Source organism: Acanthopagrus latus, chromosome 10 (genome assembly GCF_904848185.1).
Source record: "Acanthopagrus latus isolate v.2019 chromosome 10, fAcaLat1.1, whole genome shotgun sequence".
Taxonomy (NCBI): Eukaryota; Metazoa; Chordata; class Actinopteri; order Spariformes; family Sparidae; genus Acanthopagrus; species Acanthopagrus latus.
This window is the reverse complement of record NC_051048.1, coordinates 7382301-7943894: the sequence shown is the minus strand read 5'-3', so window position 1 is coordinate 7943894 and position 561594 is coordinate 7382301. Positions and strand designations below refer to the sequence as shown.

At 42.4% G+C, this 561594-nt stretch overlaps 38 protein-coding genes, 2 long non-coding RNA genes and 7 other non-coding genes across 92 annotated transcripts in view; 22 read left to right on the top strand and 25 right to left on the bottom strand.

Annotated features, from left to right (window-relative positions):
- LOC119027675 overlaps window positions 1–47499 on the bottom strand; it is a 125810-nt gene extending 78311 nt beyond the window's left edge. Inside the window, exons 1-50 of the mRNA XM_037113080.1 lie at window positions 47108–47499; window positions 46399–46504; window positions 46125–46151; window positions 45375–45480; window positions 45051–45160; window positions 44897–44967; window positions 44692–44814; window positions 44502–44597; window positions 44251–44379; window positions 44031–44156; window positions 43872–43909; window positions 43707–43738; window positions 43403–43618; window positions 43086–43148; window positions 42761–42866; window positions 42462–42565; window positions 42318–42388; window positions 42116–42241; window positions 41922–42017; window positions 41671–41799; window positions 29439–29564; window positions 18354–18391; window positions 18188–18219; window positions 17946–18089; window positions 17243–17348; window positions 16923–17032; window positions 16779–16849; window positions 16572–16697; window positions 16396–16491; window positions 16167–16283; window positions 15934–16062; window positions 14647–14684; window positions 14481–14512; window positions 14239–14382; window positions 13650–13755; window positions 13326–13435; window positions 13184–13254; window positions 12977–13102; window positions 12783–12878; window positions 12554–12670; window positions 12321–12449; window positions 11943–11980; window positions 11774–11805; window positions 11532–11675; window positions 11077–11217; window positions 10099–10204; window positions 9848–9957; window positions 9705–9775; window positions 9498–9623; window positions 9304–9399 (exon numbers count right to left, since the gene is read on the bottom strand). Of these exons, the coding sequence (XP_036968975.1) occupies window positions 9304–9399; window positions 9498–9623; window positions 9705–9775; window positions 9848–9957; window positions 10099–10204; window positions 11077–11217; window positions 11532–11675; window positions 11774–11805; window positions 11943–11980; window positions 12321–12449; window positions 12554–12670; window positions 12783–12878; window positions 12977–13102; window positions 13184–13254; window positions 13326–13435; window positions 13650–13755; window positions 14239–14382; window positions 14481–14512; window positions 14647–14684; window positions 15934–16062; window positions 16167–16283; window positions 16396–16491; window positions 16572–16697; window positions 16779–16849; window positions 16923–17032; window positions 17243–17348; window positions 17946–18089; window positions 18188–18219; window positions 18354–18391; window positions 29439–29564; window positions 41671–41799; window positions 41922–42017; window positions 42116–42241; window positions 42318–42388; window positions 42462–42565; window positions 42761–42866; window positions 43086–43148; window positions 43403–43618; window positions 43707–43738; window positions 43872–43909; window positions 44031–44156; window positions 44251–44379; window positions 44502–44597; window positions 44692–44814; window positions 44897–44967; window positions 45051–45160; window positions 45375–45480; window positions 46125–46151; window positions 46399–46453 (4752 nt within the window). The 5' untranslated portion in view covers window positions 46454–46504; window positions 47108–47499. The remainder of the gene's footprint in view (window positions 1–9303; window positions 9400–9497; window positions 9624–9704; window positions 9776–9847; window positions 9958–10098; window positions 10205–11076; window positions 11218–11531; window positions 11676–11773; window positions 11806–11942; window positions 11981–12320; window positions 12450–12553; window positions 12671–12782; window positions 12879–12976; window positions 13103–13183; window positions 13255–13325; window positions 13436–13649; window positions 13756–14238; window positions 14383–14480; window positions 14513–14646; window positions 14685–15933; window positions 16063–16166; window positions 16284–16395; window positions 16492–16571; window positions 16698–16778; window positions 16850–16922; window positions 17033–17242; window positions 17349–17945; window positions 18090–18187; window positions 18220–18353; window positions 18392–29438; window positions 29565–41670; window positions 41800–41921; window positions 42018–42115; window positions 42242–42317; window positions 42389–42461; window positions 42566–42760; window positions 42867–43085; window positions 43149–43402; window positions 43619–43706; window positions 43739–43871; window positions 43910–44030; window positions 44157–44250; window positions 44380–44501; window positions 44598–44691; window positions 44815–44896; window positions 44968–45050; window positions 45161–45374; window positions 45481–46124; window positions 46152–46398; window positions 46505–47107) is intronic.
- The window catches only part of LOC119027676 (ubiquitin carboxyl-terminal hydrolase 17-like protein D), an 85779-nt gene extending 11314 nt beyond the window's left edge, over window positions 1–74465 (top strand). Inside the window, exons 1-24 of one of the 5 annotated variants that reach the window (XM_037113082.1) lie at window positions 63923–64061; window positions 64157–64235; window positions 65588–65674; window positions 65953–66058; window positions 66353–66465; window positions 66570–66640; window positions 66723–66848; window positions 67873–67968; window positions 68080–68208; window positions 68285–68410; window positions 68506–68540; window positions 69207–69238; window positions 69329–69436; window positions 69928–70033; window positions 70300–70412; window positions 70517–70587; window positions 70670–70795; window positions 71941–72036; window positions 72410–72538; window positions 72615–72740; window positions 72832–72866; window positions 73406–73437; window positions 73529–73894; window positions 73980–74465. In XM_037113082.1, coding sequence (XP_036968977.1) covers window positions 65608–65674; window positions 65953–66058; window positions 66353–66465; window positions 66570–66640; window positions 66723–66848; window positions 67873–67968; window positions 68080–68208; window positions 68285–68410; window positions 68506–68540; window positions 69207–69238; window positions 69329–69436; window positions 69928–70033; window positions 70300–70412; window positions 70517–70587; window positions 70670–70795; window positions 71941–72036; window positions 72410–72538; window positions 72615–72740; window positions 72832–72866; window positions 73406–73437; window positions 73529–73894; window positions 73980–74143 — 2373 coding nt within the window. In that variant the 5' untranslated portion in view covers window positions 63923–64061; window positions 64157–64235; window positions 65588–65607 and the 3' untranslated portion in view covers window positions 74144–74465. Of the gene's footprint in view, window positions 1–657; window positions 816–1023; window positions 1137–1240; window positions 1312–1393; window positions 1520–63922; window positions 64062–64156; window positions 64236–65587; window positions 65675–65703; window positions 66641–66722; window positions 66849–67872; window positions 67969–68079; window positions 68209–68284; window positions 68411–68505; window positions 68541–69206; window positions 69239–69328; window positions 69437–69927; window positions 70034–70299; window positions 70413–70516; window positions 70588–70669; window positions 70796–71940; window positions 72037–72409; window positions 72539–72614; window positions 72741–72831; window positions 72867–73405; window positions 73438–73528; window positions 73895–73979 lie in introns of those variants that run through there. The other 4 variants (XM_037113083.1, XM_037113084.1, XM_037113085.1 and 1 more) reach the window with 4 other exon arrangements.
- Window positions 2414–4780, top strand: LOC119027697 (cytoplasmic dynein 2 intermediate chain 1-like). Its single transcript, XM_037113118.1, has 5 exons — window positions 2414–2593; window positions 2691–2728; window positions 2925–2956; window positions 3051–3416; window positions 3513–4780. Exons 1-5 carry the CDS (start codon window positions 2489–2491, stop codon window positions 3653–3655), a joined length of 684 nt encoding a protein of 227 aa, XP_036969013.1. The 5' UTR covers window positions 2414–2488; the 3' UTR covers window positions 3656–4780.
- On the top strand, window positions 15053–24282 carry LOC119027700. 2 transcript variants are annotated; one of them, XR_005077474.1, is made up of 5 exons: window positions 15053–15234; window positions 17222–17292; window positions 18909–19005; window positions 20166–20236; window positions 24145–24282. It is a non-coding gene; the product is annotated as an uncharacterized LOC119027700 (long non-coding RNA). The 2 variants fall into 2 exon arrangements; XR_005077475.1 differs by lacking the exon at window positions 24145–24282 and adding an exon at window positions 23988–24124.
- Window positions 23313–25229, bottom strand: LOC119027696 (probable E3 ubiquitin-protein ligase RNF144A-A). The gene is made up of 4 exons (XM_037113117.1): window positions 25198–25229; window positions 24970–25070; window positions 24536–24685; window positions 23313–24417 (listed from the first exon to the last, which is right to left on the bottom strand). Exons 1-4 carry the CDS (start codon window positions 25202–25204, stop codon window positions 23968–23970), a joined length of 708 nt encoding a protein of 235 aa, XP_036969012.1. The 5' UTR covers window positions 25205–25229; the 3' UTR covers window positions 23313–23967.
- LOC119027684 lies at window positions 35980–38626 on the top strand. Of its 2 annotated transcripts, XM_037113100.1 has the most exons (5): window positions 35999–36065; window positions 36111–36606; window positions 36730–36830; window positions 37058–37204; window positions 37797–38626. In XM_037113100.1, exons 1-5 carry the CDS (start codon window positions 36009–36011, stop codon window positions 38265–38267), a joined length of 1272 nt encoding a protein of 423 aa, XP_036968995.1. In that variant the 5' UTR covers window positions 35999–36008; the 3' UTR covers window positions 38268–38626. The 2 variants fall into 2 exon arrangements, with proteins under 2 accessions (XP_036968993.1, XP_036968995.1); XM_037113098.1 differs by having other exon boundaries at window positions 35980–36606.
- Window positions 56095–57586, bottom strand: LOC119027690 (E3 ubiquitin-protein ligase ARIH2-like). The gene is made up of 4 exons (XM_037113105.1): window positions 57397–57586; window positions 57165–57268; window positions 56683–56832; window positions 56095–56609 (listed from the first exon to the last, which is right to left on the bottom strand). Exons 1-4 carry the CDS (start codon window positions 57554–57556, stop codon window positions 56151–56153), a joined length of 873 nt encoding a protein of 290 aa, XP_036969000.1. The 5' UTR covers window positions 57557–57586; the 3' UTR covers window positions 56095–56150.
- Window positions 58987–61950, bottom strand: LOC119027689 (probable E3 ubiquitin-protein ligase RNF144A-A). Its single transcript, XM_037113104.1, has 4 exons — window positions 61664–61950; window positions 61433–61536; window positions 59982–60137; window positions 58987–59875 (listed from the first exon to the last, which is right to left on the bottom strand). The coding sequence occupies exons 1-4, from the start codon at window positions 61851–61853 to the stop codon at window positions 59426–59428; spliced, it is 900 nt and encodes a 299-aa protein (XP_036968999.1). The 5' UTR covers window positions 61854–61950; the 3' UTR covers window positions 58987–59425.
- A 61-nt stretch (window positions 74466–74526) lies between the features above and the next one.
- Window positions 74527–80930, bottom strand: LOC119027680 (leishmanolysin-like peptidase 2). Of its 4 annotated transcripts, none has more exons than XM_037113091.1 (14): window positions 80732–80930; window positions 79061–79475; window positions 78892–78985; window positions 78190–78256; window positions 77952–78101; window positions 77715–77840; window positions 77550–77634; window positions 76328–76654; window positions 76165–76234; window positions 75962–76058; window positions 75619–75726; window positions 75395–75532; window positions 74877–74986; window positions 74527–74796 (listed from the first exon to the last, which is right to left on the bottom strand). In XM_037113091.1, the coding sequence occupies exons 2-14, from the start codon at window positions 79458–79460 to the stop codon at window positions 74598–74600; spliced, it is 1971 nt and encodes a 656-aa protein (XP_036968986.1). In that variant the 5' UTR covers window positions 79461–79475; window positions 80732–80930; the 3' UTR covers window positions 74527–74597. The 4 variants fall into 4 exon arrangements, 2 of the variants coding, with proteins under 2 accessions (XP_036968986.1, XP_036968987.1); XM_037113092.1 differs by having other exon boundaries at window positions 78190–78241; window positions 80732–80921; XR_005077472.1 differs by having other exon boundaries at window positions 74664–74796; window positions 75456–75532; window positions 80732–80858.
- Window positions 80931–80974: 44 nt separating this feature from the next.
- Window positions 80975–89866, bottom strand: lrp10 (low density lipoprotein receptor-related protein 10). Of its 3 annotated transcripts, none has more exons than XM_037113086.1 (10): window positions 89814–89866; window positions 88191–88354; window positions 87997–88029; window positions 87531–87675; window positions 86812–87005; window positions 86073–86662; window positions 85522–85958; window positions 84496–84690; window positions 83833–83962; window positions 80975–82955 (listed from the first exon to the last, which is right to left on the bottom strand). In XM_037113086.1, the coding sequence occupies exons 2-10, from the start codon at window positions 88237–88239 to the stop codon at window positions 82308–82310; spliced, it is 2421 nt and encodes an 806-aa protein (XP_036968981.1). In that variant the 5' UTR covers window positions 88240–88354; window positions 89814–89866; the 3' UTR covers window positions 80975–82307. The 3 variants fall into 3 exon arrangements, with proteins under 3 accessions (XP_036968981.1, XP_036968983.1, XP_036968984.1); XM_037113088.1 differs by lacking the exon at window positions 89814–89866 and adding an exon at window positions 89173–89193; XM_037113089.1 differs by lacking the exon at window positions 87997–88029.
- Window positions 89867–91880: 2014 nt separating this feature from the next.
- Window positions 91881–108434, top strand: mmp14a (matrix metallopeptidase 14a (membrane-inserted)). Its single transcript, XM_037113070.1, has 10 exons — window positions 91881–92318; window positions 102058–102206; window positions 102404–102526; window positions 102901–103208; window positions 103292–103453; window positions 103880–104019; window positions 104116–104254; window positions 104358–104508; window positions 105500–105615; window positions 106053–108434. The coding sequence occupies exons 1-10, from the start codon at window positions 92235–92237 to the stop codon at window positions 106370–106372; spliced, it is 1692 nt and encodes a 563-aa protein (XP_036968965.1). The 5' UTR covers window positions 91881–92234; the 3' UTR covers window positions 106373–108434.
- Window positions 108435–118625: 10191 nt separating this feature from the next.
- mrpl52 (mitochondrial ribosomal protein L52) lies at window positions 118626–122329 on the bottom strand. Its single transcript, XM_037111128.1, has 6 exons — window positions 122296–122329; window positions 121098–121223; window positions 120661–120730; window positions 119261–119328; window positions 119055–119119; window positions 118626–118949 (listed from the first exon to the last, which is right to left on the bottom strand). The coding sequence occupies exons 1-6, from the start codon at window positions 122312–122314 to the stop codon at window positions 118797–118799; spliced, it is 501 nt and encodes a 166-aa protein (XP_036967023.1). The 5' UTR covers window positions 122315–122329; the 3' UTR covers window positions 118626–118796.
- A 2305-nt stretch (window positions 122330–124634) lies between these two features.
- On the top strand, window positions 124635–134363 carry ajuba (ajuba LIM protein). Its single transcript, XM_037112080.1, has 8 exons — window positions 124635–127664; window positions 130706–130807; window positions 130972–131039; window positions 131163–131225; window positions 132040–132170; window positions 132387–132438; window positions 132630–132698; window positions 133786–134363. Exons 1-8 carry the CDS (start codon window positions 126104–126106, stop codon window positions 133915–133917), a joined length of 2178 nt encoding a protein of 725 aa, XP_036967975.1. The 5' UTR covers window positions 124635–126103; the 3' UTR covers window positions 133918–134363.
- A 54-nt stretch (window positions 134364–134417) lies between these two features.
- acin1b (apoptotic chromatin condensation inducer 1b) lies at window positions 134418–155172 on the bottom strand. The gene is made up of 17 exons (XM_037112078.1): window positions 154998–155172; window positions 153384–153449; window positions 153077–153188; window positions 152787–152860; window positions 151159–152586; window positions 150765–150847; window positions 145600–145720; window positions 140791–140836; window positions 139786–139931; window positions 139192–139338; window positions 138920–139091; window positions 138593–138738; window positions 137550–137657; window positions 137198–137305; window positions 136391–136772; window positions 136028–136125; window positions 134418–135940 (listed from the first exon to the last, which is right to left on the bottom strand). Exons 1-17 carry the CDS (start codon window positions 155130–155132, stop codon window positions 135620–135622), a joined length of 3693 nt encoding a protein of 1230 aa, XP_036967973.1. The 5' UTR covers window positions 155133–155172; the 3' UTR covers window positions 134418–135619.
- Window positions 155173–155403: 231 nt separating this feature from the next.
- efs (embryonal Fyn-associated substrate) lies at window positions 155404–165071 on the bottom strand. Its single transcript, XM_037112079.1, has 8 exons — window positions 164899–165071; window positions 164180–164392; window positions 162015–163340; window positions 161657–161773; window positions 160009–160953; window positions 159275–159340; window positions 157794–158048; window positions 155404–157680 (listed from the first exon to the last, which is right to left on the bottom strand). The coding sequence occupies exons 2-8, from the start codon at window positions 164189–164191 to the stop codon at window positions 157495–157497; spliced, it is 2907 nt and encodes a 968-aa protein (XP_036967974.1). The 5' UTR covers window positions 164192–164392; window positions 164899–165071; the 3' UTR covers window positions 155404–157494.
- A 57-nt stretch (window positions 165072–165128) lies between these two features.
- dhrs4 (dehydrogenase/reductase (SDR family) member 4) lies at window positions 165129–168236 on the top strand. Its single transcript, XM_037112081.1, has 9 exons — window positions 165129–165538; window positions 165845–165960; window positions 166299–166476; window positions 166564–166665; window positions 166857–166927; window positions 167029–167080; window positions 167287–167421; window positions 167536–167591; window positions 167676–168236. The coding sequence occupies exons 1-9, from the start codon at window positions 165284–165286 to the stop codon at window positions 167788–167790; spliced, it is 1080 nt and encodes a 359-aa protein (XP_036967976.1). The 5' UTR covers window positions 165129–165283; the 3' UTR covers window positions 167791–168236.
- Window positions 168237–168743: 507 nt separating this feature from the next.
- On the bottom strand, window positions 168744–173995 carry tinf2 (TERF1 (TRF1)-interacting nuclear factor 2). The gene is made up of 10 exons (XM_037112359.1): window positions 173583–173995; window positions 173029–173231; window positions 172786–172893; window positions 172186–172281; window positions 171916–172026; window positions 171682–171805; window positions 170763–171600; window positions 169689–169747; window positions 169523–169602; window positions 168744–169283 (listed from the first exon to the last, which is right to left on the bottom strand). The coding sequence occupies exons 1-10, from the start codon at window positions 173608–173610 to the stop codon at window positions 169164–169166; spliced, it is 1767 nt and encodes a 588-aa protein (XP_036968254.1). The 5' UTR covers window positions 173611–173995; the 3' UTR covers window positions 168744–169163.
- A 995-nt stretch (window positions 173996–174990) lies between these two features.
- cideb (cell death inducing DFFA like effector b) lies at window positions 174991–177841 on the top strand. Its single transcript, XM_037112362.1, has 5 exons — window positions 174991–175152; window positions 175542–175656; window positions 176577–176735; window positions 176825–177015; window positions 177211–177841. The coding sequence occupies exons 1-5, from the start codon at window positions 175127–175129 to the stop codon at window positions 177350–177352; spliced, it is 633 nt and encodes a 210-aa protein (XP_036968257.1). The 5' UTR covers window positions 174991–175126; the 3' UTR covers window positions 177353–177841.
- homezb (homeobox and leucine zipper encoding b) lies at window positions 177738–180701 on the bottom strand. 2 transcript variants are annotated; one of them, XM_037112361.1, is made up of 2 exons: window positions 180183–180701; window positions 177738–179483 (listed from the first exon to the last, which is right to left on the bottom strand). In XM_037112361.1, the coding sequence occupies exon 2, from the start codon at window positions 179466–179468 to the stop codon at window positions 178137–178139; it is 1332 nt and encodes a 443-aa protein (XP_036968256.1). In that variant the 5' UTR covers window positions 179469–179483; window positions 180183–180701; the 3' UTR covers window positions 177738–178136. The 2 variants fall into 2 exon arrangements, with proteins under 2 accessions (XP_036968256.1, XP_036968255.1); XM_037112360.1 differs by having other exon boundaries at window positions 180447–180701.
- A 5312-nt stretch (window positions 180702–186013) lies between these two features.
- si:dkey-183c6.9 (tripartite motif-containing protein 16) lies at window positions 186014–189071 on the top strand. The gene is made up of 2 exons (XM_037111102.1): window positions 186014–187842; window positions 187955–189071. The coding sequence occupies exon 1, from the start codon at window positions 186040–186042 to the stop codon at window positions 187645–187647; it is 1608 nt and encodes a 535-aa protein (XP_036966997.1). The 5' UTR covers window positions 186014–186039; the 3' UTR covers window positions 187648–187842; window positions 187955–189071.
- gmpr2 (guanosine monophosphate reductase 2) lies at window positions 189069–194224 on the bottom strand. Of its 2 annotated transcripts, none has more exons than XM_037111105.1 (10): window positions 194082–194224; window positions 193452–193588; window positions 193101–193220; window positions 192464–192547; window positions 192183–192356; window positions 192012–192093; window positions 191560–191666; window positions 190617–190659; window positions 190368–190527; window positions 189069–190266 (listed from the first exon to the last, which is right to left on the bottom strand). In XM_037111105.1, the coding sequence occupies exons 2-10, from the start codon at window positions 193536–193538 to the stop codon at window positions 190077–190079; spliced, it is 1047 nt and encodes a 348-aa protein (XP_036967000.1). In that variant the 5' UTR covers window positions 193539–193588; window positions 194082–194224; the 3' UTR covers window positions 189069–190076. The 2 variants fall into 2 exon arrangements, with proteins under 2 accessions (XP_036967000.1, XP_036967001.1); XM_037111106.1 differs by lacking the exon at window positions 194082–194224 and adding an exon at window positions 193893–194031.
- A 247-nt stretch (window positions 194225–194471) lies between these two features.
- On the top strand, window positions 194472–197309 carry nedd8 (NEDD8 ubiquitin like modifier). Its single transcript, XM_037111115.1, has 4 exons — window positions 194472–194645; window positions 194747–194794; window positions 194896–194978; window positions 195643–197309. The coding sequence occupies exons 1-4, from the start codon at window positions 194628–194630 to the stop codon at window positions 195767–195769; spliced, it is 276 nt and encodes a 91-aa protein (XP_036967010.1). The 5' UTR covers window positions 194472–194627; the 3' UTR covers window positions 195770–197309.
- A 1314-nt stretch (window positions 197310–198623) lies between these two features.
- On the bottom strand, window positions 198624–234749 carry slc7a8a (solute carrier family 7 member 8a). Of its 2 annotated transcripts, XM_037111104.1 has the most exons (13): window positions 234716–234749; window positions 233631–233695; window positions 230107–230271; window positions 213626–213830; window positions 210183–210334; window positions 205480–205605; window positions 204325–204478; window positions 203841–203964; window positions 203528–203631; window positions 202277–202373; window positions 202018–202167; window positions 201572–201749; window positions 198624–200720 (listed from the first exon to the last, which is right to left on the bottom strand). In XM_037111104.1, the coding sequence occupies exons 4-13, from the start codon at window positions 213784–213786 to the stop codon at window positions 200566–200568; spliced, it is 1401 nt and encodes a 466-aa protein (XP_036966999.1). In that variant the 5' UTR covers window positions 213787–213830; window positions 230107–230271; window positions 233631–233695; window positions 234716–234749; the 3' UTR covers window positions 198624–200565. The 2 variants fall into 2 exon arrangements, with proteins under 2 accessions (XP_036966999.1, XP_036966998.1); XM_037111103.1 differs by lacking the exons at window positions 230107–230271; window positions 233631–233695; window positions 234716–234749 and adding an exon at window positions 219563–219692.
- On the top strand, window positions 234221–326642 carry svep1 (sushi, von Willebrand factor type A, EGF and pentraxin domain containing 1). 6 transcript variants are annotated; one of them, XM_037111081.1, is made up of 52 exons: window positions 234221–234325; window positions 235527–235702; window positions 235805–235852; window positions 239674–240208; window positions 264691–264946; window positions 266467–266643; window positions 285464–285622; window positions 287377–287556; window positions 289303–289482; window positions 291267–291461; window positions 295206–295324; window positions 295630–295759; window positions 297461–297568; window positions 300425–300556; window positions 300912–301103; window positions 301234–301355; window positions 301449–301554; window positions 301647–301850; window positions 301983–302216; window positions 302344–302505; window positions 302594–302755; window positions 303130–303291; window positions 304136–304224; window positions 304706–304802; window positions 304929–305042; window positions 305304–305417; window positions 305601–305802; window positions 305978–306135; window positions 306579–306777; window positions 306906–307081; window positions 307272–307396; window positions 307511–307640; window positions 307864–308034; window positions 308174–308347; window positions 308454–308573; window positions 308675–308851; window positions 311094–311178; window positions 311292–311483; window positions 311948–312115; window positions 312458–313130; window positions 313356–316060; window positions 316533–316767; window positions 317070–317225; window positions 317963–318026; window positions 318898–319071; window positions 319166–319342; window positions 320121–320291; window positions 321804–321974; window positions 323776–323871; window positions 324805–324900; window positions 325274–325367; window positions 326345–326642. In XM_037111081.1, the coding sequence occupies exons 2-52, from the start codon at window positions 235641–235643 to the stop codon at window positions 326373–326375; spliced, it is 10959 nt and encodes a 3652-aa protein (XP_036966976.1). In that variant the 5' UTR covers window positions 234221–234325; window positions 235527–235640; the 3' UTR covers window positions 326376–326642. The 6 variants fall into 6 exon arrangements, with proteins under 6 accessions (XP_036966976.1, XP_036966977.1, XP_036966978.1 ...); XM_037111082.1 differs by lacking the exon at window positions 234221–234325 and adding an exon at window positions 234334–234386; XM_037111080.1 differs by lacking the exon at window positions 234221–234325 and having other exon boundaries at window positions 235564–235698.
- A 61-nt stretch (window positions 326643–326703) lies between these two features.
- Window positions 326704–330485, bottom strand: txn (thioredoxin). 2 transcript variants are annotated; one of them, XM_037111114.1, is made up of 5 exons: window positions 330328–330485; window positions 328794–328898; window positions 328643–328708; window positions 327395–327460; window positions 326704–327063 (listed from the first exon to the last, which is right to left on the bottom strand). In XM_037111114.1, the coding sequence occupies exons 1-5, from the start codon at window positions 330352–330354 to the stop codon at window positions 327001–327003; spliced, it is 327 nt and encodes a 108-aa protein (XP_036967009.1). In that variant the 5' UTR covers window positions 330355–330485; the 3' UTR covers window positions 326704–327000. The 2 variants fall into 2 exon arrangements, with proteins under 2 accessions (XP_036967009.1, XP_036967008.1); XM_037111113.1 differs by lacking the exon at window positions 330328–330485 and adding an exon at window positions 330031–330181.
- A 2508-nt stretch (window positions 330486–332993) lies between these two features.
- Window positions 332994–337491, bottom strand: LOC119026653 (prostaglandin reductase 1-like). Its single transcript, XM_037111107.1, has 9 exons — window positions 337353–337491; window positions 336455–336579; window positions 336269–336314; window positions 336100–336159; window positions 335489–335656; window positions 334766–335039; window positions 333862–333967; window positions 333513–333631; window positions 332994–333373 (listed from the first exon to the last, which is right to left on the bottom strand). Exons 2-9 carry the CDS (start codon window positions 336558–336560, stop codon window positions 333263–333265), a joined length of 990 nt encoding a protein of 329 aa, XP_036967002.1. The 5' UTR covers window positions 336561–336579; window positions 337353–337491; the 3' UTR covers window positions 332994–333262.
- A 7-nt stretch (window positions 337492–337498) lies between these two features.
- LOC119026649 (HAUS augmin-like complex subunit 3) lies at window positions 337499–414768 on the top strand. Of its 14 annotated transcripts, none has more exons than XM_037111090.1 (33): window positions 337514–337625; window positions 343193–343384; window positions 344201–344288; window positions 344577–344939; window positions 345149–346377; window positions 347641–347750; window positions 349717–350526; window positions 350634–350803; window positions 351037–351149; window positions 351525–351661; window positions 351855–351923; window positions 352018–352078; window positions 352276–352340; window positions 355946–356029; window positions 356623–356718; window positions 357085–357141; window positions 357344–357400; window positions 358943–359008; window positions 370606–370663; window positions 373809–373886; window positions 380796–380907; window positions 383491–383573; window positions 388847–388978; window positions 393757–393867; window positions 394220–394298; window positions 394792–394859; window positions 395083–395144; window positions 395562–395589; window positions 397202–397270; window positions 397654–397771; window positions 402789–402902; window positions 410990–411087; window positions 414603–414768. In XM_037111090.1, the coding sequence occupies exons 2-30, from the start codon at window positions 343252–343254 to the stop codon at window positions 397746–397748; spliced, it is 4683 nt and encodes a 1560-aa protein (XP_036966985.1). In that variant the 5' UTR covers window positions 337514–337625; window positions 343193–343251; the 3' UTR covers window positions 397749–397771; window positions 402789–402902; window positions 410990–411087; window positions 414603–414768. The 14 variants fall into 14 exon arrangements, with proteins under 14 accessions (XP_036966996.1, XP_036966995.1, XP_036966985.1 ...); XM_037111089.1 differs by having other exon boundaries at window positions 410990–411093; XM_037111086.1 differs by lacking the exon at window positions 410990–411087.
- Window positions 405222–420549, bottom strand: nat8l (N-acetyltransferase 8-like). 2 transcript variants are annotated; one of them, XM_037111110.1, is made up of 3 exons: window positions 419901–420454; window positions 418421–418585; window positions 405222–405620 (listed from the first exon to the last, which is right to left on the bottom strand). In XM_037111110.1, exons 1-3 carry the CDS (start codon window positions 420202–420204, stop codon window positions 405253–405255), a joined length of 837 nt encoding a protein of 278 aa, XP_036967005.1. In that variant the 5' UTR covers window positions 420205–420454; the 3' UTR covers window positions 405222–405252. The 2 variants fall into 2 exon arrangements, with proteins under 2 accessions (XP_036967005.1, XP_036967006.1); XM_037111111.1 differs by lacking the exon at window positions 418421–418585 and having other exon boundaries at window positions 419901–420549.
- Window positions 420550–425727: 5178 nt separating this feature from the next.
- LOC119026655 (nucleolin-like) lies at window positions 425728–435227 on the top strand. Of its 2 annotated transcripts, XM_037111109.1 has the most exons (5): window positions 425728–427502; window positions 427621–427711; window positions 427899–428273; window positions 433717–434170; window positions 434900–435227. In XM_037111109.1, the coding sequence occupies exons 2-4, from the start codon at window positions 427624–427626 to the stop codon at window positions 434130–434132; spliced, it is 879 nt and encodes a 292-aa protein (XP_036967004.1). In that variant the 5' UTR covers window positions 425728–427502; window positions 427621–427623; the 3' UTR covers window positions 434133–434170; window positions 434900–435227. The 2 variants fall into 2 exon arrangements, with proteins under 2 accessions (XP_036967004.1, XP_036967003.1); XM_037111108.1 differs by having other exon boundaries at window positions 425728–427711; window positions 434900–435226.
- Window positions 435228–439822: 4595 nt separating this feature from the next.
- Window positions 439823–444181, bottom strand: c10h4orf48 (chromosome 10 C4orf48 homolog). Its single transcript, XM_037112068.1, has 4 exons — window positions 443449–444181; window positions 443102–443236; window positions 442492–442580; window positions 439823–441007 (listed from the first exon to the last, which is right to left on the bottom strand). Exons 2-4 carry the CDS (start codon window positions 443211–443213, stop codon window positions 440936–440938), a joined length of 273 nt encoding a protein of 90 aa, XP_036967963.1. The 5' UTR covers window positions 443214–443236; window positions 443449–444181; the 3' UTR covers window positions 439823–440935.
- nelfa (negative elongation factor complex member A) lies at window positions 443224–450672 on the top strand. Of its 2 annotated transcripts, XM_037112066.1 has the most exons (13): window positions 443224–443262; window positions 444819–444900; window positions 445230–445439; window positions 446976–447147; window positions 447269–447430; window positions 447673–447762; window positions 447948–448075; window positions 448170–448239; window positions 448341–448429; window positions 448561–448669; window positions 448800–449134; window positions 449261–449360; window positions 449845–450672. In XM_037112066.1, exons 3-13 carry the CDS (start codon window positions 445230–445232, stop codon window positions 450027–450029), a joined length of 1650 nt encoding a protein of 549 aa, XP_036967961.1. In that variant the 5' UTR covers window positions 443224–443262; window positions 444819–444900; the 3' UTR covers window positions 450030–450672. The 2 variants fall into 2 exon arrangements, with proteins under 2 accessions (XP_036967961.1, XP_036967960.1); XM_037112065.1 differs by lacking the exons at window positions 443224–443262; window positions 444819–444900 and having other exon boundaries at window positions 445114–445439.
- A 1108-nt stretch (window positions 450673–451780) lies between these two features.
- faah2b (fatty acid amide hydrolase 2b) lies at window positions 451781–459644 on the bottom strand. Its single transcript, XM_037112067.1, has 11 exons — window positions 459295–459644; window positions 457502–457584; window positions 456868–457004; window positions 456437–456646; window positions 455138–455257; window positions 454595–454730; window positions 454393–454510; window positions 454172–454291; window positions 453553–453664; window positions 453011–453199; window positions 451781–452674 (listed from the first exon to the last, which is right to left on the bottom strand). Exons 1-11 carry the CDS (start codon window positions 459481–459483, stop codon window positions 452499–452501), a joined length of 1590 nt encoding a protein of 529 aa, XP_036967962.1. The 5' UTR covers window positions 459484–459644; the 3' UTR covers window positions 451781–452498.
- Window positions 459645–468846: 9202 nt separating this feature from the next.
- tesk1 (testis associated actin remodelling kinase 1) lies at window positions 468847–498105 on the top strand. 2 transcript variants are annotated; one of them, XM_037112577.1, is made up of 12 exons: window positions 468847–469141; window positions 469841–470603; window positions 484701–484822; window positions 484989–485037; window positions 486919–487065; window positions 488727–488809; window positions 493133–493223; window positions 493968–494051; window positions 495289–495375; window positions 495930–496026; window positions 496115–497239; window positions 497350–498105. In XM_037112577.1, exons 2-11 carry the CDS (start codon window positions 470409–470411, stop codon window positions 497206–497208), a joined length of 2049 nt encoding a protein of 682 aa, XP_036968472.1. In that variant the 5' UTR covers window positions 468847–469141; window positions 469841–470408; the 3' UTR covers window positions 497209–497239; window positions 497350–498105. The 2 variants fall into 2 exon arrangements, with proteins under 2 accessions (XP_036968472.1, XP_036968473.1); XM_037112578.1 differs by having other exon boundaries at window positions 468850–469141; window positions 496118–498105.
- Window positions 498106–499018: 913 nt separating this feature from the next.
- si:dkeyp-75h12.7 lies at window positions 499019–505440 on the top strand. Its single transcript, XM_037112676.1, has 8 exons — window positions 499019–499495; window positions 499705–499825; window positions 500720–500889; window positions 501036–501214; window positions 501614–501776; window positions 501866–501990; window positions 502085–502372; window positions 505303–505440. The coding sequence occupies exons 1-8, from the start codon at window positions 499417–499419 to the stop codon at window positions 505405–505407; spliced, it is 1230 nt and encodes a 409-aa protein (XP_036968571.1). The 5' UTR covers window positions 499019–499416; the 3' UTR covers window positions 505408–505440.
- Window positions 505441–505481: 41 nt separating this feature from the next.
- pik3c3 (phosphatidylinositol 3-kinase, catalytic subunit type 3) lies at window positions 505482–520399 on the bottom strand. Of its 3 annotated transcripts, none has more exons than XM_037112673.1 (25): window positions 520264–520399; window positions 515942–516130; window positions 515358–515501; window positions 515136–515265; window positions 513921–514007; window positions 513057–513152; window positions 512885–512956; window positions 512695–512799; window positions 511270–511362; window positions 510967–511152; window positions 510619–510749; window positions 510173–510254; window positions 509988–510055; window positions 509792–509897; window positions 509071–509187; window positions 508626–508757; window positions 508290–508418; window positions 508003–508072; window positions 507531–507595; window positions 507354–507438; window positions 507195–507269; window positions 506942–507110; window positions 506745–506835; window positions 506093–506218; window positions 505482–505827 (listed from the first exon to the last, which is right to left on the bottom strand). In XM_037112673.1, the coding sequence occupies exons 2-25, from the start codon at window positions 516070–516072 to the stop codon at window positions 505813–505815; spliced, it is 2505 nt and encodes an 834-aa protein (XP_036968568.1). In that variant the 5' UTR covers window positions 516073–516130; window positions 520264–520399; the 3' UTR covers window positions 505482–505812. The 3 variants fall into 3 exon arrangements, with proteins under 3 accessions (XP_036968568.1, XP_036968566.1, XP_036968567.1); XM_037112671.1 differs by lacking the exon at window positions 520264–520399 and adding an exon at window positions 517605–518011; XM_037112672.1 differs by lacking the exon at window positions 520264–520399 and adding an exon at window positions 517605–518011 and having other exon boundaries at window positions 509988–510052.
- On the top strand, window positions 518166–523110 carry LOC119027467 (microseminoprotein, prostate associated). 2 transcript variants are annotated; one of them, XM_037112684.1, is made up of 4 exons: window positions 518166–518250; window positions 520838–521209; window positions 521323–521431; window positions 522386–523110. In XM_037112684.1, exons 2-4 carry the CDS (start codon window positions 521101–521103, stop codon window positions 522555–522557), a joined length of 390 nt encoding a protein of 129 aa, XP_036968579.1. In that variant the 5' UTR covers window positions 518166–518250; window positions 520838–521100; the 3' UTR covers window positions 522558–523110. The 2 variants fall into 2 exon arrangements, with proteins under 2 accessions (XP_036968579.1, XP_036968580.1); XM_037112685.1 differs by having other exon boundaries at window positions 520800–521209.
- A 72-nt stretch (window positions 523111–523182) lies between these two features.
- Window positions 523183–529807, bottom strand: rgp1 (GP1 homolog, RAB6A GEF complex partner 1). 3 transcript variants are annotated; one of them, XM_037112679.1, is made up of 10 exons: window positions 529677–529807; window positions 528584–528672; window positions 527483–527598; window positions 526947–527080; window positions 526625–526708; window positions 526257–526406; window positions 525558–525704; window positions 525054–525181; window positions 524788–524965; window positions 523183–523927 (listed from the first exon to the last, which is right to left on the bottom strand). In XM_037112679.1, the coding sequence occupies exons 3-10, from the start codon at window positions 527596–527598 to the stop codon at window positions 523704–523706; spliced, it is 1161 nt and encodes a 386-aa protein (XP_036968574.1). In that variant the 5' UTR covers window positions 528584–528672; window positions 529677–529807; the 3' UTR covers window positions 523183–523703. The 3 variants fall into 3 exon arrangements, with proteins under 3 accessions (XP_036968574.1, XP_036968575.1, XP_036968573.1); XM_037112680.1 differs by lacking the exons at window positions 528584–528672; window positions 529677–529807 and adding an exon at window positions 528350–528451; XM_037112678.1 differs by lacking the exons at window positions 528584–528672; window positions 529677–529807 and adding an exon at window positions 527816–528241.
- Window positions 528673–541959, top strand: gba2 (glucosidase, beta (bile acid) 2). Of its 2 annotated transcripts, XM_037112674.1 has the most exons (18): window positions 528673–528796; window positions 529081–529834; window positions 533020–533111; window positions 533314–533429; window positions 533840–534058; window positions 534794–535033; window positions 535254–535356; window positions 535562–535715; window positions 536216–536341; window positions 536465–536649; window positions 537247–537351; window positions 537457–537564; window positions 537714–537865; window positions 537950–538056; window positions 538903–539045; window positions 539180–539295; window positions 539873–540064; window positions 540857–541042. In XM_037112674.1, the coding sequence occupies exons 2-18, from the start codon at window positions 529641–529643 to the stop codon at window positions 541040–541042; spliced, it is 2538 nt and encodes an 845-aa protein (XP_036968569.1). In that variant the 5' UTR covers window positions 528673–528796; window positions 529081–529640. The 2 variants fall into 2 exon arrangements, with proteins under 2 accessions (XP_036968569.1, XP_036968570.1); XM_037112675.1 differs by lacking the exon at window positions 528673–528796 and having other exon boundaries at window positions 529641–529834; window positions 540857–541959.
- Window positions 536402–546426, bottom strand: LOC119027468. Its single transcript, XR_005077384.1, has 4 exons — window positions 546026–546426; window positions 537746–537838; window positions 537423–537593; window positions 536402–536642 (listed from the first exon to the last, which is right to left on the bottom strand). It is a non-coding gene; the product is annotated as an uncharacterized LOC119027468 (long non-coding RNA).
- Window positions 542469–542540, bottom strand: trnad-guc. Its single transcript has one exon. It is a non-coding gene; the product is annotated as a tRNA-Asp (tRNA).
- Window positions 542944–543017, top strand: trnan-guu. Its single transcript has one exon. It is a non-coding gene; the product is annotated as a tRNA-Asn (tRNA).
- On the bottom strand, window positions 543298–543371 carry trnan-guu. Its single transcript has one exon. It is a non-coding gene; the product is annotated as a tRNA-Asn (tRNA).
- trnak-cuu lies at window positions 543495–543567 on the top strand. The gene has a single exon. It is a non-coding gene; the product is annotated as a tRNA-Lys (tRNA).
- trnak-cuu lies at window positions 544021–544093 on the bottom strand. The gene has a single exon. It is a non-coding gene; the product is annotated as a tRNA-Lys (tRNA).
- On the top strand, window positions 544541–544614 carry trnan-guu. Its single transcript has one exon. It is a non-coding gene; the product is annotated as a tRNA-Asn (tRNA).
- trnak-cuu lies at window positions 544906–544978 on the bottom strand. Its single transcript has one exon. It is a non-coding gene; the product is annotated as a tRNA-Lys (tRNA).
- Window positions 546427–547102: 676 nt separating the features above from the next.
- The window catches only part of c10h20orf27 (chromosome 10 C20orf27 homolog), a 32024-nt gene continuing 17532 nt past the window's right edge, over window positions 547103–561594 (top strand). Inside the window, exons 1-3 of one of the 3 annotated variants that reach the window (XM_037112683.1) lie at window positions 547103–547455; window positions 552561–552664; window positions 561535–561594. The exon at window positions 561535–561594 is cut by the window's right edge and continues 80 nt beyond it. In XM_037112683.1, the coding sequence (XP_036968578.1) occupies window positions 552646–552664; window positions 561535–561594 (79 nt within the window). In that variant the 5' untranslated portion in view covers window positions 547103–547455; window positions 552561–552645. Of the gene's footprint in view, window positions 547461–552560; window positions 552665–561534 lie in introns of all 3 variants that reach the window. The other 2 variants (XM_037112682.1, XM_037112681.1) reach the window with 2 other exon arrangements.

The window sequence follows — 561594 nt, the reverse complement described above, 5'->3', positions numbered from 1 at the left end:
CCCTCAGTTCTAGGAGCAAGACATTTGAAGAAATACATAACATGTTAATGCAGACGGATTTCATGGATCATTTGGAAGAGAGAGGTATTCGGCCAGGCTGTGGGAGACGAGGGGGAAAAGAAATATACAAACTTCAATGAAATGGAGCTGCTGGATTTTTCTTTCTTTCTTTCTTTCTTTTTTTAAAGTTGACATTGTAACATGGATAGGCTGTTTGTGTCAGAAACTGGAGGCACAGACAGATGGTATGCAACAATTTGCATGGCTGCTATGGAAATGGATTGTCTACCTAATAAAATGAGATAAAATAACATTTTACCTTCAGGGGGAGAGTCAGCAGGAAAGATGAGCGACTCCAGGAAACGACCCCATGAAGAAGGGAAAGCTGCATCAGAGCGGAGGAAACAAAAAGGTAATATAGACTTCAGGTGAGGTAAAGGTTACTGTAGGCTGTTTAGGGGATAGAATACACAATGAGAAGTAAAAGAAGATGGACGATGGATGTGTCCATACAATAAACTTGCTGACAACAGCAGCAGCTCATCAGTAACTCCATATTATTTAAATATGTTCTTAATTATCTGTGATATTAATCATCCTGGTCTCCTGTTCCTCTGTATTTTGTTTTCTTAACATGTTCTTATCATATTGTAACATGTATAAATGAATGAAGATGGTGTAATAACACTGTGTTTTTCTTTCTGTGAAGTGACTCAGCCACAGAGACTTCACTATGGCCTTTATAATCAAGGAAACACATGTTACCTCAACAGCGTCCTGCAGGTTCTCTTCATGACCAAAGATTTCCACGACAGGTTTGAAACAGCTGCTTTCATCGGTAGCAAAGAAGCCAGACAATTATGACAAGTTTTAACAGAGAGCATTGTCTAGTGATACATCTGCTTCAATTCAAGGTTTCCTCATGTGAGGTTACGAGCTTCTCTAGGTCTCTAACATTAGGAAACATATACATGCTGGTAGTGTCCAAAGCTTGTAATCCAGTAAACTACCTTCTTCCTTAAGGTTGGATCCAAAATCAAAGTTTACAGACAAGGAGCTGAGGAAAACCTTTGAAAAACTGAAAGAAACAACATGTGGAACAGAAAACATTGCAAAGGTGTTTGAGATTAAAAATGGTAAGTTGAGCAGTGATCAATAGGACAAGAAGGACGTTCATATAGCAGCTGTATGTTGAGGTGGATTGAGTACACTGGATTAAATCTCATGAATCACTCTGCAGTTAATCAACAAAGTGATGCTGCTGAATGCCTGCAGTTTATCTTACAGAGGGTCAGCCCACTGGCCTCTGAGGTGAGCACTCAGTGAAGAAAAAGTGTAAGTTTAAGGTCAGTAAATGTGATTGTTGTATTGTAACTGATATATCTCTCTCAAGGTTTTCCAAGGAGAGCTGACATACTCAACAAAGTGCTCCGAAGGCCACGTCATCAATGACGAGACAAATCCTTTCTGGACTCTTCCACTGCCGCTGGAAGATACCAGTGATTCAACCTTCAGTGTGGTGAGCAGAAATTTCAGAGTCAAGAAGTCTGGAAGGAGGACAAATACATAAATAAATCTTTGCATTGTTTTTGATGATGCATTATTGACCCAGAGACACTCCGTGTGTTTGATTCATGCAATGCAAAAGTAGTCCTTAAAAGAACTGCCAATACCAAGATACCAAGATTCAGTGTATTTTCAGTGTGTTTTCAGTTTGCTTTATTTAATGCAGCAATTGTGTTTCTACAGGAAAGAGGCCTTAAGAGGATTCTCCAGACAAAAACATTCAGTGGAGACAACATGGTGTACTGCAACGAAAAGAAATGTAGAAGGAAAAGAGAGGCGACCAGTGTGAGTCTCCAAACACCCACCATGGCTTGAACAAAGGAGGATCATGGCTGATTTCACGTCAGCTTCTCTGAAAATACATGTGCATGCACGTAACATTTTGAGACGTCTTTTTTTGCAATGAAATAGCAAGACCAAGAGAAAATTGTCAAACGAGAAAGAAGGTTAGGTGACGTACATGTACGGCAACGATTTGCACAGGGGGACTATTATGATTGGTGGAACAATTGGGAAACTAAGATGATTGCTGTGATTTGCGGGACAGTGGTGGTGATTTCATAACATTGCAAGGTCGTTCAAAATACACGTGGGATTTGATTGATTGCAGCATCACAAATTAACGTGTTTCATGGGTTTTTTTTTTTTTTTTTTACAATGACACCTTTTGTGTTTTTTAGGGATGTGAGATTACAAAGTTCCCTCAGATCCTGATTCTTCTCCTCAAGAGATTTGCCATCGACTACAACACCATGTCACATTTCAAATCAGACTGCTGTGTGGAAGTGCCACGTGAATTACAGCTGAAGGCAAGAGAAAGTAGTTCTTGAGTTTTCATTTGAATGGTCTTAACTGCTTTTAAAATCTTTCATGTTTCTGACGGTGTTCTTCATTGTAGAACAAGACATACAAACTGTATGGGATGGTGGATCACATGGGCAGTATAAGTGGTGGACATTACACAGCCACCGTCCTGTCTGACGAGGACAACACCTGGTATGAGTTTGATGACGCTCATGTCAGAAAGGTGAGTGTCAGTTGTTACTCACACATCGGTCTGACAACCGTCATGGAATTGCAATTTTAAATCGATGTTTGTTGAACGTTGCCCTTGTTTTTCGCAGGTTAAAGAACAACCATTTGCACAAACCAGGACTCACAAGTACGTTCCGTTATTTCCCATTCGATCAAGTCTGACATAGTTGACAAAACAATCTTACCACAAGGTGTCAGGGCTTTTGATTGCTTCACAATGTCTAAGATATATTCTGTTATCTATCTAGAAATGTTTACTGTATGTTCTCTCAACCTTTTGCTGCTTTGTGCAAACAATAACTTTCAATATGACTGTTCAACAGTTCCTGCACTGCATATCTACTCTTGTACAGAGGTAAGATCACAAAATCACATCAAGCAATCCTCAAAACGTGTAGCATTTACAGATAATTAATCGATATATAACATTTTTGTCATCCTACTTGAAGCCTCGAGGAGTCAGAGAGACGAGGGGAGAGAGCGACAGGATGAAACCGGTCATCTGGATCAACAGATGGGACACAAAGTGGAACACAAAAGACAAATCAGGGAAAGTGCGAGGCATAAAGAAAACAGACCAGCTGAAGATAGAAAAGAGAGGGACAAAGAGTCATTCAGGCATTCCCACAGAGGAGAGGAGGGTCATCCAGAGCATGGAAGGAAAGCTTCGAGCTTCACCAGGGACCAGCACAGGGCCCCAGCAGAGACAGATGATTTCCTCCCTAAAAAACAACCCACAGCTTACTCCAGTAAACATCACCCGGACAGCAGGACAAGGTCAGATAAGAGGATACCAATGAGAAAAAAAGAGGAAGGTGAGGTGAAAATGTCTGCAAAATAAATGAACCCCCCTTTATTAAAAGTGTCTGTCTGAGGAATATAACTTGTGAATGTCTTGACTTTCCCACCAGACGTGAATTCTGCGCAACCCTGCGCATGTCCCGCGGACATCCTGAAGAATCCTCTTGTGATCGGTCTCATCGCTGTTGGTGCGGTTGTTCTTGCATTGATTGTGATCCTTCCTATTACACTAGCAACTCCGAACCAGCCTTGACAGAGAGAGCAGGGAACCCGTGATGTCAGCACTGGAGGTCGATACATAACTGTCAGTGAGCAACTTGATGTCAAGATGACAACATTTACTGCTATTAATCCACTGTTATACTTAATTATTGTATTCCAGTAACCCAATACAGTCTGTCAGTGTGCAGATTATTGAAATTTGGAGCAACATCCTGCACGTCAATAAACTTTATCGCCGCCTTATGTTTCTCTGTTGTTTCTCTCTAAGTCTTTATTCATTCCGTTGATTTTATATTTATTTTGTATTTTGTCATGTTTTATCATAATGCTTCTTTTAACATTGTCATTATGTGCGTAGCATAATCTGACCCATACACAAACATGTTTATAGTGTTAATTTTGTTTGAATGAAAATCATAATTTAGCCCTGTCAGCTGAACTCTGACAGGCCATCTTTTGTCCTTGTGGCCTTACCCTGACCTCCTCTGGCAGGACTGTAAATTGCACACGACAAGAAGGATTTGCTGGTTTTCTGAGGTCTGATATTTTAGTTGATTATACATGTCAGTCACTGCCCAGGATTGAGCCACTGACAACAATAATTGAAAAAGTGAAATGTCTTGAAACAAGTGCATATAGATTTTAGAATCTGTTTAGACACCCTGTTATTACTTAATAACATCACATTAATCAATTTCCTATATTTACATTTCGTATTAGAATGTTCTGACTATTATGCTCCATTACACTGTTTTTTCAATGCTTTTTAGCGCAGTTTAGCAACATTAAGCTGTCAAACTGTAGCTGAAAAAGCAAATGTGAAATGTGAGAGAGAAAGCTTCAATAAAGATGTATGTATGATTGTGGACAATTGGATTTTATTTGAAATTCACCACAACACAGATGGTCAATCACATTAATCTGGTTTGATAAACGAATAATGAAGAAAGGTACATATAGTTATGAATAACAATTTGCCACCTTGTACATCACTTATGTAACAAATATATTCTTGATTACTTTTATATCAGTGTGTTAATGTTACGAGTGGTTTGCATTTCGGAACATATATATGATACAAAACAGACCAGACTCCTCCTCACACTTCTTTTTAAATGTACTCAATATATCAAGAGGGTTGTCATTAGAAGAATATTTATCACAATAAACAACACTTGCCAAGTTGTCCTTTGGTGTTGTTTTTCTGACTTGTCACCTGGTGGAAGAGTAAACCAGAAATGAATTTCTCCAGACAGACATGCAATCTAACAGTAACAGTTACAAAAATGAGCAAGATCGAGCTCTGTCAAGGTTTGAGCACGACTCGAATATCTGATACACGGCAAAAATGCAATTGAATTGAAATTAGTAACGTTCTGACACTGAGGGTCAACTTTATGGTCAAGTGTCTTGTTCTTTCATCGTCCTACCTGCTTGTCTCTGTTCTGCTTGGTCTCGCTGGCCGTCTGACACTCTGTGCCTTCCAAGTGGAAGAAAAGTAACAGAATCAGTAATGAACTGTACTAGGATCAACGTCAGAGAAACAAAGTCTAAACGTCAACATGTATTACCAACTAATGTAACATTCCTAGGTTTTTATGTGTGGCTTGTCAGTTTAATTGACCAGTAGTTGGTAAGAAAGTTCTGAAGTGGCCTCACAGGGCTGCTGAGACTGTGGCTTTGATGTGAAGAGAAAATTATGTGATTGACGATGATCTTTAATATCATAGTCATGGCTGGAATGATTTCTTTAGGTACTCTTGTGATCCTACCTCTGTACATGAGAAGATACACGGTCGCAGAGCTGGTGAAAAATAATTCTGGAGTTATTATTTTGAACCAAACATCAAAAAAAAAAAAGGTGACAGCACACAGTAAACAATACTGTAAAGTGTATATCAGATTATCATGAACAAAATTCAATTAAATCAGTTTCATTACACGTACTTGTAAGGCCCGGTTTCTGCAAATGGCTGTTCTTTAACCTGCACCATACAGAAAAAATAACTGTCAACACATTTCCGTTTCTGTTGGTACATCACATTAATGGAATGGGTTTTTCACATATACTGTGTACTATCCTAACATGATACATTCAGTAATATCCTGCTTACCTTGTTGACATGTTCATCATTAAAGTCATACCAGGTGCTGTCCTCATTGGACAGGACGGTGGCTGTGTAATGTCCACCCCGCAGACTGCCCATATGATCCACCATCCCATACAGTGTGAATGTCTTGTTCTACAATGAAGAACAGAGATATATGAGAGTTTGAAAACAGCAAAAAAAAAATACAACTCACATATAACGAAACCTTTTCCTTGCCTTTAACTGTAATTCAGATGACACTTCCACACAGCAGTCTGATTTGACATGTGACCTGGTGCTGTAGTCAAAGTCAAATCTCTTGAGGAGAAGAATGAGAATCTGAGGAGCTTCCACCATCTCACTTTCCTAAATTACAACAAGAAACATTATTAAACACGATATCTTTTAATCTCAGTATTGATCAGTACATAATTTGACCATCTTACAGTTTGTGCTTTTAGTCTAGGATCAGAACTCACACTTGTTGCTTCTGTTTTCTTTTTACATTCATTGCAGTACACCATGTTATCTCCTGAGTATGTTTTGGCGTGGAAAATCCTTTCAAAGCTGTTTTGCTGTGAAAATACAAATGTTGTAATAAATCCCAATTTAGATCAAAATACTCACATCACATTAAAACACTGAACAAGAACTGTGAACTCTGTCTGCTCACCACACTGTAGGTTGTGTCAGGAGTATCTGTCAGTGACAGAGGGAGAGTCCAGAATGGATTTGTCTCTTCATTGATGATGTGGCCTTCTGAGCATTTTGTTACGTGAGTCATCTCTCCCTTGAAGACCTTTGCATAACAACGTCTATCGTCACACATCATTCTCATTTGCTTCTTCAAAATAACACAGTAGTTTTGTTGACTGCTCACCTCAGCGGCCTGTTGGCTGACATTATGTAAAATCATGTCCAGACATTCAGCTGCATCACGTTGTTCATACACTGCAAAAAGATACATTAAACTGAATCTAATATATCGATTTCATTGAAGTGCTTCAATACTGCCCAGCTTACCATTTTCAATCCTAAATGCTGTTGTGATGTTTTCTGTTCTGCATGTTTTTTTCTTCAGGTCGTCAAAGATTTTCCTCAATCGATGATCAGTGATTGTTTGTGGATCCAACCTTTAGGTAGACAATAGTTTCTCAGAGAATAGTGACTGTACACTGCTTGTATTAAAACGTGGTTGCCTGTTAATATTGTACATAGCATTTTGGTGACATTTATTTTATTCTCCTTGTTACAGATAAAAGCAGCTGATTCAAACCTGTTGTGGAACTCAGTGGTCATGGAGAGAACCTGCAGGACACTGTTGAGGTAACATGTGGCTCCCTGATTGATCAGGCCATGATGACGTCTGTCAGGATGATCAACTAAAAGAGAGAACAACACAGTGTTGTGACAACATTTCCATTCCTTTACAGTTCCTTCAGTTTTCTATTTTGGATTTGTGCTGTTGTTAAGACCTGGTCTTCACTCTACCTGTTGCCAGATGATTTAATCAGAACTATTTTGTACATAGTCCCGCCTCGCGGTTTTCCATGTGGATTTTACCAAGTTATCTAAATTAGTTTCTGCTCTTTTGCCTTCAGTATTCTACCTCGTTTCATCTACCAGCCACTCCGTTTCCAGTTTCAAGGCACAGTAACCATCTCAGAAAATATCACAGTTTCACAGAATCACAGTATAAGATATTACACGATCATTTTTATTTTCATTTTCAGCTACAATGACCCTCAGAGAAATGAAAACTGAAGGGGTTTTTTAGCTAACAAACAATTAATTATGATTTCACTAAATATTTTTTCCTGACAGACGTGAAATTTGACATAAATTTAAAATATATTAATTCTAACAACACCAGAAATCATTACCGTAGATAAGCATGCATTTCTGCACAATTCAGTAAAAATGATACACTGCTGCAGACCAACCAGCGTCTTTTATTTCTATACACATCATAGCATTGTGTCGAAAGAGGGGCTAACATCAGCCTGTTCAACCCAGAGTTGTTTCCACATTACAGCTGTTCGAAGACGGAGACAATGAATACCTTCAACTATTGGAGAGTCAATTGACATGTGAGAAAATGTAGACTGTATAAATTTATATCAAAGACAAGAGCCAGATGTTAGCAGGTGTTCACGTTTACTTTTCTTTCTTTTTTTTTACCAGTCTGTGTGTAAGTATGTCTGTGTTTTCTTTATTTTGTTACGAACAGTGTGTATATGTGGTGGGTGCAAATCTTTGGACCAGTCCTGACAACATGTCGACCTGGTCACCGTGAGCATGATGATGTTAGCATTTAGCCTCAAGAACAGCTGTGCCTCACACAGCTGCCATACCATAGTCAAAAGTTTCTACCTCTCACCAATAAATTCTCTGCGATGAGTTAAGTGATTTCCATGATTAGGATAGATAGATAGATAGATAGATAGATAGATAGATAGATAGATAGATAGATAGATAGATAGATAGATAGATAGATAGATAGATAGATAGATAGATAGATAGATCAAAAACTGATATCTCACCTGTTATTCTCTGTATCTCATTGTCATCCTCCTGCTCTTTGTTTTTCTTCTTTTCATTGTTAGTGTCCATTTCTACTTGATTCATTTCATCTTGTGTCAATTCATCCTGCTCGCTGATCTCACCGGGCATCAGAGACTCCATGGCTTTTAAGGGAAGAGAAGAAATGAAATATAACTAACAATGATCTGTTAATATTACATTCATGGTCTAAATGATTTCTTATGTATTGTTTTAATCCTACCTCTGTACATGAGAAGATATACAGTTGGGGAGCTGGTGAACAAAAATGAGAAAGTTAATGTTTGCAACATCCAACGAGCTGCCGGAGACACACAATGAACACTTTTGGACAATGTAACATTTTTGTTTTATTCATAATAATCAATAAATTATATGTCAAACATACTTGTAAGTCCTGGATTTTACAAACGGCTGTTCTCCAACCTGCACCATTCAATAAAAACAAACCAATGTCAACAAATTTAGCCATTTAGCTCGCTATCAGCAACACGGCTTCATGCAGCCCAGCTGAGCTCCACCTGTTTGCACATGATACATTCAGTAATATCCTGCTTACCTTAATGACATGTTCATCATCAAAATTGTACCAGGTGCTGTCCTCATTGGACAGGACGGTGGCTGTGTAATGTCCACCCTGTAGACCTCCTGTGTGATCCACCATCCCATACAGTTTGAACTTCTTGTTCTACAATGAAGAACAGAGATATATGAAAGAGTTTTAAAACACCTTGATAGAAAGAAAAAAAAATACAATTCACATATAAGGAAACAAAATGGACCTTGCCTTTAACTGTAATTCAGATGACACATTCACACAGCAGTCAGATTTGACATGTGACATGGAGCTGTAGTCAAAGTCAAATCTTTTGAGGAGTAGAGTCAGAATCTGAGGAGCTTCCACCATCTCACTTTCCTAAATAACACAAAAAACATTATTAAACACGATACCTCTTCATCTCAGTATTGATCAGTACATAATTTGACCATCTTAGAGTTTGAGGTTTAAATTTGAGGTCAAACTCACACTTGTTGCTTCTGTTTTCTTGTTACATTCATTGCAGTACACCATGTTATCTCCTTTGTATGTTTTGGTTTGCAAAATCCTTTCAACGTGTTTTTGCTGCAAAAATACAAATGTTGTAATAAATCCCAATTTAGATCAAGATAGTCACATCACATTAAAACACTGAACAAGAACTGTGAACTCTGTCTGCTCACCACACTGTAGGTTGTGTCAGGAGTATCTGTCAGTGACAGAGGGAGAGTCCAGAATGGATTTGTCTCTTCATTGATGATGTGATCTTCTGAGCATTTTGTTATGTGAGTCATCTCTCCCTTGAAGACCTTTGCATAACAACGTCTATCGTCACACATCATTCTCATTTGTCTCTTCAAAATAACATAGTAGTTTTGTTGACTGCTCACCTCTGCGGCCTGTTGGCTGACATTATGTAAAATCATGTCCAGACATTCAGCTGCATCACGTTGTTCATACACTGCGAAAAGACACATTAAAATGAATCTAAAATACTGATTTCATTGAAGTGTTTCAATACTGCCCAGCTTACCATTTTCAATCCCAAATGCTGTTGTGATGTTTTCTATTCTGCATGTTTTCTTCTTCAGGTCTTCAAAAATTTTCCTCAATCGATGATCAGTGATTGTTCGTGGATCCAACCTTTAGGTAGACAGTAGTTTCTCAGTGAATAGTCACTGTTTACTGCATGTACTAAAATGCTGTTGCCTGTTAATATTTTACATAATATTGTGGTAACATTTACTATACACCTTGTTACAGATAAAAGCAGCTGTTTCAAACCTGTCGTGGAACTCAGTCGTCATGGACAGAACTTGCAGCACACTGCTGAGGTAACATGTGGTTACCTGATTAATCAGGCCATGATGACGTCTGTCAGGCTGAACAACTAAAAGAGAAAAAAAACACAGTGCCATTTCCATTCCTTTACAATTGTTAGTTGATGTGATGTCACAGTCAGTCATTTTCTACTTTGGATTTGTGCTGCTGTTGATGATTTCATCAGAACTATGTTGTACATGGTCCTAGTGTCATTTTTTAATGACATTAATACAAAATAATTATTTACCGTAGATCAGCATACATTTCTGTAGAATGGTATTCAGCAAAACCAGTACGCTGCTGCAGATAAACCAACATCTTTTACTTTCATAAACATCATAGCATTGTGTCTAAAGAGGGGGTTAATATTACACACTCACATTACAGCTGTATAGAGATGGAGACAATAAATACCTGCGACTATTGCAGAGTCAACTGACATGGGAGAAAATGTAGACTGTATAGATTTACATTGAATAAAAGAGCCAGATGTTAGCAGGTGTATGTGGTTTTTTTTGTTTTTTTTTTTTTTACCAGTGTGATGACACACAGTGTGTCTGTGTGTATGTTTATTTAGTTATGAACAGTGTTTATATGGTGGCTGGACTCGGAGTGTTTTGTGGTCACAAACACAATCTTGTTTGGGTCCAACACAACCTGTGGGCCATCCCTGACAACATGTCGACCTGGTCACTGTGAGCATGTTGATGCTAGCGTTTAGCCCCAAGCACAGCTGTGTCTCACACAGCTGCCATACCGTAGTCAAAAGTTTCTACCTCTCACTGATCAGTTCTCTGCAGTGAATCAAGTGATTTCCACGATAAAGTTAAAGTGTTGATAATATACATATATATATTTATATATGTGTATGTGTATATACAGTATATATATCTGTAAAAAAAAAAAAACTACAAAAAAATAGAAAAACTGATATCTCACCTGTTTTTCTCTGTACCTCATTGTCATCCTCCCGCTCTTTGTTTTTCTTCTTTTTATCGCTTGTGTCCAGTTCTACTTGTCTTTCTTCTAGTGTCAATTCATTCTGCTCACTGGTCTCACCAGGCATCTGAGACTCTGTGGCTTTCAAGTGAAGAGGAAAAATGTAATATCACTAACAATGGTCTTATGGTCCAATAGTCTTAATATTTCATTCATGGTCTAAATGATTGCAGGTGTTACTGTTTTCTTTTCTTTCTTTTTTCTAACAGTGTGATACCACATAGTTTAGTTATTTATGATCAGTGTGTATATGGTGGGTGCACTTGGAGTGTTTTGTGGTGACAAACACAGTCCACAGTCTTGTTTGGGGCCAACAAAGCCCTGATATAATATATATAATAATAATCGATAGATAGATATAAGGGACGAACGGAGATCAAAAACTGATATCTCACCTGTTATTCTCTGTATCTCATTGTCATCCTCCTGCTCTTTGTTCTTCTTCTTTTCATTGTTAGTGTCCATTTCTACTTGATTCATTTCTTCTTGTGTCGATTCATCCTGCTCACTGATCTCACCGGGCATCTGAGACTCCAGAGCTTTCAAGTGAGGAGAAAAAATAAAATATATCTAACAATGGTCTGTTACTATTACATTTATGGTCTAAATGATTTCTCATGTATTCTTGTAATCCCACCTCTGTACATGAGAAGATATACAGTCCAGGAGCTGGTGAACAAAAATGTTAACGTTATTGTTTGCAACATACAACAAACTGCTGGGAATATACACTGAACACTTCTGGACAATGTTATATATTGTTCATTATTCATAAAAAAAATCAATAGAATATATGTCAAACATACTTGTAAATCCTGGATTTTACAAACGGCTGTTCTTCAACCTGCACCATTCAACAGAGACAAACCAATGTCAACAAATTTCCATTAATGTTTGAGCTTTATGTTGCTATGTTATGAATATGTAGCCAAGCTGCGACCTCTGGAACTAAAAAATGAAGCCAAGGCACAAGTACCAAAATCTGCAGTTTCTCAAATGGCCCCTTGAGGCTGGCTCCAAAAGCGAGTCAATCCTGAGAGACTCCCATATTAGAATTTACAGCAGAAATAAACATGTACATCCTGGTACAAAAACACTAAACTGAACAGAATATCTCCATTCACCGTACTGTGTGGCTGGGGAATTTTTTCCATATTTTTCACATCCAGTATAATCCTGCTCACCTTTTTAACTTGTTCGTCATGAAATTCATACCAGGTGTTGTCCTCATTGGACAGGATGGTGGCTGTGTGTTGTCCACCCGGTAGACTGCCTATGAGATTCACCATCCCGTACAGTTTGAACGTCTTGTTCTACAATGAAGAACACGTTCAGGTGAATCAAAAGATGTTAAAAGCAAATAAAAGAAACACCATTCAGAAGTTAATCACATATAATGAAAAACAATGTTCCTTGCCTTTAACTGTAATTCCGGTGGCACATCCACAGGACGGTGTGATTTGCCATGTGAATTTGTGTCAGGTCTCTTGATGAGTAGAGTCAGAATCTGAGGAGCTTCTACCACATCACTTTTCTAAATAACACAAGAAACATTATTAAATATAATATCCTTTCATCCCAGTATTGACCGGTACATAATTTGACCTGCTTACAGTTTGAGGTTTTCATTTGAAGTCAAAACTCACGCTTGTTTGCTCTGTTTTCGTTTTACATTCATTGCAGTACACCATGTCATCTCCTGTGGATGTTTTCGTGTGGAAAATCGTTTCAAAGCCGTTTTGCTGTGAAAATAAAAATGTTGTAATAAACTCCAAGTTAGATCCAAATACTCACATTAGATTAAAACACTGAACAAGAACTGTGAACTCTGTCTGCTCACCACACTGTAGGTTGTGTCAGGAGTATCTGTCAGTGACAGAGGGAGAGTCCAGAATGGATTTGTCTCTTCATTGATGATGTGGCCTTCTGAGCATTTTGTTACGTGAGTCATCTCTCCCTTGAAGACCTTTGCATAACAACGTCTATCGTCACACATCATTCTCATTTGTCTCTTCAAAATAACACAGTCATTTTTTTGACTGCTCACCTCAGCGGCCTGGTGGCTGACATTATCTAAAATCATCTTCAGACATTCAGCTGCTTCACGGCGTTCATTAACTGCAAGATGATACATTAAACTGAATCTGATATTTGATTTCATTCAAGTGTTTTAATACTGCTCAGCTTACCATTTTCAATCCCAAATGCTTTTGTTATTTTTGTTGTTTTACATGTTTTTGTCTTCATGTCTTCAAAGATTTTTCTCAATCGACGATCTGTTCGTAATTGTGGATCCAACCTTTAGGTAGACAACAGTTTCTCAGTGAACAGTGACTGTTTACTGCTTGTCTTAAAATGCTCCCTGATGGATATTTGTGCGTCTGCAATACTCAGGTGCACCCAAATAAGTAACATTATAGTCTGGTCCAGAGTTGCCTCATAACATTAAGCAGAAATTTGTGGTAACATTCATTTTACTCTTCTTGGTAAAGATAAAAACAGCTGTTTCAAACCTGTGGTGGATCTCAGTGGTCATGAAGAGAACCTGCAGGACACTGTTGAGGTAACATGTGGCTCCCTGATTGATCAGGCCATGATGACGTCTGTCAGGCTGAACAACTACAAGAGAGACAAACACAGTGTAATACACCATTTCTATTCCTTTATAATTATTAGTTATTTGGGGTGACCATTCTAGAAAAAAATAAAATTACATTCCATGCTATTTTATTTGAATTAATAATTTGCTTATGATGGTTGGCACAGACATTTATAGCCCACTGGTCCATATTAACAACTCATGGATGGATTTTCTGACTTTTCCTCAAATGCAGCTCACAGCTTACAGATTTTAACATGTCCTGTGTCAGCATCTCTTTGATGAAATGGTACGAAATTTTGTACGGACATCCATTCATGGTTCCCCAAACATGTATCCTCATGTCCCTGTTGATGTTAGCATTTAGCCCCAAGTATAGCTGTGCCTCACAAAGCTGCTAGCATAGTCAGAAGTCATCAGATATATTTCACTGTGATGAATTAACAGGTTTTCATGATAAGGTTAAATGGTTGGTTTATATTGATCAAAGACTGATATCTCACCTGTTTTTGTCTGTATCTCATTGTCATCCTCCTGCTCTTTGTTCTTCCTCTTTTCATCATTAGTGTCCATTTCTACATTATTCTTTTCTTCCAGTGTTGATTGATCCTGCTCACTGATCTCACTGGATATCTGTGACTCCATGGCTTTAAAGTGAGGAGAAAAAATTAAATATATCTACCAATGGTCTGTTGATATCACATTCATGGTATAAGTGATTTCTTATATATTCTTGTAATCCTACCTCTGTACATGAGAAGATATACAGTTCGGGAGCTGGTGAACAAAAATGTTGAGGTCATTGTTTGAAACATCCAACAAAATGCTGGCAATTTACAATGAACACCTCTGGACAATGTAATATATTTTTGATTATTCATAGAAATCAATGAAATATATGTCAAACATACTTGTAAGTCCTGGATGTTGCAAACGGCTGTTCTTCAACCTGCACCATTCAATAAAAACAAACCAGTGTCAACAAGTTTCCATAAATGTTTGAGCTTTATGTTGCTCTGTTACCAGTATGTACCCAAGCTGCGAACCCTGGGTCTAAAAAATGAAACCAAGGCACAAGTACCAAAATCTGAACTTATCAAATGACCCCTGGGGGCTGACTCAATCCAGGCAGACTACCATATTAGAATTTATAGCAGAAATAAACATATCAGCATCCTGGTACAAAGACACAAAACTGAACAAAATATCTCCATTCATGACCCTGTATGGCTAATGATTTTTTATATACCTAATTTGTTTGAATTATATTAAGAAGTCCCCCCAGGAGTCCGCGATCGCGGTATTTACCGCAGATTTCTCGGCCGTCCGCGGATTCAAAGACCTTCCGCACACTTTGCATGTAGTTTTCATCCCGGCCGCTAGATGTCGCTGTCAGATAGACTGGGCTCTAGACTCACAGCAGAAGTGCACGTTGATAATGAAAATAACTTCATTGTCAACGTGCAGTGAAGCAACAGACTCAAGTTTCCATCCGCCAGGTGAGTGAAGAACACCTGAATCATCGTAAAAAAAATAAATAAATAAATAAATAAATAAATAAACAAACAAAAAAAACTTGTCGCAGCTCTGAATGTACAGTCACAGTTTGAACTTAATCGCATGCCGTCAATCACTCCACGGCAGGAAGGCTGACTCACTGTGTAGAGAAACGTTCTGACGAGCAGCTCAGCCTGGTTCTGTTCACTGACACCAGAACTTCAGAGGAACTGGTTTCACTGCTGGTTCCTAAACCTTCACCCAAAGTTTGGTGAAAAGTTTTGCACTCTTTCTGTTGCAAATAAATCTGCCCAGCAGGGACAAAGAAAATATTGATGTTGATTATTCTAAAACCAGTACAATGTTGTACGGTGTTCTGGTATTGCAATTAATTTCATAAGAGGATATTTAATTCATTATTACATTTAAAAAAGTATGTTGGGTTTTTTTTTTTTATGTTTGCGGAATTTCAACTTTCAAGCCACGGAATCAAGAATTGCTTTCCTCAGAATCAGTTTAAACTTTTTCTCTGCAGATTCCTGGGGGGACTCATTAAGACTGAAAGTTATGCAATAATCAAGATTGTGACCGTTTTAAGCCATCCACTAGCCATCTAGCCAGCTGTCATCACCCAGGCTTCATGCAGCCCAGCTAAGCTCCACCTGTTTGCACATTTTCGCATTCAGTAAAATCCTGCTCACCTTTTTAACTTGTTCGTCATGAAACTCGTACCAGGTGTTGTCCTCATCAGACAGGATGGTGGCTGTGTGTTGTCCACCCTGTAGACTGCATATGAGATTCACCATCCCGTACAGTTTGAACGTCTTGTTCTACAGTGAAGGACACAGTCAGGTGAATTAAAAGATTTTGGAAGCAATTAAAAGAAACACCATTTAGATATAAATCGCATATGATAAATAGTAATGTTCCCTGCCTTTAAATGTAATTCAGGTGACACATCCACACAGCGATGTGATTCAAGAAGCGTCTCTGTGTCGTTTCTCTGAAGGAGCAGAGTCAGAATCTGAGGAGCTTTCACCGTCTCACTTTCCTAAATGACACAAGAAACATTATCAAACGCCATATATTTCAATCTCAGTATTGTTCAGCGTAGAATGTGAAATGCAGTCGGTTTGTGTTTTAAACCGAAGATCAAAACTTACTCTTGTTGGCCCTGTTTCCTTTTTACATTCCTTGCAGTACGAGACATTATCTCCCATGTATGTTTTGGTTTGGAATTTCTGTTCAAAGCTGTTTTGCTGTGAAAATACAAATGTTGTAATAAACTGAAAATAAGGTAACATTAAAACACTGAACAAGAACTCTGAACTCTGCTCACCACACTGTAGGTTGTGTCAGGATTATCTTTCAGAGACAGAGGGAGAGTCCAGAATGGTTTTGTCTTTTCGTTGATGATGTGGCCTTCTGGGCATTTTGTGACCTGGGTCATCTCTCCCTTGAAGAACTGAACATAACAATGTCTATCGTGACACATCATTCTCATGTGTCTTATCACAATAACATAGTCGTTTTTTTGACTGCTCACCTCAGAGGCCTGTGGGCTGACCTTATTTAAAATCATCTCCAGACATTCAGCTGCATCTCTGCGTTCATAAACTGATAAACAGTAAAAATTAAACATCAAACTGAACGAAATACATTGATTTTATTGAAATTTCTCAATACATACCATTTTTAATCCCAAATGTTGCTGTGACTTTTTTTGTTTTACATGTTTTCTTCCTCAGGCCTTCAAAGATTTTTCTCAATCGACTATCTGTTTGTGATTGTGGATCCAACCTTTAGGTAGACAAATGTCAGTGAATAGTGACTGTTTACTGGTTGTATTACAATACTGCATGATGGATATTTGTGGGTCTGAAATGCCCATATGCACCAAAACAAGTAACATTATCACCTGGTCCAGAGTTGTCTGTTAATATTTTACTTAATATTGTGGTAACATTTATTTTACGTTCCTTGTTACAGATAAAAACAGCTGTTTCAAACCTGTGGTGGATCTCAGTGGTCATGAAGAGAACCTGCAGGACACTGTTGAGGTAACATGTGGCTCCCTGATTGATCAGGCCATGATGACGTCTGTCAGGCTGAACAACTAAAAGAGAGACAAACACAGTATAATACACCATTTCCATTCCCTTACAATTATTGGTCAGTGAGGTGACCATTAAAGAAAACACCTTTATAGTCCATGTGATTTTTATATGACTCATTAATTTGCTTTCTTACAAAATTACACCAATGATGTCAATATGTTGCTCTTGAGTATTGTGCCTTTGAGAAAAGATGCTTTAACATTTCTATGTTTCTACATGTGGCTCATCTATTTAATGGATTGCCATGATGTTTGGCACAGACATTTATAGTCCACAGGTCCATATAAACAACTCATGCATGGATTCTCTGACTTTTTCTCAAATGCAACCAGCAGGTTAGAATTTTCACTTGTCCTGTGTCAGCACATGTTTGATGAATTGGCGACAAATGCTGTACAAATATCTATTCATAGTTAACAAAAAGTGTATCCTCATGTCCCTGTTGATGTTAGCATTTAGCCCCAAGTATAGCTGTGCCTCACAAAGCTGCTAGCATAGTCAAAAGTCATCAGATATATTTCACTGTGATGAATTAAGTGATTTTCATGAATAAGGTTATATGGTTGATCCATATTGATCAAAAACTGATATCTCACCTGTTATTCTCTGTATCTCATTGTCATCCTCCTGCCCTTTGTTCATCTTCTTTTCATTGTTAGTGTCCATTTCTACTTGATTCATTTCATCTTGTGTCAATTCATCCTGCTCACTGATCTCACCGGGCATCGGAGACTCCATGGCTTTTGAGGGAAGAGAAAAAATTAAATATAACTAACTATGGTGTGTTGATATTACATTCATGGTCTAAATGATTTCTTATATATTCTTGTAATCCTACCTCTGTACATGAGAAGATATACAGTTCGGGAGCTGGTGAACAAAAATGTCGACGTCATTGTTTGCAACATCCAACAAAATGCTGGCAATTTACAATGAACACCTCTGGACAATGTTATATAATTTTGATTATTCATGAAATTCAATAAAATACATGTCAAACATACTTGTAAGTCCTGGATGTTGCAAACGGCTGTTCTTCAACCTGCACCATTCAACAGAGACAAACCAATGACATAAAGTGTCCATTAATTTTGGAGCATTCTGTTGCCGTGTTATCAATATGCACCCAAGCAGCGAACTCTGGAGCTAAAAAATGAAGCCAAGGCACAAGCACCAAAAATCTGCAGTTCCTGAAATGGCCCCGTTTACATCCTGGTACAAAAACACTAAACTGAACAAAATATCTCCATTCATGACACTGTATGGCTGGTGAATTTTTATATAACTAATTTGTTTGAATCATATCAAGAACTACAGTTACGCATAATCAAGATTGTGACCGTTTAAAGCTATCCGCTAGCCATCTAGCTAGCTGTCAGCAACACGGCTTCATGCAGCCAAACTAAGCTCCACCTGTTTCCTCATTTTTAAATTAACCAACCAAACTGCTGAGATCATGCATGTGTACCATCCCAACATAATATGTCCAGTATAATTTTGCTTACCTTTTTAACTTGTTCGTCATGAAATTCATACCAGGTGTTGTCCTCATTGGACAGGATGGTGGCTGTGTGATATCCACCCTGTAGACTGCCTACAAGATTCACCATCCCGTACAGTTTGAACGTCTTGTTCTACGGTGAAGAACACAGTCAGGTACATTTAAAAAATTCAAAAGCACAAAGCGCCATTGAGATATGTCATATATACTGGAAAGTATTTTTTCTTACCTTTAACTGTAATTCAGGTGGCACATCCACGCAGCACTGTGATTTGACATTTGACTTTGTGTCGAATCTCTTCAGGTGTAGAGTCAGAATCTGAGGTGCTTCCACCATCTCACTTTCCTAAATAACACAAGAAACATTATTAAACACGGTATCTTTTAATCTCAGTTTTGATCAGTAGATGATTTAACCTGCTTAGAGTTTGTGGTTTTAAACTGATGATCAAAACTCACACTTGTTTGCTCTGTTTTCCTTTTACATTTATTGCAGTACACCATGTTATCTCCTTTGTATGATCTGGTTTGGAAATTCTTTTCAAAGATGTTTTGCTGTGGAGATACAAGTGTTGTTATAAATTCCATATTAGATCAGAATACTCACATCACATCAAAACACTGAATAAGAACTGTGAACTCTGTCTGCTCACCACACTGTAGGTTGTGTCAGGAGTATCTGTCAGTGACAGAGGGAGAGTCCAGAATGTTTTTGTTCTCTCATATATGTGGCCTTCTGCGCATTTAGTGATGTGAGTCGTCTTTCCCTTGAAGACCTTTGCATAACAACGTCTTTCATCACACATCATTCTCATTTGTCTCTTCACAGTATCAAAATAGTTTTTTTGAAGTGCTCACCTCAGCAGCCTGTGGGCTGATCTTATTCAGAATCATGTCCAGACATTCAGCTGCATCACGGCGTTCATCGACTGCAAAATGATACAGTAAACTGAATCTAATATTTGATTTCACTGAAGTTTCTCAATACTGCCCAGCTTACCATTTTCAATGCCCAATGTTGCAGTGATTTTTTTTGTTCTGCATGTTTTCTTCTTCATGTCTTCAAAGATTTTTCTCAATCGACTATCTGTTTGTGATTGTGGATCCAACCTTTAGGTAGACAATAGTTTCTCAGTGAATAGTGACTGTTTACTGCTTGTATTAGAATGCTTCATGATGGATATTTGTGGGTGAAATGCCCATATGCACCAAAACAAGTAACATTATACATACAACATTATCACCTGGTCACCAGTTGCCTGTTAATATTGTACATAATATTGTGGTAACATTTATTTTACTCTCCTTGTTACAGATAAAAGCAGCTGATTCCAACCTGTGGTGGATCTCAGTGGTCATGAAGAGAACCTGCAGGACACTGTTGAGGTAACATGTGGCTCCCTGATTGATCAGGCCATGATGACGTCTGTCAGGCTGAACAACTAAAAGAGAGACAAACAAAGGGGCATTGCAACATTTCCATGTACTTTTGGTAAATAGTCTTGAAATGGTCACCTACCACTAAAGAAAAACTGTTTATTCCATAGCATAGTTTTATGATTCATCGTTTAAATCTCAGATAATATAGTATTATTTCATTTGTCCATATATATACTTGTGCTTTGTGCAGCAGATGCCGGGTCTAATGTTAAAATTCATACATATTCTCACTTTGGAACTAGTCACTTATTGAGCAAAACCCATATCTGAATGAATGACAGAAAAAAAAATCTAACACATCTCAACATTTTTTACAGCCTGTTGTTGTTTTCTTTTTCTTGGAATGAGTACAGATCACTCCGTGTCTCTTCATCTTTGCAGCATATTGTTTTACTCAGAGTTCCAAGATGCCATCTTTACATTTCACATTTTGTTACTTTAATCATGTTTAATCACTTCTTTATAACCCCGACTCTCCTCCACTCTGAGGGTTGAATTATTCTTCTTTCACCCCATTTGTATCTGGTCGCCACCAACATCAGTGACCATTCATTCACCACTCAGTGACATCTCCATTCATCTCTCCGTCATCAGGAAAAAGTCATTTATTCAGTGATTCATTTTGCAAAGAACTATTCTTATTAAAGTTAGAATTTCATGTTTTCAGCTCATCTGTTACATTTCAGAGATGTAAACAACACTTACCCAGTTCTTGTCCAGCTGGTGCATCTTCTGATTATAAACAAAAATATGTTAGTGTAGTGAAGGTCTAAAATATACATTCATATATATTTGGTTGAATAAAATATTGAAGATTAACATTAAAGTGTATAAATTATCAAGTCTCTGTTCAGGTCAGTATTTTGTGGTGGAAGCTTATCATTGGGTCAAAAGACAGGGTCTCTTATTGAACCTATTTATTGGACCATAAATATTTAAGATTGTAGTTGTAGTGTTGGCAATCTTTGGCTTTTATTTATGTAATCTTTTTCTACATCCACACAATGATCTTCAGTACCTTGTTCAGCCTTGTCTTCCTCTTTGTCCTTTCGCGTCTGCTTTGGTTTACTCATCACGATGTCCTTTATTGTATTAAGTAGAAGAACGTTCTTCCATCTCAGCAGCTGTTGCACAGATTTGGCAATTATTCAGTTTTATGTCCTGACACGTTCCTCTGACTTATACATTTTACCATGAAATTAATTCTCAATACACATTTCACGGCTCTTCTCTCTTTTAACAACATAGCAAGCAACACATACAAACTAAATGCAAGCTACATTTCATTTTGAAGCTCAAATGTCCTCGTGTTTCACCCAGTGGTGAAGTACAGTGAGCTGCACCTCCTCCTCAGCACTTTGTTGAAACATAATGCAGTAACCAAAACAGGAAGAGGAGAGTGGAGATAAGAAACTTTATATTCTAAACTCAACACTGTGTTTATTATCTATGAACATCATTTTTAAATGTATAAATTACATTGCTCTTCCATAATTGCGAGACAGAGAAGTAAATGACCTTTGATAAACGAAGTGCACTCATGCATTTATGACCCATACGTTACGGAATACACAGTGAATGACTACTATAAATAATGTAACTTCATAGGCTGTTTTGTACTGCAAACAAAAGAGATAGAATGGAAACACTTACCAGTATATGATGATCTTGTAATGAAATTGGTATTGTAGAAGAAGCTCTATAGCACAAGTCCTACTTTCATTTGTTTCACAGGCGGCTATCACTTGCCTGACCTGTGGCTTAGTCACATAACAGTGTCGTAAAACTACAGAAAATCAATGGCGTGAAGAAAAGAGGCTCCACCAACAACTATGATTGGCCCTGGAGTCCTGTGGTCCAAAACTATGGATTTTTAAATTCAAGACTCTAACCCTACTTACAGAACTTATCAATGTATATAAAGTTGTATATAAAGTATATAAAGTATATGTATATATAAAGTTGTGACATCTTCCCAACATGAGATTTCATATTGTTGAGAATACAGCAGCCCTTTGCTAAGTACTTCCTGAATGGGTTATGCAGGAGCAACATTAGTTTGTGCTCTTTTATGATTCAATGGTATAATTATAACATATCAATTAAATATTTTTTTTCAAATAATGTCTTTGTATCTCAATGTGAATTCAGCCTCTTGCCAGCTTTAAATAACGAGAACTTGAACATATACTGTAATGTGGAACAATATCACTCAACATTAGAATTACTTTCTTTGTTCAACAATTGAAATACCTGATTAGACAAGGTCTACTTCAAATGATCTGTTGCCTCATCTCTTGTTACGGTATGCAGTCATTTTAAGCCGCCTTATATCTTTACTGAATCTGGTCAGATGACATTTCATTGTTTCATCATCAAGTCTTTTTCACCAGTCATTTGTTTGGTTTAGCTCATGCCTGGTCCCTGTTGTCAGAAAAGTTGGGAACCCCCTGCTGACAATATACTGTAGATAAGAGTCACTAGACTCTGTGTAACCTTGTTTTTTTCCAGGCAGTTTAGGGTACATGCTATCAAGAACGCAGGATGGTAAAACATTAGATAGCGCTGTCCTGAATATGTGATGCGTGAACATTATGATACTCAAAGTCGTAAAAATACCTCCGACATGACCTCGTCATTCCTGGCAGTACAGTAAACATGCTGACAACCACGTTGGGTGTTTAAACATTAAAAGGAGCTGTCCCGAATATGATATATTACCAAATTATGATTTATATCTTGTCATTCCTGGCAGTAAAGTGTACATGCGGACTAGCACGCAGGACCATAAAACATTAAAGAGAGCTGAACTCTCAATGATCCTGTTTGAAGAGTATGTTAAACATACAAAACAGCTGAGATCCATATCTAGAGTTTTATCTTGTGCTGTATTTGTATTCAGTTCCTTGAATGAACAAAGGTTGTGCACACAGACACGAGCTTGCACTTAAAGGAGCTGCTCTGCTGGTTGAACGCTGTTACCAGGGAGACTTTCATAAGAGTTACTGAAGCACAAGTGACATATAGGGTGGGTGTCCATATATGAGCATCCATTAATGAAGTTTAATTACACAGATGTGTCACATACTTTATCCAGTATAGTTTGCTTTGACATAAATTCACATAAGATTTGAGCCACTGATTGATGCAAAAGGCATTACATCATCCTCCCTGAAATGTCCAGATAATGGAATAGGAACCCAGTAACTATAAAAAAAACTTCCAGTCTTCCAAACCATCTTGTTCGGCACATGGAGATACAAACCAACAATGTTTTTCTTTAGTTTTCATTTCATTTTACAGGAAAAACATCAATGTCAGGTTCGGAAAAAAAAAAAAAAAAAATCTACCAAAAAATGTAAACAATAAAATAGCATTTGAAATGAACAGATTGAATAAATATCGTAAAAATCGTTCTTAACAAATGACAATGAACCAAGTTTCAAAGTGAAACTTTGAAGAAGAAATACTTGATGTCAGTGTTTCAGTTTTACAAAGAAGGATGTAAGTGCAAAAATATCTCAGACTCTGTTTATAAAAGTTGGTTGGGTTGAGCTCCTCTCTGAGTAAAAACAGTTATGATATTGACAACATGAAGAACATTTTCCAAAAAACTCAAGAAAAGAAAAAGAAAAGAAGTTGTGTTTTGATTAGTTCAGAGTGTAAAATAAACAGAATTATGTCCTCTCCCACACAGGTATGGAGGTCTGCCTGGGTGCCACACCAGTTGGGCAAGGACTGTACGGATTTATTTTCAGACACTCTTTAGTGATCTTCAGGCACACAAAACAAAATTTCACCCTACATCGATGACAGATCACGCTTTTACACTGAGTTTTATTATGCTCCACCAGCATACCACAGGTGGGACAGGCTCGGATGCAGGGACAGCCGTTGACGCCCTTCACATCCTCAAAGACGATATCTGGACAGTTTTTCAATGTGTTCAAAGGATCTGGGCAGCCGTCATTGTCACAGCGGTCTGAGCGAGGAGCCGGACCTTTCCATTCCCTCAGACACTGCCAGCAGAACCTATAAGTCCTTCTCTTGCTGGCTGTGCACACCGAGCACTCTACATTCAGATTGGAGAGGTCATTTCTCACCACACGAGAATTGCAACCAGGACACTGCGAGAAGAATAACGAATAAGATGTTTTTAAATTTGCTGTTGTAGTCGCATGCACCACTACTTATTGTTAACAAGGAAATCTGAATTCTTAAATTCTTAAAATAGAATATACTCACTTCTTTGATGTCCAAGAAATCCTTGGCAGCATTAAGGAATATTTTCTTCTCAAATTCTTCCACTTCTTCTGGAGTCAGAAGAGCCATCTTACAAACTTCCTCAAAGGACCACTCACGATCACAGTTACCACACTCGAATCTGCATTCACCCTTAAAAAGAAAGTAAAAAACTTTAAAATCTGGAAAAGTAAATATTGGCAAATTCGTCAGCAGCAGCAACTATTGCTGTTCTGGTGTGTTGCTCTTAAACAACAACAAGGTCAAGTTCGCAGTATATCTGCCCAGAGAAAAGTTTTGGATTTAACTGAACTCAGTATTTCTCTCAGTGCTAAATGAAACTCGTTTCTTCTATCAGTTGATGACTCACATCAAAATAGTGGAATCATTTGTTTTTATTATAATTACATAAAATGTTGAAGGTATAAACGTCATACCTGTTCCAACAACCAGCCACACCAGTCGGTCAGAGACATCGGAGTGACGGCGTGACCGCAGGACATCTTCGCTCTGAGGGACTTGTAGTCGTTACCCAAAACTGTGAGACACACAGGTTGATAAGTGCAGTTTTATAGGTTTCAAAAGGACTTTAGATTCAGTCGCAGGTAATAAATAGTCTACATTGCCGTTTTAGGTTGTAGAACCTGTCAGATTTGGCCACTTACAGTCCATTTCATCCTCTCCATCTACAAATTGAAGCGTGACACTCGTAACACTTCTCCTCCTCGTCACTTGTCGAACTGTTGCTTTCTTCAAAACTTTCTTCATATTGCGGTTCCTGAGAGTCATTAGGCTCACTGGTCGTTTTTATTTTTCTCTGTTTCTTCTTCTTCCCCTTGGTTGACAATTTGCCTCCCATGTTGATTAAGCACGTTTTCAATCAGATGAAACACCGACTGGTGACTACCTGGCTTATTATAATGAGGCATTCAGGTGTTCCGCGAAGTCATGTGATTTAGGATCTTGCAGCAGGGACCATAAAAATAAAATGGGCTTAATTCCATATTTACTTTGGCAAAGCTAGTGAGTTCAGGACACTGAGAGGAAGCCACATCCTCCACTAAACCTGACTGATTTCATTAAAGATGAACCATCTGTAAGTATTACCACATTTTTCTCTTTATTTCTTTACAACTAAAGTATCCTCAGTCTTGCTGTTTTCTGGTCACTCAGTTAGTTTTTGAGTGTATGCAGATATTTGTTATGTTATGGTCAGTAATCAGTCTGAACTGTCAATCGCAGCTTGGTTAAAAATTGTTAGAATACGACACCCAGTGTACCCAGAGACAAATAAGTGTACAGGTGTTGTGCTAATCTGCGGAACCGTTGCACAAATGTCTATTTTAAGGAGTTCACAAAATGCAAAATTCCTCAAGAGCAATGACGCCAACGTTTCTGTTGTTGGTGGTGGTGCTAGTGTTGTTAATCAGTATTGCTGCTGCCGTCACATAACCCCTTGTTGGATCATTGCCATAGGAAATTTACTGTGCCTATAACTAGCACGTTTTGCTACTTCATGCAGCAAATGTTTATGATCTGGTGTCACGTTGATCTGAAGCTGAGGAGTCAGTGTATACTAGTGGACGTGTGGCACCATCCATGGGACGTTCAGTGTAAGCATTAGTGTAATGTCTCGCAGTCTCTGCAAATAAAAGAAAACATAAGCTGTTTATGCAGACAGATTTCACAGTGATGGATAATTTGCAGGTATGAGGTATTCAGCCCGGCTGTAGTGGATGAAGGTGCATAAAAGGTTGTCATTGTACAATTAATTGGCTGTTTATGTGTGTCAGAAACACAGATTATGACTTTAAAAAATACTTAAACTCGAAGAACAGACAAATACAACAATTTGCTACACTGAAATGAAATTATTTGCCTAATGAAGTGAGGTCGCATAACATTATATCTTCAGGGGGAGAGTCAAGAGGAAAGCTGAGTAACTCCAGGAAACGACCCCTGGAAGAGGTGAAACCTGCATCAGAGCAGAGGAAAGAAAAAGGTAAAAGAGACTTGAAGTGAGGTTAAAGATTATCAGTAACATAGATCATTGTGGTGTCCCATTCCTCTGTAATTCTGAACACTTTTCACATTCTTTCCATAATCTAACATTTACAAATGAAAGACGGTGGCGTAATGACATTGCGTTTTTCTTTCTTGTGACTCAGCCGGAGAGACTTCATCATGACGTTCACAGTTAAGAAAACACCTGTTACCTATAATCTTGGTCAGAGCCACTGAACACTGCGTGATGTCAGCTTCCAAGAGATGGTGCTCTTTCTTTACGATTGCCATCTTGGCTCTCCATCCTTCCTCTCTGACACACACACACACACACACACACACACACACTGCATTCTTGAGTTTGTCTTAGTATTTAATTTCATAGTTTAGCTGCTGTGGTTGAATTATGGATTTTTGTATGACTGATTTGATCAATTTGCTAACACGAGTAAATTCTATTAAATAGTACATTACAACAGCAGCCACAGCCTCGTGCATCAGCTAATACTAGTATGAAGAACAAACCCAAAGTAACTATTGTAACGCGTGTCCTTTTCAGCAGTCGATCATTGCATCTTTTTTTCGTGTGTTTATATGATTGTAGCCCTCATGGTATTCAACAGAGTTGTTTATGTATTTGTTCATCTAAAATGCAAAGGAAACATAGCGTACTAGTCTCTAACATATCTCCCAGCAGGCTAACAGGAGCTATGGGGCCGTCTGCCAGTCTCGCCAGGCAGTGCACCTTCATGGGTTTCAGACATTTCACTCTCGAAGCCAAACTTTATTACTTGGTTGACAGATCACACTACCAGTTATACAACATCCTCGACAGCATTTTAAAAGGGGAACAAGCATGTAATCCATAACTTTGAGAAACATTCTAGCACAAACACTGTAATAATCCTCACAATCGTAAAAAAAAAAAAAGCTTGAAAAGTTGAAACCCTGAAACATGGACACAGTCTACACTGTAGCTGCAGATTGTCTGGTTAGTGAGCACCTTTTTTTTTAACTACACAAGCAAGTCATTGTGTAAGATCCATGACTCCCTCATTTATTTTGACTTGGTTACCTTCCAGATAAGGTTTTTTTCCAGGCAGGTTTCTGTTTCTTTATGATGTTACTGGTCTGACAAATTGTAACGGAGGTCCTTTCAGTCTCCATTACGTGTGTCAAGAGCTTCCTTACTGGCGAAGCATATTTGCACAGTATATGATATTTCACACAGTAAAACACAGTAATGTATTGGCACAAGAATAATTGAATAATAATGAAATAATGAAAACATTTAAAATCTAATTGTAGATCAGTCAGTCTAAGCCACAGCCAAACCTGAGTCGCCACTCAGTAGCCTCAATTATTTCCATAACTTTCAGACTGGAAAACAGGGATGTTTTGAAGTTTCCACACTAAACTCTACCACAGAAATTACAGTATTGCACATCGTTCAAGGACGGGCCAGGTCCGGGACTCGCTCACCAACCATGATAGATTTACTGCACTCAACTTGCCACCATACACCCCGATGTATTGATTCTAATTCTAAAGTGTTTCCATTTTGCTTTCATGTGTCTGGATCAACTGTAGTGGATCGAACTTTCACCAAAAAAATCTGTATGAAAAAAAAAAAAACTAATGAAAATGTGTCTTCTAGTCTGAACACATAAATATGATGCACATATCTTGGAATAAGAGTGACTTTCTGAGAAAAACGCGGGTAAAAAAGAATCCTTATAATAATAACAGACTTTATCAACATAGCGCGTTCCACAAAACAGTTACAAATGTAAAAACACTGAGAAGCTATTTTAAAAAAGCGGATTTTCAAGGGTTATTCAACAGAAAAGGAACAACGCTATGTGAGACATTAACTAATTATCTTTCGGCTGTTCTACAACGTTTACAGAAGCCTGTTATACTCTAGTTTCTTCGAACTCCGCAGACTCGCTGTTTTGTCGTGCGTTGCTGTCTTCGTTTTCCTGTGCCTCTTCATTTTTACTGCCTTTCACTTTACTCACTGTTGTAACACCCTCCTCTCCTCTAGCCTGAAGTCTCTCTTCCTTACTGTCTTTTCTCAGCTTTCCCTCATCCTCTGCACTGAGATGTCCCATCTGTGTAGCTTCTTCATCATCAGTATTTATTTCACTATTTCTTTTGGGCTCTTTGCGTTTCTTCAGTGCTTCAGGACCAATTTCGTCACCCTGTATTCCTTCCACCTCGTCTGTCAGATCCTCTGAAGTGGACTCAACAGGCTTGTGACGCTCTGTTGCTTGGGAGGAAGAAAACCATTTTTTTGGCAAGAGTGAACTGAACAATTTCTTCCACCACACTGGGCCTGTTTTCTTCAACCCTTCAGACGTGTTGTTTGAGTTTTCCACTGCATTATCCTCCTCTCCTTCAGTCTGATGGTTTGATAGCTCACTGTCTTTTCTAATCTGTCCCTCATCCTCTTCTGTCTGTTTCGTCTCACAGGGCATCTCCAACTCTGTAGCTTTAAATTGAAGAGAAAAAAAGTTTTTCAGCAAACTTATGTTGATATTATCATGGATTAATCCTTTATGTATTTTTGCAGTCCTACCTCTGTACGTGAGGAGATAGACAGTGCTGGAGCTGATGAACAATAATTTTGTTATTATTTGCACAGACAAACAATATGGGGACAACATGTGGTGAACACTTACAGATAAATAAATCCCAAATTATTATTTAGAGAATTGAAAGAACATTTTTTTAAACATACCTGAGTGTCCTGTCCTCTGCAAACAGCTGGTGTTTAACCTGCACAGTTCAACAAAAGCAAACCAGTGTCAGCAAATGTCTTTTTAATGTTGATCTTTCTGTTGCTGTGTTTTAAATGTGTAACATCTTAATGGAACAGATTAAGTTAAATCTTTCTCACCTCGCTGACATGAGAATCATCACACTCATACCAGGTGTTGTCCTCAGACAGGACGGTGGCTGTGTAATGTCCACCTCTTATACTGCCCATGTGATCCACCATCCCATACAGTTTGTATGTCTTCTTCTACAATAAGAACACAGTCAGGAACATGAAATGATTTTACAAGCAACTAATACCATTCAAATGAAAATCACAAATAAAAATAACTTTCTCTTGCCTCCAGCTGTAATTCACATGGCACTTCCACACAGCAGTGTGATCTGAAATGTGACCTGGTGATGTAGTCAAAGTCAAATCTCTTGAGGTGAAGAATCAAGATCTGAGGAGCTTCCACCATCTCACATCTCTGAATAACACAAGAAACATCATCACACACTATATCCTTTAACACAGAATATCTTAATTTGATTCCAGTATTGATTGACCAAATTGACCTGGATATTGTTTGTGTTTTCATTTTCAGGTCAAACTCACACTTGTTGCTCCTGTTTTCTGTTTACAGTCGTTGCAGTACACCATGTTGTCACTAGAGTAAGTTTTTGTTTGGAAAGTCCTCTTAAAGCTGCTCTCCTGTGGGAACACACATGTTGTGGTAAATGACATATTAGCTCAGCATGCTCACATCACATATAAACACTCAACCACAACTGTGAACTCTGTCTGCTCACCACACTGTAGGTTGTATCACTGGTATCTTTCAGTGACAGAGGGAGAGTCCAGAATGGATTTGTCTCTTCATTGATGATGTGATCTTTGGAGCATTTTGTTGTGTCTCTCATCTGTCCTTGGAAAACCTTGAGGAAAAAAGTCATTTCCAACACAGCATTGTGATTTGTTCTCCTGTAAATAACATAGTAGATTTAATAAGTGCTCACCTCAGAGGCCTCTGGACTGATATGATGTAAAATCTCCTGAAGACATTCAGCTGCATCACGTTGTTCATGAACTGCAGAAGGAAACATTAAACTGAATCTGATATATTCATTTTCTTCTCAGCACCTTATGACTGTCCAACTTACCATTTTCAATCTTCAGACTCCTTGTGATGTTTCCTGTTCTACATGTTTTTGTCTTCAGGTCAGTAAAGATTTGTCTCAGCTCTCGATCTGTTTGTGGATCCAACCTTTAGGAAGACAGCAGCTTCTCAGTGAACACTGACTGTTTACTGCTTTGATCTGCTCAGCAACAGAGTTTTGCACATTTGAAACACCCTTATACATTCAAATGAATTATCTTATTATACAGTGTTTCTTGTTAACATTTAACATTTGTATTGATCTCCTTGAACTTGTACAGATAAAAACAGCTGATTCCAACCTGTGGTGGATCTCAGTGGTCATGAAGAGAACCTGCAGGACACTGTTGAGGTAACATGTGGCTCCCTGATTGATCAGGCCATGATGACGTCTCTGTGGTGGAGTCACTTAAAAAAACACAGTGTCATTACACTGTTAATACTTTAGTACTGTTTGTACACTTAATTTGGCATTTGGTATTTTTCCATAATGTATCTAATAATGCACAGTGTCAGGGAAAGTGGTCATTTTTTTTTACAGCAATAGACACACTGACTCTCTTGATATAAATTACAGACAGGAGGACACGTGTTCTTCTTTTTACCTCTTTGTTCCTCCTTCTCTGTTTTCGTCTCTTCATCCAGATGTTGTTCACTGGAGTCTCTCAGCTGTTCTCCAACATCAACAGAAGCATCTTCTACTCTAGCTTCATTTAAGTCCTCAGACTTGCTGTTTTCTCGTGTATTTCTGTCCTTGTCGTCCTGTGCCTCTTCATCCTCACTGCTTTTCACTTCACTCAGTGTTGTATGATTATTAATTGATGTGTCAGTCTCTTCATGTTCTTCAACACCCTCCTCTCCTCCAGCCTGAAGTCTCTCTTCTTTCCTATCTTCTCTCATCTGTCCATCATCCTCTGCACTACGTCCCATCTGTGTTGTTTCTTCATCATCAGTGTTTCTTTTGCTATTTCTATTGGGTTCTTCGTCTCCTTTCAGTTCTTCAGGACCAGTATCTTCACCCTGTTCTTCTTTAAACTCAGTCAGATCGTCTGAAGGTGTCTCATCGGGCTTCTGGCACTCTGTGGCTTTGGAGGGGAAGAAAAATATGAAGAAGTTAAACATGTTAACATATGCATAATGTAATGTAGACACTTTAACAATGTTTGCAGACTGTACGTAGGTCATCAACACGCTTATGCATGATATACTTAAATTTATCAAATAACTCACACAGAGTAAATAAAAGTGGTAACTGTGTCTGCTGTGTTAGACACACACTGATTCTCTCAATGTAAATTACAGACAGAAGGAAACATGTTTTCTTTTTACCTCCACTTCCACTATGTGAATCCCCCCTCGACCCCTGAGGCTGATTTTATTTTTCTTTCCCTTTAGTCACATCTTTTCCTCACCAACATCACTGTGTCCCATCTGTCTCGTCTCTTCATCATCACTGTCCATTTCTACGTCTTTTCTGGTGTCTTCCACCTCAGCTTCCATCTGGTCCTCCACTTTCCTGGTTTCATCCTGTCGTTCAGCTGCATCGTCTGTCTGACTTGGTGGAGTGATCACATGGGGCTTCTTAGGCGCTGCGGGTTTGAGGGAATAGTCATTTATTCAGTCATTCATTCAGAAAAAAAATAGTCTGGGGAAATTACCACGAGAGTTTACGTTTTCAACTCACAGCCTTTAGCATTAGCATTATTTTTGGTTAAATTAAAGAATGAAAGTGAGGGCTATGATGACAAAGAATTATTTTTGCGATAAATGTGACATTTTCAAATTTTTCAAATTTAACGTTGTAATATTAAATGAGGTCAAAGACACGCCCCCTTTTGCCCAAAACAAATTTAAACCAAAAGTATTTTACATTGTAGTTAAAACTGTAGATGCCTTTTGCTTTCATTTGCATTCATTTTGTTTCATATTTGCACAAAGATTTTTTTAGTATGTCAGCACACTAGAGCTGCTGAGCTATTACCTGTTCGTTTCTTCTTTTGGGGCTTTTTCTCAGCAGGACGTCCTTCCTTATCATTCCCTTGACCTTCCTCCATTTTAGTGTCTTTCAGCTTGTTGTATGTGCGAGGCTGAAAAGAACGGGGCTTTAGTTTCCACGCATATTTTCCTGTGCCTTTAACTGTCTGCTCATCACAGCTTCATCACAGCCTTTCAGTCGGCCTGTTCCTCTGACTGACGTGTTGTTATTACACTGTGATCCAGTTTACCCTCAATACACATTTTCATGACCTCAAAATTCTGTGAAACAAGCAAAACATTCAAGCAGTAAACTTATAAACAGCACCTTTACAAGCTCAGTCTTTCTTTAGTGTTGACCACAAACTTTCTTTAAACTTTGAATCCCTTGTATTCCACCCTGTGGTGACACATTTGTATAGCTGACGAAGCAGGTTGTTCGGTTAGTTTTTAGCAATAGTTGTCTGTTTCTTCTGTTTCTACTGACACCTACTGCTCTGAAAAACTCACTTAAAATGATCGACGGGTAACTTTTTTAATGCTGAATGAATTCTAAATCTCCTGTTAATGATCTGGCGTCTTGTAAATCTTATCATTATGATCAACAGGTAAATATAATGCTCTACCGAGCTTAAGATATTCTACACAATGGAAAACACACAATATATAAATAGGAAATGATTTGCGATGTAGGTAGAAACGTAATACTCACTGCGGTCTGTCATGCAGTGAAACCAGCAACTTGCAGATCACAGCATGCAAGTCTGTACTGTCGTTAGTTTCCCAGGCGGCCTCTCGCTTAGCGATATGATGACGTCACAGAAAAAATACACCTCAGTAAATAAGAAGTTTGACTGGACCTACGATCCAGCACTTTGGCCGTCTTGGAATTATGCCTTTAATGTTAATTCTTCATGGCGTCGTGCCGAACAACCGTCGTGTTTTGAATCCGTCCTTTACTCAGTCAAGCTGTGAGGTGCAGCGTGTCTGGACCGGTGTGTATCATTTCACATCATCGGCGTCAGGTTCAGCTGTGTGGTTTCTGATCGTTTGTAGCCAGAACAAAAGATGGTGGCAAATTAAAAAAAAATAAAAATGAAAACATTAAAGAATTGATTTTAAAAAATGTAGTCATCTGACTAAACATTAATTAATGGTTTTGAAGCCCTCTCACGGTGACTGTGCACTATACTGACTTAACAAACACTACTGGAAACTAAATGAATGGATTTATGGATGAAACTTGAAAAAAAAAAACTCACTCTGTTTTGTCACTTAATATGAAATATTATTTTAGTCGCGCTCAAAACCCTCACTGTGAATTTCTAAACTTGAAGTGATTTTCCTTTGTGTTGGCACTGACCTTATCTCTTAAGTTATTTTTACTCTTAAAATGCATTGAAACCTATAGATTGACAATATTGAGAGATTGACAGTATTTCTAAACTCCTGGCTCCAGCTCTGCTGGTGTCCTCTGACTGAAGTCAAATTTTGAATCAAGGACTTTAATTGTAATCAAGTATTTTATTATTATTATTATAATGTGGTATTGCTCCTTATACAGGAGTATACAGGTGTATACAGGACACCAAATCACAGTGAATGTGACAAAAATGTACTGAGGCTATATGGAGCTATACAGCCCCGTTTATCAGCAGGATTTTGGTTCTCATTTGATGTTCCATTAATAAAACTGTACTGAAGCTGTGCCTGTATTTTGATGAAAAAAGATCATGATAATATAGTATTAATATCTGGGACACAGGCTCTAGGCAAATTCTAAAGAACTCCAGTCCCACTCTTATCATGATTCTAAACCTCAGGGAGAAACAAAGTGCTCCGGATAATGATTGTCTTTCCTTGTAGAGAAGTGAACAAGTAGAAGGTGGATCAGCAAAATGTTATCTTTTTTAACTGAATCATAAACAGATCACCTTTCTTTCTCCCCACCCAGAGAAGCAAGTTTCTCCTGGGCCAAGGACACCAGTTTACTTCAGCTCCTCTTATCTTTATTGTGCCAACCAGAACCAGTTTCGTCCTGTTCAACAAATACAACTTAAGGACATAATAATAATAATAATAATAATAATAATAATAATAATAATAATAATAATTATAATTATAACAATAACAACAACAACAACAACAATAATAATAATAATAATAATAATAATAATAATAATAATAATAATTCACGTTCACTCGTCATTGTTTTTTCTGTGGCTGACCAATCGGGAAGCAGCAAAAAATTTATAATGGCGGCCATTTTTCTGACATCACGCTCAGGCTCTAATCTATTATAAGGTAAAACAACTTATTACCGGTTAACTTCTGCTTGACAAAAACAAATATTAGCGTTCAACCGCTTCCTCGCTAACATTAAAATTTCAGTGTAGCGCCACACAAGGCTGCGCTTCCAGCAGAAGCTCTGAATGACCTGAATCAGGGCTCATGTCTTGTTTGGAGGGTGAGCCCACATCTTGTGCTTATTAGAATAAACTCTTAAAAGGCAGTCACATGTTGAATTTTCACTTCTCACGTTGTTGTAGGAAAAAATGAATTGGCACAACACCACTCTGAACTGAAGACAGGCTTATCTATAACACAATATCAAATCAAAAGAAAAAGGGGAAAAAAAAAGGATATTTAATCATGTTGTAATTTACAGCCGTGTGAGCGCAGCCCTGGCTGGTTGTGAATCACATGACAGCAATGAGGAACATGTCTATTGGCAAAGGTGACGTATCAGCTGTGAGACTTTCTACAGGTGCAGTAACAAGAACGCTGCTGACTCTTTTACAACACAGGTGATGTCCGAATGAACGCAGATGAACTCGTGCTTTGTAATTGCAGTTTCTCTAAGTGAGCCTGTAAAGATGTGTCTCATATTGGTCTCATTGCAGCGCAGAGAGAGCGTGTGGCGCTGCTCTTCATCAGATGCCTCCGGGCAGCTCCACGACTGTATGAATGACGGACAGGTGCCTGATTTTATAGGCTGTCAGATGGGTCCCTTCCTCCATCGTCTGGTCACAGTAGGTAAGCTTCAAGTTGTCCTCTGAAAACAGAAATTAATAGTAAGTAGTAAATAGTGAGTAGCTGAGCTGGTATTCTCAGGAGAAATATATTATCCGACGATTCTGCAGGGTCCTGAAGTGAACTGCTTTCCTTCAACATCAGCTTTTCTTCTGTTTAAGTTAAATGCCCTGCATACAAACGAACAAGTGGGACCAACATTTCCTTAAGGCAACAAAATGAATATACATACCTGTCATGAATGTGCTGTTAACTATCGCTTTTAATTTCTCGACAGTGATCTTCTTCATCTGCTCTTCATTGTCGCACAGGTCGATGATCTTCTCCACTCCAGTGGGTGATTTTACTCTCAGCTGGATCATTGTGCAGGTCGGTGCGCTCAGTGAGGACTGTGCGGAGTGCGCTTCATACGTCATTTGCAACCGCATCACGTGGTGGGCCAACTGCTACCCACGTGACTCTGTGGTTACGTTGGGGGAGAAGCCCCCGCTGGCTCCTATAAAGTGTGAGGGAACACGTTTATATTTACATGACAGGTAGTCAAGATGGGCAACCTATGTACAGCGAAACGGAAAAAGAACTCCAGACAACAGAGAGGCAATGTGACAAAACTACAGAGCAACAACTCCGAACAACAGAGAGGCAATGTGACAAAACTACAGAGCAACAACTCCGAACAACAGAGAGGCAATGTGACAAAACTACAGAGCAACAACTCCGAACAACAGAGAGGCAATGTGACAAAACTACAGAGCAACAACTCCGAACAACAGAGAGGCAATGTGACAAAACTACAGAGCAACAACTCCGAACAACAGAGAGGCAATATGACAAAACTACAGAGCAACAACTCCGGACAACAGAGAGGCAATGTGACAAAACTACAGAACAATATCTCCGAAGAACTGAGGAGCAATTTGGCACCACGACAGAGCAACAACTCCGGACAACAGAGAGGCAATTTGACAGCTCTACAGAACAATATCTCCGAGGAACTGAGGAGCAATTTTGCAACTCGACAGAGAAACATCTCCGGACAGAGGAAGAGCAATTCGACAACTGAACAGAGCAGCAGCTCCGAGAAGTGTTACGACCCGCGGGACCGCACGCTGACATTTGTAGACGGAGAGGATGAGTTAGACTGTAAGTAGCCACTTTGTACATGCAGGTCAGTGCCCACGAAGCACACGTTTCACAAATATGAATGGACTGCACAAGAAATTATGGTCTAAATCTGAAACACTGCTTCTGCTTTGTGTCTCACAGTTTTGTGTATGGACTACAAGTCCCGCAGAGCAAAGATGTCCTGCGGTCACGCTGTTACTCCGATGTCTCTCACCGATCATTGTCGCAGGTTGTTGGACGAGGTATGAAGTTCATTTAATTTAATCATCATTTATGAACATGCAATGACAAAATAAACAGAGGGCAGGTAGGTTTCCCTCAGCAGTGAGTGAAAAACAGTGAATTTAACTTCATGTCTTAGCAGGCGACTCCGAACTTGAAACGACTGTCCGTTTAATAGTGAATCATGCAGGCGATTATAAACTTGACACATGCATGTGTTTCTTTTATTTTCTTCTCAACATCTCAGGGCAAGTGGAGATTTGTGTGCGGTAAGTGTGATGCTGAGTGGTCCTTCGAGGAGGTTCGTAAAATGGCTCTTCTGACTCCTGGAGAAGTGGAGGAATTTGAGAAGAAGACGTTCGTTAATGCTGCCCCAAACCTGAAGGTCAAAGAAGTGAGTACACAACTTACACTGTTCTTAGAAATAATGTGGCACATGGGCGTAACCACGCATTCGTTGGGGGGGGTCATGCCCCCCCCCCCCAAAAAAAATGTTTTAAAAAATGAGAAAATGGCAATATGTCCCCCCCAGTATACAGTAGAAAATATGTTAAATATGCACTCTTTTAAAAACCCTGTCAACAGATCTGTCCCATTATTTCTTATTTATTTTCAATTTGTTTCACTACTACTGGAAAAGTCATAACTCGATTCGATCATCGGTAGGTGTGTTTAAAATCGGCAAACAGCAACCGACCAATACAAAACGAAGCGGAGGGGCATCCACTATCTCAGAGAATTTCACAGAATATTCCTTTACGTGTGAACTCAAATGGTCAATGTTGTCCTCAAAACTTCTAAATGTGTGCAAATTTTCATATGTAAAATATCATAGAATTGTGGGAAATGTACTGGGAAAAATTCAGGGGAAGGGCTCTCATTTGGACCCCTCCGATATCTGTACCATGGTTACGCCCTTGATGTCGAGCATGCAGATACGAGGCTGAATATCAGAGCATCTCACTGTCTGTCTTTTAACCTCACAGTGTCCTGGCTGCAAGTCTCTTGTGGTGAGAACTGACCTCAGTGATATCAGTGTCAGATGCACGGTGTGCACAGCCAACAGAAAAAGCCTTTATAAGTTCTGCTGGCAGTGTCTGAGGGAATGGAAAGGTCCGGTTCTACGCACAGACCACTGTGACAACGACGGCTGCCAGAGTCCACTGGGAATATTAAAGAACTGCGGAGATGTCGTCCTCAAAGGTGTGATGGATGTCAGAGGAGATCCCTTAAAATGTCCCTCCACCCGAGCCTGTCCCACCTGTGGCATGCTGGTAGGACATAATGGAACCAAATGTAAAAACATTACATGCAGGCAGTGTAAAGTGGAGTTCTGTTTTGTGTGTCTGAAGACCACTACAGAGTGCCAGAGGATAAACGCAAGGTCATGGTACAGAGTTTGCTCCACTGGTATAGCACCAAGACAGACCTCCATACCTGTGTGGCAGAGCAGATAATTGTGTTGATTCAACACTGTGATCTCAAGACACACAAACGCACCTTTTCATGTTGTCTTTTATAATGCCAATCATCATTGTTATTACTCACACAGATATTCAGCCCACACAACATGACATTTATTTACCTTTTTGCACAACATAAACATCGACCTGCTTTCATTAAGAATCTTTTTTTTTTAATTTTCTTCAGCCCCTCTGATGTTATCTCACTGTGACAGTGCGTATTCTGATCCTTGTTATGTCTTTTTTCGCATTTCCTTGTTTTATCGGCTTTGTATGGATCATCTGTTTATTCTCCTGACAAAACAAAATTTCTTTTCCAGCCAAAAAAAATAAATAAATACACATACACTCTTGGTTTTGAATACATTATTTCTGCTTGAGATTTCATTTTCGCCGCTCATCTGTGATTCACCGGTGGAATCACTACAAACAACTGACTGTGGTAGAATAAGTATTCAGATGATTCACACATATAAAAGAAAATAATTGGTTGTAGTGAAAAGTCCATTCAAAGTAGTGTAACCAGCGACTACAGCTGTCAGATAAACGTAGTGGAGGGAAAGTTAAGAACGTAATGTAGTGAAATATAAAAGTAGGCCGATGTAAAGTGGCAGGAAATTAAAAACTGTACAAACGTTATAACATTTCCATTTAAGTTCTGATTGTCATTGAACGTCACACCGATAAACTCCCGGACAATGGCGCTACCTTCAGGTCATTACACTTTCTAACAGTCCATTCAGGTTAAACTCTCTCTTCTGAGTGAAGAACAGCTTCTACACCAGAAAGATGGTTGCAAAACACTTACAGATATGTAATAATTCTGCATTAAAATGCCCGACAAAGGACACTGAAATGAATGTGAAGCTTGAGCGGAAATGGTTCCACCTCCATGACACCGGGATGGAGTTTCAAAAGCAGTCTGAGTCCAGGTTTCAGAGAGACGAAAGATTATTTTTTTTGTCCATAACATATTTACTCAGTGTACTCAACTTATTCTATATTCTCATTATGAAACAATAGATATGTCGCTGTACATTCTGGCATCTGTGTCTGAAGTATTTAAAGTATTATTGCACATCTAAAACCAAAGCAGATAAAATAAACTTCACCTCACAACATTTAAATATCATTTTTTGCTAATAATGCTTTTATACTTTTACTGAGGTTAAATTGAATGAAGGATCATTGTAGTGACGGTCCAATTCAGTCGCTGTCTTATGGCTTAAATAGATTAGAAATCATGTGCTTTAATTACATAATGCCATGAAAATGTATTTTATTGTCATTCATTTTAAATGAAAACCTTAAAAGTACTTTTATTGTGTCACACGATGGTCAGTCACATTCATTTCATTTGGTTTAATGAATGGAAGACGATGGGATTCATCAAATGAATAAATATGACTCAACAAAATTGTACCATCCCACTTTTAGAAATGTGATTATTGCCTTTTTTGTATTTTTGATTACATGCTGAGGAGTGTTGTTGATAACATTGGTGGGTTGCATTTATGAACACATACAGATTTCATATTCAACTGATTTGTCCTGTAACACCGTCAGCAGATGGAGCTTCAGGTTGAAACCCATAATCTTATAGAGAGAGTTGAGGTATCCTACTTTAAAGATCAGTTAAACCCCTGTTAGTCATAATCAATGAACATGTGTCTTCTAGTCTGAACACATATACATGATACACATATATTGGAATAAGTGTGACTTTCTGAGGAATTCATTGTGGATTAAAAAAAATCCACAGATCTGCCAAGAAAACACAGAAAAAAAGATTGCTTACAATAAAAACAGACTTTATTAACATGGTTCCTTTCAAAACACAGTTCTAAATCTAAAAACACTGACAAGTTATTTTAAAAAGTGGATTTTCAGAAGTTATTTATCAGACAAGGCTCCTCAGACTCCTCCTGTGCCTCTTCATCCTCGCTGCTTTTCACTTCACTCACTGTTGCATGATTATTAATTGATGTGTCAGTCTCTTCATGTTCTGGATCACCTTCCTCTCCTCTAGCCTGAAGTCTCTCTTCTCTCCTATCCTTTCTCATCTGTCCATCATCCTCTGCACTGTGTCCCAGCTGTGTGGTTTCTTCATCATCAGTGTTTCTTTTGCTATTTCTTTTGGGTTCTTCGTCTCCTTTAAGTCCTGCTGGACCAATATCGTCACCCTGTTCTTCTTTCACCTCGTCTGTCAGATCCTCTGACGTGGTCCCAACAGGCTTCTGAGACGCTGCACGTTTGGAGGGATGTTTTCGTGAATTCCATTTTTTTTTGATGAAATAAATGAGCTTGCTCTTGTTACCCTTTTGTTCCTTCCTCTCTGCCTTAGTCTTGTCAGCCAAATGTTGTTCACGGGAAGTTTTTGAATGAGTTCCCTTCAACCCTTTAGATTTGATGTTTGAGTTTTCTTCTGCGTTATCCTCCTCTCCTTCAGTCAGATGGTTTAATACCTCATTGCCATTTCTAGTCTGTATGTCACCCTCTTCATTCTGTCTCGTCTCACAGGACATCTTCAATTCTGTAGCTTTAAATTGAAGAGAAAAAAATAATTTATTCATTTGTTGATATCATACCGTAATTAAACCGTTATGTATTTTGCAGTCCTACCTCTGTACGTGAGGAGATAGACAGTGCTGGAGCTGATGGACAGTAATTTTGAAGTTATTATTTGCACAGATGAACAATATGGTGACAACATGTGGTGAACACTTACAGATAAATAAATCCCAAAATATTATTTAGAAAATCAAAAAGACATTTTTTTTCAAACATACCTGAAAGTCCCGTCCTCTGCAAACAGCTGGTGTTTAACCTGCACAGTTCAACAAAAGCAAACCAGTGTCAGCAAATTTGTTTTGAATGTTGATCTTTGTGTTGGTGTGTTTTAAGTGTGTAACGTGGGAGCGGCTGCAGCTCAGGAGGTAGAGCAGGTCGTCTGGTGTTTAGAAGTTCGAATCCTGGCTCCCCCTGGCTGCATGTGGAAGTGTCCTTGAGCAAGATACTGAACCCCAAATTGCTCCTAGTGTGCACCTTGCATGGTAGCCTCCACCATCAGTGTATGAATGTGTGTCTGAATGGGTGCATGTGGGACGTGGCGTGAAGAAGAAACTATAGAAATGCAATTCAGTTTACCATAACATCTTAATGGAACAGATTAAGTTAAATCTTTCTCACCTCGCTGACATGAGAATCATCACACTCATACCAGGTGTTGTCCTCAGACAGGACGGTGGCTGTGTAATGTCCACCTCTTATACTGCCCATGTGATTCACCATCCCATACAGTTTGTATGTCTTCTTCTACAATAAGAACACAGTCAGGATTTTATAAGCAAATAAGACAATTCAAATGAAAATCAGAGATAAAATAACTTTCTCTTGCCTCCAGCTGTAATTCACATGGCACTTCCACACTGCAGTCTGATTTGAAATGTGACCTGGTGTTGTAGTCAAAGTCAAATCTCTTGAGGAGAAGAATCAAGATCTGAGGAGCTTCCACCATCTCACATCTCTGAATAACAGAAGACACATCATCAAACATTATATCCTCTAACAGAGAATGTTTTAATTTAATTCCAATGTTAAAATTGACCTGGATATTGTTTGTGTTTTCCTTTTCAGGTCAAAACTCACACTTGTTGCTTCTGTTTTCTGTTTACAGTCGTTGCAGTACACCATGTTGTCACTAGAGTAAGTTTTCATTTGGAAAGTCCTCTTAAAGCTGCTCTCCTGTGGGAACACACATGTTGTATTGAATTACATATTAGCTCAGCATGCTCACATCACATATAAACACTAAACTACAACTGTGAACTCTGTCTGCTCACCACACTGTAGGTTGTATCACTGGTATCTTTCAGTGACAGAGGGAGAGTCCAGAATGGATTTGTCTCTTCATTGATGATGTGATCTTTGGAGCACTTTGTTGTGTCTCTCATCTGTCCTTGGAAAACCTTGAGAAAAAAAAGTTTTGTTTGCATTGTGATTTGTTCTCCTGTAAATAACATAGTAGATTTAATAAGTGCTCACCTCAGAGGCCTCTGGACTGATATGATGTAAAATCTCCTGAAGACATTCAGCTGCATCACGTTGTTCATGAACTGCAGAAGGAAACATTAAACTGAATCTGATATATTCATTTTCTTCTCAGCACCTTATGACTGTCCAACTTACCATTTTCAATCTTCAGACTCCTTGTGATGTTTCCTGTTCTACATGTTTTTGTCTTCAGGTCAGTAAAGATTTGTCTCAGCTCTCGATCTGTTTGTGGATCCAACCTTTAGGAAGACAGCAGCTTCTCAGTGAACACTGACTGTTTACTGCTTTGATCTGCTCAGCAACAGAGTTTTGTACATTTGAAAAACCCTTATACATTCAAATGAATCATCTTATTATACAGTGTTCATGGAAACATTTAACATTTGAACTGATCTGCTTGAACTTGCACAGATAAAAAAGCAGCAGTTTCAAACCTGTGGTGGATCTCAGTGGTCATGAAGAGAACCTGCAGGACACTGTTGAGGTAACATGTGGCTCCCTGATTGATCAGGCCATGATGACGTCTCTGTGGTGGAGTCACTTAAAAAACACAGTGTCATTACACCGTTAATACTTTAATACTATTTTTAAATTTAATTTGCCTCATCAGTGTATTTTTCCATAACGTGTCTAATGATGGAATATAAAATAAATCACACACAGTGTCAGGGAAAGTGGTCAGTTTTGCATGTTGCCATAGACTCACACTGATTCTCTTGATATAAATTACAGACAGTAGGACACATGTTCTTCTTTTACCTCCTTGTTCTTCCTTCTCTGACTTTTCATCCAGATGTTGTTCACAGGAGTCTTTCAGCTGTTCTACAACATTAACAGAAGCATCTTCTACTCTAGTTTCACCCTCCTCTCCTCTACCACGAAGTCTCTATTTCTATCATTTCTACTCTTTCTTTTTGTTTTCTTTGTCTCCTTTCAGTTCTTCAGGACTAATATCTTCTCCCTGTTTCTTCTCGCACCTCCTCTGTCACAATAGGCTTCCGGCACTCAAGTTTGAAGAGATTTGACAAAAAAATTCAATGATGTTGTGAAGAAAGAAAATAACTTGTTCTCATTACCTCCTAGTTCCTCCTTCTCTGGCTTTGCTTCATCATCAAGATGTTCACAGGAGTCGTTTGAGTTAGTTTCCTTCAACTCTTCAGACTTGTTTGAGTTTTCTTCTGCATCATCCTCCTCTCCTTCAGTCTGATGGTTTAATACCTCATTGTCATTTCTAGTCTGTACCTCACTCTCATCATTCTGTTTCATCTCACAGGACATCTTCAACTCTATAGCTTTAAATTGAAGAGAAAAAAAATAATTTAAGAAACATATGTTAGTATTATACCTTAATTAATGCTTTGTGTATTTTTGTAGTCCTACCTCTGTACATGAGGAGGTAGACAGTGCTGGAGCTGATGAACAATAATTTGGAAGTTATTATTTACACAGAAAAACAACAATATGGGGCTAATATGTGGTAAACACTTACAGATAAATATACAATTCCAAATTATTTTGGAGAAAAAAAAATATGTTAAAACATACCTGAGTGTCCTGTCCTCTGCAAACAGCTGTTCTTCAACCTGCACAGTTCAACAAAAGCAAACCAATGTCAGCAAATGTCTTTTTAATGTTGATCTTTCTGTTGCTGTGTTTTAAATGTGTAACATCTTAATGGAACAGATTAAGTTAAATCTTTCTCACCTCGCTGACATGAGAATCATCACACTCATACCAGGTGTTGTCCTCAGACAGGACGGTGGCTGTGTAATGTCCACCTCTTATACTGCCCATGTGATCCACCATCCCATACAGTTTGTATGTCTTGTCCTACAATGAAGAAAACAATCAGGAACATGAAATTATTTTAAAAGCAACTGAGACCATTCAAATGAAAATCACAAATAAAAATAACTTTTCTTGCCTCCAGCTGTAATTCACATGGCACTTCCACACAGCGGTGTGATTTGAAATGTGACCTGGTGATGTGGTCAAAGTCAAATCTCTTGAGGAGAAGAATCAAGATCTGAGGAGCTTCCACCATCTCACATCTCTGAATAACACAAGAAACATCATCACACACTATATCCTTTAACACCGAATATTTTAATTATATTCCAGTATTAAAATTGACCTGGATATTGTTTGTGTTTTCCTTTTCAGGTCAAAACTCACACTTGTTGCTCCTGTTTTCTGTTCACAGTCGTTGCAGTGCATCATGTTGTCACCTGTGTATGTTTTTGTTTGGAAAGTCCTCTTAAAGCTGCTCTCCTGTGGGAACACACATGTTGTAATAAATCAGATATTAACTCAGCATGCTCACATCACATATAAACACTGATCAACAATGCTGAACTTTGCTCACCACACTGTAGGTTGTGTCAGGAGTATCTCTGAGTGACAGAGTGTGAGTCCAGAATGGTTTTGTTCTTTCATTTATGTGGCCTTCTGAGCATTCTGTTCTGTGAGTCATCTCTCCCTTGAAGACCTTCACATAAAAATGCCAATTGTCACACATCATTCTCATTTGTCCCTTCACAGTAACATAGTAGATATTTTTGAGTGCTCACCTCTGCGGCCTGTCGGCTGACCTTATTTAAAATCATCTTCAGACATTCAGCTGCATCACGTTGTTCATCGACTGCAAAATACATACAGACTGATACATTATCCTGAATCTAATATATTGATTTCACTGAAGCTTCTCAATACTGCCCAGCTTACCATTTTTAATCCCAAATGTTGTTGTGATGTTTTCTGTTCTGCATGTGTTTTTCTTCAGGTCTTCAAAGATTTCTCTGAGCTGAAGATCTGTTTGTGATTGTGGATCCAACCTTTAGGTAGACAACAGTTTCTCAGTGAATAGTGACTGTTTACTGCTTGTATTAAAATGCTCCCTGATGTATATTTGTGGGTCTGAAACACCCAGATGTACCCAGGTAGGTAAGATTATAGTCTGGTCCAGAGTTGCCTCTCAATATTTTACTTAATATTGTGGTAACATTTATTTTACTCTCCTTGTTACAGATAAAAGCAGCTGTTTCAAACCTGTCGTGGAACTCAGTGGTCATGAAGAGAACCTGCAGGACACTGTTGAGGTAACATGTGGCTCCCTGATTGATCAGGCCATGATGACGTCTGTCAGGCTGAACAACTACAAGAGGGACAAACACAGTGTCATAGAAAATTATTCTTGAATCGGTCACCAATCAATAAAGAAGAATTTTTTATTCTATAGCATAGTTTTATGATTCATCAGTTACATCTCAGATAATATAGTATTACTTGTAATGTGTCCATTACTAAATTACAACTGTGAACACAACTGTGAATATATATATATATATATATATATATATATATATATATATATATATATATATATATATATATATATATATATATATATATATATATATATATATATATATATATATATATATATATATATATATATATATATATATATATATATATATATATATATATATATATATTCACAGTTGTGCAGCAGATGCCAGGCCTAATTTTACAAATTATACATATTTTCACTTTAGATGATCTAGTCACTTATTGAGCATAACCCATATCTGAATGAATGAATGAATGAATGAATGAATGAATGAATGAATGAATGAATGAATGAATGAATGATTTAACTTTTTTTTTTCTTCAGTATTTAAGAGATGGCCATCTTGTGTAATTTCTTTCAGTTCTTTCAAATTGTGATTCATTTTGCAAAAACCTATTCCAAGTGAAGTAAGCGCTCATGTTTTCAGACATATAAACAATACTTACTTAGTTCTTGTCCAGCTGGTGCAGCATCTGATTAGAAACAAAAAGAGTTCACTGTAGAAGGTCTACAACATACATTTGGTTGAACACAATATTAAGAACAGAATTAACATTAAAATGTAAAAATGATCAAAAGATTCATCACTAGTTAAAAAGACATGGTCTCTAAGTGAACATATTTATAGGGCCATAAATATTTTTTGTAGTTGTAGTGTTGGCAATCTTTAGCTTTTATTTATGTAATTTTTATGTACATCCACACAATGATCTTCAGTACCTTGTTCAGCCTTGTCTTCCTCTTTGTCCTTTTCCTTCTGCATTGGTTTACTCATCACGATGTCCTTTATTGGATTAAGTAGAAGAACGTTCTTCCATCTCAGCAGCTGTTGCACAGATTTGGCAATTATTCAGTTTTATGTCCTGACACGTTCCTCTGACTGTCTTTATCGTGAAATTAATCCTCAATACACATTTCATGACTCCTCTCTCTTTTGTTTATTTTCCCACAAAACAAACACATAGAAACTAAATACCTCGACTACCTGCATTTTATACTGAAGCTCAAAAGGTTCCTCGTACCCTTCATTCTTTATGTTTCACCCAGTGGTGAAGTATAATCAGCAGCACCTCCTCCTCAGCTCGTTATGAATGGCCAAATGTAATGCATTTATCCAGAAAAAAATGAGTTTTGACATTGGAAACTTTCTTTTCTAAAATCAACACTGTATTTATTATCTTTGAACAGTACTATATAATTTAATAAATGACATAGTTCCTCCATAATTGTGAGACAGAGACAGTCCATTCATGCCTTCCGGACCTTTATGTTACGTAAGGAAAACACAATAAATGAATACAATAGATAATGTAACGTCATAGTTGTACCTGAATCAAATGACATTTAAACTATAAACTACTACTGCCGCCTATTTATGGCTGTTTGGCGGTGTAAATAAATAAAAAAGAGAAAGAATGGAAACACTTACCAGTATATGATGATCTTGTAATGAAATTGGTATTGTAGAAGAAGCTCTATAGCACAAGTCCTACTTTCATTTGTTTCACAGGCGGCTATCACTTGCCTGACCTGTGGCTTAGTCACATAACAGTGTCGTAAAACTACAGAAAATAGACGTCGTGAAGAAAAGAGGCTCCACCAGCAAGTTTGATTGGCCCTGGAGTCCTGTGGTCCAAAACTATGATAATCTTAAAAAATGTTTTTAAAATAAGTTCGAGGCCCTTTGCAAAGTGTCTCCCTTAGAAATACTTACCAAAAAAGAATGAGACTCAATGACAGATTCATTTCACAACGCTTCCTTCCTTTACAGGTTTAACTCAAATAAAAATGTGTAAATGCAGCAGGACTCTATTTCCTTATTGTCTTTTATTATAAAGTAATGACAATTTGTTTCTGACTGATGAATACAACAATCAAGTTATTGGGCAATGTGCAAAATCAAAGAACTAAAGTATTTTGTACATTTTTTAATGTAAACCCTATCCACAAGTTTATTTCAGGGTGATAACATCCTGTTATGATTTATACCAAACAGTTGGCTGAACTGGTTGTGTCATAATCAATAATGGCATATTACTTATTGTTTTGTATGTGTAATTCATTTTTGTGAATCTCCCTTAATGCAGGAGCAAGATTAATTTGCGCTGATTATGATTCAGTGGTATGATTATAACATATCAATTCAATATTTGTTCAAAAAGACTGAATCAAAATATATAGATAATGACTTTATATCTCAATGTGATCTGTTATTGTGCTTTCGAGAGAGTCAATTTTGCCGGATTTTGTTTTAGTTTCTCTTCGTGCTCTCTCATTGTCACAGTATGCAGTCATTTTAAGTTCATTTTAAGCTCCCTGATATCTTTACTGAATCTGGTCAAGTCACATTTCATTGTTTTATCATAGGATCGTGATAATCATTTGCTTGGTTTAGCTCATGTCCGGTCCCTGGGAAAAGTTGGGAACCCCCTGCTGACAATATGCTGTAGATAAGAGTCACTCGACTCTTTGTAACATTGCTTTTACCTGCCACTTTAGGGTACATGCTGTCAAGCACGCAGGACTGTAAAACATCAGATAGCACTGTCCTGAATGGGCGATACGTGAACATTATGATACACAAAGTTGTAAACACACCTCAAACATGACCTTGTCATTCCCGGCAGCACAGTGTACATGCTGACAACCACTTTGGACCTTTAAACATTAAACTGAGCCGTCTTGAACACATGGTATCACTAAGATACGATCCATAAAGTCATAAAACACCCTTGACATAACTTCGTTATTCCTGGCAGCGGAGTGTACATGCAGATAAGCACGCAGGACCATAAAACATGATAGTGAGATGAAGGAAATTCTTGTGCCCAATGGACCGTTCAGTTGAAAACTGGAGGGCTCCCCGGGTCAAGAATACAGTCAAATGTAAAACTAAGTATTAAGTGACGACTGAATGTGAAAAACATTTCCCAATAAAATTCCAACAGAAGATAAGTTAAGTACAAGATAAACTCAAAGGGAATGAGAGTAGACAGAAGTAGTTTCCCCCTCCCTACAGGCGGCACAAGAATGGCGGAGAATTTGCGGCTGCACACCAACATACTAACTGTACAGAAGTGAGTGTCGTGGCAACTGAAAATCAGTCGCTCGTCTGGTGCAGACGACAGTTGGTTCAACACAATATTCAGTTTCTTGAATTTGTTTATCGCTTGCGAGCAAGAGTCACACATCAGCAGCGCTCAGGCAACGACTGAAGAGAGGCAGTCTCACCTCATCTTGTATAACAAGCAGAAAACAATACTCACAATTGTAGCAGTAACAAGGTGACAAGTGAACTCACTCGAAACAACATTCCTATGGTTCCACATCCGCCTCTGGTTCAACATAAACGTTCTATACGCTACAAACATTGTTTATGTGTCATATATCAACCATTGTCAAAACACATCTATATTGTTAGATTTCATATGCAAGAACAACATATCAAAATGATAAAGGGGCATTAGAGAATTCCCCTCAGAGTCATAACAATAGACATTTGTTTACTTTCAACACAACAACGTAAGACATTTCCTTACAGGTGAGTGAGACATGAGGCAGCTAGTTGGGTATGATTAGTGATGACAACAATATGCTGAGCTTACACACTAAGCACATTGCACATTTGGGTTGGATACCTACAAAATCTGGCTTGGTCCTGCTGGTGTCTACCATTTTACCAACCCCAGATTTAATCAGGTTTACTGTTGCCAAGACATGCAACACTTTGAAATTGTTAATAACATTTTTGCATGATCAATATTCTGGGTTCTGACCCTTGATAATGCTTGAACAGTTTCCACTCAAAGTCAATGATTGTTTACTTTCTGACCACAGAGACATTAGTGTAGGTCCCCTCTTTCAGAATGGGGGACATCCGGTTTTTCACAGTCCACTGTCCACACTTTAACGTGTCTCTTCAAGTGTAGTTAAAGATGTTAACCACAGATAGCACAGCTAGCAATGGGAAAAGTTGCCATAACAACTGGATGAAGAGAATGGAGTGTAGGAGCCAAAATGTGCATCTGTTTTGGATGGTTTATTTTTGTTTAGGCAGTGCACATCATTATTATTATTATTATTATTATTATTATTATTATTGTGGTTTGTTTTTTGTCATCTTGTTATGATTTGAGGTGAGAGGAAGTGGGTTGGGCCTCCACATTATTTCACCTGCGCAGTTTGTTCGCGGGCGCCCCAGTAGACAAAGAAGGTTGAGTGAGGCCCTATATTTTTTCTTTGACCGTAATTTTGATACAACTTTGACCGTAATTTTGATGTAACTTTGACCATCATTTTTCTTCTTGATTTTGATCATAACTTTCGTTAATAAACCCAAGAAACATATCTGGAATTGGACTAAAGTTTTTCATTCAACGAGTCACAGAAAGGAGCCTGCTTAGCCTCTCAGCGGACTATTTATAAATTAAATAAGACACTACAAAACTAAAATCTAAAAGTGTTGTTGTTGTTGTTGTTGTTTCCTTGCTTCACGAAGACGCTAAGTAAGTCCATTTGACTTTCATGTAAAAGTTAAAACTCAGACTTCAATTGAAAAAACACTTCAAAACTACTAATTCATGTTAGCGCATTAACAATTAATGCTGAATCCAAGCAGTGCATTTAGTGTCTGTAGTAAAAACCTGTCACTGAAACACTTGACACCTGATAAACTTTTACTTAACAGCTGGATCCAGGCAGGTTTTGATGTTTTTTGACCTTCAGTTCACCAAATCAGCGGTTACTGGCTCTTCATTTAACATGTCTGTGGTGTATCAGTAGTGTGCCTATGCTTACAGCATTCACAGTATTGTCCTTCTGGAATTCATTAAAGTTATTAGTGTGAATGCAGCCAGACGGAAACTGTCATAGAATCAGATGTTTAAGAACATGGAGGAAAAGCTGATGCCAGCTTAACTCAGTTAAGAATAAATACTATAGAAATGCTTGCTCTGTTCGAAGGTAGCTAGAAACTCAATGTTAATGTTATGACTTGTTTGTTTAAAACTGAACCCATAAAAGTGGCATCATTCTTCCCATTTGAGGAATTGTAACAATCCTTTTTAATTACTCTACCCTGTAACTACATCTCAGTTTGACCATTTGTATCTAGAAAACTAATTATGATTTTTGTTATCGATATTATTACAAGTTTTCATCTGAAACTGAAATTCCTTCTGGATAGTTGTTAAAGTAAGTAGTTAAAGGGTAACTCCAACAATTTTACCAAGTCCGGAGAACTACTGCATATATGAAATCTTTTGACTCACCAGAGGAGGCTGCATGTAATCTTATGTATTGCATTCAGTGATGTCATTAATGTCTAAATTGCATTGTGGGTAATGTAGGCATTGGGTATGTGGAATAAAGAAAAAAACGGATTTATCTTGGGTCAGACAATCAAATCGGGTTCATTTATGCTAGAAAATGCTGGTATGGGTTCAAACAAGTCGTGAGTCAAAGCTTTATTGATTTTTAATAAGGATAAGGAGTGTCATTGAAATTCTCTCATTAAAGATATGAATTAGTGTAATACAAAATCAGTTTGTCTATTCAGTTTATTTAGACATGAAAACAAACACAGTTTGTTTATTTTGAAAAAAAACATATTCAAAATATACACACTTAAAAATAAATAACATATAAAGAAAAAAAACATCGATATTTTGTAAACCACAACAAACATTCTGCTGTAGCAACAGAAAGAACATCAAAGCAGAAATCAAAGGTGAATGATCAAAGCTCTGGTGATGTCATACATTTTAGAATGTTGAAACTCTATAAATACAGGACCTGACTTTACATATCTCATTTGTGACCAGACCGCCGCCGTGAGAGGACAGAAAAGCAGAGAAGACTACGGCAAAGAAGAAGGAGACACGATGAGAGATCGCACACAGGGTAGGAGAAACAAAATGGCCGAGAAGAAGAGAGAGGCCAAGAAGAGTCTTCAAAGTACCATGACTCCCGATCAAAACCTAGGTGAGAAGCTAAAAGACGACACCGAGAAGGCCGCCTCTTTCGTGGACAAGGCCGGGACTTCTCTGGACATTGAGCGCCACTGCTGGCAGCTGGACACCTGGATGCTGGACGAGACGGAGGAATCCAAACCTCTCGTTGAGGATCAGACGGACAAGCAGATGGACAAGGAAAAGACAACCATCCTTCAGGCCACAGAAGGCTTCGAGCAGACTGCGCAAGACATGCACCAGGAAGAAAAGGAGCCTGAGAAAAGAACCCAGACTTCCCATCAAGTCCAGCTTGAGGGGAACAGAAAGGAAACCAGGAGGCTCGCAGCTGCCTTGAAAAAAGCAGAGGAACTTCTGGAGACCGAGCGCCTCTGCTGGCAGCGGGAGAAAGTCTCCCTGCTTGATGATCACAGTGAGGAAACCAGGAAGTTCACATCTGCCGTGAAAAGGGCAGAGGAACTTCTGGAGACTGAGCGCCTCTGCTGGCAGCGGGAGAAAGTCTCCCTGATGGAGGAGATGGCTAAATCTACAGCTCTCTATGAGGCGCAGCTGGATGAGCAGAAATGTGAGAAAAAAGCGCTCGCGGCTGCTCTGAGGAATGTGGAGCAGAAGCTGGAGAGTCATCAGGTGGAGTGGCAGCAGGAAAAGACATCCATCATTCAGGCCACAGAAGACCTCAAGAAGACTGTGCATGATACGCAACAGGAAGCAAAGGAGGCTGTGGAAAGGTCTCAGGCTTCCCATCAAGTCCAGCTTGAGGAGTACAAAGAGGAAACCAGGCAGATCGCAGCTGCCTTGAAAAAGGCAGAGGATCTTCTGGAGACCGAGCGCCTCTGCTGGCAGCGGGAGAAAGTCCCCCTCATGGAGGAGATGGAGAAATCTACAGCTCTCTATGAGACGCAGCTGGATGAGCAGAAATGTGAGAAAAAAGCACTTGCAGCTGCTCTGAGGACTGTTGAGCAGAAGCTGGAGAGTCATCAGGTGGAGTGGCAGCAGGAAAAGACATCCCTCATTCAAGCCACAGAGGATCTCAAGAAGACGCTGCAGGAAAAGGAGCAGGAGTGGGAGGAGAAAGAAAGCTCCATGAGGTCGCAACTGGAAGATCTCCTGAGCAAGAAGAAGAATAAGAAGAAATGGTACAGATGGTTCTTATGTTTGGGCCGATCCACGCACAGGAACTGTGACTGAATCACACACACATGCCTGAGCTATAGGTGGTTTTCCCCGGGTGCTCCGGTTAGCCAACCTTTATTAAAGAAGAAATTCTTTAATAATGAAAAAAAAACATTAACTAGTTCAGGCATGTAAAACCAGGTACCAGTTCCTGATCTTGGTCTTATTCTAAATGAACCATTAAAACGTCCACTAGTCTTTGCATCATCCACACCAAAAGGATCGTCATCGGCGGGTCAAGATCACAACAACACAAAGGCTCTTTTAAGAGCCACCTGACAACACCAGATTATACAGTATCAGCAGAACCAGTAGCCGCAAGGGACTCCATCCAAGATTTCAACACTAATTGTCCTTTGCCACTGAAACGTTGAGCTTTGAAGGGCTTTCTTCTGTGTGCCGGTCACGTCACCATGGAAACTACGGGAGCAGCACCACCCCGACAAAGCGATCCAATGGCTAACCACTTGTACACCTTATGATACTAGTTATAAGATTATCTTTTGATTTTAATCCATGTAGCTACATTTGTTTTGATGATAAAGCTGTGGTATAAGGTATATCAGGTATAAAATAAAACAAGCCAAAGGCACTTCTTAATAGAGCATCATTGTATTATTGTATATTATATGAGTTACTTATCTCATCAAATGGCTATAATGCCATAAGATTGTGGGGAAAGCATTCAGCCAGAGCTCCAGCCTCATCACCCACAGCCGTAAACACAAGGACGACCGGCCATGTCACTGTCCTCGCTACCTCCAAGGCAACCAGCACAAAGTGGACATAAATTATTTTATTACATTAATCATTCAGTATTTATTCCTGCTTTCTCTAAGCCTTGAACTATATCACCCACTTTACACATATGTAATAGGTTTTTTTTTAACACTTTATAAAGATTTTTAAGTTTAAACCACACAAAAAACGCATAGAAGCTAAACAACAAAATACACAGAGCACAACAAAACGGAACAAAACAAAACAAAACAAGACAAACTACCTGCCCACAGCAGTATAAACATTAAAAAGAGAAGTACAGAGTACAGAGTTTTAAGATCCAAAACAGAGTCCAAAGAGCCAGGATCAAGAGCGTTCAAGGACAGGCTTAGATGTACAAAGCACAATGCAATCGGTACAGAACAAAATGAGACAGAATAATATAGTCCAGCGTAAATAGTCCAGGGGATCAAGTTTATCTCTTCGAATGTATTCAATAAAGGGTCCCCAGACTTCAAGGAACTTGTGGTGAGCGTCTGACAGAGTAAATCGAATGTCTTCCAGGTAAATACAGGAAATCATATCATTCAACCATTTTTTTTAAAACAAGAAGCGGAGAAGCTGATTTCCAATCTCTAAGAATAACTGGTTTTGCTACGACCATACCAAACATGAGGGCTTGTTGTAGTGATGAGGGAAGAGTGGGAGAAAATTTAGAACAGCCCAATATCATCAGGAGACTGTCAGGGACAAAGAGACAAAGAAGGTTGAGTGAGGCCCTATATTTTTTCTTTGACCGTAATTTTGATGTAACTTTGACCGTAATTTTGATGTAACTTTGACCATCATTTTTCTACTTGACTTTGATCGTAACTTTCGTTAATAAACCCAAGAAACATATCTGGAATTGGACTAAAGTTTTTCATTCAACGAGTCACAGAAAGGAGCCTGCTTAGCCTCTCAGCGGACTATTTATAAATTAAATAAGACGCTACATGGAGTTTAAAAAGTAATTGATGAGCATCTTTTTCCTGTTCCTGGCTTTGAGTGAGTGACAGCCATAAGAAGCGTCGCTGCATGTCATGTTTTTACACATCAACCGAGCGACCAGATGAAACTCAAGCGTTCATGCTGGACACATCAGTGAAGGAAGTTAGAAGGTTATTGCTTGCCAGGCACGATTCTTTTCAACTACACTAGCAACTACACTTTTCCAGGCAGACTTCCGTCTCATTATGAGATTACTGGTCTGACAAATCTAATGTATAGTTGGGATAACAGTAGCTACAATACTTACTTTGCTCTTGATTACGGGTAGATTTATTGTTTTTGCATGCTTTATTTTCTTTTGTTTTCTTGTGTTTTGTGTCAAGATGTCACTGCTGTTTCACATCCTACATTCCAACCACACATCCTGGTTGTTACTATGCCGCCTTCGCATTATATAACATGCAATACTTTATGACGTTCCTTCACTGGGCTCTGTTGGTCACAAATGCTAACCGTGAGAGGCGGGCGTGTAACAGAGTGTGTGTCTAGAAGCAGTCATTGCGTTGAAATGTACGGTAAAAGTGCTGAATGTCCAAAGTGCACGCAATAAACACATAAAAGGGACCGAGAAATTACACAATTCTGTCTTGGAGGCCAAAGGAACAAGGTTCATTGATTTTTTTTTTTTTTTTTAAACGCAAGGGTGGTCGATGCTCGTGTGTCTGTGCTGACGGCCTCTCCTTGTCTTCACTCCTCGCCCGTATGCTCACTGTTGTTATAAGGAAGGGCGTCACACCACTGACAGTTCTCATGACAAATGGCATTTTGCATAACGGCTGCAACAGGGCTTCAACCCACATCTTGCCAATCTTGGTGCACCCACTAAATCATGTGATTCAGTCCATCTGTTTGTTCAGTGACTTCAGCTAAAAAGCCTCAAGTGGAATCTTCAGGAAATTCTATGTGACTTCCATCACATATTTTATATTCATATGTACGTTGTTTTGCGTAAAATGGTGGGGGGGAAATATGATTTTGAAGTCAAAATATGACACTTTCCTGCTCTACAAGATTGTGGGAACAAGCAGATCTGTGGTGCTATCATTACAGGGTTCAGAGTGACTCTCGGTAGCAGCGCTTTAGATCCCAGCCAGCATATCCTGTAGTTACACAGTGTGTCGACACAGTGAATAGGTCAGATCTACACGCTGTGACACTTCCTGACTTCACTTTGACTCCATTCAGGACCTCAGAGCTCACTGCAGCTTCTGAGCTCTGAAGTACTAATGAAAGTAGGAGACACACACCAACTGTTCCTTGTTGTTTTGTTTTTTATTCTATTTTACAGGAAAAACATCAGTGTCATATTTGGAAAATAAAGTAATAAAGTAAAAAATAATAATAATGATAATGGATCATAGATGACAATACATTATAAACTAAATGACTTTGAGATCATTTTAGAAGTCAAGCAAAATGATTCTTAGCAAGTTTACCAAAAATCTAAAGCAGGTATTGGGCTGAACATCTGTCTGAGTAATAACAACAATGACACTGCACAAAGACAACATGAAAAGGTGCGTTTGTGTGTCTTGAGATCACAGTATTGAATCAACACAATTATCTGCTCTGCCACACAGGTATGGAGGTCTGTCTTGGTGCTATACCAGTGGAGCAAACTCTGTACCATGACTGTGGGTTTAGTTTCAGGCACTCTGTAGTGGTCTTCAGACACACAAAACAGAACTCCACTTTACACTGCGTACAGCCAATGTTTTTACATTTGGTTCCATCATGCACCACCAGCATGCCGCAGGTGGGACAGGCTCGGGTGGAGGGACACCCCGTGACCCCCGTCACGCTGCTGAGGACGACGTCGTCACAGTTCTTTAATATTTCCAGTGGGCTCTGGCAGCCGTCGTTGTCGCAGTGGTCCGAACGAGGAGCCGGACCTTTCCATTTCTTCAAACACTGCCAGCAGAACATGTACGTTGCTCCTTCCCTGGCTGAGCACTCAGTGCACTCTACACTCAGGTCGTTCAGGTCAGTTCTGACCGCACGAGACTTGCAACCAGGACACTGTGAAGAGAATGATGAATGTTTATTTATTGTTAACAAGGAAATCTGAACCCTGAAAATAGAACACACTCACTTCTTTGACGTCCAGTAAATCCCTGGCAGCATTGATGAATAATTTCCTCTCAAATTCTCCCACTTCTTCAGGGGTCAGAAGAGCCATTTTGGAAACCTCCTCAAAGGACCACTCAGCATCACACTTGCCACACTCAAATCTGCACACACCCTTACAAGGAAAATCAAAGTAAAACTTTAAAGTGTGGAAAAGGAGACATTGTGCAAAATTCCTCAGCAGCTGCAACTATTGCTGTTCTGGTTTATTGCCATTAACCAAAAAACAAGGTCAAGTTCACAGTATATCTGCACACAGAAGAGTTTTGCAACTAAACTCTATATCTTTCTCAATGCTGAGTGAAATGTGTTTCTTCTATCAGCTGATGACTCACATTAAGCCTTAACAATAGTTGAACCATGTGTTTTTACCATTATGACAATATAGTTTAATCCATAATAGGTTTTTGTTTTTGTTTTTTTAATATCATGATGTAAAAGTCACACCTCGTCATCCAGCAGCCTGCGACAGTGATCGGTCAGAGACGTCGGAGTGACGGCGTGACCGCAGGACATCTTCGCTCTGCGGGACTTGTAGCCGATGCACAAAACTGAGAGATAACACAGGTTGATAAGTGCAGTGTTATAGATTGCAGAAGGACTTAAAATTCAGTCGCAGGTAATAAACAGGCTGCATCACAGTTTTACATAGTAGAACTTGTCAGATTTGGCCACTTACAGTCCATTTCATCCTCCCCGTCTACAAGTTGAAGCGTGGGGTCTCCGGGGTCGTAACACTTCTCCTCCTCGTCACTTGTCGGACTGTTATTAGGCGCACTGGCTGTTTTTGTTTTTCTCTGTTTCTTCTTCTTGCCCTTGGTCGACAGTTTGCCTCCCATGTCGATTGAGCGCGTTTGCAAGCAGATTGAAACACAGACTGGCGACTCGCTCCGCTCATTACGATGAGGCGTTCAGGTGTTCCCGCGAAGTCATGTGATTTGAAGCTGCCAGAGCACCAGTGACGTGATTTTCTTTTTTGGCACGTAGAATAACTAGCGGTCTCCCACCAGAACACGTCCGAGCAGCGCTGCATACGGTCCTCGCCGTGGTCTCGCCGACCACACGGACAAAAATGGGAATCCAGCTGAAGGTCCACGGACCCAAAGGAGAGGAGAAGATCATCGACCTGTGCGACAGTGACCGGGAGCTGAGGAAGATCACGGTGACACAGCTGAGGGATAAAGTGGCTGGAGAGCTGAATATGAGTTGTACGTAATTTCGAGAGGAAGATATCATTTAAAAATCTGTCTGATCAGTGAAATCAACTAAAATTTAATGCAGATGTTTTTTTATTATTATGTCCAGGATAGATGTGGAGTACAAATGAAACCCAGTTAGATCGGCCAAATCAACCAAAGTCTGATTGTTAAATAACTAGTTTAGTAAAACACTAAACAAAAAAACTGTTCTGTGAGGATAAAGTCTTTTAAACTTCCCCCTTTTAAACTTTTTTCATCATTAATATTATTCATGTATTTCTCCTCAGCTGAAGAGATTCGGATAATCTACAGAACCGAGCCGCTGGATGAAACATCCCTGTTGTTAAAGTACGGCATCCGACACATGTCCACCATCCACACGGTGCTGAAGCTGCCCGGAGGCATCTGATGCGGACCAGACGCAGGAGGACAAACACCCCACGGACCCTGAACACGCCGCAGTTACACCAATAATGATTATAAATAACTAAATTATGACTATTTAATGCTGAACTGTAATAACAAATAAAATGCATTGAACGCACATATGCCCTCTTGTGTTGTTAATACGTGGTGATTGCCTTTCAAAGCTGTTCTCAGAGGAAAATAAAGGCCCCAGAACACTGTCTGAAGCTAGAAGGGTGGCAGGGTCCGCCACATACAAAGTAAAACAGTATGAAACTGTGTTTCAAGGTTTTAAGGTTTGTTTATTCAGTGTATTCAGTCAAGAAAGACATTTTTTGCATGATCAATATTCTGGGCTCTGACCCTCAATAATTCTTGGACAGTTTCCACTGAAAGTCAGTGAGCGTTTTGTTTCTGGCCACAGAGAGCTGAGTGTAGGTCACCTCTCTGTAATACATGAAACACATCCTGGTTTTTTCACAGTCCACACCTGGATGTGTCTCTTCAAGTGTAGGTAAAGATGCTGTAGGTAAGATCTACACACTGTCATACTTCCTGACTTCACTCTGACCCCATTCAGGACCTGATCACCCCATCAGACCCCACACAGAGCTCACTGCACTGATGAAAGTAGGACATACAAAGTAAAAGTTGTTTAGTTTTTTATGTTTTTTGTTTTTTTTTGTTTTTGTTTTTTAATTTTGTTTTACAGGAATAACATCAATGTTATTTTGGGGGAAAGACAAAAACAAAAAAAAGCAAATGATTTATACAATTTTAAAAGATAACAGAACCAAATTTGAAATTAACATGTTGAATAAATATATAATAGATATTTGAATGAATCTGAGATAACTTTAGAAGTTAAAGCGAGATGACTCGCACCAAATTTGGATGAACGCCGAAGAAGAAATGCTTTTACAAAGTGCAAACAAGTGCAAAACATATCTCAGAATCTTGACTGTTACTGAAAGCTACTTGGGTTGGGCTCCTGTCTGAGTAATAACACTTCTGATTACTGGCATAATGAAGACAGTTTTTCAAAAAAAAAAAAAAAGAAACAAGGTTGTGCTTGGTTTAGTTCACAGTGTAAAATAAACAGAATTAGGTCCTCTTCCACACAGGTATAGATCTCTGTCTGGGTGCTACACCGGTGGGGCAGGGGCCGTATGCGCTGTACAGCAGGCAGTCTTTCTTTTTTGTCAGGCACACGAAGCAGAATTTCACCTTACACCGGGGACACACCATGCTTTTACACTGTTTTTTGTTATGCTCCACCAGCATGCCACAGGTGGGACAGGCTCGGATGCAGGGACAGCCGTCGACCCCCTTCACGTCCTTGAAGACGATGTCCGGACAGTTTTTCAATGTCTCCAAAGGATCTGGGCAGCCGTCATTGTCACAGCGGTCTGAGCGAGGAGCCCGACCTTTCCATTCCCTCAGACACTGCCAGCAGAACCTGTAAGTCCTTCTCTTGCTGGCTGTGCACACTGAGCACTCTACATTCAGATTGGAGAGGTTATTTCTCACCACACGAGACTTGCAACCAGGACACTGTGAAGACAATGAAGAATGAGATGGTTTTTGTTTTTATTTACTGCTGTGGTTGCATGGACATGGTCTGATTGTTGACGAGCAAGTAGAAGCAGAGCGCACTTACTTGTTTGATGTCCAAGAAATTCTTGGCAGCGTTGTGGAATATTTTCTCTTCGAATTCTTCCACCTCATCAGGAGTCAGGAGAGCCATCTTAGAAACCTCGTCGAAGGACCACTCAACGTTACAGTTAGTTTGGCCGCACGCAAATTCACACTTGCCCTTCAAATGAAATTCAGAGTAAAACTTTGAAGTCTGAAAAAAGGGAAGTGCTGAGGAAACTCTTCAGCAGCTGCAACAATTGCAATTTATTGCCATTAACCAACATCAATGTCAAGTTCACAGTAGGGGAGACCAGGGACAGTTGTAACACCTTGAATTTCTCCAATCGGAAACAACCTAGAGCGATGACACTCACTGTGCATACTGGGACGGTTGTAACGCCCCGTTATCACCGGCCAAGTTTCATTTATATTCTTAAAACTAGCTAAGATTAAGGATAAAGTTGCAGATATTGGTATTAAAGGGAAGCTATGCAGTTTCCTAGCCGGCCCAAAGTTGCAAGTCTGGCTTTTCTGCTCACAGAAGCTGATCCAGTAAAGGGCCGCAACCAAGCAAGAACACACCTGGTTCGACTTATTCAGTCAACTGAAGTGTCTTTACACAGTTGATTTGTTGGATCAGGCGTGTTCTTGCTTGGTTGGAATGAAAACCTGCAGTCACAGCGGCCCTTTACTGGGTCAGTTTGGCAACACTGCGCTCCGGGGAAGCGAGACAGCCACCTTTCACCCCAGAAAACGTCATATAACCATTCCAATGACTACGGAGCTGTTAAGTTAAGTAACTTAAGCTAAAAAAAAAAAAAAAACCTGCATAGTTTCCCTTGAATGCGCACATTAAAAGTAAAATGTGCACTTATTCTAGGTGTTCTACCCATTAAATCATTTTCTTGCATTATAATTTGATGGCTTCACCTCTTTCTTGTCATGTAGTGTCAAAAGGTAATCGGTACTTAAAACCATGAAATTAATAGTCAAAACAACATGACTGATAAATAACATTTTCCATTTCGACTACATGGTTGATTCATTATGTATATTTTAGACATGTCACAACCGTCCCTGGTTGAAACAGTGATCAATTTTGCAACCTGTACATATCTCATAAAACCACTTAAATTTATTATATCAGCAGTTGACAGATTGAAGTTTATAATATAACAAATTGGTTATTCCAGTGTGAATGGTTTTTGATGTAATGCTAAAATTGCAAGAAAAAAAAAAAGTGTTCCAGCTGTCCCTGGTCGGCACTATATCTGCCCAGATATAAAGTTTTGGATTCAACTAAACTCAGTGCTGAAAGAAACTTCTTTCTTCCACCAGCTGGTGAGTCACATTGAAAGAGTGGAATCATCTGTGTTTCTTTATAATTACAATGTGATGCCTCTGCTGTACATGTTGTCATATAATTGAGTCCACACAACGTTTTTGCAATACATCAGAGTGTAAAAGTCGTACCTCTCCCAGCAGCCTGCGACAGTGATCGGTCAGAGACATCGGAGTAACAGCGTGACCGCAGCCCGGCATCTTCGCTCTGAGGGACTTGTAGTCCATACACAAAACTGTGAGACACACAAGTTGATAAGTGCAGTATTACAGGTTTAAAAATGACTTCATGTTCAGTCGCAGGTCATTAACAGGCTACATCGCAGTTTTAGATAGTAGAAATCGTCAGATTTGGCCACTTACAGTCCATTTCATCCTCCCCGTCTACAAATTGAAGCGTGGGGTCTCCGGGGTCGTAACACTTCTCCTCCTCGTCACTTAACCAACTGTCCCTTTCTTTAATACTTTCTTCACATGGCGGTTCCTGGGAGTCTGGAGGCGCACTGGTTGTTTTTATTTTACCCTCTTTCTTCTTCGACGGTTTGCCTCCCATGTTGATTGAGCACGTTTGCAACCAGACTGGTGACAGCTCATTACAATGAGGCGTTCAGGTGTTCCGCGAAGTCATGTGATTTGAAGTTGCCCGAGGACCGGTGACGTGATTTTTTTTTTTTTTTTTTTTTTTTTTTTTTTACCTCTCGCAATATTCTATTCCGTAGAATAACTAGCGGTCTCCCACCAGAACACGTCCGAGCAGCGCTGCATACGGTCCTCGCCGTGGTCTCGCCGACCACACGGACAAAAATGGGAATCCAGCTGAAGGTCCACGGACCCAAAGGAGAGGAGAAGATCATCGACCTGTGCGACAGTGACCGGGAGCTGAGGAAGATCACGGTGACACAGCTGATGAGCAAACTGTCTCATGAACTGAACATGACCAGTAAGTACTGTCGAGGGGAAGTCAATGGAAATTTAATGCATTTAATGTATTTATGTCCGGGATAGATGTGGAGCACAAACGAAACACAGCTACATCGGCCAAATCTACGAAAGTCTGATTGATAATTAACCAGTTTAATAAAACATTGAAAATATTGTATCTGTCCTTTAAACTTTACTCTGCTTTGACGCGACATCTGCTCTGTGGATTCACTTCAGAGTCGTTTAAATTTGTTCTCATGTAAAAGCAATTATATTTTTTATCATCAATATTATTCGTTTATTTCCCCTCAGCTGAAGAGATGCGGATCATCTTCAGAACCAAGCCGCTGGAGGAAACATCCCTGGTTTTATCCTACGGCATCAAACACATGTCCACTATCCAAATAGTACGGAAGCTGCCCGGAGGTATCTGATGCGGACCAGACGCAGGAGGACAAACACCCCACGGACCCTGAACACACCGCAGTTACACCAATAATGATTATAAATAACTAAATTATGACTATTTAATGCTGAACTGTAACAACAAATAAAATGCATTGAACGCACATATGCCCTCTTGTGTTGTTAATACGTGGTGATTGCCCTTCAAAGCTGTTCTCAGAGGAAAATAAAGGCCCCAGAACACTGTCTGAAGCTAGAAGGGTGGCAGGGTCCGCCACATACAAACAAAGTAAAACAGTGTGAAATTGTGTTTTAAGGTTTTAAGGCTTGTTTATTAAGTGCATTCAGTAAATAATGGAAGGTCAGGTGGTTTATTTAGTTTGTTTATGCATAAAGAAATACAAAATCAGTCGATACAGATCTAACTCTTCTGATCAAAATTTCATAAATGCATCAAGACTTTCTGCAGGCTAAATATTATTGATATATATATATATATATATATATATATATATATATATATATATATATATATATATATATATATATATATATATTTAAAAAAAAACAGTTAATAGAATAATAAGACATCTCCCTCAGATCTTCTTCACTTAACATGCACATAACGTTAAAAGTACAGTACATTTCTGAAATGTAGTGCCTGCCCTGACAGTTTAGCAGGCTCCACTAAGTTATAGGCAGCAGTGAAAGTAACTAATACAGCTTCTCAAATTTCATGCAATTTTTTAGCACTTAGTCTACTCAATCACTTTTGAGATCATAATTGGAGACCTGGAGAAACCAAACCACTTTGATTGAATGCATTAAACATCAGTAACTAATGCTCTAGGTAACATTCAAGAAGAACACTTTTACAAAAGAATTATTTCAATTAGATTTACTTGTAATTTAATAAAAAAAACTTCTGTCATTTAACGTTATTTGTACGTTCAATATTTTCAGCACTCATTCCAATACCGCCAAGCCGCCTATTTTATCAAGGTCGGTATGTCCTTGCTTTAGAAATACAAGGGCCCAACATGAAAAGGTTGTCAAACAATCACACTGCTAGATAGTTATTTACCACATATTACATGTTAGATTGCAGAAAATTGCGTTTACGATTAATAACTGTTTGTCAGATGTAACAAACTGTGTAAGTTACTGTATTTTGTGCAAGATGTCGTATTTAAAAAGTTTCTCCTTTGAGACTGAGAATCAGCTGACAGTGAAGGTAATGTAGGACGGACTGTGAGTTTTATTGTTTAATGGCAGGGCGGCTCTACACTGTGTGCTCCACTCCAGGACTGTGTACTGGACTCGCCTTGGGTCGTTGAGTGCTGCTACTGTGCAAGTAGTGACAGAAGTTCAATGCGGAAAAGTGAACAGGGTAGGCTAACATCAAGTGTGCTTTTCTTCTCTCTCAAAATTAGAGGTAACTTTGTCTAGTCGTTACATTTTTGAATGTTGAATGCTATCTCGCAGCAGTGATCGTAAAACTGGTCTAACTCCATATTTTATTTGTCAAAGCTATGAGTGAGATCAAGACACTGAGAGGAAGCAAAGTCCTCCACTAAACCTGACTGATTTCACTGAAGACCAGCCATCGGTGAGTGTTGCCAGTGTTTTTCTAAAGACAACTAAAGTACCGTCAGTCCTGCTGTTTTGAAGTCTTTCAATTGGTTTTGAAACTGTGTAGATATGTCTAATGCTTTGTTATTGTCGGTAATCGATCTGAACTGTCATTCGCCGCTTGGGTTACAATTGCTAAAAGTCTATACCATGTGTACGCAAAGCAAAATAAGTACATGGCTGTTGTGCCAATCGACCTATGTTTTCTCTTCAATAATCTACAGAACCGTTGCACAAATGTCTATATTAAGGGGTACACAAGTGCAAAACACCTCAAGCATAATAAGCCCAAACATTGTTGTTGTTGTTGTGTTGTCATCAGTATTGCTGCTGTTGTGGGATAACTACTTGTTCGATCATTGCCGTTGGAGATTTACTGAACCTTTAACTACATAATAATACATTTAGGGGGACTTCATGCAGCAAATGGCTAAAAACACAACCATTTTTAAGTTTTTTCCTGGACTGGAATATGCTATCGAATAGCTTACTAGTTCACTGTGAGCTTATTCAGACGCAGACAGTCGTGGGTGCGAGATTATAAAAGCTACACAATGGACAGAACAACTGATTTAGACTTTGAACAGAGTTATAGTAACCATCAGTGTAGTAAAGAGAACGGTCATACTGACAAGAAGACAACGTAAAATATGAGGCTACTTTTGGTAAAAGTAAGAGTCTCCCACACCAATAGTAGCCTACTTAAGTAAAAGTATCTGAAGTATGATGTGGCAGCCTGGCAACACATGTAAACACAAGTAAATTACACATACATTTAGATTATTTGAATGTATATGGCCTGCTTCATAGCAGGAGTCGAGCCATTATCGACCTCGAAGACTACAGTATGTGTTTAAACATTAGCCAAGATCATAACTTTGGCTGTGATTTTTTTTAAAATATCTATATGTTCCCTGCGGTGTCACATTGATCTGAAGCTGAGGAGTCAGTGTAAACTAGTGGACGTGTGGCGCCACCTCTAGGACTTTAGACCACATAACAGAAGGTTTTTAGTTTGGTTGTGCTATTCAGCATGGACATTTGATCATTTCAGTGTAAGCATTAGTGTAATGCCTTGCTGTCTCTGCAAAGAAAGGAAAACATAAGCTGTTTATGCAGACAGATTTCACAGTGATGGGTAATTTGTTGGAATGAGGGATTCAGCCAGGCTGTGGTGGATGAAGGTGCATGGAAGGTTTACTGTTTATGAGCGTCAAAAACACAAAACCCGCAAAATACTTAAACTGGAAGAACAGAAAATTTGCAAGATTGAAATGGAATTACATTATTACGCCTAATGAAAAAGATAACAGAACATTATATCTTCAGGGGGAGAGTCGAGAGGAAAGATGAGCAGCTCCAGGAAACGACACCTGGAAGATGTGGAATCTTCGTCAGAGCGGAGGAAACAAAGAGGTAATAGAAAGTTTGGGTGAGGTAAAGATTATTGTAGGTTGTTTAAAAATAAAAGAAGATGGACAGTGTATGGGTCCATACAATAAACTTGCTGACAACAGCAGCAGCTCATCTGTAATTCCATATCATTCCCATAGGTTCTTAATTATCAGTAATACTGATCATTGTGGTCTCCGGTTCCTCTGTCATTTTGAATATTCTTCACATTCTTGTCATAATCTAACATGTATAAATGAATGAAGATGGTGTAATAACACTGTGTTTTTCTTTCTGTGAAGTGACTCAGCCACAGAGACTTCACTATGGCCTTTATAATCAAGGAAACACATGTTACCTCAACAGCGTCCTGCAGGTTCTCTTCATGACCAAAGATTTCCACGACAGGTTTGAAAAAGCTGCTTTCATCTGTAGCGAAGAAGCCAGACAATTATGACAAGTTTTAACAGAGAGCATTGTCTAGTGATACATCTGATTGTATCCAGTCTTCAGGGAGATAATTCCTTCAAAGAAAAGGCAAATCAAGTATTCTAATCTTTCATTTTTAGACAAATTTCAGCTTCTTCTTTTATGGTGTTTCACAGACGGTTACAGAATTCTGTAGTTCTCTAACATTAGGAAACATATACATGCTGGTAGTGTCCAAAGCTTGTAATCCAGTAAACTACCTTCTTCCTTAAGGTTGGATCCAAAATCAAAGTTCACAGACAAGGAGCTGAGGAAAACCTTTGAAAAACTGAAAGAAACAACATGTGGAACAAAAAACATTGCAAAGGTGTTTGAGATTGAAAATGGTAAGTTGTCCAGTGATCAACAGGACACTGAGGACGTTCATATAGCAGCTGTATGTTGAGGTGGATTGAGTACACTGGATTAAATCTCATGAATCACTCTGCAGTTAATCAACAAAGTGATGCTGCTGAATGTCTGCAGTTTATCTTACAGAGGGTCAGCCCACGGGCCTCTGAGGTGAGCACTCAGTGAGGAAAAAGTGTAAGTTTAAGGTCAGTAAATGTGAATGTTGTGGTGTAACTGATGTATCTCTCTCAAGGTTTTCCAAGGAGAGCTGACATACTCAACAAAGTGCTCCGAAGGCCACGTCATCAATGACGAGACAAATCCTTTCTGGACTCTTCCACTGCCGCTGAAAGATACCAGTGATTCAGCCTTCAGTTTGGTAAGTAGATAGCTCAGCCCCACAGCAGAGGGGGGAAAACATTCAAGAGCCAATGGCACAGATGTAGGGAGCTACACAGCCCACAAATGCTGTAATACTGATAGTAATAGTAACAGTAATTGCAAACAACCCAGTAATATAAAAGATGCATGGCAATATCAAAGGGAACATGACAACAACTCACATTTTTGTAATTTACACACAACAGTGGAGAAACTGAAGTGTCCATAAGTTACCCAGTTGCTCCACCTGCACCCTGTCTGTGATGGCGTCAGCTCTCACTCACCTGCTCATTATGGCTCAACAGGCTTTCTGACACTGGTATGAAACCAAAACAAGGAGATTTCTCTGTGATCTGACTGCAATAAATGGATCAGAAGGACACAAAAATAACAACATCATAATGGCACCTTGTTAAAAGCCTGAATTTGAGCTTCATCAGGTCGACAAGCAAACAACTTTTCCTCCACCCAACCTGTCTGCTCATCCTAAAGAACCCAGAGACACTGTACCAGTGTCTGGCTCTGGGCCAACAGGCCTGTACACTCTACCTAACAAACCCAGAGACACAGACAGTGAAGAGTGAGTCCAGAGGATTGATCTATAATAGCAAAGCTCAGAAGTAACAGGAGGAAAAAAAAACATAGCGAGGGAACGCAAAACTGTTGTGGCAGAAGGCAAAAGTAGTCCTAATAAATCACCATGACCTTTAGGGGGCTCCATCGCCGTGTGTGCTTGACCCCTCAAACAGACTGCAAAATCAGTCTTGTGTGCTTCATATTCTGCACTGCCTGCATTCAATAGAGATTTTCATTCGCCTGCATTCACATGTGTGATTGCATATCACAATGCAACAAAATGCTACCAGAATCAATTGCAAGGCTACTTACATGGATAAAGTATGGGAAAGGGGCTGCTGTAGCAACATGAGCTTCAGCTGATATCAACTGCTAGTTACAGCATAATTACATAAATAATAAAAGTTTATTGTTTTATATTCATTGCAACATTTGTGCTTCTACAGGAACGAGGTTTTGAGAGGATTTTCAAGACAAAAACATTTAGCGGAGACAACATGGTGTACTGCAACGAATGTAAAAGGAAAACAGAGGCGACAAGTGTGAGTTTTCAAACATCAACTGTGGCCTAAACAAATACTTTTAAGAATTCCAGTGACAGCCCCTCCAGGAGTCTACCATTGCTTATAACAGTCATTCTTACCTGATTTTAGGGATGTGAGATGACAGAGTTCCCTCCGAATTTGATTCTGCTTCTCAAGAGATTTGACATCGACTACAGCACCATGACACATTTCAAATCAGACTGCTGTGTGGAAGTGCCACGTGTCCTACAGAGAAAGGCAAGAGGAAGTTACTATGAACAGTGTTTTCACTTTTGAAATCCCTCCTTGTACCTGACTGGGTTCTTTCTTGCAGAACAAGAAGTACGAACTGTATGGGATGGTGAACCACATGGGCAGTCTAGCAGGTGGACATTACACAGCCACCGTCCTGTCTGAGGACAACACCTGGTATGAGTTCAATGATGATTTCGTCAAAAAGGTGAGGGCCAGTTTAACTTCTCCACTATGACAAATATACAAAACCTGCAAAAAGAAATTCTGTTCTGTTTGTTGAAGGCTGCACATGTTTTGCAGGTTAAAGAGCCATTTGCACAAACAAGGACTCACAAGTATGTTCAATTTATTCCATTTGATCAAGTCTGACATGGTTGATGAAAACATTTTACCAAAAGGTCCATCTAGTAGCTGCCAGAGTTTTCAAAACTCTTGTCGCTCTCCCACAGCAACATGACTCTCTGTCTCAGCCTGTCATGTCTTGCTGTCCCCAGTATCATAATCTTGGTCAGTGTCGCTGTAAATCACCTCCTTACTCTTGAAGGCTGTGTTCAGTCTGAGTTTGGTGTCCAGCCCTGTTCACCGGACAGTTGACCTAAAGGCCTCGTTGTCTGTGGTGACTCCCCCTGTGATCAGGGGTCTCGGTCTAGAAAGACTCAAGGGCCACTGGCTTCAAAGCTTACTGAGCCGTGAGCTTATTACCTGCCGGTAACTAGCTACAGTCAAGAACAGCTAACAAAGAGTAGCATTTAGAACTGTGGCCATATTCTTCTAAAGTTGTTGAGAAGATCATGTGATATGATTGAAAGCTTCAGAACAGCTACAGTGCTAAGTGGACCTTGTGGTGAGATTGTGATATCACCTTCTCTTTCCATGATAAACCTGAATGTTTAGTCTAAAATCTGAGATGTATTCTATCACATATCTGGAAATGTTTACTGTATGTTCTCAACTTTTTGCGGCACTGTGCAAACAATAACTTCAATTTGGCTGTTCAACAGTTCCGGCACTGCATATCTGCTCTTGTATAGAGGTAAGATCAGAAATGCACATCAAGAAATCTTCAAAGCTTGTAATATTTTCAGATTACTAATCAATATATAACATCTTTTTCTACTTGAAGCCTCAGGGAGTCAGAGAGACGAGGAGAGAGAACGATACCATGAAACTGGTTATCTGGATCAACAGATGGGATACAAAGTGGAACACAAAAGATTCAGGGAAAGTGCAGGTGATAAAGACAACAGATTATTAATGATTATAAATATCTATATAAGAAATGATTAATAGTGAACACATCACAACTTTCTGCAGGCTGGTCCTGCTGCTAAAGATGCCCTAACCTAATGTAGGAATTGAACAGTTAAGCAAATTGCAGCTCATGACTTCGAAAACTTCCCAAATTCTTACCTGCTGTTGTTGTTTCAGGAAAGGTGTGAAAAAATGCTCTGTGGCTGTTAAATGCAATTAAAGCAAATAATATTTTCTCGCATAATCCAAAACCAGGCCACAAAAAAACATTTGAAAAAAAGAAAAAAACTATATAGAGCCTAAAAAATTCCATATTATTTACGTTCATTATGTTCTGAATTATCAGTTATATCATCATTGTGGTCTCCTGTTCCTCTGTAATTTTGAATATTCTTCACATTCTTGTCATAATCTAACATGTATAAATGAATGAAGATGGTGTAATAACACTGTGTTTTTCTTTCTGTGAAGTGACGCAGCCACAGAGAGTTCACTATGGCCTGTATAATCAAGGAAACACATGTTACCTCAACAGCGTCCTGCAGGTTCTCTTCATGACCAAAGATTTCCACAACAGGTCTGAAACAGCTGCTTTTATCTGTAGCAAAGTAGAAAAAACTATCATGACAAGTTTTAGATACATCTGATTGTCAGGAGATAATCTATTCAAAGAAAATGCAAATCAAGTATTCTAATCTTTGATTTTTCAGTCAAATTTAAGCTTCTCCAATCAAGGTGTTTCACAGACGGTTACAGAATTCTGTAGTTCTCTAACATTAGGAAACATATACATGCTGGTAGTGTTCAAAGCTTGTAATCCAGTAAACTACCTTCTTCCTTAAGGTTGGATCCAAAATCAAAGTTCACAGACAAGGAGCTGAGGAAAACCTTTGAAAAACTGAAAGAAACAACATGTGGAACAAAAAACATTGCAAAGGTGTTTGAGATTGAAAATGGTAAGTTGTCCAGTGATCAACAGGACACTGAGGACGTTCATATAGCAGCTGTATGTTGAGGTGAATTGAGTACACTGGATTAAATCTCATGAATCACTCTGCAGTTAATCAACAAAGTGATGCTGCTGAATGTCTGCAGTTTATCTTACAGAAGGTCAGCCCACGGGCCTCTGAGGTGAGCACTCAGTGAGGAAAAAGTGTAAGTTTAAGGTCAGTAAATGTGAATGTTGTGATGTAACTGATGTATCTCTCTCAAGGTTTTCCAAGGAGAGCTGACATACTCAACAAAGTGCTCCGAAGGCCACGTCATCAATGACGAGACAAATCCTTTCTGGACTCTTCCACTGCTGCTGAAAGATACCAGTGATTCAACCTTCAGTTTGGTAAGTGAATAGTTCAGATTCAAGAGGGAGCCAAGTCCAGGCTAAAGATGATAGCTCTGCCCCACAGCAGAGGGGGAAAAACATTCAAGAGCCAATTTCACAGACATGTAAGGAGCAACACAGCCACACATTTTGTAATACTGATAGTAATAGTGACAGTAATTGCAAACAACCCAGTAATATAAAAGATGCATGGCAATATCAAAGGGAACATGACAACAACTCACATTTTTGTAATTTACACACAACAGTGGAGAAACTGAAGTGTCCATAAGTTACCCAGTTGCTCCACCTGCACCCTGTCTGTGATGGCGTCAGCTCTCACTCACCTGCTCATTATGGCTCAACAGGCTTTCTGACACTGGTATGAAACCAAAACAAGGAGATTTCTCTGTGATCTGACTGCAATAAATGGATCAGAAGGACACAAAAATAACAACATCATAATGGCACCTTGTTAAAAGCCTGAATTTGAGCTTCATCAGGTCGACAAGCAAACAGCTTTTCCTCCACCCAACCTGTCTGCTCATCCTAAAGAACCCAGAGACACTGTACCAGTGAACACACCAGCACTTTGGTTGTTGCAGCTGCAGTGTTTCGCTCTGGACCAACAGGCCTGTACACTCTACCTAACAAACCCAGAGACACAGACAGTGAAGAGTGAGTCCAGAGGATTGATCTAAGAAGCTCAGAGGAGGAAAAAATGTAGTAAGGGGACCCAAAACATATTGTGGGAGAAGGCAAAAGCAGTCCAAAAAAATCTCACCATGACCATTAGGCGACTTCGTAAACATGTGTGGTTGACCCATCAAACAGACTGCAAACCATCAAAATAAGTCCTGTGTGCTTCACATTCTGCACTGCCTGCATTCAGCAGCAGCATACGATTTTCATTCACCTGCATTCACATATATGTGTCATTGCAGCTTTACGCTATCCAGGAGTGAGCAAAACAATGCCTCGTCTCTCAAAACGCAAGGAAACGCTACCAGAATCGATTGCTAGGTTGCTTACATGGATAATGTATGGGAAAGGGGCTGCTGTAGCAACACGATCTTCAGCTGATATCAACTGCTAGTTACAGCATAATTACATAAATAATAAAAGCTTGTTTTATATTCATTGCAACATCTGTGCTTCTACAGGAACGAGGTTTTGAGAGGATTTTTGAGACAATAAGATTCAGCGGAGACAACATGGTGTACTGCAACGAATGTGAAAGGAAAACAGAGGCGACAAGTGTGAGTTTTCAAACATCAACAGTGGCCTGAACAAATGTTATCAGGGATTCCAGTGACAGCCCCTCCAGGATTTTGCAGGCTGTTTGATTTAGATTTTCACGACAGCTTTTGTAAAATGACTGTGGTCTGTGTTGCAACAGTCAAGACCAGAAACAAGAAAGTAAGTTTGTTGACGTACATGTACAGCTCAACAGTTTGCACAGGGGAGTATTTCAATCAGTGGAACTCAACTAAGATGAGTGGTCAAACCTTTGGAAAAGTTGCAGTGATTTGGACAAAATTGGCAAAATCGCAACTTCCTGGAGGGGCTGAAATGAGCACTTCATATGTTTGTCTACCGTTGTTCATAACAATCATTCTTACCTGATTTTAGGGTTGTGAGATGACAGAGTTCCCTCCGAATTTGATTCTGCTTCTCAAGAGATTTGACATCGACTACAGCACCATGACACATTTCAAATCAGACTGCTGTGTGGAAGTGCCACGTGTCCTACAGAGAAAGGCAAGAGGAAGTTACTATGAACAGTGTTTTCACTTTTGAAATCCCTCCTTGTACCTGACTGGGTTCTTTCTTGCAGAACAAGAAGTACGAACTGTATGGGATGGTGAACCACATGGGCAGTATAAGAGGTGGACATTACACAGCCACCGTCCTGTCTGAGGACAACACCTGGTATGAGTGTAATGACAATTACGTCAAAAAGGTGAGGGCCAATTTAACTTATCCACTATAACAAATATACAAAACCTGCAAAAAGAAATCAATGTCTTTTGAATGTTGCTCTTGTTTTTCAGGCTAAAGAACCATTTGCACAAACAAGGACTCACAAGTATGTTCACTTTATTCCCGTTGATCAAGTCTGACATGGTTGATGAAAAAATCCATCCAAAAGGTCCATCTAGTAGCTGCCAGAGTTTTCAAAACTCTTGTCGCTCTTCCACAGCAACATCACTCTCTGTCTCTGCCTGTCATGTCTTGCTGTCCCCAATGTCATACTCTTGGTCAGGGTCTCTGTAAATCACCTCCTTACTCTTGAAGGCTGTGTTCAGTCCAGCTACAGTCAAGAACAGCTAGCAAAGAGCAGCAGTTAGAACTCTGGCCATATTCTCCAAATTACACCTCTAAAGTTGTTGAGAAGATCATGTGATATGATCAAAAGCTTAACCCTAACCCTAACCCTAACCAGCTACAGTGCTAAGTGGACCTTGTGGTGAGATTGTGATACCAACTTCTCTTTTCATGATAAACCCTGAATGTTTAGTCTCAAATCTGACATATATTCTATCATATATCTGGAAATGTTAACTTTATGTTCTCAACTTTTTGCTGCACTGTGCAAACAATAACTTCAATTTGGCTGTTCAACAGTTCCCGCACTGCATATCTGCTCTTGTATAGAGGTAAGATCACAAACATGCATCCAGAAATCTTCAAAGCTTGTAATATTTACAGATAATTAATCAACATGTGTGACTTTTCTTCTTCTTGAAGCCTCAGGGAGTCAGAGACACGAGGGGAGAGAACGACAGGATGAAACCGGTCATCTGGATCAACGGATGGGACACAAAGTGGAACACAAAAAACAAATCAGGGAAAGTGCACGTGATAAAGGAAACAGACAAGTTCAAGATAGAAATGAGAGGGACAAAGAGTCATTCAGGCATCACTACAGAGGAGAGGAGGGTCATCCAGAGCATGGAAGGAAAGTTTCGAGCTTCACCAGGGACCAGCACAGGGCCCCAGCAGAGACAGATGATTTCCTCCCTAAAAAACAACCCACAGCTTACTCCAGTAAACATCACCCGGACAGCAGGACAAAGCCAGATAAGAGGATAGAAATGAGCAGTAAAAGGGGAGGTGAGGTGAAATTGTCTGCACAATGAATCCCTCATTTGAAAGTGCTCGTCTAAGGAAAATATGTTCTGTCTTCCTTTCCAACCAGATTGGGATTCCGAGCAACCCTGTGAGAGACTAGCTGACATCCTGAAGAATCCTTTTGTGATTGGTGCCATCATCGTTGTTGGTGTTCTTGCAATAGCCGTGATCCTTATCCCCATACTATTACCTTATCAACCAACCATAGTAGACAGAGCCGGGAACCCATGATGTCAGCGCCGGACATGGAATTAGAAAATGATAATCGGCAACTTGATGCCAAGATGAAAGCTCTTAATGTTGTTAATCAACTGTGATTCTCAATTTTTGTATTTCATTTACTGAGCTATGTCACAAACAACATGAATGATTAAGGGAGACCATTTTTTTTGTAGTATTTTTTAACTTGAAGATCTCCATTATTTCTGTATTACTTCAGTTAATTATGTCTTTAATGTGTATTTTGCGATGCTTTCAATATAATTTATCATTACATCATTTTGTGTTTAGTGGAGTCTGCCCCATCGCAAAACATGTTCATTATTTGCTGTTCAATAAAAGTTCATATGCAAATGAATGTTTTCTTTGAATAAAAAAAAATGATAATTCAATCTCAAGAAACAGAGTTTATTCAACTTTTTCACTGCTGAAAGTTTACATTCAAAGATTCAATAGCCGGCGTTTGCTACAGATCACTGTGCTCCTCTGGGGCAGAGTGGACCCTGACCCTGCGGGACCAGCATTTCCTATAAGACACCACGACTGCAGCCAGGAGACACAGAGCGGCGGTGACGCAGAGCGCTGTGGCTGCAGCGAGCTCTGCAGGGGGTCTGAGGGGCGACCACGTCTCGTCCTGGGCTGAGGTTAGAGTCTCGTAGGGATCACTGAGTGACAAGAGACAAAGTTAGTATGATTTACAGGTTACAGTACCGGAAGAAAGTTGCTTGTTTAAAGTCGCACTTGCCTTGTGATAGAGGCAGGAAACGGAATGACGTTGTCTGGGGGAGGAGTGATGTCAGCGTGGAGACACAACCTCCTGTCAGGGCAGGAAACTAAACCCTGATATCCTTTAATCTGAGGGGTAAAACAGCAAAGACGTCAAGATCTGGCATCATCGTCACATCCATTACGATATAATGATGACATCACTATAAACAATCTATTACTCATGCATATATGTCGCATAGTGTAGGAAGCACTTAAAACAATACACCTACACATTGTCCCTGATAATATCTCATTTATTGCAACAATTCATTTACACTGCATCACATTGTCACTTTTGTGCTTTCATTGTGGTTAGTTATTAGCATCTAAAAGCAATTTCTTGGGCGACAGGGGACAAAATCAACAACATCAAATAGGTTTCAAAACCACTGCTTAGAATACCTCAGAAGCCATAATTAGTCTGTTCATTCTCCACGACCCTACTGATTCTCAGTGAGCCACAGTTAAAGACTGTGTGTTGTTTTGTCATGTCACCTGAGTGGTGCCCCCTGCCGGACAGTCCACCCATTCCGAGCCAGACACCTGGATTTGGTACCTGTTCGGTCCAGCACACCTGTGTCTGTAACAGCGTCCCTCCGCGGAGCTGTTGGACAAAATAATCCCACTGTGGTTCTAAAAGAAAGAGATGGAGAGGAAGAAAATCCTGTTAAAAAGAAAATAAAACAGTTGGTGACGAGCATTCACGCACAAGCGCTCACCTGTCTGGTGAGGCCGGAGACGAAGCATCGGCTGTCGACGCCAAATATCTCCCCGCTCCTGTCCTCTTCAGCTGACCTCCAGGCATTTTCCCCTTTCCAACATTCACTCTAAAGGACAAAAGGAAGAACAGGGGGGGACAAGCGCTGCTGCAGTGGCAAGAAAAATGGCAAGAACTGCAATCTAGGGTGCAAGAAATAGAACTAGAGAGGCATGTTTCTGCTTTACAGACTGGAAAAAGGAAACATCCAGAGAAAATTGAGTATAAGAAGAGTTAAGTGTGTTCTGTAATCTGCAGAATATTGTTTCGGTGATGATGATTTTTTACTGAATCCCAAAACTGACTCCATTCTTGAGGGGTTTGTACACTCCACATCCCTCCAGGTATTCATCAGTCTGGCACTCCCCCTTGTGGAGGTGAAGATAATGACACCCGAACCCCCTGAAAGAAAGGAATAAAGCAAACATGAGTGCTGGATATGTGGTATTAAGAGAAAAAAAAGTGACTTTAGTCTGTGTATAAAGCAAATAAATAATTATAAATCAACCTGCCAGTGCAGAAGAAGGATGAAGACTTGTCCTGACAGGTTGAGAGAGACCCAAACATGGCTCCTTCACCTACAAAAACACACATTTATTGGATTACCTCCTCTTGCAAATAATCTTAAAACACATGAGTCAGGTTGTCAACCATGTAGATATCTTCCTGACCTTCTCCCCAGACTAGACTCTGCGCCCGGCTCAGGTTGACACTGTACCAGCCTGTGTCCTGTAGTGCAGCCAGGGTGACCGGGTCGATCCGAACTGCGGCGGGGTCCCCCAGCACCGCCGCCATGATGGAGCCCTGCAGGACCCTGGACTCCCAGTGGGAGGACAGTTTGCTGCTTGGTACCAGGTTCTCCAGCGGCGCTCCCAGCTCTGGGTCAGTGGACGCCAGGTGCTCCTGCAGGGCTGAGATGACGGACGGGGTGTAAATCCTCATCTGGCCCGATCCATCGGAGTGAGTCACTGTGCCTCGAGGAGAACAGGCAGCTCCAGCTGGAGAGCAAATCTCATTAGAACTGTTTTTGAACCCATCTGATCTTTAATGTGAGTGAAAGCTGTTATACTACTGATCCCTCTCTCTATTGATGTCGACAAGAAGGATGGTTCTGTCTTGATAGTTGTTATGGTTACTCCTAATACCTGTCAGCAGTACAGATTCTGACCTAAACAGTTTGAGTAAGCCATAAAATTATAACTATGTTTTACTATAGAGTGGTGAGGGAGAAGCTGCTCTCTCGTCTGGTGGCACAGCACTAAAACAGGGTTAACTTTCTTTGAAAGGCCTCCACAGGGGCCCCCAGAACCCACATATAACATACATTTAGATTTTATATTGCTCCTCTTCTTATGTTTTTGTCTTATATTATTGAGAATTTCCTTTTTTTATATGCTTTAATTCAGCTGGTTTTATTCATCTGTAGGTCAGGAATGCTTTCATCTTCATTTCGTGCAGCACATTAAACCCTTGTTCCAAACGGTTTACTGGTATTTCATTGTCAATAAGCCATTTTTAATGTATTCATATTACTCTTTTTAGTGGCTTAAATGAAATCATTTTATAGTTTTACTAGTTTTGTGCAACTATTCTGTCTCTCTCTCACTTTTTTCCAACCACATTTGCAAAAAAAAAAAAAATATGATTAATTCCAAAGTATAAAAGCAAAGCAACATTTAGAAGACACACGTCAAGTCTGCTATCAAACAAAGTAAATGTTTCACAATCAGGAAGTCATTGCTTTTTCAGTTACCACAATAAATGCGCACAACCCGCAAGTAGGTCCAGTTGTCCCCTGATCATTTCACACCCAATTATACTAGTTAGTCACACTGAACAACACAACAAATGAGCCAGATTCCACGTTATGATGATGAAATGAGCGTTTAAAACCTGTGTTGGTGGACGAACAGTCTCTCCAGGTGTGGAAGAGATGCTTGGAGAAACCAAGCGCGTGAAACAGCTCGTGGATCACAGCCTGGAAAAAACAGAGGAAACACACGATTCGACACATGTTTAGAAGAACTCACATGATGAAATGGATATTGATGATGGTACCTGTACAGAAGTCTGGTGGCTGTATGCGGCTCTTGTCAGTCTGTCCCGGCAGATCACCACCACCCCAGCTACAGGTCGCCCATGGGCGTCCGTCTGGCAGTGGACGGCGTAGGCCAACACGTTAGGCTGAGGGGTGTTCCATTGCAACACTTTGTCAGTTTCTCTTCTTAAAAGTGCTTTAACTATGTACTTTCTATTCACTTCTCAGTTGTGCTTTAAGCTTCAGTGGCTCCCTACCTCGGCTCTACACTTGTCAGTGGCCCCTAGGTGGAGGTACAGCAGGAAGTCGGTGTCAGGGAGTCCAGCGCCGTCAGGACGGAGCTCAGTCCTGCGAGGTGAATCAGCCTCTGGGTAAATACGACACCCGGCCAGGTGATCATCTGGGATCTGTTGGTAACGAGGACAGCAAACAGCGTGTAACATATTAGGTGCTGGGTTACATTCCTATAGCAAAATCATTCAGGTTGATACCTACTGTCACATCCAGACAGGTCTCAGATCTGTAGTTGCTGTTGGCTCGACCGCACCTGCAGGAAGGAGAACTGTGACTTTTTAATACATTTTTGCAACATCTCTCCTTTATTTCACTGTGCCACGTGAAAGGGAAAGGACGGCTGATCAAAAACAAGCCGATTATGCGACCCAAATGGATTTCAGCAAGTGGTGATGTTTAATATATAAATGATATTCTGCCAGCCACCCTGTTTTCTAGAGAGCTCACACCTGTAATTCTGTCATATCTAAGGTTGCAACATAAAGTGAAGTTTACATAAATCTTGATAATTTGAGTTAAGGTGTATAACCCATGAAAGTTCTTTATGTTTCTTTGGATAAACTGGAAAATATATTGTCATAAAAATAAAAACACAATCCTGTGTCAACACTATGGGTGGATGGGCTACAACTAATAGATATCACCATGAAACTTCCCCAGCTATTTAGTTACAGTGAGAAAATTATTTGTATTGTAAATAAAAAATGTGTAAATGAGGCTATATAATTAAATGGGCACTCATTTAAATCACTAAAATAAACTCTTGCGTGTGTATTTTGGATGTTTTCTTTCCATTTGTCTAAAAGAAGACGGAAGCAAAATAGTCCCAAGGAGTGTGTCTCATGGGCTGAAGCCACACACACACACACACACACACACACACACACACACACACACACACACCTGTTGTAGTTGGCAGTACTTGAATTCCTCCAGATAAACTTGCAGTATTTGTTGATGTCTCTGCTGAGCAGCAACGGACCCTTCCCTCTGTCCACTGTTAAAGGTCAACAGTTCATTATTGTACATTTCAGAGTGTGTGTGTGTGTGTGTGTGTGTTCCGTTTTTTCACCTGACAGTAAAGAAGACACCATCCTCACAGCCTCCTCAACCGCTGCCGCCACTCTCTTCTCCTCAACCTCTGATAGGTTGTTGCTCTCCTTCGGAACCCAGCTCCGGATCCTGATTGGCTGTGGCGAGGTGGGAGTGGGCGGGGGTATCTTTCTCTCACTTCTCCTCTGCCTCTCTGACAGGCCTTGCAGGGGCGATGCCCTCCATCCAGGATGATGAGTTTGCTGCCCGGCCTGGGCTCTGAGACTGGGTGGGCCACGGGGTGCAGCTCGGACCACCCCGTTCTGAGCCTGAACCTCATCAAAGATGCACTTCGGCAGAGCTCCGGGGAACTCCACAACCAAAGCCACCATTACTGCCAGCATCCCCACCCAGAGTCTCTGGGATGGAGGTAAAACCATAATTATAGGCGGGACCTGTGTCAGGGTCAGGAGGATGATGAGCTGTTAGACTTTCTGGTTCGAGGAGCTTTGCTAAGCTGCAGGATATTCACTCATGGCTGAGTATATCAAACTAACGCTAACACAGTTTACAGATAAATATATACATTGAGATCAGAAATGCATTTTTATTGATTATCCCAGGATTTAGGTAAGCTTTATCCCCCTCTAAATCCTCCATGAATGTATTTCATTTTGTAAAGTACGCTATTTCGAACGGGAAGGAGGATATTTGACAACCAAAAGACACATTATGAGTTCAATGTATTTAAATCTTAAATAAATACAGATACACACATGATAAAGTATTCAGCGTTGACCCTGACATGTTCCTGCATACCTGGCTTTGCGATTTCGACCCTCATATCGGCAAATAAAACCCAGAAATGTCAAGAACAAGTTACCTTTTTGAATTAAACATGAGTGTCATGTCCTCAAATCTATTTACTCAACGGATGATATGAAACTAAATGCAGATACTTATTTGCTCCTCCACATAAACCGATGTTGAGCATTGGACAAAACGGTACACAGTGTACAAACCTTTGGAGGAAATCACTGGTTTGCCACACCAGTAATCAGGATTACCCTAAAAACTCCCCGCTTAAGAGGCATTACTTTCCTAACATAAAGGAACTTTGTTTGTTGTGGATTGCAACACTGAATGTTTATTGGTTGAGTATTTGTAGCAAGTATATGTAGTATTTGTTTGCAACCGCAAACCAGCTGGTTTCTCTTTATTGTGCCTCAACAGATAATCACAGGAAGAAGAACGCGTACAAAACGAGGGACTGCTTTTTGAAACGTCAGGAGACTCATTTATCTAATGTTTGTGGGTTTTTTAGACTACAGTGCAAACAGGCAATAATGGCCTAAAGGAAACATTTAGTTCCTTAAATGTGAAATGTAATTATAGGGTGTACTTTTACAGCCAATGAGTTCACTGTAAAAATGGATTCAATGTACTGTAATTGCAAACCACCAAACCTTCTACGGACAGAAAAAAATATATCAAAAACAAAATAAGTTAATTTGTTTCCATTGTCGTCCTCCAGACAGAAACAAAAAGGTAATTATGAGAAAGTTTTAGCCCACTTTGAATGAGTCTGCCGCAAGGAATAAGGCCATGTAAGTGCTGGAGCGGCTGTGAAATGTAGAGTGAATTTGAGCTCAAATTATCATTTTAACCTGCAACATTTATCAGTTCAATCAACTTTGTTCTTTGTAATTACCTTGTAGGCGATTGCAACCTCAGTCCAGCCATGTAGTCCCGATCCTCAGAGGCAACCAGAGTGATGATCTGAGCCTCTGCTCTCCGTCCACTGAGGAGCTCTCTCAGAGGTCTGAATTTCCATAGGACTTTTGAATACAAAGCACAATGACTCTGACATCACTGAGGGTCAGGTGTGATTTTTTACAGTATTTTTCTCCCCCCATACCCCCAACATACAAATACACACAAAACACTCGGCACCTAAAAGTGCAAATTGTTTAATCTCAGCCACATTTTTACTTATATACAGTGAAATTGACCCTAATAAACCATAAAATCACTTTCTCTCTGCAAATTTAAAACTTCCGGCTACTCCACGTCGACCCTAATACATTCAACAAAGCTAAACAGAACTTTAGAGCGAAAAAAAAAAAAAAAAAAGGAAAAGAGAAGTAACTTCCTGAAATAAAAACACCATAAAATGTACAATAATACAAATGGCACACCACAAGTCTGTTGTGTCAAAATATGACAGAATGCGATCGATTCCCCTCAAGGGTTGAAGATTCAAGTTGAGGTCGTTTTGTGAATTCGGGGGCCCCCCCTTTTCACCACCGGGGCACCTCATCTTCCTGTGCACACTACATACACGCGCGCACACACACACACATACACACACTCACAAACGCATCCTGAAATCAGGCACCAAAGAGATTGTCTTTTGACACATTTTGCTTGTAGATTACATACATTCATTTGGAGAGTGAACACGCAGTTATGCTGCGATCGATGTGCACTAAAATAGGGGTCCCGAAACGTTATTGCCAGCTTGCAGCGTAGACATGCAGTTTTTTGTTTGTTTTGTTTTTTTTATAATAAATCGACTGATGTGTCAATGCGTGCTATGGTGTGAGAAAACATGTGCCTCTGCGTGTTTTGGTGTGCAGTGTGTATCATGGAGACCTCCTCAACTTACCACCTACAGGAAACTCCTCAAAAGGCACTTAAATAGGGGAAGTGATTCTTCTTTTTTTTATAGATATAATCATCTGTGATATTACATGACACTGGATGCAGAAGTATGTGGACACAATCCACATCTACAGACATACTCCACGGTCAAATGTAAGACTAAAACGCAAACTGCATTCACACAGTCATACAAACACAATATTTTTCTATCACATCGTCTAAAAACTCTAATCATTCAACCTGACAGTAGCCTGCCTCAGTTTCTGGATAGGGAAGATTCTTCTGTGCAAAAGTTTACCTTCAACGTGCAGCCTGGCATTCATTAAGTGCACATCCAATACTCACCTACACTTTCTGTCAAACACACGTCAGCCATGCTGCTCGGCTAAAACTTTCTCAAGGTCTTTTTAAAAAATAAAAAAAAAAAAAAAAAATGGTCATATACTTTGATTCCATAAGTCAACAAATCCAACTCAATTTCAAAAGGCACCAGACTTGCACAGTGAGGGTGAGTCTTGCTCCTGTGCTGAAGTTCGAACAAACATGGAAAGACTGGGTTTCAGTTTTTAATCAGTGAGGAGATAAAGGAGGGGTGAGGGTGGGTGTGTGGGTGGGGAAGTCATTCAGGTGAGCATGGGTACATCATCCTCTGAAGTGGTGTCCTCAGACAGGGGGATAAGCAGCACGTCGTCATCGGAGGAGCACGAGGAGGAGGAGAAAGAGGGGGAGGCAGAGAGGGGCATGGAGTTGGTGGAGGAGGAGGGCGAGGCTCTGAAGAGGGAGATGCTCAGGCCCAGCGTGTGGAAGATGGAGGCCAGAGAGGGGCTGCTCGGGGGGACGGCGACAGGAGGAGTGTTGGGGGCAGTTGAGGGTGGAGCTGGGGGAGCGTACGGAGGTGGAGGTGGGGACGCGACAGGCGGTGGCAGAAGAGGAGGCGGTGCCCCTTGTTGCTGCTGCTGCTGCTGCTGCTGCTCCGTCTGAGCCAACAGGCCAAGCTTCTGAGGCACCGGCTGGTTGACCGCCTCCACGGCCGACGAGGAGCTCGTGGGAGTGGAGTGAGCCGGTTCCTGGCCAGAAGGAGCGGGGTCCGCCTGCTGCTGGCTGGAGCTCGGCGTCTGACTCGGCCTGGAGGGAGGTCTGGGGATTAGACCCCATCTCCTCATGCGACGAACAGCCCGGCGGACGAATCGGGGCCTGCGTCTGCGGTGTGGGGAGTTGGCGGCGTCCTGACGGAGCAGCTGGAGAATTCCTCTCAGAGAGAGAGATGAGGTCTGAGGAGGAGGATGAAAAGAAATGGAGAGCAGAAAAAGTGCAATTCAGTTAAAATCACATCAATATCTTAACAAATCATTCGAATCCCCAAACATAACATTCACAAAAAACTTAGAGTCAAGTTGAAGGTATGAGTTTGTATCTTTGCCAGATCCCATCAGACAGAGCAGGCTTTGTTTCACGCTCTTAATCCCTCCTCCTCCTCCTCCTCCTCCTCTACCTCAGCTGTCAACACCAACTAATAACAAAGCACCTCAGTGTGAACCTGCATGGTAACAGCACATTAGCTCTATCTTAACACGGCTGCCTACTTCAGCCGACAGCCTGCTTCATACGGCTGCTAACATGGAGCACATGGCATAAAAGACGGGGCCAACTATAGATGACCGTGGGATGAGCAACTCTGTGGCCTCTTTTCCCAGGAATGAAAAAAACAGGCTTTGAAGGTTTTAAGAGTAAAAATTCAAGCACTTTCAAGGTATCTAAACCAAGAATCTGCAGACTCTGAAAGCCTTTAATGCCACATCTGAATTGTTACTATAAATGAAAGGGACACAAAGTTTACACAATTGCTTTATACTCATAGTACTCTATGTAAACACAGACAAGAATGACAGGTTCAGCATTAAAAAATATATATATATAAAAATATAAAAAACCTAAAAACAAAGTCAAAATGCAACATGATGATGTTCAGATTATATTAAAATGAATCATCTTCCCAACTTTCAAGGTGTTGTACAAATCCTATATATTGTCAAAGCTTCTCATTAAAGACTGAAATGGATTTATTGATTATCAGACATCAGTATAAATCATAAACAATGTGCTTCACTGCAGGCGGTTTACAGTTTGTGTAGCGCCCTTTTCTCTCACCTCGTTGGGGTTTTCTGTAGGGAAGTCTTCCACTGGCGGGATGATTCCCTGAGCAATCAGCTGACCGTAGGAGGGAGGAGCCTGCTGCTGGATCAGCTCTGCTTCCTGGCGGCTGATTGGAGCAAACAAGCTGTCGAAAAACAATACACATTAAAGCACAGTCACGCTCAAACACGTCCAATTTGCTTGAGACTGTTAGCACACTTGTTTTGAAGCACTTGATGCATCTTTTATTATATATCTATTTTCTTTTATAGCAACCTCACAGGTTGGTTTGATATACAACATATATACTAATGTTTTCACTTCATCAGAAAGGGTGCTGTGTGTGTACTTTTTGGAAGAGTAAACATGATACAACCCACTCTGGCTGAGACAAATTGCTTCGTGGGAAGCTCACACTTTACGACAACCTGGTAGTTCTTGTTATCCTCAGTATAAAGGGAGAAGTACGCAGTGTACTGGCTGTGTTGTGAGAGGCTCTGCTCTGTGTCTGAGAGGTGCTGCCTGGTAGTGCTGGCAATAACTGAAGCTAGTAGTAAGACAAACAAACTGGTGACTCACTATCTCACATTATTGGCACAAAACCCAGATGAAGAAGAAGCAGCCAAGTCAAAGGAAATCCTTAGCTTACAGCAGAGAGAAGATGCACTAAACAGTTACCTGTACTCCCTGGTCCGGAGCGAGTACAGTTTACAGGTGCAGCCCATAGCGATGACCAACAGAAGCCCACAGACCAGGCTGCCCACTGTTGCCGCGGTGATGACCTTGCGGGGCAGGATGACGGTGCAGTTGAGCTCGTCCGTGCCGTCCTTACAGTCCACCTGGCCATCGCAGCGCCAGCTCTCAAACACACACCTGCAGACGGAACAATGGGGCGTTTGTGTGTCAGAGCGTCCAGAAATAACTGAGGAGAGACTCAGTTTCACATGAAGCTGCATCCTGAGCATTGTAGTAAAACCACAAGGTGCAGTCTTGAAAACACATAGTCAGACACTGTAATAGTGTATTAAACTGGCTGAAGAGATGTTATGGATGAACTGTTTTATCAAAAATGATGTATTCAGTACATCCATGGATTTCATTCAGAACACTGATTTACAATGCAGTGAACTGGAGGCCATGAGTTGAACCAGGAAATATTCAGGAACATTTACAAACCATTTATCACAGTTGACATATAAGTCAATGATTGAAAATCGATTGGTGTCCGACACGATACATTTCAGACAGATCTATTTTAACGCTTAGTCACATTTCTGAACACACCCTCTGACTCACACTTTATAAACAAGACACACCCAGCCCTGATAATTAACAAACCTGACCACAGTGAAGACACACATACTCATAAAAACAAAACAATGGTAGTTGTATAGCTACTAGATGGATCTTAAAAGAGAGATGATTTTGTTGAATGCTGCTTCCAAGATCAAGAACAAAGATCAACATCAACTTCTAAGTCAAATAGGATGAGAAGTCTGAGAGGTGCTCACAAGGTCTCTCAGTGTAATGAATACTGTGTCTTTCGGTCATAAGCTCTAGAATAGCATCTAAATGGACCTTGAGATAAGATTGTTTGATCAGCTGCAATTCTCAAAGTCAAGACTGAACTTTGAATCTCTAAAATCTGAGAACAAAAATGAGACAACTGTCCTCTCTGAGCCAGAGACTCTCTTAGACACTGACCTGTCGCTGTCACAATGAAAGGTTCCTGGCTGACACACAGTGCAGTCCCTCTCGTCGCTGCCGTCAGTACAGTACAGCTGGTAGTTGCATCTCTCTGTGACTGGGTAACACACTGGCCTGCTTGCAAAGTGGCTGGATGCCACCGCTCTCTGCCCTGCTACCCCGCAGGCGAACTGGTTCAGACTGCAGCCCCTGCAGCCCTCCTCATCCTTCCCCGTCTCTGGACAGTCCCACTTCCCGTCACAGCGCTGCTCCTGGGTAAAGCAGCCTCCTGCAGCCCCCCCACAACGACCCTCCCAAGGGGGGCAGTACGTTCCGACATGGAACGTGGCGTTGAAACCACTTCCCTCCGAGCCAGGAAGAGTCTCGTAGGTCAATGACAGCAGGCCAGTATGGGATTCAACTTGGACTGATTTGTAATTGGAGGCGCTGGTGATCTATCGAAATGCAAAAAGGAAACATCATGTCAACAAATGCCTTTTAAAATTCTTCAACATTTAGGCTTTAGGCTTTGACAAAAAATGTAAGACATTTCTTCATCAGAAACTCACAATTTTAATAATGTCTCCTTTGCCTTGCTCTCTATTGTACACAGTCAGTCTGTCCCCGGGCCCCAGCACCAGCTGCTGCAGGTCCAGTCTCAGCGGCCTCGAGTCCTGAGGATCCAGAGTCCAGACACAGTACATTGCAGGACCCCGAATGGCTGGAGGGGAGAAGGTCCCATAGAAGGTCTGGAGCAGCCCTCCACAGGGCCACTCAATAGGAGTAGGCGTCACAGCGAGCTCCCTCTGAGTCTGAGGCTGCTCCTGATCTACCTGGGCCTCCTCCTCCGCCCTCTCCTTCAGCAGCGCCCACAGATCAGACTCCATATCTCTGCCGGTCGGCTTATCTGCAATCGGAAGTCTCTCAGAGTCCCTATCGTTTTTCCTCTCCACATAGGTGTCTGCTTTTATCTCTTCTTCATCTGTGCTGTCAAACTTTGGGGGTTCTGGGGTTTCTGCTTCTGCATCACAGCCCTGTTCATCGCTGCCGAGGCCAGCACCTTCATCAAGACACTCCACCTGACCGTTACAGTGCCAAGAGAGAGGAAGGCAGCGGCCGCCGAGGCACTCAAAGGATGTTACTGGGCATTCACCAGAGTCTGGAAAAACAGAGATAAAATGAAATAAATGACATGAAGACAGGAATTAACATCTTCTTTTTTTTTTTTTAACAGAAATCAAAACATCTTTCAAATTTCCCAATCAGATACAAATTAAAAGAAGAAGAAAAAGCACCCTGCTCTCATACCTCTGGCAAAATTCAACAGAAAAGATGACACAGGAAACAGATGTGGGAGGAAGTGGTGTGTCACTGTGATATTTCCACCAGGGAACTCCATTGGTTGTGGCAACTTGGAGCCACAAAGTACAAGTGGCTCACCACCAGCTGATGATTTTATAGACACCCATTCCTTCCTACATCGGGCTGAGAACTGGGAGAAGCTGGAAAAGGATTTACAGTGAGATCAGTGAGATGAGAAGCTTATTAACAATGAAGATTTTCAGACAAAAGTAAGATAATATAAATTGGCAACTGTCACAAAATGTTGACATTTCAAGTGATGAAAAAAACTTGACCACATTAATGTCAGAATAACCTGTCCTGCATACTGATATGGCAAGACACGTTATTTAATTCTGAGCTTAATGTGATCAGTGTTTAGTGCACTGAATTACCCAAAAACAAACCCTCCTGTCTGACTGTTTTATCTATGAACAGTTTCTCAACTGTTTTTGCAATTCATAACATTACACCCTCACCTCAGAACATGATGGGACAAGACTAGGTCCTGCAGTATTTTCTGTGTCACAATAACCTTCCATACTTTTCACAGCCTGATTTACTGTCATAGTTACATGATATTCGGTTAAATTCAGTGCATATTTAACATTGGAGAGAGCATCTGATTTACATCTTACACATATTAGAAACACAACTCAAAAGCAAGTCTGTCCCTCAGTCTCTACCTGAGAACTATGGGTTCTCCCTCAGAACCCTTGATCATCCAGCAGTCATAGGTGGAACCGAAGCGGTAGGACCAGCTGTGGTATGCAGAACTCCTGATCTCTCCGACTTTAGTGTCCAAGACTTGGAGGGCATGCCCACAGCGCACTGAGAAACAGCAAGACAAAGGCACAATTGTAAAGAAGCCAAAATCAGATCCTGTTTTGTGAACCATTGTTAAAGAAAATTCCTATCTTTGCTTTACCCTTAAAAAAACGTTAAAGCTATTTAGCTTAATGTTATCACATTACATTCGAGAATAAGTGTTTGGGGAAGCACACAAACATAAGGCTGATTAAAGTACTGTTAATATGATCTGCTCAGGCTGATATCTATCAGTTATCACCATGCACATTTAACATTGAAAAAAGGCCTTTCATGACTTAGAGTAAAACATGAGATTAAGTGCCAATAAGCTTGTCTCTTTACCAGAGCAGAGGGCAGGCTCAAAATGGCTGCATGCTGCAGAGGAAATAAGCAAAAATAAAACAAGAGATGTTTTATTTCCAACAGAGGTCGTAAAATGTCGTATGACATGAGAAGCGCAAACATAACCTTTGCTTGATAAACATTTAAAAAAGATACACAAAAAGTCCCTTATAAATGTGTGTTAATTCACTCACCTGCTATGGTGAACACTATGAGGGTGCAGAGGTTGTAAGTGACTGTCATTGTGGTAGTGATTCTCCTCTAAGTTGGATTGGTTGTTTTGTTTTTTTAAATGAAAGTCACAAAAAAGATGTCAGAGAGGCGTCATTATATGAGGTTTTTTTCAGGAAGACTTCACCTGCAAAGTGAGGAAGAGAACACAAAAGAAACACATGTTAGATCTGGCTGTCAAGAGTTAACTTGCAAGCCTCAGTAAGTGATCATTCTATTACTCTGAAAACAAATAGGAGCAGCTAACACAAACATCAAAACAGTTATTATCACAGTTAAGGCAAAATAACTCCAACCAATGTGTCAAAAAAAACAGTCTGCAACTGGGAAAGCTTATGTTTTAGTTTTTACATTTGGTGAATCATCTTATTCACTGTTGGACTGCATTCTGTGTACTTAGTAACTTGTTTATTTATTACTTTTGTATTCCTTTCTCACTTTGTTTTACTACTGTTGCACGACAATTTCCCTCGGGATAAATAAAGTTTTCTTGAATCTTGAATCAAACAATCACAAAATAATCAACTGGTAATTAATATAAGTGAAAAAATTTACTGAACACAAATTTAGGTAAAAAATTATTAGTCTTCATCTTATTCCATTTTAATTCAGGTTAGAGCCCCTACAATGAACCAATTAATCAATTAGCTATCAGCTATCATAGTAATGGCAAACTGTTTTGATGATCGATTAACTGGTTTGAGTACAAAATATATGTATATCTGATTCCAGCTTCATATGAAAATAATTTTAAAGACGTCACGTTGGGCTGTGGGAAAAACCACAGCTGATCGACAGAGAAAATACTCGTGAAGCTTTCATTCAGATAAATGAACTAGATTACTGAATCATTTTGCATTTGCTTTACCTTCTCAAGGGCTATTAATTCACATAATGTTTAAAACGTATTTATTAGTTGAAGACTCAAAGAGAGAGGCATTTTACCCTGGCCCTCAAAACGGTGTGCAATGCAGTAGAATCCATCATTAATCCACTATTGTGATATATCCGGTAAACAATACGTGGGTCCCTTGGAGTTGACGCTGTTTTGATCTTGTATGTGTTTACTCACATACTCACATCCACACACACACACACACACACACACAAAGCGATTTCCTTCCTCTAATCTGCTCAACAATGACGCCAGGAACGCTAGCACTTCCGAGATTAAGTCCTTGCCAAACAAATAGTTTCAAAGTCTTTGTATTATTTCTAGTAATGTAAAACTATCGGAATACTCGAGTTCCTGTCCATAAACACCCCATTTTGTTCCCTACAAGATTACATAATACCCCTGGACAGCGTAGTGAGATAGTTTCGTTTTGAAGGCTAAGGAGGGAGCAGCTGCTCGCCTCTTTCAGTCACAGGAGCTTTAACAGCTAGCTTCCCGACGAGCTAACTGCTAATGCTAACATCCTGACTTCGGTCTCGGTTTAGACGCGTTTTCTCGGCGGCGACACCGCAAGAAAATGTTTCCGAGAACGACACGGAGGGTTTAAGTACCGAAATGAATCACAACACGTAGGCCACAAGCGGTAAAAACATGATTAAATGGTAAAAAGGACAAGAGCCGAGTACGTTACCATGTCAGTCGGCCTTTCTTGTTGACAAGTTCTGAGCTACTTCCGTATATTTTAGCTCGTGATGGGAGGGGGCGGGGCTTAGATGTTAATCTGCCATTCATGAAACCTTACTTTCGTTTTTCTTCATTTTAAAAGTTCAACACCTAATTCATCCACAATCCTGTAACTTCATATATCTATATGCATTCATACGGGGCGATAAATGTTTAAAAATAATTCTGGTGAAATGATTCATTCATAACACAAGGTGTCAGTGTCGGTTCGCACAAATATTCAACGTTAGTTTTGATTCACAAAACTGGCAAAGGAACCACTTGTGATACCTTAAAGTAACAAAGTACACTTACAGGAACATTTTGCTTATTTATGTGAAGTAAAATATTTTCATTGTATTCTTCTTTATTTAGATCCTTTACTCAAAGATCTCCACGTTTTGGGTAATACATTATTTTCTAAAAGTAAAATTACTCATGTGTTTACTCTTTTTAACTTAAAGCCTATGAATATTCAAGTATTTTTCACTTCCTAATGTTAACTGCTTGATGCAAGATGTGTCCTGTTTTCCATTTTCCATTCTGTAATGTGTATCAAACCTTCAGTGGCTTCAAAACTACTCAGGGTGTCACAAAATCATCTTGTATGCCCACATCTTGACCTCTGACTCAAGGTCAACGGCCGAGAAACTTTTTTCCCTCAGCACATGAATGAGAAAACAGTCTTCTGCTGTCAAACTCTGTAAATATAGATTAATCTGCCAGATGAAGCCCCATCATCCAAAAGAACAGTAAGCAAAACATGTGCTGGATTGGAAGGAGATTTGAAGTTAAAGTCTCAATATTCCACTTAAAAGTACAAAAGTGTTATCATTATCATTGCATTGTGGGTAATGTAGGCACCTGGAAAAGCAATTCATTGGTCGAGCATTGCACTGGAGTAGCACTGTTGGACTCATGGACAGTTTAAAAACAAATCCAGTGATGTCACTTTTTTTTTTATTCCTTGTCTTCTTCTTCCTTTTAAAACCTGGTGCCTACATTACCCACAATGCAATTTAGCATATAATGCGATAGAATCCCTTTAGTTTGGCTTTATAATATCCAGTGAGAGTAACTAAGTATTTTTATTCAAGTTTGTCAAAAGGAATAACAGCATGTTACCAATGAATAAATGATGGTGTGTATTTAAAATAATTTGGAAGATGAAGAGATAAAAGACAGAGTTTTTGCTTCACCTTTACCAGCTGCAACATTAAAGTGAAAATAAACACTTTAGTGTATCAATAATGATAAAACAGTAATATGTTGAAATACATGCCATTTAGAAATGGGCCATTTTTAATGAAGGGTATTTCTATTGTTGGTAAGTACACTTTGATGCAAATATTTTTGTTCTTCTCACTTACATTTACATTACATTACATTACACTTTCACTTGCGACAAAGTATTTGTGCACTGTGGTATTGCTGTTATTCATAGATTAACCTATATTTAGTAACACCTTATAATATTCACAATATAAATAATATAAACAATCATATATAATCAACAAGGTCAGAATTGAACTCAATTTAATAATTACTGACGCTCAACTAGGAATGAAATGATTTATAAATGATGTATTAGCAGTTGTTTGTAAAGAAAGTTGCAATTGCTGTTAGTAATCCTTCGTAAGTGGTTAATGACTACTGTGTGGTTCATTTATAAATAGTAATATTATCAATATTATCACCATTATAGCCATCAGAGAGTTGCAACTGATGTTTTTGACTATTATTGATCCTGTCGAAATGCAGAGAAATGCACAGATTTATGCTACAGACAGTCTTATAATGTTCTGGATGTATGAGGTGGGGTGGGGGGGTCAGTATTTTTGAAACCCTGTCTACGGCCCTGCTTTGAGGTATTGTTGATGCGCACACTGATAAACTCTGTCAGCTGTCCTAAAACAAAATGACGTCTGCACATCTGGAGGAGGACCCAGAGGAAAATCTCCCCTCTCTCTCTCTCTCTCTCTCTCTCTCTCTCTCTCTCTCTCTCTCTCTCTCTCTCTCTCTCTCCCCTGACCACGTCCACACACGCTGCAGACAAACCCCACCAGAAGACAGGAAGCCAAACTATGAAGCCTTAGTGAACACCAGCTGAGCCGCCCGGTGGTTTTCTGCGCTTCGTCCGGTGTTTGCGCCTCAGCTCGGACCGACTCCCGACTCGCCTTTTGCGCAGAGAAGCCGTCCGCTGCGCTCTCAGCGTCCATGCGGACACCCGAAGGGGAGGGGGAAAAAAAGTTTTCTGCCACGTTTTGAAAGCATAACGGAGTAGCATCGTAAAAATCGTATTTTTGTTTTTTTTACTTGTGGGACTTGTGTAGAAAGTTAAGTTTCCAGAAGATTTTTTTTTTTTGAGGGGTAGTCTGCAGATAGAAGAATGCTGCTCCAGCTCCTCACCCTGGCCTGTGGTCTGTGCTGCTTTGGCTTTACCTCCGTCTCTGCAAATGTGCTGAAAGCAGAGGTAAGTCTCATGGGAAGTCCAGCTTCATGTAGTTTAAACTGTGCACACTGATGTATAGAGGAATCTTAAGTGTGTCATATAGGCTGCTGTAGCTCATCATACTGATTTTTTTTATATATATATATATGAACTTTTAAATGTTTGTTCTGCGTGGATTCATTTGTTTTAACAGTTTCTGTCATATTCATGGATGATGTATTGCAGATTTGCAGTGTTCCCCAGCAGAAAGTCCAAATAACTTACAGATCACTGCAGAGAATTATTAGTTTTACTGATGTCCTCCTGATGTCGATAAGGTTTGCTCTTATCAGCAAGGGAGGAGCTGCTTGTCTTCCCATCCATGTTTATTCTCCCTCCTGACAAAGATCTGCTCGAAAGAATCCATCCCAGCAGAAAACTGTAACAAGAGATGAAACTCCATCCGGAGAAAAAAATGTCATGAGTCTAAACTCTTGTGGCTTGTGAAGGAGGAGGGGGAGGAGGAAGAGGAGGAGGAGGAGGAGGAGGAGGGTGGGCAATGCACAGTTTAGAAACCTCAGCTGAGCTGCTTTGTTCTGGTGGTGCTGACGGGTGGGTGGGTGTGGGGTTGGGGGGGGTTAATGGTTCTCATCTGGAGACTGCACAGGCCTCCAAAGCTGGTCACAACAAGCTGGACATGAGCGCGCTATGTGGGAGACTGCAGGCCTCAGGCGTCAGACGGCGTGACCCACCAGCCCGGAGACACTAAAGTGCAGTTTAGTGAGCGACTGAACAACATATTTTGTCACCAGGTCCCGTGCAGCTTTGTAAATGATTGGGTACGAGCTCACTGGGCGCCGCCGGTCTCGAGCCAAGTCACATTTGCTCTACAGGTAGTCCCCGTGATCGTGAGGTAAAAGTAATAGTTGTTTTACAACAACGGGATTGTAAACGCAACATAGTCGGGTATGGTATGGCAGTATGTATGTATCTTTTGGCAGCAAGGTGGAGAGACTGTGGCTGTCTCTCAGGTATCACTGATGCGCTGCAGATGGATACCCATCAGTGGCAGACTCAGGAGGTCTGAGGGGCAAGGGCAGAAAAATAAAAAGGGCACCGGCACACAGAAAGGGCACCCTAGAGGGCACTTCACCAATGATGTTCTCGGTGGTTTTAATCTCCCCCCGCTCCAGAGTCTTGCACGAAGCATGCCAGTTTGTGGTCTTTCCAGTCAGAATGCCTTCTATTGCTCCTCTGCAAAAGCTGACAAGAGTTTTCCAACCAACTGTTCAAGCCCCTTTACATTAAGAAGCAGCAAACAGCAGATCTTCAACATTTTTACCTGTAATGGATTAATCAACCATCAAAATAGTCAGCAAGTTTCCTCCATCCAGTTGTGATAAAATCACAACTTCAAAAATTTTTGAAATACCATTTTGATGGTACATTGACTTGTAATAGGGTGAGTGGCATCTCTGCCAGTCCCACTCTGCACCAAAATCACTTGTATTTACACTTTGTAGCAAGGATGGGCCAATAGGATCGCTTGGATACGTGCAAAACGCTTAACGGCACTCAGTCACGCACCAACATCATCATATTTTTTAAAAAAACATGTGGTTTTCCCTTTAGAGTCTCAGCTCTCTTAGCTTACAGACTTTCCTGATGAACAGATAGTTGTACTTGTTGCTAAAGTAACTGCTAGCTGCTGCAAACTGCAGCCGCCATTAGCCGGTTAGCTGTGATATTAAAGTGACAGAAACCTGGAATTTTACAGGATGGCGTTGTGCACAAATCGCATGTGGAACCACCTCCTACACAATGTTGCCTTAAGGTTGTCTGGTGTGAGTATGTTACTCTGTATCACCGTTTAGTCACATCCAGTCATAAATGCGGATCCGAGGTGTTTCGCTGTAAAACACAGGATGCACCACTAATGTGGCGGCCGTCGCAGGAAATTGATTCACAGAGCAAAAGGTCCGCGAACTGTTGAGCAAAAACAGATACACAAGAGTCTGCGCTGTAGTTCTGGGTTGGACGGGACGCACAGGGGAAGAGAAAGAGGACCTTAGTCACTGACCACAAGATGCTGGCGTGTGAGTCAAAGCCAGACATGGCGGACAACTCAGACAGTTTATAAGAGGCCACAGGCAGCCGCCCTCCCGTGGTGGACACACCGGGCACAGTGATGAATGTCTGTAAACAAAGTGGGAAAACACGGCTGTCGCCTTCGGCAGCCGTAGGACAATATCTCTAACATCACTGTTGCAGTGTATCGCCTCGGTGCTAAGCTAATAATAACCGACAGTGCTGGATATAACACGAGGTGCATCAGACAAAGAGATGCGCCCGGTGTTGTCAGACACAGCAGTCAGTCCTGATGCAGAAACAGGAGTTAATTATAAGGATTACGTCACCCGAGGAGCCGTACATGAACCCTGTGATCAAAAGACAGACGTGTCTAGTGTGTGCGGGGAAAAAACTAGGACAGTGCCGATTGGAAAAAGAAAAAAAGACAAAACAACAACTGAGCGACACAAATGTTTAATTAGTGCCGAGGAGGTTCCTTTTATGGGGGGGTTGAGAAAGCAGAACGCAGAGTCTGGAGGAATGTTTGCGGTTTATCGGCGTTGCTCAACACGTGAACATCCCTCTCTGACTTCACTCTGACAAACTAAAGCCAGTTAATCCAAGCTGAGTGAAAAGAGAAAAAGGACTTCTTCCACTATTCTCTCGCCAGTCTCCTCTGGTGAAGTCAAGCACCTCCGGCATCTGTTTTCATTCATGGCTTTTGCCTTGTCTAACCTTTCTTTACTTGAATAAAAAAGCTTAGTTGGACTTCTGTGAGCGAAGGAAGTGGGCAGCAATGAAAACAACACGGTCTAAAACAGGATCCTTCCATATCTGGCTGGAGAGACAGAGAAAACAAAAAAAAAAACTCAGGAGATTTCCCGTTGCCATCTGGAGACACATGTCTGGTGATCCCAGCAGATCTGCTCTAAACACATCTGGGTTCAATTCCCTTTATCTCGACTGTGGAGTGGCTGTTGATGTAGCATCAAAAGGAAAAAGAGGCTCGCTCCAGATCTGGCGCACGCTGCTCCGACAGGCAGCGGCTGTCACTTAAGAAATGTCAAAACAATCAGCTGGATCGGGCTTAACGAGAAACCGATGGACTTCAAGGGAGAGAGAGGGAGCTTATCTTCACCCCGCAGCCAAGAAAGTGGTCCGCCATGTTGAGACAGAGGACATCAAAGAGGGAAAGTTTTCCAGCGTAGATGCATTTTTACCCTCAGTTTGACCAAAACGCTTTTACTGTCAGGTGCTCAGCTGGTTGGTTAAAGCTAAAGGCCAGATGTGCAACCTCCTGATGGAGATAAAAAACCTCTAGAGCTGCTAAAAGTAACAGCGGTAACTAAGTACATATACTCAAGTACTGTACTGTGACAGTTTCAGACAGGCAGTACTGAAATTTTAGGCTATTAAATCTCTTAATGATCCAATAATGTTATGTATAAATGGGCCCCTCTGCATAACGAGTACAGGGGCCTTGTGCCATAAGCAAGGCAACATATTGTTTCATAGGCCTGTGTTCTGTGTGCTTATGCTAGCAACGTGTGCTTATTTCTTCCTGTCTCAGTTGACGTTGTTTACACTGGATCGGCCTCAAGCGGGTGTAGATGGATCACAACACTGTTGTCAAGTGCTTTGTTGGTTTCAACACAACACAAATCGGACCAGAGGCAACAATCTTTGCTCATTAGAAATCGATTGATGTGGGTTTATTTCGCTGTTAGTACAGTTATTGTTCTACCCCTTTGCTTAATTTAACATACAGCTGTGGCTACAATTGAAGTAAAGGATTAAAATACTTCTTCAGCTGCCGCTAACATGTCTGTAAAAAAGCCTAAAATGTTGCATGAATTGTTGATGGAGGTAAAGTCAAGTCAGTTCTACCTATATTTGTGTTTATCTTTGCTTTAAAGAGCTTTACATTCCGGACAATACATGTGCTCATTTTGCAGCCCGGCTCTTAACAAAGAGCTACAACCAGCCAAATGGATTTTTTATTACCTGGCAGCCCAATAACAGCCCCTTTTAATGACTAATCTGTTGCCTAATGATTAGCCATTAATGTAATAAGTGGTAATGAATCTTAAGTATGCCTTATTAGAAAGTAATACACATCAGTCTGACGAGCAACCGAATTTGCTAAGTCCAAGGCGATGACAAGTAAGATGTAATGAAAAAGCTAGAGTATACGTAATTGGTTGTTTCAGTGGAATTACTGCCCGACAAACAGTTTATAGCGGCGAACTACAGCCCGGTCAGAGCTGTTTATCCCTCCAGTTGCGTTGCAGCCGCCATATAAACTGCATACGAACATGCCAGCTGTTGTTGGCTCGCGTCAGTTAAACACGGTTTCGACTGGGCGGTTTTAACCTGACCTGTTTGACCCAGCAGAAAGTGTAGATGCGGGGGAAAGCGATGGCGAGGCGCTGGTGTGGGTGCTAACTGGGTCAGAGACGCCAAGAAATGAAGGCAATGCGAGATTCGGCCGCTCATGAGCAGAGCCCTCAGTTTTTTCCGTTGGCACCGGAGCGAGAGGAACAACTGACTCAGTCCCCTCGAATTTAAATTCAGCCGTGCTTCAAACCTCCCCCCCCCCCTTTCTCTCTTTCCCCTCTTTTCTTTCACCGCTCTTCCCTACTAATGTCTTTACCTCTCTTTCTCTAATGTAACTCTGCACATTAGATCATCTCCTTCTGTCCTTCACTCCCTCGTCCGTCCATTTTCTTTCCTCCGTCCTGGTGGGATCTAACTGTCCAGCTGTCATTTGTCTGCCTGACAAAAACAACATTCACAATAAAAAAAAAAAAAAGAAAGAACCAAACAGTGCATGTTTATAGAGGCAATTTAAACAAATCGTGCTTTAAAACTTGGCAGGATTGCTATAAACAAGAGAAATACGGTCTTTGGCATTGTTAAACAGACACGTCATCGAAACTTTTAAGCGTTCAGGTAAATCTCACATCCAGTAAATACAGCATAAATATAGACAAACACCCGCGTAACGGATGTTCAGACGCACTGCCAGTTTCACTTCCTCCGAGAACGTCACCGTCCTGTTGTTTCTTACCACAGCACTTAAAACGGCTCATGGGACTTTTTTTTTTTTCTTGTTTATGACTCTACCAGGAACTTGTGGTCAGTCTGTTTTTTGTTTTTTTTTTTGTTTTTTTGTAGTACATCCGGAAAATAAATTCCCAACTCAATCTCATGAGAATGTGAGTAATAAGAGCGTGGGTTTACAGTAGGGCGGCAAACAACAGGTCCTGTAATGCTCCAGGTTTACCGTGAATCAACTGGTTTGTGCTGAGTTAATTAAAAATGTGTATCCGGCATATGGCGGGGTGGGGGGGGGTTTAATCCGGGGCCCAGCAGCTCACTGTTGCCCCGGGGCTCCCTCACAAGTTAGCGTGGCCCTGGCGAAGTGCATTTTTGAGGATCTTGCTGTCAAAAGATGTTTGTTTTCCTCTTTAGAAGATGATTGCAGGCACCGTACTACACTTGCCTCAGTTTAGATGTTGTCTTTCAATCAGTCTGATTATCAATAAACATACTGTCCAGTGTTAGAAGTGCAACTAATTCATATTTTTATTTTTGATGCATCTGCTGATTGCTGAAAGTCCAATATTTTGGCTTTTCCTCCTCCACTTTTTTAAAAAATTAAGAGCTCCAAGTATTATGTATTTACCTGTAGATTGTTTTATGGACCAAAAATGCCCAATAGATTATCAAAATCCATCCATTAAGCTCTACGTAAAATAGTAAGGTCAAGGTAGGGTCACAGAAACCATGTATACATCACACCCCTCCACCAAAATGACCTCTTCTTTGACCGAACCTTGCATCACGCCGGTTGAGTTTCAGTGTCTGTGTACTATACATTCAGACCTTGAGACACTGCACACAGACACACACACACACACACACACACAATGCCGCACAGACCCAGGGGTGTGTGTTTACCCAAACCAGCAGTCAGCCCCCTTTGACCACACATGGCCGCGCACCGAGCTACCTAGCCTCCCCGTGGGCCAACAATACCAGCCATGTACAAGTCTCAATAAATAGAAGCTTTGATGGTGGCTGCTGGGAGTTCCAGGGAGGAGGGGTGCATGCTGGGATACCTGGCGTCCCAACCGGAGGCGGCGGTGGTATGTGGAGTAGTTTCAGAACTGGAGGAGAGAAGTAGTTGGAGGTCTTGATGGTGTGGGGGAGATTTTCAGGGAGGGGGGGGGAGTGTTTTTATAGAAGCAGACGCGTCACCACACTGGAGCCACAGCGCACACTAGCAGCAGTCAGCGGAGAGGCGGAGAGAGTCATTTTGGTTGGTGTTAGGGGCTGATTGACTCAAGAGAAAGTCAGGGGATAAATTAGATTAACTAGATGCTTAAATAATCCAGAGAAATCTTAAAGAGATTGTGAGGAGGGGGGAGTAAACAGAGATGGAGGGGGGGGGGGGGGGTGTTTCCTCGCTGCACGTCATCATAAGTGAACCTTGTTCTCTGGCCTCTCTGCCCACCACAGTGCTAACAGTGGCTGTGTGTGCCTGGGCAGTATAAGGCCAGGTAGTCCTGCCCGTTCAGTCGCTACATTTCCATCCCTCCCCCTCTGCTTTCCCCTTTCACTCGCAGGGGGAAGGCTTGAAGAGAAAAACAGCACTAATGGTGGAATAAGAGAGATATCTGAGGTTTTAGATGACGCTAATGTAGGAATTCGGGGTAATTCCACCGACTTAATCTGCGGTGGGGATGAAGATGTGTGTTAGTGCATATGTGGAAAACACAGTTCAAGGTGCATTTTAACCTCTACAGCGCCAACAAAAGGGGGGCATTAATGTGAAGCTACAGCCCTCAGCCAGTTAGCTTAGCTTAGCTCTCAGACTTGAAACAGGGAAACAGCTTGTCTGGCTCAGCAAGTGTAAAATATCAACCTGCAAGCGCCCATCATACTGAAACCTCCCTTTAAAAATGAGTCACTTCTACACTTTGGCCTAAAGACTATGTCTGTGTAACTTATGAAGCAAGACATGTCACATACTATTTATATCTAAAACACCCCTTTCAACCCAATACAATAAGTGGTTTTGCTGTAAAGGCCTCAGTTGGTCTGGTTTGACCGACAAGCTTATGGCGGCTAAATAATGGTAGCATATAGTCGCAGTTAGGTGCTGTTCACCCAAAGGCTAGGTGTTTCCAGTCTGTTATGCTAACTAAGCTAACCATCTCTTAGCTCCAGTGCCATTATCTGTCTGTTATAAGTATTAACTAGGTAGATTCAAATGGTACCAATCCTTTCATTTCATTCCTGGAAAGAAAGTTAGCTAATTAAACTTTTCAATCGATTTTTTTGTTTAGCTGTTAGCATTTGTGCTACTGTTCAGCTAGCTGTTTCCCCATGTTTCCAGTCCCATTTGCATGCTAAGCTAACCTAGCACTATCAATTATTTTGTCCAGCTCCATGCAAGAAAGTAAGTTAGTGTTAGCAAACTCAACATAATGTTAGACATTGTTGTGTCATGGTAACTTCCATGTCTTGATTCTTTACTAATGCTACCCTAAGCATTTGCCAGTACGCCTTATCTAACATTTGTTCATCCAGAGTTTATCTGTTTCCCACAGTCTGAATGCTAACTAAGCTAACCTTCCTAGGCGCCAATGTGATACCTGTCTATTGACTATGAACATTTAACAGACGGATAGCACAAATGGTTTTTTGTCATCTAACTCTAGGCAACAAAGTTAGCGACTGCTAGCTGTTATTTAAGCAAGTTAGCTAATGTTAAGAGATTTTATATGGACGTTGTGTGTTTATTGCTTTTTGTCGAGGCCTACTTGTGCTACTGTTCGCAATTTACCGTTATCCCTTAGGCTTATTTGTCATGTGTGCCCACTGTGGCTGCTGTTCATCAAAAGCTAGCCGTTTTCCCCTGATTCCAGTTTTTATGTTAAACTAACCTACTCCAGCTCTTGCGCCATTGCGATGTCTGGCTGTAATAACAGGCAGATATGATGGTATCCATCTTTTCATCTCCCTCTAGGCAAGACAGCAAATGAAAGTGTATGAGTGGTACTCTTTAAAGACAGTCTTAGTCCAGCTGACCACCAGCAGCAGGCAGTGGAAAGAATAGGCCAGTCTTTCATGTGTCAAGATAAATAGTGGTGGTTTTGGTTGACACGAAGGCCGACGGAGAGAAAGAGGAGGAGGACAAACACAGACAGCGGCGGGGAGATCTTAAACTCAAGCTTTGAGGGACCTTAATGTTGCTGAAAATGTTCCTTTTTCCAGTCTCATGACCGCCAGTTGTCTTTGGCTGCGATAGTCTAGACAGGCTTCTGGGTCATCGTGACTGAAATGACATCAGTGTTTTCGGATTGTGTGTTTTATTTGGCTTTCAGTTCCTCTCTCATCCCTCCCTACGACCCCACAACAAAGTTCCCCCGTAACGAGCTCAGCATAAATCAAGGGGGCATGTGAGGATTTGGTGTGGGTTTTGAAGAGTTCGTAAACGGGATAATGTCGCAGTCGCGTGAAGAAACGGCCATAAATTTGACACGCCGAGCTGCCTCAGTGTGTGTTGGCTGCTGTGGAGCAGAGCGTTTGTAGGTCTGCTTGGACTAACTCTAGTACAACTCCAATCCTCCCCCATTTGTCTCCATTTTTCACCATCTCCAATCTGTGTGACACATCTGAACTCAGAGAAGCAGGTCCAAACAAGCTCTGAGAGTTGACTGGAAGCACAAAAACACCCACAGGCTCGCACAAGTGGCCAATCCCTTATATTCTGCCGACTAAGACGTTCTGTCACATGTTTTCAGGTAGTTTTTGTGTTGTTTCTGGCCTGTCTGACTAACAGCAGACTGAGTAACTCACTGAGAAATCAGCACAGAAAGATGTTAATTATGTGTTGCAACACTCCTAATTGCTGCTTAGTCTGAAATAAAAGACTATCATTGTATTTTAGCAGACAAATTTCAATCTTTAGTTGCTTGTCAGTCTTGTATTTTATAGAAATATACAAAAACACTGTATGCTCAATGTAGCAGCTAAGATAAGGGAGGTTTGTTTTGTCTTTTACATGATTTGACTTTGTTGCTTGTATCTTGATATGAAATGACGACAGTCTGACATACGCAGCGGTGTTTTCCAGGCAGTCATCCCGCCTCATTTTCCTCCATGAAAATCTCTTTTCTGCCCAATATGCTTTTTTATGATCTATATTTTCTCTATGTTGGGTCTAAAACATTGCAAAATATGGCAAAAAAAAGTAAAAACTCAAAAGTTTCTCTGGTTCTTAATTGCAAGTTCCATGTTGTAAATGCATTTTTAGTGGTTTCAGCCTGAGTATCTCATAATGGCAATATACATAATGAAGTTATTCAGCTGTCAAAGCAGATCCGCATCAGTGTTGGAGTTGCTCATGTTTTTCTACAACAAAATAATCATATATTGATACATGCCGCAAAGGGAAAAACCCTGTATTGTTGCATCATGTATTCATTCATCACTTTGTCGAATGCAGAATATGATAAATATACTTATAGTAATACGCTTACTTTGAGAAATAAACAAAGAAGTCACTTTTTCTGCTCTGTCCACCTTTTAGTTGGTTATAGCTTATGGAGCTGATCTGTTTCGCCTTGTCCAGTAGGAAAGTGTTTTATTCAATATCTAAATAAATGTATTCCTCTCTTTTATTCTCCGTCTCTTACAGGCTTGGCTGCAGCAGTATGGCTACCTGCCTCCAGGCGATGTCAGAGCCCAGGCCATCCGCTCGCCAAAGTCCGTTGTAACAGCGATAATGGCCATGCAGAGGTTTTATGGTTTGAAAGTCACCGGCTCCATAGATCCCGAGACGGTAGAGTAAGTCCCGTTTGACAACTGCTCGGTTTCAAAGTTTCAGAGACATTAGAATATTTAACAGTTTGGGACTGAGTGAGGATTTAACAGTCACATAAAAAAAAAGCAAGATTGCTATGTACAAAAAATGTGTCCTTCACATGAGAGGGAATATTTTACATGCTGTAGCTGAGAGGGTTTTTTTTTTTTGTTGTTGCCAGGGCGATGGGCCGGCCGCGTTGTGGCGTCCCAGACAAGTTTGGCCCGCAGCTGAAAACCAACCTGAGGAGGAAGCGATACGCCGTGCAGGGTCTTAAGTGGGACAAGTCTGAGGTCACCTTCAGGTACACACCAATACTGCTCACTGCTGAAGTTTCACATGTAAAATGATTGTTTTGTGGAAGTGATGATATACCTTCAGCTGCTACCGATGATTCTCATTAGCAATTAATTTCTCAATCGATCAATTGAATGTGTGATCAAGAAAATGTTTGAGAAATGTGGAAAAAATTCCATCACTGTTTTCCAAACTCACTGAACCTCAGGTGGAAACCCAAATCTGTTCAGTTTTCTATCATAACCCTAACCCAAAAATATTAAGATTTCATAAATGATGTTGTGTTAAAGGCTTTTATCGTGAAGCCCAACGCAACTTTTGTTTGAGAGGAATCCTCCATTCCCGCCTTAATTCCCCCTTTTTCTCCATCCTTCATGGCAGCATACAGAACTACACCCCCAAGATTGGCGAGCGAGCCACGTATGAAGCCATTCGCAGAGCATTCAAAGTGTGGGAGAGCGTGATCCCGCTCACCTTCAGAGAGATCCCCTACAGCCAAATCAGAGACAAGGTCGACAAGTTCGCGGACATCATGCTGTCCTTCGCTGAGGGCTTCCATGGCGACAGCACGCCGTTCGACGGCGAGGGCGGCTTCCTGGCCCACGCTTACTTCCCGGGAAATGGCATAGGGGGAGACACGCACTTTGACCTCGCCGAGCCCTGGACCACCGGGAACACCGACCAGGGGGGTGAGTGAGAGAGGGTTAGACGGTGAGATGTAGATCCTGGAAGAAACAGAAACTAAATGTTATCTTTCCGTGTCTCTCTGCAGGTAATGATGTTTTCCTGGTGGCGGTCCATGAGCTGGGTCACGCCCTGGGCCTGGAGCACTCCAACGACCCTTCTGCCATCATGGCCCCCTTCTACCAGTGGTTTGATACGGAAAACTTCCAGCTGCCAGACGACGACCGCAGAGGCATCCAGGCCATCTACGGTACGTTGTTCTCCCAGAGGACTTTGGAATTGTTGGATATGTTTGCATATCCTATGTTTGGTAATTTGCTAATTAGCACTATTAGCACTACACAAAGTACAGCTGAGGCTGATGGGAGGTCATTAGTTGTGCAGGAATTTAGTCATAATCAAAACAAATTGTGAGCAAATGGCGGTGCTAATTGTTGAGACACTCAAAACCTAAAGAAGTGAACCCCATGATTGCGCTAGAGTAAAGGTCAGGGGATCACCAGAGTCCGTCACACTGTGGAAACAATGACCATCTGTACTAAATTTTCATGGCAGTCCATTCAGTAGCTGTTGAGATATTTAAGTCCGGACCAAAATGGCTGACAGGAGTCAATATAGCGTTGATATGTGCATTAACATAAGCTCAAACCTCACTCTTGCAACGTCTCTCCCACAGGAACCAAGTCCGGGGGTCCCCCTCCTCCTCCCCCACCCCCTCGACCCACCAAGTCATCCACCCCAGACGTCGGCCCGGACATCTGCGAGGGACACTTCGACACCATCGCCATCCTCAGAGGGGAAAAGTTTGTATTTAAGGTACGGGAGACCCCTTTTGTTCTCAGACACCAAATCATCGAGCTTTCACACACGCTCTGCTGCATTTCTAATCCTTCTGTCTGTGTGTGTTTGCAGGACAAGTGGTTTTGGCGTGTGCGTAACAACAAGGTGCTGACCGGTTACCCGATGACCATCAGCCACTTCTGGAAGGGCCTGCCCTCGAACATCAACGCCGCCTACGAGAGGGACGATGGGAAATTTGTCTTCTTCAAGGGTAGGTCCCATCTGAGCTGGATTGAGACGAGATTTGCAATGATTTCAGCTGCTCAAGAGGTTCATTTCATGGTTTCTCATTCTGTGTCGTTTTGTCCCTCCAGGTGACAGGTACTGGGTTTTCAGTGAGTCCAGCATGGACAAGGATTCTCCCAAGAGCCTGAAAGACCTGGGCACCGGTCTACCCAAAGACAAGATCGATGCCGCTCTCTTCTACACGCCAACAGGACAGACGTACTTCTTCAGAGGCAACAAGTGAGTCTCTCCTTTTTGTGTATAATCTGATGTGTTAAGTACATTTTATTTGTGCGAATCCAGTTTTGAAGAGAAACAGGCCTGCTAAAACAAGTTATTCTCTCAATTTTGTCCTCATTTCAAAAGGCAGATGAACGGGCGTACTTCCTTTTTATTCATTGTCCTTTTGACCTCACAGATAAGATAGAAGTTTTTCTCTGAAATGTTCCCGCAGCACTCATTCAGTCATGTGTAGTTTTGCTCAGTTGTAGTGAGTCGATATCACCTGTATGTTTACCCTTCTTATCTGCAAGCTTGTTGTGAAGGTAGCATTCCACACCTCAGTGATCTGACGAGCACTGTGGCCTTCCCCTCGCTTATCAGTCACACACTTTCTTTTTTGTGCATCCATGCCTGTATTTAGATAGCCAACAGTAGGGAAGAAATAGAAAATGATGGGAGAGAGAAGAAGGGATGAAAATTCCCTGACTTAACAGAAACATTTGCGATTACACAGCAGAACCAAAACACGGCTAAATCACTGAGACACACCAGCGGCATTGTCTGCCAGCAGTTGAGGTCATGAGTCAAAACTTCCCCAACCTCATCCTCCTTTTTGACTAACATCCAAATTAAGGCTACCTCACTTTCATTTTACGTAGATATTTAATCCCTGGAACATTGCTGTCCTTAAAGAATATGTTTTGAAGGAGAACTACACTGATTTTACACCTGAAAGTTTGATGAAAGAGATGTCGCTTGACTACATAAAGACATCAAAATGCTAGCTCAATGCTAACAGCTGTGTTTATAAAAGCAAACTATTAAAAAAAGGCCAGATCAAGATCTTTAAGACAGGAGGTGGTGGGGCTCGTACCACTTTTGTCCACAGGGGTCGCCAGAATCAACAAAAGCAAAAGCTCCTCGTAGCAGCTTTAACTGTTCGAATTAAAGATACACAAAGATCAGAATCAGACAAATGTATCTTCTGTGTCTTTCGTGTGGTTTGCAGGTACTACCGCTTCAACGAGCAGACTCGCACCGTGGACAGCGGTTATCCAAAACCCATCAGCACGTGGAGCGGCGCCCCGGATAACATCAAAGCCGCCATCATGAGCGAAGATGGATGTAAGTTCCCCACCTCACTCAACTGATGATGTGGATATGTATAATCCAAGATCTTATGTTGCCTACAGTCAGAGCCAAAACGAGGAGTGTATTATTGAAAAGTCGATGGGCAATGTTTGTTTTTTTTTATATTGATTGATCCTTATCAAGTAAAAATGCCAAAAATTTCACTCTTCTAGCATCTCAGGTGTGAAGATTTGCTGCTTTTCTTTATCTTATGTGATAGTAAACTGAATATCTTTGTGTTTTGGACTGTTGGACGGACAAAACAAGCATTTTAAAGATGTTGCTGTTAGGAAATCGTGTTATTTTACACAATTTTCTGACATTTTGCAGACATAACAGTTGTATTGATGTGTTTTGAATCAAATAAACACTCACAACCGTTAAATCTCATTGAACTAGCCTCTAATCTTTAATCTTTCCACTTTCCTCAGCTTACACCTACTTCTACAAAGCCAACAAGTACTGGAAGTTCAACAACCAGTACATGAAGGTGGAGTCCGGCTACCCCAAGTCCGTACTCAGTGACTGGATGGGCTGCGAAAGCGATGAGCCCAAGAAGGGTCGGGAAGGGGAGGTGATCATCATCGAGGTGGACGAATCGCAGAGCGGCGCCGGGCCGGCCGCCGTGGTCATCCCTCTCCTCCTGTTGGTGCTGGTTGTGGTCACCCTGGGAGCGCTTTTGTTCTTCAGGAAGTACGGCACGCCTCGACGCCTCCTCTACTGCCAGAGATCCCTCCTGGACAAGGTGTAGACAGAGCGACGGGGGGGGATTGACAGACTGCCACAGAGGGACAGAGAACGAGGGCCGAGGGCGAAGATGGAAACCGAGAGCGGGGAGGGAAGAAATGGAAGAGGAGGAGGAGGAGAGAGCAACGGGAGGAAAGACGGAAGACATGGGGGAAGAAGTTTGGGTGGTTTGTATGTGCCACAAAAGTGAGAGAGAAAAAGGCCCTAGAAACTGAAAATCAGGAAAATGTGTATTTGTATGTTAACGATTTACATGTACTGTTCTGTGTCCAGAGATTAAAAACATACCCACAATCTCGCATAGAGGAGGGAGATATACAACGAGACTCATGTTCATCAGCGACTTCCCTCTCTCACATGTGTTTAGAAAAAAAAAAAAACATCCCTCCTCCCTCCCTCTACTTTAACTGGACGACTCCAGCTGAACTGCTGTCTGATTCACTTTAAAATCTGTGTCTTGTTTGGGTTTATACCCAGAAATCCATCTTTAACTTCTGTTAAGAGTTTTTGCTCTTAAATACATTTGCTGTCCAAAGTCTGTTGGGGTTTTTGGGAATTTTACTCAGCGTGACATTTTTGAATAAACTGTGTTGACATTTCCTTTTATTCAGCACAAAATAGGGCCAGGTGTCGAACCTCGAACTTCGTGCTTGTCGAAGCACCGCCTGAAGTGTATCTGTCTGTCGAATGTCTGGTCAGATTTGTATTTTTTGATCAAATGATTCCATATGTTAGGGTGCAATATGTAAGAACTGGCCACTCAAATTCATGTGCACATGTGTGTCCCCAGAGTAACTGCAAACTACTGCCGACTGTAGCCACAGTTAGCTACTTAGCTCAGTTAGCCATACAGCTAGCGATTCGGGCTGGCTATCCAGGCTTGGAGCTTGGGGCAAGCGAGATTTGTTGGCGTTAACATCACTGGAACAGGAGTTTTTAACCTGGGGCTGAACATTGCAACGCAGCACACTGACACTTGAATGTTTTCAACCAAAGTTCTTACATATTGCACCTTTAAAACAAAATTCTGCCAGCTTTATTAAGGTAATGTTCTTGTACTGTTGCCCATGTTTTGCCAGCATTAATGTTTGAGATGTTTTTGTAGGAAAAAAAAGTTCATATTTCTCAAAGTAATTGATTGATTGATTGTCTCCCATCTTTGCATGACCACGTCCAGCTTTAGTTATCATCACCTGCCAACATTTTGGATAGATTTGATAGAGCTGACCATGATTTTAAAAAAGTCCCTTATGCACAGTGTTAGTATCGATTGATGCAGACTTTTGAACATGCACAGATTAGTTAGTGTAACCAGGTTTATGTCCACAAGTGCCAGGCCTAACACGAGGCTGCTGGAGGCGGTTCAGGGTGGTGTCGCTTTAGCAGATTGTCCTACTGGTACAAACACTTGAGTCCTTTTTTTTCTTAACTCGATTCACAGGCAAAACTCTTTTCACTAAGTCAGTGCAAGCAGTCAGACGGGAAAAATATTTCTTTAAAAAAAAAAAAAAAAGCGTGATGTCTTATCTCACAAATCTTACATTCCAGTTGTCGAATATGAGCAGGGCTGCTTGTGTCAGTAAGCGGTACAGTTTTCCAACAATATTGTGCAATTGTTTTAATTATTATCGTCGTTATGGGAAATTGTTGTTATTATAAGTATGGTTATTGTTATTATTGTTGTCCTGGTAAAGTTGCAATGATTTTTTTTTTTTTTTTTTTTTTGTACATTGTCATTTGGAGTCCTGCTGGACAGAGGCATAACATGACAATGGTGGAGATGAATCCCAGTTTACACTCAGTGTGTGTTGAATTAGATCAGATCAGGGGGTAAATGTGAGTTTCAGGGAGTTTTTCCCGAAATCACCCAGATGTTGGCACAGAATAACAAGCAATGCTATTTATGAACTTTTGATGGTGCTCAATGATTTTCTTTTCTTTTTTTTCTTTTTTTTTTACACAAATCAAAATTGTAGGTGAATTGATTAAGATAATAACAATGATAATGGTAATGATATTTATAATGATGATCATATCAATAAAATGGAATGAGATTTTTGTTCCTGCTTGTTTTCACTTTTGTATTTCTTCAGATACGGCGAAATTAAACTATTTTCTACAAATATTTAGACATCATTTTCCATTCTGTCATAATCTGTTCATCTGATTATTCATAAACACTCCATGTCATGCAACCTTCAGCCAAACACATTTTTGATACCTGATTTACTCCCCTAACATTAAAAAAAAAAAACAGAGAATATAATGAAGATTTGACCAGATGTTGAAGTTAGAATGCAGCTGTAATCCTCTATTAATCCATTGTCATTCTTTACTATTCTGAAGGCATTGCTGATTTATTAACTACCTTTGCTTTTATGGATCCATTTCAGAACCTCATCGCCCTCATCTGATTGGTTAATTCATGAAAAATTGACATTTTGGCAATGAAAAGCTTTTATTTTGATAGGCTGGCATTCCTGGTCACAAGTCTCAATTTAGGCAAATATCTGCTTCAGAACACGTCCTGATTTAATGATGAATATACATGATAAAACTATAAATTACTATCCTAACTTTGGGTTACAATTCACATACATGAAGCAGGCAAAATACTCAGTATGATTTCAGTAATAAACAGTTGTAGCAGTGTTATCACATTTCTGACAGCATCAACAAAACCTGGCACATTACATTAGATGTATTATACGGGTGTAATAAAGTGGCCACTGTCATGCACTATATTGGCTGTAAGTGCACAAAAGCTAATTTTGTGCTAAACTGGGGCAGATGGTCTCAGTTGAAGGTTTGGACCATATTTTATTTTGAAAATCTCACAAATTGGAGACTCTTTCACTGCAGTTTCTTCACTGAATTGTTTAGAAGTTGGAGGCGAATGTGTTTATAAAACATAGTTGTTTGGGATTATTGCATCATTCACAGAGTCATGGTTTATAAATTTGCAAACTGGACAACAGCTGCTGTTTGTTTCCTCTTTTTATCCTCTCCTGTCCAATATGTGCTGCACTGGAGGATAAAAATGCCAAAATCAATGTTCCTTGTTTATGTGAATCCCCGTTGGTAGTTACCTTTCCAACAACTACCCCTCCTACAGTATAAAACGGTAGGATCGAAAACGTTAACCTCAGTTCTTAACACATTTACCACAGTCATCTCAAGCCACTAAAACAGTATCAAACAGTGACATCATAAAATCATACAAACAACCCTCAGCTGTTCTGAGCATCCATGCTGCTTTTCCCCAAACCTTTTCCCACATAACAAAGTTGGTCTGGCCCCATGACATAGCCACATCTCAGCCAGCTGTATGACTATCACCGGCCCTGGTTTTGGCTCTCTGTTGGCTAAACAGACATGTCATGACAGTCATGTTTTAAAGGACAGTTCTGTAGAGATGCATTCATCGTTCGCAGGAAAAAAAAAACCCATCACACATTTCTTCCTCAGAAGCGAACCTCAGGTCGACAAGAGGACAGCTGGTCTTCTGGTTCGGATTAGCACATCTGGACCACCTTTTGGCCAGAATTCATTGCTGTATTTGGGCCAAGTGTGAGTTTGCACCAGTTTCGCCACACAGGATTTTCCCATTTTTTATTTGTGTGTCTGACTTTAAGAAAAACAACAGGTTTAGTTGGTTCCAGTTGTGGGGGAATTACTCAGATCTTTAAAATTGAGTTATAAACACCTCAGCACGAAAGAAACTCGTAAAAGTCCCGCGTTCACAATACAGAAAGTGCTATAAGTAAATCATATTATTAGGAATGGTCCTTTTCAGAATTATATATGTTATAGCACCAGATTCTAATCATTGGTGAATTTGTTTACAGATTTAGGGGAGGATAACAATATATTTGAATATAGCAGCAAAAGGCATCTTGCAGAGGAAGCTGCCCGAAATCTGATAAATTGCCTCCAGTGATGTTGCTCAGTGGCCAAGTTGCATTGTGGGTACTGTAGGCCCCAGGTTTTAAAAAGAAGGAACAACATGCGGAATATAAATGTGATACTTTTTGATTCTGATCAAGGGTTTTGGTCCAACAGAGTTGTAACACTGCTCTTCGAGTTTGGTGTCTACATTACCCACAATTCAACATGGTCGCTTTATATACTGCTTCCCTGTGGAGGTACAAAAGGCTTTCTACTACTTTTTTTCCCCCACATTTTCAGTAACTCCCCAAGATCATGCTTTTTGTCCATTATAACCTTTAAAACACAGACAGGATCCAATAGGATGTGCGATAAGGTGACAGCATCTGCCTCCAGGTCAGATGGAGCAGCCTGGATATGCTTACACCACCGCCGGCTGTTTTGGACGTGGGGCCAGCAGTCATGTGCCGAGGAAGGAGTCGGAAAAAATGATGGAACGGTCGCATTTTTTCTGAGAAACGCGTTCCAGCTGAGCATCTGGTATCCTTGAAAACATCTGAAGCTGTGGGCCAAGCTGGGCTGCGCTCGCGTGTGTGTGTGTGTGTACTGTATGTGTGTGTGTGTGTGTGTGTGTGTGTGTGGACGGGTTTATACAAAATGTGCGTTGATGCCCTTTCTCTCTCCTTTTCTTTTAAAAGAATGACTCGAGAAAACGTGTGAGAAAAAAAAAAGTGTGTGAGGACATTTTATGGGGTTTGGGGGATTTTTTTTTTCCCCCTCTGCTCATTTCTATCCCAGAAACTAAACCAAAAACAAGCTGCCTCCCTCCCTCCCTCCGTCTCTTTCCCCTCTCTTTCTCTCTCTTATTTCCTCACCCACTGCAAAATTGTTCTTTTTATGAGGCTTCAGTTCTCAAACCACTCCTCCTCTCACCACAAGTATCTCTGGTCTGTTTTTGCTCTTTCCTCCCTCCTTCAACCTCTTCTCCTCATGCTGCTCTGGTTTAACCCTTCGCATGCTGGAAAAATGAATCAGAGTAAACAACAACAGCATCGGTCAACCACAAGATCCAGACAAACAAAGACTTGCGGAAAGAGAAGTAGCTGAAAATATGGCCGGCATGCGGCTGCGGCTTGTTTGCTGATAAAGTCTATTTTCATGTAAACGACATTTTCAAGGGTTCGTGACATGAATCAGGTCATGCTGACACACAAACGGTCAACCTATGAGAACTTCTTACTGTTTGTGTCATAGAAATTGACTGTGTAAAGTCTGGTGGGAGCTTATCTGCCTTAGACCTGGGTGGCCAGCAGGGGGTGAAACCACTGGTTTCAAAAAGTACTACAATTGCATGTTAGCTTATGAGAAAATGGCCCGACTTGTCCCTTGATTTCTTCACCTCAGTAAACAGTTTCCTGATGAGTTTTCGGTCTCAGCTCTTAATTTCAGATCTTCTTTCATACAGAGTGATGTTCATTTTGTAAGGAAAAGGAAAAGTAGCCAGATCCAATCAGGTTAGAGGCGCCGCAGTGCGCATTTTCTTGCAAGCTCCGCCCACTTGTAAAACTATGGTCACTTCTGGCTTCAAAAAAAACAAGATGGCAACCAAAGGCTTCACAAACCCACAAGATTAATGGATGGCGTCAGGATGTGTTCTTTATGGGTTGACCGTTAAATTACGGTATAAAAAGTGCCTTACATCGAAATAAAGAGGACATTTAAACAGTATTGTGAATCTTAACCGTTCTGTCCATAAACGGTGGTGGAGTGTAAATACTCTGACCCAAGTACTGTACAGAAAAGAACAAATTCAAGGTGCTTGTACTTGACTTGGGTAGCTCTCTTTAATGCAACTTTATATTTCTACCATATCTGTACTTTTGACACCATATAAAACAATGGAAATCCAAATCTGATGACTGTGCACATGGATTTTCTAGCAAACTGAAGGTTAAAGCTATGGGCGGAAACTATTTCTTGAGACTTAATTCTGCATATTATGTACATGTCGACACACACACACACACACACACACATACTCTTTAGAGGGGCAGTCTCAAAGCCACCATATGTGAATTGCACAAAATCGTCTTTCTTATTAGGTTAAACTGAATACAAACAGGCCAGACTTCAACTACACCACTGCGTCGGGTCATGCGGCACTAGAAGAGGCCTCGCAGCTCTGTGTGTCGCTGCTGTGGACTTGAAGATTCGTGATCATACTGTAAACTAACCTGACTGACCCGATCGCTTCTATTTTTTTATTTTTTTTCCAAGTCACATCTGTTCAGCCACTTTCCTCGTCCACTGGGCCAAACTGTCTCTGTTTCTGTCTCTCTCTCTCTCTCTCTCTCTCTCTCTCTCTCTCTCTCTCTCTCTCTCTCTCTCGCTCTGTGTCTGTGTCGACTGGTGTTTCCATTTGTCTCAATGGCTCTCTCTCTCTCTCTCTCTCTCTCTCAGTAACTGTTTTGAATCCGTCTTTCCGAAGAAAACCTCGCAAAACAGACGGATGCTCATGAGCGGTGCCGGTTAAAGCTTTCACAAAGTTGAACTAGATGATACAGTCACAAAATAACTCATCAGTGAGTTCATGGAACTGCTTTCTAATAAAGCCTTCAATATAAAGAGTGATAGGTTGGAGCCTAACCACTGGCTCAACTGAGTTATGAGCAGGGTTTTTGGGGTTGCCAGGTTGTGAAATTCCCTTAGACTAACCCCAAAGGTCCACATGGCCACTTACCCTCTGGATGAAATGTCTGTGCAAGCAGACTACCAGCACTATCATCTAGTTTCCAACATATCTAATAAGGATTGTCAAATGATTTATTATTAACCACTGATGAAGTCATTACTTACAACTTATAAAGCCTTTGCAAAGGGTGCATAAATCATCATTTTACATCTTTAAACAAATGAGGAATTATGCAAGAACTTTTTTTTCCATTATATGTTGTTTTAAAGGAGTGAGGTTTATGTCCACTGTTAACCAGTTAACCAGACAGTTATAAACAACAGTTCTTTTAATCAGATTTTTAATAAAAATGTTCTTGTGCATTTTTGATCTGTGAGTGAAAACACATTTGTCCACTCCAGGGGACGTTATGTAGCGACAGGGCACATTCGGTCAATTGTGATCTCAATCTGACCACTATTTAATGCTGTTTAATAAAAGAAAACCAGATACATCATATCACAATGCTAAAGAAAGAAAGAAACAAAGAAAGAAACAAAGAAAGAAACAAAGAAAGAAAACAACCATTGTCTCATAACATCTGCTGGAGGGGACAGATGTATTTCCATTCACAGGAAAAAATGAACAAGAGGAATGTAAGTGAAATCTGGCAACTCACATTATCATTTAGTGAAAAAAACAAAAAAGAGAGGGGGGAAAGAAAGAGGATTTAACAGTTATTTCAGAGGTATTTGGTGCATCTCGTCTTCCCTCCGCCCTTTTGAATTTATGATGCCACATCTCCACCGAACATCTGTCTCCTGCGGTGGATGAAAACACTGAAAGACTGCAGAAACTGTCCTTCAGTCCTTGCATGGGTTCAATTTCCTTAAACGTTTCCCTGACCTCTGGCTTCCAAAAAAAAAGAGAGAATGTTTTGTCTCTTAAAATACAGGTTCGCAAAAAAAAAAGACAGTCATGTAATTTTCTAATAATCTCACAGTGCTGTAGGTTTCCTGCGGCAGGTATTTGACTCGTGTTTATGGGCGGTTTTCAGAGGAATTACCTTCAAGGAGCTACAAAAAAAATCTTTAATGGCAGGAAATCATTTAAACCAGAGTAATTTATCTATTATTGCGACCTTTACCCTCCATGTTTGGTGAATGCTGTGCACTCTCTCAGTCGGCGGTTCCCATCGTTTTTGGTTGCGACCTCTTTAATTGAAGCCGTGTCTAGTCTGTTTCAGCCTCACAAACAAGTCGAACGAAAAGTAAAAAGTGGGTCCGTTTTTCTTTAAAATCCCACGGAAAATGAATTTAAAAATTCAGTTTTTCTGCTCCCACAGCCTCTAAGACTTACTGGGTGACCTTTTTGGAACACATGTTGCAGGTTTTGGGATTCACTAAACGGTAGTGGAGCAGTTTAACCAGCTCCATGCTCCTGATAGTGGCAACAAAATGTCACTGTAGTTCTTGCCAAGGAATTTCCTGAGCAGTTACAATATCTTTCTGGGATTTTTTTGGGAAACTACTGGATGTGTAAAGCGTAATGATGCCAGAAACCTTCCTCTGTGACCTGTTAAAGACAGGTTTTACTTTTATATTATGGTGATTCCGTCTTGGTGGGCAGACAGACAGACAGACGGATGGACGACAGCAGGATAAGAGCCCATAATGTTGCAGAAGATGTTGCTGATCAGTAAAGGAAGCAGAAAATAAATCAAATTCCACCGGCCGAGTCACATTTTTCACTTCATCCCTCACTCTAATCTGGATTTCTGTTCGGAGTTGCTACCCTGCCAAGCATCTGCCCTCCGTCTTGTCTTGCAGGTCACGGACATGAACGCAGATGAGCCTTTTGGCAGCCACGTTGGCTTCCATTCCTCTTTTTTCTCCCTCCGTCCTTCCCTCTCTCTCTCCTTCCCCGTCAGCCATTTTAATGCTGAACTCATACAGTCTGGCTGGGCGGCGCAGGAACAACCATCGGGCTCAGCACTCCTTCTCCATGCCAGGCAGGAAGTGGCCAGGACAGCTGCTTGCAATTCAACCTGAGACTTTGTTTGGGTGACCTACATTATGGCACCGTTTACTTTCTACTGTAGCTTTTCTTTTTCCTCTTCATTTTCTAGTTTTGACCGACTTCCAGCACTGGAAAGTGTCTAAATAAAGTCCCTCAGTACTTAACCTGGGTACAGTTTACTTCGAGTATCTCTGTTTTAGGCTACTTAACACGTCAACTTAGTTACATTTCAGAGACAAATGTTGTGCTTTTACCTCCAATGAATCTATAAGACAGCTATAATGAAAGAAATCTACTTGGAACTTAAAGGAGAATTTCACTCAAAAATGAAAATTCAGTCAATGTCCAGTCACCTCCACGTTGATGGAACATTTTGTAGCCCATTTTGATTTGAAAAGACATTATTTAGTTCATTTGAAGCTGAGGTCATCACTTTAGCCGCCAAGGTAAAGCGTTAGCAAGTTCGTGGGTTCTACCAAAAGAGATGTTTCCAGTCTAAACATCTCACATGTGTTCCCTTTCAAAACAAAATGAGATAAATGAGATAAAACTATCCAGTATTTCACAAAAAAGCAAAGATTAGATTAAAATCCAACAAATCAATACACATTTGTGAAACAGAACTGTCTTCTTTGATTATCAAGCAGTCCTGTGTGCTATATAAATACTGTGATATAATCAAAATGCTCAGAAATGCACAAAGCCTGTACTCAGAAACTTTCAAATGTAGGGTGGTGATGTCACAACTGTGCAGCCACGCCCTCCCCAGTGTGGGCGTGGTTGTAAAAACAAACAGAGCTGAATTGGAAATATGTGGAGTGGTGCCTGCTCGGGCCTGTGAGAGCTGACCAATCAGAGCAGACCGGGCTTTTTTTTGGGGGGGGGGGGGGCGGGCTTAAAGAGACAGGCACTAAAACAGAGAGTTTGGGCAGAGGGTGAATAGAGGTGCTGCAGCAATTGACTTTTTTTTTTTTACGCCTACTTCTGATCTCATCTTTATCTTCTACAGAAAAACACTCCCTATTGCGCTGGAGCATTTTAACAAACTAACACGACGCAAAAGTGAAAAATAATCTGTCAGTGATGCCACAAAAAAAGATCAATCAGCTGCATGAAAAGCAAACAAATATCCCAAAATTAGAGGAAGCCACAGGCTTTACTGTCCAACTAGCAAAGCACAGAGATAATTGAAGTAAACTGCTTGCACTGTCATGCAATTCAGGCTGTGTCATTTTGTCCAACATGCTTCTGCCCAGGGTGCCCCTCAGTCCAGGAGCACCCCGGTCAGGAAGCGGTCTTTGGGAATAAGTTGCTGAATCAGACCCTCCACGAACCCCCCCCCCCCCCCCCCCCTGCACCGGGGCACTGCTCGTCCTCCTGCTGCCCCGTCCCACCAGTCATATCTGCCAGGAAACCCTCCCTGTTTTCTGGTCTGCGGGCGAAACTACAAAGGCCTGTCAGCTAATCCTCATCCGAGCAGACTGACCTCACCTAATGCACACTAACCACCCCCCCTCTCTTAAACATCCACAGACCCTCCCTCTCCCCCTCCCTCCGTCGCTGACTTCTGCACAATAAGCAACATCTGGTTCTCATTTCCCCAAAACCAAAACAACACGAGGAGGAGAGGAAGGGAGATGTGGGGGAGGATGGGAGGAGTCGGAGGAGAGGTTGTCGAAGGGGGGAGAGGCGTCCAGGATGTGAAAAGATGGTGCGTCGAGAGAAAAAGGGGGTTGCATTTCACACTGCGGGTGCAGCCGGAGGTCTTTGAAGGCCCAGGTGTGAGGACGTGTGTGTGTGTGTGAATGAAGCACGTCGCCCCAGTTAACCACCCTGACATTCTCGAACAACAGCCTCTGTGGCCTGCTCAACGTCCTGCCACACTTCCAGCAGTCAGCTCCTTTGGTCAACTGTATGAAAAATGTTAAGACAAGGAGAGGAGAGGAGAGGAGAGGAGGGGGGGGGTGGAGTGAGGGTAAACTCCCATCTCCACAGAAAAGAATCTGCAACTCAGCGGCTAGCAGCCCTAATTACAGTGAGGCTTTGCTGAAGTCTGCAACAAGACAAAGAGAGAAAAGGATGGAGGGGAGAGCAGGGAGCAGAAAGCAAGAGTGAGGGCGAGAGGGGGGTGAGGAGGAGGAGGAGGAGGAGGAGGAGGAGGAGGAGAGGCTTACCTCATTTTGTAAACAGTCTGTTTATAAGTCAAAGTCACTCTAACTTATTGCTGACTTAACAAAGGCACAGCTGCAACGGCGTCTCTGCAAAATGTCCCATGCCACTTTAAACGCAGCGCCAAGCTGAGTTTGATTCTCTTCATAAAAACAGCGTGCACGACCCCTTACATTTAAAGCTTTTAAAGAGATTTCATGATCACCTTTGAGCAAATTGTCTTTTTCCAATTCCAGTGTTGCGGGTAGAATAAAGTTATAGTGTCATGCGGAGGTGGGTTTTACGACAGAATTTGGTTATTCTAAGGTGCAATATGGAAGAAATTGGCCATGTTTCTATGTAACTCCAAACCAAAAAAGGGGTTTTAATATGTGGCCATTAGCTAGTTAGCTTAATTAGCCGTGCAGCTAGCAATCGAGACTGGCAGCTCCCGGGAGTGTTATTTACAAGACAGGTCGAGCCACAGCTAGCAATCTAATCTCAATCAATCTCTGGAAGCACTACTCTGACATATAACACCTTTAAAAGGATAAGTTCAACCAAAAAAAGGAAACTGGGTCATTGTCAACTTTGCCCCCCACGCCGCTGGAAAGTCATGCAGATGCCCCGAAATAGTTCATCCGTGTGGTAATGTTGCTTCGTAAGACGTACGAAAGATTCCCGCATTTAAAACCACTTTAGAAGGCACATATTAAAAAAAAAAAAAAGAAGAGTTGGAATGAGATTTCCCTGCCACCTCTACACAGCTGATTTATGTGTTGTGCCTTGAAAAATCAGATGATGTAAGAGACGAGTGTTTCTGCAGCTCGATTAAGACTTCCCACCCGGCTTCGAATCCCGAGCCGATACCAGCGAATACCGCTTTCTGTGGGCTTTCTGTGGGCTGCCTGTTGGCTGCGGCCGGCTAATCGTCTTTCCAGAAAGCAGGGCTGTGCGGGGATGGCGCAGTCGAAATTCTAAGCTCTTCCTCTTTGTTGGTAGAGGTGCCCCATTAAAAAAAATTAACAAATCACTTTAAATGGGCGAAATAAAACTTGATATGAGCCAAAATGTCAACAGAAACACCCCTCCTGTGATTTATTTTGTGAAAAACTCCCACAAGGTTCCTTTTTATTGGCTCTCAATTCAAACTTAACCGAGCTGCCACTCCGATGTGCACATGACCGAACACTCGTCATGTATTTCGAGTAAAAACAGAGTTTTTACGGCATGCCAAGGTGTGAACCCCTCGCTCCCTCTCTTTAACACGCACACTCATACACAGTGAAAAAAAAAAAAAAAAGGTCCTGGACCAGAGCTACTTCATGTTTGCCAGCTCCTCCCTTCCTCAGGCCTGCCCAACAAAACTCCCCTCCGAGCCCGGCACCAGACAAAATGGCGTTGGAGCCCTCCACGCTGCCTTACAAAAAAGGAGAAATGCTGCATTCTAGTGGAAGCCGAGGGACATTAACTCACCATTAGAGCTATGAAATGTTCATTTTCAGCCCCAATAGTAAGTAATGATCACATATTCGTATGAAACGGAGCAGACATTTATTGCAGAAATCCATGAAAGGTGAAAAACACAAACTGTAAAGCAGAAGAAAGCCCACAAGTCCTCATAAATATAATCAATAGTCTGACTATCAATATATCCCTCAGATCAGTCAAACAGCAACAGGATTACGGTGCCAATCTGTTTCTAACTTTGAGATTTTTTCTTCATTAATAGCTTCCCTTTAGGTTTGAGTAAAAGGGACTTCTTGTGCTCCTCCATCTTTTTGGCTTCTTCCTGTTTCTTGCTCCACGCCTCCATCCCTCTGTCCATCTCATCGTTCAGCATCACGATACGTCTCTGGGAGAAGAAATGACGCAGAGGTTACGGACATGAAAGCTTTTGGCAAGCACAGAGAGAGCGATGGGAAGATGTTTTCAAAAGAAAAAAAGTGTCGATGCTCACAGCTAAAACTTCCTGCTGTTGTTTTCGTCTCAGCTGTCCCTTCATCAGAGGTGCTGGTCTCCCATCTGTCCAGATAGGCAGCAAAAGAAAAAAGTTAACACACACGAAACTGAACTAGATTATTTACTAACACAAAAAAGGGTGAAATTACCACCTAATATCCATGACTCCACATAAACTACAATTAAAAGTAAAGCAGATGATACCTGCAAATGACCAGTCAGGCAGATCTGTCAGAGGGCCATACTCTGTTCCACTTCTGGCAACTCCATGTCTGCAAGCAAACACAAGCGTTACGAAACCTCACAAAACCGCACACAGAATGGGAGGACTTGTCGCTAACAGGAGCTAATAACTTATCCTGATCACTGTGTCTTAATCTACTAGTGCTCTGAACCCCACAGCACACTTGATTTGGCTGTTAATATGTGATCAATTCATCACTGTGCTGGCGAGTAGCTAAGACACAGATTTATCATTGTTGGATTAGCAAATTAGCAATTGCATTTTCTATACAAACGTCAGACTCACAATGGCTGGTATAAAAAAGGAGTGACTGATCTGGCCCGGCTGATTATCGAGGGAGATATTCAGCTTTTTTCTAATTATCCTTGGAAGTGTTTTTTGGTCTCACTCAATGTCCCGTCCACAAAACTATCTGATTGGTTACACATCACCAACAGCAGCCTATCGATACTGAATCTAGAAAATAATAATAATAATAATAATAATAATAATAATAATAATAACAATAATAATAACAATAATGGTAACCTGTGGTGCATTCAGTTACAAGTCGGAAGTAGGAATTTCCAAGTCGGTATTTCAAACTGCCAATTTAAAAGCGTTCCAGGGCATTTGCACCGGAAAAAAAATTGGATGCTCACTGCAAACGGCTGTTCAAATGGCAAGTCTGCGAACTTCACAAGCAACTTACAGCAGCTGATCTGACAGCTGAGTCAACTTGTAACACATACACTCTTTTACTGAACACAGATCAACTGAACGAATGTGAAAATTACTGAAGATCATATTTGCTGCATGTTACACCAACAAACACTATACAAAGTGAAAATTAATGAAGCGGTACAAAGTAACTGTTCACTATATCAACTACGTATATGTCAGTGTACTTGGGCTACGCGCATCTTGCCCGAGTTTCCAACTTAGAAATCCGACTTGAGTGGCCGTTTCATTGCACTTTTCCGGGTGGATGGTCGTTTTTCCTATGTTTTGAGTACAATGGAACGCACCATGAAGTTACCAAATAAATGCAATGGACTTACATGAAGTTTAAAAGTAGCAGAAAATGAAGATCCTTAACGTAAGGACCTCAAAGTTGCACTTGAGTATATTGTAATTAAGTCCTGCATTTTTGATGCAAATGTACACCAATTACAGATTATCGGTTATCTGTCTCCTAGATTACTAATTATCGGTATAAGCCCACAAAAAACATATCGGTCGATGTCTATAGGTAGACATGAAGATCAATGCAGATCAGACAGAGATGGTCCATTTTTTAATGCCCCTCATCGTGTCAGTATAGGTGTTGTATTTGTGCGTATTCCCAAACTAAACACTCATTTGCAGACAGTGAACTTACTCTTTCCTCCACTTCTCTCCGCCCTGAACTCCACATGTAGTGCTGAACTGCCTGCTGGAGAGCCTCAACACTGGAAAACAAGTACAGAACAAACAAAAATGGACACCTTTAGACACACGCAAACACCTCAAAAGCACACGATACACTCAATCATTCCATTATCGTCATATAAGTACAAACGTATCTGTAGTCAACGAGTTTAAAATCATTTACTTGGCTACTTCATCTCCTCTGTCAGACTAAACGCTGCCTGACAGAGCTGTTAGCATCCTTAGCTTGGATAGTCCCCGTTTGCTGGATATACGGTGGTTATTGAGACAGGCAGCTGTACCAAATGTGGCGGCTCGTAAGAGAATACATTCACAGCGACGACACTCGGCTCTGAGGTTCTAACGGGTCTCACAAACAACTGATTTAGCGAATAACCTCTGTCTCACCTGAGCGGCACAGCGTCCTCACGGGGGCCGCCATCTTGTCTGCACAGGTCAGCGTTGACCAGCAGGGGGCGCTGAAGACACACCGAGAGGACGACACCGTACATTTTAGTTTGATGTGTTTTGTGACTGAAATAAAGGGAGAAGAACTCCATAAAAGCAACAATACGTTCTTAGATTGTGTATTTTCTCATTTGGGTTGGATCTGACATCCATTATGTGCTCGTTCAAACCAGTTTCCATTCATTTTTTTTCTCAGATTCAACAAACACCAGTCAGAATCATCTTAATGGTCTACAAAAGCTTCCAATAAATTGAAATATGTTAAATTTAATAAGAGGAGATGAGCGTTTCTTGATATCCTGAGAAAAAGTGCAGCCACACGAGGACAGAAATTAGTACAGATATAGCAGAAATGGAACTACGTCAACTGTAATAAGAGCGGAAATAAAAATAGAAACTATTCAAGAGTAGCTACACTCAATAATAATAGTACTGTAAATAAATAAAGGGTCAAGTCAATCACACATGGTGAGTAGTAGTCATTGAGATGACTAAGACATTTGGATTCCTCCGTCCAAGGCTGGACAGGAGCACCGGGGGGGCCTTAGACCTTCTAGGGCCGCGGGGTCACGCTCGACTGCTGCGAGCCAAAATGTCTGCCGCTGGAGAAGGAAGTCCTCCTTCATGTGCACTCTTCTTCTCTGCAATCTAATTTAGGGGTGGTTCTGTCAGTGTCTGACTATGGAAGAAGGCATCTGATTAAATGACGGATTTGCACCCTCGGGCAATGTTAAAACACACTTCACTTCTTCACCTATGCTGCTTTGCTTATTCTGACTTTCTTGCTGGCTTCAATCCAGCGGGGCCTCTCTCTCAGGTCATCGTGCAGCCAGGAGTAATGGTACTGTACTTGGATCTAGATCCAGATGTGGTACGTAGTCATTTAGATCTTTTGATTCTGTTCTCTGGATGAAACTGCAAACACTCCCTTTACTTTGGGCGTACAAGTAGTGCACATTCCTGTATTGTATCTATCCATCCATACGTTGAGCTGTAATTCGTTTCATTAAAGCTTTAAAGGAGCACCACGCCACGATTTGTAGTTTCCATCCTGTTGAAAACAAACAGCTGTATAATGTCCCCTCCCTCCCATGCCCCGAGGCTCTGGGTGAGCTTTGTCAAGTCTGAGAAAACAAACCCTCTGATGATGTCATCATGATGTCACACGGGTTATCTGCACGAAACTGGAGTGACTCTTCTTTTTTCGTGTCTACAGGTGAAGTGTTGTGACCTGTTCGACCTTAAGAATGCGCTTTCGTCTTCCTTGTCAGATGGTTGGAAGAAGCATTGCGAGAAACCAACAAAATTAGGGGGAAAGTTGGGAAGAAAAAAACAAGAAATATGTTATATTTTCTGAGTTGTATGAGTATGATCCAGCTTTTTTTGGGCGCTTGACCCAGACTTTGGACTCAAAGCCAGGATATCAGAGGCTAATTTGCTTACCTTTCACCATCATTTGCATAGTAAGTCTCTTCACACAAGTGCAATACTAAAAAAAAACACTTGAGTGCCCCTTTAAGTTTAAAGTGAAAAATACTCAGAACAGAAGACGTCACATTTCTCCAGGAAAAATAAACAGAGGATAGTTGTGTTTATGTTAAATTGTGTTTTGGGGAGAAAATTACACAAACACACACACACACACACACTCAGCTGGGAAACACTGGGAGTATGAAGGGGGGGGGACCTGACGTGTCCCTCTCTTTCTTCCTCATTTCGCCGGGGCAGAAATGCAGACGGGGGCCAGCCGCAGCTCTTCAAAGTATTGTTTTTGTATGAACAGCTCCGCTAACTAAGCCCTGAAGAATTTCTCTGTTAGCTTTTCAGACAAGTTCCCACTCGCAGCCTGTGAGGTAAACGCAGGAGTCTGCAGAGGCTGCGGCTGCTGCTGCCGCTGCTGCTGCTGCAGGGACTCCGGTGAACCGCAGGGGCCATGAAAGGCTCCGTGCGGGACGGAGGGAGGGAGGGGGTGGGGAGGGGGGGCTCCGGGGCAGATAGAGAGCCTGTCCAAACACTGCTCGGCTTTATCAGGGCTTTGCTGACTGTGTTGGCGTGTCCGCTAACTGCCACAAACTGCCGGAATCGGGGCCTGACTAACGCCGGCCACTCCTGAAATAGCAGCGGGATGTTTACCCTGTATCCTCCTTGGAGAACTCAGACACGCCGAAAAAATTCGCCCGCCGCGTCGCGCCGCCGTGTCCCTCCGCGCATTCCACAGGCTGGTGGTACAACGAAGTAGTGCCGTTGCCCAAACCAGCGCGGTTCTCGAGTGTGTTCTTTTAAAACAGCACCGGAAGGAAACAGCTTAACCTTTTATTGAACTAAGTCATGCTTTTGAAGTTTTGCTGGAGGCTAAAGGGAGATGTTGTGTTTTGTTTTTTGTTTATTTGGTTGTTATCTTAATGCCACCAACCTGCATTTGATGGCATTGCTCCTTTAAATAAAATAAACATACAATTTATTAATAGAATGGCACCTAAATGAAAGTACACATGACATCGCTTGTCATGCTGGTGTATCAGATATTGCCTTCTTGCATTGTTATGATGTATTGTGTGTGGGCTGCATTTGAATGTTGCGGTATTTTACAAACATGCGCTATGAACTAAACTGCTAAGGTCCTTAAAAACTTAAAAACTTTATATTTTTCGGTCAGTACCCTTGAAAAGATCAGGTGATAAGGCTGGTGTTGCCTTACAGTCCCCACAGGTTTTTATGCTTTAACAAATAAATGTGTAATACAAGAACAAGTCCTTTAGATTTATTAATTTGAGTCTTCTGTTTGGAGTAAGACAGCCAAAAGTAGCAAATGTGTTTATTTATTTATTTTATGATTTCATTCAATTGTCAGTTTGAACACCTGGTTTAAAAAAAAAAAAAAAGTTTCACCCTTCCTAAAACAAACCAATTTAAAGACCTTTGAGTGATTTTAGAAAGTCATAATGAAATTGGGAGACTTAAACCCCAGTGGAGGAATGTAATTTGGTACAAACTGTGGTAGGCCTACTTATACTTCAACTTTACTCAACACTTCTTCCACCACTGTCAAACTCATCTATATTTTAAGCCCAAAATAAGCCTGCTGAAGACATGACCTCAGGAGAGGGCACGGCCTTGCGTGGGTTGGAGTCTTAATTTAAAATGGCAGAAACTCTGTGGAAACATATTTTTTATTTTGGTTTGACACTTGTTGACTCAAGCCCATGTGGCTGAAAACTTCTGACGTTTTTTTTTTCTCTTTTTTTCCCCCGGCTAAAAAAGTAGTCCCAAACCCAGCGAAGTACACGCGAACGTCTCATTTGTATTTAAAATCATTACTGCTAAGTGGAGAGCAGGTCTCGGCGGAGGGGGCACATCCTCTGGGGGACTTTTGCGTATGAATGACGAAACAGCCATGGCTGGTCGAAAGGTGTTCCGGCCTTGGTGGGGGAAACGAGCCGCCGCTGACTGATAAAGGAGCCGTGCTGCGTCAAGTGAAAAAGTCCGACAGAACCTGAAGTAGCGAGCGTTCGGTGATTCCACCTTCAAAATAAAAGCGAGCGTGGCGCCGCTGTCGAAAACGAAGCGAATGAATAACTATTTAGGGGTCACTTACAACAAAGATGTGTTGAGGCATTCTTCAGGAGTAAGTCTTTTAAGGGAACTGAATCCAAATATGCACCGCGGATCGTTAATACGTACGTTTAGCTTGAATACAGGGCCTAACGGTTGCTGGGGAGGGAGCTAATTTTGAAAAGCTGCAACCGGAACTAGCTATGTCCTCCATTGCTAACTCGACACCGTTAAAAAAAAGAGGGGGGAGGTAAGTAATTATTTAGGGGGAAGAAAGAAAGAAACAAAGTTGTCGACCGTGCAATGCACACGGGGAGGGATTTTATTTATCTCGAGCGACTCGTTTAACCCAGCACCGGTCTGCTGGGATGTAAGTGTAACGGAGCAGCGCTTTCCCCCCCGTTTCCTTCTCTCCCTCCAAACTTCTCCGCTACTCTTTGGTCGAGTCCCGGACAGGATTTCTGCTTGGGAAAACGGGGAATGTTAAAAAGCAGCCGAGCGCAGGCGGATGGACGGACGGACTGAGGAGTCCAGTGAGAGCCCTGCGTGTGTTTTCCGACTTTAAAGTTAATCGCTTTATTGTTATTTTGAATTCCCCCCGAACTCATTTCGCCCTGAGATGAATGGCAGAAGTCGGGTGAGTCGGCTATCGGTGCACAAACGGATTTATTTTCTTGTCTACACTGGACCCACATGAAGTGAAGAGAGCCTCCATCCCGCTGAACCTCTCTGCTTTGTGTGTGTGCGTGTGTGTGTGTGTTTAAAAAGAAAAGAAATTCAAACGGGGGAGACACCACCGCACCGCACTGGATAAACCAAGAGAAAAATCAAGTTTGCTCAAAGTGCGTTTTCGGACAGTTTAAGTTGAAGAAAAAGATGCAGATGTGGGGCCACATGAGGGTCCACAAAGGAGGCCCTCCACGACCATAGGTCACGCCGGAGTGTCCTGGATGTATGTTTCCCCTGTTTCCTGGCTGGATTGACTTGGACTAATCGTCTAATCCAATGGATTCTTCCTCACCACAGCCTACCTGTACCTGTGGGTTTTCCACATGAGGGCAAGTCGGATGACTCAGAGGACATAAGTCATGTAACCACCCTGAAATGTCTTAAAGGTCTTATTTATCTGTTTTGTATTTATTGTGTGTGTGTATATATGAGGGGTCTATTTTTGTTTAGCATTGTGCTAGTTTCAAGGCCAGTTTTTGATTTCTGTGTAATGATCTGAAAACTGACATTTCATTTGTCGTAGTGAAAACTGTAGATCTACTTGAACGCCCTTTGTTCTCACTGTATCCAAGCACATTAAATCTGTAACTTATAGAGGAGACCTGCAGGACTTGAATTCGCCCAGGCAGGTAAAAAAAAAAAAAAAAACACGACAAGGCTTCACCATGGACAGGCCGATAAGCAAGTTGCTGGAGAAGTTAAAGCTAACAGACTCGGGCAGTGTGAAATTCAACAGTTCAAAGAAAAAACACGACTCTGCCAACAACTCTAATAACAGCAACGCCAACACTGGCATCTCCGGAGGCAGCGGTGGGGGCAGCGGTCTGCCACCAGCTCCCAGCTCTGCAGCTGCCTCGCCCTCGAGACAAGGCCAGTTCTCGCTTGCCTCTGCAACCGCAAGCGATGCATGTGTTTCAGCCAGTGGGAGAGGAGGAGGAGGAGGAGGAGGGATGGGAATGCCTCCCCCTCAGCTCCTCACCCCGCCGCCATCTTCCTCCACGGTGGGTGCCATACCTTCGGATGGCGAGCAGCCACTCCACCCTTCGACCTTGGCACAAGTGAGGCGCCGCTCCCCACAGCAGAGAGCCTCCTGTTACCTGGGCGAAGGTGTGGATTCCCACCTGAGGCGCGAGTCAGGTCTTGGCCCAGAGTGTGACCCGCTGGGGGCGTTTGGCTCCAAGGCGTCCCTCAACCAACGGCGCTACTCCCTGGAGCTCCAGCAGCTGGTCAGGCGGCAGCAGCTCCTCTCCCAGCCGCCTCTCTCTGTCCCCCCGCCGTACCCTGCCGCCGCGGGAGTCATGGGCGCTCCCAGAGGAGGTGGAGGTGGCATGGCAGAGTCCGGCTACCTTGCCGAGCCTGAGAGGCACAAACGCCTCTCCCTCCAGGAGGCTCTGTTTTACAAACGCCTCAGCACGGGCAGTGAACTGTGGGAGACCCCCAGGCCTGCATCCCTTTCTCATCCACCGCATCGCACATCTGATATGACCGGCGGAGGTGTAGGAGGAGGCTTCTTCTATCCCCCAGGGCCAACCCTGAGCCCATGCTCATCGTTCAGCCTCCAGGAGTCGGTACTGGTCAGCCCCAGGTCCAGTTTTGCCTCCAGCACGGCCAGCGGCGGCGGTGGAGGGAGCCCCATGGGGAGCCGCTGCAGCAGCAACCGGACCAGCGGCATCAGCCTGGGCTACGACTCCCGCTACTCCGCCTCTGGAGGCCTCCCTCCACAGCAGCAGTCCCCCTCAATGCAGACAGGTTGCTCTGCTGCTGGTTATGGGGCTCCAGGCAGGGCCGCGGTAACCCCAGTGGAGGCCTGGAATCAGTACCTGGATGGAGGGATGCGCCCTGGGGCCCACGATAGCCGACACTCCTACCCACCTGCCGTTGGAAGTCCAGGAGCAGCGTGCTATCAGGCCGGACCAGAGTGGTGGGACGAGCAGCAGCAAGGAATGAGGGGCAAAGAGGGTGGTGCGATGGGAGAGAGGGCCCGATACTCCGACCTACCTGGAACCAGGTACCAGGAAGAGCTCACCCGGCTTCTCCTGAGAGATGCAGCGATGGAAGGCGAGGTGCTCCTGGAGGGCCTGATGCTGAAGGAGTCTCTGACGGCTCTTTCCAAACCCAACACTGCAGCGATGGGGCCTTGCTCAGCCGGAGGGCCGGTCAAACCTCAGGAGGACCCCGGAGTCGGAGCCGGGAGGGAGGTCACGGAGAACCGGCAGGAGTTCTTTGGTGAGATCATTTTTAACAACACTTTTTTTTTTAAGCAGGAAAGTGGGGGACAAAGGTGGCCAGGTTACAGGTTATATTGTAAAAATCACTTCTTTAATTTGAGCCAGTGCCGTCACTGCTCGTGCACGGTATGCCATGCATTCATAACAGAGCGCCAGGTCAGCCAGCATCCGCCCTCGGCGTGTTATTATTGTCCTCCTCGCTGCCTGGTGTCAGATCACAGGTTTCTCTCTAAATGAAAGGGTTGTATGGATGGATGCACGGACAGATTAATAGTTGAAAGAGCGTATGGATGGATGGAACCTGTAGAGACATGCAGGACTGTAGCATGCTAGAGAAAAGAGAGCGCTCAGTCTGATCCAGACAGGGGCTGCGTGGCTGAGGAGAAGAAAGAGGGAAAAGGGACAAGCAGGACAGAGATGTATATTCCTCTTTAGGTTCACACCTGTAGCCAAAACACCAAGGGAGAGACGTTTGAAGATGTTACCAATTTGCCACAGTGTGGTGCACATAGAGGGCTAATGCAGCGTATCTACATGGCCATTAAACTGCAAAATTCTGCTGTAACACTCAGACACAAATTACATGGTTCCATATAAACACAGCTCTGACCATTACTGTGAGTCATAGAAGATTAGGGTTCAGGATGTGTGTGTGTGTGTGTGTGTGTGTGGCAGGATAGGAGTGTGTTACAGTGGCTGGATGAATATATGTGTGTATTGTTTCTCTGTGGCAGGGTGTGTTTCCCCCAGAGTGACTTCAGGCCACAGTAACGCAGCGTGTGTGAGTCATATGTGTGTGTGTGTTTGTGTGTGTAATGCTGCCTTGGCGTGTGCAGGGGCGGTGTGCTGTAGCCTGTTTTTCTGCTCAGGTATGTGTGCCCGGAGGGGACATGCAATACTGTACTCCCTCTCAGCCATTAGGACGAAATCAGAGGCTGTGAGGTGTGAAGAGAGACGCTCCTGAGCTCTGCCGACACACGCTCCTATGTTCAAGTTTTGTGCTGAGTAGAGACGGAATTAGAAAGGAAAGTGAAAATTAAAAATGTCGTCCCATAAACTGAGAAAGTATAGGAGTAGAATGAGAGCGTTTCAGTAATATTTGAATTCAAAGTGTACTTGTCATTTTTTTCGCCATTTAGTGTGTGGTTGGCCCAAAAGAGCTTCATTCTACAAACCTTAAAAGCCATGTCCCATTTTGGGGGAAGAAAAAAAAAAGTTCCCTTAACACAATCTCAGTGACTTAAACAAATGCTCTCCCAACTTTCTCTATATGTAGCTGCCTCGGAGGTTAAATTTAAAGCCCTTGAGGTCGAGTCCCCGTTTTTTTGGTTTCTGGCTTTGGCAGAGACTCACGCCTGTTCCTAAATGTCGAAGGGACTGTCCAAGAGTGTAGGAATTCTCAATTTGCGTGGCACTCCCTCAGCCACATTAGAAAGATTGGAGGAAAAAAAAAAAAAAAAGACGCAGGCAGACCCTTAAATAGATCACAAGAAAACGCTGCAGCTCGGACCACCACACCACATTTTCCACTTTACATCCAGTGCAGGATGTGTACTTAGACTGAACTGTGTTCTGTTTGATGGGGAATCCAGAGAAGTGGGTTCAGAGCAAGCTGCAACGATTATTGTCATCTGTGATTATTCTGCTGATTATTTCACAATTACTTGTGAATACCAAGAAAAATGTTGAGAAACGGTGAAAAAACCTGATCACAATTAGTCTGAAACCCCAAGACTCTTCATTTACTCACATAAATGATCAAGTAGCAAATCTGCAAATCATGTGAGGGAAACATTACATTAATTTCATCATTTTGAATAGTTTTAGAATAGTTTTACATGGTTTAATGCCCAAAAAACACATCTGTTTTCTCCACTGCTGCAGCATTGTATTCCCCCCTGTCTCTTTAAGGCAGCTCTCTCCCAAACACCCATTCTCTTCATGATTGGTCAGCTCACACACGCCCAAGCCAGCAGTGCTAAGGACAGCAGATCATCTCCACACAATCATGTCTTGCGTGCTAGTCTAGTGTGTGTGACTCTGATGCAGTGTGATGTCACAAAGTCACAGAATTAAAGGCGGGACTACCAAAAGAGGCGTTTCAGGAGCAGGGTTTTCTGTGGGAGAGACAAGCTTCTGTTTGACCTTTTTAAATCCCAACATCGTTAACATGTAAGAGGACATTTGTGACCACTGAAGGATGTGGGGAAAAAAAACTAAAAACCATTATAGATCTCCTTTAATGGACATATTGTTGCAGTTTTACTATAGATGGGTATTTTTTGTACAGCCACACTAAGCAGCACAGCTAGAGCACACGATCATTTTATACTCTGCTGTTCCTAACTGACATGTCAGTGACTTGGACTTTATTATCCCAGGGCGAAATTCCTTTTCACTGCACCGTACCCGCCAGACAGAGAGTTTACAAAAAAAGTACAAAAAAGTTCTTCGTTTCATTTATTTTAGATAGAAAAAATGAAACAAAGAACTTTCGATAATGATTTCAAGGAAGCAGCAAAAGTGATGTGTTGTCTCCTGAGGTAGTTCAGGCTCCTAAAAAAAAAAAAAAAAAAAAAAAAAAAAAAAGCAGAGGAAAGTGCAATCTCTTTTAATCTTCAAATTGCTCCAATTGCAGGGTTTAATGTCAAATTTAAAGTAAAGTCTTCGGCTAAGAAAAAAGGAAAAAAAAAAAAAAAACCCTTGAAGACAGAGTCATCTTTTATTTTCTGGAACGGCTGCCAACAAGTCGGATCCGGTGGAGTTTCCCTTTAATAACAGGGCTTCGGCAGAGACACTCGAGTGGATGAGCAAACAGGCTGGCATGGGTAACCGGGTTTTAACTGTGTGAAAATCCCCTAGGTGGTGCGAACGAGAGGATTTACAAGTGTTGACACTTTGCGTGGAGTTGGATTTTCAGACACATCCTCTCGGAATGCGTCGTAAACGAAGCACTAAGAGCCGCAGGAGCGATTAACTCTCTAACTTTAATGCGTGTTTGTGTCCCATTGTGTCCCCCCCCCCCATTGTTGCCGGCAGGGGCCTGTGTGAAGTGTGGGAAAGGCGTGTACGGGGCGGATAATGCCTGCCAGGCTCTGGATAGCCTCTATCACACCCGCTGCTTCACCTGTGTGTCCTGTGGTGAGTATACCCCCTCCTCCTCTTCCCCCCCAACACCCCACACACAACAGTGAGGATTCAGCTTAAACTCTGTCACCAACAACACCCTTTCCAAACACCATTTTTCCTACCATGCACTCTCCAAAAATCTCACGCTTCTCCATCTCCCCTCCCTCCCTCCGCAGGACGCACCCTGAGAAACAAGGACTTCTACAATGTCAATGGCTCTGTGTACTGTAAAGAGGATTACATGGTAAGAGTCGAGGTCAAAGGCGTGTTTTGTCATCCGTCTCAGACATTTTTTTGTGTGTGTGTGTGTGTCGGGAGTCGGAGGATTGATTTTCCGCTAATGGTAATCTCTTTGTTGTAATTACAGTTTTCAGGATTCCAGGCTGCTGCTGAGAAGTGTAGCGTGTGTGGCCACCTTATTCTCGAACAGGTGAGGGCGGTGTGTGTGTTTTTGTGTGTGTGTGTGTGTGAACATGCCTCCGAGAGAAAACCACAAATGCCTCTAAACTCCGAGACTTATGTTAGATTTAAAGGGAATATTTTTAGTCTCATGCGTCCCATGTTCTCCCCCGGAGGATAGAGGAATTTCAGTGACGTCTTGTCTCGCTGGCTCCTCCTCAGGTTCCCACAGCCCATTCTCAGAGGAATGTTTGTCTTTGGGGTTTTTTTTTTTTTGATAAATAAAGAATAAAGAACCTGTAGCGATTAGCTTAAAAACTTTTCTTTTACCATATTTGAACCTCATAATACCCATAATATAAATAGAAAGTTCACAGCGGGCCTGTGAACAAGGGGCCATTTTCTGCATCGTTTGAGCGGCTCGATCGCAGTGAAGTTAAATGGCTACGAATGATTGATGCTTGAGAGCGTGTTGATGTGGCTGAATTGGAATTATTACAACTACTCTCATCTACCACTTTAATAACTACTGGAAAATAATTGCAAAACAAACTGCTGCAAAAGATGGAGGCGTTCAAAGGACACATTATTGCTGGATGGGCTGTTCAAATTCTTGAAAGTTTTTTTTGAAAACTCCTAGTTTTGTTTTGCATGTTTTCGAGGTTTGCAAACATACAAAACAATCACAATAGTAAAAACTGCAAACACACATATTTCTGCATACGTGTGTGTGTGTATACGACATAGGTATAGGATAAAAAGAACCACTCTAAAAGAAACATGGGGAAAATAAATGTCTAAAGAATCTAGAATGACTTAAATCATCTGTCTGCCTTCATTCTCAGATCCTGCAGGCTCTCGGGAACTCGTACCACCCCGGCTGTTTCCGCTGCGTCGTGTGCTCCAAGGCTCTGGATGGGGTGCCTTTCACCGTGGACCATCACAGCAACATCTACTGCGTGGCAGACTACAACAAGTGAGGCTTACCGTTTGTTAAAAGTAGGACTTGTGGGAGTCCGGTGACTCTTACTACATCTATCCTGTTCATCAGGATTTAAGTGTAACAGTAAGAAGTTTTGCATGTGTAACGCTTGAAGAATGTCCCTTACTCACCCCACGTCCTTCAGACATTACTCAGCTGCCAGTGCTGCCTCTTCCCACAGAAAATAAACTTTCTCCTGTCGCCCCGCAGGACTTTCGCCCCAAAGTGCGCTGCCTGTTTACAACCCATCCTACCTACTGAGGTGAGTACACGTTTCCGTCCCCAGCGCACAAGCCGCCCGGAGGTGTGTTCCTGCGTTCACAACCGGTGAAATGAAGGGAATCGAATCTGTTCATCTTGCATATGTTTCTGGTGATTCACATTTGTTTATTTTTTAGCGTGCCAAAAAAAGTCACAACTTCCATTTCCTCCTGTTGTGTGTGTGTGTCTCAGGGCAGTGAAGAGATCCTCAGGGTCGTGTCTATGAATAAGGATTATCACTTTGAGTGCTACCACTGCGAGGTGAGTCATCTTTCAGAAACAAAATAAAGCACGGACCTGTTTATTTTGTTTCCCTGTGTTTTTGTGAAATATAACCCACAGTCAGAGACTTTGAGGCACGTTCCCAGTAAATCCGTGTGGGTTGCGGGCTTTCCCGCTGTCAGATCGTGAAGTGGACGAGCCCTTTAAGGCCACTTTCTGGAAGTCAGTATTTCGGGAAACTTTCCCCTGAGGGAATTACCCACAGTTCACAGCATTGGAAGTCTTTAATTGAAAAGGGAAGGTTTGCATTAATCAACATTCAAACTCATTTCAAGGCACCCAAGTAGTTTCCATCAGCTGTCCTGCCACCTGATGTTACTGGGGTATCCTAGAATAAATAAAAAAACACATGTACAGTAGTGTGAAAACATGCCATTTGATTTAAAATAAAACACATTATAAAGTTAATTTATGAGTTTATTAATCAGTTTATTAAACAACAGAAAGTAATAATGCTCTTGAAAAAAAGCTACTTTTTTCCCTCAGGACTCTGACTCAGTCTGTTTTTTATGTTTCTGTGTGTAGGCCCTCTCCTGTTTTTCAGTTTTGTAGTTAAAATAGAGATGAAATTAAAAGTCCAGACCCACAAAGGGACATCATGCATCTCCAGTTCTGGCCCATTCCTCGGCCTCGTGGGCCAAATGCTGCCTTTTATCAACCTCTTGTCAGTCCTTTGATCTTTTCGTCAGCAGGCTAATTAGCCCATTCTTTAGTTATGTCTTTTGCTCGGCACAAAAATACTTTCTTCTCCATCAGGGAGTTGTAACGCAGGCTGTGAAAGCACAGGGAATTCAGGAGAATCAAACTGACAACTTCTCAGATGAAATGGTTCATTTTTAGCCTGTGCTTTGGTTTAGGTCCAAACATTTTAAATTCCAAGCTTTACAAGTCAGACGTGAGAAATGTAAACATCCGGCCCCATTGGCACTTGCTTTAGTGAGTGACACTGGGATTTAGCTGCATCATTCGGATCAAACTATTTTGTGTGAAGGTCCTTGATGTGTGACCTCACTTCCTCTGTGTGTGTTCCTGTCCTTATCTGCCTCTCTCTCTCTCTCTCTCTCAGGAGTGTGGTAAGCAGCTCTCTGATAAGCCCGGCTCGCAGTGCTTCCCTCTGGACTCTCATCTCCTCTGCCACACCTGTCACATGGGCAGAGTGTGCACCACACACAACATTCCCCCTCACAACACACACTGATCAGCGCCTTTAGGACGTAAAAACCACCGGTCTCGACACGCTGTCGTTCTATCATGTGCTTCCGCTTTTTTTTTTTTTCCTACAAGATGAAACTGCTGATATTAAGACTTTTCCACTGATTCACTTTCATTTGGTCTTGGATCAGTCCCTTTTGTCACATGTACTGCCTGCTGTACTATTACTGTACCATAGTTATAAGGGAAGGGGAAAGAAACTACTGCTTTTTTTTTTTTTTACCCCAATGTGGCTACTGTTTGCTGTAGAAGAACAAGGGATTTTTTTTGCTAAACTTTTGTTTTGTGTATATATATATTATGGCTAGCAAACATTTTGCACTTAAATTTGACTTTACTGTAAGAGATTTGTTACGTGAATCTGTACAATTTGGGTAAAAACATTACTGTAATTTCTGTATGCTGTAATAAATATTTCATTTGTGTTCAGTCGATGGTGGCCGATGTGTTCACTGTGGGGGGAAGAAATCCAAACAGACAAGCTGGTTATCAATTTTAAATTTATTTGTTTTTTTTTAAATTCTCGGTACATTCAGCACTTGCATGAGGAGGAAAACGAAACAAAATAACCGCTTAACTAAAAACATAAGATTAAAGATATTAAAATTGTAACTATTTCTCTATTATAAGGTAAACCCATTTGTTATCTCCTTACACATTTATGATTGGAGGGTCAGAGGAGTGATTTCCAAATGGACACCAGTGCAGGGAACGTCGGCTTCCCGAGATGATTACAGAGTAAACCTCCACTCGACGAGAGCTTCGGTCTTCCGGAGAAGACGAACTCAAGCGTTTGCGCTTCTCCATCATCACCACAACACGTAAGATAACGTCTCCTCTTATCGCACACATTTTTCTAGGCTACAGTGTTGAGACTTCAGTACCAGTTGTATCTTTGTGGGAGATGAACTCACACAAAAACATCCCCCTGCTGTAAGCACACAACAACCATCCAAGGCTGGAAAAAATTAACAGGATTCATTAAAACTTCAAAAAACAGAACAGCTTTCCTCACTTTGACAAAGACGTTGGGTAAATTTAGTCGTGGATATATAAAAAAGAAAAGAAAAAATCTCTGTGCTGAAGAGAGGAACACTAGAACTGATCCTAGAAAATATGTGTAGGTCAGGGATCTATTTTGGACTGGTTTTATTACAGGGCTCTGAGGCGGAAGGAACTGTGCACCCGCAGAACTAAAATAAAGAGGCGGGCTCCTAAACCTCAGAGGGACAAAATGCTGAGGCGAGCCCAAAAAAAAAAACACCACCCTTCTCTGCTTCTTTTCTTCAACAGAGAGAATTAACAGCACTACACGGAGAAGAGGAGGGACAGGACTGAATTTTTGCATCTGGAAGACAGAGAGAGAACCAAAGAGTGAGGAGGGGAGGTGGGGGCGGAGCTAGATGCACCATAGTTTTACTAGTAAAACATGTAATAAACATTTATCTGTGTTAATTGACGTGGACGAGATGTGGGGGAAATGGCAGAAGTGTGTGGAAGACAACGCTGGCGTCAAAGTGGACGTATTAAAGCACGGTGGGGCAGGTAGCGAGGAGCAGACACCAGTCCTGAACTGGAGGAAAGAGAAATTCATCTCCAGAAGTGGGAACACTCCCTCCCAAGACTTCGTGTCTGCGGCGTCCTCTACCCCGTCTCTCTCTTCAGCTTTCCCCGCAGCCACTCGGCCCTCAGCGGCGTCTGTCCCTCTGGTTGCTCCGGCTACGAGAGCGGCGTCCCCCGCTGGCGCTGGCGGAGGGTCGTCTGGGCCCGTGGCCGCTGTCCCTCTTCCTGTCCCCCTCTCTGTCCCGGCCGCGGTCCCTCTCTCGATCCCCGTCGGCTCCTCGGCCGGCTGCCGCGCCGCTCGCCACCGAGCCGCCTTCCTTCTCTCGACCCTTGAGCCTCTCTTTCTTCTCCTCCTCGCGCTTCTTCTCCTCCTCCTCTTGCTGCTCCTTGTGTCGCCGCTCGCGCTCCTTTTGCCGCTCTGTGCGGTCCAAAAGCCTCTGCGCAGCCTGGTGGACAAAGGGAAAAGTTTAGTTGGATACAACAACGTCTCAAACGTCCCACTGATACAGAATAAGTATAAATATCAGACCAACCTGCTCCTCAGTGTGGGGAAGCCAGTATATACATGGAGCTGCTTTGGTCTTGAGGAACAAGTCGTCGAGCAGTTTGGCTGGAGGCTCGTCGCCTTTCTCTGTTAATTAGAAAACACAAATGGGTGAATGATTTACTCAAGTTTTACATGATGCAACTCTGTGATAAGATACTAAATTATTACTGCTAGAAGTATGTTGATTCCCAGTTAATAAATGGAGTAGAGGGCACCTGCTCTGGCCCCAATTGAGGGTGAGAGGCTGTAATATTTGCCATTTGAAAAACAAGTAATATATCATATACAATAAAGTGAGATGAAGATTGGATTGTTACTTAATAATTTGTTTATCCAAAGTGTGCATTACCCTTCTTATCGGTCTTCCTCTCCTTGCTCTTGCCCCTCTCCCTCCTCCTCCTCTCCCTGTCTCGGGATCGCGATCGTCGTCCATCCTCTCCCGGTCGGGCGAATTCCTGGACCTTATCCCGGTCCCACTCCCGCTCGCCGCGGGCTCGCTCTCTGCGCTGCATCTCCCTCTCGCGCTCCGCCCACAGGTCCCGCACTCCGACCACGCCTCGGTCCCTTTCCCGGTCCCCGTCGCGCTCCCTGTCCTTGTCTCTGTCGCGGCCCCTTTCCCTGTCCCGGTCTCGCTCGGGCATCAGAGGGGGCAGCCGGTTCTGAGGAACGACTGGCTGGGCGACATGGTCCTTCTCGTTTTCTGGCTTCAGGACGCCTTTGTGGAAGTCGAGCTGGAGGAAACAGAAAACAATCAAAATAAGACACAAATGCCTTCAGAGTGTGGAGAGCATTTAAATGACAAAAACAAAATCATCACAATCAAAAAGGGAAAGCTGAACTTTTAACATTAATATAATCAACTAGTGACAACAACGACAACACATAGTTAAACCTGCCACTTGTAGTTAGGAGCTATGATAGTAACATACAATGAATTTCACTGCCTGCAGCTTTAACAAAATCCCTGATGCCACTCAAGACTAAGTATGTGTTTGCTGATCTGAAATGGTTCCAGAAATAAACCAGTTAATATTTAATGTCTCATGCTCTTACTGTGGAGGGCCTAATGTTTGACAGTGTATGCACGTACATTAGACGTATTTTCATCTCACCGTCTACCCCAATGCAATGCATGTTCCATCAAGTGTGTCATTACCTCATCCTGCTCACAGAAGTCGACGGTGAGGACCTTGGGGTTGCTCATGGGCCATTTGACCCGGTGAAGGGCAGCTCTGGTGGCGACTGCTTCCTCTGCAGTGGCGTACTACGAGGACAGAAGAGGAAAGGTAGTCGTGCTGAAAATTGCAAAACATCTCAACCAAAACACAGAAAAAAATGAGGGAACAGATGGAGCGAGATGGATGAGAGCACAGAGGTGACAACAATCACACAAATGCTTCTTTCAACTCTTCCTGTCTGCTTACTGAGGGTTTTATATAAATCGCCTGTCAACATGCTTCGTGAACATAAGGAGCTCAATATGAAAATATTGATTTGTTGGAACTCACCGTGACGAAGCAGTGAGACTTGATCTTGTCGATCCAGAAGCCGTCTTCCACTATGCTGCCCGTCCTGTTCAGCAGCTCCTTGAGTTGGCCCAGTGTGAAGGGTCGTACCTATGGGAGGCACACCGACATGGAACAATCAGGGTTACGTGGCATTTTCAGTCCGAGTGGAATAGTTGTGAAGAAGGAATAAACGTGAAGAAGATCATTAGAATCTGTTTGCCTGACGTATGTAAATAAACTAAATGCCAGAATTCCTGCTGGTTTGAGCTGTTCTTTGGCATTAACGCTCGGTCAAACAGTGACCTGTTTTTAAAACTGTCACAGTTCAGATGCTGAGAACTTTTAGCTGGGCCAACAACATGGTCTTCCCTCTGGCGCCTCCCTCAGGCAAAAGTCCATATCTTTTCAAAGAAACGCAAAGCTGTTTCTACATTTTCAGTCCACCAGTTCTGTGTATTTGGACAACATTATGGTGACCAGCGGTTACACGGCAGAGCCTTAAACGTTTGGTCTCTCTACATTCTGTCAGTGTAGTCTGAGAGCTCCTGTTATTCTGAGATTAGTGAGGCTGGGTGGCATTAGAGATCTTGTAGTCTTTGATCCAAGGGCAACACTAAGTCTTGCTCTTATGACGCAGGTACAAAAAAATCTGCAAATGCTAGTCATTAAATGCGTAATGTCTAGTCTTGTCGCAGTCTGTTTAGTCATGCAGCGTGCCCCTAACTAAAGGTGATGCTTGACTACAGCCATAATACCTGGGTAACTGTTCCTGACTCCAATTATGGGAAGGATGGTGATGTGGTTGCCACTGGGATCAGCGCAGTACGCCTCATTCATGTCAAGCTTTTAGGGTACATTTAGAAACGCAGGGGTTTTTCTGTTCAACCATTGTTCTGACATCATTTTCTAAGTGTGGAGCGTTTAAGGTTCTGACTTGTATAACTGAATCTTTGCCATTTTTGCCAGCGTGGAAGAAGAACATCACTGTCTCACTGCACTTTCTACGATGCCTTGTAATATAGTGCAGTGAGTTAAAAACCCACCAGGTTGGTCACGTGGATGATATTTGAGATTTTTCCATGTGGTGGCGAGGGCTGCCTGGTCGTGCGGACGGGGTCGTCGATGGTGACGGACACGCCGGACTTCTGTTGGCTTATGGAGCGACGCACCACGCTGTCGCTGGGGGTAACTGGGGAAAAGATGAAGAGGTGAGAGGAGTGAGTTTTACGGGTGGGAAAATGAGAGCAAGAATGTCTGTAATCAAGAGAGAGAGAGATGAAGTACTGCCAGAGGGATGATGGAAGAGATTTTTAACCAATAATCTACAGCAATTAAGAAAACCCATGTACTTTTCAGTGAGGTTGGTTTACCTTTCTTTGCCTCTCCATCGAGGTTGACAGATGTCTGCGTTTCTGAGGCTTCCTCGGAGACGCTGTTCTTCCTCTTGTCTCTGGAAGTCCTGCGCTGTTTATCTTTCTCTGGTTTCTCCGCCTCTTCCTCTTCATTTGTCTGTCCATTTTCCTGGCCGTCACCTGGGACAATCTGGGGAGGGATTACAGGTGGGAAATGTGTTAATGTGACGGCTCAACTGCTGATGAAATCACCATTTCTCGAGACCACTTCACAGTAAGCCTCTTCGGACCTGCGTGACAGTGCGCCGGATCTTGAGGCCTTTGTCCTGGTCGTCCCTAGCGGCGTCCAGGCTCTCCTCGTCCCCAGACAGCTGCAGCTCCTCTGGGTGCAGCTCCACCACCGCCTCCTGGTTCACTTTGATGTCCGGGATCAAAGACTGCAGGATCCAGACACAGGTGGGAGACGATCGGAGGAAAAGAAAAAAAATTGGAGGAGAGAAGGAGAGGAATAAATCTGTCTGATCTGAAAAGATGGACCCTGGTTTTGTTGTTCGTCAGTTGTTCTGAAAGGCTTTAGCTTGTGTAAATAATGAGCGTTTTGATTGTAAATCCAGGGATTTGGGGAAACTGTAACCAAACCAGTAGTTGGCAGAGTAGGACCATTAATCTTAAAAGCTGGGTGTAGCATCTTGATTTCTTTAACTGATGAAAATCTGGCTAAAAAATAAAATTCTTTGTCATTTCAGAAGCTCCGTTTTGCTTCTAGAACCTAAAAATAATCAATAAATATTAGCCCGCAGCCCAAAATGTGAGCTCTGATAAACAGAATTATGGGAATCATCACATTTATTTTCTTGGTCCTGGACCCCGCGCTGCATCAGTACCTTCAGTGAGTCGGTGGTGATGCTGATGGATGGCTTCTTAGCAGTGACTGACGTGCTGGAGCCCCATCGCCTCTTCCTCCCTGCTGCGGTCGCTGTCTCGGCGTCTCCCGCGCCTCCATCTGTGGTGGCTGGCGACGTCTTACTGCCTGCAGAGGAGTCAAAACATATCACTGAGCGGAGAGGAAATACACCCCCAGATGGATGATCTACTTTCTGCCGAGCAGAACAAGCCAGAGACAAGTTACTGCAAGCTCAGGGCCCGAAAGCAGAAATAACTGCCTAAACACTTTAACCTAAATCGTTTTTCCAAAAGGTGGCAGTGACTAATTAAAGTTTACAAGGAATTCATAAATGGAACTGTGGGATTAAACAATTTCAGGAACATTTTCACACCTGGTTATGTTGAACAGCATTGGACATGTTGCTGTGCATTTGTTGTAAGACTAAAGTGGTTTCTGACACACAGAGTTCAAGGGAAGTATTGCATGCAATGAAATATGACAAATCTAACAGGAACTATGCAGCAGAGTGTAGTGTGAGCTTCCATAAAGCATACTGTGACTGTGTCCTTGTGTGAAGTACGGACTGGTTCCCTGCGGCTGGACAGAACCAGCACATTAATCAAAGTGTTCTGTTTAGACTTTTTAATCACTGTGTTTCCAGAGCAGCCAAACGACTTTGGTGTGAAAGGATAACAATAATGTGATTAATGTTTTTTCAATCAACATTATAGTCAAAAAGGAGTGTGTGTGAATTTAGTTTGAGCTAATTTACTTCCGTCTGGCAAGCTCACTGTCTGTTTTATGGATATTTTAGTTCCATCAGTCATTAAAACAATCGAATAAAGCTGTCAGAGACTTAAAAAAAACAACTCCTTAATTGACAGATTCATCGACGATGAGGATGAGGATTTAAAAGCTAAAAGTAGGATGTTTCCCCTTCTTGTCCTTGTTCCACTCCACTTGTTTCCTCACGTAGGACGAAAGATGTAACTGGTATACTCACTGGTCAGGGATATCTTGCGAGCAGCAAAAGCCTTAGGAGTGGTGCTCTGGAAGGAGAGGGAGACAAGAGAGAACATACAGAAACCCCAGGGGTGCGGGGCAAGATGAGAACCAAGAGTCCAAACCCAAACGGGCAACAAACAGAGAAGAGGAGAAACAGGAAAAGTGGAGGAGGGGTCGGGGCAGGGGGGTTAAAGTAACAGAGGCCTGGAGGCTCCAATTGTAACCACATTATAGAGAGGGACGTTGGTCGATACACAGAGACTCCAGACACATTTCTGCCTTCCACCTCTGCTCAAAGACACTCAGATAAATCATTATGCTACACTGTGAGTGAGTGTGTGTGTGTGTGTGTGTGTGTGTGTGTGTGTGTGTGTGTGTGTGTGTGTGTGTGTGTGTACGTGCGGTAGACTCTAAAGACAAGGAAAGTACATGATGTGCATTAGGACAAGAGTAGACCTGCTTGTAGCTCAGACTGGGTCGTATCCAAGTGTGGTATGTTATTACAAGATAATGTCCATCAGAGACTCTTAGAATAGAGGGGAAAAGCAGACTAGCTAAGTGTGTGATAGTGAGTCAGAACGGATCCTGTCACCTTACAAGACTCAAGTCCCATTATACTCTCTACAGGAGGTGAGGTGATTTTAATATAACCTGCGGCAGTTAGTGATTTTAAAACCTGCCTGAAGCCCAGATGTCTGAAATTAGTTTGCCTCCCAATCCAGTTATTGTAACAGCTCTAATGACCTTTTGTTTTTGTAGGAATTTTCCTTCCATGATATAAATCCTGACTGAGTTTCACGAGCTCAGTACACAATGCGACAACTGAAGAAGTGGATAAGGATTTTGCATCCATCAGTGTCGACACTGAAGGAAAACGTAAAGATGAACTTTATGGGACGCCACAAGCGCTTTAAAATTCAAGTTGTAGCTTATGTAACAGGTAACTGGGTACTTGCTGGTCTACCTTTGTACAGCTGAACTCATTTTATGCGTGGTGTGCCATATACAGTCAAAACTGTTGCAGATAACAGTCCCTTTCTTTGTGTGAACACAACCTAACGAGCATGCTAACCTACTGCTAAATAGTTACACGACTACTATCCGCCCAGCTCCTGTAATTTGACAGCAGCTTAAATATTGACTTTCATTATCAAAGGACTGCAGTGCTAATATCGCTTTTTATCACACTGCCACAGTGCTCATTTCAAGTTCAAAATACGGCATATAGTTGAATCAGGTACTGTAGTTGACTAACAGTGTTGAATGTTGTGAGTGCTGATGAGTTCTGTGGAGCAGAGGTGGAGAACCGAGTGCCGAAGACTCAAAAGGTTCGTCAGGATCGATGCTGCAGTTCAAATTCACCTTGATGATGTACTGTATATAAACAACACACAGCTGTAGACCAACAGCGGAAGTCTTGGTGTCAAAATATGAAATTAAAACTGCAGCACATGTGACAGTTAAAAACATTTGTAAGAAATTACAAAGAGGGGAAAGAGTTCATTCCTCTTAGTTTACAAAAAAAGAATTTCTTTCTTTTTTTTTTTTTTTTTTTTTACATAATCCTTAATCCTTTAAAAAAATGTAAACATTTTAAATAGAGGAATAATCACAAGTCATTTCCTGGTACCATTTGACACCTGATTCCTTACTGGCTCGACTATGGCCCAACCTCACGACAGTGTGTACTGTATCTAGGCAACAAGGATCCAATCAGAGAAGGCAGAGGAGTGAGGACGGGGCTCGATTTGAGTGTGCAGATAAGCCACCAGGCGGGAACTGATCACTGGATTGGACTTTTTTTTTCTTGAATGGGGCTGGGGAGGACTTTTCTTGACTGACTTGATGATCACACACAGTCAGGTTTCAGTCTTTTGGGAAGCCTTGAGATGGATTCTGAAGGGGGAAGGGGGTTGATGATCTTTGTTAGTCCATGATTATCTTAAAGAAAAAAAATCCATTTTGTGATGCTCGAGTTTATTGTCTTTAATTATCATAATTGTCCATGTTCTCCAGTGTACTGTCCTGATGCCTTTGTATATCAAAAATATCAAAAGTCTCCATACCCAGACGGTTCGCCGCACAGTTCTTGATTTCGTTTTGCAAACTGTCAGCACAGGCGGAAGGTCTCTTTAAAAGGGGGGAAAAAGTAATCCAGAAGAATTTGTCTTTGTAAAATTATAATCCAGACAAGTGGTCAGAATGAGAGGGTCGATGGGAATCAATCTTGAGTACAGTTGCTGGCGTGAATGTCTCTGCGCTCCACATGATATCAAACGAGATGCCAAGTTGTGGGTGTAGCAAAGAGATGGATGTGGAGATAAAATAAACAGCAGCAGCAGTTATCCATTTCCATGCAGGCAGGATATCATGACTTCCTGGTCAAACATCCACTGAGTCACACCGGTGTTCACTGACAGCGTGGCTGCAGAATAAGGCAGGCGATGATATGCTGAGTGTACCCAGCTCTCTCTGATCGCTGTCACTGTGCACCCACAAAAAAACTTGGTGCATAATACTTGTCCTTGGCATCATGTCCTTTAAAAGCCTGTCCTGCAGTGGAGCTGGTGAAAAGTACAGGCAACAGTTTTTGTATGAATGATGCTGCAGAGCGTGTTGACAGACGTTAAGTTTCAAATAGTGCAGTCTGCCAAAAGGGTCATCTTGTCAAGGCAGAGGATGACTGTTACCTCAAAAGCTCAACCAAATATTGGGGTTCCAGATTTCAAAGTGCAAGAAGAAGTCCATATCATCATGTCATAGAATCCAAGAAAAAAGTCCCAGGATCATTAGTTGTTCACCCCAGACAGGAATCGAACAAACACTGTGTGGGTTATTGCAGTGGGTTCTTAGTCCAATGTCATAACTCCACCCCACTGGCAGGGGGCAGTGTGGGGTTGAAGGTGGAGATAAAAGCAAAACTGAAAAGCTGTTGAGTTTTGTCTTTTCTCTAAGGCTCTGTACTTTGCCTCTGAGAGGATGGAGGCACTGATGTTGTGGGCAACGCTTTGTGTGACTGTCCTTGTCCTCAAAATGGTAGATGGGAAAGGCAGGGAGAGGGTGAGGCGACACAGAGCGTATGAGACGCACTCCCCTTCCCTTACCCCATCGTTCATCACCACCGCACAGTGCAGCACAGTCTAGTCCGGTTCAGGTTAGCGAGCTGGCATCCAACCCCTGAGGCATGACAACTGTGTGCCGCTGCAGTCGGCACGGCTGCCGCTGCTGTTCTGAAGCGAGCTCCAGTTCCTGCTGGCTCAGCACGCCACCGCAGGGTTAACATGGAAGGCCTTGCGGGCTTTACTCAGTGCCATGGCTTCGCAGACTCTGGGCCTAATTCAGGTACCAGCGACGCACTTGAACATAGCGGGACAGGAGGAGTAGGAGGAGGAGTGGAGGAGGTGTTGGTGTTGGTGGTGGTGGTGGTAGTAGTAGTACGCAGCAGGTACCATTAGGGGCAATGGAAGAGGCATGGGCACCTTCATAACAAAGCAATCAATGGGGTTTTAAACAGCAATCACACCATAAATATATATAGTGAGAGAGAAGCGTTCATGATGGGATACAAAGGCATAGATGGAAAGTAGGGGGACAAAGAGGGGGAGAGAGACAGTGAAAGAGAGTGAACTGAAGAGAGAGAGCGAGAGAGAGAGAGAGAGAGAGAGAGGGGCGGTGTGAGAAGAGCAAGCCAGAGAGCAGAGAATGGAAACAGGGTGAAAGAAACAGCAGAAACAAGCCCTGATGCATCTCTACACACACTGTCAGGGTCCATTACTCATGCAAACCCAAGGGGGGGAAACAAAACCCACACAAACACACAGTACAAAAAGAGACACATGCCGATTAGAACTTCAATAGCCTAGCAGCTCACCAGCAAATTCAAATTAGGCACTCTGGAAACGAAAGGCAAATTCTCAGTGTCTAAAATGTAATGCATGGCTGTGGGCATCAGCAGCAGCAAGACGTGAAGGCTGAATGTCATGTGTAACACTAACAGTAGCTTCATAATGAGACCCAGCGAAAAGGCTCCAAGGTGCAACTGAGTGCAAATGTACAGTATGTAAATATTTCAAGAATAGAAACTGCTTGTGGTGGCATAAAATGCATTACTCCAGTGCAATGGCCCTTGCCGAGACCCTGACACATCAACATGCAAGAACTCGAGCTGCATTAGGTAAAACTGATCAGTGTCGACCATGGAGGGCTACACGGCGATCAATAACCGGCTTTATGTGTCAGGGCCTTCAAGTAAGGCTTTTCTTCTACCCTTCCTCCCTCCTGAACGAAAAGACACACAGACAAGAACAGCGATAAAAGAAGCATGCACTTTCTGTGGCAGAATTCTAGCATTCAGTTTGCATTCAAGCAGTATCAATACTTAAACTCACTACATGGACCAGGCAGACAAAGAGTGTGTGTGAGAGATCATGTAAGTCAATGAGCCGGTTATGAAATATTATTTCCATAAAATGCAGATGGAAGAGATTAGTTCATTTCTATTTATGCCAGGACCCAACTCCAACTCAAAACCCTGTTTGTTCACCTGTGGGCATTTGTAGAAACCTCCAACTGGGCGATCTAATGAGCATTTAAGAGGTTAAAATTATGTAAAAAAAAAAAAAATGCATGAAGAGTCAGAATCGAGAGGGCAGAAACTCCACAGGAGCCAAACGATGGGGTTGTGTTGGTTTTGAGTGACCCTCTTTACTTGTGCTGTTCTAAACATGCTTCTATATGAATGAGGATGCAGGTTAGTGGGAGAGACAGCACAAAGACCCGGGCACCCCCACCCTGTCAGTGACCTTACCTCCTCCAGGCGGCCCTCGCTGTTCTCTGGCTCGGCCCCGGAGGGCGGCTGCTGGGCCATGGAGCTCTCCGATTCCGGTTCCACCTCGGTCACGGCGGCTGCGCTGGGCTCCGACACCTCCCTGCAGAAGAAAGAGAGAGGAGGGTGAGGAGAAGGGTTGGAGAAAACAGAATTTCAAGGCAAAGGCTGTATGAGAACTTGGGGTCAACACTGGGCAGTAACTGGTTATAAAGCTTGTCATCTTTACCTGGCCCTGTTAACGTTTTCTAAGCTAATTTCTGCTGCTACATCTGCATTTTTAAGATTTATGTTGTGGCAGTGACATATCAAATTATGAATCACAGTGGCAAACATTAGCGGTCTGGTCAGTTTCCATGAGAAACATATCAAAACCATCAAGCACAACAACGATCACACAGGCAATCGCAATGAAGACATGGCCTAGAGTACCTTGTGTGCACGGTGGTCGGCTGATTAATAATCAGTTGTCGCAGCCTTATCAAAAGACAATGTGGGAAAAACAATGTGTACAACAAGGCAGAGAAATACAGTGGGAAGATTCAGAGAAAGGTTGCTGAGGGGCAGTGATCTGGGTCACTCCTGCTATAAATAGCTTCCCAGCTAACGGATACCCAGGGTCGCAAACACCCCTCAAACTAATTATCAAAGTCCAAGACACAGACTCACAGCTGACTCCGTGTGTGTGGTCTACATTTGATCCCTGCTGGGGTCATTATACAGAAACACTCCACTTCCAACTCCAGCTCTTAAAACCCAGGCTTTGTAGTCACTGTGAGTCAGACCTCACACAGCTTCTCCACACATTGTTTTATTTAATCTGTGTTATCTAAGACAGAGCAAATAAAAGCAGATGTCATTATCATATTTTTAGCTACACCCTCAACTTCCCCTTCTTGCACTATCAAAAGTCTCCTCTGCTGCCTCCGTGTGACGACACAGGCGTCAAGTTAGCACCCTGTAGGTGGGAGAACAGCAACCTCGAGCATCCGTCGGTCTATTACGGTGCACAGCCTCCTCTATTGTTTAAACCAGTACATGATGCTTTTCATTTCACAGCGAGCACTTCACAGGAAAAGGGAGTAGATGGCACATTTCTGAAAGGTATATCATAAAATGAAATGTGTGATAGTGTCAGTGAATTCAAGATGCCACTAACAATCTCTGGAACACATTTTGTCCCGAGTTCAATTGTAATTTTGAACTTTAAAGCAGCAACACGGCCAAAAAAGGAACAAAATCAGTAGCGCAGGTGATGACCTTTGTTTATGCAGTTTTTAGTCTGCTGTTGATTTTCGACGTTCGTCTATAAACCATCAGCGAGCAGCTAGGTGCATCAGAATTCCTTCAAGCCCAAGGTGACTTCTTTAAATATTCAAAACCACGCTACACCTAACAATGATGCAAGACAAGGGCAAGCGCCAAATTCTGGTATGAGAAGACTGAAAATGCATCTGAAAAATGTACTTTCTGCCGCCTAATGGATTAATCGTCAAATTGTTGCAGCCAATTTGACCCTCGGAAGAATCCTTCTGGCTCAAACATGGACTCACCTTCACCAAAAGTCACCTCTACAACCAGGTGATGTGCTATATGTTTTGGATGCCCTTTATTTCCTTTTGATAACAGTTACTGCAAAAGTCTCTCTCAAATTTGTGACACAGGAAACCCGACCTCAGCTTTTCTCCTTCTTCATGACATGTAACATGGTCACTGGCAAAGTAGGAAAGCCTGTAATGTTAGTCCCTGTACTACTGAAATCTAACCCAGAGCGTCAGGAGAGTCTGTTCAGCCTCCCTCTCTGGAGATTAGTCACTGGTAGGAGGACAGCATTTTCCCCTCCTCCACGCCACGCTGAATCTCCCCATTCGCCCGAGGTGTGGATGTCAACGTCTGTGTGTGTGTGTGTGTGTGTGTGTGTGTGCCTCTTGGGCAAGGCCAGAGACACACCTGCACAGGCTATAAAGGGAGACAGGTGTCAACTGGAAATATAACCCCTTCGGATCACTGAAGGAGTAAATGCCAGGCCAAGGTGATGTAATGGTCACTGAAGAATAATAGGTGACTGTGTGTCTGAATGATGCCTGGCTTTTTTCTTTTCATATAACAGCCTTGTAGCACTCATGTCGTGCATTTCAAACAGCTTCGTGTTCACATGAACAAGCTGGAAGTACAACTTGAACCTGAGGAACAAAAACACAATCTGAAAAATTTACCATGAGGCATTACTTCTGTTTTAACTTCTCGAAAAGAGATCGCGCTTATGGCATGACCCGAAGCGCCAGTTCTCATTCATGGTTGCTCAACAGAATTTCTCAAATCGTGTCCTAATAAAAACAACCAGACCAAATCAGACCAAAATATTGTCACTGGTCAAATCAGACGTGCAGTCAACTCCCCAAGGGACCAGAGTGTGAGTGCTAATGCCAGCTGGGAGAATTATATCACACCATAAGGGCCCATTCACACCGACTGTACAGTTAGCAGATGTCTGCTTTAATGATCTCCCTTGACAACAGTGAGATCATTAGCGGCTACAGCAACACAAACCCCAAAACACACAGATAGAGACTTCCGCGGGCCTGACAACAAAACGAGGATCTCGTAAGAACATTTATATTCAGAAATAAGAAAAAGCCCAGCCTCCTGAGTGCCCTGTGTGAGAGAAAACGCTGAGGTGAAAGAGGGGAAAGGCAAAGGGAGGCGGTGAAATCACTGTCTGTCTGGATGTCATCATCACACCATGCAATCTGAGCCCATTATTTATTAATCAATGTGTTTCTTCAGAGTGAAGCTATTTAAAAGGCATTGATAAAAGAGAGGAGACCCCCCACCCAATCCCCCTGAAAAAAATAATCTCCCTGCTCCTTCACCCAACAAAAGGCTCTCACCGACGTCCCCACCCCCGGTCCTCCTCACATGGGCGAGCATGTAACACGCTCCTAACCAGGCCAATGTGAACTGATGACATGATATCTAACAGGCAGGAAGGAGCTGCTAGCTAACCAGTATCGTCATGTACAGCCGGTTTCACGGCAGGTGACGACAGGCTGAGACCGGCTGATGTGTCCCCGAGTGCCATCTGGATAAAAGGGGTGTAAAAGTACAACCAGCAACCTGAAGCCTTGAGTCGCCCTCTGGCTCACTCTTACCCGTTTTTGTTGCCTTCGGACAGCATTACGGCCGGCCTTGAAAGGGAAACCCCCCGGGATAAAAGATAACACCCTGTCGCTGATGGTTATTCCGGTCAGGCGTGGGTTGAAATCGGGGACGCGGAATGAAAAAAGATCCGGTCGCGGCTGTTTCTACTGCTGAGTAGCCGTGCACTGCGTCGGTATCAGGGATGCAATGCATGCATGACGGCCATGTTGGCTAGCGAGAGCGGTGTCAAGTCTACCGGAGTGGGGGGAAAAAAACCTGATGTTCCGGTCAATGATTTCCAAAATAAAAGCCCCAGTGAGACGCTCGTTCCCGAAATGTTACCGCAAATAATAATTCATTAAAGGAGTGAGAACACGGTCTCGGTTGCCAGCGTCAAAAAGGAACCTGCGAGATAAAGATATCAGAAGAAAATGAGCGAGCGTGGAAAAAAAAGGACCCCGATTCTCAGGAGAAAAGCAGCATCACCCACGCGGCTTCTGGGGCTGCCGCATTGAACGCCTGACAAGAAATCCAGCGTGCTATAATTAGAAACGAGCCAGAAAAACCGTGGGGTGTGTTTACAACAGATTCGAGCTTTGAGGACGCATGCTGTCAGCTCTTTGACCGGCCAATCATTTTAATAGGAAGAGATATTTAGCACGAATTTCCATGCTGACAATTATTTACAATGGTGAATTAGTTCCACCCTTTATGTGACCAATCAATTCATCCTAAAGCACAGCCAAGGAACAAAGACCAGACAGGACAGGAGAAAAATATATATTTTATATATATATAATATATATATATATATATATATATATATATATATATATAAATATAAACACTAAAGCACACCTCCTCCAGCAGCCCCCTTTAAATCAATCAAGCCTAATCCAACATCCAATGTGTTAAGTATAGTGGCTGTAAACATATAATATCATAACATCTATATGAAAACATATTTAAATCAGCTCGATCCAGATTTTTATTAGGATCTAGCAGAATTTAACTCATTCATAGATACTGATTTTTTTCATTTAATGCCATCCATCCATTTATCTGGATATGTATTAAAATTCCCGTTCTGGATACAAGTTTCCATTCAGTAGTTTTTGTGTAATCCTGCGGACAAACTAACCAACCAAGACACAGACTTGGGTGAAAACATATCTTCCTTGGCTGAAGTAATAACAATCAGATGTAGAAGTAGACAGTGCATACATGTGATTTAACCATGACCTCCATCTATTGATGATCCCATAACAATTTACATTAGCTGATATGCTAACTGAAAACATATTATTAACCTAATCTCTCTTACCTTTAATACACATTACTTTTGCTCTTTCATCTGACAAGAAAAGTGTGATCACATATCTAGAAAAATGCGATCATCATCCTCAATAGCCTAATTTTTCAGTGATTTAGCCCACATTGTCGACCTATTTCCATTTAATTGATCAGCTTCTCTAAGAGAAGAAATCTGGAAATCTTGAAATGTGATATAATCAGCCGTTCCAGGAAAGTCAAAAGCAAGTTGAGATATCCAAAATTAAAAGGATAAAAGGTATATCTAAATTAAGTGAAAAAAGACCCAATGACTTTCAAACACACAACATTGTTTTGAAATATTGCAGGGCGCCACTGGAGAAATGTATCACATCACAGACCGGCATATACAGTGCACAACATTTAGAAAGACATTTACAAAGAGCAAGGCGTTTGCATGTTGTGTTACGATTAATATGATGGTTCATCTTTGCTGGTGTGATGTTTTTGTCACGTCTGTGGCATATTCTACAGATACAGACCTAGATATAAACAGATATATATACACAGTCACTGAACTGTAGTGGAAGGTGTTATGTTGCTGGTGTGATGTAAACATGACTATCAACAGATCATTTTTGCTCACGCAGGCTGTGTGGCTGCCCTAACCTCGTAGCTGGCAATGAATTGTTTCACTTGTTACAGAGATTAACTGCATTCTAATGATTACTGACCTTTTTGAGAGGTATCGTTTCTCTGCCCCCATACTCAGGTTAGTCTTTTTCTCATCCTCTGCTTCCTGTCCTTGGTCAGACTTCTGTGAAATTATTCAGAGTTAAAACAATGAAAAAACAAATAGCAGCATGCCTGTGTGCATCAAAACAGAAACTGTGGATACATACAGGAAGGCCGAAATAATGATGAAAAAAAAAAAAAGAACTGTAATTATCAAATTATTTTTCATTTTAATGTTTATATGCGCATTTACGTGCTCAATCAACCTGATGCATGGCAAATTGGCGAAAAAACACCGGAAATGAAGCACACATAAGAACTCACACATCGTTGCTGTAGTAAATGACTGACACTGACATCAGCTTGGACACTGACACCAGTTTGATCACTGACCTTCAGCTGCCTGGCAGGGCGAGTTTTATCCTGGGAGGAAGAGGAGGACCGTGATGAGCGTGAAGAGGAGTCTGATTTGGAGTCAGAGTCCGATGAGGAATCTGAATCTTGGGCCTCAGTCACAACCACTCTGCCTTTGCTGGCTTTCTCCTCTTCCTTGTACTTCTCCTTTTGCAGATTCTCCGCTCTCCTCTTCTCCCCGTCCTGGCGCTTTCGCTCCTTTTCCCGTTCCTCTTCCTGACGTTTTCTTTCTTTTTCTCGCTCCTCCTTCTGACGCAGCGCCTCCTCCTCTTCCAGCCGTTTCCTCTCCTTCTCCTTCTCTTCTTCCAAGCGTTTCTTCTCTCTCTCCTGCTCTTGTAGCCTCCTTCTTTGCCTCTCCTGCTCCTGGTGTTGTTCTCTCTCCTTCTCCTCCTTCAGTCGCTTCTCTTCCTCCATCTCTCGGTTCTCCTGAAGCCTCTTTTTCTCTAATTTCTGCAGTGGAGATTCAGCGGAACTGGCAGGCCCAGTGGAGGAGTGTGCCTTCTCTCCTGACATATCTATAGCTGATGTGGCCTCCACCGCATGGAAGGCCCCCTCTGACTCCATCTTGTGTACGAGCAGAGACAGGGGCCCTGGCCTGCGCTTCACAGGAGGCTCCGGACTGCTGGAACGAGAGCTTGAATCAGAGTCTTGACGCTGCACATTGGGAGCTTGGAAAGGTGCCGCCCTCGGACCACGTGCAGCCTCAGGGCCCTCTCCCTCCCGGTCATCTGGGGGGCTCTGCTTGGGAGTGTCAGGCAGGGGGAACAGATCAGGAGGTGGAGAGGGAGGAGGAGTGGGGTGGCGCAGTTGCATCGGGGTGTGGTGTGCCTGTGGTGGTGGGATGTGCTGTGGAGGTTGAAGCTTGCGTTTGGATCTTGCAACTGTTGATGGGACACTAGGGGGCATCTGCTGTGACTGGGGAGGCGCTCTGTTGCCCCTCCGTGCCCCGCCAGGACCAGGTCCCCAGTCGTCGTCATCCTCGCTTTCATCATCGCCGCTGTCGTCTTCGTCATTCTCTTCGTGGACGTGACCTCCTGCAGAGCCCCCAGCGGATCGGCTCAGGTGGAGCACAGGATGAGCTGATCCAGGTTCGCTCGGTGCGGTGCCCTCCTTCTCCTGGGCTCGTGGTACGGCAGGGGGCAGGCCCTGGCGGTCCGGCTGGCCCAGGACACGCACTGACAGGGAGGCTACAGCGCGGGGAGGAGAGGGTGCCGGTGGCTCCTTATGTCCTTGATGAAAGGTGGCTCGCTGCATCCTAGCTCCTGGGGCCTCAAGTGACTCCTGAGGGTGCAGGTTAGGACCTGGGCCCATGTCAGGACCGCGTGCCATCATCCTGTGAGCCATCAATGAATCTCCCCCTCCCTGCTCCACCCTGGTCATTGAGGGTTGAGAGAGCATGGAGCGGTTCTGTTGGGCAAAAATAAAGGCCAAGATGACTATTTTTGTCCTATACAGTCATTAGCATGTTTTGAGGCATTTACAAGTGAAGAAAACACTAAAAACTCTTTGTATCATGTAAAAAGCACCACTGACAGTTTCACAATATTCTCTGGTCAATGTGTAGCTCCTCTGAGGGACACACAAAGCAGTGTGTGGAGGTTACTAACCTTGTCAGGGACGTACGGAGAGCTGTCGTTGTCATCCGAGTGGTCGTCATCCTCCTCTGGCAACGCTGGGCTTTCTGTCAGAGAGGGACATGAGGCAGGGGTTCAGGGGTTTTTCAGCATGTTTGTACGAACGAACATGAAATCAGGTGAGTACAGATGTTTGAACAACGTAAATTAACAGGACTGCTGAAAGAATGAGCGTGTAGAAAGACACAATGAACTTGCAGTTCTTTGAAGCTAAAGCACATATGGCAGAGACTGTGTCAGATATGTTCATGTGAATGTTATACCGTCTGCCTCGTCATCTTGCTGGGCTTCTCTCTCCAGCCTCTGGCGAAGGAGCTCCTGCTGTTTGGCCAGGTACTGTTTTATGAAGCTATTCTGGCTCATCTCCTCACCCATCTATAACACAAAAGAGTACATAAAACAGCACCTTGTTAATACGTCTGCAATGTAACATTCATAGGGCAAGCGTTTATAAGAAGAACTGTTCGTCTTAGTGGGGAATATTGAATAGCTTACTAAAAGCACTCAAAATGCATGCACGTGTTGACAAAAGCCTTGGTAACTAACCCATCTTTTAAAATCTCTTCATACCTGTGAGTTGGGCTGCAGCCCACTGTGGGAGGACGACGACTTCTGAAGATTTTCCAGCATCAGAGCCTGCAGGGAACAAGGACAGGGATTACAGTTGATGCCTACATTTTATGGGAGATGACTGAGTCAGTTGGCTGCCGGATCATTTTTATTCATCACTTTATTCACTTAACAAAATATTTTGTTAAATTCAGAGCATCAGTAGTTTCCACTACAATCTAACTAAAAGATCCAGATTAAAACATGTCATAAAATACTGTTAATTTCAATATAATAATAGCAAATACCATACAAGTCCCTCAAAATCAAGATGCAAAGGATCACTGTCAGCACTAAATCTAGTGACAATGCCTTGCTACTATCCTGAGGTGCACTTTTTCAGACACTTTTGAAGGCCTGGGTCAGTTGATCCCTGGCCCAATGAAGGGAAGCGCTTTGAATGTATGCAAATCACGCTATTCTCCACTCTCTACCTACAGAACCTACAAGACTTAAAAGACTGGCCCTCCCCTTGTGCCTTCACGGCAAACATACTGTGCTCAATACATAATCATCAGCAAATATCATTGTCTTAAGCATTTGATATTTTGATGTTTTTATTCAAGCAGGGGTACAGTACATTTTGAGGTCCCAATGTTTGTTAATAAAGCATACATTACAACATTTAGTCGACGATGCGAGCACAGGGGTTTATTAACATACTACCTGGTAAATCAGCATAATAATTTCACCTAAAATATGGTGTGCAAGTTAATATGCATGGAGTAACGACTCTCCACACTTCAAGCTACCATGATGGAGTTTAAATAACTAACTAAATAAATAAATAAATAAATATTTCTCCACCAGAATGTTATTCTAGGCAGCCTGGATGGGATTTTAAACTAGCACATGTGCCCTAATTTGAAAATAATAATGATAATTCAACAAATATATCACTGAGTAAATACAATAATCTAAATTTAACAAAATAAAGAGTGTTTTATTTGCAGTGTCTGCCAGCACTTTTCTGTTCTGGCGGAAGGGGGACTCAGACTCATGACCTCCCCCCTTTTCAAATCCCGCATACGGCCCTGAAACCTATCGTTGTTTATCGGCCAGCGGCAAAAACAACGACAGTGTTCATAAAAATAACTTCACAAAAAAAAATCGAATAAATCTGTTTTACTTCCTGGTGACGCTCGTAAAGATTCTGTTTACATGGCGACGCGCGCCCCCGTAACCCAAATATACACACTCACACACACACAGCGAAGCGCGGTCACGGCCGAGTACTGTACACTATGTGCGCTTGCTTACACTCAGCTTAGGCCTCGACTTGACAGGTGCACAGTTCAACTGTGTGCAACACGGTGCGCCGCGAGTAGTTGCGATTTAAGTCCGAACTCGGTGGGCTGGACAGTTTCGTCGTGCTGTCAGCTACACACGACCGAAAGCAAAAACTGTTGTTTGTGCGTTACAGCGCGTGCCAGGCGATTTATGTATTCCCGCTCCCCGAGCCAACACACACACACCGTTACGGCCTCTAACGTTACTGTTAACCCCCGCCGTCACTCGCCTGCTGCTGAACTTAGCCGGACTCGACAGGCGGCCGCAACATGAGCGAAAACTCACCCCTTTCAGCCGCTTGACGAGCGTGTTCTTCTGCCCGCTCTTCGAGAGGTTTCTCTGCTCCAGGGCGGCTTTTAAATCCGCGACCCGGAGCGATTGTAGAGGTTTCCCATCAAGCGTAATATCTTCGTCCGCCATTTTGCTCCCTCCGCTTGTCTAAACTCCCAACAAGCGTCGCTACGGCTGCTGCTCGGCGTCACAGCTCGGCAGTTTCCGGACGAGCTCGGTTTGTCCCGAAGTCACATAACAGCACCGTGACAGCTCGAAAACAACATCGGGCCAATTCAAGCCCCCACAATTTTAGGACATCTGAAAACTTCATTTTATTTGATATAGTGGAATTGTTTTTATGGCAAATTACGATAAGCTACAAAAGGTAATGCTGCAATCAATAATCCAAACACGTTTGTTTAATTGCAAAAGATGTATTTGTGCATTCTGAACAGGAATACAAGACAGACATCAAATGTAGTGTTAAAAGTAAAGTGGTTTAGGTCTGCTCACTGGAGGAGGAAAAAAAGGAATCGCTTCTATACCTCAGCAAATATGGATGACAGCTTCAAATGAGTTCACGTAGTGTAAAAACCTTTTTTCTTGTACAAAAGAAAATACAGCAATATCTTTGAGCTCAAATATTTTTATGAGAAAAAAAAACAGAAAAAAAAAACAGGTAGAAACCTTTTTGTTTGTTGTAAATTACCCAGAAGCACCATCCCTGGTGAAGGATGTGCATATATAAATTTTAAGCAACTTAAAGCCATGCAAACTGGAAAGCAAAGAACGTAAAAATTAACAATAATAAATAAAGAGCCACAGGTTACACGCTCTCTTCATACCCAACAGTATAGAGCCTGTTTTGGCAGGCAGGTATTCATTAAGTAATACTTCAAAACCTCCACAAGGTGGCACTGCAGTAGAGAGAGAAAAAAAGTAAAAAGGAAGAATAAAGATAAAGTATTCCTTAAAGAGTGATATAAAGTGAGCCACACAACACAGAGGATGATTATGCAATGCCCTGACACTGACACCGATTTGGATCTGGAAAAACAAAAACTTGATTATAAAGTTAAGCAATATGATTGACGATACAGACAATAGATCCTGACACTTCAAAAAAGAAAAAAAAATCCAACGTTGTATAGCACCCCAAAGATGAAGCTGGTCGAGTGTTTTCACTGTCAATATTTGTAGTGTACATTTATTGTTCAGCTTCCATACGACTATACGTTCAACCACAGCTTCATCCTGAAAATCAGATGCTTGAAATGGAAAACCGATAGGGATTTTTGTTAGAAAACGCAAAATTCTCCCACTTCAGTCAAAAAGTGGGATATGCTTCTTCTCAGCAACCACCTAGGCTGGGTGATAAGTTTAAAATCCAGTGTGAAATGTATTCCACTGTTACTCTAGACTGTCATTATTAGATATATTTAACACCCAGCCCTCACAGCAAAGTTGTAAAAAAAACCCATCAAAGCAGGTGTGAGTACGCACTGTTGACAGGGTGAACAACATATTTGTGGGAAATGAACGTGAAAAACGAAGCATGTCGAAGAAACGAGCATGTGGATCGTAAGACGACATGTGGAGACAGGCGAGCCCGGTCAACTGGTTTCTTATCCATTGCCAGGCTACAAGTGACTGTGGGAAAGAACAGGATTACCCAACGATCATTATTCACTGTCAGCCGTTGCATCACTTCTCAGGTATCATCTCTCTCTGTCAGACGGGACTCATGAGGTGCATAAGTCTGCATGAATGCGACGTGTTGAGCGATGTTTATTATAATCCTCACGAAGGGATTTCACGCCGTACTGCAGTTAATCCTGGCTTTCTAGTGGAGATGGGTACTACACGCAACACAACACATACTTGCACAGATTAAGAATGGAAGTCGGGCAAACTTCCTTTTCCACACCCTATTCCATTTCTCCCATGTTAAGCCCCAAACACTCGATATGCAGCTTCAACAGCTTGAGAATGATAATCACAAAAAGGCCTTTCAGGTATCACAGTAAAAAGTAGGCCAGAACCAGGATGTAAGGCCTCCTCCTGTGCTATTTTTGGAAAAGGGGGGGGGTGGCTAAATAAATAGAGGAAGGAAGGAACAGTGGCTATCATGTGAGGGGAAGAAAATATGGCAAACACAATAAAGCAAAGCTCCCCCCCGAAAAAAAAAGCGGTCTGCACGGATGCTCAAAGCCACGACGGGGCTTCAAATATTCAATAAGTTAACACTCAAAAAGACAAGTGTGCATGGCATCAAAGCATGGAGGTCAGTATATAAACAAAGGCAAACCAACACACACTTGAAGGACAGGACCAACACAGTCAAAACCCAGCCTCGTAACAGCTGCAGCCAGGCCCAACACTCGTTCCACTTGCTTCAAATCCCACTCAAACGAAAGGTAATGAAAGAGTCTAACAACAAATAAGGCATGGGGGAGGGAGGAATATACGTGTAGTGTAAACAAAGTTTTCACGCGAGCAATGTGAAATATCATGAGGATATTTCTGCCAGACGCTGGAGCAGCGTGGAGAAGCCAGCTGCCTGCTGGGAGAGCTCGGCGACGCGGTCCACCATCTCCTGCGTGGCGGATACCGACGGGTAGTTTTGTGCTGCTCCCTTTGTTGCCACGACAACGGACTTCAGGGCCTGGCATAGTCGTCCCCCTGAGGTTGTGATCTGAAGAAGAGAAACAGAATTATTAAGAAAATTTGATCCATTTTAAACTGCAAAAGCATTTTTGCTTGCCGGGCTACATATCATGTCTTGCAGTGGGCCTTTCCTCTACACACCTTGGCCCTGAGGTCAGCAGAGCTGAGAAGGCGGGACAGCGTGTCCCCGATGAACACCAGCTTGTGCGCCGTCACGATGAGACTCTTCCCTCTGGCGACGAAGATGCGCGGCGGCTGGTTGCCCTGAACGCTGCTGAAGAGCACGTCGATGGCGTCGGCCAGGCAGGAGAGGTGAGCGAGGCTCTGAGAGGAGTAAAAGGAAAGCAGCTCCGAATCCTCCAGGGAGAGGGACACCGGGAGGGGGGTTTGGTTCAACTGTGTGAGGAAAGATGAAAAAAAAGGTGTTTGTAAAGAAAGTTCCACAGAAAACAAAGTTGTTCCTTTCAGCAAAAACATTTGCCGCTTCCTACTTTTGGACAAATCCAGATACGTGAAGGAGTTGCATGTGCTATGGGATGTTACAACGGTAACTTTCCTGTTTTCTGATCATATATGGAGGAAATGATTAACAGAGGAAAAATAATTTACGTTTGAGTCACAGCCTGAATTTTAAACAACCATTCGTCTAACTCCTGAACATCAGAGCTTCCTCATGTAAACATACCAGACGAAGAAGAAAACAACTTTGATAAAGCACATTTTTGCTGCATAGCTAACAGCCGCGCTGACGGCGGAAACAATAACATTTTTGAAAGTAATAAGTGAGGTATGCTTCGGAACACGGCTGTTAGAATCCTAAACGCACCAAAACGGGAAAAACCACTTGAACTGCACAAGCTGCACCTTCTCACTGATGCACAAGTTTTTTTATGACTATGTTAATGAAATGCAAAACATGTGCAGTCAGCCCGTCTTTTAAACAATCTTGGCGATGCTAAACTCAGCAAGAGAAAGTCACGACAAACACATATATAATACGTCAGCCGAGCGCCACTGGTGAAAGAATTACTGTGCTTTTCTGTCACTTATTGTCCGGCAGCCTCCAGCCGATGTGAGGCAAGACTGTTAAGATTTACAAGTGACCTCTTGTTGGTCATCCGTGGCGCAACCGAGGAATCTAGCAAGGAGTAGAAGAAATGCAGACTGAGCGATAAGGAAACATGACCTCAGTCTCAGGCAGCAGAAGGCAGAGCTGACTTAAGAGATAACACTAGACAATACTTGACTGTAATATCTGCTTATGTGTGTCGTTAGAAGCCTCTGGTTGCAGTCCTTGCCGTTGACGTCTTAGAAACAATCAACACAAGCTTTGACATGATCAACACATTCTACAAACACGGGTTAATAGAATTAGGTCAGGTAGTTTTTAGAAAAACATGTGAAGGGTAGGCCGAAAACGGGTTTCGACTACATCGGGAGCCAAAGAGCCGCTGCAAACTGGATTAATGAGTCACAGTGCTCATTAGTAAACAGAGTGCAACTGTGAACGCAGAGTGAATCAATGACTTATCTGTGCAGACTTGCTGTGTGTGGTTCTGTACAACAAAAACTCTCTTAGCATGACAGCCCGTGGCCTGCAGGAGCGGAGGAAAGAGACTCACCCTCGGTTCTGTGGTGATAGTTTGTCCGTTCTCGGTCAGGCTGTCGGGAGGCGGCTCAGGTTTACCCTAGCATGGGAGGGAGAGAAGAGTCGAGCATGTTTACAGCCGTGTTTGCATTGTAACCAACTACATCAACTACATGATGTGTTGAGGCACAAAAAAAACACTCATAGAAAGTAGCCTGTGTTGCTGAATCACAGCTCAAAGCTAACAGCATCCCATGGGGGACAATGGAATATGTGTGTTTGCAGTAAACAGACTTTCTTGGGGAGACCTCTGGAACTAAAGAGATTTCCACGCCATGTAAGCTTATCGCTAACATTTCGCAATTGACAAACAGAAGCAACATGCTGTTGCTTTAGTGTTATCATCGCTGGCTGGATCCTCACCGCAAGACCTCGAAAAATGTGACGCATTAAAACCTGAGAGGAAGATATGAATTTGCTATAAACAGGAAAAAAACTTATTTTTTTCCTAATAATGCTCAATAGTGTACAACAAATCTGTGTTGGAAAACAGTGGGCAGAGAGCTAGTTAGCAGTTAGCAGCCAGTCGACTATAGTGTCCTACAGGCTAACTGAGCTAAAAGCTAATGGAAGCCAAAGAGCTATCAGCTGATGAAAATAAAAACACTGTTCAGAGGGACATAAAGCATTTAACAGTATAGTATAAATACTAACACTGCTGTCTCACAACTGTAAATGATAATGATTCATTTCATCATGACAACTGACCTGCAGCTTGACGTATCCAACACTGTCTCCAGTAGGTACTGGGGCAGGAATGGGAGTCAGGCCAATCCCGGCGTACTCATTGCTGGGGTCATCTTCTCCATCAAGAGGGCCGACTGTCAGCGTCACTGTCGGTGGAGTTGGAGGCAGGGGAAACGCAGGCTGAGGGGTGGGGGGCAGTGGCCTCTCCTGGATCCAGCTACCTTTACGGGAGCCCATCCCACCTCCTGAAGACTTCCCGTCAGGCACGGGCAGCGCGGGCAACGGCCTGCGGGACAAGGAGTCTTGAGATGGCAGGCGGGGGCGGCCCTGAGCCTGCAAGAGGAGAGCGCTTTCCTCGAGGGAGCGCTGGACCAGCGTCAAGAGCCCTTCGGATGGAGGAGCATTTCCGACGGCGGAAAGCGCTGGCAGGAGGTCCGATAAGCGAGCCCAGGCCTGCTGAAGAGGCGGTGGAGGATCATCCGAGTGACTGGCTTTCCAGGTCGACAGGATTTCAGCCAGCGAAGTGGCCAGATCCCGTGATGACAGAGTGGAGGCCGAGCAGGAGGCAGTGCTCAGCACCGAGTGGACGAGGCTGGAAAGCGAGGCTCTCCACTGCACGTCGCCTGAGCCGTTACTTGAGACGGAAAGGCGGCGAGTAGAGGTGGAGGAGGAGGACAGAGAGTGGGGGAGGACTTCGACAGTCAAAGCAGGCATGTCATAGATGCCGCAGTCGGGCTCAGAGGAGTCCCGGTTATGACTTCCGCTGCTGGCTCGTTTCTCGGATCCGGGGACACGATAGATCTGTCCAACCTGGGACGCATCCTCGGTAAGGAGGCTGGCGGTGGACTCTCCTGGGCCCAGAGGCACCCCTGGAAGCGTGGGGACGCTGTATACGTCGTCATCAACTTCATCAGGCTGGACATCTGATGTGGACATGTTCAGAGTGATAGTGGGGACATCGTAGACCTACAAGTGGGGAGAGAACAAGGAAGGAATGCTTTGAGAATGTGCATTTTGCGTACAGAGGGTTTTTGCTTCAGTGGTTACATGCAGAAGTAACAAGTCTACAGTCTACACAGAGTAATTGCAGGCAGAGGGGAAAAAATAATCCAACAGCTGGCAGACATATTCAAGCAACATTATAGGGGGAGACCACTGGGGGCAGGGTGCTGTGGCATGGCCTCGGCATGGCCCTGACAAATGGGTGTGACTGGGAGAAAATAGCAGCAGCATTTGGACTGGATAGACAGGCTCCCACAGCAGACAGAGACAGGTGTGGCCAAGCCTTGAAGGGGGGGTAGGGACACACACTGATGGTGGAATGTGGGAAGAAATGGTGACAGGGTGCTCGATAGTCATCTTTTGTCGTTGAGGCGCTTCTCGTGTACAGACACGAATCCAACACAGCGGTTTGCCCCTGTTCCCAGCAAATTTTTTTTGTTTGTTTTATAAATCACAACTTTCATGAGGGTTGTGGTTTCACTCTCACTTTCAATAAAAGAGAGCACAATGATATGGATACCAAATGCAGGAGCAAAAACCCCTCAGAAAACAGCCCCAATGACAGTTCAAATTAATGCACGTTCAAAAAGTTATAATCTAAGAGGAAAAAAACACTACTTTTAAAAAACAGGTTGGTTAATTAAGGTTGGCCAAGTGTTGTCTTTACCTCGGTCTCAGAGTCTTGTGGTGGGACGCTGCGAGGGGTGTCATAGATGCCATCATCGTCACCGAGGGAAGATTGGACTGGACGCTGCCACCTGCCACTGGGAGGGGTGTCATACACCTATCCAGGCAACATTACACAGAAGCAAATTAGCATAACAGGTCTTGTCCTACCAAACTTTGTCATTTTTTTTGTCTAACAACGAAAACGTGCAAATCCACTTCACTCAAAAATCCCATAGGAGAAAATGCATATGCATATTTTGAACCAATTCACATATGTATAAACCCGCCTAAGAGACAATAATATGAATGAACATTGCGTCAACAGTGGTACAGTAAATGTAGTAGCTATCACAAACCTGTTCATCAACAGGATCTGAGTAATCCTGATGTGCTCCTTTTTTGTTCTGCACATTTCGGATATTCTCCAGGCCATTGTTCATCCTTTCCTCCTTATTGTGAGGAATTCCGCTTTGTTTGTCCACTTCTTTCTGCGGGCCTGCAGGAGTGACCTGAGCAGTGGGTTTGGGGACAGAATTAGAATCTGATGACGGTGCTGCTTGCTGTGCATCTTTCCTTGTAACTCCCCTCACCGGAGGTGCCGGTGGAGGAGGTTTGCGGGCAAAATTTGGTGATCCGGGAACCCTGATCTGTCCGGCTCTCACCAGCAAAGGGGAGCCCCGGTGACATGCCAGGCCAGGTTTGCCCCTGGTTGCAACAGGGCTGGGTGAAACTCCCTTGATCAGAGGTCGGGGAGATGCTTGGGCTGTGGTTAATGGAGATGGGTGCTGATGGGCCAAAACTGTGGCTGGAGTCCTGTGAAGGCTTGACCCCACGGCAGTGGGTGTTTGGTACATCCCAGGTGTGTCTTGGCTCACTTTGGGCAGGGGGCTGCCAGGTATTCCTCCAACAACAGAGGGGCCATTAGAGCAGACAGATGGGGTCACACCTCCTCCTGTTGGGGATTGGTAAACATCATCACCTGCGAGTGGGGTACCTTTGGGCACCAAGTAACAGTCGTCCAAGTGTCCTGTTGTTAGTGTTTCTCTGGGGACTAGATATGTAGCGTCGTCTGGTTCATCAGCTGCCCTTGGCACTCCAGTGGGGGCGAGGTACACAGACTCTGAAGCCGTGAGAGCTCCTGGCTGCCTGGCATGCTGAGCTGCTGAGGGTACGGGACTTACAGGAGTCTGATAAAGTGTTCCTGTCATTTCTGCGCCTCTTCCTCTCAGAGAGGGTGAACGAGGGCGTCCCGCTACCCCAATATCCCAGTCGGGTCTGGGCCGCGTGCCAGAGCTGGAGTGCGAGCGGGGGCGGCCACCCTCAACTCTGCGCAGCTCCCCTGGCCTCGAGGCTGCCGCAACTCCTCTTCCTTCACCCGCGCCTGGCGGGGAGCGGTACACTCCATCTATGTCCTCTGCGCTGCTGCTGACAGCAGTCCGCACCAGTGGGGAACCAGGCGACAGGTAGACAGAGTCCTCAGCGGGGCCTGGGTTTTGGGCGGTTTGAAGGAGTCGAAGGCGGTTGGCAGGGGCAATTCCCTGCCTGCCATGAAGGGAGCAGAGCCACCAGCCAGGCCCGCCACTCTGCTCCTGTTCAAGAACCATCAGGATGTCACCCTTCCGGAAGGCCAGCTCCTCCGGGCTTTCTGCCGCGTTGTCAAACAGTGCCTTTGCCAATACCGTCTGAGAGAGAGGGCAAGACAAGAGTGATAAACACAAACACTCTCATTCAGTTATGCATGCGCACACACGCACACACACACTTACCCCAAATGAAAGCAGTTTTAATCGACAACCTAAACTCACACAAGCAAGTGTCTTGCATTTGCACACCACAAACAAACAACTACATTGACACGGCAGTGCCAAGTCAGGAGCATAAAAAGGGTTGATTGTTTGGAGCTGCTGAATGGAGAGTGAATAGGAGTGAATAGGGAAGATCTCGTAAAACGTCTGCATGGGATTGAGAGAGAGAAGGTGGGGGGTGGGGTGGGGGGGACGATGGGCGCACGGCAAAATATTTAAGATGCAAAACCCAGGCATCATGACGAAATCATAAAATTCACAGCTGGGTCATTAATTCTGAGGCAGAGTGAAAGAGGGGCACAGTCAGGGAGGATCAATGATCAGATGGACACAAGGGCTTAATGGTAATGAGGGAGATGAGAGGGAGGGGGAGGGGATGAGAGGCACATCTGTCCCTTGCTGTTTAGGCCTTAATTGCCAACCCAAAGCCAGGGGAGTCAAGCCCCCTTTCATTTTCTAAACACACCCCCTGGGGACAGCCAGGCTCCATTGAGCCATGTGGGACCCCCTTAGAACTGTAATGGAGGCAATGTGGACAGTGATAGAATACACAGATAAGATGGGATAATATTAAAATAGGTGAAAACAGTCAGTAGCTCGTGATTTTTTCTTTTTTTGATCAAGTTAGTTTATCTCACATGTGTCCATCATAATGTTTTAATCAAAACTAGTATATGCAAATTCACACAAACAAAGAGGACGATTACTGTACTTACAGAGACAGACATCGTTGCTTAGTTCACGGTTATGTCTCAGAGAAACTATAACTCGAGTGTCCCCGGTCAGTCTGGGTCATCCATTCGAGATCAGCTGTGGATCTCACGGACGTGCTGGTCGCCAGAGACGCTCGGTGCAGAGGCACAGCTGGGTCTGGGCAGGACACATCTCCAAGTCCGGGCGCCTCGTCGTCTCAGCCCTCATAGGGAATCCTGTTAATCCGTGCAGGGAAACGCTGTTCACGACTCATATATACGTTAACCCCAACTCACTCGTTACGAAGACACACGTGAAGTAAAAGCCAGGGCAGGCAGGCAGCGGCAACACCTGTCTGGGATTTCCACGCCCAGTAACGTTACGTTGAACGCAGCCCGTTCAGGCGAAAGCTAACGTTAGCTTAGCATCGCAGATAAATAAGCCGTGTGCACTCGCTATCAAAGATATCTCACGCAGTTGAGTAACGTATGTAGTTGCTGCCTCGGCTAAATGGCAATCCCTTCGAAGGCACATTAGCAGGAGTAATGTTAGCAGTGTAGCCGCGGCCTAGCTGCTAACACTAGCTAGATACCGCTAGCTACGCTGGTTATCTTCATCGCCTTTCGCTGCTAACGCTAAAGTTCGGTTCAAAACAACAATGGCACCGCCGGGTAAAACCGCTAAACGCCGATTTATTCCCCAACCAACATTAGCATCCAGGCAGTCGTTGTAAAATAATTACCTTGTTTGATTATTTTCGCCGATAAACTTCGCGTCGGCGCACGGCTTGTGATACGTGAAATCACTTCTTTTCAGGCGTGAAAATCTGTGGCCATCGGCGTTCAATCATCTTTGGCGATGACAACAAAATTCCCTCCGCCTCCTCGGAGGTTGACGTAGCCCGCTAATGTAATAGCGCAGGATGGGTCCCAGCGCCAGGCTTTAGACCGATCCAACAGCTGTGGAGTCGAGGAAGTATCCGCAGCCCGGAATGCACACGGCCTTTGTGATTGGCTCGTTTTTGCGGGTTGCGTTTAGGGACCTCAGAATGTATTCGTTAACCACAACAGTAAACTGTAAATTGAGAAATAAAATAAGTATGTGCCCCGCGCTGCGACTATCATCACATGGCACAGCAAAAGCTAACATTTCTAAAGGATTTGCATGATATTTTGGACGCGCAGTTGAGTTTAAAAACTGCAAACCGCGTTGTGCGCTCGCTGGATGCTTTTATTTTGACAGCGGCAATCCCTACCCGGAAAATACTGAATGTAGCAACACACGAATTGTCGGCAGTCAAAGGTCCGGGCTGTAAACTTGAGAGTATTTCGGCAAATCCTACTTATGTGCAACATCGTGCTCAGTTTCGCATAAACTGCGGGGTGAGATAATGCGTTTAATCATACATTCAAGCTTGCATTAGTTGCCTATACATTGTAGTCAGGTGTGTAATAGCATAAACTTCCATAAAGTTGTCTGCCTCTGTAAATATACCGATCAAGTGTTTCCTCGCTGTTTTGCATTCATCGCGGATCAACAGCTGCACTGTTAGTTTTAAGTGAATGATGATATAGTGGGTGTCAATTTAAGTTCATATCAGGCAACTTTAAGCGTGTGCGCCGCCTCTGTCAGTCCAGATGACCTCTGCTCTAGTTACCCAGTGTTGTCATGAAATCCTCTGTCCGTAGGTGATGTTGAGGAGTGTGTTCAGGTGCCTTAGGACCAATCCTGTTGCTGGCCAAAGGAGTATGTCTCAAAGCAGCCTTGCTGGGAAGGTAGCCATAGTCACTGCCTCCACAGATGGGTAAGAATGACAGGATATGACTTTTGTCTGTGCTGCCCTCCCTCATGGAACAAGATAACATTGACATATACTTAAAAACGTGATGTAATATATGGAAGGAGCCCACATATTTGACTGTACATGCCAACATATTGTCATTTTGCATTGAATATGTTCCAGAATACAATGGAGCATTGCCTCTGTTGCATTATGTATGTAGAAGAGTCACTCAAAATTGTCACTGCAACACTTATTCATCCCTTACTGACCTCATGTTAAGCATCAACAACACACTGATGCTGATATGAGTCGTTAACACACTTGATCCCTTCACTGAGACACCCTCCCATCCTCCTCAGAATCGGCCTAGCCGCCGCCCAGGCTCTGGGAAAGAGAGGAGCCCACGTGGTGGTGAGCAGCCGGCGGCAGGCCAACGTGGACAAGGCCGTGGCTCTGCTGCAGAGCCAGAGCATCCAAGTGACCGGCACCACCTGTAACGTTGGCAAGGGGGAAGACAGAGAAAAACTGGTTCAAATGGTGACTATTTTCAATTTGCCAATGCCAATTACATGGATCTCACACAAGATTTGCCACAATAAAAGTCTCATCATGTGTTTGGAACAGACTCTGGATCAGTGCGGGGGGATCGATATCCTGGTGTCCAACGCAGCGGTCAACCCTTTCTTCGGAAACATCATGGACTCCACAGAGGAAGTCTGGGACAAGGTACACCCAGCAAATGAAGTACCGGCTCTCATTATAAAGCAAAAGTCAGAAAAAAAAATATGAAGAATGATTTAAATCAGAATGTGGGTCCAGTCTCTGACAAACAGTTCTCCCTATTTCTTTCATTTATTCAGATACAGAATCATTTATAGGATCATTTTAATAATTTGATACTAATATTTTCTTTCCAGATTCTGGCTGTGAATGTGAAGTCGGCCTTCCTCATGACTAAGTTGGTGGCGCCTCATATGGAGAAGAGGGGGTGAGAGACAAATCGTTTGGGGGGAAAAATGGACCTAAAACACTATAAAACCGTCCAACTGTATATTTGATGCATCTGTTTTTGTTTTTTTTCCTTTTTAGAGGGGGAAACGTAGTGTTTGTGTCGTCCGTGGCTGGATACCAACCAATGCAGGTCAGTGAGAGAACAAGCAGAACAATTATCCTCATAATATTCATATTAAGATAAATAGGAGCAGTTAAAGGGGCACTTTGTAGCATTGGAGAAGGACTTTCATATTTTAATATTTACAATATAACTGAGGTAATAACACAAACCACTTCCTGTGTAGTGCATGTGTGTATATGTGTGTTATGGACGCTGTGTCTCTGTCTCTGCAGGCGCTGGGTCCCTACAGCGTGAGCAAGACGGCGCTGCTGGGTCTGACCCGGGCGCTGGCCCCCGAGCTGGCTCACAGCAACATCAGAGTGAACTGCGTGGCCCCCGGAGTCATCAAGACCCGCTTCAGCCAGGCGGTGAGGACGAAAGCACACAGCCCTCTCCTCAGATCCCTTCATTTATAACATTTTGTTGCACTCTGCCTCACAGAATTCCTTCTCACACCATGTTTTCTTTGCCAATTCCCTCAGCTATGGCAGAATGAAGATGTCATGGACGAGTTCAAAAGGCAGCTCAGCATTAAAAGGTGCAGCTTGTACTCAAACTTTGTCTCTAACATACAGTATGCACAAACATATGATTACAGTATTTCCTTCATCTTTCCCTTCAGAATTGGAGAGCCCGAAGAAATTGGTGGAGTGATCGCCTTCTTGTGCACTGATGAGGCTTCCTACATCACGGGGGAGACCATCACAGTGACGGGAGGGATAGGCTGTCGACTCTGAACCTCAAACTTGCCCTCAAATGTGTGTGTTCCTGTGTAGATATGTGTCTTGATTATATTTTTGATTACTTCTGATATTCATCTGAATAACGCATCATTGTGTAGAAAGTGAGATAACCATGCATTATAATAATAATAATAATAATAATAATAAAGCAGGTGTGGGTGCTGTATAAATACTGTGCAAGTATCAAAACACTCAATCCACAGAGAAATGCAAATGGACAAATTGTGTCTTTTAAACAAGCTGTCAGGGCTTCCAGAAGGAAACTATGCAGTCATCGCCCTCAGCCCGGTCTTGTCTACAAAAACACTGGCGGGGCTGATACTGAGACATGGTGGACTGTTCCTGCTCAGGCTTGTGAGAGCTGACCAATCAAAGCACACCAGACTTTGCAGGAGGGGAGGCCTTAAAGAGACATGCAATAAAAACAATCAAAAATAATGCGTAAAGTGTGTTGACATTTTATAACCCGATAATGAGCATAATGCAGGGCCATTAATACAAGAACTACTTTATGAATTCTAATAGGTCCCCTGGATGAAGTTTGTTTATGATACCCTGAGAATTTCGGAGTTAAGATTTATATAAACATTGTGTCCTTGATAACGCACAACAGACAATTTCAATTTCTAAATACATGGGAAGATTTACAGCAGTGTTACGTATGAAAATTTTGATTTAGTTTAATTCCGAAACTCAAGTGTCAATTCGTTCGTGTCATATTTGGGGAGATAACCAATAAAAAGTTATTTCAGATAACATTTAAGATTACATCTATTATATTATTGGCAACAAATAAAAGGGACGATTGTCAGTGAGACACGTTCCTGGTTGATATTAGATGAATACTCAAGTGCGTAAAAGCTACAATGGACAAACCTTTTTTTTTTTTAAAGGATTTATAAAAATATTAACTTATTAATAAAAGATGACACACCGCATTAGTCAAACACCAGGAGCAGTTCAAGCGCTTTAATCTCTTTGACATTTCAAGTTAAATGACACTTTTACATGGTGAATAAAAGAAGAACAGAATGCACATTTTCATACACAACATGACTGCCACATCAAAACAACTTTATTAACTCAGCATATTATATATTGTGGCCTTAAAATATTTAGAATAGAAAATACATGACTATTTACAAACAATCTATAAAGTAACTAAAGTAAATAGCATTTTAGTTGCATGCCAGTGCTCATAATCGGTGACAATGCATTTCAAGGCTTGTTTTCCATGATGACCACCCAAGTTGAACTCATCTGAACGCCCCATAATCCTTGTTGGTGGCGAAAACCAACGTAACTCCAGTCAGAGTCCTCTGGCATATTTTCTGGACGCCAAACTACGCGTCGAAAAGTCCATCCCATCATCTGCGTTTGATGCCGGCAGCCGACAGGTCCCGCCGAGCCATCCCAGGTTTGAAGTACTCCCTCAGAGTGGGAACGTAAGTGCCGTGTTTGGTCTTGTAATAGCGCTTCATGAACAGCTGAGGGAGACAGAGTCCGTTAGAAAACCACCAGTGACAGCAAATGCATCTGTGTTTCAATTTACTGTAGTTTGTGGCATTTTTGATTCGAAAGGATGGTTTAAATATCTACTGCTAGATAAATATCTACTCTTAAGATCATTTTTCAAAATAAGAGCAGCATTTTAAAACAACATTTACCACATCTTTTTTTTACTCGCCACAGAAACCCTATTTTCACCCATTTCAAGAATACATACCCTGCCTTTGAAGTTCTTTGTCGCCTCATCCTCTGAGTCAGCTACATAGTCTTCACTCTCTCCTGGAAGGGCCGCCGTCTCTAAATACAGAAAGTAAACACAGTCAGACTCAACCCTCAGCAGATGATTTTCCCTGATGATTGCATTAAACCACGATTTAATTCACCTGCGTTACTCCGTTGGTGAGCGGGAGAGCTGCTTATGCTCGGTGACACAGGATGATTTCTGTGAAGCAGAGAGGAGAAAGTAATAGTTTGATTAGCTGGTAAATTAAACGTGGTAACTAAGCTGCTCACCTCATTATAATTATTAGTCTAAAGATGGCAGGGAAACACTGAAATGTAATCAAAACGATGAACTTCTTTCTACTGCCTGCATGTCTAAAAGGAGCACTTGTGTATCAAAATAACTAATATCTCACAGAGACAGAAAAACCCAATGAAAGCAGTATTTTTTGTTTTAAATCAGTCATTTTTATTGTATTTGTAGGGATTATCACTGTTAGTAAAGTGCCAACAACCCAAAACATAACTTTCTACATTTATTTGGTTTAAATTACATTTTATATAAAACATACAGAATATATATATGGTATAATTTTGTCCAATTATTCAAACAATGTAACTGCAGTGATCCCTGGTTTAAAACAGAAAAAAAAAATTCACTTGTAAGATACAGAAATATAATGTCATCCAATGTCATTGAGCAGGTTTTCAAAGGGTGACTCCTCCAATTTTACACATTTGACAGATTTTGGGGAGTACTACTGCATGTACGCAAAAATGTGTATAAAGCCTTTTGTGGCTCCAGGGGGCGCTGCATGTAATCTGATGAAGTGCCTCCAGTGATGTCAGTGGCTGAGTTGCATGGTGGGTAGTGTCGGCAACCAGGTTTTGAAAGGCAGTCCACAGGTCTACCACCGCACTCCTCGAGCACTGGCCAAAATTGATGCAGCGGAACCAGAGATTTCAACTTTTTAACAATTTATTCAAAATCTGGCGCCTACGTTACCCACAATGCAATTTAGCCACGGTATGAGATCACTAGAGGTTATCTGTCAGATTGAATGCAGCTTCCTCTAGAACTGCAAATGGCTTATTGCACTTTTTTCCACATATGCAGTAATACTCCCAAAGACCTGTATACACACTTTGATGTGTGGAACTGAATGAACCCTTTAAACTGAGAACAAACTTGACAGGACATGCTTTACATCATGCATACTTTCCGTGTCTCTTACTCTTTGTCGTCTAGGCCAGTATAATCCAGGTCAGGCTTTTGTGGCTGGTTGCTCTTGCTTGGAGCTTTGACCGGAGACCTCCTCCTCTGTTTCTGCTGTTTCACATAAAAAGATTTTCCTCCACTGCCGGTCCTGTTGGCGCTAGCAGCAGTCACTGCCAGTCTTTGAAGAACAACTTTGGGTTGGCTGCTCAGACAAGACAGAAAAATGGAGCAGAGGGACGGGTCCTCAGGCAGGTGCAGTGCTTTGACACCTAGCTGGGTCATACAGCTTTCCAGGACTGCTCTGTTACACATGTCGTTTCTTGTTGATTTTGCTACAACATCTTTGTCCTCATTCCTCCCCTGGTGATCTCGCCCCCGCGTTAGTCTGCTTGCGCCACTTCTAAAACCCTGACTTGTCCTCTTACGAGCAGATCTTACAATACCTAAAACTTCTTCCTCCTCATCGGATTCACTTCCGTCAGCTTGCTTGCGTTTCATTCCGCTGCTTCTTTTGGAAGCTTTCCCCTCCTCTTCTACTTGTTCCCCGTCGTCTTTCACTCCAACATCTTTGGTGGGTTGTCTTGGTTTAACCAGAGTGAATTTAGAGTTTTCTTTTGATGCATCCTCACCTCTCTGTGTCCTTTTTTTGGCAGAGATCATAAACGGTACCTCCTCATTAGATATTAGTCCAATTACAGGTGTAACAAATGGGGTTTGTTCTTTTGCCTGTGTGCTACTGGACTGGTCACCAGCAGGATTTTTGGTACCCGTTGACTGATTAGAACGTACTCTTCCAGACGGTGGCAGAGAGAGTGAAGCCAGGATGGAGTCTCCCAGGTTTGGAGGAAGGGATGCTGTAAAAAAGGCAAGTATTAATATGTATCTACAACAATTCAATCACTCTAGCAAAAAGCTAAGAAGTGATGTAGTTCTACCTGCAGCCTCCAGATGACCCAGACAGGTTTGATGATCCAGCAGTGTCTTCAGGAGCTGCGGCTGGGTGGCTGCATGTGCACACTCCTCCAGGACAGCGGGGGTACTGCTGAGCCACGACACAGTCTAGGGACAAATTACTATCAGCGATCCAGTTTCTTTCAAGGTTTCATTAGTTTCAAGTCCATTTTTTTGATGATTACTACCTAGGGTAAAATAACAAATGCACCCACTACCTGAGCGAGGCTGGGAACTGGAAGAAGCTGGTCCAGTCGGATCAAAAACTCCCATAGAAGCTTCTCCAGTTCCTTATCGAATGTTGGACCGTAATCCACAGGAAACTCCTCCTGTCAGGAGAGAGAAAGTAAGAATCGTAGGCTGAGCCATGCCTGTGCACATCAGCTGAGAAACGATCACAGCAGAGATTGAAGTCTGCAGTTACTGCTGCAGCTGTGTGGTGACAAACAAACACAACAGTATACACAATAGCAAACAACAGGACTCACCTTGAAGAAGTAGTCTCTCTCTGCTGGATCTGTCAGCAGTGTGTGAACCAATGAATGTAAACTTTCCACTGTTTTCAGAATTTTTACGTCCCTCTTCTAGGAAACAAAATAGCAAAGAAATACAACTTTTTTGTTATACATTTTAAAAGCGTTCACAATCCTCCGGAATGCACACTAATATACACACACACTATATACAACCTCTCAGGGACAGCACGTCACGTATCTATATAACATCCATATTCTGACAATACTACTGGTCTTACTTTCATGTTAAATATATACAAGTATGGAACTGTTGAGGTGAAATTAGTCTATCCTATACACGTCACTAATGGTTTCCTCGCAGACCAGGTAACCTCCACCTGTTGGTTTAAATACCTTATGAATGCACCAATAGTATTGCTCGAAATGTTTTTATATCATCAGTATCAAGGTATGGAGTAAAAATACTGTGATGTTTAACTGTGTAATCACCTCAAATCTTTGGTGCTGAATGTAATGCAGCAATGTGCCAGTGAACATAAGTAGAATCTGCAGTTTTTGTCTACAATCTGGTTACAATGACAAAAAAGGCAATGAGCGTCAGATCTTATTTACCACTGTTGGAGCGGAGGGGGATGACAGGGCAGTCGGAACACGGAGCCGTTCCAGATGTGGCTTAATCACCTTTTCATCTGGCTGTTTACAGCACAGCTCCAAGATTAACTGAAAGGAAGCACGGGTAAAATCAACAACATATAGGATAATATTGCATTGTCAAAGGGGAAGGTAATCCACTCATGACACTGAGATAGGCGAGGAAGACAGAAGAGAGTTGGAGCGTGGGAGTCACACACTCACCCGTCCTCTCAGCCCCAGTACCAGCTTGCCCTGGTGCCTCACGGTGAGCAGCCCGGGGACAGTCTCGCAGGCCGATGTCACAAATTCCTCCACGACCCCATACTGCATCACGTCCCTCTGCTTCATCACCTTCCAGATTGCTGCTGAGACCAGGCGCACAGGCGGGGCCAGGAGCTGAAGGGCAGCAAAAGGAAGGCTGGCATCTGTGCAGGAGACATAAGCAATTCATTGCAACTATGAGACGTCACTACGTCACGCAGGGTTGAGATTCTACCTCTTTTGTCGACATGGATGAACACTGTCTGTTGTTGTTGGTAAGTGACGCTATAATGCAGGAGTCTCCCATTAGCTGCACTGATTACTCTACCCCTCCCTCCGTGTCTGCTGGGGGGGTGATGTCGTATAACTGAACTGACAGTCACAGCTGCCTCTACCTGGTTAAGTATCAACTTATATCATACACACTACACAGTATACGACGGAAGCAGTTTCAGATAGTCGAAATCAAACCCTTCAGGTGCTGTTTAAACCCAGTCCCAGCTTAATAAACTTACCATTTTCCTTGGGTTTTCTTGTGGCCATCCCCCTCAGTCCGTCAGCTAAGCTAAGGGGGGTTAATTGACCAGAATTTGACGTTAGCAGCGTTTAGCTTAGCGACTTAGACAGACTGGTCCCCGTGTAATCTTCAAAGGCGGAACTGGCAGTTTACCCAGTCAGGGTTATTTAGGAAATACTACTGAGATGATGTTTACCAGCGCCGTTGTTGCCGAGAAAAACCTATCGATAAACACCACTATGGCTTCAGCTGTTTACCCGTTTGAGGAAACAATGCTAGCAACACTTGTACCAAAACTTCTGCTTCTCATCCTCCCGCCTTCACTGAAATAACACGTCATTCGCTTAAAACAGCGCGTCGGTTGTGCCGAGTTGGCGGTGCTTCGCGCATTTGGGCTAAAACACAGGGGTTCGAACATGGAACTCCGCCCACGTGCACAACGGAATAGCAAAAGGAGCGCACCCGGTACTGTTTTCAGGATATGACGTAGCAGGCCCGCCAGCCGTTGTTTTTGTCTGAGCTACCGCTTTGCGTACATGTGTTTTGAAAGATAAAATAAGTATAAAAACAAGAAAAACAAATCGAGGTCAGGCGTGAATTATGTGAGGAATATTAGAGCATTTAGGGAAGCATATGAACACGAGTCATGTGCCAATACAAACTCGTAAAGTGTAAAAGAATAGGCTAAAAACATAAACAAGAAACGGTGTAATCTATTACCAACCATAGCAGGTAAACTATCATGAGTTTATGTCCTAATAATGGGACTTAAAAAGTTTTCCCACCAAAAGTTGTTTATATCAAACATTTTTATCACTATTAATTTTTAAAGATTATATGAATCACTGTTCATGATGTTTTAATTATTACTGTGTGAGGTCAATATGTAGAATCCCTAACTATTACCAAATTATTTTGCACTGACACAGGAAGTTAGGAACTTACTGTGGAAGCCCTGAGAGGCCAATTACAAAAATATCCAAGCATTTTTTTTTTTGTTTATAAGTCAGAAAGCAGCTCAGGTCAGAATTAGAGTTTCTAGTTTTGGGCCTCTAAGGGAACCAATTCAGCCAGGGCCAATATAATATATTATATATGCTGATATGAAACCAAAAATTGTGGTGCAGAATAGATAAGTCTGAAGCTAATGTAAACAGTCACCATTTGCACCTTCCTAAAAGACAATAACACCAATATAAGTAATCCTTTTAAAATGTCACATGTTCATATAAAAACATGATTATTGGATATTCAGAACTCTCAAATATAAATAATGGTATTAACCTCAAATATCCTGTATCGGTCAGGCTATAGGGGTTGTAATAATTCAGCTTGTCAGGTCAAGACAGGATGTCACACAGGCGAGATGAACTTTGCCGCGTGTTGTTCTGTATCTGACTTATCACCATGTTCGGGGCAAAGTCCAGCTGCTGGGTCGAACACAAGCGGGGCTGACATCACATCGCAAAAGTGTTTCACCAAAACTCCTCACGAAAAAAACAAATAAGCCTGCAAGAAAGAGACAACAAGAGACTGACCAACATGGATACCACATCCACATTCATCAAGTAAGTGAAGAATTGGTTTTGGCTCATGGATATTGATTTGCTTCATTGTCCTTCTGCTTGATCACCAACCCACTGCTGGAGCCCCAAATAAATGTAGGCTCTTTAGTTTTGTGACAGCATGTCATTGTAAGCTATAGTGGACTTGTGAGATTTTCAAGTGTTACAGGCTAACTTTAATGCTTATTTCAACTCAAAATGAACATGGAAAACATAATAAAAAAAGGAGTGAAATTCGGTATCACGACAGATGAGAGAATCTGATCCAGTGTAGAGACGATCGTACAGGTGAAAAATGGAGAATTCATGTTTGTAAAGACAAAGGTTGTAAAAGACAAAATCAGTGATTGTGCATGCTGGCACGCTGTCACGGCCATCTGGTCTTTCCTCAGATCTGTAACCAAGCGAGTGTGGTCTCCACCACAACGTCCCTTCAGAGTGTGCTGTCACCAAAGGGAGACCAGGAAAGGCATCACAGCCGGGACCCTGGAGGAGCTGAAAGAGAGGGTGACTGTTGAACATAAATAACAGAAAGAAATACAAGAAAAGGTTATGACCAGGGTAAAATTGCCTGGACGGTATACATATTTAGTAAACAATGTCTTATAATAAAAATGAAGGGGAAAAAATGTAAAAATAAGAGTTAATGATGAAAAAAGGAGCCAATTTGAATTGGGAGTGGGAAGCATAGAGCTTAATGCTATTTAACTAAAACAAAATCCTTAACATATCAATGATTCAAACATAATGGTTATTATCATGTTTTCTTATTTTGACAAACACAACCTCATCACAGCTTTGATTATATCACATAAGTGATAAGATATAGTTATTAGTCAAGGCTGCACTCACAGTGCTATAAAGATAAGCTGTCTGAAGAGGAGCTGGAGGCCAGACTGAATTTTCTTAACATTATGGCTCATTCAAGTTCCCGTTATTTGGAGTTAAAGGGTGACATGCAGTTGCTGACATCTGACCACCAGCTTTACGCTTCTATAATAATACATCTTGTTTTGGTCTCTGAGAACCTGATTTTGACTTTTTTAATTCTTAAATTTAACATCCAGCGGTGTTTCATCTTTTCTCTCGCCTGCTGTTGACAGTTATAGTTGTAGTTATACATTTTTCAGAACTATAGCGAACACTAGCCAAATCAACTGAAAGGTCTAGTGTCAATGTCAGCAAAAACTTTAACTAGATGGAACCGGAGATAAACGTGATGTAACTGACAATAAATCCACATGCTTGATAAATGATCATAGGTCCTATTTCCATATCGTTGTATTTTTCTTCTTCGTATTGCCGTGCTGAACTGCATTCTGAGGTCTTTAAAAGTCTTATGTTATGTTATTTCATTTAATGCACGTGGAATTCGTTGTCTCTCGCTGTTTAACATTAAACAAGTGCAAATTGAATCTGTGCCTTAGGTGTGCCAGGCTCTGCTGCTGTCCCTGTCTGCAGTGTCTCTGGCTCTGGTGTGCGAGGAGGACGGTACGGAGGTAGACTCCGATGAGTTCCTCATGACCCTGCCGGACAACACCATGCTCATGGCCCTGACGCCTGGACAGACGTGGAGACCACAACCCGTATGTTTGACCAAGAAGGAGTGATTCGTGATATAGCCAAGTACCCTGCACAGGCTAATTTAATGTGACTGTTGTCTCTGATCTCCCAGGGTGCAGTTGTCGCCAAATCTCAAGACCGTAGCAAGCCCCGGACTGGGAAAGACATCGCTCGTGTCACCTTTGACCTTTACAGGATGAGCCCAAAGGATGTGTTTGGCTCCCTGAGCGTGAAGGCCACATTTCAAGGCCTTTACTCTGTGAGTGCTAACTTCGAGTGTCTGGGGCCCAAGAAAATTCTCAGGTAAGAGAAGGAGAAGGGGGTGAATGTTATTGCAAATAATAATACAGCAGAGAAGCTACATAGCAGAAGAAAAAAATAGTGTCAGATGCTCTTTCTGTTTACTCTTTCTTAATCTGCTTCATGTAAAATCCTAATTAGATGAAAAAACGTCCTTATCAAAGTGATGACACTTTATCTCGGTTCTGTTTTTTTCAGAGAAGCCCTGCGTGTCGCCTCCACCCTCCTGCAAGCTGCCGGACACCTGCTTATCACCTCCGCCTCCATGATCCGCCGCATTATCGAAGGCACTGAGCTTTGGCAGCCACAGAGGGCAGAGTACAACGCCAGCTGGAACTGACGCAGCCAAGGGAGACACCAAAATACTATCTCACTGAGTAGCCACTGTATTGTATAATTCTTCTGTGTTTTACTTCCTTTAAATAGGGGGCAAGAACATCTGTACGATGCTGTCTGTAAATGTAAACAGTGACAGTGGTATGCAAGGTGATCGTAAGCTTAATTATTCTGACTTTAGGTCGTCAACAGAAAGTAACAGAAAAAGAAACGTAAACCTGTCAAAGATATTAATGTAGTTTTATCTTTTTTTGTGCAATATATTCTATATCCTGGAGTTTTTCTACATTTGTAATAATGTGATTTGAATCACATGTGGCAGTTGAACCATCAGCTGTGAGATTCTAGGTGAAAAATCACATGGTTGATTGACATGAAAAATGACTTTCTCATTTATGAACGTTTTAATGTAACTCACAACACAAAGAGCTGTCTTCGAACAACAAACAACTTAAGTGTTATTCTTGAATGACAATAAAAAATCCACAAAGCACACGGGGACTCCTCAGTATCATATAAAAAAAAAAAAAATGCATATGTGTTCCAAACACGTTAACTTGTCACAATGACAGTGTAGTAACAGTACATGGCATATGAGAGACCAGAACATGTCTCAAACTGGCGACCTTTTACCAAAAATCCGTGTGAAAGAAGTTCCAAGTTCAACCCGCGTAACAAACTCCTTGAACCCAAACAATGCACGGAAAAAACCTCCTGGTGCATTTTTTTTTTTCAAATGTTAACAGATTATCCATCTTAGCGGTGTTGATGATACGGGGCGTGTCTCCTCAGTTGTCCTCAGGAGGCACCTGTACACTTGGCTGCTCGCCGCGGCCCTCTCTCCTTTCCCGCTCCAGCGCCCTCGCCAGTGTGCTCAGGCACTGCCGGTAACTGATGTTGGCCAGCGCTTGTTTGTGCTGCTCCGGAGTCAGCCAGGTGGGCTTGAGTTTTTTGACGTAGTAGCGCATGTCGGCGAACCACTGAACCAACCTGGGCCGGGGGAGGCTGATGAGCGCCGCCAGTCGGTCATAGTCCTCACTGTCTGGATACTGGCAGCTGGAGAAGAATCTCTTCATCATTTTCAGCTGACTCTGCGTCTTTGTGTAGAAGTGGCTGCGAGGGTAACCGTCTGCGACGACGGGATTATTTGGCGCATTCATGGGCACCGTTGGTTCGCCCACATTGGCGATGTTGGGGTTTTTCGATGCCGTGTGTGGTTCTCCCTCCATTTCTGCTTTTCTCTCAAAGCCGCTCATCACAGGGGTCCTGGGAGTTTTTGGGGTCTGGGTCAGGGGTATGAGCGAAGGGAGCACATCCGGCGTCTCGTCTTGCACCAAAAAGCATTTGTGGTCAGGCCACACTTGACTGGATGGTAATCCTATGTTTGCTTCTGCCTTCTTTTTCATGCTGGTGAAAACTGTTGTATCCGGCTGGTTGGCTCTGCTGGACTCCCTCTTGACTCTTTCCGTGACAGCCACATCCGCCCTGCTCTTCTTTGCTACCTTGTCTTTCGCTGCCATCATTTTACGCTTTTTCTGTGTGCTGTACTTCTCTTCCATCGCTGGCTGCTCCTGCACTATTTTTCTCTCAGATTTCACATTGGCCGCCATCATCCTTCCCTTGTTTGCACTTTGTTCCTCGCTGACCTCCCCTGCTTTTATCCCACCCGACTCTTTTGCCTCTCGTTTTAATGTTTTACTCCCTCCTGTACCCTTTTGAAGCTTTTCCTTTCCTCGACTTCCCTCGAGCCTCCTTCGAACCTTGAGGATGTCCTCATAGTCCCAGCTGACGCCATAGCGGAGCCTCTGTACCATGAACCACACCCTCACCTGGTCGGGGTGGAGGGAGCAGCGCTGTGCCAGTGTGGCCGCCTGGTTCCGTTTCAAGTATGGAAACTTGTCGAACGCTTTTTCCAGCTCTGTTGCGCCATCCAGCTGTAGGTTCATCTGGTTTGACCGGATCCACATCAGCCTCTTGCTGTCGGAGACCAGGGGGAGGACCAGCGTACTGGTCTGGTTCGGATTCAAAGCTGCCATGGTGAAGCTCATTTCTGCCTGTCCATGAACATCAGGAGACTTTTGTCTGAGCCTGAGGAGTCCTCCATCAGCTCTCTGCTTCATCTCTGGAAATGACTCCTGTAAAGATACCCGCAGGAAGTGTTTTCAATAAAAAAAATTAAAAAGAAAACACAGAACCTGAACGGTTATCACCCTGAAAGACACTTTTATCATTTTCGTAGTCATGGACAACATGAAATATAGTGTCAGAATTTAAATCTATGTCATCTTTCAATGAGTCATATTTCTGAGTGTATTTGATGATTCTGGGCTACACTACAAACCACCACAGAAAAAAAGTTTAGAGTACATTGTATTTGCAGGTTTATAAATGTGGTTTCAGCATTTCTATCGACCTTAGAACATAGCTTTTTTATTGCTTGTGCCTTATCTATAATGCATAGTTGTGTTCCTAAAACACCTGTTCAGGAGCAAAGTCACTGAAACTCACGAATACATATGATGTTAGTTAGGAAAAACCTGGTACAGTCGCCTCTTAAATGCCATGGAAAAAGAAATGTGGCTTTAATAGGCATACTTAAGTGCAGTTCAAGCATCTTCTTAAACAGTCTTGTTGCACATAGAGGGATGAATAATTTGAATATAAACTGCCTCGTGTTAATTTCATATCAACTAGCTAAATGTTAAATATGAAATAAACACGAGGCAGTGATTTAGAAGAACAAAAACAAAAGTAATTAAAAAAATTAAATTAAAAAATGTAATTAATTAGCATTAGCCTTATGTTAACTAACTAGGTGACTTTAGCTAGCTTACCTCCGACTTTAGGTGATTTCGTGTCACGCGGTAACAAGGCCGACCGAGTCAACGGTTACAGCGGCTAGCATTCGCGCTAACGCTAGCTAGCTACGCCGCGCACAGAGTAGGTAGGTTAGCTTGCCGAGTAGCTATAAAACACGGCTAACTTAGCTATTTTTTTTTTCTTTTTCGCCTATTATGATTCATACTTTCCACGGTAGTATCAAGAGGGCACCGACATCGTCACTAACTTCAATAAAAGTAATGGAGAGGAGTTCCGACCTGTATGCCACAAAAATGTCTTGTAAGTAAGATGGGTTTTTTTCCTGCTACTCCGCCCAGATGAAGTAGCACTGCTTGAAATGGACGTGGTGGAGAGTGCAGTTGTTATCTCATACTCGACGAGTGCGTATTAATAAAATGGGGGTGACGCCTCCAAAATAATACAAAATGGCGAAAATGTCTATCACTTAATACAATTTATGCTCAGGTGCCAGTTTATGTTGCACACCTAGCTGTGACTGCTAAGAGCCTAAACAATAAACTCCACCTTCCTGCAAGGTCATGTTCAGAGTGTTAAAGACATGTTTTTTCAACTTTATGGGTTTTTTGTTTTGTTGTGTTTAGGCTGTAGTTACCCTCTGTGGTCTGATTAATACACATGTTGTGTACAGAAAAAAAACAACACATTTCCAGACTCTGAAACAGTATCCACAAAATGTCATCATGACTTTAATGAAGGTAGTGATAGACTGACTGAATTAGTTTTAGCCATTTGTGCATTTTAAGCAGGGTGTAGATTTCACCTACCATAGATGATTAATCTGTTTCAACTGATAAGGCCAGGTGTTTTATGAGCAGTTGGGCAGAGAAATTATACCCCTGTACTCCTATAAAATAGTTGGACAGTACAGCTCGCGCTGTTACACCAGACTCTCAGCAACAGACAGGAGGACTGAACTCAGAACAGATCTTTTATTTGCAAGGGCAACCTGAAAACAGAAACCCTAGAGTAATTAATTACAAGGTCCTCTTGCTTCTGAAGACATGTCTGACAAAATACTAAAGGACCCGCAAGTTATCCTCTACGACTCTGCGTCCAGTGTACTAAAAAACTCATCCTCGGACTGAGGAGGTCCTTTGTGAACTTCTGTAGTCATCAGCTCTGTTGTTGTCTGTAGCCCACATCACCACATAGCTCTTGACACTTTGTTAAGCATACTAATTTCAGTGCCTATGAGTCACACCCAGAACGTGTTGCTTTGTGTTACTTGGGGAAAATTAGTGTCAAGATGCTGTAAGGTTTCTATATAATGCTGTCAGGGCAAAGATCTTGTTAATATTTGTATTACATGCAAGGAAGGTTAAATATATTTCAAGATAAGTGGAGGAAATCTGGAGAGGCAAATGTGATTGAATATATCTCAAGAAGATGTATGTATATGATGATTTAATTTAAAAATTCTGTGATAGACTATCATGGGCTGAAAAGCATTCTAATTCATAGTTAGATGCAGTCTGTTTCAACAACTTGTAATGTTCTTTACTCACAAAGAGCAGCACAAACATGTGCTGGCAAGTTAATAAATTCCAACTCTCATGGGTGTTGCTCATTTCTTTTTTGAGAAATGAAACCTAACTGAAAACCAAAGAAAAAGGCCGGTCTGTCTGACTTGATTTTGGTTTGCAGTAATTGAAACTGATGTGCACTGCTGCCGTTGCACAGAATTTAAACCAATGACAGACAGAGAGAGAAGAAAAAGGTAATTGCTGTATTCGGCAAAAGGATCCTGGAACTCCATGGATGTTGCCTTTTTAAGTTCCTTGGAAATGAGGTTGTAGTTTTCATTTTGCAATTATTAATACTGCCTAAAGTTGTGATTTTGTTGTTTTCTGAAAGTCTTTTAATTGTGGATATTCTAATTATTTTGTTTTTGGAATTGCCTCTACCACATGCAACAAGATCATTTAGTTTAACTGTAATGTTTGTACATAATTCTTCAGAATGGCAGGGATGAACTTCTTCAATTGGTATTAAACATAGACTGTAATTGCTCAAATCAGTAATAAATACAATTGAATTTTAAGTTTTGGAATGGTGTTATTGACTGGCTTAAACATAAAGTTTTAGCTAGGTGTACCTTTCAGACTTTGAACTGACTGAGCTTTTTACCTCTGGTAAATTTTTAATCTTTTTTGATTTAGGCTTTTTATGATCAGTAGCATTATAGGTGATACTGTTATATAGCTAAAAGTGTAGTTTATGTGTACATCGTGGACAAACAGTACTACTGAGTACAGCTAAAAGTTATTGCTTCAGACTCTGAGTGATCACTGACCGGCAAATATACATTCCAAGTCCATTTCATAATGCTTTATTATGAATCAAGTTTTTCTTTACAGCGATTTTTTTTACAGAAAGACAAGAGCAATTCATTCTTTATTTCCTAGCCTGCTTTAGAGTGTGTTTGCAAGTCATACATTGGTAACCACTCCCATGAACGTTGATTTTATAACCTATGTTTGGTTAGGTATTAAGTTTTAATCAAACAAAACGGCTGCAGTCAGATCTTTTTGACTCCGCCCAATGATAGCAGACAATTAACCTGTTGTCTAATGCTGCTGTGGCAAGGCATTCAGACGACAGACTGAGAGACCAGAACAACTAAACTTAGCAAAATAAGATTTAACGTTCAGTTTTTGCCAAGTCAACCAAAGACCAACACGAAAGATCCTTTGTTCAGCTCTTTCACTATTGACGAAAGATTAAATCAGGACTGCCGGCTATTGAAAACATGTCTGACGAGATAAAGAAGGAGCTGCAAGTTATCCTCTGCGACATGTGCACAGAGGAGGACAGGAAACCAGCCCGGAAGACCTGCATGAAATGTGAGATCTCCATGTGTGTCCAGCACCTCCAGGCCCACCTGACCACTCCTGTGTTACTGCAAACTCATCCTCTGACTGAACCCATGGAATTATGTGGCAACACTAAATGCCCCCAACATGGCAAACTCCTGGAGTACTACTGCCTGGACGACATGAGCTGTGTGTGTGTTTCCTGCGCCATTGAAGACCAGCACCGCCTACACAATATGAAGACCTTCTCCACAGCCCACAAAGAGCTCATGGAGAAGCTCAACACTGAGCAGCAGGCCTTACTGGTGAAAACTGATGACGAGAATGTGAGTCTGGAAAAGTGGGAGAAGGGTGAGAGAGAGAAGCTGGGTCACTCTAGTGTGCGTCTCATTGAAGCTGTGACGAACCTGCGTGACATTGCCCTGACCAGTGTCCAGAGTTCAGTCTCTGCTCGCATGGTGTCCATCAGAACCAGCAGGAGCAGCATGCAAGCAGCACAGAACGAGAAGGACACCTTCAGATTCCTGCAGATGTATTCTCAGGTGCATCAGGATGTGGAGAAGGCCAAGGCTGTGGATCTGAGAAAAGGGTTGGAGCCTGGCAGTGATCGTGACAAACTGGTTCAGGAGATAAGAGAGAAGGGGGAAAAGATGGTGGAGCAGGCGGGCCACTTGTGGGGATCTCTGCTGACTCTGGTTGACCCAGAGAACCATCAGGAGCTTGTTGCTACAAATCCAGACCTGATCTTTGACCCGCAGACTTTGGGCCCCGGCATATCACTGTCCCAAGACAAGAGGATGGTTTTCTACAGTAGTTGGATGGGTCAATGTTCTGCCACTCTTCTAATCCGCAGTACCAAGTCAGTTCCGAACTTGCAGAGGTGGATGGTCAGACTTTCTGCAGACTCTGACTGGACCATTGGATTGTGTGACAAACAGTCTGCAAAGAGCTTGATGGACGGACACGTCTACGGCCTGTCCTTCAAAGGTAACAAACTCAGCTCTCTCATAACAGAGTATGATGATTGTTGTGATGCATCAACCAATCCACAAGGTGTTGGAAAGCAGAAAACTCACAACAAAGAGAAGCAGCGCAGGGTTTCCTCTGAGACACTCGCGTATCTGGATGAAAACGGAGACGAGGCAGAACCAGAATTTGAAATGGTGGAAGTGTTTTGGAACTTTGTCGCTTCCTCGCTGTCCTTCTTCAGCAGAACCGGACAGCACCAGAGGGAAGAAATAACCACAATTAAGATGAGCCTCAACAACTGGGATTTGACTCCCTTTGTTCGGCTACAAAAGGAAAATACACAAAATACAGCCCAGCAGCAATGGAAGTGCACCTGTGGGAAGAGTTACTACAAGACCGACTATGGATACAATAATAATATGAGCCAGCACTGTCACCAGGCTAATTGTTCCTGTGGCGCATTTATTGGTGGTTTACGCATCACAGAGGTGTTTTGTGAGCTCATATAATTTGTTCTATTTAACCCCAGTGATCGTTGCTAATGATGATTCAGATCTGAGAAGTTAATACATATAAATTGTTGATTTTAAATCTCATTGATTAATGTTCAGTTGCTGTTGAAAGCAATTGTACTGTTTGTAGTGCAGTTATCAGTCACAGACTAATGTGATTTTGTTGTGGTCTGAAAGTCTTTTCATTGTAGTAATTTTAATTAATTTGTTTGGGGATTCACCTCTCCCACCTGCAACAAGATCATTTTAGCTTTACTGTAACATTTCTACTTATTTCTGCTTCAGCTAACAGTGTTTGTCTCCATCTACTGGTGGTGAATGTGTCACTACAGTCACATGACAGTCATCTTACTGTTCGTGTACTTATAAAGAAAGTCAGGACAATAAGACAATTTGTGTCTTCTGTGTTGAACATACGTTGTAATTGCTCAGATCAGTAATAAATCCAGTTGAACTTGAAGATGTGGAATGTTTTTATTGACAGAAAGTTGTTATTGACAGAAAGTAAATCATCGCTGGTTTATCAATGAAGTGGGAAGTCCACATCTGCTTTATCTGATTATACAGGAGAGCTATACAATTTCTTAGCCATACAAGATGAGGAAAATGTCTATTAATGAAGAAAATGTACCCTCAGTTGACAGTTTATAACAGTTGCCAGTGTCCAACAGCCTGCAATAAATCCAGTCGTCATTAAGGTAGTATTTATTTTTTGTTGTGTTTTCAGAGCTGAGCCAACTTCATGATTATGCAATCCAGCAGCTCCACAAAGCCTAGAAACTGTCAATAAAGTTGAAAGTTTCCACAAAAGCCGAATATTAAAACTTCCACAAAGGTGCCACACTAGTTTTAGCTCAGCATACCTTTTCAGATTGTCAAATGAGTGACGACTTTACCTGTGATACATTATTGATATTTGTTAACTAAAACTTTTTTGAGCAGTGGGACAATAAGTGACACTGTTATAGCTATAAAATACTAGTTTGTGTGTATAGTGTGGACAGTTTATTTCCCAGCAAATGGTACTACTGAGTACAGCTAAAAGTTATTGCTTCAAACTCTGAGTGACCAGTGACCAAATGTGAATTCCAAGGCCATTTCATAATACTTAATTCAGAATCAGTTTACAGGCTTATTTCACAGAAAGAAGGGCAGTTGATACCTAATTTTCTTGCATTTCATTGCAAATTCTAATGCATTTCACACACTGACACATTTACAGTGTGTTTGCAGCAAAGTCATATGCAAATAATCCCTCCCATGGTGGGTGTGTCTACTATGATCTGATGATCTGTAAAATGAAACTTACCAGGAAAACAAACCACCAGCCACCAGGCTGCAGCCAGATCTGTCTAACGCCTCTTCCTGAATTCTGTCAGAAACCGAAACTGTTATGCAGTGTTGACTCGGCAAGACATTCAGGCGAGGGACGACAACAACTAAGCTGAGCAAATTCACAGCAAGAGCAAGAAGGAAGATCATTTGTCCGATAATATTCACGAGAGATCACATCAGGACTGCCTGCTTCTGAAAATATGTCTGACAAAACACCGAAGGACCCGCATGCTGTCCTCTGCGACATGTGCACAGAGGAGGACAGGAAACCAGCCCGGAAGACCTGCATGAAATGTGAGATCTCCATGTGTGTCCAGCACCTCCAGGCCCACCTGACCACTCCAGTGTTACTGCAAACTCATCCTCTGACTGAACCCATGGAATTATGTGGCAACACTAAATGCCCCCAACATGGCAAACTCCTGGAGTACTACTGCCTGGACGACATGAGCTGTGTGTGTGTTTCCTGCGCCATTGAAGACCAGCACCGCCTACACAATATGAAGACCTTCTCCACAGCCCACAAAGAGCTCATGGAGAAGCTCAACACTGAGCAGCAGGCCTTACTGGTGAAAACTGATGACGAGAATGTCAGTCTGGAAAAGTGGGAGAAGAGTGAGAGAGAGAAGCTGGGTCGCTCTAGTGTGCGTCTCATTGAAGCTGTGACGAACCTGCGTGACATTGCCCTGACCAGTGTCCAGAGTTCAGTCTCTGCTCGCATGGTGTCCATCAGAACCAGCAGGAGCAGCATGCAAGCAGCACAGAACGAGAAGGACACCTTCAGATTCCTGCAGATGTATTCTCAGGTGCAACAGGACTTGGAGAAGGCCAAGGCTGTGGATCTGAGAAAAGGGTTGGAGCCTGGCAGGGATCGTGACAAACTGGTTGAGGAGATAACAGAGAAGGGTGAAAAGATGGTGGCGCAGGCAGGCCACTTGTGGGGATCCCTGTTGACTCTGGTTGACCCAGAGAACCACCCGGAGCTTGCTGCTACCTATCCAGGCCTGATCTTTGACCCACAGACTTTGGACCCCAAGATGTCACTGTCTGAAGACAACAGGAAGATTTTCTACAATAGTTGGCTGGGGCAAACTTCTGCCCACACGTTTTACATTCGGAGGTCTGACCCTTCAGAGTCTGTTCCTAAGTTCCATAAATGGATGATAAGCCTCCCCAACGACTGTGACTGGACCATTGGTTTATGTGACAAAAACTTTGTTAAGGGGTTGAGAGAGGGAGATGTCTTTGGTCTTTGCTGCAAAGGTAACCAGCTCAGTTCTCTCACAACAGAGTATTATGAGGTTTCTGCAGATCAGCTTCGAGCTGAAATCAAACCAGGTCCATTTGGCATGCCACAGATGACTAATCTGTTTGGATCAGAGAAAAGGAGGAGTGTTAAGTATCAGGCGATCAGCCATCCAGGCGAAAATGTGGCACGACCACAAAAAGTTGAAGTGGTAGGGAGCTTTCCTGACTCGTTGTCGTTCTACAGTGTGACTGGCCAGCACCAGAGAAGAAAAATAGTCACAATAACGATCAGCTCCAATAACCTAACCCCTTTTGTTTGCCTGGAAGAGAAAGGAGCAGAGAACATCTCATATAACAAAGGTGGATTCTCATTTGCAGGTGTAGCTCAGCACCAGAGCCAGAATCAGTGGAAATGCTCATGTGGGATAGTTTACATTGAGACCGGTAATGCATACAGTTATGGAGGGTGCACTTACCAGAAGTATTCTCAAGCCACCTGCTCTTGTGGAAAAGTTATTGGTGCCTTGCGCATCACAAAGGTGCTTTGTGAACTTCTGTAGTTGCCAGCCATGTTGTCTGTAGTCCACATCACCACATATCTGTTGACACTTTGTGAATCATATGTGAATATATATATATATATGGATGTTATTCAGTGAATATATATGTCACAGATTAGTGCTAAGTTACAGTAAATGCAATATATGGTGCGGGCACGTCAAAGACGTCTCAGTAATACTCATAACTAGAAGAAAGTTTAGTGGGGTGCAGTGGAACTTATTTGTTGTGCTTATAGTTTATGTTACTGGACTTCCATTTCTCAGGGAACGTTGGCTACTGTTGCTCTCATTCTCATTCACATTCTAGCTGCATTGAACAACATAAACATATCGCCAACAGGCTTGTATAGGCAGCTGAGAGAGGCAGGGAAGATCTCATTTTTTATGTCACCTTACATCCGCTCACATATTGCCAAGAAATGAGGCTGTAGATGTGATAAATGGTTTGACCTTGGCAGTGATCCTGACAAGCTGGTTCAGGAGATAAGGGTGAAAAGATGGTGAAGCGATAAGGCCCCTTCTGGGGACCCCTTTTGGCTCTGGTTAAATCCAGAGAACCACTAGGAGGTCATAGCTGTCAGAATCAGTTCCTAACTTACAGAGGTGGATGGACAGCCTTTCTATAGACTCTAACAGGACTATTGGATTATGTGGCACACAGTCTACAAAGAACTTGCAGGGCTGATACGTCTGTGGTCTCTGCTGCAAAGGTAACCACTGAAGTCCATTTTGCTGATTGTTCAACAACTCGCTGTCCTACATTGGCAGAACTTGAAAGCACGAGAGGGACAAAAATAATCACAACCACGAAAAGCCTTAACAACTTGGACTCTGCTCCCTTTGTTCAGTTAGCAGAGTTACTGTTCCTGTGGAGAATTCATTGGTGCATCAAACAGACAGCTTAAGGAGTCTGATAATTGGTGGCAATGTTGTCTTTAACCCAAAGTCAAAAGTTTACCCTCTTTCCTTTACTACCAGTCATCATGTAACGTTAACAAGTGCATGGCTACACATACCTTCTGCAATAATGGCAAAAATACAGTGCTATTACAGCAAGTACCAGTAATGGGCAAATATTGTGATTGTTTTTAGTGTTCATAATAAATATACACAGTAAAGGCAATTTAATATCTTCAATTGAATGTCTTTTTCATTACAGTAATGCAAATTGTTTTATTTTGGGAGTTGCTTATATTGCTTCTAATATACATGGCAGGTCATTTTGTTTCAATTTTAATGGTTCTACTTTTAAGGCACAACTTATAGGTATTTGTCTCCATCTACTGGTGGTGAACGGGTAAATGCTCTGATGTCCTACAGTTTACGGTCGTATTAGGTCGGAAAGGCAACAAGGAATTTTGTGTCTTTGGTTTGTACATACATTTTATGTGATCTGCTTAATAATAAAGCCAGAAAAATGCTAAGTTGTGGAATGGTTTATTGACTGGCTAAAACACGACGAAAGAGAAATGGATTTGAAAACTGCATTCTGATTTTACATTTGGCCTCTTCACACCAAAGTGACGGTTAAAAAAACAAAACAAAACAATACTGAAGCTGTAAAACTTCCAAGGCTAATTCCAAGGAATCACCACTTTCTTTAAAGGCTATAACAAATCGTGAATGTATCAAAATACGCACATCACCAACATTAACCCACACAGACTTTTGGTATTGGTCAGGTACAGAGAAAAGCTACGTAAACGTCCATACTGAGTAACACCTCTGCTATGAATTCAGCACTTGCTTACTATGTACTGTGCTCTGGTTCTGTATTCCAGCATTCAGCCTATACTGGTCCATTTATAAATTCTCCCAAATCTAATTTACCTACTATGTGATGGCTGTGTGTGACAAAACATATCTATGGGACAATAATGGAAACTAAATATTTTTAAAATTACAACTCATTAAAGTGCAAAACTTACTGAGTGAAGGAATGATTGAATTTTCTGTTTTCTAATTAGCCACACCCGCTGCATATATATATATATATATATATATAGGCTTACAGTAAAATGTCAGCACAGAGCATAGAGAGATGTTGTGGATACCGTTTTATAGACAGCCACAGTTTTGCAGGTATTTTAAAAGAATAACTAAGGACCTTGTGTTGGAATGATGCGACAGCAGACATGCCTAACTCCTCTGGCTCACATCTTTCTGTCTAGGGACACGCTGACCCCCTGAAACACTTTGTGGCTTATAGGAAATACGGAGTCACAGGGGACTTAGAAAAGTATTTCTGTGAATGTCAGTGAAGTCAAAGCTACAGGTCAAGGAACCCTAACTCCTAAAACTAACAGATAATTGAAAATAATAAAGGATAAATATGTCTGGTCACTTGTGTTTACACATTGTCAATGCACAAAGAGGATCCGGGAGTCCAACAGGCAGTGTTGCAGACTTCTGCATCGGCCGCGCTACACTCAGCTGTCGTTGCCGAAGACAGTGTTGAGCTGTTGGGTGACCCTGATGAAGGTGGTCCTGCGACTCAGCTCCTTCAGTTTGCCGGCCCCAACGTAGGTGCAGGTGGACCGGACTCCGCCCAGGATGTCCCGTATTGTCACCTCCACCGGCCCTTTGTAAAGAACTTCGACTGTCTTCCCCTCCGACGCTCTGGAATCAGTGGAGATGGTGTAAACATAGAATGCTACGTAAACTCTGCATTATAAGTTTGGTGGTTAATAAAGACACCCATAAACATAACAGAGTCCAACCTGTACTCAGCCACGCCTCCTGCATGTCTCTTCATCGCCGTGTCGGAGCTCATTCCATAGAACAGCTTGTATTTCTTGCCATTCTTCTCGATAGTCTCGCCCCCGCTTTCCGAGTGGCCAGCAAGCATACCGCCCAGCATCACGAAGTCTGCTCCGGCACCTGAGTTCGCACAGAATAATAAATAAATAAACAGTTGGAGGACTTGTTCAAACAGAAAGAATTCGCTCGCAGAGAACATTCAGACTTACCAAATGCCTTAGAGACATCTCCCGGGCAGGTGCATCCCCCGTCCTGTGCGAAAGAAGGAAAGACAAAACAGAACACCGTATCGTGAGAGTTTATCACAGCTGCATGTGCATATCCAGCCTTGACATAAACGATAAAGCTGTACACTATCAGGAAATGCACAATAACAGATCACACTGACCCTGGGAAGAGAAAAGGGGAAGAAAAGCTACAGGATACGAACCATCTTACGAGCTAACCAAAGAAACAAAAGATAGATGAATAATCAGTAGATGCTATTTTAGGTATAAGTGTGTAAAGAAACAAACACTTTTTGCCTAGAGTTAGACAAGAACATCAATACCACACTTTCCAATCAATATAAAGCTGCAGCCATTAGCCGGTTAGCTTAGCTCAGCATAAACACTGGAAACAAAGAGAAACAGCTAGCCATTGTCTGAAGGTAACAAATGTCGTCCATCAGCACCTCTTAAGCTCATTTAAACTCCTCTAACAATGGATAAAAAAAACACAAACACCCACTGACAACTGGCTTTTGACTTTAGCTTCTGCAGTGCTGGAATCATGACACCCAAGCTTTTTACCCTTTTCTGGTGCAATGCTATGTCGCGAGTTAAAGTCCCTGGTGTTGGTGCATAAATATAATTCTACCTGTCTCCTTTAAAGAATCACCAGCGTCAGTCAGTCTGCTGTAAAGTGTGAAAATTACAATTCTTGTTGTTTTGTGGTTGGTACAAACACACGTTCCACACGTTCCGGTCTTAATGCTAAGCTAAGCTAACTGACTGTAGCTTCATATTTGGCACGGACACGAGAGTGGTGACAATCTTCTCATTTAATGCTCACTAGAAGTGCAAATAAGACAAAAAATGCCCAACTATTCATTTAACGTGGGGATTATACACAACAAAAACTGTGTAGAAATGAAGATTAAGAGTCACTCACAGAGATGATGTGGCCGCCCAAGCCATGGGCTGCGTCTGCACACTCAATAACGGCGCTGAGCTGAGGGTACCCCACCCCCGTCTTCTTGCGGGTGGTACACACAGAGCCTGCAGAGGAAGACACAGGGGCAAGGAATGAGTGTTAAGATTTCTAGCCTGCATCTGAAAGCACTGCGTGTGATCCGTCTGTTTTGTGTGTGCTAAATGAACTGGGCACAGATTCACTTGGGTATTGAAACCTCACCCGGGGGGTTTTCCCTAGCAGCTAAGTTATTTTCAAACACAGTTCTGCAAATGCAGGTTCTTATACATGGTGTGAATAGTGTATATAATAGTGAAAGAGTACCCTGAGGTGTACTGAAAACATTAAAGTTGACATGTGTTTGAGGTGAAGATGGGAAAACGATCTGTATAGACGTAGAAATGTGTTAATAAGCGTTGAACCGTGGTCACCTGGTCCGATGCCCACTTTGATGATGTCAGCGCCAGCGAGGATCAGCTCCTCCACCATCTCCCCCGTCACGACGTTTCCTGCCTGAGCAAGATAAAAGTAACAAACTTCAGTAATGTTAACCCGTGAGCATCCATCCATCCACTGCCATTAACAGACAGACATCGACTGACCATTATAGTGTGAGAGGGGAACTTCTCCCTGACGTCTTTGACAAAGTGGACAAAGTGTTCGGAGTAGCCGTTGGCCACGTCGACGCAGATATACTGCAGATCGGGCACCGCCGCCACGACGGCTGAAATCCTGTCAAAGTCGCTTTCACCGGTGCCTGTGCTGACCGCTACACTCTGCGAGATAACCAGGGAAGAGAGGGGGTTTACTGTCTTTCAATACACGGAACTATTAACAAACTCCCTGAAATAAAGGGTTATATGATAATAAACACTGCAAGTACCTTTATGCATTCGGGGTGCTTGGTTGCAAACTCCACCCAGTCGTCGACAGAGTAATGCTTGTGAATCGTAGTGAAGAGAGTGAACTAGTGGAAGAGACAACACATTGTGGTTTACAAAATGTCACCTGTGGATAACACAATGGCATCTAATGGACAAAACAATGAATTAATCAATACATATAAGTGACATTTATTTTTAATTCATGGTGAGTTTCTTATATTTCCTTGTCTTAAAAGGCCAAGGGGACCCTGAACTAAGGTATTTGTTATCATTATAAGGATATGTGAAAGGATTCTACTTATTAGCCACCAACAGTGGAGTCAGGAAACCACAACTGAAAAGGCTTAAGCACATCTTGTTTTTAATCTTGTCTTTGGCCCAGGAGACAAGTAAAGTAGGCCCTGTCCTCGTGTATCAGTCTGGTCGGTAACACAGGGATTATAAAGCATTAAGGTGGTCAACTGTGAGTGACTTCAGGTTCACCTAGTTTTGCTCGGTCACCATTCCCTCTTACAAAACAATTAACCTGAGAGAAAATAATAAATAACCTTATGATGGAATCAAACCCTAAGTGCTCTGTGAAGCCAAATAATAAGTGATTTAAATTATACGCATCCCATGCGGCACACAGTCTACCTGGTGCAAGGCCAGGGCCATCTCAAATGTCCCGACAGTGTCCATGTTTGCGGCGATGATGGGGATCCCTCTGTAGGTGCCCTTGGAGTTCCTGAAGGTGTAGCTCCTCATGAGGTCCACCTGAGAGAGGCGAGGGAAATCAACACAGTTTGATAGATTTGTTCAATTTGCAAGGACTGTTATGGTGCACAGTGTATTACTACAGTCACGGGGCAGCAGGAGCCTGTATTTCCGTGACTTCAATTCTACCAACCAGATGCTAAAACACCCTAAGGTCCAGATAGTGGAAACATCTGTATTTAGGTCAGTCAGGATTCGTGTGGAAAATCGAACCCACAGCTGTTTACCCACCTCGCTCCTAGACTTGAGTGTGCTCCGCTTTGGACGGAGGAGGACATCCTTGAAGTCCAGCTTGATGTCATTCTCGATGCGGGGCATTTTGGAAACAGGCTGAACAGGTAGTGTAGCAACAAAAATGCGAAAGGAGCCTGTGAAATAGAGGATCACATTTCAGGATGGGTGTTTTTGTGACTGATCTCGTTAAAAAAAAAAAAAAAAAAAAAAAAACTCAATGCACTCACTCCCTCACTCTCACACACACAGTCAGCAACTATGAGCTGGTGTGCTGTCGTGAGAGGAAGAACCCAAAAAAATATGCATTAAAAAGAAACGTCAGATTTAGCCAGAACTATAATTACAACAATGTAGAAATGTAATAAGCATATCCTTAGCGAGCTAGCTCTCCGGCTGAAAAATAATGCTATTCCTGTAGCTTTACAAACCAAACCATACCACAAAGATATGAGCAGCGTTGCTTCTTCGACTACGATGTCAAAACTCAAGGTTACATCGCTTAGAAGTGCGAGAACTGCAGCTATCTGATCAGCATAGCAAACCGGCAAACGTACCTAAGCACAAGCTACAAACCAGCTAAAGTAATATATCATCTTGTAGATTTAGCAAAGAGATCATATGTGTTACCTTTAGGAAAGTATGACTGGTTTTGTCCGTGCCGCTGTTTCCTTAGCCACTGCGTGCGCGGGAAGCTTTACGGGGGCGGACACCAACTGACAGCCGCATCTGTAGTTCTTAAAGGCGTTTAGCGAATGGGGCGACACGAAGCGAAGGACTACAAATGCGAGAGCCGCTTTACGCCACGTCGAGCTAATGTCGCAAAAGCGGTTTTAGGGATTCAGGAAACACCTTTTTGATTTGCTAATGTTGCGGCGGTACTCACGCTACTGTGAGATAACGGGTGAGGCATTTGTTGCGGTGGTGAATGGCGGCGAATGAAGCAAATGCGGAGTCCGAAATAAGGTCGAAGCGGAACCGTTGACGTGCAAGGAATGAGACCGTAGGATTCACGGCGGAACACAGGAAGTAACCACTGGATTTTTTTTTTTCTTTGGAAGGGGATGAACAGCGAGTTCTCTCACCAAAATAACGTAGTACCATTGTGAAAGCATAGACCCAGCTAACGCTTAATTATACTGTAATTTTTGGGGATAAATAAACAAGTCAACAAAGATGCTCATTAAAGTGAAGGTAAGGCAAAGCGAGCCACAGCTAGCTCGGTTCACAGTTAGCCGAGTGTTTGAACTTGAGTAGTTGTCCAGTTTGAATAACCACATTTCCTTTAATCTCAGACACTCACAGGCAAGGAGATAGAGATCGACATCGAGCCCACGGATAAGGTATACACAAGCCATTATTTCCTCATTTGTTCTGTATGTTTTTTTTTCAGTGTGCGTTTGAGAATGTACCTATATATTTTTCTATCTTTGTCCCCATACAGGTGGAGCGGATTAAAGAGCGAGTGGAGGAGAAAGAAGGGATCCCTCCGCAGCAGCAGAGGTTGATCTACAGTGGCAAACAGATGTGAGATTAAAATGCTCTTTTGTTTTATTATAAAACAGGCATGTTGCATTTGTAATGTGGTCAATCTGTGGTATATTCTGCGTTTTCCGTATAGCCTGTGTATCCAAACCCAGTCAGTAAGCCACCCTGTTGTACTGGGTGACAGGTTCATTTAGTATGATGAACAGAGGCGCTGTAGTTTATTTTGAGTCCAGCCAGCACACTGTACACCACCCTGATGGCGTGAATACTGACTACTGCACCAAGAACGTATTAATACACAGCTGAAAATAGTCCTAGACAATTGTGCTTTTTAATCCAGTTTTAAGTAGTACACCACCCAGCTGTTTTTGCAAATCACTCAGCTTTATATAAAATAAAAGTGGGTATTCAAGGCTGATTTGGAAGTTGTGAAGTTGAAAAAATATTCATGTCAGCATCAGCCTTACTGTTAAATTGAAATGTAACCTTATACCTTACCTAAACATGAGATACATGCAGTTTAAAAATGACTGAAAACATGTCCAAAAATCTGAAAATGCACACCCAGCCATCATTGGCCGACCCAGTCATCACCCACCAGGTTTATATGGGAGGATATAAAGTATGCTTGAACTAGTTTGGGAAGAAATTGCTTACCTGACGCCTTCTTCCCTGCCTTCCCTTTGTCTGTCTTTCTTCTCAGGAACGATGAGAAAACAGCGGCAGACTATAAAATCCAGGGAGGCTCTGTTCTCCATCTGGTCCTTGCTCTGCGAGGTGGACAAGCGTGCCGCTCTCCCAGAAGCCGATGCTCCAGGCCTGCCTTGTAGCGGTCGCTCAGAGACAAGCCTTAACCTTTTGCGATGCCTGCGCTGAGCGGATACACTGATGGAGGCAGGTAGCCGGGGGGGGTTTCACCTCACAGCGTCGTAGGTGACATGGAGCCATTGGTAGAAAAGAGTTAGATCTGGTTCTACTTGTGGCAGCTGTTTTCCTGCGGCCAAATATGTGCTGGCTGCAAACACTTCCTCCTCCACGTTATATCATCGCCACAGCAATACACTCTAAATGTTAAGGCTGACATGGCTGAAAAGGCTTCCTTTTTACGACAGAATTAAACAAAGCTTTGGCCAAAGATTTACAGCCTAAAGGTAATTTGGCTGCTACATTACAGAAAACTGCTGTACGGTGTTCAAGCAGTTCCCTGTGTCTTTCTGCGGTATTGCGTGAAAGCACAGACATCATTTTTGTTCCTCTAATGGTAAAATTGAGACAACTGTATCTCAAAGATGCTTCAGGGACAACCCATCCCTGGGTTACAGCCTCTGCCTTCACAATGTGACACAGACCTGTTCTCCCCAACTCATTCAGTATAACTATTTGAAGCTACCGGGTGTCAAAAATCCTCTTGAGGAGCGCCGATGTCAAGAACAGTCCGTTGAACACATCTTTTCACCTTCTGGCGGCACGTTAATTGAGAAGGTAGATGTCACTTTCATTTTTGTCCGTTAAGCTAAAGCAGCAGACAGCCAGCAGCCGGTTAGCTTAGCTTAGCAGAGCGAAAGAGGAAGAAACCGCTATCTTGGCTATGATCCAGGGAAACAGCCAGCACCTCTAAACTTCACTTATTCACTACTTATGTCTTGTTTTTACAATCCGTCCCAAAAAGCAGTTTTTAAAATGACAATTTGCAGGTTTCCAGGGTTCATATGCCAGATTCAGGAAACAAACAAACAGAGACCCTAAGAAGTTACCAATACACTTCTGGCACTTCAGGTCACATTCATTCATTTAAAAAAAACAAAAAACAAAAAACCACCAGTTATGTTATAGTTAAGAGCAAGACATGCAATAACACAGTCAGAGGCAGTATTGTTATTGAGATGTAACCTGTTAGTTAATCAGTTTTAGAGATGCTTTGTTACCGGAGCTGGACAGAACCTGGCTACCTGTTTTTGCTCTTTGTATTAAGCTAAGCTAACTGTCTTCTGGTTGTAGTCGTACCCCTAAAGGATATAGTTGTGAATGCAGTGTTGATCTCTTCATATAACTTCCTGCCAGAGAGGCATGTACCTGTTTTTCTATAAGGAAAAATGAGAAGTGGAGGACATTTACTGCGTTAAAAATCCTAAATCATGTCGCGGAGATTGCTTTATACATGCCGAATTCATCCAGTTGATGTTTTTCGTTTAAGAAGACACCAGGCTGGGATGGTCTTGTCTGACAAGGGACTCAGTTGACATGGATTATTTAGGTTGTTTTTTTTTTTATGTTCAGAGACGTTTTAGATGCTATGTCAGTTCACATATGTCCCAGTTAACCCATTCTGTTGATTACTTTGTCTGTAGAATAAACTTGTGTTAAAAAATGCCTCACTTCTCACATGCTCCCTCCTTCATATATGAATTTAAAGCCCCCACTTCCCGTCAAAAATGAGTCTCCCTTCTTGTTCCTGCAGTTGAATGTCTGAAGCGTCACTGTGTGGCATTAGACACTAGAGGGCTGTTTTTCACATTCACCTGCCCAACAGTGTGAATTTACTCTGTGCTTGCTGAAAATCTAAATATAAGAGGCGGGCCTTTAAGTGTGATTTATGACATCATAAAAGGTTTGAAAGCCAATCCTGGTCCACTGTGTGAATACCTGAATCCTCCAGTGCTCGCACTCCATGTCAAACACACATTTTACTTGTATGCCATCCGTAAAGGTGCAATATGCAAGAATTTGAGTTTAAGACATCCAAAAGTTAACTAAGATGATCAACAAAATGTGAAGAAGTAACAGTTTTGAAGTGAGATGTCTTTGGATTGCATTGCAGAGATATTTACTAGAGTTAGCATGCTGACCAGTTAGCCCGCAGCTAGTTTTGTACCTCAAGAGGGGGTAACCCGATAGTAAACATCACAGATGCTCCAGCCAGGCTGTGAGTTAATGCACTTGCTGCTACAGTTAGCATCTGTTAGCGGTTGCTTTGTTGACATTAGCCCAATGTTTGGTGTCCAACTCTTGCATGTTGCACCTTTAATACATGTGTGAAGAGTGTCATTCCTTCCCAACAGCCGTACAAAAGACATGCGAAAAGTTTCATCACTTATGGACATTTTTATTTATTTATTTTTTTATTCTCGTCACACACGCTCCACCAGTATGTACATTTACAGTTTCGACACAAAAATAGACTTAAGTTTGAGAGCCGCGTCGGACAGAAATGGCTCTCGGCGGACTGCAAACGGAGACTTAAATTAGATACCAATGTGTACACAAAAATGGTTTAGAAACATACTGTAGTGCCACGGTGTATTGCTTAGGTTGTCGGCACACATAGAAAACTTCATATTTCCACCACAGTGAAGGCCTGTTTTGGTCTGAATTGAGTCGCAGCTTATTAAGGAACACTGAGCAGCGAGAAATTAAGACAAGAGTAAAAAGGAAAGGAAAAAAAAGATTTAAAGCAGTAAACGAGCAGGATTTGAGATTCGCTGAAGTTTCAGCTGGCTTATCACATCTAGAAAGTTGCAGCATTTGATTTCTGAGGTGGAAACATTCAGGCCTCATTTATGTACAGTGTTGGTGAGAAATGTGGGTTTGAAATGGAGGGAAAAGGTCTTCGGGGAAGAATCGATTCACGTTCCTTGACGGACTAAAGATAAAGATTTATAAATGAGGCCCTGAATTACAAAGTTCAAACATTAGTCAGTGGTTCTTTTTTATTTACTAAGAGACAACATACAGACTGTCATGACACCTGTGTATACTGTAAATACACAATAACCGTACAGGCACAAAACACAATCATTGTACTTGCACAGACATCCAAGACACCCTGTTCCCCCTTACAGTTCAACGAGAGAAACCTTTCACAATACTGGCCCGACTTCACTTGATAGATTGATAGAATTATTTATGCACGTCTGCCAACGCCTGTGTTATTTTTCTTTTGGGATATCTCATAAGATTGAGCTTCCTGAGGAAAATACATCTCTAAAAAGCACCAGTACAGGCGTGTGGCAAAGAGGCAATTCGTCAGATCTGTTTGTTTTTTTTTCTTTTTGCGGCAGTGTGTATGTAAGGAGAAGGCAGCGGGGGGATGCCCTGAGACACTAACAGATTATATAGAAAAGACACGGAAGTACACAATGTGTGTTTTATGTGTGCAGGAGTGTTGTTACTATAATATACAGCATAAGTATAGATACATAACGATAACCAGACGACACAGGATGGGTTCGTTCAGGGGGTGAGTATTTTTCTTTCTTTTTTTGCTGGTGCCTGCCCTAAATATTGCACTAGTCGATTTTTTTTATTTTTTTTCGTGCGCGTAAAGCTCTCACTTCTCCACGCTACATAAAGAACAAATAATTTTTAAGCACAACTACATGGTAGGCTACAGAAAAAAATGTCCTTCTGCCGTTTAACTGTTCTTTCACACAGGCATTCACATGTGTCGGTGTCGGGATGTGCACAATAACGAAACACAAATGTGGCGGTGGAGATTATCATGTCCGGCCTATCTATTCCTTTCTAGTGATCTACGTCCACGCCGGACGCTGACAGGTATATCTGAGTAGTGTCCGTACAAGAATCCAAAAACTCTCCAATTTAACCCTAACCCTAACCCAAAAACACTGACACTTTAAAATCGTTCAACCCCAACCAAATATCCACATCAGTAGGAGCAGTGCTGCAATGGCACCCAAACACACAGAATGTCATCTAATTAAGGCAATCAACAAAGAAGTGTGCACCCTTTTCCAGCACATCTACCGATACAAAGTACAGATCACACATCAGCTTTCAGGTGTACACCTCCAGGGTTGCAAGAGTAAAAAAAAAAAAAGAATAATAGGCTCAGATGTATATGATGCCAAATAGAAAAAAAGGAATATCAACAAAACTAAAATTAACATATTAAAACTAAAATAACGGCAAGGCAAATGTTATAAACAATTATCACAATTACAAAAAAAGAAAAAAAAAAAAAGAAAAAAAAAGAGGAACATTTTCGGAATCACAGTCACCTTTTTTTTTTTAGCAAAACACAGTACTTAGTGTACGTCACGACATAAGAGGACTTGATCTGAAACTGATTTTTCTGACAATCAAATGCAGCTTTGGTGTGTTGAATGGATGAACCAGAAATTTACAAAAAGAAACGGGAAAAAAAAGAACAAAAACAAGTGTTTGCGCGTCAGGACACAGTGAGAGTCTTTTGATAAAGAATTAAAAAGAAATAAAGAAACAAAAGACGCTCTTACAGTAGGACTGTGCAGGGAGTGTGTGGAGGAGGAGGAGCAGGATGATGATGACGAGTTGTAAGTGTGTGTATTGAGGAGCTGGAAGGCGCTAACCTTTCTTTATTGCACTTTTGAAGGACCCCAGTCTGTCAAGTTAGAGGTCATATTACTCTAAAACATCTCATACTATATTTGGCACAGAGGATATTGATTGAAACGTTGCTAAAACCAAATAAAAATATTAAAAAAAAAACAACAAAAAAGTGTGTGTGGGGGGGGCACGAGTGTTAAATCCACTACAAACCGCCTTTGTTGGTTTGTTTTTTGCGCGCCCACGTTCGGTTTCGCATATGTCTGTTTATTTGCGGGGCGGCTGGGAGACGAGGGGCGCTCTAGCAGTCCGCTGACTTGTGGTTGTCCCCGTCTTCCTTGGACAGAGGAGACCGGGCCTCCTTCATCTCCTCTCCTTCCTCTGCGCCCCCGCTGCTGTCGGTGCTGCCCGGGTAGACCACCATGCAGAACTTCTGGCCCACGTAGGTCATCTTATCTGGAAGAGGGAGAGCGGCACAGAGTTTCAGGACATGTGCAGTAATGGCCTTTCAAATGATATGTGACACTGTAGGAAACAAGCATACTTGCACATATTATTAAATATATGTTGATACAATGTATTTCTAATATATGACATCATCATTTTCGAAAATATACTGAATGTACATTTTAGTCATGCATTAGTAAAATATGCTGACATGTGTTGAAAGTGATGACATATATTACTAGAAAATGTATTTTTGGAAAGTATTCAGGAATATTTTGTTGTAATCTATAAAAAAATGCAATAATTTGTGTAATTTTTAATAAAAAGAGAAAATGTAATTTGATATATTTATATAACGTTATATATATTTCAATATGAATGAAATATATCAGCGTATTACGTAATTACAAGGTGATAATACTGTCATAGGATTGTTTAATTGATACAAATAATGGAAAAAGTATCAAGAATGCTATTATATTAAATCTACGTATATGGAAAAATGTTTCCGTTTCATAACGGCATGTACTGTTTGAAAAAAAAAAGGTAATTTAAGATAATTTCCCCCCAAAAAATAGTAAAATTCAATCATGTTTCTAACCACTTTTTCACCTAATTAATACACTCTGTTTAGATCAAGTAATGTGTTGAAAGAGTGGCATTTTCGTCATTTTAGAAAACAGTCACCAGGAGGTGATTAGCTTAGCTTAGCATAAAGACTGAACACGGGGGGAAACTGCTAGCTTGGCTGGTTCAAAAATATACTTCCAAATAAAAATAGCAAGAACTGCATTTTTATTGTTGTTTTTTTGTACACTGTCCCAACACAACACGACCCTGCCCACGTCGAGCCAACTTACTAACGAAGGCGTCGAAGCACTGTGGCTTGTTGTCCCAGTAGACTCCCAGGAAATAGACGGGGACGCCAGTCAGCATGATGGCCAGGCCGATGCCACACACCACGGGCTCGGAGTAGAGGGAGAAGATGAGCAGGAAGGCCCAGAAGAGGAGGTAAATGACCGGCCATATCAGGCTGATCTGTGGGACAAATTATTGCAGTTTTTATTTTGCATATTCTCTGACATCCAGTCTGTGATAGTACACCTTTTGCGCCACTAGAGAGCAGCTTTCAGATTTGTGGCTGCCTGAAGGTGCACTTGCTGCACATCATGCCTGTTTTTCCATGTTTAGCTCTCCTCAAAGTTATAAACGATAGATGTGATGCAAGAAAAACACATTTCCTTGTACTTCTTAAGTATGCATCCTTGTTGTTATTATAAAAAAAAAAAAACACTACAAAACATACCTTGATTGGTCGGTGCATGTCGGGCTGTTTAATACGCAGCACAATCTGCCCGGCGACAGTGACTCCATAGAAGAGGTAGTTGATGAAGCCCACGTAGTTGATGAGGGTGTACATGTCGCTGGTGCACAGCATGAGCAGGGTGGACAGGCACTGGGGGAACGAGAGGAAAAAGGAGTTAGCGGTTCGTCTGGTTGCTCGCAGTGTCAAAGAGAATGACTTGTCTAAGGAGGATGATGTCAGTTAGTGTGGTGACACTCACAGTGAAGAGCAGAGCGGGGATGGGAGTGCAGCGTTTGAGGTGAATCATGGCCAGCAGACTGGGGAGGTGGCCCTCTCTGGCTCCGGCAAAGAACAACCTGTGCGAGGCAGAGGCAAAGACAACAAAAACAACACTTAATGCCTGCAGGTCCACAGCATTTCCATGTGTTATTCGTTAAAAAAAAAAAAAAGAAAGGCTTGTAAGGGACTTGTGGTAGGGGTTGAGATGAGGACAACACATAAGAAAGTTGCATTTAGAGCACAGAAGAAGTGGAAATGTGTAATCACACACATGCTTTCGACCTCGATTAATGATAATCAAGCATAGCCGCGTGTTGAAAAGTGAAAGTCGGTCATAAATGAGATAACAGTATGATTTGTTGTGTGTTTAACATGTTGGAAAGATGATGCACAGCTGAAGTTTCTCATGATACGTTAAGAATTTCGTGAATGATTGCATGCTCATGAGCTTGGAGGAGTTAGATCGAGTCGTGATGTTTTATTATCTTTTAGTGCTTAAAGGGGGACTATGTAAATTTCAAACTAAGAATCATCAATATTAATGTCATTAATGAGGCAATAATTCAAACTCATAAATATGTAATTTTTCCATAACTGAATAAACAAGCTGTTCTCAGAGGAAAACAAGGTCCCCAGAACACTGTTTGAAGCTCGACAGGTGGCAGGGTCCGCCACATCTAAACAAAGCAGTACTAAATAATGCACCTTTAAGATGAAAAAAAAACAAACTCCATTGTTGCACAAACATGAATACATATCTGAGAAAAGACATCAAAAACAAGTTCCCGTTTTATGTTTCAGTAATGTTTCCTCTTCCTCTTTCATATCTTAGCTTTTCACCTGACTCCTTGTAAGGCCCCAGATTGAGAACCACTACGCTAGTTTAGTTCACTGCAATAACAGGACATGCTTTGCTGGTGGCGTGTGCATTTGTGCACACAAAAGTATATCCTATTTTTTTCCTGGCTTTTTCTTTTTTCGTGATGAATATTTACCAATCTTTCACCATACGTGTTCATATTATATATATATATATATATATATATATATATATATATATATATATATATATATAAACATTTACTTTCAAATACATTTTTAAGGGAGGCTTTTCGCCTTTAATTTGTTGGGATGCAGACGAGAATCCAGCAAAGGTGTTAAATTAGAAAGAAGGGGGGTAAACATAGAAAAAGTAACACCGTGACATTTTTTTCTTGCTGAGCCAACTGACCGTGAGGAGGTGAAGAGTGAACCGTTGACTCCCCCGAAGGTGGAGAGAGCCACAGAGATGGGCATGATCCACGACATGACTCCCAGCAGCTTCTCACCAAACGTCTGGGATGGGGGAGTGGGAGGGTGGAGGTTAGAGGTCGGATGATGGTTAGATGCTCACTTCATCGGGTTTTTTTAACGTGCAATGCAATGAATTAGGCACAACAAACATGTCTGGCTTCCGCTAAAGGGAGGCATTCTGCAATCTGAGGTGTGTGTGTGTGATGAGTGACGTCGGGGGACCGCCCCGCGTCACGCTCCGAGCTACTCACCACGGCAACGGCGTTGGAGGCGAGCAGCTCCTGGGGACTCATGGCCGTGACGTAGGCGATGTTGGCGAAGACGTACACGAAGGTGACGAGGGGGATGGAGATGAAGATGGCACGAGGGAGGTTCCTGGAGACGGGAAAAAAAACCCCAGCAACGTTTAGGAGACGGGGAAGTTAGGAGGAGGTTTTGTGGGGGGATTTAAGGTAGGAAATTAAAACTTGTACCTTAGGGGAGGTGTATTAATGGATACTAAGGTTATTAAAAACGTGGGATTATTAAAAAAGACAGAAAATGCAGAGGAAATGAAGAAATAAACCATTTTATTCTACCAGAGATGTTTTCTAAGTCAGTGACCAGACACTGGGGATGATGGTGAGAATTTCTCCCATGCTACGTTATCAAATTTTAGAGCACTGCAGGTAGCTTTACATATTCCAGTGGCACAAGCATCCCCAGAGACGCGAGAGGCAGAATAAAGAGTCTTACACGTAGGGGTCCACCAGCTCCTCCGTGACATAGTTGAGGAAGTTCCAGCCTCCGTAAGCGAAGGAGCCTTGTAGGAACGCTAAGGCTATCAAACCCACGTCGTACTCCTGGAAGGGCTCGAAGGCGTTGGCCGGCTCCAGCCAGTAGTACTCTCCTGCAGGCGGGGAGGAATGCGAAAGGAACATTTAAGTTGTGGTTGTCAAACAGTCTTTGAATCCTCCTTTTCCATTGAAACTTTTCAGGATTAATCATAATGTCTTCAAATTGCTTGTTTTTGTCCGACCAACAGTTCCAAAACCCTATAGATTCTTCATTTACTGTCATGACTGACACAGAAAAGCAGAAACTCCTTACATTTAAGAGGCTGCAAGCCACATATGTTTGACATTTTCTCTTGAAAGCTAACCAGAGTGGTCGAAATACTTCGACTGCCCCGCTTGAAACCGCCTCATTCGTTCGGGGGGTTTTCCGCGCTCCTTGCGTAAATCTGTGCCCGACCTGTTCCTGATCATTTCTCTGAGGTTACCTAACGTTGTTTTTCGCTGTGAGGGTAAACAAACCCTTCCGCCACGGCCTGCATCTGAAAACCATTATCCAACGCAATCAGCATGTGTTAAACACGCTGTAAAAAAAGGGGGGGGGCACCGTGGAGTGACTGCGATCCCCCGCGTTCCCACCGAGAAAACCGCCGAACGCTGTGCTCGGGGGTGGCATCTAAATAATCTGTGATCTTTAGGAACCTGGTTTTGTGAAATCCCCTCTGCAGGCATGTTTTCAGAGAGCATTAAAGTATTTCTGCTCTCACATACTGTCCCCCCCCGCCCCTCATATACGACCTATAGTCTCATTTAAATCAGCCCCCCGACTCTTCATTAATCTTCAAACGCTCCCACAGAAATCCCCCCCCCCTCGTTGTTGTTGTTCCAGGGGCCGACTCTCTGTGGCCCCTGTAATAACTTGGCCCTCAGCCATGTTGTGAGAGCACACAGGCGTGCTGACATTAGCTATGTGAGGGGCCCCAGCGCCTCGCCCGGCCCCCGTCGGCATCCGCGGGGAGTCTATACTGTCCCGAGTGACTGAAGATGTCCCCGGTGACCCAGCGATCGAGGTGCTGTTGGAGCGAGGCATTCTGGGAGCACAGACGGCGACGCTTACCCTTGCAGATCTGCACGATGCCCATGATGATGATGAGGGCGAGGGCCAGCAGCTTGCCGGCGGTGAATATGTCCTGCACCCGGGTGGCCCACCTGACGCTGGAGCAGTTCACCCATGTCAGCAGCACTAGAGAAACACAGCAAAATGGATGAGTTAGAGCATTTTCACCCCTAAAAGTCCAGTTCCAACTCTTTATTTAAGCTTTCTAGTGTCAAGACAGTGAAATATTCAAACCAAGGCCATCTCATCAGATGCCACGTGCATCATTCTATACAAATTTCCACTATAATTCTGTTGAAGTATTGCAATCTTTGGTGGTAAAACAGAATCTGAGCGCCGTTTGGCGGCACATCATGAGTTTGTGCTGACCGTGCTGAAAGGTTGGGAAATGAGTGATCAGTGAATTCAGCAGATAACGGTTTATAGTGTTGACTGCTTTATTGGCCTTGTAAAGGAACTGCCTTTATGTCATCTGGAGCAGTAGTAGCACTAAGACTGTTTCCCAAGAGGAGGAAAAGTTACGACACCGCCGATAACCCGGGCCTTGAAGTTTTACCCGATGGAAAGTGAACTGATCAGAGGTCAGCGAACAGACAGGGGGGAGATTAAAAGCTGCAAACTTGAGCGTTTGTGACGTGTCTGCACATCTAACGCTGCAGCGACCTTTGACTCTGCCGCTGGATCATCGCGTTGAACTTCACCCGTTATCTCTGTCTTACTATACCTGCGGTACTTCTGTGTTCTACAGAAGCACTGCTGGTATCTGAGTTCCTGAGTTCAATGAGTTAAATAATTGATGTTATTTCAAGGAATTGGTGTTAGATCTGAGAAATAATGAGAAGGTTGTTGGGACTATGAATTCAACGGGTGGCCAGTTCTTAGGTATTGCACCTTTAATGTTCAAATGAATCAACTTTATTGTTTTTTTGTGAATGGATGCTCATAAATAATTTGATGCAATGTGAGAAGAACCTTGCAACTTTTTGGGAACCGGGGTTGTAATTTCATGCTCAGGTTTGTTGGCGTGATAAGACAAGACACACAGGCGTTTTTTCCACCGGACTCCACTCAAACATCCGTTAAAAAAAACCAGTCGGAAAACGCTCCTCCACTCACTTCGACTCGAGGCTGAGCTAACATGGACAAAGATAATGGATTTGATCCGTACCGCTGGGTACAACAGGCCAGCGGGTTCAGGCCGATAGGGTGCCATTAAATAATCGGCCTGTTTGACTCTGCGGGATTAAGTTCATCACATTAAATGGCTCTGAGCTGTGCCGCCGCTGCAGGGGGGGACGAAAAGGCAGATGCACATGAAAGGGGCCTGCACTGATCCGGACTCACTGTAGAGGACGTGTGCGTTGGACGCGAACACGAGAGGCTCAAAGGTGCACAGAGTTTATGATGTGCCGAGGCTGGTGAATGGGTGTGTTTCGAGGGAAAAGTTGCGTGTTCCTCATTTTACTACAGCAGATAGAAAATGGGCTGCTGTGAAAAAGGGAGAGCCGCTGCTGCTGTTGCTCCCTGCACAAAGAAAAAAAACAGGCAATGAGAAACCTTGCGCACACGGTTGCGCACAGCTGACTTATCCTCACGCAGCCCTGACTAAACACATCGTAAACCTCTTAACACAGCCACAAGTAAACAAAGTTGCTGTTCGAGGGACAAAATGATCTTTCGCCAGGCGCGTCCACTCGCCTCCTTCCCCCTCTTGTTGACGGGCAGAAGGCGGCGAGTAAACACCTGAGGACACATTCTCAGAAACGACGGAGCTGTGGGGGCCCGCTCAGCTGTCCGTAAGCTGAGTATACAAAAAACTTTGCTGAGTTAACCCGCGAGGCCGCCTGGAAAACATGACGGAGTTATGACCTCGCAGTCTGCCATCTGTAGGAAGAGCCCCCCCCACCCCACCCCAACCCCCGTGTTTTTGGAAACGGTACACCTTGGAAAACCTTTAAGAACAGATCCAGCAGTGTCTGGTTCCGCTGTCACATAATGTCATCGCGGACTTGTAAATAAGTGAGGTTATATCCTGCACACTATTATGTAATATTCTAGCAGGGGGGGGATATGTAACCAAAAAAAGAAAGACACATGCTCCCATAAACAACAAGCATGACAAATCAAAGTTCCCCCTCAACAACAGCAAAAACAGAGGAACAATGACAAAAACACCTATAAACTCCCAGTAACACCGCCTGGTTCTCGTCGGTGAAAGCTGCCCGACAACATCTGTCCATGTGACGCGAAGAAAAGACAAACGAGTTGCGGCCGCTGGCAGTTCGTGTCAGGGCCGAGCTCGTGTTTTTGCTTCAAGGCGTTTTGGAAAGTGGGACGAGAGAGACAGGTAAATGTAGGTCAGTGTGTCTGTAATTGGGGAAACAAGGAGGAAAAAAAAAACGCTGCAGAGCCTTGAGAGAGTGTAGGCCTCTGGCAAGGTTGTACTGTCAGTTCTTTTAGTTTGTGTGTCGGTTAGCAGAACATCCCAAAGAAAGCAGATTTTTGAATACAAGGGAGAGAGTTGGGTCACGTACTTTTGTTTTTATTGGTGCAGACTCTAACATGTGGTCATTTATTAGGATGTTACATGAGGTCTGGGAGATATTTTCCACTTTTGTTTTCTAACTTTGCGTGTTTTATCGGATTTTCTGTCTTTAACCTTTATTTTTTTGTCCAACTTACATCTTAATGTGACCAAATTTCGCAGCATTGAGCCTGTAATTGCTTCTCAGACACGTCAGGGCACAGCTGACCACAGCAAGCGCAGGCGTGGCACACGAAATTTGTTGGAAATGCTTCTGCGATATCCTGCAGGCAGGCCTGCATGGCCTCTCCGGCAGAGGTAATTGTGTAGCGGCTGCCTCAGGTTCACCGGGTACAAACGTGTCGCCAGTTATCGCGCACGCCTTCGGGAACGTGAGCTTTTCCACATTGTCGGGCCGAACAGGGCAGCCAACTGTGCCCATCTGCTGCTGAACAGCATGTCACGGGACGTCCTCTAGGAAACAAAAACCCTTTGGAGTTCAGTTCCAGGGAGTAGAAAGACAGAAATATTGACTGTTGCACGCAAAAAAAAAAAAGTGTTTTTCTTTCTCCCTTCTCTAAAAATAATGTTTAGTCCCTGCTAAACCTCTCTGATGTTGCAGGAAGTTGCGGTGACTGTGGCATGCTTTCGTGAGTCTCGAAGCGGGATGTTCGCCTGACAGGTCAGATGAAGGTGTTGATAGATTTTGTTTTGCTGCTTCACACACATACAATATACACACTCATCTCCGCCCATGCCTGTCTGTCTGTCTGAAGGCGGCCTGCAGTATTTGGCCTGTGCGTGTGAACTCTGCGTGTCTGCAGCAACGCATTTATCTGTCCGCCTTCACGCGTTCGCTGCTCGGTGCTACGCTCCTCTAGCTGCGTTGCTATCTCTTGTTTTCGTCCTCCTCTTGGATGACCTCCGACTGAGGGTGAAAGAGCAGTGGAGCTCCAGAGGAAAGAGGCGGGAAACTGGGACAGAGGGTGACGTGCGCCGGACAAGTCGAGCTGTTTTTTGGCCTCTGCATGACAAAGTGTACGAACATCTTTTCCATTTTGTCCAGAAACTTGTATCTCACACCTGAATGTTCAACGGTCTTACAACTGTGTCGGCATCCGAGCGGTGATTCTCATTTGTTACTTTCTGTCTTTGAACAGTGGAGTTTGTGGCAGTTTTCTGTCAAATTCGAGCCTGTCTCAACAGGCACCCTCAAAAAGAACTCTGAGTCCTTTCGCTCCATTTCTTTAGGCTATCTGCAGCCTCTTATCTCCGCAAAACATAAACGGAATCACTGTTGAGACTGAGCTGTGGGCCGGATCAACAGGAGAGCGCACTTTTGAAGGAGAGTTCAATTTGTAAAATATATGAAGCTACAACCGGCTAGCTTAGCGCTAAGGTAGCACAGGCAATCAACTAACCTGGCTATGTCCAAAACTGACAAAGGCAACCTGCCAGGAAGTTTATGTTTATTAGTGAGCTTTAGAGGTGCTGGTAGGTGGATTTTGTTAGCTTTGGATAGAGTCAGACTAGCAATAAAGTGATAAAACAACAATTTGCTTCTCTACGGGCTTAGGATAGGTGTTGGACTTTTTCTGCTTTTTCTGGGCTGCAACTAACATCTTGTCAAAAACAGCTGCAGATAAATTGTTATAATTTCTAATATTCAATCATTAATAATTTAGATATTGTGTTTAATAGTGAGCTTTGAGGTGCTGGAAGTTGTATTTTTTTTGCTAGCTTGAGGCAGAGCCATGCTAGCTGCCGTGGTACCACGTCTTTGTCTTTGTGCTAAGTTAAGCTAACCTGCTGCTAACTCTTAAACAACGGACAGACGATTCAGTTAACGTGCCTTTCTCTTCTCTGTTTTCTGCTTCAGACAGACCTGAGTCAGAGTGTTGAGTGATGAGTGCCAGACACCAGAATCCACAAAAAAGAAACCAGTTTCCAGTTTGAGACGGGACAAAGAGGAACGCTCGAGCAGACGCAGAGATTACCAGGATTAATATTCTTTGCATCATCATCATTGTGACACACAGCAGGTATTTTATGTAACAGGTATTGCTTATTTGTCTGTGACCCGACGCATCCTGACGAATCTGACCTAGTTTGTGAAGCCGGACTCTTAAAACAAACTACACTGGTCCTTTAAGCCAATTTTAGGCGTTGTGTTACTCACAGAGGCAGACGGCAGCCAGCAGGCGCAGGCCGCTCTCCGGCGGGAAGCAGGTGGGGAACAGGGGCTGCAGCACGTAGTTGGAAAAGGTCAGCGCGATCACAGCCTGGTTGGTCGGGTAGATCACCAGCACGGCGATCCACAAACGCAGGAACCTGAGGAGAAGCGGGAGGGAGGGAGGGAGGGTGGCACGGTTAGAATCACTGAGGCATGAAGAGAGAAGAAAACAGCAGGGGGTTCAGGAGCACACACAGGAGGAAGTACATCACAAAGGTACACGGCGCATATACATCCTTTCATTTGCAGATTCCCATTCAAAAGCAGGTTATTTTTGGTTGAAATGTAAACTGCCTTTTTGGGCATTTTTGGCCTATTTTGTAAGGATTTACAGGTTATACAATAGATGAAAAAAGACTCAACAGATTAAAGGGAATGCAGGTAATAATTCCTCAGACAGAGCAAAAGGGGAAAGGCAGCGCTGTGAGCAGTGACTGATTGGAAACTCGACGGCTCCCACCAAAGTTTCACTTCTGTTATGTTCACGTTCTCTTACAAACATCTGCGACCCCCCCCCCCCACAAAAAAAAAGAAAACTCTGAGGCTTACAGTCAAACGCCTCCACAGGAAACACCAAGGCAACTCAAACTGCAGTTTGGTGGTTGATTAAACTGAAATGACTCACGCAACCTTTCAAACGGACAGCCCTTGTCACGGAGGAACATTCTGATGCAATCAGGCCAATTGTTACACTGCAGCGGCTTCTTGTACTGAACCTATGTGCAATGTTTGCAATTTGTTAATTCGTTTTTGTTACCTTTTTTCCATATAAGAGAGACTTTTCCTTACATACCAATGAGGCAAAACTCATATTTAAGTATGAGTAAGCTTACAAAAAAAGTGCCTCCAGACAGTAGCTGACACTGATGGATCCTTTTTTGATAGAGGCCTCAATATGAACCCGATTATACTGATAAAAGAGACACTCAGAATTTATTATCAGCCCTGCACTGAAACGCTAAGGGTGTCTGATGCATTAGAAGTGGACAGGATGATCCACATACTCTGCCAATGTACAGAAGGAGCATCGAAGGGATTGAACGAGAGCAGGCGGGTTGAGCTGAGTACAAACTGAGGGAAATTCTCCGAGAGCTTATGGAGGGATCATTACAGCTGACTGCGTTAACCGGATTGCGTCTCACTGGAATGTGTGTGTGTGTGTGTGTGTGTGTGTGTGTGTGTGTTTGTGTTTATTGTAAAAAAAAAAAAAATGCAGGAACGATGCTGCGTAGAAAGCGACATACACTCAGGTGCTTCTATTTTACTCTGCGTTTACATTTTGTGCAGCTACGCCGACACATTTCTCAGGGGATATATCAAAGTTTTTAGTTCAGCATATTGATCCAAGTTAGGCTGCTAGTAACTCTGCAGATTAGGTCTCACATGATAAACTCAGATTATATATGATGTGCTGCTCAGCACTGAGGCAGAATCAGCGTAGATGCAGCACCACACTACAACACTTGAATGCAGCTCACAGATTCATGAATGAACACTCTGCGTAATGTATACTTTTGCACGTGATACACTGAATATGGCTGATAATGCTTCTGTACTTCGACTTAAACGTGTATGGAGGACAACCAGAGATTTGTTGACCATAAAAAAACAATATGCCACTTTCTTGAAGCCTAAATTAATCATATTTACGTTGATTGTTTTGCCTGACCTACAACCCAGAAGTGAAGATACTCAGTTAAGTCTCATGGAAGACAAAGAAAACAAACAAATATTCACATTTGAAAGGCCAGAACTGAAAAAAATGACATTCTTGCCTAAAGGTTTATCTTAAATTATGAATTAATGATGAAAATGATTGCAGATGTATGTTTATCTTGGGACAAGATGTGAAATGTTACTTTCAACCACTCGAAGACGCACAAGACAAATATAAAAATGCATGTAAAAATGGACGGGAGATATCAGAGGGCTCATGCTAACTAAAACAGACGTATAAAACATCCAAAACTGATAATCTGAATTTAACTGGGAAAAATGAAAGTACTTAATCCAAGAAAGCCAATGTTTTGCAACCCCCACGTCTGGATTGGCCAACTACATAGAAGCCAACTGTATTAAACTTCATATGCCCAAATATCACAACACCGCCCAAGCCAGTTTATTATACAATGATCCCATGTTGTTATCTGCTGGTCTACAAACATGCACGTTGTGGCTGTTACACAAGCATCCCTGGTCCGACCTCAACAAAGAGCCTTTGTGCTCGGACAACATTGTCCATTCAAGTTTTGTCCTGAGCGTACGACTTTTACGAGCGCTTCCCACTCTCCCCGCGAGCTCGCTAACGTGAGGGCTTTCTCATCACGTGCACACACGAGCTGCGCCCCCCTCACGCCCACCGACACACACACACAGACACACACACACACACAGACACACACACACACACTTGGACAAAAGGAACGGGACAACAACAACAAACACCCCTTGAACATGCCAGGGCACAGGGAAACAGCGTGGGCCCCCGACACTTCAAACCCAACCGTTCATTGAAGTGTATTGATAGCTACTGTACAAAGGGACGAAAACAATCATTGGCTGTTATGTCTGGTTGAATTCCTCTCTCAAAATACGCCCCCCGATATGTGTCCTCGGGATAACTGAAAATAAACAATGGTCTAATCTGTGTTTACATTCCGGGGCGAAGTGTGTGTGAAACCTACGCCAACAAACGATATTGTTTTGCTCGGAAAACACACCTAGCCTGGTTCCCATGCGTTTACTGTAAGCGGCGACACCTTAAGGCTTAAACCACTCGTGAATGGACGGGGGGTGGGGTAGGGGGGCCACACCGGCCTGACATTAACTAACTCTGTGGGCCAAAGTACCAACAGCAAAAAAGACCCCCCATCCCCCCCACCACGCTACGGATCAAGATGTCTGACCTGCGTCGGCGAGCTCATCCCGCCAGGATAAAGAGAAGAATCTAGACATGTTGGTATGCTCGCCTAAATCCATGTCAAATTCACTTTAATTGTTCAGGAGGCCCCTTCCTCTTGAAAAACTGGGTCATACAAGACTGTACTTTTGAGCAGGGTCAGCTGGAGGTCTATCGAACCTTAGTAACCTGAGGAAAAAATGCCTGTTCTCAAAAGTGATAGAACATCTAAAACTCTAAACCGTGTTTTCAGATCAGGAGTGAAGACGATCAGTACCGACACCTCTAAATGTCACTCGCAGGAAAAAAAAAACCCCACCCCACCTGAAAAACCACAGACTCCTGGTTTCCTGCGCATGACACAGAAACTGCTTTCCACGACTCTTGTATGATGTAACAGTGACTCAAAGTCACCCACGCAGATGTACACATTCACACCTGAACGCCCCACTGGTTCTTTCAAAATGACTGGATTCTCGTGTTCACTCACCCAGCCAGCCCTCCGAAGATGTCCTTAACGTAGGAGTAGTCGCCCCCCGACTTGGGGATGGTGACGCCCAGCTCGGCGTAGCACAGCGCCCCGATGGCGGTGATGACACCCGTGATGATCCAGACGAACAGCGCCACGCCCACAGAGCTGGCGTTCTCCATCACTCCCTTGGGACTGACGAAGATACCCGAGCCGATGATGTTACCTGGAAGGGGGGAAGAGGGGGGAGATGAAGGGTCAGGTTACAGGAGGAAAAAAGGAGTTACGGTCAGCATTGTAGTCACAAATTCTGGTGTTTACCTGAGTGGATGAACAGAGGTGAGAGCAAACGGGTTTACATGTGCTTTTTGAGTGCATTTAAAGGAGCATGACGCCATTTTTATGCCCCGAGATCGGCTTAGTTGTCCTGGGAAGCACAAGTCAGCCGGAGACAACAGTTATCATGTCAACTTTTTAAGAAGATAAGATCTCAGATTTTTAAGAATTCACCAGACAGGGAGTCAGAAACACGCTATCCCAGCGTCGTTTCTACATTTCTGATTGTGCGTGCAATAACATGCAAACCGAGCTAAAACACACTCGCACAGTCCCGCAGTGCTTTCAGCTTGAGTGAAATCTCGCTCGTCTTAGTCACGGGGTGGTTTCCAACGACGGCATCGAGGGCAGGAGGGACAGGAACGAGTGGGGAAAGTATTGAGGTCACGGGCAAAAAAAAGTGAACGAGAGCAGACCGGCGACGGAAGGGGGAACCTGTAATGTGCTGACTGTGCACAGAGTTGTGAGGAGATGGAGCAAGACAGAGAGCGGGGTAACAGAGTGCAAGGAAGGAGGAGGGATGAGAGGTGGAGGGAGATGGGCTGGTGGTGGTGGTGGTGTTGGGGGTGGGGGCACAGTAATGCCCCGACAGGTTCAGTGAGCATCAGACCGCCTGGCAGTTTACATAGGAGCTGAAAAATTGACCGGGATCTGGTCGGACACTAAAGAGGCCGCCCCCAGACGGATTCCCTCCGTGACAAAGCGGAGGTCGGAGGTCAGGAGCCTCCCGATCAGATTCAGCTGACTGCGCTGACTGTGCTTGAGCAAAGAAGGCCTCGGGTTCAAAGGCTGAAGGTTTTTGAATCATAACCGGCTGACTGAACGATAGGCCGGGTGGCATTTTTACAGTACAAAAGTCAAAGGTGTGAATGAACTGCCGATGAACTGCAATATATAGCTAGTGGGGACTCAGCCAGGCGCGTAAGGGACAATCCAGATCTTTCATTGTGTAAAAAACATTACGATATTTCTTCCTTCTAGCCTCTCAAATTGATTAGGTGCTGCTTTTGTCAGTTTTGCATCCTTTTGAATTGAATATCGTTGCATTCTGAGCGACCTGAAAAACAAATCATGATGCCAACGCATCCTCAGGCCTCTAAAAGTCCACAACCTGGACTGAGGGGTCAGAAGTAGCTTTATTTAAAGGGGACACAACACAAAAAAGGTTGGGAACCACTGGACCAAACCAATCCAAACAGCAAACCTTATAAAAGTAACGTTTAGTCGAAGGGTTAAACACATCATGCTCTTCTCTTTAAGCGCTCGACTGAGGTTATCTTGATATCGCAACATCTATCATTTTAAAGGAAAAAGCTCAAAACCTCGGAATACTACTGCACGTGCTTCCCCGATCGGTTCAGATGTGAAGCAAATCCGACCACCTGCCAAACCATGTGCTCGACGTACAGCACGAGGACATGCAAGACAGTCCAGCTTTAACAGATACCATATGCATCATGTGTGAGCGGCGAGGACGGTCGCCCCCCCAACTTATGTAACTCCAGCTGCGGGTAAAAGGTTAAAACAGACGACAAACAAACACCACGGAGCTGATTGTGCGGACGTCTTTATGGCCGCAGAGGTCTTCAGAGCGCGACCTCTGACATCCCCGACATGCAGCGGCTCCCTGACAAGCTGCTAAAGTTTCAACAGGCCGGCTGAGGGTGACGCGCTGATCTGCAGGCGAGAGCAAATGTGCACGCTTGCATGTTGGCGTCACGTGCGGCGTGTCAGACATGCTGACTAATGCGGAATCTCTTCAAGTTTCCTGTTCTTCTGGTGTTGGATTTTTTTACATCCCTTTTGCCTCCAAACAGGCCAAGAGGGGAAGAGGAGTTTTTTAAAAAAATTAAAAAAAAAAAAAAACTCAAAAAAACAAAAAGAACATCTGGCTGTCTCTTGACCTCAATCTACTCGTTTGGATCAAGCGGAGAGAGGGAGTCCGAACTGTTGCTTCCGGAACAAATCCAACTCTTGTAACAAATCTCTGCGGGCCTCGGCCTCTTTTAGCACAGGATATTTTGATATCCTCCTCTGTTGTCGGATTGTTGTTTCACAGAGGAAGAGGCCTGGTCTCCGGCACACTCTGTGAGCCTCTCGGACTCTGTTGGACATCCTCTGACAGCAACTGCAAGGGTTCATCTGTGATCATACGGTCTGAGATTCTTGTACGATCTTATCTAGGATGCAGTCTATTATTTGATCTGTAATAGATATTTCAGTCTGATTTTGTGGCATTCATTACTCGGGGCTACTGTTCGGCCAACTGAGACACGTTTACATGTAACTTTCTGCAGAAAGATGGTTTGATTGTCGAGTCTCATCACCGTGTCGTGCGTCAGGCCAAATCATCTGTAATTGATGGAATCTACATTTTGTTGCTTTAAACTGCTGATATCACTTATAGATGATCAATCGATTCATCTGGAAAATGTCAGAGAAAAGTCACAGTTTGCTGAATTCGAAGTTGATGTTGTGAAATGTCCGACTTACGGTGCTGAAATTTAAAACAATATCAGTTTCCTGTCCCTTAAGACAAAGAAAAGGTTGGTTTTCCAGAAGTGAGAAGCTGGAAACATTCCCCGAATGATTAACTGAAAAATCTAGATGATAATACATCTGTTGAGCGCTTGACATATGCACTTGGCGTTTCGACAGCTATCTCGGACAGGATACTCTTGACAACAAGATTTTTATGAGGCTTGAAAGACGAAACAAATCAATAATTTTGATAACTGGCACATTAGAAGACTTCTAGTTAAAATATTGCGTACAAAACATTTTTAGCATCTGATCTCACAGGTCTACATGGTGACACACACAATGAGGATTCATCAGAAGGGTCAAGATGGAAGCAATGGCAGAAAACTGACTTTAGTTTTGGACCTGATTGAACGCCACCACCGGCGGCAGCAGATGATGAATATTAACGAGCATGTGTGTGTTTGCGCAGCATTACGCCATAACCCTAATCAGCCTTTTTTTTTTTTTTTAAAGCCGCTGGATTAGTTCTTGCATTTCCTCCCAGTGTTAAATCCACTGTTCAAACAGCCACCAAGCTGAGGCAACCTGCTGCTTGGCCCTCGGCCAGAGCCTCCCAGACCCTGTGGGCCCGTGTGCCTGTGAACATGCATGAGTTATTATTAGCAATTCATTACACTGAAGATATTTGCGGGAGAGGGTTTTTGTGTCGCGATTGCGCCCGCGAAGCCAAAGATTTCTCGATTTTTAAGAGAAAAAGCTGCTGCGATTTGGATGAAAAAGCGAGCTCGATGTTGCATCAAGGCCAAGTGAATCTGAGTCCGTTCGGTTTTAAAAAATGCAGCGATCGGAGTCCAGCTCAGACTGGGCTAAGCCCGGCGAGCTAATAAAACGGGCGTAATCAGGGGGCGGGGCCTTCATCCAAGTGGCCAAAAGTTCACTTCTAATCCCAATTCCTGGCCTTGCACGCTCCTGTACTTCTGTGTGAGAGTGATAAATGCCTGCGCTGCACAATAGGCCATAAAAACCATTTGATGTCCTCGTGCACATACCCCCCCCCTCCTTTTTTTCTTGGAAACCCAGCTGGAGGGCGCACTCACAATAAGAAAAGGATCAGACGAGTCACCTGAGCCCCACAACCCCCCAACCAGCTCATGACAGCTTGAGCTGGACAGTATCAGGGACCAAAAGAACAGTCCGGTGACTCTCTAGGTGGGGTGGACTCTGGCCGGCTGTAAAAAAATGTCACTAAGATGGCATGAGAGCGCTGCCAGCTTGTGTCTTTATAATCAGCCGATGAATGGAGGCATAAAACAATTTGTGTAGCCGAAGGAGAAAAGATGTCAGTGTGCACAGGGATTAGTTGCCACGGCACATTTTATGATTGTTCCCCCGGGAAAGGTGCAATAAACAGCCTTCTATCAATAAAGTCCTTCTTCTCAGCCTAAGCTCCTCCTGCGCCGGAGATTAGATCCTTCCAGTGAAAAAAAACAAAAACTTGTGGATTTAAGGGAGTAAGTTACACGCTGACAAAGAACAAAAGCCTTGTCTAAAAATAATGCTGAGGTTGCTCCTCATCTCTCTCTTCCCCCCTCTCTCTCTCTCTTCCTGGCAATTTTTCACACTCTCACTCACTCTTCCCCTCACCGTTACCGTGGAAACACATGAACGAATGAGTCACCTCTCCTCCTCACTCCGTCAAGGTCAACGCGAAGACCACACACACCCGCTTCCCCGTCTGTCTTGGACCGACCTGAGCCATATTCCCCCCCCCACCTCCCCTGCCATGTTCGTATCGATCGGAGTGTCGCCTTGATGATTTTATCTCGGCCCGTGTGTTGTCTGTATCGAATGAAAATGACCACCTTGTGCACACTGTGACATTTACCCCTCTTTATTATGGAGATATGGTCAAGAGCGCTCTAAACTTTGACTTGGCTGATAGGACGGAGAGTTTAAAGGTGCAGTATGCAAGAATTAGCCATCAGCGGAATTCACACTCACGGTTCAAGGTTCGCCGGTCAGCTCAATCAGCTGCATTCCTTCATACTGCACCTTTAACACTAATAGTATTTCATAAAGTCGAGCTGTTTTTAATCTAATTTAATTCATTAATGCAACTATTTTGACACTTGATTCATCATTTAAATTGTTTTTAAAGCTAAAATACATCAGATTATTGAAATCAAGCTCACAATTTGCTGCTTTTTGGACGGCTGATGGGGCAAATCGAGGCATTTAAAGTTGTGATCTTTGGCGTTTGTAAATTGTTCAGTGCATTTGATATTAATCATTTATCAAGGAAATAAAACTGTTTGTCTCTTTCTGTGCACATACACCTGGCAGACAAAGCTGGTTCCTGCTCTGAGATTAAACAATAATGAAAATAATCGTTTGGCGCAGCCCTGGCATCAAGACGAGTGGCTCTCCTCCTACATCCGTGTCCCACCTGTCGTCTTATTATGCGTGAAAACACCTTAAATCGATTTCTAATATCATGCACCCGCCGTGAAATCCTATCGCGCCCATTCCACACGTGTAAGCAACTGCTGAATCAGCGAAATCATAAAAATCTGAACTTATAGAAGCACAGAAGGCAAATTGTATAAAGCAATTAAAGGGCTATTCCAGCGAGTTAGTCGGAGTGCTTTAGATCTGAAATTGATGGGCTTGCAAGAGACAGATAAACAAGAAAGAAAGGTTAAAAGAAAAAACTTGCTCCTTTAAAGTTACCAACAATTATTCCTGCATATCAGACGAACATCAGAGCTGTATGGTTAAATATGTGGCTGACTGAGTCATGCAAGCCTACAGATTGAATCGTGAGCATGAGGGATGAGTGAGTGTGATGTCATCACCATCATCATCATCATGAATGATGAAAGACAGCAGGGGGGAAGACACGAGGCAGTGTCTCGAGAGTGGATCGTGATACTGAGCTGCTCTTAATCACCCACGTGTTCATCATAAACTTCACGCTCCTCTCTGAATGTTGGGATCTGATCCCAGCGCAGCTTTTAAGGGACTTCTGAGAACACAGGTGGCACTCACATGCTCCGACGCACACTGAGCTGTGGGTTTAAACAGCGAGGAAGCTTTCATAAAATATAAGAAAGGCGTCTCAGCGACAGGTACACTCACCGACAATAATCCCGCAGGCGCTCACGAGCCCGATCTCCTTCTTGAGCGCGACCCCCCCTCCCGACTCCTTCTCTCCTCCATCCTTGGCGGAGCCCGACGTGCTGCTCCGTTGTCTCGGACCGTCCGTCATCGCGATGTCTGGACTTGTATTTTCTTTGTTTTGTCCCTTTTTTTTATGCTATCTTCCTCTCCGCCTCACGGCACCTGATGCCGGCTTGTCTCTCGCCTCGGGCCGGTGCGTTACCTTCGTGCGTTAAAAAAAAAAAAAAAACAAACGTCCGAACGTAACGTATGGTGGTCAAAAGTTAATTGTCGTTGCACGGTAAGCAACTTGTGAAGAAGTCAATAAAAAAAATAAAAGATTAGGAAAATACAAAAACAATTAGGATAAAGTGCAGCTTCACCTCCCGCTGCTGCTGCGACTGTGCCGCGTCTTCGAGGATTCACCGCCGCCGGCCGAGCGCACTGTCTCACAGACTAGTCCTGTAACCGGGCGAAAAGAAGCGCATATTCCAAAAAAAAACCAAAAAAAAAACTTCGTCCTTTCCGGAAGACCAACAAAAACAACAAAGCGCTCACTGTTTCCTCGGTCCAGGTGCGAGCTGAAGAGACAAAAGCATCCTCTCTCCAAAAACACCAGACTGCTGCTGCTGCTGCTCCGGGGGGCCACCGGCGGAACCACAGAGACGTCTGTTGAGTTAAAAGTCGTGCCTCACAAACAATCCCGACGTGTGTGTTTCGTTTGTGGAGGCTGCATTTGAGTAAATATACGCGATGCCCTTCATATGCTTACAGTAGTCACGCCCCTTTCCTGTGTCTGCCTCCTCCCTTGTTTTTCCTCGCTCAGCCTCTCAGGGACACTCCCATCCTCACTCCCATCAGCTGTTCCTCAAACTCACAGCCTGTGCACCTCCACAAAAAAAACAACCCCCCCCCCCCCAAAAAAAAAACACTTGCACACACTTGCACCCAGCACCTTTGCCTTTGTCTTCACATCTGTCTCCTCCCCTCCCTCACCACTTCCTGTTACTATCGCTGCCTTCATTCTGTCACACTTAACATACGCAACATGCAGCAGGAGTCTAAATTTAGCACCTCCATGCACTCTGCAGGCTGCACGGTCGTTTCCGTCACGCGTGTGCGCCTAAGCACCCAGTGCTGCCGTACTATAAATAGGTCACTTTTGGAAATCAGCTCCGTGCCTTCCTCCGTGACCCTTTGCCGTGAGCCTTAATAGGGATTTGATAGGAGCATTTCACCATGTTCAGTGTCAATGTGACTCTGAGCCCTCTATATCTCCACTGTCTGCACATGTTTTGGCTATCCCTGGAAGATAGCGTGGCCGTCCTCAGCTATCTCCCCCGGCGCGCCTGCAGGTGTGTTTTTGTTCCCGTGCAAAGAAGTGACGCGGCACGATCTTCTGGCGGAAACCGAAACCCCTTGTGACTCCCCGAGACAGTTCAAGTGTCAAAGCGTGTTTGTCTTCCAATTAGGGTACGTTGTGAGAGAGGAAAAGTTATTTCCGTGTACCAAATGGGAACAACATCATCGTCAGTGTGCACAGTGCACGTAGTTGAAGTCTTTTGCTTGGCTTGACCATGACTGAAACCAAAGATTGGATTCAGCCATTGCAAGAATGCCCCATTTAAGAAGAACAGTTGTAAAGATTAGCGTATTCACTGTTTACACACATGCCTGCTGTCACTTTGTGTATAGAAGCCTGTACCTGCAGCGGCAGCGAGGCATGATGGGACATTTTCCAGCTCTGTTAGCGGCGACCAAAGCCGATGTCAGGACAATTTCGAGCATCGAGACCGGGCGCTTCCGATGATGATATCAGCACAATCTGCAGTTGAGTTTTTTTGCAACGACACTGCACATTTTTGGCGAGATATCGGGAGAATTTCCAACGGAGTCAGCGGCAGCAAGACCCGATACGTTTGATGAAATGTCGAGGCAGTTTGCGACTGACCTCAGGACCATTTCCAGGTTGTTTATGGCAACACAGCTGGGTATTTTGGACTTCTGGACAATTTCCTGCAGATTTTGTGGCAGCACTATTTTGATGAGGTGTCAGGGCAGATGCGGCTGAAAAACATTGTATTTCAACCGCATCAAGACAATATCGAGTCATGTCTGAGACAACATCCAGCTGTGAACTGAAACCCTTTGTGATTTTGTGCCCGAAAACCAAACCAGACCGAACGCACAGTGTTGAAAACTGCACTTAAACAAATGGAGAGTGGCAACATATTAAATGTAAAGTTTGAACGTATCGGTGGTTTGCAGCAACATTTCTTCTGCCAAATGTTTGGGATGCTCCGCCTTCAGGTCGAGGAGCCTCGAACCCGAGTCCTTCAGTGAACTGTCCAACGCATTCTGCTTTATCGCCATCTCCCGTGATTCTACAGGAAACCTCCGATCCACCTGAGCGACCCCGGCGCTTCCCGACCAACTGTTGACTCGTGATAACCGTGCGCCAGACAAAAGGCGCGAGTTACATAACTTAATCTTAAAAAGTGAGCGAGCCGGCGTTCAGCTCTGCTGAGTGGACGGACAGCAAGGTCACCTGGATCGCCTCAGTAGACTCCTGAGAGCATTAGAATAACGCTGCAGAGGCGAGCTGCACCTCTGACCCAGATTCTCGTCTTTGACTTTGCGCGCGGTGAGAAAACAAGTCCAAATGTACCCGGTCAGTGAAGCAGGAAGGGGTACACACTGTGGTGATACCGGTCACTCACAGCACACATGCACCATGACCATTAGGGAAACAGGTCAGCGGGGGCCGGTTTGTTGACATTTTGCATGCGCGGAGCATCGATTCGGAACATCTTTTAGTAGGTCAGCCCCAGTTTTTGGTGTCTTGATGTGAGGGGTCAGCCACCTGTCAAACCATCAGACCACATTCGAGGCTGCTCTGTCCATGAAAGCAGGTTAATGGCGATAGATATTTGGTTCCTTCGTGAGAAAATACTGACCTTTTGACCTCTTATGCTTCCAAAAATGGTTCAAATGCAAGTAAGAAGGGAAAAATCACTTCTCAGTTGAACAGTTCGAGGGAACCACTGTAGTAATTCAGAGTTATGTATGCAGTTGTTGTACAGTGTTTCAGTTTGTTGCAGATTCCTCCTTCATCACAGCTACACAAAAGTCCATAAAGCATGCAGTAAAAACACTAGAGGCTGTAAAATATATATATATATATATATATATATATATAAAAAGCTGATGTAAAACAGTTGGTTTTTCGTCAGCGCACCTGAGGCTCAAAACAACAAACATATTGACTTATCAGGCGCAGAGTTTCTATAAGATATATAAATGCTTTAACGTCACGGAGGAAGGAAAGTGCGCGTCGCCTTCGTCTGACCTGCTGTCATCTGATTGATGAGAAAGCCTTTGTGATCCAACACAATGACCCCTCAGTCATCTCTTGAGTAGTTCAGATGGCCTCTTAATTGCGTCATTTATAGAATTATCAGCACAGACGGGATAATAATCAGATAACGGCTTTGGGAAATGGCCCACATTACTTTTGTTTGAAGGGTGAGATTGGGCGAGGAAAGCATGCAAATGGACAAACCCGAGCGCTGATTGCGACAAGTCTGCATGTTAGTTTTAAGGTCGGTGTTTTGACGCCTTCTCCGTGTTGCCGGGTAAACACCTCTGGGGGTGGGGTGGTGACGTGATTCTCTATTGACCGAAGATATTTAGTCTGAAAACACGCCCACTTTAAATAACAGGCTTTTTCAAAGGTCAAATGCTGCTCTCTGGCAAAAAAAGAGGCTAATGCTAAGTTCTTGCAGACTTTTTCATCCTCCATCCATCGTTTAGGAATGCATTTAATGCATATCGCGTTAATCAACCGATGTCTGCGGTCAGTGATGTTCCTCCGGTTTCCCTCATCATGTGGCCTGTAAGAGCTTAACAGCTTTGAGGGGGAGTCAGTGTTTGCAGAGGTCACAGGTATTCCCATCAATTAATGGCTCGTGTTCAGACGGTTGAGTGTGTGTGTTTTTCGTGCTTCTGTACGCGCGTGTGTGTGTTTGTTTGATCAGCTCACCGGACCGCTTGAGCAAAGAGATAAGTCTCGAGGGTGCGTGCTAAAACCCCGGAGACACAGACGCACACCAGGGCGCAGAGTGGAAAGATGGACAGGGAGGACGCGTCCAAAACATGAATCACAGCACTGTATGTTGCAAGTTTTTGGGAAAGTGAGCTTTTGGTTGTGTTGACTCCAGCAAAATGATTATGAAATGAAGGCTGCAGTCAAAGTGCTGACTTTAGGCTATAAAACGAGGGTGTTCGCATCCACGTATCTCAACAAATAACTGGTTGGAATGTCAAGAAATTTCCCAGAGAAATTCATGGTGCCCGGATATTGTTTCTGACTGGCTGTGGCTATTCTCTGACTTTTTCTTTTGAGTTTGACGTTTGGGTTTTTTTTTTTTTTTTGCCAAAATTTGATGTCTCACATGACAGAAATTAAAGTTTTCAATTCATGCTTAAGCGAAAGGCTTCAGTCGTCTCCATGGTAACCAGATGGCATCCTCAAGCCAGCTTGTTATGCTACGTTAGGCTATATCATCCCAGTCTGCATGTAGCCCTTTGACCACTTGTTTGTTATCCAGTCGTTACGCCTATATTAGCATTGTTATTGCGAGGATATTAGCCTGCCCCGTTAGCATTTAGCTCAAAACACTAAATGTAGAGCCTGCTAATTGTATCAGTTATATATAATCTAGTTTTCTGGCCTGAAAAATGAAACCAATGCTGCAGCGTCTTAAGCCTGCACCCTCTCTAATGGCCAGCAGGAGGCGACACCACTGGTTTCAAAAAGATGTCTAATTGTATGGAAGCTTACGAAAAAATGACCCCACTTCTTTCTTGATTTATATCCTCAGTAAGCAGTTTTCTAAAGAGTTTATGGTCTCAATCACTAGTTGCAAGTCTACATCAATACAGCATGTTGTTCATTTTATAAAATATGGTCCTATTTGGACTAAAATCGATGATGCAGTATGCTAAACTCAATGACTACCTTGTGACTAAGAAGTTGTTGCCATGGCCATTATGCCAAACATGAGGTTTTTCCAAAGTCATTGACCACAAACCAATTGTTGACTTCCCTGGTGGTTTACACCTTCAGACTCACCAATTCTTTCTTTGTCTTACATAGTCTCCTAATTTTTGCCTCCAGTCGTCTTCTCAGCAAGTAAAACTCATGATCAGTTAGTCATGAGACTGAGAACATTACACTTTTTTATGTTCAGGAGGTTTGTGGTGGTTGTTTTGCCACGCTGAAGTTGCATGACTGCATGGCTGTCACTCCTACACTGTTCCTCGAACACTGAAACGGAAGCTGAAAGTCACTTTTACCTTGTACTTTTATGCAGAAAAATAACTGAGAATTAAGAAATATCTGAGGGAGAGACCTCTTTGAGTCACAGTTGATGGTTTTAGTGGAGAAATTCAAACGAAAGGAAGAGCCTGAAGACAAGGGACTCTCAGACGCGTGTCTGTAGTCAGATTAAGACATTTAAATCAGCTTCATCTGGGTTTCTGTTTCCTCTGCGGCCCTTCTTCCGGTCCTGACCTCTCACACACAGACATTCCACCTTTCCATCATATGGCCGCTGATGTAATCATCTGTAACCTATGCACACACGCACACACACATAAATAGCATACGTCCATGCATAGCACACATACACTTGCACTGCCTCGCTGGCAGGTGACAGATCGGCTGGTGAAAGGCAAGGAGATTCTCCTGATAAGACTGTTAATGAGTAACCCCGCTGTTTCGGGTTGTTTGCTGCTCAGTGGCTGGAAAATTGGAACAATAACATGCAAACACGGTGGTAATGGCTGCGGTGCCAGGGAGGGCGGGCGGACCGCAGGGAGATGCCGGTCTCCAACAACAACATAAGTACTTTTTAAAAAGCAGCATCTATGTATCGACGCGGCAAAAATACCGCTTTGCACGAAGGCAGCGACATTGGAATAGATCATTTGAGCTGCAGGCGTCTGAGCGCGGCCGCAGCACAAGAGATGCATTGAATAATAAGAAACCACATGGTCATCTGCGGTGAGACGAGGCTGTGCTGGCTTTCCTGGAAATAACTTTTCTTTTTTTTTTTATGCACTGATAAAACACAGCGATAATCTGAGCCGTGAGATATTTTTAAAGCAATAGTGTGACTTTTTTTGTCAAGTGAAATACAACTATATAATCCACGATCTTGGAGCCTCATTTTTTTTGACACAAATTTTACACTTTTGCACTCAGAGTCGAGGTATTTATAGAATGAGTACACCAAACAAACATTCCACTCAGACAATATAAACTCTTCTCAGGATTATTTGAATATAAACTACTTTGTGCAGGATTCTTTCTTTCGACCGTGCTTGAAATTTCGGACAGCAGAAACTGTTATCCCTGCGCATGGAGTTAATTTTTAAGTCATTTCCTCATCGCGACCATGTGATGAAACCCGAGATTAAGTCATCAAACATTTTTCAGGTCCCTGAGCTGCTGGATCTGCTTCTGCGGCAGAAGCCGATTAAAACCATGGATGAAAGACGGTGCGTTCGCCCGCTCGTTAGAAGGAAGAAAACACAGCCCGATTCTTGGGAGAGAGAATTATGCAGACATCCCTCCTGATCAACTGCGAGCACGGAACCTGGAAGTGGGCCAGAGCTTTTACAGTTCATCTCACTAATGCACCCAGCTGAGCTCCTCCGCTGACTATACACCGGACACTCCCTTTTACCTTGGCATGCAGTGTAATACCTGCCATATTGTGAATGCAGCACTCAACTGATGTGCTGTATTCCAAAATCAAACACGCAGAAACCAGAAATGTAGAAACCAGCTAACTCAGGGCAAAGATCGGGGGGGGGGCACGAGATGTGATTAATGAAGTGTTTGATTTGGGAAACTGGATAATATCTCAGCGCGAACAGCTGATAATTACTGACATGCATATTTCATCAAGGAGGTGACGCTTTAGTCATCATGACAGCTGATGAGTGAGGTATTGTTAAGACTGTGATGGCTTTAGTGGGATGAGATAAGCCGTTAATGGGGCGCATTTTGCGTGTCTTTCATTATCTGTCTCCTCTGAAAGTCTCTTTCATTTCATTGACTGAGACTGTTGATCGATCATGGTTTCCTCTGGTTACAGTACAACTCAATCCTCCGCCTGTGACAGCTCGTTCAGTTACAAAGACACAAAAAAGGGGGGGGGGCTATGGATTTGCACACAAGAACAAGTGAGCGGAGAGAAAGACGATCCCTGGGCGTGTCATTTGATTCTGCTGCGGCAACAAAGGCATGGGCACCGGCTGATCAACCAGGGGCACAAGTCAAACCAGCTTCACTTTGGGCTCGCTTTAAAATCAGGGCGGGAGGGGAGGAGAGAGGCGGAGGAGGAAAACAAAGTGGAACGCTTGAGACCAAACATGCAAACAGCCTGTTGGCACAGAACCAGAGTCTGGAGCAGAGGCTGACGTGTGATTTGGCCTCCATTAACACACGTTTTAACACCACTTCTGGTGTCACACGCGCTGATTTGTTTGTTTGCATTGAGATGGGTGTCAGCCTGTGTTTTGTCAGACACATGAGCACTGGATCTTTTGCATATCAACACCAAATAAGGAGCGGAGCGACGACGCCCCCCTGCGGACGCGTCGCCGCCCATTTTTTTTCCAAGAAATCTCCCGGTCTTCCAGTCCTGAGACAGAGAGAGCACATGTTCGTTGAAGCGGCGTGACCTGCTGTTTATTCCTGCGCGTATATCTACGAACACTTATTTACGGTAACATAAGATGCTGTTGCGCAACACGGGGAAGCAGTGCTGCCCAGTCTGCCACCCCCCCATCAACACCACCAACACCACAACCAGCCAAAGGTCACCATCCTTATGGTCCCCCCACCAATCATGGGTACTGTATCCCCCCCACAAAATTGAGTAATAAGGGTTGTAGAATTACAAGAAATGTTAAAGGCAAGCTAGACGTAGAGGTCCAACTCAAAGTATATAGTAAAATTTAATCTTACAATGTTTTTTTTCTCACATTTTCACATAAATAATCAAGCAAATTTGTTTTTGTCTTTCTTTTTCTTCAACTCTAATTTGTATCATTTGATATCGTAAATCAAAATCACACCGGCCAATGTGAATGAATGTCAACTGGTAACACAACAGCCAGATTACTAGAAGATTACTAGATCACCAGTACAGTTCCTTTTTTTTTGAGGGGGGGGTGAAGAGAGAGACAGAGGTCAGGGGGAGGAAAAATGTTTGTTAAGTGGAGACGTCTGTGAGAAAGAGAAGGAATGTGTGACTTTACAGTGAGGGTTAGGGAGTAAGAAAGAAGGGATTGAAGTGCTGGAAGAGGAGGAGGAGGAGGAGGAGGAGGAGAGCGTGGTGAAGGGGGCGTCGGAGAGTGGGAGTGGAGATGGTAATTCGAGCCTGGTGTTTACCATGTCGCCAGAAACATATGAGTTCCTGGGACAATGTGTTCGGGAAGGAACACATGCTGAGATCGGGACCCAAACAAACTCGTTCACTTCGGTCGGTGGATCCAGTTCTAAAACCCTAAAATGTAAACTCAGGACATTAGAAAGTAATTTTAAGCGTTTAGAAATCCACAAGGTATAAACAAGGTGTGGAGGATGATCTGTAATAGCTGTTATTCTTGTGTTATACGTGTATAATGATCATATTACTCCATCTTAATGTAGAATGAGGAGACTTCGTATCAAAATTAACCGTTATTTCAAAAGTTGCTGTTGTTTTCTGTTATTTTATTAGTTTATTATTAGTTTCCTTTCATTCCCATACTTTATACATTATGTACACAAAAAAATAGGCTCCCAAGGAAGCCTTAAAGCTGCACTAATCACTTTTTCTTTTACGATAACAATGGACCCATTGATGACTGACCTCTACAGCTCCCCTCAGCTCTACAGAGCATTTTAGCGTCTTTCAGCGACATTGTTTTGCCGTTAAGGTCGACAACAGATTCGGTTCACCATCGCCGCTCTCATCAGCGTTGTTCTGCGCCACAGCAAGCAGCTTGTTTCAGCAAAGGACCCGAGTATTTGCCTCAGGGGCTGGTGGAGACCAAAGCCGAGGGAAACGGATTGAATTCTAAAGTTGCTTCACATCTGCTCGATGTGTAGAAAGCGATGTTTATATAGTGGGTGACCATCGGAAGCAATTTAAGGTTTAGGGTTCTGTCCAACCACACCAATATTATGTTTACGAGTTGTTGTGCTGTCACGAAGTGGACAAAACATGACGATGCTGGAACACAGTCAACTTTACTTTAGTGCTGTACCACAAGACTGCAGGATGGCTTCTCTCCTCAGCCTCAGCCCACTGCCATTGAAGAACAAATAAAGTTTTAGGTTCGTGACAGATCCGACCCGGATGAGTCGGAATCTCCCCCCGTGGTCACAGCCAATGGCCTCGCTGATGGACTTGTTTGGGTATGAGGTTCACACACAGGTATCTGTATTAAACCGAGACTTTCTCATAACCACTTAGAAGTTCCTTGCAGTTCTTGCAGCAAGTTGTGTAATCCATCCAATCCATCCGTGGCTATTCCTTTGCTATGAATAAAACACTTGGCGAATAAACGGGTAGAACATAATCATGCTCCTGATTTCTGATCTCCCCATGTATGTGTCTGTGTTCCAAACCTTGAGGCCAGCCCCAACTCGTCTGTCTCTTGTCTTATCGCACGTTTGTTCTTTTTTTTATGCTGCACAGAGTAATGCCTCCCAACAGCAGTGCAGCTGACACACTTAATGTTCTCCTCCGGCCCTTTGTTTACCCAGATCTCTCTAATATCACTTTTGACTATCAGAATCATCATTCCCAGGGGAATGCCGACAGGGTCACACTGGGACAAAGGACCTCAGGTTGCCACTTTATCTGAGTTTTTTTTTTTTCCAAAACACAAGGCTTAAAAAAAAAGACTATGAACGTAATGAAGCTGATGATAAGATGTCAACAAAAAGTCTACCGAGGTGACTCTCTTCTACAGATTCCTTGTATCTCATTCGAAACTGCTAGCAGACAGCCCTTAAGAATAACAAGGGATTTGATCTGTGCAGTAATCCTGATCAGCTGAGCAAGCAGCACAGGGTATAGCTGTGTTCTTGCTCCTCTGCAACAAGCCCAGAGAAGCAATACTTCCTCTTTTGCAGTGAGAGTAAGAATGACGTGCAGATAAAAACTCAGATGTTGGTGTTTTTCTCATGAGGCAGCACATAGAGTATCCTCTTTTTCACCAGTGTGTGTGTGTGTGTGTGTGTGTGTGTCTCGTATTCGTTTCCCTCCTCGGTCGAGCCCCTCCCCGACTGTCAGCAGTACGTGGTTGAGGCTGTTTTTATGGAAGTCTGGCTGAATCCAGTTCGCACTGCCTCGAGAAATGACCTCCTCATCTTACTCTCTCCCCTCGCGCTCTCCCTCCTCCACCTATAGTAGCTCACAGAACCCCTCACTCCTCTTACTCCTCCTGTTGTTTACCTCTCCTCTTCTGTCCTGCGCTTTTCCCTTTGTTTTGCGTTCTTCTGTCTTCCTCTTCATTTTCAACCCCCAATGTTTTCCTGCTTTCTCTCACATCTTCGCTTTCTCTCCTGTTCACGGTCTTCGTCTTTTGTCACAAGGTTTTGAACTCGCTTGATGGTTTGTCTAAAGAGGGAAAGAGACGAATAAACACATGGAGATGGAAAGTAATAAGGGGAAAGAAGAGACGAAGTATAACTAGTTTGTAAAGTGTAAAGCTTTGATTTTGTGCATTGGAGAAATACGCTGTCAACAAACACCAGGTCTTCACAGTAACTTCTCACAGTTAACTATTGTTATGATGCTTTTGCAATGCATGATGGGTAAATATTTGTAAAAACTGTAATTAGAATGCAGCCCCATACAGTAATTGAGTAATAAAATATTGTAGTCTTACAACAAGGAACACATGCTAATATGCCAAAGGGCTAGCAACATGCCTGGAGGCTAACAACAGGCTAATAGGCCTGAAACTGGTCCACTGAGGTACACATGCTAACATGCTAACAATAGGCTAGTGTTTTTCTGACTTTACGTGCATGTCGAGTCGAAATGTGGGTGCAACGTGAAAGGCGAAAAAACTGTAACAACAGGCTTACAACAAAGTACACACGCTAACAACAGGCTAACAGTCTAATTTCGTGGTAATGTGACGACAAGTGTTCCAACATGGTAAATATGCTAACCACAGGCTAAGAGGCTAACAACGAGCACACACGTGACAACAAGTGGCCCAACGAGGAACACATGCTAACTACAGGCTAAGAGGCTAACAGGCCTACAAGCAATATGGTTGGGTCAACATTAAAACACAGTACATGGCTGCAATATTACTACACATTTACACTAATTCTGCGTTTTTATAATAACTAGAGATGTTTATTTCAGCATCATAATGTCATTTTACATCAAAATACTGTATTTTCGCTCTAAAATTGTGTCCAGGTTGCCAAAGAAACACTATATATTAATGTTATTTTTATTTATATTACTGTTAAATAAATACTTTACTACTGTGGATTTATTGTATTTTGTGAAAAAGGCCTTATTGCGATAGATCTATCCCACCTGTACGTGTTGAAAGAGCGGAGGCACAAGCACTGACGTTCATTCTGTCCTTATTTATCTGGAGTCAAGATCGCATTTTATCTTCTTCTGCCCTCTAATGGTTCGCTCAGCAGACGGACTTCGGTGAGCAAACTCAGCTCACTAACAAACATGGTGAGATGTGGCCAAACGTTCTGGAAGCTCTTTGACCACAAGGTGCATTTTGCCTTTACAGACTGAGGTTGAGTGGGACTGCTGGTATGTTGGCAGTTGCATGTTTTTTTGTGTTTGCTTTTGTGTGCACCGATGTGTGCCAAACGTGTGTGTGTGTGTATGATCGATCACTGTTGTGCAGGTGTGGAATCTGACACCTCTCGTCTGTGTGGACCTTTCCCACGATGATGCCTCCCATCTGTCTGTGACACATACAGCCCCCTTATTATTATTCTGTTCCAGTGTCTGTTTTTTTTTTTTTTTTAAACTCTTGTCACATTTGTACGGCCTTTTTCCAACAGCGTGTTTCAAATAATGGAAAAAATCGGGTTCAGCATGCTATATATATACTGAAATCTTTACACAAGCTGCTGCTGAGCCTTCCAGCGGCTTGTAGCAGCCAGATGTTGTTACTGATCAGCTCCCAGATGTGTGACTGTGCGCACCTGAGTCAGAGTGACACGGAAAATTAAAGGTTAACGAACATGTTTACACGCCCGAATGCCTGTTTTGAATGCTAAAACACCCACATTTACATGTTTTAATTGCTTTCCAGGTTCGACGGCTGAATGATGGATTGCTTGCCAGAGGTGATCTCAAAAAAACAACCGTCACTCACCGGGTGTTTGTGGATGTGGCACGGTTTGAGATATGACATGATGCAGAGATTAATGACAATAAGAATCTGTTTGCCACTGATCCAATCTGAAGGTGAAAGATTTATTTTACTGATCGAGTGTAACCTTGGTGGCTACCAAAACCTGAGTTACTCAGAGGGATCTACAGATTGCGATGTTAAGGATGATGAATCTTTGAGTGTGTGCGGTCGATCTTCTACCTCAAGGACGTCACTTTCTTGCAGGCTGGTTGTACTTATCAAATATTTATGCTGCGTGTGAGAGCAGCCCGGGCTATAAATAGTCACGGCTAAATGTAAAAAACCGTTATTCGTTCTGCTGACGTCTCACACAGCCTCACGTCTCACCCACAAACCCCCACAGATATAAATTCATCCACAGTTTCACTGCGCGCGCGTTGCATTCTGATCATGGATTGATATTCTGCACGAGAACCTGCGAGCTGCAGGCGGTTTCTTGTGCCACATCTAGTCTGTGGAGATTTATAAACGAGAATAAACTGTGATGGAAGGCTTTTGTCGAACTGCAGGACCTGCAGGAACGGAGTCATTAGTCTAAAAGCTTGATTTAGTTTCGAAAACTCCTCGAAAGTCGAAAGCTCCTGTAGGATAAAAAACAAAAAATGGGTGAAAAGAGCTTCTCTTCCCCTCGTGCATCTTCGAGTAATGCTCAGCCAAATCATGTGCCCTTCTGATCAAGAACAGCAAACTTCAGGGGACCAGAGCTGACCGATTCAACCTGCACGTCATATCAACACAAATTAAAACAACAGAACAAAATCCAGGTGACACAATCCAGCTCATCATTTTGTGAGTGCAGAGATTTTAAGTGAATAAAGCTAAAAATGCAGTGACAGGATTCCTCTTGTGCTCACACAAGCAAGAAATTGGTCATTTTGTTCAAGGTAACGGTGCTAGTCAGTGAAAAAAGGCTCAACGTTCATACATAACCTTGAACATTTACGTCCAACGGCAATGGTGGTTGCTTAACAAAAAAAAAAAAGAAAGAAACAACAACTCCCATGACCCAACGCCACTCACATCCTTTGTTTTGATTCAGGGACCCCTAGTGGCATAAATCACATACTGTGCCTTTAACAGTTTTGACACATAAGACACTAAACTACTGCTGACAGTGACAAAACAGTGGTAAAATTCAACACCCATTAAATCTGTTTCCTAACAAAATAAGAGATTTGATTAGAAAGGGACCCCGCAGAGTCAGAATCGGTCCTACAGACTTTGGGATCCAAAGTTTGGTTTGACAGTTAACGGTTGGGTACGAAGCACATTTTTCTCCTGTGAATATACTCAGATTTAATAATAGGTTCGCAGATTTATTACCGCGTCCTTTTAAAATCACTGTTGTTACAGGAAACAGCTATGGAGCAGGAAAACCGTCCCACCACCGCAGGCACGCAGAGCACTACCCCAAAAAAGTGCTTTGACAGCTGCTGAGCTGATTTATAAACCACCGACTGGAGCAAAACGTGAAGTCTGGTGCTGAGCAGATGTGATGCTGTCATTGTGCACACGAGTCTTAATTCCTCCTTTGGGGAGAGATTCCTGCTCTGCTGCATGTACTCACCCAGAGACAGTCACTTCCATGGTACCAGGCTGGAAATCAATGCTTCTTCCTCAAAGTAATGTTGGCTGTGAAACATAATACATAGAATAATATAATTGAGTTTATAGTATATCATAATATAGACCTTGATAAATCATTTTAACTCAATTTGAATGTCAATGTAATTTGCTGTGATTGAGTCTAGCTACACAAAATAACGATTACTAATCTATGAATGTCAAACTGTTGTGCATGTTTGTGGTTTAAGGAGACATATTAACCTGCTAATGGCATTTACCAGTAATGCTAAAACAGAATCTTATTGCATGTGCATTATTAGGCAAAACATGTTGTTTCACTTGAACAACAGCAAGTAGTACACTGAAACAGTTCCTTGAGGACAGGCCTGCAAAACGTCACATAGGAACAATTAGGATTTTCAGATGAACTTGTGCCCCTTTAATTACTCTACTTGTGATTTCATTTGATCATGTCCGCATTACCACATTTACATAATTAAATCAAAGCATGACAGTTTCATGTCATCCCTCACAGACTTATATCAGTGCGCCATCTGCCGGCAGCAGTGCGTCATTGCACCCCCCCGCCACATTAAACTGTACTGACGTCCCTCCGCCGGCAGGGGGCAGTGCAACACAACTCCAACAAGACGCGACGCTAATTGGAAACAAAAAGAGGCACTTTGGCGGCTAACGGTGAGATAGCATTTAATTTAGTTTTACACAGTTAAGAGTCTCGAATAAAGTCATAAAACGGGTGAGGTTTTAACAGTTTGTATCTCGTTTTGAGTCGCCGGTCGGCAGTTAAACGGGCTTTTTGTAGAGTTTATATTAGCCTGGCGCTGCTAATTAACTCATTAAAGCGGTTAAGCTAGTTAAAGGCAGTGAATGAGCTCGTTAAAGAATTAAAGCTTTATTCCTCGGCTCCATTTTATATCTTCAAACACTCTGTCACATTTCCAGCATGATGACATAAGCTTTGAATACAATTAGAAAGCATTTCCCTTCAGGTTTCAGTTCCTCACTGAAGGCAACTCGGGTTTTATCAGTTAAGCTAGCAGGTGCTAAAAGCCAGAAACCACTCACCTTTATGTGGAAACATGACGAAGTTGGCCGTTTTTCAAAATAAAGCAGGGGTGTTGACAGAAAAACTGTGAAGCACAGCCTACTTTGAGCACAAATGTTGGAGTACACCAGTGTAGATTATCTTCAGTGTAATGTAAACCTATGGTAGGGAGGCATAAGAAAAAAAAAGGAAAATGGTTTAAAGTAATATAAATCTCAGCATTTCTCTCCCTATTGCATTTTACAATATTATTGTTTTACACTAGATTTGGTATATATATACTATTATTTCATAATGGTATTAGGACTTTCATCAAGGCAAATGTTTGACCTCAAAGCTTCCAATGGCCTTAAACAAAATCCACCTCAGGGTTTTGCTCATAAGTACTCATGGGAATTGTAGTTCACAGTTGTAGTCCCATAACAAATTGGATCGAACGCTCTGGAAATAATAACAAATCACACAAACTGAGGGTAAAGCAGTACCAATTGGACATTAAGATCCTTCAGGTATGTACTGAGGCTGTGTCAAACAATGATCTGTCTCTTGATTCTTTTCTATTTGTGTTTTATCATATTAAACGCCTCAAAAATGAAAAAGATGACTGTCACAATTTCCCAGACACCCCCCGGTGACCAGCAGCTCAGAAGCCAAATATTTTCAATTCACAGTGTTATGACAATAGAAAAGAAGCAAACTCTCATATTTAAAGATCTTTAAAAAAAAAAAAAGATAATGTTTGAGAATGTTGTTCTGTTTCTTTCTACATTAATTTGAAATCCACGGGATGAAAAAAGCCGAACGTGTGAATGTCTCTCTGTGCTCTCTCAGATACATATCTTGCCCGATTTTTGATCAAACCGAGCAGTGAAGGAATGTTCTGGAAAGGTCGTCTTCCTGCTGAGATATGTACTTCGCCCTTGAGGCCAGAAATGGAAGAGAAATATGAGGGAATGTGTCATCACCTGCAGCTACTGTATCTGCTACTGTCAGGCGATTACAGGCAGGTGAGAACAAGTGTGTTTGTGAATGAGAATTGAAAAGGTTCTCATTTTAATCCATCGCCATCGCACAATCTTTGACCTCTTGGGTGTTTCTCCTTTTTACAGAGGAAGAAGAAAGAGTAAAAAAAGTGCAGAGTGTGAAGGAAAGCAAGAGTAAGTGTCTTTTTCTCAACTGTTTTCATCCACAACAGTGTCTTTTCGCCGCTTGAGTACAGATTTCTTGACTTTTATAGATTCTTGAATAAAACATCAAATTAAAACACACTTTCTATTGAAAACGCGGCAGTGGCCAGATAGTATTTTTGTCCACGTTTTGTGTGTGACAAAGCATCCTCAGGGTGCTCGCCACAGGCAAACCTATTCTCAGACTCAGTGACTTGCACTCTTATCGGTTATTTCATTCTCCGTTCTGTCAAATAAATCTTTGTTTGTTGTGTGTTTGGCGTGGACAAACATAGCATGTGAAACCTTGCACACATCCTGCACTCTGTGTTCACATGCTCCCCCAACGGATCCTTAAAAAGTCTTAATTTCTGTTTTCGAATGTTCAGGTCTAAAAAAAGGAGCTTTCGTTTAAGAAAGGCAGACATTAAATTTAATCTGTGGCAGGCGAAATGAGCATATTGTTCTGCCTTTTTAGTTTTAATTTTATATCTCTGAACAGTGACAATTTTCACTGCTTTATTTGGATTTTAAATGGTTTACATCCTGCTGAATAGGCGGCTGCAAGTCTTGTGTTAACTGCACATTTTAACTCCAACTGAAGAAGAAAGATAAGAAAACCTTCAGTGTCACATGGATTGAATTACCTGCACATGGTATTAAAAACATCATAAGAATAACTAAACCTATATTCAAGGTGTTAAGATATCTGTGCTGAAGCCTCGTACAGCATGTACTCCCTCACAGATTTTGCTTGAGTATTCACTGTGACCAACACACAACCCCCCATCAACACACACACACACACACACACACACACACACACACACACACACACACACACACACACACACCACACACAAGCCTCCTCTCCATCCACCAACCCCCTGTCTCCCTCGGGACACCCACGAAAGTCTGGTGAGGGGTCTCCAGTGCCAAAAAGCAGGAAGTCACAGCTGTGCTCATCCCTCTTTCAGCATGTGTGTGAGCGAGTATGTGTGTGTCCCTGTTTGCATCTGTGTGTAGATTTGGGTCAGTGTGTGTGTGTGTGTGTGTGTGTGTGTGTGTGTGTTAGTGTCTGCATGTCTGTGTTTGTGTCTCAGTCAGTTTATCTGGCCGGTCTGACTCTCCTTTCTGTTCCCTTCTCTTCGCTGCAGAAGTTTTCCAGTGCTGTTAAATGAAAGCCTGGCTTATACAGGCTAATAAACACTCTGTGTGCTCGAGCTGCGTGTCGCTGTGGCTAATAGTGTAAGACTGGCTGCACTGGAGTGCTCTCGTGGAAACGCACGCACACACACACACACACACACACCCTCTGTCAACTTTGTGCTTTTTTATTGTTTCTGTCAGCTCCTCTTGCTCCTTTATTTCCTCACTTTCTCTTTCTTGTTGCTCTTTGCGTATCTGTTTGTTTCTCTTTTTCTATACAGTATATAGCCAAAAATATGTGGACACCAGTACACACATAATTTGTGTTCTTGGTGATGGTCCCAAAATTAATCTGCAACCCTTTCTGTAATCACTCGATCATTACGTTAAGACAAAGAAAGCCGAATATTTATTAGTCCTGCATCAGCGGGTTTTTTTTTACTTTTGCAGGGTCCAAGTTTTACAATTTCTCCACCGCTACCTGGGGATAAGGACGGAACCCGAAAAATAGATCCTGGTGGGCAGGCTGACTAGCATATTGAAAGTAATGTTCACAGAGAACCAGTTTATAAGCGAATGGCGTCATTTTTCTACATTCTTAATTCTGTGCAGGCAGTATCTATTTCAGAAAAAGCAGTTTCCAAATAGTTGTGTTTATGTTGCATGTTAAAAATCGTAAGGCAAATCAAATCACAGATTTGGAGAATCATGACAACTCATTTTTGATTTGAATGTCTTCGGCTTTATGTTATTTTTTTTTTTACACTGTATACGATTCAAACTTTTCACTGCCCCCCGTGCACAGAGCGAGGTCCTTGAAGAAATGGTTTTCTTGGTTTAGTGTGTAAGCCCTGACCTCAGCCCCATCAAACACCTTTCACATGCATTTAAACACTGACCTCACTAATGCTCTCGTGGCTGAATGGGAGCAAATCCTTTCTGTCAGGTTCCAAAATCTTCTCTGAACATCATAGCGGCAGATTAATGCTCATAGTTCTGGAATGAGATGGGCTACAATCGCATATGGATGTCCTCATGCTTTTGGACTTGTACAGCAGGGATTCCTTCTCCCTGTTGCTTGTCGTGTTCCTTTCTCCTACTCTTTGTTCCCGGCGAGTCGCTGCAGCTCCTTGTGAAGCCAGCTCTTAGCTGTAAATCTCAGGCCTTTGGTTTAATAGGCGCAGTGTGCCTCTGTAACACCGGCTGCCTTTGTTTTGGTTACAGATAAAATCAGTGAAGGAAAACACGACAGCAGAGCGAGAGGGAGAAAGAGGGAGAGGCTATAAGAGACCAAGGAGTCCCTGTGGTGCAGGAAGAAGTAGACAAATCTAAAAGAGCGAGAAGGGGCAGCTCTTCCCTACTCGCTTCTTTTATTTTTTTGTATTCCTTGAACAAGATGCACAAAGCGAATGAGTCGGCAGGAGGGAGAGGAAATGATAGCTGCTGAAAGAGTGATGATTTGACAAAGCACGGATCCAGAGCGGACTTAACCGCTTCCTAACTCTCAAGATCGCATCGAGGTTTGAGTCCTTCCTCCTGCCAAACTCTGCATCATGTGTGTCCTCTCCTCCCCTCAGTGCTCACTTTCTTTGATCTGATGTTACCTTGTGTGCACGGTGTGTGTGTGTGTGTGTGAGTGTGTGTGTGTGTGCGCGTGTGGACGTATGGACTTGATCACAGCGCCTGTTGCTGATGTTATCCTTTGGGTATGTTGACAAGTTGACAGGCAAGACGCTTCACTGACACCGAGCCTCACTCCATGCAGGAGGAGAGAGATAGACAGATACAGACAGAGAGAGAGAGAGGTGAGGGGGTGTAAGGGGGAGGGTGAGAGAGTCAGAAAGAGATAGTGAGAGAGGGGGAGGTGAGAGAAAAGGAGGAGGAGAGATGAAGGGGGGAAAAAAATGACTTCACGGCCACGGCTGGACTGCCCCCTTTTTTCCCCTCAGCCTTTCTCTCTCTCTGTCTCACAACTTTTTTTCCTCCTCCCTCCTCCTCCTCCTCCTCCTCCTCCTCTGTGTGTTTTTTTAAATGATTTGGGGAGAAGAGGGGAACAAGCATTCGGAGCCGGGCTGACGGTGCAGGCAGGAGCGTCACATAGGCAAACAGGAGCCTGAGGGGCAGCACACTGGGACTGAAGAGGCTCGGGGTGTTTTTTGGATCTGATGCACAGGCTGAAAGATTGACAAACACAGACATAAGGGGGAAGGGCAAATAGATTCATACAGACTCTTAAGAATTTTCATTTCTCACATAGTTAACAACACACGCAGACTGTACAAAAAAAGCAAGCAGAAAGACAGATATCCTGAGTTATTTCTGTAGAAAGGACAGGCAGGCAGATACCTTGGGAGCAAGTCAAAACATTTTTTCCAGACGGGACCGGAGTTTTCTTCCACTGGAGAGAGAAAAAGGCGGATGGACGGAGGCACATTTTGAATGAAAAGACAAGAATCCACATCTTCTTTCAGCAATGCTCTTGAGGAACTCTGCACTGAACTGTTGCTGTGTGTCATCCTGGATGCTGACGCAGGCATAGGACACATTCATCTTCTCTGAATTCCTCTTGCGAAGAGGATTCACATTTTCTCTTTTTAACATTTTTTTTCTACAAAGTCCTTCAGCGCAGGTGTTGTGCTGACTGTCACTATGTTTCTACAAAGGTACTCCTTAACACCATCATGGACTACTTGCCTTTTTGTCCTGTGCATCCTGGATGTATGGACCACAGCCTGGCCCGCTGCCCAACAGTCCCAACCCAAGCTGTCGTCTCGCCGGTCCAGGCAGATGTCACCCGTAACCACCTCCTCGTCAGCAGGCAACCTGTCAGAAAGCGCCGAGAGCAAAGTGGAGCGCCTCGGCCAGGCGTTTAAGAGAAACGTCCGCGAGCTCCGTGAGAAAAGCTCCTGCCTGGACCTGGTCTTCCTGGTGGACGAGTCGTCCAGCGTGGGGGCCAACAACTTCCTGAGTGAGCTGAGGTTCGTGCGCAAGATGCTGTCTGACTTCCCCGTGGCACCAGAGGACACGCGGGTGGCGTTGGTCACCTTCTCATCCAAGACCCACGTAGTGACAAGGGTGGACCACATCTCAGCGCCCAAGTCCCACCAGCATAAGTGTTCCCTGTTCAACCAGGAGATCCCGGCCATTAACTACCGAGGAGGGGGCACCTACACGAAAGGAGCCTTCCAGAGGGCAGCGGTGAGTCACACCGAATGATAAAGCAAACACTAGGCATGTGTGTCTTGCATCCTGAGATTGCCTTTCGGAAACCTTTGCTACATGTGTGTCTGCACAGCGTCTGTGCGTGTCAGTTCGTCTGCCGCCTGCTGTGTGTGCAGGGAGTGATTGTGCCTCAGTAAGCTTGATGTTAATGAGGCCCTGCGTAGCCTTGCTGTTGCTGCTCCTGCTTCCTCTAAATTACACCCCAGAAGATAGCGAGGGGAAGCCACTTGTCGGCTAATTGTTCAGGAGTTTCCAGTGATAAAAATACCATTAGGAGACACACAGATGCACGCACTTAGCAACCTGTGCATACACAAAAAATGTACTGTCTGCATGAACAACACTGGGAATTAGGTGTGGATAAGTGGAACAAATTGCAAGACACATAGGTCAGGTTAAGAATTTGCAGTTGGTCTGTTCAGTGTTGGTCGGTGTGACTCAGATGAAGCTTTCCGGGTGTTAACTGATAAGGTTTTGTCCAACACTCCTCCTAACTATCTTCATTATTCCTGACAGTTTTGGCTCTTAAATAGAAGCGTTACAGGTCGTCAGGCTGAACTTGTTGTGGAGGATGTCAGGGGTTATATGGGGTCAAAAAGTTAGCTTGTTTATGGTGTGTTGATTTGAGCTGCCTGACACCCCGCCACACACACACACACATACACAAATACTCAAACACACACATGCGCTGAGGACATATGGCGCAGTTCATCCGTCAAGTCCAAACAGCCCAGCTGTGAAAGCTGTGTTGGTGGTATAGGGGCTGATCCTGTATAAACACACACCTCCACACTATGCCTCAGATCTGCCACCAGTCTGGAGCTTTGCGAGGCACTGAGCGTTATTTTAAGTACACACAGGACAAGATTCAGGTGCTCTTGGAGTCTGCAAACTTGCCAAAGCCAGGCATACATGGCACAGTTTCATTAATGTTGTTGTTCTGAACATTATAACGTCTGCGATGTGAAGCCAAAGCTCATAGCAGCACTGACAAACTAACAAGCTAGCTAGCTACGAGGCAAGTGAAGATCACTGGCAGAGGAGGAAACATCCAAGAGGGCAATTGGTGTTGCCACAGCTCGCCTGCCTCTAGGGGCTCTCTTTTGCCACTTCACACAGGCACAGTGAGAAAAAAAGGCACTGACAGTTGGCATTCGACTCGTGGCTATCCTTCAACTGGAGGTCCTGACTGTTGGTGATATGTCAGAAATTAACCCAAATGTCCGAGCAGTTGACCAGTCATCCAAAGGATGTCTAACATAGATGAATTTTGGTCCAATTCTAAGATGAGTTGCAAAAAATCAGGTCAGAAACAAGCTCAAATCATACAGTATGTCTTAATTTTACCCCATAGCCTTTTGTGATCTTGTAGTTTCCTGATAGTTGCTGCATCCACACAGATGAAAACACATCATGGCTTGGTGACCAAAATACAAAATAGATGTCATGACAGGGTGAACCGAAGTCAGAAAACCTTTCTGACATCAGTACAGATGTGATGAAACAGCTGATTGTCGACTATGGCAGCATCCAGTCCCAGCATCCCTGTTATAACAATAATATATTCAGAAACCTGTCTGACTTTGATGCCATAGCAGTACTTTTCCAGGAATGCTCCACGGATCATAAAAAACATCACGTCAGCTTAGTTTAACAGACAGAAGGGGTAGGTGAGCCGAGTTTTGGCAGGTTTACCCTTCAATCCATCCCTGTTTAAAGCTAATAGCCTTGGGCTTAGCTCTGAAAGCTTGGCCCTCAGGACAGGTTTTCAGCCTGCCCTACTCAGTTAAGTGCTGATAAAGAGCCCACTGGCTGCGTCCCAGCTGCTAAAGACCACAATAATACCTAGAAAAGGCTTTCTGGGGGAACTTTAGTGCCTTATCGTTATTCACAAACACTCCGAATGTTTTGGGTGATTTATCAAGTGATGTAGTAGTCGAAATCAGCCAAAGAATTAAGAAAAGCAGGGCACACTGCTGCTCAGGTTTGTTGATTCAAAGTCTGATTGGAATATTATGTTATTCGCTTATCATAGCCATCAAGCACTCCTGTATTTCTTTCTAGTATGGCATTTGCAGGATGAGAGTCCGATTCGAGCCATGTATGAGTAATGGGAGAACTACGTGCAGCCTACAAAGATCTGAGATTTTTTGGAAAGATAGATGAGCCTAGCAGATATGGACCGAGGCGCAGCAGATCAACTGGTGCTCCGCAAACCACCTCGCACCTGACAGATTCGGTCTGACGTTTACTGCATCTTCACATCATCGAGGAAGTGAAGTTATAAAGAAACAAAGGAAACCAGGCCGTCTGTGATTTATCGTCCGATCTCTGGGTTATTTTATCGTCCTGCTGAATCTGACTGGAAAGAGAAAAAAGGAACATCTCTTTCCATTAGCGGCATAAAAGATGGGTCTGCAAACGCTAATCTACAAGGCGCATATCCGCCTGTCATCGTGCACAGAGTGAGCAGTCGTGATACTGTATCAGTGTGTGACGAACTGGGAATTTTGTGGTGTGTGTGTGTGTATGCCTGCAGTGTAATTTTGTGCTTTCGCCACGTACACGTGCCTTCATGTGTTTCATTCTGTCCTGTAAGGCTTCAAGGGAAAATCAGGGGGTGTACGCTCATTTGTGTGTGTCGGTGTTAGAAAGACAGTGAAAGTAAGAGAGAGGGGATAATTGATAATTGCAGCATAATAATAATAATAATAATGCCATATTTTATTCCCTTGGCTGGTCTTGGTTGTTCTAAGTGCTGCAGAAAGCTGGGATCCATTAAGAGAGACATTTTTCCACCGGGCGTGCATGTAGAGACAGGGCGCTGCTCCAGCACTCCTCATCTCTGTCTCTCTGCTGTCTGTCTGTCTCTCTTTTCACCTAATACATCACACAGTAAAGCATCAATCTGCGTAGGTTTCAAAATGATTTCTGATTCAGGATTGTCTGATTTTTTTGTATGTCCTGTTAAACTTGTATGTACAGTCGATGTGTGAAGATTGAAAAGGGAGGTTATGTAGGCTGGTTATAGTCAAAAGAGTCACTCAGCCATTCTCCAGCACCTTCTTAAGGTGTCACGTGCTTCGTCCTACCACATCAAATGGCAAAAAAGTCTCTAAGAAGGAGCCAAGCTGTCAGGGAAAGCTGCGATATGGAGTTAATTATAGACATTGGGATAAGGGGGCACTCTTCAGTGGAATGATAAAAGACACCTTGGGAGAAAAGTTGAAATCCTGCATACTTTATTGTACCCTGGCAAAACTAGTTGCTGCTTGACGTGTTGGATTGTTGGTTTTGGAAGGTACAGTAGAGCAGACTTTGGGGATTGGACATTTGACATTTTTTAAAAAACTGGTGCCAATCAAGAAGATTGGCAAAGATTAGTCAACCATTCGATCAAAAGAAAAATAACTGCCAACTATTTCTGTAATAAAAAGTGAGTTTTCCGCAAAAATGACAGAAAATGCTATTTTCAGCTTCTCAAATGTGGAAAATTTCTGATTGTATCAGTTTTACATCATATTAAACTGAATATCTCCTGGTTTTGACTGACAAAACAAGACATTTAAAGACTTTCCACTGGACGGGGATGGACATTTTTCTCTATTTTCTGAATTTAATTTAAAATTAACATTTTAAAGACCCGTTGATAAATCAGTTAATCTGGAAAATTATCAGCAGATGAATCAATTGTAAAATAATCTTTTGTCGCAGCCCTACAATCAAGGTTATTATAGTTTACTATAACTAAACTGAAAACTACAAAAGGGTGTGAAAATATTTTAAGTTAACCATAATAAAAAAACTATTCTAGACTTTAAAAAAAACTAAAAACGCATTCATGTATTTGTTTAATGAGGGATGTCAACATGACTGTGAGTCAGCTGCTTCCACAAAGCCAAAAACTAATGCTGAAAATAATAAACACTAAACTGAAACAACCAAACCACCAATGGACACCAACATGAACTGAACTGAACTGAAACCAAAAATGTGAAGATAAATAAAAATGAAAAATACAAAACACCCTGATTCAGATACGCAGCTCGTTCTGTCTCTGCCTCACTGATGTGAAGCATCACCGTCACTCTCTGTCTCTGCGTTTGATATAACGTAGATGAGGGTAAATGTCAGATGTTATGAGTTTATTATGAGTGCAGCACTTTGTCACAATGATTCACAGTGTCTCATCTCAGGATCTGTCTCACCTCAAACTCAGAGTCAGACATGAAAACCTTGTAGCTGATGAGATCACTCAGCACTTTAATGACCGCCGTTCAAAGGAGCTGATTGATGACTTTCACTGAACGTTTTCAGGTCCCTGAGGAGCCACCACTGTTCTCTACCTGACACAGAAGCAGTTCACATCACCTTCTCCAGACTGAATCATATTCCATTCCCCTCTACTTACTGTAACTGCCCTCAAACAGTCAATCCGTTTTCCTGCTCTTTTTTAGCTCTCATTTAATTTGTTTTCCATGCATTTGCCTTTTACATGACCAAATATCTTCGAGGCAGTATGGCTCAAAGCCTTTAATTTTATTCTATTGGTTGCTGGTAATCTTGTTGATCCAGGAATTACGGCTTTTTCCATTGTTGCGTTTATTATAGCTTGCTTTGGATACGAGTGTCTGCTATAAAAATACAGGCAGAGAAATGACTGTATCTGTAATAGCCAGTTAAAAATCCCCACCATCGCTTGCTTTTTGTCTCATCGTTCGTCTTCATGCTGAAGATTCGCCTCTGGGTTGCCATGTGTTGCCAGATAAAAGCCCCCCTTCTCACTCTCTGCTGGTAGTCCCGGCTTTGGCAAACAAACACAAGCGCTAAACTGGACTTGGCGGCTTCAGTGTGTCAGTCTGCCTTCAGAGTTGCATAAGACACACAAACAGATGGGCAGCGTGTGAAGAGAGATGACGAGAGTAGAGGAGTGGGAGAGCGGTGGAAGAATGAGAGGAAAAAAGTGGGAGGAAGACGGGGGGAAAAAAAACGGGTGGAGGAATTGATAGAAAGTATGTGGCTCTTTCTGGTGGTTATTCTCAGTAATGTTTTTACCTGACTGCTGGTTAGGCTCTGCCTGAATCTGGGTCGAAACAGACTGTGGAGTAGTTTACTGACGTTAGCCACTTTATAATGGGAGCTTTCTTCGCAGCCAGCCAGTGTGTTTCTGGGACTGAAATCTGTATAAGTTGGACTAGCAGGTGGGTTATTTTCCTCTGCTTCTAATGCGCCCGACGTACTAGCAAAACACGCTCATTATTCACACGCAGATTCAGGGTTCGTGGACCAGCTGCGTGTCTTTAGACGGTTGTCATCACAAACAGCAAGTCAGAGAGGACGTGTTGTAGACTGTGCATGCATGAGAATGTATGTGTTTTTATTCTAGGGCCGTCCCGAATGCCATCTTTTGGGTTTTGAGTTTCCAGTGAGAATAACCCACGAATATTTGAAGCTTGGACATACAAACTTTTGATCATAATTTACTTGTAGGCCTTACTTTGCAAATACAGTGTGTTTAATGAGAGACAAGGTCAGGAAGGGAGGCACTGTGTCCCGTCTACTTGTGCACATGAAGCAGTAGCGCTGCATTGCAAGGATGCCTGCACATAATGATCTCTGCATTTGTGTCATGTGCACACACCTGGATTTACGTGACAGTTTTTGAGACCAATTAAATGTCAAAGAGGAGCCGCCCTTTATCAGTTGTTTGCCTCTTTTTTGGTGCTGCCGACGCAACATCTCCTTCCTCTTAAAAATCTCCTGCTGAAACAAAACGAAAAGCAAAGCATTTGGATTGACAACCATGGATACAATGGAGTTTAGATAGAATTTTTTTTTTTTTGTGTGTGCGTAACCGCCAAGTTTTTCTGCTTAGAAAACTTGAATGAAGGCCTACATTTTTGCGAACTGTACAAAACATCCAAGTTTATTGTTCGCAGAAGGAGAACACTTGTCAGTCACACTTCATTCAGCTCTACTTCAGATGATGCCTATCTTCATCAGGCTTTGCCAAACCACAATAGAGAAAACAAATATCAAGGCCTCGGTTTGTGAGGCCCCTCGTCTCATTTTTATGCCTCTCCAACATGCTCTCCTCCAGAGCTGCAGACCTCCCCAGCAGAGTGTCAGGCAGCGGGACGTCACGTGGTCAGCTTTGACGCACCACAGCCAAAATATGCGGGGTTATTTTTCAAAACATTGTCTATTAGATTAAATGAGGCGTGTGTAAGTTGCTTATATTTGGCCTGTGGAGACGTACTCTACAGATCCGTCACATTCTTGACTGTCTGAAGTACACACAGACACACTTGCAGGCACACACGTCTACACTTGACGTCGAAGTTTTGAAGTCTGAGTCTTTGCCTGAATAACTTTATAACCGGTAATGAGATGTAAATTGCATCAAATTAAGGTGGGAAATGAACACCATCCATCACCTGAAGGCTGGAAAATGTAGTCTACGGCAGCTGATTTTCATCCTTGTCATTGCTAAAAAACATATTTTCTCACAGAGTGGGTTTTTATTTGCTTGGCTGAGTCACAGGGCAAATTTGAAGCCAGTGGATTCTCTGCAGCATTAAATTCAAGCTAAACTCTCACTGTAAGAAAGTGGGGAGTGTCACTGTGGAGCGATAAACATTGAGAGGAAAGTGGAGCAACTGTTTCACCAACTTATTTCCCCTTCAACCCTCCGTAAAAATAGGAGCAAGTCACTAAAGGGAAAAGAAAAAAAGAGCTGATGCAAACAAAATTCCCACTGCAACAAATGAAAGCAAGGTGCACGTCTTTGATCTGGTCCCTGAGGCTGGACTCAGTCGTGATAAGATGATAAGAAAAGTCTCTGTTTCCTGTCCGTGCAACCGCCACTTCCCGCCATCTCACCCTTAATCATTCCCCCTCCCCTCAGTCCGTCTGCGTCTCCCCCTGTTCAGCCCCTTCTGCCTCCTTCTAGTCCTCAGTATCAGAAGTCCTCCGGCAGGGTTGGATGAGACAGAAGGATGGAGAAGACTCACCTAACAGTCAGAAACAGCTCTGATAAGACAGGCCAGACAGGGACATCCGCAGACACCAGACAACAGATTTTACATTTCTGACTCTGCAGTGGACTCGGGGGTCATCATCGCACCTCATAAATCTGTGACGCGATTAATCAGGACAGTAAAGTGAGGCTTTTAGGTTACGCATATTGCTTTTTTTTTTCTTTTTTTTTTTTTGTCCAGAAACAAGATAAGTGGTGAGAAGAGCTGTGCCGTTTCTGTCAGCAGTTTTTCTAATAAACACATGAGCACTGTAGAAGATGATCTCAGTTTTCTCTTACAGCTGAAACTCATAACTTCAGCACTGATGATGTGTCTTTTGTGTAGTTTTGCTTTGTTTTAGTTAGATGCTAGTTTAAGTTAGCATAAACGTGACGTATGGTGTTTCAGGTTACGCTTAATCGATCATATTGTTCTGTCTCTAATGGAGTGTCTTAAACTAATGCTGCATGAACTGGAAGTTCAATTTTGAAATTTTGATGACAGTGAAATGGGCCGACGGTTTCAACTTGTGTCCCCTTAAAACATTGTCAACATGTGACACCTTAACATAACTTTGGCATGGTACATATTAACCTGCAAGTGATTTTGATGACGTCTCCAGTTGTTGAATTTGCATATATTTAGAAAAAGGAAGGAATGAGTCAATCTGGTGTTTCACAAGAAGTCTAACAATGAAACGTACTGTTGTGTAACAGAATACATTTCAGTCTTATCCCTATAATCACCATGTGGTTAAGTCGGGGCTTACTGTATTTGACTCATCTTTTTGGCTCACAAATTTCCATTTGTTGCTGGTATTTCTATTTCATCCTCAACTATTGCTTAAATGTGCAGTTATATAATGACTGAATATATAAAGGGCTTGACTTAATTACATTGTATATTGGTTTTGGAAAGTAGGTTCTTCCTGAGAGACCCAAATCTTTTAAAACGCAGACGATGATATATTTCAAATGTAATTTTTGTTGTAAGCAGATATCTTAATATGACTCTTGATTTCCAACAGCGGTACAGTATGAAATATTGAAATAGGAGCGTCTTTTTTCCTCAAAATTATCCAATTTTGAAACAGCGCATATACAGTTCCACTTCTAACACACACTTTACTGAATGCTTACCTGGCGCTTGTGCTCAGGGTGCAGCTGGAACGTTATTCAGACACTGTCATGGGGATGGAGACAATAGACTCAACATGGCTGTGCGTGCTTCAGTGTGTGTATCTGTGTGTCTAAGTCTAAGTTTTTGGGTTCGGAATCAGAGGAAGAAATGCTTTAGTTTCAAGTTCTGCTCCTCTGGGCCTCTTCACGCTGAATCATTCTGACAGAAATATTCTCCAAACTCTTCTTTCATAACTTTGTCCGTCAACCTCAAGTATTCCTTACCAGGGCATTTTCTCACAAAATGCTTTGACGGAGCCGTATTGTAGTCATTGATACTTCTGTTTGGAGGAGAATAAACTGCGGCCTTTGTTTGTTTTTTTTTAAGTTTGACTTTTTGAGCCAAAACATTTTGATTTGAAAATAGTTTTTCAGGCTTTTCCAATCGGACAGTTTACTGCTTTTGTCTTTTTGTGCTGGTAAATTAAATAACTTTAGATTAGGGAAAATTAGCCAAACAAAACAAGTAATTAGAAGAAAAAATCGATGGGTAGAGAACAAAAAATGGAGCTAAAAGAAGAGTAAATATTTGGCTTGCATTCACCAATTCATCAGAAAGACTGCTCCAAATCAACGAATGCTGCTCTGTAACTGTGTAATCTGTGTAAAGACTAGACAAATTCATCAAACAGTTAATGATTCCATAACTCACCATCCATGACTTCTAAAAGCACACAGTCTGCCTTGTACTGTGGTTAAGCAGCACTCTATCTAACTATGCGTAATTGTAGACAGACAGTATTTGCCTTTGTTACTTAACAGTGTTCTGTGTGCTCCTGTTCCTTCTCTCGCCACACTCTGCTCACCTCTGCCCTCCTCTCTGAAATGGATACCGAATATTTTCCAGAAACGGGGGCCTACTTTCCGACCTCTGAACGTCTGGAAGGACCCCGAGGCCTCCTCAGGCACCATTATCTCACACAAACACAGACGCAACGTAACATGCAAGTCGGCCTGATGTAACTGACCTCAGATGAAAGGAAACAGAAATCACAACCATGATCTAATTTGAATTTTCTTGAACATATTGTGGACATGTTTCTCATCAGATTATTCCATTTTCCTTTGCGCAGAAAGCTTGTTTCATGAAGACATGGTCGACAGCTGGGTTTCAACTGATCCCTCTGTTCTCCAGCAGCTGTCACCATGTATTGACAACTTCAAACCCTTTGAATTCCCTGACTGTCACATATCTGCAGAGAGGTGATGACAGACAGCATGGTAGGGCAGAGATATGGAGGCTTAGAGGTCGGCCGAGTTCAGGAGTCATGGCTACAGGTCCATCTGCAGCTCACTAGTGTGGAAAGGCCAAAAAGGTTCTTCTTCTTCTTCTTCTTCTTCTTCTTCTAAAAAGATACTGATCGTGGTCTAAATAGTCCCAGCTGCTAGAAATGCAGCAGCCCCTTATCTTAGTAAGTAAAGTAATTAAAAATGAATTAAAAAGTTCTTGAAATGCTGATTGTCTTGACTCTGAGTGTGCCATTTTGTCAAGCAAGTCAAGCGAGCACTGATACACAATCTCTGAAAAAGCACCTCAATCTGTTTCAGCCTTTTTTGTTCTGAACCATTTTGTAATAGATTTTCCAAACGCTGGATATCTCATTAGGAACAAAACCCTTCCATTCAACAGCAGAGACTTTGTATAGCCTAGCCCAAGGTCACTGGTTTCCTCCAACAACTCTCCAAACATCCTGGTTCAATCTGTATTCCCTGCAGCACCCTTGGACTTGGCAGTGTAACACCAGGCCATGTCCTTCAACCACCTTTATCCTTCCTCATCTTCTTTTGATCTCATTGTAGGATATTGGCCATTTAAGCCCGTCAGGAACAACTAGGAGTCCAACACAAATTTATGAAACCCAAGTTCAGGTTTCTTGCCATCTCATGGCCAAGACGAGTGCTAGTGGTGATTTTTCGGGGAATACCACCTCCGTTTCTACCAATTCAGTGCACTTAAGACACACATATACATTTGTGGTCCTCATTAGCTTGCTTTACTAAGTGTTGAAAAGCCCTTGTTTAGACAAGCTGATGCCTGTCGGATACATCCTGAATGAGCTGGCAGCCGTCAGTGCCTTTTGAGTGGATTTGAAATGAATACAGAGGATTTAAATCTGACTTTGTTGGATGTGCTTGAATGTGTGCATCCACGTGTACGTTCTCTACGTGTGCATCGAAATTTAGACTGCTTGAACAGTCTTCCTGTTCGTCTGTCTGAAATCTTAATGTGAAAATATCCCCAAATGAGCCTTTGGTTGGTTATCCCAGACTCTGTTGAAAGGTTGTAAATTATAGTATTTGGCTCCCGGAGCTGCTGACTTTGTAGTCGCTGTCTTTTTGACTGCTGTTTTCCAGGTGATCTGTCTCTCTATTTTATTTCTTTCTGTTCGTATCTGCTTCTTCCTCTGCGTCACCCCTAACTTTCCTGCCTCGAGGGGTTTGCTCTGTCAGTGCGCGCAGTTTGTGCCGGTTTGGACTCTGTGGAGAGTGTCCCACTTGGCCTTAAGCTCAGCCTGCTGCGGTCAAATAATATGGCTTTTCTCTGGCCAAAACCAGCGACTCCAGTTAGAGGAAGACTTACAGCATGAAAATTATGTGATTTAGGCCAGTGCAAGCAACATGGAGTGTATTGATGCACTGATCCACAGATCCTGATGCACATTCTGCTGCGTAAAGTCAGAGTTTTGTCCAGGTTCTTTTACGAATGCCAAATGTTTTTTCTGTTATTTCTCACATCTGATCTGATGAATCTTGTGTGAAGGACTGCAGTATGAAGTACAGATCATTCCTTCATGTTTAAAATACACAAGTTCATACACCGATATTCTAGAGCTGCAACAATTAATCAGAGAACTATCAGCTATGAACTGTATCATCAGCTATGTCCATAATCAAATTACCAGTTGAAGTAATCTTTTTGATGAACAAAAAGTCAAAATTCTCTGATTCCAGCTTCTTTAACGTGAATGTCAGCAACTAAATTATCAATCAAGAAAATAATCAAACTCTACAATATATTAATTGTTGGTTGCAGCTTTTGTTTGTGTTTGTTGATTATAACTAAGAAACTGTATTTAATGTTGATAGATCACAACTAACGTCCAACTACTATCCAAAGGGTTTTTAGATTATCTTTCAGTCAGATTTAAGTCAGTAGTTTACTCATCAAGCTTCCATGTTCCTGGTTCTGATTCCTGGATGCATATCTAAGCCAGAGAACAAATAGTTTGTTGGTATGAAGACGGAAAACACACACCCAGATCCTTCGCTTTCTCCACGCCACAAGGGACAATCATTTTGCCAAATTTTCAGTGACGCTTGACTGTAGCTCCGCGGTTGTGGATCATTTGCGGCATCTTTCCCTGTCTTCACTGTACGTGAGAAAGTCGAACTTATGCGATGAGTGAATGTGCGGAAAGGTGAAGGAGGGGGAGGAAATGTTTCGCACAAATGTTTTTTTGGTCATTTCTCAAGGTGTTTCTAATTCTTGTTCTCCAGTTTACTCCCGGTACATGCATCAGGAGGCAGATGGGGAAATTACCACACACCTCTTCGCCTTTCAATGGAGACCCAAAAGAAAGGATCCTCTTGCTACTTACAACGCTTTAGTCACAATTATCCTCTGCATCTTTTTCTACTCCTTTCAGAAATGTGGGTAATTGGAGCTCAGCACAGGAGACTGGGGAGGACAATCTTTACACTTCCCGGCTCTGTAAAACACAGATGTCAGTAAAGCCCCCGACGGACACAAATGTAATTTCAGACCTTTCCAATTCGGCCCTATGCATCCGTCACTGTGTCATTTTTCGCGCGTCACCCCTACAGTTAATTGTTCCCCCGAGATGAGGTTTTTAATTTAATGGCTGCAGAGAGGAGGAGTGTAAGCCCTGTCATAAAAATCAGATCTGCAAAGTGGGGAGTCTCCTGGAGCTGCTGTTCACTTATAAGGGAGGATTTCACCACTTCAGCCGCCATTGGGCAAACATGAATCACGGCTACACTTTCTCATACCTACATCACCTTCCTGTGCACAGACAATGCAACCTATTCTACGCAAACAGTCGAATTTTGTCAGTAATGGTTGCAAGTAGCCATTAATGTTTGTAATGTTGATCAAAGACATGTGTCAGTGCTTTAAGAGTTACTTAAAGAGAGCTGCATTAACCACTATTCATGCGTTTCACTATTTTCGTCTGGACACAAATTTGTGGCTCTGGTCACACCTACAAATCTCTTATTATTTTGGGTGTTTTATAACCATATGGAAAGCCGGCAGTAATCATAACATTAGATCTATTTCAGTCACAGAAAAAAAAGAATATTCAGAAGCATTACTTTTTGGACAATTTTAACAATGATGACACTTGCACTTCCATCTCTCTATTACACCTTTTTCGCATGATGCGACCTCTCATACTATCTGCCGTGAAAAAGGTCAGTGATGTATTGATGGATTATTACTTTTTTAAAATCTTTTCATTGGTGTTTAGTGTAATAGTGAATTACTATCATCTACATGACACTTTGCAGAGCGTGTTTATTCGCTGGACATTCTTCAAATTTTAGTTTACGCAACATTGCCAAAATTTTCTCCAATTAGCTTCACTGTTGGACGCTAAAACAAAATGTCTCTTTTTCAGATGCACACACCTACACACACATGGTGGGGAACACACACTTTCCTACACAAATCATGCTCGCTCTCTCAACCTCACACTGTGTTCTTTCCACTGAGTGTGCATGCACACAAGCACGCACACACCTATGCACAGAATCCGTCTTACTTAAAATACTGCTCAGCGATTGATAGGTGCTGCTGACACCGGCCTTGTGTGTGTGTGTGTGTGAAAGCGATAAATGAAAGCTGGGGGAGTGGGATGTTGAGCTGGAGAGGTACAGAGGGAAGTTCAGAAAGGAGCGATGAGGGGGCTTTGAAGAATCGCACTCTGTCGGCGGGGTCAGAGGTCAGCGAGGCGTCAGCAAGGACAGGAACTGACTGTCAGCAGCTTTAGTGGCCTGCACTGATTGACTATGAATATCATTAGAAAACGGTGGGTTCTTGATCTCACTGGAAAAGTGTGTTTCCACTAGGCCACCGTGCTGTGGAAACCATGGTTCTTTTAAAAGTAGGTTGTCTCGCACACATTTTTTGATGAAACTATATTCAATAGACAACGACTGGACTTTTATTTAGATTTAATTCCAATACTGATTTTTAAGAAGCCAACACGATCTTGCTCAGCACCTGGGGTTACCCAGTTATTGTGGAAATGCAGTGCTTTGAAAAATGGTTGAATTTTTTTCAAGGAGTTCTCTGCCACGTTAACTCAAAATTTGGGACTGAAAGTTGATTCTTGTCCTTGGAAACAGTCGAAAATCTCCCCACCAAACCACAAAGCACATTTAGAAGCAGTTCTAGAGTCTTTGAACACTTCTGTCATCTTTAGTTGATGGAATTTACTGAGTTCAAATGGAGATGTCGGTGTTCAAATTTGTATTTATTTTGGGTCACTTTAAGGTACTCGCATAGTGGCCAACAAAAATTTAAATTAAAAGAACGATTGTGTTTAATTGAAGGCTGCAGAATAGCTAGTAAATTGTTTTTTCAACTGCTGTTTGCTAGATCAAGAATAAACTTTACATAAAGATCAACATTTTTGTTAAGGATCCTTTAAAACTGTTTTTAAAGGTATATTATGAAGCATTTCTGCGCTAAAATATTCCAAAATAACTTACATTATCCCAATGAAATGTATTTAAAGATAATAAGTCAGGCAGTGAGAAAGGAAGATGGTGAAGAAGACATTTAAGACATTAGCTTGTCCATTGAACACTTTGGCCTGTGTCAAGGATACTGCTAACAAAATCTTTGGCATTTCTGTGCTGCAATATCTGCAAAATGTAGTCTGCCATGGCTCTAATATTTAATGATGAACATGGATTTTTTTTTCAAATAAACTGGTCGATGAATGTACTTGAAGTTTTCACCCTGCTGCTACACTTCAGTCACTTACTTTTGAATTGCCTTGCTGAAAAAAAGGGCCCACAACTTTGTGATTAAAGACACAAATCACACTAATTCTCTAAGCATATGGATTTACTTTGGCATCTTTAGATTAGGATTTACCAAAAGCGTCATACATTGGCACCTGGGGAAACCAAAACTATTTCAAGAGGCAGTAGTGGCAAACTAAATAACATGTTTTTATGGGCTAAGGCGTGTAGGTCTATTAGTAAACCACTTGCTATGTTGAGGTTAGAGTTTGAGAGTGCCAGATTCCATTGGGTTGTTTTCTTTGGTGAGCGAGTGTGTACGTGTTTGTCTGACTGTATGTCTCTGTTTGTTTTAATTGCTATACAGTAAGTGGGTAATTGGTTGTGTATGTATATGAACCCACAAATGACAGCAACCTGTTGTCACTGCGTGCTTTTTATGTGATTTTAGTTTCTGGAGCTGTTAGTTCTGTTTTTCAGCCTTAGTACTTAACCCCTGTTCCAAGTAGTTACCCAAATATAGAGGCGAAATATGCACTCGCTTCAACTTTAATCAGTTCGTGTTTGAAATGTTGCGTGCTGGAATGAAACCAGTCTCTCTGGAGCTGATATGGATCAACCAACTAATTTTCAAAGCCGAGTACAAAAGCGTAAAATATAATCCATTTGAATTCAGAGTATCCAAACACCAAATGCAGGTGTTTCCGAGCAACAGCATATTTGTATAAGTGTTTTAGTTTTCTTGGACCACAAGTGTGAGCAGCAGCATTATCATTGCATGTTCCACATTTCTTTTGATTTATTGTGAGGTTTTGAAATCCCTGGCAATTCAGGTCAAGTCTATATGATTAAATACCTCCCAGGTTGAGCTTCCTCTTGATGTTATGAGGTCTAATATAATTTATCCTACCAACGAGGGCCACGTCCAAAACAAACAGGAGAATCAATAAATTGAAATCTCCCTATATATCAGTGCTACAAACACTGAAGTCTCTCCAATTCCCTGCTCTATTAGAAGAAATCTCCACCTGCAGCTGGTGCCAAGACAAACAAACCCCTCAGGAGAGGAAACAGAAATGAACATGAGGACGAAACGCAGCTACAGCAACAACAGTGAACACAACAAAGGAAAATGCTGCGTCTGTATCCACAGTGTGGTCTGAGCTAAGTCTGGATGAGATGGGATACATTTTCATGGATGCTTAAAGCCAGCGACAGTCCCCAAATCATTCCCTGCGTATAAGCACTTTCAACACGCCAGTCTGGAGTCAGGAAAAAGCATCGCGCTTCACCACACTGTTGCCTTTGTTTATTTCAAAATCGAAGCTGGGCCTTAGAGATGATGCTGTGGCTGCTGGTTCCGTGCTCGGGCAGTGAGGCGATGAGCTCATGAATGTCACAATTATGACATAACTCGTGGGATTTCTTCCACTCTTCCACTCAACGTAATCTTGTTGAAAATGGATTTTTATGTCACATGCACATGATTTTCAACACAGCCTTAACACAGTTTAGCAGCAGAACATTTTCCAGTTGTCTAAGACTATCCACGTTAAGTATCAGGTTTTTCTTTCTACATGCTGATCAGTCATTAAGGGTTCCATCAAAGGAGAGGATTGATTGAACTATTTTTTTGGTTTGCATTTGCACCGCCAAAAAGGAACTCTGAAGTAAAAGTAAGTCGGCCAGCAGTTGGTCTAGCAATGTCACATCAAATATACGCTCAGTAAAGCCTGGACTGCACTGTCGGCCTTTTTTCCGTGTTTCGTCCGATTTTTTACGGCTGGCATTATGAGCTGTTATTTAAATTGCAAATGTTTGACACAGGTTTATAAAAAATGTTGGGTGCCAGTTCTGCATTGGCTCAGGTGTTCATTCAACCAATCAACGTGTTGTTGCGTTTGGACCAACCACTGTGCACTTACGTCACTCATGGTTTTTCCCAGTTCTTGCAATGTGGTCACAATTTTTGAAACAAGGTGGGGGGCACCTCCAACTGCTCTTAGAACTATCAAAAAGTTCCCCTGGTCCGAAAAATCCTAATAAGGAAAACTATTCCTGTACTTTGACTCTTACCACATACTTCTGGTTAAACCTGAAAGCAAGAGTGTTTTCACTTTAGCTCTCTGGTTGCTTAAGGCATCCTGTAAAACATCCAGAAGTGACTAACTGAAGAAGAAACAAGTACACCAGAAAATGAATCACACCACTAAATCACAGAATCACCCCTGGACATTCCAGATTGACAATGTATGAGAATCAAATCCAGATGTAAGCTTTATGGGGAATCTTCTGTATCTGCCAACCTCTGCTGCAATTGTGTTAGAAATGTAAGTTGTAACTTTATCTCTGTGGTGCCCTATCTACACCAGGGGGGCTTATGTCACATTGTGTAGAACACTTGACAATAGGTCCATTCAAATTGTCAGTGGCAGCAACATAAAACAGATGAGGTCAGATATGGAATAGTAAAACCCCCATGAATAAGAAATACAGAAATACCTCGCTGCTACTTTGTGTGCCTTCCAAATTTGACATATATTGAGCTAATGACTATGGCAAAACATCTCACTTGATTATTTAAAATGTCAAACAGATGCCATTAATATTGAAAACAAAGTATAATAAGTATAAATAACCCACGATACATGAGGTGAGGCAGCTTGCCAAGCCCGTCCGACCCCACCGTCGTCCAACTGGCACTCGGACTGTTGCTGCTCTGTCATTCTTCCTCCCACTCAATCAAACCAGCTTTCCTTGTCCAATTACCCATGATGCCGTGTCCGATTGGAACACGGTCAGTGCCTAAAATGTTTCTCTCAGCGCTTCGTTCCGCCAACACACCGCACGAACCAGCGGGGGGATAATTGAATGAGTTTCTCATTTGCCAGCCAAGATAGCCTTTCCCCTTGGCATCACATTGTGGAATTAGCTTCTGTCTTTCTCTCCGTGTCTCTCTGCCTCTCGTCCCTCCTGGTTGAGTTGTTGAGTTTGATGAATGGTGTTGTGACAGAAACACACACAGCCGGTCCTGCCTACCGTGTCTGGCAATTAACGGACTGTCCGCACTCTCCTCTCCAGCACTTTGGATGCCATCGCAGTTCTCCGTCAAACTGGGCTCAGTTTGGGCCCGCGTACAAATCCCCATTACACAGGCAGACTTTAGTGAAGACCTTTAAATCATTAGGTAGTGGTAAGTAAGTCAGTGGTTGCCAAATTGAGAGCATTTTCCTGTAATTGCTCTCCTGTTCTAGGAATAGTTTTCCATCCCTAAAATTCTGACAATTATACGCCAGAAAGGTTAACAGTCATCTGTATAGTCTATCTTCAAAAACAACCCGTGTGGTTTTGGGAGCCTCCACTTTAAGCTTGATGATTGATGAGTGATCGTCTCTTAGAATATTGTGCTGCTCTTTAAGTACCGCTTCTAAAGCACAAATACAAAGCCATCTGAGATGGGACACCATGTTGGGTTGATTGATCTTCTCCAAATGACTTTGGTAAGAGTTTGACTTACCAACTGGCTCCACTGGTGCTAGCGATTTTGTACTGTGATCTGATGGGTTGAAGTTACGCCAGGATAGTTGATGATGGACAAGTGGTTCGTCCAAAAATCTGCCAGATGCTTTTTAAAAGTCCCTGCCCTTTTACAAGCAGTTGCTAGCGGAGCCTTTTCCAGATTATTTTGTGAAAGAAACCATCTGGCACGTCAGGTTAGCAGAGTACATGTGCCGGTAAATGATCACCCATCCCGCACTGGTAGAGCCAAGTTTTTATTCATCTTACGACATGACAAAATACTACATGGAAGTAACTCTTGTGTGTAACTGTTGTGGTGTCAGTTCCAGTATGTTTCCAGCTCATGTTGTCATCCCACACTGTTGATGAAGGACAGAAACAGGACACAGACACTGTCTCCACTGTCTGGTTTATTACCTCTACTGACATCTCTGCAGAGTGTCATCCTGACAGAGTTCCTTGCTGGTATCGATGTCACTTTATTTATCACATATGACTTAGGAGAAATAGCTGGGCAATACTGTGGAGGTAGACAAGTAATTTACCATGGAAACTTTAAAATGACTGGGTTTCCACATTTTTGTCCGCTAAAAGGAAATTGTGTAACTTTAGTGCAGACCTTTTCCCAAAGCATACAATAGATTTTTCTTTTCGATTAAACATCATAGGTTTTTGTTATTCGGACAAGATATTGTAGCTTCTTGTCACAGTGCAGTGTATAAAACCTCTTAGAAACGTCTTGTCAACATCTGCCTTATTAACACAAAACACCACTGTACAGGCTTGATTTGTGAGAGTTACCTCTGAAGGCAATGCGTTTTGGCAGGCAACCCACGAGAGGTTTTAAAACTTGCTTTAGCAGGCAACTATATCCCATCTTGCCAGAAAAATTGACGTGACATTTATGAGATGGACTCTCTTCTGTGTCAGAGGAAAGGTTTCAAGTCTCCACAGGTTGATTTACATACCACACTGTAATGAGCTGTAACTTAAAAGCTGAAAGATAGGAAACCAATCTCAAAACTTGATTTAAGAACTTCAAGACATACCCAGTGTAAACATAATTTACAGTACAATGGGTTAAACATGCATGAATGGCACTTAGCATCCTGGGTGGGCCTCGTGGAAGCCAATCTTCTTACCCCTACTGTGTCAGGCTCGTGGCTACCCAGTGAGCAAAACAAGAGCGTGGAAAGTTAAAGTTAGTGAAACAGAGATCATGTAGCATTAAACATTGTACAATATGTAACAAATGTGAAGCAAATTGGACCATGTCTCGAAAAACAAACCAGTTCAAGAAAATGCATGCGCTTTCACGTAAAAAATATCTCATTGACTTTGCCTTAAAATGAGATCCGAACAGAAGCATCAGACTAAATAACGAATGTGCTGTTAAATAATTGTGCCGTTACGGTGAAGTGTGGAACACATGAGGAACAAAAACAAGATTTCTGTGGCACAAAAGGTCGCCATATATCACTGCTTCGAACAGGAAACAAATGATCTTCTCAAGTGACCTAGTTTATCGGGAGTATCCAGAGTATGTGTCCCGTGAGATGTTGCTCAATATTACCAAAGTTGAGTCTAGTGTCTGTAATTGTGTGTGCGTGTGTGCATGTTGTTCAGTTGGGCCCCTGCAGAGTTATTGTTGTTGTTCTTACCACCCAGGCCAAGAGAAGATAGCCTGTCAAAACAAGCGCTCTCACTTCCGAGCGATGGGGAGACGGCGTTCCGAACGGATGCAGTTGGGTTGCTTTTTTTTTTTCTAATCCACTCAGGAATGCCTACAAATAAGGTTTTCGCGTTGTTAGAAGGTGGATCGCAAGCCAGAGGAAAACCATTTAAGAGAATAATGAGCAGACTTGTCTTTCATGCTGTGGTTGTGCTCTTCATTCTCCATCAGTGACACAGAAAGAAGCAGCTTCAAGTGGATGTGATGACTGAAAATTACCAGAGCAGCATGCATCATGACGAACTGTTCAAGGGGTTTTACTATTTTTTTATTTTCCACAAGTGCCGTTTAAAGTAAAATGACACTCAAATTCCACGTCCAGTTCCAAAAGCGCCACATTAAGTATTAGAGTTTATCAACCAAATATAGCCTTCATTCTTCCTCTCGTTAAAGTGAACGGAAAAAGCAGCAACAACAAAAAGACACACTCAGCTGTTGTAACCTTTATCTGATCCCTTATCAGGTAAAACATTGAGAAGTCTGTGAGGGTGAGAGCACTGATGAGAGAGCGAGGGAAAGGCTCATAGTCCATAAATGCATTTCATTCATATGTACAGTATGTGAGCTTATTTATTACCGTGGTAAGTATGGTTGTAAACTATAAAAGTGAACATTAATCTTTTTCTAATGTTATTGGCAGGAAGCAAACAGCTCCAGGTGCATTACCAGCTGCCTCTGGACTTGAGTAAAGCTGACTCTTGATTTGAATGGAACTTTGGAAAACCACGATAAATTGAAATCAGATTATTGGTCGGGGCCGAAAGGGGAGTCTGTCTCAGAACTTATTGACCCATAGCCTCTGGAGGCAACTGCCAGTATTTTGGGGTTTCTGATGTAGCCAGCAGATATCTGATTAACGGATATTCAGACCAAGATTTCCTCTTCTGTGTGCCGACCATTGTTTACAGTCTGATTAGCAAAGTGAGACGCTAGAATGGAGTTGAAGTTCAGAGACAGCCCCTACGGCTGCATTGCTTAATTTGCTCATCTGCATAAAACTTGTCAAATACTGATGCTTTGAGATTGTAGGTCAGATTGGCCGCCATCCCAAAGCATCAGTATCTGATGAGTTGGAAATGAGAATCAAAATCAACTGTCTAATAAGCTAACAAAAGCTAAATTGTCATCAGACCATAGTTGAGGGATTCCGATATTGCATTTTGACCAAAGCATCCCGCCTCTTTTGTTCTCCACAAGGACTGGTAAACAGCAGGCAACCAAAGCCCGCTCAATGGTTGGTTAATACTACTGTCGCTAAGAATGAGCTACAAATGGAAACCGAAACGTTTCTGTTAATCCTCTGTGTAAAGAACCTCATATACAGATTTCTTTTTATGTATGGTAACCATCTTTGACTTTTGTCAGTGCTGGACACATACAGTCTAATCTAATTACTCCACAAGACAGTGGCTGAGTTATTGTATTGAATTTTTTTATTGAGCCTGACTGTTCGAGCTATTAGTTAAGGCATGGGTTTTGTGTTGTTACATTGGTTGACATTATACTGTGGTGTTACTTGGTCTTAATATGGTACCCGCAGTTGGAAATGGAGAAAGAAGCTAATCATTATCCTGCTTTGCTCTGAGCCAGGTGGGTTCGGGCTCTGATCAAAGTCACAGGAGGGGCTGATGGGAGGCCAGCAGCGTGGTGCGGGGGGGGCTCCTCATTTAGCATTCAGAATAGCTGCCATGCATATATAAGCCTTTGATTAACAGCTGGGGTAAGTTGGCACCATCGTCAGCCCCTCAAGGTGTGGAAAGGTTTCCTAGTGTCTTCTGCCAAATGCAACGAGGTGCCTGCTTTTGAAGTTCTAATCATACAAGCATCTGTTTGGAAATGGAGAGTCCATCAGATTTTCATCAGTGGGTGAAGGTTTTTATGTAAATGGTTTATTATTTATATTGGTAGTGTGTGATTGGATTGAGCTTGAGAAGGGTATCACACATCTGGCTAGACTTTGATCGCAAGTTCATGTTAGGATCTAATTTCGAACTTTGTGATATACCCAGATTTGTGAAGCTCTCACATATTGCTCATTGAATTCTTAATATTTATATCTTTCCAACAGTAGTTTCAACAATAATCCTGCATAATGTGTGTGTGTATTCGTAATTCAACTGTACAAAACAGAAAACAGTCACCAGCCTCGCATATAGAGCGATCATCGTTTCCTTTCTCTCTTCCTGTTGCTTCCTGCCAAAGTCCGAGGCGTTTTGGAGCGGAGATAGATCCGCTCCTCTTACCACTAATCCCTCCTGGCCTGTTGGTCCCTGCGCTATCACCGCTGCCGTGACAGATATCATCGGCTCCAACCCAGACACACTTAAACTACCCCATTGCTGCCGGCTTACTATCTTCTCTTTGGACCAGCGCCGCCATTGAACCGTTGGCCAAGTGTGTAATTGAAGAAATGCATGGGATGTACAGCGTAAAGGGGCCTCAAGCTGACATGCAGTACTGCTGCCCAAGGCGCAGAATCACATGTATCACAATAGCTTAAGTAGGTCTTAAGGTCTTGTCTCTGTTTTTGTTTGCAATTCAGATCAATGTCTTTCTTGTTTTAATACTAGAGTTATTTTTTAGCAGTTACTGTACGCATTTAAGGCTCTCATCAAAATGCTGTTAACAATTTTTTTTTTATACCTTTCTTACTTGCTTTAAGGAAAATTAACATTTTAAGAAGTTAGGCTAGTAATTGAATGACTTACAGACTTGCAGTTGCCATTATTTTTACAGCGTGTTAGCTACCTTTGAAGCTGAGTTCCCCTTTTTGTGTAATCCCTTTCCCTATCCCTCTCTTCTTAGTAGAAGTGAAAGTGTGTTTTGAGTGAAAAACAGCTATAATGTAGGTAAGATGTGTTATGCTTCTACCATCAATCATTCAGGAGCCTCCTTCCTACACTTCTTATATGAATTTTGTACAGAATTACTCACAAACAACCTGCTGTGTGACTTTTTTTTACGTGTTCTTTAATATGTGTAGTTCATTATATGCTGTTTTGGGTACTATATATCTTGAACAATAAGGTGCATGTAGAGTTACGCTAAAGGGCAGCCCCTTCCCACACACTGGCTCCTGCGGTTGCCTTTATGTTAGTACTCTGACCTAAAGTATGTGGAGGCTATTCGGGAGGGTATTATTAGTGGGTATGCATGCGTATGCTCCGTTTGGTGGCATCTCCACAGTCGCTAACACCAGCCACTGACTCATGGCTAACGCAGAAACCGCTGCGGCGCAGAAGCACTTTGAGCAGACGCCTAATAAAAGACCTAAAAACACCCCGAAACACTCACACATGCAATATTTACACATGAAGAAGAGGCTGCAAGGAAAACCAGCGAGGGTGCACACGTTGATTTGTGAGGTCGTGAAAAGAACTTAAATGTTCGCACAGACACAAATAGTACTGTGCTGACGAGGGATGTTCCGAATGGATAATTTTCCTGACTTTTCGACAGAAGTTTAAACTTGAACTCGACGAAAGGTCTAAAAGTACGAAAAAAGGCTTATTACAACAGGATTTTAATTGGGTGAACACCATCACATAGCGAATTTAGCGGATAGCTGATAACTTCTCTTGTTATGATGAGTAACAGATGCTTGCTTTTTATGAAGCAACACTAGAGGAAGACGTGACATTTCAGTGTAAATTATGTCAAAAGGTAGTCTAAATGTGCACAGTAATGAAACAATCAATTCAACCGACCAGTATTTCCGTTGCCGACTACCAACAATCGACTAATCGGGCACAGTCCCTCGTGCTGACAGCCGCGAGGAGCCATGGAGGACCATGGTGGACTCCTCCTTCCTTAATGCGGCACCCTTGACAGGGTGCACTGACAGCTGGGGGCAGCCTTAGCAAACCTCCCCATGGCTGGGAAACAGGGTAGCAAGCAGCCCTGCAGCTTTGAGGATCAGAGAAACCAGGCTCTCTCTCGCCTCTATTCTCTCTCCATCCTCCGTTCTTTTCTCTTTCCTCGCTCCCTCGCTTCACAGGCTCTGTAATTACGCCGCTCCTGCCAGAGCTGCTTGAAGTTTGGCCAATTAGACAATAAAGACCAGAGCTTTCTCTCCTGTTCGGTGGTCACACTCTTGTGTGTCTGTCATGTGTTGGTATTGCGCCCCTGATATGAAATACAGAAAAATCCACCCCCACCTAACACATAGCCTTTGTTTCCCTTCTATTCTTTGTGATATACCCATGACTTTTATAGCTTTCAGTAAGTAAGTGGATATCTGTCTTACTGACTTCATCTTGGCTGCTCCGCTTTTTTAAATTTCTTTTATTTTCTCTTCACCTCCTTGCTCCACTTTCATGTTCTCTTCATCCATTGTTCACTGTGTTTTATCCACATAACCTCTTGACCTAATTTAAAACACCCTTTCAACAAACCGAGACTGTGTCAGCTTGGCCTCGGGCAGCAAAGCTAGCAGATGGTCTTGTTGAGGGTTTTTTTTTTCTTCTTTACTCCAGAGAAAATAAAGATATGTTTCTCTGACTTTAATGTCCGGTCTAATTGTATGTGGTGGATTGTAAACGGTGGCTAAAGTTAGTTTGGGAACTGTAGCCGGTGTCTGGGGCGGACACAGCAGCCCGGTCTGCGTCGCCCAGTGTTCTCTGGTGGTTTCAGACCACTGGCAACCAGCTGCGTAGTCTGTCGGAGAAGTAATTACAATTGTAGAGCTCTCTCCTGCGTTTTTGTCCCTCCTCCCCACCGTGTCCTCGTTGCCTGTCTTGCCGATGCAGAGTTTTGAGGAACCCTAGAATTGAGGGCTGTTTTTAGTGGTTGTGTGTGACGTTCTTCGTTATTCAATCTAGTCATGTCACCAAAGCCGGAGCTGTGTTGGTAGCACGCTGGCAGGCAGAGCATAACGTGATGTGTGTATTTGAATGGTCAGCCTTTGCACAAACAGTACCAGCATGACTACACCAACAAGGACTCGCTTGTCACCTGAGTGTTTCAAGTTCTTTGAAAATGCAATTTGTTGAATGTAAATATCTATTTCTCTAACAGCAAATCCTCCGTCACTCCCGCGCCAACGCCACCAAGGTCATTTTCCTGATCACCGATGGCTACTCCAACGGCGGGGACCCTCGGCCGGTGGCGGCAGCTCTGAGGGAACGTGGTGTCGAGATCTTCACCTTGGGCATCTGGCAGGGTAACATCAGGGAGCTTCACGACATGGCCTCGCAGCCCAAGGACCAGCACTGCTACCTGGTGCACAACTTTGCTGAGTTTGAGGCCCTGGCTCGTCGTGCACTGCATGAAGGTATGGACAGAGGGTTTACTTGAGCTGATTTATTGTGATGGTAGAGGAGTGACCAAAGCTTTATTTGTCCAGCAGTTTATTTTTTCAGATCTTTTTTACCTGACTTATTACATCCCACCCCTTTCCCATTCTACCCATTTTGATGGCACAGTGGAGAGTCACTGTGTTTTGGTAACGGAAAGTCAAAGCTACCGTCTCTTTGAAGCCTCAGCGCTCCCATCGTCAACATTTGACCTGTTGCAGTATTTCATAACTAAGGGTTTTGACCCTGTTAAAATTCAATGTTTACTTAAAAGGAAGCCAATTATAATTCAAAGAGTATCTGACAACGGAAATTTCACAGTCTCTTCTGTTATGTACAGCCAACATCCATAAGGCCTCACTTCCACTCAGACTGGACAGAGTACGGCCTTGTTCCCACACTTTGGGGGAGCTTCCCACAATTTGGTGAAAAGAAGGATTCAGTCATGGCTTTAAAACTTAAAATGTCATATGTGTAGAAAGCTATAAATCAGCCATATGCACTCCGCAGACTGTGTTTATGCACTCTCACACACATGGTGTCTGAAATCCCAGACAGTAGGTGCACAAGTAGAGATCAGTGAGACAGCTAGAGGATAAGGCAGTGAGAGGAAAGCCAACACACACCGTACTATCAGCTCAGCCTCCGGTCTGTCTGTCTTGAAGTCTGCCCAGTGCCTCAGAGCTCACTCAGGTTTTCAAACAGTGGGCCACATGTTGAGCGACCCACACTTGCCATGAATCAAATCAAAGAAATACACCAAAGACGCCTTTCTTATGCCCTCCTTCTCTATCAAGAAGAGGAAGATTGTTGTGCTGTCACCCAGCAAGTCAGATCTCATTTCCTAGTAACCATGTCCCAATCCATTTCTTTTGCAAAATGTCTCAGCTCTAATTTATGGGCTTTTGTTCGTGACTACTGTGTATTTGGAATAGTTTGTATCATGGGAGAAGAAGATACATGGCTCTTTGCATAGTCAATTGTAAATATGTGGCCTGTGGGCACTTTTTTTAGGCATCCCTGTGGTTAAGGTGTTGGTTCTGTTTGTTCTCTAATTTGTCATAAGTCTGTGGAAAACCTTTGTTTAATTCAGCCTGTGGCCCGTCTCAATGACATGACAATGACACTGTGTAGAACCTGCCAGTATACTGTAATAATACACTGTTTAGATATGCACAGTGAGACTGGGCAGGGAATTCAGAGTCTCAAATTAAAGACTGAAATCTAGCTTGTTTGATTGAGGGTTTAGAATGTAAATTTGTGTTTTGTTGCATCATCCTGAAGTTTAGAGAACATATTTGAAACATTCAATATGCCAGCTTTTGTATTGAAAATAACTTGTATAATGTCAGGTGCTTTTTCGCTTGATCCTTTAAGACTGCTTATTTATAACTTCAGCATCTGAAGCATCTGTACAGTTTAAATGATCTGATGGCCAGGTGGTGCAATCCAAAACAACTGCAACCTGCACTTATCTGTCTTTGTTATCCACCTTCAGACCTCCCTACAGGCAGCTACATCCAGGAAGATCTGTCGCGCTGCTCGTCTCTGTGTGATGCAGGCAAGGATTGCTGCGACCTGATGGCCAGCTGCAAATGCGGAACACACACCGGCCAGTACGACTGCATCTGTGAGAAGGGATACTACGGAAAGGGTCTGCAGCACGAGTGCACAGGTAGGACAAACAGCCTCGTCTGTGTCACCCCAACTTGTTTTTACTTGGAAGTTGCCAAGTTCTCTCAGTTCTTGACATTTTATATTTTTCTGGCAGGGAGCAGTGTGGTTTAAATCTGAAATGAACTGGAAAGCCTCATGAGTTTGCCAGATTTTGAGGAAGGGAAGATTTTATCCGTAAATCTCTCGTATCATTTAACCAGTTATTCCGTGTCAAATGAGATCCTGGACTAGTTTAAACATAGACTTCAAGAGAAGGAGATGAATCATCCCAGAATGCTTGTAATGTGCATTGTCTAGTGTTTGGAGAGCAGTATTGGTAAAAATCTGTTAGCCAGACCTATCACCGCAGTGTTGTGTCAGCCCGGAGAATGTTCTGGCTGCACAGCTTATCATTCTGATGATCTAGAGTTCCTTCTAGTTTATCTTCCTCGTGTCCTCATCTCCTTTACCTGTCAGCATCTCCTCCAAATCAGGGCCACTTGGCCTGAGGTCACTGCTGTGTAATGGGTGAAATTTAAATAAGCAGCCGGCCCACTAAACACAGTTTAAGCTGTCCACAGGGCAGATCACTATCAACAAACCCTGTAGAGTGCAGTGGAGGTGGTCGTTCGTCCACACTGATGTGTTTGTGTGTGTGCTCAGGACCTCTAACCCCTGACTCGTAGCTGGACACACCACATCGCTCTCTCCACCTACAACTTTCTCCTGTAAAACACATCTCATGCATCCATTTCTTGTTTCTCTTCATGTGATGAAAATGCTGCTGTCAATTTTCAAATTAACTGCCTTGTTTCTGTGGCTCTTATTTGCTTTTCTATTTCTTACATATCAAGTGAACTCTGGCTTTTACCCTTTTGTTCCTTACTACTGCCTATTTATCATGTTGGGGTTTATGGTTGCACAAAAACATCATGTTATTTAAGTGTAAGTAGCTCTCTTATGTTTGTGTATTAAACATTAAACATACAAAAAACTCACTTTAGATGCAGAAGCAGGCATGTCCATGCACATATTACTGCTGCATATACATGTATGGAATTATTCCCTGGGTTTGTAATATTCTGCCACTCTAAATTCAAGCTGTTGCAATGAAATAGTATTTAATATAGACTGAAAATATGGAATGTAAGAGAGTTTGCTCTTTCTCACTTATTCTTTAACACAATTTTCTCATGTCATCTTCCTTTTAATCTCTTCATAGTCGAATCCTAATCTGCTTTAGACTCTCTTAGGTAAGGCTGTTGTGTCTTAAACACCACAAAAAATACTGAAAAACCAAAATAATAGACATTTTTAAATGAGATGATGAGATGAGAACAAATTAAGCCATTTACAGAAACTGTGGCTGTGTAGAATTAGTTCTCCCTAATGTGGGTAATCCCTCAAATTCAGAATTGAATTCCCCTTAAAGCACCCCCTGCTGAATTGATAGATTGCAGCAATGCATCAGTTGTGTTTTGCTTCAGCGCGTTGCTTAAAATCAATCCACCCCTACAGACAGCCGTGTTGAAACACTTGCAAGCGGCCTGTGCAATGACACATTCATTTGTCTTCTAATTGTCCTTTCACTGCTCTGTTAAATCTCCAACAGTTACACAGCGTATCGTGCAGTCTGACGCAGGTGGTCCCCGTCATTTAAGTGTAAGGTCAAGGGTTGATATATTATTTTTACTGAATATGTAATCACCAAACTCACGGAATGTAGCCGTCTGTGTGATTGTTGGAGAGCAGATCAAGTCACAGATGCATTGGCAGGTGTGTGTGTGTGTGTGTGTGTGTGTGTGTGTGTGTGTGTGTGTGTTTAAGTTACAGTGCCGGCACAGTAGAAATCTGGATGACAATCAGTCTAACAATAGGAAACAATGGGCCATAATCTTGGTTGTATTTGCCCTCCAGGTCTTCCTCTCTGCACCCACATGTTTTCAATCTAGTATTAGACAACAGGCCGAGAGGGAGGGGAAAAAATTGAACGACAGACAAGTTGAATAAATTCAGATCAGAGTTTTAAAGTCGCTGAGAGAAGAGAAAGCAACAGAGGGAGGAGGATTTTTAGAGCCAAAGCAAAGGGCATCGGGGTCACCACTGCCAGAAAGCACACCGCCCTAATTCTCATCAGATGTTGTCGAGACTGGAGCCCCACTCTGCTTATTAATCTGTTTTAATGGTTTAATTAATAGCAGAGGGCAGACTGCAGAGTCGGCTCAGCTGGCTGGAGGAAGGAAGGACACAGCGAGGCGCTGCAACCGCAACTGACGACTGCTTCCTCTGTCTGTGTCTCACTCACTCGTATAACAAGGCCTCAATGGGAGACACTTGACTGTGTGCGAGTCGTCATCCCTCATGCTATAGAGCCGACATGTTCCCAGGCTGGAGTGTGTGTCACTGTTGTGGACGCATTGGCAAGCTAAGGCACTATTAGTCTTGTTCTCATCTCATTTTTGGTTTTGTTAAGTGGTGCGAAATGCCCTCATATATGTTTTTGAACGCTACATTTATGGAAGTTTTTATTCTCTAATAACTTACTTTTGAAGTAGCACTGGCTCCAGAACCAATTAGATTTGCAGCGAGAGCAGTATGTAACCAAGAAACATACAAGTAAACTCCACAAACTCCTGCCGTTTCCAGAAAACTCCAGCGTCTCTCTTTAATATTTTGTTGCTTTAACCTCAATGGGCTTGGCTGAACCGAAGGTGTTTTGTGAATTATGGGTACACCATCTGCGTCAGCAATGCCAGCACTCTTGAGTGGCAGACAGATGCAGCCCATACACCCCCAGAGTAACAAGTTGCTTTGGCTTGATGGCCGTCATGTGGCTTCAGGTGGACTCATTGTCTAGACTGAAATTTTGACAAGTTTTATTCTTTTTGGACTCTGTTTGCTCACATTTAACTGTCTTTGACACATCTGAAAATAATACGAGCGAACCTTAGGCCTGTCAGTGGATTATTATTATCATTGGCTGAAGGGCTCTGTTGGATACACTATCCAAATCCCTGCAGTGCACAGCGGTGTTGTTTATGAATCTGTCGACAGCCAAGTGAAACAGCCTCTTCCACAAAACACGCCTGGAATCCCAGCAGATAGAAACGGATGATGATCCCAGCTCCTGCACAGTCTGGTTTATTCTGACAGGCCAAACAGGACGTTGTTGTCTCTCTTCAAATACCTCAGCCTCACAGTGTCTGCATCACGGAGGATCTGCAGAGGAATGGGGAAGAGGGGTTGCATGTTTCCCTCCCGTCACACGTTCTGGCTTATCAGACTCTTGTGTAGCCTGAGAGAATGACAGGAGCTCTGGACTGTGTTAATGTGGTGTCAGCACAGGCTTTGTTCTCAGGATGGCCATGCTGGGGATGAATGGGAGAGAGTGAGAGCGAGCAGAGGGCAGCGTGAAAGAAAGAAAAGATTCTGGCCAAATACTTACAGACTGATGTAGAGATATAAGATATAGTTTGTTGGTTATATCACAGAAGCACATCTTACTGTCTTTGTCATCGCTGCTTGAGTACGCAAGAATGAATTTGGAGTCGTATGCATCATTAAGAAGCAGCTTTGTTGTATTGATCAAAGTATAAAAAACATTTTTTGTGTGCTTGATTGTATGTTAGGCAATGAAATGAATAACCAAGGGAGAGGATGTTGTGTCAAGCTTTTATTTGTTTCTAACTATTTTACATTTCTATTTTGCCTGTAGTGTCAGAGTAGATTCTGTTCCACTGAATGGATGACTGCTATCAGGATAGCAGTAAATGCATTTAAGAAGCTTAACTTTCTGTTCCTAATTCATGAGTTGTTGACTGAAATGTTTTGAGTGGAACAAAACATTCCCGCCTTAGAGTTGTTACAGGAAGAATTGCTCAATGTTCACAATATTTAATCCATAAAAAGCTTCTCTATCCTGAGAGGAGGCGCGTGGCAGCAGCAGGCTTCGATTTGACCCTGAACATAACGCACCCGTTTGTCTGTGGATGCACTGGAGCGTCCGAAATGAGGAAACAAGATGCGTTCATTGTGTCAGCAAACATGTGTGGTTCTGATGTGAATGACCGACAGATCCCGGCAGAGGAAGCCTCGGGGTGGACATAAATTGAACAGAGGAATTAAATTGACAACAAGTGAGCAGGGGGAAATAGTTAAATATTCAAGAGGACTGTGAAAAGTGTTGAAATAGGAGTTTTGCAATCATTATGACTTTGCTCCACACCGTCCACTCTCTGGCCTCACCTCCCTTGCAGAGGTTTCCACGGTAAAGGAAGAAAAGTCAAAACAAAAACAAAGGATAAATCTTTTTTTTTTTTTTTTTGTGAACCTGGAAGAATATGGCTGAACCTGACACCACATTCCTTATCATCTTCCCTCTGCACTGTCATGCTAACACTTGCTCACACACAAGCAAACCCCACACTGTGCAAGGATTAACACTTTCGCACAGCCACATGTTCTTTGGCGTGCTTTGCATGCACTCACCTCCGGCCTTTTTAAAACATACCACGTTCAAGGATCTGACACATACCAGACGCCTTTCTGAGGAGGCCTGTTTATATCACCTGAGAGAGCACAGACACCTCATACTGTACTCATAACAGATTACAGTAGTGAGTTACACACTCGATTTGGATCTGCGTTAAGAAACATTTAGAGGAGCGCCAAACAGCTTTCATAAATGTAAATCTGGCTCGTACATCAGGACTTGTATCTTAGAAATCCTTTTGTAAACACGGCACATACAGTAGCACAGTGAATTGTCTTCTCTTCAGCAGTATCTGATTCTATTTTTTTGTTTTTCTTTGTATATGTCCTTCTCTTCTTTGCCTAAGACAGTGAAGTTTGAGAATCACTTTGTCTATGCCCCCCTTGAGAAGCAGGAAAGAGCTCAAGCCTTCCACATCCCACGATTTTTTATCAGTCATTAACAATGATAGGGGAAGTGACTAATAAAAAAGGATCCAAGTTGAACTGTTATTGGAATTGATGCCCCCCCCCCCCACGGATTGGGCACGATGAGTGATTGCCAAGACGGGCTAAATCTCTTTCAATTGTTGCCTGTCTTTCTCATTAAGAATATTTACAACAGAATAAACTGGTAAACTCCTCCAATGAATATGAAGTTATGTTCTGGCACAGAACAGCGCAGAAATTTGTGTTCTCATAGGACTAAATAGTTTAACAAGTGTGTGTGTTGTCTCTGTATTTACTCAGTCTTCCAGTATGTGGTTCGTTCTGTCTGTGAAGATTAAATGAAAATCTGTCTACAGTATGCTTTTGGAAACAATTGTTATGTGTGGTTCGTCCAGACTTTGTACACTCGAGACAGTCTTTAGGTCTGTTCCTGTCTGTCCACAAGTCGATAAATACATTCGTAAAATAAAAAAAGAACAGATTTTTTAGAGCCTGAGCAAGTCTTGCTTTTTGGAAACGATGCCTATACCGATACTGGGGAGGAAAAAAAGTCCAATATTGATATATTGGCCTATGTACACACATTTTTTTTGCAGTGATACCTCAAACCAATAAACTTCATTGTCCAAAAAAACATTAGAGCATTGAAACTAAAAACTGCCCCAAGCATCTTTTCATTGCATCATAATCTTTACAAAAAAGATTTCAAAACACGCCAATACCAATATTAAATAAAATAAATATATTTTGATAAGCCAATATTTACTGGTATTATTGGCTAGACTATATATCATGCACACTCTTGGTGTTATGATTCTGAAATTCTACGATTCTATTTTACTTTTGATTGGTTAAACACTTTTTTCAGCACATTGCTATACTATTGTTAGACATTTTTTGGGGTGCGCTTGAACGCACCATGACATCCCTGTCAGCACACATAACCAATGTTGTACAAAATGATGTAGACTTCAGAGTTTAAGACATGCACTTGAATGCATGATGAGGTTCCTCTGAGTCATGGAACAATATTTGATTTCAATTATTGATTGTACACGCCATTTGTACTCAAAAACCATGACAACTTTAATTCAAACTTACTCTTTGTAGTAGTACAAATATATAACTGTATAAATTAGCTAATTAGACTATGAACACACCGAAACGGGTGAAAGAGCTTGCATCAAGAGAAATGGCAAAAGCTGTATCAAAAAGTTAGAGCTAAAAGCTGAAGTCCTTAAACATCACAGACTACAATTTTCAATGCATCCCCAATAAAAGCAATTTCATGATATTTTTTCTTTTCTTGCTAGAATTAGTGCTCATAAGGTAAAAAGGTAAAGTTTCTTTTGATGGTGCAGCTGGATGAACCGTCCCCAAAATCAAACAGGGTTTAATGCCAAGAAACCAGATTTATGCTCAGTAAACGTCATGGCAAACTGCCCATTATATTTTGATAGTTTGCGGAAAAAATGTGGCCTGATGACGGCAGGAGGTCATAAACTTTAAGATTCAACATCTGAGGACCATTACAATTTATAGCTCATGTCAGATGTCATGGACTCCAGCCAACGGCTTTTAAGAGACCATGTCATTGACCAAAATGTTAGACAAAGGTGGATGTTGACCCTGCATTTGTACAGGACGAAAGGTCAAAGTTCCCAGGATCCTAACTTGTTGTGGACCAGACAGAACACTGATGAAAGCAGCCCCCTTGACACTAGCCTTCTGTTTGCTCAGTCGTTGGCGATTTGTACTTCAGTGTTTTCGAAAGTAAATATATTTCTACCACTGGAGTGACATTGGCCAAGCCATCCAACATGTTACGCAAACATGCGTACAAAGACTCTCTATTTGCTCTAACTGCACAAATCCTAATCCCCACAGCATCAATAACCACAGCAGACTGTCTGCTTCTGTACAGTGTGTCTGCGTCCGTCCAAGTTCTTGTTTCTTAATGTTTTTGTGGCGAAAATAAAAGCCTCAGTTGCTCAACATGAATTCTGGCCCAGTTTTTGTCCAGTTATGAGCAGGGGGTGAAAGCCTGAGTTTTCCTGAGAAGTAAAGAAGATTTTTTGGGGGGGGGGGGGTGACCACCACCCCGCAACTCCCCCCATCGATTGCTTAAACTGATTGGATGGAAGTTATGTTCGTGTTTTTGTGTGTGAGCAGAGGATGGAAAGAGAGAGAGAGAGAGAAAGAGAGAGAGAGAGAGAGAGAGTGATTCCTTAGCCTGGAGTCATGCATCTTTTGTGGTGGATGGATGGAGAGTTTTCAGTGACTGGGCAAAGATCATACTGGCTCTTTGCCAGACAGAGAGAGAGATGGGGGGAATACTACCACTAATAAGCTCAGTAATAAAGATTATTTATATGGAACATAACTGTAATGTGATTTACAGCCTGTAAGATATTATATGATATTCTGACATGATGTTATGTTAATAAAAGCCAGACAAATAAAACATCAAAATGTGATTACACAGGAATGAAACGGGCATATAAGTTGAGTTCAAGCTATTTATAAAGTATACTGCATGTCCTGCATGAACCTACCACTGAAGGTGTCTTTATGAGTGTTATATATAACCCTAACACCTTAAGCGCACCAGCTGCAGCTCCTCAGTTCTGTAGCGCTGTAATGCAAAGAAGCTCTCGCCCGGGCTTATTCATGTGCACAATAAATGCTGAATAACAGATTTTTTTTGCAACACATTTTTGTGGTTATGGCAACGGGGACCTGTCGGTTGGTCCACCACTTGGCCCAGACTGAAATATCCCAACAGCTATTTGATGGATCACCATGACATTTTCTTCAAACAGGGATTGTGCCCAGAGGATGATTCCAAATGACTCTGGCTGTCCTCTCACATCTCCTCTAGCGCCATCACGAGGTTGACATTTGTGGTTTTTGAGTGAAACATCTCAAAACGTATATTGGTTGATTGCCATTAAATCTGTACACCAAATTTGCACAAACATCAGTGCAGAATTGTATATGCCCCATAGCTTTTGTTTATGATCAAATTCCATCAAACTAATAACATCCCTTCACTTGTACTTTCTTTGTTCAAATCCAAGGTTCTGGGTGCACTTTTTCTACCTAGCGAGGGATTATTTATGCCATTTCAGATGTCCAAATAAAGTGGTAGAGAATCAGGTCAACCGTCTTGCTTGTTTACATCCTGACTGATCACCTGACACTTGTGTTTCTTGTTGCGCTGGACATGATGCCATGTTCCCAGGTCTCAGCTAATACTTTGTAAGTACAATGTTGTCACAACAGATATAAAAGATGAAAATAAAATGCAAGTTGTAATACACACAAGTAATCCTAAAACAAGTGAAATGGGAGATGTAATGTGAGAGAAATAAAGCAAAACAGGAGGTACACTAATTAAAAAGAAAAAAACATTTGGCAGCCGACCAAAAGAGAGGTTTTCCACTGCTTAGAAAGGAGCTCAGTGTCTGAGCTGCCCTCAGGTGTTTTTGGACAGTCTTTCATGTCATGTGGTGTTTGAAGTTTTTGCTTCAGAGTGGACTGTATACACAAGTCCCGAAGCACAGGTGGTGTGGAAATCCATATTAGTCCCTCCCTCGACGCCACATGTTTCAGCCCCGCTCCACCCTCTCTCCCCTCATTAAATGACACATATAGGTCTGTAAAAAGCCTTAATTGATGACTACTGCTGCCGTGTTTGTAGGTCAGGGATGCTGTAAAGCGGACACGACTCGTGTTATAAACTGAGGCCACTGTGCGTGTGTGTGTGTGTGTTAAAACGGGACAGAGATGAAGGAGGCCGAGAGACCATAAACTGGGCCTAATAAGACCGTCCTCTCTGCTGGAGAGCATGAAAAACAAGGAGCCGTGAAACAGCCAGTAGTGCGAAGCAGAACCTCACTGTGTCATTAACACTCCTCCTGCGTCCATCCTTTTCCTCCACCTTTCTTTCCATCGCTCCATCAGTTTCTTTTTTTTTTTACTTTCCTCCTGCCCTCCATTGCTTTGTCTCCTCCCTCATTTCCCCTCTTCTCTGCGTCTTTCCGAGCCTTTCTCCAGCTATTGTCCAGTGTCACCAGGTGCAGCAGGCGTAAATTTGCCATTTACAGAGCTGAATTGAGCAGAGCAGAAGCACTTCTTGTTAAATCTGCTCTGGTCTGATTCCTTGTTTGAGGAATGACCAGAAGCACATCGGAGAGTATAGAGCTATAAAGACAGCCCTGTATTCCTGACTGTTGTATGTTAGCTGTACACACTTTTATTTTATAACTCAATTAGTCAGTGTTGGAATTTTTTTGATGATACAGTATCCTCCACCTCTTCACTCATAAGTTCTTTAAAAAATTACAATTTTAGCTGTTTTCAAAGTAGTTTTTCAATCAACACTACTGACAGATATTTACACATTACTTTTTGATAGACTAACCAACACTGTAGCCAAGAATGATAGCATTTTCCTTCTCATTACAAAAACACAATCTTTTGTGCCATTAACATCACCCAGGGGTGACAAAGTTAACATTGTTTGCATTGTTGCAAAAGTTCAGTCACCGTCCTCTGTGCCGTGACTTTTGCACTTCAGATGTTTTAGCTTCTTTGTGCTTCCATTTCCTTCTCAAACATAATTCAAAATGACAAATGTGCCCTTGGGAATTTAAGGTGGAATGAATTCCTCCATTAGCATCGTAAGTGCTTTTTCTCCAATGTCTCTTTTCAAGGCCTTTGCCCTTCTTCCAATCCAGCATGTTTGTCCCTTTCTCTGACCCCCATCCCTCTCTGGATGTTTTCAACGACCCTCCTCAGTGCTCATTTGGTCCTTCCTCCTTCCTTTCACTTTCTGGTCCTCCCATTCTGTGTTTTGTGTGTGCGTGTCAGTGTGTGCGAGCTGTTGACTGAAATCTCTCCAGTTGGTGGGATGTGATGAAGAGGGACACACGCAACGTCAAAGGTTGCAGGCTTGAGGATGGAGGAAGACGGCAGCTGCCAGCTTCGTTGAAGAGAAGCATCTGTCTCCCTTTTGTTTTTCTTTTGCTCTGCGAAGCTCCAATCAGCTCCTCTTTTGGCTCAACTCTAGAAAAGGCTTTTTTTTTTTTTTTCAGCAAAAATGGTGTGTCCATTTCCACAAGTGCATCAAATGTTAGTCTGGGGTGCCGTGAGATGATGTTTGGGTGCGGACAGCTGGCAGACACTACAATTGTTTTCAGATTTGTTTGCGACTCTCATTTGGATGAACATGTGCTTTATGTGCACACAACACATAACGACATAAGTAAATACACTATTACATAAAGAAACAAAGAAAGACACAGGCATGTACACACGGGACAGGCCCGCGTCCTGTCAGTAAATCTGTTTAACAAATCTCTGGACTTACAATTCCACACAGAAACACCACCTTGGAGGCTACTGTGGGTACAATGGAGTGTGTATGTGTATGTACTGGGGAAGTGTATATATGAGCATTTGTGTGCGTGTGGTAGCGTTTACTGCACGTACTGCATGTACGTCTGAATGAACGTCCTTCAAATGGGAAAACGTGGAGGAATTCGGTGAAACGCTGACGTAACGAAATCTGTCTGTTAGTGTTAACGGTCAGAGTGTTATGCTACGTCGTCCCCCAGCGTGCTGAGATCATACCACACTCTTTTATCACAACGTTTCTCGGCGCACTGAGATCTGTAATCAGGCACACCAGACTGGGGACCAACCTGTGTTTGTACAGTTGTTTAGCGGTTTCGCCTCGCTCTCCCGTCGAAATCCCAGTGTTCCCAGAGTCTGTAATAAGCGAGCAGGACACTCTCCCTGTCCTTGGGAATCCATAAGAGCTATCTAGCAATTGCGGTGAGGTCATTCTCCTTCAAGAATAAGACTGAATAATAAGCATGCAAACAGCGAAAGGAACAGCCACTGAACTTCCTCAGTTTCCTCTCCAAAGACTGCCTTGCATCACATTGCAGAAGTTTTACATTCTTGTGATGAGGAGGTCTGTTTCCCCCCCAGATGGAGACTCTGTAGGTGGACAGCTGTGCAGCAGCCACATCCCACTCCCATCCCCCCCCTTTCACTCCACAATCCAGCTGGAGATCACTTCAATGAGTCTCTCTCTTGCGATGTGATTTAGATCCTCCTGACAGTCCATGGAGATTTTTTTGAGCCACAGGTGACCCATGTATTGCCGCTTGGGCAAATCCAGTGACCCCTATCCTTGCAGACACATCTCACGTCTTGGTTGCCGTCTCTGATTCTGTGAAGGCAAAACGTATCTCCAAGTGGAGCAGAAACTTGAGCAGGTGACAGCTGTCTGTAGGCCGATTTTTCTCTGTGGATTCAAGTCTGAAACCTGCTGCTGAAAGCTTCCGGATCGTAATAAATAGCTGAAATAGTCGTTTTACGTAGAGCTGGAGGGATTCCAGTGTCATGCTCCGAGACACTTTGGCGAGGGGGAGGAATTCTGCTCCAACGCTGCTCATTTTCACTTGAAGTACAAGAAAGTTGCCATTGTGTCATTGGTGCTCCAAGATGCTTCACTTCTCGGTACAGCGGGACCTCACAGATTCATCTTCACTCTTCATCATGAGGTCATGAGTCCTTGGGAAACTGCCATATGGAGCCATCTGAATGAAATGTTGAGTGGTAGACAGATGCTTCTGCTCTTTTGTTACAGTTGCTTGTCACCAAAGTTCAGTGATAGGGCGCTTTATAGCTGAGTGTTGTGTTGTTGTCTTCAGTCAGAACTGAAATGGCTGAATGTGATTAACACTCTGACACTTGTAGGCTTACTTAGTCATTATAGTTGCACATACATATCTTTTACATTCCTCACAAACCCACAGTTTAGAGCTCGCCTGGTGGTCCAGATGAATTCTGCATGAAATACATATAGTCTGCCGGCTCATGACAGATGTATATACAGACTGTGTTTACCTGAAATGAAACACTCAATCCGAGCGTCAGTTTCTTTATGTCTCTGTCGGGTTTTCGCGTGAATGCGTCTGTTTTTGTGGGCTAGACTATACATTTTAATTGTCCAATTTTCATAGTCTGTTTATGCGCCTCGAGTGTGCATGGGAAGCCCCAGTTAAGAGTGGAAAGTTTCCTCGCATGTGAACATTGTTTTCTCAGTGAAATACCCTGGAATTTTAGGCCCCACTTAACAACATTTCTTGTGTGAGAGGGCCTCCGACCACAACTGACCAAGCCACTGTCCAGATTTAGCATCCCATTCGCAATATTGCTGGGCTTCCTTGGACTCCATTGTTTGGCTTTAAAGACAGCAGACAGACAGAACTGGGTCACGGCATCACAGATAAAAGGTCACAGGAATATTGGCTGCTGTTATTGCCTGCTGTGCCCGTATTGCAGCTACTTGTGACAGCGGTTTATGAATGACAGTAGATGGTCGTGTAGCTGATATTGATATATTTTACAGCCTCCAGTATAAATTCCATAAACTTTATTAACCGTGAAAGCGTAATTAAATGCAATGCATCAGTAAAATGCCAAACATCTGACGATATTATTATATAGCAGCAATGCCAAACAGAAGTCGGCAACAAGAAAGGACAAGATTTGATTTCTAATTAAGGTTGTATCAAGCCTCAGTCTTTTTTGAACATCTGAGGTCTCATCATGTGTATAGACTTGTTAGGTTATTCTTTGATCAGATTATTATCTAAACTGGATCAGGAAAGGTTTGTAAATTAAGACTATAATTTGGTTTGGCAAAGTTCTTTATTTAACACGGATGGATTGAGCAGCTTCAGCTGGGCATATTTTGTTAATTAAAAAAAGGTTATAACATGTCCACATTCCCCAAAGGAAGATGTTAAGTACATATTTTTTATGGACGGATGAGAACACAAATATTCTGTATTTAAAATGAGAGTTAATACAGAAAGACAAAGAATAACACACGTTTCTGTTCATTTGACGGTGTGAATCCTTTATTTGGACTTAAGTAACCTTTTAAATCCTACTTGTGTACAGACGTGTCAGATTCTTCCCATATGTTTTATTTAATCTACAGTACCTGCAACAGATATTTTGTCAGTGAAGTCTATACACTCTTTTTTTTGGATCTGTTCTGTACATGCATGTCCTGGGAGGCTCTCTCCTCTGTGGCTCTTTCTGAGGTTTCTTCCATTTTTCCCCACAGCCGCAAGGGTTTTTTTTTTTGTGTGTGTGGGAAGTTTTCCCTTACTCAACTCGAGGGTTTAAGGACAGAGGTTGATGTTCACCCTACAGCTTGTTATGCCCACTGAAGCAATGTGATCTTGATTTAGGATATGAATAAAATTGACTTGATTTGTTCAGATAGGTAAAATCGATAGTCATTCCAAGGTTCCCTAGTGAACAGGGGAAGTAATGCCATCTATACAGTGTTTCATTACTTATAGTACCAAAATAATACCTTTTCTACAAACCTTTTTTTAATTTACAAAAAGAAACCAAAGTTTGGAATGTTAAATTCTTAATTTGGTTGAAATAAAAGCAACCCTACAAGAACTTTGCTTATGTAAAATAGTCCAAAATCGGCAAATTCAAATTTAGATCAAGACCTTTGTGATCAAAGAATGAGTTAACAAGATCTGAACAGATGTTCAATGCCCAGTCCTCCTCATGAACCACACTGACTTGCAAAATGTGCCTATTTTGATGTTTTAAATAGTTTCTAAGTGGCTATATCAGTTTATTAAAGTTCATTCCCCCGTTATAAAAAATAAGTGGTTTGTGTTCAAAATGACATGCGGTGAGCAGTGTGAGAATGAATACTGTATGGACTGGCATGTGTGTTTGCAAGCATGTGTTTGTGGATTTTGTTGGACTAAGCAGAATATGTCCCTCTGAGATGAAAACCACTCTCGCTCTCTCTCTGTTTGTCATTGTGGCTGAGGAGGCAGATGTTCTGGATCCCCTTTCATCGTTTCCGTCCCAGTCTGTTTTTAGGCTGCGCTAATCGAACGCAGGCTCCCCCAAGAGACAGGAGAGATTCTCGTGTGATAGTGAGTTTGGCTCCCGGGCCAGACATGTCCGCCAGTTTAAATGACTAACTTCATATTAGGAAAAAGGGCTTTAACAGATGAACTGGCCTGTGCTCAGTTTGGTAATTGTCTCTTCTGTTTGACTCCCAGTCTAATCAGAAGAAAATGTATTCTTATATAAACCCTATTTTATATAACTCTATTTGAGGAGTTAGTATTTAAAAGAAGGAACTCCAACGATTTTCCCCATCAAAGTATGCTGACAGGTCTTGTGGAATTCCACAAACCAGAATCTGTCAGATTGAAAGTTTTGATATAGATAAAAAAAGAAAAAATCACACACACGTTTCTCTGCATGTCCAGTGGTCAAGTTAAGGTGGAAAAGGAGGAAGAATGTGGAATAAACCAGACAATATCTCTATTTCTGCACCATTGATTTTGATGACAAGTCCTCTTTTAAAGGACACATTTTATTCTATACCTTTTTTAATACTGACTTATTTAACTGCCCCAGAGCCTGGTGGGTCCTACTGCAGACTTAAATCTTTTTTAAGCATACTATGAAGGATTTGTTGGTAGCTGTGTGCAGAACACACTGGATAAAGTTGATTGGTGAGTGTCATATTTAGGTTGTCACTACACTGATGCTTTAGGCTGGTCGTTCATCAGTAGGACCCACCAGGTTTAGTGCTGAAGACCATCGACAGGGCAGGGAAATCAGACAGACGGAGAAGTTATGAACACAGCAAAAGGAAAATAGAAGTAAGTAGTAAATAGTCTATTTGTTCTTTGTTCTGAGATTGATAAATTTGAGTATTTACAACAGCGGAACAGTGCATGTGACTCAAAAGAAACTACATGTATTTTGTAATTCAGTCACATGTTAATAGAACAACAATAAAAGGCTATGGGACAGAGGAAAAAGATATATGTATATGTAAACATGAAGCTTTGGCTACATAACACAGGCAATAGTGGTTTAAAGGAGTGTTGCATTGCCGATGAAAAGATGAATACTTAATATCGCCAGATTTATCCTTTATAAGGAGGCAGAGCAGACCTCAGATCAGTGGTTTAGGGAGTCAGAGTTGGTTGCAGGGATGATGAAAGAGAAGTGCGCCGTTGGAAAATCAGACAACTATTTCTATGGCAACTTATCTTATCTCCTGTCTTCTCTCTGAATGGATTGTTTGGATGTGCACACATCTTCCATTATTAAAGTAATATTTCTCCCTGATGCATTAGATGTTTGGACAAACTGTTAAAAACCATTTTCAAAAGGACGTTATAAGATTCGGAAAGTATGAGAGCTGGTGATATTATGACACGTCATTTAACTTCATTATTGATTATTAAGATTGCTCAAATATTGCTTTAACCTTAAATAAATAGCTTCTGATCACAGGGCCTCGCTCTTTCCTTCCCTTAGATCATTACTGCACTGCGTACAGTAGCTCTCTTTGACCAGGTGCTGTCCCTCCTTATGGTTACAGCCAGTCCAGACACAGCAGGCCCTTTTCTGTTTTATGGTCATCTGGCCCACTGACGGTCCCCTTCCTGTCTAAATGAAGGGTACACAGCAGCAAAGTAAAGCAAGATGGACCCAAAACGAGACTACAGACTGAGTCCAAACACAATTAGTTCCAGCATGGGGTCTGACGTTTGGCTCAAGTCACAGAGCAATGATACATTTTAAAGGAAATTCACACTGTTTGCTCCATGTCCACCTTCCAGCTTTTCCTTTTCTTTTTTGGGATTCATGGCTGCTCGTTCTTTCATCATTTATCCTTTCCTGTCCATCCCTCCCTACTTCCCCTCGTGGTCCCTTTCGCCAGAAGCCAGGTCTGCACTTTTCTAAACTCAGTGTGTGGGTGACCATGCATCTGTCTGTGTACATTTCTACCTTCCAGCACATGCGACCTGCCAGGAATTGAAATTTTATATATTTTTTTTCGATACAGTATTTCCACTGTTGCGCTCTGGGTGAATTATTATTCACATTAAAATGACTAGGCTTCCTGTAAACCTTAAATGAAGCTGTTAAACAGATTCCCAAGGACTTGAACAGTGGGGACACTTTTAGCTGTCGGACCGTCTTATGTAAGAAGCCTCCTCTGAGTTTAAAGGACTCAGGATGGAGAAGCTGCTTTTGTTATCAAACGCAAACGTCAGGACTGTGACACACGCATACATGGCGTCTGCATCGGGACAGGTATACCTCATGGTTGTTCTGTGTGTGTGTGTGTGTGTGTGTGTTTGATGTGGGTTACTGGGTGCATTTTAGTGCCAGCAGCCAGTGAGTTGAGCTTTACAGTCGGTTAACATCTCCTGGCTGACCTGCTGCTGGGTTTCAGCTGAGGGGGGAGGGAGGGAGGGTGAGTGTGGCGAGAGGCCGGGCTGGCATTGGCTCAGCAGTGGAAACTCACACCTGGCCTCTGGCTTCGCGGCGAGTAAATGAGTTGTGAGGGATATTAGGACTGTGGATTCTCTGTTGCCTACTGTACAGAACAGCTTGTAATTGAACCTGCTGGTGAATGTTTTTCGACACGGTTTACTTAAGCTTAACGTCATAAACTGGAGACCTCTGAACTGATGCCAACAAAGACAGTGATATAAAGTGATATTGTAATATTTCGTCCTTAAAGCTCACAACTAGTCCTGCTGCTCTCAATACAGAGGTTTTGAATCCCATCGGATATCTCATGTGGACACACATATTTTCTGCATATTTTTTCTATTTATTAAAAGTGTTTAAATGATGTGTGTGGGTGTGGGTTGTGAAATTTTATGATTTTTCTCATTCAAAGTGCACAACACCAAATTAAACCGTCTAAAAAGGCCGTCTGAAAACATTCTCTCTGTAGCCTGTTTTGATTTGGAAACTGCTGCAGTCAATGCCGAGTTTGTTTTTCCAATTAATGCAAACAACATGTGGATTTGCTGGAACAGACTTTGACCAGAGTCACAGTGCAGCTCCCAGGAAATACATGACAACTGTAATCTGTTCACAAATTAACTTTATTTGATATTCAAATAATATAATTATGTCTTATTGTATGATTTAGAAGTTCTGTCTTTGAAGTTATGATTGCTGACTGGAGTCATAGATTTGACTATTACCCTGTGACAGCAGTTTCATATCATCGGCTCAAACCAGACCCAAATCATAACTTAGTCTCTGACTGTGCCTTTGATGGATGATATATTGTTCCTGAAATAATTGCAACAATAAAAAAGACTATTTTCATTCTTAAGCCATTTTACTGTTGCTTGTTCCTTTACATTAAACTTTTTATGCCGCTGTCTCATCCAGGACTACCTTGGAAAAGCGATTCTGAATCTCACTCGGAATATTCCTGATGAAGTAAAGGTTATATAAAAACTAGACTTAAACTAGAAGCGCTCAGAGCAAACACACAAAAATGGCGCAGCAGGCAAAAAAAGCTTTGCATGGACACTTGCCATTAGCCCTCTTAGTCTTTGATGATAAACTGTGTATCTTTAGGCTCCATTTACCAAGAAAATGAAGCCATTAACAACCCAGGGTAACAACAACCACGGCCCAAATTTCGTCTTACTTTCTGACATTCAGTAGACCAAAGGATTAATCAACATGATCATAGAAACGATAGTTTAACCAAGTAATTCTGTAGTAATGACTAAACTATGACTATGGGTGTGATGGTGAAGCAGTTGGTGTGAATCACATTTCCTCCTAAAAAACGACTGCAGCCATCAAAGCTACAGCGACTGTAATCTTTGTGTGCTGTTTGAATAGCTTCCTTTAAAGTGGTTCTGCATACACAGGAACAAAAAAAACAACACAGAAGAAAATTGCTGTGACTTTGGGGAGCAACTGATAAATGCGTTTTTTTTTTGTTTTTTTTTCCTGTGCACACCAGTAATCACAGTGAATTATGGGAATTGCCAGCACAGCAAATTGCTTGTGTGAAACTACCCCTGTAATGGCTGATAAGGGCTGTTGTCCCTGGTCATAACGTAATTCAAATAATCAGAATCAGAAATTTGGAGTTAATTCGAAGTTAATCTGAAAACATCAAAGACTTGTGAGATCACTGGATATCAGCGGATTGGACGCGCATTACGTCACCGATGACAAGTTTTATCGGGTTATCTGTAATTTATGAAAAATCCCATGTGAAAGTAACCTTCAAAGCCCCTGATAAAACCATGTGATGGATTCAGTCATTCATTTTCACTCCTCTGCAATGCACTGATGCGCTGAGACTGTTTTTGTCAAAGTTGATTGATGAAAGAATGTTGGAGGACCTTCGTCTGACCCGCTTCTTCATCTTACAGCGTATCCTCTGATCGGACTCAGGTGATGTTAATAGGAAACATACTCTATTATGTCTGTGTGTGTGTGTGTGTGTGTGTGTGTGTGTGTGTGTGTGTGTGTGTGTGTGTGCATGCAGGTGATCAAAAGGGTTTTTCTAATAAAGCCCATGTGGGCCTAGATGCGAATCATAACCGGTTTTAGATGCCCATAAACCTTTCTTTGATTGTTGTATTTCTTGAAAATGTTCTGTCCTGTTTGGTGCCACAAAACCAGCTTTTCCCTGCTTGGAATAATTAAGAAGCTGAACTGACCTCCTCTTTTTTACCTAGCCAGTGAGATCATTTAGTCATTTTTGCCACATTTTCCGCCACGACATGTCCAGACATGAATATGATCAAAGTCTTCTCATAAATCTTTAAAGCTGTTTTTCAGTTTCAGTCACGAAACCTTTTTTTTTTTTAGCTGTCTTTTAGAAGTCAGACAGTTTTTCATTTCAGCTTAATTTTCTTTCATACATGTCCATCATCCAAGATTTCCATCCAGCTGTCTTTTTTTTTGTCTTTGTGCATGACATTACATGCATTTCTAGTGAGCAGTTTTGAAACGACAGTGTGTTTCTTTCCCTCTCTTCCTACCAGCATGTCCATCCGGTACCTACAAACCAGAGGGAGCACCAGGAGGCTTGAGCACCTGCCTGTCATGCCCCGACCCGCAGCACACCTCCCAGCCTGGCAGCACCTCCGTCAGCGACTGCATCTGCAAGCCGGGATATCAGCCAGTAGGCATGACCTGCCAGAGTAAGACAAGCTTCCCTGTTATATGCACTGTCAGCTTTACTTTGATTAAGATGATCCCTTTGACACTTTCTTTATTCAGTTGCTTAAAAAGATTAGTTATTCAACTCGCTTGCGTTCATGAAAGCTTTTATATCTACAAGTTAAAACATCACATGTCATTCAAGACTTTCCCAAGAATTTCTGCTGCAGAAGAAAATCGCTGTAGCAATAATGGCGCATTTTAACTGAGCAGTTAGCACTTAACAGAACTGGCCAGTTAGTGAGAGCAATAATTATCCTTAATAGCTGAAGGCCATGGGGAAAAAAAATCAGCACGTGCACTACCTAAAAATACTGCACATCAAGAGAAATGCCAAGGAAAAAGAGAGCACATAACTTCAATATAGCTGATTTCCGTTATTATAGTTGTTACCACGTCCAGTGCAGTCGGAGCAGATTTTATGACTGCATGACGACCCTTTAATAACGCCTTTTTTTAGGAACCATGATGCACTTTGAGTACATCTTTCCTGAGTGAGAAGAAGAAGAAGATGGATCTGAAATAGATGCTTTGGTGAAGTGGTGCAGCATTTAATATTGTTGCCCGAGAGCAACATTGCACGACATTGCGCTGGGTTCAAACTCCGTGACAATGACTAATTAAAGTGGCAACAGACAGTTTTCCCCAGTCAGTGCTTTCTGTATTCTTTAGAGTAACAACAGCCAACAACACAAGTGCACAGTGTGCACACCTGCCAACCTTGAGACCTCAAAAACAAGAAGGATTTCAAAATCGAGAGAGTTGGAAAGTATGACAGTGTAATCATCCATGTAGTGTATAATGGAGTCGTGAAAGCAGATAGAAATGATACCCACAACCTCTGCTGCAAAAATGTTGTGCCTGGTGGCAAACAAAATCATACAGAGATGGTGCAGATGGTGTCATCATTATATAGTCATTAATTTGCGCAATCAACATTTGTGCCATGAAGACACTTTAAGGCAAAAACTTCTCTACATAGCAGCCTGTCAATGAAGAAAAAAAACAAAAATAACCATAAAAATCCCTCTCACATATGTCTCAGACAGAGGGCCAACTAATAATAACTAAAACAAGTCAAAAAGGAGGCATTCAGTCAAGACAAGCAGGCTGCTGTGGAGTAAACTCTGGAAATATTGTTATTATCAGGCCTTATGAGCTTGGAATGATTTAGAGAAGTATGTAAAAGCTTTAATGTTAAAGACATTAAGAAGTATGGGTGAGTGTGTGTCAGGGGTAAGTGCAAGTTAAGACCGTGTTTGTAAATGTGGTGATACATCATGATTAATTACCTGGAATAGAAACACAGTATTCCAGAGAAGTACCACGTCAGTATCAGAGCATCCTGTATAATGAATATGTTTCCAGTATTATCAGCCGCCCTCCTTTTCCTTGAAGACTAAGCCAGTGATTTCCACACTGTTCATGTGAAAACAATAATGTTCATTAATTATCAGTTTCATGGACTGTGTTGTGTTTTCTCTTCCTCCCTCTGTGTGCAGTGAGCAGTGAGAGTGTTTGACAACCTGTAATTTTCTGCTTTCACGCTTACTTATCCCTTTTGTCAAGAACATTAAATTTCCACTGAGTCCCAGAGTCCCTGTTTCCCACCAGGGGGGGTTTGTGTGTGTCATAATGTGCTTGGTTTGTTTTCGAATGTCTTTTTGTGTTAGCTACAATATGAGAAGTCAGAATTTCACAACGTTCTCTCCTCTCTTCTTTCGTCCTCCATCAGTGGTGTACTGTCCAGCACTGTCACCTCCAGAAAATGGCTTCTTCGTCCAAAACGTATGCAACAACCACTTTGAAGCGGCCTGTGGAGTGCGATGCAAGCCAGATTTTGACCTCCAGGGAACCAGCATTAGACTGTGCCAGGCCGACAGCACCTGGTCAGGAACACCTGCCAGCTGCATAGGTGAGGAGGAAGCTGGCCTGATGCATAATATAAATATAATCACAGGTGGAGGTGTCCTTGGGTTATCTCATTACTAGGTGTCCCTTCATTGATCTGTGAACAATGAAGCTACATTTCTTTATCAAGCAATGGAAGTAAACACAGGAATCTGATTGGCTCCTGATGCTTGTAAAGAATTTGTCTTTTCTGGCTTGTTCATTATCAACATCAGTCAAGCTTGGCTCCCTGAAGACTTGATGGTGTGTTTCTGATCATATTACTTGCGGTGTAAATGCTACTTTTGTTCCAGCTCCTGTTATAGTTTTGCAAGTGATGTTCTGACACGACAGTGTTAGAATCATCTTGCATAATGCAGACAGTATTTTTGCCACAATGCTTCAGGCTAGGTTGTGATTACAAACGAGCTTGTCTGATTGATCTCAGCAGGTTCCTCCTCAACACGTGTCTCATATAATTCCTCATTAAGCTACGGGACGTTCATCAAAGCCCTCAGAGCTTCTCCGCTCACTTCTGATGTCTGCGAACCTTCATAAACATTTATGTAACACTAAATCGACTTATCAAGAGCGACTCTCGTGCTAGCCAGAGCAAGAAGGAGGCCACGTGTGTTTAGACTGAAGAAATCAGCTTTATACTGGGAGACTACTGCTTTCTGCCAGGCCAGATGTTGAGAGAACAAATGATAGGGAGGAGTGAGGCTGGTCGGAAGGAAAGGATTAAAGGAAAGGAAGGACAGAAGGAAGCAGGAGTGTGAGGAGCTTCAGTAGGTAGAATGGAAAGAAAGAAAGGAAGAGGGAGTTGTGGAGGGGTCAAAAGATTAATGAGGAAACTGCCAGTTTTAACAGAGAGACAGCAACAGTGTGACTCATACAAATACCAAGACACTGAATATTCAAGGGTGTGTGTTAAAGATTTATAGTAGCGGCTTTGAGTATATATTTTCTGAGTGTGTGTGCATATGCTTGTATGTGTTACAATAAGTCTAGTCTCTGCCACATACTGTAGGACCTCCCAGCTAGTTAAGCCCTGAGGGAGGGGGTCTCCTTCCGAACCGCCTGTCTGTCTATGGGTGGTGATGAGAAATAACACACTACACACCCTCTTGTAGACCTCAGCATAACTCAGAACAGGCACACTTGAGGATTTTTGTCTTTTATTTCAGAGGGACTTTTCACGCTTTGGATTAAATGATAGGCCTCAAGTTATAGCTACAGTTGATAATTGTACTGTACATTCCTGCAGATGATTTACTGCTTTCTCCTCCTCTTATGATTTATATACAGTATACGTGTTTATATGTTACAACTCAGATGTAAGCATGGAAAGCCTTTGAAAATCACATACAGCATTAAAGGTGCAGTATTTGGATAAGATATTCAAAATTTGGCCGACAAATAAGCTTATCTTGAGAATGCAAAGAAATAAAGTTTTTACATTACAGTGCTGTTTATGTATTGTGTTGTAGAGCTGTTTACTGAACCAGCTAGCCCCTGCTAGGCAATAGTCTGATGGCGATGACTGTGTTGGTCTTGGAGGTAGTGTTGATCCCGGTGGTCCAACGCTCCTGAGCTAGCAATTTAGACATCAACGCTCCCCACATGTTCCGAGCTCTTTACTGACTCAGACTGTACTGCTAGCTGCAAATGAACTGTATTAAATACAAGGAGGAATAGAAAATAAACCGTATCAACACATGACGTGTGTTTTTGCTCTCGGATTCTCATGTTTATTTCTTTCAACCCGCAGTCCGCTCCTGCCCACCGCTCTCTCGACCCCAGCACGGCTTCCTGAGGTGCAACGATGGCGGCTCTTCCAAAAGGGCGGAGTGTCAGGTGGGCTGTGAGCGGGGCTACAGGCTGGACGGGGACTCCAGACTCACCTGCCAGGCCAACTCCCAGTGGAGTGGACCCCAACCTCGGTGTGTGGGTAAGCCTTCATCACCTCCAAACCACTATTTTACCCTGTATGTTACATCAGAAATGCCTCTGTAAAAGAAACTCAGATAGCAACCGCTTCCTTATTTCAATCGGTGTTTATTCCAATGAAATGTGTTCTGATTTTACTCACAAAGTTTTTGGGATATATATATATACTTGCTGTTTATGTGGTCATTTTGGCAGTCATCCTGATAGAAATCCACTTGGAGACACTGGGTCACAGTTCAGTCTCAGTTTAATTCACTTTACTTATATCCTCTCCAAGGGAATCCATCTGCCTCAACCACAAGTTTGTTTTTTTTTGTTTTCATTTGTCATGTCTTCATCCAAAGTCTTGTGGTTTTCTCATCTAGAGTTAAATTAGATTTCTTTATTTGGTTATTCAATTTGCATTATTTTCCATGATAAACGTTGCAGCCCTGCGTTCACTCGAGGGCTCACAATAGAGTTCTGTAGCCGCACATCTTTCTTAAAGCACAACAGTATTTAACTGTAAACTCATATCATCTATTTAGCTGTTAGGTATTCATTTTATCAAGATTAGTGAGTTTAAAATAACACCTCATGGGTTTTTCTACGTAAAAACATGTGGTTTTTTTTGCACACGTATGTAAACACACATGAGAACATAGACTCACACATGCGGTTGAACATGTGGTGTGTATTTGCACAGAGCCACACTACATCATAGAGAGAGAGGGGGAGAGATTCATCTGCTTTCTCATCGCAGAGCTACACTCGCCACATATACACATGCGCCCGAAATTACCCACACACTTCAGAACTGATAGTTAAGCTAAAATAGTTGCACACACTCATGCTCGCCGCAGAGAGCACCCAGGTCAGGCACACCAACACACAAAAAAGGGACAGTGTGAGAGCCACAAACCTCCGGCCGGCACTGACTCACTTCCAGCCAACCAGCATGCTGCTCTATTTAAAACACCCGACCCATCCGCTTCCGGAAAACTCTCTCTGTTTATCGATAACTACCATCTCGCTCCCCGTGTGCTCGGACTGAGTTACAGCTTGTTTGTTTGACCATCGCAGAGTTTCCCCGCAGACCGTCATTGCCTCTTTAACACAGCTAAGAGGGCTCTGTGGGCTGGAGTTGCAGCTGAGTGGTTTGTTTTAGTGTTTGTTTGCACTGTGGTGAAATGAGATCGGGCCTCAGCTGCCTCGAGAGGATGCGAGATGTTTTTTCATCTGATTGGATCTCCCCTTCAGTGAGTTTTCCCTTTATAGCTCCTGCAGCTAAAGCCAGTGAAACAGGAGTTGGAGAAGGCGAGAATGATCTATCCATCATCAAGTGAAAGCCTCACTGGTCTGCAGCCCAAAAAATGCGTCAAAGCCTCCAGTGTGTGACTCCGGTGGTCAGAGCTTTTTTAGGTTGATTTCCGACCAACTGTTGTTGTCGTTTTTGTGCCCGTTTTGATAGACAAACCCTGAAAATACTTTATTGTTGGCATTTGTGGAGCCAGCTGAAAGTAAGATTTTATCACATTCGGGTAAAAACACAGGAAGCACTCTCACGATCTTGGACAACGTTTATTTTCCTTTTCTGTTTTGTCTTATCGACTTAGACTTGCATATCCTCCAATTTTTGATTTTATTAAAGCACAAGAAATGCTATTCTAGCTCAGTATCATTCTGAAAACCTCTTCAACTGCTATGAACAATAAAAAAGAGTCATGATTTATGGAATTTAGGACAAAATGAACTTCTATCAGATGTCAGATTCATCTCCTGGTTTTTCTCCCGCTCTGTCCCTAGAGGTGCGTTGTCCCCCCATCGGGACCCTGAAGAACATCTTGCTGTCGCCCCCTGCCTGCGGGAAGAGGGCAGTGTCGCCGGGCTCCGCTTGCCTGCTCACCTGCCGTCAAGGTTACACTCTCCAGGGAAACAGGAAGGCGGTGTGCCTGGGCTCTGGGAACTGGACAGCTAATGTCCAAAAAGCTGTCTGTATAGGTAACCTTCAGTGTGTGTGTCTGTGTGTTTTTGTGTATTTTTGTGTGTTTCCTCCTGCAGTCCTGAGGTCAGAGGTCAGGGACAGCTGTAAATTAGTTGTGGGGTCATAACGAGGATGTTAAATAGGTTTGGTCAAATGTCAAGACTTCGGGCTGGCGGAGGTCAGATGGAAGAGTTCAGGTTAGGATTGTTTCACCAGTTAGTTTGGGTAATTTGGGTAGGGTGTAGTGGGGTATACGCTTATTTATCTTGACGATATTTATCTCTTATAAGTTTGGAAACATAAATAAAATATATTGTGATTATTTTCTCATCCGTTTTGACATTTACTCAATTGAAATCAACTTCACTGATTTTTGTAAATATCTGACCGTTTCACAAACTAGTTGGGACAGAAGCAACAGAAGACTGGGAAAGTTGTGGAATGATCAAAAACACCTGTTTGTACCATTCCTCAGGTAAACAGTTTCATTGCTAACAGATGATGTATCATGATTCGGTCGTCATTTAAAAGCGAGGATGGGACGAGGTTCAGTTCTCTGTGAAACACATGATTGTGTAAAGGATAATATTGCATGGTCCCAGGAACACAAACACAGTTTGTTTGCAAGTAATTCTGCGTTCTGTTTTCCCTTAGACGATTTAACCATGCTCATAACTGGAACTACAGCCAGGAGGCGATTAGCTTAGCATAAAGACCTAAAGCAGGTGGAACAGCTAGCCTGTCAAGACTGCCAACACTTCTGATGTCCAGTTATTTGTTTTTACTGTAAACAAAGAGAAATGTAAAAAATATAATTCACCATTTATGGAGAGTTACGTGCTGCATAGTTGTGACATTAGACATGAGAATGAAGTGTACCTTCTCTAACTAGGATATTGAGACGGTCCATAGAATTTGTCTAAGTCTGTAATCCTAGAAAACCTTTTTGAAATAGACATGGATCATTTAATGTACTTTTATTCATGTATTTTTTTTGCAAGAATAGAACCTGATGTTCTTGTTTTTACTTAACAATAGTAAGTAGGCTACATTCCACTGTCTTCTTTTTTTTTTTTTGAAATCGTGAGCCTCTGTCAAGTCTGCTAGTTTCTCAGCACACAAGTTCTCAGTGTTGCAACAGCAATTTACTTTGAGCCATGTCTCAGACTATGCCGTGCTGGAACAATGAACTTAAAGGGAATTGGGTCTGAATTTCAAGTTTAAGGTTGGTTGGTTTGCGAACCTTGTCTAACTGTTGGCGAGGACGGGAATAAGCATATTTCCCAAAATGTTGAGCAATCCCTTCTGCAGATGAGGCTTGAATCAGAGAGTATAATACAAAGAGATAAATGGATTGCAAAAAAAAAAACTTGGCTGCACCTGCAAGCAAGATTCAGCCAGTTATGTAATGCTAACTGTGACTACAGTTAATTTTACAGGGTTAGAGTGACAGACACTTGTACCATGTAGGTTTATGTGCAAAGCAGGGGAAGGATTGTGAAAAGAGCACAAGAGAAAGTTACTGAATACGTGGAGAACGAGGAAGATATAAAAAGAAAACAGCAGGAAACTTGGAGGGAGATTCTTTTCCATTCTCTATTCCCCCTCTCTGCATTTTTCTCCGCTTTGTGAATGGTGAGAATGGAGCTAACCCCGTTTCTGTTTTTTTTAAGCAGGCCTCGGGTCACTAACTCAAACCATACCATGTCCGAGCTCTCCCCCGCGCGCCGACTGAGCTGGAGATCATTATAATAGACTGCAGCCCTCCAGATGCCTTGCAGGTGAAACAGGTGGTGCAGAGCGGCTGCTGCCTGCCTCCACTGGAAACGTCCCCGATCCCCTCATTTCCTCGCGGTGAAAGTTTGCTAATGAAGGAACTGCTGTCGTTAAGTAGAGGAAGAGGTGCCATAAAGATGAAAACGAATGGAGAGGTAGGGGCGGACAGGGAGGTGAGAGGGGGAGGGTGAGTCATCTGTAGGTGTTTTTATAATGGGCTGGTAGAGAGATGATGGGTTTTTCTGATCCCCTCTGGCGCAAATGAGTCGGAGGAAGGAGAGAGTGGAGAGAGAAAGGAGACATTTAGAAGTTGATGAGATAGAAAGAAGAAAGAAGGGGTGCTGTGGTGCGAGGAGATCAAGAAGTAGAAAGGTTTTACCAAGTTCGAAAGCGATCTTGTGGCTTGTTTCGCCTCTCGCTTCAGTTGATGACACCCAAAGCGAAATATTCCTCCGTTGTTATGAAGATGAATGAAGCCGATCTGAGCTGAGTGTGTTAGTGTTTAGCAGAGATGGATGCCTAAGTGGATCGGTCATCAGGTCCAGATGGGAGCAACTCTCTTACACAACGCAACAGGCATGACCACTGCCGATCGATGGGGAGATTCAACTCTGGGAGGCTTTACTCATTTACTGCCGGCTCGAACCGAGTGAACTGAAGTGCACTGGCCTCACATTATTACAACATGCGCTATGGAGAATGAGAAAATGGAAGAAGCTGTTTCATCCAAGGGTCACGAGTTGCCATCGGCCAAATTGGCGGACATTAAGACTTTGTATATAGCGGGTTTCCCATCATCTGAAGCTAATAGGGGTTCTGTGCATTGCTCAGCAGCAGGTCGATTATAATGTTAATGAAAGTGAGAGCATTGCCTTCTGCAGCCAGACTTTTTTCCGCTTGCTTGGGAGCTTGCAAATGCATCCATGCTTCTCAAATCTCAGTGCTTTTTCTCTCCCAACTGCTTTTATCACACAGTAAATGCAGTAGGTCAACATTTCGCTTGAGGTTTGTTTTAACTTGGACCCTTAAATCCATCATTTTTTCCCCAATTTTTGCTTGAGGGGAATCATCATTCCTTTGTTTTGTTGTAGATTTTTTTATATGATATTTTATAACTTTCATATTAATATGTTGTGATTCTGTGTGACTTCTACCTTGGTCAGGCCTCTCTTGTAAGAGAGATTTTGATGTCAAAGGTAAAATAAAGGTAAAATAAAGTGAATAATATAATGCACACAGTTATAGCCATTTAAGGTTCAATGGTGAATTCTTTGTGTGTAGGAATTTGGTACGCTTGGAAAAACTGTGTTCGTATTAGTTACAAAAGTTCATTACAGATGGAGATAACAGAGCAAAGGAGGTGGTAGCTTCCACCTTATAAAACTGATAAAAACACAATAGCAATTACTCACTTGGATTTACCGGTGACAAGTCTGAATCAACTGATTATCAGGACCTATCAGGAATGTATCTAAGATGAGGCTTCCAAGCTTTTCCAAGAGTCCAGTTGTTTTGACAATGATCTAAATCATGTTTCACACGTCATTCAACTTCTATCTGTGTTAACCTCTGCTCTTTACAATTGTAGTCCGTCGTTGAGCTAATGGTTGGAGAGAGATAAGGGACAGTTACCACCACATAGGAGTGCAAATGGAACATCAGTGGGGTTTGGTTTTGTTGGAACACCGACAGTGATGCACTCTTTCTGTGATTCAGTAATGACCAGTAATGAGTGTGTGATTAAAGAGGTCACAGGTCAGATGACATCACACGTCTACTTCCTCAGTGATAACAAGCAGCAGGCTGAGGTCACTGTATACAGGATGTGACGGGATGAACATCTGGAATGTCCGACTCTCACTGTATGGACATTTGTAATTTAATTTGCTGTATTGAGATTAAGTGTTTGCAGAGTCTCAAACACCCAAACTGATCCTCCCTCTTCTCTAAAACGTGTAGTTGTGTTTTTCTCTGTGTGTCGTCAGATGCCGAACCACCAGGGATCCAGTGCCCCGATAATATCGTTGCAGAGACGGATGAGCGACGAGGCACCGCTAACGTCAGCTGGAATGTCCCGGTCGCCACCGACAACTCTAAAGAAGAGGTTGGATACTTTACAAAGTGTAGCGATGCAACTGTACATTTTTTATGTTTCATTAGCTGTCCAAGTTCAATAACAGAAACTTTTCAGAATCATCAACACGTACCTCTTCATGTTAATGGCTCACAAGTCAAGATAATCTAACATATATGTCATATAATGTATGATGATATTAACCTGTAAGGCCCGTTTCATATGATTATCAGTTAGTGAATTATATCATATTTTGTTTTATCTCATCATGACACTACTCTTATAGTCTAGTTTGGAGCCAGTTTTTCATATTTCACTGTCTCTATCTCCTCCAGGTGGCGGTGCAGGTAAAGCCAGTGTACACCCCTCCTCAGCTGATCCCCATTGGAAAGGAAACCATCACCTACATTGCTACCGACCGCTCTGGGAACCAGGCCAACTGCTCCTTCACTGTTACTGTCATTGGTGAGTTTATTGCACTGCAGAAGGCATCAGCACAAACAATGTATGCTGCATATGGCCTTGCACGGCTCATTTGAGAGACAGACGGGACGAGCAGAGAAAGATTTGAGGATTTTGTTGCTGACATGTCACATTCTGATGCACCCTGATGATCGTATTGCCTGAGTGTGGGTGTCCTCAGTTTGGAAGAATTCATAGGCCGAGAGCTAGGATCGTCTGATCGTCTCAGACGCTCACATAAAAAAATCTGCTAATACTGGCTTTAAAGACATCAAAAAGGGCGACAAGACGTCTCCCTGACTGAGGAGAGGCGTTTTCCTAAAAACAGTGATGACAGCTCTTTGGCTTTCTCTCTGTTGTTTTGCCTTCTTCTTCTTCCTGCTGATGCTGGCTCAAGTGCACATAATTGTGCTGCTTTGCTCATGTATGAAATGTTTCTAGATCACTGATGTGAATTCATGACAGTGCTAAACAGTTCCAATTCAAAGCAAGGCAGTTTTATTTATCATGTTTCATAAACAGAGGTAGACTTCAGGTGCGGTACAGAGAAGTAAGTCTATACAAAGTTAAAACAAATCAGTACAAAGTTTTTAAAAAAACAAAAAAAAAACAACTTAGTACAGTACAAACTCAGTAAAACAGCAAAGAGACAAGTCAGAATATAAAGTAAGACTAAAAATAATTAAATAATCTAAAACAGTAAAAGAACAGAAAAACATATAAACAAAAAGATTTTAAATATTATCAATATTGCAGTGATAAAAACACATTTAAGCATAATTTCAGCCTTCAAATACAAGTCACATGAAGGTTGTTGAATGAACCACTCCAAGCCACAAATATGTACTTTGTGGTCCACATCAAAACTGCTAAAACATTCCCAGCCAGGAAGAAGAAATCAAGGAAAAAATACTGAAATCAGCACATTGTTATTCGTTCGTAAAAGTCACTGGATTCGACACAGGGCGACAACATCCTTCAGAATAATAATCGGCTGAAGGTGACAGCATTTAGAAAGCAAAACAGTCTGATATTGTACATGCCACTTTATGCTGAGTAGAAAATAACAGACCTGTCACATATAAGGGCAAGAAAATTTGTGTTGAGACGCTTAAAGTCAGCTGCAGCATGAATGTGGGTCAAAAGTCAACATTTTACTGAGCTGACATCCACGGCACAACTTAGTCATTTTTCAGCCTTTATGAGCTTCAAACCAGTGGCTTCTCAATTACAGGCCATTCTCTATCCATCAGTGCAGAGCCGACGGCTGGCGTTCGTTACTCCATCCACCTTCCTCTGCGCTGCAGCTTATTTCTGTCATTCACTGTAAAGCTGTGATTTAACTGAGGAGTTCATCCGCTTCTTCAGCAGGTGCCACACATGCAGAGAAAGAGTGAAAAACAGGGGTGTCCCATGTCATCCGCCCAATAATCACAGCAGTCAGGGGGAAAAACCTCAAGCATGGTAGCTGTGAACATTTCCATATGTTATTATGGCAGTGGAACGTTGTGGGTTTTTATTAGAGACATGTGTTTAACTGGTGCCCTCTGACACTCGAAGAAGTCGGATCACGGTGCAGCCTTCTGCTCCACACTGTGTTTCTCTAATGTTGTGATCATTTACTCCAGTCTCGCTTAAACTGAAAAGGCAGTTATCAAAATGTCAGATGCTCACAAATGTCCTGCCGTCCTCAACCATTTGTAGATACGGAGCCCCCGGTGATTGACAGGTGCAGGTCGCCGCCCACGGTCCAGGCCACAGACACGGAGACGGCGGTCGTTTGGGAGGTGCCACAGTTTTCCGACAACTCAGGTATGTCTGGTGGCCGTTTTCTCAGACGGCAGCTCCGTAGAGGGTTTATTCTTTTGCTTCTCTGTTCCACTCCACTCCACCCTCTTCCTCCGCTGATGATGGTTAAACAGGATCTTTTCCATCGGGAGACTGGAAAAAGGGGATCAGGAGGGGAACTTCATGTGTGTGTGAATAATGGTGAGAGACACTGGACATATGGTCCAATGGTGAGATGTGTAATTGTGTGCATGAATGCCTCATTTGTGTGTCTGTGTTCAAGGGAGTGATAGAGAGAGAAAGGGACCTGAGGACAGATGAAGTCGTTTCAGTGTCTGTTAATGTCATTAATGTTAAAACAGACAGAGGCAGCAGAGAGAAGCAGGTGTTTTTGCTATATAAAACAAAAAAAAAAACTCTTTTGTGAGAAGTTGCACTCATTCCGTCCGATTTTCACACAGTCTTTTGTTTAATTATGTGAGCACAGACAGTGCTTGACTCTTTTGGGAGTTAAATGTTTTTGAATTACTTGTCAAGTCATTATTTTTGTTTCTTGATCAGAGTGACTGCAGTGCACAATGGGTATTAATCACTGTTTCACCAAAGTTGACGCTCCAGCATTACACACCCAGGAAAAATATTCGTTCAATTTCGCCAGTTGGCCAAGCGGAGGTTTGACTAATAGTAAAATGGCAATACTGCAGTGTATTACAACTAAATAGAACAGCATTCAAAGAACTTGAAGTACAAGAAGAATTAACAGCCAAATGTAAGTATCCAAAAGAAAAAGTCCTCATTTATAGGACAAAGAATAACCCTCTTTCAGTGTCTTTTAGAGTTGAACCTGGTGATGCTCTTATTTATAACTACGCATAAGTTTATCTGTTAACTGCTTTAAATGTGGATTTGTAGCTTAATCCAAAATAATTTGATCATCACTGCAATGAGATCTTTATAGTCTTTCAGTTTACCACACTCATCTTGTTTTTGACAGCTGTAGGACTGCAACTTACTAACCTGGAGACAGCAAGTATTTGACATTTTTGCTTGAAAATTTCTCAAATTAATTATCAAAATAGTTTTTCGATTGATTTGTCTTCCATCGAATAATCTATTAATGGAGTTTTAACCAGTTTCAGTGTAAATAAATGAGCATGATTTCATCTCAGTCGGTCTTTTATTGCGGCTCATTCTCTACAAAATAAATCTGGATCATGCAACAATCAGTTTTATTCAATGCATCTTGAGCTCAGAGAAAAAAAAAAGTTGCTCATTTTGTTGTTCAGTCCTTTTCTGTTTTATACGAGGATTTAATAAACAACCTGTTAAACTCTTCTTTCAGCCACAGGCCACCCTGCTACGCTCACGCCGTTGATGCTTGGCAGCTCAGGCCAATCCTGCTATAAAGGAGAGTATCAAGGCCACTCTGCCAAATAGACTAAATATCGTAGAGTTGGCCCGGATTTCTCCTGGCGCTTTAGCCGTACCCAAACAGCCGTGGTGACAGACAACAAACCAGACTTCTCCAGGCTTCCAGCCCACAGCCAGGCCCATGTAATTCACTGGCTCTGGCTCCACACACACACACATACACATGAATAACATTAACGCAACTCAGATATGTGTTTGTGTGTGTACAGAATACGTAGGCAGGCATGGACGCTCATATAAACACAGGCCTCAAAACTTAACATCTCAACGTGGGGACTCAGCATGCTCAATCCCCACCTGTCTGCAGAGGTGAACCCTTCATCCAAACACGCACACTCGCCTCTCACACAAGCACACACACACTGTAATAACAGGCTGCTGCGGCTGCTTCGGGCCGCACGACGTCAGCCCAGCGCTGCTTCGACGTCAGTGTTTTGTTTTTCCAGGCCCACACCCTGATGCCAGCGCTATATATAGTCGAGGCTCAACAGACACACACAAACATGCACAAACACACACACACAGGCTATATATAATGGGAGACACCAGACTCCAGCAGGCCAGACGTGTGTCAGCCCTGTTGAACGATGTTTAATGGAAGAGGTGAAGCAAAAGGTCAATCGCTCGCTTTTCCTACCTTCTCCTCCTGTGCTTTAATCCCGTCTCTCACACTTGCCGTGCAGATGTTTTCACTTTGTTCACAGCCTCTGTGTCAATCTACAGATCCAACACATGCAAACACACACACTCATACACTCCTCTCATCACCGCTGCCTCTATCCATCACTCTCTTCACATTCAGTTTTTTTAGGGCCAACCAGACTATTGCAATTTTCCCTCTCCAGTCGCAAGAGTTGGACTGCCATGTGATGCCCAGACACTCATTCCCATGTCAACATATCGCTGTTTAACATAACTTCTATGGTTTGCTGAGGATGACTCATTTCATCCTGGACAGTAGAGTAAGGACAAGACTGCCCTCTGCAGGATAACTGGAGAAACGATTTTAAAGAAAAACCTCAAGATAAGGTTCTTAACTTGGAAAAAATAATGTTCCACTAAAAGCAAATATGGGTAAAATCAAAACAAACAAAAAAAACAGAGATGCATTCTTCACAAATATTTCAAATTTAATCTTTAATCAGTAATTTAAGTCTTCTTCATTATTGTTCAACTGTTTAACTCTGTCTTGCTTTTGCTGGACATCCATTGGACAATATCACTGTCAATAATACAATACAAGTTTGCCTCAGTTTCCAGAATTCTGATCTTTATCTTGATGGTGTGCATAACAATTGGTTTTACCAAAGTAATTAATAGTTGAGTAATGCTGATGTGTCAACTTAATTATTTTGTGTAATATTAATGTGATGAGTATGCAGTTTTTCAGTCACAACACTGTTAATTTGCATTAAAATTACTCTTTTTTACTGCATGTGTCTGTCTCAGGTGGTCGCCTCACAGTGACCAGTAGCCACAGTCCAGGATCTAAGTTCCCAGTAGGAGAGACTCTGGTCCAGTACACATCGACTGATGCAGCAGGAAACAGCCGCACCTGCAACCTCACCATCACTGTGCAAGGTAAAGAGCTCACAGATGTAGTTTGATAAGTGTACAGTTATTTGTGTCATTTGTGTAACTGTTTCATGTTTTATTAATGGAGTAAATCAGTTTGTTTAAATTATATGAGCCCCAGTTATTGTCTTCCTCTCCAGTGGTTTTTGTCATTTTTTCTATTTTAGTTTATTTGGCCATATTGCCTTATTTTTCTGACAATCTCAATAAAATCTATTGAAAGGGCTTGCATGAAAAGTTATGTGTACATTAGAATGTAAGTATAGATTGATCTAATGGTGCATTTATGGTGGTATTATGAAATATTCTGCTCCAGCATGAACAAAACCACGGAGGTATTATATAATCTGTATTTGCCCAGGGACGACCTGTGAGCAGCCGTACGTCCCGGTGAATGGAGCGTTCGTCTGCTCTGAAGAAGAGGAGGGTGTTAACTGCACTCTTCACTGTAAAGAAGGCTACAGCTTCACTCAGGAGTCAGTGCACAGCTACTTCTGCGCCTACAATGGTGTGTGGGATCCTCCCTACTCCTCAGACAGACCCGACTGCTCAGGTACACGCAGCAGATGATTGATTTAGTTTAATACCTCATTGTTATTACTACAGGTCCATTTTACTCTACCTGAAATACCTATATGTGTATATAATTCTATACTTAGCTGAACCCTTTCTGTCTTTCTCAGTGAACCGTATAGCAAACAATGGTTTTAAGCCCTTTGAGATGCTGTTTAAAGCGTCTCGCTGTGACGATGTGGACCTGGTCAAGTCCTTTGCTGGGGAGTTCAAGTCCAAACTGGGAGGCATGGTGAGGATTTGTATATATACACACACACATAGACACTGATTTGCTGTAAATCAGCTCTTAAACACACGTTGCTCGTTTTCCCCTCCTCCACAGCTCCCCAACATCTGTAGCAGCGATGATGTCACCTGCAAGCTGGAGGTGTTGTCACAGGGTCACTGCCTAGAGTACAACTACGACTACGAGAACGGATTCTCGATCGGTACGATGCAAAACACACCCTGACTTAATTTCCCACCTGTATTTTGAGTAAATGTGCATATATTAAAGTTCTCCCTGTTCAATATTTATCAGCACCCGGTGGTTGGAGCAACAGCTGGAGTCCCCAGGGAGCCCAGGACTATGCATACTTTGAGTCAGGCTTTGCCACAGGCACCCGGCAGATGGCCAGGCGGCAACAAGGCGGCAGTGTACAACCGCACCAGCGCACCAAGAGGCACAGAAAAATCACTGGACCAACCAGAGATCAAAAGATCCAGATCTTTTTCAATATCACAGGTATTTTGAGTATGATTATTAACCTTTGCTTGTATAGGTTATTATCTGCATAACGACCATATTATGTGTTTATTATTTTGAATACCAGCAGTCATTAGTTCTCAGTCCTTTAAACTTTGTCCATTTCCCCAGCAAGCATCCCTCTGCCCATATCGAGGAATGACTCAATAGAAGTGGCCAATCAGAAGAGACTGCTGCGGACGCTGGAGCAGCTCACCAACCGTCTGAAGCGAACGCTGGCCAAGCAGCCGCTGTCCAGTTTTCACGTGTCCTCAGAGATGATCGTAGCCGATCCCAAATCTCTGGAGAGCAAGAAGGCCTTCCTGTCCTGCAGGCCAGGCTCGGTGCTCAAGGGGAGGATGTGTGGTGAGTATGACAGGATGAAACTTACCTTTATAACAATATAAAACACAAGGCAATTTAATGAACATTTGATACCTCCTTAAAAGTTTTATCTTTACCCGTAAGTCATTAATTGTATGTGCTGTTGCAGTTCAATGTCCCGTTGGAACATACTTCTCCCTGGAACATAACGAGTGTGCAAGTTGCTGGTTAGGCGCCTACCAGGACCAGGAGGGTCAGCTTGAGTGTAAGTCCTGCCCTGAGGGAACGTCCACAGCCTACATGCACTCCCGCAGCGTCGCCGAGTGCAAAGGTAAGACGCATCCACACAGTCAGACCTCAGGCTCTTCTCTGTGTATGGCTATTTCTCACAATGTGGTGATACATCTGTGTTTTTACAGGGCAGTGTAAGCCAGGTAGTCACTCTCTGAACGGGCTCGAGATCTGCGAGTCATGCCCGCTGGGTCACTTCCAGCCTGGTTTCGGCGCCAGGGAGTGTCTCGTGTGTCCCGATGAGACCTCGACTGTCACCAGGGGAGCGGTGGATGACACAGAGTGTGGAGGTGATACAGTTTTACACTCTTCTTAACTCATTGTTAGTCATTCTAGATGCTGCTAGGTTACAAAAACAAATACGAATCCAGCCTGTAAGAAAAATGTGTCTGTTAGTATTTTTGGCGTTCATGTGCGATGATATCAGAAATTCCTCCTTGGGTATTTCATATGATTTACCTTTAAAGTTGGAAAATAAATCTGGAAATTTTAGCCACCTAAGTTTCTCAGTTGAAAGACAAAAATAACCTGCAACGTTTAAAGAAGTGGAGCTCCCAGATGTTTCTCATTGCAGCCAACAAATGCCACTTCTGAATCCTCACCTGCTCCATTATGTCCCTAAATTGTATTTGTTTTTCTTTATCTCTGGTCTATTCTTCTTCAGTCCCCTGTTCAGCAGGTCATTTCTCCCGTACCGGTCTGGTTCCCTGTTACCCCTGTCCTAGAGATTACTACCAGCCTGAACATGGTCGCTCCTTCTGCCTCTCCTGTCCCTTCTATGGAACCACCACTGTCACCGGGGCATCCACCATACAGCACTGCTCCAGTAAGTGTGCTTGGCACTCACAAATTCAATATTAATTCAATATCTAGAATTTTTACAAAGTCATCTAAATTAATTACAGATGAAAAAATATATTGGAAACATAGTGATCACATCTGTGCTGGTCAAATTTATCACGCAAATCAGTTGATTATCTTCACCAAAGCAAATTGACTGCATATGATTGATTGATTGTATATTTCTAACATGAATGTATTGAAATATATATTGCGATGGAGGAAAATGAACACATCTTTATTAATCAAAATTGAAACTACACTTTTCTAGTTTGTTCCACGTGGAGCTTCAGCATTACATTACGATGTGTGCGACATATGCAGCTTTTGGCAAAGAGCAGGTTTTCACAGAGCAGAGTTGTTTTTAAACTTCGCTTCGCTGTGTCAAGTTGGCATGTAAAATGACTTATGTTAAATTTCTACATGACGTGCCAAGTGAAAACTATAAGGAGCTGTTCTGTGTCAGGCACTCTGTGGGACAGCTTTTCTTCACTCTCAAAACATACTGCTCCAGTTTTGTGGTGTCTGATCTATGTTGTGACAGCTCAATCCAATTGGAAAAGGACTTACTGCACGAGATCAGGGGGAAATGGAAATAATATGACTTTTATTGCGCCGCTGCAGAGTGGAAATGAATAACAGTGCATGTCTGAAGTGTGGGAATGAACAGTGGATGGGACGTGCTGCCAGTTTTCAGTAAGAATACAGGCTTTTGTTCAGACAGATCACAACCGTCTGCCAGTCTGGTGGCAAGCGGAAAGATCCATGCTGGGTTTTTCCGACTTGTCTCGATTTACATTACCGGGATTTTCTCTGGTTGTCATTGTCAGGTTTTGGCTCCAGTTTTCTTCCTAAAGAGGAGAGTGTGACAGCAGCTCCAGAGGTGGAGGTCCATGAAGACTACCAAGCAAGCAGCCAGGTTAGTTTTTTCTTATCTTTGATTATTTCTGACAATTTACCATAATTATGGTTTCAAATATTCAAGATGCAACAAAGAAAATCTGGAAAGGAACAGTCTGTTTATTTCCAGATTAAACCTGTATACAATCATATGTTGAATTTTACAGAGTAAATTCCCACATTCCCTGATCCTCCAACTGTAACATATTTCAAGTTACACTCAGCTCAATCTAAGACAAAGAATTAAACAGTATAAGAACCGCAAAGCACAAGACCTTGGAATTCATTATCTGTGCAGCTATTACACTTTTGAAAACTCACATTTACTGCATTCCTTTTACATAATCACATCAATAATGCCATCATCAGTAAAGGAAATGTAACATTAAAAAACTGTGATTTGAATGTTTCATTCACAATTTCTGAGCCTTAGACTGAAGCACTGATTCCATCGAGAGTTTCACACTGTGACAGATTGACCTGATTGGCTGTTCCTGCAGGTTTTCCATGAGTGCTTCCTGAATCCCTGTCAGAATAAAGGCACGTGTGAGGAGGTCGGGGCGGGATACGTGTGCACCTGTATGCCAGGGTTCACAGGTAAACCTCTTTTTAGACTGTGGCAATAACATGATCATTTGAGGGAACTGACATCCGTCACACCCTGGGCTGTGTTGGGTTTGACTCTGTTATGACGAGTGTTTAATCGAGCCTCTGATATTTCAGGTGCCAAGTGTGAGGTTGACATAGATGAGTGTGACTCTACTCCGTGTCAAAATGGAGGCCTGTGTCGGGACGGTTTGGGAGAGTTTGATTGTCAGTGCAAGCCTGGATTTTTAGGTAAGGGACCATTGAGGGGAAAAAAAAAAGTCTTAGGCCACTGATAACACATTTTATGCAGCTTTAAATTGCAAAGCTCCGTTATTTGACATTACTCAAATAATCTTAAACCCAATATGTATTCTTGCTTCCATCAGCATTTGTCAAATCAATGCTGTTAGGTCAAATTATTAACTTTTCATGTACAAGGAGCTCCTGTTATTTTGGCATAGAGTGTTTGTGTTTCTTCTCTATCTGTTTGACACTTATCTTTTGTCTCAGGCTCTCTGTGTGAGGCGGAGGTGAACGAGTGTGCCTCGTCCCCCTGTCTGAATGAAGGTGTGTGTGTGGACGAGGTCAACAAGTTCACCTGCAGCTGTGCCGGCGGCTTCACAGGTTAGATAACGGAACTGCGTCATATTTTTATTCTAGCGATCGGTGTCCCTGTCAGACTGTTGGAACAGCAGTCAAACCTATCATATATTGTCAAATAAATATTCTTGTGGATAGTTAGATTATATTAAGTTTTTACTTTACAAATGCAGCTGTTCTCCCGTTTGTCCTTCCACATTTCTCCAGGATCTCACTGTGAGCTGGAAATAAACGAGTGCCTCTCCAACCCCTGTCTGAACGAAGGCTTGTGTGAGGACCTGACGGGCGGATACACTTGTAACTGTGCCGTCGGTTTCTCAGGGGATCGCTGCGAGGTCAACGTCGACGAGTGTTTAAGCGCCCCCTGTCTGAATGGAGCCTCGTGTCTGGACGCTGTTAACAATTTCAGGTAAAAAAGAACTTGATGGGAAAGCTTTTTGCTCTTTGTACCAACCTATTATTCGTCCTTTACACAGGGACACAAGGATTTTGATACACATCTACAGCTTAGATTAGATAATTTCCTGACCTAGTGGTGTGTACCTGTAAGTGGTATTGTACCGTGTCCTCCCTCCCTCTCTCAGGTGTCAGTGTGTGGAGGGCTACCGTGGTCGCCTATGTGAGGTCGATGTGGACGAGTGCGACCCCAACCCCTGTGTTAACGGCGCCAGCTGCCTGGACGGTCTGGGCTCCTACACTTGCCGCTGCCTTCCTGGGTTCAACGGAACCAGGTGTGAGACAGGTACTATAGGACAGATGACACATCACCATGGCAACTATAGACGAGGCTGAGGAAAGAGAGATTTGATTCAAGGGAAAGGGCTTGTGAGACAGCCATAAAAATTAAGACTTCTACCCTGTTTTAAGTATATTTAGTGGCAGTTTTTCCACACAAAAATCTAGGTTAAGGTTAAAAAGTCAGAAACCAACCACAACTGTTCAGCTAACTTTTTATTCAGTGAAATGTCAGTGATTAAAGAAGGAGAACCAATTTGTTCTATTGGTCTTGCTTTAAAGCCACCCTGCTCATTTATGTGTACGATATGTGTACTAGAAAATATTCTTTAAAAAGAAAAAGTACGGACAAGACCAGTCTTAATAAAGCAGTAACAGTATTTATTGAATTAACTGATTTATTATTGTGTCTTGAATGTAAGTGATTTCCTGTGATTTTTCTCCTATCAGAGATGTCCTCTGCCTTCAACCTGGACTTTGAGGTGTCTGGTATCCATGGTTACGTAATGATGGATGGAGTGATGCCAGCACTGACAGAGATCACCTGCACCTTTTGGATGAAGTCATCGGACACCACCAATTATGGCACACCTGTCTCCTACGCGGTGGAGGGCAGCGACAACGCTTTCCTTCTCATAGACTACAACGGGTCAGTGATACAAATACAATGTCTTATTTCTTACAGTAAATATGCACTAAGTATTCTGCTTCCTGTCTTCTTTATTCAATCCTCTTTGACCATTTTTCCCTCTTTCTGTTGTTCTCCCTCCTTTATAGGTGGGTGCTGTATGTGAACGGTAAGGAGCGAATCACTGACTGTCCTGCAGTGAACACGGGTCTGTGGTACCACATTGGGGTGTCCTGGAGGAGCTGGGATGGCGACTGGAGAATCTACATCAATGGGAAGCCCTCAGACGGAGGCAAAGGCCTGTCAGTCGGCACCACTATCCCAGGTGTAGTGCTATCCTCGACCTGCTCTCCTCTCTGCCATCACAAATTAATGTTGGATGTGTTTGTATCTGAACAAATCTCCATCATACAAGACTCATAGTCTTTTATGTAAACACACTACCTCAGTAGAAAAGGAGAATGATATCTCTGTGAGTGTTGGTTAACCTCTGACCTTTAACATGTGTCCTGTAGGTGGTGGTGCGCTGGTACTAGGTCAGGACCAGGATCAGAGGGGTGAGGGCTTCAACCCTGTTGAATCCTTCGTCGGCTCCATCAGCCAACTCAACATCTGGGATCGTGTTCTCACACCTCAACAGGTGCATGTAGTAACTGACTGTTTAATGCTTAAAATTTACTGTATGGGATTGGAAAGTCTATCATCATAAAACAGGAGTATTATTGTGAATGTTGTCCCCTCCTCTTGACTGTAGATTAAGGTCTTGGCCAGCAGCTGTCCAGCCTCTCATGTTACCCATAGAGGGAATGTTCTTGCCTGGCCAGACTTCCTCACAGGAGTGGTGGGACGAGTCAAAGTAAACCTCAACAGCATTTTCTGTGCTGGTAAGAGACGCTTCACAAATATTTGTAGCCCCCAAACAACAGTAACCTGGGTCTTTAAGGTTTGAATTAAACATAAAAAAATGCCTTTTGAACTTATTTAGATTACATTGCCAGTCATTTTGTGCACCTATTTATCAATAAATGCCAATAAACAACAAATTATCAATATCTTTGTACTCTTTCATCAAAATCCAACACTGAAAACCTTTCCCGGTCTCTCCAGATTGCCCCAAGCTGGAGCATGCTGTGCCCCACCTGCATGCATCCACTGTGGAAGTGAGCCCCGGCGCCCAGGTCCAGCTGTCCTGTGATCCTGGCTTTTACCTGCTGGGGGAGCCGGTGCTCCAGTGCCAAAATAAAGGAGAGTGGAGCCACCCTCTGCCAAGCTGTGAACGTGAGGCATAGACGCAAACTGCTCTCTGATGATTTGATCTGTCTGTTAACTTCAAAGGGTGTTTCAAAAACATATTTTGCCTGCAGTAAAGAATTTAAGATCCTTGATAATATTTCCCTGTCCTGTTTGTGTGTCACAGGAGTGTCCTGTGGGCCTCCTCATTCTCTGGAGAATGGCCTGTTTCAGGGGTCAGACTTTCATGCCGGCAGCTCTGTGGTCTATCAGTGCAACGCCGGCTTTTACCTGCTGGGAGACACCAAAGTGCACTGTGCCAACAGTGGAAAGTGGGGTGGAAATCCACCAGCTTGTCTCGGTAAGACATAAGAGAACATTGTTTTCATCAGTGATATAAAGGAAAGAAAAAATGACATGTTGAAAATATATCTACTTGTGTGGATTTTGTGTGCGTGTGTGTTCAGATGTGGATGAGTGTGCTCTGGGATCTGACTGTGATGAACACGCTAGTTGTCAGAACACAGAGGGCTCCTACACCTGCACATGTACTCACCCGTACAGCGGAGACGGCAAAAACTGCACAGGTAATGAAGATTTATTAAATGCTATAAAGGCACTCAGTGAACCAATTTTACCTGTGAACGTACAAACCCATTTGTTGCAATTTATCATGTGTCCAACCCAGAGCCAGTAAAGTGTGAGAACCCTGGGTCTCCGGACTTCGGTCACAGAGACGGCAGCAACTTTCTGATGGGTGGCGAGGTTGTTTTTGGCTGCCAGAGCGGCTACGAGCTGGTCGGCTCTACTCGCCTCCGGTGCCTGGAGACAGGAAGCTGGGATGATGCAGTCCCATACTGCAGAGGTGAGAGGTTGCAGTGGTCATGTCATCACAGTGCAGCAGCTGTACTATATATTATTAAGGTCCTCTGGCATTTTGAGTGATTCGTGCTCATAAAAATGTATCTGAACTATATTTAGGCTGCATGCATGGCTTCTCTCAAGGAGTGTGTAGCAATGCTGACGGAGAAAAACTACAATTAGATGTCAAGTGTCAGATTCTGTATGTGTTTATTACTATTAGCAGTTAGTTTGGAGTCTCTCAGATTAATCACTTTTATTAGATCCTGTCAGAACAACCTACCAAATCTCCTGCTGTATTCTCAACCTTAACTCTATCAGCTCTGACCACAAGAGGGATCCACTTTCCCGCTGTACACACAGTGTAACAAGGATGACGCTGCTGATTGTTAGAAACTTTTCCCATTGTCAAAAATTCCCATTAAAAAGACCTAAAGCAAACTAACAAGAACACATGAACTGGGGGGAAAACTGGACAGAAGAAACCACAAAAACCCAGAAAACACATAAAAGTAGACAGAAATGACAGGACACTGCCACTTTCTAAAATATAGTAATCTGTGGCTGATAACAGTCCCAAACAAATACACCTGTTGCTCCTGTTTGAGTAAGGTTTGCAAAAGAACTTCACCTCTACAGAAAGACTGCAACCCTGAGCTTGGGTTGAGAGCCACAGACAACCAAATATTGTCTTATCCTTTAAATGTGTAGGAGGATGATACAGAGCTTGATATATATTTCCTCTAGTGTCATGTGTAAAATACAAGTTTAATCATGTAGCAGGCATCATGACGAGCTAGTGGTCTGATTAATAACATAAAATCACTTCCCCTTAAATGTGGTAAGGATGCTGTGTTCCCTTAGTGTGACCACAAAATCAGAGACCGGAGACACAGTTGTTTTATATCCTGTTTCACATAAAGCTTTTGCATTCACAGCAACCACATTTTGAAGCTGTACTGGTTTTTTTTTTTTTTTTTAACTTAATGGTAGTTGCACCTTAAATACTTCCCTAATTCCCTATCCCTAAGAGCCAATAGGATCTGAGTAGCAGACAAATTAAACACTGCAGTTAGCATAATAATGCACACACACACACAAACGATAAGTACAGACATGCACACATTTACACTTTCCACTAACACACATGCAGTACTGTGAGGGGGTGATTAAATATGCAGCTGTCTTTTTGTCTTCGACTGTGCGGTTTGCTGAAAGGCCTGACCACTGCAGCACCTCGATTGGCCCTCAGCCACATTCTTCCTTATAAAGAAAAGGGGAAGTGACTTACTCAGCGCCTGCAGACTGTGCCAACATGTTACACTCAGCCCCTGTCGGCTGTTGACAGTCATACAGAAAGTGAAGCAATTGCCGCTTAAAGAGACTCAGCGCTTCATCTGAAATATGATAAGCAGCTACGTGATGTCCTTTGGGAAAACAAATAGTTTCATTTTGATCCGGGCGGTTATGAGAAGCGCTTGTGAAACATGTATAATGTCATCTGTGGCTCTAAAGGAACCTTGTTAAAGTGATGATGTGTCTCTAACTGGGTTTGAGACCTTAAGCCATTTCCATCTTTTTATTGATTATCTGTTCATATTCTTTTTTACTGGTACTTATTTGGTCTGCATTTATTCCATAGTGATCATTTTCATTATTGCATATTTTGTCTTGTTTTAAATTCATCTTAATTTTAGCTTAAAGGATAAGTTCATCCAAAAAAAAGGAAGTATATGGGGGGGGTTGTCTTAAAACGTAAAAACATAAAATAAAATTAACCTGACCATATCCAGTGGCATTAGGTTGAGTAGTTAATGACTGAATTTGAATATTTTCATGAACATATCCTTTAAAGTAGTCTTGCTCCGTTTTAACCAGCTGTGGTATTATCTTTCTCTGACTATCTTGCTTTTGGTAAGTCTGTTCTTAAAGGTGCTATGTAGTCGATTCATGAAATATTTAATCACTGAGGTACACATTCATGCGCTAATGCATTTGGCTTCTATCCATTAATACACTTTCCTGTGTGCCTCAGTAATGGAGCACGAAGTCACTGCCTGAATTGAATCTGCATTTAATCAATAACACTTTCAGACGCCTGTAAACTCGTCCCTCCTCATGGAAATGCATATGTGAAGTTATTTGCTCTGAGGGTGAGGGTAGCTACACTTGCATTTAGTCAAATCGTATTATGTTTTCAGTGGAAGACAGCAGACACTAATCATGTCCGTGATGTTGCACTCTAGCTCTCTCCTGTCCGACACCAACCGTCCCCGAGAACTCCATCATGAAGGGAGACAACTTCACCTATGGAAGCAAGGTGACTTTCAGGTATCATTTGCATCCCCTGCAACACCGTTTTGTTAAGCTGACTGTAGAAACCAAGTTAAACATGACAAGCTTGGAGTTTCTCACTGAACTCACTCTGTTTTCATTCACCACAGCTGCATGAAGGGCTACCTGCCTCAGATCCCCTATGATTTCCAGTGTCTAGCAAGTCTGATGTGGAGCGGGAGGCCGCCTGTCTGTCACCCAGTCACCTGCGGGGGACTTCCAACTGTCGCCAACGCCGACTACACCCTCAACACCAACACATACCAGTCAACTGTCACATATACTTGTGCTGAGGGATACAGGTATGGATAAATGACCACCAGCTGCACCATTGATCCTTTGATTGAGTCAATGCCAATTTTATCAATGATTTTACTTGTTTTTGTAACTGCTGAGTTGAAGTTGACATCACGACAAAGTAAGGATGATATTGATTTGATTCACTGTTATGTTGTGAATTAAAATGCAACAGTACAAAACTTTACTGTACTGTAGCCATAACAAAACATTTTTAAAATGCACAGGAGCTTTGAGATTTGTTTTAAACCTTTGTTGAATTAATTTAAAATTAAAGACTCTCTTATCTCTGATTCTGTTTGATCAGCACAATGAAGTTACTGACATATTAAACTCTGAATGATGCCTTCTATGGATCACATCAGCAGTTTTGATTCAGTTGTGTTCACAAGTCGTCTTCTATTAATCTCTGTGACACTTTAATTGTAGTAGTGTGAGGGTGTAAACTAAGTAGTGTGTTGGTGCGAAGACCACAGGGCTCCATGGAGGTGGTTTGTGAAGCGACAGGGGACTGGAGCAGGCCCGTCCCTCGCTGTGTGAGCGTCCTGTGCAGTGAGCCGCCGACCCTGAGAGATGCCATGACCGTAGGAGAGAACTATGAACTGGGAAACAAGGTGCACTATGTCTGCAAAGAAGGGTAAATGTGGTTGAAGTCTACAAAGTTATTTATGACAAAGTCTACTATCTACATAGTAATTGTTTTTTATTGATTGAAACTAGCACGTGTTAAAAACAAGGATGTCATGTTAAAGGTCCCAAATTCTTTAAAATGAGATTTCCTAGTGGGTCTAGGATATATCTAGGATATATCTGAATACTGTAGAAGAGTGAAAACACTCAGAGAAATCCCCACTATGTATTTAGAAATTGTGCCTTTAAACAAGTCATCACCGAGCACCTGAGGATCTTGTGATCTTACAGATTTTACATTTGCTGTAAGAAAACCTCCTGATTATCCCTTTTTGTGTCTTCTTCACAGCTACACTCTGATTGGCCCAGAGACTAGAGAATGTCTGCCAAACGGCCAATGGAGTGACAGCTCTGCCCAGTGTGTCCCGCGCTCCTGTGGCCCCCCGCCTGCCATCGACCACGCCGAGCCCTATGAGAGCCACCAGCTGTTCGGAGACACCGCCAACTACTACTGCACTGACGGATACACCGCCAGCAACAACTCTAAGATGGTGTGTAACGCTCAGGGTGTGTGGGCGCCCCCTGATGGCATGGAGCCCCCTCGCTGCATTGCAAACTTCTGCCTACGTCCACCAGAGCTGCCCAATGCCATTTTAGATTCGGTCAACAAACCCAAATACGCCAGCAACACTGAAGTGAGCTATAAATGTGAAGAGGGCTTCATGCTCAACACCACAGCCACTCTGAGGTGTCTGATGGGAGGAGAGTGGGAGCCTTCACCATACGATATCGGCTGTGTGCCAGTGAGGTGCTCCAGGCCTGAGAGCATCGATCGGGGCTATGTGAGCGGATCAAACTACAGTTTTGGAGCTGTGGTGGCATACAGCTGCGATAAAGGCTTCCTGATCCGAGGGGAGAAGAGGAGGACCTGCAAGGCTAATGGAGAGTGGGGAGGAATTCTGCCTACCTGTGTACCTGTGACCTGCCTCCCTCCTCCGTCACTCAAAAATGGATACATCCAGGTTAGCCACAAACATCAGAATTAATACACACTGTACATATTTATCCTTCGCCATCCTCATAGAATAAATTTCTGGAAAGGACTTATATATATATACATATTTCTGAAAAGTCTTACTTCAGGTTGCAAAAAACAAACCTTCTTCACATTTTCATGTTTCATGTTGTGTAAATGAGGGACTAAATGCATGTTTTATGACATATTCCTGATGTTTATTCCCCTTCAGGGCAGAGGTCGATTCACCTTCAACAGCAAGGTGACATACGCCTGTAACGCAGGATACAGACTGGTCGGTCGCCCAGAGCGAGTTTGCCAAGCCAACCGGCAGTGGTCCAACATCGAACCTCCCAGCTGTGTTCTTTTGACTTGTGACCCTCCTCCTGACATTGTCCATGGACATTACAGGGGGTCTGAATTCCAGGTGGGCCGAAAAGTGCAGTATGTCTGTGATGAGGGTTACGAGCTGGCTGGGGATGCCATTTGGACTTGCCTGAAGTATGGAAAGTGGGATAAGACGCGGCGTCCACGTTGCTCACCGGTACAGTGTCCAGAGCCACCCCTAGAGGAGAACCACCTGGTTCTGAAGGGCCTGGACTCTGAATCTGGAACCGTGGAGTTATCCTGCGAGGATGGCTACGTCCTCGAGGGGGCCCGGATCCTCCGCTGCACCATGTCCCAGGAGTGGAACGACACCTTTCCAGTGTGTAAGCAAGTGTTCTGCGGGCCCCTGCCTGAAGTGTCATTCGGTGGACCTTCATCTTCCTCTGCTCCATTCCCTTTCAGCTCTGTCGTGAGCTACACATGCATGGATGGCTTTACTTTAAGAAAAGAAGAGTCTGTGTCCTGCCTAGCCAGCGGACAGTGGAGCGAGCCTCACCCAGAGTGTATTCCGGTTGAATGCCCGCAGCCTGTGGAGATTTCTAACGGTATCGTTGATGTCCAGGGTCTGATGTACCTCAGCAAAGCACTGTACACCTGTAAGACCGGCTATAATTTAGCAGGTAACTCTACTGTCCTCTGTGGAGAGAAGGGACTCTGGATTGGAGGGGTTCCTTCTTGTCGCCCAATTGAATGCTCGATCCCTAAACAGATAGTCAATGGTAAAGTAGCTTATACAAAACTCCAGTTTGGTCACAGTGCCACCTACTCCTGTCGTCGTGGTTACCGTCTTCAAGGCCCAGAGACACTTAAGTGCCAGGCCAGTGGGGAGTGGGACATGGAGCCACCTGCTTGTGTGCAGATATCTTGCACCCCACCCCAGCCAATAGAAAATGGGTTTGTAGAGGGCCAGGATCACAGTTTTGGTGTCACCATTTTCTACAGCTGCTTCCCTGGCTTCCAGCTAGTCGGCCATGACCATCTGACATGCGAGGAGTTCGGCTGGTCTAGTTCTGTTCCTGTCTGCGTGCCCTCAGACTGCGGCCTGCCTCCTCACATTGACTTTGGAGAATATGTGAGGGCGACAGGGCATGGTGAAGGAGCTGATACAGCCTCACCTATGGACTTGAGCTTTCTTCACGGGACGTTAATTGAGTACCGGTGCCACAAAGGTTATGACCTCACCAGCCCCACTAGGTTGGTGTGCCAGGAGAATGGAGGCTGGAATGGGACAGCCCCGTCCTGTGTCCCTGCAGAGTGTGAAACACCACCCAGTCCAGAGCACGGTTGGGTGAATGTGACTGATACTTCTCTTGGCAGTATGGTCAGGTATACATGCAAGGAGGGATATGAGCTGGAGGGGGAGGCTGTGAGGCAGTGTGTATCAGGCCGACTGTGGACTAAGGACGCACCAGTTTGTCGGCCTGTTTCCTGTGGCGACCCAGGTGCTATCACTAATGGTACAACTCATGGAGTTGCTCATGTGTATCCTGAGGTCCTCCACTATGAGTGTAGTCCTGGATTTGTCCTAAAGGGTAGTGACACAATCACATGTCAGGTGGATGGAAAGTGGAGTGGGCAGAAGCCTTTTTGTGACCCAGTATATTGTGGTCCTCCCAAAGTCCCTAGTGATATAACTTTTAAAGGAGAGGTGTACAGCTATAATAATGAAATAGAATTAATATGTCAGCCTGGTTTCCTCATACAAGGAAAATCTGTCAGTGTTTGTCAGGCTGACGGCACCTGGAGTCATGAGTCTCCCACCTGTGTACCTGTCCGCTGTGACAAACCCTCACCAATACCCAGTGGGCATGTGCTGGGGTCAGAGTTTGGCTTGAACAGCAAGGTAAAGTACGAATGTGATGAGGGATACACACTTAATGGAGAGCCAACACGTATTTGTCAGTCAGACGGACTTTGGGACAAACCTGCACCACGCTGTGATATTATAAGCTGTGATCCACCTGAGGACATCAGTCACGGCTTCCTCAATGGCTCTAGTTTCAACTACGATGACGTGGTGGAGTACGTCTGCTTCGATGGCTACGAGGTAGTTGGGGATCCCATCCTGCGCTGCTCTGCTGAGGGCTTCTGGTTGGGAGCTGTGCCCCAGTGCCGGCCATGTGTCTGTCCCCTCCCCATGCTGAAATTCGGGATGGTTGTTGGGCGCGACCGCGCCTGCGGAGACCAACTAAACTTCCAGTGTGATGAAGGCTACAGGCTGCTGGGTCCCTCCCAGGCTGTCTGTGAGAAAGGAGGGGTGTGGAGCCCCGGTGTGCCTATGTGTGGCCGGGGAAGGTGCAGTGCCGCTCCGCCTACAGTCCCCAACGCTGTCCAGCAGGGCGGCTCTGCCACCTTCTTAGACACAGTTATATACAGGTGTCGGCCCGGCTACCAGCCAAGGGGGTATCCACACCTCTCCTGTGGGAGAGACGGCAGGTGGGGGGAGCCCAGGATCAGCTGTGAGCCTGTGAGCTGTGGAAAACCTCCAGCTGTAGCTCACGCTCAGGTGGTGGGAGACATCTTCACCTTCCCAAATCAAATCACATACAGGTAAATGCTTTCATTATAGCTGTCAGTTGAGTTAAAACATTATTTAAACATTAAATGATGATACATTTCAGGTGAAACTAGTGATTGAATTAATATTTACACAAGTGTTATACTTACAATTTGGATGTACAATTTTGATGCACATTCTCTAGCACTAATTTTTAGAGGCAAATACTGTACTTTGTCGTACTTTTTTAAAATTTATATCAGCAATCCAAGAAAAAGGAATGATTCTGATTATCAGAAAAATGCTGAATATCAGTGGACCCATAGTTTACAGTAAATACATACCTGTAAATCATACATAAAATGTTTTTACATGTATATTTGATACTTAACTACATACACATACTTAAAGACTTGTTACCAAGTATGACTTTTATGTATTTTTCTTAACTTTATTTAAAAGGCATATAAAAGACTACATTTATTATGGTTGACAATAGTTTCTTATTTCCCTCTTGCACTCCAGGTGTGAAAATGGGTATGAATTAGCCAGCCACACGGCCTCTCTCTCTTGTCAGAGCGATGGCACTTGGTCCAAACACAGCATCCGGTGCCGCACAGCCCCCTGCCCGCTACCCACTAACTTCTCCATCCCCCATGTGGTAATCAGTGGGAAGGAGCTCACTCCTGTTGGAGGCACCATCGCCCTCTCCTGCCCACCGGGGCTTTACCTGCAGGGGTCAGCAGTGGCTGAGTGTCAGGTAAGAAAGATGTTGGTCAATGATTTGTCCAAGTTTCTCAACTTCCTGATTGTATAATCATTAACAATACATTCCAGGTCACACTGTCTGCATGCGAAGACGATGAGGAACTGAGCTTTTTTTTGTTAAGGAAACCTGAGTGAAAGATTTAGTGCCAATCTGAAATGTTTCAGTCAGTTAGTTGTTGCAGACTGCAGCCATAATAGGTTTTACAGTGATGTTTTTTTTCCACTGAGCATGTCAATTAGAAACCATGAATAATGTAGTACTTCCTTGTCTTGTCTGTGGTATTGTTTACCCAGATGGGCGGTGGCTGGGCTCCAAGCATCTCCTCAGTTTCCTGCGAACTGGTGGTTTGCGAGAAACCGCCTCCCCTTCTTCACGGTGTCACCGAGGGGGACAGCTACAACTACGGAGACTTTGTCATGTACTCTTGCCTGCCAGGCTTTGACATGAAGGTACTGCTTATCGGGCAAAGTGATCATTTGAAGGGTTAATTAGTTTAGCAGCTAAAATGAGAGAACATGGGTTAACTAATTACCTCATCTGAAAACTACACAGACTAAAACCCAGCTCTATTGGAGTTCCAAATCTGAGACAAAATTGTGAATAATGGAAAACATTTAACCTTAAGAGTGTGGCTCTCCCCAGTGTTTTCCTAACTCCTAAAATGTGTAATTTGAGCACAGCAGTGCCCAAAAAGAGTCAGTTTTGGCCACTTGTTCCTTATACTACAACAGAAGGCTTCTTTCACACTCCTACACTGTGCCACTAAACAACAGGCAGTCCAGTCTGACCTAATGGCCAACAATCCGATTACAGAAAGTCACATGATTTCTCCTCAGAAATCAATAAGAGGGTGTATTTGCAGAGCAAACACAAGGAGCTGAGTCACTCTATTCCTGATACATGATACCCACTGATATACTAGCCTCATCTATTTGACTGCTCTCTACAATATTTTACTACACTGACAACACATACAGAGAGGACAAACTGCTGACTTTAGTAGCAGTTCATCAGCTTTGTAAACACAGTTTCACTGTCCAAGCATTAAGGGGGGGGGGCAATCCAGTCACTAATCTTGACCGTATCATGTTTCTTGCTGTTGCTACAGATCACTATTGGCTAAACTTTGCTGTGTTTAAGTTGTCTGCTGTTGTTGTAGTTTTACACTTCGTTCATCTTGTCACAGGGGGACTCTATCCAGACATGCCAGGGGGACAGAACATGGAGCGGCACCCAGCCAGTGTGTGTCGGTAGGTTTGTTTCCAGACCAGGAAATGTCTGTTAGAATGTTAAATATTGAATCCCATTGTTGTGAATTTTGTCAGTAAAGTTGGGAAACTTTAATGAAACCTACAAACAGTAATGTGCAATTTTATTTATACAGCACCCTTTATTTATAAAGTGTGTCAGCTTTTTTACTAAAATTGACCCAATCACAAGGCACACACAGAGGCAAGAAGATAAAAGAACAGAGGACGAGCTTTATTGATAAGCAGATATCCACAGTCTAAACAACAAAAAGGCAGGTATGAAGGAAAGTAGAAAAAAAAACTAAAGAGTGGCACGAAAACTAAAGACAAACCCTACAAGCACCAGGGAACAGACGCAGGAGTCACAGGATGATAACAGACGAGTCAACAAAGCGTGGGGGGGAAACACAAGCTTAAATACACGTTAACTAATTACATTAACTCATGAGACAGGGGTGTGCACAGGAAAACAGACAAAGGGAGGAAGTGGAAAGTGAAACATGATATAGGATATAAACTTCCAAATACAATAGGAAATAATTAAACCAAAAAAAGGCCACGACAAGGCCATGAGCAGCTCAGTGTTATATAACAACGATATTAAGATGAAAGCTAAAAATGCTCATTTAAAAAGAAATGCAAACAGTGATGTGAGAAAAGGTCTATTTAATTAATAGCAAGATAAGAAATAGAAGAAGTATTCAGATGATACAGAAATTTAAAAATACGCCATTTCAAATAAGTTAAGTAAACGCACTGGTCATGTATAGAAGCTTTAACAGATTTCATCATAACGCTGTGCAGCCTGCACACCTTAGATACACCCATACATCAACACCTTTATGTGTATGTTTATGTATTGTCTCTATAGCACAGTCCTGTGGGCCTCCCCCCATAGTGCGGAATGCACAAGTTCAGACAACAGGAGAGACGTACCAACACAATGCCAGTTATGTGTGTGATGCCGGCCTGCAGCTGGTCGGCCCAAAGACTCTGACGTGTCTGAGCAACGGCACGTGGAGCCTGCCAGCACCTGCATGTGAAGGTATAGAGGATGGTCCCATCCCCATCAGCATCCATCACCACTGCCATCATTCTTTTCTGAATTATTCAGTCTCTTGTTTATTCTGTCATACCAGTGGCTAAAGGCTGCAACAGCCCAAAACAGATGCTGCACGGCAAAGTGCAAGAACGCAACCTGAACACGGGCCGCGCTATGGAGTTCCAGTGCGATAAAGGCTACAACCTGGTGGGAGAGCCTGTGGTTGTGTGTATTGGAGGAAACACATGGAGCTCCACGTTCCCCACCTGCCAACGTGAGAGTCCACACCCAGAAACACCGACACTGATGTGATTTGCCTGCAGCCATGTCTCACTTTGTCTGTATTCCTGTAACGTGTGACATTCTGCTCTGTTCACACCCTGTAAACACGGATGGTGTTGCAGTAGTTGCGCCACACAGAGCCCACTCTTTACAACATCAGCCATTGTAATCTGTTTCTCAAGAAAACCTCAGAGAGTTGGAGCGTCTCCTACAGTACTTACATTTTTACAGTGTGAGTCAGAGCGGTTCTCTGGAGTAAATGTCATTATATGAGCAAAAGTGAAATCTTGATTTACAGTCTTATTTTCTCCTTATTTGATTTTTTTTTATTTTATTAATTCAGACTCATTCCACATTAGATTTTATCTTATCATTATCTGATAATTGAATGATTAAGAATGCAGCCTTGCAAAAAATTGGTCTCGTGGATGGCAATAAATCGAATTTAAACATCCACACTTGTTCTGATTTGTATATTTATTTTGATCCACTGCGATTCAGCAACTGTCCTGGAGTGCAAAACTCTCTTGCAAACTTGTATGAAATGAATAACTCTAATTTTACATACTAACATACTAACCCTAAAGCCATTTTTATCTTTTGTGGTGGGGTCCCATTAGATGACATGACATTTACCAGTGTTTTCAATAATTACCCATTGGAGATAGGACACTTTTTAGCAAAGCTACAGAGATAGTGGGTCAGCTGAAAAAATTACTTAAAAAGACTCGAGGATTCACAAATCAATGCGTCATTTCTGCCCCTTACAGCCAAGTCCTGCTCGGCTCCTCCCGGCTGGAGGGACGACGGCTCCCAGCAGGAGTTTCACGTCGGGCAGTCGGTCCGCGTCACCTGTCCCAAGGGTCAGCAGGTCAAGGGCAGCGGCTCCATCACCTGCAGGCCGGACCAGACCTGGAGCTCCATCAGCTCTGCGTGTGAAAGTAGGTGAAAAATACTGAATACTCACTTTGGGGAAACTGCTGCTACTAAAGAGTAGAATGTTAGTGACAAATAGCTAAATAGTCCTCAGAAAAAGTCATTAAGGTTTGATATTCTGACGCAAATCCTCAAAATATGTCTTCCAATCAGAGTTGTTTCATAACTTTGAATATTCAGTTTAATTTCAAAACCATGTAAATACGATTTTTCTTTCATTTGTTTCGTTATTGTTAATTTTGTGATCTATTGTTTGTTTTCCAATGATTTGATTTGCAGTGAGGTTTAAAATTGACGTCTTTCATCATTTCTGTTCCCATCATCTGTGATTCATATTGTTCATCTGTAAATCATTCTATCTCAGTACATGTGTTTATCACAACTCTTTCCATTTTGCCAGAAGCTCTCAGAAATCTTTGACGTTAGGTGTCCAAAGGCATCGTTTTGGCTCTAATCAATATGTTTTTTCCTACTTAATGTGATTAGTCTGAGACCCATTTTGTGTTATTTGGTTATGCTTGCAGAAAAATCAATGAAGCCAATCAAAGGATGTTTGTGTATTTGATATTTCACACCCCTGCATGCCGCCTTTATCTTGTCTCTTCTCCACACTTGCACGGCTGTTAGCTGAGGTACCACTTCCTCTCTGTTCTCTCTCACTGAGCTGCGACACAAAAACAAATCATCAAACACTGTCGGTGTCCTGTTGGCTGCACTAATTGTGGGCACCTCTGCAGCTTCTATGGCAACCTTTGTCCGATAATCCTGTGATCTTTCTTACACGCAGTCGTCCTGAATATGCAGCACAATGGTGCTTAACGTTGCTATGGCCCTCGTCGTTTGTATTTGCATGATGTTAAACCTCTTTACGCATGTTTACTGTGATCCTTTCAGTCATGTTTTGGTCCTGAGGGGAATTTTACATAGAGACAGTCACTGTCACGCATGGAATTTCACTGTCTTCACAGACGATGAGGGATACAGAAAACACAGCTTGATTTCACCCAGTACAGACACAGATTGCTTACTCCACATCGCACAATTTCGTAATCCGTGTTTTTCCAGATACACGAGGGGTAGAGAAAATAACAGAAACACAATGAAATATTGAAGCTCATGTTGCTCAGACACCAAGTTTAAGTTATTTTTAAGGTTTTCTCTGGCAAATGTCCGGTTAAGTGTCATCCAAAAAATGTTTCCTGAATTGCTGGGACAAGACTGTCAAACACTTAGATTATCTAATGCGTAAGTATTAAACACAGGAAAGCTTCTTTAGGGAAGAGAAATAATATTCTCAAGACCATGTCAACATTTTCAGCTCCTGTACTGTACAGTAAGGTGTTTCTTTTATTTTGTCCACCCCCCCAAGAATCAGCAACTTTCCTTTTTTCTCAAACAGAAGATTGAAATGCATAAAACCTCTTAAGAAAAAGTAAGAATGATCTTTAATGAAAGTTTTGAGGCAGCAGAGAGATAGTATGTAACTCGTGGGTCGTTCCATCTGGGCTGTTGTACAGGGGTGTCCTGTGGCCCCCCCCTCCACGTGGCCAATGGGGTGGTGCGGGGGGCGGTGTTCCAGTTCGGGGACGTGGCGGTGTACTCGTGTTTTGGCGGCTACGCCATGGAGGGCGTCGGAAGGAGCAGGTGTCTGGAGAACGGCACCTGGACGCCGCCTCCCACATGCAGAGGTAGAGAGAACACGCCTGTGTGTCAGACCCAAGGGACTCTCACCCCTTTTCTCAGGACACTTCCTGCTTCTTCTGACTCTCCGCGCCGCTCCTCAGCTTTTTAATTCTTGCTGCTGCTCAGCCACAACAGATACAGTTTCTCTGTGCCTGCTCTCTCTAATGCCTCCCTCTGAGGGATTCACACCAGTTGCACATGGGCAGTATGTGGAAGTCAACAAGAAACTGTTGCTAATAGCACTGCTTTTTTTCCGCTGAAGCTGAGGTTGGGAAAGGATTTGGGTCAACCACAGATCCTCTTCCTTCTGCTGAACCGTCACTGATGCCTCTTCCTGTACGCTTTTGACACCTTGTCCTCACATGTGACTGTAAATATTCACATATGAGTACCTACTAAAGCCTGGATTAGCCCCATTAAAGGAAGAACTAACCCTCTCTTATTGTCCACAGTGGAATTTTATCATTTCCACCTAAATAATTAGCTCTGCAAATCCATTGAAAGTGTGGCTACAGTTTTCCTAACATTTTCCTAAGCAACTTTTTGTAATTTTTTTTTTGTCTAGTAAACTTGTCTGCCAAGACATATTACATGTATGATTACATTTTTTTGTACTCCCAACAGACAGAAATCTGTGGGACTTTCCGTTATCATACTTAATGCAATTGTCATGAATGCTGTAAAAAATAGTTGTTATATGCTTGGCAACTCAGTCTGTTGGATAAGAGATGAGATAAGATAAAAGCCCCCCAAAAATTATTGTGCCAAATATTACTCAAAATCAAAATAACATAAACATCCTGTGGTAACCCTGATACAAAAAATGTAATGCGATATATTTCTGGGGCAATTACAGATGAGTTTGGACGTCAATTTCCATAGTTTAGGTGTTTGGGAATGTATGGCCGTCATGGAAGAACCCCGTCTGAGACATGTTGTGTCACCTGTCAACAATTATAACGGGAAAATACTACAGTTTCTCTGAAAGTGGAAATGATAAGTACATACTAGCTCAACATATGATGTATCAAACTTGTTGGTTTGTCCTCAAAGTGAAAATCCTTTTAAGAAAACAAAGAAAATCATAAAGTGTGCTCACTATGATGACTCAAATTTAAGGAAAGAGCTGAACAGGAAAAAAATATGTAGTTTAAAAAGTTGACCCTCTCTCTCTCATCTTACAAAAATCATACTTGAAAACTGACAGAAAATCGTATTTACAGCAGTAAATGTCACAGACTGATGATATCGAACAGTTTAAAAGTATCCAAAGATGAGTAGGCTATTCTTCAGTATCTCAGCTTTAGTACGTTTGTTTTGGGAAAAAACTGCCAACATATCGTCCACAGGGAATAAATGTTAACTGCGTGTAAAACTCACGCTTCAAGGGTGTAAATGGCGAATCAGAGAGTCAACTTTGAGTCGGGCTTTAAAGAGAAAGAGAGCCCACTGCATGCAGCATGACGTTCAAATGGCCTCTCGCATGATTTGCATTTGAAGATAAGGGCTAGATCCAGGCCAGCGTTGGTTGAGTTTATGCATGTTCCTGTCTATGTGTGCACACAGAAACACATGCACACACTCAAGTGGTTTCTGTTGATGTCTCTGAGGAATTTAATCTGCAGTGCGTTGATGCTGCCCCTGTGCTGGAGGCTTCAGCACTAAAACCTTTAACTTTCATTCTCTTATTTCACTGGAAGGACACTGAATTAGTTCCACTTCTTGCTCTCTTCTATGCTCAAAGTATAAAACGTGTCCGTGTGTGTGTGTGTGTGTGTGTGTGTGTGTGTGTGTCTTCTCCCTCAGCGGTGTGTTGGTTGCATTGCCAGAACGGAGGTGTGTGCCAGCGGCCCAACACCTGCTCCTGTCCGGAGGGCTGGATGGGCCGACTTTGTGAGGAGCGTAAGTGTCTCATCATCAGGAATCGCCCAGGGAGCGCTGTCGGCGCGCTCCATGGCATGATGCTATGTGTGTTACCATTCAAACATTCACCAACTACAGGAATCCAACCAGCTTGCTAAGCAGGTTTTAGCACACAATGGCAGACAAAGATGGTCCAGAGATAATGGAGCGGCGGTTGTTCTAGCTGAGACACTGAGAGAGTTATTGTTGTTCATTCTCTGCACTTCAACAGAACACTGTAGACATTTTGTCTATTGACCTAGATAGACATTATGTCCATTCCTAAAAGTTAATAATTGAAGAATCATAAAATACAAACACAAAATTAGAAACTACTCTTAAATGGATCGAAAGGCCTTTAAGCACACCAAATTGCAATTTGTGGTTGAGAATGAAGTGACTGCAGACATTCATGCTCCCCTCATGATCGATCACAACACATTTGGGCGCCATCATTTAAATGAGTTGTTTATGACTAAAGACACATCCTTCGGCCTCAGCTGTACTCAGTAGTACACGCTACTATGCTAAACTAAGATGGTGAACATGTTGACTATTATACCTGCTGATCATCATTATGTTGGCAGTGTCTTTGTTAGCATCCTGCTGGTAGCATTTAGCTTGATCCATACTGTAGCTGTGCCTCACGCCAGAGCACGGCCGTGAATAAACTCAAAATTGAGCCACAGTCAAAACTCCAGGCTGCTGCTTCAAGACACAACTACTGATGCAACATTGCTTTTAACACAGCTAATGGAGCCTTCTTGAAGCTTCAAGAGGGATCACTTTGTGATCAGCACAAATAATCTGCCCCTGTGGTCATATGATCTTCACTTTCCAAACCACATGGACTGTTTTTGGATCTCAGCAGAGAGGGCACCGATGACTAAACATTTCCCCCCCCTTCCCTTCCTCTCTCCTCTTTAATGACAGCGATCTGCATCCTGCCGTGCCTGAACGGAGGCCGTTGCGTGGCACCCTACCAGTGCGAGTGTCCCACGGGGTGGGCGGGCACGCGCTGTCACAGCGGTGAGTTCACGATGCTTCCATTATGTTTAGGCTGGTACGTATGTGAGTGAACCCACTGTGTGTATTAATAGCACAGTGACACAGGGCGGTAATGACAGTGACGTAAAGGGAATCCTCTGAGTGAGGGTCATCCATTGTCTCCCCCCCCCATTTAACTTTTTTGAAAATAAGTAAATAACAAGTTTTAAACTTTAAAGGGTAGTTCCACTAAAAAAGGCATTGTCTTTGGCATTGTCATCTTAGTTTTGTACATCCACACACATTAAATTCCTTCCTCCTGATACGATCTCTCAGTGCCACTTCCGTAGGAGCTAAACCTGTTCTCACAGTCATGATGATTGTGCTGTTTTTCATCTACCTGTCCTGCCCACAGCTGTGTGTTCATCGCCTTGTCTGAACGGAGGCAGATGCATCCGACCGAACAGATGCCACTGCAGTCCAGGCTGGAGCGGACACGACTGCTCCAGGTGAGCAGACACAAAGATGCCGCCAAAAAAAAAAAAAAAGCTCTTTGAGAATGCTAGAACTCTTCTGAGATTTAGATAAATGTTATTCTAAAACTTAAATGTGTATACAAAATTAACTGTTCTCATAACATTAAATATATCAGCATATATCCAGACTCCATAGGCTCCTATTTAATTTTTAGTCAGAACTGTGGGTGAATACAAACTGTGCAACAACATGCTCTGAGCTTCATAAAAAGTCCTGCGGTTTCATATGAGTCACCCCAGTGCAAAAAGATGAATCTGTCATATGGAAACATCTTGTTCCTGCTCAGCATTATTCCATTACAGTACAGAGCTGTATTGATCTACTGGTGATGTATTTTATGTTACTATGTCCTGTATTCTTTTTGCAAAGTTGTTTTCAATGTAGCTGTGAGGAAGTTTTTGTACAATCACCAAACAAGCAACATGTAAATCCCCTCCTTTGTCAGCAGTAGAACAGAGGACTGCATGGCAGTCCACAAACAATGATTAAAGTTTTTCTCCCTCTAGTATCTCACTATGTAATGAATTTCTTATATGGTTTATGCGCTTGTTGTTTTACCTCTAACCTCACACTAAAACTGTCGTCTCCCCATTGGAATGAGCAATTCTGCCTTGATGCGACGTTCCAGTTTATTTTTTCTCCAAGATACTGCAGCTTGCCAACAAGCACTCGTTTAGTTAAAAAAGATTATAAAGTGTAATGAAGCTCTACAGTACATGCTGGAATAAAAGCTTGACCTGCAAATACAGAGGACAGGCACTCACTGTCTTCAGTCAGTGGTGGTCAAATGGAGACGAGTTTTTAAACTTTCAGCTGTTTGCTGGTAGCCAAAAAAAAAAAGTGAGCTCACCCTCATGAATACTTGGATTTTCCTTCAGTTGTGAGTCATCTTAACTTGCAAAACCAAATTTCCTGACTGAATACCATTTCTCTATCCCTCTCTTTACAGGAAAAGGAAATCAGGATACTATCACTTCTAAGGTTACACTCAGCTCCATGTGAATCGTCTTATGAAGGGAATTCTTGTATAGTTAAACTGACACCTGTAAACCATTCATTCTCATCTCTCCGCGAAAGGCAAAGCAAGAACCATTTTGTAAAATAAAGCTGTATTTTTTCATATAGAGACTCAACAGTATTAAACGTATGCTGCTATATACTTGTACGATGTGTAAAAACTATTGATGTGATTGTCCAATGTATATGTGTAAACTATTCTCACATTTTTATTAAAGCATAAAATACCACTGAATGCTTTTGTCTTGTATCAAATCACGTTGTGTGAAATGTGAATGAGACGAGCACAAATTTCCTGTTTGTCTTCATTTATTAAATGCACAACGTGGGACACATAACAAAGTACGTTGAGGAGTTAATCAGAAGCCCATTGCTCTTAAAACAGAATTAAAAGTTTTCATCTGGTTTTATGTTTCAGACAAGTCAATACACACACACTGATCTGACAGTACTATGGTATGCCACCAATACATGAGGAATGAATTATTGCCTGTGTGGAATAGAAGACCTGATGGTTACTGCAAATAAAATTAAACTGGGATTTCTTTCGTACAGCATGTACAGAGAGCAACAGTAGCTGCTGTCATTTTATCTGTGTTTCATTATTTTTTCCTTCAGTGTTTCTGCGTTAGAGCCAGAGAATTCATCCACCTGAAAAAGACAGAACAGAGTTAAAGAGCATTCAATGTGAAAAAACAAAACAGCTTCACAATAATACAGTACTTTTGCATTTACTATGGATCAAAAGGCAACATGAAGAAGGCTCAGCAACTCATGTCAGCTCTACACAGATCTTGCTCATGTGAGATAAATTCATTCTGAGGTCAAACAAACAGGTTTTTCCCTGTGAATTGGTAGCAGTAGTACACCGGGCTCGGCCCACTTGTAAATTTCATTTGTATGCAATTCTTTGGAAATGTGGATCCAAACCACAAAGTGGACACTGTGGATGTGTAAACAAGCAACATTTCGCAGTGCTTACCTTTTCAGTATTCTTGTAAAACTGGAATGTCGGCATACAACTTATTCCACAAGATGAACTCACTTCCTGAAAAGAACAAAAAAGGGAATATTAATATTAGATGGACTGAGTCACAAACACTCCCGAGGACAATCCAGGTACTAGACCGCAAACAGGACACCTGAGCTGAGCCTCAGTTGATCTAAACAGTTTAGATAAGTTACTCGTTCTTTGCCAAATTATCAAGTGTGAGCAGGAATATTGTCAGATTCAGATACTAGAGTTTGGTCCACAGCCCTTATACCACAATATGTGTCAGAGGGTTACCACATGTGGTACCAATAAGCCACCATGTCGGCAAGTCATTCTGCCAAAAGCTGCACTGCCTCTCCAACAATGCTGTTAATGTGTAAGGCTCACAGGTCATTAATTTGAAATTTTAAAAGTCCAAGATTTTCAAGAAACACCAAAACAAGCAAACTTTGTTCTAGTTGCATTACAACAGTTGCAGTGAGACAGAAAAACGTTGGGGCACATGAGTCAGCCGTGGAAAAAAAGTTTCATGACTGGTCTACATTGCTTTGAGAATTATACACATGGTAACTCCCTACAAAACCAGAGGCTTGTAATACGAGGCAGGATTTGTGTTCAGTGAGTAATCGGGTTTGACGCTGGGTTTTCAGTGTCATGAGGGAGGTTCACTTTAAAAAAAAAAAACAAAACAAAAAACAAGGTAGATCTCCATGGTAACTTATACTGCAGCGCACACCCAACATGGACCAGTTGGCAGCAAACAATGTCAAAGCCATTTCATTATGCCATTTTGTAACAATACCATCCTACAACAGAGGCTGACTGACGCACCAACCAGACATCAAAGACCTAACAACAATGGAGGGCCAAAAAGCTGCACTTTAACGCAACTAAAAGAGCACACCGGGTGGCCGTTACAGGTATTGCCTCTCTGACGATTTTCAAAGTGCAGCTATGAGGGGAGCGTTTTGACACCACTCTCCCAGGTATGGTTGATTCCGACTGCAAATGTCTGATATTGCCTTGGTAACAGCACTGGTAGAAGACGAAGCAGACGAGAAAAATAAAAGGAGAAACCTCACTTAATGGGAGAAATTATGAATACTCCACAGGCAAAGAGAAAAGCTAAAGCGCCCATTTGGATTTTATATTACAGATTTTATAACTGAGTTGAGTGCCTTTATTTTGAAGCTGCAGCTGTAAGAAATGATGGATCCGAAGGGATAACACACTTACTTCAACATCATCCACATCAACCGACAGGAAAATCACGTTTGCATTCTCCTGACTCTCTGCCAGTTGCTGCAAGAGAGAAAACAACATATTCAAGAACGTACTGTCAAACTCTGGTTGACACAAAACTTGGGTGCAATAATCATCCACTTACGTGAAAAATTGGGCCGATCATTTTACACGGGCCACACCATGAGGCTGTGAAGTCCACCACCACCAGCTTGTCGCCAGCCTGTGCCAGCTGATTCTTAAAGTCGTCCTACAGAAAATGAAAGAAAGAAAAAAAAAAAAGAAGTCCCGTTTGTCTTGTGGTCATCTGCAGTCATGCATTTGCAACACTACGAAGCCAAGCATTTCTTTTTATTACACTAGAACTCCATCGCTTTCAAGTGACTGTAAAAGGCTTTTAAAAATGGTGCAATGTGCAAGAATTTCTGTGCAAAAAGTAACAAATATAAACAAAAAACTGGAAGAACAGTCTGAACCGTCTTTATGTTGTTTTCTGCTGAAGTTGGCATGCTAGCCCGCTAGCTCCAACGATGCTAGAGATGTAATCACAAACCTTGATCCCAGAGCAGAACTAAACTTTGCACTTTTGATCACCGTGTGTATAAAAATACACATTTGGCATCACGGTGTCCCAGATGAGCAAAATACTCTTTAGTCGAGTTTCATTTCCAATAAAACCATAAATGTCTTAGGTACATCTCATATCTCTGGTTGTTAGAGAGCTAGCTAACAGTCAGCTACATTCAAAACCATAAAAAAAAACAAAACCCTTGTAAGAAGCACGACTGCTGAAACGTAACCATGATAGCAGAACAACATCCCAGCGACGCCGCTTTTAATTACTACACTACATAATTACCCAAGTAACCTTTGCATCTTTCATAATGGTTATAAACCATACAAACTGGGGGAGAGGGGGAGGTGCACGGTGTGTTTTAATCGCCAGACAAACGGAGTAAGACTGTATAACGTGATTTGTACAGACAAGGAAAAAAAAATACACCACCGGCCCCTCGTCAAACACCCAGAGACGTCAGCCGGGACGTGGCCTGCAGTAAACGGCCTGCTAACGTTACATGACATTACGCGTTAGCTACAAGTGGCGGCGGCTGCTATTAGCAAAACAATACAAACACTCTGACGATAGAAAACCAAACAATTGAATGAGGAAAAATCCCATTAACGTCATGCTACTTTGCTTCCATACACACAAACGACTGAGGCACTCGGTCCCAAAATAAAAGCATTTTCCGACGCGAGCTAACGTTACAAATGATGAATATTGTGCCCGCGGGGAAAAGTCCAAACACATGGCTGCAGCATATTCATGCAGAATCGCCAGTTCGTGGATAATGTAGCAAATGCTGTTCCTTTAGCCTTACTTTCAAAAAAATGGTTGTATCCTGACCAGGTGGATCTTTGATCTTTTTGAGGACAGAAAGCTCGTCCCTGTCGATCAACCGGGCTAAAAAAAAAAAAAAAAAATCCACCATCGAGAGTGAACTGTGTTGAATGGGTCACGAGAGAAGAGGGAGGGAGCCGCTGCTGCACCGCCGGCTGGAGCGTCACATCACCGCCCGCTCGAGCTAAACGCAATATAACGTGTCCGGTGCGACAATGGCGGCTTGTAAAAACGATGAAAGGACCGGAGCGAGCGAAACAAACCGGATAAAACTTACCTCATCTCTGACCACGTGAACACGCATGGCTGCTGAGTGTCGGCGCTTCCAGCGGATAGACGTGACTTCAGGGAGACTACTTTCCCGCAGCTCGCACCGCGCGTTTTAATGCAGCTGCGTCAAGTTACGTCCGTACGTCGACGACGCGGCGCAAGTTCCGCTACGTTGCTCTTCAAAATAAGAGGTATCATTGCCCGGTGAATTCATGGTGGATGAGCACAGCGGTGAGTTTTTATTTATTTTAATTGAGTAATTCTAATTGAGCTTGAAATGTTTTTTTGAATGTAGAGCAGTAAAACTTAAAGTAAGATGTAAAATGTACGTTAGTATCAAAAGCACAACTAAAAGTAAATTATACTCGTATTTGGCTGTGATCTGTAAAGGCAACTCACTGTAAAGATCATTACAATCTTTTTTAAAAATCTGATTGCCCATGAAATAATTTAATAATGTTCTACTTTAGGTCTGATTCGGCATGTAATATGTAAAGTACCTGGTAATTAAAGTTATCAAAAAAACGTACTGAAGTAAAAAATAAAATGTTGTGGAGCGGACGAATAGGTGCAGTTACTGGGTAAATGTACATAGTTACATTCAATGACGGAATGCAACTTGCCACTGCAAACATAATGTTCACATAATTCCTTTAAGCACACAGCAATCCGTGTATAATGCCACTGTTTGTTTAACAAGCGCTTCGTGTTAACTTTGCTTGAAAGTTCACCACTGACAGATGTATATTAAATGTTGATTCTGTGACGATTTCACAGTGGATGTGTAATTCATTTGAAATCTGTCTCACGTAGATTGAAAGGCCGTCTTTTCCTACAGACGACGTTTATTTTGAAGGTCATTGGTGAGGTGTTATTTTCCTGTCTCGGAACATGACACCAACATGGCTTGACGCCGCTGGGTGTGCCACATTAAGTCTATCTGCTGAACACGATGATGCTCTACCGTAGTAATTTAATGTCCAGTGTTAAATCAGATTGTCCGCTGCTCCTACGGATTTTTAAAACTGATCCGCGACAGAGCAGGCTATACGCCAACCAGCTGATCGTACCTGGTTAATAATGTTTTAGTAACCAATTGCATCATCTTATATGGTCGTTTGTTATCGTGTAACCTTTCATCTATCTCCTGAATGTTGTATTTACTTCAATAAGTGCGGGAAAGGGTGTCAAAACAGTGATTCGGAAAGTCACAATGACTCGACAAATTTATTAGTTTACCGTAAACGACTGAGTCGGCGCAGCTCAACTCAGGCGTGGTCATGCCGGTAAGCAACGTCCCGTACGTGTCTTGCCGTCATTACGTCATCACTACGGTTAAAGTTTTTCCACGTCTGATTTTCACGTTCAGTTTGTTTGATTTGTGTTCTTGAGTGTGTGTGTGTTCTGTGTAGTCAACTGTCTGTCAGTAGGCTACTTTTGTAAGTTATCTTGTGGACAGCAGGGTCTATACACATACACACACACACACACACACACATACAAAAAACCACTCTGAACTGGTTGAATTGGTTTAGGTAACTAATGTTACAAGGCTTCAGAAAGGCAGCATGGCAAAAATGATGCACAGGGTAATGGTTATATGGTAATTCTGTCTACAGCGATGTGAGGAATATAGTTTGTTTCTCGGGATATCTACAGTGACTTTGCATGAGGCACTCGTCGTTGTAATTTTGTTGTTTTGATCAGAAATGGGCTCATGTCGTTGTTGTTATTTTGAATGTGACACCTTGGTTTTCTGGCTTTCTGTGTTACCATGGTTACAAGCCTGCTCCTGCACAGCCTCCTCTGTGGGGAGGGGCTTCGAAGGCAGGGCTGCAGCAGCAGCAGCAGAGAAGAAGGAGGGAGCTGGGAGCTGTGCTCATTCAGATATTCTGGCTAAGTCCACTGTTTTCTCAAAACTCCAGTCTGCAGCTTTAATTTGGTAAAAGTCAAACATTTTTTCTCAACATTATTTTTGAATATTAAGAGTCTCTTGTTCCATGGGAGCCTAGGTCCTTACTAAAAGCCCTATGCTATTCTACTGGACTAACTGCGTCCTGTGTAACCATGGAGCCGGGTCTCTCATCACCACCACAACCTTATGAAAGTCTAATTAGAGTCTAAAAATACGGTCTATTTCCTGATCAAACAAAAAGCTGCACTTGGCAGCAGGAGGCCAGCAGGGCCTGCTCTGTTTTCCACACGCCACTCAATTTACGACTGAAAGGAGCTCACATCTGTCTCAGCTGTTTTGGTTTCCCCCCCCTGCCTCTTCTCAGGTCTCAAATGTTACAAGTGTATAATTCCTGCTACATCTATAGCGTATGGATACCGTCTGCAATATGAAGCCCAACATGTTTGCAATCCATGCAAAAGCTCTGAGTAAATAAAAAGACATGTGTTAACGGAGAGTGAATGTATCTGCAGCAGATCTACAAAACTCATCCAGGTAGTTTCCGGCACAATGTACTGACAGTCATCCAACTATAGTTTTGACCTGATTTCCCACAGCAGTCTGGTCTCTCAAATGTAGGGACAATTGTCTGAATGCTGCTAAAAGCCTCAAAAGTGAATTCAAATTGTCAGTAAGCGCTCCCTGTCTGATAATGTTACCAACACATGGCTTTGTATGAGGAGGAACGATATGTGCCTCCTTTTTAAAGTAAATTGTCCTTTTGTTTTATTTCATCTTTATTGATTTATTATTTTTTAATGCACTTATAACAAAATGTGAGTGAAAATTCCTCCAAGATGAGTCGACGATTAACATTTTCAGGTAATAACAGGCAAAATATGGTGTCACTGTGAGACTGAGCCAATATGAAAATAGTTGGTTACTTTATAAGTGTCTGTTGCTCATTCCTTCATTCAAGACTTCTGTAATAATGTGTTAATCATTAATAATACTGATTATTCTCCGTCGAGCCTGTATCGGATCGTCATCAGACTGCGATGACGGCCTTGCCGGTGTTTTCTCCCCGCAGCAGCCCCATGAAGGCAGCTGGCATGTTTTCAAAGCCTTTGGTGACGTGCTCCTGATACTTCAGTTTGCCCTGCAGATGCACGAAAAAAACACAAAAAAAATTACACCAAGTGGAGAACACTGGCAACACAGAGATTAGATATCCTACTGAAGACTCAAGAAACCTGAATTAGATCCAAGGTTGAAATGACTTCCTTTCAGTCACTCACCTCTTTGACCCAGCCCATCAGCCTCTTGAGGGACTCGGGGTGCTTGTGCTCCCACCTGCTCTGCATGAAGCCCTCCACTTTAAGCTGCTTAAAAATCATGGTGAGGTGGGGATATGGGCCTGAGAGAGGGAGGTGGTAAAAGGGAAAAAAAAGAGTAAAAGGGAGTCCACAACAAATTCTGTGACGACAGGGGTCTTCAGTAACACAATGATGCCCTCTAGTGGAAATCACTTCAACCCATCTGAACTTTCCACCTTGTTTTCACAAGCAGGAGTCGAGTTAAACTGGGGAAAACGCAGTAAGACTGTTATATATAAATGTAGACAATGTAAGTGGGGGGAGTACGCACATGTTTTGGGGGTGGTGTCATTGTAGGTGGCAATCCCTCCACACACGGCTATTCTCCCAAAGTTCTTCATTTGTTGTGTGGCAGCAGTCCAGAAAGGGCCCCCCACCTGAACATCAGGAACAGGGTCCACACGATCTTTTTAAGAGTACAGTTCAACCGCTTTCAAGGTATTTTCCAGACTCTTAAAGGCTTTATCATCACATCTAAATTATTACTATGATGCAACCAGTGTTGTACAAAGTACTCATAGTTGAGTTAAAGGTAAAGATATTGTGTTAAAATATTACTTTGGTAAAAGTGTGAATAGAAAGTCATCAAGTATCTGACATTAAATGTACATGAGTATCAAAAGTAAAGGTAAAGTTCAATTATACACATTTGGCTCTGATGCAGCATGTGATGTGCAAAGCAACTAGTAATGAAAGTTGTAAATAAATATAGAGCTGTAAAAAGTACATTATTTGCCTCCAGAATGTTTTGGAGTAGAAGCATAAAATAGCATAAAATGGAAATACTCAAGTAAAGTACCTTAAAATTGCACTTAAAAGGAGTACTTCAGTTAATACATGTAGCTACATTTCATAACTGAATGTAACTTGCAACCAGAAAGATTACAGAATTCCTTTAAAACCCACAGCGATCCATGTATATAGTGAATTGTGCATTTTTCAGATATTATGTTACCTTTGATTATTATTTAACTCATGCTGATCTTGGTTGATGTGCATGATTGTATAGATCTAACACTGGATTATGCTGATAAGCATATTTATAGCTGTGAAAAGAATGCTCACAAGAATGTACGCATGAGTTGAACTACAAAAAAAGAATGTAAATACTGAGATATGAAACATTTAACCAGCGCTGTTAGAGACAGCTGAACACCTAAACCACCTCGACTTACATTCTCAAAGAAGCAGTCGTATCCCTCTGGAGAAGCCTTCTTCAGCGCCTCGTCCAGGGAACCAACCGTCTTGTAGTTGAAGGCCTCGTCAAAGCCCAGCTCTTTGAGGTAGGCCACCTTGGCATCGGACCCTGCTGAGCCCACCACCTTGCAGCCCTTGATTTTGGCGATCTGGCCCACCACCGTGCCCACCGCCCCCGCTGCGGCGTTCACCAGCAGGGTCTCGCCCTTCTGTAGTCCCAAAACTTCTTCTATCCCGTACAGAGCCGTCAGTCTGCAGAGGAGGAGGCATGTTCAACCAGTAGTTATCACCAAAGAAGTTGCTTTCCCCGCTGGAAGGTAAACTCTCTGTAATTGTTTCCATTGCAAGGTTATCAGTGCCTGTGAGAGCCATCTGGAGTCCTGCCTGTTTATTTTCTCAAAGACGGACAAAACTCAGCTGTTCCGCTAAACTAAACAACTCTCTTCCATTTACACAAGCAGGGAAATTAGCTGCTTATCTGACATTTACTCAGGGAAGGTTAGTCCTTCTCTTTCTCAATAATAGCTCACACATGGAAGTGGCACAAGCCTCCCCCAATGTTATTTACTCTGATGTATGACTTCATTTCATAAAGTGAGCATGTCATGCATCTTTAATTTTGTATTGAATGAACCAGATGTTTTTGAGCTTTTTTTCATGGCGGTGATTCAGCTCAGACAGCTTTATGACATCTGTCTTACCCTGGCATGCCGACGGTGCCCAGAGCCAGCGACAGAGACAAGTCTTGCGGCCAGTCGGGCATGATGGGAGTCAGGTCCGCCCCGTCACTGACTGTGTGGGTTCTCCAGCCGCCACGGCCGATGACATGGCTTCCCACAGGGAATGCCGGGTTCTTACTTTGGAGCACCCTGCATAAACAACAACAACAAAACTTAAAGAAATGTGGTATCCTTCAATCACACGACACCCACCACTTGTGTTTATGTGCTGAAGTGTTGTGTGGTATCCCACACAACCGCACAAAGTCAAAATCATGTGGCAAGTGAGTTTAAAGCAACAACAAAGAAAAGAAAATTCCCAACATGTGGGTTCTAAACGGATTCTTGTGCATGTTTGGCCACTGAGTAATTTCTTCTGGATGTTTATCATCAGTGAAACTGATGAGAGCCTCTGAACTTTCAGCCAAGAACATTTCGACTGTCTGTTTTTGCTTTCCGTGAATAAAGAGGCTTTGGTAATTAATGGCAGGTGCAGGACCAGTTCTGTTTCGGTAAACGCCGGGCATGTGCGGTTCATCGTGACAAATGAAAGAACATTCCTCTGTGCGCAGAGGGTTGTTTGTGTTCCTTACTTGGCCACTTGAGTTCCGATCATCACGTCGCCTTCTTTCATGCGAACCCTACTGAACGGCCTGGAGAGGCAAAAAAAAAAAAAAAAAAAAAAAATGAAGACATTGTCATACATACTATATCCCAATATTAATTCTGAAAGGTCTTTCTCAGACACATGATCCTACTCACCTCATGTACGGGTCCACACTGAAAAACACAGCTTCCAAGAGCACCTCTGAAACAAAAAGAGCAACACTATAATTCAAGCAGATGTTTTCCTCTTCTGTGAGCAATTTGAAGTGCTTCGTGTTCGATGCTTTTTGTTCTTTGTTCTTTAAGAAAATATAGAGTAAATAATAATCCTCATCATTTTACCCCCATCTTTTGGCTCAGGAAGATCCTCCACCTTGAGCTCAAAGTCGCTGTCCTTCGGGAAGCCGTCAAAGTGTTTGACCAGGGTCCACGTCTTGGCTTGGACCATGATTCTTTGTCCCGGGAGGCTGTGAGAGAACGAAACATGCATTTGAGTGACAGTTGTTAAGTTACATTATCATGTCTGCTATAAGTGCACTTTGTGGTCCTGTGGAAGACATTTTAATCAAAAGAGAAAGACCTCTTGGTTTTCATGCCTGACCAAACAAACTGACATTAAAAAGGACAACACAATTCCATACTGTGTTACTCTGTTTATATGTGGCGGACCCTGCCACCTTCCTAGCTTCAAACAGTGTTCTGGGGACCTAATTTTCCTGAGATTAGATTCAGACTGAACATATGATGAAAAGTTGTGTGCAGTGTTACAGCCAATCTACAATGCAATGCAAACCCTTTCCAGCAATTAAAGAGGAATGTCTGCCAACAAACCAGAAAACATGCCAGCACCTATACATGAAGCGTTCATTAAAAAAAACAAAACAGGAAGAAGCAAGTGCCAACATTCACAGATTGTGCAACGCAACCACATCAATGACTTTACATGTGATTGTGATGACGATAAAGTTCTTGTGGAAGGTAGTACTGAATAAATGAGTAGTGTTGTAGCGATGACGTAAACACAACGTCAAACTTAAGTAAGATAACTCGAATGTAGTTTCTGGTTTGACTAGCAAACAGCATAAATTATAAGATCATAAGTGAGAAGTGAACTCCCTTGTTATGGCCTGACACTCTGACATGTTTTCCACTGCCCCCGCTCCTAAAATAGAAGCTAATGCAGTTTTTTCTAGTATCTCATATCACATACAATCATATGAGTCTGATCTAAATCACTTACCAGTTGTCGATCTCTACAAACAAGACGGAGAAGGCAGAGTGATCTCACAGGAGCAGGTAGCAGCGAGTTGTTGGAAGCATGGGAGGAGAGAAGGCGGGAGTCCAGGCTCAAGAGTTAAATCTGATTGGTTGGAAACTTGACGCAGCCTCTAACGTGTGACGCAGGACGTCCCGTCGTCTCTGCGTGCCGACGTGGTTTCAGTTTGGATGTTGGCGCGGGCAGAAGAAATGGCGAGAACGGGATGCTAACAAGACGGAGTTCCTGAGTCAAATTGTGAGTTCTACAGTGGCAGTTTGACACACGACTTTTGTCGACAAGTTAACACAGGACGCACACCGTTTTCGACACGACTGACAGGGAGCTATAGCAATTAGTGACGTAGCTAGCGTTACGCCTTCTACATTTTTACTAGCTTGCGTTAGCTAATTGAACTTTGCATGCTAAGCACAAGAGGGTGTAGCGTTATGATGATACCTTCAGGAGACGACATGCGAAAACTTGCCCTCTTTCAGCCTTATCTTGTAACCAGTCTTAGCTTTTGACGTACCAAATAAATAACGGTGTTCACGTCATGTTCACATTGTGTAAGTGGTAGTAAGAAGAAACAAGAAAAGATATGTCTGATAACGTACGCGCAATACATTACTCATGCTGATTCACAGGAAAAGATATGACAGTGAAATCAGACCAAAGTTGGGTATTTCCGCGAAATCCCATTTTTTTTTGCCTCGCCCGATTCACGCATCATACCGTTACCTATTACCAATAATTTGAGAGAGTGTATTCCTCATTATTAATTTTAGAATGTGTCCCGATCTGTTTGCAAAGTGTCCAGTACACACTTTATCTGGTCTATTTCCCATTCAGAAATAACTGCTGACCTGTTGAATTGAGTTATATCATACGTAATAATGATAATATTAAGCTTTCTCTATATGGCACTTGTAAAAACCAAGTTTAAGAAGCAAAAGCAGGGAACTCAGGAAGACACATTACAGAATAAATAGTCAAGTCAGTCAAGCCAAGCACAGTGCAGCCTTATCTGAGGTGAGTTAACACAAGAGGGCCGGACAGAAAATGTAAAAACACAAAAGACAATATGAGGCATTACAAGTAAAAGGAATAAAAGTCATAAAACAGGTAAACTCACAGACTACAAGAACATGAAACACTGAAAAATAGTAAGAGCAGTAAAATTAGTAATGGACAACAAATAGATTAAAAATCAACAAATAAAAGCAGATGTTGACCAGGCTCAATGTAGCTACTAAGACATATGAATTACCCTTGATTCAGTATCCAAATCAACTCAGGACTAACCTGGTCAAACAAGAGATGTTTGCAGAGAAAGTGAACTCCGTTCTCAGGCGTGTATGTGCTGTAGCAGGCTAACACATGCTTCCTGTTGAACGAGGTAATGTTTTAAGGTTTTATCCACATTAAATTTAGTTGTGTCTGCCAACCTCCCTCACACAGAGCCAGCAGCAAGTGACTTATTGAAACACATCATTACCTCTTCTGGGTTTTTCTGGGTTTGAATTTTGTTGGAAACATTTGGGATAATGTCATTACACAACTCCTGAAATTATGTAGCATAGGTCTAGACATTTTTAGACAGTGTAATGCAGAATTTTTTGATATTATCCTTTCAAGTGATTGTGAACGTGCTTTACGATACATACACTCACTCTCTTTATCTCTTCACCTAATCCTCAATAATCCACATTGTACAGCTGTGTGACTGACTCCCAGTACAATAACAAGGGGGGCATAAGTCCTGAGCTACCATGTTGGATGGTGGACAGTTTGTGGAGGCCCTGGGCCGTCTAGGTTATCCTGGCGCATCATCATTGAAGCCCTCCGAGTTTGACTGGCTGTTTGACTGTGCCCCGGAGAACCTTCACTTCTTACGCTTTGTCTGCCGGACCCTCAATCGTAGCAATGTTCTCACCATGGAGGAGGCGCGTGCTTTTCGAGAGCTGCAGAGGTCCGGTAAACCTCTCCTTGATGAAGCAGCCTTGGGCGAAGTCCTTAAAACCACTGGATCTTCAGATGGAAGCAGTGCAAACATCTTGGGCCTTTCTTCTTCATCTTCATCCTCTGTGTTTGCGTCAGAGGGTGATGTAGCCATAGAGGACTTGGAGGCAGAGCTTGAGGCACTGCGTAAAGAGAAAGAGTTGAAGCAACGACGCTACAACAGGTTGCAGGTTGTGGCAACCTCCCGTGCAGATGTTGACCTACGACTTTCGGCAGAGCTGGAGAGCGCTGCATGTAAGCTGAAGGATGCCAGTGCTTCCATTGGAGCTGAGAATGCTGACACCAACACTCTACTACAGAACCTAACAAATGAGGTGAACAAACTTGCTTCATATCTCCTGGCTGATCCAGAAGCTAAACAGAACCCTTCTATCTCCAAAAGCCCCCCCGTCCTCCTCTCTCAGCTGTCCTTGGGTCCCTATCTGCATCAGGAGGAGCTCAACACTAAAACACTGACTGCCTTCACTCGGAAGCATTTCTTCCAGGGCATCACTGACATCGTTGAGACTTCTTGTTCTGAGCGCTTTCAGGTCCTTGATCTCAGTTCTTGTGAAGGTATGGAGGAGGAAGACATTGAGGACAAAGGGAGAGATAGGGAGGAACGAATGCTGGAGCACAGGAGGACAGAGATGGCCCGACTTCAGTGGTCTCATATTGTGGCCCAGCACCAACTGATGCAGGCCACTGCAGAGGAGAAGAGTGTTGAGGCTGGACTGGACTGGCTCTCTGAGAAGTCCTCTCATACCAAGGTAAAGCAGACGTATATGGTGTATTTTTTTGGCCAACAGCATCATGGTTCTCATTGTGTGATAAGTTATCAAGCTTCTGGCCTCCTCTTTTGAGCTCTCCTTCATGTGCATCTCTTCACTCTGTCAGAGCATTTCCACCTCCTCCTCACTGCATGTCCGTGAGGTTGTGTCCAGGAAGGAGCTGCAGATGGTGGAGGCTGAGCTAGAGGCTCTACTCCATGGACCAGTACCTGCTGCCCTAAGGGAGTCAGCCAGGCTGATTAATGTGCCTGTAGTGAGGGGAGACCTGGATCTGCAACTTGCCAGGCAGGACTACTACACCTCCAGACAGGATCAGGTTAGTTGATGATATTACCCATTTTACCCTGGTTGTTCTTTTATTTATTTATTTTTTAAACATGTCGTTTGCATACTGAAGAGAGGTAAGCAATTTGTAAATTCAAATGCTGTGCATTTCAGTGAGATGTATGCTTTTCCTATGGTGCTTGTTAACATAGGAAACTTCCTCCTACCTCTCATTGTAAGACTGTGTGTAAATGAGAATCAACAGCCAGAGTAAAATAAAATGTGTAATCCCTTCTAGGTGCGTGACTACCTTCTCCGCCAGAAAGTGTCCTTTGACTTGGTGCACCTGGCTCAGGAGGTGGAGATGAGGAGGTGGAGGACGTGCCTCAAGCAGCTGGCAGACATAAACAGCAGACTGGTCAAGGAAGATGAAGCGGCGACCCTCAGACTCGAGTCCCTGGCACACCCTGACCTGGCCATCAACCCCAGGCACAACCCGATCATCAGCTGCAAGGATGCAGCCTTTAGCAGGTAAGACAACTCAAGCTGTGTGACCTGTATTAAAGTTGAAATGGCTTTTTAATAAACTTATTTTAAAGGGAGAGGATTAGGGTTATCTATATTCTTAACAGGCGGCCTCACTTTTCAACATAATTCATTCTGAAACACAACTCTCCTCAGACTCCTCCAGATCCTTGACCATGATTCAGCCCACGGTCGATCAGAGCCTTTTCGGACATATGAAGCATTAGACCAGGCTGCTCATGACCTGGCAGGCAACCTCCAGGTGACCCGAGATGCCCTAGCCGGTGCTGGCCGTGAGCAGTACTACACAGCTGCTCGTCTTAATGGTGACTGTGAGGCGCTCCACAGGGCAATGTACACAGAGTTCCAGCAGCTGGTCTTAGGGCCGCAGGTACGTCCAACGGCCATCACTGACCAGGAGCTGCTCTGTCCCAATGCACAGGTGGGTTGTTTCCTTTTATTTTATGCACTGTCAACTTGCAACCGTGAAGAGTGTGTTACAGAATCCTTAATGTGAGTCAGCTGATTTTTATATTACTCGTCACTATTGGTGAGGGAAACTGGTAGCACAATATGCTTGCACATTTCCACTTGTATCACAATGTCAAGACACATGTTGTGCATAAAATCACTGGTTTAACCATTGACATGACACAAGGCTTAGCATCAGGCACAGTGTTTGTTTGTCTTTGTTTGTGTGCGTAAGAATATTCACATTATCTCTGTCAAAATCTCAACAGTTTTCAACCTTTCTCACACATACAACTGTATTTTTTCTGTTGAAGGACATGATGTTGTTTTAATCAACAATGATAATAATGTAACAATTTGTTGAGTAATTGTCAAGTCAATTGAAAGAAATGTGTCAGAAACTACTAATTTTTTAAATCATTTTATTTAGGGTCAGTCAATTAGATGATATAAAAATCACATTACGGCCATCTCCAGATCACAGGAGATGTAGTTGTTTATTGAAATTAAAGGTGTTAAAACCTGGCATAAGAAATGAAGCATTGTGGTCCTGTAAAGAGGCCTCAGCCTGTAGACGTGGCAGAACATGCACATTTGGTACAACTCCAGCAAAAATCACCCCATCATTTATGTTTTCCCTGTGAAAATGACACACAAAAATTACCATTTCTTCAAAAAGTGTGACTCATATGGCAATTGCAAAATCATTCAGCTCTAGTTTGAGTCATTTCTCAAGTTCCAGCTTCTCAAATATGAGGATGTGTTTGTTTTTTTGTTATTTGTTAATTTTACAGACTAACTGAAAAAACTGGGAGATTAATTGATAAGAAAACAAAAATTTGTCATTTCAACATCTGTTTCTATACAACTGAACAACACACACCTCGATGAATACACTAAGCATGAGAAATCAGCATTCCGTAACCATTTTTTAAAAATGGCTACTGCACATTCATGATATGACTATACTTTATTTTGACTCATTTTGTTTGTACACTGATGAAATACTTTTCTAGTTCATTAGTTATCTGTAGAACTAGTTATGTTTGATGTAGTTTCGCATTTGTATTTTCTTAACATAATCTTTTGCCATTTATTTAATTTCTCATCCCTCTTCTTTGTCTACAGGAGCTGATGTCGAAGCTGGTGGAGGCAGAGTCTCAGCTGAAGAGTTTGCAGCAAGTAATGCAAGAAATCATGGGGGAGGTCAAATCTAAGCGCTCTCAGCTGGAGCGCAATGCCCTCCTCAGGCGGGAGAGGGAATTATACATCTACTTCCACTTGGATGCACGGCTGTTGCAGAAAGTAGTCGAAGATCTGGAGGGCAAAATGTCTGCCAAGAGAGGGCAGCAATAACAGTGCTCATGACCTCAACATGGAGTTTCTATGCCAAGAGTGTCAACCTGTGTTGTATAGTTTGAAGAGATCTGATCAGTATAGATAAGTCACTGTTGTATAAGAACAATGTTTATATGATGATTGAGATTCAAGTGATTTATTGGAGTTTCTGAAAAAATTGTACAACATAAACTAATCAGAAGAATTTTTGACATGTTTTGTGATGTTCTAAAATGTTCTTGTTTCTTTTTTGTTGTCATCTGATGAATAAAGTATATTGTTATCTTTGCGGAGTTTCTTGTATTACAGAAGTCTTTTTCTGGAGGATTAGCAGCCTGTTCAACAGGTTTCTGTGCATTATCTGAGTGTTCCTGAGATGCCACTAAAACACCAGATCTGTGTAACTGACCCAACTCTCCCCTTTGTCCTGTTTAGGCCATTGAGAGTTGGAAGAGATCCTCAGGTAGAGACAAAGCGTAGCAGGCAGGGAGGAGATGGAGCAGTATAGCAGCAGGTTGTACTCAGGACATCTGTCCCCGGCAGCCAAGAAGATTCTTGCTGTTCTGCGGGCCCAGAGTCTGCAGACAGGCAGACGCAACCCCAGCTACTCCTACAATCACAGGCAAAGTCAGTTAGAGCAAAAGCGTTATACTTCTTACTTAAGCATGTTGTAGTATATAATAACCTAAAAGAATCAGATTTCTTGTAAATTTCCTCATGTTCTTCAATTCTAATGAACTGGCAAGAGCAAAGCATGTATTCTTTTCATTGGCATTGTTGAAACCACTAAATCAGTATTGTTTCTATGTAAAATTTGGGATGATTATTAAGTATTGGAATCAAATGTAGAGCGTTGCTGTAGGATACTGTATGCTATTTTTAGCCTTTTGTAGGTGTTGTCAAGTCAAGTAATTAAACAAAACATGCCAGTGATGTAATACATTAGTGCTTGACAGAACCTGCATTTACCTCAACAATCAAGTCTGATTTATGCTACATAAAATCACTACTATCAGAGAATGTACCACTATGCGGGCTCATAGTGATTGTATTGTATTGTGCACTATGTATTTTTGAAGGTGAAATTTTAAGAGAAGACAGGAAGCTTCACTGATTGAGTTTCATAACTGTACTCAAAGTTCAAAAGTGTCATACTGTTTCTCTCTAACTTTCCAGCTTGAAGCGATGTTTTGTGGACCTTACTCTCCCCGCAGACAGCTTGTTTATGTGGAAATATATCAAATAACTGTCTGAGTTTGTATTATTGTTAATATTAACTGTCTGAGCTTTATTTATTTATTCATTTTTATTTGTTGAACAAATAGACGTGATGTAGAATTGACAGGTCAGACTAGTTTTCTGTATTCGTGCTGCTCAATTATGCCTTTGGTTTCTTGGTTGTTCCTGGGGAGTTTATGGTTTTCTCCTTGCTTGTGTATGTAGTAGTGGAGAGGTGTCATGGCAGCCAGAGGGAGCTTTTGGCTCAGAGCAGCTGGAGCACGAGTCAGGAGGAGAGCAGAGATATGCACCGGTAAGACAGATGAAATAGATACGAAAACATGCTCTTATGTTTAATATTTCCATTTAGTTAATATTCTGCTTTAGTCAAATTGACATTACTTAGCCTCACAGATGGTTTGCAGTAGATGGAATTGTTTGGGTTTGACTGTTCTGTAATAGTTGATAGTTGATGTTTAAAAGTAAGATATTTGAATATGAGGCATCATTTCTTTCTTACATAATCTATAGAATATATTAAACCTCAATGTAAATGTAAAACAAGAAATTAAAGAAATATCTTTGCTAATTTCTGGTTCAGCTCATGGTCCAGGCCCCAAGTGTCCTCCTTTTCAACCTCCGACCGTGACTTGAGCTTTCAGACCTCAGCCTGCTATCAGTCCTCGCAGACAGCAGACTGCTGCCTGTCATCCCCAGCCTCCTCCTGCTGGGATCCCTCGTTCCAAAGTCAGGCGCCTCAGAATGAAGCCTATTATCAGTTCTCACAGATTTATTCCCACAGAAAGTACTCTGAACCCCCTGCTTACCAGTCTAGTCAGTCTCTGCCTCTCACTCAGCATGAGCTGACTGAGAAAGCAGCATCAGTCTCCCATAGAGACAGATTCACCCCTTACCCCCAAACACCAGAGAGACTTATTGAACATCAATCTTCATCATGGATGGAGTAAGTAGCAGGGAGAGTATTTTATGGGTATCATGGTTAAGTGTGTTAATTTATGTATAACATGTCGGAGAGCATTTCATGTATTCAGAAATTCTCAGAGGTTAGGAGAACATTTGGTTGCTTTTATGACTTTAACACAAAGGAAACAATGTCAAGATTAGCATGTGCGTGTTATTAAATTAACACAGTCTGCCTTTTCACTCTCATAGCTCCACTGAAGAAATCAGGCCGTCTTTCAGCCACACGCTCTCTCCAGACGATAGGGTTCTTGATGAGGTATTGCTCCCCACAGCAGTGCACCCTAGTACTGATGAAGAGGAGCCTTCTTTTGCTCGTCACCCAGTTTCATTCTGCCTTAAAATAAGTAAGGAGACAGATAGCAGCACATCAGGCGAACGGGAAGAAAAGAAAGTTGCAGACATTTGGAACATCCGTAGAAATGAACCCGAAGACTCCGAGGGTTCAGACAGGCAAGCAAAGTGGAAACTTCCTCTCTCTGACCCCACTGAGCAGGCTGCTCATGCAGGAGAAGGTAGAGGCAAACTATATCAGCAACTGGAGTCTGAAAAAAGTAGAACTGGAGAGTTGCATAGACTTTGCAGTTGCTCTGTAACAAGTCATGAGACCTGCTGTGATGCACTTTCAAACAAGCTGGTGAAAAATATAGTTGAGGTGAAAATGGATTTGGAGAATATGACTGGGGCCAGTGCAGGACAGCTTGTGAACACAGACCATGAAATTCAGGATGTACTGAATCAAGTTATGTGGGATGCAACCCTGCTAAAGGAGAAAGGATTGGCCAATGAAATGGGAAGAGTTCAGCTCTTGGAAACCAAGAAGAACACTGGGTTGGAGCAGATTTCAAACTTGTTATCTACAAGTGACATGGACAAAATCTTTGACTGCGATACTAAAGGAGAAAAGCTTGTGGAGAAAGAAGAGAATTACTTTGAGTACAGACTTCATACACCTGAAGATGAACATCCTCCTGGCAGTGAGAGCACAGAGATATCAGTGGGGTTTCATACTGTCAGTCCCAAAAAGATCTCAAGGGACGACAAGGTGAGCCACTGCCAAGCTAAAGACACTCAGGACATGAAGCACCACACAGAAAGCTCATTGATGCAGCCTGAGACCAAATTAGTCCAAGGTGACAACACCTCTGATAACCTGGAGAGCACCGCAGAAGACAGAGTAGGTGTGCTGGAGGTCGGAGTGGAAGTGGAAGCAGAGGCGGACGCTGGCGCAAGCGTCGAAGATAAGATTGAGACAGGACCACACTTTTGTTCTGACCTCCAACTCAGAGAGACACAGTGTGAGGCAGATGACAGAGAAGCCAGCGAGTTACATGGAAGAGAAACTGTGTCAGGAGAGAGTGGGATGGACAGAGATGAGTCAGAGAGGCCACCTGGGAACACTGATGAGTGTACATCTACAGGTAAGTGCATGATAGACCTCATTTTAAGAATAATGTGTCATATTCTCTTTACTTAAACAGGTAAGGGCTTTACAGAGCAAGTTCTCTTTTCAAAGAATAATAGTGCCCTCAATAAAAACACATACAACAGGAAAGCAACACCAGATCATACATATATATTATAACAAGCCACAAACATTCACACTGTGCCGTCCTGAATTGTACATGAAGGACCAGCCCATGTAATTTTGCTCTTGTCTATAGATTGTTCCAAAATATTCAAAAGCCAGTTTCTTAGTCTCAGCAGTGGTGGAAAGGGTACTGAAAAAAATCAGTCAATGTGACAATTTCTAACCTGTACATGTCAGAGTTCGTCGTATTTGCCTGAACTCAAAGCAACAGATATAGCTTCAGCTTATGAGTGAAAGCATTTTTTAGCTTTTATAAAAGAATACAAAACATATCTAAAAACGTTATTGCACTGCCAGCGTGGTATGTAGTTGTAGTTTGCAGCATTTACCACTAGAGAGTGTTAGAATACCTTTTTATATATGTGCTTTAACAAAGTGCAGGAGTAAATTCCCTCCAAATATACAGCATTATCATTTCTTTATCAAGTCAGCTAACCCCACTCAGAATTCACTAAGACAATGGATCTCTTTAAACAACTGAAGCAGTATTAAAGCTTTCTAATTAAATGGAAACTCAAAGAATTCTACTCATTGTCAAAGTCAGAGTACTTGATGATGGAGTCTGGAACCAGAAAACATGCTCCTGCAGCACATAAGTCTATAAAGCTTGAACTTAAAGTCAAATGTGTACAATTCTGACAGAAAGCATTAAACTGAAATTCAACTAGAGGGTGCTAAAGTATTGCAGGTGGTGTCTTTCAGCCATCTTTCTTTCATCGCTGGCGGGGCGATGACAGAGCAGTGCTGAGGCAACTCAGCACTGACGATGGATGTTGTGTGCCTGCTCACATTACAGCCGCAGGAAAGGGAGCTTGAGTCTCAGCTGCTGAGACAATGCTGAGTCAACTCACATACACGTCCACTTAAAACACACGCTCAAACAAGTCGCAAGTTGTGTTGTAACAGAATGCCAGTGTGAATCTTGGGGCAGATTTCTAGAGCTGACCTTGTCCTGCCACACGCTGGTGACATCTCACACACGTTTGTGCATGCTTACTCAAACACAAGCTTACGTAACAGAGTGAGATCATTGATTGAGGATGTGTGTGAAAGTGATGATCTGATAGAAACCCTCTTACCTCCTCCCCTCTAGAGGACTCAGCTAGAGAAAGTGGTTCCTTGCCAAGATTGTCCCAGGAGTGCAGGACAAAGAGGTCAGGGTTCAGAACTCCCTGTATCCAGCAGCACTATGACAGCGTACGTGTGAGTCTGTAAGATTCCAAATACTGTATTAAATGGCAGCTATACCAGAGAATATTTTAGAAGTTCCATAATTTTGTCCTTTAACTCACAAAATTAATTTTTCTTAGTAACTTTATTTGTGGACAAAGTAAATCTATTTTGTTGAGAGTTGTTTACTCTTTTTTTTAATACAGACATGCTCATGTATTTTTATTCATTCCCTCTTATTGTCTGTCTCCCACTCTACCATCCCCTGTGGGCAAAGGCATCAGTGTGCATAGCAGCAAAACACAGCAAAAGTCCTGAAATTTAAATAGCTGCTTTCAAAAGAATTAGGCTTCTATTTCCCCGATGCACACAGAAATCAGTCTGGCTTGTGTGGAACAGGGACGCTGATGGCGTTATTGCAGCATGCTGACAAGTGATAGCTCCCCAATGAGTTGTGAAATAAAAAAAGTCCTGACAAAGTAGTCCACGATACATAACGCAGAAAAGGAGAAGGAACAGAATAGATGAAGAACTGCAAAGTGAGGATGGGAAGTGGAAAGGATGCTGTGAGAGAATAAGAGAGAGAAAGAAGCGCAGGACTTCACTGTATTGCTAAAATCAGCAGGAAACTCACCACTCCATCATTCATTCTCCTACACTTTCCTGCATCCAGTACTGGGCTACGGGCCACGGCCTGCCTCAGCTATCTATCCATATCCTGTAGCACAGGACCCTGGGGGTGGGGGTGGATGTTGGCGGGGTGGGGTTCATGACTTTGTCAGCAGGAAAACGGGGCGTGTTTACAGGGAAATGAGGAAGACTCTCCTCAGGGAGCTGAGTCACAGGAATTCCTTCCTACCACTACTTCTGCTGACAGCCATGTGCATGCATACATTCACACGTGGTCTGAAAATCCTCAGAACACCGAACATACCTTACCTAGATTTCAAAGAGTAAAGTGCACATGCACACACACTCAGAGCTTTTGCATAAATAGAGATGGGACTTAGGGGAATGAATAATGGAGATGTTTTTAAGATGCTGGAAAGGTTACAGTAAGGTGAGGATGTACTTTTTGGAGATCAGACTCAAATTTCTGTCCATCTTGCTTCTCACCCTTTTTTTCACCACCACACCTATTTCCCACTCCTCGCACTCCTCCACTGGGATCATAACATTTCTCTCATATTTTACATACCTGCTTTTCTTTCAAATCAAGCCATGTTCATTATTTATTTTGAGCTCTGTCACTTGCATCTCTCAAAGGGCTTAACCGTACCCTACTGAAGAACTGTATGCCATTTAATCTATTACATTACGCACATATAGCCCAGGTCATATACTTCATACATACTGTATGTCTGACACATGTAACCCGTCAGATGAGTTCAGTGCCACTGCACCCATTGAAATCTAAATGGATAGAGTCAAATATTCATTGTCATCCAGTCCATGCTAGCTTTTTTATCCATGAAATATTAATAAGTATGAAGGAGTGCAACTGAGTGACACTACATGAGACAGTCTGTCAGACAAACAGTGTCTTCGCTGTCTGTGTTTTTGTCTGGGACACAGCGCTGAGGGCTGAATGTGTGCAACAATCCTTTCTACACGTCCCTCCTTTTTTCTTCCTCCTCTGTCTGGCTTCCCTTTTTACTTATTGCTCACCCACCTGCTCATCTGTTTACTTTGTTGGCTTTCATCCTCCCTTCACAAATTCAAATTATGCAACGAGATGCAGAACATGAACGAGGGTAATTCAATAAGGCGTGCATTCTTCTCTGTGTTGAAGCTAATCATGCACAGCTAGAAAATTTAAGGTCATTCAGCCGACTTTTCTAAACTGATTTGCTGATATGTATTGATTCTCTGTGCAACAAAAGTAACACAGACAGCGAGAGTCTGTTTTCCTCCTTCTAAATCTATTCTTGCCTCCCCTGTTCTCTCTGTTTCTTTTGTCCCTGTGTGACGGCACACTATCCACCTTTCTGCTCTGTAGACTGCTAATGGAAGCATCAGAGGGAGCAGCTCAAGCGTGGCACTGGCCCCAACAAGCACTTATGCTGCTGGACAAGTCTCCTCCTCGGTGCAGGAATTGGCCTCAACTGCTATTAAAGCAAGCAAAAAAATGAAAAACCTAGATGTACCTAATTTGCTAAATCCCCCTCCGCAGTTCCCTTCCTTCCCCTTAAAGAGGAAGCATGAAATACTTGAGCACAATGATGATCGGCCTTCTCCTAAAATCTCCCTGATCAGGCATCCTCCAAAATGGGAGACACCTTATTGCTCCCAAAAACAGGCAGGGGAAAAGGGATTTAATACAGTGAAGAGAACTTGGTCAGAAACACCCATCTTTGAACTCCGAGAACCACAGGCTAAAGTCAGCCCATCACACGAAACAGGAATAGTTGTAGAGGTGAACAAAGGGACATGTGCCACAAAGAAACCTCTACAGATTTGTCAGGGAAAGGTGGAGGAAAAGTGCTGTGAATCTACACATGCCTCCAAATGGACGCCATCTTCTGTGACCTGCAAACCGCTTCAGCACAAGCGGGTCAAACTGGGGCCAGAGCATGGAACAAATGGACCAAAGATATCCCATGAGGGGGCTAATGGTGGTGGTGAGCTCCAGAACCAATCCAAAGCGGGATGTCTAACCGCAGCCCTGACATCTGACCCCAGAGTAACGGACTGTGGGAAGCTGAACCCAGAAGAGAAGATGCTAATGCTCGAGAAAGCTGGGCACGCCAAAGCACTGGTGCTGACCTTGGTGTACCGGGACGGAACGACTCAGCTGGACTCAGAACAGGTGAGCACACACTAATGTTGAGCTTCCACACGCTTGAAAAAACAAGTTCAAACACTGTGTTGTTAGCTATTAGCCATGTTAATTTCCCTCTCTGATCCTTGATATAGAAGCTCACTCCAGCAGTGTGTGGCCTCCTCATGCTCATGAGGAACGATCTTGACGGCAGAACACCAGAAGACCCGCTCGGGCAGAACGACAGTCTGGTCTACTTAAAACTGGAGCACACACCTGCATGGGCCCAGCAACGCACACAGCAGAGCCGGGAACTCTTTACTAGGTCTGTGTGTGTGTGTGTGTGTGTGTGAATGCAAAAGAGAGAAATGAGGGGGGTAATATGTTGATGAGTGTTAATTTGAAGTGTGCGTTTATCCATTTGTGCTTTAGCATCCATTAACAACAGGTTCTAGGTGTGTGAGTGTTTTATACGTAATTGATTTAAAAACACAAGTACTAATGTGTGTGCGTGTGTGTGTGCGTGTGCGTGTATGCGCGTGTGTGTGTGTCCCACAGAGATATGCTGCTACAAGTGCTATCAAGGTCTCAACTGGTGGTTTGCTATAAAGCTAAGGATTTGCTTCGCACAGCTTTGCAGTTTTACGGACAAGATCTCAGCTGGAAACAAGGCAGGGCACACATAAATAAAAGCACATATTCATGTAGAGTTTTGCCAGTTTGGTTCAGTTATATTAATTAAAAACAAGATCATTTAATTTTTTTTAAAGGACTGAGAAAATCAAAGTTAGCTTTGAATGTAAGACAAACAACATACAGTGGAAATGCAACAATCTTCTACAACGGAACCCCACAACTCTAAAGAAAGTTGTTAGTTTCATCCCTCACAAACAACAAGCCGCAGGTTGAACTACGTTGATTACAATGGATTTCTGTAATGACAAGATGTGCTGTAATCCCAAAAAATGTGTTGCTCGTCTCATCAGTATACAGTACAGCAAACAGAAGAGTGCTCATTATCATAAAGAGCTGTCTTCTCTCTCCAGTGGCAGGCTGTCGTGTCCAGGACCCACAAGTGTCAGGGTGGCTGCTGGATCCTGCAAATCCCTCCTCCTGCTACCAGGACCTTTTCAATAAACACTGCAAAAGATCCCACACAACACCTGCCCTGGGTACCAAGAAGGTTAATTAAGAATTTTTGGATCCAAGTCAGGAAAATTCCTCATTCTCCATCTAAGTGCCCATTCCTTGATACCTGGACTGACTATTCTTTCCAGAATGCATGAAGAAGTGAATCCACATCTTCTTCTATAAATCAAGCTGAGTATTTCACACCCCATCTATTCCTTTCCTCTCTGTTTGTCTAACTCTCTCAGGTTACTCAGGTCATCTCAGGTCTCTGTTCACTCTACCGGCTTAACGTGATGCTGTGTTTTAAACTGCAGGTTAGTCGATGTGCGCACAAACACGCACATATATACCTGTATGCACAGTATGGACACACTACACATCACATGACCTGAATATTTATGTGTGTAGTGCCAGGGGCTGTGGGAGCTGTACTCGGACATGGAGCTGAACATGATCTCTGTTCTGGCAGGTGAAGACCACTATACCTTTTCTCCCCAGTGGACACTGGGCACATAAGTTTTATTCTCTGATGCAGTGCATTCTTCATGAAAAAATATCCTAGAATATTCAAACAAAGTTCAAACACATTTGAAATATACTATTTGCAGTATAATGATGTCCTATATCAGGTTCTCTGGGGTTATTAGGTCCTCTGTGTTGTTTCAGCCATGGAGAGCCATCGCATCCATGTGGACAAAGAAGCTCTTAGGAGAACTTCAGACCTGTTGGGGGTAAGACGGATCATTGTAACGACATTGAATGTTATGGCTTGTTTCCATATTAGTGTTGATGACAAATAGAGCAGGACAGTTTGACTACAGGACAGAGTTTTCATTTGGCTGCTAGCAGAGTCAGCGAACTTATCTCTCACAGCCAGGAGTTATCATCGTTTGCCTCACGGCTGATGTTAATTTCCCACCAGAGCACAACAATGAAGTAGGAGCAGTAGACAAATATAAATGTTGCGCAGTACGTTTTTGAAGATGGACAGGCAAGCATCATACAGGCTGAACATGTCCCAAACAAACTTGTCAATTCATGTTTTCAGTGATTGTACTCCTTTTTTTTTTTACGAAGCTGTGTGCACAAATTGATGTTTAGAAAACCAGAATATTCTACACCAAGAATGCACATATCAAGATTTTCAAAAACAATACCCTGAAATGTCTTTTCACATTTTCCAATAATTTGTCTGATTTTAATTAAAATAAAATAAGTTCATTTTTCAATCATAGAAATGCACCGAAAGGAAGTTTATGGAGATTCGAGGACTGTCATTTTTGAGTTGTCTTCATATCTCCTGCTCAGATTCTTATAGACTAATCCGATGACCGAATTCGGTGTTACACCATCTAGCGTCTCTGCCGTTACTGCAGTGATTAAATTCAGTGTCTGCTGCTGCCTGCTGAAAGCGACAGCAGCATGGGTAGTTGGATTTAAACTAACAGTGGCAACAGTTACTGACTAAGGTACCTTATATCGATGGCGATCTTAACATGATTCAGATTTTACATATAAGGCATTGATGATGACAATAATCCCAACAGACTATTGAGAAACAGAGAAAAGGTTTTGACCATCCATCACATTTCTGCAACAGCTATAACAGCTTCCATGTGTCTCCCTTAGAAACTTAGTCTTGGCCAGGTGTGATGTTCAGGGTGAGCTCAGATTTGCACAGCATCGCTCTAATCTGATTGCGTTTTCAACTGGCTGCCGAGGACGCAGCGCAGTCGACAGCTTCTGTATTAAAACAAATGGGAGCAAAACAGTGGGAGGATATGAGCAACAGAGAGGGAAAAAACAGAGCCTGAGACAGAAAGGAAAATATAAATTTCTCTTTCTCTTCTCCGGGGTAGGATTAACGATGTGGTGGGTGGACATCCTCTGGGGACCTGTCCTGTTTACATGCAGATAAAAACCAATCCTGGAGACGACACTTAAGAGCTATCACAGACACTCAGAGACAAACGCGCCGATGTGTTGGACGCACACGTGCCGAGGAATACACACATGTTCCTTATTAATTCAACGAGGTGAACACGCACTCTTAGTTACGACTCCTTCGGGCGCCAGTAGGGGTGTTGTTGTGGAGAGGGAGTCTTTTGGTGTCTTGCCGTGTTACTATAAATAGGATAGAGAGTCTGTCTTTTTCCTTCAAGAGGCTATGCTGCAGGAAGGAGCATCACTGTCTGCCTCTGCCAACACACTCGCGCACACACACACACACACACACACACACACAGTGAGGCACTGAAGTTTTTGCAGACTGCTGCAGAGTTACATTTGTGTGTGCTTGTGTTTTTGTAGTACATGAGTGCAGCCACGCATGTCCCCACTCTGTCGTGTCGGATTTGGTTTTATTTAAGCTGTCAGCTTCACCTGTCTGAACACTAAACAGAGGATCCCTCCTGTCTGTCAGCCTGCATCTTACAAACATGCTCACATGCTCTTTTGTCTTTTCAGCCAGCGTTATTAAAATTCAGGAGGACAAACGCTCTTTTTGTGTTCCCCCCACGTCACTCTTCAGATCCAATTAGACATCTCCCTGTGGACACCCTCTTCATGTCAAACTGAAAAGTCCATAGTTTTGATGTTATGATTAATCCAAAATATTTCCGGACAGTGATAGATTCTTGCTATAACTGCTCTGTGTGTGTGTGTGTGTGTGTTCGTGTGTGAAACTCAGTACTAAGGGGCTAGCATCCATTATTGATGAGGCAGTCTGGAGCCCGCTCTGGGCTAAGAGAAAGATAGAGAAAAGTACATATTTTGGAATTTTCTGTGCCTGGCAGCTCCCCCTCTTCCCCCTCTCTTCTTCCTCCTTTTATGTCTCCTCTCTCTCTTGCGCTTCCTGCCATTGTCACTTCTCCCTCATGCCTCTACCCATCATGCTGTCAAGCTCTGTCTGTCTGAACAGTCTCACTCAGCTGACTGATGTGTGTTTGTTCCCAATGTCGTTTTCCATCAAGGTCCAAACAGCATTCCCTGCAGCTGCCCGGTTCTTACCTGTTCCTCTCCCTTTCATCAATTCTCCACGTACCCACTTAAGTATTTGCGTCACATTTCGACTCTCTTTGAACTCTTTAACTCTCATTCCTTTCCCACATTTCCATCTCTGTTACCCTCTTCCTCTCCATTGCTTCCTGTCTCTCATTTCATCACCCCACCTCCCTCTCCCTTTTGTTTTTCCACCCTGCTGTATGTTTCTCTTCTCTTCCTGTCAAGTTGTTAAGATGTTTTTGCTACTTCAGTCAGACTTCTAATGAGCTGCTGGTGTGTGTGCTTGTCAAGCCTGTTAATGTTTAGGCTGTATATTGTACGAGCAGGAATACTTATTATCTTCCCCTCATTTACTCCTCTTTGTCTCTGTCTCACTGGGACTCAGCCTCTCGGCCTTCCTCTTTCATCCTCATGCGTTTTTGTCCAGTGCCTCTCTGTTTCACTGTCTCCTATCAGTCTCTTTTTATTCCCCCCTTTTTTCCATCCCAAGTGCCTCCTTGTTCTGGTCTCTTTCCTTTTTATTTCCCATTGCAGCCTCCTTTTTTACTCTCCTTTTCTTTTCACCACACTTTCCCTTCTCTACCATTTTCGCTCTCTCTGTCATTAAATTGTGTCTGATGAGTATCAAAAATTTACGATATGCGAGTGAACATATATGTGTGTTTGTAGGTTGTTGCTCATACATATGAGTGTGTTTGTGAGTGTGTGAAAGTTTTAGCCAATGCTGTTTGTCATTCCTTCCTGTGATCCTAACACTCTCACTATGTGACTGATCCGTGCACAAGGCAGATTAACAGAGCTTTGCTGTCGGCTATTGAACGGAAGGAGAAATGAGACAAGTATTACACATATTAACTGTTCACTCCTCGAATAACCTCCTGTCTTCCCTACATTTTGTGTAACCAGGTCTGGGTATTGTGACTGATAATTTATATATCCTCAATGGTTTTCAGTCACCAAGATGCACAGATTAGGTGTTCTGTCATACGGTGCATTAATGCACTGCTGTCTTCAAACATTTTTAGTGGCTTTACATCAACTGAGTGATTGACTGGCTAACTGTCACAGTACCTCTTTACTGAATCCTTTTGACAAAAATGTAAAAAGTCAAACACTGGCAATATAGTAATCTTCCATCCGTATTTTGTAAAGAAACAATTTCTTTTGTCTAGTCAACAATTATCATGTTGTTTTTATACCACAAATCTACAAGTAAGTGAAGGATATTTGCTGTCTGAAATAGTGAGTAAATACTGGTAAGTTGGCTAAAACAAACCTTGAAAAGCATTTGCAATTTTATAACATTTCCCTCTCCTCTCTTTGTCTTTGTCAGACTAAGATGAAGCAGTTGGAGCAGGAGGCCCATCGAGCAGCTGGACAAATATTCCTGGTCACCAGCAACACTCAGCTACGAACAGTGTGTACATTTATGTGTAAATCCGTGTGTTGTATATATGCAGGTAAATCTGTTTGCTTACGCATTTTTGCATGTGCAGCAATGTGTGTTTTATACCTCTTCTGTTTTGACAAATGTGTTGAAAAATCCCAAAATTCATTCAGGAAAAACCTTCCGGAGCAAAGTCCAATGTATACTGGAGCATTTGGATTCATCTTTCTTAATCCCAGAGTGATGTTGTGAATTGCCAAAAGATAGACGGATTCTGAATTAAGAAAGGCTTGTTTAGTCTAATTCACAAGATACCAGTGCTTTGCGTTTGTGATTCACAGCAACAGTGGTCTCTGTGAATTGTTTTAAAGTTAAAAAAACACAGACAATATTTGACTGGAATGTCTCCTACCCGCAGGACATTACATGTGGACAGGCACCAGCAGAATCCCTGGTTATGTTAATAAGCAAAAAAGTTTCTATAAAAGAAAATGTGTGAAATCTCTGATGTTTGCAATATGTATGATGCTTCCCTCTTTCTGTATTATGATTGTGTGTGAATATGTATGTATGGACACACTGCTATAGACTTACGGATGTTGTGGCTTTATAATGTTTTGAAGGTTCTGTTTGAGAAGCTGTGCCTCCAGGAGCGCTGCGAGAACAAGAAACTCCCGAAGACCATCAACAAACAACAGCAGTCAACATCAGAAGCTGCAGTCAGCATGCACAGACACAAACACGCAGACACACACAGACACACACAGATACGTCATTTTCATCCTCTAATCTCTTTCAGTCTAAGAAAAAACAGCTCAGAAGTTTCAGTGTTTGTAATGATGAATCCAGAGTCATACACAAACACACAAACGCACACTCAATCCATTGCCTGGCACATTATTGCATTTTAGTATTTGATAAACATTTCCCAAGTACAGTACAGACATACAGATCAGTATATTTGCTACAAACAGATACTCCAGTCAAAGATTTTTGTTGGATTTTTGCTTAATTTTGCCACCGAGCTTTTTAATAAACAATTTTTCTCCTCCTTTCTCTCCTCTGCCCTGTTTTTATTTTTGCAGTTGTTGCAGCTTCAGGACCTGCACCCTCTGCCAAAGATCATACTAGAGTACAGACAGGTCAGTAGTGCTTGTAATTCACGTGTCATTAAAGTCCGCAGAGGGTTGTGTATTGTGTTGTGTATTTTATAGACAATCTGTTTAGAAGGAACAGTGTGTAGTTCTGCCTTGTGAGGGTGTAAATTAAGTTAGTAGATACAGTTTGCAGAAGTAGAGCATGCCAAAGTTATACCATTGGTTAACTCTGTGTTGTAACCCCCAGGTTCACAAAATCAAATCGACTTTTGTTGATGGGATCCTCTCACACATGGCGAACAAGGTGAGCACACAGCTGGTTCAAATGTAAATGTATTCACACATTCACCTAAGAGGATATCTAACAGACACAATCTTTGATGATGAGAGGCTGCAGGGTACAACGACTCAAAATGATCCTACAGTGTTTTCTGAATTCACAGTTTGGTTCGACATTAGCGCAGAAACCCATCGAGTGCCTCTTCATGCTGCTGGTGTGCATGTCTCTATCATTATACCACTGTTTTCAGTAGTGTAGTTGAGAACAACAGTAATTCTGTACGCTGTTCAGACTTGTTCAGCCACCAAAGGTGTGGCTGCTCTAACCTTACAGCTGAGCACTCACAGGCCTGGATGCTTTTGCTCTAGTAACATAACAGTAAAACATCTCATCTGAGTTTGTCTCTTTTATGTCTTGATCCTGCTTACCGTCACTGCTGTAGTGAACTGGCAGAGAAAAGGTGCACTTCTGTGCCCCTCCACACTTCCTTTGTTCGCCTCTGTATTGGAGCAGCAGTTTGTGTTTGTCAATCTGTGCTTACTCAAGTCTGCAAATGGGTCTGTCTGGCTGTCTCTAGAGCTGTTTGGCTTCTGATGCTGGTGATTCATTTGGTGGTCTGTTGGGCAGAGTGGGCAACAATCCCAGCTAGAGGACGGTGCTGTTGACAGAAACAAATATGATTTTTTTTTTTACTGATAACCCTAACATGAAACATGCAGTGGTATTTACGTATAGTACTGTATATTTTGTTAAATCTTCCCTCCTATTTACTCCTCTGTGACAGCACTTAGGGTAGCGAGACATTTGAGGATGTCATTTTTGGCTTTAGGAAACACCGATTAAAATTTTTCACTATTTTCTGATATTTTATAGACCAAATAACTAATCAGTTGCCTGCGAAAATAGCAGTAGTTGCAGTGCTAAACATCATATTATCTCTCTTATTTTGCAGCTTTACGTGTAGCAACATGCGACAAACTGATACGTAATGTATACATTTGAGTGTGTTATTGCCAGGTATTGTGTTGGCCAGACAGCGCATGAGGTTGTGTCATTAAAAAGCGTAATTGGACATTTGCAACTCAACTCATCTCAAGAAACCTTTTCATTAAAGACAATTCATCATCAGCCTCTGACGGCTGTGCTTTCCTCATTTGTCAGGTTGATAAGCTCGCCTTTAACCAGATGTTGGAGTTGCACAGTTTAACAGCTCTGTGCTCAATTGCACTGTTGCATGTTCAGCCTATTCCACCAACTTAACTGGCACTACAGCCCACAAGACAGCTGGTTCAAACTGTCGCATGGCACTGTTGTTGCATTTCGGTCCAAAAGCAGATTCAGAGCGATGAAGATCGCAGCTGTTGTTTTCAAGCTGAATTTGGAAGGAATTAGCTATATGGAAACAAAACCGATCATATAGCCAACTCACTGAAACATGTATATTATGAGATGTAAGTTGATGTAAACTAAATATTGATGTCATAACATGTTGGATTTGCCAGTTTCCCTCTGATTTATTCATGTCTGCCTCTCTTTTTGTATCTGTCTTTCTCAAAAACACATCAGAACTACATTTCCTCTACGTGGTACCAGACAAGTGTGGTGACAGGGAGAATCTCAGCCAAGCACCCAGTAAGTATGACCTGCCTGCCTCCCTCTTTGTCTTCACTTCTTTGTCTTTATTTCTCTTCTCTTGAAACTAGTCATTATGGTTGTTAAGTGGCTCGAGCTGGAGTTTTCAGCTACTGGAACTCTCCATGGTGCTGAACTGTAGGCTGAACCTGTGGGTGGTTTTTGCTGTGCTGCTGGCCTCCGGTCATAAAGCTGTGCCTTCTGACATTACTCAGCCGGCCATGTTGAATTACTAAAATGGAAACAGGAGGACATGTGAGTGTATTTATCAGTAGAAATTAGGCAAGTTAATGGCATGTAATGAGCCTGTTCAACATTTTTTTCCACAGGCAGAGAGTCGAATGAAAGAACAAGTAAACAAGACTCGCAATCTGTTTGATTCAGCACCGCCTTGTGTTAACCACACATGCATTTTCTGCCTGCTGGTGTGTAAGATCATAACAAAATAGAAACAAGCTGTCTGGGTTTTCTGCACTCTGAATGAAACAGCGGGTCCTCTGTATAACCTTCTAAAATCTTGATACCAACGCTTTCTTCTCTTTTCTCCACTCTCTTCCTTTATAATCCCTGCTTCTTTGTCCACTTATATATCTTTCCTTTGCTTCTTTCTTTCGCTCTTCGCAGCCTTCCTATCGAAGAGACTCTTTGAAAACGCAAACTGCATAGTAATCATAAACTACACACACACACACACACACACACACACACACAAGAGGTTCTTTCTCACAAATATAGATGAGGAGATTTTGGAGTGTTATGTAACAACAAACTAGGATTTCTTTGAGATGTCCGGGGGGGGGGGGACAGAACTGTGCAGACACGTGTGTTGCTGAGATGCTTGCTATATTTGCAAGGACCAATCCCAAATTAATACTGTCCTATTGAGGACATTTCTGTATTGTGAGGATATTTTGGCCAGTCCACATTACTTGAAAGGACTTTTTGAAGCATTCCTTTCGTTTCGTTTCGTTTTCTTTCCGCTTATCCGTGAGGGTCGCAGGATGTTGCCGTTTCCCCCTGAGGGGCTGCGGGGCTTACTGGGGCCAAATCCAGTTCACACAATGGGCATAGGCCAGGGTACACCCTGGATGAGTTGCCAGCTCATCGCAGGACCCTTACTGATGGCATCTGCACATCAGGAGCAACTTTGGGGTTCAGTATCTTGCTCAAGGATACTTTGACATGTAGCTCTGTTCCACCCAGGGGAGCCGGGATTCGAACTGGTGACCCTCTGATCACCTGATCACCTTGTCAGCTTCCTTATCAGCCCTCTCTCTTGTTCTCTCTTTCTCTCTGACCTTCTGATCACCAGTCCACCAGCTCTACCCTCTGAGCTACAGCCGCAAATGTAAGCATTTGCTTCTTTAATTTGTCATTCATGACAAGATATGATTCATTTTGGGGTTTTGGACTGGCGTTGACTTTGGGTTTTTGCAAATTGTGAACCATCGGCCAATTAATCTATATTTCAAATAATCATTAGTTTCAACCTGAGTGTTGAAATACTGTGAGTCAGGGTGTGTCTGTGTGGTTTTGAGAGTTGCATTAGAGGAAGTTACCAGGTTTTTTGCACCTGGACTATGCTCTCATGCACTTTGTATAAAGTCCATCTGTTGGATTTCATCCCTGAAGTAAAACAAAGGCATAACCAGTCTACGCTATGATGAAAACACCCTACTCTAGTGCACTATGAATGAGGTTTAGCTAAAATTGATTTTTGACTTGTATGATACAAATATTTTCTTATATTTATTGATATGAGCATTCACAGTTTCGACAATAAAATCTCGTAAAACATACAAACAAAAAACCCCCACAGTCCTTTTTTATTGAGACTCTTTGATGGCAACTATCCCAAAATGGATAATTTTACATTTGATTTGAATTTGAACTTGTTTGCAAAAAAAAAAAAACGTTTTATAAATGTTAAAATTTTAGTGACGTATTAGTAGAGTATTCTAGAAATACAGTCACAACTTAGTGAATAATACATACAAAAGACAGACAACTACAAACAAACGCTTTGTCTGTTTTCTACTTGTCAGCTTCCTTATCAGCCCTCTCTCTTGTTCTCTCTTTCTCTCTGCCTCCTCTCGTCAGTATGGGACAGACGGTCGATAGCTCATTTCGACACTGCCCAGCTGTCAGGGTCCAGTGGTTCTGTCACTGAGTACTGCTCTAACACACTCACACATACAGCAGTGGAGACATTGAACTTTTCTAATCTCACTTAGCGATCTGCTACACATTGAATTGATCGTTCTGCTACTGAATGATGAATGTGACTGCTGGGCCGCTGTGGTTTAACACAGCTGTGTCCCCTCTCTTTTAAAGCAGTGCTGGGATTTGGTTGAGCATCGCATTAATCTGGTTGTTTGAGTGTAGCTGTATTGGTATGTGTCTACCAGTGTGGTCTTTGAGGCTCTTTACTGCCTTGTGCTACAATTGTCATTAGTTTTTATTGCAATAAATAACATTAAGCTCAACAGGAAAATTAGCTGATTTAGCTCCACAGTAATTGTTTAGTTTGTAATAACTATGATGGAATGATTTGTCATGGGGTGTCTTGGTGGCCAAATGCAGTTACATTTGCTGCAATGTCAGACGTTCTCAAAGACTAAAAATGCTCAAACAAATCACTTATCACAGTGTGAGTTGCTGAATAAGTGAGTGAACTAATGACTTGAGTAAAAAAGTGATTTGGTGTTGTATGTTTTGTTGTAGTAAAAGGTGGAATGACATCACTGCTTGATGCCCTCTGGACTACACTAGTTGTTCACATTAACTCCAAATTTAATCTTTTCAGTCACTGTTTTACCTTCAACACAGCTTAAACTGCTGACTGGGAAAAACAGTAAACAAGCTGAATATGGGCGGTAACTCAATACCATACTTCCACTTTGCAGTAACTCCTATGACATCACCAGCACAAGACAGGATATTTTGGCTTCATTTTTGCACAGTGGGAAGAAATCGAGGTGCGCTGTACCTCTATAGTCACATTAGATTTCAACCTTTAAGCTATACATCAAATCTAAATTTTGGTAGCATCGCTTCAGTGCAGCTAGAATATGTAAAATGATAGCATTGCTATTTATATTTCAAATTCTTTGTCTTGGTTTCAGTAAGGGATCCAACCAATAATCCTAATCATGCAGAGAGTGGTTAAAGAAAAGCCTTTGAAATAATGAAGAAAGTGATCCACAGACGAAGATGTGCGAGACATATTTCTTAAAAATGTTCAGTCTAGACCGTGGCAGAGCATGCAGAGAAAACTCAGCTGCTTGATTGATTGGAACGAGAAGATCATTTCACTGTTATGGAGCCAGGAGGGGAGAAGAAGAGTCAACTCCCTCTAGTGCTTTCTCTTTTTTTTATTATTCAAGCATAAAAATGAAGTTGACTCATAATTATTCTCATCATAATGCGGAGCGGAATGTGCCGGTGTTTAATTGAAGACCCACTTACATGTCACATCCCGCTGCTTTGGAGGGAAAAAGCTGCCGCTTATAGTTTTTGGGTTGAGGATGGTGCCACTCACCATCCTGCTCACACACACACAATTCATGTACACACACATATTCAAATGAAGAGTGTTGCAGAGGGGTTTAAGCTTTCATCTGTTGCAAGTTCAGCAGAGGTGAAGCCAGACTGCAGTAACAAAAGGGGGGCCTGAATTAAAGCAGGACGGCCATAAACTGCTGCTGAGTTAAAAGCACTGCAAGAGTCTTGCTGCAGAGGCGAAGTGGGGCTTTTCTGCTCTGCCTCATAGGTTTTTATCTGCTGAAAGCCAAAATATGCGCAGCCTCCCATCCCTAACTCCCACTTGTACATCTACAGGGTTTGTTTTCTCTTCTCTGTCCCAGTCTATCTTTTCTCTCTCCTCATTTGTCTCTTTACCTCTTTTTATTTCTCAATTTTTAATCTCCACCTATCTCCTGTACCTCCTCGTGCACTACCTTATTCTCCCCTTTTGCGCATGATGCTTCAATTCTCTGTTCCTCCACTCTTTCCCTCACAATGCCCTTAATAGTGTAGCATTGAAGTGAAGGAGGAAAAATAAGATTTCTTCTGCTCTCTCTGTTTGAAGCACCAAAGAAGCTGAAACAACATTCTGGTTGTCGGGTCCCTGATGCAGCACTGTGTCCTCTGCTCTCTCTCTCTCGCGCGCTCTTGCTCTCTCTCTGTCTGTCTTTCCGTCGGCACTGTTCAGCTTTCGCCTGGCTCCTTTTTGATGTTCACAATGCTGAGAAACACAGGAAATAGATGAAAACCTGACGTTCTGCATTCGGTTTTGGGTTCATGTCAAACCATTTGTTTGTTTAGTGGTGTGGGTTTGACTCCCTCTGTGACTATTTGTCTCAGTTTTACAGTGTGTGTACATCCTCCCACAACAAGACTCAAAATCTCCATGATTCAACTGATGATTCAACGTATATATGATTTCTTTATGTATGCACATTTAAACCTCTTTTCATGATTTAGACATTTGTTTTTTGTTTGTTTTTTTACTGCAGACAGAATTAATGTTTCTGATGTGGTGTAGAAAGACATCTGATATGGCAATATACAGTATAAGAACACTGCTTTATTGCATTATTGATGTTAAATTCTGTGTTTGTCTTATGATTGTGCTGCTGTGTCTGTTCCCAAACTGCAAACTGGGCTCCCTTCTGGGCTAGTCAAGCGGTTTTAATGTTGGTTTAACAACTGCTCTGCCGTCAGACATTAAATGATCTGCACTCACAGAAAGTCCTCCCAGGGCTGATCTAAGCACTTCACTTCAAGTGCGTGTCATGTTCTCTGCTGACTTGCTGGCAGTGTTGGTGCTTACACACAGACAGGCTCACACATTATACAATTTCATACATTTACAGTAATGTCTTTTTAGTTACCGATGTGTGATATGGAAAAGGCGGGTAGAGAAAGAGTAGATAGTGGATCTGTGTAACCCATACATGTGAAAGTGATAGAGACCTTTTTTTATTTCAAGTTAAGGCTGATGTAAGCGCTGTTGTCGTTTTAGCTAACTTCCTGTCCATTTTGCAGTTAGCAATCCCCTCCCTCCTCTCTGCATCGCTATCTGAACAGCCGCGGTAATCACCCGACATAGCAGCAAACAGGAGGATCCTGCTCTCTATGCCTTCACCAGCAAACAGAACCGCCTCTTTATGGAGTTCTCAATCGTGATTTAGGTGGGCAGCGACACCAGAAAATTCATATAGTTTTGTCCTCTATGAGCAGAGGGAGAAGAGACAAGGGTTACTGACCATTACCTTGTAACAGTGATTATTGTTGGAATACTGTATATGGAGCTATTTAACACTTATTTAAAAACTATAAATGCACAAATGTGCTTATTAGAACTGATAGTTAAGTGCAACAATATTCATGGAAATTATTAGACTATAGTGTCTAATCACTCATATACTTTTTATATTTAATGTTTTTTCATTTGGTTTGAATGTTTGCTGCAAGGGTCCCGTATCTGCCCCAGTGTATCGACCAGTCATCTAGGGCCAGTGTTAGATAATCTGGCTTTGTTCAGCTGCCGAGAGCAATCCCAGAATTCACAGGGTCGGCAGCTGTTAACGGGGAGCTTCCTCCATCCTCTTAATGTTCAGATGCATCGCAATTTCTTAAAGATCACTCATTGTCACTCATCAGCTCATTGTCACCTGTCACAATTTTATAAGACCTGGCTATTCCTTTCTTCCGGCTTAAGCAACTGGATGGTCCAGTTTATTGGATGTTAACGTGCACCTTGTTTACTTTTGAAGCAAGGCTATGGCTGAGCCTGAGCAAAGATAAAGGAAGTAAATTCATCTGTTTATTTTCATAGCAGATACACCATTCCGTAAAAAGAACGCAGTGACAACAAATAAATCATATACAGAAATAAGAAAAGCAGTGATTTTCTTATCACATCACATCCCTCTGAATCAGGATCTTAAAAAATTGTGAGGTGTCTGGAGTTTCCCATCCTGGGTTAACTAAGTGCCTTCTATTCAGTCACCCTACTTAAACTAATGGATAGGCCAACTGTGAATTTTGCAGCCATGTGCCATCTCTCTCTCTCTCTCTATCTCTATCTCTATCTCCCTCTCTCTCTCTCTCTCTCTCTCTCTCTCTCTCTCTCTCTCTCTGTCTTCATGCTGAGCAGATGGATTTTGGCTGGCGTGTTTGTTTGTGGTCTCAGTGTGAATGGAAAAAAAAAAGAAAAAAGTAGCAACACATGAGTCCAAGTGTGCATGCAGATGTGCACGCGTGTTTGTATGTATGCGTGCTGTGAGTCGTTAAATCAGCGTGGTGTGTGATTGAATTACCCCCACACCAGCGCCACCAGCGATTCAGTCATCCCCATCTGTTTAACAAGGCGGCGCTCCTCTGAGACGCAGCCTCTCTGCGGGCCCGTTTACATTCATGAAAACGCGGCGCGAATTTGCAGCGTGCCTCCCGTTCAATTTTGTGTTCACAATCTGTGCGCAGTCAGGGCCAGATGCACGATTGTAGGACAAAAATAGGTCACTCCAGTGTTAATAAAATAGATTAATATGAGAATAGAGAGACAGTAAAAAGGACAAAGATAGTACTTGCTACTTGCTGGTGTGTAAATATGTATCTGAAAATCCTCCTAAACAAACTCGAGGGGAATCTAATGGACAGAATTTGTAAACACTGCAAAAATTCAGCATGACAGACGTACTGTCCAAATGCTTATGGAATATACAGTAATTAAACAGTGCTGGACCAGCAGGATTGCTCTCTGCCCTTTCACAAATAAATAAATTAACTGGTTGTTTGTTTAGCTGTGTCTCACCTGCAGAATCTCCTTTACTGAGCCATCATGAATTTTTCAACCAAAGCTAATGTAAAAACATGAATCCCTGGGTCAACCGTGCCGACAGGTGCTCTGGCAACAAGTGTCATTATGAGGTCTGTGCAGACTCACTGGAGGACCAACAGGAGCTAATTGCAAGTCCATTATCGGGCCATTGTGAGGCCTTGTTAGGACATGAGGGAGGCATTAAAGAATACAAACACTGGGCTGTTATGAAAAATAAGGAACGATGCTGTGCACGGTGCCAGTGGTAGGAACAGGGAAAAACAAGCACATCTGCATGATTAAGTGGCCCATTCAGAGTCAATGAGCCAAGGAGGAGGAAACACGAGCATGTGTGTTGGTGTGTTTGGCAGTTGATGGCTCATATTTTCATAATGCGTCTACGTGTGTTTGTGTCAGACAGCCCAGGAATATTTATGTCGTGTGTGTTTCTGTGCATGCAATACACAAGCGCTTTCGTCCGCTTTATATTTCACACACGTCGATGTAATTAGAGGGAGGAACAACAGCATCAGCCTCTGTGCCTGTGTTTAATTGAGGCAGTCCTGTTCTTGCGCCGGTCTGTTTGTGTGCGTGTGTCGTTTTAATATGCCATACACGCCATGTGACAGCTTGCTGGCTTGTCTGATTTGATACCTGCAGTGTTGGTGCACCTGTTTTTTTTGTTTTGTTATTTTTGTATTTGTAAAAAACATTTTGAGGTCTGAGCAGATAAAATCGAAAAAAAAAAAAATAGTGTGTGTTGAGTTTGTGTATGGATACTGTCTGTGTGTGCACTTGCTTGGACTCTCTACAGGCTCTCCCTCATTCTCACTCACACAGTGTCAACTAATGAACCATTTCTCCACTCTGGATGACACAGTAAGGGTGATAATGAGTTAGACCACTCACAGTGCAAGTGCATGTGTGTGTGTTTGCATTTTAAGATTTATGTAAGTGCTAGAGAAACAAATATGCGGGCATCGCTTGCTCCTGTATATACTTGCTGTGTGTTATTGTGAACATGCAGGACATGTGTGCTGTATTCACATGTCTTTTCTGACATATGATGAGTGCGGGAGGGGACGCAGTGAATGTTTTGTCCAGTAGGTGAAGCTATCGCTGGAATTGCCGTAGTTATATAGACCATGGAGCATTTAAGGTCTTTATATTGTTATTTTGAGCTTCTAACCTTTATTTTAGGTGTCTACTAGTGTTCAAAAACACACTAGACGGGGTGCCGCTTAGCTCGGTTGGTAGCGCGTGCGACCCATGTGCCGAGGCCCTGTGCAGCGGACCCAGGATCGACTCCCGGCCCGGGTCCCTCTGCTGCATGTCACTCCCCCTCTCTTACCCTGTTTCCTGTCACACTCTTCAGCCGTCCTGTCAATAAAGCCAGAAAGCCAATAAAGCCCCCCCCCCCTTTTTGGGGGGGGGGGGCTAGAGGTCAACCAAACCGATTTTGGAGCCAATGCTAATTTTTCAAAATCAAGCAGACTGACATTCGCTTGCAATAAAAATAAAAATCTCTGTGTCAAAATTTAAAACAACCAGTGATGAAATTAACCTAAATGCAATTTACTCAAGTACTGTTCTTAAGCGCAGTTTTCAGGTACTTTACCGGAGTATTCCCATTTTCTGTGACTTCATACTTCCTCTCCACCACATTTATTTATTTGTGGCACACCAGCATTGTCACAAATGTATTTTTTAAAAATGCTTTTCTTGAAAAAAGCCCACTCTGCTCTGATTGGTCAGTTCTTACAGGCCTGAGTCACTGCCGACCGTGTCTCCCCATTAGAGCTGCCAGTGTTTCTGTCCCCATGCTGGGAGTGACTGTAAAGTTGTGACATCGCAACCTTACAGAACTTCTGAATATGGGCTCTGTGCATTTCTCTGAGCATTATGATATTTTCACAGTATTTATATAACACCTAGACCAGCTTTATAATAAAAAAGCCATAAAAATCTCTCTTCCTACTGTATGGGAACTTATTATACTAATTATATAATAAATTGTGATGTCTAATTAATTTTTTTTTGTACCGACAGAATGTGTAAAAGTGCTTTTGTAATTGCAGTTTCTCTTCTACGCACTAACAGGTTCTTTATTGATTACCCATGCTGCCATGATATATTTGAACAGGTTTGAATGTATATTGACCAGTGCTGTGCAAAGTGATTCTCTCTATATATTGCATGGACACGTGTGGTCATGTGCGTGCACTTAAAACTGTACAGTCAGCAATGAGCAGACCAAGCTGGCCCAGACTGTTTTATATTTTACAATTTCTCATTCATCCTCTCTCTCTCTCTCTCTCTCTCTCTCTCTCTCTCTCTCTCTCTCTCTCTCTCTCTCTCTCTCTCGCTGCAGTGACGCATGCACAGTCGTTTCCATCTGCTCTTTCATTCTTTGATTCTCCCGCTCCGCTCATCTTTTTTTCTCTTTCATCTCCTGATCTGCGTCCCTCTCTCGTTTCCCCCTCCTCTCCATCTCTTTGATTGTGTTTGCGCCTTTCTCTCCTCCCTTCTTCCCGTCTCTCCTGTCACGTCTCACTTTCGCTCTAAAAGCATCTGGAGGTTCTGATTGTACATCAAAACACAGGACTCCGCTTCACTTTTAACGACAACAATCAATGAAGGCTGTTACGAATGATTGGATGGGTGGCTCTGAATTTTTTTTATTTTTTTTTTTACGAAGCTTTGTGTGTTTATATGTCATGACAGTCCTGAGCGAAAAGACCTGAATTATGTCCTTATATTTGTATAAGTCTGCCCAATTTTTATATGTGTGTCAGTCTGCATTGCATTGTGTGTGTGTATGCATGGCCTGTGTGTGTATTAACTATAGGAAAAGGTCTGAATGGACTTTGGAAAAAATATGTATCTGGTGGTGATTCACGGTGCTCTGTATCCAGTATACAATGTGTGTGACTGTGTGTGTGTTTATACTGATTTAGTCTGTCGTCACTGCAACACTGTGTGCGATTGGAGAGCCGAGCATTCGCATCCGATACGCCAAATCACCTGTCAAGTAACAGGGCCAAACATAGCACACACACAGTAGATTTCCAATTTACTCTGCCCCGACTACACACTACACGTCACGTATCCCATATACAGTAACTGAACCTGTGTGTGTGTGTGTGTTTGTGCTGAGTCCCTGGTCCCTGATGTATTCTTTCCACTGTCCACACCCTGCCACTGCAGTCCTGTCTTTTGATCCTTCTCTCTCTCTCTCTACCTCCCTCCCTCTCTAGTGAATAATGAATGAGTGGTGAAAGAAGAGAGTTGTTTCCTCTCGCACACACACTGTAGGTTTAAACCAACCACATGCACCTTTGGCGTCTGACCATGACGGGAAACACCTTCTTTGTTTGTGTGTTTCTTTGCCCTTTCCTTTGCCTGCCCTCCTCTCCATCCCGTGTGTGTTTCCACGAACACATTGATTCATGTGTCCTGCATGTCCTTGATTATCCATTGACACCCACCTTATACACAAACACACACACACACACACACACACCTCACACACTCATCCACCGTGTTTGAGTGTGCATGTGTGTTTCAAAGGTTGGATACAGTGGGGATTAACAGGGATTCAAATAGACCTGCTGAGTCTGAAACAGCTCTTTTTTTTCTTCCTTCCATCAATCGGCGTGTGTGCCTTATCGGTTTTCCAGTTTACCTCTGTCAGCCAAGACAGAAACTGCACATGTGTAATTTTGTTCGTGTGTGCATCTATATCAGCAGCATCTTAGATTACTCAGTGGGTCGATGCGCCTACTGAGCATCAGGCCGTTCCTATTTTAAGATGTGTGTTTGAAAGCTTGAGATGTCTAAAGTTTTGGCTGGAGCCTCATGGCTGTAGCGTTGCTGTGCTTTGAAGTAGGAATGTGAGGGAATGTAAACCCCTACATCTCAATCAAAACTCTTTTTTTTTTTTTTTTTGCTTTTAGATGGCATTGATTGCTTTTGTTTCAAGAGGCAAATCAAAGTGGAAAAGCAGCATTAACCAAGCGGCGGTACACTCTTTAGATCATAAACATGGCCAGGGCCCTTTTAGGTTAGGATTAGATAACTAGTCAGCTAGTCAGGTTTGCTATACTGTATTTGCACTGGGTTACAGCAGCAGCAATGATGACGGGATTAAAGTATACTGATACATGTATTATACATTTAGTTAGATTAGCAGAAAATCAACTTTGAACAAACTTAACCCTAACAGCCCTAACCTTAACATAATTTGTCAATTTCATTTTGTTAACTTAATTTGTTAAAGTTCACTCCAGTACAATCCATGGATCCTATTCTAAATGACATTATAGAACTGACATTCAAAGTTTAAAGTATTCTTATGTATACTTTGAACACAATACAAAAAATGCAGGTACAGTATAGACGTTTGTGTCATGAAAACATTTGCAAACAACAATTCCCTCACGCTAAGTCGCACAAACGCACACAAGTGAATGTCACCTACATCTTTTCTCCTATCCTTCCATTACAGCCTCCCAGGAGCATGCTGGGAGTTGCTGTATATATATGCAGCTGACCTCTCTCTCTCTCCTATCGAGCTACATTAGTTTATTTAGGTTTCCACACAGTAGGGAATAATTTATCTGCATAAAAAGAAACGCTACTACTTTAAAATGGAAAGACCCACTTCCATTGAGTAATGAGACACTGTTACAGCACAACCAGTTATAACTGAATACTATGCAGGGTTTGTTCCCCCAAGATGTCTCACAAAATGTGTTTCCTCCCAATCTAGAACTTCCAGGCCCTGCCGAGACAGCCACTTCAGATCACCAAGAAGCAGTACATCCAGGGTAAGGTGCACACTCATTAACAAGCACACACACGCAGAGAGAATGAGACAGTGATAAATGTCGAGTTGTGTGTGTGTGTGTGTGTGTTGGCGGGGTAGACATCTCTCAGGGCAAACAAAACTGATGAGCGGGGAGCTTGTAAAGAGGGTTTACGAGGATAATAAAAGCTTGCAGCAGCAGCGGCAAAGGGACCGTCGATAAAAAAGTGTCAAAAGCGTCTCCTCCATGTTTGTGTTTATTTGCTAGTGTGTTTGTTGTGTTGCATCCGTTTGATTTTAAGGTAGTAATATTTAAAAAACTGCACAGTAAGCAGTTTACAGTTACAACATCAAATTTGATAGACATAATGAAATAAACAGTGATGTTTAGTTTAAAGTAGAACTGGACATTCATTCACTCTGGCTACACGCTTATGTATATTGGAATGGGGAATTGATAAAAGCAAATGGGACGTCCAAGGGCCGCTCTATAGTGTGTATCCTGTTGCAAAGTCATTTGAAGCAGATGTGCATATATTTTTCATGTGTGGGACATTGGAATGAACAAGTTCCAATTCAGTGTTTGACTTGAATGTTTTCCCTGGCACAGCTCGGGGGGAGACCATTATCCATATGAACACAAACATCAATGTCAGTCTTAGATTATTATTATAATCGTGTGATTGATTATTTACACATCACCCCCTCTGTGTTCTCTCCACTCGACTTCTTTTCATCGCGTCTCCTTTGGAGTAAGCTTTAATTACCTTTTCTTGGCCCAGTTGCACACAGCCATCATTGGATAAAAAGTGCCACACAGACACTTTGGGGAAACGGCCTGACTCGTCATTTTGTGGGACAAGTTGCTTGAGAGCAACAGAGTAATTACATTACAACACATTTGTGATTCATGACAGAATGCGGCCAAAAATAATACGCTCGGCCTTGAGTACGCTCTGTTTTCTTTGCAGTTCGTGAACTTGTCCGTCAGGCTATATCTGAGAAAAATGTCAGCACTGCTCTACATTTTATAGGAATGGAATTTGAAAATTGTATCATAAGAGATTAATGTGTAAAGGTATTATTTATTAAAGCTTATTGAATTTTGACGTGTTGCCTATATTACCTCCATTCCTTGTTGAATGAAGAATTTCTTGCCTGGTCTTGATTAGATTTTCGCTCATCCTAGGGTGAGCTTCAGTTCATGACAGTGTGGCAAAAAAATGAAATTTCTCCATTAGTAGATGAATAAAACATCAAAACAAGTCTATCCATCTGGTAGCATGGCCAGGCCACATCCACTCTGCTGTCAATCACAGCCAGTGGTGCCACATGCAGCTTTATATCTCTATTTCTGTCCCTTGGTCTCTCAGTGCTTCTATCTTTCTATCTTATGATAGATTCATGGGTGCTAACATCAGCACCTCTGCTTCTCACTAGATTCCCCCGAAGCTCCTTTTCATCAGATTCTCTTCTCTCTCCATCGCTGCTACAATCCTCATCATCTGTTCTTTCCCTCCACCAATATCTCTCCTTCTCTCTCTGTCATCCCTGAATCAGTAATCGCTTTGTGTCTTGAGGTGAGAGGTGAGGCCTTCATCACTACTGATTACAGTGCTGCAGTTTGTATGTGTCAGCACGAATGTGTTCGTGTGTGTCCGCACTGCTGCTGTGGTTCTATTTTCATCATACTGACGTGGGATGTGATGGCTAACCATCACTTGTCCAGCATAAGGTCAGCACTTCCATCCAGCTCCGCCGCAGAGGAAAGAAAGTACAGTGATAAACTGATCCTGATTGGATTCTGATTTGCCTCTAAATGGGGCGTTGCAGCTTCATAACTTAACTCCCCATTAAGTCAGATGTGGGTGTTGGCACTCTTTATAGCTCCCAGTCACTCACTGTCTGGGTTTCTCTGTGTGTCTCTGTGCCCCTTACTCTGTCGAACGTACAAACACACGCAGAATATTAGAAATTACTGCGTTATGCTGCGTGTCTGGTTGATAAATTCGTTCCAAAACGAGCCGTGAAAGACGACCGTTGATGAGATGCTCTGCTTATTTGTGGAAGGTCAATTTAATTTAAATGATGTCTTGCATGGCCACCAACCAGCGTTTCTATTAACAGGATTGAGAAATGAGAAAGCACGACACAGTTACAAAAGAATTTGCGAAGAGCTAGACGTGTGTGGTTTCCACAGTATTGTAACAATTGGCACCAAAGTTGCTAATAAGAAACATTTAAGAATGTTGACTGTCTGATCTGGGAAATAAAATAGTTTTGAATTCTGTAATCAATGTGTGGTAGAGAACATATCAGGATGTGAGAGGAGGGAAGACTGGGTCTTCTCTCCATGCATGTATTAAAGAGATCTGATCCATCACGCTAAAATTCTTAGGAGAATTAGCAACTCTCTACCTCAAAAAGGAGAATTTCCCTTACAATAAATAATTTGATTAAATTATCTTTATGTAATATAATGGTATTTTTTTTGTACTTTTATTAAACTTTTGTCTGTGTTAACTTTAATCTAATTAAATAATCACACTGAGAATGTTTTTTAGAATTACTGTATATACCTGAATTGTATGTATATGTGAACAAGTATTAGACAATGAAATAAAGAATTGAATTAATAACATTGAATAACAGATTTGAAGTCTTCTTATGTATTGCAGAGATATCTACTGAAGGTAGCATGCTAACCAGCTAGCTCTGGCCCATCCATCGTGTGCTATCCAGTGCTCGCTGTGTGAACACCAACAGTCCCAGCTCCCAGTCTGGACTGCATGCTGCATGGCTAACGGAGCTAAATAGCCAACAGTAGCTGCAGTTAGCAGCATTTAGTGGTTATTCTGCTGCTATGAGCGTGAATTTGACGGGATGCCAATTCTTACTTATTGCATATTAAGTAAAATAGTGATGTTGTAAATGCTGATTAAACCTGAAACTGTGTTTTTGTCATTTGATTTGATTCTTTTTGGCCTCATTAAAGTTGATTTAATGAATTCCTGCTGGAAACACTTTTGCTTACTTTACCAGACAAGATATAAAGAATCTAAACTTTTAAGCTGGTTTCTATAGTCTTTAGTAATATTTACTGCACTTTAGAGTGAAGAGATGATTTGCGGAGGTGTTCCTCAGGGCTCTGTGTTTGATCCCCACAGGAAAGGAGGAGGAGGTGGTGAGCGTTCATCCTCGGGCAATGTTTATTCCTCAGCAAGGATGGACCTTTCTCGCTGCAGGTAGGACAATAAGCATTGCGCCCCATAAGATACACATAAATAAGGGTCAGATTGTCTGTATTTCTCTCATCACCTTTTTATTTTGTTTGATTCGTACTTTTCATGTTTGAGGTATTTAAAACAGTAGCTTCGGCAACAACAAGAAAAGGTCACACTCTGTCGACTGTATCTGCTGCATATGCTTTGACACATTCGGTTTATTCTCGATTCAAGAGCGATTAATAAAGTCTTAGCATTTCCTTAGCTGTAGATATAGCAGCATTAGTTCCTTCTTTTTGTGGTTCAGCCTTGTAGAAATGTGTGTGCGCAGCATCACATATGAAAATGGCATATTTGAGTCCGATACGGGACTAATTTATCAAATCTCAGAGATATCTTAACTACAGTTGTTTTGACAAATGTGCAATCTCAAATCAGCATGAATGTTGTCTTTTTTGCGAATTTGTAGATGTTAACTTTAAAAAAGCTACTTCCACTGACACCTCAGCTGGCATCGTGAGGTCACATCAGGGTGTAACGCTGGTCCACGCTGTGCAGACTGAGAGGAGAGCTGGAACACTGTCAGCCTGCGAGAGCTTTGAGGGGAACGTCGGGTGTCTGCTGGCCCTGACAGTGTGTCGCGCACTTACATAACCAGACGGATAAACCGGGGGTTAGCATGAGGGCACCAGCGGGCTTAGAGCGAGGATCCCACATATACACACACAACATGGCAGGGATTCACGGACACACATACATACAATGCCTCCTAGGGAGCCCTTGCTCAGTCAACCCCTTCATGTCCTACAATGTCCTTCCCAAACTGGGACAACTGCTGTGTGTGTGTGTGTGTGTGTGTGTGTGTGTGTGTGTGTGTGTGTGTGTGTGTGTGTGTGTGTGTGTGTGTGTGCATTTCAACAACTAACACTTTCCAGTGTCCCTAGAAAAAGTTCAACTTTGAGGCATGTCAAAAGGTATTATGTGAGCGAATGTTATTTTCTTGTCTGCGACTGTATTATGTGTGTGCGCGGGCATGATGCAGACTTACTCTTGAGTGCATGCTGTGTTTACTTATCAATCCCACCCTCAATCCATGGCTGTCAACTCTGTTTAACCACAGATTAAACAGACTGTTCTTTATAGTGCGTTTTGAACATCCTCCCCGTCTTCAAGCAATCTGCGCGCTCCTGATATGTGTGTGCTTGTTTGTTTGTGTTTGCAATCGTCAACTCATTTATTTCCTATTGGGAGATGTATGCTGGTGTGTGTGGGCCGGAGCTGAGAGAGGGAAAAAAAGAGATGCTAGCCAAAATGAGAACAAAGGCAGGCCTAAATCCCTCACCAGCCCTGTTAGTTTTAGTTCAGCCTTCAATTCTCTTTATTTTTCACCCCCAAGTCCATAATAGGAAAGATACATTCGGGAAGACATACAAATGTTCGGCAAGAGCAACATAAGCTGTGTCATTGTTGTTGTTGTTAAAATAGCATGGTGTATTCTTAGCTACATTTAAAAAAATAGACCAACTAACAGGATGATGCTGTTAGCTAAAGTTGAAGGTACAGTGGCAGACTCAGGATGTTTGAGGGGCAGGGGCAAAATAATAAAAAAGGGCACCAGCAAATATAATTTGTATTACCTTAAAATATGAATGAGCGCAGTGTCAGGGAGTTACTTGCTACACATGCATTTCTAGTAATGATGAAACAGCAGGAACAAAAGCTGAGAGTGAGCGAGAGTGAAGGTGAATGCGAGCAAGGCAGAGAAAAATGAGGGAATTTAAATGTTAAGGCTTTCACGTCATGCAGACACAGCCATTACTCAAACAAATCGATGATGCGATCCACTCTTTCCTTCCAAAACTCTGTTGTTGCAACCATCTGATAGTTTGTAACCGACCTGACGAGGTGCTGTTTGGCTGCTGAAGCAAGTGACGTGCATTAAGCCACTGGCAACTTGACAAGCTGAGTCACAGGCGACAATATCAGCCAGCTTGAAAGTTCACACTGATGCAACTTCCCCCTTTAACATTCTGAATCACTCTCTTCTCATTACACATCTCTGGTCTGAACTGGGCTCCCTGGGTTTATGATGAAGCACGGGCTACATATGCTATACATTTCCCCCAGTAGACTTTTAACCTTCACAATCCAGGTAAACCCATATCCTGAGATCGCCCTGGTCTGTACGCTGGTTGACTATTTCTTACTGGGAGCCTGTCTAGTAACACCACAACCCGCGGGGGACATTTCGTATTCTCAATGTGCAGGTTTTAGTTGAGCTGAAACGCTTTTATCCATAACCTTCATACTGCTAGTGCAAAGCATCATCGAGGGCTGTTCAGGGTACTGCAGGTGGCGGCATTAAAAATGTATGAGACATGGCTTAATCCCCTCAGTATATTTGTATGCTGTTCAAGGAACGACAGGAGCTACTGTCACTTTTTTTTTAATATCTGGTGTCTCAATTAATACATAACCCTGTTCTGTATTTTCAGGCTGTCTAGAAAATTGAAAGAAACATGATGTTTTGAATAGTGAAGTTTTTCTTTTTCTGCTCCTTTAGAAGAAGATCGTATGTTTCCAGAAGTAATGAACTTAAGACATTGTTACATTTTTGTAAGTTATATAATTTGTTGAGTTGCATACTTACATTATCCCAAATGTTTCCAACAGTGTTAAAACCCAGAGTAATATGTGATTTTATTCAAAGGAACAGTGTTTTTTAAATTTGGTTGCCTGTCACTATGACCTCTGGGAGATCGAGACTGGGAAAAGAAGTCGGCAAACAGGACCGAACATGATTTCAACCTGTCACAGTTCAAACTAGGACCCACGGGCAGTCACACAGAGGAGTGCAGCTAGTGGTCTGGACTGTGAGCTAAGAGCACTGGGGAATGTTGGTATTTTCAGTGATAGCAAGGGAGCTTCGGACTGGCCAACCTAGCTTGTTAGCATGCTAACCTCACTAGCACGTTTACTTCTCTGCAACACAACCCAAAGACGTCTTCAAAACAGATATTTCTTCCTTTTCTGTTGATGATTAAAATTGAGTTTTCCATTGCAACTTCAAATATGAATCTATCGAGTACCCCCACACTTATTTCACCAACCACTGATGAATTTTCTGTCAGTCATCAAATTGTTTTAGCATTAGCTTCAATCCCATGTACTCCAGATTTAGCCATTGAAGTAGCTTTTGTGTATGAATCTCAGATCTTAAGTGAGTGGAAACAAACAGCGAACATTTAGCTAATTAATAGGTGATATACAAATTAATTTGTTCTGGTCAAGTGCTTAGTTTCTGCTCAAGGCTATAAATGGCACTGGGATGATTTGGTTTAGAGGGTTAATTTATAGAGAAGCTTCCTGTAGGTCCGAGCTATTCCTGTATGGATCAATACAAGGACTCTTGATGGTGCGTCTTCATTTATCACACAGACAGTCTCTGTTAGAATCAGGCCTTGGAGGACACTCACACATGTATACTGAGTCGCCCACACATTCACATGCTGTATGTAGTCTGATATTATTGCTCTCTGTCGTACACACACATTTTTCTTTTAACGTTCACACCAATACGCTTCCTTTCTGTTTCTTTCATCCGCATATGTATGAAGGAAAACACACACACACACACACACACACACACACACACACACACACACACACACACACAGATCCTAGTCAGCAATATGTTTCCTGAAGCTACCGGCCATGCTTGGAGGAAATGTGATCTGACTCATGAAACATTAATTCGAGGATATCTTTAGAAACTCCCTTGCTCACCTCATCACAACCAAAAACCAGAACGCCATTGCTCACCTCCACCGTCTTTTTCTTTTCTTGCCCTCCCCATGTTTATCTTTTTCCTTTGCAATGTGAATAGTCTGGGTTTTTTTTTTCCTCCCCAGTAGCACTGAACATCGACCTGAAGTCTGTATCAGAATCTCTATCTCAATTTTTCTAAATGAAGCACAAAGTATTTTAATGCATCAGTGCATTGTATTTGCCCCCTCACAATCCCCCGCACCCTTCCCTCATCATTCTTTATCTTTTTACATTACCACAAACCTATTACAGCCACTTGCTCCATCCAGAAATTCTCTCAAATTTCCCCCCTCGTCCATTTTGAGTCATTTTTCCCAGCAATCAGTCAGGTTTAATTTGATTTTGGAGCGGCCGAGCAGAGGAGGAGGTGTGTCTGGGTGAAAAGGCAGTAATGGAACGGAATGGAGGCAGTTGCTTTTGTTGGCGTCGATAGAATTGGGGGTCTGCTATGATTGTGTGAGCATGTGAGCAGCTACGTCTTGAGAGATATTTCAGTTTAGATCTGCCAAGCTGACAGGAGAGCTGCGGACGTGTCAGTACAGGGCATTGTCTCTCCACGTGTCCAACTATATTTCTGTTGACAGGGTTGTCTTCTTGTGTGTGTCTGTAAACAGGTGTATTGTGGTGTGTAGTTAGCTTTCTGTCTGGCTGTTTTATGAGGTGATGGTCTGTCCGTTGGTGTGGTTGATTTATTGCCTGTGTCCTAAATACAGATGTTAATGATTAATGATTAATTGATTAATCTGTTAAGAATTTGACAGAGATCAGCAAAAATAATCAAAAAGTATCATTAATTGTCTTTAATTGTTTTATTTTTTTGTTTGAAAACACAAGAAGAAATTCTATACCAATTGATGTTATGTGTATTTTTAGCCATGTTGTAGAATCAATGTAGGATTTTGTTGGGCCAGTTGTAATTATTTTACGTTATTATGTTTATCAGTTAAGTAACTTGGTGTTTACTTCATCTGTCCTTTTGTCAGGTACTGAAATTTGCTATTAAATGACAATACAAATTTCGATAGTACCGACAGAATTGCAGTTTCAACTTTTTAACAGAAGATGCATCTGTTTTGGCTTCAAAAGTGACAAAAAGAATAAACTTGATCCCTTTGACTCAACATGAAGACCTCAAACAGACAGATGAATAGTTGAGACAGCTGAGATAGCGACACCGTTCATCCTATTACAAGACACTGTATCATCAAAACTATTTTGAAGCTGTTATTAAAAAGTAAAAAAAAGTTACAGAATGTTGCTTGAAATGAGCAAAAAGAGTTTTGTCACCTCTTAGTGAACTATTCCTCGAGGCTTAGCAGCTGGGGGATACATTTATATTCACACAGTCATCAGGTCACTGCAAATATTCACATCAAGGTTTAATAGCAGCATTTTTATGGCTCTGAGTTCCGTGACTTTTCCTTAATAACCCAGCTTTACATGGATTTATGTGATAGCAGCTTTAGCTTACTGTGGGACGGATGTAACAGATTAAATCCAAATCCTGCTAATTTCAGCATCATTATGGAAAAAAGGCCCCACGTCACATTGATGATCAAAGAATTTATGTAGAGAGGAAGAAAGAGAAAAAGAGAAAAAATTTAGTCATGTGATTATAAGACATCACAAACGATTATGATGTTAGATAATCAGACCAAAACTTGCAAGGTATACTCTCCAATTAATTTTCCATTAAATCCAGGTAAAGCGGGAAGGAGTTAGGCTGCGAGCTGCTTTGTGTATTTGTGTTTCTTTGTGTGTACTAGTAGCTGCTGTGTGAGGGTCTTTGACTGCTCTTCCATCCATCTTGGATCGAGTTTGATCGCACAAAACTATCGAAAGCATCAATAGAATGCTTTTTGGTGACAGAATGACGAAAGGGTATATTCCTTCTACACCCACCATTTCCGCTGTCATCAGTAATACAGAGAGAAACAGCTGGGACACCAATTTCTCCACAGACACTGACCTTTCTGTCTGTACTTGAAGCACTCACTCTTTTGCTCTTGCTGTCGCTATTTGCCGTTGCTCTCTACACCTTTCATGTATGACTGAGTGGAACTGCTGTATTTCACGCCCACTCTGTGTGGGTTAGTCAAAGTTATACTGGGAAATGCTCGAAGCCACTAAATTAAGTGAAGATGGCAGGTTGAGGAACAGCGAGTGCGCTGCGATTTTAGTTACCCTCCATGCACAAAATGTCTCAGAATTCTAGTGTTTTATGTTGTCCTTGAGCTTGTTGAACCTAAATCATCCATTTCTTTTCATTTGGACATTTCTTCTACACCACAAATATACTGTAAACGTGCAACATATTGTAAATATGTATTTGCTAAAGTTAAATGCTCAGACTTATTAATAAAATGTAACTAAGTTACATGTATTTGATTATATATCATTGGAAATTCCAGATATCTTGGGCAGCATTTTATACATTTTTCTTGTAAAATCACCATGAAATATTGCAGCTAGCAGCTGGCTAGCTTAGCTCAACAAAAATACTGGGAAATTCAGCTAGCCTTATACTTACAAATTAAAACAACTTAATGCATGACAGCTAAAACACTGTCTCTCTGGAGTTTATATGAATATTCATTTTAATTCCACTTTCATTTGTCATTTGATTTTGATTATGACTTTTTATTGTGTCTTCTTCATATCTTGTGAAGACATCTGTGCTGATATGTTTCCTTGTTCAGTTTTTGGGGAAAAAACTAATATATATTCAAGTAACTGACAATCTCTGCCTCCCAGCATATGTACTGTACTTGTTCTGTTGATTTATTCTTTTATTGTCCAAGCCACAAATTATCAACTATTTCCTGGGCAAAGTAGCTTCTGGGCCGAGCCAGGTTACCTGCTTCCCCATCTGGGCTAAGCTAGGCTAATGTTGCTCATGCTCATGTTTACCAGACAGACATAAGAGGGTTATAAATCTTTTCATCTAACTACACCCAGCAAGAAGGCCAGTTTCCCAAAATGTCAATGTTGCTATTAGATGATGATTTTACATGCAAATCTAGAATATTGTATCATTTAGAAGGCTTGTGTGTGTGTGTGTGTGTGTGTGTGTGCGTGTGCGTTTGTGTGCGTACGTGCCAGACTTCTGCCAGGTGGAGCTGCGTCTGTTGGCTCACCTCTCCTCTGACCCTGAGCTGCTCCGCATTTTCACCCACCCGCAGGTGGATGTCTTTACCATGTTGGCCTCTCAGTGGTGGGTCTCACACATGCACACACACACACACACACACACACACACACACACACACACACACACACACACACACACACGCTTCTTCTCCCCTGATCTCCCTGCCAAGGTGAGTGTTGATGCTCTACAGGGTTTCTCCTACCCTTTCTGTCTCTCTCTCTCTCTCTCTCTCTCTCTCTCTCTCTCTCTCTCTCTGTCTGTCTCTCTCCCTCCCTCTCTCCCCTCACATCAGACTGCTGGCTCCTTCACTTCAAACGCTAATAACCTTGTTGCCATGACTACCATGCCAACTGCCTCATCCGCTCTCTCCCTTTTTCATGGGCAGGACACCCCTGGGCTGGTCACCCTTGTGATTACATTGTAGTGCTTTTGAAGTATATTTTGCAAGTGTGTGTGTGTGTTTTTTTTTCCAAGGTCCCTTGCTGCAAGTGTGTGTCGGTGTTTACACGTGGGTCCCCCTTGTCTTTTTTTGATGCTGTGTGTGTAAGTGTGTGTGTGTCAATGCTGTACCTTTGCTCCTGTCATCCATCTCAGTCAAGTGTGAGGCAGAGGGCAGCCGGTTAAACAGATTACCTGGTCACAGGGACCACATTAACAGCTCTAATGAGGCTTTACATAGTCTCTCTTTCATTATATCTGTTTCACCTTTAAACAAATTAATTGGTGTCACTGCAGCTCTGCGGGGATTACTCTGCCCTGACTCTCGCTTTTTTGTTTCTCTCTCTTTTACAGTCTTTTATTTTCACTGGTTCAAGTGGCTTCAGTCTTTTTCTCGCCCTCTCCATCCTTCCTCTCACAATTCTCTCTCACTTCTTTGTCCCATCTCCCCCTCCTCTTTCATCGCTCTATTTGACATTTTAATTTCACTGTTTCTTTTCTTCCATTTTTCTTTCCCCCCCACTGCTTTCACTCTTTCACTCCATTGCTCTCCCGCCAGTTATGTCACTAATCTGACTGGAAACCCTCTAAATATAGATATCTTAGAGGCTAAAACGTGTAAAAAAGGCTTTTAACCCATGGCCTGCAACAAAATGAATTCCTTTTTACTTTGAATACAGATGAGATTTTTGTTTACAAGACACAAAACTGTCTTTGTAAGAGCAACCTGCAGCATTTTCTTTTTAAGCTTGCTTGTGCTTCAACTTGTTGCAAATAGGTGTCAGTTGCAAACACAAACATGCAACAGCAACAACCCGAATCTTTGAGAAGCCTGAGACAAATGAAAAGCTTGTTGAAGTTTAAAAATGTGACATATACCTGATTAAGATAAACAGCAGGCAAGATTAATGCCTGTCCAGCAGGGGGCAGTGAAAATCCAGTAAGGCAATCCCCTCAGCTCACCTCCACTCACCCACTGGAGTTACCCATCATTTATCTCTATTGGTTGTCAACAGAGAAGTGTGTGTGTGTGTGTGTGTGTGTGTGTGTGTGTGTGTGTCAGAGAGAACGATCATTTTAAGGGTCATTAATTCCAGCTTAAGAGTCCTTATCCTGAGGCCACAGGCATCAAGTTTTCTGACATCCGGAGACACTGGAGTCTTGAAGTTCACCAGACACAACATAATTTCTCTATGGGTGTCTTTTTGTGCGTGTGTGTGTGTGGTCTCCCTCAACACTGATCTTCAGTGGCAGCTCCCCGTCAGCCCCTCCAGAAATGCCACTTTGCAGACGTGTCATCCCACCCTGTCTGATCCCCAGTACTACGGCTGTCTACAAGTCACATTACATAACTGTCTCTGTCTGTTCATCCCTGCCTCTGTCTGTCTCTCCCCCTGCCTCTGTACCCCTCATACCCTTTTAACCTCCATAACTCACATTTTTATTTTTATTTTTGTTCTTGGACTGATTCTTCTGCCGTCCCTTTTCGTCTTTGTCATTTTTCCATCTTGTGCTTTCACCTTCCCTGTGTCCAACAAAGTGCATTTACATTTAATCTAAACATCTAGAGTTAACAGACCTACATCAGGATGGCTGGATGCATTGTGGGTAATCTTGGCGCCAAGTTTTTAAAAGTAAGAAATTGTGGAATAAAAACGCGATATCTATCTCTTTGTCGTCTGGATTTCAATCCTTTGATTTCAAACTGTGTTTTATGAGTCCAACAGTATTTTGACCTTTTCAAAACATGGCACCTACATTACCCACAGTGCAACTTGGCCCCTGAGTGGCATCTGATTACAGTGGTAAATATCTGATTACATGCAGCTTCCTCTGGAGCCACAAAATACCTTATGCTACTTTTTTCACATATGCAGTAGTACTGCTGGAGAACTGTAAACACACTTCAATGTATAAAATTCTTGAACTTAACCTTTAATTGTTGCATTTTATTCAATTTCATTCATCATTTTTTGATTTCTTATAAAGGTTTGTTGTCACAATGAGCCAAGCTCTGCATGTACGACCACATTTTGATGTTTTAACTAAACTTCTTTAAAACTACCTCTGAATTTGATGCTGTCTCTTCACCAAATGCCATCTGTTAATTCTTTGCACCATTTTGTTTACTTCTAAAAGTTAAAGTAATAAATGTACTGTATCTATAGTTTCATGTACACTGTCTCCTACAATGTGTTTGTCACTCAGGAAAGGGGTGAGCGAGGCCGAAGTGACTTCTGAGGATCGGGAACATTCCAAACGCATCGTCTACTCTGTTGTGTACGGGGCAGGTTAGTACACACACACATACACACACACACACACAGGCATAGAGCGGTGGGTGGTATTAATTGATTGACAATAATGAATATACATTTATTCACGAGTCGACTGGACCATTGAGCTGTATTGTTTCAAAATGACAAAAACAATGAGCTTATATGTCATTCAGACCTGTAAGTGGTTCATTGTGTGAGGAGAGTAAATGTGTTAGCCGAGAAGATCAATCAGAGATAAAACACTGACAGAAAGAGGAGGAGGAGGAGGAGGAAGATGTGATGTCAGGGTTTTATGCGGGATTTCCAGGGGGGTTCTTTTTGTGTGTCTTCCATGCTGTGGATCACAGTCCTGATTCCACAAGGCGGACACAGGGACAAGAGATAGAGGGTGGTGGGGCACAGGAAGATAAAAATAGAGAGAGGAAGATAAATGTAATAATACACCCTTGTGGCCCGTAAAGAGGCTTGTCTGTGTCACTTGTGACCCATTTATGGTCCCACACACATGACCAGAGTGATACAGGCCTGTGTGCGTGAGACTGGACATGCATTAGGTATCTGGCATGTTTTACGTGTGCAACTGTGCTGTCATCTGTATGATGAAGGCAGGTTTTACAGGCATCCTGCACTCTTCATCAGGTTTTATTGCCTGTGGCCTACTTAAATGCTTATGTGGAGTTGCAGTTTTTATTCCATATGCTCACACAGCACAGCATACAAGCTCCCATTACAGTCAGGGGTGAAATAGCCACAGGGCCGACATGTCAATGACTTCCAATAAATTACTAATCTTCTAAAGCCTGTAGTCTTGTATAATAACTGTTTTGACAACTTTAGAGCCTGTTATCAAAACTGCTATTATGCCAGACTACAGCAAATGTTCAAAACACAATCAATCATACATAATTAATTACACAGAGCTGACTGCAGGGCTTCTGCTGTACACGAAGGGCTCATTGTTTTGAATTTATTCAGAAAGTTAATCAGATTTGTCTCTATCACCATGATGATTAGCAGGTTTTTCAGTAGGAAAGGGTTACATGAATGCATGGGGACAAACAGTAAATTCTAACTTAACTGATCTTCTTTCTTTAAGGAACTTTTTTTTCCCCCGTGATGAAAATCATATAAGCAAAGATTTTACTTTTACTTTGAGGCTGGTGCACTGCTGCGACCCCACGTATTAATATAATTTATTGCACCAAAACGTTCTGCTAGTTCACATAACTTTTATATCTGCACATATCTGTCTTGAAAGTCTTAAAAAGCACTGAATCTCTTTAGAAATAATATAGATAAAAACCACCCTTGCAGGTCAGTGTAGTGAGTAGTAATGACTTTCTCACTCAGAGAGAGTTCACCTACTCCAAAAGCAAATGAACAGCAGTCTGTCATGTGCTGTGCTTGTGGTATTCACCTAAATACAGAGCACAGATGATCAGTTCCTACCTCTCAATAGTATGCTGCCACCAGAGATTGGTTTGGTTTGAAACGCGACATAGTGAATAAAGTTGTAGTTTAGTAAAATAATCACTTCATGGTAAATGGTCCATGGTAATCACCATGGTAAAATGACTTATAGTGATAAATAAAAACTGATCCTGCATGTTATGTCTTGTATTCACCACTTCCTATGACCCGGACAAGATAGATTATCGAAAACAGGACATTTAATGTTCTCCGTGAAGGGAACATCCTGACAACACTAGAAAGATATGTTTGATCTAATCAAGCAATCAGCGGTGACCCTAAAGCGCATGGTTTGCATCAGAATCTGCATGGAGGGGAACTGGGCCAGTTGGTTGGAGCATGTAAATAGATCATTCAAGTGGTCAACAAAATCTGACGCTCTCCAGCTAATGATGGAGAACTCTGTGGTATTGGCACAGCTCAGCAGGAGAAAACAAGCATAAGCAGAGAAACACAAACGCTGATGAATGAGCTGGTTCCAAGAAAACTCACTGAAGCTCAGCAGTAATAGCCCATGAGGCAAACGTGCAAAGGCTATTCATTTGAGACATGTATGAGGGGGGCATGGTAGGCGTACAGGGACAAATCACAAAGCAAAAAAGGTCAGTGCTAAAAATGCAGAGAAAATATGGAGCGCGTGAGGACGTGTTAAACCGAGATGCTCGGAACGGTGAGGGAGATGTAGGAAATGTAGGATAGAGGCAGAAAAGACCGGGGGAGGTGGTGGAGGGGAGAGTAATGTAGGGGAAAGGGGAAGAGGAAGGAGCGGGTGGGGCCTGAGCCAGAGAGGAGGAACGGTAGGAGCTCCTGATCGCCGTAGACAGACGGCTCTTCATGGAAGGATGCGTTGCCATGGATACCAAATACCAAAAGGAAGCGCTCTCTCCACAAGACAATAATCAGGCCAGGGAGGAGGGGCAGAGCGGTGCTATAGACTTATGCACACACAGACACATACATACAAATGGGTCAACATAAATGAAGGCAAAGTGATGATGCTGAAGGGGGCAAAAGTAGGGGGAGGAAGGTGAGACACAGATGAAAAAGAAAAGTTCATTAGCATTTTTAGATCATTAAATCTGTCTAAACAGGTTAGAATTTTCACAATTTCAGTGAGCTTTCACAAAAAAAAAGGAAAGTAATGAGGGCAGAACTGACAGGAGGGTTACCGCAGTAAAAGAGTAAAAGGCTACAGAAAAGATTGACGGGGGTACGAGCAGCCAGTAACAGAGGTCAACGGTCACTCGCTCAGCTGACCTCATTCAGCAGGAATGCGGGCCTCATCCAGAGTCAGAGCTCTGTAGCATGGACACAGCGTCTTCACGGTGACTTTGCTCTCATTCACCATCCCTGTTATCAACAGTATGCATATCAAACTCCCTGTCTTCTGGCCCAACGCACACAAAAAACACATAAGCAGCCACAGTACCGAAGGGACAGAAGGACAAACTAGGCAGAAAGACTTAAAATGTATTTAACTCTAACTTTGACTTTCAAAAATAAAGCCCATGTTGACGACATTCAGTTTTTTTCATTATAATTGTTGGAATGGAAATGTATTTATTTAGGAGGTCATTTCTGGCAGTAAAACCACTTGAATGCAAACTGTAGGGTGCACTGTAAAATCTGTTGTCCTAATTGAAGATCAACTTTTTACTACTTTCACCACAACTTTTAAGAATTGTCATTGTTTCTGACTGATATATGGTTGATATTACAACAAATTAATAGTTTTTTTTATGAAGTGTTTTCACTGCAGACTAAAATTGGACAGAGTAATTTATCTTGATAACAAGAAGGACATTGATTACCTCAAAATACCTCAAGAATACGTAAACTAATAGTTTTAAAAGTTAAAACGTTTTAGCTTGTACAACTTAGATTTAACAGTCTACTTCACTTGGTAGTTTTGAGGTAATTATTTGAGTCAACTGTTAGAATTTGCAGTGTACTCTTATGATACTTTATGGTCACAATGCTACCTATCAAAGATCCCTCTCAAGCAGTGTTTTAAGACATTAAAAAAACACTAACAATTTGTGATATTTGTGATATTGTTTTTGAATGTTGATTCTAAAATTATTATTGCATTACTCCTGCTCCTCCACCTTGCTGGGAGATACATGCAAATGATTCTTATTTTCAAAATTCACCATCACTCTTCTGTCAGTTGTATACTGGACTTTGATTGGCTCCAGACTTGTCATGATGTCACAAAATCCTGCCCATACATAGATAGCTTAAACTGAGATTTAAAGTGAGCCGAGGAGAACAGGTGAATCAAAAACTGTCCACTGAAACTAACAAACATCCAACTGAAGTAACAATAAGACAAAGACATTTTGGATCGGAGGACACAGAAGTCTGTGTGTGTTTCTGTTGTACGGTGGTGGTGATTTTTAATCTCTGTAGAAACTACTGTCTGTCCCCCCTGCGATCTCTCCTGCAGGCTGTTTGGCATGATATTACTCACACACATTCCTCATAACTCAAAACCACACACACACACATACACACACAGAGTAACTGTGGCACCCATTAGCGCACCCTCTACGCTCCTGTATCGATCTCTTCCTAACCTTATAGTCCACTCCTTTACTCCCGCTACAGGCTGTACACCTTTAATACTTCCTGGGAACACACACACACACACACACACACACACACACACACACACTGAGCCTCTGTTCTGAGCTTTATCATCACTTTTCACACAAACCCACACACACACACACACACACACACACACACATACACATACAGCCCTTGCAGTCTTGCCCTGATCCTTGCCCACTCTCCTTTTATCTTGTCCTCTTCTATATTTCACCCTTCACTTGGCTCTGCTTTTCCTCTCTTCAGTTCTTTTACCCTCTGGTCCAGTCTGCCCTCTGCTCACTCTAGCCCTTTCAACTTTCTTCCCTTCCCCTGGCCTCCTCCATCGCCTTTCACACTCTTCAATCAGTTGCTGCTCCATTTAGATTCACCAGTTGCTCATTTATCAGCTTAAATGAAATGCAGATGATCACAGAATATTGATATTAAAGGAATATTTTGGCATTTTGCAGATATGTTTAGTCCCTCCTTCCTGAGATGATAATTCTCTCATATCTGTACAGTTAATACAAAACTCTAGCAAAGCTTTGCAAAAAGACTGGACAAGAGGAAACAGCTAGCTGGCTGTGTCCAAAACGTATTAAAATCCACCTCGCAGCATCTCTAATCCATAAGCATTTTACCTGACATAGGGCATTTTTCAACATTTTTTTTGTTATTTCTCATCATGTAATGCATGGATCTTGATATAAAAAATTGTCATTTTTGTGGCTGTTGTCTATGAGTGAGTATAAAATGAGGCCTATGTCTTGGCGGAGCTACAGTTTCTAGTTTGTAATATAGTATTAAGTTGCAACCATTAGTTTCTGTCCAGATGGAGGGACCTAGATTAACAAGTAAATATATTTTATAGCATTAATCCTGACAACAATTTAGCAAAAGCAATATTTGAATTTGATTCAACTATTTAAATATTTGAAAGGGGATTTCTTCTGTAAAAACAAGTCTGGGACATAATATGAAACTTCAAACAACTATCAGCATGTTGTTTAAACACCGTAAGCAATAAAATACTGAGCAAGAAAGTGAAAATAAGTATTTCCCAAAATGTCAAATTATTTCTTTAGCATAATGCAGATATGATCAACCTTTCAGACAGCTCTAGTCTAGTATATTGGTATGCCACAAAGCCGTGTAGCTTCCCTCCTTAAAGTAAGCTTGCACTGTTTAATTAATCGAACTAATATACTGTTCCCTGCAAGGTCGCGAGCGTCTGTCAGGGATCCTCGGGGTGAGCACTGAGCAGGCTAGCAGATTTCAAGACAGCTTCCTCCAGACCTACAGAGAAGTCCAGGCCTTCATCCAGAGGACCATCCAGCAGTGCCACAAACAAGGTCAAATTCTCACTGCAGCTCCCCTATGAAACATTACCTCAAGGTCATCCTTAGTGTTAAGGTCTCTAAAGGAATAGATCCTGGAGAAAATGTGTCATGTACTGTATGAATTTTTTTTTCCCCAGAATTCAATGGCAAAATGTTTATTTATAGGATTACAGGTTAGGGTCAGAGTCACAGTTTAACTACAGGAGATTAAGGATAGGTCAGCAGAACGTCCCTACAAATGTAACCCGTGTGTGTGTGCGTGTGAATGTCTAGTTTTTTGACGCGCTTTGTAGTTTGAATTTCTTGGGCGTACACACACACCCACGCTCTCTGTGGATTTGTGTGTGTGTTTGGCCGAGAAAAAAAAGAAGAAGATGTGCTTGCATTGGCAGGAATGAGACAAACTGCCGTGGGTCAATACTTGAGGGGGACGAGGTGGATGGATGGAGGGTGGGTGAGGGGCTGATGGTTCAGACGGGACACTCTATTTATATTCGGACTGAACTGCCTACACAGCACACCTGAGACTTGAGCACGCTCACACAAAATAGTGTAAAGTCTGCACTTTAACCCTCATTGCACACGGTACATGAGCCCAGTGTCGACAGGGAGGGATGAGGTCAGCTCCTCCAACCTTCAACTATAAGGTCTGTGTTTGGGTGAAGACCAGCGTCTAATTAAAAGCACAATGTTACAAGGAAAACAAATTACACGCAAATCAAATTAGTAACAATCTGTGGGAAAGAGTCCTAAGAAACTTTAGTGACTCTCTGCATGAACAACTAGGTCCTGAGTCATTTTATCTTGTATAACAAGTGCTGAAAAACAACCTTGTTATGTAGTATTCATCGAGAATCAGGTCAGGGCGGTAGATGTTTTTCACGTCAGCCAGGATGGCGAACACCTTTATCGCAGCCCCTGACTCGCCGACAAGCAAAACAGGTGCTCCATCACCCACAGCGACCTATCACTGGCAACATACACACACACACACACACACACACACACACACACACTCGTTCATCACTCCCCCCTCCTCCTACGGTGTAAGCTTCCTAATCGAAGCAGCGTAATGGACTCGTTCCTCCAAAAAAAAAAAAAAACGCCACGCACAGATCACAGTGGAAGCCTCCTCGTTCTCTGGGGCAAAGTGATGTTTTTTGCGCCAAACAGTCGGCTTTAATTCAGCTCATCACCATGGTGATCCTCCCATCGGAGAGTGTACCGGGATTTATCTACCCTGCTCGTCCCACACTCTCTCGTTGGTCTCACTCTTTTCGCTTTGTTTCTTATCTGTCTCTCCCTCGTTTACATATTCCTGTCTGTCTCTCTCTCTCCCTTTTTTAGCCAGCCTCGTCCGATCTACGTCACTGTTTCCACATCTCTCTTCTTTATGTCTCTGCCTGTCTCATTCCACAGCCGAAATTTAGCTGATCGATAAAATAGTCCCTGCTGTCTGTGAAGAGGCATACTATCACAGTAGATCCACTGGCTGTTTTAGGAGCTGCGCTGTGACTCAGGGTGCAGAGATTAATACATGCCCAGGCTCCTTGTCCACTGCACTGAGTTTATATTTGATCGGTACCTGATACAGCGATATTTTGTCCAGGACTTCTGGATGCTGGCAGGCAGTGCAGGCTCAGCTTCTGTCATATTTGTTGGAAGTGTACTGGAGAGGGCAAAGTGAAGGTGAGGTCAGTATCATGTTGTGGGAGTAACAGCAGAGATAGGGCAAGGGACAAAAAAGAGGATTAAACAGTAATATTTTATGTCATTTCATGCACATTTCTCTCAAGCTCTTGGGATGAATGTCCTACCTACACTTGTAAAGACTGCCTAAGATAAGAAAAAAAAAAGAGACAACGATGATTATTTATTTATTTATTCATTTTTTTTAGACGGGGGAATCACAGAGATGAAAACCAGCCATGTCTTCTGAAGGCCACAGCAGACACAGGGAAGCCTTGATCTGCATAGATATGTAAACAGCCTTATGTGCTAAGTCTCACACATAAACACATCCTGGCTCTGGTGCTCATGCGGATAGCTCAACTGCAGACTTCAGAAGACAGCAGAGCTGGCAGAGGATTGTCATTAATAAAAAAGGGATTTTGCAGTTTAGCTGTTTCTTCAGCCTGGTATGCTCTGTCATGAATATTGGCACATGACAGCAACACTCTTCTATGTGGGCAGCTGTAATTCAAACACTGCATACGCACAGATGATGAGAAATTACAACGGTGCTGAGATATTCTACAAATGTGCAGATCTAAACACTTTTCAGAGCACTAGGCAATATGGTTTAGAATCAGTAAGACAATACCAATAAAAATGTTTGCTTATGTTCGATGTAATGTAATCTGTTCTACTGTTACACATAACATCAGAGCAGGCTCAATGGCTTTAAAGCCCCTTACTGTTAAATCTTAAGTGATTTTCTATCAATAAGGCAGCATTAATCAGTATTATATTAAGTAACAATGTGCAAACACTTTGACAGTGTGAATGGGGTCACTTGAGAGAATCATCACTTGAAACTTCAGCTCCCCTCGGCTTTATGGCATGTTTACTGAGTGTATTTAGATGCACCAAAATGGAAGTTTGTATGTACATGTCATGTATTTATAATTATCGCATGGCAAATGACAAAATGAACTGAGCACTGATCGCAACCGAGCGTGTCTTCTCATGCTTTTACTATCGTTACTATCACTCAGGGGGGCACCCTATTTTGTCCCTGACGCTACATTGTGAATAACAAATTTGTGTTGAAATCAGCAGGTGGAGAGTTTGTAAGCTCTTAGCTGGTTAGTAGCTGGTTGGCAGCAGAATGTTTGTTTGAGGGGGCTAACAGCTAACAGAGCTAATAGGGCTAACACAGCCAGCAGCTAAAACCAGCAGGAGTGAGAGTTTCTGTTCAGAATAACATGACAGTTTGAATGTTGAACTGCCGTTTGATATAACTTGATACCAATACTGCAAGTGCTTAAGTGCTTCAGCTTAGTACAGTTTAGAGGTAAATGCCATTTATTTTAACAAACAACTATAACATCATCTCATAGCAAAAGAGCTGATTAAGAAGGTGCAGTATGTTTAGAAGGCTTTAAACAACTCTTTTAGTTTTATAATCTGCTTGTAGTTAATTTGGTCAACAGCAACATCATATATTATATTATATTACTGTATATTATAGGTACTGTTTCAACTGTTACCTGTTCCCTTTTTTTTTTTTATTTAGCTCTCCTTCCCAGAAAATGTACTGCCGCTTACTGAATTTGAAAAGCACTGGCCTTTACAGCACTGTGTCACTGACCAGCCCATTAGGTGTGAAAAACACACACATTCCAGTGTGATTCACGGTCATACCTGTCCATACTTACTCACAAAGTAGCACGTACATTCCTGTCATCGGGCCCCAGGACAAAGGTCACATTCCTGGTGAAAAGGTCACACGCATGTGTCATGGGTCAATTCAGAGTGAGTAGAGTTTTTTTTGTGTGCGTGTGTTACTGTCCGTTGTGAACTAATGCGTAATTCGTGTGCATTTATGCTTGTATGCATGATTGTGTGAGTGTGTATGTGTGTGTGTGCATGCGTGTGTGTTTGTGTTCTGGGAAGAGGGTCATTCAGGTTTCATGCCCTGGTTGGCTTTCCTCGTAGTAAGGGATACTAGAGGGATTTAGCCGTAAGCCTGCTCCATTGTCCAGCTGGTGGAATGTACTGGTCCACTGTGTGTGAGAGTGTGTGTGTGTTGCATACTTGCATCTGATAATGTGTGTTTGTGTATAATGTGCGTATCATGTCACTGCACATTCCTGGTTTGCCCTCCAGTGTGTGTTTGTGTGACTGTACTGGGAATGTCACTGTGTTTCTCTTTGCTTTTGTATGTCAATCATGTGGATACCAGGGTTTGAGTGTGTGTGCATGTTGCACGCCTGTGTGTGAGTAGGTGGGTGTATGTTTGTGTAACCCTGCTGTTACTATAATCACCCATAATGCTGTATCAACAAATGACTTTTCATGAAACTGTTCTCTTCAAACAGCTCTCTGTAGCTTTAGAAGCTGAGTCTGTAGTTATGGATGAGTCACTTGACTGAAAGGAGTAAAGGCCACATCTTTATTAAGTCATGAGACAGTTGCTCTTTGACATACGATTTTACACCTATGTCTGTTTGTGTGTGTTTGTGAGTCTTTGGAATGCTACTGCATGTGCAAACGCTTTAATAAACTCTTTTTTGGCTCCAAAGGAAGCTACGTTACGTTGGAGAAGTTTCCCAAATGATGCCACTTGAGGCAGCATTGATGGCTGGTCTGTGGCGATAGAAGTGAAGCTACCAGACCTCTGTAACCTGCTACTGCTCTCTGATTTAGGCTAGTTACTTGAGGCTACATTAGCCACAACTAGCATAACCTAGCATAGCCATTAATATGGCACCCATTCAAACCAATGAGAATTGTTTGCATATGAAAAATATGTCTTTTGGCTCCTGGCCTTATGGAATGCACAGTTCAGAGTTCCCGCAGCATCCTATCTGGCCTATGAAATAAGGAAAACTCGTGAAAGTGATTTGGATTTGAAGAAAGATCACAAGAATTTGTTGGCGATAACTGTTGGAATTTACAGTATGGCCAGTGCTTCAGAGTAAACTGCAGTAAATTGCAGTACATCTTGAGGAAGTAGCAAAGCTGCTGTATTTATATGAAGGACCAGCCCCCAAGAACTTCAGTGTGCTCAGAAAGACATTACCATTAGAATTAAAATATCTGTGTGTGTTTTTGATGTTGTTTAGGTTATGTGCTTTCCATCATGGGTCGCCGACGGACACTCCCTAACATCAGCGCCCCCGATTGGGGCATCCGCATGCAGGCAGAGAGGCAGGCGGTCAACTTCGTGGTCCAAGGTAGGATGATTGACAGTATCAACCGGTCTGTGTGATTAGAGCTGTATTGTTTTACTCCTGATGACGGGGATTTGCTGTTTAGTTTGTTAACCACCTCTCTTGACATGTGTTGTCAGATATTGGGAAAAATACAGTTGTGTTAGTACATAACAGAGGAGAACTACTACTGAAGCAGAGATTGAGCTTGTCCTCAGTTGAACTCTGTTCTTAGATATGACTGTTTGCACACTGTCCATCTGCAAATAATCAAGTAACGACCAGAAAAAAAGCATTCTCTAGTTTGTGAGTTCTTCATTAAACAAATTGCCACCACGATAGTAGTGCGATTTTACTTAGGTGTATTTGTTTGCAGGTTCTGCCGCTGATCTCTGTAAGATGGCCATGATCAGAATCTTCAACCTGGTTTCCTCCTCCAGCTCACTGTCTGCCAGGTACAACCACTTAACAGCCGCATGAAGATGCTCATATTGCAAGCAAATGCTACCTAACACAGCATCCATCCCTCCCTCCTGTAATGCAGCTAATGCAATCAATGTACACACAGGCTATTTATGCTGTAGTCCTTTCTGAGGCTACACAGGCAATCACGACCAAGTGCTAGATTAATGAAGAGAGTCTATCATGCCAGAGCACATAAAGAACATCCAGTATTTTACCAGCCAACTAAATCTGTAGATTTGAAGAGTTTTTCTCAAATGATTGCTGCTGTTAAGCGCCAAACATTCTGCTGGAGTAAACACACTTGAAGACGAGAGCCAAAATATACCAGAATTATTTGTTGCTGGGAGAGCCGGATGAAAATTAATGGGTGGCCACCATAGTTGTGCGTTAATGATGGTTGAGCTAAATGCCATGTTGTTAGTAGCAGTTGTAGTAACAGTCTTGCAGCGTTTGGTGTATTTCTGAATGTGTTTGTAACTGTAGGCTCATCGCACAGCTCCACGATGAGCTGCTGTACGAGGTGGAGGACTCCCAGGTGGAACAGTTTGCAGGTGAATTTACGACACCCAATCAAGTAGTTGTATCGTGGCAAAATGGCAAGTATCAAGGCCTGGTGCCTACATTACCCACAATACATCTCACCCATTGACTGTTCAATTGGAGATTCTGGTGTGTCGTGCAAGTGGTGGCTTATGTAGCCTTGTCTACAAAGCAACTTTAAATCATGGCTTTGGTTAAAGGTACGATCATTCATACCTGTGTCTACATGTGCAGCTCTGGTGAAGAGCACGATGGAGTCCCTTCAGCACATAGACCACCTCGGAGTTCATCTTAAGGTGAGTAAATGGATGCTGAAGTTAACATTGTTCAGGGTATTATGGTGTTAGTTATCATGTTCAGAGAGTCTTTCCACCTTCACTTGTCGATGAAAGATTGTTTTGTTGCGATTGGACCCAGGATAGCACACGTGCACTGTAAAGGTGCTTGTGGACTTCCTGAAAGCACCATCAACAAGCCACATAGAAATTGTGATTCATTTGCTTTAGCAATACCTGCTACTGGTTAACATTGTACCGCCAAATTAAGAGCATTTGTGATTTGAAATTACTGTCAGTATCCTGGCTGCTCTTCTGTCAGGCATCAGTTAGGTGAGTGAATATCAATCTGGGTCATCGTGAACGACACCGACATGTGTGCTGACACACTGACACCTTTTCCTTTTTCTTATGTGTTTGTTCGTGTGTGTTTCTCAGGTCCCCCTGAAGGTGGCGGTCTCCAGTGGCAAGTCATGGGGCTCCATGTCTGAGCTCAGCATCCCTCCAACGTCTCCCTCTCCCTCTCTTTAAACCCCCCTCCCTCTCTCTTTATGCTCTCTCTTTCACCGCCTCCCTTCTGTATCGAATATGGTTTCTTTTCACTGCTCCAGACATTTTCTCTGCTTGCTCTCACTCCCTCTTGGTGTGCTCTCATCAGAGTTTCTTGTTCCATTTCTCCCTCTCAGTCTGTCTCACCCTCTCCCTTCACTCGTCCTGCATCCACATTGCTATGGAAACAGGCAGCTGCAGCTCCCTCCAGCTCCCACTTCTTCTCTGTCTCTCTCTCTCTCTCTCTCTCTCTCTCTCTCTCTCTCTCTCTCTCTCTTGCTCCATCCTGCAAAAAAAGGTTACTTGTCCTCCTCCTCTCCTCCTCAGTTTTCACACTCTCTTGTTAAGACCAATCCTGTTTTCTCTGCCTTGTTGCCAAGGTGAAGCTACATGTTTTATTTATTGCTTCATAAGACTGGCTTTCTAGTATGTTTTAAAAGAAAGACGTAGCTGTTGAGCTACTCTATACCTAAAATATATTGTGTTCTATAGAAAACGTGTTTGTACGTATTGTTTGTGTGCTTTGTTCATGCTGAATAAAGCTTGAATTAGTTCTGCATGCTGATAAACATCAGTGACAGGTTCCCACTGGATAAACCCGGTGACCTCTTTCACACATTTTCTTTTCCTCGTGCAGGTTGTTCTCTGTGTTCTTCAAGCTAACTTACATTCAGAGCTTTTTTTTAGCTTATTAACATCATTCTAGAATAATTAAAGCAGCACAATAACCTTGAATTTTAAACATTACAAATGAGTGCAAGTCAAAGCTCCCTGACTGTATTAAGATGAATGATTCGAGAGAGAAATTTCAAGGGAAAAGGGCAGTGAAGTGTTGAGAGAAGTCAGTTGTATTTAGCAGATTTCTTTTATTTTCATGCCACTAGGCTGTAGATATTTTCAGGGACGCTTCCTCTGATAAACGTCACCTTTTTTGTTGGTTGCTTTCAGCTGATTCAAAGCAGATGATCTAATTTTGCTCAGCCGTGCACATCCAGCGCCTCGCTCTCCCCCGGCTCATCTTTTATCTGCTCACTCGGATCTAGCCCGTTCTCCCCTTTGTCTTGTCGTGCCTCTGTCACAAAGACACACGCGCACACACACACACACACACACACACACACACACACACACACACACATTCCTCAAATGCTCCTGCGCACACTTGAGAAAAACACATGCTCTTTTTATCCACAGAGCCACCATGAATCACCAGCTTCCAGGCACACTGACCGAGTTTCCTTTTCTCTGGCAGCCATGGCGAGACTCTTTTTGCTCCTTTTATACTGTCCTCCAATTAAGACCCTTTAAGCCTACAGAATGGGTCTAGGCAGAACCATCGCCTTGTGACATTTTTAACAAAGCCTAACCCCCATTACCCATCTGAAATGTCACCTCGCGCTGGCTGCTAATTGTCGGAGCTGTCACTTTTTAAGTCGGCACAAAGGTGGCATGTGGGATACCCGGTGTATCCGCCAACCATTCTGTCTTGTCATGTATTTACATTCCTCCGGTTTCCTTTTCTTTTTCAGTGGAAAGCGGACCTTCACTCTGCACACCGAGCCCACCGACAGGAATGTGCTGGAAGCTTTTCTCACTGGGTCAGTATGAGCAGTTCGGAGCCAGAGCAATGGACAGTGTTATGGAAATCTGCCCCTCTATTCTCTCATTGTTCTGAAGGTTTAAGGGTGCACAGCCTCCCCCCCACCTCCCCTCTTTGAGAGGGGAGCGTGAGACTGGTATGTGCAATTTCTAGAGGGTACTCTGCACTTTTGGAGCAGGGGTGTTCCAAGTAGGTATGGAGGTAAAACGAATACTAAAAGCTGTCTCTCTGGGCTCCATTGTGTCAAACAGCTTAATGTCACACAATATGTTAACTTCAGCTGCCATAATGGTCTCGCAGCAAGAGAATTATAACAATGCCTGTTTTCTTCTGCTTTACTAAATCTTAAAGAATATGAATGCATTTATGTTCATTTGACAGAGTGCTGCCTTCACTTTAATGACCCGTGCCATTCACAGGAGGCATGGCCTGAGGGTCCCTCTGCTCTCACGGGCGACAGCATGAGCTTCCCCTAGCTGCCATGGCAACTGTGAGATGCGTAAGTAGACCCCTCACAGCTTCCACTTCAATCCATGTCTCAAATTACACTCAGTTTGTATCAGTTACGTTTCTTTTTTTTTGCTTTCTTTCAAAGATAAAAAAAAAATCTGCTTCCTGTTGCAACATATAAAAGCTTAATGCATCATCATTTTTAATTGATACAGTATATGTACATCCATGTTTCAATCATAATGCAGGAAATGCCATCTTTACATCTATACAGTGTTCCAGTTGTTATCCGTATAAAAGAAAGGGTTAATAATCACAATAATAATGATAGGAATCCTGGTGTGGTAATACAGCAGTCTTCTAAAGGAATGGCAGAAAGGGAACTGAAAGCTAACAGACCCCAATAAAAACCAGGTGGTCACTGCAGTCTCACTGAGGTCGGTCAGACCGGTTGTACCAACAGCGTCTAGTCTATGTTGCAGCCTCGCTCTGACTTAAGCCCCGTCTCGTTAGGAATCGCTAAATCTGCTAAATCACCACACCATGCGTGACCTTATTACTGTACATGAGAATCTTTTCCCATGCTGTACCTGCGCTTCTCTCGCAGCTGCCCCCAAGAATATTTACTCACTGCTCTGCTTCTCATCCTTAATGGCCTCTTTTGCCAAATTCCTCACTGTCGTCAAAGCCCCCCTCCTTCCCCTGCAATACGCCTGGTCTCCAAAGTTCCCTCAGTAACAATTCAACCCCCCCGCCCCCTCGAAGTCCATCAATCTCATTCATCAATGTATCTATCAATCCCAGCTTCAATTCCTCTATCATGGCCGACTGGTTGACCTGTCTGCCTCCCCACAGTGTGGCTGCATATCAGTCCCCTGCTGTGCTTTGTGCGGGTCGGTTTCCTGGCAACAGACAACAGCCATGACAGGGCTCCAGGGCAGAGAAAGCCTCTTGCTTCGCAGCAGCCTAGCTCAGGCCAGAGTGGCTGATATTCTCAGCCACAGCTGGTGTGTGCTGTAAGCTAACAGGACTGTTTGAGGCTCTCTCTGACGACTTGAGAGTTCAAGCAGACAGGCGGGACAAGGAGGGCTGTGTCTGAACCCATCAGTGTGGGGCTGTGACACCAAGGCTAAGATGGCGTGCACTTAAGCTCCTGAAAGTGGCGGCTGTTATATGGGATTGTCATGAGGTAATACAGATGAAGACACCTGCACTACTGTAGAATCTCTTCATTAGTGCTGTAAATATCTTTAAAATATATTCTTATATATTTTAAATCCACAGTTTCTGTTACAAAAGGAGTAAAAATGACCCCCAGATGCTATTTACAGTAAAATATACTTTACAACTTTACAATTACTGACTTGCAGATTCAAAAAAAGACTTTGAATCTCACTTGTAAGAAAAGTCAACCCAGTTGAGGAGTTGCGATTCTGGCAGCTGCAGCGTGTTTTGTTTGTTTTAATTGTTTCTTGTCAGTCGTGCTAACGGAGCGGTGGTAGAGAGGTTGAAGTGCACATCTCGCTGATGCGAGTTAACCGGAAGTCTTTGCGGTTCGATAAAAGCTTAGTTAAGAGACTTAACAGCAGATAGCCCTTTCAGAGTGTGGCTACGCCGTCTTTTTTTCCTGTCTGCTTGAACTGCTCATTCTTTAGCATCCATTATCCCCCTCTTGTCATTTTCCCCCATTTCCTTTTGACGTCTGTACAAGTATGCGGAGGTACACCCGTGTACTTCAACTTTGAGTTAAAAAAAAAAAAAAAACACACATCTTTGACACCTCTTTGTAAAGAAAAATACAAAAAACTGAAACATTTTACAATCAAACACCCCTTCAGGCTTCAATATAATCACTGCCAGTAATTGGTACAGTTTAAGGGATATAACATTGATGCAGCATTTCATGTATTTCATAAAATCAATGTTGATAGTATGTCATTATTTTGCTTTTTTTTCTTTCCCATTTGTTTGTTTATTGCTTGATTAGATGGCACATGGGCGGGATTTTTTGCCAAATGATACCAAATACAGGATTGCGTTAAACAAAACATAGCCACATAAGGAATAAAAATGCAGCAGTTACTGTCACCTTTGGCAAATTTTCACCTCCAAAAGTAGCTGTGGGTCGTAGTACCAATTATACATCATGATATCATGTCTTGTATATATACTTATGATACATACAGGAGAAAGAGAAACTTTATCCATATTCTTCATAGGAAATGTAAAAAATCAAAACTATCTGTACTGTAATAGCAAAACAAGACACAGTTGTGCTACAAGTGCTTATGTGTTCTTGGCACCTGTGGCCTCAGTCCAAAGTGAGTCCTTCTGTATTCGCCACAGTGGAGCAAAATCCTCACCAGAGGTAGAGAGAGAGAGAGGGAGTCCATGCTGTGGAGTCTGTCGCGCCAGACCTCCTCCCGCCGCCCCACCACACACACACACCTCCCCATTTAACTGCCAATTTGGCACATTCCTCCCTCACCCCTCGCCCTCCTCGTTAGGTGGAACATTCCAGGCGACAGCCATCTTCTGAGACAAAAATGAAACTCCATCGGGATTGGATAAAACCAGCAAAGATGACAGGTTGCAGTAAATAATACATTAACAATAAGGTAGAGATACGGTTATTTACAATTACACGAAATGTCTAACATCTAATGTAGTGGTTTAGTCACTTAATGAAAGAACCAATAGCTGCTTTTCACCCCACCACCCCCACCCCCACCCCCACTTTCCTTCTTATTCATAAAGTAAAAAAGCAACCAGAAAGTTTTAAAACAAAAAAAAAAATCTTTCTAAGACTAAATTGTTGGCAGTTTACATTCATGCCTGTGAGTGTTTGTCTCCAACGTTGCTGAGCATGGACACACACCGTCAGAGTAACACAACTCACCCACAGGCTCTGTACATTTGTGCAGTTTTGACCTCTACCCTTCTGCACCAGTAGTTAAACTGATCATCAGACAAATATGGATTTTCTTAACTGTCTGGTTGTTTTAATGGCCATTTTACAGTTTCAAAAACTGTTGGAGCTGAAGGTTAGGCTTCAGTAGCCTCAGTTTGGGCCTGTGTTTCTGCCGTCATAGAGAAAGCATCAGATGATCATTTTTGGGTTCTAAAGCACTCTAAACTATTAGAGCCATCTCTGTCAAGAGAGGCCCGTATGCAGCATACCTTCTCAAACCTCAACCAATAGGACAGCACACTTGCACTCAAACAAATCACAGAAAACCAAATAAAAAAAGTGTGAAATTGTTTTTTGGATTGTACATCAGCAGAACATTTCAGAGGAATGGTTTGTAACTAAATTTACACTCTGGTAGAAGTTGCATACAGTTTAATTACTACATTCTAACATCAAGTATGCACTACCAGATTTAAATGGGAGGTGAGACTTCACAGGGCATAGCATTCACATGAAGTAGAAAACAGACATTGCTCAGACTAGAAATAAATGCATTATAGTCAGTGCACTTCATCTTTACAATTCAAAATCACCCTTTAACTACCTGAAGCCATGCAGTCCACAAGATATTTGAACTCCAGCGTTTGATTCCTGTGCATAAGGTCTTGGCAAAGGCGTTTTGGATGATATAACCTTTTGTTTAGAATACGTACCAGCGTGGATAATAACTTCTCCTGAAAATACATAAAGGAGTGTTTTTTTTCTTAAATTTCATCAGGCAAAAAACTGAGATTGGCAGCAGCAGAAATGGCTCAGAATTGACAGACTTCACATTCTTCCACAAGATCCAGACCACAGGTTATTTTTACAGTCCACCTCAGCAAAGCCCACCTCTCGCTCTCGACCCTTGAACCTCAACCAAGTCTTATAAAGAACGGGTTGAGTCGCACGGTCAGGACCTGAACATACTGGCTATTTGACACTGCTGTGGGGTTTTTGTGAGGAAACCTAGAGCCTCAGCACCACTGACACTCCATTTCACAATTGTGTTTTTTCGGAACATTTTCGTGCCGCGTTCACACTGCTCTGTGGCTGTTGTATACTTTTCACAGATTTTCTGCTCAAGTATCTTACAAAGGTCAGTGTTAGCTGTTGCTCCAGAAACATGACAAATCACAGCCTCGGTCCTCTTTTGACTCTCCTGCAACAACCAAGTTCAAAGCAGATGCATCAAAAGTGGTGTAAGGCACCCTCTACATGTGTGCCCGATGAAAACATCTGTTGCGTTTATTATGCTTTCAGTGTGTTTGTGCCTTTCTTTTCATAGAGAAATCTTATGTGTGCATCCTTTAATATTTTCATTTTAAGTCAAATGCAAAATAAACTAGCATGGACTGTATATTTTTAGGCATTTAGCTGACACAGGTGGAGGTTCAGAGTGGGGTTTGTGGACACTTTTCACAGGAATCGGCTATTGCTTGTGTCTAAATATTTGACCTTCACTGCAAGCCTGTGTTTCCTCTATCTGCATAAGCTAAACCTGGCAAAGGCCTTGGTGGATGAAATATATTTCACCTGGTGCTCACAAGATTTTGCACAATGTAGTGCATGAGAATACATGTTTTCTCCTGCTTCATCAGCCGAATGCCCATAAAATGATCTAAGTACTGCAAAGTGTTTTGGAACCTTACCACAAGCTGGTGTACTGTGATCAAGGAAGGAAACAAACTTTCTCATCCTGCAGCCAGTGACAGAAAAATCTGAATAAACGGGATATAACGTTTTAACAAGGGTTGGCTACCTCCTTAGATTTCTGAGCACTGGCTTGTGGCTGGTCTTGATTTCACACCCTTGTCTGGACCACAGATAATTAAGATAACTTCAAAAAAAAAAAAAAAAAAAAAAACATTATAAAAAATTACACGTCTATGGTTCCACTGTATGCCATGTGCTAGGAGTTTCTCCCCTAAATGTTATATTTGCATTCAAAGACACATTTCATGCAAATGGTACAATTTTCCTTTTTTTCCAAACAAAGAAACACACATTTCTTTTATATGTTCATCTATAAAAGAAGCTTATTTTCTTTATATATATATATTTATATATATTATATCATATATAAATCAGTTAATTTTTTTCTACGCTTTTCCAGGGCAGGCACCGTACACACACCGGGTACAGAGGCATGCCACACTTGCATTGCTTTTTGCATTCTACAGTTGGTTGGCTGGCAGGCGTGATGTCATCCAGGCAGTGCTGCAAGTTGGTGAGTTTACGAACACACACACACCCACAATTTTCCCCTCACTCTTTTGTTTCTTCTGCATCTACACCCAGACAACCACACATCATAGCCTATCCGGCTGGTGGCGTCACACTGTCTAGATGACATCAGAGTAGCGGCGGGGTCAAAGGGTCGGTCCAACAAGCTTCAAATGGAAGAATAAAAGCAGTGCCGCAAGGTTCTGTGGCGCATGCAGAGATGGGCGGGAGAAATGGGTGTTGCCTGGGACGGGGAGGTCAAAGGTCAAATGTGGAGGGTGCACAGGGTTCAAATGGAAGGTGTGGGGTCGAGCCCAGGGTTGCAGACAGATTCATGAATGGGAGGTAGGGAGAGTCTGGGGGGAGAAAGGGTGGCAAGGCAAGGAGGGTCAGTGCTATTTTCATGACGATTACATTTGTAGTCAATTTTTTTCTCTCTTTTTTTCATCTTATGTGATTTTTTTTTGTTGCTTTTTGCTTTATATGTTGCTTTTTACAAATGGAATAATGACATAACTTAGGCTCAGGGTCGTGGATGGATGAATCTACTGCTGGTTGTATGGTCAGAGGATGGAGATAGAGAGAGGTGTTATGGGAGAAACAATTTTTTTGATCGCTACATGAGTTTTCAACTGTATACACAATATAAATACATGGGGAGGAGGAATGCTGATATATCCGTTTAAGTAATTATTTGCTATTTGTGCTCAGTTGTGTACTGTAGGTTTGCAAGTATTGCTAGTAGTCTTACCCAAGTTGTTCCCCAATAACCTGGATTCAGTATGTGGATGGTAGACTGCAGCTACTTTGTAAGTAAGTAGTAGTAATTGTAGTTGTCGTAGTTTTTGACTGCAAAATTTGCATATTACAATGTGGCAAGATGTGTTTAAAGTTATAAAATTACTAATTATAAGTCAAATACTAAACATATTCAAAATGTTAGAATTTATCTGTCTTCAATCAGTAAACATTTCGTAAGTACATATAGAAAGTAGTAATGATTAGTTAGATCATACTTGATTCATAGCAAGAAAGAAAATAAAAATAGGTTAATTGTTCCTCATACCCTGTTGAGGAACGGTCTAATGTCAGACCACAGCCTCATCAGACACACACACACGCACACACACACACACACACAGTCACACACACAGTCACATGAGCAATCGCACAGACACACACGCAGACAAGCTCTGACATGCAGCTATATCTTGCATCTTGGGATCTGTCCGCGAGGAACTTCCACCCTCCTGTCACCTCAACCAATCAGAGACCCTCTCCAAAGCTTGAGTGAGAAAAAAAGGACGATTAATTGATGACAGATCCGGGCAATAATAGAAGGGGGAAGGAGAGATCCAATCAAATAATCAGTGAGAAGAGGGAAGGAGGGAGGGCGTGTGAGAAAGATGCACTGTGTTGATTCAAATCCATCCTGAACACAGGTCACACAGTGCATATTCCGGTAACCATCCTTTCATCCTTCTCTCTCACTGTGGGGGTCAGCAACACACTCTTGCTGTGCTTCAATATGGTGTCTTGAGATACTGGCTAAAAGCCCAACAGTTGGGTTCGAGTGTGTCTGTACACTCATAATGCAACGTTGCAGGGCTTTTGTAAAAGAGAGTGTGTACCACAAGCTCCCCCCACCACTTTTTTTTTTCCTTTTGTGTATGTTTGCTCATGAGGACGCCTCCCAAACCACCCAGTGCTCTGTCCACCCCCCAATGAAACAGTGGAAACAGTTCGTTTCACCCTCCTGTTTCTAAACCCGTCTGGTGACTTTTTGCTGTGTGGAAATAAGGAGAATGTGGGAGGGAAGGGGAAGGCTTGAGGTAATGGGGGAGGGGTAAAGAGGGGATTGTGGAATAAAAATGAAGGGGCGTATTGATCAGAGTCGCATTATCTTAAAACCAAAGGGGCAGGGGAGGGTGCCTAGTTAGGGTGCCAGTTAGTTGTCCTCAATGAAATCCTTTTTTTTTTTTTTATCCCACAGTGGAAAGGGAGGGGTAAAGGTACAAAAAAAAAAATAGCTTAATAAAATAGAAGAAAAAAAGAACTCTTATTTAAAATGTAAAAGTAAAATACAAAACAACAGCAACAAAAGCATAATAGTACTGAAAACGTAAGTGACTTTAAAGATGAGATAGTAGAAGTGTTAAGTAGTACTCGAAGTTATCTCTAATGACACAAAATAAATAAAAGCTGTCAGAGGAGAGGATGCGGTTGGGGCTCTCAGGTGAAGGAGGGTCGTTGCTCTCTCTCTCTCTCTCTCTCTCTCTCTCTCTCTCTCTCTCTCTGTCCCTCTCTTTCTCCATCTCCCCTCTCCATCTCTCTCTCCCTCTCCCTGTCATCTCTCACTCCTCACGGAGCTGCAGGCGGTAGCGGATGTAACGGATCTGGAAGAAGAGCCTCTCCAGCGGCGAGCGGTTCATCCCGGGGAGCCTGTAGTCCTCGCTCTGGCTTGTTCGGCGGAAGCCCAGCGACTCGTACAGCTTGTGGGCTGCCAACTTGACGGCCGTCGTGCCGAGGACGATGGCGGCGTAGTTGTTGCGCACGGCAAACTCCAGAACGCGACGACCCAGCGCCTTTGCGATGCCTTTGCCACGGTAGCGAGAGTCCACTGACATGCGCTTCAGCTCGACCGTGTTGTCGTCCTCACGGCCTTGTGCCGCCACGATTCCCACCACGCGTCCGTCGAGCACCGCCACCCAGAAACAGGAGCCTGACAGAAACAAGGGGCAATAAGTTCGATAAAATTAGTAAGAGCAGACTGTTGAAAAGATCAACACTTGAAGGCACAGTTACAGGAAGCTAGATGAGAAGATTGCCAGCTAGCATAGCTTAGCATAAAGACTGGGAACAAGGAGAAACAGTTAGCCTGTCACTGTCCAATGGACACAAAATCTACCTCCACCTATAAAACCCTACGGACATGTTTACCTGAAATGTCTAATACGTTATAACTGAGCTGTAGGGATGGATTCTGGATGGGGCCAGGCTATAAATGTTCTCCCTCTTTAAAGTCCATGTGCGAGCTATGCTAACTTGCAGCCGGTGGCTACACACTTACCGTAAAGACGTGAGAGTGGTATCAATCTTCCCATATAAACCCTTACACATCCAGTGACAAATATTTTTAGTGCCAGGGTATTTAAGGGTAGAGATCGTCACACTCAGCTGCTCCATTATACTGTGATGCTCAAGCCCATATTTCAAATCCCACTGGTCTTTTTAGCGAACTAATCTTGACGATTGCTCTCGATAAAGGAAACTAATAATTTGGATAGATGAAGGGAACAATTGGAAGGACAACAGTGGTTGAGGAAGAGAAGCTCAGATCAAAATTGAGTTGCCTGTGTTTCCATTACCAGTGTCTTGCATCATGTCGTAATGGACGAAATGCTCTGCGAGGAGAGAAATAGATGGAGTGATGCAGGGAGTAGATGAATGAAGGGGGCAGAGACCAGTAACTGACTGGTGCTTTATGACATCAGCCACTCAGTGAGACGCTGCTGATTAAAAGTACAGGCATGACAGAGCGGCCTCTTGGAGCTCACAGTGTAGTGGAGCAGTGACGCTGATCTCAGTTTTGGGGGATTAGAGAAATAAATTCTGCATTTTCCAACTTGACATAGACAGAAAACAGTATTTTTACAGCAGCTCATGCTGTGTAGGCACTTGCTAAATCAGACAGAAACTGGTCACAGATAAAAAGACTAACACACATACAGACAAGACGAACAAGGTTAGACCAATACAGATAAAAAAAATGTCAGCAGACAATGCTCCTCCAACAGAGTAGTGCTAAGAGCCTGAATACCAACCCGATTTGTTATCAATCTGCATTTATGCTGCAGTTCCTACGCTGCTTACTTTGACAGTTTGAAGTGTTCATGCTCGTGAATTATCCTCCTTTTTTGCCTCTGAGTAATAACAGATATAATAATAATTTGTTGGATAAAACCATTTGAATTGAGCTGCAAAACATTTTTTTTTATTACAATTTCCCGTATCTTTTGTTGACCGTGTCACCAGCTGCGGTTAAAATATCAGCCTTTGTTACAGAGCTAGAAAATAATAATCACTAGTTCCCAGGATGTGAAATACCTGACTAACAGTGCAGAGAAGAAAGTCAGATAAATGAATACATGGCTCATCGTGCTTCTTTTGAAATCATTACACTTTCAAACTTATTCCATCTGTTTTAAAATGCCCTTGCTTAATTTCCTTTACCGATCATAATCTTTCAAAGAAAATGTCCCTCTGAACCTCCTGTTTTTTATTATGTAACTGTGCTGAAACAGCCTCTCCATCAGTGTCAGCATTATTTACGGCATGTGTTGGCAGCGCTTATATGGTTTTGTATTAAAATGCCATCTGTTTGTTATAGATAAAGTAAATCTGACTGTTCCGTGACTGGCAAAAAATCTGCGTCCGTCTGTCGACGAGCTCTGAATCCTAATTCTCTCTCTGTGGCCTCACTCTCTCTTTACACATCCCTCTCCTTTATTTCTGCTGAATCTCTCGCCTTTACACACAAACAGCCGTTGACATTAACATCATGCTCCTACTGGAGTCCCCGTGTGTTTGGAGGGATTTGATGCCCCTGCAGGCTTGTGTTAAGCTGATCTGGAGGCTTCTGTTACTGAATGAAACAACTGTCAGACAGTATGTAGGTTGCAGCGGCAACATGAAAACCCAAGGACTCCCCGTCCTGATAGGTAGACGGGGGTATGGCATCACTGGGAGATCTGACTCAGTCAGTCTAATCTGACTAATCTCTGAGGGGGGCTTTAATTTTGAAATATATCTGTGGAGATACATATCTCCTAGAAGTGCTGAGGCATTCTAGATAACTAAAATCAACACATCCTGTTACCACTGTTTTTTAGATTTACCCTGTCCGGCAAAGTCAAATATTGGTGTCAGACTCAGGAACAAGTCTGAAATCACCAGGAAATGACAGATGAAAACTTTTTCGTGTTCACTGTCTCAGATGAAATGTCTGGTTTTATCACAGAAAAAATCCTCCCTAATTGTTTGTTTGAACAATCTCCCTACAACAGAAGTAATTCTTAAACTCATGAATGTGTCTTATCTTATCTGTACCATGCCTGTATCCATGACAGCAGCTGTCTCATCCACTTGCTACTGGCTAGCTAGCTCATTACAATAGACAACAAAAGACAGGTGTTCAAGGTAAGCTTCAGTGAGTTAGAGGCATTAATCATGTCGGAGAAGGAGACAATATATACATATTAATACATGTTTCAGGAAATTTTAAGCTAACAGGCTAATATCTGTGTTTGCTGCTCCAACAAGCTAACATCAGTAATAGCTTTTTTGACAGGCTACACGAGTTTACATCAGTGTTAGCTTCTCACACAGATTAACATCTGTGTTAGCTTCTACCACTGGTTAACATCAGTGTTAGCTTCACCTACAGAATTACAACGGTGTTTGCGTCTCAAACCAGCTAACATCGGTATTAGCTTTTCCAGCAGGTTAACATAATTGTTAGCCTCTCAAACAGACTAACATCAGTGTTCACTTACAGTGGTGCACCAATTTATGCCATAACCCTAACTCAATGTAAATCTGAGTGGTACAGACAATCTCTTAAAGCTTTAAGTGTCTTGCAGCCTTCAATTGTACTGTGGAATTAATGTTTTATTATAGGCAGACGTCAAAAAGCTGCAGTGTCACACTCGGCCGGCATTATTATGCTCGTGCATGTGTGTGTTGGAGGCGTAGGAGGGGGGAATACGTTTCCATAAAACCCTCCTGACCATCTGTCTGAACTGAGCCTGTGCCAGGAATGAGGACAGCACAGGAAAGCACACAACGCCAACCACCTCTCTGCCTATCACACTGTGTGCATTACTTAACACTGTGTCTCAAAAATATAACTTGAATCATGCAAGACTGAAATACTCAATCTCTCCTCATCCCTCCTCCCCCTCTGACTCTGCTTTTCTTGTGAAAGCTGAGCAGCGTGTATTGACCTCTAAGCTTCCTGACATCATGGCTCAAGGAGCTCCACATCTGCCACGTCTGACACCGCTACCATTACACTGCAAGGATTTACTTTAGCTATCATTATTCCTGCTGGGAACTGCACTTCCTGGAGATAGGGAGATGGAGTGAGGCTGAGAGAAAAGGAAAGAACAAAAGGCAGAGAGATAAAGTTAGAGGAGGAGGTGTGTAGGAGGCAAAACGTTATGCTCCAAAAGGCAGTTTAAACGAGATTAAAAGCTCTAGACTCTTCACAAGTCAGCAGATCTGCAGCTGAAATGTCACTGATGCCTGCTAGATTGTCACATTCAAAATCCCAAAACCATTTGTTGCAAAACCATTATAAAAATCGAACCGAAAGGACTAAGCATTCTTGTGTGAAATGGATTGATTAAAGGTTTTAGACTCAGCTTTGTGGATGGTAATTTTGTTCGGTTGGTCAGCTGGTCTGTCTACCACCAGAGTGAGATATCTCAACAATCAATCGATCGATTGCATTCATGGTCCCCAGAGGACGAGGCCTAATGACTTTAGCAATCACCCGACGTTCCCTCTAGCAACACCAGCAGGTTGACATTTGGGGTTTGGAGTTAAATGTCGGAAAAATACTGGATGGATTACCATAACATTTGGTTCACACACCCCAGATAAATAACCTTTAACTTTCTATCATTGCTTCAAAATGGTATCTTGTCCATTACTTTGGTTTGTGACCAAATACTGACAAACCTAATGACATGACATGACCCATCAGCCTCAGCTGTTTCGTGTTTAGTGGTAATTAGCAAATGTTAGCATGCTAAGCTGAGACGGTGACCCTCATAAACATTACACCTGCTACAAATTAGCAAGTTATCATTACCACAGACACAGAGCTGCTACCACAAACCATATTCGTATGGCGACCATTTTCCTCTACAGTCGCTCTCAGGGTACCAAGACATAAACAGGCTCTGAGAAGGCTCAATTTAGAGAGTTATATGGAGTCAAACAGACGGGATGAGATGAACCAGACTAGAACATTCCTCTCTTGATAGGACTGTTGAGTCTTAGATTGGGTTTGTTTTGTGGGGAGTTTGGTAGGTTTCCATGATAATATCTGACGGGTACAGTCGTTATTGTGTCTGTCTGCTGTTGTTGGGGGAAGCAGGAGATGGTAAAGAGAATATTGAGATAAAAGGATGAAAATGAGGCTTAAGATTTATGGATAATCTCTCTCCTTTGTATCTCTTTTCTAGCTCCCATCTATGTTCCCTCTTTCCCACTAAATACCACACATAACAATTCACACAGGTGAAGCTGCTTTGTCACCACAAGAGGGATTGAAAAGAGGGAATAAATACAATTACGTAAACAAACAGACCTTGACAGCTCTTCCTGTTGTGTTCTTGAGCAAAGAGTTAATATCCCTGTCGCTTCAGTACAGCAGCTAAATGCTTAAGAGTAGAGCCTAATAAGCTACGAATACAGCGCACCGCCTGTGTTTGAGAGTGTCTAACTGAGACTAGGAAGTGTGTGAATGAGCTTACTCACTCAGAATAGGGAAAAAAAAGGAGTTAGAGACAGAGAGAAGAAGTCATTCATCGGTCTTCTCTGACAGAAAGAGTGAGCAGAGGAGGAGGGAGGCGAGGCATCTGTGGTAACAGTAATAGTGATGAGCCTGAAAGGATCCATTATTGCTGCGAGGGCATGCAAACACAACGGGGGGAGGGAGGACAGAAAATCTACCATTAATACGGGAGGGGGAGGGGGACCTGAAGAATACAGATGATCTCAAGACGAGAAATACATCGCGGCCGAGAGTGAAGGCGGGAAACACAGGAGGTGGAAATCGCTTGCAATGATTCTCGCACGAGCCAAAATCTGATTACTGCGTTCACAATGTGACGGATCTAATTTCTCTAACTACTTTACACGGATGTTAATATGCCTCTGTGCATGTGTGTGGGAGTGTTAAATACTGGCTGATGTTGCGATATGACGCCTGTCTATATAGACAAAGAAAAAAAAATTGCGCACATACACGGGAATATTTTTTTATGGTGTCTAACAAGATTATTCTCTTTTTTTGTTCAGATGAAAAACGGAGGGATAATTTGGTTGATAAGCGTTCAGTCTAGACGCCGCTTCACTGCGCCGGAGTTTGCTTCGCTGTGAGCCAGACGCCATCCTCTGTGGGTGTAAGCCCTGACAAAAGCTGATAAGTGGCTTGACTCTATTCTCTGTGCATTGTTTCCATTCGCTTTGTGTTCCACTGATTAAACTGTGAATTGATTGTTATTTTTATGATATTTTTATATCGCTCCGCAGCACGTCATATTTGCAGTGTACATTAAGCACTAAGTGATTAATGTTTCAGGACTGTTGCATCACCGCGTGATTAGGCTGATCTGACCAGGCGATGGAAACCATTTTTGCCAGGAAGCTAATACAAGAAAACACAACACCAATTCTGTTTATTTTAAAGGGGACCCTACAATGCTTTTTTAGTTATTTCCTTTCCTGTAGTGTGTTGTAGATGCTTGTGCCTGTAAAATGCCTTGATAGTTAAAAAGGTCAAAGTCTGCACCAACAGAAACTCCTCTCTCCTGCAGAAAACATTGCCCCAAAACGCCTCGTCAGTAGTCCCACCTTGAATTCTGTGACTTTGTGACATCACACTATGTCACTGTGTGACATATTTGCATTATTTATGTCCAGTGATTAGTTTGGCAGGTAAGAATTGATATAGCACAGCTGCTCTGTTGTTGTTAGTGGTGCTGGGTCAGGCATGTGTGAGCTGACCAATCTAAGCGGGGAGTCCTTAAAGAGACAAGAGTGTTTCAGACAGAGGGGGAACACACAGCAGTTTCTTTAAAAGAAAATTCTTAAGCTGCTTCTGAATGTAATTTTTTTCGGTGTTGTCCAGTCTTATACAACACTCACAACCTTCCTAATGCCCTTCCATACATACTGACTCACCCTCCTCCTCGGGTCAGAGTGCATGCTGGGAGTATGGATTAGCCTGTCATATAAAATCCACGCGTCAGCTCTTTCTTCCTCCGTCATGGACAAATGAGGGTGAGAGGACAGCGGTCCCCGAGACACACTCTCCAGATGTTTACACAAACACACAACAGCACAATTACATTGAATGAATAATTCATGTGTATTGACGTACAGTAGAGGAAGCCTTTAAGCCAACCCCAATATGCAAAGGATGCACTGACCTGTGTGTTGTAACACAGACTCACACTCACACTGTTACACTTCCATTAGTTCTGACAAACTCATTATCTGGCCCAATCTGTTACTGTCAGTTTTACTGCCTTCCTGCCCATCAACGCACATCATTTGTTTATATGCAAACATGCTGGTAAGTGCCCATATTCAACACAACGTGCACTTCACTGTGCGCATGCCATTGTTCACATGGCTGCTGCTGCTACAGCCTGAGCCCCTCTCCCCGCCTTCATCCCTGGGGTCAAAGGCCGTCAGGCTAGGTTTCACACTAACATGCAAAATGTGACTGCAACCTATTACAATCTAGACCTCCCTATGTTGTTCTTGGGTAAATCAAGCTGGCTTGAGTAAAGCCAGAGAAATTACTTTTCATCTAAAGAAGAAAAAACTAATCACAAGTAAAACAAAAAAAAATGTTAAAAAAGAAGTTAAAACATATTTGTCTCTAGCCATTAACCACCACACATAGAAGGGACTTTTCCAAAACTATGCTCAGAGTTGTAAAGTAGATTTATTTACACAAGTCATGTTTTGTTCATGTAGTCGAGTGTGTTTTATTCGGCTCCGATTGCTACCATGTGCACAGTCTGATCAGCCAAGTCTCATGAGACTTTTGCAGAAACCAGTCAACGCCAAATTAAACAGACTCTCCTGCAACTGGTCACAATTTCCTGACACTATTTGTGGTCTCTTCTGAACGCTTCAGTATGACTCAGCAGTAGTTTTAGTCTAACCAAAACAGATTTTTCTTTGTTCTGTTTTGTTTGGAGGAATTGTGTCTGAAAATTCAAAAAGTGGATTAATAGATGTGTCTACAGTGTTGTTCATATTTTCAACGAGATTAGCTGAATGAAGTAATCAAGGTCAGCTATAGTTAATTTGCTGGAAAAATCTTTTCAATTGATTTCATCTCTTGAATTCTTTCATCAGTCGTTAACACACCATTGGTGGACGTATTGATTGAAGTAGGACAGAGAGAGATGGATGGAAAGAGGAGGGGTCGGAGTATACAAAGAGATTTATGCTAGCAGATGTTGTATTCTAATTGCAGCTATTGAATTTGCCAAACTCTTATTGAGCTGTTGAATTTGAATAATGGACTTTAGAGTTATTTCATTCTGACAGTTTAATTCATACAAATCCAAACTCAGCATTTGAACTTAAATTAAATAAGCGCCCATGTGCATACATGTCTCTCATCAGCTTCAGTACAGCCGTATACTGTACTCCTAACTTAAATTGCTCCTTTAATTTGGTTTACATTCTTACACGCATACAATCACATGCTATCACCTACGCAGTCTGTGGCCAGTGTTTTCCATTCATATTTGGAATATCTCTCAAAAATAAAACTCTCCCTGTCTTCGCATCTCTCCCCCCTCTGCATTTCAAGAAGTGTTTCTCTATTAAAGTGATAGATTAATTGTCTGAGCCACTCTCCCCCCCTTCATCTCAAGGGGTCACAGGTCGTCAGGCTGGTCTTCACACCAACATGCAAAATGCCACTCTAACCTATTACAGTCTAGACCTCCATATATTGTTCCCGGGTGAACTGAGCAGGCTCGACTCAAGCCAGAGAAATCTCAAAGAGTCGCTACTGAAGCTGCTGTTGACACGCCATCCGCTCTCTCAGATGAGTGTCTCGGTTCAATATTGATTTAAGCAGAATGTAAAACAAAAGACACGTGTGTGCATGTAGCATACCGTTAGTAATGGACTCAAGTGTCTCTGTGTGTACAGGCTGGGAGCAGCAGAGTCAGCCAGGGGTGGCGGTGACGGACTGAATCTTTAATCAATATTAGGAAATATGAGTGGTGGCATGGCGAAGAGTTAGTGAGGGGCCAGCCTAACCGTTAATGCTATGCTAAGCTAACTGGCGGCTGGCTGTAGCTTCATATTTGGTATACAAATTCGAGGTGGTGCTGTTTTTCACAAAACGTAAAATTATTCCTCTTATAATGTGTTTTTTTTACAAGGGATGCAACTTATTTTCCAATGTAGATTGTTTAACAATTATATTGTTTAGTTTGATATGTCAGAAAATAGTGACATATGCTTTTCAGTGCTTTGCATGCCCCCCCCAAAAAAAACACAAAGACGTTTTAATAACGGTGATATAAAAATAAGAATATATATAATAAGCTAGAGACTGAAAATATCCAGTCCAGACCACCAGCTGCAAGGCTAACTGAGCTAACTAGTTAACGGCAGCCACAATTAGCAGTTACTCTGGTGAAATGCCCCCCATGTGTGCTTTAACTATCAATTTAAGAGATGCTCAGGTCTTACATGTTGCCCCTGTAAATGATTCATTCATTATCAAAAACGGTTGATGATTAATTCCCCGAGCCGTAATGACTAATTCATTTGACATTTCTGTGAATGTTGTTTGTGAATGTGTGCGTTAACTCCTCCTGCTAAAGTATCGCATGAATAGTAACAATTTTCTGCACTTTCTGTTTTTCAGGTTTTGAAAGACACTGAATGCTGTTTCCTTTAGCCAAGAGGAAACATCACTTCCTCTGTGCCAGGATGATGGATAGCCCAGTTGGCCACTGCGGCGCCTTGTCTGCACCGTCGGAGGAGATGAAAAATTGAGAGGAAGAGGAGGAGGAAGAGGAGGAGGAGGAGCGTCACAGGTGGGAGACAGAAAGAAAATGCTGTGGCTTAAAAAACCGCAACAGGAGGGAGGGGTGGCAGAGAAAAAGGATGCCTTATTAATCTGAGGTGTCGGAAGATACACCCAGGAGATCCCTTTGTCTGTGTGCTAACCAGCAAAGTGTTTGTTTCTCTTTCTTTCTCACACAAACACAAAATATATCTGAGAGCCGAGGAGCACACCCCCCTTCCTCGGATGCCCCCATTTTCCTATCCGGCACTCACCTCCTTCCCTCCCTTCGCAAGTTTTGTCTCCCTCTCTCTTTCCCTTTCTGTCCGTCTCCCTCTCTCAGAGCTAAAATAAGCACAGCAGGTACCGCTGGAGGAAGCTGCTATCCTTCTCTCTCTCTCTCTCACACACACACACACACACACACACACACATACATACACAGAGCCACACCAGGACTGACCGGCAGGTGTTATAAAGTCTCCTGCATTAATGGGACCCCGCAGTGGTCATGACGCCTCATTAAACAGCCAGTATTATTGAGTGGGTATCACATCAAGCCGGGGGAGGATTTGGCTCTGGTGTCTGGTGTTGCCCTCATTATATTACATTAACTTTTTTGGACGTTAAGCTGCTTCGGAGTGACCTATAGTGATTGAGCAAGTGCGAGGGGAGAGGGCGTGTTGCCCGCCTGCCGCTCGAACGCAAAAGGGGAAAGCTCTTTCGTTCTGCACTCAAATTTAGTTTTCATTTTAAGAGAAGCTGTTTGAAAGACTCTTTGTTTGGTTGCCCTGCGGGATTAAGCGACCAAGAGGCGTAGCAATGCTAACTCTGGCATTCATTTCAGCGAAAAGAAATAGCGTGTGGACTACTTGATGAGAACAGGCGCTGACACGAGCCAGGCCTGTGACGCGGTGAGAAAAACACTGCGAAAAATGTTGTGCAGATGAACACGTCAGTAAAGGAATCACTTTGGATGGTGCTCGGTGCCTGGAAAGTGTTGTTACTGGAGGTCGACTTAAATATTTTAGCTGCTTACTAAAGGTCTGGAAAGCCTGTGAAAGATTGTTAGCTGAATTAACCAAAGATGGCCACAATGCTAGCTAATTTACTTCAGCGTGTTCATTATAAAGTTGTTCACTGTTCCAATTGTCAGTTTCAAAGATATTTTTCAACTCAAGAACGTCCCATTTTGTCATAAAAGTGCGAAAACTAGAACTGAGAAGGTGATCACATAGCCGCCAGTAATCAGGGTCAGCTCAACTGAAGTAGTTTAACGCGCTAGAAAAAACTTAATTTCTTAGTTTCTTTTCGTTTCTGGCCGTTAACACACCATTGGTGGACGTATTGATTGAAGAAAGACAGACAGAGATGGATGGAAAGAGGAGGGGTCAGAGTAAACAAAGAGATTTATGCTAGCAGATGTTGTGTTGTAATTGCAGCTATTTGAATTTGTCAATACAGAGACTGTAAAGGCTTCTGACAGTTTAATTTAGACGTGTTCAAACTGAGCTTCTGAAAACTTCAATGAAAAAAGGGTCCATTTGTGTTCATATCTCTGCATATGAGCAAACATAATTGGCAGCAGGGTGACGTGGCTCCAGTCAGTCAGTCTTCCTCTATTACCCAAGCAGTCTGTGTTCATTGTCCACTTGTTCAACTAATATTTCACTTTATTGTCAAAACATGTTTTCCCTCCCCTTTTCCCTGTCTTTGGATCTCTCCCCGTCTCTGCATTTCATATAGCGTTTCTCCATTAAGTTGATTAATTGCCGGGTGGCACCATTACAACATTTGTATTCTGCGATGCTCCTATTGATCATCCACGACGTCGAGATGTCTCGGTTATGAAACACTGATTAAGAATTATGATTAAAGCTCCAGAAGATTAATCCTTACAAGCATTCATGCATCAAACAAACAAACACACACGCACACAATCTAACAAACAGCAGACCTTATTTTGCCTCTGTACCAAAAACCTTTTTCATGTGCATGCAGCCTGTAACTAACGATTACGTCCACTGTAAATTACTTTCCTGATTAACTGATTAGTTGTTTGGTCTATAAAGTGCTCGAAATATTCACATTAAAGAAGCTGGACACAGTTAACTTGTTAGCGCCGTTAGCTCTGCAGCTAGCCAGACTGACTATTAGTTGAGTGTTAGTGTTGACACAACTAACACAACTGCTGGTGAAGTTTTGGTTTTTCAGGCATGGTCCCTAGCTGGCAAGCATGCTAACTTCAGTGTCTTTGTCATAGCATCGGAAGTGTTTCTTCTTCCTGTTCTGTTTGAAATGTTTTCAACTGAAAGTCTTACATATTGCACCTTTAACTCAATGACATTGGCAGATTATCATCAGTAATTTGGATGTAATGTCTGAGTGGGTAATGACAGTGTTAGAACAAGCAGAACAGGCTGCTGAGTTCAAAAAAATGCCATCGGCTTACTGTCATGGAGTCTTTAAAACCAGGAAAAGGCAAAACGTACGCCCTATCACAATATAACAATACCCAAAATCTCAGAGAACATCAAGTCAGAGACCTCAGCATGTAGAACCTCATCGCTCAAAACAAGAAACTACTGGACAAAGTGTGTTTTTAGGGTCTTAAGTACAACAAGTTTGCGTTCTGTACATAATCACGTCCTCCTCCGCCGACCTGCACACACTTCGAACATACAGCACACCCACCACAACAAATGGCGGTAACGCGAGAGGAGCCGTCTCCATCAGCACTGCATGTTGGCGCCCCAGGTGTTCGTCCCTCTCCGGGCCCATTCAGTTTGCACGGATATAATCATTAGCATTGTCCAGGAGCAGTGGTGCCTGACCCCCTCTAAACCATCGGCGGCCCTGCGGCAATAATGGGAATGCTAAATTGCAATTGTGTGTGCAGTGGATTACCAGGCCAGAGGGCACAATGTCAGGGAGAGGGGGGGACAATGGAGGGGCAATTGACCGGCTCAACCAACACCTGCTTTTTATATTGGCCCACGTGGTTTGGGTTAACAGGGGATAAATGTGTCCAGGAAGTGACATGTATGAACGTGCGTCACGTGCTCGTAGTCGGGGGTGGGGGGGGCCAATCACTCGCACCCGCAGCTCCTGAAGAGAATGAATAGTTTGAGATGACACTAGAGGTGGATTGATTTTTTTCCAATTAGAAGCTTTAGTGGAGGAAATGAGCCCCGGCCGACACCGAGCGTACTGCAGAAAGTGTATCAGCAGTTTCCTTCCGTGTGATCAATAGCCCTGTGATGCAGCAGCAGCCCCCGCCTCCCCTCCTCCCATCCCTTCCCTTCTCTTCTCTCCCCCCTCCTTCCCTCCCTCCTAGCCCGTGACCAAGTGGAGCTCAGAGAGGAAGCAAGTGGGGGAAGGAGTAAGGAGAGAAAGAGGCGCGGAGGAGGGGTGGGAAAGAAGGGTGGAGGAGAAGGAAAGCAGAGAGAGACGACCTGCATATTTGATGAGTTGCCTCTGGACTGCCTGGAGACTCTTTGGACCGAGACACTTTTAAAGTTTCAAGTACAAGTCACTCTGCCTTTCATCTAGTTTGTCGTCTATCCCTCCTGCTGTGGCAGAGTTACAGACTCTCGACTCTTAACTCAACCCTGGTGCTGGAGCATTGTCGACTGATCAGCTCAGACAGTGTGCAAGTTTTATCTCCCTCGCCTTACCTGTGGGTGTCATGTAATAAGCCTCTATGTCAGCCATGTCCGTGTGCAGAGCACAGTCCAGATAACCGTGGATAACTTTCCTGCTGTAGTAGTAGCGCGCACCCATGAGAATGAGGGGCGCGCAGCAGGTCAGCGTGACGGACTTGGTCATGAAAAAGCACATTACTATGGAGAAATGGAAGAAAAATAAACGACACCTGTCAGAAAAGAGAATCACATGTTTGATTTTGGCCGGAAATTTGAGCCCAGGCACACACACAGGCACAGATACAGAAGAAAATGAGACGTGACACAAAATGAACACTTTGATAAGGAGAAGTCAGAATCTGTGAAGTAAGGCACGTTAGAATAAAACTTTTGTCAGAGAGGACATGTTAGTGTTGGGATTCATCAAACCACAGTTCATTCCACACTGGAGTAATTAGTCGGATGTGACGCTGGGGGGCGCAAAGTTGGGGGGGGGGGACACACACACAAAACAAGCAGGGCTCGGATGCTGCATCGCATGTTGTTGCGTGGCATGCAATTACCGAGGAGTTAGTTCACTCCACTGCGCCTCAGCCTGCTGCGAAGCATCAGCCGACGCGCAGTGGGGAGAACTGTCTGACCGTGAGACACATTCAGGGAGCTGGAATCAGTTTTTTTTTCCACGGGCAGGGCTGTCATGTTTTAACTGACTTGTATGAGTGTGATCTGATCGACGCCAGATTTGTAACCTGTGCGGGGTTCTGATTCGAGCCTGCGCGTTGATTTTTCGGCGTGCGTAAAATCACGACAGATGGGGGGGGTTAATAAGCGCAACATCAACAAAAGCCGGAACGAGATCAGTGCATGACTGGCGCATTGGCTGCTTGTGCAGAGGCGGAGGGGTGGGAGGGAGGGAGGGAGAGAGAGAGAAAGGAGGGGGTGCGCACCGCGGTTGGTGAATGTGTGTGTGTGGAGGGAGCTCAGGGGAGTGCTTTTTTCCGGGTACGTGCGCGCACTCCCCCCCATGGGCAAATCCCTCAAAATTCATTCAGTCATTCATTCCCGGCACCGGCATGTCATCACATCACAGCAGCGGCAGCAGTGGCGGGCCCCGCCGGTCACGCACGTGCACCATGCGCCCCGGCCATGCCTTTTGTTGCATGATGTGCAACATGCCGGTTGTGTGAGCCGGCGAGGACGCGGAGCCGCTGCAACAGAGTTTCAACTTGGCTTGCGCATCGGGGGGCAAGATAGGGTGAATAAAACACGTTCGATTGGGATCGGGATCGAAAACAAGTTCCTCCAGTAAATCACAGCAGGGTGCGAATATTTGGAGAAGGGGAAAATTAAAAAAAAAAAAAAAAAAGCGCACTAGCATTCAGGCTGAGTAAAGACTCGAGTCCTTTATAATTCACGTTAAGGGTTGTGATGAAGTTTTCTGAGTGATTAGAAGGGAGGGGGGGAAAAAGTGGGTCTGAAGCCTGACAAAAGCCACACGATGCAAGGCACTTACCTGTCAGGAGAGCGTATAAAAACTGGGTCTTGGGCTGCTGCCTGAGCCCCCTGAACGCCGTGTTGGGTATCCTCTCCATGATACCCTCGTAAAAGATGCGCCGCACCTCCTCCTGATCCCCGCGCTCGAACTCGCGGATAAACACCGCGTCTCTCCGCGCGTCCTTGGCCTCGGCGGCGCTCAGAGCCGCGCTGGACGGAGGGGCGCTCCACATGATCGACTCTTTTTTGGTCCCAGGTATAGCATCGTGCTCGTCCGCAACAATTTTAGTCTCGCAAACCATTTTGGGAGACGAAAAATGCATGCAACTGGCCGCGCGGAAAAAAAAACCCCAACAACAACAACAACTACTGGTTCGGAGGAAAAAAAAAGAGAGAGGGATGGGGGGAGGAAGAGTGAGAGTGAAAAATGTGGATGATGTGTGAGATTTATCTTTAAAAAACAGAGAAACGGATGAATGGGGGATAAGACGAAAGGGGGATGTTCTGCTGCAACCCTGAGCGTTTCTGACGACCAAGACTTGCCAGCGTGATTCAAGCAGTATTTATAAACGCGCAGGGCGGGTGGATTCAGGTTCAGGGGTTGGGGTGGTCCTCTCGCTGCACAGATTGGTGGAAACTGCGCCGTTAAATGCTGATGGTCGAGAGAGGAGGAGGAGGAGGAGGAGAGAGAGAGACAGAGAGGGAGAGAGAGAGAGAGAGACTCAGTCGCTCCCTCCGCGTCTGACCAGGCTTGTGTGTGTGTGTGTGTGTGTGTTCTTTGGATGCGTGTGTGTGTGTGTGTGATGGGCCAGATTGCGTAGAGAGAGGTTGTTTTTCTGAGCCGTCTCCATGACGCCTTCCAGTGAGGAGGATGCCCCCCTGTTTGTTGAGATATCGCGACTAGAGAGAGAGAGAGCGAGAGAGAGAGAGAGAAAGAGAGAGAGAGAGAGAAAACGGATGCGATACGCGGCACAAAGGCTCAAGGTAAACGCGGGGGCGATGCGTCACACAGAAGGGAGCTCAGAAAAAAAAACCCTCTCTCTTATGCTGTTCTTTCTTTAGAAAACGGGGTCATTACGAGTTATAATCTCTCTTTATGGTTAGATTTGAGTCTGCCAGGATATCTGTGGAACATCTCGGCTGTTGCGCAGATAAAAAAAAAGACTCCTGTGGCTGCGAGGAGGAGTCTGATATAAGTCGTATAGATTTATATCCTGACATGAATCGACGTTAAAATGACTTGAGCCGCTGCCGTGGTCTCCCCTTGTGTCGGAGTGGGAGCTGCGCAGCCTCCTCCGCCTGTTGACTGACAGCTCTGCTGCACTGCAGTGATTCCTCCAGCGGCTTTTCCCCCTTTCGCTTTGTCACCCCTGCTCCTGTCGCACACCAGCCCCAACATGGGAGATTATACCTCGCCTTACTGCGCATCTGAAAAAAAAAAACACATCCCCATTAAGCTTATCTGTCGCCAACTCGCAGCGCGCAAACCCCCCCGCGGCTTTACGCACGGACTGGTGGCGACGATGCTGCTGCTGCCTCTTTGTTGTCCCCCCCCCTCCCCGACACTCCCTGCGATACAGACCCGTGTCTGTCGTTACAGAGTCCAGTCCTCACGATCAGAAGTGCTGCCGTGATTTACGCGTGCTTTAATGTAACGAACGGGTGGAGGTTTTTGGGAGACATTCACCTTTTCAAAAGACGAGGGGAAAGAAAAAGGGATGGAGACACGATCTGTCGCGTCAGGATGCGATGCGGCTGGGAAAACGTCTACACACCACCACAGCCCTGCGTAAAAACCGCTCTATGAAGTTTTCCTTAAGAGAGAAAAGTTCATATTGTCATCAGGGGGACGTGTGAGGACCGTGTGAACCCGCGGCGCTTTGTGGCGGTCGCGTATGTAGAGCAGAACTAGTTTGAACTGGATCATCTGAGGCAACCTGCTATTGATAAGGCTGCATCCACCCCCCACTCCCTCCTCCTCCTCCCCAAGGTGCCCCCTCCCCCTTCTCCTAACCATAGACGAGGAGGAGGAGGAGGAGGAGGGCAGCGAGATAACCTGTAAAATGTCCTCACACACTCTTGTTCAACCCCAGTCATTTGTTCGACTAAAAAAAAAAATGCGGTGGATAGATGGGTTTCTACGCATCAGCATCCGCTCTGCTGCACGACCCGGGTGGAAGATGCTCTGAGCATGCGCAGTCTCTCTCTCTCTTTTTTTTTTTGGCTCGGCTCCTGGGAGTGCTGCCTTCAAGTGCCATTGGTAATGTTGCGCACAAAGGGGGGGGAAAGTTGCCAACTTAAGGGAAAACATCTCTCCATATAGCGACCCCCCCCCGTCACACATCATTATATCAAACGTAGTATGAAAAACATACATATTTTAGCTTCTCCGAATGTGAGCTTCATCCTCTCTCCTCCACTAGAGTGGCCACAGAAACACATCGTGTTTGTCACATCGTCACCTTTCCATTTTCTCAAACGTCATCGCATCCGCAAAGAAGAAACTCAGAAGGCACAGTTCAGTTTTATGGCCAGTTGTTGAGGCCGTGAAGAGTTTTTTTATGACCACTTAAACCATAATGAGTCAAATACTGTGAACATGAAGAAACTGAATCTGAATTGAAGCATTTATTATTCCTTTATGTCTCTTATAAGTACCTTTACAGTGATAGTAAAGAAGATAAAACATGTATTGTATAATATATACATACAGAATATTTGTTTTAGGTTCACCTGTATAACTTCATCCAATCCATCACAATGGGCCAACAGTGAAACTTGTTTTTAAAACATTCAGCTTTTCATGACTTGTGTTCAAAAACTGTTGTTATAGTGAGCATTGGAGCCAGACTTAGTGTGTCCAAGAGTTAAACAAATTAAAATGGTGTCACATGTACTGCAGGCATAAGCTTCATTGCACTGGACAGTATTAGATCTGAAGCTTTATCTCCTGAAATAAAGCGATAAGTGGATTGCTTCCTGTGCCACTTTCTGACTTTTTTTTTTTTCCACTGACTACATTGTCATAGCCTGTAAAACGACTGCTGTAAGACAGTAAACGTTCCAAATTAGAACCGAGCGCTTAATGACAAGTACTTGGTAACTAGATACGACACAAAAAACATGGAGTTGCTGTGCCCGAGTGTGTCAGCCTCGGCCAGCACCGGCACGGGAACACCGCAAGCGTTTACATCCATGTTTTCATGTATTGACTCTATCTGGTTGCACTTGGGTGTTGTGCCACTGCCACTGGATGCACTTTAGTTCCAGCATTTTGAGTGTGGGGTTTTCAGTTGTAATGCCGCCTGTCTACCACAAGGCGTTGCTGCTGCTGCTGCTGCTGCTGCTGCCCTGTTGTAACAGGAAGGCCGGTTATCAGTCAGGGCTCAAATTACCTGAGCTTCAATAATGTAGTTTGACATTCGCTGCTTTTTTTGTTTGTTTGTTTGTTTGTTTGTTTTATTGCACGTCTGTGTGTGGTGGATCCAATTGGAACCAATCGATCGATCAAATTCAAATGACACTGAACCCTAACTACAATCATCTGACAGCTTCAGTTACTAAATACTCTTAGAACATTTTTACAGTTATGGATAAAAACTGGTAAGACCTTAAAAGATATGATGTTTTGTTATTGATGAAATGAGCACTCACTTAATCAATACGTAGTCAATACTGACAGAAAATTGATTGGCAACTATTTTAAACAATCCCTAAAGTCATTTTTTGCATAAATATGTGAGGTTTGATGCTTTTTCCTTTTGATTTATAGAATAAATTATTCTATTTTGGATATAAATGTTGAGGTTTCGGCCCATCGGGTTGAAGCAAACACACATTGTGAGGGTGTCACATTGGGCTCTGGCTATCTGTGACAGCATTTTTGTTTACAAAACAAAAACTCAGTTGATTAACAGAAAAGAGAGTACGCAGATTAATGCATAACAAAGACGATCAGAAGTTGCAGTCATATAGAAAAAAAGTTAAAAATCAGCTCCACCTCAGCCAACTCCAGCAGTAAGATCCTGCTTTTTCAGTGTATTTTCCTGATTATACCTCCCAAATTTGACATTTAAGGGACATTTTCAATGCAGCGGTGTATTATGACTGTGTGGTATTTCAGCTTTTACTAAAGTTAAGGGTTAAAATAATTCCCTCACCACTGGGAGTGACACATCATCTCCTATCTCATCCAGTACCTGAGCCACTCTAAAACAAACATCAACTGAGATGTTTGAACTGAGCTCCAGGCATGTCCTGGGAAAAAGATACATAACGTTTTGTAAATTAGCAGAGACGAAGTAGTCAAAACCGTTGTGAATAAAAATGCGTTTGTTACCATTTCTTGTGAGTGCATTTAAATACCAGACAGTATAAGATAAGATGTTCCTTTATTGATCCCCCTTGGGAGAAATTCACAGGCAACACAGCAGTACAGAGGGAAGTGAGTAGCAAAAAATAAAATAACAACTTGAATGAAAATATGATAAAAACTATTAGAATAAAAATAAACGTACTACATATAGTACCTGTCCTTGTGTGTGCGTGACATGTGCAATATATGATAAATGTGACTGTGCAAGGCCTGCAGTGTGCAGCTTGGAAAAACGATCAATAAGTAGACTCAACATTATTATTATATCAGCAACTTGAAATCGCGTCACTTTGTCTAATTCTGTTATAATTTCCCTGAACCGAAAAACAATTTCTGGCACAGGTCGTCGTAGCGAACACATAACATGTAAGATGCCTCGGAGCGTTTGTCTGAAACTGTTCTCTCTCTCGATGCAAACGCAGGCCAAAACCACTTTGAAAAATGTTTTCTGAGTGACACGTCAGTCGGTTTGCCGTAACCTCAGGACACGGCTAACAGTTGAAAGACAAATATGTGAAAAGCGAGGTGGAAAAGCTTGTTTTTGACGGCCTTGCCACTATCTCAGTCTGCCCCGTCTCTGCACAGAATGGGCTTGTAGCTGCGTATAGGCTGTTTTATATCCATGACAGCCCAACACCATATAGCCAGCTACTACTCACAAGTGTCTCATTCTAAAAAGTCCATGTGAAAGCGAGCACTACATTATAGTATTATTCTTACACCAATCCCTCACAGTGGTCAATGTCAATACCCTCATATCAACTTCGCCTGGTTCGCTTTGACAATCCCAACTCACAGAGCAGTGTCTGTGAGTGAGGAGCTACTGTTATGAATCTTGTGAAGTTGTTTTCTCATGATGAATTGTCTTGTCATCTCGAGAAAACAGCTGTTATTCCCTAATAATGACCAAAAAAATGACATCAGTTAACAGGTAAAGTAAAGTTGTCACGGGAAAGGAAAGCAGCAGAAACAATGTTTATAATAATAATAATGATAAAAATAATAATTTGTTGCAATTTGTTGCGGTCCTAAAACCAAAAGCTTTAGTCATCCTCAGCCAACTACAGCAGCAGCTTATCATGTTGTATTAGTGATTTTACTCAAAGGTGTTATCGATAACATTCAGCCACTAAATGTGCCACTCCATCTCCTCCTTTCCATTGCATCCACGCCATCCAAATCACCTGCCCCCATCTTAAGCGGTTGTCAGTTTGAGCACCAGCAACCCAGTGCATTGCTAACTTACACTGGAGATATTAGCAAGAAATCTTGATTTTAACATACAGTGTGATACAAGTTTATACTATTGGCTCACAAACCTTGTTAGAAGCTGGAACCAACACACAAAACATGTATTTTGGACCTGACAACATTTTAGAGTCATTGTTTCCCAAGCACAATAATGTTTTTTTTATGAAAAGAGATACTTTTATTCTGCACCTTTCTACTGTCAATGTATTAATTTATTTTTTTAAATTGATGTATCTACATAAAAATGTCATCAATATGACCTTTAAGAAGAGGCTCTTAATACTTCCTTCAACTCTGTGAGAGACACATCGACTGACGTGTCATCCAGCGGTGGAGCCACGAGTCAAAAACAAACATCAGAAATGTTAAAATTCAGCTCCAGGCATGTCCTGGACAAAGAACATACAGTGATGTTGTGTAAATTTGTAGAGACTCAGTGGCAGAAACCGGTTTTCTGTCTATGAAGACATGTTTGGTAAAACTTTAGATGTAACTTCGACATCAGGTTAGAAGCTGTTGCTGTGTCTGATGTAACGCTGATACTTCCTTGAGTATAGTGCTGGTAAGTTCCACATTAGTAATGGTGATCGCTTCCCTCGAAGAGAGCACATGTGAACACAATTCACTGGTGATGTAAACACAGATCCTAATTTAACCGCAGTGCTATGCTACATCAGGATTTTTGCAAGTTGAAGCTGCTTCAAACTGTTCACATGGCTTTCATTGGTCTCAGCCTGATGGGTTTAAGGATGAGAGTCAAACAGCAAGCACTGATCAATGTTGAGGCTTCCGCCTCCATCTCTCCATCTCTGGGATCGACAACCAATGCCAACTTGACCGTCCGCTAAAACTCCGCTTTGCAGCTTTTGTAAATGTTGAGGCAGTATAGCCGTCATAGGGTTTTAGTGAGAAAAATACTATGAGGCCTATGCTATGACTTTGAAAGGTTGTGGCTATTTTTGGCCTTTCAAAAATCAAAAGCACAAGAGGAGACATGGAGGCATACCTCTATGATAACTTCAGTATTTTTGATTTGTAAATTCAACATTCAGTTATCGTTTTTATCTAGGACTGCTATTTGTGTTCATGAAACAAGAGAGCGTGGTGCTCTGAATAACCCAACAGATTTACTCTCTTTTACTTGCTCTTTGTCGCTACGAGTGACATTTTATATTTCATATTTATACCTATGAACACACACTTTTTTCAGTCTGGTCAGTAAAATTCATTTATATAGGTAAAATGAGTCACTTCAAAAATGTTTTCAATTAAGCAACTGATCTTTATCAAGAATCCCAATGCAGGGTAATTACTCCAGACATGCTCTTCACCTTCCACATCATCATTTGAAACCAGATCAGTTAATTTGCCTCAGAGCATTGGCCAAAAACAGTAAGAGTTGAAAAAGAGTTATTAGCTGTTATAAGTCAAACAATTCTCACATTCGTAGCCATAGTCGTACCAACTGCTGGCATATAATAGCATAAGAGTGTCTGAAAGTTAGCAAGTCCTGATTTAGTTGCCGGCTTATGACGAGATACATTTTTTCCAAAGGAAAAAAAAATATGTTAATGTCCTCAGACTCTTACATTATAGTGTGATTTAAGGGAGTACTCAATCAAAAGCCAAGGCTCTACATTAAATGCCAGCAGGCTTTCTCATGCATTCACAGAGGGACTTCCAAACATAATTTCCATCCGATCAGTCTTTAACAAGAAAAATGAATATGAAATAAAATACAGTTGTTTACGTGATCCTCGGTGTCACTACGTGTCTCTGCTCGAAAGGTGGCTGTGCGTTACATCATTTGCCTTGGAGCATGTTTGTCACAGACCAGCAAAACATGTGGTGACTTTTCATTGGTTGAGCTTTGTTAATGAACAAACATTCTTAGCTGAGAAGCACATATATATTGAAGTTGCATCAGTTGGAAAGTCAAAACACTCCTGACTTGAGTTGAAGTTCTGTGGACCTGAGAGCTACTGAAAACTGAAGGTAAATACAGCATCTTTTTTTAACTCTTTATTCAGACCCACAGACTGAACAGCATCTGTTTCTAACTACTCACGGACCATTTCACAGTCTTTTTGTATGTTCTGATGTTTCCTTTCAGAAAATGAAGATCCAAATTCTCCTGCTGGCCTGTGCTTTTGTGGCAGCGATCAGTGCCGCACCATCAGGAGATGATTCTGCTAAACCCAAAGGTAACTAGATGATAAACTCTGATGTCATGTATCAAGGAGCATGTGCACTACATGTGTCATACACAATGATGCTTTGTGTGATTTCTCTATAAAGAATTACAAAACGGGATAAGTTCTTTGACTAAACGGACAACTGTTTGAGTATCTGTCCTTTCTCAGTGGATGCAATTACATGTCTTTCTAACAGCCATCAATGATGAGGTTAAAGCTGAAGTGCCAAAGCCAAATTTGGATGTCGCTGAAGTGAAGGATGAGGATTCTGAAGATGATGAGCCCGACATGGACGAGGATTCCAAGGATGATGAGCCCAACATGGACGAGGATTCCGAAGGTGATGAGCCCGACATGGACGAGGATTCCAAGGATGATGAGCCCGACATGGACGAGGATTCCGAAGGTGATGAGCCCGACATGGACGAGGATTCCGAAGGTGATGAGCCCGACATGGACGAGGATTCCAAGGATGATGAGCCCGACATGGACGAGGATTCCGAAGGTGATGAGCCCGACATGGACGAGGATTCCGAAGGTGATGAGCCCGACATGGACGAGGATTCCGAAGGTGATGAGTCCGTGAATGGTGAGCTCAAGAAAGATGAGCCCAAGAAAGATGAGCCCAAGAAGGATGAGCCCAAGAAGGATGAGCCCAAGAAGGATGAGCCCAAGAAGGATGAGCCCAAGAAGGATGAGCCCAAGAAGGATGAGCCCAAGAAGGATGAGGCTGAGCCTAAGCCTCTTAAGTAAACACCTGAAATGGCAGAATCCTTCACAACTTCTTTCCTGTGAGTCACATGTATACATCATTTCTTCTCATACTTTTCCAATGATTTATGCGTGAAAAACTGCATGCCTGGACACAAAATATACTCGATCTGAGTTGGATCATCATCTGGTCAAAATGCTTTCTCTGTCTTGTCTTTTTACATACCCTCTGTTGTTTGAAGTCAGTATGCAACCATTACTTTTGCCATTGATTCTTCTTAACCTTGTACCTATATATCATGTGTGAATACCTGCACACCTTTAATTATACAGAAATTCTGTGTACTATTGGAGTAAAAAGAGATAACAAGGCAAATTTAAAATAATGTGCATGTGAGTTAGTGAATGATAGTTTGTGAAGTAGTCAGTTTTTTAATGTGGTTTTATCTTTTTTTTTTTTACCTGTAGTCAACTTCTGTAATCAGTCAATTCCCAATTTGTTTCTTTCTCTTTCTCTTTTTTAATCTTATAAGACAAATATTTAAGTTGGCAGCGTGATGCTCACGTGTTCCTCGCTCAATGATCAACATATCTGTTCTCAGGACAAGCTACTTAATTAGCTTTCATTTATTTTTGTAGTGATAAGTACATAAACATCTGTTTTTCTGCTCAAATGTAAATTGAGACAGAATTAGGATCCGACTGAACATCCCATAGAAAACTCGGACTTACCAGAATGCAAGGTAACATTTAAGCTCATGCCTTCTCGTCTATATACTCACCTGTATCTGTATCTGCTCTTCCTCTGCAGCCCTCCGACTAACAACTGATCTTCAGCTTCATGGGTGTCAACATGATGACCACCACGACATGACAGCGCATTAAAACCAGCTGAGGCGATGTCTTACAGGGATGGGATCAAATAAAAGTGATGAACTGAAGTATTTGCCTGAGTGTCATTATTAGTATTTTCTTGTGCTTTTTACTCATTAAGTGTTTTTCTGTGTATTATTATTCTGTGGAGTATTATTACATCCGAAACCCCAAAGGTAGCATTTTCTGTATCTTTGCTATGTTTTAATTCCCACAAACCTGAAATTGATCCAAAATGAATTCTAAAAGGTGTCCATTAAATTAAACTTATACAGCGCTGTGAAAAAGTATTTGCCCCCTGACAGATTTGTTATCGCTTATTTGTCGTGTTTGCATGTTTCAGATCATCAAAGAAATTTTACTATAAGGCAAAGATAACCTGAGAAAATACTGAATACAGTTTTTAAATGATGATTTCATTTATTAAGGGAAATAAACTATCCAAACTAACCTGGCCCTGTGTAAAAAAGGTAATTTCCCCCCAAGCCTAAAAACTGGTTGTGCCACCCTTTGCAGCAACAACTGCAATCAAGCATTTGCGCATGATTCCTAGGAACTTAAAACTCTTCAATCAACAATCAGCTCCATGGTTTTTGCCAATGTTGAACAGTTGATTGTTCTCTGTGCACCAGTCTGCATGATTGCTGATTTCCTCCTGATAGGAACTCTCATCCTTGTTAGTAATGTGGCCAACGACGGAGGTGTCATCCGTGTACGTCACTTTAAAGTTTTTTTGATGTATGGAAGCTCAATCATGGGTGTACAGTGTAAACAGTAGGGGGGTGAACACACAGCCCTGGGCGGGCTCCAGTGCTGAGTGCTAAAGTTAAGGAGGTCTGGCTGCCAATCCGTACTTTCTGGGTTCTACTTGTTAGGAAGTCTAAATATCCATTTGCAAAGAGTGGCAGTCAAGCCCAGCGTCTGAAGTTTTCCAATCAGCCTGATGGGTAAGATTGTATTCAGTGCTGAGTTGAAGTCAACAAATAGCATCCTGATGGAGCTGCTTTTATTTTCAAGTTGTGTGGAAACTGAGTCAAGGGCAGTGGATATGGCATCCTCTGTGGATCTGCTGGTTCTGAAAGCATACAGGTGAGCGTCCAGGCTGGCGGGGATGTTGTCTTTGATATGTTGGACAACCAGTTTCTCAACTCTCTTCACCAAGGTGGAGGTGAGAGCCACAGGATGGTAGTCATTAAGAGTAGACACTGCAGACTTTTTTGGTACAGGGAGTATGGTGGCTGTCCTGAGGAAGGTGGGGAGAGTCTCCTTTGAGAGTAAGATGGTAAAAATGCCAGTAATAACATGAGCTTGCTGATTGGCAGGTGTGAGTCTTCTGACATCCGCTGTGGTTACTAACAGTGTCATGTCCCCCTGAGGCAGAGTCTACTTTACATCTTTGTTGAGTCGATCAAAGCAAGCATAAAATGTGTGTAGCTCATCCAGCTATGTGGCCTCAAACATGATTGGGGCGCTCCTCCTTATGTAGGCTGTGACATTTTGAATCACCTGCCACATATCTTTAGTGCTAATGGTCCTGATGTGTCTTCTGGAGAGAGCCCTCTTCATTTGAGTATTTTCATTAGTCTTTGTCCCGTACATTTTGAATGGATTTCACGCAGCCGCAAAGTGAGCAAACATAGTGAGTAATCCCTGGAAGATATGTCATCAGAAGCTTGTCCTTCCAGAGAGATGTTTGGGGAAGAAACAGGTTTATGATAGGAGATTCATTTTTGGTGATATGTTTTTAACTCAGAGTCGTTTTGGCTGTTTGTATCGTCCAAAAAAAATACTTTGAAGATACAGCTTACCCAAAAAACAACACAAAACAATAAAAACTAATAAAAAGTCCACTTAGTAAAAGAGTTGACTCATGAGTCTCATTCCGAGCTCATCAAATACTGACACTTTGGGGTGGCAGCCGACCCGACGTACGATTCCGAAGCATCAGTGTCTGATAATTTGGGAATGATATTCAGAAATCCATTTTCTTACAAAGCGGACCTTTAACTTTGGACTGCACTTGGTGATGCAGTATTTTGATGGACACTTTTACCAAATCATAGTTGTGCATCCTCCCTGTAATGGCAATTGTTTGAGTAGGATTCTTTTAAAGTTGTAAAACCAATGTTTGTATAATATCATTTAAAATCAAATGTCACATTATCTTTCATCAAATACCTTGAGATTGATACTGCAACAATATAGTAGGGATGACTATTGGTACTTTTGCAAAATATGAACACAGTGACATTTGTCCTGGGGCATGTTTGTCACAGACTAGCAAAACACGTGGAAACTTTTCATTGGATGAGCTTTGTACTGTATGAGCTTTGTTACTGGTTTGACGCGTATGGCTCCTTTGGAAAAAAAGGTGATGTCATGTATCTCTGTGATACGTCGCTTCTATCACCCAGCCAATGTCCATCAAATCTGACTGGAACACACACCTACAGACTCCTTATGAAGTAGATTTTTTTTTCCAAACACTATCTTTGATTGTGGCTTCTTGACACACCATAGTTTATTGTCAAATACTAAAAACCTTGGGTTGGCTGCTCGGAGTTAATGTCAGTATTTGAAGGCCTGGGGATGAGAGTTCACAATCAACTATCTTCCTCCAGGGAGTTACATTTTGATCCTTAACATAGGATACATGGAGATAAATATAAAAAGAAAAAAATGAAGCCTGGTCTTGCAATAGTTGAAATAACTTGGGAAATAGATTCACCCCGGTTTTGAAATGATAAACACTAAATATGGTCATTTTATACAAGTGAAGACAAAATTTGCCAAATTTTTGGTCTATAACACAACATATGATATATATCTGAATATTCTGACATCTCCTCAGAAGGACTTCATGAAAGGTGCGACTGGCAACAAAATCAAATATCACAATATTCTTGACCTGAGATCTCAATATTGATACTGCAGCATCTTTGTGCAAATGACTGTTGGTACTTTCATAAAATACAAACACAATGACATTTGCCTTGGAGCATGTTTGTCACAGACCAGCAAAACATGTGGCGACATTTCATTGGATGAGCTTTGTTACTGGTTTGATGTGTGTGGCTCCTTTGGAAAAAGCTGATGTCACATAACTCTGTGTGCCAAATTACGTTGCTTCTATCACCCAGCCGATAACCATCAAATCTGATCAGAACATACCTACAGACTTCTTATAAAGTAGCTTTTTTTTCCAAACGCTATATATGATTGTTGCTTCTTTACACAAGATAGTTTATTGTCAAATATTAAAAACCTGGGTTGGCCGCTCTGGGTTAATATCCGTTTTTTAAGGCCTGGGGATGAGACTTCACAATCAACTATCTCCCTCCAGCGAGTTATGTTTTGATCCTTCATCGTAGAGGACATGGAGATGAATAAAAAAACAAATAACTTAAGCCTGGTCTTTCAATGATTAAAATAACTTGAGGAATAGATTCATCCTGTTTTTTTGAATGATATACAAAAATATACAATCATTACATTTTTTCATGAGCATTTTTTACTGTCATGAATACTGGCTATATTGTTGTCATGAACTGAATCTGACTGAAGTCAAGACAAAATTTGCCAAATTTGTGGTCTATATCACAACACATGATATATATCTGAATGTTTTGACATCTCTTCAGAAGGATTTCATAAAAGGTGCAACTGGGCGACAAAATCGAATATCATGATAAGACTTCAATGTAGACAATGCTGCATGTTTACGCGAATGACTGTTGGTACTTTTATAAAATACAAACACGATGACATTTGCCTTGGAGCATGTTTGTCACAGACCAGCAAAACATGTGGTGACTTTTCATTGGTTGAGCTTTGTTAATGAACAAACATTCTTAGCTGAGAAGCACATATATATTGAAGTTGCATCAGTTGGAAAGTCAAAACACTCCTGACTTGAGTTGAAGTTCTGTGGACCTGAGAGCTACTGAAAACTGAAGGTAAATACAGCATCTTTTTTTAACTCTTTATTCAGACCCACAGACTGAACAGCATCTGTTGCTAACTACTCACGGACCATTTCACAGTCTTTTTGTATGTTCTGATGTTTCCTTTCAGAAAATGAAGATCCAAATTCTCCTGCTGGCCTGTGCTTTTGTGGCAGCGATCAGTGCCGCACCATCAGCAGATGATTCTGCTAAACCCAAAGGTAACTAGATGATAAACTCTGATGTCATGTATCAAGGAGCATGTGCACTACATGTGTCATACACATTGATGCTTTGTGTGATTTCTCTATAAAGAATTACAAAACGGGATAAGTTCTTTGACTAAACGGACAACTGTTTGAGTATCTGTCCTTTCTCAATGGATGCAATTACATGTCTTTCTAACAGCCATCAATGATGAGGTTAAAGCTGAAGTGCCAAAGCCAAATTTGGATGTCGCTGAAGTGAAGGACGAGGATTCCGAAGGTGATGAGCCCGACATGGACGAGGATTCCAAGGATGATGAGCCCGACATGGACGAGGATTCCGAAGGTGATGAGCCCGACATGGACGAGGATTCCGAAGGTGATGAGCCCGACATGGACGAGGATTCCGAAGGTGATGAGCCCGACATGGACGAGGATTCCGAAGGTGATGAGCCCGACATGGACGAGGATTCCGAAGGTGATGAGCCCGACATGGACGAGGATTCCGAAGGTGATGAGCCCGACATGGATGAGGATTCCGAAGGTGATGAGTCCGTGAATGGTGAGCTCAAGAAAGATGAGCCCAAGAAAGATGAGCCCAAGAAGGATGAGCCCAAGAAGGATGAGCCCAAGAAGGATGAGCCCAAGAAGGATGAGCCCAAGAAGGATGAGGCTGAGCCTAAGCCTCTTAAGTAAACACCTGAAATGGCAGAATCCTTCACAACTTCTTTCCTGTGAGTCACATGTATACATCATTTCTTCTCATACTTTTCCAATGATTTATGCGTGAAAAACTGCATGCCTGGACACAAAATATACTCGATCTGAGTTGGATCATCATCTGGTCAAAATGCTTTCTCTGTCTTGTCTTTTTACATACCCTCTGTTGTTTGAAGTCAGTATGCAACCATTACTTTTGCCATTGATTCTTCTTAACCTTGTACCTATATATCATGTGTGAATACCTGCACACCTTTAATTATACAGAAATTCTGTGTACTATTGGAGTAAAAAGAGATAACAAGGCAAATTTTAAAAAATGTGCATGTGAGTTAGTGAACGATAGTTTGTGAAGTAGTCAGTTTTTTAATGTTGTTTTATCTTTTTTTTTAATCTGTAGTCAACTTCTGTAATCAGTCAATTCCCAATTTGTTTCTTTCTCTTTCTCTTTTTTAATCTTATAAGAGAAATATTTAAGTTGACAGCATGATGCTCACGTGTTCCTCAGTCAATGATCAACATATCTGTTCTCAGGACAAGCTATTTAATTAGCTTTCATTTATTTTTGCAGTGATAATTAAATAAACATCTGTTCATCTGCTCAAAATTAAATTGAGACAGAATTAGGATCCGACTGAACATCCCATAGAAAACTCGGACTTACCATAATGCAAGGTAACATTTAAGCTCATGCCTTCTCGTCTATATACTCACCTGTATCTGTATCTGCTCTTCCTCTGCAGCCCTCCGACTAACAACTGATCTTCAGCATCACAGGTGTCAACATGATGACCACATTATGTACAATAAACAGCATTAACACATTAAAACCAACGGAGGCGATGTCTTACAATGATGGGACCAAATAAAAGCTTTTCCCGTGATAAAATGAAATATTTTCCTGAGTGTCATTATTAGTATTTTCTTGTGCTTTTTACTTTTTTTGTGTTTGTCTGTGTGAGTATTATAACATCCAAAACCCCTAAAAGGTAGCATTTTCTGTGTCTTTGCTGTATTTTGATTACCACAATGCTGACATTGATCCAAAATGTATTCTAATAAGTGTCTATTAAATTAAACTTATATACTTAAGGGTTGTGTTTGTTTATCATAAACAATGCCAGGGTCGCAAAAATAGAAATTGAGTTTGAGTCCTTTTTGAGCTCCATCAGAGAAAAATATTTTTTAAAGGGGGAGTATGGAGGCTGAATTTAGGAGTCTTGCAGCCTTAGAAATGAAGCTGCTCCGTAATCTGGTGGTACAGCAGCGGATACTTTTGTAGCTTTTGCCCAGCGACAGCAGGTTTAAGAAAACTGTGGCTTGTTGGGTGTCATCTTGAAATATCCTTTGGGCTCTCTGCAGACATCTCACTTCACCAATATCAGTGATGCTCTGAAGATGGGTGCCAATGATGATCTGGTCGGTCAGGGTGTTGATGTGTGATGACAGGTTCTCTATCATGGTGATTCCTAGGAACATAAAACTCTTCCACCTCAGCTCCACTGATGTAGACAGGGAAGTGTGTCTTTGATTCCATTTTTAAAAATTCAACAATCAGCTCCATGGTTTTGCCAATGTTGAACAGTTGGTTGTTCTCTTGATGTCTAGGAGTGCAATCATGGGTGCACAGTGTAAACAGTAGGGGGGTGAGCACACAGCTCTGGGGGGCTCCAGTGCTGAGTGCTAAAGTTAAGGAGGTCTGGCCGCCAATCCGTACTTTCTGGGTTCTACTTGTTAGGAAGTCTAAATATCCATTTGCAAAGAGTGGCAGTCAAGCCCAGTGTCTGAAGTTTTCCAATCAGCCTGATGGGTGAGATTGTATTCAGTGCTGAGCTGAAGTCAACAAATAGCATCCTGATGGAGCTGCTTTTATTTTCAAGTTGTGTGAAAACTGAATGAAGGGCAGTGGATATGGCATCCTCTGTGGATCTGCTGGTTCTGAAAGCATACAGGTGAGGGTCCAGGCATGCAGGGGTGTTGTCTTTTATAAGTTAGGTGTCCTGTTCTCCTGAGGCAGAGTGTTCTTTACATCTTTGTTGAGTCGATCAAAGCAAGCATAAAATGTGTGTAGCTCATCCAGCTATGTGGCCTCAAACATGATTGGGGCGCTCCTCCTTATGTAGGCTGTGACATTTGGATCACCTGCCACATATCTTTAGTGCTAATGGTCCTGATGTGTCTTCTGGAGAGAGCCCTCTTCATTTGAGTATTTTCATTAGTCTTTGTCCCGTACATTTTGAATGGATTTCACGTGAGCCACAAAGTGAGCAAACATAGTGAGTAATCCCTGGACGATATGTGACCAGAAGCATGGGTTTGTGATAGGAGATTCACTTTTAGTGATATATATTTAAATAAGAGCCATTTTGGGTCATTTTGTCAAACAAAAATACTTACAGCTCACCCAAAAAACAACACAAAACAATAGAAACTAATAAAAGGTCCACTTAGTAAAAGAGTTGACTTATGAGTCTCATTCATTAATTTGAGTATTTTCATCAGTCTTTGGTTAGTACATTTTGAATGGAAATTTTTGGTCTTTATCACAACACATTATATATATATGAATATTTTGGCATCTCCTCAGAAGGACTTTATAAAAGGTGCAACTGGGTGCCAAAATCAAATATCACAATATTTTTGACAAGAGGCCTCAATATTGATATTGCAGTATCTTTGTGTGAATGACTGTTGGTACTTTTATAAAATACAAACACAATGACATTTGCCTTGGAGCATGTTTGTCACAGACCAGCAAAACATGTGGCGACATTTCATTGGATGAGCTTTGTTACTGGTTTGATGTGTGTGGCTCCTTTGGAAAAAGCTGATGTCACGTATCTCTGTGCACCAACATCTGCATTACGTCTGCTCTTCCTCTGCAGTTGTCACACTCCTGATCTTTACCTCCACGGGTGTTGACATGACAACCACATGATATAAAATAAACAGCATTTCAGCACTATAGCCAACTAAGGAAATGTACTACAGTGAGAAGAGATCAAACAAAAGCTCCTGACGTGATGAAATTAAATGTTTGTTTCAGTATCCTTATTAAGCTAGTAGTGGCGTCACAACCTTACAGGAGTCCGGATAGCTTCCCAGACAGCACACATACGTATTGTAGACGTATGCAGAGGTTATATCTGAAAGGTGTAGTATGGGCAGTGTATGCTAATTGGGAATATGTCGTCGAAGAAACAAGAAAGAAAATAGAAAGAAATTAAATTTTAAGCTAATAAGTAGTAATTATAAAAGCAGTTCAGATAGCTAAAGGTCTGTATAAACATTAGAAATGGTCAGTTCGTAATAGTTGAATGGGGTAAGCTAACTAAAAGTGATGGCGGTCAAACGGCTAAGAGTAATTGATCTAAGGTGACAGAACTTTAAGCATTGCCTCATCTGTGAACATTGACTCACATCAGGTTGGTTTTTCATCAGCAGGGGTGGTTGTTTAAATACTGAGTCAAAAATAATTGTAAGAACAGTTCAGGAAACTAAAAGTCCAGATGAACATTTCAAATTCTTAGTAAAGTAATGGACAAACAGGGTACAGTAGCTAAAAGGCATGTAGGTCAAATGGCGGGCTAAGACTAATTAATAAACAGTCAAAATCATTGGCAAAATTAAATGAATAAACTGGTCCAGTGAAAATTAACTTATAACTCAATAAAATTGTTTAAATGGTTAGCTAAATTAAATTAATTACACTTTTGCAAATGGTTTACTAAAAAGTCACAACTAAACACTTAAAATGGTTAGCAAAACACAATGGATGCACTGTTGAAACAGTTAGCAAGAACGTGAAAAGCAAACCGTGCAAAATGGCGGCTAAACACAGTCAAGTCAGATGGCTGGCAAAAAATGACTGGCTAAAAAGCTCACGTAGTTAGCTAAAAGTACCAGATAAGTGTTTTAAAATTGATAAAGGTGGCTAATGGATAAAAACTAAACAATAAATTGGAAATGTTGGGGATTTGGCTCGCTTGCCCCCCTCCAGGGAATTTCAAACAGCTGGAACGATTGAGGCGGCTTTTCCAGAGGCAGATGAAAGAAAAAGTTGAAAGGCCTCTGTGGCGAGAAGGAGCCAGTAAGTGAGTGACTGACTGAGTGGGAGAGGGAGCAAGGAAAAGAAAGTGGAGGCCACCTGACAACGGGGGAGTTTTTCGGAGTGATTCAGCGTAAACTTGGTGTCCCCGCATACTCAAACCTCCCAGTCACCCTCTTCTTCCAGCAGGAGATGCCTCAGCAACAGAAGTGGAGTATCCCGTTTAAGAAGGTTGCTTGTGGTGCATTGCAAGAGGCCTTGCCTAGATGGTGCGCAGCGGCACACGGGGCGGTGCCTCTGGGCTGAGATTCCTGCCAGGTCACTGCAGGTGCTTCGGTGGCCAATTTAGTGCCTCGCTTTTCTCCTTTTGTGATTATTTACAGTATTTCACCTCATCTGAACCTCCAGCCGAGGGTTGTGTAGAGTGTGTAGAGTGGTGTGGAGAGTGGTGCATCGCTGCGGCACGGCTGGTGGTTTGCCTTTACTTAGAGCTCCTCCTGCTGGCGGAGACTCAGGTCGTGCAGGTTTGTTTTCCCTTTTTCCATGTATTCCCATTGTAAATAAATAAAAAGGTGTGTGTGTGTGGGAGGAGATAAGGTCAGCACTCCTGTGACACGTACCACACACACACACACACTGCTCTGAGAGGCTCAGCAGACCAGACAAATGAGCCCAGACAGGACATTGCTGCTAAGATTCACAGTGTTGCCTGAAGACAGTCAGGTTCCAATAAATTGTAGAGGCCCTAACACATAAGCTCCATAAATAAACCTGCTGTCACTCCCAGACTGATTGAAGGAGAGTTAAATATTGGGATTAACACTTGACAACTAGATCTACATTGTATTATTGTGTAATAGAGTGGTGCAGTAATGAGTCCTAAAGCCCAGAACTCAGTCAGCTCACTCAAATCTAATTGGTTTTTGGTTAAATGTCTGAAAAAAGGTCATTATTTACACATTTGGTTCGATGGCATAAAATACATGATTTAATGCTCCGCAATTTGATTATAAGGTGCTTGCCTGTCTTAAAAACCGTGGCTGCTAGCAAGTGGCTAAATGAGTCTATACAAACGTTGTCGTGGACACTAGATTGATGTGCTTACCAGTCCGTCTTCACGCACCGACTTTGGTTCCAAGCGATTCCAACTCTAACTTCAAAACACGTAGCTTGATCAGTTTAATCAAAATATGCATGATTGTGTCACAGTGGTGATGTTTAAGTTGTGCACTGTCAAGCTAGGCTATAAACAGGACTTTATTAAAAGGTCCAGTGCTTAAGGACTTTAGCAGTAAGGTTGCTAATCGTGACTAACTGAATACGCCTCGTCTCATATTATATGTAATAATTAGAAACTCTATGTTCCATCTCTGCCCCTAATTCCTACATATTGGACCTTTAATGGTTCAATTCTCTGGTTCACTTGCTAAAACAGGGACTGCTTGCTGGTATTTCCTCTCTCGCCTGTGACATTCAAACATTGTAGAGGTGGAAATACTTTTAACACACAATCAACCACAGTAAATGAGCAAGTGAACAAATGTGTCCATATTGAAATCAGCACAAACACTGTGTGCTTCTTAAGTCCCAGCCCAGAGGAGGAATAAAAGCACTGGAGGTCATTCATTGTTTTTATTGATAGGTACAACATTAAGACAATAAATGGGGCATCTTGTGACACAATGTTAACAAAGTACACTGTTCCATGAACAAGCAACAATAAGACAATTATTATTTCTATCTCTACGTCCCCTGCTGCAGCTAACCTTCCTCCCTTCGCCTGCGGATACTGCAGCTCATTTGACACTATGTCGTTCTTCCCTTTTTCTTGCATACACCTTTATCCTGACAGAGAAGACAATGTCTGTAGACACCTCCATTACATGTAACCCCTGTACATATACAGAATCTATACATACAATCTATATTAACAGTAGGTTAACAAAAAGTGCTGTAAATTCATGCTACAGTGCTGTGCTAAATCAAGACCTACGGATACGCTTTTTTTTTTTTTCCTCCCCGCCTAGAAAAACAAAACATCTGAAAAATACCGTTGTTGAAACTTCACAATTCTTTCTGACGACCGCTTCTTCTTTACAGGAAAAAAAAAAAATCATCATGGTTACAAAGAAAAACTCCTTTAATAAGTTTACCCAACCTCGCAATCAACTTGCTTTATAATCAGCAAAGTTTGACTGATTCCCAATTTATAACGAATTCGAACTGTTGTCTGTTTTGAGCAGTTAAAATAAAATTCCGCGTGATGCTACAGTTTGATGTGTAAAATTGTCGTAAACATTTATCTCGTACAACACATTCAACGAGTACACTTACGGGATGCATTCTACTGTATCTACATTATACAGTCAATTACTGAAAAAAGTACAAAAAATAGTTTATGTTCATAGGAGACAAATGAGGACTGACCCCAGTCCAGTGGCAATGGAGACAATCGTAAATTTCACAGCATGTGTTCACGATGTAAAAACACTGGTGTTATAAAAGTCGTCTGGTGATACGTGATCTCAACTGAAAAGCTTCACTCGACGGAGAAATGAGAGAAAAAAAGAAAATAAAGTGCCTATTTTTTTTTTTTTTTTTTTTGTCAATAAGTTAAAGATGAAAAACCAGTGCGCATGAGTAGAGGTTTTAGAAAACGCGGCTTGTTTTCGGTGCCGGTGCGTGTGTGACGGCAGGTGGAAGCGTCCCTCGGGTGTCTTTCGCGCAGAGATCAGCGCAGTGAGTTGGTGGGCATACAGTCGCACAGAGCCCTCCTCTCCGCCCTCAGCACCAGCGTCTCCGTCTGCACAGGGACAAGACAACGTGTCAATGCATGTGAACTGCCTACAGGGTTCCACCACCTCCTCCTCCTCACTTTTCCCTGTTCAATGCTCCCGTCACTTTTACCGTTTCCGTTTTGTTGACCCACTAAACATCGGCTACAATGTTCAACTGCGGGCTTTCTTTGCACACAAACTGTTCTACCCGCTTGATAGAAGTGTATGCAACTTCTTAGGAACACCACAGATAGTACTCCAGGCTGGAAAGGACCCCCAACCCCTCTGAGTGTGAGGAATTACACAGTTCCTATATGCAGATAATTTTCCCAAAAAGACGGTAGAACTGAGCATCATTCGCCAATAATTCAAGAAAAGACGGCGCTTCTGCTGTGAAGATAAAAGCAAAACATCAGTTATTGAGTTTTAAGGTTCACTTGAATATGCTAATGCTGAACTCACTGCAGGAGTTCACCACTGTAGCAGCAGGACAGACTGACCATACATCAAGTATTATAAAGATATATCAACAACATACGAATTCACATTGTAAAGTTGTGTTATTAACATTTATTATTTTATACTTTATGTTGTTGTAATAAAACACATACGTAACATTTTTCACAGTTTCAGCCGAGTCCTCGACACATGACACATTTTTTTTTGGCTGTTTTCTTTTTTTTTTTTAATATTATTGCTCTTCCTCCTCAACTTTAACTTTTAACAACCTCACCAGGGACAGTGGCTGGAAACTGGCTTTCGGCTAGACACCCGATAGACTGTATCTGTCGAATTTTTGTCTTTCCTGTGCAACAACGCTCGATCTGTATCATCCCTGTTGAAAACGCTATCAAATAAATAACCACTTTTACAATAGATTATTACCACAAAAACACACATTAAGAGGCATAAAACACATCACACTATATATCATGTAAGACTCCGGATGTCGTTATATTGCGATATGTCGTAAGTGTTGTCTTTCCCTGCTTTTAATGGCAGCATTACTGTAGAGTGATTTGGTTTTCGGAACTAACCAGACTGTGCTACTTGATCCAATACTTGCCTTTACTCGCACAGTCTTTATGGCCACGTTAATGATGAAAATCTAACTGTATACCTTTTTTTGTGAAACCATAATAACCAATTGTCATCAGGGCAATATTGTAATAAAATGAATATCAAAGTATTTGAGGGGGGGAAACATCGTGGTGTCTGATTTTGCCGCCTGGTCCTAGCATTTACAAAGTAGATTTCTGAGGTGATTTCAAAATATTAATGTGTATTTTGTTTAATGTCATGTTATTCTAAGGCCATGTTGTCCAAAACAGAATCCCAACCATCAGTAATTGCAATTATTGCAAAAAAGACTCATTGGCAGGTTGAATCATGAGCATTTGACACTTTAACATCATGGCAGATGTAGAGTACGGCGTACAAAATCATAAAAAAGGTTATGGCCCGTGCTTCTCGCAGTGAAATGACGGGGTCGCGTTGGAACGTGGCTTACCCTGGCGTCCAGGTTGAAGGCCGTCTTCTTTAGATCTTGCAGTGCCCTCTGCATGAACTCAAATGCGTGGCAGTCCACACATGGGCGACCTTCGTACGAGAGGGAAGAAATCACAGTAGTAAAGGGATCAATGGATTGGATCTGAATAAGACCGTTGCTACATGCAAACATCACGGCACAGCAGGGAGACATTAAAACACAAGTGGACAGAGGTTAGGCTTACCATCATCAGCAGACAAAGTGAGACTGAGTGTCCTGAAGCGGTGTTTTTTTTGTTTGTTTGTTTTGAGGAGCTTTAAGGAGTTATAAATGTTGATTTTGTTCAATTTGCTTTTACCAGTGATGTTTTTAATTCTCACCAATGATGGCTTCAAAACAAAAGCGTAGGTATTTGCCTTGAAACCTAGAGGAGATGAAATAAAAAGGGGGCGGGCCCATTTTTCATGTTGTCATGCATACACCAACTAGGATGACCTGCAATTCCCAGCAGGGGGGAAACCTCCAGAGGGCACCTGCTGATACTAGTCTGTGATCACCACTGAGGTGTGCTGATTTTCCACAAACACTGTAGAAACTGAATTATTTAAGTCATGTGTTTAAATCCACCTACTTTCAGCAGGGATGACAGTCCCGGTCTCCTGGTCCGCATCAGCTGCACCGAGACAGAGGAGCTGCGCCGCCAGCAGGAGCACCGCCGCCTGCAGATATCCGCTGGACGTCATGGCGACGATGTGGTCGGTAACCTCTGGAAACGGAAAACAACATCTGCAGGTGTGAGGCTTTACAAAACAACGGTAGACGTCCTACACGGCCGTCAGTCAGTGAAAATGAGACAAATGCAGCGGGCTTTGTTTAGAACACAGTCCGGGTTTCACCGCTAAAATACAAGCATGCATTTAAAAACTATATGTTAAACGGAAAGAATTGATATTTATAGAAGAGACTGCGCTCACGTACCGTGAATCAGTCGATGTATGTTTTCACCAGAACAGCGCAAGATGCCCACCTAGCTAAGATTGTTTTAATGGGGATTCGGGGAGTGCGCCTGCGTCAGGATCATGAAAAATTAGCTATGGGGGGTCAGAATCAAGACTTCCGGTGACAGCATTCAAAATAAAAGCCTTGACAGACGTGCATGCATAAAATAGATTTATATAAATCGTGACATACATTAATTCCTTAACGTCAACGTCTTTTAATACTTTTTTTTAAATTAATAGCTGCACATGGGTACATTTTTTGTACTTCCGTTTTTTGTCCCCTATCACATTTATGACGAATATATTCTACTTTACTTCACTATATTTATTTTACAGATAAACTCATCAGTTTATTGTTCAGATTATGATCCAACATGTAAGGCATGGGGTCAGATCACAGAATATATTGTCGATTTAAGTGTACGATTTGGTCAAATTGAGCTCCACCTCGATCAGACGCCACATTAAAAATGCTGTCTACATGCTGAGACATAAGTAATAATCATCCACTCATAAATATACACTACTCAAAACTACCAACACTGAAATATTCCTATATCCCTAACTAATTGTGAGTAATGTCTGTTATAACACTCTGTGCCATTCTGCATTATAGATTAATACTTTATATACATTTTGCCAAAATAGTTCTCTAATTGTACCGAAGTGAAGTTGCCAAAGATCTAGGTATTTGACCTTTTTGCCCCCTGATATATAATAAAATGCACTGTGCATATACATCATCTTTCATTGTCTCCTCTTTTTTGTAGTTATGTTCTGAGATGTCAAAAAACTATACTGAGGTGTTTAAAACCAAATCTAAATACACACAGAACGTGTTCTTTTGTTATGCCTATTCCTTGCCTCTTCAACACTGGGTCTCTGGGGCAGATAATCATTCATTGTCACATCTGTTGACATTTTGCTTTAGTTGTGGAGAGTAAACCAATGGCAGAAGTCCAGCTGCAACACATTGGCATAGGGCCTTTGGTTCGCCATCAAGATATGGCCTCCACTTTTCCCAGTTGGTAAAGGTGCACTGTGTAGTTTTTTGGAAAACTTTTTTTTTTTTGTTATGCCTATACAAACAAATTAAACAAACTTTCTTTTCATGACTGAATAAAAGGACAACATAATTTCAAACTGTTTGACTTTGTTTATATGTGGCGGACCCTGCCACCTTTCTATCTTCAAACAGTGTTCCTGGGACCTTATTTTCCTCTGAGAGCAGCTTGTCTGTTCAGTTATGGAAAAAATGTTATTTTGTAATTGAGTTTGTAATATTACCTCATTAATAGTGTGAACATTTGAATTCTGCCTTTGAATTTCTTCAAACCTACATTGGAGGTTGTGGTCCAGGTGGTACTGTGCTGTTCAAGTAACAAGATTGTGGAGCGTGAAGACTAAATATGGAGCAAACATTTATACAGTAAGTGAATAAGTTTATTATTAAAGAGTTCAGTGAGCAAATTTTAAATGATATGCTATGTCTTTATGTTTGATACCCATTCTCAGCTACATTTGTAAGAGGAAATACACCATTTAAACTTTATTAACAATACATACAACATATGGACAAATAACAAAGTGCAAAACAAAGATGTAGTCAAAATCTTAAAGTTGGAATACATTTATTTTCGAGTTTTCATGGTTCAGTGTAGATACATGCTCCCCCATCCCCCGGTGTGGGCGGGGTCCTGGCTGTTTTCTTAGGTAGCCCGTTAAAATGCCCGAACTTATAGTACTTCTTTTTCCAAGATGGCGTCGATGAAGGACAGCGACACCGGCCTGTGGCTTCACAACAAACTGGGATCCACGGACGAGCTCTGGACGCCTCCGAGCATCGCTTCTCTCCTCACCGTGTCAGTAATTGACAACATACGGCTGTGCTTTTCAAGCTTATCGCCGCCAGTGAAGCTGAAGTTGCTGCTCGGGATGCTGCATCTTCCCAGGCGGACCGTTGACGAGGTGGGTTGCTGTGCGTTAGCTAGCTGTTAGCCCGGCGGACAAGTTCCGCTATTAATTCAGATGCACCGCCAAGAAAAGCGCACAAATCTCCGGCCAGTGGCTTTAAATCAAACCACTGCTCTTCTTGCGTGTGTTTTAGACTATCTGTGAAACGCCTAACCCGGCTCTTAAACATAATTAGCTAGCGTTAGCTCGCTATCCTTAACTACTGGCGACGGTTGAGATCGTTAGCTAAAGTCCCAAACGGCAAGCTGGTGTTATTCCTGCGACGTTTTCACCTCACTTTTTTAGAGAAAAACTTCCATACGCATTCATATTAACGTTAAGGCAGCTGCACGACTAACCCGACGCTAACCCGTAATTGCGCATTTTCAGCAGCGGCTCAGCAGCTACGGCGGGTGACTGTAGCCTAGCGGAGCTTGCACAGACATTATGGTGGGATGGGCGCAGCTGAGCTAGTGCCTGAGCTGGAGGGCGGTACTAGCATCTAGTCCGACATATCACTTGTTTAGATGTTCAAACGTTAAGACATCCGTCATCAGCGTGTCCTGCATATTCAGGCAGTTTATTAAAACAGAGACCAAAGGCTTACCTCTGCGGGACTGACGTGTTACTAGTCTCTCCACGTCCAGATAAGCCGTGTACTTGGGGTACCTGCAATGTAAAGAGCCTCATGACAATAAACCCAGTACCGAAGAGTTGAGAGGATGATGAAAATGATGGTTTGCTATAGCTGTTGAAGTTTGAGCCACAATCTTGCAGCTAATGGTTGTTTTCATGCTTGATTAATGTGCAGATTTCTTGATCAAGCGATCGCAACTTCGGCTGTATTAGAATTTGGAAAATTGGAGCCCAAGGTGACATCTTCAAATTGGTGTCATGAAAGACATTCCTACTTAAGAAACTACTAACACAATCATCTTATAAATATGGGCTGCAACAAACAAATATTTTAATTTTTGAAAAAATGTGCAGATTATTTTCTCAATAAACCATTTCATTCTGAAAATGAATGAACTTTAAGTCTGATGTAGTAGGAATAATGATGATAATAACAATAATAAACTATTCATGTTGCACGCTTCAATAGACAGTTACAGAGCTCTTTTTTATGTGGAATCGTAGAGTAACTAAATGTGTTGAGTACATTTAATATTGTAAAAAGTTGTTGTGTTCAAGTACTGAACTATAGAAAGTGCACAGACTAACTTTTCCCCATGGACTCAGCACTAGTTTCTGAGTAGTTGCCTGTCTGTTAATATTACACAGCTCTTCTATGTTGTAAAGTTAGAACAGAGCAGTTTCATCCATTCTGTTGTCTCCATTATAAATACTTCAGGTTGTCTTGCATGCATCAAATGAAAAGTTGACACATGCTCTACAAATGCTGCACATCATCTCACTGCAAGTTACAGATTAACACAAAGATTGAACGTCATTGAATGAACAACAATTATTAATCTGCTGAACAGTGATAAATTAGTAACTGATGGGAACTTTTGGTGCAGGCTAAGGTGTTCATCCTGTCTTTCACAGATGAAGGAGGCTCTGTCTGAGATAATCCAGCTGGCCACGGTGGATTCAGAGCCCTGGGTGCTGATGGTTGCCGACATCCTCAAGTCCTTCCCAGAGACCGGTTCTCTCAATCTGGACTTGGAGGAGCAGAATCCAAATGTGCAGGATATTCTTGGAGAGTTAAGGGAGAAAGGTAGCAGATACCTGACATGTCTTTTTTTTATATCGATGTTGCTGAATAAAAATGGTGAAGTTACAGTGTCTCTCCTGCGATGAACTGCCAGTTTATCTCTTTCCCTCCATCTCCTTCCCAGTGGGCGAGTGTGAGGCATCTGCCATGCTTCCTCTGGAGTGCCAGTACCTGAACAAGAGTGCATTAACCACCCTGGTGGGCCCCCTTACACCCCCTGTTAAACATTTCCAGCTGAAGAGGAAGCCCAAGAGTGCAACCCTCAGAGCAGAGCTGCTACAGAAATGTAAAACATACATACACACACCTCTCTCTACACCAGTATCAGTGTCTGTTGTATATTCCTTAGTTTGCTTTTAACAGATTTAAATTAGTTACAGTTGCATACAAATGCAAAGAAATGTGGGTTTGTTTACAGGTTTACTCTCGTAGACCTCCCGGCTCTTCTTCTCCTAATTAATATATAATAAATTGCAATTGTGCAAATTTTTTTTTTCCATCATGTTGCAACTTCTTTTCCTCTTCTAGCCACGGAGACAGCCCAACAGCTGAAAAAGACAGCGGGAGTGCCTTTTCACGCCAAAGGGAGAGGATTGGTCAAAAAGATTGACACTACCAGTGAGTTGGAAGGCCACTTCAAAGTGCTTTCATTATTTACTGTCAAGGTCTTAAGTTCTGTTAAAACAAATAAAAAGCACCATCATAATGTTAATAATTTGTATCAGTCAAAACGCTGACATATTAAAGTATTGTTTATATATTTTTACGGTGTAATTGTTGCTGATATTTGTCAATACTTGCAGCTCCTCTCAAGGGGATCCCCAAGGCCCCGTTCCGCAGCCCCACCGCCCCCAGTATGTTCAGCCCTCCCAGTAATCGCACACCCATTGCCCCCGCACGGACGCCCCTGCGTAAGGAGAGGGGGGTCAAGGTAATGTCGAATTTTCAAAAATGCTACAGGAAAGCGTACAGTTTTGTGTACTTGTGCTTTTGTCTCACATTTCCCCCCTCTTTCTCCTTCTCAGCTGTTAGATATTTCAGAGCTGGATATGGTCGGAGCTGGAAGAGAAGCTAAGAGGAGAAGAAAGACTCTGGGTAATTATATATTCCCTCCATCAGTCAAGTTTCACAGCTGCATCATCAAAGAAAAATGTGGGATTACACTGATGTTTATTTAATGTTTTCCCCTGCAATAGAAACGGAGACCGGAGAGAAAGCAGCCAAAGAAGAAGCAGTGGTGGAAAACACGACACCGGACTACGCTGCCGGCCTCGTCTCTGCACAGGTGCCTTGTAGTCACATCACTCGGACGTTCATGTTTCTCTGGTTTTGTCTAATTTTTCCCTCTCATTTTTTGTTTCCTAATCTGTTTTTCTGTCTCCATCATAGCAAGTAATGTTTGCGTTTGTTTTCCAGAAACTGGGGGCGCTGAACGAGAATCCTCTGCCGTCAACCAGCTACCTACCGGCCACACCCAGCATGGTTCCCTCCTCCTCTTACATTCCCAGCTCCGAGGCACAGCCAGGTTAGACGCACAGCCTCGGATCATATCAGTACAGCTCTTTCACATCTGTTACCTCAAAGAGACAAAATCAAAAACTTCTGTCATCATTTCAATTTCACAATGTCTTTTCCTTCGCCATCCTCCTCCAAAGCGAATGCTGGCGGTTCGGCGCGGGACACGCTGCAGTCGGCTCGCCAACCAGAGGAGTCGGCGACAGCAGGCGCTGGCGCCACCGCCACCGCCACCTTACCAGGCCAGTACAAACAAAGGACGCCCATGTACAACGCCAGCAACACGGCGAATCCAGCAACCCCCACGTCCCCCAGCACGCCGGTCTCTACCCCCGCCAGCAATGGGCCCCCAGCAGCGGCGACCGCCAGCCAGCCGGAGACCCCCACCCAGCCTCCCAGCACACCTCAGACCCCGACCCCCACACCAGCCCCTACGCCCCCGCAGCCCCAGCCCAAAAAGAATCTGTCGCTCACGGTAAGGTGGAGATGGAGCGTGGCTGGTTTAAAAACACATACAGAAATCCTCTGCAGCGAATCTGTTGATTATGATTTGTATATTCAAGTTCTCATCAGAATTCTGTGCCACATTTGTGCTCCTCAGAGAGACCAGATGTACGCTGCCCAGGAAATGTTCAAGACAGCCAACAAGGTTACCAGACCAGAGAAGGCCCTCATCCTGGGCTTCATGGCCGGATCCAGAGGTACAGCAGCACATTCACCCTTTCCTTTTCCTTTTCATCAACAAACATTTCTAATTGACATATAGATTGCATTTGCTGAGTGATATTGAGTAGATAGTGGAAAGACACAGATTCAGTCTAGGTACTATACATTCAGACACATGAGTCCAAATTAAATCTTTAAATATTTTCACACTGTTTTTGTCTTTTACGGATCACATTATGCACCCACCTCCTCCTCCTCCTCCTCCTCCTCCTCCTCGCCCTGATGGCCTAACAAGTAGTAAACTGCAGGGAAAGTTTCAACAAACACATCATCTCCTCTTTTTTCTGACCCCCCAAAATCTCCAAGTGGACACAGGGGCCAGAGTTTGCAAATCATGGTCACACAAGAGTTGCTCTCTGTTGTCATCAATTGAATTTTGAATTTAAGTAAGCTCAGAACACACACGCACACAAACATCCAGACCGATGATAACCAGTCTGCTTCCTCCTGTCGATGCAGAGAACCCGTGCCCGGAGCAGGGGGACATCATCCAGATCAAGCTGAGCGAGCACACGGAGGTCTTGCCCAAAGCCGACGGCACCGGCAGCACCACGATGCTGGTGGACACAGTCTTCGAAATGAACTACTCCACGGGGCAGTGGACCCGCCTCAAGAAATACAAACCCATCACCAATACCTCCTGAGACGCGTCGCTCGCTCGGATACACACACACGAAAATTTCTTATCCACTTAAAAAAAAAAATCATGTTTACACATACACAAGTATTTGCATACACATTTGGGCCAAATAAAGCACTGGGCGGGTGAGAGGTCATCAAGGAGAGAAAGGTCCTCCCTTTTCCTGCGCTGCCAAAATGCAGGACTCTTTGAAGAATATTTCTGTACTTTTTGTTTGGTTGTTTCCCTCACCCTTTTATTGTTTCTGTTTTTAAGTCACTTCCGACTCCTGAATGATGCCGCGTTCAGGAGGGGTGAGAGTTATACACAAGCCTGAGGAGAAGAATTATTCTCACGGCAGGCACCTTTCAACATTTGTACTCTGAAGTACAAGCATGTCACGTGTCTAGAGCAAAGAAAAGACGAGCTGTCTGTATTTTTCTGTATGAATGTGACCTTCGCACGGACCTTTCAGAACTCAACATGATTTGTGAGAGGAAAAAAAAAAGAAGAAAAGAGAGAACGATAATGACAGTCATCATAGAGGTGACCAAAAATGAATAGTTCTCAATGCTGTCAAGTTCTGTTTGGAGCCTTCTGGTAGATGTTTAATAATTTTTCATCCTTTTTCAAAAGAAGGGAAGAGAATAAAGTGACAACAGACTCCAGAGGGGCTTTTCTTTCCTTTTCTTTCTCACTTTTAGCTTTTACCTTTTGGGCGAGCGAAGCCCTGCACCCTCACCAACACAGTGTTCACCTGGTAAGTTTTGAGCAGCACTTTCTGACCTTCACTTAACCCTGCTGGTTTGGGACTTTTTACCTTTTAAAATATGTAATAATGAAAACAAAACAAGTGTAACATATACACAACAGAAGCTTATTCAGTCAGAGGTATCGGGGAACAAGTTCCCCAGTGTTTGAGAAGCTAAGGAGCAGTGTGCCCTTGTTTAGTTAAATAAACTGAGTGACTCAAGAAGGGAACCAGTTCTAGGTGGAAAAGTCAGATATTAGGGAGTGATATAAACATATTATTTGAGAGGGGATCAAATAAAATGCATAGACAATTACAATGGCTCTCAGTAGAGTGCATACCTCCGCCGGGGCTCAACAGTCCTCTGTAGTCGAATAAAGCCTGATCCAGTAGCAAATAACACATTTTAATCCACTAGATCTGGATTTGTATTTGGATCTGCATCAAATTGTACTCGCTCATAAATACCAGCCACCTAAATAGACCTAAAGATCTGTGCAATATTCTAGTTTGTTCATTCTTTTGATCCTGAGAACAAATATATCTGAAACGCCCCATCTTACAGTGTGAGAACAAATCCCTTCATCTAAACCCGCACCAGAAGTTGATGAGGTCTACTCTGGGCTGAGACTCGCCCTCCATCCAAGTTTTGTTGAAATTCGTTCTGCAGTTTCTGTGTAATCCTGCTGACAGATCAACCAACTCACCAATGTGGACGAAAACATGACCTCCTTGGCAGAGGTCATTAAAATTTGGCTTCCCTTGATAACCCAGTGCAAAACCTTACAACACTATGAACTATGGGTAAGTCAGCATAAACGCCCTTAAAATGTCTGTGAAAGAACCCTGTGGGCTTATTCATTATGTTTATATTTAAATGAGAGCAAACCAGTTGACCATAAGTTAGTCATTTAACTATGGGCAGGTTGATTATTTACACTGAGACCATGCCCACACCAGACTGAAGAATGTTCTTAAAGTGTACTCAGTTTGTCATAAGACGCAGTGAAGTTATACATTAGAGAAAACATTCATACCGTTTTTTTAATTGACTCAAACAAATGAGACGCCGCATAAAACGGGCACCGCAGTCGATTAACTGCAATTATGCAACACTCACATCACCACACAGATAAGGTTTTGCATGTTTTCATTTTTACAGGTATTAAAACATTTATTACCGTCCAGTGCAAGCTGATATTTCACATCTACAGCACACGTCTACACAGGCGTTTCGTTATTCCGAGTCTTCTGACACTTTTTACGATTCTTTGATGCAAACTCCCAGCTCGGCTCCACCTGGGCTGAAGTGTAATTAGTCGGGACAGAAGCGCCTGTGTGGGTGTGTGTGACATTTAAAACTGAGAACCGGTCATGTACTGGGTCTGCTGTTCGTTACACAAATGTAACTGTGCAGGAATTAACTGTGCAACTTCTATAAAACTTCTATAAATGAACGGCACAAAAGCCCTGTTTTGTGATAACGTTAATGAATCATTAGCCTAATAAAAAATCACCTCTCTGAATCCTGTGCTCATGGCAAATTATAAAAATCATGACTTGAGCTCACCAGAGCAGCTGATTTCCCCCGTTAGTGCAAGAATCAATCTCTTCCGCTTGAACATTCAGCGATCTGATTGTACCTCAGTATTTCTGTACTACAGTAAGCAGCGAGGCAGACAGTCTGACAATCATCCGTCCGACCAGGAGGAGATTTGGCGATGGCTGTTTGCTTGTGAGGTTTTATTTGGCTCCGGGGTCCCTCCAGCCTCCGAACGTCTTCTCCAGGTAGAGAGCCACCTCGAGGGTCAGGTGGTCCTGCAGTTTCCCGGCACCGACCTGCACACCCAGGGGCAGACCTTCCTCACCCAGACCCAGAGGGCACTGTGTGACCGGCAGCCCGAGGATGTTGATTATACCTGGGGATAGACAGGAAGGGATAAAAGGAAATCCAAGTAAGACGGGAGCATTTTCTGAGAATGTTACTTCTGTTTTTTAACTGGAATTGTAATGTGTTCGATCATTTTGACTATTCTGGTGGAAGAAGAAGAAGACCGTTTTCAGTTTAGGTCACGCAAAATTCACAGCCAAGCATCATGTAGGATGTTAGCTTCAATAACATCAGACATTAACTTCCAGAATTCACTTGACATTGCCAAAAACCTTAATAATTACATTCACATTCTCCCTCTTCCACTCCTACTAAAAAGACTGAGCTGTGATGTGTTAGCTGTGTCACTCGAGGTCAGACTAACCTGTGTAGGCGAAGTCAAACGGTCTGAAGAGCGGGTGGTGGTGTTTGGGAGCTACTCTGGGGTGGGAAGGGTAAAGAAAAACCCCGTCGGTGCCCAGCAGCTCCTCCATCGCCTGCTGCAGCTTCTCCTTCTGCTGGATGATGAAGGCTGAGGGTTTGGACACGTGGCTCATCTCAAGCAGCGCCAGACCTGCAGATGTCACGCACACATCCTGTTCAGTTCACGCAAACTTGTGCAGCCACAGCTTTCAGACAGCTTTTACTAAAATAAAGTAATATGATTTTTTTTAAAGGCTGACACATTTTTTCTCCTGCTTATTATTCATACAGTTATACAATATGTAGCTGCCATTTACACAGTTTACCAGTGCGATTATTCTTTTCATAATGTCATCTGTCTCTATCTGAACATTTTGGGCTTCCATAGATTGTAGCTTTATTAGCACGTCCCAAAACAAAATATGTGACAACATTAAACAGTAAAACTTAATTAATTAACAGCAGTTTAAGAGGATGATAGTTAATGTTGTTTTCTCTTCTTACCAATGGCAGGTGTCGTATGTTCTGATCGTCTCACCATCCACTTCAGCAGCTCCCACAGAGGCCACGCAGGTCGCCCCGGTTCCCCCATCAGCTCCGCAAATGGCCGAGGAGGCTGCGGTAAGGAAACATTTCTCAGTTCATTTTCATCTGGAAGGCCACATTAAGTAGACCGCGTGGGTGTAATGTACTTGAGATGCCACACTGCTGTGCTGTCACCATCCAACAACACGCAGCTGCCCCTGAAATACCTTACAACAGCTAATTAACGAGAAACACATGCTGCCTTCATGACACTCTGGCAGATGTGATCCCTGAAGTGTTGTATTCAAAATGCACTGCAACTGAGTAATGACATATCAGAAATAACTTCCGAGACTTACTGAAGTGTGTGTGTGTGTGTGTGTGTGTGTGTCCCCTGCTAGCTAAACGGATTAGAGAAACATTTCTGGGCAGCAGCAGACTACAATAGGCGCTGTGACTGAGACTGGGCCTGCTTTCTGTCACTGTGAAACATTATCTAACAGCGAGACTGATAAACCACTCGTCTGGCCTTTGTCCAGCAACCCCCTCTGTGTACTCAGGGACACACCCTTCAGAATCAGGTTACAGGAGAACCTACTTTGCCCTTCTTGTCGGAGAGCCCCATATAGGTGTCCCAGATCTGGAAGCTGTAGCGGAGCTCGGGGAATTGCACTTCTTGGACTTTCACTCCAAGGTCTTCCTCCAGATGCTGCACCACCTGGAGAGCATCACATGATTTGAATTTTTTAAAAAACTTATCGTCCCTTTGCACCTTTTGAAGACTCAAAGGCAGTCTCTAAAAGGATGTACTCAACACACCTTCCTCTGAATCTCTATGAGCTCTTTGCTGACTGGATACGTCAGCGGTGAGCCGCCATCGTGGGGGATGGTGAAGAACCGCAGCTTCTTTAAGTCGACCTTCGTGTTTAAGGACAACCTGTGAACACACGTGTGAGCAAAAGTTGGTTTCCGTGTCTGTGAAATGTCTATGAATGTCTGCGGATACTGGCAGAGCTCTTACATGTGAGCGTTGGGGCCCGCCATGATCTTGAGCATGGGCAGCAGGTCCTCGGCGTAGCGGCACATGGGACCACTGCTGATGTACTCCCCTTGTCTGCCAGAGCAAGGAGGGTGCTGGTTCTCACAGGACACGACACCTGCATAAACATTTATTTCTGCTATATAAATGTGTTCTTCAAACCTGAGATGACGACTCAAAACACGTTTTATCAGACACTTGTTAATTTAAACATCCAGCTGTGTTTCTGTCCAATGCTCCCACTCTAGAAGCTTTATTATTGGTCACTATTAACTCCTGAGGAGATAAATGCTCCACTATAAACAATGTTACAAGAGCAGTTGGAGTTAATCAAAACAGTAATCATTCAGCCAGGACGTCTACATCTATATAGGGACCCTATAGATCCCTGTAAACCTGAAACAAGCTATAGATTCAGGTGATAATTCTCTATAGGTTTGTCACTGTCTGTATTTTAAATGCAAAGAATGTTGCCCAGAATGACAGTATACATTAACGTACATTAAATATTGTGTTTTCTCTTACCGGGGGTGGTTTTATGTCCAAATACTCCGTTGAAGAAACAGGGCATACGGATGCTGCCGCCAATGTCTGAGCCCACGCCGATGACTGCGCCTGCTCCCCCCAGTATGCTTCCCTCACCGCCTGAGGCAAACACAGAGAGAGAGGAGAGAGATGAGTCGGTGGATGTGGCAGGTCTGCTTTATTTTTGTGTAACTGAAGACACCAGCTGAGAGCTATCGTCCATGTAGCACTGAAAACACTTTCCGGATGCTCTCCCATAGGACACCTTGATCTTTTTCTTACACTAAAACATTTTTAAAGGTGCTGTACAAATAAAGTGTATCACAAAAATTCTCAAAGTCGTGTACGCAAATAAATAATCCATTTAAATTGTCAGACAGAGCTGAATTGGGCCTTTGATGTTTCCATTTATTGCCGTTCATGGTGGCCGATAGCACTGAGAGTGTGGAACAGAGGTGGAGGCTGCACGAGGCCTCAGTCAGAAGGTTTACTGTGCATTGGGAGGCTGCTGGTTAGCAATAATGCTAGCTAGCATGTGACTTTGCAATAAGCAATGAGTAAAGCCATCTGCCCATTGTTGACACAGAGCAGCTGGGGGACATCAGATCAAATCCAAAACAAAATCCAATTAAAACAAAATCAAATCAAAACAAAATCAAATCAAATCAAATCAAATCAAAACAAAATCAAAACAAATCGAATCAAAACAAAATTAAATCAAAACAAAACAAAATCGAATCAAAACAAAAATCAAATCAAAACAAAATCGAATCAAAACAAAATCGAATCAAAACAAAATCAAATCAAAACAAATCAAAACAAAATCAAATCAAAGCAAAATCAAAACAAAACAAAATCAAATGAAAACAAACATGACATAGTTTCACCCAAGTCACTGTATAAATTTGTGTTTTTTGCATGTTTTCTTCCACACAATCAAATTATCTACTCTGCAGCAGTCTGATTAGCGAGTTTGGATGTGTTTCAATTTCAAACTTGTAGACTTCAGCCCCAACTGGCGCTGACACAAATAATTTAAGGCACTTTAACAGACTTTACAACTTCACAGCTTTCATCACATTTTCATCAGATGCTGCCTTTCCCTGCCCTTGAAGGAACCGGAGCCAGAGCCTCTGTGTTTGTGTGTCTGCAAGTGTAATATGATTATCAGGCAAAACCAGGGCACTGCTTTCCAGGAGACAAAGACATCGACCCCGACAATAAGCTGCTCTGAATAAATGCTGCTCAACAACAACGTCTGACTCAAGTCCACCCACAACCCGTCAAACAGACGCTGACCTGAGCTCCCTCCCGGTATCCTCTCCAGGTCGTATGGGTTGTTGGTGACGCCGTAGAGGTGGTTGTGGGACTCTAACCACATACACAGCTCGCTGGTGTTGGTGACGCCCAGCGGGATGGCGCCTGCTCTCTTCAGCAGGGCCACCGGTGGAGCGTCGACAGTGGATACGACTCCTCGCCTGGAGATCACACCTGTAGTGAACGGCATGCCTGCAAGAGGGAAAAAATATCGAACGAAGCGTGAATTAATTCAATCCTGAAGACCGACGAAACAAATTTCAGCTTTGACTTTTCATTCATGTGGCAATCGAGGGAGTCCTAATGCCTCCCTAAATGGGAACTGGGTGTGGGTGGATCTGTGTTCCAAGGATCAGATGTTGGCTCAAACGTTGGTCGTTTGACGTATGTGGTGGCTGGTGGCTGGGGTTTACCCTGGAGGGCGTAGGACTCTTTGACCGAGAGTGGGACTCCCAGTAAGGGCAGTCGGTCCTCCAGCACCTCCTCTCCACCGGTCTCCTCCTCGATGAGCTTGTCGACCTGGGCCGCCTCCTGGAGGGCAGCGTCAAACCTGGATGGAGGAAGAAAAATTGATTTGACCCAATTCTGATTTCTTCCTGATTAAAAATGCCTTATGAATTGGCTGCACCAAGATAAGTCAGAATGTTGCTCCAAATATCCACTAGGAGGAATAATGATTAATCAAAGGGGAACTGGAGCGCGATGGGGCTGCAGATAACATGTATTTTCTCATACAAAATAGTGAAAAATACCTGTGACAGTCTCAAAAAACCCAATACAACATCATAAAATGTCTGCATCTGTCCCACCAACAGTCCAAAACCAAGAAATATTCAGTTTGCTATCAATAATGACAAAGAAACGCATTATTTCCTCACATTTTGAGCAACCTCTTGCCTAACAAACGAGCAAAAACAATGAATTTATTATCATAAACCTACAGATACATTTTTTGAATTGGTTAAACGACTGATCGTCGCAGCTCCAGAGCATGATAAACATAAAAAGATCAATGTGAAAGTATCAGAGGATGAGGGTCTTTCTTGCCTGTCTTTTACAACAGCGTTCAGAAGAGGGTTGACCTCCTGGATCCTGTCAATGTAAGCCTGCACCACCTCCACGCTGGATACCTAAGAAACCAGAGACACCACCGTTAAACTGTATAAACATGTGCTAGGATTAGTAACACACACACACACACACACACAGACTCAGACCAGAATAACAGGTAAACCAATTCAGACCTCAAGATTAAGTGTTACAGGCGTGGCCTATAGACTGGGAGATGACGGCTCATAAATGTGTAATATCTTTAATTTTTTTTTTTTTTTTACTCACCTGTTAATAACTGTGGCTATAATATATGAGTTAAAGTGTCCCAGGAGACATCCTTAGAAGGTTTTCTACATGACAAGTCTATGTAATCCTGGATTTCAAAAGCAAATGGTGTTTATGAAACATGTTGAGGGGACTTGTGTTAATATTTTGTGAAAGCACCAGGAGTCATCATAGTAATGTTGTCACAATAATGACATACTTGTTCAAAAATGTAGTGATATTGGATTTGGTCACCAAGTCGTAGCATTTATGAAGTGCTTTTGAGGAGATTTTTTTTAAATATGAAGAACTATGTCTATCTGTTTGGCTTTAAAGGAGCAATGTGTAATTTTGGGGAAAAGATTTCAATCAATTCAATCATTTTTTATCAATCAATTTATTTTACACAAACTAAATAAACTAACTCTCTTTGTTCATGTGACTGAATAAGCTGAATAAACAAACTGATCTTAAACGACAACACAGTTTCATACTGTTTTACTTTGTGGCGGACCCTGCCACCTTTGTAGGTTCGAACTTCCTCCGGGAACCTTATTTTCCTCCGAGAGCAGCTTGTTATTCAGTTATGGGAAAAGTAAAGTATTATTATTATTATTATTATTATTATTATTATTATTATTATTGTGTATTATAAATTCTGAGTTTTAATGTCTTCTCTAAAACTACATAGCGCACCTTTAAAATATTGGGATATATATTTAAAGGCAATGGCCCTGCCCTAATTGTTGACTACTAGATTCCAACACACACAAGATTTGAGAGGGTTATGATAATGATAAGATGGTGTGAAATATACAGTGCATGTCATACAAAATAACACAGGAAAACTGTCTACAAAAGAAGTCCACTGGGGAGCAATAACAACCAGAACATCTGGGGAAACTGACTTATTTTACACAAGTCATCTAATATGACATTGTAGTCGTACAACAAATGATTGTGTGGTGGCTCTTAGAGACCAGCAGCAATAAAAAATAAATAAACAAGACAAGTTAAAACACGTAATAAATAAAACAAGGTCACGTCCTGTAGTCACAGTATGTCATTTACAGTCATTTATTCATAGGGTGTTGCACCTTATAAGCCAGGTATAACCTTATAATGGAAGGGAAAACTGTACTGTCCCAAAACACTGTTATTAATTGAATATTATTGCATGACTTAGAAGCACAGGTGTGTGTATATCCCACGGGTGCTATTGTCTCGTTTGTCAGGTTTGTACACTTAACCTGTAGGGAACTGACCCGCAGAGAGTGGAACTGGCTCTGGCTGTAATGAGGTTTTGTTACTGAAAAAACAAGCTACAAGAACATCTTAACTACGTTAAAAACAAGAAGGATTTAAAGACAAACAGCTAATTGCTTACATAACTTTTATGACTGTAAAGAAGCTATGAGCTAAACTAGTTAACACGGAAGTGCTTATTCATTCGGCTTGATTTAAATACGTTAAAGCCCCTCCGTCCAGCCGCAGTCGGCTCTCGCTTTGGCCGGTGTACACACCTCTTTGCGCCGGATCTTCTTGGCGAGCTGCGTCGCTGAGAGAAGCAGCAGCGGGTCGCCGACGGGCGGCAGCTTCTTCCCGGACACACCGGCTCTCAGCGGGGATAAGAGCCGAAAGAGGGCGAACAGGGCTCCCATGAACGCCTTGAAGAGCCATACCTGAACCTTTTCCAGGCGGCTCAGGGCCATGGCGACGCCGTGTGGAGTGGACGGAGGGTCAACGGTTAGTCGGCCGTGGTCCGTGGTAGTCTACTGCCGCCTGCACGTCCTGTCATTCAGCGGCGGCACCGTGTGGGACTGACTGCGCGTTCATTTATGCTCTCTGACAGCAGGAAGCTCCTGTGAGTGAGGGACAGAACCGGAAGACCGGTGGGTCTCCTTCAAAATAAAACCACGAACCAGCAACATCCTAGATTAGAATATCAACAGTCACTGCCTGTGCTGCAATGTAACTGAGTACATTTACTCAAGTGCTCAAGTGAGTGCAATTTGGGCGTAATTTCCATTGTATGCTACTACTGCTCTATTCACCACTATGTTTCGCAAGCTAATGTTATAGTTTTTATTCCATTAAATTGATTTCAAACTTCGCTTATTACTTGTTACTTAAAGATCAAGATTGTGCATGTTTTAAAATTATAGGGTACCAGTGTTGTAAAAGTACCCCCAAATCATACCCAAGTAAAAATAAAGCCATCATGTTAAGATATGACTTTGGCAAAAGTTTAAGTAAAAGCCTGAAAATGTCTGCTATTAATGTACACAAGTATAAAAAGTAAAAGTAAAAGTAAAAGTAAAGTATACGTATCTTTACTGTCTAGTCGTTTGACTGATGACCGACCTGATATTCAGTATTTTTCTGATTATCAGAATCAGTGTGAGTGTTTTGTTTGTTTGTTTTTGTTTGTTTTTTTTGTTTTTTTGTTTTTTTCTTTCAGATTGCTGATTAAATACATTTATTTAAAAATGCACTACTTTGGCTCTGATGCAGCATGCAGTCTACAAAATAACTAAAGTAAAGTACAAGTACCCAAGTACAGCGCTTGAGTAAATGCACCTAGTTACATTACATCTAATCCCAAATTAGAATGACTTGACTAGATAGGTAATTTTATTTTGTAAACCGTGACCGGAACACATTCAAAATATTCTGACCACTTTGACGCTGACCTCTGGCAGCCTCCAGGGTGATATAAAGTAAAGTTTAACCTGGCAACTGTTTGTAAATGAGATGCGATTGCTTTGTGCCAAACCGGTATTTGAATGGGACATTTGGAGATAATGTTAAAACCACTCACAGTTAAAAGATTAACTTAAGTCTTCACACAATGGCACATCTGAGCATATAGTCACTGCAAACACGGCCTCTGCAATAGACCTTTAACCATTTATACACACTGTTTGTTTTAGGTGTTGCATTTAACAGAAATTGCTTTATAAAAGACTTAGATATAGGAAGCATCCACATATGAGGTTTGAAAGCCTATAATAACTGTTCTTAAGATTAGTGAGCAAAATAATCATACAGCAGTAGATGTTTTGGTAACACTTTATAATAAGCATCAGAAATAAACGTCAGTTTATCGGTTTTTTTTCACTGTTGATAAACAATGAGATGCTTTTAAAGTTACAACAGATGTTTATGATACTCAGTAAATGATTAATACATGCTGTGTAGTTCAGCTATGAGGGTTATTTGGATTGCCATTATAAAGTTGCAGCTGATATTTATGAACCTTTTACTTTATAAAGCACTTCATTGTGATGTCGGACAGTAAACTATAGCACATTCTCACCCCTCTGTGCATAACAGTGTGCTGCCTTGCATGAGTTTTTGAGACAGGACGTTTTTAAAAAATCTGCTGATGTATGACTAGTATATGTAAGTCCTTCACCTGTGTGCAGTAGTTGAGTAAATTCACTTAATTACATTCATCCGCTGCAAGGGATCCCTTACTGACTGTGAGCAGTAGAGGGCAGCATTGCTAAAGAGTTAAACATATCACTGAATATGCAGAGCACGTAGCACAGACGGGGAAAAAACATTTCCTCTGCAATGCAGGTCAGTGGGTTAGTGGAGAATCCATACAGTCTGTGTGTTCCAGGCAGCTCGTCCTGCACCACCAACACGGTCATCACACCGTGCAGTGAATTATGTTGTTTCACTGCGAATGAATTTAATTGAACGCAGCCTTCGATAACATTCTCAGTGTTGGTGCATGTTTCATCTCTCTCTTTCCTGTAAGACGAAAATAAATGATGACCCATCTTGGTTAAGATACATACAGATAATACAAAACCGAACTACCGGTTACTTGATGCTTAAATTAAATGTTATTTCTGACTTCTGGTTTTCTATATTTTTGTAACAAAAACTTACATATCTTACAGTTATTGGTACTAGATTCATTTCATGGATGCAACAGATACATATAGTTACAATGAAACTATTCACTGTATTTTTCAGGTAAAATCTCAGGGCTACCATACATTTACAACATGCTCTATATATAACAATGCACTATGAGCTATAATATATAGCAATAAAACAATCTCACATATCAAAAACTTGTGTACACAATGTTAGTATAATGTTAGTACAATGCTATTTGTTTGTTGAACCAATATATTTTTTTAATTCAAACTACTAATCTACATCTTAATACTATATGTAGAACCAAGTGATTAATGTGCCATTTGATGCATTTTAACGATCAGCTTGATTGCATTTATATGTTAAATAATGGCTCCGCTGCCTTTTATTTAGATGAAAACGCCACTTCATGAGGGTTTAACTAATGAGAGGGGGTTTTCGCATTCATCATCCAAGCTGAAAACATCATATTAGGGCTCGACTGTGCGCATAGGAGAAATGTGAAATCAATAAGACCAACAGGATGGCAGCAACACCCTGCTGAGCTATTTATTGATCCTGTCATTTCAGGAGGGACCTCGTTTCACAGCCAGTTTTGGGATAAAGAGATGACGCTCAGAGGCAGGAAATTTTAGTTTACTTTAAACTCTGTCAGCTGGAGGAAGTGGATGTTTTGGCACACTTTAAAAATGCTGCACCCTCTCGCACGCAGGCGTTGACCTACAATCTGTAAACCCATTAACACGCAGCTGAGAGGCAATAAGTTGTCTTTGGCCAACAAACTGCATTTTCTGGTGACAGAATTAAATTGACAGACGCTGAACTGAGAGACAAGTACTACTCAGAGGAGGTACGCCCAGCCCCAAAAACCACAAACATATCCAAATCTCAATGGAGGGGAGGAAAACAGATCATTCCTCACCTGTAAGGTGAAACCTGAGGCCCAGAAAACTACCGGGCATGTAGAGACAAGAGGCAAAACCAGTGGAAACGCACGACTGACAGCTTTTGTATCCCCGTCTGCAGTGAAGCTGCAGGAGAAGTGCTTCTGTCTGGGAAAGTGCATCAAGTAAATGTGGTTAACCGTCTTTTATTTAGAGATTATGGAGTGTCTTGACCATGTGCTGTTATGGGAACTGTGAAGCCTTTGTGAATGCGGGCCTTCGGGGTAAAATGATCCGGGGTCAGTGAACAATGTAGGACGGCTTCAGGCACGTTTGTATTGATTTCCATCTTCTTTCCTGTCTCTGTTGTCACGGGTCTGACGCCACAAGCCACCTACCTACAGCTCACTATTTTGACTCTGGCAACGTAGGAAAAGCTCCACCGCTCTCCCTGGTAACACTCACACCCAAATGGGTCACATACAGCATTATCCATTCAATTATCCTAATGAGAAGACAGGCAACAAACCCTTCTGTCTAGTTCAAGTCATCTCTGAGTGGGCGGTAATTTACTTTACTATTCCCTTTGGATGGAGCGGCACTTCACTCTGATCCACTTTCCAGCACCTCCACGCCACCCCGGAGACCAATTCAGGCTGATATGTCCTCCCCTCCGGGCTGTAAAGCCGACTGTGTGTCAGTTTGTGTGCCTAAGTGGCCATTTTCATTAGTTAGAATGAGAAGTACTCAGTGTTTTACCCAGATTGTTCCTCACAAGGTTGAAAAGCAAGAGAAACACTGTGTTGATTTCCCACTAAAAACACAATTGATTAAGTTCTTTCTAGGTTGTTTAGTTGCTTAGTAACGAGAGGTCAGCTGTTTGAGAGCAGAAGAAAACTGTGCTCACTGTAAATACATTTTCTATAACTTAAAATCATTTTAAAAAGTACCGAAGACAAGAAATAATAGTATGAGAATGAGAAACTTTCTCGAAATAAATGAAAGACTTTCTCTAAACGTTGAGTTGATATCCCAAAATAATGGCGTACTATCGCAAAATAATGACTTAGTATCCCAAATAATGACATAGTATCACAATATAAACACACAATATTGCAATATAATGACTAAGTATCCAAAATAATGATGTAGTATCCCAAAATAAAGATGTAGTATTCCAAAATAATGTTCTTCTTGAAATAATTACTAATTATCTTTAGACATATCTTCATTCACTTTTCTGGTTGGACATAAACTTTCGTTGTTTCCTTGAGGCCCTTGAAAATCTTTTTCACTTCTGTATTTTCAGTGGAAACGTGGTTTTCTTTTTTCAACAGGAAATTTCCACTTCCCGTTAGCTGTGAAAGTGACACTTTGACCTCTGGATCGTCTGTTTCTGAGTCAAATTATGGGTCAAATGACAATCCAACTGACTTGAAACACCAAAAATTAGATTGCGTTTTTTTTTTTACTAGTTATGATTAAACCACCTGTGATGTGATATTGCTAGAACTATTGTTCATGAACAATGGTTCCCTGCTTAGTGAGGGAAAGGAGCTATTAGGCATCCTGCACCCTCAACCTGGAACATGTGGCAGAATGTTTTGAAAATCCATAATCTGATTTATTTCAAAGCTTTTGAATCCATTCGGACAGACCTGGAGACAGAACTGTTGGGGTGTTATTGCTCTGACTAATATGTTGAAAACATGGCTTGTATCTTGTTCATTGAGATGTTATAGCGATTTTGTTTTTGGATTTGTTTGTTTTTGCTTTGTGTCTATTTTTATTCACTTGTTTATTTTGTGCTGACGTCTGTCTTGGAAAGGGGATTTTTAATGCCAGTGCCTATCCCAGTAAAACTAAGGTAAAAAAAAAAAAAAAAAAAAACTATATTTATGATTTTGTGTCTGGAGGCTTGGTCTGCTGTAATTACTGATTATTGGGGCCTATTTTGTCCACATTTGAAAAGAAAGCATATGCTGTATTATAAATTATTTATATCCTGTGTATTTTTATACATGTGGTTCATCCCCCATCAGCTGCACCACCATCTCCACTTGAGTATTTGTTGGCAGCACTCTTTCATCCAGCGCGGGAGGAGGGGTAGTTTGAGGAGGGAGGTGGCGAGGGTGTTGGGTGTTGGGTGGAGGGGGGTGTGTGCACCCCTCCGCTCCTCCTTTGGGGACAGGCGTGCGGACACATGAAACAGCTGGTGTGCTCCAAAAACCAATTATAGAGGCCCCTGGCCCCCCGCCTGGCTGCATGTAAGGCCGGGCAGGGGAGAGCGTGATCGTTAGTGCCCACAGATGAGCCTTAACGAGGGGCCGCCACCGGGATGGTCAGATGGGAGACACAGCAGGCTCAGGATATAGATCTGTCCTCCCCAGACCTGGATGTATAGGTGGAAATTGGAATTTTAGATGCAGGAGAGGTTCGTATTTGATGTTTTATTTACATCACACAGTGCATTGAGAGCAAGGGTCCTGACCAGAGCCCCTGTACAGATTTTGTGGGGGAGTTTCAGGTTGAGATTCAGTCGCGTGCAATCAAAATTCTAAGCTTTTTCGATATACCCGGGTGTTTTTGAAAATAAACAAATATATGAATTAAGGGAGCTAGGCCTCATTGTTTACTATGTGAGCTTCCTTTCGATCACAGTGCCTGAAAGCTTGTGGCTCAGTTCCAGTCCTACGTTTACTCCTGTTCTCTGCGGGGACTGATCCGTCCTGTAAAGGGACTCTGAGCAGATCAGGTGCTGGATGCAGCCAGAGTGTGTTATTGATTCCCTTCCTACTGGCTGTTGTTGAAACTTTCCAGCAGGGGATCTGAATGAGAGGCGCACGAGCCAGCCTCATTAAAACACTCGTCCCTCTTGAGACCATAAGAAAGACTGACTTATATTGATTCAAGCCCAGCGAGTAGTCTCACTATAATGGGGAAAAAAAGAGGTTGGAAGTTTTTAGAGCTAAGATAATACTCTACTGTTTTCCTGGCTTGAATAAAGAGTGATCTCTTCAGTAGGTAGAAGACAAATACAGGAGTGCTGAGCTCATTTATTGATTCGGGTCTAATAATGTGAATTGGTTATTGGTTCAACTTATTGACTTAACAGTTAGTCCATCATTGTCCCTGGAGTTTTGACCATCAATTACACATTCATCAAGATGAAGACAGGCATTCAGTTTATCATACCGATATAACTCTGCAAGACGTTGTTGGACAAAAGGATAAAAATCGACACAGCAGAACCAGAGAGGTGTCTTTTTATTCCACACGTTCCTTTTTTCTTCTTGAAACCTGATGTCTACATTACCAATAAGGCAAATCTGTGTGGTTACCTAATATTTCAATATTAGAAAATACTTACAAATTTTTTGAGAGCATTTTGTGACCTTTATTTTTACAGTCGATTCCATTGAGACGTGGTCTCCAGAGAGTCCTGGGAGAGATAACAGCAAAACAACACAAAGTTACAGAAAAACAAGAAAATTCAGTGGAGAGGAAACAGATCAAAATCATAAAAGTCATATTCTATTTTGGGTGATATATAATTCTAAAGTGGTTGCCAGATTTTAAATGCAATGTACATAAAAGCAGACCTTCTTGGGTCTCTTCATCCTAGGAAAGGTCATTTAAAATCTCCCAGGGGAATTAAACAAGGCTAAGAGCCTGAAGCTGTGCTAACAGTTCGGTGAGGCTGCCCCAGCTTTGTCACCATCTCCGTTTACCCCCATTTACTGATTAGCATTAAACACAAAGTACAGCTAAGGCCGATGGGAACGTTGCATTTGCTGGAATCCTGTCATATACCAAACTACTGCTAACCTGATGATGGCGCTAGACGAAAAGTGAAAGGAATCACCAAGGTCATAATTATTCATTGTAAACATAAACATGAATGCTGATCCATCCAATAATTGTTGCGCTGCTTCACTAAAAGCCAAAAATGTCGAGTTGCTATTAGAGCTGAAGTCATGTGATCACCAAAGTATTCATCTTCTGGGATCATGAATCCAATAGTTCTATTTTAAGTGGTGGACCAAGAGACCGACCATCTTCGCCATCTGCAGGGCTAGAGCTGCGACTATTAGTCAAATAGTTGTTCACTGTTATATCGATTACCAATTATTTTAAGAACCAACAAATAGTTTGAGTAATATTGGGAAAGAATAAAAATTATCTGATTCCAGCCGCCAGAATGTGAATATTTATGGTTTTCTTTCTCCTTCATAAGAATAAACTGAATATTTGGGGGGTTTGGACAAAACAAGACATTTGAGGACGCCATCTTGGGCTTAGAGAGACTTTTTTTTTCCCATCATCATATAGACATTCTTTCAGATGCAAAAATCAATGATTTAAAAAAGTAAAACACAAATAAAGGTTTCCACATTCTTTATGGGGACACTATCTACCTGCCATCGTTCAGCCTTTGCCTTGAAGTCGAGATGGTTTGGATAGTTTGCCACCTTGTTCGCTCGTCACACGTATAGTTTAGTCAACAAAAAGTCATTAGAGGAGAATCTCTGCCCAAGAACAAGAAGCTGCAGGGTCAAGATAATCCCCTGTCACACACCTACACACACACACATATGCATGAATGCTTGCACATAATCCCCACACACACGCTCACCGAGGCCCAAAACAACTATAGCAGTCAGTGTGATGAATAAATGATCAGCAGCAATAAATAATAAATAGTACACATTGTGATCAGCGATGACGGTGCGACTTTAGTATTTTTCCCCTGGCTTTAACAGAGACAATCAATTAATAAATAATGCAGAGTGAGAGCGCCGATCTGCTCAGCTGCTCGGAGAGAGAATCGCACACCTCCAGTCGAATGTGTGAACGGTGTGTCAGTATGTGGCGGCGAGGTGCGAGATGGCTCCTCGCTGTAGGACACGCTGTTTTATGGCTCGCTGGCGTCCAAGCAGCCCTCGGGTATCCCACACAGTGTCCACAGTCACCCGCGAATATCCAGGTCTGAGTCAATAACATCTCCCATCTCTTTTATTCTGACCCACTTAATGCCTCTTGTGTTATGTTTCTCCAGTGGAAACTGCTCTATACATAAATATGAGTAATTTCGCATGGAGTCATTAAAAAAATAACAGAGGCTTGATTCTAACTCTACTCCGAGTGTCTGTGTTAAATATTTTAGGATGGGAAATGCAGAAAAGACCAATTTGGACTCATTCCAGCAAAACACATCCCAGCTGGAGTTGGCATTTATGTGTTGTACTAATATTTAATAGCTGCTTAAAAGTCTCCCATCGGGCTCATTGCAGTATTTCATCTGGACAAGTGTCCACTCAGCAGGTTCACAGACAGTCAGATGGGGAGTTCAGGGGCCTCAATATCAGTTCGGCTGGACTAGATTTGCTTGCAAGAGCCCCCCCCCATGCATCTGTGGTTCATTCTGATTGTTTTACTGTCCTCGCTTTCCAGAATTTTGGCCAACTTTAGGTCAAAGAAGTGTTTTTCTTTCTCTTTAATGACACACTAATCATCTCGTGATGCCACCCAATTCATTTTGCATTCAAAATAGAGCAACTTTGAGCATCTTGATCCCCCAAAAAAGGTTGCAAAACTAACCCTGCAAAGCAGACAACAGCTCCAAAAGCCACACATGCACTAAATGTCATGTTATCCAAATACTCTTACATTTGCTATGGAGCGTAACTAAGTACATTTACTCAAGAACTGCGCTTAAGGAACATTTTGAAGTACTTGTACTGACATTTCCAGTCTCTTCTACTTTATACTTCCACCCCACTATATTTTGGAGGGCAAACACTGTACTTTAATTTTACAGTTACTAGTTACTTTGCAGATCACGCGCTGCCACACAGCCAAAGTATTGCATTATCAAAATCAAATAATTTTATCACACTGGTTTCAATAAGATGTAAAAATGCTGAACAATTGGATGCAATCATCTCAGACACATTTTATCAGACGCAAATATCTATGAATCACAGAGTCAAACAGAATAAAGAATGGGGATGCTATCTGCCGATCTTTGCTCAGCCTTTGCTCGGAGGTGAGGATGGTTTGGATAGTTTGCCACCTTCCCACTGATCCTATAACCAAAAAATAAAATAAAGACTCTTGGGGTTTTCTGCGACAGTTTTCTGTGTGAATACTGGCTTGTGATTGGTGCAGACACACGCATAGGTGAAAGCTGGGCCAGTTTTCAAGCGCCCCCACAGGTGCGTTTCTTTCTTTCTTTTTTTTCTTCTTCTTCTTTTTTTTCTTTTTGCGGTGATCACGTGTGCCCCGCCTCGCCGCCTCCAATAAAGCACAGCAAAAGTCGCCGCTCCTCTTCCTTCGTTGCAGCCAACCGACCAACCCGACAGCAGGGCAGCGCGCAGGAGCGGCGGCGTAAAACGAAACCACGGGAGGCTCGAGTGTGCGTGCCGGCGCAACTAAAAAAAACAAAACAAACCAAAAATAAACCCCGAGATGATTAATTAGTAAAATAAAGGCTCTCGGTAACAGGACGCCGAGGAGCAGCTGATCCGGAGCTTTGGGGGCTGACACAGAGGACACATGTGGAGGTTGTGTTCCTAGAACAGGCCAGGTAAGACACATCTACCTGAAGCACGCTGCTGCTGCTGCTGCGGCCGCTGTGCGTCAGCGTTTTTCCCCCTCTGAAGCTCACATGTAGGCTACAGCATGTGTGTGTGTGTGTGTGTGTGTGTGTGTGTGTGTGTGTGTGTGTGTGTGTGTGTGTGTGTGTGAGACTTGAGTCCGTGACAGACGAGCTCACAAAACTCGGCTCAGCTTGGCATCCATTATTTACGAGCCGCAGTCCCGGGCTGTGGGGAGATCCGCCACACGCACCACGCAGGAGGTGGTGGAGGTGGAGGTGGAGGTGGAGGAGGCTCATGCACGCTGCACGCCGACCTCTCACCACTCCTGGGCTGCATCCGTGATCACCAGCCGGGTGATTGGATCAGTGTGTGTGTGCAAAGTGCAGGGCTGTGACAGTGAGAGGCGATATATCTTGCCCGCATCACTCGCTGTTATCGCTCCCAGCAGATAACGCGTCCAAACAGCCTCATTTATGAGCTCTGATGCATTTTTTCCCTTTTGTTAATTTTTGCTCCCCTCACGCGTTCACACGGTTCGATCTGACGTCGTGCGTCGGTGCGTGACGGTTCGGATCCCGGTGTTGCCACTAATAACGCTGTCTTCGCATCAGATGCGCTTCACTTTTCTGATTTTTAGTGTATTAACGCCCTCTGTTTCCACCCCTCTCTTCACTCTCCCTCTTCAGTTTCAATAGGCTGCAGCGTCACGGAGGCAGCTCGTGTGCGCACTGGAAACCCGGGATTCGATTGGCGGAGCCGAGGAAGGGGAGCCCCGGCCTCTCACCACTGCAGGAGGAGCAGCAGAGTTGAGGAAACCGACAGAGAGAGGGAAAGAGAGAGAGAGGGAGAGAGAGACTGCCAAGACAGCAGCAGCAGCCTGCGCACTTTAAAAAACGGCACAGCCTCCTCTGCCGCACGCCATGAGGGACTTCACCCAACCTGACGGCGCAGGATGCAGCGCTGCAGCTGCGTAGTTTGTTAGACACGAGTCCGCTGCAGAGGATCCAGGCCCAGCCGGCTGCGACATTTGGCTTCTCCGCCCGCCGAGAGTTGCTCATCCGTCCCTCTCCGGAGAGCTGCCCCCCCTGCCGCCCTGCCGCCCTGCGCCCCTGGCCTCGCAGCGGCCGGACGGACGGACATGGGAAATGTAAACAGTAGCCGGGCTGGATTTTGAACCACTCGCACCGTCCTCCTCCTCCTCCTCCTCCTCCTCCTCCACCTCCACCTCCTCCTCCTAGTCCCGGGGCGTCCGAGATGAAGATGGAGCCGGAGAGGGTCGAGCTGGAGCAGGAGGGAGACGCAGAGCCGCCCATGCACAGCGTCCACGGAACCAACCGGATCAGACCGTCCTCGTACCGGGCCCTGCGCAGCGCCGTGTCCAGCCTGGCCCGCCTGGACGACTTCAGCTGCGAGAAGATCGGAGCAGGGTTCTTCTCCGAGGTGTTCAAGGTGAGAGAAAAGTTTGTTCGTGGAATGTTTTTTTTTTTTTCTGACTTTTTAAAAAAAAATGTGAAGTGATGCACAGACAGAGCTGGGGGTTTGGGTGTCAGATCCCCCCCTCCCAGTCCTCCTCCAGGTCTCCATGCACACAATCACATTTGGCCTGAACTGAACTTCCTGACAGCTCTTGAGTGCGTGTGTGTCTGTGTGTGTGTGTGTGTCGACTTCCTGTTGAGCCCTCACTATCTATGAAAACACTGGTATCGTTGGCAACCCTTAGTGCACCCTCAACCCCAAACGCCAGCCAGAGAAGATGCGTGCTGGGTGCTCACAGGAGGAAGCTGGTGACGGAGGTCTACTTCGGGGCCGGTGGCGTCAGGGTGGAAACGTACACCCCACTGTCCCATCCGACACTGCTCTGCCCCGCCACACGTGTCTGCACTGACCCACATGTTGGGTAAGATGGGACACGGTGGTGTGTTTTTTGTTTTTTTTCTTGGTGTGTAAGTGGATCCCGTCAGGACAGGTAGTTCTGGCACACGTGCAGGTAACCCTACACCCTCCTCCATCTCTGTTCAGAGCCAGCCGCCATCCTCTCCTCCTCTTTGTCACGCCGCTGTTCACTTGCACAGAGGCTAATTTCTGAGGATCGCCTGAGTCGCCACATGCAGCCCCGTCGCAGGCAGGCGATGGGGTGAGATAAAGCACAATGCAGGGAGAGTTGCATCACCTCTCCAGGCACGAAAGGTTTATTTCAGTGACTAAAAGGGATTGACTTGATCTCCAGGTCCTGTTGAAAGAGCTCTGATGTGCTTTAGAGGCCACAGCCAACCATCGTTTTTCATTCTCCGTCAATCGTTTTGGCAGAAATGGTGATAAATGACTTATTTCCCCCCCTCTGAGTCCCTCAGGTGAGAACTTTTTAAATGCTGGCTTTGTCCGACCAACAGCTCAACATCTAAAGATATTCAGTTCATGCATCTGCTGACTTTTTGGATGCAAATATTGTACTTTTTTTTTTCTTTACTCTACTACCTTTTATCTGATAACTCTAATTACTCATTAGATTATTCAGTGTTGATAGGCTGTTGCCCATGACTTGACAGTTTGATGATATCATGGCTGGGACACTGAGTGTCGACAGAGAGGTGGCTGCAGCAGATCGTGCAGAAAAGTCTTTGGATTTTTGCACAAACGTATCCTGAAGTAACCAGACGAATCTCTGTGTTCTGAACGGTTGATGATTTTTTTTTCTTTCCTGACTGTTAGTGAAGAGGGCAGCCTGCAGGAGTTTTTTGTTTTTTGGGTTTTAGCTTTGAAAAATCATTATGAAAATAGTTGCTGGTTTAATTTTCCTGTTTGGCTAATCCATTAATCGCCGTGGCTCTGTGGGACTTCAGGGACTGTCAGAATAAATCGACGCAGGAGCACCGCAGGCTCACGGTTTGAACAATGTGTAGACTCGCTGGCTGTGGAGGAGGTGGCTGGCTTTCCAAAAGACTTTTAATGTGATCCAGATTGAACACTGGGACATAATGACTGAACTTCTGTCTGAATATTAAAAATACATTTTTACCATATTTGACTAACTGCCTGGCCAAATGCAAATGTTGATATAGAGAGATGATTCTGTTGCGCGCCCCCCCGACTTGGTTTGGATACTCGCCTGTTGGGTTTCAGGTTTTTGCCGTTGATGCTAAACGGCTACTATTATGTCACAAAAACTGTATACAGACGTTGACATTTGTTTATTTGGGGCCACTTTATCAAAATTGGCTGTCATATGTTGACTTTTCTATTTTCAGCACTGCTCTCTCATTCACGTACACATGGCACAGTGTTTCCCACACATTGACTCCATGGGAAATGCAAGGTGGGCAGATAAAAGCAATTCGTGAGCAAACACAACCTGAACGAAGCTTCAGCTATTTGTTGTAAGGGTGCTACAGAAGCTTCATTGCCCAATAGATTGTATTCAAGGCATTGAATTAGATATCTGACCTCGGGCTCTCTGAAAGCTTCATGGACATTTTTCTTTCTATAAAAAGCATGTAAAGGTGATTGCTCGGAGTCGTGCAACAATAGGTATCATGGCTTCATCTCTGTGTTCTTAGACTGTTGGCTGCGCTGTGCTCATGTGCAAGTACACACAAGTCAGCCTTCACATCTGGATTTTTTTAAGGGGAATTTAGAGCAATTTCTGCCTCCGTTATGAAGAGTGTAAGTGGATATTTCTTCTCATATCCCTCCTGCCTCAAGCAGAGGTGTTTCATCTTTCGGTGTGTATGTCAAGGTCTCATGGCTGTTTTTTAGGAATCACCGACAAAGACCCCTAGAAATATTATAAAGTGTTATCATGAGATAAACTCATCCCAGAGTGGACACTTCATACAAGTAACTGATATTCAACACAATGACCAAAGTCCAGCACGTGTTGGTGTTCTGGTGATCCGTTATGCAAGTAGTCAGTCAGACTGCATTAATACCTGTAAATTAAACAAACAGACGAGCTATAACTGCCAGCGATAATGCCAAATTGTTTAAAGGAGATTATGAGGCGCTTTTGTGGGCACGCTGCCAACAACTAACTGTAGAGGGAGCGGGGTGTGTTCTCTCCAACACCTTACCTGCGCCATCTTTCTAGGCATTTGTTTGATTTTTGTTTTTGGCTCTGCATCTGAAAGCATGATGTGTGTATTCATATCATCACAGGAAAATCAGGTGTTCCCAGTTGTTCTATACAAAGTTTTATTCGTTGGGGTTTTGAATGTTGGGAAGTGAGGAGACAGTTATCAGGATAAAAATGTGGCTCGTGGCAAACATAATGTCTTCGTCTATTTTTGTGCTTGTTTTGTTGATTTCTGTTTGTTTTCTTTGGCGTTGGGGCTGTCGCTAATGATGATTTACATGACAGACTAATATACTTATACCGTGTCAGTTGATACTTTTGGTCTGGAAACTTGCAACGGGCATATTTACAAATTTCTGACATTTTATGGGCCGATGTGGATGCCTTTTTTTTTTTTTTTTGCCTGTTCCAAAAACACACTAAAACCTTCAATTTACTATCCTATAAAACAAAGAAACGTGGGAGAGTCTCGCATTTTAGGGTCTGTAACGAGCAAAACATGGAAGTTTTTGCTTGGAAAAATGAGTTCATAAAGATATTTTTCTGTTTTTAACTAAAGACTGTTTTCATCTGTTTCCATTTGTTGGTTGGTTTGTTGGTTTGTGAGCAGGATTGCACAAAAATTACTTGATGGGTTTCCATGAAACTTGGACATCGGGCCACAATAGAACCTATTAACTGCTGGAGCAAATCCAGATAAAGGGATGGATCCCAGAATTTTTTTCACCTTTTAACATCGTGGGATAGGAGTTTTATAGGGAATGGATGTTGATGGACAGAAATCATGTGGGTATCTTATGAGTGAGTGGGAAAAGAGTTCTGTCTTGGCGGAGGTATGCGTTCTACTGAGTGCCCTCAAGTTGATAAACTGACTCATTGTTTCACGACTGGTCCTGTGTATTTTCAGTCTGACTCACGGCAGTATTCCCATGTGGGATGAGCCGAAGGTTTGGCATGATGAAGTAGAAATTTACTATAACCTTCAAGTTGAAACATGAAAATTGGCAGGATTGTGGTACAAAAGTTCAGGTCCCTTTTTATGATGAATGATTCACGCTAGAGTAACATTATTAAGTCTTTATCGTACTGAAGTGCCGAAGTTGAAATACTGGATTTTTGTTATTTCATCTATTATAAAGTTAAATAGCAGTGAATTAAATGTGCTCTCTGAACAATCCGGTCGTACCCTGAACTCATCACTTCTGTGCTGTGACTTCACTCTCGAAGACTCCAGCGCTCAGTGCTCTGAAGCCACTCCCTCAGCTTTTGCCCTTTGAGTGGCCAATGAGCATGCAAATGTCACAGTGTTTACTGCTGGCTCGTCAAGTTGGCACTTCACTTTGGATCTGCTTTGCCCTTTTTTGATTGCGCCATATAAATGCAAAATTGTTACCGCAGCTATCAGTCGCATAGTTTGCTGACACGGCTGACTGAACGATTGTCCCCGTGTCCTGGTTTAGCTGAGAGGAAAAGGGCCCGACTGTTCTGCAGTCTCAGATGTTTGTTCTTACATTTAGCAGTCACTACATGTAAATGCTGCGTTCACTCGCATTCAGGCTTTGAAATGGATGTCCTGCACTCGCCTTCAAAGGCCCTGGCTGCCCGCCATGTGTGCGTGTGTGCTGTTGTTGAGCTTCAGCACTCGGTGCAGATCAATGGAGGCTCGCGGCGGGCGGACAGGCAGCCATTCACCTCTCCAGCGCGCAATTGTGCAACCTGAGAAAGAAAGAGGGGGGGAAAAAAAAATTGAAAAAGAGGGAGAAAGGAAGGGGAGCGCACGTGTTGAGACAAATCCTTCAGGTGCTGTTTTTCATCTTCCTTTTTAATATCGTTCAAAGGAAAGTTCCCTGTGTGTGTGTGTGACCAGCTTTGGCCCGAGACTCCAGCTTTTGTTTCTGTTTTTTTTTTTTTTCTTCTTCTACGAGCCTCAAACACAGCCTGAACACCCGGAGGCCTCGCAAGCAATAAAACCCCGCTCAGTCACAAATGAAATGCATCGTCGCTCAACAGTTCGGATAACTTCAGGAAGTAATTATTTATTTACCCGCCGTGTTTCTCGGGGCTCTGACGTTCTCAAAACAAACAGGCGGAATGGATTTCTAATTGATTACTGTGTCGCCGCGTCATTTTCCAGCTGTCTGTGGACTGATGACAGATCTGCGTGTTTGCTAATACAGATAACGCCTGCTGTCTAAGAACAGGCGCACGCAGCAGAACAGGCCTCATGTCAGATTTGGCTGTCATTTGGCCTTTCTCCGTAATTTACATGACACGTGGAAATCTCATTAGGCAGAGCTTCCTAACATCCCCTCAGTCTGGTTGAAAGTAACTTCAGCGCTTCGATTTCTTGTAGATGTCTGTTTTGGTTCAGTTTTTGGCGTTTCAGCAGCAGTCCGACAGCTTGAAGTCGGTGTTGTTAATCACTCGTGGTTTACCGCAGCAGCGTGACATTTGTCATAGCTTTCAAAGAAATACTTCAACATCTCTTGGAAAAAAAAAAACATTCACCATGTTCTCAGGAGCCGGATGAGAAAAATGTGTGTCTGCTGAGTCTGAAGCTACCAGCCAGCAGCTGGTTAGCATAGCAGAACAGAAGTGCTACTTGTAACCACCTCTTAAATTCACTAATTAGCAGATTTATATGTTTTACTTGATTTGTGAAGAAAGAGTTGTGATTTTATGTTGAGTTATATCCTAGAATTTTTAATTGGTCAGTGCTATGCTAGCTCTCCCCATTTCTTACTTAGCTAGAGTAAGCTAATGGCTACAGGCTGTAGCTTCACAGACTACCCTTGGTTAAGTTTAGGGAAAATGTGGCTTTGGGTTTGCAGGAACAAGCACCTTTTACACTTTGTTACAAAGTGGGTTTGCCTTCCCATGCAGACCAAAGGTACTTTAACTCAAACCACTTCCTACCAACCACTGTCAGAGGAAACAAAAGTACGCTACACTGTGTTGAACTAATCGCATTGTGATCTTTTGCGTGGCTAATTAGCTACATTTAACATGTGATCCTGGTACACGGCAATCACAGCTCCATCAAATGGTAGCATTGACGTCTAAATGTTTTTTTTTTCAGTCCCTGCTGTCTGTCAGCCTGCTCACGTTGATGGTCTGATTGTCTTGTCGCTCCGTAGTCTTCATAAGAATCATTCCGAGGCTGACACAAATGGTTTGTCTTGGTAATTGTTGTGAAAGTGGGAGGCGAAGCTGAAATGCAATTACATTTCCATGAGTCAGAGTGAGAATTTCTCCAGAACAAGACTAGTCATCCTAATTATCATACCGCCTGTGATTTAGCCTGATTAGAGTCGAGTGACAGAGGTGTGTGTGTGTGCGTGTATGTGTGTGTGTGTGTGGCTGCGAAGGGTTGTTTTATGCTCGTATGTGAGATGTGATGATCATAATCTGAAGGAGAGTAATTGGGTAAAGAGGGGATTTAGAGCAGACTGGAGTCTCCAGAGGACAAATACTGTCAACTTTGAATGAGGGGTTGATGGGTGTGTGCTTGTGTATATACAGTGTGTGTGCACGTCTGCATGTGTGTGTGTGTCTGGCAGCTGCTTGTGACAGCGGTAATGTGAAGGAAATGGGTTGCTAAACACTGCTGTGGTGCCTCTGCTTGTGTGTGTTTGTGCGTATCAGTTGTCTGTTGTCAGCAGCCATCACAGTAAATAGTGGTGTTGTGATGGTGTATCGTATTGCAAAAATATGAAACTTTGATGCACAAATTACTGATTTATACTGTAATTTGAAGACGAAAGGACAGCAAGGAAATTGGTCCTTTTTAAAGTAGGTTTTAGGTTAATGTGTGAAGTGTTTCCTCAGAAAATAAACAACCTCTCGTCGACAATTTTGACTTGGCATCAAAATTGGATTGCTTGCATATATTTATTTTTTTCTATCTTATATAGAGGACTGTTGAGATCATTTGACCAAACACAAAGAATAGGTGAGCAGACCTTCAGGGTTAAGCTGGTTGTCGCCAGTATAACTGTTCCGAGGAAATCTTGTCTTTGTCTTCATCAGTTTTCGAGTTAATTTCAGTTTTCATGACTTGTCTTGAAAGATGCTGATTGTGGGATTCTCCCATCTGAACGTGTTGAGAAGCGATAATTTCTTGGGAAATCCTGGCAACAAAACGGGCCGGGGGGGGAGAGTTGAATACACACAAACCAGGATCCATCATCAGCTGTCACTTGTGTGCTTGTGATCAGTCTCAGTGTTTGGGATCAGAATCTGTGTGTGTGTGTGCATCTGTGCTGCTATTGGATGATGGTGTTTTGGTATGAGGAGAGCCAGTGCAGACTTGATTGCTGGCGGCTTAGTGTAGCACTTTTCCCTTCATTATTCCTCTCCTCCCTCGCTCCAGTCGGGACCTGTTTCGCCGCCAATCACTGCACAACTATTTAGCCTTTTTGTTTATGTTCTGCACGGCCGCGCATCCACGAAGGCGCCGAGCGCGTGATACGCCTGTGCTCGCATAAACCGCCTTGTTTATCGCTTAAAATAATTTCAACTGGGCCTGGGATGGAAATAGAGAAGTGTTGGGCAAGAGTTGCACAATTATCTGTTTTCAGATCCGTCCTCCTCTCCGTTGCGGTTACCACTGTGTTTTGTTTTGTTTTTTTAAATTTATCTCAAGAGCTTGTGTATGTGTGTTTACATCAGTGCACAATGAGCGCTTCCTCCTTTCCTCATGTTGGAAGCACAGTCTAGTCTTTAGCTAAACCTGGAGGAAGGCCGCTCCCCTGTGAGAAGGTAAACAAATGGCTTAGTGTTTGCATGTATCACAGAAATGGTGAAATGTTTTTGTGGCGCAGTTTTGTTTTTTTTAAAATGTGTCACATGTATCCCGTGGTGCTTTTTAAAGGGCTGGTTCGCTGAAATCGCACAAAACAAAACATGCTCTTACATTTGGTCGTATCACCTCATACACACACTGTATTTCTTTTTTTGGATGCGTCTCTGAAATCTCTGTCAGGGACTGGTGTTAAATTTGTGTGGAATTGCATTTTTTTTTTTAAAAGTTCAACATGACCTCCTGCTTCTAGAAATGTCCCTGCTCTTTGTGATCACCCACACTGTCACATAATTGTCGGAAGCTCGCAGCGATCTTGGAGACTCGTATCCAGAAACTGACTCCCAAAACAACCGGCCTGCAGTCTATCAGCAACAGGCTTACCGACTTTTGGTTACGCCATAGTAACAACAGTAAGTGTTTTGTAAATGTTGTGCAACCAAAAACCAAAAAAGAAAAGTTTTTTTTCTGAGCTCATACTGATAAGATAACCAACCATTTCACTTTTTTTCATTAAAAAAATGGATTCCAAGCTGTAAATTAAGAAGACCTGTGGGTAAGAAAAGCTAAGATGGATGATATTCTTCATGTCCTTCTTCTCTGTTATTGGTGCCTCACAAACCAACTTTTAAGGCACTGACTATATCAGAGTTCATAAATGTTGGGCTCAAGTCTGTGAAAGCAAGTTTGCTCCATAAATCACCTATGATATATACATTTCCCAATATTGGGATGATCATTTATTGGCCCAGTATTGTGCATCCCTTTTTAGTTATGCACATTCAGTTACATTTGCAAGTTAACATGTTCATGACATAGGTCAAGTACATTATAAGTGTGCGCAAGTAAAGAAATGTACACTGATGAAGCTTTATTAGATATTATCAAATATCGCTCCCGTCATAATGATTACTATGGCCACTAGAGGTCGCTGCGAAACGTTTTAAGTAAGTCTGAGTAGTAATAAACTGCTTTCACAGATGACCTATATGGCTGTTTTGGTTTTTTTTGGCGGGGGGGGACAGTCTGGGACTAGGTGGTCAAATTTAAGCTACATTTCCAATAATGCATCTCAGTACAGTCCCTCATTACACTCTGTGCCCATATTGAATCTCCATATTTGACTCCATATATATAAACTCCAAGTTTCCAATACGCATGCCTTCTGTCCTAAATCCAAGCTATGATGACACACATGACATCACAGTGACATCATCAGGGCAGGGTTTAAGAAAACTGGTCCAGAGCAACATCGAGGAAGCACCAACCCAACCCAGCATGGCCCAATGTGGAGGAAACAATAAATGCATCCGTAGATGCATCACTATCACTATTTGGTTTGATTTCCTCACTTTTTCTCAAATTTAGAGGACGATTTAATGAGCGTCAAGATCAGTGTATGAACTGGAGTGACCCGTCATGTTTGGGCCTGTGTATGTGGAGGTTGAGGGGGCGTGGTCGGCCCTGTGTTGCCTTTTGTGCAACAGACCGTGCGAGCGGTTGTGTGTCAGCTTGTCAGTTACCTGGACTGTTCGCCTCCTGGATCAGGTCGTGTTTCTGAACCCGGGCTGGACCACACAGAGCCGGTGGGGGTGGGACCTCCCTGCTCGCTCACTGATGGACCAGGCTTGGGTGGCTGCCTCGCCTCAGTCGCCTGCACGCCATGCAGTTCTCACTCTGACACTCTCACGCTTTTTGTCGCGGCCTCGCGCTCTAACCGGGAGCAGAGCCCGAGGCGGCGGATTAAGCCTCGAGTTGTTCTGGAGGAGAAGCTAATTTTCTCGATTGTGCGATGCCCATGCAGTGAGTGGAGTTCAGCCCCCCCTCGGGGACTCTCACTCGCAGTCCCTTCACACTTCAGCTCAAAGCCCGCTTGTCAGATCGGTTGAAGTGTTCCTGTTTTTTGTCCTGAAGTGGAGCCTTGAAGTGCTGATTCAAAGGCAAATTTTGCTTCAGTGTGTTTTCGAAAATGCTGCGAATATGCACATTTAAATGATGATGATCATACTTTTTCTGTGGTATATTTTTATCCGCCTGGCTGCAGAGTAGTAAGTCTGCAGAGCACTTAATCATGTAAACACCACAAGAACACGACTGTTCTGAACAGTTGGATCTTATTGTTTTGCTTTGCAGAGACTCGCAGCTACAAGACATGATGTCCCCACAGTTTGTTCGGAGACCCTCAGTCATGACAGTGTGTGTTCAGTTGGGGATGTGACAACATTGGCTCCTGCTGGCGGGAATCTGTGGAGGAATCATGAAATCCACGAGGGGAAAAGAGGCGTTTTAGAGTTGACCCAGTGTCCAGAGGCAAAGTCGTGTGTGTGTGTGTGTGTGTGTGTGTGTGTGTGTGTTCACACATGGCTTCACTCCTCCTCTGCAACACTGCAGCGACATGTGATTTTTATTCTTATTTTTTTTCTCTTTTCGCTCACAGTCAGTTGCCACTGCTACATAGTGGGTTCCTGAAATGTAGCTCAACAAGAAGCCATGTAGAATAGACAAAATAACCACATCCATGGAACAAACACTTGGGACATCAAGGTCATGTCCTCGGTACTGTTTCAGGAAATCCTGAGAACAATTTACACGCAAGTGTTTTTAAAGCCTGCTCCTGATATCATGTCTTCAATGTTCTCATTGGCTTTTGACTGCAAAAATATATCGTACATACAAGAGACCACAACCGGCATCCATTAAAAAAACATTAAACACAAAAACAAGTGATTTTTTTTTTTTTTTTAAACAAAAAGGTCATGAAGCATAATACAGAGATTAAGAATGAACTAGTCTCATGATTCTGTTCCTCTAGCATGATGTTTCAGGTCAAAGTTGTCCAAAAATGGCTGCGAGACCCAATACAATCTCTGACTGGATCCTGTTGTTCAGATATGATTTGTACTTGAGTCAAAATCCTTGAATTTAACTGTTTTTTTGTTTTTTTTAATGTTTTTTTTTTTTTTAAAACCAAGCATGAAATCACAGGATAGGGGGTTTCTGCACCAGAATTATATTCCTGGCACTACTGGCAAAAGGCTTTGAAACAAGAGTTGAATTGTCTGTCTCTAGCAGGGAAATTCGAGTCAAAGTGGTCCATAAATGGCTGCCAGACCCAATGGAATTCCTGAGTGGATCTCCCGGTTCAGATATCTGTTGGCTTAGAATCAAAATCCTTACATCCAGCTGCTGATTTGCTAAAAACATTCATTAGAATAGCGAGATTTGGTGTTTGTGTGTTTGGTGTTTTACACATTAAAGTGATTTGACGGATCTCTGAGTGCCACTGCACGTGTGGAAAAAATAGTATAGAGCCTTTCATGACTTCAGTGATGTCACTCTGTGGCTATGTTGCATCGTGGGTAATGTAGGTGCCAGGTTTTGAAACGGAGGAAGAATGTGTGGAAACAAATGCATTTTTTTTTCTGGTTCAGCTGTACAGATTTATACCATTCGAGTCCAACAGAGTGCATTGCTAGACCATGTGTAAAATTTGGTGGCGTTGCCCTTTAAACTGCTAGACGGAAACACATTTCCCTGCAGTTCCTCTGCCACTCCTTCATATTTTATGTCTTTTTAAGAAGCCCTTAACTATTAAAGGTCTCAACAAATCTCTCCTGCTCTTGTGTGCATCCTCCATCTGCAGCCTGTGGACACATCATCCTCCTCCTCCTCCTCTTCTGTCTCGCTGTGCATCACTCTGCCCCGTCGGGCTGCCGGCTAATGACAGACATCGCTGCACATGTTGGCTGCGCCGAGCGAGAGCGGAGGATGCCCGTGACCTTTCCTCTGCTGACAGCAGCACTTTACAAGGCCGAGTGTGCTGGAAGGAGAGATTTTAGGGTGTGCCTGTGCTCGTGCATGCGAGTAGACGTCTGCTCTGAGTGTGTGTGTGTGTGTGTGTGTTTGCTGTGTGTAATTGCTTCATATCGTGGGGTAATCTTGACGTAGGCGTGGACATCTGCATTCCAGTGGCGACTCCATGGAGATGACCAGTAAAGTGGCATTTTGGGGGGGAAAAAAAACAAACTACCACACATACCTCGTGGAGGCGTTGCAGGGTGAAGCTTCTGTGATGGTATAAACACACACACAGACACACACACACACACACACCTATGAGAAAATGCTACCCTGTGAGTCGGATGACCTGTAATAATGACGAGAGAGGGGTTGTTTATCTGGAGGCAAAAAAAAAAACTGTCGGGACAAAACCGTCGGGTCAAGCAGCGTTGCAGTTCCAACCGCTGCTGCTGCATCAGCAGTTGGCCCATGTTCGCACTGTAACCTGCCTATATGAGTCAGAGTGTATTTGTGTGTTAGAATCACAGCATGCCAGAGGAGCATGTAAGAGATTCGTCAAATTAAGTGAGAAGGCAGATGTGTGTGTGTGTGTGTGTGTGTGTGTGTGTGTGTGTGTGTGTGTGTGCCGGAGCCAAATAAATCTGTGCTAATGGAAGCAGGAGTAGGCGTTGTGTAAAGACACCTCCTCGTCCTCTTAATGCTGTAAATATTTCCAGAGGAGGAGAAGAAGAAGAGATCAGGTCCGACGCTCCCTCCACGCTGCTGCTGCGTGTCTAAACTTCTGCTCCAACTTCCTTTTTTTTTCTGCAAGTGGAGGCAGCTACTGTACACACTTGTATGTGTGTGATTAACATGTGTGCATCCATGCATGTCCTCATGTGGCTCAGTGGAGAAAGGATTTAGTGCGCCAGAGATTGACTGACTCACAGTGACGGGTTGTAAAGATGAAAAGTGGGTGTGTGGGTGTGTATGTGTCTGTGTTAATGGCGTTACTCGCAGCACTCTCGTCTGGTCTCTAATAGGCTTTGTGGTTTTTCCACAGCCACTCTGATCCAGAGCCCAGCTGAGATCCGGGCCAGTGTCACACTGACTTCAGCTGCAGACTTTGACCGCTCACACACTCCACTCGTCCACTCCTCCTTCCCTCCCTCCCTCCCTGTCTTTCATTACACACTCATGTCACTCACGAAGACACAACCTGAAACACGCCCACGCCGGTGAAACTTTATTATTAGCTGGAAGGAGATTTGTTTTGCAGTCAGGCATTAAAAGACTGATGCCTGATCCTAAATGCAAACAGAAGTGCGGCCCTGAAGATTGCATCCTGCTGTTACTCACAAATGCACTGTATTATTAAGTAGCAGTGATTGTTTTAAAGTTCTCCATACGGGTGTCGAGTAACTTCCCACATGTTGCCTGTGAACACAAACCAATCAGCAATTGAGTACCTTTTTGTTTCATGTCCAGAAACCTGCTACAGCTGCACTTTTGTGTTTTAGTGCTAATTAGTAAATGTTAGCATGCTAATATGCTAAGCTAAAATGGTGGCTGTTTCATAGGGAAAAAAACCCCACTGCATTTACTTTAGAGAAGGAAAAAAAACTTGATGTCATAAATATGTTTGCTTTGTCATTGTTAGCATGCTAGCAGAGCTAACGTGAGCATTAGCTGCTAGCATCACTGAAGGTTCTTAGTCTTGTTCAGTATGCAGGATCTGGACATTGGAACACTTAGTGGAATAGACAGCTGTGTTGGAGTACATTTAATAGCATTTTAAAACAAAGTGAGTTATATGTAAATATTTTTAAGATTTAAGACATTTACTTGGAGTTAAAAGAATACATGAGCAAATTTGAAAACCAAACGAAAAAGAAAGAAAATGAGGAGAACGTTTCTTTTTTAAGATCAGAAGGTTACAGATCAGATCCATTTTAAAGATCACAGAATGATGTAACGGAAATGCACCAACACAAAAGATCAACTTCATATCACAACTATGGGAAAAAAAAACTAAAATCATAAAGAAAATGTAAAGCAGCAGCTCCTGCTGTCTTTCTTTTCTGTCTTGCTGTTGCATAATGCCAATGTTTTGTTTTTTTTTTGCCTCCACTTGCTTTTACAGTATCTCACAGTGATAATTACACCCATACAGTACTTGGCTTTCACACACACACACACACATTATTAACACAGTGTAAAACACACACACACACACACACACACACAGAAACACCTCTGACTTCTTCTCTCTGCATGCTCCATCAGAGTATTTGATGCTCGTCTGCTACTCTGTTTCTTTTTGGAAGTCAAACTACTCGCCAAGCAAATATGCACTAACATGTAGCCTGAGGGAGGGGGGGGGGTGGCAGGGGGGCGCGGTGTGTTGCGTCACCATGATTACCATACCAGACGGAGCCATTGCCATGGCAGCAGGCGGGGGCAGAGCAGCAGCCAAAACAAATGAAGAAACTCAACTGACCTGCTAATGTTTTATGGACGGGTTCCAGAAAGCGACTTTTATTGGTTCAGAACGTGTTAACAGATGAGATGAAAGTATTTATAATAGATCTTCATTGTAAATCGTGTGCTGCAGGCCTGAACATGCCTGTGATACGGTAGGTGCTCATGTGTGCTGAGGTGTTTTTTTTAAATACCTGTCATGTCTCTTTTAACAGTGGAACAAGCATTAATTGCCCCCAGAGAGTCTGCAGGACCAGATACTGTTTCTTAAAGTGTGTTTTTCGAAGCGGTGTTGCAACATTTCCTTTTTGTTTTTCGATTTCTATGCAAATGAAGTTGAGCAAAAAGTTTTAAAATGATTTCAGTGTCGGTTGTGGTTGAAAATAAAAGCATTTTTTGTTGTTTTTTGGTGCAGGTGCAGCACCGGGTGTCGGGTCAGGTCATGGCTCTGAAGATGAACATCCTGGCCAGTAACAGAGCCAACATGCTCAGGGAGGTCCAGCTCATGAACCGGCTGTCACACCCCAACATACTCAGGTGGCCGAAACGTTTGATTCTGGATGTGCTGTCCTTGTTTTATTTTTCTTCTACCTGCTTTACGCTGGCTTGTCATGAAATATGTTTTTTGTTTTGTTTTTTTTTCTTCCATGCCGTCGTTCCCCTCCTGTTGTTACAGCTGTGTGTCTGTCTGCTCTGCCTGCAGGTTTATAGGAGTGTGTGTCCATGAGGGGCAGCTTCACGCTCTCACAGAGGTAAGGCGCTAATTGAACTGCAGCTGAGCAGAAGAGTACGCTTGTATTTCATTTTAGATATTAGATATTATTACCTGAAAGCAGCAGGCTTTAAATTGGGCAGCAATGAATGAATTGGAAGCAAATCATGACAGGCCAGTTCAGATTTTTTTTGACAACCTTTTTATCTATAAATTCTGAGGCGATAACCTTCTTTTAGTTCAGCTGCAGGTCTGCATTTGTGGCATTTTATGTTGGAAATTGGTAAAAATCAACATTTTAAGTATATCTCTACATGTAAATGTGTTGTGCAGCAGAAGAAATATCGTGTTTACGTCACCTTAGCTCATTTTTGAGCTAACTTTACAGTGAAGTTCACATTTAAATGTTAAATTAGTAGCACACATGACGTGGCATGCAAAACATCCAATCAATCTTTGCCCTCTTACTTCCTACTGGGACATGATTTACAGAATTTTAAAGGTGCACTATATAGTTTTTAATCTGTAGAGAACGATCTTCATTTACTTTTATGCCAAAACAAACAAACTCTCCTTGTTTTATGACTGAATAAAGTGAATAAACAAACTGTTCTTAAAGGACAATACAATTTCATACTGTTTCTCTTTGTTTATATGTGGCGGACCCAGCCACATTTCTAGCTTCAACAGTGTTCCAGTGAGCTTATTTTCCTCTGAGAACAGCTTGTTTATTCAGCTATGGAAAAAATAAATATTCATGAGTTTGTTTTAGGTCATTAATATTTTGGATATTAAAATTCTGAAGCTTTCTCTCTCGTTTCCTGTATCGTAAACCAAAACAACTTTTTATCACATCTGCTCAAGTTTGTGATGCTCTTTAAAATTTATTTTAAGATGTTAAATTGGTAGTTCAGTAATCAGACACATTGATCATTGTCACATCTTGGTTTTAGAGCGTAAACACTTACAGGTGCTTCTGCTGAGACCATTTGTGTGTCTGACTGCCGGCTTTAGTTGAGGTCAGGCAGCCTGTGACATTTCACCCGTTTCTTAGCCGTCGAGGGGTTTACCTGATGTTGTCATGGTAACCGAGCAGCTCAACAGTGAGAGGGGAAGGAAAAAGGTCGACGGTTGAGGGAGGATTTGGTGGTCTGGTGTTGTGACACGTGATAATGTTTGACGGATAAGGTCAGCCGGGTTTCAGACACACGGGGATTAAAAGTGACCCTCTTGTTTTAATTCATGAACTGGTGATCAATTGGCCCAATCAAAGGCTTAGCTGATGGATGGTGAAATCAATTTTACGGTCCGTAAATTGACTTCTTGTTGTTTCAAGTAATTGATCAGTGTTAAGTCTATTAAAGGTCAGAAAATGACATTCTGGCCACTTAAGTGTTTCTGTCACGATCTAAAAAATCAAAATGGCACAAATGCAGATCAAATTTAAGTGTCCCATAACTCAAAGTGAAATCTTCTACATGTTGCTTGTTAAAACCCTCTAAAATACTGAGAAATTCACTTTACAGTGATGTAAAACAAAGAAAAGTCTCTCGATTAAAAGCTGCCACCAACAAATACTTGGCATTTTCGACAAAAGACGTCACAGTGATTGACACATAATTTACTTTCTCGCAAATTACATGTGGCGATAGTCTGTATTTGTACGTCACCTTTCGGAATAAAAGCGAAAAGGTTCTTCAGGAGGAAGAGTAAAATAAACGTGAAAGCGTCAATGAAACGAGGCAATAAAAGGAGGAAATGAAACAATTCCGGCCTCACTCAGTGAGACATTTAGGTCCCAGTTTCCCAAAAAAATAAGAGAAGCAGCGTCATTATTAAAAACCCAAGCAATTTCACAATGCACTGAACTCATCGTGTGCTGATTTGTGTGTAATTAACTCCTTTTCCGTTGATGATCCAGTACATCAACGGCGGCAACCTGGAGCAGCTGTTGGGCAGCGACATGTACCTGTCGTGGAGCCTGCGGCTCAGCCTGGCTCTGGACGTCGCCCGGGGACTGCAGTACCTGCACAGCAAGGGCATCTTCCACAGAGACCTCACCTCCAAGGTGACGCCACGCACAAACACACACGCATCAGTGCACACGAACGGCACACACACACACACACACCACTGAACATCAGCACAGATTGATCCTTCCGCAGGGACTCGGCTCCTGAGGCAGCGATACATGTGTAGTACATGCACAGCAAACTTATTATACGGATGTTCTGATGGGAGAAGAGCAAGTGAACGTTTTAAACACGAGTCCTGCAACTTGGTGATGTTTTTGATCTTGATGTTCAGCCTCTGGTGCAGATTTAGAGGCTTAGCGAGTGCGTCACAGATCGTCCAACTCTGTCAACAAAAAGGATCTGTTGGGAAATGACGCACAGTGGATGTATAGGAGGTCAGAACCAGAGGGCTGGGTGGAAAGTGAATGTGTAAGCTTACAGTAGGCTAGAAAAAGATGAATAATACTGTATGCAGCAGTTTTAAAAACAGACATTTTAAAGGAATGAGAAAAGAACATGGTGGGGGGGCGGGGGAAAGAGACGGAAGAAACCGTTTGTGTCCCGTGCACATAATGTCACCATCTTACCAGCCTGTTACATCAGATGCTGATGGTATCGTGCATTTCTACTTGTACATTTTTAACTTCTCACAACAGGATGAGGCATTTTTGATTTGGTAATTATCTTTGTACTGTCACTTAAAAGCAGTGTTTCGCAACCTTATTTCGGACCAAGGACAGCTTAACCAATTAAAAAAAAAAAAAAAAAAACCTCAGACCACTTGCCGTTAACTTTCCAACGTCCCAAAACTACAGCCAAATCAGATGATGGTCACGCGAAATCGCCTCTAGCTTGCTTACTGTAAGGCTTTAGAGTAGCTCAGAGTCCCATACAGCTTCTGAAATACTTGATTTAAAACATATTTTACCAAATATCCAATTTCGAGAAGGGCTGCCTTAAAGAACCATTGTGTAGAAATTGACTTTAAATGTGATTTGCCCCCCCCCCAGTTTCTGAGTGCAGCACCACTGCTGTAAATATAAATCCCAGGTCTGTAACAGTTTGTCAGACGATGCTGACTGCAGACAAAACTCATCACATCATCACAATGTTGTGTGTTGAAAACTTGTATGTTGAAGTGAACGTGTGAAGTTACATAGAGCAAAAACAAGCGATAGAGACACTATTCACCCCGTTACAAGACACTGTACCATCAATGTGAGTTTGAAGCTGAGAAGCTAAGCTACAGCTTTAAGCTAAAAAGTTTCATACTGATGCTTTACTATGAAATATAGGTGCAGCGAGCAGCAACAAACTACTTTCTTCTCTCACTTTCTCTCTGTGGCCTCGTTCGCTGGCCCAACCCTACCTTCAGGCCCTTCCCATTCAGGCTTAGATTGCGATTAAGTGGTGCGTGTAAATTTGTAATTAATTGAATTGCGACAAACTAATTGCCATATGGTGAACCAGGAGCCCTCAGGGCCAGAAGTCTGTGGAAGTATTCACTTTGTAGTGGAAACCGGCACAGAAATCGACTGTTTTTTGTTAATTTTTTGTGAAATGTACCTTTTGGAAACGCGCCTACACGATCACGCTGTTTAAAGACAAACAGCGCAGCCGTAAAGACAGGAACGAACACACACGTGGAAGCAGTAAAGGTGATGTGTTGTGTGTGTGTGTGTGTGTGTGTGTGACCTCTGACCCCTCTGTGCAGAACTGCCTGGTGCGCTGGGAGGGCTGCGTGTGCTCAGCTGTTGTGGGGGACTTTGGCCTGGCGGAGAAGATCCCAGATTACAGGTCAGTCCATTCATCAAAACCTGTGTGCGATTAGATAAGTCGCGCTCAATAAATCTCACATTCCTCCACCTCTCTTTCTCTCTCTCTTTTGCATTGTTCGTCGCCGCTGTCGTGTCCGTCGGAGCAAAGTGTTCACAAAAGAGCGCAGCTTCTCTTTTCTCAGATGAGACACAGTCACACACGCCAAGTGATTCACACCAAACCCCAGTCAAGTTTTGTTTTTTTTTTCCAAATTCTGCAGAATGTTGTGGTCGGCCCTTTGGAGAACTTTTTTTTATTTAATATTGTGAAATGAGGAAAAAGAGCGCGATGGCAGACGGAGGCCTGACTCACAGAGGTGCCGTCCAAATGTAGTCACCCGCTCCGCCGCTGTCGTCGCGACGCGTTTCCTCCTCCGTGTTTGCAGCTGTGTGATTTTTAATATGCAGTGACATTTATGCAGCGTTTTTTTTTTTTTTTTTTTTCCCACCGCCATAAATTTTCCTGAACATTAATGACCGGCATGGTTACAGCCAGCGTGTTTAATTCTCTTCAGCTGGTTCTCCGGTGACCTCATGCAGTAATAAAAGTAGCGATAACCACCATGAGAAAAATACTTGACGGCACAGAAGGAAAAATGCTGCTCTGGTATTCCCAGTGCTGATTGGGAATAGTGTTACACACATGAAAATCTCAAAAACTTGGAAAAGGGGAAATGAAAGCGGTCTCCAGTATGGGGAAAAAAAAACTATCTTTATCAGCCAAGTTCAAGGAAAAACTTCTGTTTAAACCATCTCAACAGGCTCATGGAAGATCTTGGATCGCTAGATTTGTGACTTGGCTGGTTTTCATTCACTCAGATCAGCTAAACGAAGATTTGATGTCCGTCTACAGGTTGATTCAGTCTTTAAAAGAATAAGAATTAAGTAAGGAGAAGGAGCTCAGTGGTGATTTGTTAAAAGTATATATATTTTTTATTTCCTCCCTTAACCACAACTAGCATTTACCATGCTAACAGGATTGCTAATCCTTGTCTTTCAGAGCAATTAGTCCGTCACATCAGTCATTTATGAAGATCTAGGGTAGCAACATACTCGAGTGAGCACTGCTATTATAGCTTAGCCCGCTTGGCTAACACTTGTAAAGGCTTTAAGTGCCACCAGTGGGTATTATGATATGTCACTTAACTAGCATGCTTGCACTGGAAGTATCACCTATACTCCGGAGAACTTTTGAACAGATCAAACAAACAAGATAATTATTGAGTGTGTAGAAGTGTTAAGTGTTAGAAGCAATGGTTTCCCCTGTACCCAGGCATCACGCTAAGCTAAGATGATAGGAAACAGGTGTTTATGTTCACGTCCAGCAGTGACATGAGTGTTAATTTTAGTCACATTTCTATCCACATGTAGAATCTTCACTTTGTTTTAGCTCGTATTTGGTCTCTACCAACCCCTGAAGGTAGATATTTAGCTGCTGAACGCTACACTATATTCACCTGCTAGATGCCAACTGTGTCTGTCTGCTGATATTGTACAGTAGGTTTTCCCTTTTTTTTTTTTTTTCTTTTTTTTTGGTCATAAAAAGCGCTGCCTGCTGCTGCTGAGAGCAGTGAGACTGAACCGAAACATTAAAGCTGTGGGGCATGAGTCTAAAACACAGGGCTGAGAGGTGCTGTAAAGCTCTGTGGAGTTCAGGGGCTCTGCAGCAATAATTCTGCTGGTTTATCACCACAGATGAACCTCTTTCACGTACACAGGACAATCCTGTGGTCCGTTGTTTTTGTTGTTATAATAAAATATTGATTACAGCCAATTTGATGTGCAGAAGTGAGACTGGTATCACTTTTTCTCTTTTTATCTCTTGGCAAGACAACGACAATTTAACAGCTGGTCGATATTCTCTAAGTGCTTCAATAAAACTTGTTCCCAGTGTGTCATGCTACATCTTAACTGCTCCTTTCCTCTGTTCTTTAAACCTACATTTTTTTTCTCAAGGCCACCTGGTTTCAAAAAGAAGCCTGAATACGTGTAAGTTTATGAGAAAATGACCCTTCATCTCCCCCTCGATGTATGACCTCAGTGAAGAGTTTCCTAATGAGTTTATGGTCACAGTGGCTAGTTTCAAGTCCTCAACTCAGCATGATGTTCATATTTCTTTGCATATCACGGTCCTGTTTGGAGGAAAACAGACGGTGTGCTTCGGGGTGCAGCTACCTATGATTGAGAAGTAGCTTGCGACGGCGCGTCCTCGGGTTTCTCAGTCAGATCCGATCAGGACTTCCTCCCCGGCTCGCCTTCTCATCCAAACATGGTCACTTCTGAGACGCCGACAGCCATGATGCCACGGCCGAGGCTTCAGAACTTTAGTCAACAAGCGGCTGCATGATGTGACCCCTTTTTTAAGAACATCGTCTCCATAAATGCATCAGCTGGACTGTTGGGAGCTGGATGTCGAGGCTGAAAGAGAGGCCGCTGCCCACAGACACTCAGTAATGTCCCATTAGCTGCTCGTCCTCCCCTCCTCGCTCAGCCTGCAGTCATTTAGTAAACACACAGCTCTTGCTGAGACGACCCAGCTGCCGCTGTAACCTGGCCCTTTCCTGTGTGTGTGCGTGTGTGCGCGTTTCCTCCGGCCCAGTTTGTGCCCCGTCACCTTTTTCATGTTTTCACAAGTCTACTTCACTGTCGGGAGGGTAAAAAGCTTGTAACTTTGGAGATTCTTTATTTTTTACTTTTGCCTTGAGGATCCATCAGATAAGCTTGGAAGTGCATGTGCATGAAGCTAAACAGTGGCTGTGTGACGCATGCATGCCTCGCACCTGAATGTGTGTCGTCGTGTATTTTTTTGCATACCTGCAGCTGTCGTGCACACGGAGCCTCTGTTTGCCCCGAGCCTCTGTTTCAATAGCAGCTGGTGAATTGCGTTTCCGTCGCATTCAAGGGCATGTTTGCTTTATATTTGAGGCAAACACTCTTGTATCCTGTGACAGGGCGCTCGCGGAGAATGGACAATGTTGACAACCTTTCTCCCAATGAGTGTGTGTTTGTGTTGGAGGGCTACCACTGTGCTCGTGGCATGGAGGAGAGGAGATGAAGGGGGTTTAGGAAAAGCACTCCAAATAAGGTCAAACTATTCCAGTCCTCCTCCATTTGCTCTTACTGGATCTCTGCTGCCCCTCTTACTACAAGTCACTCCTGTCCTTTTTAGTCTTCCATCATCCCTCTGGGGTTCACTCTTTCTGCTCATTTATGAGCTTTTTGTCAAGATATTTTTTATTTTTTTTTCCCTGCCAGTCAACCTCTCCATGTTGTGTTTACGTTGGGAGCCTCGACCGTCTCGGCTCGTCGTTTCTCCCTCTGCCATCACTTCCCTCACTGTATTTTTCTGCAGTATCATAGCCCACAGTAGCAGATGGAAATAGCACAGAGGGGAAGTGTCTGCCAGCAGGGTGTGTGTGTGTGTGTGTGTGTGTGTGTGTGTTTGTGTGTACGTGTGTGTGAGCACGTTGTCCTTGCACATTCTCGTGTTCCTTCCTTTATTCGTTCGGCTTAAAATTGCGTAACGACATCTCTGCATAACTGAAAAACACGGCGGTTTCTTAGATACAGGAAGTGCACACAAACACCAGCGGAGCCAAGTTTTTTTTCGCCCCATAAAACCTCCTGATTGGGTCGTGTGTAATGAAACGGAGTGCGATGCCCGCTTGCCTGACTCTTCTTGTCCCGACCGTTTTGTTTACCTGTCGCCCTCGTCCCGTCCGACTCTCCCGAACGGCGAAAAATGTGTTTTCATCGTTTCTCACACATCACCGTGGACAAACATGCATTATTCACCTTCTGATGCTCACGCCGGCATATTTGATATAGTTGTGGAACCAAGACTTTCACTCTGGGTTTCTACAATTATGTGTTTTTAATCACTATTTAATCTGCTGATCATTTTCAAAGATGAAAATTAAATTATAAAAAATGGCCATCACAGTTACTTACACGTGTTCACATTGCTTTCTTTGTCTAAAAATAGCATTAAAATATCTTTAAAGCAACATTATGCAACTTTTGTTTGGCTCAATTTTCTCATCCTGAGGTTTGGTTCCACAAATGATGGCAAGATCAAGATCAATGGGCACCACTATATATATATTTTTTTTATATTAAATTTTTTGTGAAATTAATTCATAAGCCCATAAAGAGACATTATTCCACTCCATGTGATTTTGTTTGTTTTAATCAATTTCCCCAAAATTGAATACAAGAAGCCCTTTTTAATCTCAGGTGAACTGGAATTTAATGTTTTTTCTTAACATGACTCTCCCCTTTCTCCTCTTCCTTCTCTCCACAGTGAGGAAGAGGACCAGGAGCCTCTGGCTGTGGTCGGCTCCCCCTACTGGATGGCCCCGGAGGTGCTCCGAGGGGAGGTCTATAATGAGAAGGTACTGACGGATCACTTTCCCTCGCTGGCCGTCCGGCCGCGGATTGTTGCAAGAGTTCAAGGTCCACAGTGGGCATGATGACAGCCGGTCAAATAAAACCGAGGCAGTGAAGTAAAGCAATAAATATTTAATAAATCAGTATGTCAGAGGCGAGCAGGAATTTGGTTATGTAAGAGCTGCACTTATTGGCCTGGGTTGACGGGTAGTTTTTCTGCGTAGCTGAGTGGAAACTCTGATTGCTTGTTAGAGTTTCATTTAAGGGATGGTGATGTCGTTTTGTTTTTTTCTTCTGTGTAATGCAGCCTGACTGGGCCTCACATGAAACTACAAATTAGTGCAAACCAGATCCAGAAAGTAGTGCTTATTTTTAGACTGCATTTCCAAAAATAATACAAACGACATATGTTACATAATCGGATATTTAAACCACACATCGGGAGAAAAGTACATGGAGAAAGCATACGCCGATATAGCCTAGGAGAGAAATTAAAGGCTAAATGAGTTGCCCACCCTGCCCTCTTTCACGTGTGTCTTAACTAACTAGAAAACACACAAGATCAACCAGAATATTTGAGTGTTTTTGTTGAGACATTAAAGATGAACGATATTTGAATGGAGTTTGGTTGAAAAGTCACCAGAGCAGTAAAAGTGGTAGCTGTCTCTTCCTGTTTTTAATTTGATCTCTCTCTCCCTCTCGATGTGAATCCATCCGTCTCTGATCGACCCGTCTTCCTCTCCCTGCAGGTGGATGTGTTTGCGTTCGGGATCATCCTGTGTGAGGTCATCGCGAGGATACAGGCCGACCCCGACATCCTGCCACGCACTGAGGTACCGAGGACAGCGGTTTTCATCATCCCCCCCCCTCGTTCGCCTATCATCACATATTCATCATCACATTCATGTCTCATTTCATAGAGCCCTTTTTGTATTATATAACTGCGTCCGTGAGCTGTAAGGGAAACTGAACATTCATATTAACACCATCAATGACAGTTCAAGTAGGGCTGCCAGTATTTCAAAAGCGGCTCCAGCACATGACTGTTGCGCAAGATGCGACTTTAAGCAACAGTTTCACCATGACAGAGATGATATTAAAAACTGCGTGATATGGTGGATATCACAGTTTAGAATCAAAGTGCTGATTGTTGTCTTGGACAAACAGGAAGATGACTTTCTTATCTCTAATAAAAGACTTCATGACCACAAAATTGTCTCTGCTAAAGAGCTCAATACTGCAACCAAATTATATTTAAGAAATGGTTTAGGAGTTACTTCAGTGCCTTTTTTTTTAATGATTTTGTGAATTCAACAAATGCTTTGTGAAACTCCTGCTTACTTCAAAGACAGTGATACATGAATAGCCCTTAAAAGATCTGATAAATGTACTTGAGTAGAAAAACAGTTTATAAAATGTGATTTTTATGTCCAGAATTGTACTTTTTAATAGTATCAAAAGCACAGTAAATAATACATATATTTATTAGATTTAGAATATATGCTACCTTGACTCTGATGCAGCATGTAATCTGCAAAGTAACTACTGATTAAGGTCATCAAATACATTTGGTGGAGTAAAATGTATAATACTTGCCTTCAAAATGTAGTGTAGTGGGAAAATAGCAGAAAATGTAAATTCTCAAGTGCAATTTTAAGGTTCCTGTTCTCCACGTAAGTACAGCAGTCGAGTAAATGTGCTTAGTTACACTGGTATGTTACCCGGTGTGTTTTTAACCGGGAAAGCAACAAAAATAAAGTAATTTCAAATCGGTCTTGTTGGCACAAATGGTGCAATAACAGCATAATAAATTACACTTAACACTTTGAGTAGTCGGTATGAATTTAGGACACAGCATCAGTGTTTAACACATATTGATGTCCTTTTGAAGAGAGAGCATTTCTCCCCCTTGTGGCCAGCAGCTGAGGCTACTTAACTGTCAGCTCATTTAAAGGGCTCTTAAATTTTATTTATTTTTTTTTTTAAAGAATATGTTGAACCAGAGAAAAAAAGAACATGAACAGTTTTGAATATACAACAAAAAAACATTTTCATGGCATTTTCTTCCAGGATTTTGGTCTGGATGTGGAGGCCTTTCAGCAGATGGTTGGAGACTGTCCTCCTGATTTCCTGGAACTGACCATCGCCTGCTGTAATGTAAGAAACACTCATCTGGAAAAACCTAATTAATTAATAATTTCCTCCTTGCTCCATCTGTTTAGTCTACAGTTCTCTTCTCTGATGGTGCACATTGAGCTACTTTACGATTTTATGATGAGAAAGTCTAAGAAAGTTGTCAGGTTGTGCAACATGTCTGATAAGTCCGGAGTATATAGCATACAGGTCTGTATCCTCAAGAATCATCATACAGTTGAATCAACACCTCTCAGCAATGTCCACATCGATGCAAACATTTATTGGTTTCTACAAGCATTGCAGAAGAGAAGTAGGGGTTGTGTCATGTCTTTCGTAACAAATGAAGCGTTGTAGGATTATCCCTAAAGGTCGTGTCACGTTTAAATGGAGTAATCATAGTGTTTCTGTAACCTGTGTTTAAACCTCTGACGGCTGTTATTATCTCAGATAGATGAAGACAGTAATGTTTTCCAATTGTCTGTCTGCAACAGGCTAACGTTAAAGTTGGACAGTTAGATCAGGAAGTCATTGATTTAATCGTTAAATGTTTCGTCTTGGTTTCTTCCTCCTGCCAGATGAATGCAAAAGTCCGTCCGTCCTTCTCGCAAATTGTAGTGGACCTGGAGAGGAGGCAGGCTGAGAGGAAGCAGAAGGACGAACCAACAGTCAAAGGTGAGTCATCGAACACTCCGTAGGCACTCATGGTAAAGCTGTTCTGTTCTTGTAATATATTTAGCTCCGTTTATTTTTTTCCTTAAAGCAGTTTGTCCATCGATCGGCTCTCAACGAAGGCGATCCCTCTGCCTCCCGTCAGACCCTCGCCTCTCCCGCAGCAAGTCTGACATGCTTCATCCACCAGACACACCAAACTCTGTTACCTTGGCAACTCCTGCCCGGGTCAACCCCTTCTCTCGGAGGGAGGACCTCAAGGGCGGCAAGATCAAGCTGTTCGACACTCCCAGCAAGTCGGTCATCTCCCTCACCTTCACCCTGCCGCCCCCGCCAGACTGCGACGACCCTTCTGCGTCCGAGACGGACGGCAGCGACCAACCTAGGAGGCACAGGCGCTGCCACTCGCTGCCGTGTACGCCTCCTCCAAACCTCACGTCGGCGCCGAACACCGTCCTAACTGAGGAGGAGTCCATGTCTGAGGTAGAGGTTGGGAATGATGCACAGAGTGAAGAAGAGAGACTGTTGGGAGATGAGAAGGAGGTCATGGAGGGGGGTGATTCAGGGCTTCCTCTGTCGCTGGACCTGCTGGACCAAGACAAGGAGGATGAGGAGGAGGAGCCCATGGACTGCACCAGCTCCCCGGACACGCAAGACAGCACTCCGTCTCCTTACCCAAAACTCTCCCAGCCTCCATCCCACTCCTCAACTCCCATCCAACCCTCCGCCCCTACCCTCTCAAATGGCTGGGGGTCGGCCATCTCCAACGGGCCTCCCTGCCTGCCTCCCCTCTCCAACTTGGACAACAACAACGTGGTCGTGAGTCGACCCTTGGGGTGGAGCGCCACCAACGCGAGCGCTCCCACTGCAACCAACAACAACGGCTACCACTCCCCCCACAGCGACCCCGCTGGATCATCCCCGTTCGGCTCCGGCAGCGGACACTCTCTGGACCAGGAGGAGGTGATCTCCTGTCCCGGTTGCTGCCTCGCTGGCCTTCGCTTTCCCTCAATGTGTCTCAGAGCTCCACCGCGTAGAAACCCCTACAAGAACTTGAATGGGGACCACGCGGCCTCACGTGGCCTGCTTTGTCCAGGACCCAAGGGCCTACCGCCCTCTCCTACACCCACAACCACCACCACCAGCCTGGAGCCGGGACTGTCCTTGCCGGGGGCGCAGACATAAACCCCAGTGTCTGATCACCAAATACAAAGACGTGTCGAAACTCTGCACCAAAAGTTCCTCACTGGAAATTTAGTCAGTCTTCTTGGAATTTGCACAGATTTAACTCAGCAATACCCTGCTTATTTTCCACACATACTTTTGGTGCAGAACAGGCGCTGAGTCAAACACACTCCAGGCTGATTTTCTCCTTTATAAGCTGTGGGACAAAGGAACTGATGTCCTTGCTGGTGACCTGTTGCGTGTCGCCCTCTGCTGGGCTGAGGGTGACACGCACGACTTCAGAGTCAGCAGTGCCTGCGTAGATCTGACTGATGATCGGTAGCATCCAGAACTGTTCAGCATGTAAACACTCCAGTTTGGGGCCCCACTGGTTAGATCCTGTATATTTGCAGATGTAAAGATTCCTATGACTGATGATGATGATGATGATGATGATGATGATGATGCTGAAATGAGGAATGTTAAGCTTAGTATTATTACTGCTGCAATGATTTTCGATGTTTGGTGCTGTTTCTGAATGAACAGGCAGTTTTGCTTTAATGTCTTTAATTATCAAGAGGTGTATGGTGCACTGCAGGGCTGTGTGTGTGTGTGTGTGTGTCTGTGTGTGTGTGTGTGTGTGTGTGTGTTTGTATGTGACAGGGACAAATGAGTGTGTAGTGGATTCAGTGTGAGAGGCTGGATATGAGGGTGTGTGCTGTACACCGTTCCTTTGTTGCTGTATGATCTCTATTGGCCCTTCTGGTTGCCTGGTTTAAGCACTTCAACTGTATTACTGTTAATAAGGAAATATTTGATGTCATTATTACTTTTTGGAATGAATGGTCAAAGACCTGCTTAAGAGATGTACAGATTCTTATTATTTAAAAATGGTATTGAATAAAAAGATAGAATGCAGTTACACTCTCCTGATGTTTTTCTGCCCGTTTTCAGATGGTGTTGTTGGTTGATTGGTCCACCATTTTGCTCCAGAGTGAAATATCTCATGATGTGATTTCTTCACTTATCTCATTTTCATCAAGTGAAAATTTTAATAAGTATCGCTAATGCAGTTTGTTTTGATTGCCAAACTACATGCAAAAGCAATGACATTCCCAACAGCTGCAGGTGTACTTTATGCTCAGGCCTGATTAGCAAATGTTAGCCTGCTAACAAGCTAAATGAGGAGGGTGAATGTGGTCAAAATCATACTATAACATTTAACCTGGGAGCATACATAAAGGCACGCAAGCGTCTACTAACACGCTAAAAACAATGTTAATGTGGTAAACTGGTTTGTCATTGTTAGCATGTTTTACATAAGCAGTTACCACTGTTAAGTAAAATAAAACACAAGTACAGGTTAAGCATGATGCCTGCTCAGCATCAACATGTTAGTGTTGTCACTGAGCTCATTTTAGCTTGTTGATATCTGTATTTAGTTAGGTAGGCCTACTAAGATCTTAAACAAAGATGGTAAACATGGTAAACATTGGCTTATATTAGCTCTGCGTCAACATGTTGGCATTGCCATTCTTAGCTGGCTTGTTGATGTTGACAAAGTACCTTGTACCACTAGCATGCTAACACACTGCAAATGTTGTCATGATAAATGTTTAACAAGGCTAACATCATTGATCTTGGCTAGCCAGTTCAGGTTAGCATTTAGCTCGGTAGCATAAGATGCACTAATACTAACAATGCCACACAAAAAAGGTTGATAAAGGTTCCCCAATTTGGCAACAGTATGACAAAATATGACAAGAAAAACGGACAAGACAGAAAAATCTGTCATTTTATTAAACTTTTTTTTTCTTTACCTCATATTAATGTTTCCTTAATGATGATGTAATGAAGAGTGATGTGATGTTAGTTTCACATTTTCTGCTCAGAGGAGGAAAAATCAAAATCATGAAACAAGTTTAAATCACCTTTTATCTGAGTGTCTCTCAGCCTCTCAAACTTCTCATCCTCCTTTTAAGCAGATTACAACCCTTCCTCTCTCTTACAAAGTCACTAGCCTTCAATTAAATCCTTATCTCTCCACCCCTTACTAGCTCCCTCTGACTCCAGTCTGTCAGTCTCCCCTGCAGCTTGCGCCAGCTCGTCCTCCTTACAGGTTCATTTGTCTTACTTTAAAGGGAGTTAGTCGCCTCCAGTATGATGCAGGCTGGAGTTCAGACCATCACTGTCTGGCTGATTTAATCCAGCGGTCTGACATTTCTTGCCATGGGGACACCAGATGTAACCACGAATCGGTGGAAAGCACCGGTGTGGTGGTGTGTCATGGTCGCCCTGTTCATCAAAGGTGAGTACTGAAGGTCATAATACAGTTTAAAATGTTTAAATTGTGCTTTTCTGTAGCAGTTTTCCTGTGTTTCAAGTAAGCCATCCGCTCCTCTGGGGAGGCTCATGATGTCAAGTGTTAACAAAGTTGTGACAGTCGGACTTAACGTGTCAGTGAGCATCTTTGGGACTGTGCTATTTTGGTGCATGGGTTTCGTGTGAACTCCGCAGGGTCGACTGGGTTAGTCTGCTACACGGCAGTGGAATCACTGGATTTAGGCTGCCTCCTGCGGTGGGATTGTCCCCATGCCAGTCCTAATACCACCTACACTGTGCAAACAAAGACTCAGGGGTAAGTCCTCCTGTCTGGGTCTTAGTGTGTGTGCGTGTGTGGCGTTCTGTATCTACACACACTTGGAGTAACTGTAAATATCCACAAATACAAGATTTACTTTTTCCTTAACTTTTTAAGCAGTTTTTGTATTCAATTTTATTGCAACTTTCATTTGTAGCATTTTTTTTGTCAATGCAGCTATGGTTACTATTTCTATCAATGTAATATGTGTATCTGCTTAATGTATTTTATTAAAGCTGAGATGAGTGAATATATGCAGTCCTTTAAATTGTTGGTATTTGTCAGGTTTTTTGACATATTGGAAGGGAAATAATTGGGAATGATTGAAAGAAATATGCTGCGTAATAACAGCCGAACCAGATACTTTTTTTTTTTTTTACAAAAACTGTTGATGTGTGCAGTTTGCAAAAAGAATCTACGTAAACAACATAAAATCAGATGACAAGGAAAAGAAATAAGAAATTCCAATGATTTAAATGCAAGGTCACAAAATGATGATGAATAACAGAAGAATTCAACACCACTCAGCTGGCAAAAAGCTAAATAAAATAGGCTAAAATTGACCAAGAAAAGAAGACAAAAATAAACATGAAGATACTGAGCTCTTGATAATGTGTCTGTTGGTAACTTGCATCTGTACACCAGAATATCTGCCATGTTTGACTGAATGGTAATTAAGCTTTTAGAAGTAAACTAAAGGATGATGGGAATTATAAGATGCAGGATGATAATAAGACACAAACATGCGGCAAAACAGATATAAAACTGTTGAACCTGGGGGTAACATGACAGAGAATACTGTGCCAACAACAACACAACCGACCCGACCGATCCTCGATTGTTTGAGGTGCTGATATCAGGAAGCAAAAGATTCTGGTTCCCTGGTTGCAGGGACCCCTGGCAGGATGTTCCGTGGTGCGTTTGGGTGTCGTCCCGCAGCTGTGACGTCTCGCGGGCCTTCGCGAACTTTGAGCTGTACAACATGATCCGTCTCGGCGTCCACCTCGGCCCCGGCACCACCGTCTGGATCGAGCCCCGCAAGTTCGACTACAGCGACTTCAGTCAGTGACAGTTTGTGGTTCCAGACTTAAAAACACAGACTGCTATCTTGGCTTACATTGTCTGTGACTTGAAAGTACAGTGCCCTGCTTTAATGTTGAGTTTAAAGATGATTAACCTCTCTCTCCTCTGACCCCCCCTCACATAGCCTTCAGCCCTCCCTCCGTCTCCGTCTCTGTGAAAGAAGACCAGCTGATGGTGAAGGTGCAGTTCCCCTGTGCTGCCAACAGGAGGTGCTCTCCGGAGAGGTGCTGTCCAATCACTGAACTCATTGACCCCTGGACCACAGTGACCGTGTACAACAAGCTCAATCACTCAGAATACCAGGTTTCACATGCTTTTTTTTGTTGTTTCTATTTGGACATTAATAATTAAAAAATAGGTACATTTTCAGGGTTGAAAGCTAAAAGTTTCTGCTCTCAGCTTGGATTTACTTATTTCCTTTGTCCTATGTGACATTTACTAGAAGAGTCTTGGGCTTTTGGAGCCTGATATGAACATTTAGTGGACAAAAAAAAAACAAAAAAAAACCCAACAACAAAACAAAACCCTTCATACTAAAAGTTAGTCCATATTTGATTTAAAACACAACATTTTATTTCAGGAAACACTATGTTTCGAAAATCAGAACACCTTACATTTGCTCAGTGAATTGTTTTTCGAGCTTTTGAATCTGCTGCTTTTATTTTGAAAAAAAAAAAAGGCAGCTTTTCTGTGTCCTTGCAGAGCCGGACAGTTTGGACCCAGGAAGTGGTGACGTACGTGGACTTCTCTGGCCTGGCTCCTGGTCAGAACTACTGCACCGTGGCCAACTTCTCCTTCCCGACCTTCTCCATGGCTGCTTCCTCAAAATCAGCCCCTCAGTGTGTTGAGACTGTTTCCAAACCAGGTGAGAGGAAGTCAGACTTTTGAAGCTCGAGACTGATAAACCATGCACTGACCTGAAGTGCCTTTACATTAACTATGTTTTCCCCTCAGGGCTGCTTCCTGTGCTGTGTCTGGGGATCGGGCTCACTTCTCTGCTCCTCGCTCCACTTCTCGCTTTGTTTCTAAGGAGACCAAGACGAGCCACACCAGCCACTGAAGATCAGCCCAAGGCTCCGGTATACTCTGCACTTTACCTCTCTGCTTGTTTTTTAGTTTTCTCTCTGCCTGTCTCTGTTTGACAGACAGCTGTATTATGTTTCTTTCATTAAGGTGCCGTCTCAAGATCCAGTCTCTCCGGTCCAGCTCTCCCTCGTCACTGTCGATCCATGTGACATCCACCTGGAGTTAGTTGATGACCAAATCTCTATCCAGTCGTCATCCGGTCTTCCTACCAACAAAGCCCAGACCTACACCCTGGATCCTCCCCATCATGACTCCCGCTCAGGTGCTTCGTACTGGGACAGTGGTGGAGTGGAGCTGGAGCCGAGCCTGGACTCTGGGATCTTCATCCCACCTGCTCTTCTGAAGGACGAATGGAGCCTGAAAGACTCAAAGAAGGTAGGTGCCAGGTTCTCGCACAGGGATGATGCCACATCACCACATCACTGTGCTCTGACCGGTTTGAAATGCCTGGAGGACATCTTGCCTTTGCATTAAAAGCAACGGGACACTGTGGAAGAAGAAGCAAGTGCAGCCCAGCTCTGTCTCACGGTGTCGTACCAAGTTCGCCTTTCAAACAGTGTCTCCAGTAACAAGTGTTCACCAGCTGAGTAGTTTCTTCTTCAATCTTAAAACTTCCAGCTGAAGCAAATTGTTACACTTGGAATTTATGTTTAAGAAAAGGCACATTTATGTAAATATATGGTTATCATATTTCAGTGGACAAAAGTTGTCTTTCCATTGAAAGAAGCCGGTACAAAGTTCAGAGATCTAATTTGGACACCTACCGGTGGGAGTCTTTTTCACAGGGAACACACTAGATGGATTACACATCTAATCTAGACCGGGGCTGGCTCGAACAGAGCAAGCCGAAGTCCTGTGAGGAAGGACACATGGGCGACCTTGCTGAGCCTGGACCCAGATCAGTGACGAAGAACTGACCGATGAATTTCTTAACCCTCAAAAGGGTTCCGCTTGAGAATCCAAAGTACTTTTTCCCCCAGAATTAAGAATACAGACTTTATCGATCCCTCACTGGTGAACTGCAACTGTTACAGCAGCTTGGGTCAAAAACAAAAATAAGAAAAGCATGAAATACAAAAAATTGTATACACTCTACTATTGACTACATATACAGATATGACCAAGGTGGATCCTTGGATACCCATCATTTTAACACCCATAATGAAGGATATATGTTTAAAGTATAATTGCAGTGTCAATATGAATGCTTAATGTTTTTATAATGTAATATACTGTCTGTACATATAATAAATCTGTATATGATAAAGTTTTGTATGATAAGATATAGTATTTTATGTAGTGTGAAGGACCTGGCTTCTGACCTTGCTAACCTAAAGTAACCACCTTATTTCCCCCAGGAGGACTCACTCCCACTCTGCATCTGATTGGCTGGTATTCATTTCGAGTTGATTGGTTTGTGAAACAGAGACAAAACTGAATCTATTGGATTTGTGTACATGGGTGACACTCGGAACTGGGTTAAGATGGAGATGTGTACCCATGTAAACAAATCCTAAAGATTGTATTGTAGCATTTTGCCGCACCTTGACCAACTCAATCAACCTCATGTGCTGCTTTTCTTGGCCCTGTGCTAAAGAATTGAACGTCACTTGGTTTTGGACTGTTATTGGTTAAACAAAACAGGCAATTTGTGGACTTAAAATAATAGGTAGCTTAATCGATAATCAAAATAACAACCCCTGAAGGTCAGTAAGCCAGACTGTGCTTTAAATGTCTCCCTGGCATTAATTTCTGTTCGGCCTCGGACTTGAATGAGGTCCATTATTAGGACGCTGAATGAAGATGATGAGGCCAAAGGTCACGACTAACTAATTGAACCCCTTATTAACCTCAAACATAATAAGTCTGTCATCGAGCGATAGAAATGTGATGTGCCCCCCCCCCAATTTTTGTGTAACCATATAAGCACATTCCTGATGTGAGTCAGAGTGCCGCAGGAAGAGGGGTCGGAGAACGAGCTGGTGAGTGAGGATCACCAATGAAGCTGAAACAGTTCATCTAAAAAAAGCCCAAAAGGAGCTGTTTTTTCTGCGCTCGTACCGATGATTCAGTGAACCGCTCAACAGTTCAGTCCAAACCATAAACAGGAACTAAGAAAACATCTGACCCCCCTGCGTGCAGCCATCAGTTCCTTCCCGAGCGATAGCAGCAACGTTTCTGACTCACAGTTGCCCCACCGCCGCCCTCCTAACCGTGACGGACGCCTCACTCCGCCTCCCTGAGTGAACACAAGGAACATCTTGACATCTCACTCTCCTGACTTCTGTTTTCGCTGGTGTTGCATTCTTTACGCAACATTGGGGGAGCCTTGGGGGTTTGGCCGTCCAGCATTGTTTGTTTTCCCTTTCCACCTTCTCCAGAGTCCACAGTGACCCCGGAGGGTGATCCAAAGCCACAGTGCATGTTTTTTAAATTTTTTTATTAAAAAGCACAGTGCTTACATTGTGGGGGGATGATTAATGTATGAAAACGAGAAGCTTGGCTTGTGTGGAAGGAGCACCTGATTACACAACAGTTGAGCTGCCAGATACACATCCAACCTCTTTTTTTTTTTTTTATTTAATTTCCTGCTCTTTGCCGTCTTTTTCCTGAAAATATCCTCTGGCTGTGAGTGTACTTTGGCACATGATGTCTTGTAGTTGAAGCTCACTGATTCCTGCGGTGACCTGGTTAGGCTTCTTTCTTGACTTCTTAGAATTTCTGTCATGATTGATGCACTTAAAACTCACTTTTTATACTGATGACAGGGAGGAGGATGTTTGTTCCAAAGATTTGCGTACCTGTTGGATTGAAAATTCTTGACTACAGAATGGAAAAAGTGAATCGAGGCTTAAGATGTTGGCTATCGCTTTTGAGGATACAATCTCTGCCATTCAAAGACGGATAACTTGCTCAGTTTAGTCATAACCTGTGGATGAAAAATACCCGATTGGTATAATATATAATATGGACATTTGGGTATTCAGTTTGTTTGACATATAGTTAGAAAAGGGCAGCAACAAACTCAAATCATTAATATTATTTAACTTTACTATGAGCTCACTGGACACATTTGAAACCAGTTAAAGCTGCATCCATAATATTCTGCCTGCTGCAGCTGCGTATTTTCCAGAAACTGTATTCAAATGTGCCACTTTGGAAGCTGATGCCTTCGTTCTACTGAGTGTAAAGTCTTCAACTATGCTTTTAATTTTTCTGTGTTAAGCAATTCCAAAGAAATGTATAGCTTGCTCTTGAAATCACATGAACTGGCCTGAATTTCACGTCTTTCTGTTCTCTTGCAGGAAATGCTTAGTCACTCGCTCGGTGACTCACCCGCCCTCCGACTTGTTTCTACCCCCAGCGTCGACCGTATGACCGTCCACAGATGGTCAGCAATGCTCAATTAAGAAACATGTTGCGCGCCATAAACGCTGCATAGCACAGCTTTTTAGGGCTAAAATGATGAAAAACTGCCTGAAAGAAAGCAAACAGCCGGTGCGTTTATTTGTATGAACAATCTTTTTATTTGGCCATACATGTCATTCATTCATTTAATAATTAATATACATTATATATACAGAAGCAAACAAAGACGTCCATGTCCCTGTTTAGCCATCTTGCAGTAAAGGTTGGCAGTGCATTCTTGGCCTTTTAACAGTGTCATTGGGTTTCTGTCTTTCATCCTCACTCTCTCACACGCACACACACACACACACACACACACACGGTGTCAGTCGGGTCAGAGCCGCACGTTACTGTTTTTTGCTGCACACGTTCGATCCAGTTCAGCCTCGTCTCAGCAGTGTTTCTGCTCATCTGCGCCAGTACTGAACAGACAGGAACAGATCAGATACTTAAAGAAAGCAGTTAACTATATAACATGTTAGCCTGTCAATTGTTCTTTGTCAAAGCACACCAAATGTTTTCTTTTCATAATTAAAAAGGCAGTTATTTTATCAAAGAGTTCAAATCAACTGGAGTAGAAACCTGCTCTAGACCGATCAGACCCATCACAGAAATGTGCAACAAATCAATAAGCAAATCAATCCCCAAAGGGCTGTTTAAGTATGTGGTGTGTTTGCGTCTACGTACCTGAGCAAACTTGTGTATCTGCTCGACCACAGCGGCAAACAGAGCGCCCACGCTCTCATCAATCAGACTCTGCATGTAATGAACCGCCTCCTCGTCCGACAGGTCCAATCTGAACTTGTCCTGCACCTGGAGGCAGAAAACTCATTACTCACACGCCCAGTCACAGGTACGTAAGTTAATCAAGATATGACAGGGTTATTACTGGGCTCCCATCTGAAGTACCGCAATATATCAAACCCTAATTATTGAAAAAAAAAAAAATAATTGTGGTATTTGTTGTGGTGAGATCACCTTCCAGGAACAATAAAAAAAAGAGTGCACATCTGCACCAGCTGTGTCTGGCTAAAACAAATGACGGTGAAATGAGTTGATATATGGTTTAGACAAGAAATGCCAGATACAACCAGCAGAGTGCTGCAAAAATCTGACTAGTGTTTTTAACATTATAGTATAGTATGAAGTAAACATATGAAGTTTTGTATAGTATAGAGCAGTCACTAAAATATGTTTTTAAAAAATTGTGAATCGCTGCAAGCATAAGATGTCCGTGAACATCGAGTCATAAATGAATATTTGGCTGACGGGTCCAGTAGAACGGAAGACGAGCTGTGGACACAGACAGGCTTACACCCTGCGGAGATAACACACTTACCTTCTTAACAGTCTTATCAGGCTCCAGGGCGATGTCAGGAATATTGGCATCCACCATGAGAGAGAACAGATTCAGGATCAGGTTGGAGTATCTGAAGAATTTGAGGGAAGAAGGATATTTTATGGTTAAATTATGTGAGGGAGATTAAAGATTAAAGTCACGACTCTCCTCGACATGAAAACAGTTACGTCTCTTACCTCCTGAGGTGCAGGAAGGCAGTGTAGCACTGCTTCCTGAACTCCTGGTACTGCTCGCTCTGCATGCCCCCCATCCCCTCCACCATCTCCTTGCTCAGCTTCATGGGTGGCGGCAGCGGCTTGGGGTCCCGACCCAGGATGTAGCCAAAGTCAATGTGGAAGAGCTTCCCTGGAGGAGAAGATAATATTCAGAGGCCGCTCCATAATCCTGGATGTTAATTAACCAGAGTCTAAAGGAACATGTCCGCCTCACCGGTCTTCGTCAGCAGCAGGTTGTCTAAGTGTCTGTCTCCAACTCCCAGGATGTAGGTGATGACGCAGTACCCAGCTGGAGGGAGACAACGTTGGTTAAACTGCTGCTTTCACCTACAGGTGGAGCGTACCTGCAGGTTATCTGTTAAAACTGACTCACCGCAGCTCTTGACGTAGGTGTCCATCACCTCGGAGCTGATGCCGTAGGGTCCTTTTTCACTCGGTGCATGCTTCCTGAAGAAGCTCTGTTGAGACACATGAAGTGAGTACAAGGACAGGTCACAGTGTGTGTCAGCTAGAACTCCATGTCAGCAGTGTCCTGGTTGCTTCTGCTCACCTGGATGTTTCCTTCTGTAGCCAGGACTTCAGCAACAGGGACAGACTGAACGAACTGCATAAAACCTGCAACAAGGATTAGTTTTGGTAAGACTATTTTTTTTTTTTTTTATTGTTCTTTCAGGAACTCCTGATGCCGCTGCTGTTTTTGTGAGATATCCTTCACAAAGAGATACTTTATTTCAACGGGACTAGATTATAAACCCTTTATCATTTTTAATTTTTCTGCCTATTATCTACCAAAGTAATGAGAGTAGGGCTGTGTTTTTGCCTGCCTATTCATTCTGTTTGAAGCCAGTAATTCTGCACAGCTGCAGATAAAGTTGAAGCTTTGCTAATATCATGTTGGTTTTAAACTACTAGTAGAATTAGAACTGGGCGGTCTAGCAGTAATCTAACACCATAATTCAAGTCATATACCCACTATGACAAAACATCTTTTCAGTCCTAACTGAGTGGTCACGCCTTCTTACCGTGCTTGGTGCTGGTAGCCAGTACTTTATAAGGCGTCAACTTCAGGTCCAAATTCTCCTTCCTCAGCAGCTGTATGCAAAAAAAAAGAAGGATTTTACAACATTAAGAGAAGAGCTAGGGGAAGCAAAAACTGTATTTTCTGTGGCATTATTCATCAAGAAAACATGTGCTGGACCTTCAGTAGTATAAAGCCAGAGGAGCAACTCATCTGTACTGTAACCATTTTGTCAGCAGAGGAGATTTTTATAGTAGAGAAGAAAAGCCGAAGATTCTATGTTATTCTTACTTTGTCCATGAGAGAGATGATCTGAAGGATGAGCTGATCCTGTCTCAGGTCGTCTCCATGTTTGAAGATAACTGGGTACATGGCTCCGTCCTCGGCTTTGAAGATCAGCTTGGCGGGCATCAGAGCACTCTGACACACACACACACACACACACACACACAGACAGACACACAGAGGGAAAGACTTGTGAACCGTGCGTCAAACAGATCAGTAAAGCAGAACAAAGCAAGAATCATAAAAAAGCAAACTAGTGCTTGCCTCTGTATTGAATGATTATTTAGTTGCAAAGAAGATGAGAAAGTGATTTATGAGGAGGAAAGTTAGTTTTTCCTGTACCTTGAAGAGTGTGGCCGTCTCAGGGACGATGCCTCTGATCCTGATCTGAGGCTCCAGAGGAAGAGGAATGGGCTCTATCTCTGAAAGATTCACCTTCTCGTTGTCAGCCAGCAGAGCCTGCAGCCGCTCTGTCTGCGCACACACACACACACACACACACACACACACACACACACACACACACACACACACACACACACACACACACACACACACACACACACACACACACACAGAGGAAAGGAGGCTGCTGTTAACACAACTGTGTGTTCATGTGCATTAAGATCGATGGCCAGAATCAGTGAAAAACACAAAATAAGCTGTATGGAAAGCATGTTTGATAGAATGCCAACAGACTGACTTCATCATTTAATCAAGAGAATCAGAGAAAAACACTGTTGATGTTTAGCGGTCGTGTTTGCATGTGCAGGTATTCCAGTCTTACCTTCTTCTTGCGGTTTCCGCTCTCCCTCTGCACAGCCTTCATTAGCTGCACCAGCCTGTCGACAAACGTCTGCTGGGCTGCCAACAGCGACCGCATCACCCTCACGCTCTTATCGCCCTGGAGGGGACAGGAAGTGTGTGCGTTAGAAAGGGAAGTGACAAAGAACAGTAGTTAACCAACAGTGAGAGTGATACTGCAATTCACATGAACAACGATTACAAATCATGGGCTGGCATATTATTAGAGTAACCGCTAAATGCTGCTGACTGTAGCTGCCGTTAGCTAGTATGCTCAGTTAGAGAACTAATGAGAACTAATGAACTAGTGTTGGTGTTTACGTACAGTAGCCTGAGCTGGGACAGGACGGGACTAGCTGTTTAGCATGCTAATTTAAGTAGATATGTCAGCCTCCATTACACATCTGTATCTGTCACCCTGTGGTCCGGCGGTAGCATAACCGCACCTAAAGGTTCATCTCAGGCTCATTAATTTGCATCTGTGCATGTGTTTCTTTTTTTATTCGTACAAAGACTTACTTACAGCGATGCTTCAGTTTTGTATGGATACGACAAAATGTGGCACACACCCTACTCTTATTACAATAAAACTCACTATGAAAGAGTTAGAAATCTGTTGATAATATAACCAGTTATATCTGTTGAAATATTGGCCACTGAACATCAGTATCTTTACAGCAAATGAGCAGTGCGACGTTCCTGACCTTGAGTAAAGCCTGACTGAACCTCCTCATCACGTTCAGGTACATCTCGTGGGTCTTTGGATCTCTCTGCTGGGTGTCCTGGTCCTCACACTCCACGATCACATACCTGAGGAAGATGACACACAGGCTTCACTGACAAAAACACACACAAAAAACAGAAGACATTGTCTCTGAAGTTGCTTTGAATCGTACTCACCAGTACAAATAGTTAGCGAGTGTAGAGTTCTTGCAAGCACGGGAGATGAGGAAGGTGCACAGGTCCTGCTACAAAGAGAGACAATTGATAATCTGTCACTGTGTCGTGTGAAGATTAGCATCATTTTAAACTGTTTCTTTCTTATCAAAACTGTTTTCTTTTCAGTGACATTCAGTGTTTCGTACCTCAAGATTCTCGCTGTCGGCTCCCTCCTTGCCTTTCTGAGGTGCGGCAGAGGGTCCAGATGTGCCGGACAGGATCTGGGAACTACAGAAAGAGACAATCAAAGACACAGGTCAGCTTTTACTAAATCTGACAGTGTGATCAGTAAGTTGTAGTCAGCGCCTCCAGCTGACAGCCCCGAGATTCTGGAGTTACACCAGTAAAATCATAACAGCCTAAGAGTTCATTCCGGCTACTAAAAGAAAAATAATCAAATTCCACAAAGCAGCAAGCACTCTCCCAACCGCTGAGAGTTTCTGAGATAAATTTAGATCCAGCTACAACTCATCAACAGACCACAAGAGAGCCTCCATGTGTGCCTTGCTTCTGTCACCGCTGCGCTCAGTGTCGACTCATTTACGATCCACAGCCAGAGTAGCTGTTCTGACTCCTCATCCAAGTTACTGACCTGTCCATTGACGAGTCATCTGAAAGCCCCTGGCTGTCTCTCTTGCTGCCTGGCTCCAGGCCTCCCTGAATGTCGCTGAAGTTTTCATACTTGAGCGCCTGTACGAGCTGGAGAAGATACATGAGCAGGTCCTAGAGAGAGGAGGAGAGGGGAATAATCAGGCTGATGTTTTCTTTCCAAAGTAGTTCATAGTTTGGATGTAAAGCAGAAGGATCATTTTGTTCATATTCGAAGAGTAGTTTTTAAATAATTCTGATACTTTTTTGTTAATAGGGTTTCGATCAAGTCTGGACTAGGAGACTAAAAAAAAAAACTTTTCTGCCCACATGCAGATCCTCCGACGCCTACCTCATCATCCGCCTGCTGCAGGCGCGCCACAGCGTAGCGTCTGACCGTCGGGTTGGCGAACTGGGAGGACAGCAGCTCCAGTGAGTCCTCCACATCCATCGGCCTCCACTTCCCCAACAGCTCCAGAGCCTGCTTGGCCTCCTGGGGCAGATCCCAGTTCACACACTTGAGGAACTTTGTCAGGGCCTGCAGCGAGAGGAGGAGAAGAAGGAAGAGGATGTTTCTTATCTTAGAGGACTGAGATCGGTTTGTTTACGGTGGAGGAGCACAGAAATATCATGTCACATGTCATATCCCACCCACCTTCTCCTGTGTGGTGAGGTAGTATCTGAACTTCCACACCAGGTCCTGTTCTTCGGAGCTCAGCTGCTTGGTTGGAGGGTAGCTCACGATGATCTGTTGGTGCATTACAGACGAACACAGAAATCGAATAAACACCCATCCGTGTCCAATCGTCGCCAAATTCGAGCATTGCGAACAGAAAGATCAGGTTCAATGACAGGGCAGGCAGCTTAAATCAACGGAATTGGACTCAATGATCAATACCCAAAAGAAATCATGCGAAGACGCAAACAGCTACACCCAATCCGGAAACAAGTGATGCAAGAGGAAAAAAAGCTGTAATCTTCAATGACAAATTATACAGATACCCCCTGGCTCATCTGAATTCCCTCTCCCCTCCCTTTTCTCTCCCTCGCTCTCTGTCCCCTCCGTCACGTCAGATAAACACACAACGACCGGCCCTCAACACCCTCGACATACTATGCGATGTGCGATTTCTATCTGGTCGTTTGTTCATTTGTCTTGTCTTGTCTTCCAGTCTCCATTGGTTTTTTTTTTGTCCGTTTCCCTCCATGTAGCATCACTCCTGTCATGCCTCTCATTTGTTCTGGCTACATCACTTAATAATAAAAATAAAAAAAACACCCAAAGATGTTGTACGTGTTTGAATAAGTAACAGCTTGTTTCTGCAAGTTAAAATGCTGTCATGTCCTTCTTTTATTCTGAGAATCGAAGAGCTTCAACTGAGCGTTACAACCACAGAAATGATCCTCAAGTATTTATAGCTGACAATGTTGAAACAGTTAGTTCTGGTCCCGAGCTGAGTAACAGTCAAAGCATCTGTAAAACCCCCAATGAGAACATAACACCAGAGCTCTTTATTTAACCTATAAATCACAGTTGATACTAATAAAGTGCATATTTGTTACTCATTAACTATTTTCTAGAACTTTACTCCATATTATCTAATTGACTTCCTAGATTTCCTCAACACTTCCTCTAGGTTTTTTTTCTCCTACTGACTAACTTTCCATTTCAAGATTCTATACTTTTCCAGACTCAGTTCTCCCGGACTTTTCAGAACACTTATTAGACATCTGAGGTGAAACAGCAAGGTGTTAAGGAACATGTAGGTTTTCTGGAATTTTTTTCCATACTTTCTTTTATGTTTTTAACCACTTAAAAACAGAGTTGAAAGTCACTAAAATCAAATTCCATGTTTTTCCTTATGGTGTAGGAAACCTGTGAACTAAAGGAGAATGAAACTTTGGATCTGTGGACACATGAAATATTACTAATTCTGTATCTATTATGTTGCTTTTACTCTTCTTGTTTTCAAATATTATATATTCTATATATATCATATTTAAGTCTGTATTATTTTAAAGCACTGTGACATCTGACAGTTTACGGACCCTAAATAAAAGTATGCTGCTGGGCACTTACATTAAGCTGGTCCCGTGTGGCGGCGTTGGGCTTCAGGTCGTGATCCGACGGTCCACTGCGGAGGCTACGAGCCAGTTTGTGATGCTTGCTCTCAACCAGGTTCTCCTGCAGACAGACCATGAATTGAAAGATTCTGTTAACTCGCTCTTCTACAACGTTAGCGTGTTCCTGTGTGTGCGTGTCCTCTCACCATTCCCATCTGCGGGTCAGGAACTTTGACGATGTCGCAGCTGGTAAGGACTGGTGACGCGTCATCGCCATCCTGAGGGGGAACAAAAGTGAAACACATCAGTCAGTTAACCGATATCACAATATACATAAAATACATGAGATGAGTTATGTGAATACTAATATGAAAATACCTTTTCATAATAGACGATGCTGTATTCCTTGTCATTTGTTTTGACACGTGGGAACTCCACCATGAGGTACATGAAGTTAGAGCTGCGCTTCTCACTCTGCAGAAACACAACAAAGACAGCAAATATTCACAAAAAGATGATCAGCAATTCAACCTGCAATAACATCTTGCAAAAACAACATTAACATACACTGTATCACACATTTATGATGCAAACTTGTCGGCAAAAAGTTGCTAATTCACACATCCTGCAATAATGTGGCAACATAATCTTTAATTTGAAGGGGAAAATCTGCCTCTTTACCTTCTATATCTTCCACTATGTTCACAATTTAGTTGCTAAATGTGTCTAAATGCTAAAGTCAGCATTCCAACGTGCTAACGAGGACAATACAAACATGCTGATGTTTGGGGGGTTTTTCACCACATTAGTTTAGCATGTTAGCATGCTAACATTTGCTAACAAGCACTAAACAAAAAGGACAGCTCAGTTGAGTAATGTCAACATTTGGTCACGAACTAAAGCATGATGCAAATTCAAATTTTGACTTGATAACGGTGCTAGATTAAAAGCTAAGGGCTTATCAAAGATGGCAGAATTTTCCTGAAGGGAACATGAATGATGTTACCACTTTTTAAAGTCAGTCCATCCAATAGTTGGTAAGACATTTCACTCAAAACCACGAGTGTCAACCTCATAATAACAGCACCAGAGGATCAACAAAATCAGCATTTATCCTCTGGGCACCATGAATTTCTGAACAAAATGTCAAAGCAATCAAACTGACATTTGTTGACATATTCCAGTCTGGATCAGAGTGGCTTTTTCCACAACATAAAGAAAGTGGTTTTGAAACCAACTGACCTCATTGATCATCTCAATCTCCCTGAAGGTCAGACGATCCAGCCAGTCCACCTTCACCATGTGGCCCTGCCGATGGGCCTTTGTCAGCTGGATGGAGAGACAAAGGAGGAATAAAGACGGTTGGGAAACAAGAAAATTGAAAAAGGGGTTTAACATGATACAGGAAAATACAGAGGTAGAGGTTCTGTTGCAGCAGAACTCGTCACAGCACGGTGGCTGATGTGCAAACAGCTCAACCAGTCATGCACAAATCCAGTGGCAGCAGCCAATCCAGCATCTCCGCTCACACACTAAGCAGCCAGTCCAGTCATCAGTCAGTGTGGGTGTCGGGAATGTGAGCACGCACTTGGCCATGAACATGTCAGCTGGTTAGAATTAGTACTCACTCTTTAAAACAAAACATAAACTAGTAGCAGCACAGAAAAACAACTTGATGTGACTAAGTCACCAGATTCATAAAAGAATGTAAGAACTGTTTGTATTAGGAATTAACTGAAAAAACAAACATTCCCATCAGATGATGATCACATGAAGTCCCCGACGCTCCATGAAATATTCCAAAAAGCTGCACAAAGTTGACAAACAACTTTTTCTTAACAAGAAAATCATGCACACACACTTCCACAGATTTTTTTTACTAAGCTATGGCAACAGCAGACCACTTCAAATACAAATGTGTGTGATGCTTTAAAGAACGCAGCCGTAGACCTTCACAGACAGGTGTTCACACCAAAACCTGGGTCCAAATGTACTTGTAAATACCGTGGCTGGGTTTATACAACATACAGGTTTCCCACATAGAACAATGCAAAGTGTTCAGGGAAATAACAAATGAAGGACATTTTATTGAAATTAGAACTTTCCTGATACAGTCTGAATTGTTCTGATGGGAAAAGAAGATACTGAAATTTATTTGAAAACACACGTTTGGACCGAGGCCTTCTTCACACACATACACACACATTCTGCCAGCACTAACGCCTCCACTTGTACTCACATCACTGAGTACCTCCAGGTCAGGGCCCTGGAACAGATGATGGTTTAGACACGTATCGGAGGGTTTTGCCATTTGTCCAACACACACACACACACATACACACAATGTGCCATCCTTTCTCTCAGCTCCTCTTCAAATCCTACCCAGCCCCCCTCTTATCCTACACCAGTACTCTCTCCCTCCAATTGTATCCTGTAAACACACATGCTGTTTCATACCTTGGCAAGTCTGCCCATCTGGTCCTCCGTCAGGCTGCTGCTGGTGCGTCCTGGTGTGGTGGTGGGCTCCCCTCCATCCCCCTCCACACCCGGCCAAACCTTCAGGTCGTGCATCCCTTGCCGGAACATACTGTAAGAGGGCAGGAAGAGGAGGTGTTTGTCTTTAATTCTGGTGGATTTTTTGGGTTCTTTTAGCCTATGTGTCATGTTTGTTGTACTCACCCATATTTGCCGAACAGGGTGACGGTGGTTCCACCGACGGGGACGGCTCTGCCGGGCCCATAGATGTCCCACACTGTGAGAGCAACCTGTGCACTCTGAGGAAGGTCTGGGTACTTGACTGGGAGCCGCAGCCACTCGTTCCAGCTGCACAGGACAGCAGGAGAGGGAATGGAGAGAGTGTACATAAAGTGTAAGAGTAGATAAAGGTCGAAAGAACAGACATAATTTTTGTTAAGCTAAAATGAATAACAATGAATAAAGATTTGCTCTTCAACTTTTCAGCTCTGAAGAGGGGGATATGTCAATCGTATTGAGAGGCAGAGTCATAATTTGTCGTGGAAAAATTCTAAAAAACATAACAGATAAGATTTTATCCAATTTAGGAGGGAATGTCTGTTTCATGAGTTACAACACGTAGTGACTGAAAATGTAGACAGGGAGTGATGTATACTCAAAGTGCAGTTCTTCACTGCATTCTTGCTCTTAAGCTGAGATTAAAATCGTATGAATAAACAAATCTAAAAGATAAAATGATTTCCAGTTCCAGAGAGGAAACACACAGAAATAGCCTGATCGATACTCACTTCCAACGTGTGCTGAACGCTTTGTACGAGGTGCGAACGGGCAGGGCGAGAGGTTTTCCTTCAGCAAACACCTGACAGGTGACATAAAGGTCCGAGCAGTTCTCCTGGTAGAGGCCGGAGAAGCGCAGCATGGGGTCTTCGAGCAGTGCCTTGTAGCTCTTCTGCTCTCGCTTTCCCTCCAAACTGCCTCTGGAAGAGGAGAGAAGAGACAAAATGACAAAGTGAAAAGAGGGAGAAACAAGTTTGTTGTCACCCGACGTAATCCGATAGCTTTGCAACTTGCCTTCTTACTAAAGTCAATGTTTGTCATGTTCTTTCTCTGAAGGTCTGTGTTTTAAGATGTTTCTTTTAACTTTTTTTTTTTTTTTTACAATGTATGTCTTTATAATTGACTCTTTCTCTGAGTCAATTTACTGGCTTGACACAGCTCACAGATCCCTAATCAATTAGACCATTATAATGCAATAATCAGACTCATGAGCTGTGCACATGATTGTAACAAGGGGACAACTGTGCTTTGAGAGCTTTCAAAAGAGATCGCTCCTTTAGTCATGGTGAAGTAAAGAACAATTCAACAACAAACGAATGATGAAATGTTACTCTACTTCAGTCTCATCAGTGAATCACATGTAGTGACATTATCATTCTAACAGGGTTGGAACTTCGTCGAACAAGGAACAAAACACAGTGAAACTTGACTTGTATGTTGTGAAACATTTTTGTAAAGTTTTGTAAGAGGATCTGATTGGTTAAATGGAATCACTTAATTATAATTTCATTTTTTGAAATGTATTTAAAGTTGAATAAATAACCAGTCATGAAGTGAAATTACTAAACCACATTCAAATCATTTTGGACACACAGTTCCAGCTGTAGGGCTGCACAATTACATGCTATATTTTAGCATCAATTAAACTGTATTAGGCCAAAAGCACCAAGCCACATCTTCATTGTACAGTCATGTATATTTCTTTAGTCAGCCATATGCTGTCAACTGGAAAACCTTATTTTTTGACTACATGAATAACATCAATAATCATCATCAATGCAAAAAATGGTTGATAATTACCATTCTGTCCATGGACACACAGATCACTTGGCAATCTGAGACATGATTTCTGGGGGTTAAAGTGTTACCAACATTGCTGTGTCAGCTGATATTCACACATTTTTTGCAGTTATCCCTAAAACGAGGTTATCAAAACCACGTGACAAAGATGTGTAAATGAGGCAGGATATGTTTCAGTTTAGCAATGCACCCTATTGTCTTAACTGACATTGCTATACTGGGAATTTATTACTCATAACTTGACCAAAGCGTCTTTGTATGCATTAAAATGTCTTAAACAAGTTTCCATATTGGTTAATATCTGGTAACCGATACATCGATGCTGACATCGGCCGAAATTCAACCGACGAACATCGGTTGGGCTCTCGAATAAATCTCCGAACACAGTTTAACAAATCACCCTGAGAGACAGACTTATTAAAAAGTCATAGGTGAACATTAAATTATGAAATAGTTTAAAGTTGAAGTGAGAGAAACGAACAAACACAGACACACACACATACACATAGCAAACATAGCAAGCATCCTGTCAAGTCACAAGATAGATTAGTTACACCACTTGATCAGAAGCGACCCGTTAAGTGCAAAACTTACATCTTAAGTTGAACGTTGATGTCCATATCACAGCTGTAGACATAGTTGAATTTATCAGTTTCCATCTTCCGACGGGAAAACGCTAAATTCGACCCAAAACCCTGGCGACCTCAACATGAAATCCCGGACGGTTATTTGAGACTTTGCGAGCGGTTGGGTTTGCGACAAGGCCTCGGCTCAGAACAACAACACTCCTCAGAAGCCTGTTTAATAGCACTGCGTACGCGGACAGCTACGTTATCAGTCTCCACACACGTCTGAAAAGATAACTTTGAGTGCCTGTATTCACGGTAAAGACATTATTTTAACGGCGGTCTCACCGGGCATGATTTGATGTTTTTGATAGCTACACAACAACACAGCACTAACCGACATCCACAGCCCGGCTAAAGTAGTCGATTGTCGATGCCGTAGGATTGACGAAACCCAGCGAACAATCGTTTTATCGCAAATTGATTGGTCGAGTCTGATGGAACCAAAGAGGAAGTACAGAAGAGGCGGGTTTACCGCATGCTTCTTAAAGGGACAGTCCAGCCAAGACTGTAATGTTGACATAGAATTATTTTAGCCATCACAAATATTATGATGTATGAACATAATGTACTATAATGCAGTGTTTGGTACTCATATGAATACAATCTGTTTGGTAAGATGTTTTACAATTTCATTCAGTCATTTAAAATTCATATTTGTGTAGAGTGTGGATGCAAAGAAACACCATGCTAGCAGTTATTTTTAAATGCTGTTTTCTTAATTTTAAGGGATGATCATTTGTTTTATTGACCCAAGAAAGCTCATATTTCCCATGATAATTTGTTAATTTATCTTGCTTTCTTGAGAAAACAATTCATCTACTAATCAAGACTCATAGCGGGCAAAGTTAACATGCTATTATGTAAATATTTTACATAAATGTAAACATTATCAAAGAAGGACATAAATAAATTATGGATCTACTGTGTGTAGTGATGGATGTAAGTAAAACTGTGATTTTGGAAAATGACTGAATATGTTTATGAATCCATTATATTAGTATTGATAACATAATTTCTTAATTTTGTGGAGTGTTGCCAGAGCCTCTGAAAATATTGCTTGTGAGGCTAAATTGCTTTATTTCAAAGTGTGGTTTTGGTGTATCAACATTGGATGGGATTTTTTTGATATTGATACTACTGTATTAGAAGGTTACAATACTCTTTTCTCCACAAAAATGAAAGATAAGACTGGATATATATATGCACAGACTTCAGCTAATATGAAACTATAGATTAGGCATATATAAATCGTATTGTACCGTGTGTGTTAAAGATGTATTCTTCACAGAGATAGAAATTTGTTGATTCGTTATATCGATTCATTTGACAGCATGACTTTACTAGCCTCCCAGGGTACAGTGTCTCTCTGTGGAAGATATTTACTATTAGGATGTCCCAGCAAAACAGTTCACTTATTAAAGATTAAAGGCACCGATCTTGACGACAGCCCCTTTAACTTTTGTTAAATTAAAATGCACTTGTCTCCAATTAAGTGCATACCCGTGAAAGGCAGCGGGCGTGTGACAGGAAAATCCTCATCTTTTGTTTTGATGAGGTCCTCCCTTTTCATCAATGCTGACGACAACATGCCGTGAACTCATTGTCAGTGCGTCGTACGGGAAAAGGTCAGAACCACCCCAGTTGAATTTATGGAAGAACATCTGCCGTTAAAACATCTTCCGTCCTCTGAATCAGCATCGAATTAATTAAACTGAAAGACAAAAGTTACCTCTGAAACGCTCAGACCACCTCCAACCGCTGCTGCCTGTGTATTGCTCTGTTTAAAGACAACAGTACTTGAACTTAAACAAGTCTTCATTCAAAAAACGTAGAGCTTGAGAGAGGCAACTGTGAGTCATCTGAATGATGAAGCACTCCTGAATGATCAGGGAGACCTCTCAACACTCTCTGACTACTGTTGGGGTACCAGAGAAAAGGCACGTACAACTCCAGATTACGAGGCCGCGGGGCCTCCTGTGAGAGGCTTGAGAAGATTTTTCCTACGATCTCGCACCTCGAGGTGCCGATAACAAACAACTGGAAGAACATGAGCGAATGTTTTGATGGCCCAGGCGGCGCTGAATTGTCAAGTCAGATCACATTTTATGTTTTTGACATTTTGACATTTTTTTTTCTTCCACGGGTGAAGTTGTGAGAAAAAAGATTACACAGAAATGCACAACTACAGGCAAACGGATTTCTGGGGCTGATGTTGGACACTGAAAATAAAGGATATATAGGCCAAATTATGTGCACACAAGCAAATATCCTCGAACCCTGTCTTCTAGGAATGAGTTTACACATCACTAAATTGATTTTGCAATTTCATTGTGCTACCGCCATGAATGTATGTATGAATTACTCTAAGTCGCTTTGGACACAAGTGTCTGCTAAATGCCCTAAATGTGAATGAAGTACCAAGAAGGCGGCCGTGCAAACTCTGAAGTTAGTTTAAGTGATCAAAAATGGTGCATTTAAGAGTTTTGTTCTTTAAAATTTAAGATTCATTCTTGACATTGGAAATGGCAGCAGCAGCAATCCTTAAAGGTGCAGTTAAACATTTTGGGCAATTAGCTTGTTCACTTTCTTACAGAGAGTTGGATGAGAAGATGTACAACACTCACGTTTTCGTACTGTAAACATAAAGCTGGAGCTAGCAGAATGTTAGCTCTCCACAAAGACTATAAACAGGGAGACAAGCTAGCCTCGTTCTGTAGCATCTCTCTGAAGCTTTTTTCATTATCGTCAACCAGGCCTGTGAATCCCGCAGATCTTAACCTGATCGGACATCCGTAGGATGTGCGACGTCACTGTCTTACTCATCAAACCATTTGGTGACTCTTTGCGCCCTGTGTGGAAGAATATGGATGTTTCTCCACTGATTTATTTTCCTTTAATTAGTCTCCTGTGCGATTTGGTAACTATGGTGATGAAACTGCATGTAAGTTCTATTAATTAGGCATTATCACAGATCAGTTAGTCACATCTTCAGTTTCCGCCAAATGAGAGTTTGAACGGTGATGAATCATTCATTTGATAATTCCACCCCATCCCTCTCTCTCTCTCTCCCTCCTACTCTCCTTGGACGTCACCTCTCTCTCTCTCTCGCTCTCCCCCCCTGCCCTCCACCTCACCTCTCTCCTACCCTTCCCTCTCTTAGTCACCGCATTGGATGTGTCATTGTTTCTATCACTGTAGAGGTTCATGCCCGCTGAAGCGCAGCGAGGTGATCTCCAGAGTGCCCGACCCAACGCCAAGACACAAGATTCCCTCCTCTTTACCTCACACAAACCACCACCTCCCCATTCCCCAATGGATGGCACCGCCGACACCTTCCCCAGCCAGGCCTGTGGGCCACATGACGGCGCCGACCCCACCTCCACTCTGCGGTCGTAAAGCCCTTCAGGATGTATAAATAAGTGAGGAAAGGAAGAAGAAGGACCAGAAGCTGACCAGACCAGATGAAGATGGAGCTCAGCGGGCTTAACTTTGCGCTCGCAGCCGTAGGGTTTCTTCTGTGGACCAGCGGTGGCTCTGCTGCACCCATGGAGTGCCACTTCGACTCCAGAGGTGAGACCCCACGCTCTAAAATCTTATTCTCTCTCTCTCTCTATATATATATATATATATATCTACATTCTATTCAAAAGTGTACACTATTTGATTGCCATGTGTTGTTCCAGCACTGTGTGTGTTCGAGGGGAGGCAGTTCTCGCTGGGTGAAACCTGGATGGACAACGCCTGCATGCAGTGCACCTGTCTGCACCCTGTGGGCGTCGGTTGCTGCGAGACGTGAGTACACAGACCTGAGTGGTTTGGTGTCCAGATGCCCACAGTTACTGTACAGCAGCTGGCTTCAGATGGACAGAACAAAGAAGTTAAACTCAGTGGGGGAATGGAACCAGGTAGATGTACTTAAAGGGTCACTATGTAGTTTCGGAGAAGAAACTCAAACTCAGAATTTTGATATTCATAATATAAATGAGGTAAAAATACAGTCAGAAATATTTTTTTGTCATAACTGAATAAACAAGCTGTTCACAGGGGAAAATAAGGCTGATTCGTAAACTACAAATGCATTTTTAAGCACAATGTGAAGGTACTTGTACTGTAGTATTTCTATTTCTTGCTGCTTTAAACTTCCAGCTCCATTGGCATCATACATACAGCTGATGATTTCTGAAGATGATCAGAATGTTTTATCGTGCTTAAACTATGGCCAGACAACAAGATTTAAATGACATCACGTGATTTTGCAAAGGCACATCCAACGACAATGTTTTGACACTTGTTTTACAGCAATAAAGTGAAGCTGTTAGGTACATTCAATATCAAAAACTTCAAGACTTTGACTCAAGTACTATTCATACTTTCACTTTACCTCAGCCAAAGTATATATTTTAACACAATATCTATACTTTTACTCAAGTAAGTTTTTGGGTCCTTTTCCGAGGCTCAGTTGAACTTTTCTATGTTCTGCTGTGATATTTAAGGATTAAAGAAGATGTATATTTCACTCAGGGATCGTGTGTTTATAATCAACTGCGAAAAAATGTAATGGAGTAAAACTGTGACGAATCTCGCAGTCGAGTAGAAGTATAAGGAAAGTACCTTCTTCTTCTTCTTCAGTACAGAGCATGCAATAATGGACTAACTAAACTTCATGATTTACAGCTCAAGAACAGCTCAAGTTTTTTAAGGAAAAGTGTTGAAATTGCAAGAGTGCTTACCTCAATAACTGTCCAGGGTGCATCGGCCGGTGGATTTCCCTGCGTGGTGTGAGGTGCGGGTGGAGCCGGTGACCTGCAGAGTGTCTCTGGTGCAGACGGCCGACCCTCGTCTGCCCTGCTTGCCAGGTGACGACATCAAGGACCCGAGTCACGGATCGTTTCAGCTGCAGCAACAGCTGGAGGGGTAGAGGACCACTCCAGACCAGCACCGATCTTTTCAATGTTTGCCTGTGAAACCAATTCTCACTACAGTTAAATACCAGTAACCATTTAATACACATGCAATACCAATATAAAACTTTAAAAAGCATCTGTAAGTGTTGGGATTGTGTCATCAGTGAAGGAAATGTGAGTGAAATGTGAGTCTGTGAAAAAATGTACCGGTACGTAAAACTGCAGTATTTTACAGCTAATTGACATTTAGAAATGTTAGGCATTAGTTTTCTTTACATTTAACTTCGCTTTCATTATATGTTCGATGTTAGTTATTATGGTAGGCTGTTCGTCTGATAAGTATCTGATATGAGCTACAAACTAAAAGGAGAAGAAGCTGCATAACTTTATTTTAAGACAGATTGTTTGGGGAGGCTTTCGTCCTGCAGATCTGAACATTTATATGAAGCCAAATGCCATTTCCTTAATTATTCCAATAATGGCTGATTGTACATATAAGCAAATATATACTGTGCGTATATTAATATATACTGTATAACTATTCCTGACCTGTTCTCTGCTGTAACTCATTTACCTTCCAAATAAATGTCTTGTTTAGGAGAAATGATGTATACGGTAAATAATTTTCCTCACACAATATTTTAAAATTTATATCACACTTTTAATTCATTTTTCTCTTGCAGTATTTACATCTCAATACAGCCTCTCCTCAAGCTTAAAGAAGAAACACACCAGTTAAACGGTAAAAACACTGATTAACAAACTGCTGTTTGATAAAATAAGAAAGGACAAGTGTACAAGTTCATTAAGGAAATAAAATAAATACAGAAATGCATAAAGTAGCACTTAATGAGATCAATGAGGTCCAAAAATGAAGGATCTATTAGAAGTTAAGATGCACCGGAAAATGCATGAGTGAAAGGCAAAACATAAGCTCTGTCCTTACATATGGAATCCATCACTGGCTCTGCATATACAATGGAAATAACAAAATATGCTCTTTGTCCTGAAATGTTCACCCATTTCTCATCTGGAGAGAAAATAAATTGTCCCTCTCTCCTTCACTCACACAAACACACACACACACACACACACACACACAAACATCTGTCAACGCCCTCAGAACCACCACATTAACTCCTGATGATCACACGTACGAGTCAGATATTAATGCTGTTGGTCCCTGTGAAGTGGGACATGTAGGATGCTAAGGCTGGGTTGGTGGGCAGGACTTTGATTGGCAGATCCCAGCTGAAGGTATCCACGTCGACGTGCTCCGCCCCGCTCCAAACTGTGACCTCCGATTGGTTCTGCAGAACTGTGGGCGGTTCCATCGGCTCCCGGGCAGTGACGAATTCGAAGTGCAGCCGCCACCTCAGGATCACTGTGGAGGCAGAGTTAAAATATGTGTTGTTCAGTTTCTGTGTGATATTTAAAAGTTCAACTTTAAATATTGTGTAGTTAAAAAGGATCATGATCAGGGAACCTGATACCTACAATCAGTAAAAGGCATATCTCCTTAAATGTTATCAATAAAATACTCAATAAACTACATAGAATTTTCCACATCTTCTGGAGATAATTAGAAACCTGCATTACTGCAAGTTACTTCAGCTTTAATGGAAAAAATCATATATTTGGAAAGGTTTTCCTATTTTAAGGGTTTGTCAAATTTTCTACAATCAGGGGGCACATTTGAAAGTCTGACACAGTGGAGCACCTCAGACACAAATGAGGTTTTTTCATTAGCTTTTAACACTCCTTGTTTGGAATGTTCCCATGGGCTCACAGACAATTATCACTGGATTACTTTTAAACAGAAGAAAACTTTAAAAAACGTGATGTTTGTCAGGTTCTGGATTAATAAGGGTTATTTATATGATTCCCAAGTGGATTCATGAACGACTTTTCCAGATGGACCTCAGAGATAACTGATTACCTCAAGAAGTTAAGAAACACTGAATCTATTCATATGTGAATCTTGTTTCATCAAAGTTTTCTCATTTAATCTGTGAATGATTAACATTGCTCAAGATGACTCATGACACATTCTATTACTAAAAGTCCTGACACAAAGAAACAGGTTTGGATGACAATGATAAACAAGGAAAGTCTGAGATTTCACGTCTGAGCCAAAATTCCCTAGAACCGGTAAATAAATTGTGAGCATGGTAAAAAATAGATGAAATCTCACTTGAGACGTCACATTGGAGACGAACATGTTTTAGCCTGCTGGTAACTGACCTATGTCGGTGCTGAAACCTGGAGTGACGTTCAGGGGGATGGGGAGAGAGAAGTGGCTGGAGGCCGTGTGGAGGCAGGACTCCATGTGCCGTCCGTGGCCGGTCACACTGACGGCCTGCCCAGAACGCCGCTGGTACTCCTTCTGGATCTCCTCCTCACTCTGAAGACTCACCGAGTACTGGAAAATATAAACACAGGTATACAGGATATTATATCTATTCACTGATTTAACAGTCAAAACTAATGTTGCAAATAAGCTAACACACCTGCAAGCATGGAATGTCTCCCTCTGAGAAGTTGAATGTGCCGATGATGTCCTCCCCGAGTCTGTAAACGGTCTTGAAGATGCAGAACTTTGCGACTTTCCCACGCATGTTGGTGATATTAAACATGTCTGAACAAAATGAATAAACAAATGTGGACATCCATATTAATAATGGAATTAATTTCTATTCAAATTGATGTACTTATGATATTTTATCATGACAAATCTAGCTTGAAATTAGCTGCTATACTGGCCTAGAAAGACACATATTAATGACATAAATGTAACAATAAAGTTTGTGAGGAAACAATTCCTTTCTTTTTCTTTTTTTTCCCCTTTACTTCCAATTAACTAACATAACAGATGAGTCAAAGAAAGAATTTAAAACATGACAATAAAAAATGTTTTAATACAGCAAAAGGCTTTGTTTTTAACAAATTGATGAGAGAGAGATATTGCCGTTCTACAAAATCTAAATGAAGACCAGACACAGAATCAGACTCACGGGGGCAGCGTCGGGATGTTGTGACCATCAGCATATCCAGCGCTCTCTCTAAAGGTCGAGCATCCCTGCGGCTCGCTTCCTCTTCCTCCAGAAACGGGTTGGAGGGGGAAACCTCCTCATCCTGGGGAAATGGAGGGTCTGGCATGCCTAGAGGATCGATAGGAAAACATTTGAGATTTTACAGTGTGGTTGCAGTGTGGTGTTTTTTCACCAAAAAGCATGTTAGGGCAGATGTCAACATTTCACAACTCCTGTGGTTTCAAAAGCCACATTTCCACCACAGGAACTTCACCCAGTAATGTTTGAAGAATGCAGTGCTGTGCCACTACAGTGACCAGCATCTAAATTAAGTTCTGATGATATTATTTTATTCCCCCACATCAGAATGGAGTTACAGAGGAAAGAAAATGATGGATGGACCAATGATGAAGTTCAGGTCTCGTTATTATGAGGTTAAACAAACAAACAAATGATAATAAAAAAAAAAACAGCAAATTTTCTTATGCCAGCACAGCAATTTTGCTCAATCTTCACTTGTCTTTAGATTAAAATGGTAACACCCGTTTGAGGAAGAAACATTTAGTTCCTGCAAAGGCAGTCCAGATTAGAAAAAATTCCAGGTACGCTCAAAGCACAACTGAAATGACAAACCTCAGTAGCACTTGAAGCTTTGCAGCAAATAGTCAAAATCCCTCTCACCTTGCAGAACCAGCACTCTGAAGGGAACTCTGAGAAGTTTGATGGGAGAGTTGACTCTCTGGCAGCCGATTGTAAGTTTGTAGACATACTTCACCGCCTGACCACGGAAACTAGGAGGGCCATCTACGGGCACAATCTCACTGTATGAATCTGTGAAAGTCACATGTTAGACTACTGAGTTACACAAACTTATGTGTACTTAAATATGTTATTTTATGAATGTCACATGACCATTTGGCAAAATTTGAAGTTGATATCAGTAAGACATGCAAGCAGCGAGGTTTTCATGTCTCTCTTTAAAAGTTCTGTTTTTCAAAGTTTTATGATACTAATCAGTCAAAATCTTTTTCACACATATATACACTCACATGTTTTGCTCTCTCCGGGGTCCAGGCACAGGTCACAGAATAGTATCTTGGGTGGTGTGTCCAGCACACACTGCCCTCGCTCTCCTGTAGAAGACAGAAATATGTTTTGAGGGAAATCAAGGCATTAATACCAGAACCTCTTAATTTTTTTGTCTGAAGACTTGTTTAGTTTGCAGCAAAACCCAACTGTTTATTTAAATCTTTGCCCAAATGTCACTCAAATCTTATCCCTATGAATATATTTTAAAATTTTCTACATAAACAGATAGCGATTTTAATCTCTAATTATCTCAGGTTCCATGTTTTTTCTCCTACCACTAACCTCTGCTTGGGATGAGCACCGTGTCGCTCTCCGCCTGGACGTCTTGTTTGTTGCCCTGGGCCGGCAGGGCCACTCTGCTCTCACTGGCATGAAACTGGCAGTGGATCTGGGCACTGGCCCATGCTAGCATCTCACTGGGACACAACCAGAAAACAAGGATTACACAAGGACATTTACAGAGTGATTGATTAAATGATTGATTTAACATGGCCACAGTCCACATGGGGTAACGAGATTCACATATTTACAAAGAAAACATTGCAAAGGACAGAGAAGAAATGTCCTGTTATGAAGGACACGGTTTTTATGTCTTAAGCACTCATGGACCTTTATCTTCTATCATGACTACGTTTAATATGTGGTTCTGTGTAGTGATTTTAATTCATTTTGATTCATTATGGAGCGTCAAACTGTGATTTCAAAAAGTGTCAATGGTTTTTCTCTTGAAAAATGTAAAGTATGCTAAAAAATCAAAGACAGAAGCTGGCATAGTCGTGTCTGTGATTATTGAAGAGGTGGAAGGAGTTCAATCCTACCTGCTGGCAGAGGTGGAGAGGTGGGACATCGGATTGGTAAATGTTATAAGACACTCCATCAGCTCCCCAGCCAGAAACACGGGGCCTCGGGCCATGGAGGCCACCACCTCGATCATCTGCATCAATAGAAAAAAAACTACCGTTATCAAATTTACAAAAGCCGACTGGAATCCAAAAGACGTTAACTGCAGCTGAAATGTGTGTAAACCCGAGGCAATAACGTTACACACTAACGTTAGCTACAATCATGAATGTGTTCTAGTCAGACTGCAGACAGAAGTTAACTTGTTTGGTGCTGCCTGATAACAGCTACGGCTCATTTTAAACACATACCTTTGCCTCAAGCGATACTGCAGCAAGCCAAAGACTCTGTCTTAACCCAAGGATTAACGTTATTTACTTTTCGAGTAAAACAATACAAAAGTTGACTGCTTTTCCAGAACACCAGGACATAGCTTATCTAGCTAGCTAGCATTCCAGCTAAAGTAAACAAGTATGTTATACTACGTCCGCTGCTGTGCGACCAACAACGAACCAAGGAAAAGAAAACTCCGAAAGAGTAACAGCATATGTCACTAAAATGACATTTACTGAACCAGATACACTGTTTGACGTCCCGTTGCTATTCCAAACTAAATTAAACGTGTTTTAATGATTAAAACGGAGGTGTAGAGTTTCGCTAATGTTTTTTTTGGTCGGCCATTCACGGGACGTCACGTGGCAAAGTTACCTAGAGTTGGACTGTTGCTATGGTAACTGTGGGGCAGAATAAATTCACAATTTACAAATAACGCGTATTTTTGAGCGCTAACGCCTACGCAATGAACATAACTCATTTTAAAACGCTTATTCTAATTGCATAATTACCTAAATGTGTCGATGTGCGTCAACCAGAGAGGAGGTTAATAAATGAGGTGAATACAACCCCCCCTTATCATTCCAAATGGTACAGACTTAGCAGCGGCGTCGCCGGATCAGAGCACTTTTATATCCCTGAGTTTAGCTTGCCAGGCGCATTTAAGTCCAGTTTGTGAAGCGATTCTCACTCCGTCAAGCCCCAGTAATAATAAGACAATCTTCGGTATTTTATATAATATACACCTACTGCCGTTGTTGAGCTCTGAGGGGCCAATAGGCTACAATGAGGCGGTATCCACAAACAGCCTAAGAGAAATGGTTACCTGCGAGACCTGCAAGAGGGCAAAAATATGTGGGTTGCACACTGACAAATGTACAGAGCGCCTTGCTAGCAGCAGCTACAGAGATCTGACAGAGGTCGGTCTGGAGCAACAGTGGGATGACGCTGTTTCGCTGGTAATAAAAAGAAATCAATAATCTCTTCTCTCCTGCTGTTAACAGTGCGTTGGCTTGCAAACTTAGAAACCGTTCCAATGCTTGTAAGGCAGGGTTCTGGTTTAGCTAACGTTGCATGATTAATGATTGCATGATTATTTATGTGGTAATGTTATTAGTTTGGGGCTTTGCGGGCTAACCGCCAGTGACTGAGATGCTTTATCTCGGCCCTCTTGTATGCACGTCGGCAACAGTGATTTTCACTTTTTAACCATGTCGTTTTATCCTGTTTGATGTCACTGTAGGTATCCCGGCTAAATGACTGAGATCGGCATCCTCAGTACTTCCTGTTGGTCTTAAGCTGTCATCCCTCCAGCCAGCTACAGCTGCTGACAGCACACATCCGGACTCAATGCAGAGGAGGCTAAAAGGGGTCTGACATCTCTGGAAAAACACGAACACGGAGGGTGACGGTGGAGCAAATTGCTGCAATTCTCCAATGAATTCACATCTTGAAGCTGTAGAGGCTGAATGCTCCTGTGGACAGTAATAATCTCATCATGGCTCAGGGAACTCCTACCTGAAGGAGTTATTATTTAACTTTCGGTCCCTGTCCCACAGGTATGCAGAGTTTGTCAGCTGAGAACTGGTTTACCCCTGAGGAATGACTCTATTCAGCCTACTGATCCACTTAAGACACATCTAGGCTACATGTAACTACCTCCTCAGTTTTTTACTCCTTGGTGAAGACAAAGTAAACTAACCCTATTGACAAAAGGTGGGGACACCTTTTGTTTGTCATAGCAACTGTTTTCTTGCTCCCATTCACAACTCCAAGCTCCCTACAGCTGGGTATTCTGCTACAATGACTACAGACTGGGGTGAGAAATCCACAGCGGACCTTGTGAGTAGGTATGTCTCCAAGGAGACGGGATATGGAGTCCCCAAGGAGGGCTGGCGTATCTGCCTGGCACACGAGTTCAAGGAGAAGAGGAAGCCCTTTCAAGCAAAAGATGTCTCGCTGTCCAACGTCTTGGAGCATGTCGGCCTTGGAATCAGGTGAGATGTTCGCTGTCAATGTAGAAAACAAAACAAATGCATTCATACGTGCAGTCGACTGAGCAGAGGTGAAATATTTGTGCCTTTTTATATCTCACTTCAGTCATTTCCAGTCATTCTGAGGTACAGCAGAGGAGACATTAAAAAAATTGTCCTGTACTGAAACTATCAGCACCATCTGTTATCACTTAACACCTCCATATGTCTTAGCAAGCTTTAGTCCATATCAATACACACATACATGTTCCAAGGTGCAGTACCTGGAGTGGCATTAATTTTATATTTAGCAACCCATAAACAGCAGGAGTGAACCGCCGTTAAAATATTGGAATGTCCACATTCAGACAGTTTAACCTACGGGTAAGTTCATCCAAAAATGATCTGCTCACCTCCATGCTGATGGACAGTCGGGTGAAGTTTTGTAGTCCACAGACCACTTCTGGATTTTCACAACAATGTTGCAGCATTCTCCTAAACTTAAACATAAAATGGCTCCACACACCTCGTTTGGAGTAATCCTGGTCTCCGTAAACCCTGAGATCCCATATTGATTCAAGAAGACATTATTTACATCCTCCAAGCTGAAGTGACCGCATTGACTGATCCCCATTTACTTCAGTGATAGGAGAATACTGCAACTCTACAATTTACAATTTTTGTGGGTTCTGAAAATTCACCCAACTTGACTTTTGCCCTTATTTTTTTTTATTTTTTTTTTTACAGCAGCTAAAAAAATTAGTTACCTCTTTTTGTGTTCTTCGCATGTAACTATAAGGAGCACCTTTTATTACCTGATAAAGGTGTAAGGGATGAAAGGTTCTTTTGAAATATGCTCTGTCATTCTATCAATTCAAGTGCAGATGACTGGAAGTTCTTGGTTTATTTGCCTATGGTTTTGCCATCCTTTTGACTTGTTAAGCCACCAGGGTGTGGTCTATCTATCTGTATGAGCTCTAGTCTCAGGTTCAAGGTGCAGTTTGTCCACTCCTCTATGAATTTAAAACCTTTCCAGCAATGAGGGCAGGGAGGATATGTCTGCTTGCAAAGTTGCCTGCCAATACAGCTGAAATCTTGGCAGGCACATTGTCACCCTACAGCTACAGAAAAAAAAACAACCCAGATCCAGCACAGATCTCAACATCTGTTGATGTGGTTGTGTTTGCTTTCTCAACAACCTGCTGACATCTGAGACTCAAAGTAATACATTCTGCAGCTTTAGCTGATTGTCAAGGCTCACAGCCAGCAACACTTTCTCTCCGTTATCGTCTCAATCCTGAGAGCGTGACTTGAATGAGTCAGTCATGGCTGAGAGAATCTGGATAGTCATCAACCAGCTGTCTATAATCAGGCCTGCTCTTTACCGATTTGGATTCATTGTGTATGTTGTGGTGTAGTTATTTAAAATTTAAAAAAGGTACTTAGACTGAGTGACTCACCCAAGCCCCCACTTTCACCACTTCTGCTTTATCATATGTCTTGCTACATGACACCTGCAGGGCAATGTAACAACACAGCTCCTTCCAACCACTTCCCATAGAACTGTTCACACAGTTGCACCACAAACTTGCTTCACTTCAAATCTGCTGCAATGTGCCTGTATAGAAACAAATTGCAATCTCAGCAAAAAAAGATCATCATCATTCTCCATCAAGTTTTGGGCGCAAGTAACTTCTTGTCTGTAGTGCTAAAAAATATGGCAGCTTGAGCATTCACAGGTTAGATTCCGACAACCATGCTTGCCTGCCCCATATTCACAGAGCTGGATCACGGCGAGAACTATTGTTTGCATTCCAGCAAAGCTGCAGAACATTCAGACCAGACAATGGCCTAACGTGCCACAGCTTCAAAAAACTCGCTTTAACTGATCCCATTCATCTCCTCCGGAGTGGAACTGTATTGACAAACCATTGTTCTCTCAACTGAGATTTCCTATGAAGTTATTGTTTGCACAGTCAGGTGGAGCATTGTCTTGCACAGTTATTTTGCAGTTGCACGGGATCTCCCTAAGCAGAAGGCCCTTTGAGGTGGAAAGGGCCTGCTTAACTGCAATGTTTTTAGGCTTAACACAATACTTGATATATAATGGATATTTTGTAATCTCTTTAAAAGGACTTCATAAATGCTACGACTGGGCAACAAACTCAAATATCACAATCTTTTGGATCAATTACCTCAATCTCATGATTGCAACAATTATGTAGGGATGACTATTGGTTTATTTTTACAGTATCTTAAACTGAGATTATGATAAATAGCAACTTTTGAGCAACTTACAGGAAAGAGGTGAGAAACCACTTATTAAGTGAGTGGTTTGTCACTGGCGTTTGCCAACCTGTCAGCTTGCTGCAGATATAGTATGACCATTCTGTACAACAGGACAGTAAGTAATTCCTTTGTATCCTACATTTTGCTCTAGGGGCTGCTTACAGGAGGTGCTGTGTGCTCAGAGTTTCAGCAAAATGTTGAATCGAGGCTGGCTAAATGTAATGAGGGGCACTGCAGCCTGTTCTGTGCTGAACTAATGACCTGTCCACTGAAATAAATCTCATCAACCGAAAAGGGCAGCTTTATACTTTATTCGGCACATTAGTAGAAAATCTACCTTGTCTGAGATCAGAGTTCAGAGGATGAACAGATTACTGACACTGATGTTAACTTATGTTGATTTTCTAAGCCAGTGGCCTCCAGCTCCATTTGAAACCCTTTGTAAATTAGCCTAATTAATATTTCAGAATACAGCCCTGGTGTGATGGCGAGCGTTACAGGCACACACACACTGGTAACATCACTCAGATAAAGTGCCACTTGGACTTCATTCCTCTTATTCTAAAAAGTGCTTCCTTCATGCAGTTGCACACAGGCCAAGGCAGAGATTAAAGAGTGAACTGTGCGACTGTTTGTGTGTACAAATTTTGGCTCCAGGTTTGACTTTTGAAGGCTTGGAACCATCTGTAGTTTCCTTAAAACAAGCAAGCAGAAAAAAACATGTTAACTAATTTCTCACATGCTTTAATTGTAAAGTTATTAGAAAATGACTCATGACTTTAGTTAGGATGCATGCTGCCTTCAAATGTCTTGCTTCACACATTATTTGTTGATTTCCTGGGTTCTTTTTAGCCATCTTCATTTTGTTTTATATTGTGTTCTTCTACTTACAATTGTGCACTGTGTATGTGTTCATCCAGGTATCTGAAATGGTGGTACAAGAAGACCCAGGTGGAAAAGAAAGCCCCATTCATCGATATGTTCGGTGCACAACCCTTGCGTCAAATTTATGGTGAGTTCAGGTCTTTCTTACAATAGAGTATGCCGAATCTGAGAGAAGTCTATCGTTATCAGTATGCTGAAGGGCATATGACATTTCATGATCCCATGAAGGGTTCCCGGTGCTCTCACACAGGCTTAATGTTTCATGTCGTTTTGTGTTTTTGGGTTATCCATTAATCTGAGCATAGCTGACACTATGCTCTCATTGGCAGGCGCTCCACTCGGTGGCATTGGAGGAGGTACCATCACGAGAGGTTGGCGGGGGGAATTCTGCAGGTGGCAGCTTAACCCTGGGATGTACCACTACAAAACTGTCACAGCAAACCAGGTAAATAGGATCTCAAATAGACTGGCTCATGTGAATACATACTAGATCATAAAAGAAATCACTTAGTTAAGGGTAGTTATCTTCATATATTTTGGTTCCTTTACATCCTGTACAGTGGTTAGCTGACTTATTTGAATCTTGGTAAACAAAGTCCAACGATCACTTCTACAGCGTGTAAACCGACTCATCTCCAAACTTCAGCTGGTTTTAGCATCATTAAAACTGAAAAGCAGTATTTTTTTCCAAGTTGATCATTCACTAGTCAGGAAGCACCTTGGGAAATGTAAATATAAAGGCAGGTTCAATATACAATAAAACTTCTGGAAATGACTAATATGTAATCTCTTATCTACACCTGACAAAGGATAAACAATTTGCTATGTCCTTTTACTTCCTCTTCCTTTTCTCAGTTCACAGTATGTTTGCGTCGTGGGGGGCAAACAGTTTACCAGCAGGTGCTCTCTGTAGAACGTCCGCCCACATTGCAAGGCTGGAACTGGGGCTACTGCGGAGAATATGCCTTCTATCATGCCCTGTACCCCCGTGCTTGGACCGTTTACCACCTGCCAGGGCAAAATGTCACTTTGACCTGCAGGCAGATTTCCCCAGTCATCCCCCACGACTACCAGGTAACTGAGCCAGTCCCACAGTACTGTACTTTAGTCAGACCTCCACAGCTGCACATGCCTTGAATATTCTTGAAAGTCTGTGGATTTGAGAAGGTAAAACAAGTTTTTGAAAATGTGTCAATTCCAAATTCTACCATTACATCAAGGTGATTAAAGTCCGGTGTGTAAAGGACAACCAGCTCCCTCTGTGAAAAGAAGGCTAATTTTAAGTAAAAGAAACACAATTCTTATTTTCAGGAGATTATACACTATACTGAAAATGTAGTTATGACTATTTTATTTAATGCTGACTAATTCCCCTAAAGTCCTACACACTGGACCTTTAAAGACTAGAACTAGACAGATTAATTTCACCTCTGTATTATGGTTAATGGCTTAACCGCTGTAACTAGCAGCTAGTTTCATATGGGTAACATCAGTATGTCCAAACTACAGTGTATTGATAATCCTTTAATAAAAAGAGCATCCATGGAAACCCAAAAAGTTTAAATTGTTGAGCGACAGTTTTTTTCCTTCTCCACGAATCATTATCAATCCTTGCTCATGCCAACAATTACACATTCTGTTTAATAAAAAAAACATCATAAAATGTCTTTTTCTGAAAACTCCACCTGATGGCTGAAGTTCTTACAGAATATATATCCAATATAAAGCATGAATACTCATACCTTTTAAAATAACAATGATATTTAAATTTTCACAAGATGGTTCCACCACATATCTCCCTTCTCTTAGGACTCTAGTCTCCCAGTGGCGGTATTCGTGTGGGACATAGAGAACAAGAATGATTACGCTTTGGATGTCTCCATCATGTTCACCATGCTCAATGGGTCAGGACACAAAGACGACAAGTGTGGGGGACACTGGAATGAACCATTCCACCTGGAGAAAGAGGGGGAGGCAGTCTCTGGGGTCTTGCTACATCACTGTACCACAGTGAACCCTTACACTCTGTGCATCGCAGCACGCGAACAGGTCTGATTTATGTGGTTTTGATTCAAGCACCATCAGGTTCTTTTCAGTAGGTTATAGGTTAGCTGCAGAAAATATTCCCAGGGAATAAACGAGATTTGTAACAATGGTCTTTGTTTTATGGAAGTGGATTTCTATTAATGAGCTAGTTCTAAATTCTGTGCCGTTAATGAGCCTTAAGGTTTAAGATTTACCAACTGTGTGTGTGTGAAAATTTCAACAGCCCGACAGGGAGGTCAGTCACCAGACAGCGTTCAGTCCAAAGGGAACCTGCAGCAGCCTGTGGAGTGACCTCATCACTGACGGGCGACTTGACTCTCCTACAGGTCAGTAAGTAAAAACAGAGGGACTGAGAGACTGGAGGGATGAGACACAATTGTCCAATTCACAACTGAACAGAAGTCCTAAGTTATGAAGTTGCTCAACCTGAAGCAATAACATAAAAAAAAGAAGTGGAGAGAAGAGGTGGCATGACCAAAATTGTGACCCTCCCTTGGTATCCTCCCCTCCCGCTCTCACTTACCTCTGCAGGATCTAGCCCACCGACGTCAAAGGGAGAGAAGGTGGCGGCAGCATTGGCAGTGAGCTGCTCAGTGGCGGCTCAGAGCCGCAACACCCAGGAGTTCTGTTTAGCCTGGGACATGCCCAAAATCACCTTTGGCTCTAGGGAGAGGGAACACCTCAGGTATGTCGAACATTAAAGGAAATGCACACATGGAAAATTGCTTTGTAGAAAACAAGCTGGAGATATTTGTCACATGCAGATGTTGTTCACTTTGGCATTATTTTCTCTATTGTCACACTTACCTAAAAACCCACACTAGAGTTTACTTGTGAACTTTCTTATCTGTGGTTGTTTAGTTTGCACCACTTTGGTGCTGGGGACTGTCAAGCATATACAAAAGGTTTGAGGGGGTCCATGCTCATTCCTTTTAAATGTCAGTCTCAAGACCGAACAAGTGTAATTTCAACTATGTGTCCTAGTTCAAAGCCTTGGGCCAAAATGAAAATTACAAACCTCTATCTTCATTGAGGAAAACTGCGAGGAAAAGCAATGGAAAAGTTTGATCACTAAGATACATTTTTAAAGACTATTAACTTCAGTGTGAGTTCTGTATTTGTTGTGCTTTGATGGACATTTTGTGTCCTTGTGTCACCATCATCAGCATCTTGTTGTGTCTCCAGGAGATACACACGTTACTTTGGGACCAAAGGGGATGTGTCCCCCTCGCTCAGTCACTACGCCCTATCACACTACAGTCAGTGGGAGAAGAGAATTGACGAGTGGCAAAGACCCATTCTACAGGACAGGTAATTTGCAGCTTTGGCAACTCCAGAGATCAAACACTAGTTTATCTAAAGCAACCATGATACATTATGACAACTTTATTATCAATCAAACTATTGTTTATACTGTTGTCTTGTGCATTGCAGTTCTCTCCCTTCCTGGTATAAGTCAGCCCTGTTTAATGAGTTGTACTTTGTGGTGGATGGAGGGACGGTGTGGACAGAGCTACCAGAGGACGCTGATGTCAGTGGTGGTGTGCGCAGCGAGGACGGAGGGCTGCCAGCCCAGCCTGCTGTCGTCAAGGAGTATGGCCGTTTTGCCTACCTAGAAGGTAAGTGATGAGGAGACAGGTTAGTCTGAAAGACTAAACAATGCAGTAAGAGGTAAAACACCTTGAAATTACAATTGAAAATTTCCAGACAAAATGATTGCTTCATCAAGAAAATAAAAGGCGGGAATAATCAATACTGAAAATAATCACTAAGTGCAGCTCTTCAGCAGATCATGTCATAGTATGTTATTAGATTGTACTTCAGTATGGTCGAGAAACTGTCAACTATCGGCCTTCACTGACAGTTCAAAATTAACTGATAATGTGTCATGTCTGATACTAAGGTAAACTAGAAGTGATATTAGTTTATGTTCTTGTAATAAACTAAATGCTAAAACATTTAGTTAAGATGTTTCCCATTCTTTTGTCTCTTCCTTAAGTTGGCAGTCACTTGCATTCCAAAACCAAAAGTATCCCACAAGAGAAAAGCGACACTGATACACTTTCAGCTACAATACGAATGTTGACGTTTGATTACAACTTACAAGACATGTGGTTTAAAATGCAATTAAACTCTGAGAAATATTAAGTGTTTGCAAAAGTAAAAATAACGATCTAACAATATTAAATTTAACCAAGTTATTACTGTTTCCCCAGGTCAGGAATACAGAATGTACAACACATACGATGTGCACTTCTATGCTTCCTTTGCACTTATCATGCTGTGGCCCAAACTCGCCCTGAGTGTGCAATATGATATTGGTGAGTTAAGCACTGTACTCCTGGCGTTTCAGTGATTATTTAAGTATGTGTATTTGATTAAAAAGTATTACCAGGGCTAGTTTTACAGCTTGATTCTCCTCTCAGCTGGCAGTGTGGTTAACCAGGACCCAACAGAAAGGCTCCATCTGATGAGTGGGCGGTATTCTCCAGTCAAGGCCAAAAACGTGGTGCCTCACGACATAGGAGACCCAGGTAGGAGAAAGATGATGTCATCAACTTCTCTGACAAAAGAGTTTGATTTTAACCTTTCATTTCAGTTCAGTTCAACTTGCAAAGACCTGACACTTGAGTCTTGTAAATGTGAATTGTATCTCAGTAACACATGATGACTGTGTCCCTAGATGATGAACCATGGCAGAGGGTGAATGCCTACCTCATCCACGACACAGCAGACTGGAAGGACTTGAACCTGAAGTTTGTCCTGCAGGTCTACAGGGATTATCACCTCACCCAGGACAGCCAGTACCTGCGGGACATGTGGCCCATTTGCCAGGTATAAACTGGGTCACACCAGATTATTTGTCACAGGCCCAGAATTTTGTTCCACCTTGCTGTTTTACTCTGGTTTGTCTGCTAGGCTGTGATGGAGTCAGAGTTGAAGTTTGACCTGGATGGAGATGGACTAATAGAGAACTCTGGATATGCTGACCAGACCTATGATGGTTGGACTGTGACTGGACCAAGGTGAGAAGATAAAAAAGCATGGTAACCCAGAAAAAAAACACTCCAAGTAATGCTTTATACATTGAAAAGCAGGAAAATACAGATGAGTGAAAAGATATCCATTTAAGTCCCCACAAAGGACTCCCTCCTTTTAACACCCCTAAAATATGCAAGTTCTATCGACAAATTAGGAACATTAAGCACATATAAGCTTATACTTAGCTCCCGAAAACTGTTCCCTCTTTTATTTGTTTAACCCTTGAATGAACTGGTCACCACTCAAACGAATAACTTGTATGATAGTTGCTGTTGACAACTTTAAGCCTGAATTTAATAGTACGGGGGAAGAGTGAGAGGGAAGGAAATGGAAAACAGCATGACTCATGGCATAAAGCAGGAAAAAAATGTGTTATTCGATGCTGCAGGCGTTGCTCTACTAATGTGGCCTGAGAGCTGAGGTTTAGTTCAGACACTGCGGCAAAGATTAAAGGCTTTTGGCTTCCTGATGGTTCGTGTTTTACGAGTTCATCCTGAAAGACAATGAACACAAAGGACTTGCTGTGTTTTATGCTCCTAAGATGAGGCTAAACTTGTAGATTCAAAGCAACTATGGTTCTTAATATACCACCTTACAAAGTAAATCAAGTAGTAACAGTAGTAATTTTTAATATTTAGGACTTACCTACTTACCTACCTACCTACTACCTACTTACTTACTTACTAGTACTTACTTTAGTGTTACATGATAACCACAAGGTTACAGTTGAGTCTAATTCCATTAAGGTTTTTTGTGCAAATTATATTTGCATCTGTGAGAAAACTCAAATTGTTCTCTCTGGTGTCATTTTGTGTATTTGTATTTCACAGTGCGTACTGTGGTGGGCTGTGGTTGGCATCCCTGTGTGCAATGTGCATGATGGCCAGACTGGTGGACAACGAGGAGAAATATCAATGGTACAGAGACATACTGGACAGGGGCAGCGCTGCTTTTGACAAACTACTGTGGAACGGTGAGTTCCAACTCTCATTTGTTGAGTTCAATATGTATATGGGAAGAGTTTACCCAGCTGAAAGTCATTTCTAGTTAAGTTGTCTGAGACTTGAAATGCCTTGCTTATATTTTCATTTCTCCTCTTACGTTCAGGCAAGTACTACAATTATGACAGCAGTGGGAGAGACCTTTCTAATAGTGTCATGTCTGACCAGTGTGCCGGCCACTGGTTCCTGAGAGCATCTGGACTAGGGGAGGGAGACTACCAGGCAAGTTTAAACCTGAGTTTGACTTTAAAATGTATTAAACGTTACATAAACTTATGAAAAGGGAACTAACTACCGGTAAATAAAATTTAAACTTGTTAGTGCTCTCTGGTGGACAAACCATGCAACAACCGAACTCATTCTCAACAACCTCAAACCGAGTTTTTATTCTTGTACTGTCAATTCTTGTTACTTATCCGTCGACATACACAGCGGTACCTATAAGCTTATATCAGTCTGTACATCTGTACAGCTCTCAACTGAAGCATCAAGGATAAGTGATTGATATGGGGCATGGCACACTTTTGAAAATTCACTATTAATGTTTTTCATTTGGCTTCTCCTATAATATACATGCATAGTCGCAAAATGCCTTTTTAAATGCACCAAGAGATGATTTTAAAACCTAAATACATGCCAAATTGGACACTCTACATTGTTCTTTGTGTTAATTGAAGATTGGTAAAGGGAAAGGGGAGATGTTAGGTCATGAACACAAACATAAATAAAGAAACTGTTCTCAGATTTGGACATACATTAATGCTTTGTGGTGTCAACATCACTTCCTCTCTCCCTCCAGGCTTTTCCAAAAGAAAAAATCCAGAGTGCACTAAAGTCTGTCTTTGACTTAAATGTTATGAGCTTCGCTGGAGGCCAGATGGGGGCTGTAAACGGCATGCGTCCTGAAGGAGTGCCTGACCGTTCCAGTGTCCAGTCAGATGAGGTCTGGATTGGAGTGGTGTATGGACTGGCAGCCACAATGATCCACGAGGTAAGAGTGTGTGTGTGTGTGTGTGTGTGTGTGTGTGTGTGTGTGGTATCCCCTTCATATTCAAGGGGGCAAAAATCAGCAATCAGCATCATCTGATTATGTTGTCAGTGTTGTTTCTGTTGAGCTGTCATGACATCTACCATCTTCCGCATCATCTGGTTATATATCATACTGTACAGCAAATTTTTTTTTTGTTAAAATGGTACTGAGCAGTTTGGAGGCCTTTTTTAAAATTAAACTACAAAATTTGCCATTGTCGATCTCTCTGAAGAATAGTGGGGAAATACCTTAATATCAAAATGGACAGATCTAACAATGCTATCAATTCTTTCACCTAACGCTTGGCATGAAAGCAAAACATTTCTCAAAAGTATTCATATATAATACCCTGGATTATATATGAATAAATCATTATCTGTATCTGTTCAACCAACTAAATTATATGTTAACGTACCAGTACACAGAATGGACAGGGCTTAACTGGAAGTATATGGTGCTAAAACCTAAAGCTGGCACAACTTACAGAAATTGCTAATTTAAGCCTGTTTGATCAGAATTTGCTATATATCTTAGAAAACCTTTTTAGATAATTTTATAAAAATCACAACAGTATTTTTTTTCAATAAACTTGAATTAATAAACCTCAGTCAAATAAGGACTGTCCTTCATCACAAGTATGGATTGTGACACATTTTACTCGATGGTATAAAAGACGTGGTTGGTTTCATTGACTGTGACATTAAATGATATATTGCTCACAGATCTGAGCCTGTTTCTCTTTTTCCTCCCCAGGGTATGAGAGAGGAAGGTATGCGCACAGCTGAAGGTTGCTACCGGACTGTGTGGGAGAGGCTAGGCATGGCGTTCCAGACTCCTGAAGCCTACTGTGAGAAAGGCATCTATCGCTCTCTGGCGTACATGAGACCGTTGAGTGTCTGGGCCATGCAACTAGCCCTGAACACTTCACAGAAGGATTAGACCACATTGACCCAAACTGGAGCCACAGATGGGGAGCAGGGACAGAATCTGAAAACCAGACTGGTGTGATTAGAAATGAACATTGAGTTCCTCTGAAAATGACCTCCAGAGTCCTCTGCAGCCCAAACCCCCATCTGCAGATCTCTGTTTCATCGGTTACAGACTTTACATTCTATCATCTACTGTTTGCTTCAAATGTATTGTAATTTGAGGCTTGATGTCAGAACTGTGATGGTTAATGCTTGACAAATTCAGTACCTACTGTAGATTATATTATGACACTGTTGGGTGAGGAGTTTTAAGATTATAAAGAGACTGCAATTGGTTCAAGATTGTAAAGGCTGCAGTGTAAGGTAGAACCTAGGAAATGTCAAAATCAAACTTTGTATTGCTAATTAAAAACTGACCTTGTGTTTCAGCACCATATAGTATGTTTGCACGCATGTACACACACATGCAAGCACTACATTTTACAATTATGTCAATAATAATGTTTGCATACTTGGAACACATTTATATGCTAAGAATTTGGAGACCCTTGTGCATTATTATACCAGCCACATATAGTCATTATTATCTGACAGAGAAGTACATCAGGGGCCTTTAAGTCAATCAGGTCGCATCTAAATGATTTCTTGATCAGGAATACAGACGCAAATATTTTCCTTTTCCTCCACTTAAATTTCAATGCTGTACTAAGTGAAGTAATATGCGATGAGTAGTCTTGAAATTAAGTCTTAATTTGAAAATTATTATTATTGTTTTTCTTTTTTAAAATAGCATTTGGTGCCTTGTTGCATGTTGGCCTACTGTATATCTACTGTATATTAATGTAGTGGCAACATTTACCATGTTTTATAAAATTCAGTACTCATGACAATCATGCTGAATAAATGACTGAATAAGATAAAACAGCAGGTTGTTGTGTTAATTGAATGTGTATGGAATAAAACCAGTAGTTATGGCATGCAAATAATCAGGTGCATAAAGTGATGCATGTCAAACTTAATATATAAATTAATCAATGGTATTCAAGTCCTCAAGATTGTAGTGATGAAATTCAGTTTATACTTCAACAATATACAGGGACAACACTTGTTATTAGGGCCCAATCATTGATCTGTGTGAGGATGCTTTTGAAACTAAAGGTGCACAACTGTACACCAGGGCTAGCTATGATATATATTTTTTCATTGATTCATTATTCAGATTGAAAAGCAAAACCTTTTTTCAATAGCATAAATATGTCGATGTTGATGAAGAAACCAGTGCAAACACACTTAACTTCCAGCTGTACCTCGTGGAAGGCCTTAATAGGTGGAACCAGGATTGGGGAACTGCGGAGGTGATGGAGGTTCTCATCGGGACCTTGGGGAATCTGTGATTGTGGTCAATAACACCATTTAAAAAACAATAAAAAAAGGAACTCCCCGTCGGGGAATCGAACCCCGGTCTTCCGCGTGACAGGCGGAGATACTGTCCACTATACTAACGAGGAAGGGTGCTAAGACTTTATATGGTGTGACCCAAAACATTCGCCACCTCCGTGGTTTGGCCTGCTGGACAGCACAAATGGTATGACATCAGGCTGGAAACAAGGAGGTTCCGCTCTCCCAAAAAGAGACAAGAATTCACTACAGGGGTGGAGAGTGTGAAGAGGCTTGCAGTCAGGCAGTGCATTCTGGCCAATGGGTCAGTTATGACCGGTACCAACCTGCAGCTGGTAGATGTGAGCCACACAACCCTGGTGCAATGGCACAACAAAAGGGTGAAGAGGCAGGACACCGCAATGGTCATGCAGGAGCTGGATTTAACTAGCTGCTTGTGTGAAGCAGCACATAATGCCAGAAATGGCAGTTGAGCAATGGTAAAATCTCAAGCTCTGCTGCCCAGTGTCACCAGTCTCTGTGGCGCAATCGGTTAGCGCGTTCGGCTGTTAACCGAAAGGTTGGTGGTTCGAGCCCACCCAGGGACGAAGCTTTTCATTTACACCCTTAACAATAGCATAAAACAAGACATTCCATGCAAAAGAACCCTTTATGCAAACTCCCAGCAGTAAGATGACGTACAGGCTCTGCACTTTAATCTTTCCTTGTTGAAACCTGGTAGATTCTGGATTTCTGAATAAATGGTACTGATATGGTCTCTTAGGAGGCACTTCAAAACTGCAGAACTTGTGTTGTCATTTATAACATGGAGACCAGTGTCATTTTCCATCAAAAGAAGGGAGACTGCACCTTAAAGAAAAGGATTCTCGTCCCTGGGTGGGCTCGAACCACCAACCTTTCGGTTAACAGCCGAACGCGCTAACCGATTGCGCCACAGAGACAAGGTTGTGCATGTTTGCCTCGTTCAGATTCTTTGTGTGTGCGCTCTGGAGTGATGGGGGATGGGCCATCCCTGCCAGCTAGCAACTTTAACCAATTGTGGTGTGGGGGTGGAGCTCTATGTAGCCCGGCTAGCTCAGTCGGTAGAGCATGAGACTCTTAATCTCAGGGTCGTGGGTTCGAGCCCCACGTTGGGCGTAAGCATTTTGCTTTTATCCTGTCAATACACAAGTCATTAATGTAGACACATGTCCCTGGTCAAAAGCATACAGTCTGATAATATCCAGCACAATGTCAAGGGAAAGCATTCTTTACTATAGAGATCTCTTGGTCAGGTTTTTTGAAAGCCTAATACTAAGTCATGTCAGGTCACTTTATATTAAATTTATAATTGAACTTCATTTCATATTTCTTACCGATACATCTGCCATACTGACACCCATGTCATTTATGTGAGTACCTGTGACTAGTCATGAGCATTGCAGGCAGCTCAATGTCAAGGAAAAGCATTCTATACTTCAGACTAGTCCCGATCAGGTTTTTCACTAGCTGAACACTGATCTTAAGTGAAGTCGTTTCACCTTCCACCAAAACTTCATGTTTCATATTTTTTATCACTAAATCCATGAAGTCACTCCATGAAAAGGAATGCGCCCAACGTGGGGCTCGAACCCACGACCCTGAGATTAAGAGTCTCATGCTCTACCGACTGAGCTAGCCGGGCTGTGTGTTATCACTCAAAGTTGGGTAAGGAGTCTGTGTGACTCCATGTAGGCACACTGTATGTGACTGACTGCAAATCAGATTTATTGGCAACTAGCAGCTGTTTGCAATAAACCAATCAAACAAGAACAATTCAAATAGCTCAACACAACTAATATTACAAGTGGTTTCTCTAAATTCAACAAAATGGCAATTTTATTGACAACTGCAGTCTCAAAATTATTCAACCCCTTCACGAGGAGCATCTTTAGTACTTATTACTTAGTAGAGCACCCTTTTACTGTTATGACCTGCTGCAAATGTGATGCATAGCCAGCCACCAGCTTCTGGCAGCGTTCCTGAGGAATCTTAGCTAATTCCTTGCTGCTGAGTCGGACAAATAATTGTAAAGTTGTAAATCTGAGACTGTACCTATGTCTCCTTTGGTTCCACAGTCCAAGGTCATGTGGTCTCTGTGGCGCAATCGGTTAGCGCGTTCGGCTGTTAACCGAAAGGTTGGTGGTTCGAGCCCACCCAGGGACGACCTTTTGGATTTATGATGGACACAACATAACACTTTTGCTATCATATAACACACTGCATGCCAGGGGCTCACACCTGTGACAATTTGAAGCGGTCATTTAAAAAACACAACTGCTTTTATGTCCCACATGAGGGCAAACACATCATATATGGGCCACAGGAAGAAGTTCCTGACAGGGATTAAGTTACTAACCTTTCAGTTTCTCAACAAATGGCCAAGATATCTCTCCAAATAGGACAGACAGAAAGGCTTAACAGCGAAGACTGAATGAAAACATAAGAAAAGGAATGCGCCCAACGTGGGGCTCGAACCCACGACCCTGAGATTAAGAGTCTCATGCTCTACCGACTGAGCTAGCCGGGCTACTATTGTGCTCGTTGGGGGTTGGGTTTAAATCCAGGCACATTCCTGGTTTACAGTGGATAAACTGCAGCCTATGATACATTTTGATCCTGCATTCCACTCTTCCTCTAAAAAGTAAAAAACTGACCGTGTGATTACTTTAGTCCCTAGTATAACCGGTACTTTGGTTGTGTGGCTATTTTTTATGAGTTGTGTTCTGTGTATTACTGCCCAGCAAAAGCTCAGAAAACAGGTTAGGTATTGCTGAGCTTTAGTGTAATGGTTGGCAACCATTGAGTTGAGTTTGGAGATATTAACAAGACTATAACAAGACTAAAACAAGTATGAGGTTGTGTAATATGTACAATTACCATAGCCTAGTGATATGTGAAAATTGACTAGTTCATAAGTCTACTAGGCAACCTTCACCTCTTCACACTGAAGTAGCTCAAATACTTGTCTAATAAACAGTAAAGTCATAATCAGTTCACATACTGTTGATTAGCTGTCCTCTGACACAAAGCTATGCATTGAAAAAAATAATGCCTCATGCAATTATGCACAGATAGTGCTTTTGCCACATCAAAAAGGATACAGAATTTTGTCAAATCTACAATCTTGCTTAGCGAAAAAAGGTAAAGCTGAATCACTGCCTACTAAGTCTTCACTAGCGCTCAAAATGGCTGCGACATCGACCATGTGTCCACCTGACCTTGCATTACTTTCAACTACTGACTCTGCCTCCTTTCACTCCATATTTCAGCAGTTTATTGTTAAACAGCGCATTGAAAACACAAGAGCCACACAAGTTAACAGCTTAAAAGAGTACACTCATGATAATACCTACTGTTAACACCTAAGTTATTAACACCTGCTTACCTGTTTATTACCGCTGTCAATGTGCTAAGCTAGCGCCGCCATGTTCACAGACATTCACGTCAGCCCTTTTCACGCTCAATCAATGAAGCAGGCAGTAATTACTGGTACATAAACAATGATGTTTTACCGAACAAACGTGTATTGTTTTCGGACACAGTTTATAAGTGACCAGCCATTAAAAATTCTTACCGTGAGGACGTACTTGAGATAGCTAGCGTTAGCGTTAGCTAGCTGACTTCGCCTCGATGCTCGTTGGTGCCTCGGGGGGCGCATCCAATTATGCACATAAATCCGTGTTTAATGCCTTGTCTGTGTCGAAATCTTGCCCGATATATACACTAAGCCTTCGTGTTTGAGCGAGACAAAGTTTAAACAAAGTTTACCGAAACTAGAGAGACTTGTATGCGCCGATTCAGAGATACTCTGCCACCTGTTTGCGTGACTTTCTCCTCCATCCGGGAACGATGGCGAGGGGGCGGAGGAGAGAGGTGTGCTGCTGGGTAACAAAAACACAGTGCGCAATTGTCCTAACTTTGTCCAAACCACAAAGATTTAGGTTTTCAGTCAAGTAGTTTTCTCCGACCGCCCATAACAAGCGTAACACCTCACAGTGTGTATGTGTCATCAAATTCATTGTTTTATTGATCTTATATATGTTATTTATGAGTTTACCTGTATTAGAGGGGTTTTGTTACGCATAATCTGTGACGTAGCCTATTGATAATCTCCATGTCAGGACTGGACGCTAAACATTATGGAACTCTTCAAACCGGACAGAAAAGTAATTATCACGATTACTCATACATAAATGTGTCCTGTGCTGTTGGCCAGTGTGTTCTGTAACAAGAAAAAAACTTAATAGTGGTGCGGTTCTAATTTTATAAAGTGTTTAAGGAGTTTAATTCAAAAACCTGTTCCCAGTAGAATAGCAATAGAAGTAAGACAAGTCCAAGAGTACAGTAAAACTGAACTAAATTAGTTTTGGCATTGGAAGTAAAGAAAATAAATGACACGATAAGATAAAAGGATAAAAGACAAAAATGAAATTATAATAAAAGCAATAAGGTTTTCAGACTGGATTTCAAATAATAATAGGTGGTCAAAGTTTGGGATCAGCTGGTTTTAAAGTTGTCTATTACACAAAGAACACATTTGAATTAAACAGTAAACTATGTGGGTAAACTGCCACAAGATGGCGCCTTCGCTCCACAATGCCGCCCTGCTGGATGGAGCCGGAGGGACAGAGAGGGGCCAGCCGCTGCTGCACAACCGGCTCCGGGCTTCACTTGTCAGCGACACGGAGTCGAGAGGAGCGACTCGGGAGTCTCGGGTGACCAACATTTATTATATTTAACCACTTTGTGAAATAACAGGGTTGTAAGCAACACACACGAGGAAGCCGCGGGCGAACCACGTGATCAAATGCGGAAATTATCCGATAGAGTGAGTGTAGCGGAGGGAAGAGGGGAGTGGAGGTGTCGGTTTGTAGTCTGAGCTGCTGCTGCTGCTGGTGGTGCTGGTTGAACTCGCCGGACTCCCTGTGACCAAACAACACTTTCACACACGGTTATCGGTCATCTGTACAGCCCGGTGCCCGAGCTTCAGCCTCCGTGGATAAAGTAAGGTAAGCCTGACGGAAAACGAAACAAAACAAATGTGCGATGACAGTTCGTGTAAACACTGGAACTTTGTTTACCCGCACCTAGCAAGGACGGAGTCATCTTTCAGGACGGCTAGCTAACATGTAGATTCATGTTTATGTTGCTCTGTCACCAGCTAATATTAATGATGATTCCAGCGACGTTAATTGTGACTACATGTTGTATTATTTGTGTGTCAAAACACTATCAAATCATACTGTGTAACGTAAAACTGTAGTTGTTATTATTAGTGCTACTTAAAGGTGCACTATGTAGTTTTGGGGTAGACATTTTATGCCTGAACAAGCTAAGTAAACAAACACTTTTTGTTATCCTGACTGAATAAACTGGATAAACAAACTGACCTTAAAGGACAACACACTTCCTCTGTTTTACTTTGTTTATATGTGGCGGACCCAGCCACTTTTCTGGTTCTGGGGACCTTAGAAAACAGCTTGTTTATTCAGTTATGGAAAATCTAAATGAATAGTTTGTGTTATTACCTTGCTGACAGTGTAAATATTTAAATTCTGAGTTTGAATTTCTTCTCGAAAACTACACAGTGCCCCTTTAAGTCACCTTTTCTTTTAACCCTTCTCATCATGTTTTGCGCTTTTCATTGCATAAATGACTTGCCTTTCAGCGTGCCTGAACTATTGCAAACAAAAGAAACTCTTACAAATGGCACACTCATACCACCAGTCTACTCTACCATCACTTATGTAACTCGGGAGGACGAAAGCTAACAAACACTTCTCAGTTTAACATCATATAATCAAACAGATCCACAAACCACAGCTTCCAAATGACTGAATCAGCGTCTCTCTAAACCAGTTTCGACAAAAACTAAAGCTTATAACCTGCATACAGATAGGATTTATTGAAGGGCTGACGGATTAGACCGCACTAGGTTTAGCTAGATGTGCAGAAGGTGTAGCAAAGGGTCAAACATTGTAAACAGTAAAATTAATGATGTAGCTTATGTGCTAGGTTTTGTAAAGGAATAGAGAAACAGTCCAGTCAGTCAGTGTCCACAGTTTCAGTGTAACTTGAGTGTACAGTAAACAGGGATAACAATGTCATGGTGACATCAGCTTTATACTGATTTCAGGCTGCAATTTATGGCCCTTTCATTTTCAGTGCTCTGCAGATTGTTTTCTCATCTTGATTGACTGTTAAGTGTCCAAAACTGGCCAGAAGATGATGAGAAGGCCCATCACTAGTCCTTAAAGCTCAAGTTAATTTATTTGAATCACTTCTTTATCTACAATCTAAACTCAGAGATATTCAACTTACCATAAAAAATATAAAAAATGTGAACTACTGAAGTAATCTGAATTGAATTAAGATGAAAATTGTCTTTTTACATGTGAATATTTTCTGGCTTCTTTACTCATCTACGAGGGGGAACCGAATATCCTTTGGTTGTAGACAAAAACAAGACATTTGAGGACGTCATCTTGGGCTTTGGGAAGCAAAAATGTATGTATTTCACCATTTTCTGCCATTTTATAGACCGAACAAGTGATTGATTCATCAAGAAAATAATCGACTCAGTGGTGAGTTGTGGCACTAGAAAATAAGGAAGTGAAGCTAGAGCCAGTGGATTTATTTGTAATTTAAAATGGTTTCAGATTAAATTGATGTTGATCTACTAACTGATTTATTGCCTGATTGTTTAAGATCTAGTTACAGAGCACTGACTGGTGCAATAAAGGACAAAGGTAAAGCCCGCGTGTATACACTGTGTTAACGTTATATTGAGATGTTAACCTCACAGTAATGTTATGTTTTCTGCGTCTCCCAGTGTGTGCCTGTTCCACATGGAGGAGATTAAATCACTTTCCCAGGATAACAGGCATGAATTCAGAGCAGGAGATGGCTACCTGTTGCTGCTCTCTGTGGCATCTGCTATTTTAATTTGTCAACTGTGACACACAGCAGTGGGAGAGCTGTCATCTGACGAAGCTTGGCTTCTGAATTTAAATAACGGAGTAAATTAAGTTCAGTGCTCACACCCTTTGGAAGTTATTGTAAGTTGCACGATACATCAGTGTGGTATAGCATCTTTAACCACACAAACCATCAAATTTGGTCAGAGCAGTCCTTGTTGACACGGCAATTCATCCTGTACATCAATCCATTACCCCGTAACATCCACTAACACCTGACCTTTGTCTTAAGTGGGAAAGGGCCCAATCATACCAGTTAATTGACTCAGTAGTCGTGGTTATGTACCGGCTCCGGCTCTGATTTGCTGTGATGGAAACCTGACACATAAAAAATCCCTCATATAGACAATTTGGTATATGTTTGTATGTTTGAAATCAATAATCCAGTTGTACTGGGCTACAAGGGCAGGAGTAAGTACCTTTTTCAAGTTCTATGATGGCTGAGTAAAATAAGCTTTAGAGATAATTGCAGATTCACAAGATAAACCTGTTCTTGAACAACAGGAGTTATATTTTGGATCTTTTTGGAAGCATTGTGACATTAAAGACACACAAGCAGTCAGATGATTTTAATGATTGTAAGCAAGTCAACAGGGAAGCTAGACTTGTATTTGGAGATCAAGTGAGTGAACCCGTGATGTCTGTAATAAACCGTAACTGTTCAGGAGGACTATGCACAGGTGTGGGAGGTATAAGTTGAACAAAGTGGTTGTTATGAGTGAATTCTTTGGAGATTGTTTGGAACCTCTACGACTCTCTGACTGCTTGTGTATCTTTCTCCATTGGATTCCTTTTCAATGATGTTGCTGCAGTCCTGCTTTACATCCAACAATACGGTCTATAAAGGGTGGTCATGACCGTGCTAAATCATTTAGGCGAACGCCTGTAATCTTGCAAAGTTTTTAACGTGTCACTTACTGTGTCACGCTGCTGCTCTCACAGGTGGAGACATATATGTTTGAATCCCATCAGTGGTTTTTCTAATCATAGCGACCCATTTAGGTGCCCGAAGCAGCCCTGATATTTCAGACTGTCAAAACTAGATCATCGTCTGATTCCAAACTGTTCTCAGTGGATGTGGCACTGAGAGTTTCCTATTGCATGATGTCACACCCCTTCCTCCCGAGTTGCAGCGAGCAAAGCACAACCTGTGGTACTGTGTCTTTGTTCCAAGCCTTCGGAGCTTGCAAAGGAAGGAAGTGAAAACCACAAGTGATTCTTGGTGTCACTGTTCTTGTAACTGTTATAAAATGTGTAAAAGGAGCAATTTAACGAAATTAGCGCAAATTAAAAGAAATGGCAGATTTCTAAGAACAAGGACAGACTGCGTACAGTGTGTAGATTTGAAAAAGAACATTTTCAAGGCAGTTTTTTTCAGTGAATCATCATCTTGTTGTTAACATTTCCAGATTGGATTAAGATTGAAATAAGACATACACGAGTGTGATCCGTCAACTGTCTGTTCTGAGATCAGGCATTAGCTTTGGTGGCCTAAAGAGTGTGAGAAAAAAATCTTAATTTTTCTTTCAGGTGGCTGCTTTGGCACAACAGTGAACATTCGTTATATTCACGGAGTTAGTTGAGAAAACTTAGTTTTGATTTTGAAGGAAAAAATCCTTCAAGTCCTCTTTTGAAATTAAAAGTCAATAAATCTTGACCATGATGTGAAAACACATGCTGTGTCTGTATGTGTGTGAGAACCTTCATGCTACTGAGGAAGGCTGACAAAACAAATGTTGTGAAGCAACGTGTAGCAGTGTTTTTTTTTTAGGGCTGCAACTGAGGATTGATTTCATTGCCGATTAACCAGCTAGTTATTTCTGTCAGAAAATGTTGAAAATGCAGAGATCTCAATTTTCTGAGCCAAAATGTTCTTAATTCTTAGATTAATTTTGCTTCTTTTGTCCAACCAGTGGTTACTGCTATATAGAGCCCGACTTCAGATATATTGATATATAGATATATTGGTATTGATGTATACAAGGCTAGGATCAATGTTAGATGATATTTAATATTGCGATATTTGACAGCATATGCAATATTTTTCATAATATCCAATACCTTACAGCTGTTACAGCATCTTCTGGCTTTTATGTTGAAAGGAGTCGTGGCAGCTTATACAATGTGTATCAATATCTGGGAGGCCTGACACTGTGAAATAGCCCACCTGCATTACATTCACATCTTTTTCACAAGGTTTACAAATGACAGATTCTTTGCAAAAAACATTCAGTCTGGCGCTGGTGCTGATTAGCTAAAGATGACCCTCAAGCTGATTTTCACGAAGCACCAGTCGACATGCTTTTGTAGTTATAATAGAATTAGTTGCTGCTCCAACTCATGTGGGGCATAAGCTAAAGATTTAGTTTTTAAGGCTAACTTCTTGGTTTTTCACTTGCTTCACTATTAGAGATACTCCTGCCACAATCAGCAGTATTGTATCAACGACATTGCACTTCTTAAACCTGAGTGGTGGCTGCGTAGTGATGTAAAGAGTGTGTGATGTGTTCATGTGCAGCTCTCACCTGGTTTTTAATTGTATGTAAAATCACAGCTTTGGGGAAACTGAACTCCAGCCTGAAATTAAAGGCTGCTCTTGTGTATTATTACAGCAGAAGATTATATAGACCTTCCAACTGCTATCCCTTTCACTTATGTTCTGCCATTACATTATTATGACCTATAATGTGTCTTTTCTTTATATCCATATTTATATTAAGCGCCTCCCAGAGATGTGATGAACCTTTTCCATCTGTGCGAAGCCCACAAACAGCAGCTTCGGCCTCGGCTAATCCTCTTAGACTGTTTTGTTGTTTCCCTTTAATTGAAGTCTCTGCCGGGAGTCGCTGATACTCCTGGCTTGGCTAGTGCTGCACAGCTGTGCCCGCAGCTGAATCACAGGCTAACCTGCGGTCATGATTTATAAAGAAAAACACCCAGGGAAGCTTAATGTGACAAGTCGCTATTTCCCCATTGTATTCCTCTCTCAGCGACAACCTTCCTCCTTATCTTCCAGAACACTTGAGTTGATCTAATCATTGCCCATTGTTTTCTGTCACTTTCCGTCCTCCGCTCTGTATATAAAACTAAATGCTGCTCTCACCGTTTTCTTTATCCTAACTTGTCTTGCAGGGTCGTTCTGAGGTCACACTGCTGAGATGACAAGGCTGTGACAGTGTGTGTCCAAGTGTGACTGTGCTGGACCAATTCCTGTGACATGGCTGCTGCTAAGAAAAGTGAGTTACTATTGTATTCATGGACCGTTTTAATACCTGTGAGGTCTTTTAATATTTAAAGGTACTTTAAGTCGTTGAAGTAGTTTAAGTCTTGTAGTGTATTTTTCACCGAAGCTTTTGGAAACTGTGGAAACCATTTAAAATTGCAGATGATGCTTTGAAGTAAACAGGACAGGGGTTAGTATTTAAAATGTAGCCAGTGTGGTCTAATCTCAGGCTTTAATCTGACTTTTGTTTTTTTGTTTAATCAGTCATCTTGCAAAAAGCTTCAAAATGAATGGCATGCATTTATTTGAGGGGAAGTGAGGAAGGAACAGTGGAAGTCCTAACCAGTTAAATTTGGCAACAGAGAGAAAAAACTGTCTACTGGTCCTACATTCAGATTCCTGATACTGTGTGACATATACCATTCAAACATACAATATGTAACATTTCGGCATAGATTTCCTTTCAGCAGTACGTTTTTTCATTTTCGTTCCATTGTCGTAGCAGCAGGCAAGCTGTGTTAGGAGGTAGCTTGTTAATTAGCCAATTAGAATATATGTGTGGGAAACACTGCACCATCTTTTGTTTTCATTGTTTGGATTGAGAGACCCCTCCCAACAGGAATTTCATACAGTGTTTAATTCTATAAGTGCTCAATTACATTTGCTTTTACACAAATCTTTATCCACAATTGTAATATAAATATCACGTTGAGCTCAGTGCAACACTGCAGTGCCTCCTGTATGTAAGCCTGGAAGTAATCACAATGTTTTATATATCCTTTAATCTACTGCTAGTTAATCTTTTCCCTGCAATTGAAAGCCACAAATGAGCCATTTTTTTCACAGCAAGACGTCCTGGAGGCAATCCAGGAAGGTTAATCAATTGAATTTAAATTCACAATCGATTTGTCCTGTCGGTTGGGTTTCTTGGGAACAGGGTGTGTTGAGTCGATGTCGACAGCTTTAACGACAGATTTTTGTGAAGGCAAGCAAATTTATTTCCTCAAAAGCAGGAAGGGCTCAATGCAATTGGATGGGAATAAGACCTGGCACAGAGCTGCAAATGACTCATCTTGTGTTTTTATCACAACCATGAATATGCTTCATCTCCTCCCCCGTGGAGTACAGGTACTTGTTGTCTTCAAGGGCCACTCTGCAGGCTCTGTTCGTTTATGATAAGGTCACCGTATGAAGGGCAGTGTGAAGGGAGCCTCTGTATTGACTTCCTGCTGACGGCATTTTGCAATTTTCGTGTACCTGGGATGGACTGAAATGTCACAGGAAGAGGTCTTGTTTCATTTTTTACAGGGAGAGGTAAGAATGCGTTGCTACCTTTGGGAGAATAAAAGTATTTTACAAATAAGAACCCTCAGGCTTTTATTGTGTAGTCTTTGGCTTTGTTCTTGTTTCCTTGGAACAATTTGACAATAGGCAAGGATCTCTGAAGAGCCACAATATTTAACCTTTCTTCACTAATGCAGAAAAATGTGAGCACAAACACACTCTCCCAGGCGGATGAGCTGAAAGATGGTCATTACTTTTAATATGAACTGGAAAAACAGCATTTTTAAAACACTGATGTGGTCATCGGTGCTCAGACAGCAGGTGAAACTAACTCTGTTACCTTAAACTTTCTTTGCAAACACTGTGGAAATGTGTCAGTAGCAGCAAACAAATCTCAGCAAGAATCAGCAATGAGAGAGGAAAGGTAGAGATGGATTAGTGCAATCTAAACCAAGGCTGCCGAGCAGTGAACTTAAAACATAATTGAATTTGTGTTTTATAAATGCTTGAGGTCCCTGGTGTGTCTGTTAATTAACATGCTCACCAGCTGGAAAAGCTTGTGAGTCACGGTGGTCACAACATGCTGATCACCAAGTGTCATCTGATCAGTTGTAGTTGACGGTGTATCAGGGAGGAGTGAACATGTTCAGCTGCATTGACTGAAACCAGATATGGTGCCCGTTTCTGGTCCTGAACCTGCCGTTTTGTATCAGGAGCGTACTGACACCTCGGTAAGGGAGGAAGAGTTCAGAGGAGACGACTGAGTGGTTAACGGAGCTCTATACTATTCAGCAGCGCAGAGGCAGATATACAGACAGAGAGATTAGAGGAGAGACAGAAGTAGATAGAGATTAATCTGAAATAAGACAGTTTAGTGGGGCTTCTGCGTACATGCACGGGTACATATTCATTTGTGTGTGCAAGTGCATCTGTGAGGTTATTGCTCTGCTACCACCGAGAGGGTAAACGTCTGTAAGTGTGTTCTTGCGCCGGCTTTGTCTGAGATTATTCGACCCATCGGAAAGGCCACAGATCTCAGTATTGTGATAATGAGCCTGACACCGAGGCTTAGATCAGAGCTCTCCTACCGCTTTGATGATCGGAGTATTATCAAATTCGCAGCATGGCCAGGTGCAACATCCAAATTGTGGAGCTGCAATTTTCTGACAGAGGTAAAGGTCAGAATATATCATTATAAATGAATCATTGTGGGGCCGCAGAGGTGCTCTGGCCCACAAATCATATCCTCCAAGTGTGAGGGAACATGCTTGCTTGGCACAGACCCCAGCAAAAATCACATCAACAACATTTTTTTACGTTTCGGTGAAAATGAACGCAAAACTTGCCATTCCGACTAAAATTGTGACGCACATTAATATCTGAACCTGAATATCAAGATAGTCACAAAATGGTTTTGTTTTTTGTGTACTGTTCATGCCAACTATTTACATGCTAAATGTGCAAAAATAATCAAATGCAAAGTCAGAGCTGAAGGAGTGAAATAAAGCAGGCAAATGTGCCAGTGTGAGATCTGGTTTCTTGTGCCAGATTGCTGCCAGCTGCCCCACAATTTAATAACCACCGTGATAACAATGGAGATGAGAGATGTAGGGGCGGTTTAATGACGTGGTAGCATTTTCAGGTGCCACAAGCATTGTACAATAGTGCATTAATATGATAACGTTCTTGATGATCTGGCTTGTGCTGCATTTCAGGATGTTCTTAACAGGGTTCATATGTATTGCTCTTGACTTGAGGCTGTGAGTAGAGTCTTTTTCAAAGCAAGTAATTAATGAGGTCGCGCCAAGAGGACTCCTGAGGCCAGGACTGGATGAGTAGAGCGGTGGTACTCGCTGCAATATGCAACGTGACAAACCTGAACATTTGGGCTACTAACACCCAAGAGATGTGAGTTATTTTGGATGTAGAGGGTGTTGGGTGTAAAAGTTGTATTCATTTTCCAAAGATGTGTATGTTTTTATGTAATACGTGAAACTATTTGTCTTTAATCATCAACACAAGACAGAATGTTAGAAGATATCTGGCTCTTTGATGAAAAGTCAGATGTACTCATGTGCATATAAAAGTAGGGGGGTTAAAAAGGACTCAAGGTGCATCCAGTAAGACACATTCAGCCACAGGGTTTAAAACTCGGTTATAGGCAGCATGAACAATGTGCTAGAGCTTAAGCCTTTTTCAAACACAAATAACATAATTTGCAGCTTCACTGAATTGCCTCTCTTATTATGATTGAATTTTGAATGAACCTTGGCAATCATGGGGCAATTGCTCTGATTTGCACTTTGGCAAAAGAAGTTAAACCAGTTCAAACACATCACATATTAACCTAAAGCACTGTGACGTTATCAAGGACATTTCCGTGTTTTTGTTTTCGAGGAACGCTGAGCACAGCAGCAACTTTGAAGGGGAATTTAATCCTCAACCAGCAGCTCTTTCTCGGAAATTCTTAACTGTTGATAGTAGAAAAAAAAAAGACTCAGTCAGCCATTATAAAGGGAAAAGCCATAAAGCAGGTAATTTAATTCAGCAGCAGTGTTGCCTTTGAAAGTTAATGACTAACAATGAGTGGCTGAGAAAGTGTAACTGCCAAAACAATCTTTGTGGGATTAGTTATTGGTTAGTTGTTAGAATACAAATGTTGAAATGTGGAGTGAAAGATCAATGCAGACAGATTGTTTTTAAATGATCTATCTTATCTAATGTCTGCAATGAACCAGCTGATCATGGCTGGTCAATAGCATTGGGGTATGTGATGCTACTGTATGCTTTGAGCCATGTTTGATTGTAATCCTTGTAAATACATACATCACACCACTCCCACGTCCAGCTTCTGAAATGTTTCTCCCTTGTCAAGGAAACACAATACATTAGCAGAGCTGAACAATGAGTCGAACACTCATTCCTGTGATGGGTTTGTCTTCACAGCTGTCACATTTCTTGAATGGATAATTTCTCCCCTTGCGGAGAAAGTTCAGTTAGACTCACTGAAAATGAAAGCCCCCTTTTCTTGATCCTTTCCAAACTCTAGAGGGTGTAACGCACTCTTTAACCTCTAGCTGCTAATAGACTGGCTTATTGGATGAAAGTCTGCCATTATTAAGCTCAGTGTGTGAATGTAATTACAGTCATGGAGCCCTATTGTGTCAACTTCTAGGCTTCCTGCAAAAAGCATCTTATAGCAGCAGGAGTAGTGACCTTAAAAACAGCCCCTGTCGTGTGATTTGATATTGAATCTGGTCCTGGTCCAGTCACCAGAAGAGTGTTTGTTCTCCAGGTAGAAAAAGACACCCATCACGCAGCGAATACTTTCATTCATGTGTGATGTTGGATGTATTTTTTTGGTGATAAATGTTCTACATTTTTGTTATAGCCACTGTCTCACAGTTGGCCATAAACGAAAACCAGGAAAAGATTATAAAAGCAGAGCAGGTCCCATTAAAAAAACTCAGCGGGTTTGATAATGAAGTTCATTTTTATCGTCTTTTCTACATTAAGTGTTCACACATCACAGCATCTCGTAGTCCATGAGTCAGAAGCTCTCAAATCTGATGACATCCACTTTGAGCTGCTGCACTATTTATTTTTGAGGATGCTGTTTTTTATTTCCATGGTGCCAGGCATTGTGAATGGTGCTGCATGTGAGATGTGAGGTTCACTGAGGGCAGTGAATTTTTCAGAAAATAGTTAGGCGGTGTAAAAAGTACTATTCATACTTGTGTACCAAATGGAAGGGTGCGCAGTCAAAAAAGCGAGTGGTTCTGAGCGTTTAGATCTCATGTTTGTGAGTAGTGGCATGAAAGCTCAGCTGTGGTGTAACTTTTGTGATCAGAGCTGTCTCTCACACATTCTCATCTTTGATCGTGCCAAACTTTGACAGGCAGGATACATTTGTTGAGCTGTAAAAAACATTTTCCAGCCTGGAAGAACAAGAGTGATTCTCACTGTATAACTTTTAGATTGTAGCTGGTGAAAATAACGTATCAACACACGTTTTTATTAAATTAAAAAAAAACATTAAAACAACAGCTTGACTATATGAATAGATGCATTATAAAAAAGATACGTGTATTCTAAAATGGCTTTGGTGTAGGTATAAAAATGATTTTAAAACATGCAACCATGTAATGTAAAACAGTCACACCTAAAATCAAAGAAATCTGATTTTGGCCTTAATTTTGAGAGTTTCCAACCATTGTGCCTTAATTTGGGGAAAACAGTCATTAAACTGCCATTAAGGTCATTAACATATACATCTATACTCTATGTAACACAGCGCTCTCAATTGTAAAGTCTTAAACACTCAACCCTTAATCAAATACATGTGTTAACACACTAGCAATCACTTTTACAAGTTGATATCACTTTTTGAAATGGCCAGTTTATATTTTCTCACATTAATATATGAATTTTCCACGAAGGTGCAGCGGCAGATAAGAAAACTCATTTAAAGGATCCAACTTGTGTTAACCCTCATCTTGATTTAGGACTCGGGAAATTGCACTGTCTAATATCACAGGAATAAGACGTAGAGCCTGCTGTAGCTCAGTTGACATCTTTTATATATGTGGGATCAGAAGGTCCACTCTGGGATATTGTTAATATTGCAAGGTGTTCTGTGCTATCTCTTGTATTGAGGCTTTAGATATTGAATATCATTTTAATATAAACCCCCCCGTTGCATTTCCACTTTCTGTTCGAACGCAGTGATCCTGCACATATGGAAGATTATGTAACCACTGAACTCATTATTGTGACCCAGATTGCTGATAACACGGATTTCTAATCTCTAATAAGAGTCTGTATAAAAGTTTGATGGAACTGGGCCCAAGAGGGACAGCAATGGCCTGTGTTACATGTAATGCAAGGACATACTGTAAGTCAGCATATTAGTTCTATTAAATACACTGGAGCAAGTATATGGGTCTTCAGGAACAACACAAATGCATTTGCAGCTGCTTGTTTTGGTATAAAATATAAATTATGCTTCCACCGGATTGATCTTGAGGATAATTCATCAGCAGGCTCTGTCCTGTTAGCTTGATCGTGAACACGTAGCACCAGTTTCACCTCATGTTGGCCTGTCATCGCTCAACAGAGAAAGTAAAATGGACCTATATTTCTGGTCCAGGTATGATGAGGGAGAACTGCCTGCCAATATTTCTCAAAGAAAAGCAGAGGCGTATTCCAGCTTAAAGCTTATCTGGGAAAAAAAGACATAAATGAATGAAATCTCCCCAACTGTCTGGCTGGCAAGAACACCTGATCAAAGTTTAAATAGGAGTCTCTGAAAACTTTATTTCAAAGGTACAGTATGTATGACTGAATTTCACCAACAACCAGAGTAAATATTTGAAGAAGAAAACATCCGCGATGAATATGACTCAGGCAGAAATGTTTAAATGTTCATGCCTCGTTTCCACATAACTCTATATACATATGCAAGTCAACCTGAAGTCCAATAATTCCTATGGAAACCTCTGTGATCTCACAGTGATTTCACCAGACATTATTAGTCTTGTTTTTGTCAATAATAACAGGTAAAATTGTAACTTTAATATAGGCCATAACTTCAGTTTTGCTTTAACTTAAACTAGTTGTGTACACCCTGAAAGCTTAAACAACACGGTTTAGTCCAGTCATCACTCTGTCTAGATGAGAAAATGTCAAAATTGAAAATCCTCCATCTGCAGCACGACTGCTGTGCTCCGGCCTGATTAAGCCGACATCGATCTCACTGAATTAATAATGTTGACTCCAGATACCTGTTTGTTGTGCTGGTGAAAATGCCCCATGTGTTCACTCTCACACCCTGTGAGTCTGGGCACAGATACACCCAAGCCTCACAAGTAGTGCCAAAAGACCCACTTCAAGAGTTAAGCGCATTTGCATTTTAAGGTGACTAGGTGCTTAAATCGGAGCTTAAAACGCACGTCTATGCTTTGTTGTCACACAGTGCTTGATAGAGTTGGCAGTTAGTGATATTGGCTCCAAAACAAAGCTGCAGCATGGCGTCACACTGCTGTTTGAGGAACCTTTGAAGTTTTTGAATAAATCTAGAATAATTGGAAAGATGGTAATAAGACACATGGTGCCCAGGAAGTAGACAGGGCGATGCTGGATATGGTAATCTCATATTTTAATTTGCACACAAACAGACTGCAGTAGCCGGTTCCTCCGGCTTCTGCGGGAAATGGTCTCCAAATTTAAGTGATGGATGAGCCCCAGTGGCTTCTATTAAAAGACAATTTGATAAACATTTAAAAGGTTGTGTGAATACACCAGAGGAGGGACAATGTATTCTTCGTAGTGTTTGTCTACATCTTGTTGTTGAGCTTCTACGCATGTTTCACTCTCCTTTAAGGTCTGGGAAAGTGATGCTCTATAATCAGACCCGAAGCCCTTTGAGCAAAACTTCAGACAAACTGTTTGTTGTCGTAGAGAGTTGGGGTTTATTTGGAGAGTTTCCATTTTTTTGCACTTGGAGTAAATAAATACCTGGGCTGGAGAACAATAAATATCATTGTGCCTCAGTGTCACAGGAGAGCCCCTAAAGACTAAAAGGTATTAATATGTTTAGCTTGTAAGAATAAACCTTGTTAACTCCTTTTTATTGTGAAGCTGCGGTTGTATGGTTGTATTGTGAGGGTAAGATTGATTGTATTTGCTGGAAGTCTAAGATCATCTCAACAAACAAATGATTTATTAAGTAATCTTTATGTTGTTTATCTCAAGAGTTCGAACTGCCAAAAGTCTGCCAAATATTTTTATATTTCTAAATATTTATATGTACAGAAACTCCACATTAGCATGGGAATACAGTTGCTGGTATTTAACCCTTTCATACACCGTGTCCACCACAGTATACAGAGATTTGGAATCCATTTTTTTTACCATTTAGGTTGGAGGACTATGTCCCAGTCACCGGGCGGTGGCTCTCCAAAGCCTTGTCCCCAATTCCATTTGATTATCATCCTTGTATGTCTTTGTTATTAACATCATAAATACAAAATGGCAGACAAAAAGGAGATTGCAATTATTTTATCCAGATTTTTACTAACTGTTCTTATTCCTGGACATGTATGTAAAATAAGCCTGGAGTGCCTATCCCAGGAGGAGTACAGTACATGATTTTGGAGTCCTCAGCAAGGTTATAAGCTGATTTACTGCTCTGTAAGTACTCCTGGCATTAATCTATAGGAGTTTGAACCCACTGAATTATTTGAATACTTTTCTTCCCTGAATCTTTTAATGCTGAAATAAGCCTGCATGTGACCTTTAACTGTCCCTATTAGCTGGAAAGCAGAGCATGTCCACATCATATAGTCTTGCATGGCTCAAGTTCAAATTTGATAACATCCCTGAAAATGGACACTTTGCCTAAGGAAATATTCAAGGGCCTCAAACACGAAGAGGGTTTTTGAGTGGCTGCTTTTGCAAAGCGCTCTGCTGCACACTCCGCTATGTCGGTGAAAGGAGTCGACCACCACAGTTTAATGCCTCTTCTCCTCCTATAAATGGATTTGGTGTGTTTGCTAATGTTCGACCTTCAGCCGCTCTCTCCTCTTCCCTCTCACTCAGGTTGTGCGAAGGCAGGAGGCGTGCGCTTCTCAGAAGAGCCCCCCGCTGCTGGAGCCTCAT

Coding starts and splice junctions, on each gene's coding strand:
- tinf2 (XM_037112359.1), bottom strand. CDS start 173,610: ATGGCCACAAGAAAACCCAAGGAAAATG. Junction 173,232..173,582: donor AAGAAAACCCAAGGAAAATG/GTAAGTTTATTA, acceptor TCTCCTGCACAG/ATGCCAGCCTTCCTTTTGCT. Junction 171,806..171,915: donor CAGTTCCCAGCCTCGCTCAG/GTAGTGGGTGCA, acceptor ATTTGTCCCTAG/ACTGTGTCGTGGCTCAGCAG.
- tesk1 (XM_037112577.1), top strand. CDS start 470,409: ATGAAGATGGAGCCGGAGAGGGTCGAGCTGGAGCAGGAGGGAGACGCA. Junction 487,066..488,726: donor ACAGAGACCTCACCTCCAAG/GTGACGCCACGC, acceptor CCCTCTGTGCAG/AACTGCCTGGTGCGCTGGGA. Junction 493,224..493,967: donor GGGAGGTCTATAATGAGAAG/GTACTGACGGAT, acceptor CTCTCCCTGCAG/GTGGATGTGTTTGCGTTCGG.
- nelfa (XM_037112066.1), top strand. CDS start 445,230: ATGGCGTCGATGAAGGACAGCGACACCGGCCTGTGGCTTCACAACAAA. Junction 447,148..447,268: donor TGGAGAGTTAAGGGAGAAAG/GTAGCAGATACC, acceptor TCTCCTTCCCAG/TGGGCGAGTGTGAGGCATCT. Junction 449,135..449,260: donor AAAAGAATCTGTCGCTCACG/GTAAGGTGGAGA, acceptor TGTGCTCCTCAG/AGAGACCAGATGTACGCTGC.
- c10h4orf48 (XM_037112068.1), bottom strand. CDS start 443,213: ATGACGTCCAGCGGATATCTGCAGGCGGCGGTGCTCCTGCTGGCGGCG. Junction 442,581..443,101: donor GACTGTCATCCCTGCTGAAA/GTAGGTGGATTT, acceptor TCTCGTACGAAG/GTCGCCCATGTGTGGACTGC. Junction 441,008..442,491: donor CCTTCAACCTGGACGCCAGG/GTAAGCCACGTT, acceptor GTCCCTGTGCAG/ACGGAGACGCTGGTGCTGAG.
- txn (XM_037111113.1), bottom strand. CDS start 330,141: ATGGTGGATTTTTTTTTTTTTTTTTTAGCCCGGTTGATCGACAGGGAC. Junction 327,461..328,642: donor TTGATGTGGATGATGTTGAA/GTAAGTGTGTTA, acceptor TGTTCTTTTCAG/GAAGTGAGTTCATCTTGTGG. Junction 327,064..327,394: donor TTTACAAGAATACTGAAAAG/GTAAGCACTGCG, acceptor TGTCTTTTTCAG/GTGGATGAATTCTCTGGCTC.
- si:dkey-183c6.9 (XM_037111102.1), top strand. CDS start 186,040: ATGTCTGACAAAACACCGAAGGACCCGCATGCTGTCCTCTGCGACATG.
- efs (XM_037112079.1), bottom strand. Junction 160,954..161,656: donor CACAAGACTCTGAGACCGAG/GTAAAGACAACA, acceptor CCCCACTTGTAG/GTCTACGATGTCCCCACTAT. Junction 159,341..160,008: donor TTGGATACGTCAAGCTGCAG/GTCAGTTGTCAT, acceptor CTCCCATGCTAG/GGTAAACCTGAGCCGCCTCC.
- pik3c3 (XM_037112671.1), bottom strand. CDS start 517,669: ATGGAAACTGATAAATTCAACTATGTCTACAGCTGTGATATGGACATC. Junction 512,800..512,884: donor CTGACCCGCAGATGGGAATG/GTGAGAGGACAC, acceptor GTCTGTCTGCAG/GAGAACCTGGTTGAGAGCAA. Junction 510,750..510,966: donor TGCAGCAGGCGGATGATGAG/GTAGGCGTCGGA, acceptor TCCTCTCTCTAG/GACCTGCTCATGTATCTTCT.
- slc7a8a (XM_037111103.1), bottom strand. CDS start 219,692: ATGACGGACGGTCCGAGACAACGGAGCAGCACGTCGGGCTCCGCCAAG. Junction 204,479..205,479: donor CATCGTGCAGATCTGCAAGG/GTAAGCGTCGCC, acceptor CCCCGCCTGCAG/GAGAGTACTACTGGCTGGAG. Junction 202,168..202,276: donor TCCCCGCTCTGCTCTTCACT/GTGAGTGTCACC, acceptor TCGTTCCCCCAG/TGCCTGTCCACCCTGCTCAT.
- LOC119027696 (XM_037113117.1), bottom strand. Junction 24,686..24,969: donor GTGGCTGGTTGTTGGAACAG/GTATGACGTTTA, acceptor TTTCTTTTTAAG/GGTGAATGCAGATTCGAGTG. Junction 24,418..24,535: donor ATTTCTTGGACATCAAAGAA/GTGAGTATATTC, acceptor TTCTTCTCGCAG/TGTCCTGGTTGCAATTCTCG.
- LOC119026649 (XM_037111086.1), top strand. CDS start 343,252: ATGGAGCAGTATAGCAGCAGGTTGTACTCAGGACATCTGTCCCCGGCA. Junction 343,385..344,200: donor CTCCTACAATCACAGGCAAA/GTCAGTTAGAGC, acceptor TTGTGTATGTAG/TAGTGGAGAGGTGTCATGGC. Junction 394,860..395,082: donor CCAGGTGGAACAGTTTGCAG/GTGAATTTACGA, acceptor CTACATGTGCAG/CTCTGGTGAAGAGCACGATG.
- LOC119026653 (XM_037111107.1), bottom strand. CDS start 336,560: ATGGTCCAAGCCAAGACGTGGACCCTGGTCAAACACTTTGACGGCTTC. Junction 336,315..336,454: donor TCCTGAGCCAAAAGATGGGG/GTAAAATGATGA, acceptor TTTTTGTTTCAG/AGGTGCTCTTGGAAGCTGTG. Junction 333,968..334,765: donor ACGACTGCTTCTTTGAGAAT/GTAAGTCGAGGT, acceptor CCTGATGTTCAG/GTGGGGGGCCCTTTCTGGAC.
- svep1 (XM_037111080.1), top strand. CDS start 235,571: ATGTTCTGGAAAGGTCGTCTTCCTGCTGAGATATGTACTTCGCCCTTG. Junction 235,853..239,673: donor GAGTGTGAAGGAAAGCAAGA/GTAAGTGTCTTT, acceptor GTTTCTACAAAG/GTACTCCTTAACACCATCAT. Junction 305,803..305,977: donor GACGCTGTTAACAATTTCAG/GTAAAAAAGAAC, acceptor TCCCTCTCTCAG/GTGTCAGTGTGTGGAGGGCT.
- LOC119027684 (XM_037113098.1), top strand. CDS start 36,009: ATGGGCAACCTATGTACAGCGAAACGGAAAAAGAACTCCAGACAACAG. Junction 36,607..36,729: donor CGGAGAGGATGAGTTAGACT/GTAAGTAGCCAC, acceptor TGTGTCTCACAG/TTTTGTGTATGGACTACAAG. Junction 37,205..37,796: donor CAAACCTGAAGGTCAAAGAA/GTGAGTACACAA, acceptor TTAACCTCACAG/TGTCCTGGCTGCAAGTCTCT.
- gmpr2 (XM_037111105.1), bottom strand. CDS start 193,538: ATGCCCCGCATCGAGAATGACATCAAGCTGGACTTCAAGGATGTCCTC. Junction 192,357..192,463: donor AGCACCCCGAATGCATAAAG/GTACTTGCAGTG, acceptor GTTATCTCGCAG/AGTGTAGCGGTCAGCACAGG. Junction 190,267..190,367: donor GGAGGCGTGGCTGAGTACAG/GTTGGACTCTGT, acceptor CACTGATTCCAG/AGCGTCGGAGGGGAAGACAG.
- lrp10 (XM_037113086.1), bottom strand. CDS start 88,239: ATGACAGTCACTTACAACCTCTGCACCCTCATAGTGTTCACCATAGCA. Junction 87,676..87,996: donor TGAGCCTGCCCTCTGCTCTG/GTAAAGAGACAA, acceptor GCTGTTTCTCAG/TGCGCTGTGGGCATGCCCTC. Junction 82,956..83,832: donor CTACAGAAAACCCCAACGAG/GTGAGAGAAAAG, acceptor CCTCCTCCTCAG/ACCTCATCTCTCTCTCTGAG.
- nedd8 (XM_037111115.1), top strand. Junction 194,795..194,895: donor ACATCGAGCCCACGGATAAG/GTATACACAAGC, acceptor GTCCCCATACAG/GTGGAGCGGATTAAAGAGCG. Junction 194,979..195,642: donor ATCTACAGTGGCAAACAGAT/GTGAGATTAAAA, acceptor CTTTCTTCTCAG/GAACGATGAGAAAACAGCGG.
- LOC119027697 (XM_037113118.1), top strand. CDS start 2,489: ATGGTGGATCACATGGGCAGTATAAGTGGTGGACATTACACAGCCACC. Junction 2,729..2,924: donor GCACAAACCAGGACTCACAA/GTACGTTCCGTT, acceptor ACTGTTCAACAG/TTCCTGCACTGCATATCTAC. Junction 2,957..3,050: donor ATATCTACTCTTGTACAGAG/GTAAGATCACAA, acceptor TCCTACTTGAAG/CCTCGAGGAGTCAGAGAGAC.
- nat8l (XM_037111110.1), bottom strand. CDS start 420,204: ATGCATTTTTCGTCTCCCAAAATGGTTTGCGAGACTAAAATTGTTGCG. Junction 418,586..419,900: donor TTTATACGCTCTCCTGACAG/GTAAGTGCCTTG, acceptor ATTTCTCCATAG/TAATGTGCTTTTTCATGACC. Junction 405,621..418,420: donor TTATTACATGACACCCACAG/GTAAGGCGAGGG, acceptor TGTTTCTGTCAG/GCTCCTGTTTCTGGGTGGCG.
- homezb (XM_037112361.1), bottom strand. CDS start 179,468: ATGAAGCAGAGAGCTGATGGAGGACTCCTCAGGCTCAGACAAAAGTCT.
- mmp14a (XM_037113070.1), top strand. CDS start 92,235: ATGCTGCTCCAGCTCCTCACCCTGGCCTGTGGTCTGTGCTGCTTTGGC. Junction 92,319..102,057: donor CAAATGTGCTGAAAGCAGAG/GTAAGTCTCATG, acceptor CGTCTCTTACAG/GCTTGGCTGCAGCAGTATGG. Junction 105,616..106,052: donor CATCATGAGCGAAGATGGAT/GTAAGTTCCCCA, acceptor CACTTTCCTCAG/CTTACACCTACTTCTACAAA.
- LOC119027680 (XM_037113091.1), bottom strand. CDS start 79,460: ATGGTTTTACCTCCATCCCAGAGACTCTGGGTGGGGATGCTGGCAGTA. Junction 76,655..77,549: donor CTGTTCGTCCACCAACACAG/GTTTTAAACGCT, acceptor TTTGCTCTCCAG/CTGGAGCTGCCTGTTCTCCT. Junction 75,727..75,961: donor ACAAACCCCTCAAGAATGGA/GTCAGTTTTGGG, acceptor TTTGTCCTTTAG/AGTGAATGTTGGAAAGGGGA.
- LOC119027690 (XM_037113105.1), bottom strand. CDS start 57,556: ATGGGAGGCAAACTGTCGACCAAGGGCAAGAAGAAGAAACAGAGAAAA. Junction 57,269..57,396: donor CGGGGAGGATGAAATGGACT/GTAAGTGGCCAA, acceptor GTTATCTCTCAG/TTTTGTGCATCGGCTACAAG. Junction 56,833..57,164: donor GCAGGCTGCTGGATGACGAG/GTGTGACTTTTA, acceptor TTTCCTTGTAAG/GGTGTGTGCAGATTTGAGTG.
- LOC119027467 (XM_037112684.1), top strand. CDS start 521,101: ATGAAGATGGAGCTCAGCGGGCTTAACTTTGCGCTCGCAGCCGTAGGG. Junction 521,210..521,322: donor GTGCCACTTCGACTCCAGAG/GTGAGACCCCAC, acceptor GTGTTGTTCCAG/CACTGTGTGTGTTCGAGGGG. Junction 521,432..522,385: donor GGCGTCGGTTGCTGCGAGAC/GTGAGTACACAG, acceptor ATAACTGTCCAG/GGTGCATCGGCCGGTGGATT.
- mrpl52 (XM_037111128.1), bottom strand. Junction 120,731..121,097: donor GAGGACGCTGTGCCGCTCAG/GTGAGACAGAGG, acceptor CTTGTTTTCCAG/TGTTGAGGCTCTCCAGCAGG. Junction 119,120..119,260: donor GCCTGACTGGTCATTTGCAG/GTATCATCTGCT, acceptor CTATCTGGACAG/ATGGGAGACCAGCACCTCTG.
- si:dkeyp-75h12.7 (XM_037112676.1), top strand. CDS start 499,417: ATGGGGACACCAGATGTAACCACGAATCGGTGGAAAGCACCGGTGTGG. Junction 501,215..501,613: donor TCAATCACTCAGAATACCAG/GTTTCACATGCT, acceptor GTGTCCTTGCAG/AGCCGGACAGTTTGGACCCA. Junction 501,991..502,084: donor AAGATCAGCCCAAGGCTCCG/GTATACTCTGCA, acceptor TCTTTCATTAAG/GTGCCGTCTCAAGATCCAGT.
- ajuba (XM_037112080.1), top strand. CDS start 126,104: ATGGACAGGCCGATAAGCAAGTTGCTGGAGAAGTTAAAGCTAACAGAC. Junction 132,439..132,629: donor AACCCATCCTACCTACTGAG/GTGAGTACACGT, acceptor TGTGTGTCTCAG/GGCAGTGAAGAGATCCTCAG. Junction 132,699..133,785: donor TTGAGTGCTACCACTGCGAG/GTGAGTCATCTT, acceptor TCTCTCTCTCAG/GAGTGTGGTAAGCAGCTCTC.
- rgp1 (XM_037112679.1), bottom strand. CDS start 527,598: ATGATCGAGGTGGTGGCCTCCATGGCCCGAGGCCCCGTGTTTCTGGCT. Junction 525,705..526,256: donor CAGAGTGCTGGTTCTGCAAG/GTGAGAGGGATT, acceptor TCGATCCTCTAG/GCATGCCAGACCCTCCATTT. Junction 525,182..525,557: donor AACATCCCGACGCTGCCCCC/GTGAGTCTGATT, acceptor CATTTTGTTCAG/ACATGTTTAATATCACCAAC.
- LOC119026655 (XM_037111109.1), top strand. CDS start 427,624: ATGAAGATCCAAATTCTCCTGCTGGCCTGTGCTTTTGTGGCAGCGATC. Junction 427,712..427,898: donor TGATTCTGCTAAACCCAAAG/GTAACTAGATGA, acceptor TCTTTCTAACAG/CCATCAATGATGAGGTTAAA. Junction 428,274..433,716: donor CATGGACGAGGATTCCGAAG/GTGATGAGTCCG, acceptor AGGATTCCGAAG/GTGATGAGCCCGACATGGAC.
- acin1b (XM_037112078.1), bottom strand. CDS start 155,132: ATGGCGGACGAAGATATTACGCTTGATGGGAAACCTCTACAATCGCTC. Junction 139,932..140,790: donor TCGCAAGATATCCCTGACCA/GTGAGTATACCA, acceptor ACTCCTCTGCAG/GCAGTAAGACGTCGCCAGCC. Junction 137,658..138,592: donor TCATCCACGTGACCAACCTG/GTGGGTTTTTAA, acceptor TGCCTCCCATAG/GTACGACCCTTCACACTGGG.
- faah2b (XM_037112067.1), bottom strand. CDS start 459,483: ATGGCCCTGAGCCGCCTGGAAAAGGTTCAGGTATGGCTCTTCAAGGCG. Junction 454,511..454,594: donor GCGGGCCCCAACGCTCACAT/GTAAGAGCTCTG, acceptor GTGTGTTCACAG/GTTGTCCTTAAACACGAAGG. Junction 454,292..454,392: donor TCATAGAGATTCAGAGGAAG/GTGTGTTGAGTA, acceptor GATGCTCTCCAG/GTGGTGCAGCATCTGGAGGA.
- cideb (XM_037112362.1), top strand. CDS start 175,127: ATGGATACCACATCCACATTCATCAA. Junction 175,657..176,576: donor TGGAGGAGCTGAAAGAGAGG/GTGACTGTTGAA, acceptor TCTGTGCCTTAG/GTGTGCCAGGCTCTGCTGCT. Junction 176,736..176,824: donor AGACGTGGAGACCACAACCC/GTATGTTTGACC, acceptor CTGATCTCCCAG/GGTGCAGTTGTCGCCAAATC.
- dhrs4 (XM_037112081.1), top strand. CDS start 165,284: ATGGCACAGCAAAAGCTAACATTTCTAAAGGATTTGCATGATATTTTG. Junction 165,961..166,298: donor GTCACTGCCTCCACAGATGG/GTAAGAATGACA, acceptor CATCCTCCTCAG/AATCGGCCTAGCCGCCGCCC. Junction 166,928..167,028: donor CCTCATATGGAGAAGAGGGG/GTGAGAGACAAA, acceptor TTTCCTTTTTAG/AGGGGGAAACGTAGTGTTTG.
- gba2 (XM_037112675.1), top strand. CDS start 529,641: ATGACTACAGACTGGGGTGAGAAATCCACAGCGGACCTTGTGAGTAGG. Junction 535,357..535,561: donor GCGACTTGACTCTCCTACAG/GTCAGTAAGTAA, acceptor TTACCTCTGCAG/GATCTAGCCCACCGACGTCA. Junction 538,057..538,902: donor TGGACTGTGACTGGACCAAG/GTGAGAAGATAA, acceptor TGTATTTCACAG/TGCGTACTGTGGTGGGCTGT.
- LOC119027689 (XM_037113104.1), bottom strand. CDS start 61,853: ATGGGAGGCAAACCGTCGAAGAAGAAAGAGGGTAAAATAAAAACAACC. Junction 61,537..61,663: donor CGGGGAGGATGAAATGGACT/GTAAGTGGCCAA, acceptor TGTGTCTCACAG/TTTTGTGTATGGACTACAAG. Junction 60,138..61,432: donor GTCGCAGGCTGCTGGGAGAG/GTACGACTTTTA, acceptor TTTCATTTGAAG/GGCAAGTGTGAATTTGCGTG.